Source organism: Chelon labrosus (assembly GCF_963514085.1).
Source record: "Chelon labrosus genome assembly, chromosome: 23".
Taxonomy (NCBI): Eukaryota; Metazoa; Chordata; class Actinopteri; order Mugiliformes; family Mugilidae; genus Chelon; species Chelon labrosus.
Window position 1 is genome coordinate 12,210,544 of NC_140356.1, and position 515,900 is coordinate 12,726,443.

Here is a 515,900-nt window from a genome sequence, read left to right on the forward strand (position 1 = left end):
ATTGGAAGCTGAACAACACCTGCAGCAGCAGCAACAACAGCTGCAGCAGCAACAACAGCAGCAGCAACATCAACAGCAGCAGCAACATCAACAGCAGCAACATCAACAACAGCAGCAACAGCAGCAACAGCAGCAACAGCAACAGCAGCAGGAGAGTCTTAAAGCACACACACAGGTTTGTAGGACTGTTAGACAGATAGCTGCCGGTGATCATAGCCAAAGTCATATTATGGAAGTCCCATTCGTCCCTTCCCAGCTGTGGAAGCTTGGATTTTGGATGTGAACCATGGATGTGATTTTTTTTTTTCCTTATTTTACTTCGGTTTGACCAAAATGTCTGTTTACTTGCCTGCAGACGGAGACAGAGGACACTGAAGTGGATCAGCAGCAGCTTCACTACCAGCAGACCGGCATCTCACACACATGTAAGACCACAAATGGTCAATCTAGTCGAAATAGCGGGTCATCACAATCTCAAGTTTCTGCCTTCTGAGGCCCTTGAATACCTTAATACTAGGGATGGGACTCAATTAAAAAAATTAATTAATTAATTGGAGGCTTTGTAATTAATCTTGATTAATCGCATTTTAATCGCATAACAATATTTGCCCCAAAAAGCACAATTTTTTAATTTAAATGGATTTTAGTGAATCATATAATAGACACAGACATGAATATTGTAAACTCTTTTAATGTCTGGAAAAATGCATTGTATTTCAATTTAAAACAGAAAAAATAAATATTTTCCTTCCATTAGTCCTAGCGACATACATTCATCTGATTCCTCTACTTGGTAAACGTTCCGCGTTGTTTGGAATGCAAACTGCGATTAAATGTGTCATTTTTTTAACGCGATAATATTGTTTTGTAATTAATCGCAATTAACGCATTAAAATCCCACCCCTACTTAATACACGATCTTGTGAGGATCAAGCCTGTGATCTACTCTGCACTGGACAGGGTTACAACAATGTCAGGCATCGGAACATGCAACAGGACTTGTTGCTGTAGACAGTAGAATTGCTAGTTTTTGTTGCCCTAGAGCCATGTAATTACCCCATGTGGCCACAGAGGCCGCTATTGCTTCTTTTTAGCAACAGTTACATAGCTGTGCTTTAACACATGCTTCTGTCTTTCTATCCCAGCTGAAGGAGGTGTGGACAGCGGCCAGGGTTCCTTGGTTTTCTCCTCAGACTCCCCCCACCTCGGTCAGCTGACCATGTCGTACAGCTGCCCCCCTTCTTCCCAGCTCCCTTCCCAGCCCCAGCCCCAGCCCCTCTACCCCTCCACCCCCTCCGCTAACCCGCAGCAACACCCAGGTTATGCCCAGCCGCCGCAGCCGATGGTAAGTGATTTTTAATTAGACGTTACGCGCGACAGTCCGGTCGCACCTGCGAGTATCGGTGCGAGTTGTCTGTGATCGCAGATTTGGTTTGAAGTGAGCGCCGTGTCTTACGTTGGAGTGAGCTGGAATGAAGTTTGCAGTGTTTGTAAATGGCATGGGAATTGTTGAACTAAATACACAAGAGAGTGCTTTTTTTTTTTCTTCAACCACAAGAAAATAAGTAGAAGAAGGTATTGAATAGTCTCACAGACCAACAACTTATTGGCATTCCAACTTATTTAACTGAATTTAACAGATAGAAAAAAAGTTTGTCGGTCAGAGAAAAGCTATTTAAACGATCGTCATGGTAAAACACACAAAAATGTCTCTTCCTTTAGTCAGCAACTTTAGTTAGCCAGGACACCAGCATCGTACGCCATTCACTGTCTGTTTTATTTCATCTGAGATGTCCGCCAGTCACTGTTTCTTCTAAAAAGGTCATGCATCAGTTTTTCCCACATTCTTGCTATCCTATCAGACATCTTTCTCTGTCTTTCAATCCTCCTTTATCTGTATGCTACCCTAAGATCCATATATTTTTGTAATGCTCCCCTAATGTACGGATCTATCAGTTGTTTATTCAGTCACCATTACTTATGTACTTTCACTGTAATCATTTCTTTGTTTTGATCATTTAAGACGTTTCATTAATTCACGCTTCGGGCACACATCAGGCCTGATGTGTTTTATATGCGGGTCTTGCAGAATGAGTGAAAACTATTTATTTTTAATAGATGTGATCATTAGATAGATGGCATTACTTTTACTTGAGCCCTATATTGAATTGGAAACAACACAAAAATGTTGAGACATAGTACATAGGACATAGGACTCTCCTTTTGACGACACTCACTCAGCGGTTTTCTCCATGCTTGTTTCAACCATAGTCTTGTTGCCCATGAGTGGATCCAGTGAAGTGGTTGCTAATAGAGTTCATTTGCAACCAAAAGGTCATCTGATGGCAGAAAATGTTTTAAATCAGCTGTCTCTCGGACTGAGCTGATCATTCAGTTTGTTCACTGATTGATTGAATAACTCAATAATGATTTGGGCATTTTAGGACTCTCTTTGAAGTAACGTCAGGCCTATTTCCTCATCCTCAAAGGCAATGTATTGGAGCCAGAGGAGTAGATAATCTGACTTTACTCATCACAAATCATTCCTTTCTTTTTATGTAATGTGTTTTTTATTTTTTTTATTTTATTGACCTGAACTGTTGTTTTTGTCTTTTATTTGTCTTTTTTTTCCCATTTAAGTTGTGTGAAATTTGTTATGCTGTATATTTTTGACAGGATGTTATAAAACATGTAAAGGTTTCACTCCATTAAGAAATCTCATTGTAAATATGAGTGTGACATTTAACTATTTTATTTATCATACATTTGATTTAGTTTTCTGTCTTGTCACTGTTCTGTTCTCTGTTTAAGTCCGTTTTTTTTAAATTTCTGTTTGTTTTCCATGTTGGTCCCACCCTCCTCCATCACCCCTCCCTGACCGCCAGCCTGCGTCGCGCTGCCGTCGAAGTCGTAGCATGTCTGTTTGCGTCCCTCCTTCCTCCTTCTCCTTTTCTCACTCTCCCTCGCCCCTGGCCGTCCCTCCAAAACAGCCCACCACACCTCCTCCAGACCTGTCCTTCTCGTCTTCCCGCAATGCCACCTCCCCCTGCAAACCTCTCACAGCTGAGAAGGACACGTTCGCTGGGCGCCTCTCCAAGGCCCTGGAGACGGTCCTGCCCATTCACCCTGCCCCCTCTCTGCCCAGGGGCATGCAGCGGAGGGCCAGCCTACCTGCTCTGTTCTCCACCCCTGTAGGTTCACAAATGTAGCCCCTAAGACCCGCAGTGGTGGTGAGAACCATAGAGGAAGGAAGAGAGAGAAAAAGATGAGGAATATTGGCCACACTGGAGTCTAATATTCTATAAGTAAAGCTGGATGACACAGACACAGATGATTAGTAGTAGTATAATAGTATATATAATAGTGCTTTGTATTATAGTCCCAGACAAGCAGTGTAAGTGACTGTGAGCAGTCTTCTCAGCCTCCTTTACTCTATATAGTTATCAGTAATCTTTATTAGTTTACATATTGATAAAGTATTTTAGTAAACATGGTTAAAATTTGCGTGAACCGAACTAATACATTAGCCCTTAAAATTAATTTTACAGTATTAAACCAACAGAGAAAACAGTGTACCCATGTCTGTAATGGATTCCTGGGTTTATCCCAGATTTCACGTCTTATCTCAATACATCATTCTCTGTTTTGCAGACTCTTCTCTGAGTCTGCCGTTCTCCACATCCAATCTCTCTTTAAATCTCTCTCCCTCCCTCCAGCAGGCCACCATGTGCTCGTCTTAAACGCAGACTGTCTGGCCTGCGCCTTAACCATCCTCTGTAGTACAAATGTCTAATATATTATGCATCTGCTGTCTGAAAAACTGCTCATGTGGCATCCAAATTGAACCAAATTTTGAGGAAAGGGTAGAGGGTAGATCACATATCTCTCAAGGCGAGTTGCAGATGTAATAAGAGACAGTTTTCCTGATTGCGGATGCATCGGGTTATTGTCCAACGTAGGGCCAGCCATTTCACCTGTCTTCTCTTTGCATTTAATATTTCACCTTCTGTCCACTTGTGAGCTCGTTTGTCTCTTTCTCTGTCTTGTCTTTTTTGTGGTGTATCGGTGTGTCCATTGTAACCATCTTTGTATCTCTTCATTACATGTTTCATCACTCCATTTTGCAGCTTTTAAGTTCAACTCTTCCCTAACTACATAATTTTGTTTTTATTGTGGAGGGCGAATATATATAAATATATATTTTTATATATATACATCGCCTTTTCTGTTGGTGTCGTTTTGAGATATTATGGTCTTTTCGAAACACGTTTTTTTCTTCATTTCATGTGGGCCTTTGGTTCTCTCTGTCATTCTCTCATTCTTAAATCCATTGTATCTCATTGTCACAGCAGCATTCAATGCAACACCCCTTCAGTGGAGGAGCAGGCACAGGAGGAGGAGGAGGAGGAGGGAGCATCAATCTCCCCACTCTCCCTGAGCCCCCAACTATTTTCTTCCCCTCCATCCCCGAGCGCCCTATTTCCTTCTCACCTCCTCCCACTGCGCCTCCGAAAGCCTACAACACCCAGAGACGCAAGAGCACTTCCATTCTCGAGGCTCACACCCGCCACTTCCAGCCTGCTTATCCCCGCTATGGGAGCAGCCTCCACCCCTTTTCTGGGATGGAAGGCGTTGAGACTCCATCTCTGTATATGGTCAGTCCTAGTTTTGCAGCAGCTGCTCAAAGATTTGGTGTTGGGGAACCCCTGCATCTCCCAGGACAGTCTGACCCAAGTTTGTATGGCTATAAAGACTTGAGAGCAGAGCATGAGGAAGCAGTGAGGAGATTAAGTCTAAATCAAGCTGCCTTATTGGACCATTATGAAGCAATGGCCTATGGAGGATACCCAATGACAGCACACCAGCTTAGCCACTTGACTTTCCATCAGCAGAGGCAGGCAGCAGCTGCGGCTGCTAGTTTGGGCTTTGATCCTGGTCCTCCATCTCAACCAGGGTTCTTGCACCCACACATCATACAAAGAATGAGTGCACATAGCCCAATACCTCCGCCCTTACCCCCCATGAGTGTGTCCGCTGGTTGCCCTGTTTCTTCTTCATCCTCTGAAGGATGCTATCCTCCACAGCACGCTTCTTCAACGTCCTACCCAATTTCGGCACCTCCAGTCATGGCTGATGCCCCACCACCTACTGGAAGCGTCTTTGAGTTTCATTTAGCAGCAGCCGCCGCAGCTGCAGCTGCTGCCGGAGACCCAAGCCTCCTGGCATCCAGACTGTACCGAGCCCGAAGGAGCTCCATGGACCTCCCTCTAGAGGATAACACTGGAACGGGATCAGGTGGCTCAGGCACGTACAGTCGTCTCCAGCCGGTGACAGAAGAGCTGTACAGTTATATCAGCCCTGAGCTCCCCTTACCTCCTGGAAGTCTTCTCCTTCATCACACAGGTTTAACTGTAAAGGACCGAAGCCCAGAGCCCTCTAGTGACTCTCTGACCTCCTCTGATGCAGGAGAGTTCCAGTCACCGCCTCCTCCACCTCTTCTTGCTCCTTTTGACTCCTCAGCAGCTCAGTCCATCCCTCGCTCGTCCCCTGCCGCGCTCTACGAGTCATCAGGCGGACTGCTTCACATAGACCCCCAGGGACATCCGCCCTCTGTGCAGAACTTCCTCCCCCCAACCCTGTCCTCTGAGCAGCCGATTGGGGGAGCATCGTCAACTCAGCTGGAGTCTCTGATGCAGAGTGCCTGGGCCCGGCACGGAGGGGTGGTACCAGCCCAGCCAGATATGACATACCATGAGTCATTACTGGCTATGCAGGCCGCTAACCCCACGCTGGTACAGAGCTTAGACCTTAAAAGTACCCCTACACCTCTGGGTCAGTTACTAGTTTAAATGCCAGAGTTACTTTTGTGTCAAAATTTGCAGAGTTTTTGATTGAAGGATATATGCTCTTTATATTTTGATTGACTGCAAATTCAAGTTATACAGCAACAGATTTGTATATTGTTCTTGATCCTTTAGGAAATTTAGTTGGAAGTTGAGGATAGATGAAAATAAAAAATACAAAAATAATCGTCAAATAAAATGCATCATTCTACCAAAAGTAGCTACATTAATTATATTAGTAATCTGACCCAGAGGCTGTTATATAAATCCCTGTTATTTATTTATTTTTGTTATTTTTTTACCCTACCGACCCATTTGTCATCACGTAGCCTTTGGTTGTGATTTTAACCCCCTCCAGTCATATCAACACCACAGAGAGAGTCTCACCGTCTACCTTCATAATGTCTCACATTCATTCTTTAATGTTAGCATTGCCTAACAGAAGAGCCATTTGTAAAAAAAATAAATAAATAAATAAGATTGTGACTTAAAGGGGAACTGCTGTTTTTTACAACCTGGACCTTATTTCTGTCATAAAATACGATCGTTTACTCACCTATATAACTTCTGTGTAATTTGTAGTCGTTCGAGAGATGTCTAGATCTGCGTATATCCATATAGTGGGAGTAACTGGGGCACTGAAACGCAGACATCATCCGAGGTCTGTAGGTCAATCTACAGTCCCCAGATGATGATAACAGGTAACTCCGGACTCAACAGGGAATAGCACTAGCATACGATAATAAAATCTTGGTGAAATGAACGAGTTTCGTGGCAGATAATGCGTTATTTAGAGGCTGCGTTCGGTGCCCCAGTCACTCCCACTATATGGATATACGCAGATCTAAATATCTCCTGAATGACTACAATTTACACAAAAATTATATGGGTGAGTAAACGATCATATTTTATGCTAGAAATAAGGTCCAGGTTGTAAAAAAACAGTAGTTCCCCTTTAGGTCAACACTGTTTTAGTAAAGAAACGACCTAGAGAGCACATCTGGGAGAGATGAAGAACAAAATTACTTTAAAAAAGTAAATAAATAAAAAAGGTCGTCTTTGAGACACTCTCTGGTGTGCAAGCTTTATGAGCAAAAAAGTCTAAGCCCCTCTCTTTCTGTGTTTATGTTGTGTATTTGATTTATTTGTTTTTTGTCAGTATCAGTAAGTAATAATTTGTCTGTATGTTCATATATGAATGTATATGAGAAATGTGTGTTTGTACAGGTATTCCGTATCTACGGTATACTTGAAGTTCTACTCGTACAAATCCAAAGTCGAGTTTGGTCCTGATCATCTTCAAATCTCCAAACATATTCCAGACGTCCACCCAATGCGTTAAATAGCATGTTATGAATATTCCACTCTATCGGGCCACAAGATTTTGCGGATTTGTACGGACAAACACACAGAAACATACAACAAAACTGCGGGGGCTTAGACAAAATGAGCTATGTAACCATGCAGACAGAAATTCATTTGTATATTTTAGATTCTTTCCGTTGTTCCGTGTTGTAAATGCTAAAGTTCTTCATTTTAGCATGTAATGTTGTCATTTCCAACTCGGACTGAAAAATCAACATCCTACGCAGGGTTCAAAGGTCACATCTGAAATTCTTTAAACCCTTAGAACGCTGATATCATCTGTGTCGTCTATACTTTCTTCGACCTTTCCTTTGAGACACTTGTGATTACCGGTCTTTCTCTTTTAATTCCTTCAGCCTTTGTTTTCTTTTTGGTTTCACGTCAATTTATCTTATATCATTTTATCTATTCAGTTTCTATTTTGTGAACATCATCAAAGTTAGTTTAGTAATGCGCCCCGGTGCAACATACTGTACTCGTGTAAGCTTTCTCCACACTTTGTGTATGTGAGCTTCACGAGTATGAAGCAGCATCCAGCCTTCTAAGGGTTGAGTCATCAACAGATTGGAGTCCGTAGGCTGCCGTCCTGTGGTGCCGTAGATTACTTTAAGAATTCAGGAAGGAAATTAGGGGGAAAGGTACGTCATTTAGTGCTAGACTGAAGTTTTAAAACCCAAAAACCACTTAATTCAAATCTTCAAGTTCAGTTGAACACTTTAAAGTTTAGGGTCAGTCTTCTAGCTTCTACTGTGCTTCAATGACTATATATATATATATATAACATCTGCTTATTATCACTGCCAATCACTTAAAGTCTGACCTGCATGTTTAAAACGCTACTTACACCCCGTCTAACCCCAGTACTGTGCCTGTACTATTGTAAAACCGGTGTGTATATGCATACAGTAGGCGTCGGTGTGCATATATCTGTTGTCGGTTGGACTAGTGTGTTGCGTGTACGTGACGTGTGTGCATGTGTGCATACACAAGAAAGAGAATTAAACATTGAAAACTGAAATGCCGAATTACCTTGTGCTTGCACTCATGTGTAGTTTTGCCCTTGAAGCTACGAACGTGTTCTGATTTTTTCTTTTTTCTCTCCTTGTCCCCAATCTCTCTTCCATCCCCCACTGTTTTATATCCTCTGTCCATTTTTCTGCCTTTCTCTTAATCTTTTTCTAAGCAGCAGGTCCAGGTCCCCACCCCTCAGTCAACACCCCCTGCCACCACCCAACCACCTCCTCCTGGAACCTCACAACAGGTAAGAAATCAACAACAATCCAGTGTTTTGTGCGCTTTTATCTTCTATTCTTGGTTTTTCATTGCTTGTGTTGTTAAATGCTGCTCTTCCCTTAATGTCCACAACCCATAAAGATAAAATACATAAATAGTTCCTTATATTGCTCAGCAATAACTCAGACATCGCCTTGCTCTTTGAAGTTCTTTTGCTTCAAGGTAACCGCTTCCTGAGAGCTGGCACTTCGCCTGCAGTAACGCTGCAGTATTTCTGGAGAATTAAGTTCGCCTCCAGCAAAAACCACAGCTATGAACTTTATGGTTGAAGAAGAAATTGGATGTTAAATTGTTGTTTCACAACAAGAATATGTAGGAATGTTGTATTCCACCTCTAGTATCTTTTTACGAAAGATGTTTTGCTAACAGTCATTATAATATAACTATATATATATATATATATATATATATATATATATATATATATATATATATAAAAGTACATCATATGGTTAATATCTTACTTTGAAACATTTTGGAAGTCACTTGACTTGGCCTCTTCTCCCTGTCTCAACAGAGAAGAGCAAGAGCAGTGGTGGTTAAATGACTTAGAGAGTAAATGAAGAGAGGGAGCGGCGTTAGCAGGAACAATGCAGTAAATCAGAGAAACATAAGTTTATAAAGCTTATACATAAGGCTATTTTGTTCTAAAGCACAAACAAACACAAAAATATCTCTGCATAGTCTTAGCGTAAGGTTCAGAATTGGTGAAAGCCTCCAAAGGACACACTTCGTTCTGTCCACTGTGGCCTCTCTGCTCTGCGTGACTTCTCTTTTTAGAAATATTGCTGCATAGTATACCTTTAAAACTGTGCATGTAAATGTTGCTGCTTCTTACTATCTTGCCTCTCACACACTCTCTGTCGCTATATGTGTCCCTCTCCAGGTTGTGTCATCTAGTCAAAGTAGCACATCACTTCAGAGCCCCACACACACAGCTCTGCCACAGGCGTCTGCACAGGTACAGGACTTTTAATTTAAATATATGTATATATGCAGCACAGTACTTATTAAACACTCTATATGCACCCAAGCCTGCACATATTCTCTTATTTGAATATATACTCACCAAACACTTTACATACATAATTGAATTCTCTACTTTTTATCATAAATCACAGAGTCGCCCAGATGACCCCAGTACCTTCACGTATTATTAGTCAACTAATAACCCCTACATATGGAGTCCACTCATAACACATATTTGGGAGTCAAATGCTGAAAGACAATACTCGTACACAGATTAATGCATAAATAGCCAGATGAATTACAGCAATAAAATATTATTGTTGTGTTATTATTGCATGCTGCGTTGTCTTTTCTCTTAAAACTATTTGTCAGCTCAGTTTGTGTCTTCTCTTTTTCGTTCTCTGGCTTGCTCATGGGCATGCTGCCTGTGTTCACTACCGGGTTTGTTTCTGTGTTTCGTACATTGGTCTGTAACGTGTGTGTGTGTATGTTTGTGTGGTTTGGTCATCTGTTTATTTATGTGTAGTTGTGTGACCTCAGTCCATCCCCTAGTATAGAACACCTTTATCTTCTGTACCAAGCCGCTCACCTAGCTCTGGTTCAGGTACCATTGTGTTTGGTTGTGTATGTGTAAGTGGGTGACCTTATGAACTGTATAAGTGTGTGTTTGCATGTGTGTATTTTAGGGGGTTAACTGTGATGTAAGTCTGGACTGTGTTCGAAATCATAGACAGAATAACACCGCTTTGTATCTTTTGAAAATAGCTGTTAGGTCTTCCTTTGCTCATCCTACATGCTGCCACTAACACCCTGATTAGAAGCGTAGCTCACAAATATATGAGCAAATTCTATTGAAATGAAGATGGGTAATATTTCTCAGATCAGAATTGATCAGTATAAAAAGGTTAAAATTGGGAACGGCAAAGAAAAATCATGAAATCCATGCAGTGTCAATTGTCCAGTATCTAGTTTGGTTCTTGTTACCGGAACATTTGTAGAGTTTTTGTAATTTGTCTTCACTTAGGACAAAAACGGTGCAAGAAAATGTTTCAGTCTTTGTCTACATTTTTTCCAAATTTTGACGTTTTTCAAAGTCAACACTTGACTATCTGGTTCTTGGTTTATATTGCTGTTGCCCATCTACATTGTGAAAATGAATTTGCTCGGTTGTCCCCCGCCTTTAAAACCCCACACTGCACATTGTTTGCATAGATTTGTTTTGTGGTTGCATGGTCTTGCAGTGATTTACACAGTTGATCTGGCACAAAGTTTGTTGATTGACTTCAGAGCTTGAGATGTTGTCTCCAATGGAATTGATGTATGTACAGTTTTTTGTTGCGGGTCTCGTAGCCAGACGTGTCGGTAACGTGTTGTGAGCGATGGATGGCCTTTTTCTTGTTGTCTTTATTTTAGCATGATTTTGTCATGGAGATCAGAAAAGATCCAGACTCACAAGCTAACCGACCAGCCATAGCTCACTGTCCCATTGCTAGGCCAGTTGACTGTCCATACTTGTTGCACCTGATCACCTGCTAGGTTTATTGACTTCCTCATCCTCCCCTTTGACGTTGCTCGCATCCCTTCTTCTCCCACTCACCCTCTTGCCTTATCGACATTCTCCCTTCTTTTCTCCTTCTTCTTTCTGTTCCTTTTCTTGGACCCTCTCAGCCCAGTTTAACTCCGTCTACCTCTACCGTCCCCTTGGCGAAACTACCTTCTCCATCTATTCCCGTTACCGTGCCGACAGCAGTCGTGGCTTCCCCTCCCTGTCCTCTGCCTATCCCTGTTGGGGTGGTGCCTACTATTGTTTCCCCTCCTCCTCCTCCTCCTCCTGCTCCTGCTTCTTCTCTTCCCGTGCCCATGCCTGTGCCTCAGCCTTTGGCCACCGTGGTGCCAATCATCAGTGTAGTCACCGCCCCGCCTGACCCTCCCATGGAAGCCCCTCCCCAGGTACTGGTTCTGGGCGGTCAAACCCACTGAGTGGATGTCAGAAAAGACAGATCTATGTTGGACATTTTCACATAGATTGTAGTTATTGTAGTCACTGTTTTGATGTTTTACGTGGTGATACCCACTTTGGTAACTGAACTGAATAGCCTTGGATTAATCCGTTGAGACACAATCAACTGAATTGATGACGGGATGATAAGCAGCTTTTTTAAGCGACTAACGCATAATTTCTAGCTGCTTTATTATTAGTGTTTCTTGTTTAATAGCTTCTGTGGCTTGGTTTGAGTCCAGCAATAACAACAAGTAATAACAGTTGAAAAAATGTCTTGGCTTGTTGGTGGAGTCCATGTTTAAAACATCTGATAAAAGAGCTTTGATTGGTCTACTGATTAATGGTGTCTAACAGAATTGATAAGTTTGTTCTTACAAGACATGGCCTCCGTTGAACTTTGTAATTCAGGCCTTTCTTTTTATTTCGTAGCCCTATTTGAATGGGACTAGTTTTACCTGGGGACCTCTTGTAATTTGTAATAATTGCAGAAGTGGTCTGTGATCCTAATCCTGTGCGAATCGGCCATGTTTCTCAAAGCCCAGAGGTCCAGTGATATTTCATTCGCGTTTTTTTTTTAACTCAAGAACATTGGAGAACTCCAATAACTTCCTGTTATGAATCAAAGTTTGGACAGCTGTCACCTTTCACAGAAAAAAGGTCGAGCTCAAAACGGGTGTTCATCACATTGATAAAGGTGCAGCCGATTTAAATACTGCCAGGTAGTTCGTAATTCTCCCTGGAATCAATACAGTCTCGTCACGTAATATAATTTTTATTATTTATCCAGATCTGCAAAGTGTAGAGGTAGAGGTATAAAGGGTTTGCTATTACCTCTGGCATGTAGTGGAGTTGAAGCAGAAAGTAGCAGAGACATCATAACCAGGGATCGTGTCAGTAAATTTGAGTTTACTTGCGAAACACAGGCGTAGGGGCGTCATTTCTAAATCACATGATGTCCCCAGGTAATACTTATCCCATGTGAGTAGTGCTTAAGTCGGCATTTGTGTTAGATAGGGTTGTTTGAACAGTTGGAGAGATCGCATTCTGCCTTGTTGCTTTGTATGTTTCGTGTTCTCTTTACTTTGATTCAATTGAGTTCTTGTCTTGTAATCTAGTTAGCTTTCTCCTTTACTTTTGCTGCACATTGCTTATGTATCATGCTTCCCTGCAGTATTTTCCTTTCTCAAATTCCTCCTATTGTTGGTGGTGATATCAACCACACTGGTCACGTTTGACCTACGTACGTGTTACGAGCATTTTCGTGTGTTTGTGTTTCAGTCGGCCTCGCTGTCTTCGGAGCTGTCACAGTCCCAGTCCCAGCTGCAGCCCCCTCATGTTCTTTCATCCATAGAGAGGTGATAACACATACGTGCACATACCGGTGCCACATTCCTCAAATTAAATTCAGATTTTCTTAATCAAATTTCATCTCTGTGACACTCTGGCCTCTGTTTCTCCCATAGTGGCCACTCCGAGACCTCAGGTCTGAGTGACGGCAATGAAGGAGGAGGAGGAGGTCGTCACGAAGGACGCTCCACCAAGCGACATCAGAGGCGTTCTGTACGGAGTCGATCGCGGCATGAGAAGACTTCTAAAGCCAAGCTCAATGTTCTCAACGTAATAGCACATCCCATAAATCCTAGAATTGATGTCATTAAGCAATTAAGCAAGCTCACTGTCTGCTTGGTAGTCACAACATTACAATAAAAGCAATTCTCTTTCTTTCTGATTGGATTTTCGTGTGTGTTTGTTGTGTTTGCATGTAGATATCCAACCGAGGAGACAGGGTGGCAGAGTGTCAGCTGGAGACCCACAACCGGAAGATGGTGACCTTTAGGTTTGACCTAGATGGAGACAACCCCGAGGAGATTGCCCAAATCATGGTACTCGCACTGTCACCATGCCCTTCACATCCACGTTTCATTTTTGTCTTTCCCCAAACCTTAGGGGCCGATTTACGGGCTCTCCGAACTAGATCCTAAAACGTACTGTCATGACATTTGGCTGCACCGGAAGGCGGTGTGAAAAAGCTGCCCCGTCCAATAGAGCATTTTCGGACAGTCCCTTCAGGGAAACATTGTACACATGACAAGCACCACAAATAGTTGATAATAAAGTTAAAATAATTTAACCTGATTAAATCCTCAACCTATGAGTACAAGACAAAAATACTGTCATACCATCCGGGCCTACTAGACGAAAGATACGGTACATAGCTCACTTCTACGCAGTTGGATAATCAAGTGTGACTGGTGGTTTATGAAGTTAGACATTAGAAATGTGTCTGAACATCCAACAGACAGACTATGAATCCTGCTTAGTACCTGTGTATTGGATCCTGACTACGTTGTGCACGCCATCTTTCTGAAAACCACTCAACTGCGCATAATTGCGGTGTTCAAGTCCTTGAACTTTAATAGAGAGAGAGTTACTCCTGCACACAGATAAACTCAAATAAATGTGTCCAATTCTGACAATTTTTCTTTTACAATGTGTGTCCAGGTCCAGAGTGAGTTTATCCTGGAGAGCGAGAGGGAGTCATTCATCGAGCAGGTCAGAGAGGTGATAGAGAACGCCGACGAGAAGGGTCTGGAAAGAGACACCAACAGTCAGGTAAATAGAGATGAACACGGGTTCTTTATTTCATTCCCTCTTTCTGGCCTTTGTTCCTTTTGAGAGCAGAATCTAAAATCGTCTCCTTTCCTGCGATGATAACCATCCACTATAATGTCTTTCACAGTTGATCTTTCAGTGTTTACAGCATGTTGTCTTGTTGATCTACAGATGGCAGGCAACACGGAGCAGGAGAGTCCTGCGATATCTGCCCCCATGCCGGGTAAGAAAAGCAAAATCTTTTAAACATAACACGGTGGCGCGGGAACTTGTTTATAAATTAAATCAAAGTAAATAAAATATGCACTTTAAGCTTCAAAACAGCGTGCGCAGAGCTACCTCTCACCTGTACAGCAGACAAGTTGCAACAGGGCATGGTAATTTGCATAAGAGTATTCTGTCAGAGATTAATAAATAACAAGGCACTCCTTATTTCTTAGGAATCCCTCCCAGTGCAGCAGCACAAGTGGTCCATTCAGCAGGCCGGAGGTTCATCGTTAGCCCCGTACCTGAAGCCAGGCTGAAGGAACAAATGTTTCCCACTTCTCCTTCTGGCCCCACACTTGCGGTTGAAACAGGTAAGGACTGTGTTTGTGTGTGTGATTCACTTTCCAAATAAATGATACGCCCGGGTGTGTACAGGTAAAGATGGCCAGATTCATGTACAGTAACTGTGGTAATAGGTCGGCTTATTTTCAGTATATGAAACATTCAGGAAGAGGCTTCACGTTGGACCCTCCTCCTTCTCTTCCATTGGCCCTGTTCCATTGGCGCATCAGTTAAATGTAATGCCACTTTTGGCTTGATGACAGACCAGAAAACACTGTCTCTAGTCCCAGCAGGGTAAATGAAGTATTTCCGCATGTTTGTTGACCTGTTTAACTCCCATATCTGAAGAAGAAATATATATAATTCATGTTTTGATGGTTTTTGCTTTTGGGGAAATTGTTGAAATGTTAAGCAAAATGTGTTTTGACTTAATTTTAAAGTGAAGATCAATAGAAAATAGAAACAGACTGCATTCCAATAAAAGTCTCTGCACACCCACAGAAGGGTTTTTAGTGCTCTCGCTGGTTAGACGTCTTAACAGGTGTATTCTTGGAAGAGCTATGCTGGAAACTATGTACTTCGATCTAAGTGTAAACTGTGTCTTAAAATAGTGTTTCTATTTTCCTCCTCCAGCTCCATCTCCAGGCCAAGCTATTGGGTTGTCCCAGTCTGCAGGAGCGATCAGCTTACAGCAGGCCTTCACCGAACTCAGACAGAACCAAAATCAGTTCGATCCGGGCCCCAGCACCGCTCCACCCTCAATCCACTCCACCCATCCTCCTCTGCAGCCTGCAGCTGCTTCTATCCCTCCGCCGAGCAGCACAGTGGCTCCTCCTGTGGATGCTACTGCCGGGCTTGTCCCTTCTAATTTAAACCAGACGAAGGAGCAGGTCTTTGATGGCTCTCTGCCACCTCTCTCCTCGTCCTCCGCCCCTTCCTCTGTTCCCTCCGTCTGTCTGAGTCCTCCTTGTTCTTCTTCTTCTCCTCCTGCTATGATGAATCAGTCCATCCTTCAGTCACAGGTACTTTCCCAGCCAGCAATGCAGGCTGCGTCCCAACCCCAGACACAAGTGCAAGGCCAGGGTCAAGCTCAAATTCAGCCCCAGGCTTTCACTCAGTCTCCTTCCCAAACACTTCCGGCTGTCATTGCTACTTCAGTACCTTCCACTTTACCAACAGCCAGCATCTCTGGCTTCCCCCCAACCATGCTCACCTCCCCTCCTCCTGCCTTTGTATCTTCTCCTCCCTCCTCCACTCTTAAAGCTAGTGAAGTCTCCTCAGATCATTCGTCCATCGCTCCCACTTCCTCGTCCACTCCTTCCCTCTCCTCCACCGTCATCCCCACCACTGCCATCCCGGGTCCACAGCTTGTTCCGTCGACCACCCCCCACCCCGCATCTGCTCCCTCCTCCTCCTCCTCCTCCTCCTTGGCGGGGCTCCAGCCTGTGACCACAAACGTTCCTTCAGTCCAACCAACTTTGGTCCACTCCCAGCCTCAGACAGCAGCTCTACCTGGGCAGACGCACACGCACAGTAGTGATTGTGATGCAAGGTGAGTGGTGGTCAACTTTTCTGAAAGTCATCAAACCTCTGGACTTTCATGAGATTGAAGTCATTTGCCTGTCCTTCTCAGATGTGAGGCCTCCTCTGAGTCCCTAACCAAACCGGACGACATCCAAGCTCTGGACAAGAAGCTGCGGTCCCTCTTCATGGACCTCGGTGGAGTGATTCCATCCAGCCAGGGAGACACCTCAGCTGCTGACCCGGCCTCTGGAGCTTCTGTGGCAGGTACCTCATCTCCATTAGGCCCCAGCCCTACCTCCACCACGTCTGTCACAACACCTGGCTCTAGCCAGCCATCCAATCCTCCTCAGCCCCCCTCCAGCCTGGCGCTGGGGTCGCTGGGCTCACCTGTGCCAATCCAGGGCCCGGGGACTCCAATCTCTACCCCCGTACAGACTGGTACGTAGATGAAAATCAGTTAATTTGTGTTTTTTATAACATTGTTTTCTGACTTTGTGATTTCCATTTGTGTAGTCATCCCGGCATCGTCTTTAGGCCAGACCACTCCATCCAAAACCCCCTTATCCAGGGTATCGGTGAGTTTTTGTAAGACACAGATACAGTATGTTAGAGATAAACCACTGCTCATAGCATTACTTATCTAATTATGTGATTACAGAGCATGTGCATGTTTTTAGGTAAAGCTGTCAAGCTAATTTAGACTAAAGGTGAATGTAATTTAGCAGCTGTATATTGGTTACACCATGTTTCTGTCAACCTTCCTTACAACACATCTGGCATGAAAATTCCTTTTAACACTCTCCACAACAAACACTGTTCTTGTAATCTCCTCTCTCTATCTTTTCTGCTGTCTTTTCATCACATCTTTTTCTCTGGGATTAGGCCTCTTCTCCTTCAGAGCTCCTGACATCCTTCCCTGGACCTTGTCTAATGCAGGTGTTTGTTTTTGGTTTTTTTTCAAGACAAAGATAATCTGTTTCGTTATATCTGTATCTGAACTAAACCGGGTATGTGCTGTGTATAAACGGTGCTTTTTCCTGATTTCTTCCTATCTTACTCACTGTGTGACAGAAAAATTAGAGAATTTGCATTTGATCAAAGCCAGGCTCTGCCCACAAAAGGTTTTGTTGGGGATAGTTGGTCTGGAGCATAGACTGTATAAAGATGGATGCGGAACTGCTCCTTAAAAGTGAAGCCAAAGGAAGTAGAGCTCCCCCTGGTGGCTGACTGCAGTATAGGTCATAAGCTCCACCCCCTCCATGTTAGTGGATGGGATTTAGGCCTTAGAACTAAAACACTACAATACACGTCAAATATTTATTTTTTTCAAGGATCGTTTCAGTCATTTTAGATAGTTAATATAGTGCTGATGCATTTTCAAGTGTCAATTTTGTGGCTAAGTTTAGTTTTAGTTATTTGACGCTATAGAAACAGGACGTAATGTAATGGCGACTACCAGTTGCCATGAAAACCGCTCTGTAAAGCGGTACTGTGGGGCCGTGAGAGTTGTAAAAAAAAATAAAATAAATGTGGGCGGGTCATCGATATCGTGCCGACACAATAGCGTCAGTTTGGCCAATGCAAGGAAGTGGGGACTATTGTCCATATTTATATACAGTCTATGCTACAGCCTAAATAAGCATGTACACATTCAAATAACTGACAACAAACCTAATTAAAAAGCAGCTTGCATTTAGAATAATAGATCAAAAACAAAGAGGAATTCATAAAATCATTGTTCAGTTGATAAAGAGAAAGACAGAGTCAGACATGCTGAAGCCCTAGTGCTTCAGGGCAGAGAGAGAGACACTGAACTGACTTTAATTTGCAGACTGTTTTGTTGTGTCTCTGAATGCCGCCGTCTAAAAATAGACATCCATTTTAACCAGACGAGCCCACTGAACAGAGGGATATGACTCTTTTATGAAAAACCCCGACCTGCCAAGTTAACAACGTTCGCTTCTCGTCTCTTATGTAACCCTCCTGGGCGAGACCTGTCCCGTTTGATTAAGATAATCCCGCTGCAGTTGAAGCTCACAAGGGGTTTGGTTTTAATGATTGTTTTTTTTTTTTGGTTTTAATTGAGGTTAAACTGCTCAAGAGAATGAAAAGCCTCAACATCACCCTGCCTTCATCTGTGTGTATTGGTGCAGAGTTTGATGAATGGATGCGTTTTTTTTCTTTGACCAATAAACTTGCCTTCAATTGTACCTTTCAAAAATGTTAATGTTAAAAGATTGTTAATAAAGGAAAATAATACCACCATTAAATAACATTTTCTACGCGACAAATTAAGAAAACAACTACTAATATTCTGTAAAACAACAGAAAAGAAACACAGATATCTTTGTGAAGCTGGTAAAACGGTAAAGCCTTTAAAAAAACATTAATACAAAGCTTAAGATGAGATGAGATGATATGACGTGAGATAATATGAAACTAAATAAAATAACATGAGAGGTGAGGCAAACGTTTATTGAGCTCCTGTACCGGAAATTCAAAATCACACAGCAGGAACTTAACATTAAGCTATAAATATCCATAAACATACATTTCCATATAAAAATAACTAAGTTTTAAGGGAAATAAATTATCCCAGAAGCACCATTTTTTAGGGCACGGAGCTGCAAGGCTGAGGGGTCCCCATAAAAGTTGTCTTCAACCGTAAAGGCCCTACCTGAAGCTCCAAGCCTTATTACAAATTAACTATAAAACTGACAGGTTACCAGTGAAGAGACTAGAAATCTTGCATCTTTGAACTAACATGTGCTTTTGGCTGATCGGTCCTCATGTTACTAATCAATAACTATTTGTAAAAGTTAAGTGGCTGAGCTCATGCGTCTTATTTTTTTGCATGTCTGACACCGTATCTGTCAATATCCTCAGTCCCAGCAGCCTCTGGAGGACCTGGACGCCCAGCTGAGGAGAGCACTGAGCCCGGAGACCGTTCCCGTGAGCTCACACACACCGGTAAAAGCGTTCACTTTTCAGTAGCTCACACTGACATTGTGTGTGTTATTCCAAGCAGACTGCAATGTTAACCCATTTTTCTCCTCTCTGTCTGTGCTAACCTCAGGCTTCTCACAGTACCGTGCCTTCAGTGGGACAACCCAGTATGTACATCATATTTATTAAACGCAACCGTTTATGTGTGTGATTCTTTTACCAGCCTAAACTCAAAAATCTGCCATGTGTCTTTCAGTTCCCTTCCCCTCGGAGGAAGACGCCCTGTCCTCTCCTGCTGCTCCTGCACGTCAGTTGGGAAGATTTCAGGTAAAAGTGTGCAGTTTGATAGGAACCTATCTGGTTTTGATTTCAGAAGGAAAAGACCTGGCATTAACTAGTAGAGTGTCTCTATTTTGCTCAGGTGTCGTTGGCTAAGGAAGAGCCCGCCGTCAAGCGCCCGGCCTGCACCGAATCCTCCTCCACCACCTCCTCATCTTCCTCCTCATCATCCTCCAGCCTCTCCAGCCCGGAAAACACGTTGCACAAAGACTCCTCGTCTCCTTTGAGGGGGACAGGAGAACAAAGAGGAGACGTCGTGGATGGACCCCCTCAGAGGACTCCCACAGGATCTCACCACCCCTCTCCTTTCACCTCTCCTTGCCCCTCACCCAAGCCCACCACAACCATCGGACGCTTCCAGGTATTTCCTTTTCCTGACTAGTCATTTTGTAACTCCTTTCCTCCACCTTTCAGTCTTTTTTTTTTTTGTATATTTGACAATTATTTCATCCAGTATTTTGTTCTTTGACCTCAGGTTACCACCAACCCTGAGGCCCGCGTCGGTAGGTTCTCAGTCAGTCGGGCCCAGGAGCAGAGCATCGAGTCCATCCAGAGCCCTCCGCCTGCCGCCCAGGCCGCTAACGGACCCAGTGACCCTGGCCAAATGCTGACCCCTGACTCCACTCACAAAGCCTCCCTGCCGAGTCTGAACAACAACTCCTTCAATAACTCCTACATTAGCAGTGACAACGACTCCGAATTTGAGGACGAAGACTTCAAACGAGAAGTCAACCGACTCAGAGAGAAGTAAGCTAAACACGTCGGAGAAAATTCAGTTGTCACTTCAACGGCCTCCGTCTTTGTTCATCTCCTCTACCCTAATAACAGTAACATTAAATATATTTTCCTGCCTCCTTTATTCTGTTTTTCTCTCTTCCTGCTCTTTCTTTGTCCTCTTTTGCCCCCGGAGAATGAGGTTAACCACCGGCTTTGCTTCATTACTTTGCTTTCTCCTGCGCTTTCATCTTTTCCTGCGAAGGGATGTTCAGCACTTCCAGAAAAATTGCCTTCCGTCCCATCTTGTAGTTTATTTATTTCCGTGTTATAATTCCTCCTGTCTTTTATTCACCAGGCACATGCGTGAGATTCAGGCCCTCCATTCTCGCCAGAAGGATGAAATAGACAGTCTGTTTACCAGGCTCGGAAAGGTAAGTTACATCAGCAAAAGAAAAACTGTTGTATTAAATGCCACTTTACATACATACAACCTAAAACCACGCTTTTTTTTTTTTTGTCATGGTTGCAGGTCCCTCCAGCTGCAGTCATTCCTCCAGTTCTAGCCTTGACTGGCAGAAGGAGACGACCAACCAAAAGCAAGTCATCCAAATCGTCCAGAACCAGCTCTACACACGGCAGCAAGAGTCCGTTACAGCAAGGTAGGCTTTGTTACGATGCTTGTGTTAAAGGCTCAGTTCATCAAAATAAAAATAAAAAAAAGCATATTTTCTTTGTCTCTAGAGTCAGAGTTTTGACTTTTGCATGTTTCTAAGAGCAGCAGATGTGACTGCAATTCAGACAACAGTATCCCACCAACAGACCTTCAGGCATCCCATAGGATGAATTTGAAGACGTGCATATCCCTAAAACCCAAACCAAAAATTGCAATGTGGAAATAACCACCAGAGACAATTTTATTTTTATTTAATTTTGCTGAACTGACCCTTTAATCCTGCAACTCTGAAGAGAAACTCAAACATGTTCAAGAATCTTTAAGTCCTCTACAGTCAGGATGAACAAAAACATTTACTCTAACATTACATCCTCTCTGTGTTTATGCATCCATGTGCACATATATGTATGTGTGTGTGTGTGTGTGCGTGTGTGTGTTTATCTGCTTGGGTACACTCGCATGTGGGCGTACGCTGGATCAGGCTCGGAGCTGGAAAATTTCTGACCGCTTTCCCTGTCTGTTTTTTCCCCTGTGTGGTCGTGTGTTGGGTGTCTTTGTAAACGTGTGGTGCGGCGGGGTCTCTTTATCTGTCCCGTCATCTTTATACGTGTGTGTGTGTGTGTTTGTGCGTGTTTGTGCGTATCTCTGCTTCCTGTGTTCGTTCCTGCACCTGTCCTCTCCTGCCAATGCCTTGTGCTATCTCCAGGCAGCACTTTATCCGCGCAGAGCGTCCCGACTATGTACCCCGGCCAGCTGGCTCTGTTAGCCCCAGGAGGATTAGCCGATTCGGGCAGCAACACTTTGCTCCAGCCCCTCAAACCCTCTCCCTCCAGCGACAACCTGTGCTCAGCCTACACCAGCGACGCGGCACTCTCTGTGCCCAGCCTGTGTGCTCCCACTCCAGGTAGGCATGTCCCTGAGAGCTCCGGGCTGCAGAAGGCCTTACAACACGAAAAAGTTGAACCTACACAAAGAGCTCATTGTATGCGTCGCATGCGGGCAAAGACAAATGCATGCGGTTGATTTGTCTTCACTCCCTTCACAACAAAAAGGATTTCTTCTATCTGTCTTGGTCTCAATGTGTAAAACAGTGTGACGGCTAACTCACTGTTAACATCCTTTTGGTGGATTCTTCAATTGTCTCTCTTCTCTTCCCTCTCATCTGTTCTGCCTTCCTCTTGTCATGTCTATCACTTCATTTATCTTTCTTCAATCTCCTTGTTGCTCCTCTCTCTCTCTTCTCATTTCCTCTTTATGTTCCTTACCTCTCGCTCTACATCTCTGTTCATCTCTCTGCACTCTCCCCCTTTTCTGTTTCCTCGTCTCTCCTCCTCCTCTCCCCCCCTCCCTCCTCCCTCTCTTCAGGCTGTGTAAAGTTCAGCTGGGGTTCGGAGCGTTTGGCCTTCAAGCCTGGCGGCAGGAGGACGCGCTTTCTGAGTACGCCCTGCTTGGCTCTTTGTGTGTAACGCTTTATTTCTTTGCTCTTCTCTTTTATCCTTACTTACTTTAGTTCTGTTTTTCATTTACTCCTATATATCAAGTCATGGTCACGCTGTCTTCCTGTGGGTTTTCTTCTTTGATGGAGGAACACCCTCTGCCTCTTGATAGCACAAGTGTCTTGCAGGAATCAAATGAATCAAAACAACAGGATAAAATACTGGAAAGCTTTTAGACACCTCAGAGCTTTGTCACCGCTGCAGCTGGGGTCGAAGTACTTCATTTTAATTTGGCGCTTACTGCAGGACACAAAATGTTAATACAATAACAGATCTCATATCACAGAGCTTCCCATAATCTCCTTTTTCTTTCTTTCAACATAGTCTTCCTTGACAAACAAGTCATCTTTTCCCTCACATTTACAGCTGACCTTGTGTGTTTTTGGCTGTGGATAATAGTGCGATCGTTGTTCCAAATTAAATAGAGAAGTCGCATAAAAGCGTTCAGAGATACGCCGTAAAAAGAGCCGTCAAAGGTGAAATACTTTGTCATAATTTAGCAATAGACTCCGTCAGGACCTGGTTGATGCCGCGGCAGACACGGTTACCGGTGGCAACCGCGAGTGCAGTTTAACACGGCAGAAAGCAGCGGCCGAGCAGCTGCTTTGTCGGGAATAAAACGGAAGAGCAGCTGGTGGGTCTGTTGACTGTGCGACCAAACAAACTCACACTGCTGTAATAAAGTCGGCCGGGGTTTTTTTCCATGGCGCCACGAGCAGCTGCATTCTGATTTAATGCTGCGCTCGTGTCGTGTGCAGCGTGTGCTTTGCACATGAAAGCGCGACGCGACGGAGCTGGTTACCTTGCTGTGGGCCGTCCCCTGCATCTATTCATCTAACACCTCACTGCTGCTGCTGTTGCTGCTGCTCCTTCCAGTCACTCCGTCCTCTAATTCCATTAGTCACTGTTATATTTAAAACAGATCAGCCTGACACAGTCTTAGACAAAGTTTAGATTCCATTGCCATTAATGGAGTACACTAGGACTGATTTTCATTTGAATTAATATCTGTTAAGTCACTGTCTATCCTCAAATGAGGTAACACAGTGGTGTGTGAGCCTGTAACCCACTGAAGGAAGCATTGCAGTATTTATGTATTTACATTATTTTGAACCAAAAAAAGATATCTGTATAGATCTCTGGAATGGATGGGTTCACAGATCGCTGCGAGTGTAGCTCGAACATTTCCTACTGCTGCAGCTTCACATTAAAAAGCGTTTAACTGGCTTTTATTGTGAAGTAGGAAGCGTGCTCCGCTATCATTCATCAAAAAATGCATCTGCATCTAAATGCAAATGCATCTAAGCTTGAAGCATTTCAGTGAGTAATGGAACAGGAAGGAGCAGCCACAGTGAGCTGTTAGATGAAGAGCTGCACAACTCCGACGTCTGTTCACGGGCTCGCGCTGTATGCAGCTTAAAATCAGATCACAGTTGTCGCTAAACGGAAGAAGCCAGTTATTACCTGACTTCGAAATACCTCCAAAGTAGCATCGTTTTAAACCAAATTTACCAGAACTGAGATCTTTAAAATTTTTAAGGGGAAGCTTGGGAATGGTTGAGAACGCTTCATCACAGCAGCTAAAGTTCACATGGTGTTTTTGTTCCATGCTCTACGTTTTAATTTCAGCCATTTAACTAATGCTCCCTGGCAAACTCTTAACACTCCAATTAGCTTCATCTCAGCCTGCAGCATTACAGGCTCGCTCCGTACAGTCCCTTCCATTTTGTTCCTAATTGTGTAGAGAAAGATAATTTGTGTTGGTCGTGGCCGCGTCCATTTCTAACTCTTGTCTCTGTGAAAACAAGCAGACTAACAAGGAAGGACAAGTTGAGACCTAATGACTTGAACTTTCTGTCATACGGTTTAGTTTTTAGTAGGAAATTTGTTTTTTACAAAATTTCATTAGGCACAGTTCAGTTCAGATACTGTGCATCAGTCTTTGTTTATAATTTATTTTTTTCCTTCGTAAAACCCCGTTCTTAATCTTTAGTGTTGAAATGTTTTGTGTTTATGAACCCTCTGCAGCTCAAAGCCGTTCTCTCCCTTCCTTCTCTCCTTACCTCAATCTCTATGTCCTCACCTCCACTCTGCCTCACCTGCTCCCCTGTCACTGCACCTCCACGAGGGGAGAGAGGCAGACCTGGGTCCTGACTTAAAGATAGCACAAAGAACCCAAAGTACACAAAAGCCACGTTGGCATGACATTTAACTCCAGATGATAATCAGACTGAATTGTTTCTGTTCAATACTCCCATGGACCCAGGTCTGACACGGCCCTATGAGCTGTAGAGAGGACTCTGAATCAAACAGAAAAAGGTGCTGGTTGCCCAAAGACATCTTAAAGCTACAGTGGCAGTGTGTAAGGGCTATTTTCACTGTAGTTGAAATGAACGTACTCCATGCTACTGCAGTAACTGTGACAGTCCTTTGCTTTCAGGATTCACTTTTCACTGCGTCACATGTTTTAAGATGTTTTCGGGCCGCCTATCACCAATGTCTTGTTTATCAACTGTTTCAAGTTTAAATACTGGGATGCATTGTGTTGTGGCTGTCGGGTGTTGTGGGCGGGGTTTAACTCTGACTCTCTCCCCAATCCTCCTCGATTGTTGTCTTCCGGGACGCACAGGGAAGATGGTGAAAAAAGTCTGCCCCTGCAACCAGCTCTGTAGTAATTATCTCTCTTTTTGGTCTTCCTTCCTTCCCTCCCTCCCTCCCTCCCTCCTTCCTTCCATCCACCCCTCTCCCTCCATCCTTGCACTTCCTCTTCCTCCTCCTCTAGAATTAAAACCTCAAACTTCAGATCAGTTCAGTTATTTCAGCTACAGTGTCTTAAAAACGTGTATTTTTTAAACTGAAATAACTGAAATGACTCAGACTGACCGAGTGCATGCACCTGCAAGCTCTCGCACACACATTCACGTGTACACTAACTCACCTGAACAGCTGTTTGGCACTCTGCTCCCCCTCCCCCTCCCTTTCCTCTCCTCCCTCATCACGAGCTTGTGGCCTACATTGACCAGAATCCCATGCTGCTGCAGTCAGTCATGACTCAGCTTCTCCTCATTCTTATTTTCCTCCATTTTGTTTAGCTTGATGTGACTTTTTTTTTTTTCTTCTTTTTCGGTCAGACCAACCATACGATAGATTTTCCTGCATATTTTGAACTTTGTCGTGTAATGTTCGATGTGAGCAGATCGTGTAAATGGTTCAAGCTCAGTTTGAGGTTCGTGTTGTCTGCAAAGGAAGTTAATCATCTGTTTTGAGGCTTTGGGTAGTAAATGAATGGGAAGACAGAAAGAAAATAAGAACTATTTCTAATATTTCTCATAAAAAAACATATAAAGATATATTTTTGTGCCTAAATCATGTGATAAGATACAATATTTTGCACATATTCTCTGGTTTTGGCTGCAAAAATATGTGACACAAGCAAAACTATTAATTCTGTGGTCAAATCTAAACCAGCAAGCGTGTGTGTTCCTTCTTTGAAATGTTAAATTCTTCTTAGTTATAGCCACGAACATTGAGAAGTAGTCAACGCTGTGATAAAGGTACTGATATTATGGAATATATTTTTGTTCACACATGGAGGCAGCCTTTTCCAGTTTGCAGTGATTGCTTATTTTTTATTTTTTTTTATTTTTTGCAATTCATTTGCTGTGTTAAGTTTGATGCTGAGATGATATTACCTGCTGATAAAGAGCTCGAGTGCCATCTCATGGTCGAGACATGAATTTAAGCTCAAAGATAAATGGCGCACAGGGCAGCTGCAGGGCTTCTGTCATGGCGGAGAATGTTTCTGGACGGAGAATGGCTTTACAGGTTGCCCCGTGTATCGTTAATGTGATGCTCTTTATATAAAGAAATAAGTACGGTCTTATTATTTATTGTCGTTTCTGCATTCAAATGTTGCTCCGGTTCAATAAGTCCTCTCTTGTTCCTATTTATCATCATTATCTCCATCATTAAGACTAAACAACATCAACATGTGACCTGACCAACCTCTGTCTACCCCTTTCATGGTCAAGACAGGGCCTGCATACACATCCATTCAGATAGCATCAGTTTAACTCTTGTTGTTTCAGCAGTGTCTCACGTTATCGGATCCTCTCCTCCTCTCTGTCTGTCTCGTCTCGCAGGGACTAATAGCACCAATGCCGTGAGCGGTTCAGGCGGTCTGAGTCAAAGCCAGGGGGGTTCTCAGAGTCTGCCGCCCAACTTGTCCGCCCCCCACCAGAGGAAAGGAACCTTCACCGACGACCTCCATAAACTGGTGGACAACTGGGCCAGAGACGCCATGAACCTCTCACAGGTTTACTTCCGCTTTATGATTCCTCTCACTGTATATAATAGTGGCTCAACATCAGACAGATAGAGGAACTCTAAGTGGTTGGTGGGGTAAACAAAGCTTAGCCGGGTCCGGTATTCATTTGGCACTACAGCAGGGGTTGTCAAACATATGGCCTGCGGGCCAAAAGTAGCCTGCCAGAGGGTCCAATCAATTTTCAAAGTGTGAAATGACATAGAAGACAGAAACTGCAATTTTTCAATAAAAGTACCTGCTATTCCTATTTTTTCCAATAGGGGTCGCACTTTTTTAGTCAGAGTTGTGCATATAACACGACACTGAGACCCAGAACTAAACAGCAGATGGCAGCAATGCGCAGAAATTGCACTTTTTTCTCTGAAGAGTTTGATAAAATGATTTTGTAAATGGATAGTTCATTCAAACTTGTGCTTATTTGCACTAAAACAAAGGTAAACATCTGGAGTTGTCATTATTTAGAGGTTATTGTGCTACTGTGTCACTGGTTTGGCCTGTTTGAGATCAGAGTGGGCCGTATGTGGCCCCTGAACCAAATTGAGTTTAACACCCCTGGTAAACTTCACAATTTAGAAATGTGTGTTTTTCCGTAATACCGAAACAAAACAAGACACCTGAATGCCTCATTCATTAGAATACATATTTTTTGCACTAAAAACTTTTTTGTTAGAACGAATTATTCTGTTCAGTAAGTTTTTATATTAAACTAAACATTGTTTTAGGGTAAGAGGAGTGCCAAACAGCTGCAGCAGGCTCCAGCACAGGGACACAGCTACGAGGTCAGTATGAAAACACAAGCACTCATGTCAAGGCTAACCAGTTAATTTAAAAAGAAAATAAAAAAAATAAAAAATAAAAAAATCAGTTGAACCAAATATCCCTTGTGAACCATCCTTTGCTCCTGAACCTCTAACAATATCAACTTTAACACACTTTAGTTATTCGATTAAACAAATTTATGTGGGATCATTTTACATGTGACTGCAGTGAATTAAGACTTTAGACACTTGGCTCCTCTTCAAGGTCGGGCTACGAGTTAAGCTAATTTGATTGATGAGCCTAATTTGATATTGCTTTTTACAAGTTCAAACTCCGGAGCAAATCTTATTTAATCACTGAGTTGAACTGACATGCAGGAAACCTGAGACAGACAGAGAAAGTTTACGGTTTATGTAAAACTGTCACCTGCTGTGTACGAGGCAAACTCATAAACAGAATTTGTGCATTGTCCAGTAGTCAGCAGTAACTTTTTGAAGGACAAAATGGAATTAGAAGCAAGTATCCCTTAACAAAAACTAATAATGCTCATATTGATGGCTCTAATTAAAGTTTACTCACTCTCAATGCTCCTCTGCAGGTTATCCAGTCAGCCAGTCTGGGCAGGAAGTACTCAGCTCCCAGCCAGCTGTGTCCCAGCAGCATAGGTGGTTCAGCCCACCTCCCTACAAACCCCACCACCGCTACCTCTCTGGCCGCCCGCAAGGGCTCCTTATGCCACCCTTCTGCCTCCTCCTCCACTCCACCCCAACCCCCCCAGTTCATCCACTACGCCCCCACTGCTGCCTACAGCGCACAATGGTCTGGTCCGGCTCACGGCCTCTCCGCCCAACACCAGGCACCAGCGCCGCCTCTTCTGGTCAGCACCTCTCAGCCCCTGGGGCCCTACCCCACCACACAGGGCCAGATTCCCGGGCAGGGGCCTCTGCAGGCTTTCCATCTGACCAACACTCTGCAGAAATCAGTCAGCAACCCAGGAGGACCCAACTTGAGGACCACGTAGGGCTGGGAGTGAGGGCTGGTTTGAATCACGGCCCGACCGGACTGGTTAAGAGTGGAGTGTTTTGGGCTGGATTGATTGATTGGAGGGAAAAGGAAGGAGTGTGGAGTTTAAAAGGTTGGAAGATGACCTGCGTGAGAGGAGAAAATTAAAACAACTAAAGGAAACGTGATCCGGCCATCTCCGCTCACCTCTGCTTCCATCCATGTGCGTGGGACACCAATGCAGCCCCCCAATCTTGCTGTCTGCTGTGGGCTTGTGACAGTCAGCCAAATGATCAAGGAGAAAAGAAAAGACTCACGGGTGCAATGTTAATAGGCCAAAGAGGTTCTGACAGGGTGTGGGATCGTGTAACTGTTTGTGTGCTGGGTGGGCTCTTCTGGCTGGGTCACACTTGTTCTATTTCATGTTCTAAATTGAATGAACAAGTCGGTACATGGCGGGGCAGCAGTCGTCCTCGGTGGGAAGAGGTTTCATCAGGCTGGGGAGGACTTTAGCACCTCGTATTGGCACAGGTTTTAGCGAGAAGAGCTGCTTGTTGCCTCTGCTGTCTAGTCTTTGTCACAGTCTTGTCGCTCTTAGGCTGAGATCTCAAACTAAATAGACACGTGCAACAGTGCACTTCTTCCGCTGAATTTAAAGCTACTGGGGATGAGCATGCCCGGCCTTTACGTTACAATCGTCTTGCTTAGTCAGCATCCCCAAACAGGTGATAGTTGCAAGGAAAGATGTTAATGGCAGCACATAGAGGCAGAAAAGATTTTAAATAAGGCACTCTCTGAGTTTATTATGTTTAATGGAACGGTTCAGGAAGTGGGAAACCTTTCTTAAACATTAAAAGCACAAAGAATATCAAGAACAAATGCATTTTTGAGTATAGATGTAGCCCAGCACTTGAGACAAGTAACTCCCACGGTTTGACAAACTATTCAAACACGCAGAGAGAGACGGAGGAAGGAAAGTCGATAAAGAGGAGCAAAATTAAAAACTCAACATCTGTTTACGGTTACTGCTTACATTAGGAACACACGAGTACTGAATGGGCACCCATACGCCTCCTTTCAGTCGCCTCTTCCTCTGTCCCTCTCTGTTGCCACGTGAAGCAATAACAGCAGAAACCTTTTAGAGGGGAAGAAGAAGAAGAAGAAGGAAAAAAAAAAAGCCCAAACACGAGAGAACTCAGCGTGAAAAAAAAAAAGTGGCCTTGTTATCAGAATAACATCCTTGTACAGTTTGCGTCTGTTCATTTTTTTAGAATGTCAGCTATGATGATTCCATTTCGTTGTTTATTTTGTTTTTGCTCGCTGCCCCCAGCTAGCGGTCTGACACACTCATCCACACACAGCGCATGAAACATATTTGCATACAGAGTTGTGTAAATACACTCATCCTTGGAGGTGCAGTGACCGACTTCGACTCACCGACTACGCCTCAGTTTTCCGAGTGTCATAATTCATCATTTGGGGTTTGAAATGATCGCAGTGTACATTATTATCATAATTATTGTTGTTGATGATTATTATTCTATTTAAAAATGAAAAAAAAACAAAACAAAAAAACAAAAAACGTGTTCTGTCAATGGACCTGTTATACGTGCACATCGGTGTACGATGTGGAGACACTGTGATTACTGTTGTTTGTTATTAGCAAATGTTGTTGGACAACATTAGTTTTAGGGTGAAATGTCGCAAATTCAAAAAGAGCCAAAAAAAAAAAAAAGAAGCATACAGAGAATACATTGGGGTCCTTTCACTTTCAATTCACTGCTTCCCCGCAAATGGATTTCAACGATCAAAATGTGAAAAACTGATGACCCCTCTTTTCAATAATAAGCGTCCTTCCATCCATTTAAGGACATGTAAACCAATGCCTTACCAACAACTAATCAACTGCAGTCTCAGTTCACCTTTACAACTGATTGAATTGAAAGTCGAAACTGACCTGAGTATGTAAAAAGACAAACCGGGAGTGAACGGCAGGATAGTTCAATATTTAGATAATAAAGTAAAGCTAGCTATTTTTTTCTTAATACAGTACTTATATATCAGACACTTTAAATATTCCCTTTCTTCCCTGGTTTTTGTTAGATGAATGTGAATGTATAAACCAATGGTGTCCATTTTGGTGTACTTGAAAAAAGAAAAAGAAAAAAGGAAACTTTTTGATTTCGCTGTCTTTGCTTCTCCCGACCCCGTCTATAGAGCCTCCAGGTGAACACTGGAGGCACTTTACTAGTGCCTTGCATCCTTCCTGTTGCTTCTTCGTCGGGTTACATTTGACAGTGAAGAATATTAAGTTAGTGGTGATGGTTGGTTAGCGGACGAGGCCTGCAGTAATAATGGCATGTGTGTGTTAGATTGGGGTTAATTCTCTTGAGAGAGTTTTCTGCACGTTTTTTTTTTTTTATATATAAAGAAAAAAATGAACCATAGAACAACTGAAGATGAATTAACCGAGGAGATTGGAAAAGGCCACCATTTGACGTCAGTGTTGTTTCTATTGCTGTATTTTTTTTTTTTTTCAGTTTTAAGGAGGAAGTTATAGAAGATTGTATTTGAAGCTTGGACCACTCTGTACTTACCTGACCCAGGTGCAGCATACAGTCGGAGGACGACAAAAACATTATTTGTAGTGCAGATTTTATACCAAAATGTATATTCCCATAAAATCAGCTAAAATTCTCTGCCTCTACCATAAGTAGTCAAAAATGAGACGTGGGCCGTGATGTTCTGCTGCCAGCTGAAGTGAGTTTATGAAAGTCAATTTAGAGAGGCCAAATGTTGTAGCCTCCGAACTAGAGGGCGCCTAAAGTGGGATCTTTAAAGGCTGTTAAAAGCCTGTAATCTTATAAGAATGGCTGCCCGAGTGTTGTTTGGCAACTTAAAGCAGATTTTGATTTAAAACTTAGTTTCACACCGGCGACAATTGAATAGAAAGAAGTCCCGCCCCTTACTGTGGACACCATGGGACTTCATTATAGAAAAGATATGTGTACGGAAGTCAATATTTTTATCCCATTCAAGTTGTGCCATGGATTACACATGTGATGTTTGTCAATTTAAGAGATTATTTTGGCCAGAAAGACAATAAAGTACTAGTGAGTTTCTGTGGAGCTGCTTAGTGCGATGTATGTACCAACATGGCCGTGATGTTTGGTACATTTCACCACCTTCTACCAAAAATTCAGAAAAAGCGTTTAAAAAGGTTAAAATGAGCACGATCTATTTATATCTATCTGCTATGATCTTCAGCGGCTCTGTGTAGTTTGTGGAGACAGATGAAAATTATCCGACTTTTGTGTGTTTCATTTGCATATTTTCGCATTCGTTTTCTAAAAAATAATAAAAAAAAACAGTTTTACAACAAACTGCAACTTTATTTGCAAACTTATCTTTTAAGTTGACAAACATGAAATGTGTAATTCATGGCACAATTAATTAATTAATACAGGATAAAAAATATATATATAGTGTATATATAATGTGACCTGCTTTGGCTTCCGTACCTTTTTTATTTTTTTTAAATTAAGGAGCCATGGATGTCCATCATTAGAGAGTCATGTAAAATGGCCAAAACTGTTCAAATTCTGGCATAAAATTATATTTTCATGAAAGAACTAAGCAGTCATAATCAAAAATAATCTGATAGGCCTTTTAGAGAGTAGCCTGAAGTCATGTAGACTGCGTTTTTGGCAGCCAGCTATCATAACCCACGTTGTCTTTTATTTTATATCCCGCTGGTAAAGAGGTTTTTGAATCTGCACAATTAGAGGCTTTATTCACAAAAATCAGTTTGTAGATCAACATACTTAACAAATATTTGAATGTTACAGGCATAGCAGCAGCAGTGGTGGTGGTGACAATAATAGTAGTAGTAGTAGAAGCAGCGCTTGAAATGACTGTAAGCACAAATGGTGGTGATGGAGATTTTGTTGGTAGTGAAAGTTAAAGATGATGGAAGTGTAATGGAGTTAGTTTAGATCCGATGCTTTTTGACACCCTCTCCTGTTTGCTCTTTTTCATTTCTCAGTACTAATGCAACATATCTGGTACAAACTTCACTTTAAAAGCATCTTTTTGTTTTCTCTCTCTCTCTCTCTCTCTCTCTCTCTGGGAATGGATTTTCTGGATTTACATAAATATATTATGAAAAGGTTACTTTGTAAGGTTTGTAGAAAACAAAACATTGCATTTCTTAGATTTTTTATTTTTTTTCACTTCTCACAATTAGTAATGCAAAACATTTTTACTACTAGGCAAGTTTGGTTGAAGCTGTGAATAATCATTGAGCCACTTTGCTTTAGTTCTGAGCGTTACGTCGAACCTTTCCTAATGCCACAACTCGTTGCCATTTGATTTGTTTTCAGTGAAGTAGGAGATATCTACAAGAGTACATTCACCTGCTTTTACTCACTTTGGATTTTCACTTTGCAGCCGCTCAGTCCTCAAACCGTTTCCACATTTGAAGTTTGCCGTGTTAATACATTAAAAGGAAAGCCTACTGTTCAATGGCTGCAAAGTGACAGTCTACGATCAAGCACTGAGCTCACAGTTGCTGGAGTTTTTCTTTCTTTTTTTTTTTTTTAAACACATCAGTGAAGTTTGAGCGCTGTAGTGGAGGAATCTTACTGTGAAAGGCCGGAGGCGCTCTTATTGTGAAGTTGGATTCTGTTTCTGGTGAACACGCGTGCAGTGCAGCAGTCGCATTAGAGCTGAGCTTCTGTTGGCGTTTTTTTCTCGTTCAGGATTCGCTTTACCCTTTATGCTTTTTACTGTAGAAGTGCCCACGTGTTAAACAAATGCCTTTTCAGTGAAGCACCGACAGGTTAACACACACACACACGCACTCACAGTCGAATCCAGATACAGATTCAGTGCATCTCCTCGCTGTTTCACGTACGTAGCTTGCTCCTGTGCAATGACGTCCCCCGAGCACAGCAACAGTTCCTCTGGTTGTTGCTGTTTTTTCACATTTTATTTTACTTTTTTTTTTTTTTAACTCTCACTCGTTTTACGTGACGTTTTAAATGTCTCTAACAGCACCTAATTTAATTCAATCTTTTCTCTGTATCGTGGTTGACATTGTACAAAAGTGGTTGGATTAAAAAAAATATATATATATGGATGAATGAATGAACGAACAGAAAAAAATACACGTAAGGAGTCATCGGCAGCCTTTAACGGTATGTTTTGCACTAAGTATAGAGTGTTCAAGCTTCATATTAAAAACAAAACTTTGCGCTTTGCGCTACAATACAATGAAATTTGTTACTTTATTTGTAAAAACTTAATAAATAAAAGTTGTTTAAATGAACGGGAGTGACTGGACTTGTATGCACTGTTTTTGTTGCAGATAGAAAGCTGCTTTTTATGTTTCCATGTGCAGATTAACAGGTACACACATCACATGGACTAACACTTCAAGTGTCTGAAGTATACAAACAATATTTCATGGCTTTGTGTTTGTGTCATAATTTCTGCGTTCAACTTTTAAATCCCAGCCATTGCAAAACAATACAACACCGTCCCTGAGATTTTTATGAGCTGACCTCTCTTCATTTAATTTTAAAGCTGCATTTGTTATTATATTTAAAGGAAAGACAAATGTCATACAAACATAACAAGCTAATTCAAATTGCATTATATAAAACATAATGGACCAAATTTAGAAAAGACGAGACGATACAGACGGGCATAATAAAACTTTAAAATTGCCAAATAGATTAGAGACATTACGACTGTGTAATGCTCTTTCAACTTCGTGGTTTAACTTATTCACCTGTTACAAGCAGGTGCACTGACTTTTTATTGCTCATTTTCTTTTCTGCAATATAATTCTTTATTCACCAATATGAAATGTGTAATTCATGGCACAATTAATACAGGATAAAAAAAAATAATAATAATAATAATAAAATTGTGACCTGCTTTGGCTTCCGTACATATGATGCCATGGATGTCCACCATTAGAGAGTGGGACGTTGTCTTTCTATAGAAACTCTATCGTGTAAAATGGCTCAAACTATTCAAATTCTGGCATAAAATTATAGTTACATGAAGGAACTAAGCAGCCATAATAAAAAATAATTTAAAAAAATCTGATAGGCCTTTTAGAGAGTAGCCTGAAATCATACAGACTGCATTTTTAGCAGCCAGCTGTTATAAACAAGGTTGTCTTTTATATCGCCCTGGTAAAGATGTTTTTAAATCTGCACAATTAGAGATTTAACAGGCTTTACTCACAAATATCAGTATGTAGACCAAAATATTTAACAAATATGTAAATGTGACCCCGAGTAATACTCAACTGATCTGTGTATAGTTCTGTGTCTGCGTAGTTTTATTTTGGTGGTCAGATTTAATGGGTTTACTGATGAAAAGAGACTTTCCGAGGTCTTTCAGTCGGGCACATCTGAGGGCACCTCTCATTACGGGACAGGTACCCACTTGGCACACCTGTTGGTGATAAGCTGGAAGACAGAATGATAAAGACAAAACTGATCCTCTTAATTTCAGGGTCATGTTTTAAAACGGCAAAGATTTTTGGATGTTTTTTTTTAAGCAATTAAATGCAAAAGTGACTACCAAACGTTTTTAACAGGATATCAACAGATTACAAGTCATTATTTTAGATATGCAGCATCAGAGTGTCTCATTCTTGCCCAAAAAGTGCCAAAGTCAGACCACCAGGTTTGTCTTCTCTGTCTTTTATTGCAGTTCTTGTCTCCTCCACACGGCTCCAGCACTGAACTTTATTTACTGCAACAACCTGCAGTTATATACTGGCCCGCTTCCTGTTATCCAGACACGGCTTCTTGCTTCCGAGCCAATGAGGAAACGGCTCGTTGTTAGGTGTGAATCTGTGCTTATTATCTGTCACCATGGATACAGTGCAAATAACGGCCAGCCAGAAGAAACAGAGGCCCGAGGAAGGAAGCGAGGAAGGAAAATGAGACTTACCGGTACTCTATAACAATAAATTTCCATCATGCTGTTTTCCTGATATGATATGAATACTACACTGCAAAAAATGGAACACAGAACATGCCTGGGATTTTATTCTGCATTCAGACGATAGCAGTCATGATGGAAGATTTTAATTTAATCCTTCCTGTTTTTCCACTTGAGACTTTTACTAGTTCTGGCTAATCCAGTTTAAGATGTTTAGACTATACATGCTTCATGGACCTGACTATAAAGCACAATATATATTTTCCAAAGTGTCATTTTTTACAGAGTATGGCTTTCAGGCTTTTCAGCCCAGTGTAAGGTTTACACAGGAGCCTACACAAGATGTCAATTTACTTTTCTTTATTTATTTTACAGTTGATGCAGCTTTGGTTATATTTGAGAGGTAAACAAAGTTTGAGCTCATCCATGAATCTATAACCAAAATTATATTTCTTTAAGGGCTTTCATGTGTGAAAGCACATGAATTGGACTCTGAATGCCTAAAACGAATACTGTGAATAATACTGTGATACAGTTCCTTCTTACTCATGTGAGGAAATTCCTTTTTTATTTCTTTTTTCTTTTTTCTTGGCAGGAAACCACCGACATTAAAAGATTTAAGCTTGCATTGACCTCAGCAAGAATGACTTTGCTTGCACCTGCAGCAGAGGTAAATAATTAAGTTCATCTGCTCAAGCGTTCAGTGGCTGCTTAATGGAGCGTTAAAAATCCATGCAATCAGCCTTACAGTAGAGTCTGTAATGTTAAATATTTGCTTGATATGTAAAATGTCTTGATTTGCTCATGCAAAACTAAATATATGAGTTATATTACCATAGATATACTGTATCTGATTAACTGTTTGTACAGAAATCACAAATACATTATCAAACTGTGCACCTATTACATAGTTTGTCTAAGAGAGAGCATAAAAAGTAGATTTTTCAACAGTAAAGTACAAAAAACTTACTCAAAACCCCAAAAGAAAAGTATCAAGTGTTGATCTGAGTAAAAATTTGCTGCATCTGCTCACAATACAACAACATGTGTGGCTTTAGGATTCAGCTGCATTGATGTGTTAAATCTTTTGCCATCATGAAGAGACTGAACATCCATTTAATACTCTCCAGAATCTTCTGCAGCGCTGCAGTTCTCACAAATATTTAATCTACGGTACAATATTTTCAGTGTACGGTAAATAAGACACGTACTTGTAATTAGCTGTATGTCAAATCCGGCCAGCTCTGATGTAACACAAGACACGAGATGCAACGCCCACACAAACATAGACGAGTTACATGTAAACAGTCTCCTTGTATGACATAATTACGTATAAATACTGGAAGTGAGCCTTTTTCAGTTGTGCACACATTTCAACTGGTCCAGGGAAGCAGTGATCTGCGTAAATGTGGAAAGTTAAAGAGGAGAGCGGAGATGAATTAAGACAATACACGTAAATAGGAGCTTGGTGTGTGCTATATGCGTCGAAGCGACCTATTCATCCTGTTGTCGTGACCAATTAGTAGTAGACTTACATCACAGTGGCCTTTTTTTTCTACTGAGAGAGGGAGAGGGAGGAGGAGAAAGAAATGCGAGGGGGGTCTTCAGATGTCATGTGTGTGGGTGAATGTACAAATGCACAGATTGCAGACTGAAGGAACAGCCAGTTCTACCATTTCAGATTATGTAAATGTATGAGCATGGGCTGTAGATTTCACTTGTGCTTGTGTCTACAGTATATGTGAATGAAAACTTTAAAACGTTCTTGATCTTTTGATAATCAGGATATTTTAAAGTAAAGTAAAACTGGACCCTCTTGGCTCATGTTCATTCATTTATATCTGTCAATATGCAGTGTTGTTAAGGCAACACTGGCGATAAACTGAAACTACATGTAATCATCAGTTAACCACTTGCAAACCAGTCAGTTGGACACTGCGTAAATACATATCGAATGCACTTAACATTTTCAGGCTAATGTAACAGAATCACATTTATCTGACAGCTAGACATGCTAGCAGCTGCAGCGATTTCAGCTAAATGCTAACAGGCTGATGTTATAGTAGCTACGTTAAATCTACAGTCTTGAAACTATGTCTTCCAGTTTTAGCGGTAAGAGTAAAACACTGCTGCTTTTCCTAAATTCAGTTTCTTTCTTCCTGATCACCAGATATGGAAAATTCATAGAACCTCAGTTACATTAGTAACTACTCTTCCTCTGCTACAAGCTCCTCCATATTCCTGGTAGTTGTAGGCTGCTCCGTCTCCATTGCTGCCTCCTGGTTGACATAAAATACATTGCTTCTGGTCACTTGATTGGTTAAAACACAGCTGCTAGACTACTGCTGGCATCTAGGAAGCCACCAAGGCTAACAGCCCGTAAAGCTAACGATGCGGGAACTTTACGGTAGAAAATGAGAATGCATAAAGAAAGGATGAGGCCGTTGGGAATATCAGCATTTAAGGAGAAAACTCTGTATGACTAAACTGCAATATATTATCTTACAACCCACCAAAGGCTTGAGAGCAATGGAGAAAAGTTCAACTTTGTAGCTTTAAGGTCTATAATGTCATACCAATTCATCCTATAGCTGTAGAGACAGCTGTCAGTCTGCACCACCAAGCGCTTTTCAAAATAACCTTGTATAATGTGACCTATTTGAACCACAGGTGAACAGATATTTAGTGTGAGAGTCGATTTTGTTCAGATTATGGAATCAGGTCAAACTCTACGTGTAGCTCAAAACAGGAAGTGGTCCCCGGTTCGCCGGCTTTAAACCGGTTTTTATCAAAGGTTAAACGTTTCTCAAAGAAATTGGTGGCTTCGGTCTTAATCAGGGGAAAATATATGACAGATACACACAGCTCCTTAATTCGCCAAAAACATAAATAGCACGCCACAAAATGATAGTGAGATTATAAACACATGGGGAAAACGGTCATTATGTTGGTGTCATTTAAAGAAGGAACAACCACTAATTAAGATAAACACCTGTTACATAACGTCTGTAGCTGACTGAGAGTTTCCATATGGGATGAGATATTTGTACGTTTATGAGGTGATATCCTGGAAATCCACAATTTATATAATAATCTATGTGTTAATTTAGTTTTACCTATTACGGCACGAGTTTGTGACACCCAGCAAATACTTACTGACATCAAAATAAATCATTTTTAATTAAATTACACGTATCTAAACTGTCGTATCTTCTTGTTCATTAGCTGCTTCCCAGTTCAGCTGCCCTTGGATGAAGAAGCGTTTGACCTCGTAACTACTGCTTGGACGTGGCGGCGAGGTCTGGAAGAGGACACTAATGCTGACTTATGATCAGGGTAAATGCAGGTTAGGGCTGATTCTTACCCTGAGGTGGTGATTGCTGAGGAAAGTCATTATTTTATCTTTACAAATAAAGAGGAAGACGAGGAACTTCAGGTGAATTAAGGAAACATACTTGAGTCACCTCAGGAAAGTGTCCTTAAGTTAGGTTAAAGTCAAAAGGTGGTTTTAAGACGGTTTAATTGTGTTTCCTGTTTGACCCTTATGCGGTAGCGATGATGTTGCAACCTTGCCGTGTTTAGTGTAACCGTGTAGCTGTGTAAGCAAGCGCTGCAGGTCTGCGCCGGGCGATGCAGGCTCATGAGTGGAGTCATTACAAGTTCCTGCTGCTGTTTCCTTTGGCCTGAGTGCAGATTTTCTCCCCTCATCTGTTTACACAGCCCAGATTACACGAGTTATTCTGCAGACAGTGGCGCGTTTCAGTGCATTTCTGGGCAGAAAAAGTGCGCGTCCACCTGCGCTTTTAAGTGCTCGTTCCAGTCTTCCCTGAATATGAGTTTGTTTGTGTCAGGCTAAGTTTGTGTGTGTGTGTGTGTGTGTTTAAATAGACCAGAGGAGACGGGGTGGATCTGGGCCCAAACAAACCTGTTTGTCTCCACACAGACCAGCTGCAGAATCACAGTCTTAAGCGTTTAAAGACATGTAGTTTTCCAAAATCCAAAAAATGTTAAATCAGTAGAAAATCTGTAAGAAATCACCTGTTTTAAATTGCGAGAGGTGTGCATGTGTGTGTGTGCAGGAGAGGAAGTGAAATGCAAACCAGGGAAGTGTGATAGCACCTCTTCACCAAGCTTACAGGTTTCACACCTACGTAAAGGGTAGCATGCGGGAAAAACAAAACAGGTAAATAAGGTGGACTGAAATTGATATTATCTTGTACAAGCTCGCATTGTTAGTTTTACCACCTGCCACTGCGACAAAAATCATCTTCACAGTGTGTTGCTGAAGTGTGAAATGGCATCCCGAAACCATATCAGGCCGCGAAAGAGAACCCGAAAAGCCATAACGCAACTCTGTGGCTAGCCTTTAACCGTGTTGTGTGAAAGTAGCCGTCAGAACGATTCAGTCAAAATAAAGACATCGGCAAGGGATGATGGATTGACAGCTGCTGTAGCTGATAGGTGACATGGATGCTAAACACAGTGGAAGTTTTCAGTTTCTGCATGCCGGCACTGTGTTTCCTGGTATCAAAATACACAATGGTTTCTTTTTCAGGTCATGAGATTGCCCTTAAACCAACACTCGTTAACTACAAGAAAAACTCACGCCACTCATTTACTGCGTTACCGTGGAAAAGTTGGAATGAGGTGTGCAAACCTGATTATTAAACTCCACGCTGTATTTTTCCAGGTTGTTTTCCGCTCCCAGGAACCTTTCTGTCCTTGACCTGTCGACTTTGCTATTATAAACCTGTTCCTTATTACAGGGTGGGAGGGACGGGTGAGACCGAGAGCTAAGGTTTATAATCTGCGCGTGTGTGTGGTGCCCTATCAGACTGATCAGTGAGAGAAGAGTGAAGCTGTGTGCAGAGTCTGCAGAGAGATTGCAGTTTGTGGGGTGTGATGTTGTGGTTAACACAGGAGATCTCTGCATTAGATAACGTGTGCTGCTAATGGGACCAGACATGATCACTTGTGCAATGCAAGGTGGCTCTGCAAGGTGGCTCACAACACACACTTAACACACACACACACACACACACAGGAGCTGCTAGTGTAGCTGCTGAGTGGCCGTGTGCATTGGCAGTAAAAGCACTCAGCGTAATGTCCATTGAATTATTTTGTTATGAATTAAACATGATCAAGTCTTTTAAATCTGCTGACGACGCTGCAGCTAATCTGCATTGCAATCTTAGGCTCATGTAAAACTGGCTAAAACTCCAGACTCTCAACTTTAATTTGAGGGTGTTCACGTCCAAATTAGAGGAAAGGGTGCAGGAATGAATGATGTAAACATGTTTTGACAAAGTGTCCGGGGACCTAACCGTATGTGTGCACTAAAGGTTACAAATGCAGGTTGTTTTCCAAGTCTAATCCGAATCCAGCTGAAAGGATTGTTCAAATAAAGTCCATCTCAAATGAATTAGCATTGCACTCACTAAAATTAGTAATTATACAGTCATTTGCAAATTCATTAGTGCACTAAATCTTAGCTTTATGACTGTTATAATGTTCAGTTTGTGCTGAAACAGGTTATAATTCAGCCATACGATCATTCTGGAGGATGCAGTTTGTGGTGCTTTCTGTTATTTAGCCTAGCCCACTCACTAAAACGGGGGTTGCCATAATAATAGAACACAGTTCAATGGTACAACAAACCACAGTTGAATAAATATGATATTTTAAACAAAGATTTGGTGCAGGATTGTTAGATTAGATTGCATTTGAAAAGCCCAACCCGTCCAACCCCCCCATTTCCACCCTTGCCAAAAGATCTCCTGCAACCTCATGCAAAAACAACAAAAAACAAAATCAAGTTTCACTGCCTCAAAATGTGTTTCATGAATAGCTAGTTTCCATCGCATGTGTCACATGCCGGCAGTGGCAATCACTCACTTTGGTATTTTATCTATTTGTTTCCACTGTTGTTGTGTGTAGTAGTAGTAGCAGGGCCTATTTTTACCCTCAGTGTAAACACAATGTAAACCATAAGTATTTTCCATAGGTTTCATCTCGCACCCACCTACCCCTGCGCGCACAAACTTCACACACACACCGCAACACACACTATCTCTCTCTCTCTCTCTCTCTCTCTCTACTTTCTCACTTCCTCCCTCCCTCGCTCTCTCACTCTCTCGCTCGCGGACAGTCTCAGAGAGTCGCGCTGACAGCTCGCAGCAGCAGCGCACGCGGGGTTCCAATCCAGATATCGGATATTTTCCTGGAGAACGCGCGCAGCCTCGAGACGCTGCCGAGACAAGCCGGGACAGCTCAGAGCATTTGATGCGGACCTTCACAGAAACCGTCCACTTATTATTTTAACTCAGGGAACACTTGATTTGAAACGGGGCGAGGAAAACAAGAAAAAAGTGAGTACTCATTTCAGATATTAGAAGAGGTATTCTCTTTTATTTAGTTTGCTTATAAGAGAAGATACACCTCAAAACGAAGCTGGAAGAAACATATTTATTTTTGGGCTTAAATCACTTTCAAAACCCCAACTTCCTACATTTTATTTCCATAACTTTATATATGTTGCTTTATGTCTTCTCGCAGGGGTTGCTATTGTAGTTTTTGGCTGCTAACTTCATGCTCAATACTTTTCCGTGCATTGCAAAACGCATTAGCGGCGCACAGGTGGACAAGAGCAGCTGCCAACTTTGAAGAGTATCTGTCAGGGCAGGATAGATCTTAAAAATACATACAGCAATGGTTTGTTGACTGCTCCACCGCAAGTTGTGGTTTGGTTTTCTGCTTTAGCAGACGAACCTGCTGCAAGACATTTATTTTAGCTCTTGTCTGGTGCGGGGTCGTAATTTTCCTGCTGTGCTGCCTGTCTGCACAATAGTGCGTGCTGTGTTTTCCAGTTGAAGCAGATTACTGGTGTTAATTTTCAGCAGCGGAGTCCCTGATATCTACTTACAATGTAAACTGTCTGCTGCTAGGGGAGAGTAGAGAGAAGATGAGGAGGGGGTGGTGGTGAAGGAGGAGGAGGAGGCTTTGCACAGAGAGAAGATTTTAAATCATCATGCTTTCATTCTCTGTACTGTTCAGGAAAATTTGGCCAGATGCTCTCCAAGCTTTAAAAACCACAATCCATGCAACCGCAGTCTTGGTGCCCTTAAGCAAGCCATTAAACCGCTCTAAAGTGTGGCAGAAGAAAGAGCAGAACTTGCAGCAACAGGATAAAGCCACAGTGCATGTACGTTATTCAGCTTGGATACCTTAAACTTCTGCTGGGCCAAGCACAAAGTTATAGCTATAACATTTACTTTTTAACTCTACACATATCTGTCTCTCCCTCTGCGTAGAGATAGGCTTCAAATACAAGGTTAAAGTTGTCAAGTTTATGTCAAGAATACTTTGCGTTGACCAAAGTACAGCACGGCACAGATAACTGAAAATGAAAATAAATGAGATATGCTTTTTAATGCTGCAGCCTCAGCAGATCATGGTCTATATTACACAGCGTCAAATTTAATTTCCAGGAAGTAAAGCTTGAACCACATGAGAGCGACTGCTGCCCAAGCAGAGTAACACTTTTCAGTTTAACCGAGTGCAGTCGACCCGAGTGGCACCTCAACTTTACCCACAGTGCACCGGAAAAATAAAAGTGACTGACCCACAGAGTGACTTTGCTTGCATGCGTGTGCTTTGTGCCCAGTTATTTAAAGTTGAAACCCATAAACTTAAACGTAACATTTTGCAAGAGTTAGACGATTGTGGCACCTTGAAAAAATGTTATGGTTTAGTGATATAGGTCAAGACAAAGCCACATCTTCAGCTTGTTTGACTTGCTTGTCGTACCATCTATGTTTGTGTGCGCGTGTGTCTGTGGGTAGGGGCATTTGAGTTTGGCAGGATCAAATGTCTGTCTCAACCACTGTAATTTAATTAGAATACTGTGTCTTGTTCGCTAGACGGTGAGCAGACACCTGTTCGTCTGTCGGCCTGTGAGTCAGCAAGTTTAACTGCCCGAGAGCTGCTATTAACAGTTGCACTCTTCTGCAGCTTTTCACACGTTTGTTAAGTTTTTAAATCAGTAGACAAGATTTCATTGACTTTTTCAAAATGTGACAAAAAAAATAAAACTGTGATAAAGGTCTCTCTTCACTTGAAAATCAGCTGAGGCCTATTAAAGGGGAACTACCGTTTTTTACAACCTGGACCTTATTTCTGGCATAAAATACGGTCGTTTACTCACCCATATAACTTTTGTGTCATTAGTAGTCGTTTGGGAGATATTTAGATCCGTGTATATCCATATAGTGGGAGTGAGTGGGGCACCGAAACGCAGCCTCTAAATAACACATTATCTGCCACGAAGCTCGTTCATTTCACCAATATTTTGTTATGATACGCTAGTGCTATTCCCCGTTGAGTTCAGAGTTACCTGTTATCTATTCACAGACGTGCAGCGGTTTGTTGTTCTTTGGCCAGCTGTTCCTCTCTCTGCCTCTGCTTCCTCCTTTCAACAAGCCCCTCATCCGTATATTCTTGCTCAAAATGGTAAGGACGTCCATCATAAACAAAGCCGTCGTCCACAACCTCAGAATCGGAAAAATATTCAGCCATGTTGCAAAAAACTAGCAGTAGCAAATTACAGGTAAACAAGCCGCGCGGCATGCACACAACACTTAGACAGATGACATCATCCAGGTCAGAGATTAGTAGGTCAATCTACAAACCCCGGATGATGATAGGTAACTCCGGACTCAACAGGGAATAGCACTAGTGTATCATAATAAAATATTGGTCAAATGAACGAGTTTCATGGCAGATAATGAGTTTTTTAGAGGCTGCGTTTCGGTGCCCCACTCACTCCCACTATATGGATATACGCGGATCTAAATATCTCCCAAATGACTACAAATGATACAAAAGTTATATGGGTGAGTAAACGATCGTATTTTATGCCAGAAATAAGGTCCAGGTTGTAAAAATCAGGTTTTAAATCAATAGACAAGATTTCATTGACTTTTTCCAAATGTGACAAAAAGATAAAACTGTGATAAAGGTCTCTCTTCACTTGAAAATCAGCAGAGGCCCATTAAGTTTAAGTCCACTACTTGTCGGTCATGTTCACAACATATGATTGCGTTTATCTGATGGTATCTCACCAAATATTCGTACTTTTTCAGATGCTGATTCTCCGGTTGTGGTTGGAGGGTGGTTGCTAGCCATCTGACGGTTCTAACATGGAGCGAGAGGGCTCGTTTAGGAAGTAAGAACGCACACACATGCATGCACTCACTTCAGCCAGCAGGTCCCATTGAGTTTGCTGCAGCCCAGTACTTTTCCTTTCCCCCTTTTCTCTCATTGTCTCTGTTGTTTGGGACACACAACGGTGGATCAAAGTAGAAGACTCTCGCATGCATTCCTGAATGATCTCATTCGTGCTTTCACTCCCCCACCCCCCCACCCATCCTCTTTTGTTTATTAATTAGGCTGCAGCCTTTTTAATTTCAACTCCTGTTGATTCGGAGCCAACAACAGAAAGTATTTTACCTCCGTAATACATCAGCACCCTAAAATCAACAAAGAAATCATCCCGAGACACTGTGCCTGTATCTCCTGATTCTGTTTTAGGGTTCGCATCATATATTCTTCAGGAGAAAACCTTTGGCTGCAGTGTGCGTGCAGATTCAGTGGCACAAGCTACAGCTCTGAACCTTTTTTTTTTTGAGAGAATTTGGAAACTCATCCTCACTTTGACGTGAGCTGTGTCTGTGTGTGTCTGTGCCCAGGGCTCCTGTTTCTCATGCTGACCTATTTATGTGGAGTTGAACTAAGATCCAGGTTGACAGACGGACCAACAACAAACACACACACCTCCTCTTCTCCATATTTTCCATCCATTCTTTTTTTCCCTCTTCTGCTACTTTCTATTTTTACTCTCTTTCTTCTGCTTCTTCTGTGCAATTCATATCACGAGTATGCACTGGGAGTGGATTATTATATATTTATTGCTAAAGACGAAAAGTAAAATAACTACAATATAGAAGAGATAAAATCGATTCAGTAAATTAGGAATTATTGAGCAGTGATCAGTAAATTGGGTCGACGGCTTGAATGCTGCTTCTGTCTGCTCTGGGCCCCACACAGAGAGACAGCGAGGAAGATGAAGTGAAGTGTGTGTCACCTTTAAATCCTTCCCCTTCCCTCTTGGCAGCTCTTGAACCTCAAAGGTTTCCTTTGTTCGCCTGGCACAAAAGCTCACAGGGTCACATGGTTACCAACTGGCACAGACTGGCAAACTGAGGAGGAGACAGAGAGGTAAAGTGGCAGAGAGAAGAGGGCAGAGAATAGTAGAGAGTGAGAGAGAGAGAGAGAGAGAGAGAGTCAAGGCAGGTGGCTTTGAAAAGGTGGAAGGAAAAACAAGACAAAAAGAAGGGAAACTGATTTGTGAGTGAAAGAGTGAAACAGAGACGCATGGAGTGGGGATATGTCGTACCTTTTCAGTTACTAGAGTAAGTACATGATGTGTAAGCGTGACCGGTGGATGTGTTGTGTGTTTTTCAGCTGTTACAGAATTTGTGGAGACATTGAAACAGAGTGTATATCTATCTATACTTGCGTCCATGTACTGTATATATAAATATATAATGCATTTTTTGGTTCTGTGTGGAGTTTGCATGTTCTCCCTGTGTCTGCGTGGGTTCTCTCTGGGTACTCCGGCTTCCTCCCACCGTCCAAAGACATGCTCGTTAGGTTAACTGGTGATGCTAAATTGTCCGTGGGTGTGCATGTGAGTCTCTCTGTGTTAGTCCTGCGATAGACTGCAGACCTGTCCAGGGTGTACCCCTCCTTTCGCCCGATGACAGCTGGGATAGGCTCCAGCCCCCCACATGACCCTCCACAGGACAAGCATTTTTTTGGTTCATCTCCCATCTATGATTAGTTGTTTATCGTCAAAAAATGGAAAAATGTTTAATGCAGTTTCCCAGAATGCACCACTCTCATTTAATTTAAAATTTCTGTATGATTAGAATCGGAAGACTCCTCCTTTCATTTTTGTTTATTGTTGAACAGGCGCGTATTCTTGAAACAGTCTCAATATTTAGAGTATCTTCTCCTCTTCCTGTACCTCTTTGTACACTCCTCCCCTCCTTTTTCATCTTTGATGTGCTCTGCTCTGTTTTTCTTTTTCTGTGCATTTCACTGGTTTTTGGCGCTTTTATGCCATCCTTCCGCTTTCTCTTTCTCTATTCTTGATCTTCCGTTGCCCCACTCTCTCCCTTTCCAATTTTAGTTTCTCCCCTTTACTCTAGTTCCCTCCTTTATCATCCCGATTTAGCTGCATCAAATGGCTAATAAAAACTGCTGACCTATAAATAAATGTAAATGTTGTGAGACATCTTGAAGAATACAGTGGTGTTTTTGCGCAGCAGTTAATGCACTGATGTCCTATACTTTGGAATTTCTGCTGATTAAGTTTCAGTATGAGCCCCATCTTTCCACATCTGTATTTGCTGGTACAAAAAAAAAAAATGTGTGAAAATTTATACTTATTATAAATCATTATCATTTTCTCTTTCTCACTTTTGGATTTCAAGGAGCCTCCACAACAAACTGCGGCTGGGCACGGGCTCGTCCTCCAGTCTGACCGACCTCTCGCAGGCCAAAACCCCAGCGGGAGGTGGGGAGAAGGGCGGAACAGCTGGAGGGTTGGCGGAGGACTGCAGCCGGGACAAAGGGACCCAGCAGAGGAGGGCCGGAGCCAATGCCACCTGGAACAGGTCAGTGCATGAAGGATTCTTAATCACTCAGACTTTTGACTGTATGTTAATTTTATTTAATTTTTTCATGCATGCAAGTACTTTTGGGGTTTATTTCTTTTACTTCAAACATCCTCAGCAGCTCTACTGGTACTTATTATTCATGCCATGAATAGAAACCTCTTCTTACATACATTACACACACTCTCTTCCCTCAGGGTCCATCACTCACATGTCTTTATCGCCATCCAGTCCTCTCTCCTCTTTTCATCCCATTCTGCCTGATAGATTCCTTTCTCCTTTGGTCTTCTCTCTCTTTTCTCTGGTTGGTTTTCACGGTGTTTCAGCTTTATTCAGCTCTGGATGACAGAGAGCGGCGTCAGTTTGTTGTCACATAAGCTTGACCTCCCGTTTTTTTTTTTTTTTTCTATTTTACAAGGAGACCACTCAGAGTTTATTGTTAAGCTTTAAGCTAGGAGTAAATCTGCTGTAGGATATTTAGATGTTGGTGGTTCCGAGAAACATTTGTGAACCTCGACTGAAGTTGATCAACCTACGCGTGATACTTTGAATATTACATCTTACAGATACCAAAAGTATTTGGGTGGTGACACAACAGCTCACCTTTAGTTGAGTTGTACCTCCTACATTTTTAAAAGTGTTTGAACAGTTCACTGATAAATTGTTTCATGGTCTGACGTGACTCATTTCCTTTTTGTTTTATGACAAATTAAGGAGAAAAAAAAAAAGGTTGTAAGTTTATTTCCATGGGTTGGCTATTCGTGTTTCTTTATTTCCTTTTAAATGCATTCCTTTGTGTTTATCCACAGCATCCACAACGCAGTGATCTCAGTTTTCCAGAGGAAGGATCTGGGAGAAAATGAACTCTACACTCTGAACGAAGGTGTCAGGTGAGCTCGCTCTCTCCGTCTGTCTCTCTGACTCCCTGACCTTCAGCTTGAGCCAGATATTTAAGGAAATAGGAAATAAATCAACGTGCTTACGTCTGAAATGAAATGATTCTGAAAGAGCTCCCTCGTACGTAGTTTTTCCCCCTCCTGCATTGTCCACTGAATGAAAAAAAAAAACCGCTTAAAACTGTTTAAAATGGGAGATGACAGGTCGAGGTTAGTGAGGGGTCAGTGCTGTTTGTTTTGTGTTTAATTGCACTGTAGCTGAGGGCACTTGAGTCAGGGCTGTCAAAAACAGACTTGCTGTGTGGTGTATAAATATTACCCCACGCATACATAATGTATACAACATAAACATACGTGTGCACAGATTACCCGGTACAAACAGTGATGGCCGTTCTTGTAACAGTCTAACGTGGCCTGAGGTTGTGAATGGACTCAAGTGGTTGTATCTAAAGCAACAAAAGCTTCACATACAAATGCAGCACTCTTTATCAAGAAAGAGATGTTCATGTCTCCAAACACACAGTGTTTGTCCTGGGACATCTTGTGATTCATTAAAGATTAAATGCGTCTCTTTCCACAATAACTGTGCAGTCATACTTGTCTTCCAGTTTGTGTTTATCAGCTCATCAGTGGAAAATCTGGTTTGTTGAAATGTTCAGATGTAGCTTTCAGTGTGAACAGCGTCTTTTCTCATTTCCTGAGTACGCTGCTGTTTAAACACTGCAGTTTGCATAATGCAATCTCATCACGTCAGCCTAATGGTATCATGGCTGATGTGTGGCTGTGTGTTACATGTGAAGTGTGTCAGTCTTTTCACGCTCTAACAGTGTGTTGTTGGGTTTTTTGTAGGCAGCTGCTGAAGACTGAGCTGGGCTCTTTCTTTACTGAGTACCTTCAGAACCAGCTGCTCACTAAAGGCATGGTCATATTGAGAGACAAGATCCGATACTATGAAGGTAAATAAAACGTATATTGATCTATTGTGTGGCACACAAACTATATAACTGATATATTTTTGGCTTGTGACCATCTGATGTTTCATTTATTACAAGCTTTATGAAGCTTTTTTATTGTCTTGTAATCTTTGAAGCGACTCTTAGACATTCAACCACATTTACAGATATAAAATCCGCAAATATTTAGTTTATCATCCACCATCTGCAAGCAGATCGTCACAGAGCTAACACTGGGAGACAAGCAACCATTCACACTCACATGTACATCTGCAGCCAAGCTAGAATCATCAGTTAACCTAGCAATCATGTTTTTGGGACAGTGGGAGTAAGCCTGAGCACCTGGAGAACGTGCAAACTCTGGCAATATTTAAGAGCAAATAAATAGATGTTAAATGGACAGAAGATTGCAGATTTTTAAGATGTTACGCAGAGAAGGAAATAGTATAATCTCTATTTCTCCCTCTGAACTTAATGGCGAACTACTGTGTCTTACAATCTGGACCTTATTTCTGGCATAACATACGATCGTTTACTCACCCATATAACTTTTGTGTAATTTGTAGTTGTTCGGGAGATATTTAGAACTGTGTATACCCATATAGTGGGAGTGACTGGGGCACCTAAACGCAGCCTCTAAATAACGCATTATCTGCTGCGAAACTCATTCATTTCACCAATATTTTGTTATCGTAGGCTAGTGCTATTCCCCATTGAATCTGGAGTAACCTGTCATCATCATCCGGGGTCAGTAGATTGACCTACAGACCCCGGATGATGTCTTCTGACCTGGATGATGTCATTTCTGAGCGCCGCTGCGTTTCGGTGCCCCAGTCACTCCCACTATATGGATATACGCAGAATGGCACTAGCGTATCATAACAAAATATTGGTCAAATGAACGAGTTTTGCGGCAGATAATGCGTTATTTAGAGGCTGTGTTTCGGTGCCCCAGTCACTCCCACTATATGGATATACGCAGATCTAAATAAATGACGAATGACTACAAATAACACCAAAGTTATATGGGTGAGTAAACAATCGTATTTTATGCCAGAAATAACATCCAGGTTGTAAAAAACAGTAGTTCCCCTTTAAAGTTACTGCATTTACTTTTGAATTTCCTTCCGTTATAAGCCTCCCGGCTTTGAAGAAGAGTGTCCGCAGTGCCGATGATTTATTTCAGGGGAACTCCGACTTCATTGTTTTTGTCTGACACTAGTCTAATCTCAGACACAGTGGATAAAATAATAATTGACTAGAGTTCCAGATGCAGAGTTAACCCTGTTAGTTAACTATTAGTTTGAGCTGTGAGGACAGACTTTATCTCCCCAACGTCACGTCACTTCTAGTAAAAGGTCCTGCTTCTGCCCCACACACCTGTACGCACACAGACACACACACAGTGACACAGAGACACTGCATAGGTGATAGTGATATTATGCTGTTCTCTCTGTTGTGGTAAATGTGTGACCTTTATGTGAAGAAGTACCTTTGACATGATAACACACACACACACACACACACACAGTGACAGATTTTCACCACTGTCGTCACAGCCAGCAGACAGGAAGCGATCCTTTACGTCAAGTGCACTTCTTGTCAGTGAGAAATTTAAGATAAGACAAACCACAGCCACTCATACAGTCATTGTTCTGGTTGAAGAGGAGTTTGGTGTTAACTGCAGGGGAAGCGCTTTGGGACTTAATTCCAAACATAATTGAACTACTTAGTTTCTCTAATATGTTTTTATATTTTATATTAAATGTTCTTGTAAGGGTTTAGTTATGGTATTTAATAAGTATTTCTTTATTTTGCCTATTGTGTTAGGTTGTGGGCCTGTTCGTTCCTCTCGTACCCCTTTGCAGAAGAGTGAATCATGTTTTTCCTGGAACTTTATAAGACGTTAATATTTCAGGTGTTCACAGCTTGTTGTGAAGTTTGTATCGTTGCTCCGTTGAGCAATTTAATTCCCCTTATCAGATCAGATGTTACTGCTTATCATCTGATTTCCTGATGGACTTTGGTCTTTATAGACATACTGTGTATAGATAAGCCCTTTTTCATTGAAGGAACTCTATGGTCTAATTTGCATCAGTGTGTTTACTGTCTTGCTCCTTTAGTCTCATTGACTCTACTGATTCGTTAATTGTCTTCCTGGTTGTGTCATAGGTCAGAAGCTGTTGGACTCCCTGGCTGACACGTGGGACTTCTTCTTCTGTGATGTTCTGTCCATGCTGCAGGCCATCTTTTACCCCGTACAGGTACGCTCACCCAAGTTCACTCATCGAGCTTACGTTTCAGTTAAACGGCTCAGTTTCACTGACGTGGGTGTTTGCGTGTCTACAGGGAAAAGAGCCGTCCGTGCGTCAGCTGGCTCTTCTCCACTTCAGGAATATCATCACCCTCAACCTGAAACTGGACGAGGCGCTGTCTCGACCCCGAGCCAGAGTTCCTCCCTCCATCATACAGATGCTGCTGATACTACAGGTACTCTTTAACTTTTCCTCCTCTGCGACCAAGAATCTCTCACACGGTCTCTTCTCTCTCATCCTTAAACATATGGCATGCACAAGTACGCTTGACTGATGTGGGGTGAGGGTAAATGTCAACAGATGGGGAAAGAGGAGCAGAGGGTAGAGAGAGGGGTTGTTGTGTTTTGTTTTGTTTTTTCTTGCAAAGGGACCTCACAGGAAGTGAATGTCAGTGTGTTCACAGAGCACAGTTTTCTTCCCATGACCACTCAGTAGCCTCTGCACCTCCCTGCCACTGTGTTTGTCTGGGTGAATTATCCATGTTTACATCCTCGTAAGAGTTTATGCAAAGGAATATTTGAATTGTTTTTGTCTTGTCTGCAGAGTAATGAGAGTCAAAGCAAGTCGTATGCTTTAATATGTAGGTGAACCAAGTTTAGTTGTTGTTCCATAAATTGTCACTTACCTTAACTTACTAGTAGAACTGGAAGAGCTGTTTACTTATCATTTAACTGTGGCCTTTCTGTGCTTTTCTTGCCAACAGCATTCACTGGTTTTTAATCCAAGATGCTGCTTGTTTCATAAAAATCCCCAGAGTGTATTTAATTTTAATTAGCACTCATTCTCCTTATATAGCTCTTTTAACAGCGGACTTAGGGTTAGGGTTAGGGTTAGGGTTAGAGCTAGGGCTACATCTACGTGGAATACAGCCACCCAGACTTATATGCAACACCGTGTGCACCACTTCATTGGAGAAGAGCTGAAGTTTTTTCAGTAAAGTGCATCACATGCAGGATTTTTCTAACCCCGGAAAACAACTTGAGTGTGTTTACAACAGCAAGGATGAGGCAGATGAAGGAACTACGGGAGCTTTATTCTCCTGTCATTAGTTCTTTGAAGCCACTGCTTGTATGTGTTATCTTTTGTCTATACTTCACAGATTCTAGTCAGCTTTCAGTTTAATAAGTGGAAAATCCCTTTTTGATTGAGCTAGTTTTTAACATAAAGAATACGACTACAGTCTAAGGGGAAGTGATAAGTGCTGTATTTCTTAGAAGTCTTGCTTCTGAGTACTGAATATATTGGTCTCTTACTTCTGGAATTAAGAGAAACTGTTTGCAATTTGTCTGTCCTCTGACTTTCCTTAGATACCTCCGCTGATAAAATAGCTTGAATCTTAGAGACACCTTTGGCTCCTGGAGGATTATAAATTAAGAATCAGTCTTTGTAGTTTGGATCGCTCCTCCTGCATAAAGACTATATAGTTATCTGTCCTGTGTAAGGTCCAGTAATGAATGCAAGTGGGCCAAAATGTGCTCTCAAGGGAGTCCAAGTGTGTCTACTTCTTGTTGTGTTTGGGTTAGTTAGGACATAGTTGTGGTGACTCATTGACCCAAATCTGCTCCTTCCAGATTCAGACAGAAAAGGGCCAGAGGTGTTCTGAAAGCATTGTATTTTTGTTTTTCTCTTTGATTCATTGTGTGTAGATAAATTGCAGAGTAATTTCAACTGGTCTATTTAGTTTGACCACATGAATACCAACATAAAGGAATGAGGTCAAACAAAAGGAGGCAGACTCAAAGGTATGAAAGACGACAGGAACGTAGTTCAAAAAAGGGTTTTGTAAGATAAAATTTCTTGCAACGAGTGCCTGCAGCTTTTGCTTCTTCTTGTTTCATCTGTTAGTGATTTCCCTTTCATCCTGTTAAAGTGCTGTGACGCCAGTTCACTGAAGCCTGCTCTATTTATGTGGTTTGTTTCTGTGCTGCGGTTTTCATGCAATGATTCAGGGTATTGAAACCTGATTGATCTGAGTACGAGGTCTGGGCCCAGATGTGCGTCATCCCATAGTGTGAAAATTTATTTATCAAATTTTTGAAGGTGATTCTGAATCTAATTAAAATGCTGCCAGTATTTTATTGGTTTTAAATGGTCCATCAGAGCAGGTGCTGGCTTTAACTAAACAGAAACGAAGAGCCTGAACCTTTCAAACAGAAGAATATTTGCTTTTCAGCACTCCGCAATGCGTTTTTAAGCTACTTGTTTTGGCTCAGCGTCATCGCTCTTATTGTTTTGAGCAGAAGGAGGCAGACATTTTGAAAAGAGCTTAACCAAAGAAAATCTTGGTCGACAGAAATCTTACTCTTGGACCAGCTGATTGGTCATGGTGGAAAGTTATCTCAAGATGGCCAGAGGACAATCTAGCTAGTAGCTTAATTATCTTAAAATAATTATAAATGAGCATAAAAAGCTTGTATTTGCAGCCTATAACCAAATTATGTTATACTGAAACAGACTCAACTGAGAGAAGATCCTAAGGCAGACAAGTTAGCCTACGTCTTTTAGATGTTGGTGTGATGACGTATGTTGGTTGTGGAGCTGTAATACACAAACTGCAGACTTTTTGGTCAAAACTCAGCCACACAGACAACTTCTCTACATGGTATCAATTCGTTTGGAGCCGACTCAGAGTAAACATTCAGTTAACGTTAAAAAAAACTTGACCAAAGCATTCTTCATTAGGTGTGGTGCACTGTCCCTCCTTATGCCCCAAAATAAGAGCTTAATCCAGGAAGCCTAAAAAACAAACCAAAGGCTTTTCTCTGTTATAAAGTGACGTTGGAGATGGTCCGACCAATGAGACTTTTGGTGCATATTGACCAATCAACTGGGGAACACGTCCTTAAAATCCACTGTACACTACTTTCCAAGAACCAAATGCCACATCCAGAATCGGTCAATTATTAGCTAGTAACGCTGCTGAAATGCCAGACTCTCAGACTTTGGTGGTGACCAAGTCAGAATTAAACGTGAAATGCAGTGATGTGGCTAAGATAGATGTCATTTTGCCCTGCGCTTTATTTATTTTTATTTATTTATAGTCTTTGCTATGTGGTTCAGCATTACATTTACATCCTTTGTCCTCACAGAAGTTGAGTCTCTCTATACTGTATATATATATATATATATATACTGTATGTATTAAATCAGACATGGGTTTGTTTTGTTTGTTTCTCTTTATCTAAATTAAGCCACACTGTTGATGGTTATATATGTTTATACAAGTGTAAGATTCATACCAGCTCCACTCAGCACTTCCAGTCAGAGCTCTAAAACCACAGTGTCTCCTGTTGTGTTTTGTGTACGCACCATTTAGTTTTAAAGTAAAGTCAACGAGCCTATCAGAGATCTTTCATTCTGCTCACAGTTAGCTATTGATAAAATCACAGAAAGCCAAATTGAGCTCTTTCTTCTTTTGTTCTTTCCCGGAAATGTTTTCATGGCTTTTAAAGTTTCCATTGCTACCAGCCAAAAAGCCAGCTAACACAACGGCTTGTGTGTGTGTGTGTGCCTTTGACCCAGGGTGTGCACGAATCGAAAGGTGTAACAGATGACTACCTTCGTCTTGAGTCTCTCATCCAGAAGGTGGTGTCGCCCTACCTCGGGACTCATGGTTTATATTCCAGAGACGGATCATCCAATCTGCACTGCTCTTCCTGCCTCCTAGGTATGTGTGTGTTTATTTGAATGTGCAGAAAAGATCCAATGCAAGTGTTTCTAAAAGTTCCATGCTCTAATGTTTACGTAGTCTCTTGTACTTTTGGGTTTTCCGCAGTGTTTGAGACGTGTTTTCAATTATAAAGCAATCAAAATTAAAAGCTAATCTTTTTTTTTCCATCGCTCTGTTTAGAAAAGCGGCTGCAGCGCTGGCCCGCCAAGCCAGGCAACTCTCCCGGTGCCAAGAATCCAGTGGTCCGTTCTAAGAGCTACAACGTTCCCATGCTAACGCCTGTAGTAGAGTATGACATGGACTCCTCCACAGGAGGTGGCACCGGGATCAGACGGCACTCTGTCTGTGAGATGACCTCCTTCATGGAGGAGAGCAGCCCTGTAGCCAAATCTGCAGCAAGTAAGACCAGCAGCACATCCAGCCTCGCCAGCCCCTCCCCAACTTCCACTGCTTTTGTTGTTATTTCAGGTAAGACTACACAGATGAAATCGCATACAGCAAAAAAAAAGAAAAGAAAAGAAAAGGCTCTAAACTTTTACTGTTCTTCGTTCAGACACTCTAACCTCAAGCAAGGAATCCTGTACCCAAGATGCTGAGAGTCCCTCAACTCCCCACGCTCTCCAGCCACAGCACCACTCCCCCTGCATCCTCCCCGAGCCTTCCCCAGAGGAGGACACACATTACACCTGCTCCCTCGTGTCCGACTCCCCCTCGTCCTCCAAAGCTCTGGCTCAAGATGCCAGCTCCGGTCCCAGCCCGTCGTCCAATCCGGAGATCATGATGGACCACATCGTGGAGTCTTTGGACTCGGAGCTGGAGTTCGACGGCATCTATCTGGACTTTTCGCGCCGTTGCTCTGGAGCGTCAACGCACAGCAAAGACAGCGGCAGCAGGCAGAGCGTGGCGTGACGAATGCTGAGCCATGACTGACATTCCTCACACCCTGTGACACACCATCAGGGATTATTTCAAACTGAATTAGTTTTCTATACAATGTCTATCACTAAAAACGCCCAAGCCCCCAACTATAATGGAAGCTATAATGACATCAGTCGCTTTCAAACTAAACTATCACTAATGACGCAAGTAGATAAAAGCTGATGACAGTGGTTAGGCTTTTCATGTGGGGTGGGGGAAACACATAGAACCAGTTGTGAAAACACACTGACTACACTTTAATCCAGTGTCAAATATATCTTCAAGATCACACTGAACAACTTCAGCAATCAAATTCAAACTTTCAAAATATAGTAAAGCTTTATCAACATGTTTTAATTATTGGATTATTAAAATATTATTTTGAATATTTAAATGCAAGTCTAAACCTGGTGGTTTCTGTGTCGTCAATGCCTTTATTTGTATGTGTATGTCTAGCACATTTGAGATAAGCACTGAGCTCTATTCGCAGTAGTTATTCAGTGGAAGAAGGAACTGGAACTGGTTCTAGCGTATCCACTTTTTTTTTTTTTCGCTTTTAAGCCTCATCTACATAAGATCAGTGTCAGACTTCATGGGTGATTGTGTTTCGGCTGCTTTGATGTTTGGGGAAAATCCATTGTGTCTAGTATGAAAGCTGGTCTCAGTGCTAATTCATTACTCAGTGAAAACAAAGTGACTGGAAGATTTGAGTTAAAAGCATATTTCTGTACTTGTCTGCAGCAGAGGCTAGTTTAGTTTCCTTTTTGCCAGACTTCCCTCCTTTAAGTCAGACTCTTTTCAAACCGTCTGTCTTTCTCTGTCAAATCAAAATCGTCACTGAAACTATTCTGTTTTACCGCAGAGGATGTGTGGAATTGGGGAACAAGTCCGTGTGAAAAACATGTTTTTAGTCAAAACTGAACTGAACTGGTTACGTGTCATTTGATGAGTTAATGGCAATATCGTTTAAAAAGACCCTGGCTTCACACGGCCCACTTAAAATAGCATAATGTCCAATGACTTGCTACTAGAGTCTGTCTGAATCTGAACAGGAACAAATAACCACATTTAAAGTGACTTTCCTCTGTTCACACGTCTGAGATACAATGGCACTTCCTGTTTCTGATGAATGGAGCTTTAAAGAAATCAGATGTGAGTTTTGTCGATGACACAGTCTGACGCATTTAATACCTCTAAGCAACGACATCAACATGAACCATTTAGAAACACACAGAGATGTAAGATCTACTCTTGAATTGTTCAAAATTCAATGCGTGCTTTAAAAAAAATCCACAAATTTTATCTGAATTAATAATATAAGGCCAGTTTTGATATGTAGACACTGCCGCCTTGTGGCATTCTTATCGCAGTGCAGCTGATATTCTCCTTACTTTCAAACATACAATAGGACAATGAATGTGTAAGGAGGGTAAGGAGAGGGAAACATGCTGAATAGCCATTTAAAAATATTAAAAGGAGGTGAGAGGATGTAGATTTGAGCAAATGGCTCATACCTGACCGAGGGGGGCAGCAATGAGCCAGAGCGGCGTGTAGTCTACAAGACTAAAGAAGAAGAAGAGTCGCTTAATTAGATACACCTGTTGAGGAGGACAGAGACAACAAAATACAACAGAGGCAGAATAATTCAAATACTTTGACCAGTTTCTAGACGTTTCTAACTTCAAAATGTAAATCGTGAAGCTAATGACAAAGTGAGGGCGTTTTTATTTTCTGAAGAACCGCCTGGATTTGCTGGAGTTACCCGAACATACCACCGCTTGCTGCCAGGTGAGCTCAGGTTTGAATTAATGTTTTATTTTATCTTCCTGCTTGAATATGGCCTGTCTTTGTTGGACATACTGATTGTTAAGTCTCTAGTATTCCTAAATTTTACCGATTTGTGGTCGGTGAAGATGTAGGCTATTTATTATCAGATTAAGACATAACTTTTATGTCTTGCTCATGTAGTCGAAGCGAATATGTTGTTAGCATTAGTCCTTTCTGTTGTTAGCCTATAGACCCGTTAGCCAGTCTGACGAGTTGATAATCGAAATGTCGATCCAGCCTGTTTTTCTTGCTTGTTGAACGTAAGCTTTTAGTATAACTTGAGCACACTGTATTGTAGGCAGGTACACACAGTTTTATTTATTTTTATTCACCACACATATTTTGAATATATATATATTGGAGTAGTCTTAAAAAGGTTTGAGCCCCTAGAACCACAGAGGCAGCGTCCTATACCTGCCAGGAGATGGCGGTATACACACAACACCTTAACCCCGCTCTGGTTGACAGCCAGCCCACCTGTCCAACATTGTTTTTCCACAGACTTTGTTGGAAATTGTGTTTTTTTTATATAGCTTACATTTAAGTTGCATACTCTTCCCTAGTTAAGATACTACTGCTACACTCCAAGATTTTTAAAACATAAAAAAAAACTGAAACCAAAGTGGTACGTAATGCATGATTCCTTTAGATTTTGTAAATTTGAACTTTGTAAAGAAGTAAAAATAACAATAATAATAAAAACATAACACGTCCTAACCATTGACTGTATATACTAGGTCCTAACAGGGTGGCTAGATCGACATTTCGATTATTCGATTATCGATTCTCAGATTGGCGACCGTGGCTAGGCTGAAGGGCTGACAGCTTTAACTTTGACTACATCAGCAGGACATTCAAGTATGCTTGAGCACATAATCAGTATGCTTCTGCATGTAGATGATATGTATGTGTATGCCCCACCATAGTCAATATGGCCTTTGGCGCCCCCATGTGGTCTACACAGGCTCTGTGTGGCGCATATACCCGGCACATACTCAGTGCCACCGACTCTTTATACTAGGTATATTACTGATACAGCCTCAGTGTGGTTTGCCACATTTTCAGTATTTCCAGCACATGTGGCGTGGCATACAAAATGCAGGAAGATTTTATTTATTTATTTATTTTGAAGACCACACAATTATGCTTATTCAGGTTGTAGTTGTGTCCTTTTGTAGATGTACAAGAGGCTGTTCAGATTATTGTTTCAAGTTGACAGTTGGATGATTGTCCTGCCCCCAGACCAATAATAATGCAAAGGGTCATGCTACTCTTTTTTTCTTTTTATTTAAATCAATTACTTCTTGTTGATTAAATCAGGCTGCCGTTTATAGATCCTACCACATGGTGGCGCCAGAGTGACATACTAAACTGACAGGTGGTTCTTTAACATTGATTTAAAAGCACAATGGTGCTGGGAGTCTTCACTGAGACGAATAATTGTTTAGAGTCTTCAACTATTGCTGATAAAAGAAGCAAACACATGTTTGTTTATGAATGTATTTAATGGGGACTTAAACAATTAAACCACAGTTATAGACATGTTACCGTAGTGAGTGAGCTCAACATTGTGCCGTTATCCGTTTTTACATTCTGGCTTTACAAGTGAAAATTGTCCGTCGTGAAACAAACACCTGACTAAGAGGTGAAAATGTGCTGTGGGTTTGGAGCATTACAATCAAATGTTTGCAGCTTGTGAAGTTGAACCCAGCTCAATTTCAGCAGTTTGTCTATCAGCACACAAAAATAGTTTGTAGGTTTTGGTTGGCTATAATACATTCAAAAAATGACATCCTTATAATGTGGCATTAATTAGCACCCATCTTTGAATATCACTACTTTCTACAAGTGTTAGTCTTTTACGCCACATCTGCGTCAATGCCCAGCTTCTAGGTTTATCATTCAACCTCACACCGTTTCCTGCACGCAAACCTGTACACAATAACCAGATTCACGCAGTCATTCCTATATTCATTCTGATTGGCAGAAAGTCTTAAATCAATTCTGGTCAAACTGATAAATTTATTTTCACCGTGTTTTGGGGTTTTTTTGCTGATAATTTTTGTTTTACCCCAGCACTGGAAGGTTTCCAATCATTTCATGAACACACACAGCTACAGAAGCTGTTCTAATTATGATCATTGCAAAAAAATTATTCTTCATTTCCAAGTCGCTAACCACTAAATTGAATTCTGCTAATCTAAATCTCTTGACTTCAGTTGCATGTCACACTGCCCAGTCAACTAAGACTAACTTACAGTAGTAACATCACATATTTCACCAAATCCAATTGTCTAGCGGAGTCACAGCTCCTGTAGGTAGTACTGCTCACCAATGAGAGTGTGATGGCAAACATTTAGTATGTAAACAGTGTTGTAGAACATTTAATTTTCAGTTGACAGAAAGCTGCAGACAACATTTAATCCATCCAACTAAACAGACTTGTTCTTCACTTTGTTACAGATGTGAAGGCAGCTCGGCCCGCAGTCCGCTGCTGCTGCAGAGACGTCACTCAAAGACGTCTCCTTGTCGCGCAGCTATGAGGCGAGACTCTCCGTGATGTAAGGTGAAGAAAGATTCTGGTTTCAGTCCTTTCTTCTCCAGGGCCTCCCTGAGAAGAACCGGCGGCTCCAGGTAGTACTGGAAGGAGGAGAGAAAAGTGAGTGTTTAAAAAGTGTTTGAATTTAGCACAAGGATGAGCTTGATTCCAACTTTCCACATGTAGTTGAGAGTCAGAGGCTGCATCACACTGTTAGCTGCTAGAACAGCCATGCAGCTTAACGCACAATGACACCTTTGTTTAACCACAGCATAATGGAGTGTCAGAGCTCGTTTTACTTCTATAACACCCTCTGGCTTTACTGTTGCTCTGTGAAAGCAGTAACACACAGTCGCTCTTTGCTCCACTGTAATGAGACCTAACTACAACTAATGCAGTCTTCTTGAGTGTTAAGCATTATACCCCGGTGTTCCTGTATTTAGACTGTGCTATCAGTGAGGTGGACACTGGAGTTTAAACATAGCCATCATGAATGTTTAGGACTTGTTAATGTATGTTAAACAAATGCTTGGACATCTTGGGAAATATTATTCAAGCTTCTAGATTCCTCGTGGGAGGTGTAATTTTTTTTCTGTGCTCACAAAGTAATTTACTTCTGTTAAAACATTACAGAAACAGATGCTAAATGAAACTGTGATAGAGCTATGATGCTGGTGGAACAGAGACTAGCCCAGAAAGTAATTACCTTAGCTTTCTTCCTGAGTTACATGTGTACCAGTACCACTGCTATGTCTGATAATCCAGTATGTAGCAGGAACAAAAGGACAGCTAGCTTAGCTTAAAGACTGTTTTATTTAGATTTTACGTTTGTTTCTAATCTTTAATCTATCTTAATGATTATCAAACATGAGACTGATCTTCTCCTCCGACTCAGGGCAATAAACCAAATGTGTGCATTTACCAAAATGTTAACCTATTCATTTAAAGCACATGCATGGTGCAACTAACTATATATATATATATATATATTTCTGTCTTCTATTACCTCATGGGCGAGAGCGAATGTCCCCCAGTGAATGGCCACAGACTGTTTGGCCTGAACGTCCTGGTGAATCTGAACAGCCTCTTCTGGATCCACGTGCTGCCCCTGCATCACGTCCCTGGAGAAGAAAGAAGAAGAAGAATCCAGTCATCTTGTAAAAGGTTTAAGGTACACAGTACTATAACTTTGTTGTACTTTGCATTTGAGACTGTTTTTTTTTAGGTTGTATGAGGTGCTTGTTCATGGTCAGTATGCCCTCAGTTTAGAGAAGCCACAACATTATGACTACTGACAGGAGAAGTAAATAACATTGATCATCTTGTGACAATTCAATGTTCTGCTGGGAAACTTTTGGACCTGGCATTCCTGTGGATGTTACTTAGACATGTACCACCCACCTAGAGCAGACCAGACACCCCCACCCCATAGCAATGACACTCCATGGTGGCAGCAGTCATCCCCAGTAGGATGCAACTAAAAAAAACATGAACAGCACAAGGTGTTGACCTGGCCTCCAAATTCTCTAGATCCCAAACTATGTGTGGGATGACCCAGAGAGGCCCCTCCCCTCAACCCATAGGACCCAACGGCCCCCACTAACAACATTCTGTTGCCAGACACCACAGGACACCCTCAGAAGGCCCATGTCCATTCTCTGCTGAGTCACAACTGTTTTGGAGGCACAAGGGAGAAATAAATAATATTAGGCAGGTGGTAATAATGTTATGCCTGATTGGTGTAGATCGATACAACGGCTTTGGTTCTCCATCAAAAAAAAAGACTGACTGCACTCAAAAATATATGGGAATAAACAGATTGGATTTTTTTAGGCATAACATTATGACCACTTTCCTAATATTGTGTAGGTCTCCCTTGTGCCTCCAAAACAGTTGTGATTCATCAGAGAATGGACATGGACCTTCTGAGGGTGTCCTGTGGTGCCTGGCAACAGAATGTTGTTAGTGGGGGTCTTTGGGTCCTATGGGTTGAGGGGAGGGGCCTGTGTGGATCATCACAGATACTTGATCAGTTCGGGATCTAGTGAATTTGGAGGCCAGGTCAACACCTTGTGCTGTTCTTCATGTTTTTTTAAGTTGTACCTAAACTGTTTTTCTTGGCGTGTCAGGCTGCTGCCATCAAGGAGTGTCATTGCTATGGGGTGTCTCGTCTGGTCTAGATGGGTGGTACATGTCTAAGTAACATCCACACAAATGCCAGGTCCAAAAGTTTCCCAGCAAAAAACATTGAATTGTCACAAGATGGTCAATGTTATTTATTTTTCCTGTCAGTGGTCTTAATGTTGTGTATGCTCTCTTCAAAGCCACTTGACTCCTCAGATTGATTTTACCTCAGAGTTTCTGATCTACCATTGCCTTGATGACTGTTTTTAGTATGGATCTGAATTAATACATTAAAACCAAAATCAGGACCAATAGCTTCTGTCTCCTATCAGGTAAAAATCCCATCCTCATCAGATGATTACTTGGCTTCTGCGTCGGTCACCATCTACTGCAGATAATACACACCTCATACAACCCTAGCTCAAAAATGCAGAACTAGCTCTGATCGTCAGTATTTTAGACTGAGTGTCCTCTTTATTAGAGACACCTGTAAAACCAGTTGCAGTCCACTACAACCATTCAGCCAGAGTCTACTTTTAAAGGTCAACAGGGAAAATGTGTAAATTCTCTCTTTTGATGAGTTCAGATATGTTGTGAGGGACAGTATAAGAAAAAACAGATTTGCTCACTGTGGTATAAATAAAGAATTATTAGACCATTCTGATAATGTAGCCTACTACTAAAATATAACATACAGGCATCCTATTAAGTAGACTTAAAGGCTGAACAGTTGTATAGGATCGCTTTAGATCGTACAGGTGTACCTAATAAAGTGTGTGTGTGTGGAGAATACCTGGGCAGGTAAGCTCCTATAGGGATGGCTGCAAGGTCAAACGGTCCAAAACGTTGTCCTATTTCCTGGAAAGAGGAGCAGTAGCCGGTGTCACCAGCAAAGAAGAATCGATGTTCCGGACCCAAAACAGACCAGCTGCCCCACAAAGACTGGAGGATGGATGAAGAGGAAACATGGTTCAAAATAAAATACTTCTTAACTGAATAAAGACGGCACGATTACGATATGTGGCTCTATCAATAAAACAGATTAAATAAATGAATGCCTCTGTCAATTTGTTTGTTGTAACACTTCAGATAGTTTACCCTGTTGTCGTCCAGCGCCGTACGTTTGCTCCAGTGCTGAGCGGGCGTGCAGACGAATGTAACGTCGTCGTGACCTGGTACACAGTTCTCTTCCCACCAGTCCAGCTCCATCACGTTCTCACAGCCCATCTTCACCAGCCAGTCCATCAAACCCAGGGGCACGAACCTGACAAACACATCCATGAACACTAAACACTAACTCCTAGTCTGAATGAAAGGTATAAAGACTGAAAACACAAGCAACAAATGATACAGCAAGTCAGCTCCACCACACGTACCAGCGTAGCTCCCCTCCAAAGCGTTCGTTAAGGCTGGCCACAGACCCAGCGTCCAGATGATCAAAATGAGAATGGCTGATGGTGACCGCGTCAATCCTCGGCAGCTGAAAACAAAACAGAAAAAACAACAGATGTTAAAGAAGCAGCTAAAAGAACAAATCCTGGGTCAGACACAGTGATGGTGCTCAATAAGTTACTAAACCTGTTCCACGGTGCAGGGGGGCCCTCTGTACCTTTTGGGCCCCATGAATTGGAACGGCGAAGCCCTCTGGCTGAAGACTGGGTCCGTCAGAATATTCAGTCCGTCCATTTCAACCAGAACTGTGGCGTGACCCAACCAGGTGACCCTCAGACCTGGACCAGAGTCTGACTGGTCTGGGTTCTGGACGAAGTACGGTTCCATGACTGGGAGCTCGCTGTCCAGGACCTAAAGAGGCAGAGGGAAGGAGGATATATAAAAGGGAGAAATGAACCGTATTCACTCCTCTCTGCACATGAGAGATAAAACGGTTCTGTTCCTGTCTGCAGGGTTTAATCTCCTTTTTTCACAGTGACTCAGTGCAACTTGAAGTTTCATCTCATTTCCTAGTTTTTACTTTACTTTTTACATACTTTACCACTTATTGAATGTTTCATGCTGCATTTTCACTTTTGCACTTTCCAATTATTACTAAGGGACTGAACATTTTTTTCTACTTCTGTGTGAAAGCAGCCTTTGGAACCTGTTAAGCCCTCACAAGGTCCTCAGTAGGAGCTATAAATACTGTGAGAGAGTTGACAAAGGTCAATGTTTCTACTGACAATAATAATCATCATCATGACAGTATTTAACAGGGACGTCCAGACTGGTACAGAGACAGAGGTATCTGGACGGATCAAGACATTTTTAAAAATGATCTAAGACATTAAGCATCTAACCAAGCCAGATCTAATGGATTTCTTTTACGACTCATCATGTAAACTAAACGTTAAAGAACGTGGCTGAACTATAATCCTGGTCTAAACAGATGATGCTGCTCAGTCAGTAGAACATGAGACCCTTAATCTCAGGGTCGTGGGTTCGAGCCCCATGTTGGGTGCAGGTATTTTAAGCAGCTTAACCTCACAAGCCCCAGCTATCCTTTCACGGCTACCCAACTGCTTCCAAGTGTGCGTATTGTTTAAATGCATCAATGTGACTACACAGTGTATAAACATGGATAATAAAGATGATCTGATTTGTGATGAGAGCCAATATACTTATCAATTATTAATAAACTGTAAATCTTTGATGTATAACTTGGAGACAGTTATTTTTATTATTGCTTTGCAGAGCTATAGAGCTAAATGGATTGTACTTAATACAACTGCACTGAGCACGTGTGGTCTAGGATTACACAAGAACAATAAGAAAAGGCTTTCTTAATCTGCAGCATATTAGTATATTCACAAAAAATGAGACTGGAACTTCCCTAGTTGTTAAATGACGGCCCAGACGTGTAGCTGATTTCAAACTATCCATCAGTGACTACCCACCTCTTTACTGGTTGGTATGTTGCTATTATTTTTATCCAGCAACAGGAACCTCAGCAGCATCGAGTATGAAGGGAACCGCCATGTTGGCCACGGGTTCATCCAGCGGCCGTGTTTGTCCCGACAGGACTTTGTCACGTCCTCCTGCAGGTAAAGTAAACTGTTACATTTGAGCAACTTGTTGAGCGTAGGGATAAAAAAACAAACAAACAAGGGAACTGAAAAGGTTGCATGTTGAGGAATGAGTTAACAGAAGTGAAGTTGGAAGTGAAGGTAGGGGGACGTGAGGAAGATAAGAAGTGAGATTTTTACCTCCAGACGGTAGTCTAGACGGAAGCTCTTGCGAGAGGAGCGGGAGGAGCTCTTCCTCGTCATCTGGGGATCTGGATCTCCACCTTCAGCACCTCTAAGCACTTCACCCTCCTGGAATACGTTTACAAGCTCAAACACCGGCTACGTTCCTTCTATCCAATTCAAATCATCCTCATAATAGATTAGATCTTGATTTCGCTAAATAAAATGATGCGATAAGAAGTGTTTATATATCCTCAAAACATCAATAGAACATTGTGGACATTTGCAAAGTGGTTCTCCTCGCTGTGGAGCATCAAATCTGATGGAAATGTAACAGAACCCTGCTGACAATACTGAATGAAGCTAATAGAAGAACACTGGTTCCAGCTTTGTTCATCTTATCACACTCACATCCAGCTTTTATTTGATTACTAAGCACTAATACTGAACGAATGATCAAATATTTACACCGCCCCTCCTGATCTGGCCGCACCCAATTTCATTTTAAAAGGGCACAACTATAATGTGTAAAATCCATGCAGAAGAAGCAGAGATATAAAATTGTACTGCACACATTTTTCCTTGACAAATTCTGGAGCCTACATTACACATAATAATACGCCAGGTATGTTAGGCTGGTGGTGTCTCAAGCTGAAATGAAAGGCAGGCTACAGGCATATAATAAACTCGCAGACGTCCCCTTATGATTTTTATTTTTTTAACATATGCAGTAGAACTTCCCTAAAACCTCTGACATGTAAACTTGGCTGAGGGCTATCAGGAGTCAATAAACTCCACAACAGTCAGAGTAAATAAGCCTTTTTCACAGGCGTCCAAATCCAAACTTACAGCAGATCTGCACATGCATCTGCTTTTCCTTCAGCTTATAATTAAACCTACTACATCTTGGTGCCACCTGATTTAAGAAGATGAGTAGGATGCATTACCTCCACGAGGCCTCTCCTCTCCTCAAGCGCCGCTTTGTCTGATGATAATGGCTTCTCCATGTCTTCGCCCCCACCACACCTAGCATGAACACACACACACACTCGCAGTTAGGTTTGACTGTTGAAGTCTGCAGCAGCCTGGAATAATAACATGCCCTGCTCAAGGTGCGCCAGCAGCTGTTGCAGACAAGGACAGCGTTGCTAACCTGGCTCCTTTCACAGGCCCTCCTACCGTAATGATAACACGTTAAACCGTAACAGTTTGCATGCAAGACAGAGAGATTGTAATCACACACATTCAAATGAAACGACTATCACAACTGACATTTCAGTGTCTCCACGGTGCACTAAACGCAGCGGTGAAAGCTTTGATCGTACCCTGCTAGTCGTGCCAACGTGCGCTTCACTTCTAACTTCACTTTTATCTAATGCTGGCAGGAAAGATTAAGCTATGAGTTGCGTGGCGAGCGTGACGCCTTTTTAATCTTGTGCAAGACAAACTGAGAAGTAGCTGCTGAAACAAAAAGAAAGAAGCAAAGACAACAGATCTGATAAAGCCACGCTGTAGTAACACTTCTGTTTGCCAGTTTCAGACTCAACTCAGTAACTCGTACGTTATTCCAGCGCTTATGCAAAAGCCAAAACTGCTCCAGCTACTTCCTATTGAATCCTTACAGACTGCACTGGATGTGAGACTGAAGCGAATGCTTTCAGTAGGGAAAAGATGCAAGAAATTAAAGTACATCTGACATTTTAGTTTAAGGTTAGGAGAAAAAAAAGACATGATGCACTTATCTATAATGTCAGCCCAAACTGATCTAGCAGCCAATGAAGATTTCGTTAAGTTGAACATGTAACTTTTTGTTGCCTAAAAATCTTTGTTTTGCATTATTGCCTTTAAAAATACACCGATCAGCCACCTCATTATGACCACTGGCAGGAGAAGTAAATAATATTGACCACCTTGTGACAATTCAGTGTTCTGCTGGGAAACTTTTGGACCTGACATTCATTCACGTGGATGTTGCTTAGACATGTAGCACCCACCTAGACCAGACCAGGCACCCCCACCCCATAGCAATGACACTCCTTGATGGCAGCAGCCATCCCCAGCAGGACGCACACACAAAAACAGTTTAGGAACAACTCAGAAAACAGGAAAAACAGCCTGGCCTCCAAAATCACTAGATCCCAAACTGATAAAGTATCTGTGAGATGATCCACAGAGGCCCCTCCCTCCGAAGGCACTCACTAACAACTTTCTGTTCCCAGACACCACAGGACAACTTCAGAAGGTCCATGTCCATTCTGGGATGAGTCACAACTGAGACCTACACTATATTAGGAGGGTAGCAATAACAGTGCAGTATAAACCCTTATCAACCACTGCCTGCCCATAAAAGCCTTAGATATGCACTTAAGTGTGGCCTTCACAGCTGTACATTATTGATCTAAGATGATCTCTACACGCCATGATATTGACAGCATGCTCTGCTATGCTATGCTATGCTATGCTATGCTATGCTACACACAATAATGCACTGACAATATACAGCAACAAAGGCTTAACGGTGCATGTGTCCTCTCTGGGGAACTCCGTGCATTAAAGCCATGTCGTGCTGATGATGCACTCAGCTTCATGAATGGACTTTAAACACAGACACTGGGGTAACAATGGAGCTCTGTGGGCAACAACCAAAACAAAGATCTGTGTAGCCAGCCAGCCAGCCTGCAAGCCAGCAAGCCAGCGTGCCTGATGTGGTCATATAAACAACACAAGTTTTAGACGCTTTCATTTGATGCCTGGTTAAATATTATCCAATACTAAGTTTGCAGACAGGGAGGGAGAACTGATAATCACATTTGCACTTAAAGACTATATATGTAATCAGTGTCACACACACACACACACACACAAGTCTGAACATGAGCTAGTCTGGTCCCTGCAACACTTGACTGCCAAACCAGATGATAAACAAGAGTCTTAACTAGGAGGGAGGCGTTCAGCTATTTCCTGTTTGAAGTATGTGAACACACTCTGACACGCACAGGGAAGAAAGCAACAACAACAACAAACACGAGAGTGCATTTATAAAAATCTATATATACACAATGAAATGTGAGGAAAATAATGGCGACAGCAGATTAAATAGAAATTCCACCACAGGCCCGAGAAAAACATTACCTGAGAACTTGAACGCAACAGACCACCACCGGTTGGTTTTCTCAGCGAGGAGACATGTTTGCTGCACTGACGCTGGCTTTAACCCTGATTTAATGCGAGCCTGGACTCATTGTGAGGAGCTGGGAGAGCGTTTCCACTGCTACGGCGAGAATTACTGCAGCATATCTTGTAGCGACCGGCGGCAGGAAACTTGAGGGCGGCGGTGGAAGCTGTTGGTAGGATGACTTTCTCTGGGGTAATATGCGGAGTTTTTTTTTTTTTATTACCATGCAACAGCAGCAGCAGGAGGAGCTGCAGGAGGAGGAGGACGGCCGAGGATCATTGTAGTCGGTACCAGCTCGGTTTCTCTGACGTCGGTTCAAATACACTCTGATCACGTGACCGCGCGACTCTCTAGGACTGGGGGCGGTTTTATAAATAACTACAAAAAGGACCGAGGGGAAACTACACTACTTTACCTTGGATTTATTCTTAAAACTAAAAACTAAAATTAAAAAAACAAAACAAAAAAAATTATAAAAAAAAATATTTAAAAAAAATCTACTGTTTCCCTTCAATATATCAAAAAATATATTTAAATAAATACAATTACCAATAAAAAAAAAAAATTAAAAAAAACACACACTAAAGCAACAAGGACAATAATAATAATAATAACAGTAGTATATTTTTTTATTTATTAATTTATATATCTAGTCTTATGTCATTGTGCCAAACAGGAAACACGTTGCATATTAAATAATTAAAAATATACTGAAATTTGATGCCTTCAAATAAAATCCGCCACTTTTCCAACAGGGCTAATCACCACAGTTCTGCCTTAATTACTTTTATGCCTCAAGAATTACCAATAAGAAATAACGACAACAGTAGCCATAAAATAACAACAACAACAATAATAAAAGTATTTATTAATTTTTTTAGAATATATTTAATTGCTTATTTTTGATATGTGTGGTCCTATCGTGCTCGAAAAGCATTAAATATTAAAGATTTTAAAATTTAAATCGGATGCCTTCATATAAAGTCCGCTACTACTAATAGTTTCGTTATTAATTGTTATCCTATATCTAATATTATCGAGCAGCTAAGAGGAAACCTGCTCTAATTTAAATATTTTAAAAGGTATTGCAATAAAAAAATAAATGAATAAAATCCGCTACTTGTCATCTTGTTGACAGATCTAGCTGAAACTGGTAGATGCTAATGTTTCTTATAACCTGAGTAAGATACCGGAGATAAATTTAAATATTTCAGACCAAAGAAACACTTATCTGTCTTTATGTGAAGACTTTTTTTGTGTGAATTTGCACAAAACTTAACTCACCTCGAGTTCCTCCACCTGATGAAGGACACCTGGAGGGAGTTAAACCCGAGGAGACCCGCCAGATTCAGACGAGTGGTAGTTTGGTTAAACTTACACTTACAAAGCAACAACAGCTGTACGGGTTTGCACAATGCTGTTTCCATTGCAGCTCTTCGTATTTTACCATATTTACTTGACGTGTTTTCTTATAAAAACGACCTGAGGACCTCAAAGTTACAAAGTCACCCATACACGGCTCTGGTTCTGCTAACGGACCGTAAAAGTTGGTTTAACTTCCTGCCAGATGCTTTCACGGACTATCGGAACTCTGAAAACTCATAGTGTATGACTCTTGAAACTCACGTTTTCCTATGCCAATATAAACCCAGGGCATAAATTATTTCAAAGTGGCTTTGTAAATATATTTTGGAGCTGCTCTATTCATAGATGGTGATTTAGTGTTTTTTTTTTTTTTAATTATCTCAGATAGTATTAAATTTATCAAGTATTGTATACTGCATAGAGTCCATGTTATCTGTTAACTCCCAGGCTCAGCTAACATATCATATTATAAAGTGCATTTTTACCCATGTGCCCCAATCTATGCAGCAACCATTTATCAGCTAATATAAATATTGATAATATTACATTAGTTGCATTCGCTAACAAAACTAAAGTCTGAAAGGTTGTGAAACTATGAGCAGTTTAATTACATGCCTTGTTACCCTGAAAAAGGCACAAGTTGACTGAGAAGTGGGTGACCCCCCCCCAAATATGTTTTATGAATCAGCCTTTATTACTGTTAACACCATAAAAAAAACACGTACACAAGTAATGCTGTAAACACAGTAACTTTATATAAAAATGGAACATCACTTAAAAAAAGAAAGAAAGAACAGTGGGGTAAGGGAGGTGTGAATACTAGAGTTTCTTGTTTCCGAACAGAAATGTACTTTGCAGTACAAACAGAGCAGATAACCTTATATTAAAGGTTAAAGGTGGAGTCAGGTTGCACAGACAAATCTGAATAAAATACATTTGCTGTACCCTACAGCCATCTGGTTCAGCAATTTTTGGGCAGAATGACCAAAATAACACATGTAAAGAACCAATAGTAAAATCCTTGATTTGGCTGCTCAGTCTTGGAGACTATAATGAAAAATGTATTTTCATTGACTTAATCTTACACATTTAAGCCAACTCTGAGTATGCAACACCGATAAACAAAAATTTAACGCAAATGACAAAGATTGTTTTTGAATCAGAGATTCGGGCAGGAGATGTTTCAGTGTTCTTTATGGTCTCCATCCTCCTCCAGTTTCCTGATCTCTGCTTTCAGATGGTTGATGTTTTCTCTGCTGGCTTTTAATTTGTCTTTCAGCTCTGTGATCTCCTGGCTGGTTCTCTTCTTTGCGGATTCCATTTTCTCCTTGGTCCTTTGCTCCAGCTCGCCGACTGCAGACACAAACAACAGTTAAGTGAGACAACAGTGACTCAAATGGTGCGAATGGTTTTATGTAAATTAGCACACACTGCATATGTGGTGCGATAGCACAGGGGTCAAAAACTTTGTGTTGTTGTTTCATAGTCAACATGTGAGTACTTACACTCTGTCTCATGCTTGTATGCTCCTAGAGTGAGCTGTCTTGATGTGGTCAGTAGCTGCTGCATCATTGCTGTAGGATCCTGAAAGATCTGAAAGTCAGACGGAAAACAAAGCAGTCAGGGTTGTTGCTTTTGCCATTACACACAGCTTCTATCACAAAAATAATGTGGCAGTGTGGCCATGGCGAATCCATGTGTAAAAACTAAGTACTAAGATACCAATGTGAACATGGTTATTTATCGTATGTTTTACCATCCACACAAACAGATGCAACTGTGGCTTTACGCTGCTACAGCATTAAAACAACTGTACCATTTCATCATAGAATTCAGAGACAACGGTCTTCTTGGGCATGGCACTGGAATCAGACTGGAACAGCTTCAACAGATGGTACAGAGTCACCTAAGAAACACGGAAAAGTACAAATCAATACCAGCAAACAAAACAGAGAAGTTCAAATACTCTGATTCCCATTTGCTACTTAGGTTTTAGCCTGTGCTGAATATTACATAAAGCAAATAAAAGTCAGTTGAATAATTTTCTTAAAACATCCCACATTGCATACTATAAGATTAGGACATAACGTGTGTTTGTAGAACTAAATGTGAGAGCTGGGACATATTTATTTTGTCTACAGGTGCAGCTCTTACAGGTCTCTCATTGGGATCAATGAAGAAGATCTTGATGATGATCTCAAACTCTCCCCAGCCAGTCTCTGTGATCTCATATGGAGGCTTAGTAACCACTGCAAGGAAGGGAAACAGTGAGTTAGACAGGCTGAATGTTTTGTAATGTTTTATTTGCAGATACACAGTTCCTTATCCCATACTTTAACTGTAAACTCACCTCTCAGCGGGTTACCATAGCTCTCGTGTAGCTTGAACTGGATCTTCTTCACATAAGCTGACATATCCTGGGATAGCAATGATAATGTAATTACACATTCAGTTTGTGGCAAAGTACATACACACACACATTCCTGGTAAATGACAGCATCTGGCAGATCTGGCTATGGTGTCTTACCTCGTTCCTGTAAGGCTTCACATAGACGGACCACTGATGTGTGTGTCCATCCTCTTCTCTCTTCTTCCCAAAGTAGCGGGCAACATTTCCAAACACAATAGGCTTCACAATAGTAACTCCCTAGAGTTAACAAAGGAAATACACAGAGGGTGAAAGATTAAATATATGCTATCAAAACGATATCAATACACAAGAAAAATAACTGAGGTAAATTAGTTTTTTTTGGCCTGGTAAAGTAAATCTACGTTACCAAATTTTTTTAATTAGCCATTTAACCGTTTTGAAATTCACTGTTTAGATTATAAACACAAAAACTACTTCAACGTTACGTTACCTTAACGCGACCCCCGGAATCTGGACCAAATTCTGTCATCTTTTTAAACATAGTACAGCAACAACAGAGAAATAAATCCTTTAGTACGCTCTGTAAGACGGTCCCTCTACCTCCATGTGTATCTTCATTTTATTAAACCTGCCATTTAAGCGTTAAAAAGACGCGTTACACAGCAAGAAAGCTCATTTTGAACCGACAGCCAAACAACCGCCGGAAGTAGCGTGCGTAACGTGTTCAGGTGTCCGGGAGGAAAGGAGGAGGAGGAGGACACAAAGGTTCCGGCCGAACGGAGGCAGCCACGGTTTGTTTTCGACTTCGATATTTCGAATCGAAATGCATCGTCTTATTTGATTTAAAAAAAAAAAAAAAAAAAAGAGAGATTATACTGAGAAAACTACAGCTCAACTATAATAGACGTATCTCCTGTTACAACAGTGTGATGCGTTAATATCGCTCCTTTAAAATTCCTGAAAACAATACATACAGTGACCCACACTCAGATGATAGTCACCTTTAGGTAAGCCATTGTACCCAAGTTCTCAATTCTTGACAAATTGAGTTTAAGCCTTTTTTAATATATGTTCCGTCACTTGTGGACTAACATAAACGTACAATTAAAGTATAATTTCTAAAGAAATGGCATCTGTCTTCCCTGACGACTAACTGAGCAGTCATACACAAAAGAAAACAAAACCACAAAATAAAACTTACTTTAAAAATGTTTTATTCTTTTAATCCAATGACAGTTTTCAGCTTTTTCATCTAACAAGAAAATATTACTTGCAATCCCATGGGAGGGGAAAAAGACAGAATACGCCTCAATCTGCAAGTTACAATGCAAGAATTTAATAAAATAATGTCCCTAAAATGCTACTTTTTTTTAAAAAAAATGTATCCCTGAGAAGACAGTGTTCACCTGGATCGCTGTGCTAACAGTTCACAATAAAGTTTTCTTTGTGATATGCTCATTTTGGGGTACGTCAAGTTTCAAAACATTTTTAGGAAGCCTTCCAGAGGATTAAAAAGTAGCTGAGCATCTGGTAATGACTAACAAACAGACCCATTATATTACAGAACGCAATTCAAATACTGAAAACACATTAAATGAGATACCTTCATATTACTTGGTAAGGTCAAGTTTCTCACTTGGTGCAGCAGTCAATCCGACTTCCTGTGTCTTCGCCTGCTGTGAATGAAGACCTGAAAACACTTACCTTTAGTGCTGTGGAGAGAAGCTAGCACAAAGCAAGTGAGGTCTGACTAATTTTAACCAGAGGATGGTATTCTGACTCTTTATAAACTGTAAAGCACCGTGGCCTGACAGGAGTAACAGCACAGAGGAGTAAATCTACTGAAGCATGATTTTTACACGGTCCATTTAGCCAAAAAATAATTAAAATTCACAGTTTAAACTTCACATTTTAAGGATTTGTTCGAGAGACCTGGCATAACCCCCTTCTGTTTAAAAGGTCACATTTTCTACAGCTTTGAAATATCAAAAACCAAATTTACAAATTTACTGTTTTACAGAGTTTACATGTTTTTTTTTGTTTTGTTTTTTTACGGAGGCAAAGGGATTAACATTCATGGATATAAAACACTATTTTTTATATTTGACAAATATACATTTCAAAAGCATCATGAGGCCTTTAAAGACGTTTGATGCGGTTACAAATCGAAGTCCCGTAGACTTTATATCCACCAAATACTTTCAGAAATTCAATATTTCAAGTGACGGCCACCGATTTGAATTGACATGATTAACAAAAAAGAAATCATCTTGACAAGGAAACCAGGGACCTCCAGTAAAACAGAAAAGGACTTTGATTTAAATGAAATGTTACTGTGGTTGAAGTAAACAAGCAGCGGTCTGCAGTTAATCTGCTTTTTGTTAAAAGTGCTTAATTTCCAAACAGACATTCAGCAAAATGACACCCAATCAAACGCTGCTGTGGCGCTAAACCTCAACATACTTTGATAGAAATGTTCCATTTTTATTTATTCAAATTTAAAAAAAACTGATCCGGTCTAATGTCTCAAAGACATATTTCAGCTAAGCCTGATATTTGAAACATTTGGCCTGAAAAAATAAAAAACAAACAAACAAAAAAAACAATAAAACTTGGTCAGTGCTGCTGAGAAACCCATCGTCTTATATATGACAAACTTAGAATTGTGGAACAAGTTGACAATCACAGTCTGTCTGACAAACATGCAAGACATGAACATGATGGGTGGTGGAATTAAAGCTTTTTTTTCTTCCATTACTTGGTATATGATAATAAATGCTTAGAGTACATGTTCCCAATTCCACAAAGTTACAGATCAATTTGTCGTTTTGTTTTTTCGTGACAGAGGACAAAGCCTTCAAATTCGTAACAAATTGTGACACTTCATAAGGAACTACAACTTCCATTTGATTAAATGTCTGCTTGGATGAACACGAGTTATTCCATCTTAAATGATTTTCACAGTAACAAGACATGGCACAAAGACAATTTGGTCATGAACTGTTTCGGTGGCGATTATTCAGTGCGATTACACATGTACAAAACATTAGAAACCACTTGTGAACATCCCTTTTTTTAGATTTACGCCCTGTGGTCCAAAGATGCACAAGACTGCTGACATTTCAAGGTCAATATATATGATGTCCTCCTGTCCCATCAGTGCACAATGCAAAAGTTAACATCCATCCAATTTTTCTTACCTTGTAAAAGTTTATCCACTAAAGAGAAACAAACAAAACAAAGAAAAAAAGGACAACCGCCACTTGCTATAAAAGTGTCATCTAAAAGTAGGCAAATCCATTGTGAAAAACATTTTGAGTTCAAAATATACATTTAATATAAATGAACCAAACATGTAGAGGAATTCACCAAATGCAGCATTTACCTCAGTAAACATTTTTTATTACAACACCATCTAGATTTTAATCAAAAAGCCAAAGAGACATTTACAAATACCAACCATGAAAAGCATAAATGAGAGTAAGAGGGAAGGTAGGGGAGAACACATCAAACATGTTCCCTATAAAAACTGGTCTCTAAACTGAATGTACACAGTACAGCGTAAATAAAAAAAAAAACAAAAAAACAATAAGGATGTGATGTTTGCGTCTTCTATTTTGAGGATCGTGCAGGTCATTTTATTGTTTCTTTTGCAAAAAAAGCAACACACATACTTTTCTTTATGTCAAATAAAACGTCATAAAAATAAAAGAGCTGTTTGGAAAGTTTCTTTCATCTTTACATTACGATGAGTATAGATGTTTGGATAACATAGCCTCACACAGGTCAGGGGTCTTCCGTCCACTGCTCTTAGTCAGGCAGACAACAGACAGAGAAGGATGGGTGGAGAGGAGAGGAGAAATGGAGGGGGCGGAGGAAGAGACGGGTGGTCGCAATCCTGTCCGGTCATGCAGGGTGGGCAGGGAGTGGTGCACTGAAAGCGTTCCTCCTTTTCCTTCCATCCATCCTTGATCCTCGTTAGCTGAAAGGTGTCAAAACGAAGGGTGGAGTTTGGTTTCGAGCCAGCCCAAAAGTGAACACTCCCCCCGCTCACAATTAAACCTCTAAACTACACACAAAATGTGCACTAGGGCTGGGGGTCAATTCACCGTCACTTTGGGTTTTAAAGTTTTGATATATTTTGAACATTTCCTTCTGGCAAAGGGTGTATCGTTGGAGAAAATTCCCAAAAGAAGGCATACAAGAGGCAGCAATTGTTGGAAATGAACTTCTTAAGCACCCATTTAACCGTGAATCGTCCCCAACCCTAGCTCAGACACAGAAATGTCATGCAACTTTCAACAGGAAATGTCCGAGAAGCTAACCAGAAATCTATAAGTATGTACACACACACTACAACAGTATATAGAGGTTCAGTCGCGTATGCATGAACGCAATTTACTCGTCATGTGCATGTGATGTAAATGTACAGATGTTTGCAGGTTACACGTAGCTGTATCTGACATACATTAAAAATTGATATGCGTACTTGAAATGTAAATTTGTTTTTGGGGGGGGGGGGGGTTTCTGTTACAGAACTGTATACAATGGTTTGCAAATTCAGAGACATGTTGGAAAATAGCTATACTAGCAAACTAGTCCTGCACTTTGCAGTATTTGATTTGATTTGTGGGATTTCCATTAATTATGAAATCTACCCATGAAATCTAACGACATTACATGATGTACCTACAATAACATTATCCAACAGAGCCCATAACAAATCACATCTTAAATCAAGAAGATAACTTTTTTTCCTTCTCATATTTATTGGCTCTCTGAGGTCTATAATATATTTAATATCAATCCACAAGCTTTAATCCTGTTTTATCCTAATATCCATGCTAAAATGTTTGTTGTCAGCCTCTTCAAAAATGTGTTTTCTTATTAAAACCAATGGGTTATCATAGATTTTAGGTTTTATAACTAAACTGCCGTGATAAACGCTATAGGAACAACGCTTCATTTTCATACAAGTAAAATACACAGTGAGGACGAAAACAGCTGAAACAGATCTAAACACAAAGCTAACGAAGAGGAAGGCTCGGACACAAGTGATAACTTTTGACACCTGCCCAGTGGAGTGGTTTTGAAAACCACACCAAGATTTTTTTTACATGAAACAGAAAAACATTACGTGTAACTTAGTGCATCACTTTAGGGCCTAGCAAACATTATGTGAGAAAAAGACGCATGCACAGTGCAGGAAACTACTCATTTTAAAAAGGTAGCAGCAACGGGCAGTAACACTATCAACAATGGTCCACAGACCTGATTACATTCCTACTAGATTTAACAGAAATTATGTATTTTTCTGAGGAAATGATACAAATTCTGATACAGAAAGTCATTTCAAACTACCGAGCCTTGATAAAAAGTGGTTTTGGTTTGCATGGTGCCAAAAAGTCAAATGAGCACAATGATTTTACATGATGCAAAGACTCAAATTTATTCTGTACCTCATTGGGTTTCTACTATAGAAAGGGTGTGCTTTACAAAGTGTATGGCTGCAGACAAAAACAAGTTTAGAAAACCCTATTTTACACAGCAAATAAATTAAAACTCAGTGGTACTCCTTCTCACACTATTAATATAAATTACTGGCATAGCTGTAATTTTATCAGTGGTCAAATAACACTTCAAATATGAGACTAATCATTTGACATCTTGATGGAATATGTTCACTGCAGCGTAGAATATGTCACAGTAAACGTAATTCATCATGGAAATGACACAGATCCAAACCAGGGTCAAGCAGAAACTTCCTGTCCTCTGTCTTATCTACGCGCTACGCCCTACACTCTACAAGTCAGATATAACCACCATGACATCGTCATTTGGTTTGTGGACTTCCCGTTTTGATGCCTTTGACATTTTAGCTGTCACCAACTTGTTTATAGGAGACAGAAATGACCATATGTTGCAAAGATGGAGGAGCTGAGAGGCAGAACGGTGGAGTTTCTTTTAGATTTGCTAACTGACAGTGGATTCACCCTCTGGTCGCCATGTATACCCATGCAGGTTCAAGATACATTGGCTTTACCTTTCAGACCTGAAGGTTATCACGTACACATCTTCAGAATCAGAATCAGAATCAGAATAGACTTTATTGCCAAGCATGATCGTACATACAAGGAATTTGCTTTGGTGTTGTTACGCCTAAAATAAAATAAAATAAAATATAGAAACTATATTATAGAATAAATATAAATATAGAAACTTGCTCTTCATACAGTCTCTTCTTTCTTTTCTTTAAAAAGTACAGTTACTGAAATAGAAATCTAAATTATGGTGTTAAAGCTACGCTCTCTTACATATTTTACTTGCACCCTGTTGCCTAAATGCACATGACTGTTTATTATTAACCCGTAAATGAGTTACAGATTGACCCTGGTTTGGCAAGAACCAATAGCTTCTTTTTAAAAGGGGACCTTGGGGCTTTGATACCAAACACAAACACCTACAGACTGAAGAGATGGCATGAAAGTAGTTTCAGCCTGGTACAAAGACTACCCTCTCGCATGGCAATATGAACAAGTAAGACAGAGTTTAGCATATCTGGACACAACAAATAGCCACACAACCACTCATTTCTCCAGATTAACAATCTCTGATAGATTAGTTGCAAAGGCATGGAGTGATAGAAAATGGACATATTTGGACATGTACATTTTGCCCACTTCCTTTTGATCTTTATAGTGTAAGAAACACTTTTGTGAAAATGTACTCAAATGCATTTTACATCTATACATTACCAACGATCATTAGGCCTTGTGCCCACGGGGGACCTCCAAACTTATGTTTGAAAGATATGGTAGAGTAGGCTGCAGTCTCCACTGTTGCCACTTTTATTTGTTGGCATTATGAAATCCCACAAACGTTATATAAAAGAGTATAATAAAAATGTCTAGTTTTATTTAATACTATATATTCTTTTGTTAAGAGGTTCCCGGTGGACACAAAGTTTTACTTTGCAGGGAAAACTTGGAACAGATTGAATCAACTCGGCTAGCACCCACCGCTAAAAACAACTTTCACCAAAATACCTACTAAATTAACATGCTTTTGATTTCTGTTTTATCTGATTTCAAAGTTCAGCAACTCAGAACGTTTAACCACCCCAATTAATATTTTCCAGACACTTGACATGAAAAAAAAAAAGTTTATGTCCAGTGTAACACTGCTGCCGTTTGAGTTCAAACACATTAACATGTCTAGATTGAGCAACGGTCATTTAAAATGACAAGAAATATGAACTGGGGTACGGTGCAACTGTATAGAGATGCTGAAGTGTCCATGTAACCTATTAGACTCACATCTCATTCTTCTTTTGCAGTAAAAGTCATCAGAAGGACACAAAATCGTTCAAACACTATTTCAGCTGCAGCTAGAAGTAAGCATGCTGTTCAACACGCCAGTGACGCAATGGAAAAAGGCCATCTTCCTACACAGATTACAAAATAATTTGTGAAACCTCAACACTGGGAATAACAGACTAGCACCATCAAGTCTCATTAAATTAGCCAAGAAATCTTTAGCTCATATAATTTGAAAGCAACGCACCTTTTACAAACTGTACAGATATTAGTTATGTACAAGCCTGGCGACAAACAATTTCAAATGAATTCATCTACAACCCGTCCATAACATTGCAATAGTCGGCAAAACACATAATGCAACAGGGCAAAAGTTCAGATATTTACATGATCTCTTGCCCACTTGGGATTTTTAATCATTTTGAACTCAGCCTAAGCAATACAAAGTGTCGACCATGCATATCAAAAAATGTGAAAGTGGTGGGCTGATATCAAGAAGTGCAAACATTACATTTACTACACATCTTCAATAGTTTACAAGTGCTCACACATACAACTATGACTTTCTGAAAATGCAAAGCCCTGTAGGAGTAATGATGGGAGGTCTTTTTAGCAATATTTTTGTATTCTCTCGCAGTAACATTAGAATATTTCCCATGATCCACATAGAAAGCTAGGATCAAGAAAATACTTCTTTTTTTTTTCTATTATGTAGTAAAATGGATCTTGTTCGTGACCATGTCTGCAATCAATAGGACTCTACGAATAATGCAACGTACAGGAATCATAATTTGTGACATACTGCTTTTCCAAAGTGAGGTCACAGAGTTGATGCTGCAAAAGAAACGAGTAGTCGTCCCAAAGCGGATTCAAAACGTATGAAATGATGAGATTTGAACTGCAGGGAAGCAGGAATCTTTGTTGGCAGTACACTCTAAAAAGGTACCTCTATGATTCATAGGTCTAGGAACCATAGGGTGACCTTAAGGCAAGGAACTTTAGGGATATGCATAGGAAGTTCTTGCAATCACAAAATGAGGTTATGGAAACACTGTGGGTTAAAACAGTTACTTAAATACATAAATGCTGCTGATGTCCAAGCAGTAACCAAATTCACCCGTCACAGTGAGTGGCTATACTCTAGTAGAGATTGGCCTTTTTCAAAATGACTGCGAGTGAACACAAAAGTGACCTACAATAAAACTCCCCACAATGACATTTGGGTAACTGGGCAGAATAAGGTCATAAAAATTTTTATTTTTATTATTTTTTTCTTGATCCTAGCCTTCAATTTAGCCAACTGATTCTAACACGTTGACGTCACTCTTGCTAATAAAAAACTTGCACTGAACTTTGACGCCAACAAGTTCTGATTGTGAATACATTACAAATCATTTATATCAAAAGTCACTGATCAATCCCTTAACCTTTGCCTCAAATAATGACGTATGTGACATTAAGTGCATCACAACATTATATTGAAAGGACACAGGCATGAATATTATTCAGTTTTTTTCACTTCACCTCAAACATCTTAAGCCGAGGTGCAAAAGTGGGGCAATACTACACAATAAAAAAAACATTCAATTTGACACAAGTAAAATGTCAGGTGATGTTACTCACAATTAAATATGGCACAGTCACATTATAGAATTTGTTGTGTCCAAAAAAGATATTGACACTAAACGTTGACCATCTCTTAGCTGACATGACAATGATATACAATATATTCAACTAATAAACTAAAACGATAATATGTTTACAACATTACTATGAATGGAACATTTACAAAGTGAAGATTGGTGTACTACTGACAAGCTGAACAGTATTATTTTTTTCTGACCATATGACCATAAAATGAAGACTTTGTACTAAATACTGTAAAAAACTACCAATAAACGAAGGAGTGCTAAAAGCACTGGCACAGTCACAATAAGATGCAAACTGCATTTTTGATACCGAATCTCAAATTTCAAGACAGAAAATATGTTTAACCATTTGGTCCATGGGCCATAGCTGCTGGTAAAATCCAAAATTATGAGAAAAGCCACTTTTACAAGCTTTAGACAGATAATCTAGATTATCTGAATGTCCAGACAGGCTTTGTGTTACTTTCATTTAGTACTCGGGTGCAAAATACAGGCAATTCATGCATTCATTCATGTATATATACACATTTTAAATGAACTTTGTAATTTATCAGCATCAGTAGCCTGCAGACCAAAAAGTCAATTTCCAGTGACTGTCATTATTTTCTGATTTTGACAAAACTACAGCGCAGATACAACTCATACAAACCCCATCGTACTGAGCAACATAGTGAATACATTGTGAGTTACATACATTTTCTTAGACAATATACACAATACCAACTGTGATGACCAGTTACAAAATATGAGGGAAAGCTGACTTACCTTACACTTACCTGAAACCAAAGGACTGAGATTTAAAAGCTTTCTCTTTGCTTACCACCTCCAATAATTAGTTATTTGTTGATCTGACATCGACTTATCAGAAGAGGAAACTTTAAATCTTGGGTTTGAGAGCTAACATTAGCCATTTACAATTAAAAAGAGAGGTGGGGAGCAATCAGAGAAGACTTTTTAAATCTCAGCACCGCCGTTTTCTTCTTCTTCCAGGTTATGGAGTCTTGCTCAATCCAGTAAGACAAATATACGTATATATTGACAAAACACAAAAGTTGTACCCACCTCACATCTAGCGGTGTCGGTATTCCCTCTCCCTCTCTCTTTCCCGGTCTCGGTCCCGATCCCTCTCACGATGGCGGTCCCGTTCCCGACTGCGTTCTCGGTAATAGTCCTCATGCCTGTCACGACTACGGGACTTGTGTCGCCGGCTCTTTTCCCTAGAGCGGCTGTGGTCACGTTCCCTTGAACGTTCTCGCCTGAAGGAAACCAAGAAGCACGATTAATCTACTGTTTCTGTTTCGAATACAAAATCTTAAAGGTCTTTTTATTTCAGCTTATAAACAGATGTATTCAGTGCCGTATTTAAAGGCCTTACCTGGAGGCTGAGCCGTAGCTTTTTGACTCTATACCGTGCAGACAGTCTTGCAGAGAGCTGATGAGGACCTTACAGCGGTCATCTGCCGACACTTTGGACTGCTTGATCAGACTGATGGCTGTCACCAAAGTCTCTATAGCGCTGCCATAATCGGCTAAAGAAAGAGAACACCAAGTTGCATGAACTCAGATTTACCTTAAGGATCTTAATTTTTGTCCTGCATTTTAAATTTACCATTGTTTGCGTTACCTGCACTGGCGTCTGATACGGCCCTAGATATGGCGCTGGAGGAGATAGCTCTGTTCCTGTTCATGATCTCCTCAAACTCTGCCTCGCTCAGAGGAGTCCGTGATGCCTCCATCTCCCTTAAAAGTCACACCGCAGCATCGTAGGAACATATTATATTTCAGATGTATCAACACAACCAATGCAACTAAATAAAGATGCAGCCATGTACAAATCAGTGGCAACCAACTATTCTTACCGGCCTCCAGGGCCGTAGTCTCCTCTCTCATATGGTGGCGGCCGTCCGTATGGGTCGTTTGGTCCTGGGGGGCCTCGGCTGTCGTTGGGGGCCATGCTGTTGTTGCCAGGTGGGGGGAAGAAGGCGGGGTTCACATGAGGAGCAGGTGGTGGGCCACCTGGTGGGGGACCTGGCATGTGTGGAGGTGGAGCCAAAGCCATTGGGGGGCCAATGGGGCCTGGGGGACGAGGAGGGAAGGGTCCTGGGGGTGGTGGGCCCTGCTGAGGGGGTGGAGGACCAGGGGGAGGGCCGTAACCTGGAGGAGGGGGACCTGGGGGCAGGGGACCCATGGGTGGCTGGCCAAACTGACCAAAGAGAACAGGAGGAGGAGGTCTGTCGCCACGATTTGGGGGACCAGCCAGTGGAGGGGGGAGGCCCTGGCCTGGAGGTGGAGGCCCTGGAGGGCCAGGGGGACCAGGTGGACCAGGAGGGGGACGAGGAGGACCCTGCATTCCACCTAAATAAAAGAGCACAAGGGAGAAAAGAAGTACATACAAGGGTGCTGGTAAAATCCAAGTTCTTTTACATGAAAATGTAATTTGCAGATTTAAAAGATAAAACACATATTTGTTTGGCCGATTTATAAATCAAGCTCTAATTTAAATCTCTTGAGGCAGCCTGTATTTTCCATGTATTCCCCCACACATCGGCACCTTTAGGTACTGACTGTGACAGACACAGACAACGAGACACACAGATAAGAGGAAGCCTTTGCTGCAGGGGAGACCAAATGAAAAAGGACAACACAATGCTGAAAATTAAATCAGAAGGCAACAGAAACAGATGAGGAGACACACTTAGAGCAACTTGGTTCAAGCAGGCATTTTTTTTTTTAAACTAAGGACGTTGTGTTTTATCCAGTACTCCTTGTGGCCATAAGAGTATATGAAATACCATTTATACTGTAGTTGACAAATGGACTATTCCAAGACTGGTCAATTCACAAGAGACCAGTTAAGGAACAACAATATTTGTTGGAATCTGTCTGGAGTTTACAGATGAATTTGTCCGTCTTTGGGGAAGTAAACCTGACAGTTCCTGGATGGAACAGCTAATCCTCAAGATAAAAGGCATCCGATCAAATCAGTCGAGGTTTTTCACCTCTGCCACGCCAGCTCCCGTTCCTGCCCCCCGGCGGGAAGGGACTGAAATTCATATCCATCAGAGGGCCATCTTGGTGCCTAACCAGTTCTGGTCCCATCCCCGAGCCTGATGGGGAAGAAAGCAAACCAATCACAACTCTTCCCTTCATATACTTCTTCTGCCTGCTAACTGAAGGCCTGTCGCAGCCCAGCAACGTGGGGCATTAGCCACTAAGCGAAAGAACAGACGTGAAAAAAGGTGAGATGGAGGGCAACACATGGAAAAAGGAGAAAAGCTAGAGAGAGCTCCATCCTCTCCTACTGCTCGTTTAAGGCAGCCAATCCAGGATTTGTAAGGGGGTTGAAGCTTGCCAAGTAAAGCTTTGAGCAAACTGCTTGTCAAGGAAAGTTTTAGCGAGCAGAAAAACAGCAGCCTGGGAATATTCAGTTGTTCAAATGGAGATGAAGCGGGGCAAAGAAAAAACAGATGGAGAGGGAAACATGCAAAGACACAGCCCTGCAAGGAGAGATTTAAATGCTCTATACAAACGCACACAACTACAGACTAGCTTTGGTTTCATGCTTGTGTGAGTAGTAGCAACAACAAGTGGACTGTGCTAACAACACTGCCAGACAGAAGGCAGAATTAGTTATACTTCTTGAAAGCACTTGTCTGACTATGATGATAACTTCTATGTGTTGCACTGTTGTGTTGTTAATATGGATGAAATGTCTGGAAAAGACAACTACCACTGGCGGATAAAGTTCAAGTTCAGAGTATGACTGCTGCCAGCAATAAAATATGCATACGCATTAAAGACTACACATTATAACAAGCTAGCATTGCGATTAACAAGGTGTATGTTTTCCCAATCAATCCATCTATGAATATACCCTAAAAATGCAGCTACTATTTGTTAAATATCTGGCATGCTAGAGAACAAATTCTCCTTTCTCACTAGTTTCTGCACTGAACTGACAGGGACTTTCCCCCCATTCTCTTAGTGGCAACCACAACCAATACTTGTTACCAAACTAACCAGGGAAGTGCGGTGGCGGGCCTCCAGGTCCTACAGGACCGGGGAAGCGGTCTCCTCCGGGTCCAGGTGGTCCAGGGAACCTTCCTCTGCCTCGACCCATAGGGAAACCACCACGTGGGCCGGCACCAGGTGGGCCAGCTTTGCCTTCCCCGGACATTTGGCCCGACTGCGTGCCTGTGAAACCAATGACACAACAAAACCCACGTTCCCCCTTAATATGACATAAATGATTACAGTGGTGTACATACAGAAGCGAAGTTTATGTATGAATATAATCTATTGTGTCTAAGTCTTTAACATGATTTTACTGTAACCAGCACTGAACTCAGTGTTCTGGTTAAATTAACCCTCCATGCCAAACGTTCCATGTAATGCTTACTTTTGCGTGACTGCATCTCAAACTGGCTGAGAGACTGTTTATTGCATGGTGTGACGATGGGATTTTGACCATGGAGCTCTCTCTTTGACAATAGCTCCATTAACTTTCTGGATGATGCCTCTGAGCCAACACACACCAGAGCAAACCTGCGAGAACCGACAGAGGACACACACATTTAGATCTGTGTGGACAAATTTCACATTAGTGTTTTCATGTCGTGCACACATGATAAAGAACTCACCCTTTTGACTGGCCATTGGCTCTGTTTTCAAAGAACTTGATCTCCAGCACATCTGTGATGCCTATTGACCGAATGGCTTCTGTCAAGTCCTCATCTGTTGTCCACTGCAGATATGATAACAGCGTATGAGTACTGATGTGCATAAACATTTGTGCGTCTCAGTTTGAAACAGCAAAACACAATTTCAAGGACTCCGACACCCACCCATGTAAGGTTTCCTATGTACAAGGCAATCCTTTTCCCCGTGTAGGTGTACACCACGTTGGGTGGGGCACTCTTCCCTCCCTCTGTGCCACCAGGTGCAGGCAGTGCGTCCAGGTATTCGCGGTCTTCTGGAGCATCGCCATTGTTGGCTGATGGGGATATTACGTCATCGTACAGGTCGATCTGCTCATGAACCGGGTAATCAGCTTCCTATTTTAAGAAGACAAAAACAGTTCAGTCAAACACATAATGTGCAGTGAGCGGTTCAAAGACATCGATATTCTCTGCACGCGCTTGCAGACGTGAGATCTGAATCGTGTTTATTTGTGCAAGCGGCATGTGACAGCTTAATATTGACACAGCTGAACAGACAGAACTTTAATAATAAACTTAGCAGTACCTGACCAAAGAGTTAAAAGACTCACAAAACTGAGTACCCTGATTCAATGCAAGTGCAATCTAAATACACCTAGATTAAGTTACTTATTTTTTGTGCACTATCCTAAAATAAAGGCAAATATGCCTATGCAAGATAATTAAATACTTGCATAACTGGTTAGTGGAGACATAAGAGACACGGTGTAGAAGTATTTATAGTATTACATGGGTGGACTTAGGAACAAATAAAATATTCAGATAACCATTAACTAACTAAACTAGAATAGTCACAGCTTTGGCTCTAGTGATTTACAAAAATGTGGTAGTATTATTAAGTATTATTTAAAAATTGTTCACGAAAAACTTGCTGTTTCGATTTCCCTATCTCTTAAGCATAAGCAGCGGGATAAAACGTGACAAAAAACAACATAACACACGCTTTGTAAGTCGTGTCGTAAAAAGCTTGCAGGACGCCACGCATATATTTATATTTATATAACCCACAAAACCAGAAATAATTATTTGCGCGCACAACTTGTCCAAGACTGTCTTTTGAACACAAAGGGGGCGTGTGTAAAGTTAGAAAACATCGGTAAGGGAAGACGATGCTACAAGAAGCTAATAGTGGAGAATTAACTGTTAAAACATGAAGTAAACATTATTTCTAATACACACATTTGACGTTTCTAGACATTTCTAGACTTAACATATTTCAGTTGAATTCGGTTCAACTTAAAGTCTTCTTATATCAACAGAATAAACATCGTAGTTGAAAAGCTTCCGCTGCTGCTAAGCTAGCTAGCTAGCACACAGCTAGCTAATGAAAGTGTATTTGTTTGGTGTGTTAGCCCGCCACAGAAGGCCGTGCCGAGGCCTGGGGCTGCGCTACTCTATGAACTTGCTTTTGTCCTTTACTCACAGAAACAAACACAAATAGATATGTGCACAGCGCACATGCATTACCACGTTAAGAATGAGTTAAATTTCACCAGCAACACAAATGCAACACTGCGAAAAAATAAAATGATAGCCGAGGCTGCAGGCTTTGCAGCATGGTGAAAGGGGGCCTGTGTGCAAGAGGACCTCGTTTATCCGCCACAGAATGTAATTCACCAATAAAAAAAAACAACAGAAACTATTACACGGGTACACGCAAGAATGGTGGCATTGGTCGAAGTGTGCTGAATGCGCATTTAGTACCTGGTTGAATTCCTCCTCTACGTCGGCGTAGATGTCGATGTGATCCACACCGTCCGCCATTTTCCTCTGACCCGTAGCTCTCCAGTCCCCGCCTGGCGGTGCAGAGCTGCTGTAAAGCACAAACAATGAAGAGAGCGGGGGGGAACTGGCGCCCCTTTTGGCCGCCTTTAGTCACTGCAACCCCGGCTTCACTAAACCATAAAAACACACTGATGAACACAGGACATTGTAATTAGAGGACGGTCTGCAGTTTATCAACTGCAGGAAATATTATTATTATTAGTATTCTAATTATAAATCTTCTCCTAGTAGATTAATTTGTAGGGAGAGGATTTAATGCAATAATATAATCTACACACTCCGATACAGTAGGGGGCAATATACACCCTCAAAACTGCCCCCCCCCCCCCCCCCCATAAACACAAAGAAGAAAGAACATTGTTTTGCCAAGAAACGTGTTTTTGGAGTTGTGTATAAGTTACTTTAGGCTTAATCATATTTTCTTAGCTTGTAAGTTAAAAAAATTAATAATAAAACAAAACTTATATTTATTTAGCAGTTTCTTATCATTTTGAGTTTACATATTTCTCTCTTTTTTTCTTTTTCTTTTCTTCTGCACTATAATTACTTGGAAGGCCTTGAGAAAGCTGTGCTCGACATTTCTCAAGTTTTCAGTTGAGTCATTTGTTATTTATATTCTCCTGCAGTCTTATAACTAAATAAAACATTGCTGGTACAGTGCTGACGTTCCTAATTTTAAATGAAGGAGTCACACTGTATCTGGTAACAAGTGTTCACTTAAAATCTTTACAGAATAATATTAAATTCAATTCAATTCAATTCAAAGCACTTTATTTGTCCCCAAGGGGCAATTTAAAAAGGCGCATTGTAGTAGCTTATTCAAACAAGGGACAAGAGACACAGTCAACAACAAAAGCAGCACGCATACTGTACAATCAACCAGCACATATTCCACAGGCACACTGCACAATCATACACTGCATACCACATATCGTCATTCATCGCATAGTAGTGGTTCTAAAAAGTTCTAAGAGTTCTTAAAGTGCTTCCTTAGTGCTTCAATTAAAACAAGGTGCATAAGAGGCAGTTAAAATCATATGTTCATGAGTCTGTTGTCATTCAAAAGCTGGACAGCCCTCGGGATGAAGGTTGCCTTCCTCCTCTGTGTCCGGCAAGGCGGACAGCGGAGTCTGCGTCCTGAGGGGAGCCTCTCGAACTCAGAAAACAGGATGTGAGAGGGGTCCTGCATAATCCTGCGTGCTGCCTTTACGATCTGTTGGTCACATAGGGCAGTGAGAGTTCGGACGGGCTGCTCAATGATTTTTGAGCAGACCTTAACCACACTCAACAGGCGGTTTCTGTTTTGCAGGGTAATGGAGTGGAACCAGCTAGTGAAAGAGAAGGTTATTACATTTTCAATAAAAGCATAGTAGAATGTGGTGAGAATGTCTTTGTTAATCCCAAATGACTTCAGCTTCCTGAGTAGATATTGTCTCTGATGGCACTTTTTAAGGATTTCCTCTGTGTTAGAGGAGAACCTTAGCAGGTTGTCAAAGGCTGTTCCCATGACGTTCTTTTGTCCAGTGTTACTATTAGTCATCAAAATATCCCCCAAATTAAATCAGGAAGATTGCAACTACCAATTATTTTATGCATATCATTTATAATATTATTTTATGGAAAAATTGAGGGTGTTAGCAGTCAAAATTCCCTTACATATTTTCCTGTATTAAACCGTTATTGTTAGTATCTTTATTTATGCACAAATAGACTAGAACAAAAGACAACTGACAGCTAATGGAGTACAAAAACCGTGTGGACAGTTTATTTTAATTGGTACAAACCATGGCTTCAGTCAATGCGGTCAGAGGAATGTACAAACAAAAATGGGACGGAATAATTAAATTACTTTCATATCCAAACCAAGACAGGACACACAGCTATGATTCACACCCACACACGACATGTATCTGAGCCAGTTGCATAAACAGGCAAAATCCCAGGCAAGTTTGTCATCACAGTTACCTGAACTTAAAGACATGCTTTGAAAGGTAATTAAAAAATACACACAGAGGCGAAAATGCAATGAAATGATGAGCAAAAATATAAAACACGCAAGCAAGTGCATACAAAAATAGGCCAGATTTACACCATTAATCTACACTGAGATCAGGACATTTTTGCAAAAATGAATATATTACCAAATTTCTTCACTGTTTCTATTAGCGACTGCTTGAATTGTCTTTTGTTTCAGTCACAAAATTAAAAAAAAATATATACTGTTTCCAGCAAGATTCAAGAAGCAGATTCAATAACGAAAACATAATTGAACATTTACGATTTCGTGAAAATGTAAAAAAAAAATGACCTACACCGTTTGTAGCCCCTGTGGAAATCTATAGCGCAGTTCTTGTCATGCCCAGCATAATAAACAGACAAATGTAAAGATACACAGAAATTTGCAGTTGATGACGACAAAAAGGCAGACAGACATTTTTTTTGGGATGAAAAAAAAAAAAGATCCGGTTTAAAAGATATGTTTAATTTGATTACATATTCATAATATATACAGTACTGTATACAGTAGATGTTAAATTCATCTATATAGCCCATTGTGACTTATTCCGAGGCACTGAGCCATCATCTTATCCACTGTCGATTATCCATCATATTGCAGACAGCCATGGAAAACTTTTCACCAGCACCACGTACAGCTGTTGTCGACCTGACAGCGGCCACTAGTCAGCAATTAAAAAAAAGCACTGCGGATGATAAAGCCTCGGATGTGTTTGTGTGTACTGGAAGTGTGCATGCTTGCAGCGGCATATATAATATGCATGTGTGTCTGCAATACTCAGCTTAGGGGGATATGGCAAATGAGAAACATGTTTTCTTTCCACTGCTCTGACCGTGTGATGCCTTCATAACTCATAATGCCCTTTTATCTATGCACGTCAGAGCTACCACCTCGTCTCTTTTCATTCTGAGATGCAAAGTCGTGCATGAGAAAATACCTAATGGAAAAGTATCCATGGCAACAACAGGCCACTGACTTGGTTTTTCCTTTTTTTGCTGTTTTCAGTTCAGATGTGACAAATGCTCATAAAACACATCAAAAGGTCCTTTGGGAGAAGTCTGGAGCCATCGTGAGCAAAATGTCTTTAAAAAGTCCACTCAAGTGTTCAAACAGAGCTCTCGATTTCTTTTTAAATCTCCAACCTCCGGGTTTACATTAGAAAGGGCGAAACAGCAAAGTTGTCCATCATCAGGAAACAAGTGCAGCCACGGTGAGACAGATGAACAAGAGAGGGGCTGAGAGAGATATAAAAGAAGCCCCTCCACAGTCGTTGGCATTCTCCTGCAGGGACAAAAAATAAATTATTTCTCCATTATGATTTAAATAATTGAATGAAGGTATTCTTTTTTTTTTTAATGGGTGTCATGGAGTAGAGCATTGAGAAGCTGACCTGTGGGTGGTAAGCGTGGCAAGACTCGGGGCGTCTGCGAATCTTCTGGGACCTCATCCGGTCACACTTCACTGATGCGTTATGTGCAGCAGGGTCAAGGAGCAACAACACCCTCATTCAAATATTAATAGAAAAGTATTACGTATAAGTAAGTATAACTTCCTCACAGTTCCTGTAATTGTTGGAGAAAGAACCTTCTTTTTTGTGTGTCTGAATTACAGGAACTGAGAACAGTCTTAGTTTTTAGCACTGAGTGGTCAACCAGTAAAAATAAAAACATATATGACAATAATAAAACACAACATCTAAATATGTGAAAAGGCTTCACTGGACCTCTGTACAATATTAAATGTTGCACAGAACTACGTGACATTACCATACCATCCACAAACTGTCACATCATTTCAGTGTTTCTACTGGAGGTGCAAATGCAAATGGAAAATTAGCCCTCGAAGGCATGTTGTTCTCCAGGGAGCATTCCAGTGGGAAGTTACCTTCAGAAAAGTCCCCTGTGCTGCTTGGTCCTTGAAGCGCCTCTTGCTGCAAATTTAGCAACAGGGACTGCAGCGCTGGAGGAATCCATTTGGGACAAAAAGGTCAGCAAACAGTTGATGTCTCGAGGCAATGATTACACTGAATCTTTAAAGCTGCATATGGTAAGGTACAGGTTGTGTTCTGTATCCTTTTTTCTTTTAAAGTGTGCTACTAACATGCCAGTGAGTCATGCACTGAAATCTAAAATGTGTGCTCATGCTCAAGAGCTCCAAGTGCATAATGTCTAATTTAATGTCGGGCGCCGCTGCAATTACATTAAAATTAGAACACTCCAAGAAGATCTAATTAAGTGTTACAGCGGGATAATTTCTCACGATGAACCCACTTGCTCCGTGAACATAAACATAAAAGGATATATTTGACTTCCTTCGCCTCCATGGTGATGGGTGAGGAGTGTCTGGAGCAGTCGCAGTCTGCCTGCACCACCAGCATCAACAGGTTGCTCTCTGGTATCTGCTGCACTACAAACATCCTGGCATGAACAAGAATAAAATAAAAAGATTCACAAAAACAGAATGTGAACCGCTCATGTAATGTACGACATTTTCCAGTAGGGGGCAGCCATCCGATGCAGACACAACGTAATTTGCATAATTAATGTTATTTTAATGAACAGAATAAAAAATAATAATTACAGACATTTATTTAATTGTTGCATGAAAAACTAATAGTGTATAATGTATTTACTTAACTGCATTAAATAAACAGTGTTACATCCTCATGTCTGTGTTGTTATATCTCTTCTGTCCTCATGAGGGTGATCACGCCCTTCTGTGATGCTTTCCTCTCCTCACCCCCCTCCCCTTCATTTGCCTCCTGCTGCCTGTCCATCATTGTTTCTGTCACTCACTCTTCCCACTCTATCTTTTTTCATTTACCTGTCTTAATACTTTCTCTCAGTTTTCAAGTCCCTCACTCTCAATATGCATCTCAGTCTTGCCAGAACCCTGCACATCCTGCTCTAATTCAGTTTCTTCCCACTTATTTCCCCCCTCTTCATGCTACTCTTGTATAAATACACACTGCTCTCAATATGCAGAGCGGAGCAAAGCCGTAGAAAATGGATTTTGGGAGGACAATTTAATATGACCGGTCTAGGGCTTAGAGAGGACTGCACTGCTGTTTGTGTGCGCATAAGCGTGCATGAGTGTGTGCGCTTACTTCTGGCATCGTCCACACTTAATAATGCTGTTGGTCTCTTTGACTGACGGCTCATAAACGAAGCTGGGGTACTCGGTGTCACACGGCTGCAGGATGTCCCCTTTTTTCTTGTGAACCGAGGCTATTAGGGAGATAGACAAGGGTCATGTCTTGACGCTGGGAATATAAATGAGTTTGTGTGAAAGTGTGCGGCACTCTGCTGGTGACTGACAGGCTGAGAGTCTGTGACAGAGAATGAGGGCTAATGTCTAAATGCTTCACACTTCACTTATTGCTGTTTCTACCACAGCCAGAGGCACTTAGATTTGCTGTGTTGGTGACGATACAATATTATTGCAATTATTGCAATATGCTGAGTAATCCGGTAAAAGATTGAGTAATATAAAGTGATTTATTGTTTTTATTTGTTACTATGCAAATATTAAGTTCAAGTTTCACACTTTTATCATATTTATCGCTGATTGTCAGGAAGACATGTCAGCGCCCTCTAGATTAAGAAAGCAACTGAGTTAATTATTCATTCTCCGGAGTACCCGGAGAGAACCCACGCAGACACAGGGAGAACATGCAAACTCCCACCACACCACTGTGCCACTCAATTCATATTTGTAGTTTGTGAAATAAAATAAAATAATACTTCGCTGCCCCTTCTGTGTGCAGCAAACATTTTCAATAATGGTAAGGAGAGAAATAATGGCTTGTCAAAAACACACATACATGTCAGGTTGTGACAATAGATTGTGTAAAAGAAGTGTAGCCAATGTGGTGGTCATTGAACCAGCATTCTTCCTAATGACCAGCTGGAGGTGACTCCTCTGTCTGCAAAAATAACTTCAAGAGAACTTTGTAAGAAAATTAACCCAATCCCTTTGGGATTTATTACCTCGGTAAACCTAATATATGTGTGAGCAGAACCAAGTTCAAGCTCATTTTGAGAGGAAAACAGATGGTCCTCAACCCTCACTCCACCCCAGCTCCTCCTTTTCGTCTAATAAACCAAGAATAGTGATGGCCAAAATCCCAAAGTCAAGGCTTCACATTGGCTGCTCACGAACCAGAAGGCGACGTCACGGCGGCTGCATGCACTTCTTTTACACAGTCTACAGTTCTGCACCATGTTTTTGATTAGATAAGTCCGGATTTAAATATGCATGGGTCTGGCTTTGAAGGCTATCCCAGTTGTGTCTGTTTCCACTGAAAGATACTTATTTAATCAGACGCACTTATAGATATTTAGTGTGCTTTACACTATAAACACTAGACCACACACAAAATTAAATGAAAGAGATGAAGTCTATCAGAACTCTGGTCTCCTTCAAAAACAACGCAAGACAGATACTCACAACTGGTGTATGACGGCTTGGCTGAATGAAGGGATGGCAGCGATGATACGGAGGGGGTGATTGACAGGTGTAGTAATGAGGAGGGCGAACGTGTGAATGATGGACAGGCAGACGTAGATGAGAGGTGAGAAGATCAGACGACACCATGCTGTTATTACCCCATGACCTCCAGACTAATGATTAATTAACAATTTAAACATACATGTATGACATATGGCCGCACAGAGGGACACGATGAAGATGAAATGGTCATTTTGTGCAAAAAAGTACTACTGCCAACACTAAAAGAATGGAGATGCACAATAAACGGTAAGTGCATTGCAAATGATGAGGGGCTGGGACGATCATCAGCATTTTCTTTCGACGAGATCTCACCGTCAGCGAAATGCTCTCCGTGCCAGAAGCCACAGAAATTAAACTCCAGGAGAAACCTTAGGTGGCCGAGAGAAGAGGAAAGTGGACAGAGAGTGGGAGTCAATTAGGCGGCCATCATTACAGACCAAAGCAGATTGCAAGCAGATTGCATGCGGCTCTGAAAAACTGGGCCAGGACCCAAAGTTGTGTCATGGGAATAATAAAATGGGTCCTCAAGTTATTCAGCAGTAATTGGTAGCTCTGGTAGCAGCTTTTTTTCCGACTTAACTAGATAACCTGTCTGTTATTTTTTTTAACAAAGCTACTGGATGTGTCAAGTGATTTCATATTTAACGAGTCACTACTGTAAAGCAGATTTTCTAAATACAAAAGCACCCCACTCAGAGTTGATAAATCTGAACGATGCTTGAGCCTTAAATGAGAAGAGAAGAAGACTATGATGGTCTTAAACATGATTGCATTGTCAGCAGCCTGTTATCCATCTGGCTCCTATTATTGCACACATTTGGTTAACACCTTGCCTTTTGTATGTTTAATCCATTAAAGAATCATTAAAAAATATTATTAGATTCATTTATGTATTTTACCCTATACAGTGTGGTCAGAACTGAAACTTTCTATCGCTTTTGCAGAACTAAACAGAAAAATCGCTACCGCAAGCCTGAAGAAAAATACAATTTTATATCAGACACACACACACAAAAAACTGCCAATGGTTGCCCCTAGCAACACTTACAGTAGGAAGTTGGAGAGGAACCACTTGAGGGTCGAAGCCAAACCATAGAACGGCTGGGGAGATAAGACGGATAGATTATATTCATTGCAGAATAAATTGATGGGATGATTGTGGGAATGCTGGCGGGCTCACACAGAGCTCACTGTACATACACTGAGAAGTGGCCGGGCGCTGTTGACCGAGTGCGAGCTCATCTTACACATGGCCTGGTAGTCGAACAAGGATACCCTGGAGGAACACAAACAAACGCACAAAAAGCACATGGTGTTGCTCTTCTGACGGTATTGATTCCTTGACCACCTCCGGATGACCACAAACAGTGTAACCTTCAAAGAAACCCTGGTTCCTATTTTAACTTAGATTAGAAACTTGAGAGAAGAGGCATCACAGCGTCGACACACGGCGGCTGGATGCATCTTTGAATATTTGGTCTTTGTGCTAATCGCAGATGCATACACATACATACAAAGTGCACGCATACACTGAAGTTCATGCATGCTCAAAGCCCGTTACGTAACGTCCTGTGTCAAATGAAGCATGACGAAATCTTTTAGCCGTTTATAAATAGCACATCACTCATGAGATTTCAAACATTAAAGACGGGCAAAAACTAAGAGGGGGGAAAAAAATCCGGAGCAGTTATAAAAGACTCAAAGGGAAGATGAAAAGAACGAATATCACAAACGCCATGATGGGCGAATGAATGAGCATGTGGAGAGCACAGTGAAGGACAGATAATATCATTTTTGGCTTAAATTTGAATTTCATATTCAACTAATTGAGTGTAAGAACCTAAAACAAAGCAGGCAACATTTACAAGCAGACCCCCTGATTAAGATAATACACTGGTGTCTGTGGCACAGCATGGGGGAGGTGACACGATTCAGATGCCAGATGCAAATGGTGCTCTGAGTCTGAAACATAAAATGTCACTTCAGAGATGCAGAGCGAGAACACCGCAGGCCCTTGTCAAGGCTCCGTAACCTCCGGTCCGTTCAGACACACAGGAAAACAGAAACTATCCTGTCACCTAGTCAATAAGGCAATGACATCCAGACATTACCTTTTGAACATGCCCATTCTGATCAGCGTGGTCATGACTGATCCATCGATCTCGCCAAAGAACCTCCCCGCCTATCCGGAGGGAGAGAGGAAACACTGCGTCAGGCGATCATCGAGGCTGAAGATATCAAACTCATGTCAAGATAATGTCAAAGAGGAAATATCAGCGCTCTTCTGTGATGTTCATCATCACCACTTTCACCACAGTGTGAACTGCACGATCAATTATTCATCCATGTCATGTTGTGGGTTGGTTTTATGTGTGTTGTCACGTATGGTTTTGTTAAAGTGCCTCCTTTAAACGCATGGGAGGTGGGCCACTATAAATGGGAATTATTGTTCTTCAGCTTCGAGCTGAGAAGATGGATGCTGCCTTCGTAGACCCTAGCGCTGTAGCTGACAAGTACCTCCCCAGAAATGTAACTACCTTAACTTAGCCTAACTTTAAATGAGCCTTAACTCTCATCTAAAAGACAAAGTCAATAGGCTAGTTTTATCAGTATATGAGAATATGGAGCGTGTTTCAATGGATACAGAGAAAAAACAAAGCTACACGCTCTGCTCGCAATTGGATAGTCCTAAATTCAACCAGAGCAACGACTTATGAGATGGATAAATTCCTTAAAAGCAGTTAACTATTTCACTGTCAGCATCTTTTACCGATGGGATAACTGAATCTTGCTTCTCCTGTGACAGGAGTTCCTCATCTGTCCATCACCACATAGAGGCCGACGAAACTATTTGATTTGCCGGGAAGATCTTTGTTTGGCAAAATGAAATCCGACATGTAGTCATAACAGGCAGGAATAATAGACAAAAAGGGCAATGACCAATAGAAATGACTGACACAGGTGATCGATATATGCTGCAAACGCATTGTTCCCCAGTCGTGTTTTGCGTTGTTGTCATTGAGTTTGGTTCCTACCATCAAATCAATACGCTGGATTCATGTGATGTCGGCAGTATTTTCTTTTTCAAATAAATAGGGAGTGGTGACGATAAGAAGAACGACTGTACTAGACTGAGAGCCAAAAGAGAAGTGGGTGTATTTGAATTGTTGTAACGTAGCTGGCTCTGTCCATACACTACCAATATGTTAATGTTTTGCTTGTTTTTGACTCAGAGACATAGTATATTTCACAATATCTTGAACTATTCCTTTCATATAATGAAATCTTAAGCACACATCATCAAAGATCTTAACTAAAACGTTTAATCAGTCGTCCAACAGTTACATCTGTTGAGAATATACACTTGTTTATGAATAAAATGACAGCTTTGATCACACAGTAAATATCTTTTAGGGTGGTTTAGTGCTGCTTCCAGCTCCAGAACTTAATGAGGACGATTAAAAAACAAAATAAGACAAGAGTGCCAGCAAACGAGTGCAAATTGCTCATCTGTTTTGTTGTGTTGCACCATCGTCAGCTGGGAACTGTTGTCCCGCTTTACTCTATGTGTTCTTGTTTCACGTACACAGTAGTGATTCACAACCACTGACTCATTTTACTGCTTACATTTACTGACAGGGTATTTTAAAATCTTCTTCTTTTTTTATTGTTTTATGACGGCCAACAAGGGATGGGACTCCATCTAAACAACAAACAGCTAATAACCTAATGTGTAAGGAAGTGGAAAATGCCAGAATAGGATTTATTGGGTTTTGAGTCTTCGTGATTATCCGCTCTACCGGTTAAGAGTTGTTCACACAATGAGCGCGAGGAACAGCTGAAGGATCACAATGAAATTCTCACCGACTGCGAGATGAATAGTATCAGTGGATTTCTAAATAACAGGCACATAATGGTTTAGACCTCTTGTTCTGAGTGCGTTTCTTTGCTTGTAATGAATACTGACAGGTGGAAGAGCTCTCAAATAATCAAGTCAAAGATTAAAAAGCACTCCAGGGCTCTATTCTGTCTATGTGTGTGTGTGTGTGTGTATTTGTGCGTGAACTCACATTTTTGCGCTGTTTAGAAATTAGGACAAAGCCATTATTGTCAATCACGTAGCACTCGAGATCCTGATACGAGAGAAACAGACAGAGAGCTTACGTAAGGATGAGATTTGTGTCAGACACCAGCGTCAAAGGCAACACAGATAGTAACCCATGAATTTAAACCCATAAAAATTGTGAAGTGACTCGAAATTACAGCGACACAAGTCTGTTTATTAGTTTTATTGTTGCACGTAGGAGCAAAGACAGCTTTCTTTTTACTTTTTTAACTTGTAAAATCATATATTTGTGCTAATTAATAGTCGGACAGCAGGATATACTCACAAAGCTGCTGCAGCGAAGAGGACAAATCCCCTCTATGCCTGAGCACTGGAGGAAAGAAAAGAAGAAAAGATTTGTAATGCATTGCACAATAATGCATTATGAAGATTTTAACTGACAAACTAGAGGTGAAAGTGCTGATTGTGGTAGGTGTTCTTGTCCATTGTGAGTTTAGAAGAGGGAATGTTTGTGTATGTGAGAAGGTGTCACTTGTCACAGCGGTATGTGGAAAAAAAAAAAGAAATCGCGTCTGTTTTGGTGCGAGATTGTTAATTTGCGCGAGATATGCGGCGTGTCTACCTGCGACGGGCTCCTGTGCGTCCTTGTTTGCAAGTTTGTGCACGTTTAAAGGCTGCGCGTCTCCGACTGCGCGGATGTGTGCGGGGTCTGTTTTAAGTGGGGTGTGAAGCTGACTTCACGGAGCTCAGCAGGTGCCGAGGATGTTAAATTTGGTTCTGCGGGGAGGGAGCTGATGATGGTGTGGAAAGTGAGAAGAGCAGAGGCATTATGCATACTTACATCTGTGTTGTTTGGCTGCGAAGACACAAAGAGAGACAAAAAAGAGTTAGCCAAGGTACTGAATAGAGCATGGTTGTCAGTCGAGTGAATAAAAACTAGATATTTTTTTCCCCCAATTTCCAATACAATTTAAACAGTTTATGAAGCAGACCTGTACAACTTAAAGAAAATAGGAAAACGTCCAATCTTTAAAGGTACTTTCTAGGCTTTCATTTTGATAGGTGATAGCGGAGAGAGACTGGAAGTGATGAGGTGCAAGAGCCCATTTTTAACCCGATAAAAATATATCATATCTATCTTCAGCTTCTGTTCTTTCCCCCGCGTACCAGTCACGAGTCAAAACGTCGATAGTTTTCCCGATGACTCTAGGGTCACATTTAATGGCGGCCGAATGTGTGGACCGGTGTCTATGGACGATGCGTCTTCGGAATCACGGTCAGGCTAAACAGAGCATGTCGAAGTGTGAATGAGATGATCTATCATACTTTTCTATCCTATCACAGCACACGGCGTCCATCTTTTTCTCCGCTTCCCATCGCTGCCTCGTGATATAAACTACAATTCAGTGGACGGGGCAGAAAACGATGATGCTTCTCCGCACAATGTGGACAAAGTGCACGGCTGGATGGAAACTGAACTGTGTATTCTAGCTAATTAAAGCAAAATCATAAAAGGCTTATTATTATATAATTTATGGACATGCTAGATATTCTGGTTGAATGACATGTCCAATATACAGTATTTCCTGTCCATACTTGGAGATTTTACCTGATGGTTGCTCCTGGTAATTATAAAAAAAATATGCGTTTGATGGCTTGATTTCTGGGTATGGAAACATAACAAATTGCGTTGGTTTTCTAGTTTCATTTCTCGAGTCTAATGTGCATCCCATCTACGCCCTTTCCCTTAAGCTTCACGTGTATCTGCCTTTCCAAATCTGTTGGTAAAAGTGTCATGGAGAGCATAAATTATCGCTCCTATTCCCCAAACTTCAATCAAGCAGCTTCTCTGTGCAACTGAAAATCCCACTTGAAAATTCAGGATATGAATACACATACATTATGTTTGCCAGTATAAAGTTAAAAAATATTGGATAATAGAGATAGCGGACTACAGCTGAGTCTTTCCTCTGTGAGATAAAGAGCATGTCAAGGTGTGCATGGCAAACGAATCTGTCATCCTTTGATTCCCATTACTATCACCTCAGAGCTCTTCACTGCTTCAGCACCCGTTGTCAGACTGTTAGAAAAAAAAAAAAAAAAAAGCAGCAGCAACGGACTGTGAGAGACATATGGGGCTTCTTATTGTAGCATTCACACTGTATATTTTAATGTGAACTATTTAATTCTGTTTTCCAGATTTAACCAAGGTGGGAATATAATGCGTCAGTGGAGCAAAGCGATGGAAACACATACAGTATATTCTGTGTGTCTTTTTTAAAAAGTCATTCATATTTATACTACGGCTGTCAGTCGATTAAAATATGTAATTGCCATTAACTGCATGATTTCAATATTTTTTTAAGATCTGTTCTGTATGTACCCTAAAGGGATATTTTCCAACTTACTCCTATTAACATTGCCATCGACAAATTTGTTAATGTTATTGCAACAAACCACCAAAAAAATGATAAATACTATCAGGAATATTCTCTGGGACAACTTCAAAGGTGCTGCATGCTCAGAAGATAAGCCCGTCCCTACGTTACAGACGATGCAGCGTGGTCTACTTTTGGCGAGTGGACGGAGGGCTTTCTGTGAGTGACGTGGCAAGTGGTAACTCAGTTCATGTCGGCAGTAAATGTGGGTAAAGGCTGTAAAAGCTTGGAAGCTGTACTTGCCTGTCCAAAGACCAAGGTCTTTATTCATTTGTGCTCAAGAAGCTTTGTTTCTGCTTTCCATCCTCAACATGACTGCTGTGTTATTTCAAGATTTTCCAAAGTACGAGTCAGGCAAAAGGTCAAAAAAAAAAGAAATTGTGATGTTTACAGAAATTTGCACGTTATTATCAAGTTATTTTTGACATTATTTATTTTTCTTTCATTGTCTCATAGGGCTGGGAAACACCAAGCTGATCGGTGCGCCTCCCCAGAAAGAGCTGTGATTGGTCTGCTCGGTAGTAGCGTGTTTCCACTTTAGTATTTCCAGCTGTTTCTCCATCTCCGCAATTTTTGAATTGATTGTTTTGGCTCAATAAAGATGGAAAACATCAAGGAAAGAATGACTGAGGAGGTTCAAAGATACAAACATTTGTATGACGAAAGTTTCAGCCGCCATTGTTGCTACATACGTAGGTTACGGCGTCTATGTCCCGCAGTACCCTAAATGAGCCTTTACAAATTGGCTCAGAGCATACAGTATGTGCTAGTTGGCCTTTGACGATAGTCTTTGCTGTGTGCAACTTTTTCGACAAGAGTCAGGCAACGTATGGCAACGTCACAGATCAACTTAATTTCCGGTAGATAGTTTGTTTTCTTGGCCTTAACTTTGTCCCATACACCAGTGTCAAAAGACTTTAATTCTGATGGATTGCCATTGTAGTTCATATTCTTACCCTGACTAATTCATAGCTCATCTGCTAATATCTTATTTTAAGGAGACAATCTTAAACTGAAACTGTAAAGTCAGACAGGGTTTTCCTCACTCATGCAACTCTTCCACTGAGTTCTGCCGACTGTGTGCAGAGACTTTAATCATCTCTCACAAACACATAAAGATTAAGCTAATGTGATGTGATTAGTAATTAAAGTAAGCCAATTATTAGACCCACTGGTGATCAACTAGCATGCAAATGAGGCGAATATGTAAATCCAAAGTAACACTTTCAGATCTGCCTGCGCCTTAAGCCACCGGGGCCAATATGACGCCCCCTTTGCCAGATGTCTTTTTATGGTTGCGGCTGCCATGTGACCGCTTATTGTACATCCTTTTCATGACAGCTCCTCCATTCAGGATCTTTACTCCCGAGGGTTGGTGAACACTTAAAATAGACCGCAGAGAAGATGTCACGCATAAAAAACACATATGGACGGACACACGTGGCCATACGCAGTCAAAACAAGCAATGTGTGTGAGTGCCGGCGCACACAAGCCCTATGAAATAAATATCAGGTACATGGCAGGTAGATGAGATGATTATGTAAGTTGTCTTAGGGAAAGGGGAGAAAGTGGGTGAGGAAAGGAGAGGAAGAGGAGGCAATGAAGGGATGAAACACGAGGAAAACATTAGGAACTTCAAAAGTGCACACAGTCAATAAAAATGGAGACTTTCTATCAGCATAAATCAGGAGGGTAACAAGTCTACTGCTAATGATGCTAATGAGCTCCTAGCTGATGGATATAGACATAACAACACACTTGTGCACAGATGGTCATGAATATGGTTCATGCTAAGCTGACACACAACAACATTAAGAGACACATATACAATACTTCTTGAAACATCCACAAATAACAAATACATGCGTGCAGACACACACCTTACTTGCACACTAACACACACACCTGGGAGCTGCCGACGCTAGCTGCAGTGGCTATCCATCAGTTAATGGCTAGCCGGCAGCCTTAATGCTCTTTTAACTGCTGTCATTTACAGCCACGGGAGCAGAGGACGAGACAGGCTCAGTTATCAAACACCTGCTACAGCAGAGGTGTTACGCCAAATTAAGCGTGTTTTCCCTGGCTTAAACGTTTTCTTGAAGGTGCAGAAGAATATCAAGACGCGACCATAAGAGATCTCTGCACAGCACACGAAATGTGCAGAGTACATCAAGTCGAATGATAATCTTTCAGTGTAATGTTTTTTTTATTTTTACGCCGGGTAAGCAAGCAAGCCTTTAATGGTGGGGGGCAATGATATGGAAAACACTGCATTCGACTTTCAATTAAACAAAATGCAGCTGCTATAATTACCAACTAATGGAGCAGAAAAAGGACCAATAATCATCTTTGACTACTTGTCATACAGTAATGTATGTTGTAAGGGTGGCAGTAGCTTAAAGGGGTCTACTGGTTGAATGTCTTTTCATCTAAAGCTATGGAAAGATACAGCTTCATACTCTATCACAGGACTTTTGTGTTGGTTAATTATTGTTATTACAGTATATAGAACTTCTTTAAAACTATTCAAAATCACACTGTGATAAGATTTAATATGACAAAACCTAAATTATTTGGACAGTGTGGATGCATAGATACTGAGAAAGTTTGACACATAAGAAATTATTGTGTTGTTTATATTCTACATGCATTCCTCAGTATAATGGCTATAATTATAAATACATCAAACATTTCTCATTAGTGCCTGTATAGTACAACAATAAACCTGAATTTCATTTTTTTTTTTTTTTTTTGATAGGGGGCAACTGTAACTACAGCGAAACACTTTGAATCTAATGTGGTAAAAAACTGAACTGCATACTGATAATCTACTAGCATCCACTACATGACACTGTCCTGAAAGTAGCTGCAGATTTTGCACTATAGATCGAACTCTTTACTTCCGAATGTCCACGAAGACGCAAAGACTCTATCACACTAAGACTGCATGGACTTACCTGTGCTGCGATGGCCCAAAATCTGGACTCCATCACGTCCAGTGTCATCTGCACTCCAATAGCTGTAGAGAGAAGAAGGGGACAGAGAGAGAGAGACTTAGTTAAGTCCAAGAAAATGTAACATAACATAACATAACCAGGCGGCAACTTCAGAAGCTTGAAAATCTAACAGAGAAGTGTCAAACATGATCAAACGTCTGCTTGAAGCTAGCTCCAAAAGCAAGCAGAAATAAACATGTTTACAGCCTGGTACAGTCTCCACAGTTAAGTTCCCTATTCATGCCAACTGTGCATAGGGGAAATGTTTATATAACTCACCCGTTTAAATTATAACAAGGCGTATAGTTAAGCATAATTTAGGGTTTGGCCACTTTGAGTGACAGCAGAATACCGTTAAAGCTCTTTGCTGATGTTTTAATTAACACTACAAAGATGGCGACGGCCCTTGGTCACCCACATTGAGTTTCAAAGCTGCTCCTCTTTTTGTAAAAGTTAAGATTCCTAATGCTATAATAACTCCTCTCTTATATGAATACTGTGAAGCAGTATTTTAAGCAGTTAGAGGTCACGAAATACCAGCAGGGCCAGTGAATACTTGAGCAGCAATAGCAGCCCAGCTAATAGCAGGAGGAAAGAGAAACTTTAATTCCAGCACTTTAGAAGAAATATCATTAACGAGACGATTAATGCCCCTGAGGGAGAGGCTCTCAGGCTGGAGGAGTAGAAGAGGACCTGCTGTACAGATCAGCTCTGCCTTCAGAAGTCAACTTATGAAAATCCTTTCACAGTAACTGGCCTTCTGAGCCTCGGCAGCGCCGCGTGAACCGCCTATTCTTAGACAGTGTGTGCGCGTTTGTGTGTATCCGACCTCTCCCTACAACATAGCACTCTCGGTCCCAAAACATTAAGCCTAGAATTAGCGTGTGTTTGTACGTGAATCGCACACGCACGCACGTACACACACACACACACACAAAAGGCGGCGGAGTGATCGCTAGTGTCAGCTTAGGGCTGTATGTCTGTCAGCATTTCATTCGACGTGGTAATGCGAAAAGGAACTGTAATTGCATAAGTTCTCAGTGCGCACATACTGTATACACCCACACACACACACAAATACACACACTCTGTGAGGGAAGATATGACACTTCATATTAGCATCAAAGACTCAGCGTTTTTCTCTCCCGGCGTGCTTTGTACAGCCACTCAGGGAAAGCCTCCGCTGTGTTGAAATACACAAAACACATATTCCTGCACGCGCGCACACACACACACCTCCTCCTCACACACATATTGTCAGCATCACAGCATGCACTAATGCCTTTCATTTATTTATTTATTTATTTATTTTTAGCCCAGAGACAAATTTAATTTGAAATAGTTCAAGTAATATGCGTGTAATTATTTAATGTAACACACCTCCCTGTCCCCACACATTCCCAGAAATATTACAGAGTACATAATCTCATATAGCCAGACCTTGTTCCTGAGCATGGTGCTTTAGCTGTAGTCATCGTCATTCTTGCATATGAGGGGGAAAAAAGCGCTCTTGCTGGTATGTGTTCATTTTTAACCAATCACAACCGTCTCAGAACGCAGCAGCAATGGTGCCCTTGGAAAGTAGTTTTGCGGGAGGGTAGAACATGCGCCTACAGGGAGGCAAGTCGTGTCATTAAAATGACTAACGTCTGCGAATAAAACGCCACAAAATCAGTGAGAGACTCTCTGTGGACTGTATGAAATGACTTTAACTGATTGAAAATCGAATAATTGCTGTCCTAGAAGTAAAGCCTGGGTGCATTTTAGTTTTGGCGGAGCTCACTGGACTCATTCAATTCAATTAACTTTTATTTATATAGCTTCAGTAGCAGTCCAAATTAACTTGAGACGCATTACAAAATCCAGAGCCTGAATCCCCAAGAGCCGGCACTTAGAGGATGGCGGCATGAACAACTCAATTTTAGCAGGAAAAACCTTGAGTGGCTCATATGGGAGGGGGGGACCCATCTGCTTGAGCCTGACCAGGTAGAGGGAGGTGGACATAAAAGAAGAGAAGATGTATGTGGCTCCTGCAGAACTTTATTAAACCAGACAAAAGTTTTTGTGACGTGGCGCTCTGTCCATGTGGGATGCTAAAGCGGAGGCTCTTCCGGTGGTGTCCTTTAACAAATTAGATTTTGAAAACAGAAACACGGCCGCGGACAGAGGAGGAGAATGCTGCGTGACATATACAAAGTAAGGCTTTATCCCCTCTGTCTACATCTGGTGAGTCAGACCACAGAAGACATCGGTATCAGTGTTAACCACGGATTTGGAGCACCATGCCAGAAATGCGAATACATTTCTGTTTTTGCCCTCCAGGCAGCTGTTGCTTCCATTCATTTCATTTTTAAATTTAATTAGCATAAAATGTGCCTTAGTTGTGTAATCAGTCACAGTGAACACGGGTGAACGCGCTCGTTTTTGTAACGCTGTCGTGAGGCAACAGGAGTGAATGCAATCTGAAGGCTGTCTGAAGTCGTGGGGGCAGTTGTGGTCAGAGAACTGAGCGCACCTCTCTCAATTATGCTTGCAAAATGCTATTAGGTGCTGAATTATGGATCGCTAAGGATAAGAATAAACCATGAGCTGAATGTCCGTGTGGAGATCCGGATATTGTAAGGACGAGACTACAACATGTTCTGTCTTAAGATGTGTGTTTTCATGTGTCTGTAAATGTGTTTCTTGTGCGTTGTAGATTCCGTCCAGTCTCTTGAAAATCAGTCGTGACACTGAGTCGTGGCTGTAATCAGCCTGTAATCAGACATATATACGCAGAAAACGGTGTTCAGCTGATTGAGGAGCTGTTTATCTGCTCATAGAGTTTGAGCGGGTTCAAAAAGGTCGTTCAAAGCTATTATAATTAAGAGATGGCCACAACATTTTCCTGTTCACGTTGACATTTTCTATATGTGAGTTTTGTCTCAAAGAAGAAGTGATCACATATCACTGTCCATGTCACGTGCTGAATCCAATTTGGGATTTTTTTTTTTTTTTTTCATGCCTTCTTAATACTGCTAGTGACCTTGAAGTCATCTACCTCCGCCATAATCTCAGATAAAGTGTTGGAAGGCCATTACAGAGGGCAGCAGTAATCTGCCTTCTTTGAGTTGGAGGCTGATAGGCTAAATCTAATTAAAACCGCCACACTGATCCCCGTGTGTCCTGTAATAGATGTTTTTCTTCATGTTGCGTGTGCTTAGCCTGCCGGCATTTAACTCTTAAAGTGTGTTCATTTGTATACAACTGTGTACACAAGGACGGGTATGACCTTGCAAGCAGGCAAGGGAAAATATGTGTGTTTGTCAGCTTATGAGTGTGTGTGTGTGTGTGTGTGTTTGAGCTTGTGTGAGCGCGTATATCTTGTACACTCAAAAGTCTGAGGTGCAATTAGCGCAAGCTGCCAATCACGGTGGAGTAGGCTTTCAACAGGAAATTAATAATGTAGAAATAAATAAAAAAATTAAGCAATCCAGAGCTGGAGTTAATTGGTTATTACACTGCTGAGATAGAGGCACGAGAGACAAAGAGATGTGAACTGTGAATGACTGGTGAAAGAGAGTGCGGCGAGAAAGGGTGCCTGAAAACAAGGGTGAACACATCACAGGCTCTGAGTCTCACTGTATTGTTGAGTAATATGATTTTGCCCTAGAAAATACACCGATATGACCACTGACAGGAGAAGTAAATAACATCGAGCATCTTGTGATAATGCAGTGTTCTGCTGGGAAACTTTTGGACCTGGCATTCGTGTGGGTGTTACTTAGTCATGTACCACCCACCTAGACCAGACCAGATACCCCGCACCCCATAGCAATGACACTCCTTGATGGCAGCAGCCATCCCCAGCAGAATGCAACTAAAAAAAACATGAAAAACAGCGCAAGGTGTTGACCTGGCCTCCAAATTCACTAGATCCCAAACTGATCAAGTATCTGTGGGATGTACTGGAACAAGCCTGATCCACAGAGGCCCCTCCCCTCAACCCCTAGGACCCAAAGGCACCCACTAGGACAATCCTGTTGCCAGACACCACAGGACACCCTTAGAAGGCTAATGTCCAGTCTCTGATGAGTCTCAAGTGTATTGGAGGCACAAGGGAGACCTACACAATATTAGGAAGGTGGTCATAATGTTATGCCTGTTGTAGTGTAGGGCAAGTAGTCAGGATGGAAGACTGGCCAACAGATAGAGCATAATCTCTAGCATTATGACGTGATCGTAGCAAATATGGCAGGAGCAACAGAGGAAAACAAGTGACGTTGTTAGAGAGCAGGGAGGTGTGGGCAGATGGATGGGTCCACTTTAAGACGATGGACCTCTGTTCATCTCCTGTTTCAAATAAACAATGTTATATATTTTACTTATGAGGCTATGTATAAATCACCTTTTTAAGGACTGATTGTTGTCGCGATAAAAGTGAAAGAGTCAATGCTGACAGATGGCAGGAAGTGCTAATACTGGATGCAAGACACAAACCCAAGTCTCTGGGGCCAAAGTCTGATGCTTTCTACACCCACCATCCATCGTCTGTGGTATCTAGTGCAGAAAGCGGTAACCGTGGAGCTCTGTAAATGGGAGCCTGTTCATGTCCACACATATTTGACATCTTTTAAGGTGTTTGTGTATACATATGTGTGTGTGCGTTGTATCGAGGTGGCACAGGAGGTCAGCTTGTATTAAATGACCAGTGAGCACTAGTGTTGATGGTTCCCTTAGCAAGACCCCGGAGAAAAGGCTAAATATATATGAAGACACACACGAAGAGAGCCAATAAATTAAACTGGGACAATGGCTAAGTCTCGGGGCACAGAGGGTACGGTGAAAATAAGGCCACTGGTGAGGAGGTCATTCTATTCGTTTCATTTTCTCACACACACATTTGGTAACAGCATGCTTTCTAAGAGATGTATGACACAGGCATAATATACCCAACGGTCTACTTTGCAAAGGCGAGTACAAAAGACGAAGCTAGCAAAGAAAGTGCCATGCTGGAAGGACACACGTCCAGAGAGATTGTCAACACAGCACAGACATTGTAATTAAGGGAACAGATTAATTGCTGTAATGGAGTCAGATGGCACAGGTGGCGAGAGAATGATGGAGGGATGAAGAGAGACAAGAGGGAGGATAGGGACAGGATAAGACGAGAGGCAAAGGGGATGAAAGAGGATGAATTGATTTTTAATAATGTTAGGAGCTGGAAACCCTTTTTATTTCAACCAAGCGAGGCTATTAATAATAGAGCTAGGGAGATCAAATGGTTGTGGTTGAGTGTGTATGAGAGTATGTGTGTGTTTCTCATCCTTTCACAAATGCGTGTTTGTGTGTGTGCAAACAGGAAAATATGTGGAGGTGGGAAGTGAGAGGAAAACAAGGACTGAGGGATATTTGAGAACTACCACTACATTTTAAATTCACACCTAGTTGAAAATGATTATTGTGTTTGTTTGTTGAAATTTAATTTACATCTGACCACACCCGTCAACTAAAACTGTGTTGATCAACAAAAGCTGTGTTGTGGTGATTAAGCGGCAACCTCCGCGATTGAAAAATGAAACCACGTGCCGAAAACTGCAGTTCCACAAATGGCCACTTGAGGGTGGCCCCAAATACACGTGAGGTGAATACTTATGTGACGCCTCTTTTAAATAATACCAAGACTAATGCAAGTAATGCATAATTTACGGTGAGGCTGCTCTGAGTGACAGGTGGGGGTCCCTCACAGGTTCCTGTTTCTCAAACTCCACCTCTTTGCCCACAGGTACTGCCAAGATGGCGTCAACCATAGTCCCCCCACACTGAGCTTCAAAATTGTTCTTTGGGAAACATACGGGTGACGTCACGGATAGTTCTTTCTTCCTGACCTTCAGAGACAATGAATTCACAGAACCGTAGTTACATTTGTAACTCTTCTTTCTATATATAGCCATACTCCCAGTTGCAGTAGACTACTTCATCTGAATCACTGTTCCCTTCTTCAACATTGCTAGGTGACACTTCCTTACATAAGCGTACAGTGCAGAAATTTGCCACATACACTATATTTTAAAGCTGTGGTATGCTGTGAAATACGGAAAAAAATTACCGGACTCTGATTAGCTTAATTGACAAGGATTTTTATGTAACTTTGCTGCGTTTTAGGTTTAAAAGCGATCGCGTTTTATCTGAGCTGATTGTGGACAGCAACGAGATTACTTTTTATCTGAACAAATGTCACAGACTCATCACGTTTTTTCTCTTTTCTTTTCTGGTTTCTCATACACGGACACTCTCAGGGTTGTACACGCCACAAGCATACACTTCAACACTGACAACGACACACATTTGTAGGCACACCAACATGCACACAGATTATAGCTTTCTCACTCTGAAACGGCTTTTATGTTCTCTTTCCCTCTGTACCTTTCACAAACACACAAACACATAATTACAGTTTTCATCGACAAATGTCAAACATTCATCAGAAAAATAAAACAGAGAGAGAGGCAGCTCAGGACATTTCTTCCACCCCCTTTTCATCTAGATTTTTATTCTCGCTTTCTTTGTGTCCTCTTCAATATGAGGCCACTAATGCTTGTACTTAATCATGTTCTATCCTTTGTTAATAGGTTTGGATTGAGTGTTTTATGACCTATTATTGCTGTAATAAGCTTCCTCTAATGCAAGGGAACAAACACCATTAAAACACAGCAAATGTCAAAAAACAATGTCTTCCCAGTGTAAATTATAAATTAAGCTTTTTTGTCTCTCAGAAGACCCTCTCACTAGCAATGAATTCTGTTTCCTCTTGAGGTATCCCAAGGCGTTTCAGGGCCTGTCGCCAAATTCTAGGTCTAAACCTCCAAAGGGCTTTAGTGTCTAAGACTGAGTCCGGTCACAACCAAGTTCAGGACAATAGCTGAGGGTCAGGACACATAATCGAAAGCCTTATCTTGTGGCTCTTCACCATGACGGTTAGATATAATCTCATAACTGCAGCCGCCGCACCCAGCAGCCTGTCCATCTCTGGCTCCATTCTCTTGAACGTCGCCCCTTGAACTTCTTTGCTTGGGGCCGAAACTCACGCTCAAAGAGTAGAAATAGAAGGCAATTACTACAGGCAATTATTAAGTTAAATGTTAACTGAGTCACTTTGTAAGAATAATTTTTCTGACTAATATGTCCCGGCTCACAGTGTTATTCAAGGTTTCACAACCCTGACAAAAATGAAATTCGCTCCTCGTACGTAGAACTGAAAGACCTTTTCAACTATGAATACCAAAATTACTGTTTGTGTCTCCCAAAAGCAGCAACGGAAGCCTGAGCAGATAACATGACTTTCTGATGGAGGGAGTTCAATAAAACTGATGTTGCCAAGCAACAAACTTCGTTCAAGCTGGTATATAGAGTTATTGCAAATTCTCGTCGGCTGGCTCAGAGACAAGAAAAAGAAAAGATAGAAGTTCACTAGCGGCTGATTACGGCAATCGGTTTGAATAAAAATCCTTGAGGTCTGAATGCGCACAGAAAACACACATACCTACCTGAACACAAATGTCTGCACACACAAAGGAAAGAATGTGACCTCGCAGAACCATTTAAACTTCAGAAACACAAATACATGTGCACATAAAGCAGACTTAATGTTTGCACATCCTGAAATAAAATTACTAAACAGTTAAACGTGACCTTTGACTTCAAACTTTAAAAAAAATTAAGTTTCAGTTGTTTTCTTTTTTTTGTAAACAGAGGCACAAGAACACACACACACACACCTCTGAGCCAATGCTTGCCAACCTCACAGGAGTTACCAGAGGCAGCGCTGACATCACGTTACCAAAGCAACAGGCAGAGTGTGGGGATTGGACGAAAAGGATGATGACTCAACCTCTCTCCCTCGCCGTCGTCCTCCTCTCCTCTTTCTCTCTCTCTCTCTCTGTCTCTCTCCTGCTCTCTCTCAGCGTGATCTCTCTTTACCTCTCTCTAGAAGTGTCTCTCACTTTGACAACTTTTTGAGCGTCAAGGACGCAGAGCGAGGCACATGCACGGACACATGATATTTTTCAATTAAAGTAAAAGGGACGCATGTCGACCGACTAGCTCAGAATCATACACACAAGACACGTGCACCATTATCTGGACCAGACCGGTGATTCAAGCTAAATAATCTGGACAAGAAGGTGCAAACAGCCACTGTATTCTTTGTGGAGAGAAAAATAAATAAATGATTACACATCTGGGTGACGCACTGGTGATTTTGTCACCGCCCCCGTTAGCCACCTTAAACAAGGCAAGAGAGAAGTGACGGGGTGTTAAATGCGGCGCATGTTTCTTTAAAATGGACATAAACGCTGTTGACACCGGTTATGTACTGGTACATGTGTGGACCTTCTAAGTCAGCAGAGCCTACCTTAAGTTAACCTAGTTTCACAGCCTTCCTTGAGCGGGTCTGTTGGAGGCACGCTCACTAAATCATTCATAGTGGAGAGACAGGGAAAAGCATGTTCCTGTGTATGTGTGTGTGTGTGTGAGGGAGAAAGAGTGAAGGCGAACTGCTGTGCTCTTTCTCCTGTTCTGAATGTTTACACGGTGCTTTGTGCTTGAAACTGGGGCTTACTTTGCCACACGTTCAAAAGGAACTCAAGTGGTGACTTTTTCAGGGACTACCTCAGTGGGAGACTCTGTTACCTGCTCAGTTGTTCATAACGTGAAAGGAGATCAACTTGGGTGTGTGTTTTCATTTGTGATGACCCCTATCTCATTACCTGGCTAACCAAATGTATTTATGGCATCAGTTATATTTAAAGTTTGTTAGCATAGTTGTTCTTGGTTCAGTTCTTCTGTGCAACACCTCCAGCCTCAACATACAGGCAACACTTGTATTAGTATCTGAAGCTCTTCTTGTGTGAGGATGTGTACGGTCACTTGAAACGGGCTGTTTCAAAATTGCTTGGGCCAAAGAAATTATATAATATTATATAAATGTGATTATGCATTATTTTCCTGAATATATTGTGAGAAGAAATCATTAAAATACAATGTCCTTTTTGGTTTTATATTGCATTTGGCGTCAAATATCTTCAGGCGTGTCAACAAGAACCAAACTTCGGACAATTTCGGACAGTGCGCTGATAAAAGTGCAGGATTAAAACTACGTCCTGACTACAGATCTGTATTAAACGCTCATACATTAAATTCCTTTTGGTCTTCTCAGCTCACTGCATAGACAGGATAAAGATGGACGGTGGAATTGCTACCGAAGCCAAAGCAAGTAGAGCTCCCCCTGGTGTCTGGCTGCAGTATAGGTCATAAGCTCCACCTCCTCCATGTTAGTGAATGGGACTTGGGCCAAACTAAAACACTAAAATACATGTCAAATTATTTTTTTTCTAAGGTGGTTCAGTCATTTTAAGTAGTTAATATAATACTGATTAATGTTCAAGTGTCAATTTTTTGGATAAGTTTTGCTTTAGTTATTTGACGCTATAGAAACAGGATGTGACATAACGGCGGCCACCAGTTGCCATGCCAGCTGCTCAGTAGAGCGGTCCTGTGGGGCTGTGGGAGTTGTAAAATAAAAATTAAAAAATGAGTAATGAGAAATCCAACATTTCCTTGTAACTGGCGGAGGTAAAGCAGTGTGTAGTATTAATTAAATGGAAACGCAAGTATGTCGGAAGTGTGGTCGGGTCATTGATAATGCGGCTCTGCATGGCTCCGCTCTCGGACCGAACTGCGCAGACTCTGGATCCAAACTCGCAAGATGGCGCTGTCCATATTTATATACAGTCTATGGCTCACTGTTAATATCTAAGTAAGAAAGTAAATCATTTCTGAAAATCTTAAAATGCTTCCTCTAAACTAGCAGATAGAAAAACATGAAACGATATTTACCTTTCTTACTTTTACTTCCATGATTCCCCTCTTGACTTCCTCCTCCTCCTCCGTCTACTTTCCTGTCTCTCTCTACGACGACAGATGGTCCACACTCACCTCTCCCCTCTTTACCTCTCAACTATCCCTCTCTCTTTTCCACACAATTCTTCTTCTTTTTTCTCTTTTTCCATTTACTCCATGTCGTTTTCTTGTTCTCTCTACTTCATTAATCCACCACTACCTCTTTGTTGTTTCCCTGTCTTATTTCCCTCTCTTGCTTCTGCCCCACGCCACTCGCTCTCTTTCTTGCCCTCTTCCTCTCCTCGAGGAAATCCCTCTCCACCATCTGTCTGGCTCTGATGAATTCAGCGCCTTTCACAACAAATCAACTTGGCCAAATTAATGAGACTCTCCAAGGGGATAAACTTTATGTGACCGCGTGTGTTTGTGTGAGTTATTGAGCGTGTGTGCGTAACTAAAATGCTTCATAATCCGTCGACCGTACCACTTGATTCATCCTGCACTGACAGGACAGCGTGTTAAAGGGAAATACAACAGACATGGCTGGCTGCACACACTGAGTTTCTTGAACTGCTATAGGTCACAATCCCAGATGGGCCCATTATTTGGTCATGCCCACTTGTTAGCTGCTCTCGGTTAACAGGGGTGAGACGATATGTTTGTTTCCTGACAGCTTTCTCTGTCAGGTTTTATGCAAACGGTTTTCATAATCACAGATTATACTCAGCACTGCAAATAAAGGTTTTATAAAATAAGATAAACGTTAAAGGAGTACTTCCTGAGCCTGTGAAGATTAAAGAGCACAATAGCCAAGAAACTCCAGACAGACATCAAATTAGCGTTTGCTCAGCAGGTTCCTGCAGTTAACAGATAGTATTTCTGTCTGGCAGGAAATCTAAGAGATGGATCATTTAAAGAAGATAATGAGAAATGATGCACTGTAAGTAACGCTAGCCTTCAAGCATTAGATAATCTTGATATGTTAAGTTTATCTCAGTGTTTGTAGGGACTCTGGAAGCTAACAGGCTGTTTAGACGTCAATTTCACGCAGAAGCTACAGATACAGAGCATACGCAGACCCTAGCATCTCTTGGTTGTAGCATGTTTCCGCTTTTGTATTTCCATCTGCTTCTCCATCGCCACAATTTTCAAATTGATCGTTTTGGATCAATAAAGATGGAACACACCGAGGAAAGGTTAACTGAGGATTTGTATGACTCGTCTTCGGCAAAATTTCGGCAAAAGTTTCAGTCGCCATAAAGTCAAAGTGAAGCAGAAAGTGGAAGTAGACACAAAAATGAACTCGACTGGCAAAAAAGCAAGGACCGACTAGCGTTTGGGGTGGTGTTTTTACAGGGCGAGCCAGAGCGCAAATATAAATGGCTCGTACCGACATAGGCTTACGTACGTAATTCTCTGAAAGAGCCTTGACTACATGTTAAGGTAATGTATGAAAATGTATGAAATTATGGCAATCACTAATATATTATTTAAAAAAAAAAAAAGTGATTGTAGCTTGAGGTCGCCATTGGAAAAAGCACTCTATCCAGGAATCATCACATTTCCAGAAGCTTCAAGAGCCTATTCTTTAAATCACCCAGTTGAAAATACAAGATGGATGTTACTTAATTTACCGTATCGTAATAGGCCAGTAAATGCTCCTTTATTCAAGTCTATTTTATCGACCCTTTTAGTGCAATATTATGCAAATCCTTTAAAGCTCAAGAGGGAAAAAAAAAGAATCAATAATGTAACAAAGGATATAGATATATATTGTATAACCAATACAATAAAGGCGTATTTTTGTTTTTGTAAAATGACAAAAGTGGCTGTCTGGAAAACCATGAATTAAAACATGACTGATGTTTAATGTAGCAAACCTCATTGACCATATCGACCTGAGGGCCATAAAACTGTCTGATCAATATGAGGCTGATTCACAGATGATAGGAAAAGCTGATGAATGAGACCCCTGGGAGGCGACCGTAAACATATACTATCCTCCTGGTCCATTGTGTCTGTGTGGGTGTGTGTGTGTGTAAAAGGATGGATAGTGCCTCGAAGTCACTTGCTCAATGCAGGAACTTGTGGTAGTCGCGCTAAACGTGCCTGGCCAGACCTGGTGTTAGTCCAAAGGCTAGAGCCAATTCATCTTCACTGACACTCACCCAATAGCACAGTAAATTACAGAGCAAGCGAGGTGGTGGGGGTGAGCGTGAAGAGACGGAGAAAGAGAGAGGGATAGAGCTGAGGGAAAAGGCAGACCTGAGTGTTGGCAGTGGTTGGGTGTTTCTCGATACACGACAACTTATAATGAGGGCACAAGACTGGGTTTTAAATTCATATACCATAAATATTAGAGGCAAAGGACTGCAGGGATTTAATCATGTCTCTAAGTTAATAAATAAACCAATATCCCTGTAGCTGGGAAATTAATATATCTGATAGATAAATGCTGGGCAACAGCGACAAAGGTTAAAAAAAAAAAGCACTTCCTAGCTCCAAACCATCGCCAGAAATCATTTTTCATGACACGTATTTCCTGCATCATCGATGGAACAGAACTGGCCGCAAAAGTCGCCTTGGCAGGAGGCGCTGGCATTTAAAATGGATCTGCACGCCAGAAGGCCTCTATGCCAGGCGCACACACACACACAGACCAAAAAAAAAAAGAAGTGGACATATCCTTTGGAAGGCAAAAATAAATCCGGCTCGCCTTCTTATCTGGTGTTAAAAATCTCTTCCTTCTCAATCGGTGAGCAAAGCCTCAAAATAGCTGCAGGACGTGATGAGACCAATCACATTGGTGTTTATAGGATTCAATATTTTTTTTAATGCTTTTTGTCTAGTAAGCCTTTTTTAAACATATATACGTACTTGGACATTTTTAGTTATAGCGAAAGCAGGACACTACTCTAGTTTTAGACCAGTTTTTCTTTCCAAAATGCTACGGCTCTCAACTGAACGCCAACTACCGGGGCTAAAAAATGAAGCAAATGCAGTTCCTCAAATCACCACTCGAGGCTAAAAGCGAGTCAAACACTTAACACTTGGCATTAATTAACAATGTCAATTCTAAATGGTTGATTTTTTATATAACTCACACATTTAAAGGCTTAAAGGTAGGCATAATTTATGGTGTGGCAGATTTGAGTGACGGGTGAGTGCAATTACAGGTTACTTAGCTGTCTGCTCAGGTGTGATCCGCCTGCCTATGCTCAAACTTTTCGCAAGGGCAAAGGGCGAAATGGAGCGGGCTAGCAAAGATGTCAGCGATGTGCAAAGTTCAGTTTTAAACATAACGCGGCGTCACATACGCATCTCTGGGGAAGAAGTAAGAACCTGGGGATCAAGACGGGCTCGGTGCATGAAAGACTTTTTTTTTTTTTTTTTAGTCCTTTTCATCCATTGTGGATTGCTTTCAGGTTACATCACAGACAGCTGTCATTTCACCTGCTGCAAACTGCTGAAAGGTCACCTCAAAGCAAAGTCAAAGCCCAAGCACTGAATTTTGAGTGCAGCAACAGGATGGGAAACCCAAGTGCTGCCGTGAAGTCTGCAGTCTCTGCTCTCTCTGCAGAAGAAAAAAACAAAACAATGACTCATTCGGATGCAAAGCAATTTTCCCGATGATCATGTGCAGAGAGCTTATGGATGGAGCGCGTTCTGCATCAGAGATGAGATACCAATTAATGGTTTGCGAGCTGTGAGATGCGGAGTTCCTGACAAAACTGAATTACTCGCACTTAGACACTTGCCCTTGAACTGATTTAAAACCGCAGGTGCTGAAACACCAGTAAATAACAATAATTAACTGTGTCTAATTTTGTCTAAACAGTCCAGGCCTTTCAGCCGTGATTCTATATTTGATAAGATGCGTCCACCGTGGCAAAGTGTCCTCAAGCCTGGCACAAAACTTCAAGCAACTCCCAAGCAGCTAACCCTGGTCACTGACCCCTGCACTCTAGAGGGGACAGACAGGGCTAATTACAGAGCTAATTACTCCTTTGGATAACATACAGATACACACAGAGCCATTACTTACTATTGCCGATTTAAAAGCAGGCGTCCTCTACCAATAAAAGCCAACAAGGCGAAACTTTTACATGAACGGCGTATCGTACTTTCACCTGCTATTTCAGTCATCTTCAAATCATCTTCCATCCAGAAAAGTGTGTCCTATTGCCAGCGATAGCAGCTAAAATAGATCTCTGCCGGCAACGACATTCATGACATAAAGCCAGCACAGTGCCCACATTTGGACAGGAAACCAGAGAACGCAAGGCTTCAGGTTGTTTTTGTGTGTGTGTGTGTGTCTGTGTGTGTGTTGTGTGGCAGCTGACTAGGCTAGTGTTTTCACTGGCCTCTGCAAATACTCGGATCTGGCGACAGACACATGGTGACGCACGGTGGTGCAAAATCAGGAACGGGTACAGGTAGGTGTTGCTGACTAGTAAATAGAAGAACTGGATGGCACATTATTGCACGATATTCCATTCTTTAGTATACGGCTACAGTTTATTACCTTAGTTTGAAGCAGATTTCTTCACAAACAGATGCTTTTTACACTTCAAGTGAAAATGGAGCAGAATTTACAGTCATCTGGAGTCATGTTCCATCCTCCTAATAAATGTGAGCTAAAAATATCCTCCTCTGTTTTGGTCTCTACCAGAACCAGACAGAAATATTTGACACTTCGGCTGCTAAATGCTCCAGTATGTTGACCCAGTAGTTGTTAACTGTGTGCCATTTGGTCAGAAGTGCCAGCTGCATCTTGATGCCCCAAATTTCGAAGACCAAATAGAGCTGTAAGATTAAACCAATTTTTTGGTGTGTTTGCTGCTATAAACGATAACTTCCACTGACCTGATCGGCTCGGGATATATTGACCTTAACATTTCCTCTGAATACAAAAAAGTACTGACAGGTGTCAATTCAAGGTGACATGCTATCAATTTTCCTCTCATACTACTGGCTCCAGGCAGGTCAGAGGTTACGATCAGCTGCATAGCGAAGGCCTCCGTGGATTGACGTGTAGCTCAAGTTCACTTCAGCAGCGCGGCTACAGACCCTTAAATCTCAGCTGTCCGGTCGATGGACGGCATCTGTTCCGACCGTATTAGCCAACCACCGCTATTAGCCAGGAAAAAGTAACCGAGAGAGTCTGAAAAAGAAAAACGGTAGCTGGCGATCGATCGGAAAGAAAGGCAGACTGAGAACGCTTCTCCTAACAATGCCAGCATTCTGCTTTTCTGGTTCGATCCATTGTGGAAACTACTCTCTCATTTAGACGCCGTCCTCCGCGCCAAGTGGTTCACATGCTCATTAGCGGCACAATGTATGTGCGCTATGTGTCGGCTGTGATTCATCCGACGTAAAGGAGCAGCCAAATAATTATATGCTGTGTGCAAACAAACACACCGTCCCCCCTCAGCAGTTCATACTCCACTCCTCATACACACACACACCCTTTTACACCACATTGTCAGCTAATGTCTGTCTTGCAAATCGTCAGTGGTGTCCTCCAAAGAAACATTTGTGCTTTCACAGAATGATTTCCATGCTAACTCGAGGGACGATGCAATTAGCTAACATACGTTTCTCGAGGATTCACCCTTATCTTGTATTTACCCTAAAATTCATTGGTTTATCTCGATCAGATTGTTGTCCCCCCGTAGTGTGGGCACACACACTCTGACAACAACAGGCACATGCACAAACATACTCTTCACTCACACACACACACACACAGACACACAAAGCCAGCCGTTTACGAGAGCTGCCACGGGGAATCGAATGAAAATGAAAGCCGAGTGAGCGAGACGTGAGGAGAGAGAGAAAAAAAAAAAACAAGGGAGGAGAAAAGCCCATGTGGCAGAGGGAGATTCTCATCTTCACTGAAATCAGCTGATCCCTCCCCTCCCTCCCTCCCTCCCTCCCTCCCTCCGCTTCTCACATCTCTCTTTCTGTCCCCCTTCCATCAACCTCTTCCCTCCTCTGCCTCCCTCTACTCCTTCTCCTTCCTACCTTCTTTCTTTTCTTTCGCCCGAGCTCCTCACTATCGCCCTCCCCGCTTCTCACACTCTCCCTCTCTACTTTCTCCTTGCCCTCCCCTCGCTCTTTACCTCTCCCTCTCTCTCTCTCAGCTTTCGTATTATCACTCCCTCTGTACTCCACCTCCCTCATCCTCTTTCTGTCACTGTGGGAGAGCTGCAGGCAGACAGAGGCAGCATACACTAATGTTACTATATTTGACAAACCACACACACACATATTCTCCTGCCACATGCACCACTGCACACACATACGGAAAAGAAGAAGCTGAGGTGGGGGCACCAGCGCACAAAGACAGACTGGAAAGACGCCCCCTCCCCTTCCCCTTAAGTGTCCAAACGCACACACAGAGACGCACACACATACGCTCCGACGCGTGCCGAGTGCAGGAATCACAAACATAGCGACACACACAGAAAGGGGTAGCGCGTGACGCCAGCAACCCAACGCCGTTGTCTCTCTCTCAGACACACACACACACACACACTCCCGTCTCTCTCTTCTTCACTCACGCCTCTCAGACACACGGCAGCGCACAAGCCAGCGAGCAGGACAGCGCTGGACGTATCATTCACATAGGAAACAGATCCCGAAGAAAAGGATTAACTATCTCCATCCCTCTCCCTCTAAGGACCTTATCCTCTCTTCCCTCCTCTTCTGCCTCTAAGCCTCTCTTCACCTCGTTTTTATTTTTTTTTTCTGCAATCCCTCATTTTTTTTCCTCCCCCCCCACCACCACCACACACAATCCCTCCTTTTTTCACAATTCATTGGTGGGTTGAAGGGAAGCTGGGGGGGATTGTCTCTCAACAGAAAGAAGGATTATTCTTACATTATTCGTTTGTTGACCGGAATCACGAATGTATGGATTTCTTCAACTGACAGTTTTTCTTCGATGTTTTGCCCTGTGAAAGATTTTTGAGCTTTTTGAAATATATTTTTGGAGGGATGGCTGACGGCGGAAAGCTATAAGGCTGGTTCTGTCTGAGATATTTGGGCACATACAGGTAAGTGTCTGTTAGGTGGTGTTAGTTTTATGCGCCTCACTGACACACTTGATTTGAGCGTATCTGCTCCTCTTCTGCTTTTATGACTATGAAGTGAAGATGGATCACACAAAGTAGAAATGTAAACGTCTTGCTTTCTAGAAACAAATGCACATTTTTTTTTGTGCTGGTGGATGATGCTGACTTTTAGGCAAAGGTCATATAAACAAGATACACATTCATTTGAGTGTTTGAGTCTGGGGGAAAAAGCTTGCAGAACATATCTTGAAGGACATAAATGATGATAAACGTCTAAACATCCAAAACATTATATCAGGGAAGGCTACAGAAAATACAGCTTTACAGAAAATGTTTGCGTGCTCGTAGCCAAACTCCCCATGCATAATCCTTTTGACTTACAGCCGAGCTACGGTTGATGCACTGCACATCTTAAGCATATTTTTGGCACAGCTAGTGTAAATATGCCTAAAGGTACCAACCTCAGATGTAGTAAATATTACACAAGGTATTCAAAGGTTCCCATTCAGCCCCAATCATTCACAGTGATAGCAGCCAAAATGATGCAAAAAAATAAAGTTTCTGTCACTTCCTGCTTCCATGCCAACATCAGGTCTGCCTGGGTGGATTACTCAGCATGGTTTACTGTATATGCTTCTAATTTAAACGTATAAGTCCTAATTGTTATAATATTTGGAATTCAAATGTATATTCAGTGATTCGGAAACGTTATACAGCAGTGTCAGTCACGTGATGTATGGGTCCGTCTTTGGCCAGCAGAGCAAAACTCCTGCACGATCATATCAACATGAGGAAAAGCAAGATTAGGAGCAATCTATGCTTAATGACGGTATCTGTAAGTGTTCTGCTAAAACCTCCTGGTTCAATAGAGTAAAATAAGACGTCCCGTGAGCAGATTTCATACAGACTTGGTTGACAACCTGGTTGCTCACCTACAAATACACTGATTTAGGGAAAACATACCAAAAACATAACAACTTGATGATAGTTCCCTTCTTTCTCTGACCTTCACAGTACCCTATCTACTGCAATTTGAATAAATTTGAACCCGCTGCTTTTAGACAGTGTGACATAAGAGTGATTAACTTGTAATAAAGTGCACCGTGATTACATGACGACACGGTGCCTGTGATGCCTCGTTGCCGTAACGTCTACATCAGCTAACAATGAAGGGCAGTCGTCTGATTGTCTGATCCCTAACGCAGATGCGTTCTGACGCGGTTCTAGAGACAGTCACGATCACTAATTAATTATACGGTTAGTGCAGTAGTCGGGGTACGTCTGCTTGAAAACATGGAGCACCTCAGAAGAGTCAGATAGCTTTTGGGAAGCCATTCATTAAATAATGACTGATGCACTAAATTTTTTAAAGCAGGCATTCTGCATGACCCTTCAACTCCTAACTACTACATTATTGTCCAAAAAGGTAAAGAAGAGTGTTGCACAAGGAGAGGGGGTTTCTATTTGACCAAACATTTACTTCAGATTTCTTAAAGTTCACAACATTTAACTAAATGAAAATATATTGTTAATGTCTGTGTATAATGGACAGATGCATTGTATATGTGTATTGTACACTGTACGTACAATGCGTATATCTACATCTATCTAAAACAGTATATCCGTACATTTTTTTGTGCCTTTTACAGCTCTGTTTGTCAAGCTACCGGCATGTGTTCTGGTGTGTGTTATGCTGCCCCAATCTCTTCCCTCTCCTGTGTAAGAAAGCCATTAAAAATTGATTTAGGGAGCTTGGCTGCCTCTCTCCGCTTTTGTTAGCAGCCTGCACACAAACACAAGACGCACCACAACGGACACGGAAGACGGACGAACATTTATGAACACGTATGCACTAAGCCCTTTTAGACTTTTTGATCTTCTTGTGTGTTAAAAAAAAAAAAAACAGAGTCAAGGGTAAAGGGGAATGATTTGTTGATCATTTGGGGTTGCACACATTAAACACACATTGGACGCACACACACACGGCTGCCTTCACACACGGATAGTCGTCCGCTTGAGCAAAGGTGGTGGCAAATTGGGCAGAATTCCAGCCACAATGAATAAAGACTATTAGTCAAATAGGCCTGTCACACAAACCATGAAATACTTAAGTGGGCAAATCGGGCAAAGGCGTGCACACATGTGCAACACACAGACACAGACACACACACACACACTCTTATGTGGAATATATAAGGACTCAAGCCTCTTTGTCATGGTGTTTTGGTTTTCCACATGGCTCCTACATGGGGAGGAATTGATTTATGGGTGATAACCTGTTTTTGCACCAGATCAATACTAAATAAACGGTTGTGTTGCACATTATCCAGCTGTTGTGCACGTTTTGTATACCTAGCATGCTGTTGAGAGGAGATGAGTCATGATGGGAAAGTTTTACTGAGACATCGAGTCGACGTATATCTAATGCAGCTCTGTTTGCATTCCTCCAGCCACTTTGTGACAGAGAGCGATGATAGCGGCGGGGATGCATACACTAGAAATGGATTTGCTGGATCACAAAAATATGAATTTCTCAAGCACGGATGAATAAAAGGTCACCGAGCCGCTCTTCGTCTCTCTTCTACGGCGTCACCGACCTCCTCTCGTATATGAAGTGTGTAGGAGAAAACTCGAGGTGACGCAACGGAAGCTGGCACTTATCTCAGCACCCAGGTGTGTGGTTAAACTTTTAAGCAAATGCCGTTTGACTCTGCGAGAAGTCTCGGCGGCACCTTGTAGAACATAAGTGCGGCTTTAGAGCGGAAAAAAAAAAGAATAAAAACTAGGACGTATAGAGGAGAGGAGAGAGAGTAGGAGGGGAGGGGAGAGGAAGGGAGGCAGTGTCACTTGATACCCCCAACATGCACGGCACCTCTAACGCCCAAGTATTGACACGTATGCGTACATGAATGTGCATGGGTGCGCGTGGTAGATCTCGGCTGCCCCTGTGTCCAGGTCAAATTGGTAAAAAAAGCTTTCTGAGAATAGCCTGACAGGCAGACTTGCCACCACATCACTCATTTAACATGATGGGAACTGATGGGGGGAACAGTAACGTGTCTGCCGAGGTGACCTTCTGCTGCACCTCCACTACATCATTCAAGAGATCCATTTCCCTTTGCATCAGATTGGGGTAGAAATAGCTAATGCTAAGCTAACGAGATATGAAAGGGAGGCCAGTAATTGCTGTCTGAATGGACACATACAGATGACTCATTTCACGTAGCTTTTAATAACGTAACACGTTCTTTCACGCCAAACTGTTTCTCCCCCCCAAAATAAATCAAAGCAAACATACACAAAGTCATGAATCATTTGATAAGTGGCCAACACGAAAACTGAGGCAACGCTTACAGTCCCAGAGCTGGAGAAGGAATTAAAAATTGATTTCAGCGAGCCTGAAAATTGCCACGGAAGTATTTAATTTGGACGAAGAATTACGACCAAGGAAAAACAACGTTGCACCCAAAGTGTGAAGAATGCTTCGTTAATTATTGTACAGTATGCACACAAACACAAAAAGAAAGGCTGGGGCACCAACTGGGATACGAGCTGCGGCAAGGGCCCCGACAGCCAAAGATTCACTAGATGTCTATTGTAATGCCACTAAATTTAGGAACGACGCGATTCTTGTCCGAGGCTCGTTGGTAAAAACAAAGGGAATGTATCCGTAAGAGAGTTTGTTTGCTACGGTCTGACCATTATTTGCCATGGTAAAGGCAGAGACTCATGTAGTTTAGAACGTGTAAGGCTGTTTTCTGTGGCTACATATTACAGATGTTCCTGAGGCTCCTAAGGCTCTCGGTGGATAGCTAAGCTAGCTAGCTAGCTTTAGCATTTGGATGCACTGTAGCAAATTTCATGAATGAATAATATTCAAAGCAAGCTCAACAAACTTAACTCAAAAAGAAAAAAGGCACAGAGAGCTATCTCCCGTCAAAGAGCTGCAATCCCCATGACTAAACTATTGTATTATTTTTTTTTAATTAATTGGAAAACAATGGACCGTCTCCGTCTCTAGGAGTGAACTTTTTAGTCCAGGAGCGTCCTAACAGGTTAATCTGATCCTACCCATGACCACAATTTCAGTCTTGATATAAATTTAAATGAAACTAAATAAATAAATACTAGCGCAGGTTAAAATTTGAGGCAGAGAAAGGAATATTCCCCCAATTCATTTCTTTTATTTCTCATCTACGCTTCTGAATTTTTCAAATGACGCTCGTGTGCTCGTTTGAAAAGAACAACTGAAATTTCCCAGCAGAGCCTGGCTAATGTGACTTTAATCACATGCAGGAAATCCATCTGCCGAATATCCTCGCTACATGCCTCGGCTCCTTTGTCAAGGAGAGAAAGGGACCGAGCAGGGGAGAGAGACCGAACGGAGGAGAGAGATGAGAAGGAGGGAAAAAAAGGGGGGAGCTGAATATTGATGAATGAAGGCCACGAAGAAAGGGAAGACGGAAAAGCACACGACTGAACGTTGCAGGGGAGAGGAGGGAGAAAGAAAGTGTGACATGAGGAGAGATTATAGAGATGAGAGAGCAGGGAGATTAGAAGTGTTTGCAGAGTTTGCCCAGTGTGTGGCAGGTACTAATAACAATAATGATAACACAAACAGCACCACCGGGGCTCAAACACACTTCAGCACACACGCACATACACCAAAAACGGTCGAGAGGTTGTGGAGGAGAATTGTAATGTCCTCCGTGTTTACCCATTGCACTCATTTTTACATCCCCTCCCCTTCTGGCATTTCCTGCCTCGCCTATATTTTCCTTTTTATCCCTTCATCACCTCCTTTCCTCATCGTCACCCGCTCTCTTACTCCACTTACTTCCCACTGCTCTCTTCTCCTGTCTTGTCCTTTCCCCCAATTTCCATTTATAACCAGCTGTAAATAACTTACTGTCACTCTGAACAGATTGATGAGTGTTCCTTTTGGAGGTGACGGCACTCGCTGTCCCCGCTTCACTATTTGCATAGAAAGTGAGCAGATATCAATCCACACATCCTCCTGCCCTGCTGTTTCTTTTCTTAACATGCCTCTCTAAGGTGGTACAGGTGCAGATTTACATAATCGCTGCACATGAGCACAAGCACGTGCACAAACGCGCCTTCGTCTCCACTCAACCGAACGGCGGCAAAATGAATAAAAATAATAATAAAAAAAAAAGCCTGGAGTTTTCCCCCCACAAACGCAACTAACCATGGAGCAACAGCCTAATCTGATTAGTGCGATATTTCACACACTGCTGATTGGGTTTTGATGGTACTTTGGGAGAAAGGCACGTCTCGCGGCGGCACTCCTGCATGTTCAAAATTACTCTGATTGGCCCGAGGGGGGGAGCGAGTCGACAGTCAGCCACGCCGAGGCTCCTGCGAGATTTCTCCGAGACGATGATTCCCCCACTTGTAAAAAATTTATTTTCCCTGTAATGACTCGACAGTGACAAGAAGACTTCTTTTCTCAAAGCACGCGGGACATGTTTCATTACACCGCCGTGATTGGAAATGGTCATCATTTCTCAACTTGAGTTTTTAATCAAGAGAAGTGGCGTGAAGTCCATGTGTCATGTCCAGCTAATACAACACGCCAAATGCGACTAATCGCCGCCACTATTGGCTGAACACCGTGTTTTTAAGGCGGGAAACAGAGTTACTACTGCGAGCATACAACCAACTATGCCACAACATTAAAACCACTGACAGGTGAAGTGAATAGCATTGAATATCTTGTTACAATGCAATGCTCTGCTGGGAAATACTCAGCCCTGGCATGTGGATGTTAATTTAGACGTGTTGTTGTCAAGGCACTCCCGTCCCAAAGCAGCGACACTCACCACAGCAGGACAATGCGGCCTTACACACCTCAAAAACTGCTCAGGAACAGCTAAAACAAAAATCCCCAGACCCTAAACTGATCGAGTATCTGAGTAGGAAGTAATTTTAAAGGGGTGAACCTTAAATTCTCAGGGTACTCCCAAGGTTTGCCGTTAGCTTTATTTATTCAGCAGAGTTTGAGCAGCACTGTACTGTATTGCTCAAGGGTAGTTTTGCACCATCACATAAACAGATCCCTTTTCTCTGTACTCCTTCCCTCCATCTTTCCATCCGTCTCTATCCCCGTGTCTCTCTAACTTTGTCTCCCTCTCCTCCGTCAGTCTCTGTGCCAGACAGTGGCAGTGGGGGGTCTGTCTGTGTTAAAGGCAAACTGATTGTGTGAACTACCAAAGACACACACATCTATTATTCATGCCTACGAGATGCCGGGGAGGCTGTTTTGTCGTGCACGTAGTACACGCATATGGATAGAGGAAAGGTGCAAACACACGCGCAGACATGGAAATACGGTTTTAATGCATGCACGGAGGCTTTCTCGCCAAGCGCTCAAAAGACACAGCGTCCTGCTGCGCCACCTTTCACTGCTGAGTGTGCATGCATACGTGCACTCGAGTTTCCAAAACCTTGCTCTGTGACAAATTGATGTGATGCGGTCTCGGAATACGGTTTTCGGATTTAGATGTGTTTGACTCACTTGTTTTGTCTCTCTCCGTTTAGGTGATTTGGTGTAGTTTCTCACCGTCGCCGCCCTAGTGGAGGCGGCAGGCATGGCGGCTTGACCGCCCCCATAGCCCCGCCCCTCCAACAGAGGAAGGCCGCAGAGCTCTGTGTCATGCCCCCCCACGCCCAACCCCCTGGGGGCTTCGGCCATCCCTCAGCTACCATCTACTTGGCCAGACCCGGTGAGTTGAGAAAACCAAAAGGTGAAAGGAGAGAGGAATCGATATTCCTGCTCAAGTCCTGCTCTGTTTTATTCACATCTGAGCTATGCATGAAAGGAGGAACATGGTCTGTTTTGACAGCTGTTAATGTTAGCATGCCCAGAATGACTGAACACACACACACCCAGAAACACAAAGGATGAGGGCACCGAGCGAACACGTGCCAAGTCTTCCAGTGAATATATCGATACAGCGGCCAGCGGTCTACAGGATCGAAACAGATTCTGTCCTTTTGTTCTTTTTCTGCTTAATTTACCTTTCTTTCTTGTCCCATCCCATTTTCATTTCTCTTCACCTTTGTGTTTTTGTCAAAGATCTTCCTCTTTCTGTCCCTGTTCACTCCTTCCCTCTTCCTATCGCTCCTCCCTGCCTCCCAGCCACGTGCGGACCCTAATCTTTCTCTCTTTCCCCATCTCTTACCGCGGGTACGCTCAGTCAAAACAGAAATCCATCAGAAGTCGGGTGGCATAGCAACAGATAGGACAGCTGCATGCATGTGTGTATATATGTGTGTGTTGTGGATCAGACGGTGGAGTGGAGGGATCCTCCTCACTGACAGATTCCAGACACTTCTTCGGCTAATAGGCAAACATGAGAGCGTTCCTTCTATCTTTTGTTTTGCATCTGATATGATGCACACAAACACATGTTGCGCTCTCTGCAGGAAATTAATGGTTTAACAAAAAAAAAAAAAAAAGGAGATCTTCCTGTTGGAGAGGTATTATTGTTTCTAGAGGTGTCTGGCAAAAACGCCCCCACAAATGCTGTGTAACACTGGGGACACTAAATAACAGGGCAACACTATCTGTCAGAACCTCCACACACCCACACAGAACCTCTAAGTCGATAGATATACCTCCCTCTGGGTTGCTCAGCTTCTCTGTGTCTCCGTCTCTTCATTTACCTCTCCGCTACCTTTTCTCCAGCCTTCCTCTCCATCTCTGAATTGAATTCAAGTCAATTTATCTGTCTCAACTTTATTACCGCGCTTGTTATGGAGAGTAATGCTTAAGCTTTTCAGGAACAGGAATTCATCAGTCATTAAAAACGCTCTCCTTCACCTTCACACTGCCTCATCCTTGCAGTTGCATCGTTATCGGATGTGGCGCAATGTGCCAACGCTTAAACAGTCTCCCTCTCGGTTTAAATCAACGCATTTTATTGGCGCAAAATGGATATTGTCAAACGTTTTTGCAACAGCTGTTTTCTTAGGTTGCTTTTTCAGCTTCTTTCTGTGTTTCTGTGACAAAGCCAAGACGCTCTCTGATCTCTGGCTGCTACTCCACGCAAGCTGTCACAGACAAACATACCGGCAGATGCATAGTAAAAGAGTAGAAAGGAGTAAGCATCTGTCAGATTACTACAGCACTGACAATCCAATCATCAAGGATGTGCTTAAGCAAAAGTTTATATGGAATAACATAACCCTGACCGATGAAATGTTACAAAACTGTGCAAGATGCATGTGAGGGGAAAAGATAAGTGGAGCTAGCGTCGGCCATATTTCCAACTAACGTCAGAACAAATGTGACGGATGACAGAGCAATATGACGTTTTATGAAAGGTAGCAGATGTTTTATGGGTGTTTTTGAGCAATGTTGTAAATGTTGTTGTGCTGAATGATCAATAAATGCATTTGTATTCAGTATTTCTTTTTCGCATAAATTATTTATTATCTAAAACACAAATTTTAGTTTTTATCAGTGCTTCATAGATCAGTTCATTATTAAAACATGCACCAATCAGCCATAACATTATGACCAATTACAGGCACCTGCCAGTCATTGGGTCAAGGAAACATTTTGTCCTCAAAGTTGATGTGTTTGAAGTAGGAGAAATGAACAAGCGGAAGCAACATATTTGTGATCGCTAGATGACTGGGTCATAGCATCTGCAAAACTGCAGCTCTTTTGGGGCGTTCCCAGTCTGCAGTGGTCAGTATCTGTTAAAAGTTACCCAAGGAAGGAAAAGAGGTGAACCAGAGACATGTGATGGACGCACGAGGGGCAGAAAAAGTTGGTTAATTCTAGTGGTTTTGACAGGAATATGTCTATGGGGGTGTACTTGGTCTGCAACGATGTTCAAGTGGTGGTACATGTCAAAGTTATATCCAGATAAATGCTAGTGTTTCCCAGAGGAACATGTCGTGGTAATGAGATCATCAACACTTCATCGGTTGGTGGTTTTAAAGTTGTGGCGGGCTGGTGTTTACACTTATCCCTGCTCCGCACACATTTATATTCATCCATCAATTCTGCAGCTACATGTGTAGATGTGGGTCCACATTCTCTGCAGGTCTTTTTCAAACATTTCTATTCAAAGGTCTCTCCTTTTAAAGGGAGAATTTCCGGATATCATGGCATCAAAAAAAAAAAAGAAAAAAGAAAATAGAGGTGGAGAGTATAAAATGTGAGTGACACCAAGAGTAAAAGGGAGGAAGCAAGAAGAACAAAAAGATGGGAACAGTGGGGAGTAGAGGGGAGGAGGAAGAGAGATGTGAGATCAAAGAGGCGCACTGAAAGAGAGGAGACGGTGAAGAAAGGATAGGAGGAAAGAGGAGAGGTGAGAGAGGAGGAGAACAGAGGGGTAATATGAGCAGCACAGAGAAAATATGACGCCTCCGGTTCATATACACAAACATACTATGCAGTCGTCTGCGTATGTGTTAATGCGCCTTGCCGCAGCCCCAAACATAGCCCTTTAAATGATCACATAGCTGCTAACTGATAGAGAGAGAGTGAAAGAGGTGATGATTTGGCTTTGAATAGTATAACATCGACCGAGACAGTAATATTTGGTTTGAAATGAGGCCATAACATAAGCCTAATGGACAGAAAACTAATTTTTGGTCCTGGAACAGCAGCAGCAGCTATCAGGTTGTTAAAGTGACTGATTAACAAGTGATTAGTTTGCATACAAAAGATGAGTTCACCGTTCGACACGTGGCCAGGAAGTAGTCGGATTTTAACTCTTTAAGGTCTGTGGTCAGCTGAGAGAGGGTAGTAACAAGTAGCTTGGGACACTTTTCAACTCTTCTGGGATGTTGGGTTTGGCATAAATCCACAGCACTGCGACACTGTCTGCAGCATTAGGTTTGGAGTGGAGCCTGATCCCTTCACATAGTGTTATATGAGACGCGGAATTAAACAGAAACTGGAATGACAGCTTGTTAGCGAACCATCCAGAGCATCTGGCAGATTCAAGTGTGTAATCAATAGCTATTTGTGCAATGAGATTGACAGTTATTTTGAGACACGGGGGATGAAACGTACAGATAGTAATAGAAACGAAGGAGCGCAAATGGTTTGACAGCATTGTTCCCTTTTTTGTAAAAAACTGTGCTGACTTCGAGCTATATTTTTTTGTAAGCAGATTTATTCTACTGTACCTTTCTAGGATTGCAGAAATGTTATCATATGCCAGCAGGGCACTGTGGATTTGACCCCTGAACTGCTTACAGGCTGTGGCTTGTATGTCAGTGATCTAGGAATTAAAATACAACCTCCCATGGTGGTGATTTGATGTCAGCTTGGTTGTCACGTCATGAGGGAATAAGAAGATTTGTTCTGCGGCAGTGACCTTGAACTACCTCCATCGGCAAATACCTGCCAGGGGCAGGACGCCAGGGGTTACTTCCCCTTCTGTTTTGACCACTGTACAGTTTGGTGCAAGTACAACAGGAATGCACCAGATGAAACACACAAATACATGGTCCTGGCCCACTTTCAAAGGACGTTGGCAGGGATAAATCTGGATAATCCCCTGCACCACAAACACCACGACTCCAGTACAACCCTCCACGAAATGAAACTGACACAGTATTACGCTCACAGCATAGTCCAGCATGGACTGAGATCGAGGCTGATAAGCTATAATGATCACGGAAAAGCCTACCCCTGACAGAAAATAGTACTTTACCCACTAAGTAATCATAGATAATGGTTGATAATGGTCCTGGATAATATATCCTTTTGAGATATGCTCATTTTTGTCTTAGTGAACACTCGACGCACCTCTAAAGAGGGCACGCAATTAGCGAGATATGAGATCTCTAACACTTTACAACTAAGTCTATTTTCAGGATAAGGGCTTGTACTTCACACCTATCTATCTATATATATATATATATATATATATATATATATATACACACACCAAGATCTTACGGACACTGCCAGCAGTTTGGAACACATATACTCAGTTTGGTTAGGTACACTACTGGTTGCCAAAATAATAGAATTCATGAAGACTATTATATTAGAATGCATTTGTTTTGTAAAACAACAAAATAAGCTGTAAACTCCAGAAAGCACATGTGTGCAATGTGCACAGCGTCCTTCAGTTTCTTTCCAAATGCTAAATGTATTCAGCCTTGGACTGAGGCCCTGTTGTGTGGCCAATACAACGCGCTGCAAAGACATTGTGTTACAGCGAAATGTGTAGCAGCTCCGGAGGTGCTCAAAACCGCCCTGAAATTGCGCTTTACTGATCATTTGTTTCTCATCGCCTCCTCTGCCTTTATCTCCGTCTTTGTCTCACCTGTCACTCCGGCTAATTAATAGCCGCTATCACGGAAAGAAATGTCACTGCATGTCACACACTCCCATGGGCCGCACAAGTGTGTGTGTGCGTGCGTGTGCGTCGCGACAAATTGATACAAATAGCATGAATTAGAGAGGAAGATCAGCCTACACATTATCCACTCACCGCTCCGAGTCAAAATAATGATTCTGTCTTAACCGATGCAGAATTCATCACAGGAGAAATGGACAGGGGTGAGACGGAGGAAGACAGAAGGGAAGAAGAGAGAGGGTAAACAAAGAGGAGGAAGAAAGAAATGCGCAGAGATAATTGGAGGTAATCCCAGAGGGAGAAGAGGCAGAAATAAATAAATAAATAAAATAAGATTCTAGAGAACGCTCTCTTCCTCATCACACTGTCAGCTGGTGTACAGCCATAAACCCTTACACCCTGTTCCTGCTTATCCTTAGCTGCTGCATATTTGTCAGCGTGTGTTATGCATGTGTGTGTCTCTGTGTGTGTGTGTGCGACCATGACTTCCCGTGTGTGTTTAAGAGATTATGCATGGCCGTCAGGTGGAAAGGTTGCGGGCGTGACAGAAAACAGATAGCGCAGGTTAAGCGATGATAAGGGTTTAACGCGAGCCACAAACTTCTCGCACATCTTGCCTCCCTCCCGCTCTCCTTAACGTCGCCTGTGGTTGCTACGGTAACGTTATGACATTACGACGAGACCTTGATATCGTCCGGCACGCTCGTATGCACGACGTATTATATCCTTTGAATTGAGAAGAGAGAAACAGAGAAGTGCAAAGGGACACTTGTGTGTGGAGAGAAATTCAAGCACATGAGCATTTGAAGCGAACACACACACACACACACTTCTCTGTCTATTTTCTATCTGCTAAGTAAATAAGGTCTTGGGTTACAGTGGAGTTTAGACGTGTAACAACCCTCTGACAAATTGCTCAGACACTGCTGCTGCAAGGAAAACAGGCTATATGTGCTGAAATGCATTGAACACATACTGTGTATATAGCTATAATAGCTATATATATATATATATATATATAATATTTGCAGTCCACATTGCTTGTTTTGTCTGCTGACATGCTTTCAAATTGTCTTGATGAGGACACTTGGAGGTTGCCGGATCCACGTCAGCTATAATGTTGCACGGGGTGCCGTGTCAGGGAGCGGGAGTCAAAATCCAAACCTCGTGCTGTAAAAGCAGCAGGGTGTAAAACATTAAAGAGTTAAGAGACGCAGGCCCCGGCGCGAGCCTGCCGCGTGGAGGACAGCTGGCCGTCCTCGTAACAAGATAGCGTCCGAGTCTGTCGCCCGCATGGAAAACAGCATGGCCCCCCGGTAACATGCGACTAGGCTCGGTAACAGAAGTGCCCTTGGTGGTGACATCATAGCTGGGTCCAGTGTCACCCAGGGCCCCTCCCTCCTCCCCCGGATATAAACTTACAGACAGATGAGGTCCCGGAGGTGACGAGAGGCGTCGCCTTGGAGACACTGTCAAACATCGAAAGGTTCTTGGGATAACAAGGCTCATTAGATACCAGGGTTACTTTAATGTAGTTTAGTCTTTTAGCTACATAAAAGTGAAATAATATTAAATTTATTCACTTTGAACAGATCTAAATAGTCAGGAAGTATTGGCTAGTGCAAACATACACTAACAGCATTTACAAAATAGGTTCATTCATTCATCTTCTGTAACTGCTTGTCCTGTGAAGGGTCACAGGGGGGCTGGAGCCTAACCCAGCTGTCATCGGGCGAGAGGCGGGGTACACCATGGACAGGTCGCCAGTCTATCGTAGTGCTAACCACGACGCCACTGTGACGCCCACAAAATATAGGCTGTTTTATCAAATCCCTTAGCGTCAACATACTATTACACAAAAAGCTTCTTATATGAGACAGTCTGCAGGAGCTTTAATAATTCAGCTTGGACTTTTTTTTTTTAATCTAACTCTGTATATTGTTCATTCTGGTTGGACTGTAAAATTTTCATGACTGTCACTACTGACAACTTAGACGGGGATGCTGGAGTCTGATGAGTAATACTCCTCTAAAAGTCTCGCTTCGATCGAACAGAGACGTCTTGCTGCATTTTAATGCCGTGTCTTGGTTTGTTTCCCCTCTGCTGAGAGCATCGCCAGCCTACATTTGCCCAAAACGTCCGCAATTTTTATGGCATGTGTTTGGGAATTCTTATAAAAGATTCAGCCTGGAGTCTGTTTGGACTGAATTACACTGCACAGAACCACTTAAAGCCTATCTGGACTGAACCCCGCGTATCTTCCTCTCAGCGTGGCAGAACATTTTCCTTCTGGTTTGGCTGCGCAGAGCGCTACATCAGAGAGGATTTGGAGCAGCTAAAATAATCCGAAAACAACAACCACCACCTCCACGAGAGCGGCTAAAACCACTCATAAATGTTGGAAGATCTGCTTCGGCTCTGGGGGAGGAACGTAGCGGAAGCGGGTGTTATAATGTACAGTAGTAGAGAGGTAGAAAAGAAAAGAGGGGTAGTTTTCAGCCGGAAGGAAAGACAGATTGCAACAGAGACAGAGGAATTGCACAAAGGCATCAACAACTTTAAATTTGACATTATATGAGAGGAAAGCGGGAAAATAAACACTATTTCTCTCTCGTTATTTCCCTCTTCCACTCTCTCTCTGTTGTGTAACAGTGCTTCTACCTGGGAGCTACATTGTCGTCACAAATCTCCTGCGCTACAGTACCTTTTCAAACAGCTCCAACCGCTTATGAGACAATTCACAGCCGCCGTGCACCGAAACCCCTCTAGACACCCCTGAAGAATTTCCATTACAAACTGGGACATCTCAGGACGTTCCTGTGACACTTACAAATCTCTCCAGCGAGGTTAGTTTTTTCCTAGAGATTAGGATTATACGCAACGATGGAGAGGAGAGGATAACAGCGGGAGTTCACACACACACACACACACACACAGTGGTGTTTCGTGCGAGGTCACAGCCTCTGCTTTCTTAATCTTTTTCGGATCAGAATGTAAAATGGGGCAGCGTCCTGGTTGAGGAAGGTCATGTTCCGTCTGGCAGGGGAAACGTCTGAGAAACGATGCTATTTCTAGGCCCTTGAAATCTGTGTCTTCTCAGAATTACACAATGTCCAGCAGTTTCAAGGGTGTTATGTGATAGAAATGGGAAAGTGGAGTAGATTTCAGCATAAGTTTTCATTTTTTTCAATTGCTAATTAAACAAAAAATACTTGAAACAGAAGCCTAAGGCTAAGATACAGTGTTTTCAATCAAAGTCTTCCTTTGAAAGAAGAGCCCACTTCTGAAATGACATTGTGTCTGTGCGTTAATATTGTAGCTTAACACAAAGACTGAAAACATGAGGAAACTGCAAGCCTACTACTGCCTTAAAAGATGTCAAACCGGCAGCAACGAACAACCGGAAGCAAAGGTGTTCAGATGTTCTGTACCTGCAAGACAGGAAATACCTCTTCCTAGCAGCAGGTGGCAGTGGTCTCTATATGTCATTCACAAGGGGAAACTGGAACAGCCACTATTAGCTTGGAGGCTAGGAAGCTAGGAAGAGCTACAAATTGTTGTACAGGGCTGGCCTGATCCCAATCTTACTGATATGTCCGTCTCTAGTTCGTTCATTCTAGATGATCATGTCGTCGTGGAAATATTTTGTGGATTTGAATGTCCAGATGAGACAAAGATCTGAACTTCTGAGACTTGCATTTCTCTTCTAGTGCACTGGTTTGCCAACGTGATTCTGCCACAAATTCAACGTGCTGAACGGGCTGCAAAGTTGCCGACAGGGGTCCGACTAGTGCCAACGCTGCGGGACAGTCCAAAGAAAACTAGAGCCGACTAGACACCGACACCGACAAATGAGCAACCACTGGCTGGATGCACCACCGCCTTTAATTAAGTCGGCTAATTTGTCTGCATAAACTGGTCAGGCTGAATAAGGAAAAACATCAGTGAACATCAGCAAGAATCTACGCCATCAATTTATCTGACTGTCCGGTTTAAAATATTTTGATATATTACAATAGGACCATGTAAATGTGTCAATTAATGATGCATGGATTCTATTTAGCTGCTTCAGATTCAGGCTCATGGCTCTGCTGACACCGTCATGATTTATTACTAGTTTCACAAGTTTGCACTGTGGAAAAAGAAACTTATTTTCCACTTAGAATCGATATAAATTTGTGATTGTGCTGGATAAGCGCCTATCATTGAGCCATCCGTAAATAACTCTAAATAACTTCATATTTAATTGGGTTTACAGTCAATTTATAACCAGCTTAAAGGGGATGAAACAATATTTCGCGGGGATACATAAAACATCTTCTCGCTGCATCACAACAAACTTTGCATTCAATCAGTAATGAGATACAGAACCCCCCTGAACAATGATGTGACTTTCACTGCGCTCGTGTTTTTTTGGCCAGTAAAGGGTCGTTTCATTGAGTTTCATCACATTCAGAGCCAATACGCGTGGCGAAAGGGAATGAAGTCTTGATTGTGTGTGTGTGTGTGAGAGAGAGGAAATTAAAAAGAAAGCAAATGAAGAGAAAAGCAGATGGACAAACAGAGAGAGAAATTACAACAACCAGGGAGCGGGCGAGACACAGTGTGACAAAAGGCGGCCACACGCTGAGAAATAGATGCTAATAATATGCAGATGATGCAAGCGGGGAAATGTGCTGGAGGAGCTGCTGAAGAGTGTTGTCAGGATGTGGGAAAAAGTGCTGCGTCCGTGTCTGGAGTTTAGACTAGAGTAGTTTTCTTAATATTACGCTTTGTTGCTGCTTAACGCACACACACACCCACACAAAAAGCGTATTTCCGAGTCGTGCTGATAAGTTATTGGATGGAAACAAAGTCAGCCACTGTAACGAGACACTGAGGGAATACAGAGCAGCGCTGAGAGACTTGAAGTGAAAGGGAATGAGAAAGATAAAGAGACTCGAGTGGGAGAGCGACAGAGACGGAGAGAGAAGGGGCAGACAGATGTAGGTTGATGCAGACGGAGAAACGAGAATGAATGAAAGGATGCGAAACAAAGCGAAGGAGCAAAAAGTAAAGGATGAAACAGCGCAGGGAAACAAACGGGAGGGATGAAACCAGGGATAATGAGGAAACAAATGCAAAATAAAACAGATGGGAGCTCCCGTACGACGTGTCTCTAAGGAAAGAAACTATTTCGAGATGCACAAAAGACAGAGAGAAAACAGTGAACACACTCGTTCATAAATACACAAGTATAGATTTTCGTCTTTGGGACGATCCAGAAACCAGGGCTGCTATGAAAACAGCAACCACACGCAGGTTAACAGTTAATGTAGTGAGTAGTCTGAGCCATTTGCACCATTTCTCAGTTTTCACAGCAGACGTCTTCTAATCAGACAAACGGTGAAGAATCAGATTCTCTGTGCACCTTCTTGAGGTTTGAACATGCATGAAAACAGGTCACAAAACTGTGTAAATGAAAAGTTCCTGCGCAGTTCCAGCATTTAAATACCAAAGCTAAACCACCTCGGGGATAGGAAGGATGTATATTTGAGCTGTGCTGCTGTTTCCTCTCAGTGGGTTTGCACGAATCTGGGTATCTTTGCATCTTTTACTCCACTTCTGATTTCCTAATTCCATCTTTTCTAACCTTGACCTCTGAAATAAATTGACAGAATGAGAGACTATTTCACGGGCATGCTAATTCTTTGACTTAGTTTCTATTAATGTTCTGTTTTACACATCATTGAAGTGATAATGCTCTGGAAAAATTAAATAACCACGTTCCTTCTCCTCTCGTCCTCTCTCCTCCAGTTTTCCTCTGCGTCCTCTGCCTCCTGGCTGCGGTGCTGCCGCCGGCCTCCTCCTGCCCTCCTCCCTGCCTCTGCTCCTCAGACAGCCTAGTGGTGGACTGCGGGGGCCGGGGTCTCTCCTCCCTGCCTCCCTTACACCTCCTGCCTCCGGGGAGCCGCTCCCTCCTGCTAACCAACAACAAGCTGGCCTCGCTGGGAGCCTCCGCCTTCGCTAACCTCTCCTCACTGGAGGTCTGTGGCCTGTTGTTTTATTGTCGCCAGTGAAATTTTTGCAGTCGCTCATCATGGGAGAGTTTTGTTACCCACATGCTGAAGTCCCGCCCCAGGACAATAAATAATACTGTTTGGGTGAATCTTATATTGAGCAAACTGCAGACAACCTCTTCTCGCAGTCTGAAAAGTTAAGAAAAGTTGACATTTTCAGGGTCTTGAAGGCCACTCAGCACTTTTATATTGTGTGCCAAGCCGAGGCTACTTGGTATTAAAAATCCTGCAGCAAGAAATGATGGATAGTTCCTGCGCGGTATACGCAACCTCATTAATTATAGTATCTGGCTGGTCTTTACTTCCAATATTAAATACCACTACTGTCAGATTAAATGTATTGAGTGTATTCTCTGCCAATCTGGGATCCCATCAACTCTTATTCGATTACTTAGCCTCGGGGACAAAGGCCAGTGTTTGAAGGCGTCCAGTGGATGTTCGGATGACATACCCAAAACTGTCTGGTCAATGTCAATCAGGTTATATACGAAAACCAGAAAGCTTCTGACAGAAAAGTCTTGTCCCTTGCCTACAGGCTACGCATAATCACTTATATAGATGAATCCATTGGCAACACTTACAATAAGATTTAAATGGGTAATCTATGAGGATTTCCACATCTACCATCTACTTACCAAAGGGCTCTCTGCGTCTCAAATGAGGTGCCAATTTAAGGTATTAATGTAGTTTTTTTTTGCAAGGTGTTATGCCGTCTCTGCAAGTCTTTTTCCATGGGGACATCTGCCAAATGTCTAAAATGAAAATCTGTGTGTAATTGAAAATGGAATCTGTGTACTCCAGGAGCTGGACCTCTCTAATAACTACCTGGACAATCTACCAGCTGGGTTATTCAGGGACATGTCCAACTTGACGAGGCTGACTCTGCACAACAACTCTCTAACAGTAATGGACAGAGAACTCTTCCAGGTACGTTAACAGGCTCTCAGGGACCTAAAAAACTTCACGGTGGACCCTTATTTATCGGATGAACCACTCCATCTAAATACTCCGTGAATAAACAATGACGCTGTGTCAGCTCCTGGATTAGGATCTGTTTATAGAGCCAAAATCAGGAGATACACTGACATGACTGGGCTTCCGTCCAGGTCGTAAATTAGTAATAAGCCATTTGCACAACACTTTCATCCGCTTCTATCTGAACCAAAACAGTCAGTAGGACAAACTTGCGTCATGTCGTCACTGAAGATTCGTCCATCAAGTCGTTTTAACTGTGCCACATGGCAACATTGAGAAAAGATGCTGGATTTTCACTGAAAGCTAACGGTACAGTATCATACCAACAACGACCTGGTTTCGATTTGTCTACAGGGTTTGGGTGGTCTTCAGAGACTGGACTTGTCATTGAACGGTCTGTCCTCAGTTCCTCTGGGTGTACTGGACGAGCTGCAGAGCCTCAGGTAGAAACACTCGGACATGATTTATTAATGCTCCCTATGCCCCTATCATCCCGATACAATTATACTTACTGTTATCTCTTTTGATTATCATTATCATTATTATTCCCAGGTGGCTGTCTCTAGCGGGTAATAGGCTTCACGGTTTGGAAAGGGCAGCGTTTGAGCCGCTGGCCAACCTGCAACATCTGGAACTGGGACACAATCCCTGGGAATGTGACTGCAACCTCCGTGATTTCAAACACTGGATGGAGTGGCTGCTGTACAGAGGTGAATGCTTGATTTATGCTACAAGAACTTCAAACGGGTGTGCTTGAATAAAGTCGGGGGAAAGAGGGCAAAGGAGTCATGAAAGGTTGGGCAGAAACTACAGAATACTACCTCAGACATTGTGTAGGTCTCCCTTGTGCCTCCAAATCATATGTGATTCATCAGAGAATGGGCATGGGTCTTCTGAGTGTGTCCTGTGGTGGGCCTTTAGGTGGGTTGAGTGAAGGGGCCTCTGTGGATCAGGCTTGTTGATCAGTTTGTGATATAGTCATGTTGAGTTCTTCCTAAACCGTTTTTCTGGATGTGGCTGGCTGCATCCTGCTGGGGATGGCTGCTGCCATCAAGGAGTGTCATTGCTATGGGGTAGGGGTGCCTCGTCTGGTCTAGGTGGGTGCTACATGTCTAAGTAACATCCACACGAATGAATGCCAGGTCCAAAAGTTTCTCAGCAGAACATTGAATCGTCACAACATGATCAGTGTTATTTACTTTACCCGTAATGTTGTGGCTGATCGGTGTAGATGTGACGAGGTGTCTGCTTCCATCTGAGCATGCCTGAGCTTCTAGCTACATAATGCAAGCGCATCGGCGTATGAAAGCACACTACTGCGCTCTTTGTGTGTTTTTATGTACTGTATCCACGTGTCTCTGCGGGCTGTTAGAACATCAGATAACCACAGCTGCTCTCCGCTGCTCTCATCATGTGTAAAAAATCTACATTCACCTCAGCGCCTTAGGCCTCAGCTGCCCCGCTAATGAAGCATCCCTCTTCTCTTTTCTGCTCCATTCTCTTCTCCGCTTCATTCTGCTCTCTGCTGCCTTCGCCGGGCTCCCCTCCAGCTCAGTTCAACGCGCTTCAGACGGAAGACCGACACGCGGCGGACGTGATAATTTAATAGTCATCAGAGCAGCAGCGAAAATTACATTTCATGACGTGAAATCGCGGCAGAAACTGTTAAAAGCGCGGATGATGCACAATGTGTGCTGCAGAAAGCAAGACAAAGCACAGAACAAGTGTGCAAAGCTCACAGTCTGTGTTGACTCCTATCTGCTCCAAGCCTTTCCAAGCGCACACAGTTGTAATATTTGGAAAGAGATCCGTGTTTGTGGAGGGAATTCTTGTGTCTCGCGCGGACATAAAAGCATCTGGGGGCTAAATACGGCTTCCCGTTCTGTCTTTTATTATTATACCTTCTCATTGCATGTGAGGGCGCAGATCAATGGCGACCTTGAGAGGAGTACTATGTTGGGAGACACATGCAGCATGTGATGAAAACAAAGCAGATCCCCCACCCTCCTGCCGCCTGTGGGAATTAGTGACTCAGATATTTCTCTCTTCCACACACACTAGAGCTGTGCTGAAGCTAGGCATGTCATCACATGAATTATAGAAGGGCTTAGTTGAGGCTATCTCCAACTTAGAGTACAGGGTACAGCAAACTGTGTGCGTGTTAAGTGATGTATGACTCATCCTAGTGTTGGCACAACCAGCCCCCTTTCTGTCTTTTCCTCTCTTTCAGTTAATTGGTAGTGCTTTACAGGCATAAGGCATTTCACAAATGACCTCTCCCTGTCCTCCTGTCTCCGCGCCCCTTTCTTTCTCCCTTCAGGGGGGAAGGTGGACGCTGTGGAGTGCACGCTGCCGAAGGATCTGCGTGGGCGAGACATCCGCGGCGTTCCGGTGGAAATGTTCAACTACTGCCTTCAACTCGAAGACGAGAACGGAGGAGCAGAGGGTTCTCGCTCTGGACAAGGAGGCGGCCCTCCCTGCAGCAGGAATGCTCTTAATCCCACACCGGTTTCCGAGAGCGGCGGCAACACCGGCGACGACTCCTCTTCAAACAACGGAGGAGGCGGGGAGGCGGCATCGGAGTGCGTGCGCGCCCGCTACCGGCCCGTGAGCGTGCGCCGCGCCATCGGCACGGTGGTAATTGCCGGCGTGGTGTGCGGCATCGTCTGCATCATGATGGTTGCCGCGGCGGCCTACGGCTGCATCTACGCCTCCCTGATGGCCAAGTACCAGAGAGAGCTGAAGAAGAGGCAGCCGCTGATGGGTGACGGAGAGGCTGATGGGGAGGACAGGGAGGAGAAACAGATCTCCTCTGTGGCCTAAAAGAGTGACGGCACGGGGGAGGGTTGGCACGTCAAAGGGTGAAGGCTGGTGGGGGTGAAAATTAAAAGGGCTCAAAGAGGAGAGAGATGGAAGAGCTTGTTTTATACACACAGTTATAGTATCTCTCCCTCTGACTCTCAAACTGACACCTCTCTCCCACTTTTTGTCTTCCTTTCCTCGTCCTTTTTCTATTTTTAACCTTCTCCCTCTCTGTCCCTCTCTCCTCACACACACCTTATCTGCTCCCTGATTTTCTCTTCCATTTGGACCCATTCTCACTGCAGCATTTGTAACCAATCATCCTTCCACCTACTGCTGCTGAATTTACCGCTATATTGGCTGAGACAATTTGGTACTCTCTCTAGTCTGGTATGAAACATATCATTTAAACTGTTACAGGACACTCAAGGTGGATGGCCAGTCAGTATTTGTAAACCTAGATGGAAATTTCAGGGATTCATAGCATGTATGGTGTTGACTGGACCAACAATCACCACAATGAGATGGATTTGTGGTATCGAATAGTGCCTGTTTTATTTGCATTATTCTCCTTCTCCAAAGCCAATAGTTCCTCCAAGAAACCAGAACCAGAACCCCAGCCCACCCTCTCCCGGCCTAATCCTCCTCTGATGTTCCCTTGAATCTTTCCTGACCCCAGGAAATTACAGATGATGAGAAATTTGGAGGAAACAAAGGGAAACTTGATGTAAAATCGCTCATTTTTTAACTCTCAAAGCCTCTCTACTTCTTTGTCGCAGGGAAAATACGAAAGAAAGATCAAGTGTTGTTGGAATAAATCCAACACAAAACCAGTTTGGATTGAGAAACTGATCAAACCACTGATCGCCAGACGTTTCTACTTCCTGACTTGGAACGAGGAAGTCTCCCCAATCTTGGACCAGATGCCACTTTTTCTCTGGACCTTCCATCTGCGTCCAACATGGGAGCTCTGCATGAGAATCTGCAACGGATCTTGTCACTCAGCTCCCTGGGGAACAAATCCACTTAACTGGAATCCAAATTTGCTGTATTTGTCTTCTGCAGAATACAGACCTTGCTCATTTGATGCTTGTAAACGATCAGCGCCTCTTACCGTGGTTAAAAAAAAAAAAACAAAAAAACAATCACAGACATATTTTCTGGTGTTACTCGGACTATGCTTCCAGATCAGAAAAGGTTTAAAACCAATTACTAGGATCTGAAGGACCACAGACTTTGCTTTACAGCTGATATTGTTTGCTCCGAACGCATTTTCAGAGTCATTTCACCCCTCAAGAGGTGAATGTTTGCTACTATGGCACGAAAAAACTATCTCAGAGAACCCTGTCTCCTGGTAAGGACTACAAAAAAAATCATCTAAGGACTACAAACTTCAGACTCCTGCACTTTATTTACCCAATCAGATCCCCTGTGGCCTCTCTCTCTCTCTCTCTCTCCCTCCTCCCCTACCTTCTCTTCATTTCTAAGCTGGACGATTTGCCCAGAGGGATTATAAAGAAAGAAGGATTAAACTAAAAAGCTGCTATCCCCCCCCCCTTCCTTCTCATCTCTGTATCTCTCTATCCATCTCTCCATCCAGTGCTATTTGTGGAAAGTTCTTATCAGACACCTTCACCTTCATCCTTTCTTTTAATCCATCCTTTCAGTTTTTCTTGAACGGTCAGCAATATGCAATGGAAGGTGTGTCGCCACAACATGAATATATTTTTTCCACCGCCAAAGAGTCCTTCTGTTAAAAAGCATTCACCCAAAAAAAAAGTTAGCTTGCTTTGCCTTGTGTAGTCTTTTCATTGACACCCTTATTTAAGCCCACCTAAACATTTTATAGTCAAACTAAACGGCGTCCATTGCATATTGTCCACCCCGTACACTAAAACAATTGCTCCCTTTCGATTTCTGATTGGCTTGAAATACCTATATTAATAGTGTGTTATCTTATACCTGGGTATGATGCAGATAAGTATAATTATAGTAGTCTTCTATGGTGTGTTGGCCCAGCAATCCCAAAAATGTTTTCTCGATGTATCCGTTTTATGGTTTTCACGTGTCAACTCATGATGTATGTCTTTTGTTGTGGCTCCTGTGTTCTGTTTTAGGTTTTAAGATCTCAGTAATGATTATCTGTTGTGTCCATTTATTTGTGTTCAATAGCTAATAGTAAAGTTTCCATACGATGCATAGAAAGAGTTTGGACAGAGTGTTTTGAAAGCTGCCTAATCTCTGAAACTCAAGAGGGTCGCTTTGTAGATTTAGCCAACCTGTAGTGTACATTAGCATTTACGGAGGCCTATGCTGCCTCTCGTGTCGCTGTCCAGATGTGAGATAGAACATCTGTGTCTTTAAGATGTTGGGTTAAGGTGTGGCTTAGAGATAGCAGCTAACCAAGCACAATGAAAGACCAGATAAATATAATGGTTTAATGACAAATATGTCAAAGTTAATGTTCTCAGAGAACCAAGTATTGACGTTTCAGTTTTATGAATACCCTTACCTCTACATACTTACTGTACATGTAGCTGTACATTTCATTCTACTTCTTGATACTACTGCACTTGTAATTTATCCCATGAACGATCAGGATTCACAAAGGCTGAATAATGGACCATGAGGGTAACTCATCTTCCTGTCAGGAATTGGTCAAGCCTGCAATGTGACTTAGGTCACTAATGTAAAGATGGTCTCTGGTTGGGCAATATGCTCTCACTGGACCGAATTCTCATTGATTGGACAATCGTCGTGTGTTACTTTCATAAGGAGAAAAGTGTTACATCAGTAGCCGGCCATGATTGGTCCATTATCCCTGGAGCAATGCTCTACACGTGAAAATGGACGTATCAGTGGAAACTGGTAGGTCTGATTCACTGCTGTTAACATTTACTGAACGTTTATTGAGAGTTGCTACCAAATAATTGACACGGTATCGAAGAAGTTATTGGCGTGGCCAAAAAAAGTGTGAACTTTTCAGACAGCTGTGCGTCGGGATGAAGATGCCAGCTGGACAGGTGCAGATGTGCAGGCTGGTCAGCTCCGACTGAGTTATCATTCACGATAAAAATAATTAGGTTAAAATTATGCTTCAAATACCGTCTTTTTATGTTTATTTCATCATTAATTTAAGATAATAAGGCTTCCAGGTACAGTCACTGCACTGCTGCCAAGAGATGCAGTGCAGATTTTAGCCACAAAAAAAAAAAATTGGCTGAAGAGGAGGTATAATAGGCTATAGCCATAGTCATTTTCATATCACCTTCATAAAATTGATTTAAACAAGTACAACACAGCGTTGAACTTCAGAGACTCCGAGGCAGCAACTGATAGAAAAACAACAGCTAAACTCTGTCTATGGATCTAGAAACACTGTCCTCTCACCCCCTTGGTCTGCAGGTCTTGTGTTATTGATAGCTAAGTATCTTAGCTAGCTGAATCCTGTTCCTATAGCCTGTGTGTGTGTGTGTGTGCGTGTGTGTGCAAACGAATAATAAATTATAGTTTGTTACGTAAAAACCGGAGCAGCCATTATGACTGAGGGCCTCTACGGCTACACTGGCCAGAAATCTATGGTGTGTTGTGTTATTATGATGACGATGATGATATGACGACGGTGATGAAGCATTTCCTGGTCAATATGCATTGATTTAAATAAAATAAAATTAAAAAACGTATCACACTTATGTCAATTTTACATCCAGACCAGTGGCATGGCTTGAAAGACTACTACTTACTGCACTGGTTCAAAATAACTGATGACTACGTAACAAAAGGTTCGACAGTTGTAGGTAAAAAATAACGTTTTGGGTCATTATCATCTAAAATGGAAGAAAGGAAATGACTTGAGGTGAAGAAAAATATTATTTTGGGTGAGAGAGGAAGTCAAGAGGAGAAATAAATACAGTGTTAAATGAGAGCAGAAATCAGAAATGATAACTGCTCCTCTTTATACTTTGCCTTATCTCATTTTTTTCCCGTCCTTTACCCGCTATCTCCTCTCACCTTTCTCCCATCTTCTTTCTCCTTCCCTTCCCCCTCGCTTATCTTGTCTCAATTTATCTTTCTGTCGCCTCTTCTCCCATCATCTTTTCAGTCTTTTTCGGCCTCTCTTTTCTCTCATCGCTGCTCTCTTTATCCTCTACGCTCTGTCTGGTCTATTGTGTCTTATTTCACCTTTTCAACTGCCCCCACTCCCCCCTTTTCTCCCTCATTTTTATCCTTACTCCTGCCTTTCGCCTCCTCCTCCCACTCCATGTCAAATATCTCCCCTCTGCCCTTTTTTTTTTTTTTTTTTTTAATTTAACTACTTATTGCTATTTCTTCCTCCTGCTCTCAGTCTGCCTCTCTGTCAGCGCATTAGGTTTATTTACATACAGCCTTGTCACTTCTGTCGCAGAGATATACTAATCCATCCCTGAGCCCTGGGACAGCGTAAACACTGTGACTCTTTTGTAGTCATCATCTAGAGGCTAATTTTGGTTCAGCCTCTGAAATACCAAACCTTTCGACTTCATCAAAAGGGGGGAGAAATTAAATCCCTACCAAATCAGCATGAAAGCTCAGACACTGGTGGAAAACTGACCACACATTCTTTTCAGACAAACACTGCCATCCAGTGGCCATTAGTAGAATAACAACCATCATAGCCATGTAATATTAAATATTAGCTGAATTCAGGAGGATTAGAAAGATAAAATTCATAAATTAATCCACAAACAAGATAATATGTGCGCAGACCTGCACCTGAATCTGAGGGAACTCCACTATTTCTATTGTGGCACATCTTACAGAGCAGTTTGACAGTGTTCTCATTGTGTTTTCATGTGCCACACAAGCTACAAGAGTCATCCCAACATCCTAACTTGTATGTGTGGCATTCTTTTACCAGGCAGCTTTTAAATATTTCAAGTCACTTGACAAGAGGGCAACGTACAGCAGCGAGTAACACAGGAAATGAGAGGAAGCACGAGAAAGAATGACATGACAGGGAGAGAGGAGAGTAACAAGGGGAAGAGATAGGTACAGAGAGAGAAAGAAAAATATGAGGGGAAGAGAAGGGAGAAAAGTCTGACGTCTTAGGAAGTGTGACGACAAGAAAATGTATGTGCGGGTTTAAATAATTTCAATGAAACACCTTCTTCTTCTGTTATACAGCAGCGAGGAGAACAAACTAGTACAATTAGTCCAAAAACTGTGCTGTACTGTTCTCAGGATAAATCTTCTTTTACATAATAATAGATTAGATAATAGATTTAGTGAGATGAACCACAGAAAAAAGGAGTAACAGTGAAAATTAGGAGACCGAAATGCCTATTTTCAAATCTCTCTCCCACTCTCTGGTTTCCCACTTCCGAATATAACACGATTTTCACACCTGAGATCATTTCTACGAAAGCTGTGAAAAACAGATAAGCGCGTGTGCTCTGTGCGACTCCGTTGAAGTGTGCGCGGAGTGTTTTGTTCGCAGCATAATAAGACGCTCACTCACACGTGATCAGATCATGCAACTCCAGAGAGTGTTGTCTAGCTCAGATAATTATGAGTGATGAGTGTGTCAGTCGCAGATGGGCTTACCGGGACAAACACACACAAACACACACACACATCAGGAAGCAGCAAAACAAAACTAGATACTCCGAGTTACAAGACAAAATGTTTTTGAGGAAAATGCACCATGAAGGATGAGCACATGGAGTTCTAGCTCCCTAAACGCTTTCCTTATGTAATCATCTGAGACATCTTTAAGACGAAGGAATCACGTGGATCATTATAAAAGGTGCAAACGCTCCAAACGGACTTGTCTAAGAACATTTGAACACACCGCAAAAACGACAGCAAACAGACAGCTGCCGCATTTTCAGATCAGCCACAACATTAAAACCACTGACAGGGGATCACCTTGTGACAATACAATGTTCTGCTGGGAAACTTTTGGACCTGGCATTCATGTAGTACCCACCTAAACCAGACCAGGTACCCCCACCCCATAGCAATGACACTCCTTGTCCACATCCCCAGCAGGATGCAGCCTGACACAGGCACACACACAAAAACGGGTTAGGAACAACTCAAAAAACAAGTCGCACAAGGTGTGCGACTTTGGTGTCCAAATTCACTAGATCCCAAACTAATCAAGTATCTGTGGGATGATCCACAGAGGCCCCTCCACTCAAACCATAGGACCCAAAGGCCCTACACTAATGACACTGCTTTGCCAGACACCACAGGACACCCTCAGAAGGCCCATGTCCATGTTCTCTGATGAGGCACAACTGTTTTGGAGGCACAAGGGAGACCTGATCGGTGTATGTTCTGTGCCGAGGTGAAAGGAGGTAAATCCTCATACCAGCAGGTGGCAGTAGCTAGAAAGACCTACAAACCGTTGTACAGAGCTGGCCTCTCCTGAATCATGTTGATCAGCTGGTCTACAGTTTATTCATTGTAGATGATCGTGCTGTTGTGAAAACATTTGTGTATCTGAATGTTCAGATCAGATAATGATTAAAAGCAAGAAGAGACCTCTGTGTGTCCTTTGAACTTCATCCTTTTCATCACGTCTTGTGCACCAGTTTGCACACTCTACAGCCAATTCAACATGCTGAGTCGACAGAAAAGCCGTCTAGTGACAACATGGCGCAAAAACTCTGTTCACAGACACCCACTGGCCTGGTGCGTCATGGCCTGGAGGGGCTAGAGTCTAATCTAGAGCACATCCAACAAGCATGGCAATGACAAATAAGCACATTTATCACCAAAATGATAGAATCAGCAAGTTTAAATATCACAAACAAATCGGGACAGTAGATTTTACAGCAGGGGGTGGGAGCAGAATGTGCTTTATATGTGCAGGGAATTGCTCTTTGCAAAAGAGTTGCAAACTTTGGAGGGAGTGAAAAAGGTGGAAGAAAGACAGAGTGTGTGTAAACAAAAGCTGGCGTCCTACCTCCAGCGATGGCAGTTTTCTTTCCCACGGTCACGGTGACGGCAGTGGTAGAAATCACAATCCTCCCCGCTGTCAGAACAACACGTGCACAGTTAGCAAGAAACCTACAGCAGTTTATAAACACATGCATAACGAAAAGGAAAATGTGTGCATGCATTCCGCCGTGCACGAGTGCTGTACACGCATGCAGAGTAAATAAAAAGGAAAACGCTCTCACATGCTTAATATATCTTTTGCAAGTGTGTGAACGCTCGCAGCGATAGTGACAGCAGCTGAAGCGTCAGTTCATATGTGCCAGGACGTGTTTGAAAATATGTGGATGGCAGATTGACTTGGACTGGGGAGGTAGCATGTAAAACAAATTCTAGCGCGCCTCTTCTTCGTGTCTGTTCGCAGCCTTTCGTGCCAGCAGATGCCAACTGTCATCGAGCCGCTGATCCCAGCCAGATTAACATTTTCAGCGTTACGTAACAGAGATTACGAGACCTAATCGAATAATACATTCATAAAAGCAGGAGGAGAGTGTGTCTATTATATGTTTCCATGCCTTCTATTATCTACTCCACTCGGAAAACATCAAAGACAATCATGCATTTAGAAAAATCTGATGTTTTAACACGATGAGATGGGGAAAAAAATGACAAAATATGATGTTGGCTCAGACCAGAAAGCTTTCTGACTTGCTAAGAGAGGAGAGGAGGTTCCCATATTTTAAGTGCATGCTCATGCAGTGGAGAAAAGAGAGAAGAAGAAAGACAGAGTAGATAGAAGAAAAAAACTAAACTTAATAAGGATGAATTAAAAATAGGAGGCATGCCAAGTATCAGTAACTGTGTTCCTCTACCCTCCTCCTCATCCTCCTCCTCATCATCATCATCATCCGCCTCCCTCCGTTTTCTCCCTCCCTCCTCCGCTTGGTGTTCCACCTCTTCTGCCCTCAAGGTGGCACTATAGTCCGCCTCATAGTCCCTGAATATATCTGAAAATAACACACTAGATTCACCGTAACCCTAATACACACAGGGGACTATTTAGTGTTTAAAAGTGAAAGTTGAAGATGGCGGTGATAAACCATCACCTTAGTGTTGAAGATTCAAACCTTTCACTTTGTCAATGAATATATGAGATACTTAATTTAAAAATTTGTGTCAAAAAATGTCTATTTTATATAACATATAAATTGTAGTATGTGAGGAAATAGATGTATACACAAAACTTGCATTCTCTCATAAGGAAAGGCAGCGTTATCAGCCTCACATACATCTAAATCTACTAGCATAGCGAAGATTAAACTCAGTCCGAAGCACTTAAGCTTAAAGCCCTTTAAAAATCCACTTTATTACAATAGAACTAAATAAAAAAAATACTAAATCCAGAGGAAGAGAATAAAAATACATTGCTTTTCTTCCATTTCTCGACTGGAATCAAAGATGAGAGTTAGTATGATGTGATGACAAACACGATGGCAGTTAAAATTAACGTAACCGATGACTACTGTTCAAACACCACAACGAAATTAGTTGAGTAACTGCACAGAATAAAGTCTGAACCGAAACTTTCAGGCCATTTTGACTCGTCACGCCCGTGTCAGAATCATGTTGATGCTGCCACGGCACATACTGTAAATATAAAACTGAAATAAGCAGTCGTAGCCTGCTGACTGTAGAGAAGTAAGCCTGCCACTGAGAGATTCTTGACCGCTACACACTGCTGAGAAAATTGGTAATAAAAAAAGCACACAGGGTGTTTACTGTGTGTCTGCGTGGGCTAAGTAATGGTATGTCCTCTACCTCTAGTCTCCTGTCTGGGCATGTAGTACAGAAACTGTCCAGCTGGGTACTCGGATGCTCTGCGGTACCACAGTGGGAAATGGTCCAGTGTGAACATATTCTCCTTGTCTGAGGAGGTCAGGAAAGACCTGGGGAGAGACAAAAATAAGCTTAGAGAGCATCCTATTACTTGAATGATAAGAAGGAAAAAACCCTTAGAGTTGTGAGATAAAAATTAAAAAGGAAGATTAACATTTTGTTCATTAACAATAGCTAATTTATTGAAAGCTGTGATTTACTAAGAGAAACTCTAGTCAGTTTAGGTTTATATATATTATCCTCCTAGTGTTCAAATATTACTTACAGGCAGAGGGGGAGATTAAATTAAAATGGCACAGCAGAGAAAACCATTTCTTATATCAAATGGGATCTGATTTTGGAGATACTGTATTGGGATGACATTTAGACGACCACCGGAGGGCGTAATGTCACTTTAAACTCAGTTCTTTAATCTCCATCCCTCTGAATTCAACTATTTCCCCATCTCCGTGTTATTTTTTAGCACTACTAGTTTGGTGGGACAATATTTAATATATAAAATTATTACTCACTTGGCAACTCTTTTCTCAATACCAGTATACCTCTGGAACCTCAACAAGCCTGAGCGGGTCCCCAAGAAAGCCGTTTCTACCCCCTCGTCCACACTGAGAGCACAAAAGAGAGAGAGGAAAAAGGTGAGCATTAGTAAAAAATAAAGTCGTGCAACTTGTCTCAAAGGATGGACAAAAAGGGTAAACGTGAGGTATAGAAGCTTAACCGTCTGGTTATGACCTTCCTGTTTTACTTCTGCAAAAAGTTCACCCACACACACACAGTTTCAGGTCTAGCTCAATATTCACCCAGATGAGTTGAGCATGAGGGCGGTCCAGTAAGCTTCCATAGGAGCCGTGACCACAGCATCAAATAGAGTTTGTTGCAGCAACTGCCCATCGCCTGAAAAAGCAGAGAGGGGAAAAATTAAATACAAATCTAATGGAAAAAGCACAAAAGGCCCTTTCTAGAGCCACGGTTTAGTTTGTCCATTCTGGGCTCCGTAGATAAGGACCTGCTCCCTCTGTAGATATGCAGGGCTCGATTTGTAGTTACGGGGCTAAACTTGAGAAGAAGCAAAATTACATTTAAGTTTAGAATTTACTAACTCCACCAAAAACATGCTTAGAGTCTCAGAAGTCTCAACTTACACTCCAGATGTGGTTCTTTGCCTGTGAGGTATAGTATCACAGCCTCCAGCTGGCTCAGCTTGCGATGTGCTGGGTCAATGTCTGTCTCACAGTAGGTCCTACGAGCACACGCAGACAGATCAACAAATTAATGAACAAAAATGCCCTCATCATGGATATTTGTGCAGATCTAACACCATCATCTGTACCCTGCAAGCTAAACTCACCAGTCGCTGGGTATGGTCAGATCTGGAGCCAGCAAGTCGTGGAGACCTGAGGAAAACCAAGGCATGAGCGAGTACGAGTGAGAAAGGCAGACATAAATACAGATAAACTGAGGCAGATGGAAAAACACTTACCCTCCTCTACAGAAACATTTCCTGTGAAGATGTACTGTCCATATCCTCTGCTTAAAACTATACCAAGACTGACAAGAGAAGAGAGGACATTATTTTACATCCTATTACGTTATTTATTAAAGACGTCACACTGAATGCAATCAGAACAAACCTGAATGGTGTCTCGCTGATGACAGTGTAGAAGTAGTCATTCTTCAAGAACATCACTCTCGTCTGAGAAACACAGACAGAGACTTAGCCGACATAAGTGACAGTGAACAAACAGAGAAAGACAGGAGTCTCGTACTGAAGTGAAATATAAAGCTGCGAATGAAACGTGTCACCTCAAAAAGACAGTAAAAACTAAAGAAAAGAGAAAAGGAAATCACTGCTTCCGTACCGCACACAGACAAAAGTACTCACTCCTTTATCCACTGAGGTTCTCACATCTAAAGACAGCGTTCCAGTTTCTCCTTTAACCATGGCTGTCCTCAGCTAAAACACAGACATCATCCACACGTGTTTAGTTTCATTAGATCTCACTGTAGATCACTGACAAACAGCAAAAACAGTTGACAAGAAGAAGCGTTTCTCACCATTTCCTCAGTGTCCTCCCACTCCACCTCTGCCAGATCAACGCTGTTGTAGTTGGGTTTAGGCTTCAGTTTCTTGCCCTCTTTATACTGTTGCATACAAAGTCACAAACAAAGGATCACATTTTTTTTATATACAACCATAAAGCAGAGGCTAAAAACTAAGAACAATTTAATTATTTAATAAGAAGTACAGCAGATCTTAGTCTGTACCAGAGGCCGTAGGTCAGGATGAGACAGGATGTACCCATTGTTGGTAATGAGGTAGGCGTAACCATGGATACCCAGCTGAAAAGACAAAGGCACATCAGGATGCATTCACATATATTACAGTACATTGCAGAGTTCTGAAATAATGCTGATAGTTAACATTAAATCACGTAATAATGAAGAATTTAAGGCATGGTGTGTTTCAATGGTGCTTTATTTGACATGTTTTGTTTTTACCTTGTATCTCGGAGCTAATCTCATCAGCTCTCTTAAGGCCACATCAGTTCCTACCACTCCCAGCAGAATCCCATGAGACAACTACGGGAAAGTCATGGCAGGTTTTTACAATTAAAACACATGCATACTGTAAAAAATACAAAAACATCCCCAAGTAAAAGACAAGTTTAATGGCTGAAGTATTAAAAATGTGCAAAAGCATCTGACTGTCTATTGTCAGTTTAAGTGAAGTCCACAACAAAATCTCTAAAGACTGCATGGCTGAGATGCACAGCAGTTCTCTCGTCTATGATTGCAGAACATGTGCTGGTAGGTAAGTAGTTGAGAAGCAGCCATTTAGTGTTTTATAGTCGAGTAATAAAGCCTTAAAACCCCATGTAGCAATGACAACACAACTGTCAAAATTATGCCAAAGTCTTTAGTTAAAGGATAAGCTAAGAGATGTGGGGCATTCAGAATACTTACAGTCTCCTGCTTCTTGCTGAACACTGGCATGGCTACTGAGGTCATCAGGAGGAGGCTCTGTGCCTGAGTGTTGAACAGCTAAAACATAACCAAAATACACTTTAATTTCACTCGTCTGCTAAAAAGCTAAATTAGCTAGCTAACTTTAAATTAAACATGACTTCAGCAGTGTTTACCCATGGGGGAAAAAATAAGGAAGTGATTTGGAGATGATATTTCAGAAGAAAAAAACTAAATACCGTCTATGCTACAATAGCTAGCTACTGAGAAGTTGAGCTAACTTTAGCATTAGCAGATATTAGCAGGACTAGCATTATGCTAACAAGAAACAACCAAACGCCACTAAAACCTGTCGGCTGGTGGTGTCTATAAAACAAAGCTAAGCAAGACTACACACACTATATTCTAGGTTATATGTGGCTAATGTACAGTTTAGCTAAGTAAAGTTAAAGCCCCAAGTATGGACCATTACCTCTGCTGTATTTGGGAGCTGAAGATGGTGATGAAGAGGAGGGAAAACAACAAACATGAAATGATATGTACAGATGAAAATATACTGAAATGAAAGGTGGAGAAATGGTAGGCAGAGGCAAGGCAGTAAAACTGAAAAATAAATATTCGGTGCAGAAAATGTGTTTGTCAGATCCTCCAGTATCATTAAGCCAAGTACCAAATAGCTGTCTAGAAAGTTCTCTAACTAAGTACTTTAGGTTAGTAAGTAAGTAAATGCACTTAAGTAATAGAATACTATCTTTTAATAAAATATTAAATAATAAAGTTGTATTTTCTAAGTAACTTGTCCCACATATTTTGCTAAATTTGCTTATTTTTATGTGGCTGTGTAATTGTTGAACAGCACCAAAAAAATATAAAAAAAAAATAAATGTACGGACTGATTAATTTAAAAAAAAAGAAACATAAACTCAGTAAATTCAGAAGTTGACATTTCTCTTTTTACTTTGTGATTTGTTTTAATTCGACAATTTATTAAGTTTCTGTTTTGTCTATTTTCTTTGTATTTATCTTGTATTTATCTTACAATCTTATTTATGCCTGTCTTTTCCTTTTACATTTATTCATACATTTCTGGTTCATTAATCATTTTTTAATAGATGTTTTTAACAGAAGTGTTTCAAAGGGTAAATAATACTGTACATAAAAAAGGAGATTATAATAAATAAATACGGAAGCAAATTAAAAATGAAATATCAGTTTATGTCACAAATAAAATGGTTTATATTAAATACTGCTATTTTTTTTGCTCATTTATTTGCATTTATTCATACAGTAAATTATTTAAATTTTTTTGATAATGACAGTTGTAGTGGTGATGAAGTGGTTTCTGCAGTGTGTAGGCTGCTGCGCTGTCTTGAATTTCTTTGCTAGTGCATTACTGTTTGATAACTGTGTGGTTGCTATTTTGATTTGGGCGCTTGCAAAGACAATTTAGGGTCTTTCAGATGCTTTGGATAGAGGTTTTTGCACGTTTCTGCATCACACAGAGAAGCCCTCAGACGACACACTGTCATGTAGATGCCATTTGGACATTTATCACCGCTGCCCTTCACAAATGCAATGTAAAGTGCATCAATATAAGTAATAGCAAGAAAGCACTAAATAAGTCTGACATTTTGATGATACTGACGCAAGACAGTGATGTATGTTGCTCAGCAGGCACACAAATAATCAGAGGACTTACCACGCTGTCCATGTAGGCCTCCGTCCAGATAATGTCGTGGTCGTGATTTATGACCATCGGCCGGCTCAGAACATGGAGATACTCCATAACGTTTTCCTGGACGTCAGCCAGTGTGGAGATGTGTGTGTAGTAACCTGTAGGAAAAAAATCCATGCACACAGACAGTACAGATCCCAAATTACTCTAAAAACATAGTGCCCTCTTTATTATTTTTAACTTTCTGCTTTCTGCCTTCGGGTATTACATTAATAGGAATCAGAACTCTACGCTGATTTTAATGAAAAAAACAGCTTGAATGTGTTTTTCCTTAAAGCTTGGCTTAAGGTTTATGGCATTTCTACAAGTGGGAGATGATGACGTCAATGGGATACCTGTGGTGTAGCTGCTCGGTGACAACAGGCTACTGAAGCACTGCCAGGTATAAATATGTAAAACGTGTCAAACCTTTCTCCCGTTGTACCATCTCTCTGGAGTGCCGGTGCAAATATTATTAAATAGACTGCCTACTCAACTAAAACTGAACCTGTAAATAGTGTAGAAGACTTTTTTTATGCAAAATCAGGCACCAAAATCGCTGTTCATGACAGATATTTTGTTTCTGGCAGTGTACGCAACAGAAGGGAGTGCACCTGTTATCCATTATGGACATAGACACACATGCATAGAAATGTCATTTTTTGGCCAGGGATATGTGAACGGCGTATCTGTGCTGATAATCGGTTATTCATTCGAGGGTTTTTATGCGCTTAGAGCAGGATAAAGTGATTATTCTCAATTCTGAGCTGCTGCGTGACCCCGTGTAATTCACAAGAGGGCAGCACATGATACCCAGCTCCAAAGAGTGCCACCTGAGATTAGCTCAAGAGACCTCTTATCCTGCTAAGAACAAGGAGAAGGGAATATCATTTCATTTAAGACTTTAATAGTGATTGTTGCAGCAGTTTTTTCATTAATTACTCTATTTCTTGTTGATGAAATTACCCACTTTCCTGTGTGGATTATAGAGGTTTCATCATTCGCTGAAGTATTTGCTTCCTCAAACAAAGAAACCAAATGTAAAACCATCTGTTTTTTTTACCCTTATTGTTGCAGGCGATCCATTTGACATTGTCCGCAAATGTCATCTCGCGTCCGATTAGATAGGTGAACACTCGAACCTGGAGAGACAATGAAGCGCTGCATTCAGTAGGGCAGCGTAATAAAAACAAATTTTCACCAATGATCATTTTTGTGCATGCCCATATTTCTGCGTTCATGTCATACCCGTCGCTCCGGCCAGTTAAACTCCCGAAAAACGTCTTGGAAATCCTCCATGGCTCCGTCTGTAATCAGCATGATGGCCTGGTTACACAGGCTGCCCTGGCCCAGTGCGGCGGCCTAAAAACAGACACGCAATTTTACTTGAAGACTCGGATTTAACAAAGACCTACTGTACTGTACACGTAGCAGTTGCTGTGGGGTTTTTTTGCGAAGGAGGACAAACCTCATTGAGGATCTTGAAAGATTCCTTCATTGCCTTTTTCACTTTGCCCTCTCCTTTGACGTGAAGCCCGTCCACCAAAAGCTTGAAATGCTGCAGAGGGACACATAACAAGTAGACACTGTCGCTAAGGCATGGCTTTTACTCTGCTGGTAAATGCAATCATAACATAAATGATGGCTGAATTCCATTTAGTGTCAAATGACAAATAACCAACATTTACAATAGCAGGAGCTGCAGGTATTAATTAACGCGCTTGTAAAGATCCTGGTCTGACATGTCATAATGTCTGCCATGTTAAAGGTCACCACGGAAAAAGACAGCGTGAGACACACGCAGAGAGTCTAGAGAAGGGATTATCCCCGGCTTCGTGGCACACTGACCAATTATAGCAAAGTTACTACAACAACAGAAGGTAATCGGGATTAATCAACACATGCTCACACACACAGGAAGGTGTACTTTTACACGCACTTGTGCAAATGCCGAGTAAGTTAAGTGTCTTCCTGGAAAGAGTTTAACGTTGCAAAGAAATTAAATAGTTTTCCTTATCGTTTGCTCTATATATATCAATCATCATGAAAAGTCAATGGAGAGTGAAAACCTATGACATGTTTAACTCACAACTTGACAAAACTGAACTAAAAGGATCTAAAAAACACAAGGTGAGTAGTTATTCGGGAATGAGTGAAAGATCCTGCTATAACAGCCTAGCCGCAGTCGAAACAGTCAAAACCGACGAGCGCCTCCCTGTAAATGTGTGTGCTCCTACTTGCATATAAGTGTGCCAGCCAACATCTGTAAGCCCATTCTGTTACAGCCTGCCTAGCCGGCCGTTCAACCAGTCAAATCCCTTGCCGACAGGTCACGTGACCTGCTTAAAAATTGTCAGCGGCCCGCAACCTCACCTGATCCACAGTGATGTGGAGGTGGGGGGAGGGGAGGTGGGGGGAGTGAAAGTAGGGCATACATCCAACTCATCAACACACAAAGACCGAGCAGGTGTTGGGATGTAAAAATAAAACAGCGGGAAAAAAGAGGAGGAGGAAACAATGAGACAGAGAATAGACGAAGAAGAGAAAAGAAGAAGAAGAAGAAGAAGGGCAGGTTAAAGCCCTGATAGCAAGCATTACTGTGATGTTTTAACTGTGATGTGGGGACAGCCTGATCTTTGTCTTCAGGGGATTAGCAAGATGATTAATAGGTTAGCAGAGGTTAATTCGTTTAATTAGCTGTGCCTTTTACACGTATGTGTGTGGGTGGGTGAGTGTGTGTTACCTCTCTGTTATCCAGATCAGCTTGTACCAGCGTTCCCTTAAAGCAGGGTTCCACGTAACGAACGTAGTCACTGTACTAGAGAGAGAAACCAAACCGTATGACCCCACAGAGTCACTAATACGACAAATTTAGTACATGTGATTTAAACAATTAAACAAAGTTGAGATGTTTAATCTAAAGTTCAAGAAGTGAAATCTGTGTCAAAGCCAAAACCCTTGACATTATTTCTTACAAAATAAATTTGAATTTCTCATTTTAAGATAAAACTTTTTTTTTTCTGTGTGGCCACTGTGCCAATAGCCGAGTAGCTTTAAATTCTGTGCAAAAAAGAAAAAAAGAAAAAACAGCTTAAGGGTAGAGGATTTGCAAGAGGCGTATGATTACACGCACAGTAATACCAGGATAAACCATGCTTATTACACAGATTTGTAGTTGCAGGGTTTACACATAACCAAAATCCTGAAAAACATTCAAAAAGATGAACGCTTGGCGGGGACTAAAAGGTTTAAGGTGTTAATCTCTATGTCAAACTAATCGGGAGTTTGGACACTCTAAGTTTTAAAGTACTCATGTGCATTTGTGATCTGTATAATTGTTTATACTCACAGCTATGATGTTAACAAAGTCATTTTCTCCCAGTGTGTCCAGGATGGTATTAATGGTGTGTTTGGCTATTGTCAGCCTGAGTCCCTTCATACTGCCACTGACGTCCACCACAATTACTACGTCTTTAGGAGACGTGGCTGCTTGGATATACCTGGAAAGACAGAGAGTGACAGATGAACTAGAAAGTTTTTTTAACAGTGTTAGTTTCCAGTAGTCTAGCAAACAGGCAGAGTTCAAACTTTATCCTTTTATTTGTTCCTCTGCCCTTCCGTTCATTCTTCCCTTCATCTCTTTATCACCATCCCCTGATTTTCCAAGCTAATTAACATAAATGAGATTTTCCCCCGCGGCAGCTGCGATCGGCAGCCTTCCAGATCCGCTGTACGCTGGCTTGCACCTTTGATTTACGCCTCTCCGGGACGTCGGAAAGCATTTCCTGCCTGAGAACCAGACGGAATTCCTGGAACTGTTACCGAACACGGATCAATTTGTCAGAAGACATTTTCACATGTCAAAGAAGGACAGGAATAAGTGCCAGTATAAACAATGAAGTTAGCGGTGGCTTAATTCCATTTAGCTCGCTGCCAGTGTGTCGTGACTTGCTGGTCTAATTTCAAAGAATTCAGCCGTTGTTGATATTATGAGCACACCTGCCCGAAGCTGCTATAGCAATGAAAAGATAATACTGCAGATAACTTTGTAAAAGACGACACAGTACAGCTGCTGACATTCAAACTATGTGGTGGTACAACAAAACCACCTCATATTTCTTCTTGTCCTCTGTGAACTCTGGGAGAAGGCGAAGCAGTGGTGCCAAAAATACAGCTCCACTTTAAAATAATTGATTCAAGACAGGAAAGCTGACCTCTAATCTTTTTTTGGAGACGAAAAAAAATGGCGTTTGTGTGACATTTTTCTTAAGTAGCGACTAGCATGTTGAGTTAAAGCCAAAAAGTCTTAAGAGGTCACAGTGATCTTGGACTCTGGACTTTAACCTCTTGAGTTTTGAGTCCAAGTGAACTAGAACGGGATGTATGTGGGTGTTCTGTGAACTTAGCCGTGTACCGCCAAGGTGTTTCTTGGAATGGAACGGAGGAGCATACGGATGGATGGACAATGTGAAAAGATAATGCCTCCAGAGGTAGTATTGATCGTAAGATAACACCGTAAAGCAAGTCGTAAGGTTTGGACACACCATACAACAAAGGCCAACTGTAATGTCTCCTCACACCGCCTTTGCCTGGACTCAAAGGCAGAAACCGGAAGAGCTACTATTAGCTGGGAGGCTAGGAAGCCATCATGCAGAGATGCCCTCTCGTGAAAGATGTTCATTGGTTGGTCTACAGTTTATTCAATCCTTTAGCTTTTTGACACCCAGCCAGAAGGGATCTCTACAATAGATTAACAACAGAATGAGTCTCACTGATCTAACAGAAGCTGTCTGATCTTTGCATAGAATCATGTCAGCTCATAATTTGTCCTAAAAGTTGCACGTGAAGGTGAAAAACCGGGGGAGGCTGCATTAAAGGCGCTGATTCCCAGGAATGAACGGCAAGTCAGGAACACCTGAACACCTCTTCTGCTGATTCAAGCTGATAAATGCAGAGTGGTACCCACTTGAGACAGTGAGTCATTTACAAGACACTCAGTGATCTCCTAACGAAGCCAAATAACTGCTGACTTAGAAGGTTATGGCCTGTAACTAGTGGGTTGAGTTATCACATCCGTCAAACGATATTGTGGTGCAAAGGGATTATTCTTACCAGTTTCTGTTTCTGCAGTCAAAGGTGACCACGCCATTTTCATCTGGAATCCATTGGATCCCTGGAGGAAAAAAAAAAACAGCAGGAAAGAGATTTAAGAGATGGCCAGGCAACAAAGTGCCGCTGGGCTGACTGTGTCGATGGACCTACGAGCGCATGGATGGATGGTGACAGGCTGTCAAAGGAAGGGGCTGATGGATGAGGCAGCAGGTGCGTAAAAACAAGCTGTGTCACAAATCCCTTGCTAATTACACCTCTCTCTCTAACACACACACACACACAAACACAAGTTAGAGAAACCACCAGCAGCCGTATTCTCACAGAGACTGAGTCATCACATCTGACGGACAGTTTCCTGTGTCGTCAGTTGCTGTGTAAGTGAACCGCTCGGCTTATGTTGCTGAATGTTTACCGACCGCTTTGCTCGCTTCGTCTTAACGCCATCAGTTAAAAGAGTGGGTTGATATTGTGGGAAGTGCGCGTGCCGTCCAAAGCGACGTACCTGGATATAGCCTGAAGAAGCCTGCGGCGCTGCCAAAGTACTGCCAGGTGAGAGTTGGATCTTTCTGGAAGTTATCGATGAAAACCTCGTTCAGAGCCTCGGACATGTAGGCTCCATTCAGAATATCTGGATCTGAAAGCAAGGAGAGAATAAAATTGGTATTCTGCAGGTTATTATAGGAATAAATCCAGGCTTTACTGTGTGTTTGTGTTACCTTTATTGTAGACATTTGTAGGAACTTGTATGTTACTCAGTTGCGTGTTGACTGGCAGTTTATTGAAATGCTCATTTTCCTCCAAGGGGAAATTTCCACCGAGCGGCACTTGGTTCCCATCCTCACCCACAGTGTTGACCAAAATGGAGTTGTAATAGTCAAACTAGAGGGGGGGAAATAAAAATAAAAATACAGATTTTATGGTGTGCACCAATGTTCTTAAAGCATAATTGTACTGTAAAGCATATTGCCACATACCTCCATTGTTTCATTGTACTCGTGGTAAAGATCAGCATCCTCTGCTGCCTCTGCTAACCGCTGTGGTCAAACATGTGTTTCATAATGTTAGAGACACTATATATATATATATATAAAACATTACAAACTAACGCTGATGCCGTGATTAAACATGCAACTGCTTTTGTGGTGTGCTTTGACAGAAAGTCCCACTCTCACCTTCACAGATTTCATCTTCCTCCCGAGCATCTGCTCCATCTCCTCGGCGAACGTTTTCACCAGCTCCTCTCCGTTCACCTCCTCCATCTTCACCACGCCCTCGATGTCTTTGTATTTCTTCAAAACAGACACGCTGTATTTTAGTGGTGACGCAGACACGACTGCGAGATTTCATTTCCATTTCCACTACCCCAACATATTTCTTAAAAGTCATGTTTTGATCCACATCAGAATTTGCTTTTCTGAATGAACATAATGACCACCTTCCTAATATTGTGTAGGTCTCCCTTGTGCCTCCAATGGGTTGAGGGGAGGGGCCTCTGTGGATCATCCCACAGATACTTGATCAGTTTGGGATCTAGTGTATTTGGAGGCCAGGTCAACACCTTGTCCTGTTTTTCGTCTTTTTTGAGTTGCTCCTAAACTGTTTTTGTGTTTGCATCCTGCTGTGGATGGCTGCTGCCATCAAGGAGTGGGGGTGTCTGGTCTGGTCTAGGTGGGTGGTATAAGTAACATCCACACTAATGCCAGTTCCAGAAGTTTCCCAGTAGAACATTGTATTGCCACAAGATGGTCAATGTTATTTACTTCTCCTGTCTCCTGGCTGATCGGTGTATATATAATAATTCAACACACATCGACTGTTTGCAGTACTGTATATTTGGTTGTCAAGTACTTCCTTAACACGGTATGTGCAGTTTGACTGTTTCATTTTTAGATGGTTTGATATACCATGGACTGTATATTCATAATCTAATTATAATCCAGTTGATTTACATTATGATTAATAAAAAAACACTGTCATAAAATAATAAAGGATCAGTCTTTAAATAACCACTTTGCCAAATATTGAGGCAAGTGGCTGCTGCATTTGTTTTTCTACCTGCAGCAACATTAATTACATTAAAGTTCGCCCACGCTGTTGTTTTAATTTCCTGAATTGATAAGAAAAGAACAGGTTGTGATGCCAGACGGCAGTTTTCCTTTACAGCTTGTTTGGGTGACGGACTCACTTTTGGTGCCCGTCAGTTAGATAAATATTAGAACAAGTTATCAGAATATGTTGAGGAGATAAAACCCTCTTTGCGAGCCAGTTTTCAGTGCATTTTGCTCGGCGGTGGGAAGAAATGAAAAATGAGACACAAACTGAGCAACTATTCGATTTTTAAAATGGATTACACAAACACACAGAGAAGAGATAAACACATATAAAAGGGGAATGATGTAGAGCGCTCGTGTAACCCTCTGTAAATAAGCCTCCTTTGCAACAAAACTGTAGCTCCAAAATTTTTATCATCTTCAAACATAAACACTCAATATCCTGCTCAGTTTGCTCAGGCAAGATGCCAGGGATACTTAATGTTCCACAGATAACAAGAAAGCCATTGATTAGACAGAGGTGGGTGATTTATGGCTTCTTGCCGCAGAGATTAAACTGATGCGCCGCTTTTCTGAACACAACTGGCTGAATAAACTCTTCAATGCAAACTCTTACTCTTAATGTTGTTTTCTGCAGACTAAAACTGTGCAGCTAGCTTGGCTAACGCTGTTTACTGTACAACGTCTCTGCGAACACACAGTTTGTGGCAGATGGCGAACGGGCCTGCTGGGGATTCTACAGGGTGGTGGCATGCAGAGGAAGACCACACGTGTATCCCACATGCTAATTACTAAAAGACTTATCTGAATTGTGTTTTAAATTAAGTGTGTCATCAGATTGGTCCCTGGGCCACGTGCAGATGTTGTACAGCAAATGTGTGCCAGTCGGACGCGTTGTTATTGGTGGTAAACGGGAGGACTCGGCCCATTTTCAGTTTGAAATGATAGCACCATACAGTATTTAACGTTGTATTTACAGTAAATGCCTGTTTCCTGGATTTCACAACTTGTCCTTGTCTGTTGCCAGCAGCCAGATATTAAAATAAATTCACAAACTGCCCCCCAATGCTTGTTGCATACTCCGTGAGAAGCCAGAAATTTGTTCTCGCTCCTAGGGCTGCAAGAACAAGAAAAAAGTTCGTTTTGGCCAGGTAATTTGTACTTCAGGAGAAACTCAAGTGCCGAACTCCGGGGAAATCCTAGGGCCTTGCCACTGCAGAATACATCACATACACTAAGCACTATGGGAGATGCAGGAGATGGACGACGAGAGGGACTTTTCTTATTATTTTCAGATGCCAGCCAGCCGTTCATTCAGCGCTCACCCACACACAGTATGCCGATCTCTACCCAGAAGACACTAGCGGTCACACTGTGAATATTAGCATATGGGAGCTCACAGAGTGGCCACTAGCATTCCAATGTCTGACCAGTCACAGAATAGTAACCGGACACCACACAAGAACAAACTTCTCGCTTCTCGCTAACTGAGAAGTTTCCCTTGTTTTTGGCACAGGTGTCACCGAGTCTGTGTTGTGTTTGTTAACATGTGAACCTGCGTGGTCTCTCACCTTCTGTAGAAGTTTAGCTCCAGAGTATCTGGAAGACAGAGCGGCTATCTCTTTTCCAAAGGACACGGCCCACTGTTGCACCCTGGACACAGAGAAGACACAGCACTAGTACGTTTTAGTGATGAAAAATATCCTGACTAAAATCATATTTTTGCATTTTTTTACCTTCATTTAAAAACATACAATCTGGTCAGTGACACTGAAAACCATTGTGACACATTTCAGAGAAGAAAGAAAAACATGGAATACATTTATTGCGCAAGTGTGCATGCATCTGAATTCATACTAAAGCTGGGGACATGCTACACAGCTTTCACAGTCTTTACAGATGTTGACATGACTAGGAGTGCACAAACTGGCTTCGGCAGATTTTTGTATTACAACTGAAAGACTGGGGATCACACACTTAACAACTGAGCCTGATGAGGGATCACAGATTACATGATTTGTCAAACCAACTAAGGTCGACCGAACGTATGAAACTCTCGTGCAAACTCTTGCGACAGTTGTGGTATGAACTGCAACCAACATTACGTAGGCACTCGTGCTCCTGCTACAACTGAACATTAATCTCTCCTCCATTTCTGTGGTCCAGGAGGTTTGTCTCCACCCTCCCGCTCTTGCCGTTTCACCATTGTTGTTTTGATATTGCCGCTACTTCCCTTCGTCTTCTGTCGCTATTTCCTGTGTCAGTAATCAGTTCACACTACCCAGTTGCATCCAGATCAACTCTCCAGACTCAACGGGGAATAGCGCTAGCGTATCATAACGAAATATTGGTGAAATGAACGAGTTTCGCGGCAGATAATGTGTTATTTAGAGGCTGCGTTTCAGTGCCCCGTTCACTCCCACTATATGGATGTATTGATATAAATCCAAACGACTCCAAATAACACCAAAGTTATATGGGTGAGCAAACGATCGTATTTTATGCCAGAAATAAGGTCCAGGTTGTAAAAAAACTGTAATTCCCCTTTAAGTGAAACCCCAATAGCTCCAAATTGGGATGACCATCCAAACTTTACTGTTACAGCTTTGGGCAAATGATAGAAAGGCTATGTCAGTTTTTGTTATAAAATGTACAGCATATTGCAATAACCTGAATAAATTAAAGCAGTGAACATGCGTCTCCTTTAAGAACCATTCATCTTTAGGCTGGGTGCCAGAAGTAGCAAATTAAATGACCGAATCCTCGGCCCAAACCAGCCCACCTGCACCTTTCTTGAAAACTAAGGGCGAGCACGCTCTGAAGGTGACCATCAACGTCCTCAGCCAATCATGCTAAGAGGTTACCCTGCATTCACCAATAAAAGATTAGAACAGATTACTGCGAAGGTGACAGTAAAAGCTGACAGTGTGCCAGGTCAAGGGGCTACTCTGCGTACAATAACATGCAGTAATTCTACAAATCCTCCACGCGAATGCAGCCGAGATAAGATAAGGTAATAGAGTAGACAGGATGCGACAGATGGCTCAACCTATGGGGAGCCGGCCAGCCAGCTTGTTCCTACATGTACTTTGCAGGCAGGGTTTTTGTAGCGGCAGCCACAGCCTGCCAGCCTCGGTACTGAAAACTGGCTGGTCATTTTTTTGACTTGTTGATGTGTTCATTAGAAAATACGAGCGTGTGTTCAGTCAAGGCAGAACTCACGAATCTTGATATAATTCATATAAGACCTTCTCCTCTGACAGCAAACCAAGAAATCTTTTTTTATTATGTAATGATTAAATTGCAACTAGAGTCTATATTTGCACTCTCTGTGCGCTAAAGCAACATTGCAAGGTCAGATTAAGAGATTTAGGCACGCTAGCCATTATAAATCAGCTCAAATACAACACAGGATATAACTCCAACAACAAGTCACCAGAAAAGGTTTGCTTTCTTTCTTAGATATATTCAAAGGGGAGATGACATGCTGCATGTTCGCATACATACTGTATCTCCACCTTTGTCACTGCTGTAGATCATCAGTTATGAGTTCTCCTTCTCAGCAGAGCGATGTTGAATCAGAGGATAAAGACTTGACCTCCTTGGCCTGAAACATTACGGTCACGGCACCGTTAACTTCCGGGGCCAGAGGGGCCACTCTTCCCCAGGCAGAGTGAAGCATTTCAGACTCAGTGACCTGTGCTGGCCCTTCTGAACTCTGCCGTCCCTTGAGCTTTAATCTTCCTCAGTCACACCAGCCTGCCCGGTGACGGCTCATGTATATACACCCTGAGCTGTTCAAAACCTTCACACCACACACGCACAAAAAAAAATAAATAAATACGTAAACATATATTTGACTCAAACTGGATTTCTCTGTCCACCACACACGCTTTCCTTCAGTCACACACACGATGTTAATAGGCTGTTGTGGAGTGAGGGCACCGCATCGATCTGTTGGTGTTTTAGTCAGCAGGACGTCTGAAAACCGTTCAGGCAAAAGAGCTTCGTTTGAGAGTTTTTGGAGACTGAACAAACACAGCGTTTCACTCCCAAATGAAATATCCACCTGGAGAAAAACTGAATCAAACACAGGAGCCGGAATAGAACGCAATAGGCATTATGAGGTGCTGTCCCTCTAATAAAAGACGGGGGGTACCAGCCCCATCGGAGACAGCTTCAAAGTCCTGTGTTCATGTACGGTACAGTGGTACCCAGGCCTTAAAACAATCAGTCATCCTCAACATATTGCACACAGCCTCCTGACAGCCATCTATCAGACCCTTCAACACGATGGACACCAGTCTGCCACCAATATATTTCAATATTTGGGAAATTTTGGTCCATTTACAGTGATAAAAACACATATAATGAAATCAGGCATGTATCTTTGTATTTTATCGTTTTTTGGACAAAAATTTAAACTGAAACGGTGTCAATAGATTTAAAAACAGACAATTATTAACCATGTAGTGGCACTAGAGGAAAAATCTGGGAATCACTAAAGTTAGTACACTTCTGTATGTACAAACTTATGTGGCAAAGGATTTAACGGTTATAGATAATAGGCTCACCAGCACTATCGTCACTAAAAACTGACCCATGTAAAATGCATTTACCGGTACAATTAGTTGTCCTGTAATTACCTAAATTTATCCATCAACATACTTGGCTGAATGTGTGGAGAGGCTGTAGGATAGTTTGGCAGATAGCTATACCCCACAGGTTCCCATATGGCTCCATATGTATGTGAGTAGAGCAATCAGCCAAATGAGAAAAAAAATATTTGACTCATCCATCTGACGTTTGTCTTTAAGAAGATAATACTGCACGTTGTCGGGATGTGCACATAGAAACGACCAGATGTAGTGGTAATGTAATTGGAATAAATTTTTCCAGCATTTCTAGGTAAATGAGAAGAAAGAATGTGAAGTGTGTAAACCGAAATAAAATGATTTTCAGTGCAACCGCGCTCACGTTTCTGGTGGGATCTTCATCTGTCCGTCGACCATCAGGCACAGCGAGCTGGAGAGGATAATCCACATCAGCATCATCGGCCTCCCTCCGCGTGGCCCACTTCTGCCCAGTTCAACGGCATTCCTGGCGTTTCCCAGACACCGGCGCTTCATCCCTGCAGCTGCTGCGATCGGCATCAGTCCAGCCATGGCTGCACGCTGGTTCCCAAGAAAAAAGAAAAAGATATTTAAAATTAGAGCAGGGACAAAGTTAGAAGTGCTCAGGTCACAGATGACACCCAGAGAGACAGAGGAGATGTACTGTGAGGTGTGGAGACACCTCTGCACAAGACAAGAAGAAGAACTGCATCAAACTGCATTAAAATATTATACGAGCACATCAAGTTATTTGATTTAAATACATGTACACAGTTTTTTATACATATATATAACTATGTGCTGTTAGGTTTAATGGGTGCTAACCAAACAAAAATCTAACCAGACATGTTGAAATGGCTGAAATAGAAACCTTGAAACTTGCATCTGCGATATTACTAATTGTTCAAAGGTAAAGGATATATGTAATTTAACCAGAGATATGCATGGCACTGACATATTATCACCTTTCAAACTTGTTTAGTAACGTTTTATTTACTTGATCCAGCAGATAAAGAAGGTGAGATATTAGCATTTCTTTGGCGTTTCTGGCCAATGTAATTTTCTCCTTTTAGCTCCGTTTTTGGTCTCCACCAACTCCAGAAGGAAATATCTCGCTCTTTAGCTGTCAAATGATCCAGCATGTCCACCAGCAACTTGCAGGTTGGCTAATATGACCTCATTGAGAGCTGTGGGAGTCGACGTATAAAAAAGAAATGCTCGAAATAAGAACGATACAAAAAAACGTAAGCTAAGCTATGCTAGGTAGCAACGTAAAACCAAAGGGAACTGCAATGTAGGTTAATCACCACTTCACATAAAGTATGTGATCATTTGTTATAATAAAAAAAATATAGATTTTGGTATCATTTTAGCTCAGAGGTTAAAACTTCTTGACACTTGAATCTGCGATGCTACTAACGGTTCAAAGGTAAAGACTTAATCGTATATGTAATTTAACCAGCTATATACACGGCACTGACATATTATCACCTTGCAAACATGTTTAGTAACGTTTTATTTACTTAATCCAGCAGATAAAGAAGCTGAGACATTAGCCTTCCTTTGGTGTCATGTTTCTGGCCGATATAATTTTCTCCTTTTAGCTCCGTTTTTGGTCTCCACCGCCCCAAGAAGGAAATATCTTGCGCTTTAGCTGTCAAATAATTTAGTATGTCCACCAGCAACCTGCAGGTTGGCTAATACGACCTTGACGAATAAATAAAGCAATGCTCAAGTTAAGAACGATACAAAAAAAGCCCGGAAGAGCTAAGCTATGCTAGGGAACTCCAGGGTATGTTCATCACCACTTCACATTAAGTATGTGATCATTTGTTATAACAAAAAATATAGATTTAAAGCATATTATCAGCAGAGCAAAGAGCTAAAACATAAGGACCCTCTTTAGAAAAAGTGGAACAGTACATCTAATAACAGATTAACCATGTCCCAGAATCACGGCTGAATTCGTCTGGTAAATTGCAGTCTTTAACATTTAAGAGCTCTGTATGAGACCAAAGATTAAAACAATGCCAACTGAAAACCCCGATAACAGAACCGCACAGATTACTCACTATGTCATCTCGTCAAAGGTTTAAAGTGGCATGTGGGTCGGTGAAGAAAGTTCAGATATGACCCGATACCGAATAAAAAAATGCCCGACTGATGATCTGATGTCAGCTGAGCAGGTAATCCCGGCGTTCAAAAGAGTCTTGCAAGCTTTTGTCTCCGGTGTCAAAGGTCACTTCTGGGCACAAGGGGTCACCGTGGATTCCCGCCATTTTCCTACCCCTCCCTCTCCGAGCCCCTGGACGTGATTTCTACTCCTCCCATCACCCGCTCCTCTCGTCCATGCTTCCTCTCATGGATCAGTGGAAATCCCAGGAAACAAAAGGAGGGTGATGAAAGACTCGGGACGTCCTGGGAAACTTCAGTCTTCACACGAGTTCAGTTGCGAGGCGGTCCCAGGGAAAACACGCGCACGTATCCCCAAAAGAAACGCCGTCCCTCCTGCTGACCTCACGGATCCAAAGCCAAAATCCCATAGCACCGGGAGATGAACATGCTACCGGCTGAAGGGTAAAATGGATGGATTGATGTAAGAATGGTTAGTGGGACTTCCTCTCTCTCTCCAGAGTATCTCTTCCTCCTCTCTAGTACCAGTTTATACCATAATCCAGGCAGGATTAAACCCCTCCTCCCTCCATCCCTCCTTTTTTCTCTCTCCATCCCTCCCTTCCTCTCTCTCTCACACACACACACACACTAACCCAATCTCTATCTAGCTCTCCCTCGCCTTTATCTTCCCTCTTACGCTCTTTGACCCACTGTCTTTCTAGTCCTGCTTTTCTTTCTCGTTGTTTTTTCTCTTAATCTTCTTCATCGCTTCCTTCTCTCACCTGCTTTTTCCCAATTATTCTCCCAAAATTCCCCCCCCCCCTTCTGCTCTGCATCTTAATCTTCTTTGGTGTGCTTTGTTTTGACTGAGGGCAACGTTAGACGGAGGGAACCACGGTGGTAAGAATCAAGCAAAGTAGCGAGGAAAGGGAGCCCTTGGAGGACCGGCGCGATTGTCGGAGGACGATGCACTTGACTGACACAGTCTTATACTATAAACAGATTGAGACACCTAGTGGACTCTCATTGCCTCACACACATGCACATTCACACATACACGCACACTCACACAGGTCAACCATCTAGTTAAATCTGCACTATACTGCAAGGGAATAACATTGACCATCTTGTGAAAAGACAATGTTCTACTGGGAAATGTTTGGACCTGACATTCATGTGGATGTGACTTACACATGTAGCACCCACCTAGACCAGACCAGGCACCCCCACCCCATAGCAATGACACTCCTTGATGGCAGCAGCCAGGAGCTGCAGGATGCACACTCAAAAAAGAGGCACAAGGTGTTGACCTGGCCTCCAAATTCACTAGATCCCAAACTGATCAAGTATCTGTGGGATGATCCACAGAGGCCCCTCCCCTCAACCCATAGGACCCAAGGCCCCCCACTAAGAACATTCTGTTGCCAGGCACCACAGGACACCCTCAGAAGGCCCATGTCCATTCTCTGATGAGTCACAACTGTTTTGGAGGCACAAGGGAGACCTACACAATATCAGTACCTGAAGATTTATGCTAAAAATCAAGCATATCTTTAAATTATAACTGGCGCAGGTTTAGTTAGTGTCTGTCTTGCACACTGGTGCAAACTTCTACTCATTGTCTGTTGCTTTGGACAAGGAAAATGCTGTCAAATGTTATACTTCACATAAGAAGCCAAATATCACTTTGTGTTGCTGCTGCACAGTTAAGACAGTTTTACCATGCTTTTCCTCTACGTATGCAATGTTCAATAACATTATCTTTATTGCCTGGTCTAAAACTGCACAATAGGTTACCCAAGCCGGATGACATTTTTAAATTATATGAGAGACATGATGCTGAAATGACGTCTGGAGCTTAAATGGGCTGTCTGCTACTGGGAGCATTAAGCTTAATTTAACTAAATACCACACACACACAGTCATGCAGTTCAAACACATACACCGACTGCACCTATTGCAGTGAGGTAAATGTGTATAGACACAGTATAAATACACACGTACATACAGCACACGCTGTAAAACATCTGCTCACGCTGTTATTAAAATACAATAAAACGGTCGGTCAGCACAAGAAGCAATAATGCCGCGGTGAAAGCAGAGAGGGATCAGATTAGTACCAAACAGTTCAGATATCCACCGTGACAACTCAAGCAGACAGACGCGTACATGTGTACATCCATGCACACGCACCAGCAGTGTGTAACAGCTGTGGGACTCCTCCTCCCCCACTGACCCAGATCACTGACGATGGAAGATGAACTCTCAGCCTCCACAAAATCATATACTGTGTCAGCGCGAGAATTTTTTTTTTATGTAGATTTCACCTGAATGCACAGCTTCAACAATAGGTGTCTTGCTACTGTTTAAAAATAGCTGAAGTTGATCCAATCATTTGCTTATTTCTTATATTAAATCTATGACAACGGATCACAAAAGGAGACATCTGCTCTTACCAAATGTCAGCTCACAGCTTCTTGCACATGTGCTCACACAGTTTAAAGAAATGCCAGGATTTCACAGGCCTGAAAGTGTGACTGGCAAGAGCCTGTGTGTGTTTATATCCCGCAAGCCGTACTTCCTTCCTTACTTCCGTTTTAAATAAACTCAAAAGCACAAAATCACAGTTAAAGCACAGCAGCATTGAAGTACTTACTCGAATCTGCTCGCCTGCAAAACTCAGCACAGACTGTGTTAATTTATCCACTTTTACTGCTCCAGATGTCCTGTAGACTAACTCATCCCGGTCAGTCAGGCTTTTGGTTTTCTAGATTAAACAAGAAAGATCAACTGCAGTGTTTCTATTCTATTCATATATTTTCACTCTGCATACATATAATTAAAAACTAATAACTAAAAATGCACAAAAACGACATAAATGACAGTGATGCACAAGAATTGTTGGGAGCAGAAGCCGTGAGGGTGCAGCATTCAGTACTCACCTGTGCGTCCGTCTGCAGAGCGTGGCTATGTTTCTAACTTGTGTTTTGAAGTGGGCACCTCCACAATCTAAAGAAACTACGAGTCTGAGTGCAGGACAACTGTTGTACGTGAACACAGTTAAAATGCTGTGATAAAAATATAAAATATAAAACATTAGTACTTTAAATTAAAAAAAAAACTGTCTTGAGTCAATAAATAATGTAGACGACTGTACGACGTCTTGTGTCTGAGGATACAATGGCAACCAAACTGGTTCAGAGTCACTGTGCAAATTGAAGACCACGCCTCTCAGGGCACGGACACACACACTCTCTCTCTCTCTCTCACACACACACGAAGAAGTCATTGATTAATCTAAGGCCAGGCTAATCGTCAGCTTTTACTTTTAGCTCCATCAGCTAAACCAATGGTCTGGAACATCCTAGTCTCCAAGGAAAGAATATGCTATGGCATTAAAGCAGCAATGTAGATTATATGTTTTTTTATACATATTTATTTGTATATATGAATCAAAGTAGGTCTGTTTTGAAGTCACTTTAAGCTACTTTGGATAAAAGAACCATTTGTTAATGTTAAGGGTAATCAGAGAGGGTGTTGACGAGGGGGAAAGCAGGAAGGAAGGACGAGAAGGAGAGGCCAGCGAAATTCCCTCAGCATTAAAAAATAAATAAATAAATAAAATAAAGGAGCAGACAGCAGACCGTGTGTCAGCCTGTGATTCCTAACAGTGTTTGGGTTCCCAGCTGCTGCGGAGCCATTAACAGCCTCGATGACACAAGTTGGAACTAATGGACTGATAAGAAATTAGAGACAACATGAACAATGGAAAAGAGTGAGAGGAAACACGTGAAACAAAATACAGCTTTTATTAGAACAAAATAAAAAAAAAAAGAATCTTTAGGTCTTTTACACATAATTGAACATCCATGACCTTCAAGTCCTTCGCCAAACGAGTTAAGACGATGTTGAATGAGCTATCACCGTTTCCTGGAGTGGCAACGCTGACGTCAGCAAGCAAAGAAGAGGGGAGCAACTGTAGCGAGACGGAGTAGCCTGCAGCAATTTGAAAAATGGGGGGTTATGAATGTAACCCTGGTTCTGTGAATTCAAAAGTGACTTGCAGTCAGGAAAAATGAAATAAATCCTAACATAGGAAGCACGCAAGAAAAGTTTTTGATATTCCTGATTTAAAAAAAAAAAAAGAATCTAGGAGGAAGGAATACAGTCAAGAAAAATTTATATTGAAGACAAAACACTGATAACCATTGGTGTTGCTTTTTGAAGAACTGAACCTGCAAAGAAACGACTCCTAAATTTATAAACCATGGCAATTAAAAACACAGAGACCATAATATAGATGTTCTGGTGCTTGTTGTCATGTCACATCTTTGTCAAAAGATGGGAGTTTTAGATTTGTCACTCAAGTTACAGAGCTACACTTTGAGCATTTTAGCAACTTGTCCATTTCGTAGGTGTTTCCTTCGCTGAAGCTCACAAGATCAAGAACTAAACGGACCTTTTCGTAAGATTGTTTGGTAAAACACATTTCTTAGTCGCTCCAAAGCCTCCTGTTGAGTCAAATAAACAGCATGGCGTCAGCAGCCTTGTTATACTGGCCTGCATTGTGTGCTTAGTTAACCGTGACAAACCCAGGGAGCATTTTAATATCGGAGAAACTTACACCACATAAAGACTATCGCAGTTAATTGGCCGAGTTCTGCTGGGTGTGTAAAAACAGCTGATTAATCACCGTAGACATTATGTTACACTATTGATTGCGGCAAAACAAGGCAATAAAGTGACATTAAAGCGATAGTTAGTGTTGGCATTCATCTCGAATAATAATAATAATAATAATAATAATAATAATAATAATAATACCATGGCTCAAATTTGTAAGACAAGAACACAGAAAGAAGAAAGAGGCAGTTTTACAACATTTAATAACCAATTAAAATAGACTCCAGCTTATGTAACAGCAAACAAAACATTTTTATTAGCATTTTTAATGTCTCTGCAGAAAAAATATGGATGACATCTTTTGAATTCAAACAGAAAATAAAATGTTGAAATTGACTTAATATTTTGGCCATACCTTTAACGGTCACATGCTGGTTATTTGTTTAAAAAAAAAAAAAAAAAAAAGGAAATAATATTTTTTTTCTGGTAGCTACTGTATAGACCAGAGGGAATACGTGTTCTGTGCTTAAAATAAAGCAGGAATAAATCCTGAACCGTGGTAAAAACAAATCAATGTTTTTACTAAAAGCGACTTCTGAACAATACGGAGTGAGATTTTACATCTGACACATAGTTGAACAGTATTCTGTAAATGCTTTTTCTTTTTCTACTTCAATGAAGCTTTGAACAGGCCTGAGAACTTCAAACTAAGTTCATTTTTACTAATTTTGTTTTTTAAATCACGTCTTCAATCATTGGATTTTTTTGCTCATTAACAAAGCATTCGATTATTTTTTGTGTTTTGTGCGCTCTTATGTTTAGAAGCTCTGTTGTGAAGGCAAAATCATTGAGTTTTAAGTCATAAGAGCCAGTTCAGCGTATTGCAACAATCAAATCCCTTCTGATAAACTGAAACAAATACCCTTATTAGATTATCTAACCCTTAAAACCGTCCAATCACATGTAGACCTTCAAAGTAGCTTTGTGTGAGGTAGAGCACGTTAGCAGTTTCCCTGCATCTTCAAGCTGTCATTATGTCATTTTCTTTGTAATAAAATTCTAGCACTAATTACAAAGTCATCCAGCTTCACTCAGACATGCCGACATACAGTGGGAATATTATATATCAAGTGTCAGCTCAGGAGACTTCAAAGAATAAAACACAAATCCACATGACATGTTTTGATAGGAAGTTTAAAAGCCGTTGGATAGTAAAATATACTCACCTGTTATTCTTTTTAGTAAACAAAATAATAAAAATTTCGACTATGTCTAAACATATTTCCTTTTCCCAAATGTACAGCAAATATGTAAAACACGCTTTACATTTTTTATTTTATAAGCTCAGCCAGTTTCAAGTTTGAACAGTTGTGTAAGGACTAGGAAGACTTGTCTGTTAAAGGCCAGTAATGTTTGTAATAAAATAAAATAAAATATTGCTACTTAATGGACAAAATAGTGCAGATTACCATTAGAAATGTTAACATCTTGGGGATAACTGTGTCTTTTCTGACTGAGAATGATTTAAGTATAGGCTACATATCCGTCTTAACTACAGGTGAGGTCAAGAATGTACACATCTGTGCCAAAAATATAGTGGCATTCAAATTGAGAGTAGTTTTTTTTTATGAGGAGTCACAGAATGTGAAGCTTTTTTTCTGATATGTAAAAATACATTTTTCATTTTTGACATAATTTTTTTTTGTCCTTTTTTTGCATCTTGAAGTGAAAAGAGTCAGTTGATTCAGAAGAGCAAGAGAAGCGTCCATACTAGGTGTAAGAATTGGCCTCTGGACAGGGTGTGCGTATAGACAGAGGGTGTGAGGAGTCATCAATACTTGCTGCTGGAGTCGTTAGCAAAGCGGCTGACGTAGGCGTCGTAGATGGAGTCCAGGAATGAGCCATCAGTCTGAAAGACAGAAGCAAGCAACTTCATACCGTGTGCTCTCGTGTGCATGCATGAATGTACACACACGCAAAACTAAACTGATGGACAACGTGGAGCTGTGGATTTATTATTTTTACCTGGATCAGATGCAGCAGCGTGGCTTGAAGCTGGCTTCTGGAAAGAACTCTGATCTCGTCCTGCTGTAGGGGTCTGGACAGGGTTGATGGTGAAGGGTTGCTCTCCTGAGCAACCGCTGACAGTCCACCACTGGACTTTGTCTGAGCGAAGACGCTGGGAGAAAGGAGTAGAGTGGGGGCCACAGTGGCTGGTATCCGCTGGGGGGAAATTACCTGAACAGAGTGTTGAGAAATCAGCGACTACTGTGCGTCCTGCATGATCTCAGTTGCTGATCTGACTTCACTTCCCCCCCATTCGAGGAGACCGGTATTTGTCATTTGCTCAACTGCTAACTTTACCTGAAATTGCAGCGCTGCTTTTTGACCTGCGGTGGCTGCGGTTGGGCTCGGGACTGAGCCTAAAGCCGAGCCCGCGCCTTGATTTTGGGTGGGGCCCAGGAATCTAGGGGCCAGTCCTGGGCCGTGCCGATGCTGCTCGTGAGAGGCAAGGCTCTGCTCCTGCTGGACCAACTGGAGCCTTTGGAGGAGCTCGTGAGGTGACACCACACCTGGCATCTGGGAAGACAGACCTGACAGACGAGCACAATGGACCTGGAATTACTTTTACAACTAACAAAGATGAAGCAGGAATATGTCAGAGAGGAGATGAAGAGATGAGATAATATGCAGAACTTATCACTTTTCTAGTTCTCTCAAATTTAACAGGTGGATATTTGCACATTATTGCAAAAGTTAAGTGCTATGTAACGCCAAAGTAAAGTTTGAGAGACACAAACTAATGTACAAACTGTATTTATATACATTAAATAATATATTATTATTAGAAATTAAGCGCTACTTATCTAATACTTCACAAAGTGTATATAATATGGATTGCATAAGAGATTTACCGCTGGCTCCCACTACATTTGGAGCAGTCTGGCTGCTGTGCTGTACATCTGGTTGAGACTTCGTAAGGCTGAAGAACAGCTGCTGGCTTGGTTGTGTTTGAAGGTGGGAATACGTCACAGAATCCACCATCACAGGCTGAGAGGAGAGATGGGGGTTCTGCTGCAGAGGAGAAGGGTTGGAGCAACAAGCGGAGGAGAAGGAGGTAGCCGGTGGAAGAGGTGGCTGGGTATGGAAAAGTCTCTTGATTGGGTCGGGTTGAAACTGTTGCTGCTGGTGATGATGGTGGAGATGCTGCTGCTGCTGCTGCTGCTGCTGCTGCTGAAGGTGGTGGTGGTAAAGATGGTGATGGAGGTGGTGATGTTCAAGTGGCACGCCGTTGTCACACAGACGGTTCTCTGGTGACTCGGACAGGGTCTGAAGAACACCGCCGACAGCTCTCTGTCCCTGCATGAGCTTCTGGATGGCCGGGCAGTGCTGCTGCTGCTGCTGCTGCTGATGATGATGATGATGACCAGCTGTAGTGGGACTCGGCAGCAAGCCCGCTACAACATTTCCACCGTCTTCCCCACCTACCCTGACACCTCCATCTGAGCTCCCGGTAAGGGCGACGTTACCTCCGTTGGAGGTCCCACTCCTGCCAGAGTTCAGTGTATCATCGTAGGTCAGTGTTCGCGCTACAGGTGGGCGAGACACTTTTCCTGCTGGTAGCACCATTGGAAGCGCAGTCACAGGAGCAACGGGGTGAGATTTAGGCGAGTGATGATGCTGAGAGCCGAACAGAGTGGCCAAGGAGAGAGGCTTGGGTTCAGCACCTTCACTGTCCTGGATGTGACAAACAAATTGGGGTAAGAGAGATGACAAGACAAAGAGAAGAACCAAAATGATGAATGAACAATTAGAACGATAACTCTTTTACATAACAAGAACCATATCCATCCTTGTATTAAAATAAGATTGGTAAATTTTACCTGAGCGTTGGGTTTGACGGGTATTGGTTTGATCAGGTTGGGGTTTCCAGACAGGACACTGCTGCCGCCTATCTCCTTTGGCTCCGAGGTAGACTTTTTGTAAGAGAGACATAACAGAGTGTTAAACAAACAAAAACAAAGAAATTAAAATGAGAAAAAAAGACGTAAGGTCTCAACGTTTAAATCAGTGATGTCCTATCTGTTTCATTTTCTCCTAAATCCTACAGTGTTTGCTGTGCTTATACCTTGTCGTACTCTGTGCGCGCTTTGGTCAACATCTGGATGATGTCCACTCCCTTTGCTCCACTTCCTCCTCCTCCTCCTCCTCCTCCTCTTCCACCAGCAAATACTATTCCTCCTCCTCCCCCTCCTCCTCCCCCTCCTCCTCCTCCTCCTGGGGACAGCCAACCACCCTGGGACTGAGCCAGGACCTGCTCCTGCTGGGTCAGTCTGCAAACAAGTATCCATAAGCGTCCGTGTTTTTTGACTTGTTTGGGATCTTTACACTTAAAAGCTTAAAATCTTGGCTCTAAATCCCCGGAGCAGAGTCATTAATACTCCTAAATAGTCTCCTGTTAAGCTCTGGCTGTTGGACAGTAAGTCATTATTTTGCAAATCAAATCTTTTAATGTTGCTCTGCAGTTACTTACATCTTCATGCGCTGGGCAATGCGTTGACAGTCCTCCTTGTCATAGAACCAAATCCCATGGATAACCACTGCAGGAAGAAGGAAAAGAGAAAAAAAAGCTGAACATAAACAAAAGCACTAACGATACAGTCAATGCTCCAAAGCAAAATGTAGTTACCCTGGTGAAATAATACAACCGCCTGTTCAGCCCTGACATGTACGAGCTTTTAAGGTCAGCAGACAGCAAAACGAGCCCGCTGGCCCGCCGTACCCTCGCAATCAAATGAATGCGCAGACACCGCTGTAGCGCAATTTAGCTGCTATGACATCAGCGCAACAGACCCAACAGATATGTAAACCGTTTATTATTAGGCCTGCTGGGTATAAACCTGGGGTTTAAAATGAGTCATTTCCCAGCCAAGTTAATGGGAACAGAAGCCAGCGGTGCCATTATACTAAGACACATGGGCCCCAGGAGTCTCGTCAAGTACGTAAACACAGTCGGAGGAAGAAAAGAACACTTGGGCAGTTTTGCCAAAGGTTTACATGCGGTAGCAGTAGGTATGAGTGCAATTTTGTTTTTTGCATCTGCACCGTTACATGATTATTGTGTTAAAGTCAGTGGGAATAGATGATTGATTTTTACCAGAAAACAATAAAAGGAAGGGGATTAAAACACTGATGTCTTAAAAAAACATCCAAATACTTAATTATTTCTTTTATGTATAGATATACGACTTTATATCATTAAGACAGGAAAATTAAGCATTTAAATCAATATTTGGTTAAAAAATAGATTAAAAAAAGATGCAATGTTCATACTTTGCATGTTGAAAGTGCAATTTACAGAGTAGATACCAAGCCACAATCAAGACAGCAGGACACTATCAGACACCTTGACACTCTTACTTTCTATGGTGGACCTCGACAAAAGATAAGGATGATGCCAAAAAGAAAAAGAGGCAGGGTCTTAAAGCAAAAGAGAGAAAAAAAAAAATATTATGAAAGCAAGTTCAAAGAGGAAAAGTGACGTCTGAACTACAACAACACATTCCCACACAGACAGACATGAACAAAAATACACACTAACATGCACTTGGCTGCAAACGAGGTTGGGCAAGCCACAGAGGTCAACGTGTATGAGAGGGGCAGACGGAGAGAGGATAGAGACATGTACGTACACACAGAGCTCAGCCGAGCCTGGGAAAGTCAGCCCAGTACCAAATAAGCAACGGACTGGTGGAGCCAGAGCCTCTTAGAACTCACTGGGGATGTGTGACAGAGACTGAGAGAGATGTACAGTTAGAGTCAGACAGCTGGAAAATTGGGAAAGGCGGTAAGAAGTGAGGTGTTTTGAAGGGGAGATTATCAAGTCCATCGAGAAAAATAAAAGTTCTCCTCAGCGGTCGGGAAACACGGGAACGAAAAACACATTCCTCAATGAATGAAAAAATGTTCACGTGCCGGAGAGACAAGCAACGTTTGATATTTTGTCTTTTATGAGTGACCTTTGACCAAAAAGAGAGAAGAAGAGAGTGAAGAGAACAAGAGGAGATTGCAAGAGAGCTTCAAAAGCAAACAATCAAGTGCTTTGCTGTCTTGACTCCTGACTCTAGAAACTCTATTTCAACGAGATAGAAGAGAGAAAGAGAGAGAGAGAGAGTGTAAGACAGAGAGAGAGAGAGAGAGAAAGGGGGGCGGGATGAGGACTGCAACCAGTAGCACTGACAAGAAAACTGGCTGTGGCCACAAGGTTAAAGTTTCACAGAAGATGTTGGAGAGAAAAGAGAGGGAACTTCAATCTGGACACTGAAAGAGGGTGGGAGAGGGACATTTTAAACGCACGCTTCGAGCAAAAGGACCAAATCGACTCGACTGGGGACTCAGCTGAACGTCCACATGGGAGGATAATTCCACAAGGACGGCACGTTAAGTTGAGCCGATATATTCTCTGTGAACTTCAGCGACCGTCGGCACCGGTGAAGTCAAGTGCAAGGGATCTGCCAACGTCTTTTCTGACTCCTCTGCGACGACGCTCGGCCAAACAGTGAACGACCGTGGCAGAGTTGTGGTAACTCTTGAGCAGGACACTACTTTGTTTGGACTTTGCTAGAGTTATGGTTTAAATACGGTGCGAAAATGCAGCAACCGTGAGCCAAAGTGCCCCAACTAGGACAACTCAAAGAATACTACTCGTCCTTTGTTTAGCTTCAAAATTGTTATAAATGCCGACATTATATATCTAAAAGCAGCAGCGTGTGTTGTCTGAGATGGATTAGATGTGTTTTACTGCAGTATTTATCACTTTTGTGGAGAGATATCTCTGAATCAGTCATGAGGAACAACGCTCATATTTTTTTAGTCTGGATTTAGTTTCCGGAAGTTCAGTCAAACGCTCTTACTGTAAAGCCAATCCGTGCTTGGATTTATTGTTGGATGAGAAGGATCATTGCCGCCTCTGTTTGTAGGAAGGGACTCTCATCAAAGAGGACATTTTGTCATAGTAGGTATGTTCACACTGCCACGTTGCTACTGAGCCCTGGTTCTTAACAGGCATTGCCACAAATGCTGTGCTAGCTGTATGTCCACAACCGGACTTGACTGAAGCAAATTTACACAGCGCCATCAGTGCATCGCTTAATACTGAAGGAGCATCGTATGAGAGGAGGTGTTGCATCACTTGAAACTTTTTCAATTGAAACTTTTGCCACATAAGGAACTCGATCAGTTGCAAAGATTTCTGGAAAAACCATGCTGAGAGGCCTATTTCAGAGGAAACCTAAACACAAGAGGTTGGAGGAGGAACCTGACATCAGATTTAAAGGCTTGCTGGTGTCAGAGAGAGAGCTGGGATATACATATGTCCGACCTGGAGGTAAGACCATCCTTACATTTCATTTACAGAGGTCTGTAACCATTAACCTTTCAAGTTAAATGGAGTGCAATGGTTGCATTTCCACCAAAGCACCCAGGACTTTTAGTCCCAGGAACAATTTTTAACAACAACAACCGTGGAGCAGTGTGAATGTATTTCTTAGGTTTAGGTTTCATTCAAATCGGAGCGTGTAAGGCGAGTGCCAGTGAGGAGATTCAAGCCATGCTGCAAGTGTCTGTGGTTTACTGCTATGCAAAGAGGCTCTTAAAAAGAGACGAGGAGTAACAAAGTGTTTTCTAAAAAATAAAAAAAGGGAAATTATAGACGTAAAGTAAGTACTACCCCTGAGAACGACTGTAAAATAATTTCCTCAGAACTTCATTTATAGTTTGGCCCCTCCATAGGTTCCCAGTCCACGGGTACAGTGCCTGTGGTGGAATTGCAGTTATAGGATATGTAGCTAGTGGACTACACGCCAAGATGACATCCACATCAATATTAAATGTAAGGGCTGATAATGTAGAAAAATTTGGTCTGCAACTGAGACACCTTCATTAGATGACAGACATAAATTTCACAAAAACATAACTACACTGCAATGAAACTATAAATCAAACTGAAAGTATTTTTTATTATGACCTAAAGTTTTAACAAGTTTGTCTGGTCAAACACATTCATCAGCAGCGGCACAAAAATGAAGGCACAAGCACGATCTAGGTCAAGGGACCAGCTCTCTAAAAAGTGGCGACGGAGACATGAATGTAGGTGCTTCTAAGGAGGAATGTAAAAAGCGTCGTATCGGAATCTGGGATATTTGCCAACGACATAATGCCTCGCTAAGTTTCTCTTCCCTTCAATGTGTGTTCTGTGGTATATCTCCTCGGCTTATTTTTAGCCTGGGGTGCCACTTTGTGCCAACTGCGATTCCAGGAAGTTACGGCAGCACTCAGAGCTCCATGTTTTTCTAATGATAAGATTCCACGACCCCTGCACACAGAGGTCACAGCGCAGCGGGACTGGCAGCATTACCAACGGCTTACGAATCAGACATTAGTCAATTAAAAAATAAACAAACAAAAAAAAACATGTTGATGAGCTAAAGATGCTTCTCTGTTGCGTGTCGTTTTCAGGAAAAGATAACTACTGCTATTGTTTTCTTCTGTTCTTTTGTGTGTCTCTGATAAATGGTTAAATTTAGGGTGTGAGAATTCCAGAGAATCACATCAGCTATTATTATGATAATAATCCATTTAGCTGCAGCCTCCTGCATATCTCCTTTTTTGGGTGTTTTGTTATCCGTCTCCAAATAGTGTAATCAGCTGGAGCGACCATTATGTTAAACCATTAGGTTTGCTATGTATCCGCCCACTCTTTAACTCACTTATTTCCTTTTTATCAGAGGAAACAGTCATCAGCTGTGTTGTTATTACTGGTTTCATGTAGTTTTAAATTTCTTCCCTTCCCAGGACAGCAATTAAGATCACAAGCTAGTACTATCATCTTTATCATCGGATCATCTTTAGTGTGCGTTAGAGTGCATTTGCAGGTGTGGAAGCAGTTAAGAGGAAAGTTTCAGACACGTTATTTCTCGGTTATTTAGGATGGCCAACAAATGGCTGTGTGTCCGTGACGCAAACGAAGTGGCACAGTAAGAGCTGTGTCTGATGGAGAGTGTGCGACCAAGGGAGACGGGGAGGGAAGTCTGTGTGTGTCAGCGACTTCTGAGTGAGTGTGTGTTTAGATTATCAGTGTCTGTTGGTGTGTATCTAATCTCTGTTGGCTGATTTTGTAGTGCTGTCAGGCTCTTGTCCCAGAGACACACTCAGCAATGTGTTTGTATACGTGTGTGTGAGTGTCTCAAAGAGAATGAGGCTGATAAAATTTACCAGAATACCTCTTCTTAGTTCCTTATATGGAACTACTGGTTACCACTCAAACGAGCTGCATCCACTTGGGTCACTCTCACTATCACACTGCTCTCATAACCTTTTACCTCCCTGTGGATGTATGTCGATGCAACCTCAAATTTTTAAGTGTGTGATCATGTGATCACGTTGCACGTATGATTCTCATGTAATCTAAGGAGAGTTCCTGGCAATCAGGCCAGCGCAGCTTAAACCCACATAAAAATTTAAAAAGCCATAAGTTTAAAAAGTGATAACGACATAAATATTTTGACCCAAAAAAATAAGAATTCGATGCACAACTCTACGAATATTCCAGTACAGAACACCCCCGTATTTTAATTCATGTCTCGACTTGTTGCTCCTTCACTGTTTACGGGTTTGCTTACAGGCATAACGGAGAGTTACTACTGATGTAAACTGAACTTCTTGCCAATGCTGCTTTATACTACAAGGCAATCTGGCGTGATGTTTTTATTGTGAACAAATATATTCAAGAAACAGTGACGCTTCATTAGCCGTCTATGTAAACTACTTTTCTCGTTATGCCTTTATAGGATAGTGCTAGTGGAGACAGACAGAAAGTAAAGGAGTGAGAGAGCGGTGAGTGAGGACTATAGCCTACGAAGAGCCCACTCAATCAGGTGAGCTATTAGGATGCCCTGAATATGTAGTATGAAAACAGTGGCAGTGAATCAGCACACCTTGTTTGTTCTTCACCGAAAACACTGGAATGTATTCAGCAACTTATTTAACAGCGTTTACTTATTTAAAGTGCTATATTGTTTCAAGATTTTAGAGATCAGCTAAGACCCCATTAAAAGAAATATACTGTAACTTTGCTGTAAAGATTTCTGTGCAAATGCTGCAGAGTAGAATGAAAAAAAGTTCAAGATATCAATGATTAACAGGCAGGTGTCAGAAGAGTGTCTGTGTGTGCCTTTCTTTCTTCTTACATCGTGCATTGCGGTAAAGCAGGAAGGGGTCCTGCAGCTGGAAGTCCAAGTCTTTGGTGATTGGCTCTGTCAGATTCTCCATGCTGAGTCGGTTCATGATGGTGAAACCATGCCTGGGAGATGCCAGCCTGAAATTCAGTGAAGACATAAATATACATTAAGACTTCATACGAAAGTGATGCAAACAAAACTCAATTCAGATATATATGTCCTGCTATAAAGGCTATTATACTGCTACACTGGACGGGTATCAATATAAATCTACTGCCTATGCAAACCACTAACACTGCAGGTGTGTCCTAAATTCAACTTGAGCGTGGTGGGAAGAGATCAGGGCACTGGCTGTCTTCTCACTGAGCACCTGCGATAATTCACACAGCCTGGCTTTGAAAAACTTGTGGCTGCGATTTTTCAAGGTCTTGCAATAGATGTACTCACCTTGTGTAGATAAAAAGAGTGCCCTCCACTTCTGTCTTCTCCTGAAACACACACCAATAACACCAGACACATTAAGAAAGACAGTATAACGTTATTCCAGAGTCACACCTCTTTTAGTGTTCATTTGTCTTACTGTACTTTTATTGAAGAGTCTCCGACTGCCAGAAGGGCTAAGTCAGGCCACATGGATTGTTTTTAAGAGGGAGAAATAACAAGCTCCCCAAAGATTCAGTATAAATAGGAAAATCTATTAATCTGACAAATAAGAGGGCAGCAATCATTTCTATTTGTTGTTCTATGCTTATAGACATTAAAATACCTGAATTTAAGAATTAAAATTTTTATATAAACATAGCAGCTCAACCCCTTATATCGCCCACATCTATCCGGGTTATCTTGCTACCACAACTCCAGTCTGGATTGCTCTGTAGTTACAAAGCGCGCCTACCAGGGAGCACAGCGAAGCTAAGCTAAGTTAGCACACGACATCTTCCACCAAACTTCAGACTTACCCACTCATTTGCCCTGTTGTTGTACGTGTACAGGGCGACTTGACTGGCCACGTCCACGATGTTATTAATGTATGGGTCTTGTCGCTGCAAAGCAGCCAGACTTATATCCAGTCCTTTAGCGGCAAGGCAGCTAGCGCTACCCGACGAAGTCGCTGTCATTGTTCCCTACGGAGAAGTTAGCTCGCTAACTAGCTTCAGCGGCTAACGACTCAGAGGAAGACGAGATAAAAAACCAAAGCAACGGAAATAGGGGGAAAGAAACGTTAAACCGTTACGTGTATCGTAGCCTGTTATGACAATTAACACTTGTATAATCTAAAAAGAAATGTTAAAGAGCCCTAACTGCCGTCAGAGAGTTTGAGGGCGGCCATGTTTAGGAAGAGAGATTGTAAACAACTTAGACATGAGTAGCTGCACGGAAAATTTTTGATGTCAGTCTTATCAATCAACTCTGATAAATCGATGAAGACGTCCTGCTGTTAAAATCTGGGATTTTCACTTTATTGTGTTAGTTACTGATACATAGAAATATGCATGTGAACAACCGGGTTATCATTAAACTGAGTACTGACATCAGGTGAGTTATTGCTTATTGCTTTTAGATTACAATGTGTTTTATTTCAGTTTTTATTCATCCCACTGCCTAGTAAAAACAAATTAGCTGGTTTGTGTGTGTAAAACTATATATATTTTTTGTGCATTTTATTTTTTTTTGTGCATCATATGCTTCATTTACAATCAAGCATATGATGTTACTCTTTTTTGTCTTTTGTCATCTCTATGTACAGTATATGACAACAAGATAACATAAGCAATGGTGCTTATTGATGGCTCCAAGTCCACAGTTACATTTCCCAACAAATGCACCAGGGGGCATCAAAGGGATGGACAAAGACCAGTCACTACTCCTTTACTCCTTTTACTGCTTGAGCTGGAGTTGTTCTCAAGATGAAGAAAGAATACATGGACATGTATTACATAAATAGTGACTTTATATATTATATAGTGCAAAACTGGCAGGTTGAAAGTCTTAAACTTAAGAGATTTTGTTGTTGTTCGTATCTTCGGTCAGGTCAGACAGTTTTTTTTTGCCTACATTGCAAAATACAACACACCACCTCCAGGCTTCTGAAATGAGATGTGTCCTTCCTGAAACTATACTCAAGGACAGGAAAGTAACTGATACAGGAACAGGACTTTCAGGACTGTGAATTCTTGAAATCTGCATCAGCAAAACCCCACATCAGACAGTGTGGGTTTCACCTGACAAAGAATCTGCACGTTTAGTTCAGCATATCCTGCTCTCTTTCAAGGGTACTTGAGATGGCACTGGATTCTCTTCAAGTCAACATATGTATATAGAGTACGCTCCTTTACTCTTGATTGTAGATTACTGTAGCTATACACCCAATGAGATTACTGTTTAGTATTCCAGGTTTGTGCAGATTTAAACCCGATACGTAAGTTTGAAATGAACAAAAGCAGATTTGTATCCTCCGGCAATGTCCTTGAGGAAAAACAACATATATCTACTATCTAGCTTTTCATTCAGTTAAAGCAGCACTGGATTATAAGAAATGTCTTCCTTAATAAAGTGAAAATGCCACCGCTGCCTTACATTGTTAGAGTCCTAGTGTGTTTCAGTCTATACCCATACGTCAGCTTACATCTGTTTGTCAGGGTGCTATTTATCCGTTTGTTGGGGGGTGCAAATAAGTTATCCATCAGCAGGTCAATACTGTCAATAACTTATTGATTAGGATGCTGATGGTTGTCTCAGAGGCAGGAATTCAGCCAGTGGAGAGGGTAGCCATTGTTCCAGGTGATGTTCTCTGTATACATGTGTATTTGCAAGCACGATATGGGAAACTATACAGGGTGCAAAGGCTATAGAGAGAAACAGAAAATCCATAACTTAGATAGGGGAAATGGACACATTTCAGTGGTCTGTAGATAGTGATGGCCAATGGCCCTGAAGCTAAAGAGCCACGGTAAAGGGGTTGATGCATAGCCTGCATGGATCGAGGTCTTTACCACGAGTCATGGCTCTGGGAAATGGAAGTGTTATATTCTTCTTCTGGGTCCCTGTCTGAATTCTAATTTAAGAAGTTTAAATGTACCATATACCCTACTTTATACTTCCACATTAAGCAATATTCACACACACTAGTGTGACCCAAATTATCGGCTGAGGGTCAGTGAGCTGTTCTGTTGGCTCTTCATTTTTTTTCTCCTTAGGAAATAGAAACACTTCAGGGTAGATCTTCTTAGAGACAATACCAGGGTGCATCTCAAGCCAATTTCTGATTCTCATATTAAGTTTTCATTGTTTCAAGATAAGAAGAGCTCTTAATAATGTAATTTAGTCTCAATCATTTGACAATTTACTTTTTATTTGCCTGTTAATAGTTGAATTTTATCCATGATTTCTCTTACTGTAAAAACACACCAATTTCAAGACATAAAATGACTCTTGATAGTTGAATTTAGTCCTCATTTTATATAATTACGTCCCAATTTTCCCTTTTCAGAATAAAAATACTCTTAGTAATAGAACAAAGTCTGTGCTTACTGTTTTATTTTAGGGTAAAACGTTCATTTTAATCGTAGTATTCAGTCCTGATTTCCATTTTTAAGGTGAAAATTACTTTAAAAGTGGAGTTTATTCCTATTTTTTATTTTTTAAGACCCAAAATGGCTTTTAATCATTCTCATGTTCCCTTTTTAGGATAAAAATACATTCCTGATTTCCTGATTCTCTGACCATTCATGGGTGCAACAGTAATAATGTGCAGCTGGTATTTTTCTTTTTAACCATGTACAATCACAATATTTGTGCAATGGCCACATCTATCTATCTAAAAACAAAGACCTAGCTACATATCTAAGATAAACATGACTCAATAATACGATTTAGACTCTATTTTCTTATAAAATAAAAATACGTCATATTACCAGACATATTAAAAGGAAGATATTATAAGTGTGAATCTATCAGATGTTAAATTCAAACGGAAAAAGCAATAAATTTATAGACAAAAATGTGCAGCTGAATAAAGCAGCTCTCTCAGTCCACCAGGGGATTACCCCCTGACTGACCAGCACGTTGTTGGCTTCCCACATGGGATACCAGCATTTGGATGTTTGTCTGTGCAGAGATTCCCAGAGTCTAAGTGGGCTTCAGAGTCCAACACATGCGCACACAAACACAACTGCAAATATAGAAGGGTCTTAAATAGAACTGATACTCCACGGGCAGGCTGCGTTACGGAGAACATTTGTGTATGTGTGTGTGTTTGTGTGTGTGTGTGTGTCCCCTGGGCAGAAGTGTCTGTTCCCACGACCTGCCCTCCATCCGTTCTTCCTTCTCTGGGTCTTTCCCTTCCGTCTATCTTCCATTCACTGGCCAGCGTAATCATACAGAGGGTAGTTTGGCAAGAAAATCGTGGGGAGATTCAGGCCACTTATTGTCCATCTGTCTCACAGCTACCACAGCGATGATCACACAGTCTTCTCTAGCACGGGGAAGTAACTGTAGTACTGTAGCTAAGTATGGCACTGAAGCATGTCTTCTTTGCTTCGAGTTTTTTTTATTTTTTTTTCAAGGAAACATTTTGTACTTCATTAATATTATCTGAAATATATATGACGATACGGCAAGCTTGTGTAAATACGGTGAATTATTAAAGATTAAAGCCGTCGTTCTTCAACCTTTTTGGCTCGTGTATGAAAAAACTGCCAAACTGAAAGCCCGAGTCATATTTATTTCATGTATGAGTTGTTAGCATATCCAAGAAAGTTTTTTTTTTTTTTTTTTTTTTTTTTGACATGGTTTTAACTATTTAAACCTCAAATGAAGCCACTTTTCCACTGCAGGAAGGAACTTTCCCGGGAACTAGGAACTTTTGGAGGTACGCAACGTGTGTTTACACAGTGGGGCCCCAAGGTCTAAATTAAGTTGAGGGGAATTTATTTTAAACCCAAGAAAGTCCCTGTTCCACGGGGAGCGCTTTTTCAAAAGTGCAGGAACTTTGTGGGCGGGGCTTGTAGTGTAGATTGTTTGTGATTGGTCGAGTGCTTGGAGCGTTTAATCTCGCTGTTAGTCTCCACACTGACTCAGAAGTAAATTTTCTTGCTTTAAAAATGCCTAAAATGTTGGAATAAATGTACTAAATGCTTTGAATCGCCACGTTTGCAAAGAAGTAAATTACAATCAATGGTACCATCAATTAAAACTCATAGTTGTTGCAGTGACGTTTGTCCATCACAGTATATAGTCTTATTGTTGCTGTGTAATCTACTGATCTACCACCACCTGCAGGGCTGGAGTGGAGCCTATATGGTGCTGCAAAAAATGTTTTTCTCGAACTTAAGTAGACAAATTTGCATTATCTTTGCAGTGGAAATGCAGATCCTTAAAAACAACTAAATAAAACTAATTCCACTTTGATCAACTTTACTATTATTATTAATTGTACTATTAATTGTACTTATGCGCTGATGCATTAACAATCTAACAATGTGGTGATAAAGGAGTCGTTCTTTCCGTACAACATGTTCTTACACACGTTTTTTTTTTCTTCCCCCAACAATTACACAGTCAATATAAAATTCTGAGATTGTTTCCATCCATTCATCATCAACAATCCTTCCTTTCCCTATAAATTCGGCGCATTCACATAAGATCTGCATCACAAAACTTCAGAAAAAGACCATTCAGTTGTGTCATCAATAGAGTCATTTGTCAGTCGTCTCCTCGTCTTTACTATGTCTACGGTGACACATGCAGACAAAGCGCTTTATTCCATTACAGAATGGTGGGTGGTGATTTTGAGCTGTGGCACTGAACAAATGAATGCTTGGCTGGGTTGAGTCATCAGATTCACCTCCTGATTATAGCCTGCAGTCAGATTGACATGAGGCCTGCACATTGTGAAGTTCGTATTCAGTGTCAAAGACAATTATATGGGGTGGCCGGTAACCACGATTAGAATCTGCTCGGTACCTTCAGCATATTCTGATGTGTGACTGAGCCAAGGTTTTGTGTTTTGTGACGCACTCCCTGATCTTTATTTTTAATTTTTTTTGACACGTTTGACATCCAGTGATCACCATTTAATGTACATGTGACAAGACAGGAACCTCCTCTCAAAGAATGCTCCTTTTTGAGTAACTAATGGAGATTTTTGTTCTTTTTTTATCTGTTATATCAAGCCGCCTGTGCAGAGCTTTTAAGAACTGACATGTGCTATCTGAAAGCCAATACAGAGCCTCAGAGCTGATTCAATGTCATCAAAGCCCGGTCCAGAGCTATTTAGTTAAGAGCTTACGTTGTTGACTTTGTTTGACATTTTACTCCCAAATGAGCTTCAATTCATTGTTGTGTTACCTTAGAAAATGGACCCATGTCTCCAGAAAATGACTTTGCCTGCCTCGGGGGCCAAGACCAATTTGTTTCTGGCCATGGAGAACAATGTCGAAACACACTTCACTGTCCTGAGGGTCAAAAAAAATAAAATAAAGAGAGGGAGTGGAAAAAAAGACATAATTGAATTTGAAAAATCATTTTTTTTTATTGTCCTCTAGATAAAGACTTTTTCTTCACTGACCTTCCTGAGCGCAGTTGCGCAGCACTCCAAGATCTAAAAGAAAAACAAAACGGCTTGCTTGTGGTTTCTTCCTGTTTAAGAGAGCCATGAAAAGATCAGAGCTTGAGTCATAAAAGAGCCTGAAAAACCAGATATTTAGTGTGTGTGTGTGTGTAAACACGGCCCGGGCCAAAGAAAAGAACGGCGCTTAAAGGGTCCAGATGTGTATAGGGACAAATCAGACGTACGCGTAACATCACAGATCTGTTTGTTCCTGCAGAAATTAGAGTCTGCGTGGCGTTTGAGCTCGCTATGGATCATTATCCCTCCTTCATTTCCCCTTCTCTTCCTCTCTCTTATACACACACTTAGTGACCTGCACACTTTCCCCTCCTGCCTCTGTCCTGTAGGGCACACACTCACAGGTTTCACCAATATTTTTGATTTTGTGGGCCCCTCTTTCCCTCTCATCGCTCCCACACACCCACACACACACACACTTCATCAACATCATCACCGTCTTCATCATCATCATCATCATCTGGATACCAGCCGCTGGCTCTCCTCTGTTGCCTATACAGTCTCCCTCCCTCCTTCTTGGCAAACACACACACACACACACACACATCTGGAAACAGTCAAAGCGTCTACATGCGCTGGGAGGGGGGCTACCTCTCTCTCTCTCTCCCTCTCCCTCTCTCTCTCTCTCTCTCTCGCTCTGTATCACTGCAGAGCTGAGCTGCAGGGGCAGCAGAGGCAGAGAGAAGAGAGAGCTCTAACTCCCGATCAGTAAGACACAGACAGACAGGCAGACAGACAGACTGACTGACAGACACACCGCCGGACCATCATGGACTGGATCAGGACAGAGAACCCCGTCTCCGGATGAGACTGGACGGCCTGGCTTGTGTTATTTTGGGGGGGTCTCTGCTATAGATACGTGGAATAACCGACAACCTTTTGGGAGATTTAACCCCGTGCTACCCGTGATGGAATATTTACACTCTTCTCGTTTTCTAATTTTCCTCCTCTTCTCCTCCTCCTCCTCTTTTTCTCCCTCCATCACCTCCACCTCCTCCACCACCACCACCACCACCACCACCTCCTCCTCCTCTTCTTCATCCTCCTCTCACATTTTGACACGCTGCTGAAGATGCGCACGAATGCGTCTTTCGCGCACTTCCATTGCGACCGACACTGACAGCGCCCGTGCATTTGTAACATTTTGAAACCTTTTACCTTTTTTATTACAAGGAGGAAGAAAGGAAGAAAGAGAGCGAGAGAGAGAGAGAGAGGGAGAGAGAGAGAGCGAGAGAGCGAGAGAGGGAGGTGTGAATTGAATTGAACGCGGCGCTGGTCTCATGTTTCTCGCCTAGGGCCCGGATGTACCGAGGGATGCACCGGTGCGTTTTCCCAACCGGTTCCGCCGAAAGCTCCCTCTTTTTTCTCGCCTTCACCTCCATCATGGGGATTAGGTAATATTCACTCCATCCGAAGAAACCCTCCCCATAAACAAAAACAACGGAATACCCAAAACTGTCCGTGTCAGACAGTTCTTTCTTCTTTTCCCCCCTCTTCTTTAATTTCTTTATTTTTGGGGGGAGCTTTTTCCCCCTCTTGTTATTTTCCCTGCTCCTCCACCACCAGCTTTTTTTCCCTCTCCCCCTCTCTTCCATTCACCTATAGGGATAACGCCGGACTACATTTATGGTAAATGAAAGCAAAAACATGTATATCCCGGAGGACACCCTTGAGAACCATCAAGGTATGTGGTGTCTCTTTTTCATTTATAACTAACAAACATCCAACTGTGCATGAGGGAGAGAGGGGAGGGAGGGAGTTAAGAGAGGTATGATGGTCTCGAAATGGGGATGGGATGGGGAAGGAAAGGAAAGGAGGAGGTGGGTGGAAGAGGGAGGGGGTACAAAAAAAAAAGGAAAGGGGTGTTAGCTCTTTTGCTCATTTCCAACAGATGGACGGATGCAGTTCTCTTTCCTCCACTTTGTTTATTTGATCTTTCCACGCAGCAGTTCGTGCAGCAAGTGAACTTGTGCCGCGATCGCGCAACAAGGCTGCAGGTAGCCGCGTACGGAAACGAACGAGGCCCCCCCCCCCTTTTTTTTCCCCCCTCCTCGCTCGGTTTAGTCCAACACTTGTGGGTTTGACAGGCCTGTCCGTGAGAGAACTGTGGCATAACGGGTGGGCAGTGGTCACATTTAGCCAACAGGCAGCAGTAGGCGGAGGGAGCATTATTGTTTAAGACTCATTTCCAGGAGAAAATGACAGGACAAGCGTGCGTGCGCAAATTATTTGGTCTCCCTCGGGGCTTTTTTTTTTTTTTGGGAATAAACTAAAACTGCAGCTGTTTGATGTCGCTTGTGTGTCCAGAATTACACTGAAAGAGCCCGATCACTATCGATCCACCCTCCCCTACACGATCGGCAGTCGCATTTGTCACGTTTTAATCCCAAGTTTTCATGCCTTGCGCAGGGCTCCTTAATAACAGCGAGAGAGAAATTGCACGGAGATGACAGGTGGCAGTAGGAGGGCCTGCAGGACTTATTTGTCCGCCGAGAATTGGGTTGATGATGTGCTATTTTGGGGAATGGCAGCGAGGACAGTTTGTTACGCACCAGACACGACCGAAGTTTGCCATTAGGACTTTTTTTTAAAAAAAAAGTGTTTAAAAAGCTACACAAGCGGAGAGAGAGGGGGGAGAGAGAGGCTAGAAATCCAGATCTGTGGTGTGTTTTACGGTGTGGAAAGGGTCTGTTTGCATTGCGCAGTATTACGCGTCGCTCCTTCCACCCACGTTGCAGAGAGCAAAGCCCCAGCAACGCATTCATTTTATGGCCGGCCGAGAGATGCCATTCGGCCAGCGGCTATTTACCCGATCACTGTTATCACCCTCATCACTATCATCATCATCATCGCTGTCGTCGTCGTCTTCGTCCACCGCCGCCACCTCCATCACAACCACATACCTCTGCCTTGGCGACAGGTTCCATAGCAACAGGGGATGAGGCGAGGGGTGGCGGTGTATATATGTGTGTGTGTGTGTGTGTGAGAGAGAGAGTGCATCTATGTCGCAGCGAAGCACCTCCACCAACACTTTCTTCCGAGGGGCAACTCATCATGTTGCATGCACCGTGTGTGATGATAGGCAGGCTTAAAGAAGCAGAGTGGCATCACGACGGAGGGCAGGTGTTGCAGCCCGCAAAGACTGTCCACAGTTGCCTCGACTGCCATGATGTCATCTTAATCTATTACTGTCATTAGAGAGGACTTCTTTTTTTTTTTTTGCCCTGCAGACACATAATTGATTTTCCCAGCCACTGCTGCATCACCTGTAACCAGTGGCTCTCAACATGATCGTGATGGTTAACAGGTCGATCTTTAAATAGCTCAGCATGAGGTGATGAGTGCCACTCTGAACTTAATACCCCCATGCAGGTGACAGTGCTATCTTGAAGTCCAGAGAATGGATTTCAAAAATCCGGGGACGCGGTGCAGGAGGGTGATCAACACCTTAAGTTGTAAAACCTAAGTAGAAACCAAGTAAACATTTGTGAGTCTGAACGAGCCTCTTTCTGTAACTGAGTCAGGTTACTACCGCAGGCTGCTTATTTGGGTGGTGGTTTCAGCACCACGGACAGTTCATTTTTCATTGGTCCATTGACAGCTACATGACAGCTGTTGAAGAATCACAGATGCCGACACTGAGATCCTGCTTCAGTAGCCGCTATTTACCTTCCATTTCAAGCATTTGAATGACACAAAGCGTGCACGGTAAAGTCAGGGCAAAATCAGTCACATAAAATGATATGCCGTGTTAAATTTATCTGTGTGATTTATGTTTTTCCTTGGTTAATGCCAGCCGTGAAGTGTGTGAGTGGAAGTGTGTGATGATATTGCAGTCGTTTAACAAGTTTCCTGCACATGAAAGATGGCAGTGTGGCCTGTTGATCACAGAAAACATCCTTTCACTAAAAGTTTCAGCAGTTCCATTTTGACACCGGGAAGAGTCGGGGCCTTTCCAGGCCTTTAGATGCTGCTCTGAATCTGACCCTGACCTTTGTTCTCTCCATCAACGGAGCCAAAATAAACAAATAATGTCTCCTTGAGGGATTCAAAAAGCTTACACAGGAAAACAGATCATCTTATATTCTGAAGTTTTATGTTGCACTTCCTGATACCTAACCCCAGCTTTGCCTTTGTTATTTGACATTCTCATCAGGTTGATTTCTTTCTTGCATCTGCTCTGCAATTCAGAGAATATGATGCACACAGCTGCACTGAATGATTCTTGTGAGTCTTTCAAGCGTGCACAAGCAGAAACACACTCCAAGTTCATAGAAACATGCAGACTTGTAATGCCAAACTGTAGCTGTGGAGCTAACTGGGGCTCTGAAACAAATACACACCTGTCGAATCTCATGTCACTGCATGTGGAGCAGGAAAATGTTTTTGAAGCGCTTGCACACGAGTATGTGTGTCCACACACACACACTTGACAGCAGCAGCGTTCAGCAGTGTAATCAGCGAGCTGATTTTCCCTGTGGGCATTGTGCCAGAGGGGTGATACCTCCGTTAGGGATATTAATCGGTTTCCGATGGCTACCCTGGGGTGCTGGCCACCTGCCGATTCACCTCACTCTAATGACTTGACTTGATATGCTCACTGATTCCATTGATGTCACCTCAAAAGACAAAAGTTGCAACAGTAATTGACGTGTTCACTTCATATGTCATCGGCTTCTCGGCACTAAAGAACAGCGACCACGCTCACTCAAAAAAAATCCAACCAGTTTGAGTTATTTGACATGTTCAAAGACAATGAATATAATTAAGAGAATCCAACTGAGTCGTCGTATCTTTAGTGAAAACAGGTCACCTGCAGGTGACGTGTGTTGCTTTATTCAAAAGGCAACAGCTAATCAGGTATTTCTCTCAGATGTGTTTTAATTAGAATCCACGGGTGGCAGAGAAGACATCCATCAGCATGCAGATGGAAATCCAGGCAATTAAGCGCCGATCTACCGTCACTCAATCCGGTTGTTGCACGTTATCAGGTTGGATTTAGATCCTGGAAAGGTGAAATGGATAGAAACGGATTGTTGGGTAACTTCTGAAAGAGAGTTTTCAGCTTGAAAGGTTGTCTTTCAAAGTAATTTAGGCTGCAAATGATTTCCTGACTGGTCCCTTAATGCTGCTTTGTGTGATCTGTTTTTTAAAAACCTTCTCGCAACCGCCACCTTTGCTCAGGAACAACAATGGCGAGGTAACACAACTTAAAGATAGACTATCAGTGGAAGAACCAATCCTCGGTAACACAATCAGACACATGAACTTTTTTCCCCCAAGAAGGAAAGCTATTTCTGTTAGTCATAGAAACACATAGAGACACAGAGCCTATCTATTGATTCGAGCCATGGTTTATAGAGGACATCATCACTATAAGTGATCCAGCACTGAGGAGGAGAAGTTTAAGAAGCAAAGCAGAATTGTTGCCTTTATTTGGCCAACAAGTGTTCGCAAAGTCCACTTGCTCCTCAGTTTTGCCGTCTCTCCCATAATTTAAAGCAAAATCATTTGCTGCTGCCAACTGTGCTTTCTAGTTGTTCGGCCAAAAAAAGAGGAAAAGCAAACTTTATCCAAGCCCAAGCCAAGATAAATCCAACAACATAACTTTTCAATCTTTAATTTGGAGCTGCAGAAGACATTGTGCAACGAGAAAATAACTAGTCGCGCACCTTGAGACGAGGTGTGAGACAAAAAGATATTGCTTTGCACCGAGGGGTCGCGCACGTGCAAGTCTTCGCTTCGGGCTTAGATTCAGCGTACAGTAGCTACAGTATGCATGTTTAAGGATGTGTTAGTCACAGCGAGGCCATAACAGCCATAGCGGGTGATTTAATGAGCGATTAAAGGCTAATCAGCGCTAAAGAAGTTTACATCGGCGCCTCTGAGGGTGTCGTGGCTTTGACTTAAGGATGTGACTCAACAACAGCTGCTCTCAACGTAAAACACCATACGAGAGAGGTCGGGCGAAAAAATGGAGAGGAAAGGAAGCGAGGGGAGGAGAGGGGAGGGGAGGGTGGAAGGAGAAATAAAGAGATCCTTAACGACAGATTGCGTCGAAGGAGGTGAACGAGAGGCAAGCTGGAGAAAGGAGAGGAAAAAAAGATGGAATGGAGCAGAAAAAAAAAAAAAAAAAAAACACGGCCTGGCAGGGAAACAGAGGGATAGAAAAGAGCAAATGGAGACAGGCCGTGGAGAGAGAAGAGGGAGAGGAGAGAGGGATCAAGGGATGAAATGACAGAGGTGGTGGGGGTTAAGAGGGCGAGAGAGAGAAAGAGAAGAGGGAAGCGACAGAGCATCTGGAGGAGGAGGAGGAGGAGGAGAAGGAGGGAGGATTATCCGTGACTCTGTCTTGCTTAAGCCTCTGGCTGTGTATTGGAAATCTATCCAGAGGCTGTCTTCTGCTCTTAGTGCTATTGGGCCTCAGTCTTCATTTCTGGTGGGGCGATACACCAGTGCCAGTGTGTGTGTGTGTGTGTGAAAAGGAGAGGGAGCATGCAGTTGCAATTGGCCTCCTGCCCACATGCATTGCGCCTGCTTGGCTGCCTCCGTCTGTGTTTGTGCCTGTGTGTGTGTCTGTTTGTGTGTTTGGACATGTGTCCTACCTCTCTAAAACACCCTCTCTCTCTCTCTCTCTTACACACACACACACACACACACACACACCCTCCGATTCTATTGATCTGGCTGTAGCTACCAGTGGAAATAATGACTCCATACCTGTAGCATCTTACTCTACCGCACTCCCCTCTCTCTCTATTTCTTCCTTTACCTCATACTCTCCGCCTCCTTTTTTTTTTTTTTTTTTTTTTGGCTGCATATTCTCTGCCTCAGTGTACTCACCTTGACTAACCCCCAAATGACACCCCGCTGTTTTTAATAAGAAATCCACGTTTTATGGGAGTAAAGTGCTTTAAATCTCCTCGATAGATCATTCCTGGATCAAAACACTGCGGACAAATTCATGAAATTCATTTGACGGGATTATTTCGCAGGTCAGCTGTGTAGCTTCGGTTCGATTTTACAATAAAATGTCCGATTACAGTGTCCTCTCACGGTCCAGCATGAGCAGATAAAAATATTGATACTTCTAGATCTCCAGTGGACTGCCTCCAATTACTGCCATCAGCGAGCAGCAATAAGCTTAAGCAGCACAGAATGTGCTAAATGGGCTTTCTTTCCACTCTGGATTTCAATTTATAGGCTCCAAATAGGCCATCCTGATTAAATTTTTTATTCAGTTAAATTTCATTTATTTAATGTCAATGGCAATCAAAATCATCTCAAGATGCTCCAGCTCATGTGACGGCGCTCATCTGCTTGAGACTAGACAGTGGAGGGATAGAAAACGAGGGAGGACAGGAGGAGAAGAGAGCAACAGAAGCGAACGACTGCATTCATACTGTGTAAACACACATGACGCAAACAAGACTACAGGTGATGCATGGACACATGGAAGACTGATAGTGGATATAAATAATGGATAAAACCACGGAGGCATAAAATATGTCAGTGACTGTAAGAGTTATAACACAGGTGAGCTGGCTGGCATAATGTTTACATGTATCACAAGCAGACTGATGATGAATTATAGATGGAGTTAAGTGGTAATGGATGACAGTAAGCAATGGACACAGGTCAGAAACGTGCATCTCGTGTGTGCACAATAGGAAGGAAGTGCAATCGTACAACCCTCGTACAAAGTTTATAATAGAGCATCTGGCTCAGTTATGGCCTTGTGTCCTTGTACGTATGAAAACTGGTTACATAAATCAGTTTCCGTCGTCATAGATTTGTGTCATGTACAGTAACCCATGCAACCTCTCCAACGAGTGCCCCCATGTGTGATTAGAGGCTGTACCGCCATCAAAATGACGCTACCGTTTCCATGTAGAGAAAATAAAAACTAAAACAGCTGTGTGTTTCCCCCAAGTTACATGAGAGGCTGAGGGATGAAGGAAGACAGGAGTAGAAAGTAGTTTATTATTCATGCCCGGCCGTGCATCTCTCTCTCTGTCTTCTCTGTCCTCTCCTCCTTTTCTCGCAAATATCTTTCCCTTTTAGATAATTTGCTTTTTTTCCTCTCTTTCACCCCCCCTTCCCTTTCCATCACTCAGATAGCCTTTCAGCGTTCGTTCATACAAAGGTTGTGTTGTTCAGAGATCCCACAATTCCTTTTTCTCCATGAATTAATCAGTCCATCTCCCTGCATTTACAGTAATAGTCTCTAGCATTTTCAGTAGATCCGACCACAGAAAAGGAAGATATGGGACACCATTTACTGTTCCAGTGGGGAATTCACACTATGCTCAACAAACAAAACACAAAGTGGGCAAACCACAGGCCCATGCACTTAGGAGTGGAAACTGCCTGTTGTTCTACTGCATATGAAGTAATAACTGAAGTCAAAGTGCCCTTTCTAGTTAACAACTGGTACTTTTACAAACTTCGAGGCAGATTCAAGTTTAAAATTGTGGCATCAGGGAAGTTATACATGTTAAAATGACTACATGTGGGAAAGTATGTCTTTTTTCAGTTGTGTCTTAGCACTTGCGTTTGACTGTGGACTGAAAATCTAAAACAAATGGAAATGGTTCTTTGGTAAGAAAAAGTTATAGATAAATCAAGCAAAACTCTTGAAGCACCAAAAAGGTTATGCAGTGTCACTACTGGCACACAATGAAAATGTACTCTACCAAACTGGTCCAGTACATTATGAATATTATCCACATTATATCACTTTGTTATCATATTTGTTATGCTACGTTATAATATATCTAAGGTGGTGACAGTGGCTTGTCTCAGATTGTATCCCAGCTTGTCCAGTACAGTACATTACCCAGCTGTTGTGTATATGTGTGCGTGAGTGTGTGTTCTGTTGTACAGCTATCTTTGTGAGGATCAGTTTAAGTTATACACCATCGGAGTGAGGACATTTGTGCAAAGCGAGGACATTTTGGCCAGTCCTCACTTCTTTACAAGGCTGTTTGAAGGTTAAGACTTTTAGGGTAAAGGTTACAATTAGGTTATGGTTAGGATTAGGGTATGGGTTACGGTTAGGCACTTAGTTGAGATGGTTAGAATTAGGGTAAGCAGCTAGGGAATACATTACGACGATGAATGTCCTCACAAAGATAGCCTTACAGACGTGTGTGTGTGTGTGTGTGTGTGTGGTCCTGTACAGCTATCTTTCTGAGTACCAGAAGTTCTACACAGTCAAGTGAGGACATGTGCAAAGTGAGAATATTTTGCCCAGTCCTCACTTCTTTACAAGGCTGTTTGAAGGTTAAGACTCAGTTTTAGGGTAAAGGTTACAATTAGGTTATGGTTAGGATTAGGGTAAAGGTTAGAGTTAGGGTAAGGGGCTAGGAAATGCATTATGTCAATGAAGCTCACACAGTTTGACACTTTCACATCAGTTTCTGGGAGGGATAGAAAAACAGTGGTAACAAAACAATGAGTTAAGCTCACAATTATGACACTAGTGGTCATGTAAATGCAGAAATTTCAGTTTTCCCTTTTATGTAGCATGTTTGACACATAAAAATGCCAGCACTTTAAAATAAGGGTAATCTTTTCGTTGCCAGCCAATGAATCGTAACTGGAAGTCATGATACTTTACATCACTGCCAATAATGTACAGTTCTGAACAACGTAGCTGGCAATGCATTCCCCTCGTAATAAGTTAGACACAAACAGGCGTTCATAATGTTCACTGTGATCAATTACACAACTCTTCCAAGACTTTACAGATCGCACTAAAATAAATGATGGCAGTAAAAGAATACAATATTACAATCTGAAACACAACGGCATGGTTCGCTAATCAGTTATCCTAAAAGCCCCCGGAAAAATTGGTTTCAAGCTATTGCCTATAACATCAAATATTCATGACTAAATATGGAACTAAACACTCAAGCTAATCTGCTTCATCAGTGTGTGTGGTTTTATCAGATGGCCAAAATAAGCAAACAGTCCCTCAACTGTCGTTAGGCTTCAATTTAGATATTGCTAAATCTTGATTGGGGCGTCAAAGTACATGACATCACTGTTGCCCAACAGTTTGCCCACTTTAAACATTTGAAGAGTTTTCATTTGAAAACAAATCTGTCCAAAAGTCTGAATCAGACACGCAGAATTGCTTAGAATTTGTGAGAAAAGCTGTACAGAAATCATGTACAGCTGAGCCCAATGCAGAAGATAATTGAGGAAATAAGTTTTTAAGCACACACTCACACCGTTGTAAATGAGTCTTCAAACTGTATTCATTGGATTTTGTTAACTCAGCCTCAGCATTGTCTGGTTGAGACATGTGGGATATGATGTTAGTCAGATTTAAGTACAGAATGTGTATCTCAATTGGGGTTTTTCCTGCAGTTTGTGACACCTCACCTCTGTTTGTTGTACGCAAACCATCTGGCCAACAGCTGCTATGTCTGCAAGACAAGTTTTTGTGTTTTGTGCAAATGCTGTGTTGACTTTTCCCGTGAAGTGGTCTAAGGACCTACAACCAGTTTGCGATGCCTCAGAGATGGGTTCAGGATCCCAGACATACGGAGGGGGCTCAGACTGAAACCGTTGCTCACTCCAATTGAAAGGGGCCAGCTGAGTTGTTTCAGGCATCTGGTGGAGGATGCCTCCTGGAATCCTCCCATCCGAGGTTTACCGGGTACGTCCAGCTGGAAGGAAACCCCTGGGTGGACCCAGAATTTGCTGGAGGGATTATATATCTCGATTGGCCTGGGAACGCCTTGGGACACCTTAAGAGGAACTAGAATACATTACCAGGCAGAGGAACATCTGGAATTCCTTGCTTAGCCTGTTGCCACTATGATCTGACCTCAGATAAGCGGATAAAGATGAATGGATGTTTGAAAGAAAGAAAGTGTGAGATTGTGTCTTTTTTGAGCAAAACCTGACAATCTTGTGCATGTAAACGTCAGTGAAAGGGGGTCTTATATCCTAAGTTTATCTATCCTTACTCTTTTGTTTTTAGCGTGACTGTTCAAGCTTTTGGGGCTGAAGTGTGTGATCTGCAGGGATGATAAAACCACCGTCCTCATTAGTCTTTCTAATTCCAGACGCTTAGTACATAAGTACTAAGCGTCAAGTACTTTAACTACATCAGCAACGAATGCCTACTGTACATCTTCTGCTGCAGACATACGATCACGACTCACCACGACTTGATGAGACATACCATCTCATCATAATTTATTTTTCATGAGGCTAATTTAAGAATGTGAAGAATTAGAGAGAGGAAAAGGAACCAGAGGGAAGAGTGAAATTGATTCAGAGGAGTAAAGAGAAAAGAGTGGGGTGATTGTTAGTCACCCTGCGGGAACATTTCCACGACATGGGCGGTATGAGCATGCCTCTGTATCCGACACCGACCTGTCTCTTTAAGAGACCAACAGCTGGCTATTACCTGTTGAGGAGCTAATTGAAATTGGAAGATTAGAGTTGAAATGCTGTCGCTCCAAGTGTTTTTTCTTTCTAATTGAAACCACATACCACCATAAGTGAATACATTTTTAGCCTGGGTGCCCCAGTAGAGAACGAAGGCATTTTATCAAATATGGAGTAAGATCTCTAATTCCCAACAAGCTACCACTGATTGAACGTAACATTCAAACCTTTTTCTTGCTTTAACCAACCCTTTTAGGCACATGTGTCTCTCAGGAAGTGAGGTTTAAAGCACACAGGATGTAAAGCCATGTGTCTTGTTAGTCAGTCCTCTGGTGGGCTTGTCATGGATGGATAGCTGCGCTACGGAGAAGGTGGTCTGCCACTAAAGGCCTCCACGCACACACAAACACACTGCTGCGAGCGTCACCCTGCTGCGTGACAGCACCCAGGCAAGATAGATTAAACTGAGAGTAGAGTGATGCGACTCTCTGTGTTTGTTTGTCTGTGTGTGTGTTTTTTCTGCCTCCGGGTGTGTGTAGATGTGCATTTCTTTGGAGGGACTTTATTCTGTGAGCGTGTCTTGGGCAGAAAAGCTGTCAGATTACTTCTTGCTAGCTAAGAATCAGGGGTTTCAGAAGCCTGTCGTGAAGCCCGGGAGCGCAAGACACTTTCTGTTACTTTGCCTATTATGCAGGCAGACTGGAAAAGGTTAAGTGACACTTCGGCATTAGAGAGAGCAAAGGGCAGCTGGTTTAAAGATTCCATCTTGTTTCGAAGAACGCCATTTCCAGACAAAAAGCCAGTAAAATCCAGGATTAAACGTATGTCTCAAGGTCTTGCTAATATGGAAAAAGATAGGGAAGATTATGGGTTTGGCAAACTATTTCAAGGATATGTATAGGGTCATATATCTTCATGTGCCCCTTTAAAGCCGCTGTTGCTCATAGCTCCCGACTGCAGACAACATAAAGAAATGGACCAGATGGATGTGACCTGTCATTAACTTGATTAAGATGGTAACCGTGATGAATAGTATCCATGGCAACAAGCACCAGCCACGAAACTGATAGCTTTGAAAGCAAAGGCAGCGGTTTCATGATCCATCCAGGATTTTTACATCTGTGTTTCTGATCACAGTTCCGTTCTTTATGTCTGCATGTCTGCGTCTCTGTGGTTTTCATCAGTCTATTTTCCATAGATCAAGGTTGGACTGGAGCTACACTGCTTTCTCCTTCTCCCTTCTTTCATGCTCTGATGGCACCTCTTCTTTATCTTGCGGTTTCATCCCTCCATCTCTCTCTTTCTTGAAAAGTGCCACTGGTGTTCTGGTATGAAATGACCCAACTATATAGGCTATGAGAGTGTCCTTGACTGCGTATGTGTGTGAAAAGGGAAGAAGATGGCGTGTGTGTGTGTGTCCCCTGCCACCCCATATCCCATCTATCTAGGACAGTCTAGATGTGTGTGCTCCACGGACCACTTCCCCACAGATCACACCGTATATGTGTGTGTGAGAGAGAGTGAGGGAGTGTGTGTCTGTGTCTGTATAGAGCAGTCCACTTCCCAAAAGACCAGACTCACTTTCACACTCTAGAGTTATAATGGCTAAAACAGGCTTGTTACAGGACTCCTTTTACAGTATGTGCCTGCTAGTGTGTGTGGTCTTGTTTTCATTAAGTTGTGGAGCCAAATATGTCACTGGAGACTAACACTGTGAGGACATTTTGTCGTTGTGGGGCTTTTTTTAGCCGGGAACCCTGACTTTTTGAGGGTTAAAACTTGCTAAGGCTTGGTTTTAAGGTAAAGGTTATGGTTAAGCACTTAGCTGAGATGGTTGGGGTCAAGGTTTGGGTGCTGGGGAATGCGTTATGTCCTCACAAAGTGTGTGTCTCCATCTCCAGAGCTGCATCTATAACCAGGTCCAGATAGTGGAGAAAGATTTTATATGACTGTTTGTGGTCTGTTTTTGAGAATACCACTTTTATCCGAAATGAAAACTAAAAAACCTCTGACTCATCCTTTCGTGCCACCACAAATCCTTGTCCTTGTGTGTGTGTTTGTGTGTGTGTGTGTGTGCATGTACACTGATCAGCCACAACATTAAAACCACTGACAGGAGAACTTGTGGACCTGGCATTCGTGTGGATGTTACTTAGACATGTACCACCCACCTAGACCAGACCACCCATAGCAATGACACTCCTTGGTGGCAGCAGCCATCCCCAGCCTGTCACAGACACACACACAGTTTAGGAACAACTAAAAAAAACATGAAAAACAGCACACAGTGTTGACCTGGCCTCCAAATTCTCTAGATCCCAAACTGATCAAGTATCTGTGGGATGCACTGAAACAAGCCTGAACAAGTCTGACCCCTCCCCTCAACCCATAGGAACCAAAGACCCCCACTAACAACATTCTGTTGCCAGACACCACAGGACACCCTCAGAAGGCCCATGTCCATTCTCTGATTGCTGATCGGTGTACGCACATACCTTTCATGTTGAGTTTTCTTTCTGTGTACAAGGTTGCATTTATTATTAATGTATTTCGAGTCCCTCAATCACACGCATGCACCCAGAATGCGAAATATCTTAATGTCAGTCTTTTCCCCTTTGCACAAAATTGATTCTACACGTGTGTGTCTGTGGTTTGTACCAAAGTCACCGAGTATGGAAATGAGAGTGAACGCACACAGGCCAAGTGAGTGGGGACGGTGGGCGTGGCGGTAGTTCAGAAGTAACTGTGGCTATTTGTCTTTCTCCTCCTCTCTTCCCCTGCTGCATTCCTCTTCTTCTTCTTCTTCTTCCCTTTCATCTACCTCTCTCCACCTATTTATCTCCTCTTTGCATTGCATGATTTGTACCCCGGATCAATATGTCTGAAAGAGAGAGCGAGAGGAGATGATGAGGAGGTTTTTACGGAGATTGGCTCGGCGCCCGTGGTGATGTCATCAGAACAGGAGGCGCGACATCGCCTGTCTGTTGTCATGTCAACCAAAAGAGAATCGGCAAGCTCATGAAGAGAGAGATACTGTAGACGGATAAAAGGAGGATTAGGGAGATCACGTAGAAGACGTTGGATGTACTTGCTTTGCGTATGAATCATGTCAAATCCACGTCTCAGGCGGTTTGAACGTCCCTAAAATGTGCCTCCCTTCAACGTTTTCGCCGGCGGACGGTGTAAAATGTCATATTTGGTCCTCTGCGTGCATGTGTCTAGGTTGCGGTGTGATAAAGTTGATGATTAACGACATTACCTCAATGTGGCAGACGGGTAACCATGGCGACGCTGCTTTAAACAAACACTGTGTTCCAGCAGGGTTACAGAGAAATAGAGAGAGGGAGAGGGAAAGAGAGAGAGATATGAGATGAGAAAGGAGGATAGGGAGATGTATTTTTCTAGGTGGTTCATTGTGATCGCTCCCGATAGCTTGTTCATCTAAAACCTTTTAAAGACCTCTTTGTTACTGGAACTAATTCGTGAGTGATTCAATAATCTTTGGTTTCTGAGAGCTGTTATGAACCACAGAGTCCTCCAACATCAATCCCTCATCCTTCCGATCACCTTTCCTCTTCTGACCGCTCATCTTCGGTTAGCAGCGCTCCTCTCCCGCTCCTTTTTATTTCTTCACATTTCGTTTATACCCCTTTCACCCTTACATCTCCTCCTACAGCTCTCCCGTTTCCATCTCCCTTGTCTTCCCTAACGAAGCAGAGATCTGCTTGGGGCCATTTTCCTCTCTATCAATATTCTATGCCATTCACCAGGGCTGGGTTATTAGCACTGACACGGGGAACCATGTCGCACTTCTCAGCCCTCACACATGTGCGATAACAAGGTAATGTGTACAACAACAGCAACGTTGACAGACATTCCCGCGTCTTGAAGGAGTAATGTCGAAGGCCATGCACATAATTTCTGCTCAGTTGTAGCTCCTTGATTAGACGAGGCATCTGGGAGTTTATATGTGAAAATGTGCCTAATATCCTCCATTAGGGAGGTCTCGGGAGGCAGCAGGCAGTCATGTGACCGGGCAGAGGTAGCATTAGCACTACTTAGCATGAACTGGATGTGGCTTAGACGCATCATTGTGGTCCAATTCTGGTATGAAAGCAACAATACCATTAGGGTCTTTAGGGTTTTTTGGATTTGGATTGTTATTTTATGTGATTGCACAACTCTAATTTAAAAGGAACAGAATAAAACACAAGTTGTTGTGAAGTGTTGACATGCATGTACATTAAAGCAAAGTAACATAAAGCAGCTATGTTAAAACATGCACCAGATATCCACACATCTGAATTACACACTGCAAGAAACAGACTGACTTCAGAAGCTAGGGATTGTTGTTTTTCTTTGTGCAGGGGACTCTAACATTTGCCGCAGGGCGGTAGCTGAAAAGGGTGATTTAAGGGCTGGAAGTCATGTCTGAAATTGGTTAAAATACAAAGTATCTTCCATATGGAAGTGATTCATGTGGCTATTTTCTTTTCTTTTGTTTGTGAATTTGTTGTTTTTTAGTCACCTAGGAGCGTTTAAAAATGTATAAATGTTGGGTATGTCTCCTGCGGGAGTCATACATTTTTAATATGTATAAATATCTTTTTTGGTCAATAAGATAATAAGTAAATGGTATTTGGAGCAGCTGGCTACGGCCTTGCTTTGTTGTTTCATTTGCAATTGATTTTAAACTTCCTAAGACCACAAGGATTAAATAACTGTACTTTTCATAAATGTTCCCCCAAGCATCTGGTGTCTGTGTACAACTCAGCTCAGCGTCTTCCCGGCTTTCATAGAATTTTCTCATAATCAACTTTTTCCTTGTGCTGACAAAAGCCCAGTGTAGCAGCGGTGGTGTAATAAATGCAAATTTCCCCACATTTAACTTATGCTAATGCTAATTATTGCCAGTGCTAACAGCTCGATGAGACAGCAGGCTGCAGAGTGTTAATGATGCCCCAAGTTATGTCGCAGCACAGTGGGGCTGATTGGAGCACAGATGTTGGGGAGTTTGCTAAACCGCTTCGTAAGGTGGGCCTGAACGTGGATGAGAGAGAGAGGGGGAAAAGAATCAATTATACGTTTTTAGATATCATTAGATATCATAGGATTAATGGTCTTTGGAGCGTCCTCACTGTGGGATGAGAAATCGAGTTTGCCTAAATGTGTCTGACTCTCGGTGTAGGAGACATTAAAACCAAGCGCGTAATCTGAGATGATCACCTGAAACAAGTGTGGAGCTTTGACGAGGAGACACCTACAATGACATCTCCCAAAAGTAGGCTGCACCAGTTTGAATCGGTTTGAAAGGCTGTGTGTTTAGGGGAAATCCAGAATTAGGCGGCGTTGCAAACTTTTTTGCAGCAGTTGATGGAGTAGCATGTGGGGCTGTATAAATATATATACAGTATATATTTGGATGAATTGCCAGGAGCAAGAGAGGAAACTTGGATGCCTTCACCCGTGTTTTAAACACTGCCTTAAATTATTTAAATGGATCCAGATTTAGATTATAGCTAGCTAATTCTGATGGATGTGCATTCCAGCATTCAGCCAGTGATATACTGTAACTACAAGCCATTTCTCCACATATCTGCTCCTTAAACTGGAGATTATAACACTATTACTTAAAGATAATCTGCATTTTTCCGATATATGAACATATAACCTGAATATACAGCTGTTGTTGTTTTTTTTGTGATTTTGCAGCAGTTAGCAGATAAGCAAGTGGAGGGCTTTTGGTATTTGGCAGTTCAGACTGGCAACACCAGCCAGTCCCACAGTCTGAGCCACAGCTGCCCAGCCTGATAGGCTTGACTGCGAGTGAGTTTCCAGTGAAAACACACACAGTACTGTATATAACACAGTCAAATAATTGGGGCACTCTGTCCAGGAAAATCAGCAATACGATCCGCTGCCACCGCCACCCCCGTGTTTCTCTCTCACACATTCATACAGGCGCAAATACCAGAGAGCAAACAACATCTGCGGCATCTGGCCAATCAAAGCTTTGATCTGTGGTCACATCCCAGCCACTCTGAACTAACGTGACAGTCATCTGCCTTCACTCATGTGTTGTTTGTTCTCCAAAATACCAAGCTCAGGAGGAAAGGCATTTCCAAAGTCTCCTCGGACGCCCCCCTTTCTCTCTGCACTCACTCTTACATGTCACTCCCTTTTCTTCGTCTCTATTGCTTTCATTCGGTCCCTGTCACTCACAGAGTCCTTGTGATTCGCCGCTGTCTGTTTCTGTCCGTCTTAAACTTTGTGTGCACGCAGAGTGTATGTGTGTGTGTGTGACTCTACCTCGAAGTCAGGCATCTGGTGGCTATCAGAGTTAATCGCCCAAGCTTCCTATGAGTGCCCGCGTCGCACAAGCGCACGCAAACGCGCACTTATTGGAACATGACAGCGCATTAGACGGCGGTGCTGGAAAGAAACACGGACGGCGAAGCGGTGGCCAAGATGGAGACGTGGAGGGCAGCGCGAGGCCGGAGAAGAAAGGGAAGGATGAAGGGTGGACAAAGGGAGATAATGAAGGTGGCGACGCCGGTAGAAAAGGTGGCAGGGCGTGTGAAACGGGCTTTCACACATTTGGGCATTCAAAAAATAGAAGGACTTGATAACAAGACAGCCATACTGCTCAAATAGATGTGAAAGAGAGGTGTGAAACGCCCTGACAGCAAACACAGTGTTCGTTTAGCGTGCTGGAGGCAGGTGAGTGAGTCACACACAAACAAACACGCCAGGCTGCCCACGACAGTCGGTCGGAGTCAGTGTTCTCCTTCTGATCAATGGGCGCCAGATTAAGAGGCCAGAAATAATCCAGACAATCCCAAACGTTGTGTGGTTTCAAAACCAGGGATGAATATATCTATAAACCGAGGTCAGAGTCAAAGTCAAGTTCAGCTATACTGTAATATCACAGGCTCTGTAAATTGGATGAAGACTTTTCACGGCCAGGGTTAGCAGTAATTTGCAGGGCTGAGTCATGGCAGTGCCGTCCTGTCGGGGAGGACAGGTCAGGGCCTGGAGACGATAAATCCACTTATGAGTGGAAGACAGGGAGAGCTAGACAGGCCATTCTTCTCTGTTCCTTTCCACTGACACTGCCGCCTTTTGTAGCTTCTGAATCCAGCTATACCATGACTGTCTTTATCAGTGGTGCAGTGTAAGGCCGAACTGATGGTGCCAAGCATGTCTGCTTGTGGTCACTTGTTCGCAGTGTCAAAAAATATCTGGAACAACTGGAAACTTAGGCTACCCTTGTCCGTGCTTGTGCTGCTGTTGGCCCTTCTGCCTTATGCAATGCTGCAGCAAAGAGTGGACTAAGTTGTGCCTCTGTGTGGTGAATAAGCAAACTTTCAACCAATCGGCATGTTAAATACACAATACATAGTATCTCACCCAGGGGCGACATGCTGTTGCTTCGTTGAAGGGCTGCACGCAAGCGTTTCAATAGCGTTTAGCGGTTGAATTTCAATTATTCCCAAAACCTTTTTACTCCATGTAGACACCAACACAGTACCAGACACCCACCATGTTGAATAGGGTGCATTAAAGTACTAATTTTCCTTTTATAATTGGATTTATAAATTGGCTTGTAGGGAATTTGTCCAATATCGATTAGCAAAACTCTTAACTTTGTCCACAATGTGAGTGCATTCAGGCGTATTTGTGCACTGGAGGAGTTATCAGCCTCAAAGTTGTGACTCATCAGAGAAGACATGGGTCTTCTGAGGGTGTCCTGTGGTGTCTGGCAACTGAATGTTGTTCGTGGGGGATTTTGGGTCCTATGGGTTGAGGGGAGCGTCCTCTGTGGATCATCCCAAAGACACTTGATCAGTTTGGGATCTAGGTAATCTGGAGGCCACCTTGTGCTTTTGTTCCTAAAATCTACATCTACATCTACATCTACATGAATGCCAGGTCCACAAGTTTCCCAGCAGAACACTGTAATGTCACAAGATGGTCAATGTTAATCACTTCTCCTCAGTGGTTTTAATGTTGTGGCTGTCATCACTTTCCCACTGAAACATGGGAGAAAGTTTGACTGTTGAACTTGGATTTGGTTTTAAAAGCTTCTGCTGTTTCAGACATAAACAGACAAAAAGACACAGTGGGACACGCTGAGATCGACAGAGGGACGCAATACGGAAGAAACGCTCATCCCACTCCCGCGCTTACTGTCCACTGCGTTCCCATCCCTGTGCACATACGCTAACATATACACACACACACATGTATATATATATATATATGCAGCTTCCCCCAGCCCTCGTGGGATCGGTTCGAGCAGCTGTGCTAGCAGTGCAGTGGTAGTAAATCAGAATTTTCTCCTGGCCTGCTTGGATGAATGTGAAGGAAAAGCAGCCTCAGAGACGGAAGAGTGTTTATTTGAGTCAAAGAAGCACAAACAACTGCAGCAAAGCGTTTTGTGCAATTAGTAAATGTTGTTTTAAATGAAATATCAGGATGATTAATATGTAGTATTTCAATTCTGCTAAGTGGAGTTAATTTGATTAATTTTCAGTTCATATTCTGGGTAAAGTACTCAATCATGATAATACACACATTTACATGTTTGAAAATGTTCTGTATGTGGAGCGTAGTTGCATTTGGAGGCCTGTGTTGTACAAACTGAGCGCATGTTCTTGGTTTCCTCCTCTGTTTGTATTTACTCTTTGCATTCTTACTTCTGATTAGCCGTCAGTTATTTTTAATCGCCGCTTCAGTCATCCTTTTGTGCGTCGTATCAAAGACTATTGTCGCAGTTGCGACTGTCCTCTCTGAACGCGGTCGCTTGCTCGCTTGCTCGCGTGGCTTTGGTTGGGTGGAGGGAGAAACACCATAGCAACAGCCAGCTGATGGATTAAAGCTGTAATTGGGAAGAGAAAGTCACTGTGATTACACGCACACATACACATGCACGGTATCACTTGATTAAAAGAAAGCCAGAACTTCTCGTTCTGTGCAGCGGCGCTGCCATTTATGTTGCCCCACACGCAGACGCGCATCTACTCCATCACGCTGTCAATCACCTGCGCCGTAGGAACCAAACATGGAGGCTTCTCCCATGGCGTCCAGCGTAGTACTAACGAAGCATAGATGCAGAGTTTTCCCCATGCCCCTCCATCATCTGTGTTAATCAGCACCGTGTGGAGCCACTCCACATTCATTACTCCTTGATTAATCCATTAATTACAAGAAAACTCAGTTCGATTGTCACTGCATGAATGTGTGTGTACGTGTGTTTGGACGAACATTGGCTTTTTCACATATATGTGGCCGTGTTCCCGTACATAAAGGCGCACAGAATTCATTATTAAGAGAATATGGATGTCATTTGCGGTGGGCTAATAGAAAGTGGTAATGCGGGCAGGCTTAGCCGTGCATTACAGATCTCTACAGCCGGCCCACGCATGCGTTCCTCAAGGTGACATTCAGCCCCGCGTAGTTCACCTGAAAAAGGTGCGTGCGATGTTGCTGCCCTTTCCGCTTTCGCTTCGTATTCTCCTTACAAATGAGGAAACCAGCAGGGCCTTGAATCGTGATGTTGGTTTGTTGCAGAAAATGACCTGGAAGGAACTGCTGGAAACAGCAGGTTAAAAGCTTTATTTAGAAGAGGACACAATTACAAAGCCTCTTTTGGATATGTGGTCCCATTTTTTTTTTTTTTAATGTGATATTTGTTGAGTAAATGTCCACGCCTCGCTGTGAATTTTCAGGGCTCCGCATTCAGCCTTTTGACTCACCGTTCAGGCCCCACATTCGTTCTTTGTGCGATAATTGAACCAGAAAAAATAATCAGTGTTCACATTTTCTGCTGCTTATCTGAGTCTGGGTGGTAGCAGCAGCAGCAGCAACAGCAGCAGCAAAGTCCTTACATCCTTCTTCACAGGCAGCTATGTCGGGTGGAGGTCCCGAGGCCTTCCCTGGCAACATACTGTAAAGATATGCAATGCCTACCGTTTGTTCTGGTCTTGCAACATAAATCTGTCAAATAAAGTTCTGCCTTTTTGAAAAACATTACTATTTACAAGGTTTCAAACCTGGAAAGCATGGGAGTATGGTGGCAAACTTTAAACTTTGAAAATGTATTGGAGATACGCTGTAAAAAGATTGCTGAAACTGAAGGATTAAAAGTCGAATACAAAATATTTGAGAGGATTTGAATTACTTTTTGCAAGCCTTCGAAATTTCAATTTGGTTTTAATTAGATTTCAAGCTTCCAAACATTGCAGCTTCAAATCATGGCGTCACGTTAATCCCCAGGCACTGCCATAGAGCGCAGCGGCATCCAGAAGGCATCAAATATCCAAACCGCATCAGCTGGCTTTTAGCAAACACTGAGGAGCAGATATCTATCTCCAAAATACTTAAATGTCAGAGGTCCCTGCCATGTCCCAAGGGTGAGCCGTGTGACGGAAAGCAGTTTCAGCTGCTTGTGTACGCAACCCAAAGCTCATGACCAAACATGAGCGCTTCCTCTTCTCTGCAGCCTCGAGATCAAGATGCTCGACCACCACCGCTTGTAGCAGCAGCAGCAAGTAAAAGACTGTACTAGGGTCTCAGGCTAAAGAGTATCTCTAAAAGCAGGAACGCCTAATTTGGAATAAATATTTGACTGTGTCTTGTCTGCACGAGCACAGAAGAACCAGCCAACAGATTATAATAAAATGTGAAGCAACTGGAAACAGGAATAAATTCACACGTTGGACAGACAGTCTGTCACTGCCGCACATCCTCTACTCCTTCCTATCAATCTATCTCTACTCTTACTCTTTCCAACTATCCATCTTTCTTTTTCACCACCCTGTTTTCTCTCACCTCTCCCTCTCTGCTCTCAACCATCATTTTCTCTCTCTCTCTGTCTCTGTTTCTCTCTCAAGCGGTGGATTATTTTTGGGCTGCCTGGTTAATTTCAGCAGGAAGTCAAACTCGGTGCCAGGGAAAGTGGAACGCACATAAAGAAGCCAAAAGACAAACAGAGACATCAAAAAGCTTCTCGTCATATATATATATATATATATATATATATATATATATATATATATATATATTTTCCAAAGCTTTTTTCTCCAGCGTCAGTATGGAAGTTTTCTGTTTGTTGTTAAATATTGCAATTAAATTCCCTCTCCTACCTTTTTGCACACCTTAAAAAACGGACTCTAGCATAATCACGACAACATCAGGATTTCAATAACTCTCTGAGCCTGTCTTCTGAAGCCCCGTCAAAATAAAAGCCTGTATCAAGCGTCTCAGCCATAATAACGCTGCGTGGCGTGTTTATATTCTACTAAGTGAGAGCTTCAACGCCAGAATCGCCTAATATGTTCACCAACTGCTGTGTGACATGCTAAAGTGCCCCCGAGCAAAGGCTTCAAATGAACTCCAGCAGTCTTTATAGCTTCTCCAGACTTCTTTTATTTTTTTTTGGCCCATTTGCTTCCCAAGCTTTGGGACGTAAGAAATGTGTGTTTAATAATTCAGCCAGCCTGATGCTGATGAATGTCGGTGATCCAGTCAACAGTTGGAGAGGTCTGAGAGTGGAGACTGCAGATTATAGCGTATTACGGGCAAAGAGGATGATGACAGTTATTAATTTAATAACAGCTAATGGAAAGACGGCGTCGGAGGACATGAGCGCAATTTGTTGAGTGTATGTGTGTGCGTGTGTGTTTATCATGTGTACATGCGTCCTTTGCATGCGCCACGTTATGTAGCGAGGGAGGGAGGAACAAAGAGGCGCTGCAGGGAAGGCAGGGTAACTTCACAGTGGTTTTGACAGGAGTAACAGAACAGAAGACTTGACCAAGAGCAAAGGGAAAGGCAAGACTATGTACACAGATCAGCCACAACAATAAAACCACTGACAGGAGAAGTGAATAACATTGATCATCTTGTGACAATACAATGTTCTTCTGGGAAACTTTTAGAAATGACATTCATGTTGATGAGACAGAGGTGAATCTAATGAGGGTGGAGCACGCAAGGAGAAATCAATCAAGCAATCAAGAGAGGGGAAAACACAGGAAGTAAGTCAGGTACAAGAAGAATCCTACCAAATAAAAACAGGAAACACAAAGAAAACCAGGAGAAAAGCAGGATTACAACAGAAGGACCAAAAATACAAGATCATGTCAGTATGTTTGCGCGTTCATTTCCCCCGCTGGTTAATGCGAGCTCTGCTTAAGGCTGCGGCTCAGTGTGAGTAAGATTTACGCTGCGTGCCGCGCTGACCCAGCTTATTACCGACTCTGTGCATGTGTGTGTGAGTGACAGCCACAGGTTACACTTTAGATGGTCTCCATATGTAGGCGGCGCATGATCGGCTTAGGGGACAATACGCTGCAGGACACACACACACACACACAGACACAAAGACACACACACACACACAGGTGTTAATATCCTCTTGGGCAGGTCTGACTCACACGGTCTACTCTCTCTCTCTCTTTAACTTGGTGACTCACAGAGAGGCAGATTGCCCTCAGGTGTCATGGTGTAAGATGAATAATTCACCCCGAGGACCCCTTTCCCCACTCTCCTTCTCTCTCTCTCTTTTCTCTTTCAGTCTCTTTCCTCTTGCCCTTTCTCTCACCTCCCCTCTCTCTCGCCCAGACTGGCACTCTCTTATTTTTCGTCCTCCGTTCTCCTCCTCCTCCCGTAATTAGTCTCTGTGTGTGAGGGAAGTGGCTGCATATGTTGCAGTGAATCAGACACAGAGAAGCAGACAGAACAGAGCGAGCTTCGGGCTGCATCGACGCTAATACATATCTGGTTTACAATGCATAAATGATGCCCCCTTTTCACTCTGCGGTTATAATCTAGTCTAGAATGGAGACTTTTAGAAAGTGAAATCATTAAAGGTGGGCCTACGTACATTGTGTAGCTATACTCCTTACCCATGGCTCCCTCCGACGATAATCCCAAATCCAAATATGTTTTTCCCAACATTGCCTCCTTAAGCTAGATCTATGCTAGGGTACACCGTAGCTCTGTAGTCTGCACTGTAGCCTACGCCCTCCCTCAAAATGCATCTGTACGTTGCAATGACGCTGATATCAACAGCTGTAATTGGTCCAAAAGGAATTCCTCCATGCATGGAGCTTACACCATTAACTCTGGTGTGTTTTCTTTTTCCTGTGTTGCAGTGATTCTAGCATTTTAGCGGCATCACAGAACAAAAAACAACAAAAAAACAAAAGAGCCAAAGTTAGTGACGAGAATTCAGAGTGACCCTGTCGTGTTAGCCAAACAGCTGAAAGAATGCACAGAGAGTTTTCTGGTCACCAAGAGAAACGCAAAAAAAAAAAACTGTCCAAACATTTCAATCTCCCCGTTTCCTCCGTGTCAAGACACAGGAAGGGCAAGAGTGCAGAATTTTTAACAGGAGAGGCCGTAAGTTGTGTTTGGATGGTTGTCAAAGAACACATTTACAGTCATACCTGGGCAGCGGAGCAGCTGGATGCCCTTGGAATTCTTAAGTCATACTTTGTGCTTGTCAGAGGAAACTTTCCTGTCTCCCATGTAAGTTTTTAGCTCTATTTCCACAATATTTAACAGCATAGCACTGGAAGTCTTCTACTTTTGACCACACAGTCATCGCAATGGAGTTACAAACACGGTGGTACGGTGTCTGATACACCTTGAAAGTTGTGCATCTGTTGCTGAAATACTGGTTTCTGGACAGCTTTAGAGGACAGTTTATAGAGGATGACACAGGAAGTTGAATTGTAGTGAGGCAGGTTCTTTGTTCTGTTTTGTAGCTGACAGTTGGTCACTAGTGGACGTTCCACTGTGCAACCTCAAAGTTGAGATTAATTCACTTTTGTTGGTGCTACAATCTGATTTTCATCAACATTACATGGTATCTAGTCACCACGTCCCTGCTTGTCGCCACCCGTGTGCGTGCCTCTTAAAGCTAGGTTGGTAACTTATTTGCTAGGCTAATTTTAGCGCTGTTATTTACTTTTATTCACCCAAAAATAGGTTTGCTGAGCACACCGGCCTATTTTCCTGCCTCACATTCACACAGCTACACCTGGGAGCGTCTGTTGTTCTTGTTTTGTGGTGTGATTTGCAGAGTCAATATGCATATCTGGTACTGGCAAGTCATCTGCACTGGAAAGTCTTTTAGCTACCCTCCTCACACGCTGCGGGCAAGTGGATGTGGGCACCAGCTAAATACTCCAGAGGAAAGATTGCTACTTAACAGTGATCTCATCTTTTACTCCATTTTCATACCAGAGTTTTATAACTTCACATATCACAAGAATCATTTTCCTACTTTTTTTTTTTTTATTATTGGTCCGCTTGTGTAGTCTGGATGATCTGTTCCCATTTTCGCATCCTTAATGCATCAATAAAATGTCAAACATGAAAGGCAAAGGGAGATAAAAATATCAGTTTGGACAACTTAAGATGCTATTTCAGTCATCTCACCTTAGCTTTGAAGCCAACTTGAAAAGCCTGCTCTGTCATTCTGTCTCCCTTGTTCACTCAAGGATCATACTCGTAGCCTTTTTCATTCTCTCTATCAGGCCTCGCATGCTCGAAGATATGCACCTCATTGCAAATCCACAGCAGCACAATTCACTGTAGTATGAAGTGAAATCTCTGAGAAGTCAAAGGACTGAAAAACAACTCAAAATAAAAAACATGTAGAGGAAAGACAAATTTTTACTTGAATAGTGTTCCTTCCATACGACTTCTCTATATCTCCTTATTCTGTCAAAGACTGAATCAATTCACTTCCTGCCTGTCGAGGTCACATCCTCCCCGCTATGACATGATTGGATGAACCTCTTTCTCGCGCTCCTCGCCCTTTTTCCTTTCCAAAAATACCTTTAAAACTAATTAGTGGAATTAATTTCACTTATAGCAAGTTAATTATTTTGTGATGGATCGCGAGCGGGAGGGAGGGAGGTGAGGAAGAAAGAGAGGAGAGGAGGGGAGAGGAAAGGAGAGGAGAGGAGGACGACGAAAAGAGCAGAGGAACCCGAGAGGAGTCCTCAGGGGAGAGCTAAACTTAGTCTCTCTTTTTAGTCTTTCTGTCTTTCTTCCGCTTGTTCTCCATCCAGTCCGTCTGTTTGTCTCTTTCTCCACCTGTCTGTCATCCACTTTTTGCCCAGCTTTATCTATTTAACATTATTTGGTGAGCCACATCTAAAGGCCCAAGAAACGATTGATTGTCTGTGTATGTGAAATTATGCATTTTTTTTCCCATACTTAAAATGTATATTGGTGATTTAGTCCGTATCTTTTTATAGCTGCAAACGCCTTGCCTTGCGTATTTGCAGACAAGTTAAAGAGTGTAGTACAAAAGGTGCAATCTTGGGAGCTCCAAAACACATCTGCTCATGACTTCTGGGTGATTCCATATGATATCTGAATCAATTTAGATTAAAAAACAGTTAATCTAAAGCTGACAGCTAAATTAAACCTAATAAAATATGGCACATGTGTCCTACAGCTCCCAGGGTCACAGTCAATACATCATTATTGATCAGAGGAGAGGAGGCTGAGGTTTAGAGGTCAGAGGCTACGGTGGGTGTTGTGGCTTAGCGTTGTATGTTGTTACATAATTATGCTGACCACACACACACACACACATGCTGTTATGAGGATGATGGATGAGAGGAGCTTTTCAGAAGCCTTAAAAGCCTCTGAGTAATTCCCAAAGTTTTCTCCACGGCGAGCTCACTATTGTGCGGCGATAAGACCGGCTGAAGGCTGACCTCTGTCTGTCCTGCATCCCCTCCTTTACAATGCTGTCAAGATGATGCTGAGCAAGCTCGTGTCTTCCCCCTGAAAAAGACTCAGCGTACTAAAGCCTTTGCGCAAGACAAGACAACACAACACAACACAACACAGGGCGGATAAATGTTGCACACGCACAGAGGTCAAACCTCTATGTCTATGTCTTTGTGTATTCCTTGAACGGAGGAAAAAATGGACCCTGGAATAAAGGGCCTTTATGCCATAAAAAAAAAAAAGCCTTCTTCAGTTTTATTTCAGTTTCAGTCTGGGCAAGAAAAAAGGTTTATACTTTCCCCCTTTACAGCGTTTATGTTCCAGTAAATCATTGCTCCCAATTTTGTTTTATTCAGTCCTACTGAGCAGATTTTATCTTCTTGTTATTTAACTTCTTCTCTTCTCTACTCTTCTCTTCTTTAGTATCCACAGCAGTCTGTGGTTTCCCCTGATTTCATTTCCCTTACTTTCCCCACTCCCTTCCTCTCAGTCTGGGAAAATTTCCAGTTCAAAATGCCACATGGTTTCCCGGTATTCCAGATTATTTCGCCTGGAAGTCTAGTGCAAACGCAGTTTTGGTCGAGGAATGCCTCTGGGAAACGCTTCAGCATGTGTGTGTGTATGTGTGTGTGTGTGTCTTATCTGTTATCCAGTTTCTTAAACCGGACAAACTCATGTCAAGAAGAAGGGAAGAAAGACTGAAGTGAAAGCAGAGAGTAGTCTAAACTCAAGACACACGCATGGATCTCCATACAAAGTGAAGAATGCATGTGTGAGATGGCGGAGCTGATGGTACTTCAGTGTAAATGTTTACAATGGATCTCATTGGTTATGAAAGGAGGAATGTAGGAGAGAAAGAAGTCAGTCTGTGGCCAGCTATCTAACAGCTTTATGACTCAGAAGTACTGGCAGCCATGAAGTACAATTGTTCTGTATGCGTGTGTGTTTCTGTGTGTCCAGTCAAGCCGTGCACATGAGCGGTAAATGAGAAGTCACTTGTTGTTTATTGAAACATCAAACCTTCCAACCACTTAACCACATACACACACACAACTCATACTGACACACTGTGGTTTTATTTTCGTGTCTCGGAATACCGTAAAAATCCGAACACACACACACACACACATCTTCAGGCGGGGGGTATTTTGCTTCGGCCCATGACTCCGTGTGTGTTGAAAGAGTCTCCTTTCATACCAAGATGATCTGCTCACCCTGAGCTGTGCTATGTGATTGCACAAGGCCGCACATACCCGATATTTAAACAGGCAGAAACCCTCTGAACTCTGGGTGTATGTATGAAACAGCGTGTCCTTGCTTACATATTCTCCTTCTGGGGGGCTGCCCTACTTTTGGGGACAAAAAAAGCCCCCCATAATGTCAATCAATATATTGTCATGTGCAATAAACAGTATTTAGGCTCTATAAAATGATTTGAATGAAGAATAAATCTTCTAACCATGTTCTTAAAACGAAAAACACACACTAATTTCTGCACTGTAAGATCTAGGCTGCTGCCAGTTGTATATCTTTTCAATAAATATTTAACAGTTCAGCTAGGAGGCAGTTAGCTTAGCCTAAAGGCACAGATATATCGAGCTAGGTGTCTTCACACTAGGACGAGCAACCTCACGAATAACCAAAGATAAAACCACCACTTATCAAGTTTAAACTCTTTGTATGGAAGCACCAATCAATATGTAGTGTGTAAACAAGTAAGCTAACAGACAGATAAGTACTTTAACTTCGGACAAAGCTACATAACGCTATCTGTTTCACATTGTGCTACGCTAATCTACTACTGGCTGTCATATAATGTACAAAAAAATAAAAAAACAAAGCTGATGGAAAAGCAACAGGTTCTTTTGGGTTTCTAAAAGACTGTTGGGAGAGTTATTAGGAACATCTGTGTGTGGTCCAACCTGAAACCCAGATGACTAGAGTTTGTTAGCGTCCTGATACAGACATGTATAATTGAAGGAATTAGTTTTGACCCTGTTTACTTGTACCCTAATAATTAATTCATTGCCAGAGACTCCATACTCAAAGTGTGAGCAAAGTTTTCCAATCGTACATAAATGGCTTTAAGGTCATTCAGAACTCAAGAAGCTACTTGGATGAGAGGTGAAATATGTTCAAGGAAACTCAACAAGTCAATATGCCATTGTTTCAGCTTTGTTTTTTTGGCTATACCATGACTTAGATGACTGAGAGTGTTCTTAATCATACTGGCTGTCATATTCTTCTCAGGCTAATAGGCGGTTTAGGCCCCTGTAGCTATGGCAACAGCCCAGACCCTACACAGATCCTAATACCATAGCCTGATGTCCAACTACCCAGCGCCACGCAATGTAGACTGCAAGAGCTGTGATTGGTCCGCTTGGTAGTAGTGTGTTTCCGCTTTAGTATTTCCGGCTGCTTCTCCATCTCCACAATTTTCGAATTGATTGTCAATAAAGATGGAACACATTGAGGAAAGGTTAACTGAGGAGGTTCGGAGATAAAAACATTTGATTGACTCGTCTTTGGTGAAATTTGGCCATTGTTGGAAGTGAAGCAGGAAGTAGAAACAAAAATCAAGCCGACTGGCAAAAAAAGACACAGCGCTGACTAGCGATTGGGTGGTGCACAAGTATAAATGGCTCGTCCCTTACCTTAAATGAGCCTGAACAGTTTGGCAAGCTAACGACCGGGTAACACGATGTAGAAAAATTCAAAGGTGTATCGTTGCATCTTGTGAACTCTGACCTGTCCAAACATTTACAGTTACAAACTCGTTAAAACCACAAACCAGGTCCATTCATTTGAAGGCAGCATTTGCCATACAGATATGAGATATGTCTTAATTGTCAACTATAATTCTCCCATTTCCCAAACTGTGTCTCGTGCATCCTATGTCTTTCTAAGCATGTGTGTGTTTGTGTGGTTTTTAGAAATGTGTGCTAAAAGCAAAGTTACTATCACGAAGAATGTGACTAACAGACACCAGCACGCACACAATCTCACCCAAACACTTTGATTACACGGTGGGAGGAGCCAGTTTGGTTTTACTGCTGTAAATGTGTTAAAAATGAAGACAGAGTGTGACACGAAAAAGAAAAAAAATGCAGGCAGAGAGAGAGAGAGAGAGAGGGAGGGTGAAAAACGGAAAGCTGGAAGTACGATGAAAGAAAGATGATGCTACTGGAGCACTTGAGGATGACTCATCCATAAGCTAGTGATGCCTCACGGACGCGCACATACACACGAGCACACACGAATACACACAGAATCCTGAATCCTCAGACACACACACACACACGATACACACAAATATTTAGTCCTACGCTTGAACACATACGCAAACACACATTCATACACACACCAGTACACCAGTCATCCATTAGTCTGATACTGATTCAGTGAGACATGCGTGTTGGTTCTGCAGCTTGTTCCTAATGAGCCAAAATGGCCGCTGCCGCGCCGCAGTTTCCAGGCCAGAGCGGGGAACGGCCCCTGGGGCAGAGAAACTGGGCGAGAGGAAGGATCAGAGGGGCTGGATTTAAATGGAGCTCATTAGCTCATGGTAGCCGTGAGAGGTCCCTGCGCACTAAGGAGACGCACACACACACACACACAGACACACACACGCTCATGCATGAATGCAAACACAGATGGATTGTCTTGTACGTACAGTATCGACACACACAGGAACACAATTGCTTTTCTGGTATATTCTTGCAGAAGAGACAAGAAGCAGTTTAGAGGTCAGGATGGGAAAGGGAAAAAGACAAAAAGACAGAAAGAGCGAGAGAGAAACAGAGATTTTTGGTTGGATAGGACAACTGGCAAGGTAGTGAGTTCTGCAGATGGCAGAGAGACTCGTATGTGTGTGATTTTTGCCAGTCGTACCCCCTTCCCTGCCTTCCCTGCTTGGCCACCCACTCAACATATGTCCTCCTCTCCTCTCTTTCCTCCCGTCCGCTCCTCATTCCTAATCCCGTTAATCGTCATATATTTTGTCGTGTCACTTCCACCGGTTTGTGTGAGCAGAAATGTGGGTGGCACGCATGTTTTTTCTGTCACAGAAAGTGCCCTTTGTGCTCAGCTTTCTGATGTATTTATATCCATAAACACACTCATACACACACACACTGTGCCTTTTTCACTCTGCAGCCAAACTCTCATCAAAGGGGTGTTTGATTTCTTCTTCTGCTGCCCAGGCCCCGCATGTCCCCGTAGACTCCCGGTATAAAGAGCAGGGAGGGGCTGAGCCATAAGCCCTGCGCCCACTAAGCCTCAGAACTATAAATCTGCACACACACACAAGCACACGCACACAAAAAAACCCTATTAAACGCTTTGTATTTGTCAATCAAACATTTTGTTAATCTTTGTCGAGGAATTTCACATGAGATTTGTCATGCATCTGCTCTACTTTCTCAGGATTTGTAGAATTACACAATGATCACTGGTGAAATGGAGTTAATATTGAATACAGCAGCACTTCTTTCACTACATTGTGACTTTTTATCAATTTGACTGATGACTGGCAATAATAATATAGATTGTATGCTTGTAATTTAACACAAATCCAAGCGTGCATAAGATCAGTTAACAATCAACAAATCTTTTGGGGAGAAAGTGGCAACAAGAGAAGACATTTTACATCTTTTTAGGAGTTGAAAGTAACTTTTACCACCTTATCAGTTTTATAAATACAGTGTGCTTTTATTGGCGTCTGCCTAAAAGAGTCTTTTTAGTGTCTACTAGTCATTTACATTATCCACTTAGCTGCCACTCACCTAAAAGTGATTGAGTGGGTATCTAAAAATCTGCATCAAGCTTTTTATTTGGGAAAAACTGGCATCACACTGCTGTCCTTTGGCACAGACTGGCATTGACTGGAGAGTGAATCCGTACACTATGCTAATTTGACAAAGGAGTTTTGGACAGATCCCATTATTTAAGATGTGCAAATGTCATTTTAACTAAGTGACTAAAAACCAAACAAACCTACTCGTAGGCCTCAATAATGTTTGGGTGCTAAATGTGAACAAGCCTAATAATGCAGAAATATTAGTGTCATTTGTTTATTGCCCTCCAAAAATCCCTGCCTGCTCTGATTGGTCAGTTCCAGTGGCTGCTGGTGACAAAGAGATGAAGGGGGAGGGGCATGAAAATCAAGAATAGGTTTAATTGGATGAGAACTTCGTACTCGCCCACCCGTGCAGGATGAGTCATCAGCATTTTTTAAATCCTTTTCCAGAAAATGACAACCTTTAGACATATTGTATAATAACACAGCAATAATAATTTAGATTTTAGGCATCAAAACAATAACATTTTGTAAGAATTTAATTATTTTTCTTGTGTTTTATATGGTAGTAACATACAGACAGGAGAGTTTAAGGGGTCTAACGTGCAAGAGCAGCAATGTAGTGGGTGTACGATAGAGACCTTGCAAAAATAAAAACAGGGCTTCATTCTTTTATTGTTGAAAAGTCTGTTATGTTGAAGTATTTTATAGATGTATCGTACGTGCAGTTGAGAATATTGCAGTGCCAGTGTGGCATGTATCTCAAGCATCAAGCCATCAAGTGTGTCCAATTAAAGGGGTCTTTAGAAGAAATGTAAAATAAGACAATGATTAGGAAAGAATGAACTCTTTAGACGGTTAAGGCTTCAGCCTGAAAACACCATCTTGAACCCAGTCATGTGAACAACTAGAGCCTCAGGCAGCCGATTGTACGATATGGGGAGAGTAACCTCTAGATAAACTAGACTGAGCTCATTCTAGGAGTACGGAAATCTATTGGCTATGGATCTGGTCCAGCAGCAGGGCGTCCTGTTGGCCCAGTGGTTGTGAAGCACAGGGACCGTGACATTCATTGTTCAGTACTAGTGTTGCACCCTTATCTATTGCACTGTGTCCTTTCTTTGTCTCTAATTGGGCCTATTAAACATTAACCTGAGTCATAGATGTAACCAAACTGGAACCTTTTCATTTCCATATATTAAAAACAATAATTGCATTTTTTAATCTTTTTTTTCTTATATATTTTAATACAAATAACCAGCTGTTGCATTACCTAAATTAAAAAAGCGCTTCGCTCCTATTACCTCTGTTCTTATGGCCCCACATCTCCTGATGGGGGCTGTGCAGGATGGCAGAGCCTGAGTCATAAACTTAACACTCCCTCTGAGACTGTGGCGTTGCCAGACTGTCGAGCTAACCTATGAGAGCACATTCATTAGCGTTTTATTGCTTCGTAGGCACGTCAATTAATCACAGGCCCGCATGGATACAAGCACACTGACTTTATGTTTTGTTCTAAACATGACAACACCCAGTGCGGAGACAAGCGCAGTGCGTCGTCTCCTTTGAAACACACAAAGACATTACTGCACATGTGCTTCGTTTGATGGCTCCCTGGTGTGTTGTACTTCAGACCACAATTTCTCTTCGGGTCCTTAAATCCGGGTCCTCAGAGACACACATGCACGTACTCACATAATGTATCTGTACCTCCTTGTGAGGACACTTATTGACCCAGCAGTAAAATGGCGTCACCTCGTCTCCCATCTTCTCCGCTGATGAAGGTTTTATTGAAGGAATCTTAATAGTGGTTAATTGTAGTTTCATTTATAGTTTCAGGGCCATTTGTATTTGTGGCGGATCTGCAGATAATGACGAGTGTTCTTCTTAACGACCTCAGCAGCAGCGGCGGCAGCGCAAAGTTATTAACCGTTTTACAACACTTTTGATTGCAGTGCAGTGCTGTGCCTCAGATATTCGTTTCTCTTCTTTTCTCAAATCAACCAAAGGCTTTTAAACCATATTTATACCGTTTAATGTTTCTGACCGTTCCTTCAGATCCAGTTCTGTTTTAAAATTCCAATCTGACTGTATACAAGTAAATAAATTAGCCTGTTTAGCCGCTGTTCCTTCATCTTCTGGCGTTTAATCTCTCAGGTGCTGGTATCAGATAAGGTCTATTATAATAAGTGTTAAAAAAATAAGAAATTGGAGCAAAAGAAATCGGTCGACACAAAGAATATAAAAAAAGGGAAAAGGAGACTTTTATAGGAGGTGTTTTGTTTGTATCTCAGAGTAGGGCAGATTTGCAGAATTGGCTTTTAAACAGGTACCAGTGTAGCTATAAAAACCATGTGGTCAAACATATGGTGCAAATACAAGGGATTGGTGAAACAGATACCCAGTGAGATAGTATAGTGGAAAGTGGAGACGATTTAGCACATTCAGACGGAGCACACATCATGAGGTAGTCACACTGAGCATTATGGATCATGGGTATGACTCTCGAGGCTACAAACCTATAACTGTATAATTACGAGTGTGGCTTTTTATAAAACTTCATACATAACTGAGTGTATAATTTGCATGATGCTGCGAGAGGACAGCCCAGGAGCTGAAAATCTAATCATGTGGCTGAACAACCCAAAGATTTAGACATGATCAAAGGTATGTGGCTATTTGAACTGAACCGTGAAAGATGCATGAAGGATGCAACACAAGGAATTTTGTTATTTCATGGGCATTTATTTGAAAGCGAGGGCTTCGTTAAGAGTCACTACGAGTGTGTACGGATCAGCATACAGTCATCAATTATGCTTTACTGTATCTGGTATGTTCTGTACTAGTTGTAAGGCTTTGGCGATGTCTTGTCTGCAGAACAGCTGTGCGGCACCGGTGTGTTTTCTGTTGCTGAGTCGTTTAAAGGACAAAATAAACCAACACCAAATCATTCTGCTACAGGGCTTTTTTCCTGAAATAAAAAAAGGTCTAAATTTGCATTCCATTTATGAGACGCTTACGTTATAATGATATGGTTGGTATTATACCGGCTTTGTTTAGAATTACTTATTAATGATGTTGTGTTTAACAAGTGGCAGCCTCCTTTTTTTTAAAGTGCAGATTCCTCCTCGGGGGCCCGTTAAAGTTCAGGAACCAGCAGTCGGGTAGGGAACCTGTGTCGAGCATCCCAAACAAGCTCAGTCGAATCTACACGTGCATATTTGTGTAATACTGCGAAAGGCAATCTGACTCAGCTTTTAATAGAAGATTAAAAATAGCAGATTGATTGTGAGGCTGTGAAACTTTAATTTGTTGCTTCTTAGATAAACAAAAACACTGTTTTTTGACTTTTTTTTGCCTCATTATGAAGAAACAGGTTCCCATAGAGGGTTGTTGTTAAAAATCTATATAAAAAAATCTATATAGCCAGTTACATTATCAAATACAGAAACCAGAAATCAATACTTCTATTGTCTACCTTTGTCATTAGGGTGCAATGCAGAGCTGATCTATATTTGGAAAGACAGACACCTTTTTGTTTTATTTTCCACATTAAATCTGTTTCCCTCTGCAGTTAAAGTGGATTTAATAATCTTTCTACTTTCCACACACTCCCCTCCCTGGCAGCTGCCCAGTGCAACCACAGCCTCCTACTGCTGGCTGCTGGAGCAAGATGATGGTTGCATTCCTTGCTAAAGGGCATAAGGGAAGCTTTACTTATCATTTATCACTTCCTCTATGCAGCTTTTTTCCAGCATTTTAGAACTGCTACGAGCTATGCTTCATTTTAACCTCTTGTTGACCTTGTAGCAGCTGTAACAGTTAGTGGCACCAAGCGCTGTCAACGGATGCAGTTTTTTTTTGTTTTTTTTTAGAAGAGTGAGACTGGTGAGCCCTTCTGGTACAGTTGGCAAAGACTTTAACCTCGACAACGGAGCAAGGAAACAACCTTGAAAGGGAGATTTTGTGTAATGTAAGGATGCTACTTCTGACAGGATACAGCTTGCAAGTTGGCTGTTGACAGGTTTGCAAATGGGGTCTAACAGACGGGAAGAACGGCCACTATATTGTGCCATAAGGTGTTGTATTTTAGATAGCTTCCCTTTGAAAATATGCTTGTATCAGGTCTTTGCAAGTTTGGTCGTATCCAGGCCATGGTGTTTCAAGATGTTTTTTATAACACAGTGTGTTAATTTTGCTAAGAATACTAAGTTTCCCAGAGAAATTGGAAGATTTTACATATTGTACCAGAAACAGGTGTGTGTGTTTGCACTTGAAGAAGCCAACGATCGACTAAACAAGAGCTGGTTTGGTTTACTGCCAAAGTGACAGTGTCGGCATCCAAAGCGAGACATCCATCAGTGTTTGGATTCTTGCTGATGATATTTTCAAAACCTGGCTGTGGAATCGATACGACTGCAACCGTGCAACAATCAAACCAGAAATAAACCATTAAAATATTTTCGGGCTAAAGCGTACGGTAAGATTTCTTACAGAGAGGAAAATGGAGAGAGAAACCAAAACTATGAAGTAGGAAATACAGATGGATATTAAGAATGGTACTGGCATTTGTACTGCACCAGTTCAAGTGCTGTGTATGTATTTCCATTTTGAATTAAGTGTATTCTAAATGGGACTGGTGTTGCAAACAAAAGTAGACTTTAAGAGTTGTTATATGTGCCATTAGTTTACACTATATTGCAGGGTTTCCCATACATTGTTAATGCTATGGCGGCCCGCTAGGTTTTAATTTGCGCCGCCATAGTCTCATAACAAATTGGAAATAATTTTGCACATTTCAAACAACCCCCCCAAAGCCACCTCTGCAGACCCAGACCCTCCGCACACGTTGGTTGCTCACCTGCACCTGTTGAATTTAATCTTACGGAGAAAACGGCACGTACAACTCACGTAGCATGTGAAGCTATTGGTGTTGTTCACTAATAGAAATTGATGTTACCGCCACCGTTTATAACTCAGTGTTTGTGCTCTTGGTTTTTTAGACCATGGAGATTTACAGTTGTATTAAGAGAGTTGGTCAAAACCCGGTATCGGGGATACTTTACTTAATCTTACATGCATTTGTCCATAGAATACAACGTCTCAACAGCATTTTGTCTCGTATTCCTACACACGAATGGTACAGGCTGCTGCTATTTGTCGCTAAATCCAATATCTGCGTTATTACGGTAATTTAAACACAGACCTTTCGTATAATACAGGTGGTGCCTAACAGTGCCGATCCACTGCACATTATTAAGTGAAGTTCCAGACATAAGACTGCAGTAAATATGCAGTATATATCGGTTTTTGCATATTTTATGATATGCAGATCCTGTAATGGAACAGTGTTGCTCAGTCGGTGTCTAGAAAGTCATCAATAATAAGTGGGACGTCTACGTTCATGCAGTAAAACGATAGAAAATAAGCGTTTTCCGGGCACAGCTTGAACCTGCGCTGTACAGGTGGTCGTGCATGCCTCAGTTGGTTTTGCATCATATGACCTTGTCAAGGTGAGGATTTCCATTCAGCGGGGCTACAGAACACATGCAATTACTTTACCGGAAGGCACTTGAGATGAGAGCATGTCTGAATGGCATATGCAATACAATGTAGGCGCCCGGCCATCGTGCCCTTTACATTACTAAAGGGCACAATGGCCGGGCACCGATGTGAAGGGCGGCTAGTGAGCATGACAAAGAAGACAGAGTAGAAAAAGAAGGAAATTAATTCTACTGGAGGTTATGGAGGAGAGTTTACAGTGAAAAGGGAAAGAAGATAGAACAATGCCACATGTACCAATAGACACATCAAACTAATTATGTCAGTTTCTCTACATTAAAGAAAATACATGGCCATCAGATGTATTATTCTGAGGAATTCAAGGGCCGATATTTTGGCTCTTGACCTACCTATCTAATAGACCCTACAGTAGGACTGTGGGTGTCCTCATTGTGCAGCAAAAGAAGCTGTTTGTACTGCTTTAGTCACTGCAAATTGGATCAAAGTGTCAGCTAATGTTTAATATGTACATTGCTAAGGCTGCCAGAGATCACGCACATTACATATAAGTAGGAACGCACAGAGAGAGAGAGAGACAGAGAGACAGGTAGAGAGACAGTTTGTATCTGGGTTACTCTGGCCTCACATCTCTCCACTGCAGATGAATATTAATAAGGAGTTATTAATATCTGCTGCCTGCACTGTGTGCGCTTGAATATGTGTGTATGTGAGGTCGGCATGGAGGCGCAGTGTGAACGAGCCTTCCTCTCCTTGCTTCTCCTCCGTCTCCTCCTCCTCTTCTGTGCGTATCTCTATCACTCTTTCACTCTTTCTGTCCTCCTCCTCCATTCTCAGTCTGACTTTTCCCTTCTCTGTAAGTCCTTTGTTTTCTCTTCCTTTTCTCCATCGGTCTCTCTCGCGTCCTTCACCCCCGCATTCATCCTTCGTGTCTATCACAGCTCCTTATGTTTCAAGGAGGGAGGCTGATGTTGACGCTGACATGAGATTTGTCATGACTCAAAGAAGAGTGACTTTTCTACTATTTCTACTCGTACATGTATCTTGACTTTGTCTACCATCGCCCATAGTTTGCAGTTACATCACTTAGATGACATTTGTTGCACTTGACTGTATTTGACACCTACAGCTACAGTTGTAATGCTGACCTCTAAGATTTAAAAGTGCTTTAATATCTCATCTTGGTCAAAAACAAACGAGTGACCCCCTCTTTTATTCCCATGCCAATTAGCAGTCAAAATCCAGATAGTCACAACTAGGAACAATCTTACTCATACGTTCAACAAGTCCAGTCATAATATTCTTATTCGTCAGCTCTGAAGAAGCATTTCTGTCCTGTTTGGATATTGTGGTATCGTTTTCTTTTTAATTTAGTATCTGTACAAATTAAAATGCTCATTTGTTATGTGTTAAGTAGTGAACTTTAGAAGTGTTCAGTGCATTCAGAATTCGTTGCCTTTAGACAAAGCGGGGCCAGCTGTTTCTTTTTATTTCCTTGTCCTATTTCCTGATTGATCATTGTCTTGGTTAAATATGTATTGTTTTTAAAAGGAGACGCAACATGGTTACTAATTAGCACCTGATGTCCTACACTTCATATCCTCTATATTATTCAAACTGAGCAGTATCGGTTTATTCCTTGGACGAATCTGTCCCTCTGGATAGTGAGTAAAAATTAAAAATTAAAAACGAATTTCTCATGTTGAGGAGACGTGACTAAGCAGACAGTTATTTGCTGCTTTAATGTTAGATGTTCATGCTGAGTGGTTTGTGAATTTCTCTTTATTGGAAAGCAAAGCGGCAAAACATGGTGGGTGTATGTCATGCAAAACTGGTCTATGCCTCTGGGATACACACATGTTGCTGCTACTGTGTTTGTCTGTTGATTTAGTTAAGTAGCAAGCAGTCAAGTCATCAAACGTATTGATCTTATTAATATTTCAGTTCTTTATTCTGACGTGAAATTCACTCTTCACTGTGTCATGTAAAAAAAAAAAATAAGACCTTGCAGGATTTGGCTCAGACTTTTCAAGCAGCCAGCCACGGGGCTGATTTGACTTGACTTTCCAAAGTATTAAACAGCTTAAAACCACGCAGTCTTATCTTTAGCTTAAAGTTAGCCCTCTGAGGATTTACTATAATACGTCATTGTTATAAGAATTGTCACTTGAAAAGGGATAAATGACAATTAGCTGCATTTTACAGTCCCTGCGAGCTGCTTTGATTAATTTCCTGAAGCTACAGCATTTATGAGAGGGCGCAGAGAGGATTCTATGTAATGGTGAATCACACTGTTTTAAATCATAATAGCTTAAAAGCCGGGCCTGAAACTAGACTGCACATGATATGCACACCTTGATTTAGCACCATTACAATAATTTTCTTGAGCAAAAGCCTGCAAATCCAGACCGCTTTTTATACCCCTCAAGGACATCCAATCTAATCCTCCCTCACCTCCTGGGAATAGGAAGACAACAAGCAATCAGTGCCTCAGAAGCATGATTGACAGTTTCAGGGTGGGGCCACACAGTAATAAACTAGAAAGTCCAGGTGACAGTGAACAATGTGCCGCTGAATACGGAGCTTGAGCACATAATTCATTCGCATGTATTCCCTTGGCATTTTACGGCCATATGTACCTCATGTGTGCGCATACGCCCCCCACCAACACACACATATCCCTCCACTTCACTTTCGCCAACGTATCACAGTTTAATGAATAAATCCATATACAACAGGGTTTTTATAACCAGCGCTCACTGCGATGAAAGGTGCAAGGAGGCCCTTTAAAGAAAATGAGGTCTGAGCAACACAAGTAAACGTACCTTTTGTTTGAATGACCTCATTTATAACCACACAAAAAGGAAAATCATATGTTGATATGCGTGTTTACGGTTTGTCTAGTAATAGTGAATATTTGCTGCAAAATTAAACGTTAAGTCATGTGATTTGCTGTGAATTTTCCTTGATGTGTTCCTGTGTGTGGACAATTCAGCATAATTGCCTCATGAGGTGGGCTGCATGGTCACAGATTAAGGGTCACAGCAGGTGTGTTTGTGCGCGATTTATCCGTTAACGGGAGCATGCGTTTGTGCATCTTGCATGCATGTAGAAATGTAGCAGGTGTGTCTGTGTGCCGTGCTCACTCGGCCAGATAATGGGCACATATGGACGGTTCGGGAGAGAACCGCACATGAGCACACACACGGGTTACGTGGCCTGCGAAATTCACATGTGTAGTATTTGCGAATAAACTCTCTGCATGTGTGTGTGTGTCAGTGTGACACATGAACTGGATAAAAATAGTATTAGGCCTACAACTGGTATTTATGATGACAATGATAATGAGGGTTAAGCATGATGGGATGTCACACAAGCCATGGAAAGCATAGAAGCGGTCTTCATGACTAAAATAACGCGAGGGGTTCACCTCCTTCGTAGCATTTTTTTTTTTTTTTTAGCCTGAATCTAAGTGGTTGTTGGAGGCAGCGAGGAAGCAGAGGTCTTGAGGGTCAAATCTGTGACAGACTAGCTGCTCTTTTCAGCTACAACCATGGGTGACAGCGAGAGAGAGGGAGAATAATTGTCGGCTATTTGAAAATGACAGAGAGGGAAGTGATGGGAGGAAGAGTGAGAAGCAGCAAAGCGGGAGGAACAGAGAGAACTGCAGAGATGAGAGGGGGTAGATTAATGGTTGGAAGGAGGAAGGGTGCACGGCTGAAAATGAACTTGTCTGCCGCTGGAGAGTCAATGGAGGGAGTGACAGCTGTATAGATTAGGGAGAAAAGAGGGAGAGGAAGAGGAGAAGCGGTGTTAGGAAGGAGGGTGGGTGACTGTTAATAGGTATGGAGGAATGAAACGGAGAAGGAAGGAGCAAGAAGAGGGATTTGGCAAAGATGGCGAGGAAGAGGAGGAAAAAGAAGTACAGTAGCAGAAGGAGGTCAAATTACAATGTAGATGAGATGTCTTTTGGGTATTATTGTTAGAGCTGCTGTAAGTTATGATTGCCTGCGTGTGTTTCTCCCATTAATTAGTGTCTGATCAGGTGTCATCATCAGTTAATCGACTGATAATTACATCCTCAGTGTCCACCCAAATAGATCCCCTTGGGGACGGGCAAAGGAGGGGAAGGGAAAGCAGATGGAGTGTGGAAAAAAAAAGAAAAAGATGAATGAAGACGAGAAAGAAGGACACGAGGAGATGACGCCAGAAACCGATTTTAGGTTGCGGACGATCTGACTGGCCCTCTCCTTTGTGCGTTATCTGGCTGAGCCAATTAAAGGGGCATGATCAGCGTGAGAATTTGGCATGCAAATCTTGGGGTAGCTGTATTTTTGCCGGTGATCGATATTATATCGAAAGATCTGTGGAGTATTATTTGTGTAGCAGTGTCATTTTGCAGCGTTTGGAAGTTGCAGCGATAGCATCTGTCTCCGCAGTCTTTATCATTAAGCAGATAACGGCTCCACTGACTTGAGTTCGTATCACAGCTCATTACAGTCTGCAGTTCAGTTCACACTGGAGTTCGCTCAGTTAGGTTCACTTCGAGTTCAGCTAGACTGAATGCTGACTGTCTAATAAAACTGTTTTGCTCCGTCCCAGTGCTTCAGGAACTTTCGTCTGTTTAATTCTTAATTATGAGCTAGGTTTTTATTTAAATTTGGCATGGCATCGCTGGCTTGTACACATTTACTTCATCCATCCATCATTTATAACTGCTGGTCCTGTAGAGAGTCGCAGGGGGCAGGAGCCTCTACCAGCTTGTATTGTGCACGATGTGAGGTACAATCTAGAAAGTCAGACAGTGTCACAAAGCACACAGACACAATCAGCCCGTTACTACTGTGCAGCAATGTTGGAATACGTTTAACTGAGCTGTACTTTATTGTTTTTTGAAACACATATATATAATAATGTGTAATACTGCACGTAGTGTCACATACTTTTAGAGTTGTTTTGCTTAAGACCTCAGCTTTTCTTACTAAAACAAGTTAAAACGTCTGCTGAAAAAAATGCCTATTGTATTATTTAGGAACGAACACAAACAAAAACTGCAAATACAAACACAAACACAACAAATAAAGGAAGTGTATAGATGTGGAAAACCACAGAATAGCATTTACTAAAGTACTAAAGTGCCAGAGAGCCCTTTGTCTTCTGTGGCTACACTAACATCATAACACCATTAGTGAATCAGTATAATACATGGCTAAATTACCAGAGAAAGTGGTTAAGGACCCAAGTCCTCCACCCATTTCCTAGATCTCTGTCCCATTTTCACGTTTGCGGCCTTTATTCTATAACTCTCCCTATCCATCCCACTCTACTTCTCTCCCTGCTCCTCTAAACATCCTTCATCCTCTTCCCTGTTCCTCCTCCATCCCCTCATCCTTTACATCTCCTCCCTCTCTCCTCCACTCAGAATCTTATTTCCACAGAAAAATGCCGCACTTCTTCCTGCAGCATAAAGAGCTGCTAATGGAATTATGGCCGTTCACGTGAGCACGCCGCCTGTCGTGCGGCACAAACACACCGTGCACATGCATGCGAGGGGGACAGGCGCGCAAGAGAGACACGCAAGAGAGGCCGACAGATTAGTGAGCTCTGTATTATTAAAGTTTTACTCTAATCCGCGCACACTCGCTCATGCAGCGCACACACTCTCTCGGCGGGGTGCGCCCTGTGAGAGGGGCAGGCAGTGCGAGATAAACTGATCACGCAGCAGTACAATATGCTGAAAGTGATTAAGAGTGTGTGTGAGTGTACGCGCTTGTGAGAGAATGTGAGGGGAAGAGAATATGCAACAGGAAGCAGATATTAACTCACAAGGGAGCTGATGGCGGAGAGAAAAAGGAAGATATTTTCCAGCATAAAGAATCATGTGGGACTAATGCACACCCAAAAAATGTATAGGTGTTTGTTTTCATTGACAAAAATGTATAAAGTCAAAATTCAGGCTCTAAATTTATAGAAAATAAACAAAGTGTACTATAACCCAGATAATGACATTAAAGGTTAGCTTTAAAATTGAAACCACACTTGTATTTACCATAAGGAACAGCTGCATCTGATACCAAGTGACTTCACTGGCGGTGAACCTAAAAAAAAAAAAGGAACATTATGGCTCCATTCAAAGCACACTGCTCCTAAATATTTGCAGACATTTCTGGTGAGGTTGTTTAGTCTGTGCATTTGTTTTAAGGTTACACCTTCCTTTAGGGCACTGGAGTTTTGTTTTCTTGGCAATAAAAGCAATGAAGTTTATTTATGCAGCAGAAATCCAAACAAATGGTACAGAGGGCTAGACGTAAAAAATAAACTAATTTCAGGATTAAAGCAAGCAAGCTGCAACGCCAACAATACAACAACATCCAACATGACATTCTAGTAAGTTATCCAATATCAAGAATTAGACACAGTATAACTAAAAACAGACCATTTCTTGTCGTCTATGACTATGTCTTTTTATTTATTTATTTATTTTCAAATAAACCATAAGAGTGAGCAATTACAATATAATAGTCTTCAACTGAAGCTGTCAGCTAGCTAAACTGTTAGCCACTAGCTGCTGGCAGTCTGTTAGCTAATGTTGACGGGGTCTGTAAGCTAACAGTCTGCGCAAAAGGAGGAACGATTCCCCCTTCCGGTAACCCTTAATTTGCCGTATTTCCCCGATATATAGTACAATGACTAATATATAAATGTTTTAACTTACCGGTAAGTTGTTGTTATGTCGTTGTGTCATCACGTTTTTGCTGCTTGACTGCTGTAGCGCTGCGTGTTGTCCCGGTGGCTAAGCTAACTAGCCGCTAATGGCTAAATAGGTTAGCTAGCGGACTTATTGGAAACTTTATTGTAAAAAGATATCCTTTGCTATTAATATACTATACTTAAGTGCAATTTGAACATTATTGTTCTTAAATATTTTCATTATGTGCTTCTTACTGTTTTTCTTTTCTTTTCAGGAGCATAAAATAATGCAAACTACTAATATTTCTAGCCATTTTGGTGTTATTTGGTTAGCATATCTATCAAGATAGCATCCTTGAACTTAGTAATAGTATTTAAACTAATGTTTGTCCACCACCATATTTTCTTTAATGAAATGAAGTGTCAGTATCAATAATTCCATTATTAAATATAACAATACTCTGACTGGAGTACATAGCTTTGGCTAGTATGGAAACCACAGGTGTAAATTATAACATTAATGATGGCTAACTAAGATGCCTTTAGCAGCTTTAGTTTCAAGGATGTCCTCTGATAACAAAGCTTGGTTGATGTTTTAGTAAAGTAAAGCTTGTAGTTAAGTGCCTTTTAATGTAGCTTTGAGCATATCTGGGGCAGATGTTTAAGTGGCTGTTTGAACGCTCCAGTGTTACTGAGTCATTAAGTATTTTTTTCATTCATCTAATTGCAGGATCTGAATACAGTACTTCTTTCGCCAGTGTTAAGATGCTAGAGAAGATGCAATGTGTGTGCGCGTGTTGGCTTTACATGGATAAATAAGAGGAAGCAAAGAAGGGAATATTTGAACGAGGATTGATTAGCGAGGAGTAATTGATTACATTTTCCAGGTAACTTGCTAAATGCTGTATGAGCAATAACAGGACCTTTGTAAGGTGTCTTTGAGTAATCAGACTCTGCGCCTGTAGCAGCAGCAGCAAGTATTTTATTCGCCTGAAAGCCAGCTCGAATGTGCTCCTGGCTTAAATGACACTCTACTTTTGTACTTATGGAGTGATAAATGCAACTATTAGCTTGCAACGTGTGCATATAATAGTTATCTGTGATGTACAGTACTGTGCATGTGATTCTCAAACCATCACCCAGTGTGAGTGCATACGTACAACCTTTAAGCACTGAAGCGGCGGGATTTCAGCAGATATTGTAAATGCCCTGTAATTGTACAGAGCCGACTGGATAAGTCTGTCTCTCTCGTCCTCTTCTCTCTAACCGCTGTGCATCACTTTCTCTCTCCGTGTCTCCTTATCTCTGCCGACAGCACAGGTTGGATTAACTTTACAGCGGCTCTTATAATTTTCGGATCCGTTGAAAGATATGTACTTCAAGAGATTTGCGTATTTGACATTGGGAACTTCATCTGGTCAAATGCAATTTTGTTTGGAACCAGCATATGTTTATCAGAGCTAAACGTGTATCAGAAATATGCATTAATTACCATAAAACATAGTTGTTCTTCATCTTTAGGAATATTTCCTGTGTTCTTACGCAATTAGCTTTTGTGTTAATAAGAATTTTTCACCCATAAACCTGAAAATGGCACACAATTTGAGTGTGTAATCTAGTGCAGGGTGAGAACATTTGCGCAATCCTTGTTCGGATGTCAGAGGGAAGTGGGGCTGAGAGGATATTATAGCTGTCTGTAATCTGGCTAAGCATACGGTATGGATAATCCGCTCTCCCTTACAAGTCTCAGTCTTATGCCGACAAATTGAATGAGTGAAACTATCTAATCTTACTGAGATTATTGCAATTCTGCGTCTCGACTCTCTCTAACATTATTCTTGTCTTTTATTCTATTACATGTATTTATTGTGCGTAGTCTTGTAATGCTTTCTTGTAGTAGATGTGTAGTCCTTAAAGTGTCATTAAGAGATTTATACGAGTTCAAATTCAACAGTGTTTAATGTTGGGCACAGATGAAGCTCAGAAACTAGTCAGATCATCAACACTACCCAGTTTGCTTTATTATTTCCTTCACACATGGGAATGCGTTAGGGCTCTAATGAGATGACTAGTATCTAACAGAAATATAAAGGCCACAACATCGTCAACTACTCAAACATGATCAGCCTCTGCAAACCAGAAAATTGGAACAAAGTGTGAACTTCAAAGAAGCATATGTGATGCATTAAATCAACAGCTTACGCACTCAAGGATCTATGAGCTTACTGATGCTAACAATCTGTCTTCTCTCTCTTTCCCTTCCTGTTTCTCTCTCCTCCAGGCTCCGACTACTCTCCTCCTCCCCCTCTTCCCCGCCCTCCTCCCCCTGGCTTGACCAACGAGCACAGTGGCGGCAGCCACGGCGACCATGGTGGAGGAGGAGGAGGGGGCGGGGTCAACCACGGGGTGGGCGTGGTTGGCCTGGCTCCGGAGCACATCCCCACGCCGGGGGCGGCCCTGAGCTGGCAGGCGGCCATCGACGCTGCGCGGCAGGCAAAGCTGATGGGCAACGCCGCATCGGGCGGAGGGGCGGGGCTTGGGGCGGGAGGGGGCGGGCCCATCTCTACGGCCAGCTCTACGCAAAGGAAGAGGCAACACTACAGCTCGAAACCCAAGAAACAGACCACGACGACTGCCACAAGGCCGCCACGGGCCCTGCTCTGTCTCACGCTCAAGAACCCCATCCGCCGGGCCTGCATCAGCATCGTAGAGTGGAAGTATCCTTTAACTAACCACGACTCTGACACCTAAGTGTGATGTTGTAGCATCTTATTATGGGCCCTGTTTTCTACTTAAGGTCCATGACTATTACAGACCATATCCGCAAATTTCCCAAAGTTTAAAAACCCATTCACTATGATGGGTTAAATTGCACCAGTGGACCACAGGGAATATTTCATCCCCCACCTCTCCCAGTAATTTTAATTCCATCCATGTGGGGCTTTAATCAATCTCTCCTCTGTCCTCTAACTCTCAATAAGCGTGATTTCCCCCTCTCCACTTGGTCGTCTTAATCCCATCTCCCTTTTCCCTGACTGCCCTTTCCCCCCTCTTTCTTTTTCTACTCCCCTCTTTCATCTTATCCTCTTTGTTTCCGTTTTCTCACAGGAGGATAAAACAAATTGTGTCATTTTCATCCCTCTTTGACGCCTCTCCTCAGCATAGCTGTCTCCCCGGGCTCTTTCCAACGCATTCATCCTCTCTCCCTCAGGTCTAACCACGCCTCTATTCCTCCTTTGCTTCCTCCGTCCTCCGCACAGGGGTCTCACTCAACTTTTATTATCCACCTCTCCTTCTGTACATCCAAATCCATTACTCCTTACTGTCCTTTCATCCGTTCTTCCTTTCTGTCCCTCCTCTCCTCTGTTTTCGTTTTATTTTTAAGCTCCCAAATGTAATGACTTGGTCGACCCTAAAGGAAGCGAGACAGAAATGGTCCGTGTCACAGTCAGAGCAATCAATAATAGGTGCAGGTCCACATGAGCATCGACTCAGCACACAGCGTCCCGAGGGGGGGAAGTGGAGGAGGAGTCAGGGAAATGAGAAGGGCAGGGATGTGGGCAGGACGTGGACGTCGACAGGAGCGGTAATGGGGCTGAGGAGAAAAAGACAGATTGAGAGGAGGATGGGAAAGGTAAACTAGAAAAATTACATGGTAGAGGGAGGGCAAATAATGAGTGAGGGGCGGGGTGGTGGTGGAGGGCTAATTGCAGAGAACAGAGGGATTATCGGGGTGAAGACAAGTGAAAGGCAGAGTGAAATGGTGAAGATGAATCAGACGTGTTTGCGCTTGTGTTGGAAAGAGGCTGCATTAGTGAATTATGGAATTACAATGAATCAGTACCAAACTGTTAAAATGCAAACTGGTACACGTGTCACAATAATATGTATAAGTGTAACTGTAAAAGAAGTTTTCACAGTTAGTAGAACAAATCAAAAAGATTTTTTCAGTATCAGAAGGAGAAGTAATTATCTATGACAGGAAGACTGTGTTAAATATCCTGTGACCAATGGTGCCATAATTATTTTTAACATTCTTGTCAGCCTGTGTATTTATCAAAGAACTTCAAAATTACCGTTTGGTCTAATTTAGTCCTGCAGTTGTTTTGATGGTTTAGCTCACTTTGATGTGGAAGTCCAGGCTCTTCAGTTCACCGTTCACGTTTTATCAGACATATCACTCACACAGCAGATGTATTTTTCTGAAATTAACCAAAGAAAAAAGAAAGGAAAAAGAAAGATCTGAAAGTGTATAATAACGTTGTTGGTAGTCGTAACGTCACAACTGTTAAATAAAGGACAAATTAATAGAAAGGAATTATGAATAAACCCTCAGGGTCACTGGAACAGTCTCATCCGGTGACTGATGAGGGTTCAGATCATTACCCACAATTCACAGAATCATTCATTTAAGCAGCTCTGAAGGCTGGGAAGGGAGATAGAGAACGAAAGAGGGATGGAGATGGGATTGAGATAAGTGAAAGGAAGAAGAGGGACGTTAAAGTGGGCTCTTGTGGAAAGTGGCAGCTGAAAAAAAATGAGAAAAGGCTCAAAACAATTAAGTCTGAGCCCCCCAAATAAAACAGAAAAGCGCAGTAGAAGCAAAAAAAGAATAAAATTAACTAAATGCTTAGCCCTGTGATAGACTGGCGACCTGTCCAGGGTGTACCCCGCCTCTCGCCCGTTACCCTTCACAGGACAAGCGGCTACATCTGACAGTTCTATTATGGGATATCCTTCCTCTCTGTAGGTTGGGCGTGTGTCCGAATATTAGCCCGTGGGTGACTCCATATGCCGTATGTTTGTTTTATGTTTACAGATATTGATTGTTTTTGTTTATATTCTATATATATATGCTTTCTACATGCATGCGTGTCTGCGAGTGCATCTGTCTCTAGAGATAGCAGATCCGAAATCTTCCTCTTTCCCTCCTCTGTTACCATGACAACAGCTACTGCTCTCAACAGGTCGACCGGGCCTGTCTGAGCTCACGCGCAGGCACACACACGTACAAACACGCATACAAATACCCTCAGACCTGGCTGAGAGCACGCATTAACACTCTTTGAGAGAACACGCACACACACTTACACCCGTAGATGACAAAGGGCGGACGCACACAGACACGCGGCACTCTCACGCGCTGTGTAATTATAGCATTTAAGCATTACCTGCACACTGCAAGGTCAGTGCAAGAGACAAGGAGGCAGCTATGCCTAACTACCATGTTCTCTATATGAAATCACGCTAAGTGGCAGTTTTGAAGAGGTGTCATTGGGTGCGTTTACAAACACGCCCACAGCACGCATACACACACACATTTCCTAGGAAACAGCTCGTCGCATTAGGTCACATCAGCGGTTGTTCTGTTTGCATGCGTTTTTAACTCGATCGGGAAAACAGATGGACATTCTCCGCATAACACAACAGAGGGTTTAGCTAACTTTCTCAGATTGTGTCACTATACCACGTACTTTTGTCAAGAGACGAGATTGTCTGTGTTATTCTGCGCTGCATGTGGCGTTTGTGTGGGCCAAATCAGAAAATAGCAGCTTCCTGGAGTGGACGCAGTCCCTGTGTGGCATATATACAGTTGCTATAGAGTTAAAAATATGAATTTATATGTTAACAGTTCTACATAGATGCTGCTTTCAATTTTAGTTTATTTATTGTTCTCTTTTTGTTAATTAATACGATAATAATACACTTAACGCTTGATTTTTTTCTTCGCTCTGACCTCCAGAATTTCCTCCAAATGTTGTTTTCCTCTCAACAGCAACAGCAGACAGTAGATTTATTATCATGTTGATGGAAGCAGACCTCAAGGGTTTTTTAAAATTATGGGTCAGGAACCCAGAGTGAGTCACAAGCCTGTTTTTCAGTGGGTCTCCGCATGTCTGAAGTGAGTTTAATGAGCCCTCGGTACAAGGGTGAGTGATTAACTTTGATACATTCTGGTCCCAGACTGAATGAGCTGAACAATCCTGCGGCCCACGATGTCTAAGGGTCACTCCTTAATCCAAACATAAACACAATATTTGCTCCTCCATGAAAATGGAGAGATTATTTTTTTTGTCTCCCTCTTGCTCCCTCTTGACTGACTACGGAGCTGGCCCTAAAACATCCGAATGTCTGAAAAACTCCCTCTGAGATTACAAGATCGTGTAAATCAAAACGTGGTTACGGCCTTGTGGTGAAAACAGAACATGTCGTTGATTTATTTCTCACATCTGTAAATCAGATTCTCGGAGTTTGTGTTTACTTATAAATGTGGATATTCCATGTGTGCCCGAAAGATGATTCTTGCTTTTGTACAGAAAAACATAACTTAGTCAGTGTTGGTAATGTACACCTGCAGACGGTTGTTGATGAAGGCATTTACCTCTCTGTGGTTAATGTTTTTATTCTTGCCAACACTCCATTATTAATGAAGGGTAATGCAGTTGAAAGAACAGATTGATTAAAGGACGTGATACATCATGTCTGTGACCCTTCTGTGATGTGCTGGCTCTAGTCCCCCATCCCCCGTCCCCCACTAGGACCCCTGTTGGTGTCTTTTCAGCCTATTCACCATATTGAATCAGTAGCTGAACGAGTTGGTCAGAGAGATAACCAGGATTGGTTAGTCACCTATGATCCAGGGTGTGAGAAGAGACACGGAAGTGATAAAACTAAACAAACTAAAAGACATTATCAACATGATTGAGGAATGTCAGCTCTCTACGTAGCCCTTCCTAGCGTCATAGCCTCCTAGCTAAAAGTATTTTATGCGGCCACCTCCTTTGAATGAATGACGGCTGATATAAACAGCTACTGCCTTTCACCCAGTTGCATAACGTAGGTGCAAGCTGGCCTTTGGCTGTTTGTCTTTGTGACTTGTTCTTGTTCTGCTTTTTCCAGACACAGGCGACCTGAGCTGATGTCACAGTCTGCCTTTTTTTATTGCCAGTAATCCTTTGATTTTGCGTTCTGGCGTTGGTCATTTCCTCAGTTACTTGTCACCATTAACTTGTCTGAATAGGGCGCAGATTACCATCTGTCTCCTACTAAATGCATGATCAATGTTTCTTTTTTTCTTCCTGTCAGTAGCACTTTTCCAAACTTTCCATACACTGAGGTCCATTACCAGTTGTTACAGCATAGCAACACAGCTGCAAAGTTGCTACTTCCAAGTCAGAATCAAAGCAGCAAATATAACCAGGAAAGGAAACCCCCTTCATTTACAGTGTGATGCAATACATTGAAAGTTAATGTCAGCTAAAACTCACAGAAGTTTGCTTGGGGTTTGCCTTCTGGATTTTAAGGTTCAACTTATCAGTACTTGGATGTTTATTTAATACCGTGAGGTGCTGAGTCTTGACTTATTTCACGTGCATCCGAGAGAAAGATAGGAGAGGATAAAAGTACAGGACAAAGGAAAGAGCAGGAGAGAGCAGAGGGAGGACAAAAAGAAGTGGAGGGGAGGTGACAGCAGTGGCAGTTTGCAATTGTGTTGATGAAAACCAGACCTCCTCTAGCTCTCCTTCACATTCTCTCCCTTTTTCTCTTCCTCTCGCTCTCTCTATCTCTTCCTCTCTCTCTCGCTCTCTCTCTGAGGCCCAAAATAATGAGGTCAGTCCCCTCTCAAGGACCGCTCCAAATAAAAACCCTCTGTGTCTCTCCTCTCTCTCATTCCATCTTGCTCTCACTCTTTCTCCGTCCACATCCCGTCTTCCACGCGACAGGCCTGCTCCTTACCGCACCCATATTAGGGCATGCACTGTCTCTCTCAACTCCCCCCCGTACGCACAAAGAGCTCCCTAAGTTACCCGATGTGTCTCATTGTTAACGAAAAGGCAAACTCAACGGCTTTGATCTCTCTACTAGTGTACACTGCTTGTGCACTTTGCTGTGTGTATATATACTTCTGCTTATGCAAGGATGTATTAGCTTCTTTGTTGAAATAACAAGCCTGATATGAAGACTTATTCTATCTGGGAATGTCAAAAGCCACAGTCTGTAGTATTCTGACTTTTCTAGTTGAGCTTTTTATGGAACTTTTAAGACCTACTTGAGCCTGAGGTTTATAGTTTGATATTTTAAACACACCAAAACCAGTGGCAGGGAAATGAAACCCAGTTAGGCCTGATATTATCCACACTTGAATGTCAGCCACAAGGACCCAAGTAGGTGATCTGTAAATGTGCCGTGCACTACTCAACTCTTCCTTAACCTTCCACTCAGACCATTTGAGATCATCATCTTGATGACCATTTTCGCCAACTGTGTGGCCTTAGCCGTCTACATCCCCTTCCCCGAGGATGACTCGAATGCCACCAACTCCAACCTGGTGAGTAGTCCGCAATATTTAAACTGCTTCACAGCTGAATGTGCTCTCTTGGTTTTAACGACTACTTGGCTATTTGGTTTTTACAGTTTTTGTTGTGACATCTTAATTTCCTTTGCAGATGAACAGAATTATCTTGATCACACGTTAATGGAGGAAAGTGATTTATGACACATCTCCGAAAGCATTTCTCTGTTTGTCGCAGCATTTGCGAGCGTCTCCTTGCAGATTTCCAGCTGGTTTCGTTCTGTGTTATTTGCTGTGGTATACAGTAGATGTATGAGGCTTTGACAGATGCAAAGACTGTGATGGAAATGAACATGGGAGCAGAAGGGAGCAAGAACAAAAGAAGGAAACTGATTAGAGTGAAAGTAAGGGGAGGCCTTTCATTGAATGGTACCTGGTTGGAGCATCATTTGCTCTTGTCATTGATTTCTCATACACCGGAGTTGTTATTACGTTATTACGTTCTACTTGGAAGTTTCAATTATTCTAAAAGAGGGCCCTTGAGTTGTAGCCTTGTGAGTTAATTTGATCAGAGGCAGACTATTATTCCTTTCATCATTCATTAGTTTTGGTCTAGGGACGAAATGAAGGTTTGGAAACGTGTGCACCGTTTGGTGGACTGACCAGCCTTGTTTTAATTGGCTGATTGTGTGGTTGACATAGTGGCATTGATCTAAAGTTTATTTAATGTTATTATATTTCTAGGTAAAACTAAGTTGTCTTTATGATCTTCCATAAATACGATAGTAAGCGCTCCTTGGTCTTCGCGGTTAGTTCTTGCAAAGCTTTGAGGTGTGTTCAGGATCTTCTTTCTGTATCTCGCTTCAAATACCGTTGGGTCAAGCTCGTGTCTGCTGATTGGATCAGTTCTTCTTTTTGGTCAGAGTTTAATGGATCAATCTCAGGGTAGACAAAACACCCATAGTCGTGAATATTCCCACCATGTTTCACTCCGGGTTTTATGCGCTGCAGTATCATTCTCTCTTCTATTTGATTCTGTACTTGGCTTCTATGTGTTGTTGAAAAGTTTGATGAATTGGTATTCTGGTATTCACTTTTGCTCTTTTTGCACCAGTTTCCACAAAATATTTTAAGTACCATTGACTGCCCCTTAGGAGACTTTCCATCTAGCCGTGACCTGACAATGAGAAAGCCCCTGTTTGCTCTGTCACAATCCTTCACAGTCAGCAGCGTTCTGCAGGAAACCTGAAGCGCAGCCACAGCCATAACAACTGCTCCACATTGACTGAACAAGACTCCGATGGGTAGATTAAATCCATCTGAGTGTCATCTGAATGCTGCTTCAATGCAACGATACATCTCAAGGAAACCTGAGCCTTTGTTTGAAGAAGTTAAGATCATCAAAGCTACAATGGCATTTTTTTTCTGCAAATTTCCAGGTTTATATGAATTTTTGGCAATGTGGTCTTTTTGACCCCGCTGTATCTGGATATATGTGCGTTACATACAGTTCGTGTGTGTCGGCCTACAGATGTATGGCAGTGCATTAGTGGTATTATTGAGAGGAAGACACTAATCCATAAAGCATCTGTCACTCAGACTCTTTCGAAGAAGGGTTTTGCCACATGTACTAATTCTTGAGAGCTCGTCTTGTGCTTTGTGGGACAGTTCACACTGTAACACACACTTGTATGAACTATCGCTCATTTAGAGAACTTATTGGTATTAGAGTTCCTGCACAAGAAAACATTCAAAAGCTGCAGTGATGGCAGAACAGGCAGGGGAATTGCCAACCTTGTCTATTTATGAAGTTGTGTTGGGCTTACAGGACACCTTTGAGTGGAGAAACAACATTTGTTTTGATCTGTTTTGCTGTGTATCTACCCTCTGATTTCACACTTAATGATATAGTGTCAGAGCAGGTATATGAGTCAGTAAAGGAGTAAATATGAGTGAGGGAGGACAGCTGTTTTCAGCTTCTCAATCTGTGTCCATCACCCACTCTCTCTCTCTCTCTCTCTCTGCCTTTTCCTTATCTCCCTCTGAATCCTGTAGGAGGCATAAACACATTTCTTACATGACTTTCCTCGTAACATTACCTCAGCTTTACATTACCATTACGTTTCAGTTCAGTCATTCGGTGTCTGGCAACACGGGTCTGGAAACTGTATACAGCGCACACACACACACAGAGACACACACACACACACAAACTCTTACGTCAAATGTTAGGCCTCTTAAAGATACCTATTTCCGTGTCGTATATTCTTGCTGGGTTATTTTGGACCCTGCGAGTGACCCCCCCCCGACACACACACACATGCATCCCAAGCTAATGAACAGATGCAACACACACACATGCGCACCAACGCACAGAACCTACTCACCACCACCACAGCTGTGGTCAATTAGTTTTATAACCTTCTGACAGACAGGAAGCAGTGTGCAGATGGATCGTAGTCTTAAGTATACGTCTGAACCATGTATCTCTGTGTTTGTGCATCCTGTACGTTTTTCTGTCTATGTGTGTGGGATCAACAAGTTAGGGGCACGACCGCACAACAGGGTGACTGAGTCTGAGCTGGTTTCAGTCAGACGGTATAGCTTTCAGTGAGATTATTATACCTTCGCTGGAGTAGTCCTGAAGTGGATTAGGTCCAAACCCAAAATTCATTTCAGCTGGAAACACATTTCCCTCCTGTTTCCCATCTCATTGTTCATATTTAAAACGGCTTTCTGTTTACAATCTGCTTTCTATAAGCATGAATACGTCAGAACTAATGCAGCATTAAGTGTCTTGTTATGCACCATACATGAGTTAAAATGAAACACCACATTTAAAAAAAAAAAAACATTACATTGTTTGCAGTATGCATCCATTTTTACCAATTATGGAGTTCCCTCATTGTGTTTGCATGACAGTAATTAAACCCAGGACTGCCAGAATTCATATTACTTCTCATTTGTTAATTTGCCAGAGTGTCTATTATGCTTCTCATTATATTCACATCTTAGTCATTTAGAGGGTGGGTGTATGCGGGGCTCCCTACACTAACTGTTTTGCTTAAGTATTCTCTAACAGACCAAATTGCTCTTCGTGCGCATGTGTTAGAAATGAACCACCGACCTTATTGTCGTATCCGTAACTTCCCTTTCTCTAAGATAAATCATTTCTTACGGCGTCACCTTTGTCTTCCAGTGCTTCAAACTGTGAGGCAACCCTCTAATTAGACATAATGTGAGTTAAAGACACAGGAGGCTTTTAAATATGCCCCGCATCAGAGTTCACCCTCAACCTGTTGTTTTAATTTCCCATCGTTGTGTTTTCCTACCTCCTGTGTTGAGTATCAATGCCATTTGTTTTCTTTTTCAAACCCATGCAGTTTTTTATGTCTTCCCACTTATTTTCTTATGCAACTATATACCTATAACAGAGTTTCATTTGTCATGAAGCTCAAAACTGTTGCATCACGACTGCCGTTCAGTGCCCCGGTGATGCTCTTTACATTTCCCCCCCATCCATACATGTGATCGACTTTTCGAATCAACACCCCTTCGCTGGATTCGCTTTCTTATGTAATCCCAGAGATCTGTTGTATTGCTTCCAGTACAAGATTTCTATTTCTGTCAGCATCCCATAATGCGCTGCTCTGTCTCCTTGACGACATGCCCAATAATAGCACCGGGAGAGGTTGTCATGGATATGGTAACCGTAGTGATGCTCCTCATCTGTCCTTGGTTACAGAGGAAAGAAGGCTGGGAACCAAAGTGCGAAAAAGTAGTCTCTTCTCTCGGGGAGGAAATGTGTGCTGCACTTTTCCCGGTGCTTCCTGTTTTTCCCCGACCCCTTCCTCCGCGTGGTTCTCCCTCCATTACTCCGTTTAATCGCATCAATATGGATCCTTTCTGATTGACAGAATAATGTTGCCATAACCGAGCAATTAGCTAATCAATACGGCCGATTAGACGCTGGCTGATGGAGAAGAGAGGCACGAGCACTTACACCTTTCACCACCGAACCAATTAAAAGGCTCCATCCACAGAGATAATGTCAGCGGGATATTGTGTGTGCATTCGGGGCCATCTATTTGTGTAGCATCAGGCAAGTCGGAGCATCATTCATAAATGTGCGTTTCCCAGAGTTCATAGTTGTTCGGAGTCACTCATTTGATGTGTGTGTGTATCAGCGGTAAGTGACAGGGTGTTCAGTGTTAGATGAATTAGCTGCTGGCTCTGCAGAAGGCGTGTGAAACGAGCACCTTTATATAAATGAATCACCTCTTTGAGGGTAATGGACCCCATCTCCACACACTCACACACACACACACACACACACCCACGCACTGTGTGTTATCTCTCTCCTTTTATACACACAGCAGCATTGGTCATTTGTTCAGATGCTCAAAATAACCAGTGTCTGTGTTTTCCCAAGAGGCAGCCGCTTTTGGCCGTGTGAATTTGAGTATATACTGCCACAAACCGTATTAATGAGAAGGTCAAGGTGGATAATAACTGGGGATACAATGCATGAGACTTTGACGTGTAGGTTGCTGACATCTGCAATGTTTATTGTAATACTGACACGCCAAAAGTTGGACATTAAATCATAATAATAGCCCAAATCAGAACAAAACTGCTTCATCCTTAAATGGAAAAGACTGCCCCCGATCCAGGCCACATATTAAGGAATGGTTAATCGAATTGAGAGGGTTGGTTGTTGGCAATATTTATTCCTAATAACCATGTAAGCGCACGAGCAAAACAGCGGCTGCAAAACAGAGAGATGTTCAAAAGAGTGCTTGAAAGGACAAATGTAGCCCGGAACTTATGTGGGCAGCGGCGTTGAAAATGTGGGTCCGGCTCGGTCATCTTTTTCTATTGAACGAATTAATTGTTGTCAATACACTCCCGGAAAATAAATTCTTCTGCTTTTTCCTGGCAGATTTGATGTTCAAAAGTGGGCAGAATTACTTTGTGCATATTTCAATGGAGTGGAATAAATGTCATCCATGTTAATGTAGCTTTTAGATTTTCAAACAGACGAAGTTGTTTGGTTGACGTGCATTTCTGGTGGTTATTTCTGGCGCAGATCTGGCCCGTTTCATTAAACAGAGTTTGCCTCCTTATTAAGATTCCTTTCCATTTCTCCGAATATTGTCTGATGTGTTTCTGGAGCCTCCACATGTCCTCCTGCTTCACCCTCCCCCCCCCCACAACACCCTCCATCGTTTCTTCTGCAGAGGATCAAGTTAACATTCTGTTCCTTTGGGTGCTACTCTGCCGGTTGCTAGGTTGCTATTTATAGACGGGAGAAGAACGATCAGCATGTATCTGTACGTTCACTTATCTAAACAAGTTTGGTCTATGTTTCCTGGTCGTGAAGGTGCTGTGTGACTGTGTGCACCTCTAAATAGTTTCGGTGGAATGCAGTCACTCACCATGCATCCGGATAAGCATGTGTGTGTGTGTGTGTCTGGTGGTGTTTGTGGAACATCGACAGTGGAACTTGATGCATTTGTTTGTATATTTATATAAACAGACTCCAAGTAATATGATTCACTTCTGAATTTTTCTCAGGTTGTGCACAACCTCTGCACAAAATAAAATCTCTTTCAAGTTTTCTGCGAGTACATCCAGTTCAAACCGTGCCATAGCCTGGGGAGTCGTTATTTGGAAATGATAAACGCTGTTCCTCATCTTGGCTCCCACGAGAAACAAAGAATACTCCAGTTACCATTTGTGTGTGAGACATGGGTGCTTTCCAGTTCCAGAGTCACTGCTTCAAAGGACTGAGTTGGTTTCCGCTCTGATGACCATATTTTGCAGCCATTTTGCCATTTTTTTTTTATTCCCAATCGTCGCCGGGTTTTAGTGTAACACGGACATCTTCTGACAATCTAACGTACATGGCATGTTGTCTTCTTACCAGAACATTTTCACCGCTGCAACAGAAACATCTCTCTCTATCCTTTATTCTTTTATTTCTATCTGTTGGCGTACATTTTGTTCAAAAGGCTGCAAACAAAAGTCACAAAAATAAAATGTGAATCATCTCCATCCGCAGGGTTTAATTGAATTTATGCTTTTATCTACTGCTGCAAACAAATAAAACACACTTCTCAGTATTCTGATGGATGATCTAATTCCCATACTGCCAAATGGAAGGGATAATGGATTGTGGTTGTTGCGTTACAGGAAACATAAAGCCACTGTCCATTAAATCTCAACAACAGATTTGCAGATTTCCCTTCGTCCCTTTAAAACATGATGCAATGTAGTCAAAGGCAACGGCAAATCAACAACCTGTTTGTGCAGTTTTGGATGATGTTCGGTGCCTGGGAGTTTCAGACAAAGACTCCCTGGAGCAGATGCTAATGGCTAGTATGGCAACGCTGCTTTCTGGTGAATTTGCAAATTGCAAGCTGTTTGTTTATGTGCATCCAGATCTATAAAACCAAACGACGTAGATTTCCATTAACCTTACTCCCTAAGGGGATGTAAGCGGATAAATAATGTAGCTGCTCTTCCCAATTACAATCAGCGCAAGTTAAATCGATTTGTGCTAATAGCAGAATTTTGTCCAACGCCGTTGTCTTGTCAGGTGAAAGCTCAAGTTGGCAAGTTGGAAATGGTTTCTTCATTGGTAGGTAGTTTGATACTAAAATGTGTCATTACGAGAAAATGTCTGAATGAAATTTTAGCGTTGATTCGACTAATCAGTAAATAACTGATTGTGTGACCCCATTGAAATACACTTATAACTGAAAGTGTAGCTTAAGCTTAGAACTTATTTGGCTTGACTGTTAAACAAAAACTATTTGACTAAAGCATTGGTTCCAGTTTGGTTTTGGACTGAAAACACGTAATAAAGCAACAATTTTCCAACGCTCGAACACAACTTGCCGCCTCGGTGTGTCCCTCCCATTCTTCTTTTCCAGTCTTTCCCTTCACTGTTCTCCTCCACCTCTAGTAAAAGTGAAAGATAAAGACTCTAAATGATGGCAGCTATGGCACCACATTCATTACAACACTATTTCCTCTAGCCTCTCTCCCCCTCCCTTGCTTTTTTAATAGTCCCATTTCGATGATAAAGATGGGGAGACTGCTGCACAAACCTCCCGACCTTTTCTTTCTTTACACACGCTGCCTTTTCCTGATTGTCCTTGAATGTTACATTTTCTCGTGTCTCAAGTCTTTACATGCATGTGTGTTTTCTTATTTTAAACTGAAAAACTGTATTTTTAGTTGGGTTTTATGTTTTTTTTTGTGAGCACAAACTCTCAGGCATGTGTCCCATGATTCCTGTGCAGATCCCTGGAAAATGTCCCATCATACGCCCCCTGTTTATGGCAGGCCTGCATATCAGACTTCTGTAAAGAAGCTAGTTTTGTATATTTTTGTATGTGTGTGTATTTTCTCGTGTGGGAGGAAATATATAGGCTCAGTGGATGTACTATATACGCATGTGGATTTGTGTTGCCTCATTCGTATTCAGGGCAATTTGGCAAATCAGGTCAAATGAGCCTTATGAAACTAAAATAAAGTTTTCCTAACGCTCACGCCAAGGCAAGAATTATGGACATTACATAACTGTCTGAAAAAGAGGCGAGTAATGCAGAGGTGCATTTCTGATCGTTTTGCATGGAGCTCCAGATGTGCGGGTGGCGAAGGCAAAAGAGAGAGAGAGAGACAGAGAGGCAGCGTGAGAGAGAGGAAAGAGGAAGAGATAGAGCAGGATATTTTTACTGAGCTAAAAGTGTCCACCTCTGCCTCACATCGACCCACATTACAGCTCACACGGAGCACACAGGGAGATGAGAGAGTAATGTCTCTGTCCATCACGGAAACTCACAGAAACCTCTTTACCACAGGGAGCGTTGTCGGTCTTTAAGTTCTCTTTTCTGTCAAAAGCGCTCTTGTTGTAGTTTTCTCTTTTGACAAATACAATCCACTTTAATGGCTTTGTTCCAGACTGCGCTCTCTACCCAGTAGGTATAAGCAGGGCTAAGTTTAAAACCTCAGGAGGGTCAACATATTGGCACATGCGGACTACATGATAAAAAAAAGTGCTAAACTTCTCCATTCATAATAAAATAAAGTCAAACAGGCAACCACGAGAGGTTAGTGTTAAGTAATTAATGCAATTTTCGACGCATCTCAACTATTTGAGCAGTGGTCATCCAGAGAGAGTGCTCTCTCACGGTGAAGGACAGTATCACGAGCGACGTTGCCGACAAGACTGGCAGCCAGCGAAAGCCTTTGCTCTTCATTTCACATTTTGTAAACCTGAGATCTGACAGATGCATCTGTACTTTTTTTCAAAGCCCCTTGCAGCAATGGGGCACACAACAAGTGTACAGGGAACATGTCGGGTGTTTTTGAAATAAAAACATGATTTATTACATGGATATATATATATTTTTTTTAGTCTGGAGTCTCTAAGCAGCTTGTGGGCAAGTGATTCTATCTCTCCACTATTTGTTTCCTGTTCAGGTCTGTTTCTTTCATGTGCGACCGTCACCTAGGCCACATTATACTCCCCTAATACTGTATCTCTCCATAAATGACACGGACTGCAATAAAAATAATAATTTCTAGTGTGCCGACAGCTCTCGGTCACAACATTATTATTGCTCTGCCTAGTAACTTTATCTTAGAAAATCTAGCGCTTCATATGTTGGAATCGTCCCATCGTTGGCATCCCAGTACTACGCAAACACGTTCGCGGCAGATTGCGTGTATGGCAAACAGTAGAGCCATGGCAACAAAGGTAATGGAAGCAAACAGAAGAACTTCTGGGCAATTTAAGGTAGCAAACAACGCCTAATGTGTAGCCTGCATTGTGCATGCGTGCGTACGTGTGTTTTTCATTCCAGACTAATATTTGACCAGCCGTAAAAGCCAGGTGTGACCTCACCGGAGGAGTAATGCAAACGCCACACCAGCTACTTCCAGCTATAACCCCTCGCCAATCAGTGAATTAAAACACAAGCAGAAGGATGCAGATTTAAATTATGAGCATTTTAAAAAAAAATAAAACAAATCATTGATGTACAGTGATAAAGTTTTGGATGCCTGGAGATATTAGGCGAAACCTCAAAAGCCCCGTTCAGTGCAGAAGCCTCAGCTCATTGCTCACTGAATTAATGGGTGATTCTGTCTTGCTACTGATTCTGTTAGGGAGCAGTCATGTTGGTGTGGTATTCACTGACATTTAGCCATCTGGTCCTGGATCTGGCAGACGTGCCTCTCTTTTTTTTCCCCCTCTCTCTCTCTTTCTCTCTGTTCCTCTCATAGACACACACACGGGGGATGGTTTTACATAGATGCACACACCTGGGTTGAAACTGTTGATAAGGTGTGTCGGTGTGATGCAGAAAAAACTGGCATGTGTGCGTATCTTGACACTTGTTAGTGCGGTTTGTGTGTTTTCGCCTGCATCATCAAAGGGTTCCCATAGAAACAGATGTTTCCATTTTCCTCCTTGGTGGCACCATGTGACAGACTGTTTCAGTGTGTGTGAGTGATGTGCACTGGAAGTATTAACGCAGGGACACATGCTTTTTTGATTATATACAGTGATGAGGTAAATCTAGGTAAAGGCTGTTTATCTCTTGTTGATCTCCCTTGTTAAGCCCATTCTGACCACAAAGGCATGCAGATAAAATCAACCACTTAAAGGACTTTCAGATGGCCAAGATGTGGATTGGGCAAAATGGGCTGCAGCTCAACATCAAAAAGAAACTCCTTATATTTTTTTACTTTAATGATTTAGACCCAGCCTGTATGCAGTCAGGAGCTCTAGTGTTTGTTTTATTCTTATGACAACTCTTCATCTGCTCTGGATCTTTGTTCTTGGTGGGAAATAAGTTGAGTCTATACCTTAAATTCCCCCTTCCAGTATATACTTATCAGCCATAACATTATGACCACTGACAGGAGAAGTAAAACACATTGACCATGTTGTTATGCAATGTTCTGCTGGGAAACTTTTGGATCTGGCATTCGTGTCGATGTTATTAAGACATGTAGCACCCACCTAGACCAGACCAGACACCCCCACCCCATAGGTATGACACTCCTTGATGGCAGCAGCCATCCCCAGCAGGATGCAGGCACACACACACAAAAACGCTTTAGGAACAACTCAAAAAAACATGAAGAACAGCACAAGGTGTTGACCTGGCCTCCAAATTCACTAGCTCCCAAACTAATCAAATGTCTGTGGGATGGTCCACAGAGGCCCCTCCCCTCCACCCATAGGACCCAAAGGCCCCCCACAAACAACATCCTGTTACCAGACACCACAGGACACCCTCAGAAGGCCCATGTCCATTCTCTGATGAGTCTCAACTGTTTCGATGGCACAAGGGAGACCTACACAATATTAGGAAAGAGGTCATATTGTTATGCTTGATATGTTTAGTGTCGATACTCGTGCAAAAGTTGGGCCATCATGCCTGATTAACACGTTAAAAACTTTAACATTCAGCTTTGCTGCATCACAGATGTGGATGTTGTCCTTCTTCTCTGTTTTTTTCTTTATTTACATTACCACTGACTAAAATAAGACTACCCTAGAAAACTAAATCAAGCTGACACTGACTGTCATAACAACGTCATACAGCATCTAGAGCTTGAGCTATATTTTGCGGGAGCATGCCCGAGAACATGTAACTAAATATAGGTCCAAATTGATGAAGTACAAGTGATGAAAAAAAGCTTTTATAGCAGCGGGAAATGCCTTCGTTGTCTAGTTTACTCAAGTTTAATGTTGTTTAGCGGAACTAAGTTAATACTGCATGACTAACATCTAAGCAGACAGAGCTGTATGATCCGGGTGTTTGGCTCATTGATCACACATGTGATCTCCGCTATTCTCTCGTCTCCTCTTTCTCCCTCATCACACTTTCCTTTCCTGTCCTCCTGCTTTATAGGACAAATATCAGGTGTGTCTATGCATGTGTGTGTGTGTGTGTGTGTGTGTGTGCGTGTGACAGCGACCTCCCTCCCTCTGCTGCACCCCTCAGCCACCCCCCCCCCCTCCTCCCCGTACCCCCTCCCGCTCCTGGGAGGTGACCCAGTTTCCCATGATCCAATGCGGCTGCTTCTGCTGCGTTGTTGCCGTAGCGATATCGCAAGGTCCTTTAATGCCGACTGTGACTGTGCCATGAATAATGGATAGAAAGAGTGACAGAGAGTATTAAACGGAGGGGGAGCGAGAGAGAGAGAGAGAGAGGAAAGATGGAGAGAAGTGGGATGCTAAAGGACGTACGTAGAGTTGTGGTAAGGAGTCGGAGAAATTTGGAGTAGGGGAATAAGAAGGAGGACGAGGTGGAGGACAGAACAAGCAGTCCGTTCGATAAAAAGGATGTGTTGAACATTAACCTACCTTTAACCGTCATATAACATTATATAGTGCCCATAAACTTGTGTCTGTTCTCTTAACCTGTTTTTATTTTATGCATTTTAACATTTACAAACAGTCTTCAGCAATAAGGTTATGGAAAAGTTTCTCTCTGTAGCTAGTAGCCGCTCAGTTTAGCTCTAGCAGATTGTCCCATCCCACCGTTACTGGCTAAAGCTGGGCTCAGACTGCAGGATTTAAGGCCCCATTTTTAGGCCTGATGCATCCCAGAATTCACCACTCCCATCTGCTCTTAAACATCTTGGGCCAGCGCAATTTATATCACACTTGTTCAGTATTTAGGGCTTGTACTTTCACATCGGCCTGTGAGAGAAATAAGAATGCAAGGACGGAGAGAGCAGCTGATGGTTTTGTCAAGCAACAGTAAACATTTTTGTCCTCAAGGGTAACGTTAGCTAGCGTACTGCTGCAGACAGTTATTTAAACTGACAGTTAGTCGGTCTGCTTCTTCTCCATCTTCTTTTGGCTTAATTGGCAGTGGGCAGACCAGCTTGCAGGTGCATTACCACCACCTACCAGACCAGAGTGTGGATCATCTGTTTGCATCTGCTTCCCCTTGAGAGCCCGTGACGTGGTGCATTCAGTGCTTTCTGAGCTGGAACAATAATAATCTAAATGTGTGTGCAGACTTTCGATGAAAGAATATCTGTGAAGTTTCTCCTTGAATGTGGGATGCCACCTGAATTCAAAATCAGACAGGATTTTAAAGCTCCTGTGGTCTGAGCCTCGCTTAAGGGGGTAATTAACATTTTATGGGACAAAGCTTTGGTTTTACATTTAGAAATTAAACTTGCCGGTGCTCTGTGCTGAACAAATTATGTAATGGTGGTGGTGTCATTTTCATACAGCACATAAAAAGGTTGCAGTTTTGTCGCTTTTGCATGAAAATTTGTGAAAAGATGAGTTCTTCTCCTCCTGCTCCTTCTCCAAACAGGTAGAAACGGTTGTTCGGCTATTTTTAAGTTAAAAACCCCAGGTGTACACAAGCTAAAGAGCGTGACTCTGCAGTTAGTAAGTCAAATGTGCGTGTTTGTTTGCTTTTGTGACCATTTTGTAGCTCTATTTAATCTCTGGTACTGCTGACTGCAGCGCACACCTGTTGAATAGCTTTTCCACACACACATACACACACACACACTATTTCTCTGGAGCAGACACAAACATACAGGGGCATGTAGAGGTGGCCGCCTATTACCTTTCTGCCAGAGCTGTCAATCCTTGTGCCGGCACTGAGTTTGCACAGCGGCGGGTCCAAACACACATAAACACACACACACAAAGAAAGAAAAAGAAAAAGCGCTCTGTCATTGGCTGCTGTGAATAATATATTTCACTTCATCTAAAAAAGGCTTTAAAGTGCCCACCCAGACTTTTACCTCAAAGCAGGACGTTAACACAGGCATAGATTTGCTCAATAAAAAACAAAAATGAAAGAAAATACTGCAGCGTGCAAGCAACCGGCGATGCTTACCGAACGGATGTTGTGGGGGGCTGCAGCCATGTCTAGTCTCTGAGTTTTCCTGTAGTAAATGTTTACAGTGTGAATTGCGTGTGCGCAATTATGAAGGAGCAGCTGTAAATCTGTAATGAACTTGGATTTGGGTTTTATTATAAACGTTTTTACCTTGATTAAACAGTTTCTGTTTGGTGCATTTATCTTTACACTTTTCGCTCTGAGCTGAAGTAGGTCTTTTTTTATTTTTTTTTGTTATTTCAGAAATGAATGACCCATTTATCCAGAGCCAAAGGTGACATCTTCAGAAATATAATAACCACTTCTTATAGATGTCTGTCTGGTTTAAAAAAGAGTGGCCTGTAATGCATTTGCGGCGCACAGTCTTCACACCGTTTCTATTCAGACACACACACACACACACACACACATCGTTCAGAAGGTTTACCAGCACACGGCTCCACATGTTAGCTATTAGCCTTTACTATTAGTTTCACCAAGTCTGCCTGTCGAGGACTTTGATGTGTGTGGGGGAGCTGGAGAATGAGACGCAGACAGACAGACAGACAGACAGACGGAGAAGTACAGTATGTACAGCTGAATATTGGGAGTTGTAGGGTAGCAGAGGAAAAGTGGAGGGGGAAATTAGACTACAGTGATAAAGCAGATCACATTAGGGTGATTCAAATATTGTTAAGCAAGCTTTTAAATGCATCACATAAATACTGCAATATTAAATTACTTGATAATCTCATGAGAATGATCCTGGAGGGATCACAGCATGTCTTGCGAATGAGGATAATTGAAAATATATGTGATCATTACAAGGCCTGACCATGACTGTACAGTTTGAACTCTGTTCACCTAAATAATTTGAATTATTCTGCAGATATTTTTAGCTGCGAGGCTTCTCAGATACACTGAGGCTCTTCCTCGGTCATAAATGATCTCTGAAAGCATCGTCCAACACGTCCACACTCTGTCTGAGGGCTTTTTTTTTTTAACGAGCTGCAGCTTCTTGTCCTTGAAGGCGGCCCCCGTGCCTCTCAGTGTGCGGAGTCACTTTTGCGGTAAATCTGTCGCTTCTCTCTCTGACTTCGCTTGTAGTTATAAAAGGATACAGATTGTTTCGCAGCAATAACGACTTGGCAGAGAGCTTCAAGACAAACTTTTATGTTGCCAGGCAACTCGAGTGACACCGGCGACTGTATATGGACATTTCTGTTTTTTGCGGTCGACTTCCTGACGCCGTGACTCTCTCTCTCTCTCTCTTTCTCACTTCTCACACCTGCAATGTTTTTTTTTCTCTTCCGCCATCTCTGTCTTAACTCTACTCAGGTGTGTTTTGTTCACCCGTTTCGTTGTTTTCGTTGTTTTTCTGTCTTTCTCCTCGTCTTTCTACTTCTTCTCTCATGTGTGAAGTGAGGAATGTAAGGGTGGAGGTATAGATGGCAGGATATAAGTGGATAAAAGTGTCTTGTGAGACAAATAGATGATCAGGATTCTATATGCAACTGCATTTCATCCATTTCTCCCTCCCACTTATCCTTTAACTTAATTTATTTAGCTTGTTCGGTCTTAGATTATCTTACATTTTCCAGATCATTAAATAATGGCATTTTGAAATGACACTTTTTTCGGTAAAGAAAGATGAAGGTGTTGTGCAACAAATGAGTGTCCAGTGTACGTAGCTACAGCCAAAAAAACAACAACATTAGAATAGCATTTCTTCTGTATGATAATGATGTTGCCGGATACTGTAGCTGCTGTCACCAGTTTGTTTACGCTTTACTTATAATTCTATAATTTTCTAATGCAATATTGCGTTATTCGTTTAGAGAGACGTTAATGAGAGATGGACACACAGTTCGTACGTAACCTATGAGACTGATCAGCTGTTTCAACCCCCTAGAGACGAAGAAGGGGACTCTTTTTATGTATGCGTGGCCCCACAAGTTAAAAGAAAGATAAAATATGATGAACATAAAATATAAGTAAAATCATGTAGAATCTAGTAAAATAAAATAAAAATAGTATAAGCAAACAATTTACAGAATTAGCATATGAACAAATGTACAAGAAATAGAGACGGAAGATTATATATTATATACATATGAATGATAATAAGGTGCAATAGTGTGCATTAACATTAATAACATGTTGTTGTACAGCTGGATAGAGTAGGGTATGTGCATTACAGTTTTCACATGAACCCAGAACGGCATAAAATACGATCAGTACTAGTTGACGTGAAAGACTAAATACAACTTGCCCAGCCAAAAAAAATAAAAAAACTCAACCCATTTTCTATTATAATGGCCAAGACAACTGCTTTTTTTTAATATTATTATTATAGCATTCGCAACCTCTAACCGTTTAACGCTACTACGCGGTCCAATTTATTCGCTCCAAATCAGCTGAAACGGAAACACGACTAATTCGACTTTTTTCCCATTTTTCCCAGAAGTTTGTTTCAGATTTTTGTCTCTCCTGTGAAAATGTGAATTTTCACTGTCAAATAACCTGTCTCGCATTCCCTCGGTTGCTAATAGGGTTGACGTGTGCTCAGTTTACCACAAATTTCAGCGTAAGGAAAGGTTTGCGTGTCCTGTCTAAAGTATGAGCTTGGCAGACAACCTGTTGGGTTCAATGCAGTGTTACAACTGATAATTGCATATCTATGAAAGGAGATGCTTTCCCCGCTAATTATATAGCCAAAGGACAACGGCATAAGATGCACATGAAAGAGTGTTCACTCTCCTTTCCCTCCTCCTGCTCCCTCCTTCTCCTCTCTTTCCTCCTTATCGCTGTACTTCTCCATCTCTTCCAGCCTTGCTCTTTCCGCGTCTGCTCCCTGATCTAATTAAAATGCCATCTTCAATTCACTGGTGAGCCCCCCCCCTCCCCTCCTTTCTTCTCTCTCTGTGCTCTGCTGCAGTGTAAACACGCTGTGTCATATTAAAAGTCTGAATCTCGCTGTGTCATGATTTGGAGGCTTAGCGGCTGATCCGCCATGTTTGACAATTTTGGCTGTGCCTTGTTGGATGGGACTAGGGCAGGGATTTTTTTTTTTGGAGATGCCTTTATGTTTAGGATTGCTTGGGGCCATTATTGCCACCTTGGAAATGATCTGGAGGTGTTAGCAGGTTTGTGTCACAGTGGAGGCTGCAGGTACACAGTCGATTCCTATGTATTAATGTTTCAGAAATGGAGGTGGTTGACAGTGATGCTGTAACACAGACCGACGACCCCAGCTGTCTTCTTCATTCTCAAGCCCCTTCTGTCATTTTTTCTTCCTCTTCCTCATTTAAAAACAGTCGTTAAATGTGCACAGAATTGCATTAAAAAAAAAAAGATTCAGCAAGGTACTATCAGATTACCGGACACACACCAGAGTCCTCACCATACTGTGTTCACTAACCACTAATGAAAGCCGACAGATTGACAGTCTGAATCTCCGTTCTTATTGGTCCCGACTTGTGATGTAACCTCGTCTGTGCGGCGCGTACATTGTTGAACGAGTGTTAAACTCTAATCTAATTCTAATCTTCGGCGACCTTGAAGTCAGATTTAATTATGAACTCAAACACTTACACATAGATAGATTGAAATGTGCACCCAGTCGCCCACGAGCGCATGCAGCTGTGAGGGCGGCAGAGACGGCCTGGGACTTGTTATGTCACATCTTCGACCACCTCTTTTCTGACAGCAGCATGCTCGCTACCTAGCATAATGCCAGCTTGACTGTATCCAGAAACATTTTTCCAAAACAATGCCAAAGGTTAAGTAGTAAAAGAGAACAGACCAGTACTCACAGACTATTCTAATTTTGAAGGTGTCTTTAAAAAGAGGAAGTATTCCTCATGTTTTCACACATGCGGTCTCACACTTCTGTCTAATTTAGTCCTTTCTGTCCCACTAATTTTTCTTGTTTCCTCTCCTCTCTCTCTCTCTTTCTCTCTTCCTCTCTCTCTCTCTCTCTCTCTCTGTTGCTACCTGGCAACAAGCTGGTTTCCTTGGTGATAGAGCTTAGTAGGCTCACATTCGCAGGGATGGGAGTGTGTATATGTGACAACTGGTATACACACAGACAGCATGCAGCAAACACATGCTCATACTCACGCATGCATACACAAGAGACTGTGTAAGAGCCGTCACTGTTTTTAGTGAATATGCTCAAAAACAGGCTAAATGGACTCATGAAAATCAACAAGTAAAAAGTACACAGTGTGGTAAAACGAGGAAATCCTTCTTGTGTTTCATGGTTTGGCATATAGAGTTAAGTCAAAGGTTAATGCTTCCCTATAAGGTGATATTCTCAGTGTGCGTCTGAGAGACGTGACACACCAAGCTGACGGTCGGCTGTTTGCCAGTGTCGGGCTCTTGGTTAATGTAACCCTAGTTTTGGTGTTATGTTCAGCGCTGTTGGCACTAGTCAAACCCCTGCTGGTGGGCTTTTGTCTCAACTGTCCAAAACGAGGCCACTCAACAACAGTTTGTACGTCTTCCTACCTGCGAGCGAATCCTACTGCCACCTGCTGGTATGAAGAGTGAGGAAGTACACCGATCAGGCATTGCGTTAAGAGCCCTTACTTATATTGTGTAGGTCTCCCTTGTGCCTCCAAAACAGTTGTGACTCATCAGAGAATGGACATGGGCCTTCTGAGGGTGTCCTGTGGTGTCCTTTGGGTCCTATGGGCTGAGGGGAGGGGGTTCAGTGGATCATCCCACAGATACTTGATCAGTTTGGGATCTAGTGAATTTGGAGGTCAGGTCAACACCTTGTGCCTTTCTTCACGTTTTCTTTAAGTTGTTTCTAAAGCGTTTTAGTGTGTGTGCCTGTGTCAGGCTGCATCCTGCTGGGGATGGCTGCTGCCATCAAGGAGTGTCATTGCTATGGGGTGGGGGTGCCTGGTCTGGTCTAGGTGGTGCTACATGTCTAAGTAACATCCACATGAATGCCAGGTCCAAAAGTTTCCCAGCAGAACATTAAATTGTCACAAGATGGTCAATGTTATTTACTTCTCCAGTCAGTGGTTTTAATGTTGTGGCTGATCGGTGTATGTGCCAGCTGACCGTTGCAGTGTGTTAAAGTGCAACTTTTTTGTCAAGACACATGCTATGTGAGTTGTCGGATGTCCAGCCCTTTACTTCCTGGCAGCGTGTTGGAGTTTCTGTTCCTTCTTCATGTTTAAAGGACAGCATCTTATACATAAAGCTATTGCTATTCCCAGCTGATCTGTCAGGAGTTGACTGGCCTACACAGGACCTCAACCTTCTCCAACACATTTGTGATGAGTCTGTATGTCATCAGTGGCCAGGTTTCATCACTTCATATCAGTTCACCCAACCACAGTGTTGCTTTTTAGGCTGAATAAGAGCAAACGAAACCTAAAGGGTATAATAGCATCTTATTAATGTCCATGTCTTTAGAGTTAGATGTTCAACCATCACATTAAGTGCATAAGAGAGCTGTCATTGGTAGTATACTTTTCTAATTCTCTTGGCTGAATTCTACAAACACTGATTACAATGATTAGTTTCTTTGCAAACTAATCTGCAGCCAAATTCGCACAATTTGCTGCTAGCTAGTAGCATGCTATTAGCTGTTGTGCAAGTTCTGCTCCCTCCTTTCAGATTTAGTCCTAGCGCCGCCTTATTCTTAGAAGCAAGGTTTATTTGTCAAATAAAAAAGCCCGAGAAGCGTGCTGCAAATTTTCGAACTTGTTAGTCAGTGTATAAAAGCACGGTGAGAAATGATTTCCCACTGTGACGTTCGCACTCGAGTTTTAGGTTGTAGTCACAAAGAAGACAGATGGGCTGTGAGGAAGATGGGTTTGGTTACAGTGCGTTCAAAAGAGAAGAGATGTTTATCTACTGCTCGGCGGCTCCGCTCACACACGCATTCTCGAGCTGCGGTGGCGTGGCTCTGTTCTGTTTACCATGTTTGGAGAAAGACGGTGAGCAAGTGACACGAAGACGGAGGGAGAGAAGGAGGGAGAGAGAGTCTCTTTGGTGTTAAGATGACATTTTAATGAGTCAAAAAGCAAGGCAGAGAGATGGAGGGAGGGAGTGGAGACACAGTCACAGTTCCCTTGTCTTATAATATAGATTTGAATTGCTATATATTCAATTAATCAAGAAATTAATTGGAAATGAACATCAAATTACTACTAAACCCCTTAACAATTACATGCAATTAAAACACAAGCAGCCTCTATAGCTTCCCATAAATGCCGTTATGTTGCACATGCCTTCTGCTGTAATTGTCATCCGCAGGCTACTTGACTGTTTCCTGTGCGCGAGTTAATTGGAGAAGCCGAATTTCTGCGAGATCATAGTTCTTGTAGTAGCACGCGAAAGTGAGTTGAACTGCGGCAGACGAGGGTGGCTTCGAAATCCAAGAGTCTTCGCCTTCCACTGCTCGCTCCTTAACTGGTCCTCATATCATAGAGGGGCTAATTGGAGAGGAATTACCTCAACGAGTCTTAATGACATGCTAGCGACAGACACAAAGGGCTCTCTCCCGCAACAGTAATGAGTCAAACTCTTGACACGTCTTAGTGGTTTGTTCTGATTTACCTGCTTCTTGGCAAGACGAGGGGGCTTGTTAATCGTTGGGGTTTAGACCACACAGTGCTGCAGTTTATAGAAAACGTTCGTGCAGCCGGGGAAACTATTAAAACATGCGATCAAATAGTACAGAAGCAGAATATATATATATTTTTTTTATTCACTCAGAGCTGCAAAGTGCAGGCATGTCAAAGAAACACAACAAAAACACGACACAGACATACGCACACACACAAAGCCCCGTCTCTTTCTTTCTCAGCGGGTCACTGACCTTGGCAGAGAGGCCGACGTGATCGGCCATCTTCCTGTGGTTATTATGTTGTGTGTGTGTGTGTGTGTGTGTGTGTTATATGCGTGCCCGTCGCCTGTACGGTCCTGTAGGCCGTGTTGTTGTCCTAGCCCGGTGTTATAGTCCATCTGTCTAGGCTGCTAGCCAAACAGACCTCTCTGCCGGCTCTCCAGTGATTTCAACACGATGGCTGTTGAACGTGTCTGATGGAAATGATACGACCCTCTGGTGGAAGTGCGCTCCGTAATTGAAATATGCTCGCTCTATCACGCAAGAGGGATCCTTATCAAGTGAGAAATCGGATAAAAATGTGACGAAACTAAAAGAGTGGTTGTTTGTTTTTGTTTTGTTCATTGAAGAAAATGTTTGCCAGTCGAAACACACCAATTCTCTGTTTCTCTGAGCTGCTGCACGGTAACAGCTGGTGGTTTTGAGCCTCGCTTATGACCTCTCAACGACACCTTTGCAGCAAATGGAGCCTGCATACATGGATTTTGCTCTACATCAATTGTGATCCATGCAAAGGACAAGAAGCAAAATGAACTGTAATGTAGTCTGCTGTAAAATAAAATCTGCTGATATATTCTTTCATGTATGTTTCTGTATGTATAGCATAAAATGATTGCTGTTGCTGTAATGAATTTTATCACGTGTTAGCATGTGTGTACAAAGCCAATTTGCCTGGAATTAGAATGAGGCTTTACATATGACTTACTAAAAGGTCAGAGCTAATTTGCTTTCATCTTCCGCCTTTTCTCTCTCTTTCATTTTCCCTGCCGCTGGCCTCATTGCGGCAGACACCGCGATGGTGTGTGTGTGTGTGTGTGTGTGTGTGTCTGCGAGCGCTGTGCGGTTTACTCAGTGATTTATCTCAGTGGTTAACTTCAGACCGTCACCTGTGGACTCCTCTCTCAGTCACAGAGCCGAGTACACTATCATACTCGCACAGACTATATTTGCCCACCCTGAACGCTTTTGCCCTCTACTTACACTACGACACTTTTGAATCTGTTTTGAATTGATTATGTTCAAATTCAGCTCTGCAGAGGCGGCAAAATGTTTGAGTTTAGTGAAAAAATGTCCTGCAGGGATGTTGTTGTGCAACTACGCAGAAATGAGTTTTTATGTCAGACAGTGGCTTGTGAGTACAGTAAATGTCTCGTGAATTTACAGCCTTAAAAAAAGCAACCAGGGACACATGAGCAGATATACAGTAGAACACATTATAAAGAGATGCACATGATACACACAATATACATTTATATTACAAAGGCAGTCAGGGGAGTTCTTTAGAGGTACGAACAGACCAAACCAGCATCAAAGAACTGTTGGCATTGAAGCGTGACTGTGACATCACCTCAATTCACAATCTGTATCTGGACCAAAAAGTTGCACTAGACAACGGCCAACAGCCAGCTGGCACATACCCCGATCAGCCACAACATTAAAACCACTGACAGGGGAAGTAAATAACACTGACCGTCTTGTGACAATTCAATGTTTCTGCTGGGAAACCTTTGGATCTGGCATTCATGTTACTTAGACATGTACGACCCACCTAGACCAAATTAGGCAACCCCCACCCCATAGCAATGACGCTCAATGGCAGCAGCCATCCCCAACAGGATGCAGCCTTACACAAAATGGTTTAGGAACAACTAAAAAAACATGAAGAACAGCACAAGGTGTTGACCTGGCCTCCAAATTCACTAGATCCCAAACAGATCAAGTTGCCTGTACATCTTTAAGTGTGTGTTTAGTTTGTGTTTATGTGTGTTTGAGTCTTTCTGTGTGCACTGACCTGTATGAAGAGCGACTACTGTGTGTGAACAGCTGTTCCATCTGCTTCTGTCACTTCCCTTGACTTCTCTCCGTTTTTGGCCACAGGTCATAAAAAAAAAAAATATTTCAGGACAGAACACTTTGTTTCATGTCTTGTTATATAAGTGCTGACCTGCTGTACCTTGTCTGACTTATTGTCACACAAATTGTGCTGAAGCTCCTTGCTTCTTTCTGCCGTCTCACAGTAAGGATATGTGCTCAAACCAGAGATGATCTCATAAACATAACTTTTTAAGTAAAACTTTTTTTTATTTTTTTAAGCACATATGACTCAGAAGTCAAATAGAAACCCACAAAGAAGTCCATTTCCATGCCAGCTATTTTAGCGTAGGTGTAAATTTTTCAAATGGCGGATATTTTGTGTTGGAAATGAAACACCACTTAGTGCAGAGCTGTGTAGATCATCCTTTCATCAACAGGACTTTCTACTGAAACTCTCCAGTTGGTTTTCAGTTAAACCCTTTTAACGTGATTTACAGCTGTGCAGAATATGGATATCGGGACAATTTTGCCGCCATATTTTTACTCAAAGTTACTTTTTCCTTCACTTAAATATGTAACCCTATCCCCTGGCAACGGGATGAATGGGACTCTGTTCAAGGTCTCGGTCGCCTTTTGCTCAGACATCACAGGCATGCGGAGACAGAGAGGACAGGCTGAAAGGGAAAAAGGAGCAGGGAGAAATACAAGAGGAGAAAACGAAGCCAGATGTTGGGACAGAAGAGCGAGAAGAAAAGGATAAGAGAGGGAGAGAGGGAGGTATGCAGGGTTTTCTAGGAGGCTGACCTAGATAGACGGAGAGGATTGGACACACTTTGTCTCCGGAGGGACACCACCGTCACAGCTGCAGTGGACTCTGTGTTTATGTGTGTTTACGGCCGAGGACGCGAGGTGTATTTTATGATATTAAAACGTCTCTCAAACCTTTGAAAATTAGTGGGTTGGTGTTGAGAACACACGCTCACATGCGTAGGAAGGAATTCATCACATCCATCAGATAAATATGATGAATGAGGATGAATTATGTCACTGAATGGCTCTGACTTTTATTTTACCCAACAACTATATGATAGACAATTGCAAATTGTATCATGTTTGTGTCTGTATTTATGATATCTTCCCTACTGGCCCTTTGTCAAGCTGTTGCATGTGAGTGTGTGCATGCTGTATTTGATGCCTACCCGCTAAAAATCAATAGTGCTCCATAGTAATATACTACCTTTCTGAGATTGATGGGTGGAGGGCTGCAGTGACCAATCAGAATCTCTGAAAACTTGACGTGTGTGTGTGTGTGTGCATGTGATGGGAATAATAATGCATTACAACAGCAGTTCTTATTATTGGGTTGTCCTAAGTCGATGCAGCAACCTCAACAGCTGTGATTGGTCAGAAAATGCATTTCCTTGTCCATGAAAGTTGTCCCTCCTCACGTCTCCTACCAACTGTCGGCTCAGACTTCTTATCGCTTTTAATTATTATCTTCAACTCCAACATGAGCCAAATGCTTCTTCCGGCGTAGCCCACTACGACTTAGGGGGCTGCGTAGATCCTTTATTCCAAACCAAGTTTTTGTCCGTTTTGCTAAACTTAATGGAACGATCAATCTAAAACTGCCACGAGATGCAATAAATTGTTAGCAGACTTAGCGGCCACGGAGATAAATTGGACATTTTCTGTTGGTCGTCAATAGTCTGCCTTTTTCCTTTTTAAAGTCACTGTCAATAAAGGAAAGGCATGTCGAGCCACAGCATTAGCATATTCAGCCGTGGGGAGCGCTCAGGCTGACCACATCTGAGTGTTGCTCTCAACAAGTTACACATGTCTCTGTCTGGGCTCCATTCGTCAAATTGTTGACTGAATGAATTTGTTCTCCTCTCCCTTCCACTCCGTTCGTTCTCCCTGCTCGGTCTGGGTTGCTGAGGCTTTAAATGTTTTATATGCTGAGTCCGAGGTTTGATGGGAGGAGGGAAGAAAGGAAGGAAGTTGATATTTGGGCAGTGTGTGGCACGCAAACTTGTGCTGTTTATTCCTTCATCTGTTTGTCTTGTGTCATAACATGTCAATTTTCAAGACATTTATATTCAGATTGTATCGTTTCTGATCCAAATCTCTTAAAATGTTTGGTTTCTTCAAACAATATGTGAATCTCTGTTATCTCAAGTACATGTGGTCAAAACTCAGCAAAGAGTGCGTGCTCCCGGGTCTTCGCGAAGAAGTTCTGGCGCAGACTTGAACCACGCTTCTCCAAAAAACAAGCAGCCATGTGTGCTCACTGTGCTGCTCACTCGCCGAATTTCCCTTCCTCCCCTAAATTATTAACCAATCATTAGTCAGAAAAGCGAGCGAACAGGAAGTTCAGCATGGTCAAGTATGGCCGCCGGCTCCCGCACGCTCCTCCGTGGCTGACTCCGGGTAGAGGGGCTCGGAGCGACTCTTGGTTTTGTGTGTACATGTGAGAGAGAGAGAGAGTGTGTAAGTGTATGTGTGGGACAGGGTGACGCATCATGCGGCAGTAGTCTGAATATTTTAGCAGGAAACATTAGTGACGCTTTCTCCGCTCTCTTTCATCATTCTCTCTCTCACTCTTACCTTTTTCAACATTTTCATCTGTCTCCTTTTTTTATTTTATTTCCTGCTCTGTGATAAAAATAAAAAAACAAAGCACAGATACTTCGCTTTAAGTACAAACACATGGTTTTCTAGTAGCTTGTATATGCTAATGAAATCAGAAGGTAGACAGCTGGGCAGGGCAGGACACAAACACATGCACACACGAACAGACAGACAGACAGACAGAAAAGGTTTCTGAGTGGATTTGTGGGAGGCTGATTGAGTGCAACCCCGGCTCCGGCTCCTACCCCGAGATTTATTCGGGGGGGGGGGAGACATTCTGCCGAGTTTATGCAATTGACTGACATCACATGCATCTCCGCTTTCAGCTCTTCGAGCATGTGTGCCAGCGTAATCCCCGCATACACTGTACACATTGTGAAGTGTTTGCCTTTTACCGAGCATTCAGCATAAATAGCCCGTAGCATCCCCACATGTCAGAGCCTCTCATAGGCCGGATAAATCAAGTTTTATTCCAGCTGTGCGAGAGATAAACGAACGAGAGATGAATATTGGGGGAGTAAAATTAGGTTTGATTCCTGCTTTTTTGAGTATGTGTGTGCGTGTAATACTCAACAGAGACTCTTTAATTCCATTACTGACGACTTGAAGAAACGAAGGCAGCTCGAGGTTTAAGCCGTGCTCGCTTAAACACACACACACACAGAAACTTCTTCAGTCTGCCTGGGTTCTCCTTCCTCATCTTGGCTGACCATACTGTGAACTTGGCTCATCGATACTCTCATAAACAGAATCCCACGGACATATACTGTACGCACACGCAACCCCCCCCCAATATGTGTTCAGTATTGTTTCCAGAAAATATCACACACACGCAATGCACAACAATATCGCTAAATTTACAAACTTGTTGCCTTGGAAACACTGAAGTAGGCTCTCCGCCAGCTAGTTAACACAATGGAATTATAGACACGTGTGTGTGTGTCAGTGTATGTATGTGTGTGTGTGTTGGACGCAGCAGTGGAATTGTGGGTATGTTCTCTCCACGTGCTGTGGTGCCTCTCTCGCTGTTGTCTCGCTGCCAAGCCACTGATAGCTTCAAGATGTAAAAGAGAGAAAGAAAGACTGAAAAAGAGACTCGCAGCAAAGAGGGGGAAAAAAAAAAATGACACAAAACGGACAAAATGCGAAATAAAACGAGGCAGAGACATCTTGCTACTGCTTGCTTCACTGAAACCAAGCCCTAACAATTCACGGGAGACGCACAAATCACCAGCGCTGGTTTTTAAAAGGCAAAGTCAACCTTCTCCAAGGAGACTATTTAAAAAATGAGCTAGAATGAGCTCAGAGCCATTACATGAGTTTATTACACAAGCAACATGTTCTTGCGGTGTGTGTGTGTGTTTGTGTGTGTGTGTGACGGGCTGTCCAAAAAACACAGCCTTAGATGTGTTGAAGATGAAGACGGCGGTATATTCATTCTAAAGATTGGATTAGATAAAATAGGATTAGATTTGATTAGATTAGGCTGTATTATAAACTACAGTCAGAATACTTTGCTGCCTTGGTGGATCAAATTGTATTTTTCTTTTATTAGTTCACATCACGATTAATGTGCTAAAACACTAAAATCAAACAGCAGTCTGAACGTCTGCCCTGTTTTGTGAGGTGACTTTGTGCTTTTGCCAATAGATTGAGGTGGTTTCAGTTGCCCGTTGGACAGAGGCTGTCTGACGGCAAGGAAAAGCAGTGATAATACTCCAAATATAGCGCACAGTTAAGCTGATATTGATCTTTTAGGTGCTAAATTACGTTTTCCTCCTGACCCCGTAGATGGCAGTTCATTGTTCCGTATCCTTGCCAATATTTCTGCCCGCTTTTGTTAAACTGGCCCCACTTCAAAGAGACCAAAATATAACTTTAATAGTGGGCGATCAGGCAATTTGGCAATTTTTGGAGTTTTGATTGCAGTGTGCAGTCCGAGTCAGGTTACTCCCACCACTAAAACATTTTAAGGACCTTTTGCTTTGCGCATTGGTGACACTGTCACGCTGAAATCGGTCCCCGCAGACTTTTACCACGGAGTCATAACCAAGCAGTTTACCTGATTCGGAATAGGTCAGCGCATGCCTCTGGAGCACTTCCTCCTCCTTCTGAGGTGTCTGAGAGCAGCAGTGCGGCTTCTCGGCGTATAGATGCTCGATCAGACCGAACCTGTTGTTCATATACAGAACACTGAGCAGCGGTAAATGTCAGCTCCCACACCCGCTGCTGAGGCTCCATTATTCTTCTCCCAAGAAAATAGGTTTCGTCAGAGCTTTGTCTCGATTGCTTTGACTTGATGATAAATTCAACAAATATTTCCCGAATCAGGAGGGCATATATGTGTGAAAATCCCCTGAAGTATCACTGTATGTTGCTGCGTAGGCCAAACTGAGGCCCCGACCTAAACTAGGACGTACAACCCTAGGCTTAAAGTACACATTATATGCACAGCCTTGCCATATGTTGCACTTGGCATATCATAGTTGGTGTTCCTGGGATACATCTAAGCAGAGATGAAATCTGACTATCCTCAAGTACTTCTCTCTAAAGCTGATCTCCTGCTTCACTGAGCCAAAAACCTGCTAAAAATATGAAAGTATATATTTTAAAAAAGGGGCAAGATCATGCCGCTAATCCTGCTAAGCCTTGAACAACAGCCCAGAATGTACTGTGTGTCCCTACCCACGGGGCGGGGGGAGAGAAAGCAAGAGAGGGGAGTGTATTTGGTGTTTTTGTGCATCCCACAGGTCTTGCTACCCCATTGTCAGCCGCCAGACTGAAGCAGACCCTCGGTTCAGTTTCTCGCTTGCGCGTTTGTTTCGTCAGCGCTTGTGATCGTGCGTATTTTCCGCGCGTGCCGGCGTGTGCGCTAGTATTTTTGATGTGGAGCTCTAATGTGTTTTTTGGCAGATGACACTGTATCGGTGTTCAAATACGCCGATCCCAGAGATCACTCATGCATTTACAACAGGGAGCCGAAGACTTAACGTTCTTTAGTGTGTGTGTGTGTGTCATCAATGACTCATCAATGCAGTACCACACAGCTCAGTCTTACTAAATTGTAAGACACAGAGAGAACGATTGTGTGTGTGAAAGTAATTACATGAACAGTGCAGGAAGCACTGTATGTTGTTCATGCTCTCTGCATTCATCAATACAAACTGAATACTTGGGATTTTATATTGCATGTAAGTTTTTGGGAACTGTGATTGTCATTTTTCATTTTTTTGTACATTTCACAGATTAAATTATTAATAAATTAAGGCTAATTTCCTCAGGGAAGGCACCGTGAAAGGACTGTCAGCCTAAAAGGTTTTTAAATTTTATAGTGGCTGATCAAGGAGGTAGCAGCCTGAATTCCCAAGAGACCGGCTGGTTTGGGTGCTCAGACAAGCAGAAAAAGGGGGGAACTGAATGAGCCGCCGCTCACTGCCGGGCCTGTGAATGTGGCTCGAGTGGCCCTTAAGCAAGGCACTTAACCTCAGCTGCTCGGAGGCCAAACCATAAAGGACTGCGATTACGCGAGCCGTTCCTGGAGGTCATCGCGACTGTACGGCAAAGAGGTCGACTCAAAAGGATGTTTCCGCTGATTTTAGCTGCAAACGTTTTAAAGCGTATCTGCGTTCAAGGAGTTCGCTTCAGGCGAGGGAATCTACGAAGGTGGCTGGAACAGACGTTTAATATTATTGTACAGTCGTTCGCACTAATGCCTCATCTCATAATCTCCTCATCCTCTCTTGAGTTTTCTCATGTTGTTTCAGAGCTTGAGAGGTGTTTAAACAGGAGAATATGTGCATGCGTTGCATACCTTGATGTGAACGAGTACCTGGCGTGTTTGTAGATATGTTTGAGGGGGGATTACACAAAGCCCTACAAATCCATTTGTTGAATGCTTATTAACCCTATTGCCATTTACTGTGCTTTTAGTGTATCAGCTTAGCACCATGAAATCTCCTGCGCTCTCTGATACGCACACACATAGAAGAGATGACCGCATGATAACAGAGCACCGCTGAGGGGTTTTTGTGAGGAGCAAGGAAGAGAAAAACAGGTGCTCTTCGTTATTGAATGTTAAGGCTAAGTACCGCACACCGGCGAACCTTCCCTACAAGCACCCACTCATCCATTTTACACCTCTTCCCTCTTTTTATCTGCGAGGGCTCGTATCTGCCGCCTGCCTCTGTCCTCTCCTTCCCTCTCTTGGCCTGTCAGCCATCTTGAATCCTGGTGGCCAGCAGGGACCGTGCCCCTTGGGTCAGTTTCCTGCCAGCCGCAGGAAGATTGATGAATCAGAGGTTCCATGGCGGCTCCAGCGGGGTCTCTGAGGGGGCCGGCGTGGCGGACAGGCTCCATCGAACACCAAGCAAGCAGAACTAATGGGCATGCTCTGGAGGAAAAGAGGGAAGGAGGGAAGGAGGGAGAGGTGTGCTTTCGTGTAGGTGAATATGTTTCGCGGACGGTTGACAGGCGTTGCAGAAATAGGTTTTGAGTAGCAAATGAAAATTTAAACAGACAACGTGTGAGTGAAATGTAGGAAGGCCGACCTCGTGGTATGTGAACGTGTAGCGTGTAATACAGTACAAGGACATGGATGGTAAAATACGGCAGGGAAGAAGGTTAAAACAAGATTTATGAGGAAGGTGTTGAATTAAAGGACAGATAGAGGGACAGTGTAAGACAGAGGCGATGATTAAAAACCCCACTTTGAATGCTAATGACTCTGAGAGCCAGCTAAGCATATAGCCACATTATATTTAAATATATTTAGGCAGATTTATATATGCTAAATTCAGATGGATGCTAATATTTAAGCTAAGGTTAATGTATTTTGCAAATGTCATTCCAAGGGAAACAATTTAATGCTCGGAGGCATACGTAGACCCCCATCATCCTTTTGACATCTATTTCGTTGTTGCTTCCTTCCCTCTCTTTCAGACGCCCTGTCTTCATTTTATACCATCTGTTGTTATTGGTTTGTCCTCAGACAGGGACAGAGACTGAAGGACAGGTGTGTCTGCTCACATGTTTACATGTCGGGGCGTGTTGATGTGCGTCCACGGCCGCGCGTCTCTACGACCTGGCTGCTGTATATCTGCATGTCATTGTGTCCGGACGGGTACAGTTTGTCCTCTCTGTGGAGACGCATGTCTATGTTTGGTCAGCCTTGTGCCATCACCCTCTAGCAAACCATGAGGACGCTTCGCCCTACACGTGTTCTTTCTATGGAGAGGAGAAGTTCGTGTTGCCATAGTGACTAGCAGACCACCAAAGTGTTGGTTAGCCGGGCGAACTAGCTCATTGTCTAGATGTACATACACTCCAGCAGCCTAATTAAAATGTGATTAAAGCACTAATGCAGCTAACTAATGCTGTCTACCTAACTGATTAGGGTAATGTGATTATGTTCATTATAGGTGCAATCTCTGCTGCAATAAGATATTGGAAATAGTCCCATTTTTAATTATGGTGCAGAAGGGTATTTCTGACTTCTTCTACACTACACCAGACATCAGACATGATAACATTATGACCACCTTCCTAATATTGTGTAGGTCTCCCTTGTGCCTCCAAAACAGTTGTGACTCATCAGAGAATGGACATGGGCCTTCTGAGGGTGTCCTGTGGTGTCTGGCAACAGAATATTGTTAGTGGTGGACTTTGTGTCCTATGGGTTGAGGGGATAGGCCTCTTGATCATTCTGAGATCTAGTGATTTTGGAGGCCAGGTCAACACCTTGTGCTGTTTTTCACGTTTTTTTTAGTTGTTCCTAAACTGTTTTTGTGTGTGTGTCAGCCTGCATCCTGCTGGGGATGGCTGCTGCCATCAAGGAGTGTCATTGCTATGGGGTGGGGGTGCCTGGTCTGGTCTAGGTGGGTGCTACCTGTCAAAGTAACATCCACATGAATGCCAGGTCCAAACGTTTCCCAGCAGAACATTGATTTGTCACAAGATGGTCAATGTTATTTACTTCTCCTGCCAAAGGTTTTAATGTTATGGCTGATCGGTGTCTTATTTCACTGTACCCACTTACCCTAATGTTTCAATGACACTGTAAATTGCCTATTTGAGGATCTAAATCCTTTTGTGCTCACTGATGCTAAATAAAATGCTAGCTAAAACTTTTACACATGGCCTACTTTATGCACAAGTTTTCAATTCATCTTGTCAGTGTTCTAGATCAGAAGTTACCGCCCGTCTATTTAACAATGGCATCAGACACTACTGGAAGCAGCACGCAAGAGCCGGCCAATGAGAGTCTAATGCCAGCAGTGACTCATCCTCTCTGTGATAAACCCAGGATCACTGGCTGTTCGAGTGCAGACAGCATGAAACCTTCTGGCATCAAACTTTGTCAGAATCCAAGTGTTGCACACTACTAAAACAAACATAAAACTGTAACAAGCTGCATCTGTTTAATTTCCACTGTCATGATGATTTCTTGTTGACTGCACGCAGTCTCCATTCAAGATGATGTCAGTGTCTAGCTCGCGCCACGTTGTTATAAAGGTGTTTACACGACGGCGATACTTCAAACTCTTTCAGCGTTTTTGTGGCAGCCTTTTTCAAGGCTAACTAGCATTACAACAAACCACAACTTGCGAGTATTCGACATCTAAACAGATTACACGAACGTGAAGGTTGTTTGCTCAAGAAAAAGCAGAGGATCCATCTTATATTTTTATTGGGAAGCGTCCGTCTGAGGGAAATCGCATGTAAAAGTCACACAGAGGAAACAGAGCCTTATAATGATGGAGGGATGGAGTGGAAGAGCTGGTCGACGTGCCAGACTCAGCAGGGGTTTACACCACGACGCTATGGGGATGGTTAATGAGAGGCCAGCTCGCTCACACATTCACCCGTAGACATCCTCACACAGGGTCCAAAACTGGGCTAATCTGAGTGAACAAAGAGACACGTAAACAATACTGCACAAGGCAAATCTGCACGGGAAAAGTTTGCAAAGGAAGTTATAATGGACTAAACCAAACATGCACTGTATAAAGTTTGTGGTTTACCAGAGGCAGAATTTATATGGCTGTGTGACGGGAGATGAACAGAGAGGAGGGAAACATACAGACTGTGAGAGGGAGAGCATGTCCTTGGATCCAGCCTATCTGTATGATTTACTGCTGTGTGGCCAATCTGTGTGTCTGTGTGTTTGTATGTGTCTGACAGGCTAATATCCAATATCATTCATGGCTCATCACACACTCCCACTGACTCATACACGTTTGCATAAGCGCGCACGCACACACACACACACATAAAGCGGTGTGTGCAGTGAAGTGACAGCAAGGGTAAAATGACAGCGAGTAGACTGAGGATCATGGGAAACTAGATTTATTTTATTACTCCCATCTTTCTTTCTGTTTTACTTCTGTAGATGAATGTCGAAGTACTGCGTGTTCCTGATTACCACACACAAGGCATTTCTTAATAACTCTGACTACTCTCCCCTATTGTACAAAATGTATCAGATATTAAGCAAATTGCTCCAGCAACTGAGCACTGCACGATTTTATCACTCCGCACGAGTGTAATTGAATTAAGGCAGTTGGAGATAAAATAAACTCGGGGAGCATTGGCTTAAATTCCACGAAGAGTAACAGGGTTAAAAAGCAGCCAAATTATAATTTTTTTCCTTTATGTGTCAAGCTATTGTCTGACTCTCTTTGCTTTCTGTCTTTCCTCTTATGTCTCACAAGCAATTGGTTTAGATGTGAAGCGCGCCAGTTGAGTGAATGTACATTCAAGTGGTGATCAAGACTGTAGGAATGCAACCAGACGTCTATAAAGCCTCAGAATCTCTCTTTACATTGTGCAGTAAACAGCTCCTTGCTTTGGCGTTAATCACCACATCTTTAAAGTAAAGTCCGCAGTAGTCACAATTAAGCAAAAAGATTTGTGTCGTGTCTCAAATGATGCCCTTCAATCCTTACTTTTAAGTATGGTAACGGGCAGCACAGTGGCGTTTTGGTTAGCACTGATGTTTCACGGCAAGAAAGTTCCAGGTTCTAAAGCATTGGGCGACTGGGGTCTGTCCAGGGTGTACGCTGCCTTTTGACTAAGTAAAGGAAAGGAAGGGAAGGGACCACCAACCAACTCCACTTTGTAAAATGATGGCTGTGGAGGCTGCAGATGTTGTGGTTGGGACAGTGAACACTGGAGCATACAGATGCTCAAGTTATACAACAAGGTTATACATACTGTAATGGTGCCAGGTATAAGTTATCTGTATGTTTACAGGCTTAATTTGTGGCAACTAGCATTTAGCATTAGCTCGGAACATCTGGGAATCAGTTAATTTCCCGTGAGTCCACAACTTGCAGCTTCTGTAGATTCTGTCCCTCGCCGTCCACGTGGAACCACTGTAGAACCCCCATGTGGACAGCGAGTTGTCAATGGGCAAGAGACTCTGGACAGTTTGCCACTCTATCGCAGGGCAGGCAGAGCATGTCTTTGGACGGTGGGAGGAAGAGGAAGAGAACCCATGCAGACACAGAGAGAACATGCCACACACAAAGGCTCTAGTCGGCCAATGGATTTTAACCCAGAACCTTCCTGCTGTGAGGTATCAGTACTGTGTTGCCCCAATTTGAAGCAACCTGTTGAAATTAACACTCAAAGCAAGCAGGTATAGAATCTACACCATGAACTACATGGACGTATTCAAAATGAGACACGGTCACAGTCTGCACAGACTACATTAGGAAAAAAAACCAAACATTTTTATTCTCTCAGGCCTCAACCCCTGCTCGTTCACCCCCATTAACACAGCCGAGGGTGGAGGAAAAGTAGCAGTCCAAGTTCATTATGGGACACGTCCATTCAGAGTTTCCTTACAAAGGTCTTTTAAGTTAGAGTGAGGGTAAAGTGATGAATATGGTAAAAAGACCAGCGTTGCATTATCATGCTTTTATACACAATGCAGAAGTTGGAGTGCTTCCGAATTCCATTGACATGCACATACATTACAAAATCAGTGCACAGGCCAGTAGAAATGCGCACACACACACACACACACACACACACACATACGGACACACACTATTTTCCTGCTGTGGCTCCAGCTGAATCAGTAAAAGCCCAGACCCGCTGAATGTTTTATCACAAAGACCCAAGTCAGCACCAAACTCTGCACTCGACCGCTGGGCAGTCAGAAAAAATCATGTCTGAGCTGCATCACTCTGATCAGCACAGGGCGACGTAGTGCCAAAGCTTTTTGCTGGTTTTACTGTTTCAACATAGTTTTATCAGGAGGTCAATACCCGCATTCTGACGGCCTAAGCTCTTTTCCCTTCTTCTCACTTTCTGGTTTTATTCCTTCGCTCCTTTAACATGTCTCCCTTTTCCACTACTTTTTTCCTCCACTTCTACTTCTTTATCTTGCTCGCACATTGGAGGTATCCCTTAATCCCTTAATTGTGATGCTGGCAAACGCATGCACTCACTTTCAAACACGCACATAAATCGAGGTATCCCCTAATTATGCTGCGCTGACTGCTGAATGTGGGAGTTGGATTTCTGTGCGGTCTGGAGATAGTGTGTTATGTACGAGATGTGCATGTGTGTCTTTCATGTGGTGAATTATGGCCGTGTCTGTGCAGGGCCACAAGCCACATACATTGTGTTCCCCACGGAGCTGAAAGGGACAGTGTAGGTGGTGTGTGCGCGCTTTGTTCTGTCTTTGATCTGAGGAAGGCTCAAAGAAACACCTCAGAACAGAACATATTGTCGCTCTCTATGTCGCCGTGACCAGTGGCTACTTTTCCATAATTTTATTGGTTACAGGAGGACAGGGGGAAGGATGGATACTGGTTATACACTATAGGATGTTGGCTCCTTTCTTGTTCTGGAGGGAACGTCATAAATGCCTCTGGTGTGCACAGAACAGAGCCAACGCACTCTTACAGTCATGACAGAAATGCGACGTGTACATACCACACAGGGCAAGAGACTCTATCACAAGCTAAGTTTAGTATGGAATCATAACAGGAGGATGCTGGAGGAATAAATCAGCATAACCAGTAACACCGTAAGCAGCATGAATGATCAGAGGCGAGAGAGAGAAGAGCAAGCCTGTCAGATTATATAAACCTAGTCAGCTGATACTGATCACATACCTGAGGGCGCGTGCAACTTGGCTGCTCCGCAGGTTCACTCATCTCTGCCTCCTCTCGCTTTTTGCTCCAACATCACTTCACATCTTGTGATCATATCGTGAAACTCTTTCGAACTCTTTTCCCCCGTCTGTCTGTGACATCGTTGCCAAGTCCTTGCCTTTATGACAAAAAGGCCCTTATCTTAAGGGAAACAGAAAATTAGCAGTTCTAATCTTTAAAGGTAAATATAAAAGAAAGGTTATGTAAAGCGCTTAATATAATTGTAAAATTAATGAGTAGAGTGGTCTTGGCTGGATAACACAAGCATATTATTGAAGATATTGCCTAATTTGGCTGTGGAACATGTGATGGGTAATAGGCAGTTTAGGCTGTGGCGATAACGCAGACCCTAACGCCGTAGCTGACGTGCACCTCCCCAGAAATGTAACTACGCGCTGTGGCGAAGAGTTTCTGCTTTAGTATTTTCGTTTGCTTCTTCATCTCCGCAATTTGCAAATTAATTGTTTTGGATCAATAAAGAATCTATAAGGTTAATAACTGAGGAGATTTGGAGATACAGACATTTGTATGACTTGTCTTTGGCGAAAGTTTCAGTCGGCATTGTTGAAAGTGAAGCAGGAAGTAGGAACAAAACTTCACTGTAAGCAGCCCAAATACAGACGCTGCTGTCTGGCTGTTTTGAGGTCAGAAAGCCGACAGATCTCTGTAGAGATGGTTTCATAATTGTCATAAATGTATTCAGTGCAAATCGGCGATTAACTTGACGTGTTGTTGCAGCCCTTAAAAAAGCTTTACTACCTGTGTTATACCTTAATTTTAACTGGGCTTTCATATCCATGCTAACATCACAGGTGCTTTAATCTAAATCCACCTGGTTCTCTCTAAGAAGCTCGTCTTTTTTCGAGACACAAGTAACAGAAGTTCTCTTTTTTTTTTTAAACCTTACAGTTGCTGCGTGTCCTCAACACCCACTGACACATTCACTTATATCACCTACATAATAGGTGTGTGGATATGCTGTCCTTGCGAGGAATCAGTCAGTGAAAAAAAAAGGTGAATGAATCAATATGAAAAAAAAAACAGCCTAAAAGTCACATAATATATAAAAGTGAGAAAACAAGGGAGAGACGGAAGTGGGAGCTGAAGCATAAGCAGCAACTAAACCCAAGTGTTTCTTTAAGGTTGATTAAAAAAAAATGGTGGAGGTTGAATTTCACAGTCAGAAGAGGGGAAAGGAGGTTTAGTGGAGACAAAGTGAGGACAGATCCGCTGAGGTGAAGCAAGAAAGAATTTAGTTTGCGTCCGTCCTTATTAATAATAGCCTTTTTAATCGTCCTCCTCTGCCTTTTTTTCCTCTATCGCTCCTGTCCTGCACTTTCTCTTTTTGACCCGTCAGCCAAAATGTGCTTTAGTCAAATATGTTATAACAAAAGAGGAGCTGGTAACCCCCCCACCCATCTTAATTACTTTCCCTTTTCTATTTCACTTTTCGCTTCCTTGAAGTTCGCTTCGTCTTTTTATAGCTCGTGGGTCGCAGTTTCAACAGTGCTACTATGGTAACAGCAGGGGAGTGGGTGTTAGCAGCTAATCCTGTTTGGGTGTCATGGTGACATTGCTATGGCACCCAGTAGGAGAGCTACACAGGCTTTCTTCTCTTTAATCATATTTCATCTCTACGGATGTTTTTTTAGAGGTCAGGGGCTAAGATGCTGGGGTTTTTCACCGGAATCGGAGTTCGCTTAAAGCTGTGGCAGTTCAGCGTTACGCACGATTTTTCAGTTTCAGCTCAGAAAGTTACCCCTAATTGTCTTAAATGAATCGGAGGACTCTAGCTGCTACTTTCCTTCCTGTTTTAGCTATTGTTAGTGTAAATAAATGCCAAAAATCATCCTAAAAATGAATGCAATTCTGCTTCTGAAGTCAAAAAGACATAATATCCATGCATTAATCCTTATTATATTGCTTTTTTGTTGTTTTTTGTAGAGTAAATAAAGCTGATCGGAAAGGAATTGAAATTGAAACTGAATAAATAATAAACACAATACTAAAATAGTTAAATAAACCGGCCTCAATTTGCACATTTAAGTTCACATAATGAGCCTGTGATGAAACCGTTGCATTGTTTACTGAGGGGGATTGTCATTGATTCCAGCTGCCATTAGGAGTAATTGACATATCAGTTACAGTGCTCTTAAAAGTACATATTCACAAAGTCAGTCAGTGTTACTGTGTCTCTTTCACTCACACACTCACCAAGACACACATCCCCCCCCCCCCCCCCCCCCCCCCCCCCCCTTTGTATCTCTGTTACTCCATTTTCACAGTGCTGTGCCCTGGTCCCCGCTCCACCGGACATTAACCAGGGGAGGAATGATGGAGCAATTCTTAACAAACACACACACATTCGCAAACAGAGCTTTTCCAGCACTCTGTGGGGAGATAGAGTGGTGTGTTTGGCTCTGATAGGAGCAATCCAACATGGGCAGAGTGCAAGAGAGACAAGCGTGCGGGGAGGGCGGGAGGGAGGGAGAGAGAGAAAGGACTTATTTTGTCAGCTTGGAGAAACCTGCTCTCTACAAGGAGGACATAGATGTAATTCTTTTTCACAAGTGGTGAATCAATATTTCCTGACGATTCTAGTGCAAATCGGTGCACGCTGTAATTTGTTTGTAGAGACTGACTTTGCCAATACCTTCGACATGTCCTCCTGCGCAAAGGTCAGATCCTCGACCGGCAAGGGGCAGGTTCTCTCTCAAGGGTGCGACGACTGCACAAGCTTGGTATGGAATGAATTTACTATCATAATGCAAGAGCATTTTAAATTGATTCGAGGGCAGGATTTATCGATTTCATTCTCAGATTTTGTGATATTATCTCTCAAAACTCTGCTCTCGCTCTCAAATTTGCTCTGCGCTCTCAAATTTGCTCTGCGCGTGCTCAAACTGTGTCCACACACTCGGTTACGATGCTGCTCGCGCAGATTTCCTGCGCTCACTCTCCAGCTCTCTCTCTTGCTCTCACGGAACATGTGCGCTCACGAAACTCTGCTCTGCTCGCGGATCTTTGGTGTATCAACGCTGTCAACCAATAGAAGGCCGGCTGGTAGTGACCAATCAGATGATCCCTGTTTGTATACGGTGCGTTGGCTGTTTTTCAAAGAGCGTCGCATACGGGCGGGCACTCTTTCAACAGGTTTTATCCACTCCCTACCCCCGGGGCAGTAATAAATGTGATTTCTTTTATTTGTTGGACCACTGTTCGAATAAAATATCATTCAACACATACAAGAGCGTCCGAGCTTCTCATTAAAATGGCTATATTGTATAATAATAGCCGCATCGAACACTGTTCTTTGTGGTGTGCTGGTGCAGAAAACAATGTCACCATCCTGAAGCTAGCGGGACGGGCGAAATGGATCGGCGGCAAAGCCAAAATGCTCAGGCAAGTTATTTTTAAATTCATTTTGATGAAAACTGTAAACAGTTTATTTGATCATATATCCTCATCACTTCCTGATGAGGATATAGCATCCACTTAACATAGTTTGTAAGTATAAGTCACTGGCTAAGTCATTAATAAGCATGATGTTTGGGTTATCTAAATATATTTCGTATGGTGTCCATGCATGTTTAATACCAGGTGTATGATCAAATAAACTGTTTACAGTTTTCATCAAAATGAATTTAAAAATAACTTGCCTGAGCACTTTGGCTTTGCCGCCGATCCATTTTGTCCGTCCCGCTAGCTTCAGGATGGTGACATTGTTTTCTGCACCAGCACACCGCAAAGAACAGTGTTCGATGCGGCTATTATTATACAATATAGCCATTTTAATGAGAAGCTCGGACGCTCTTGTATGTGTTGAATGATATTTTATTCGAACAGTGGTCCAACAAATAAAAGAAATCACATTTATTACTGCCCCGGGGGTAGGGAGTGGATAAAACCTGTTGAAAGAGTGCCCGCCCGTATGCGACGCTCTTTGAAAAACAGCCAACGCACCGTATACAAACAGGGATCATCTGATTGGTCACTACCAGCCGGCCTTCTATTGGTTGACAGCGTTGATACACCAAAGATCCGCGAGCAGAGCAGAGTTTCGTGAGCGCACATGTTCCGTGAGAGCAAGAGAGAGAGCTGGAGAGTGAGCGCAGGAAATCTGCGCGAGCAGCATCGTAACCGTGTGTGTGGACACAATTTGAGCACGCGCAGAGCAAATTTGAGAGCGCAGAGCAAATTTGAGAGCGAGAGCAGAGTTTTGAGAGATAATATCACAAAATCTGAGAATGAAATCGATAAATCCTGCCCTCGAATCAATTTAAAATGCTCTTGCATTATGATAGTAAATTCATTCCATACTTGGCCGCAACACCGCTAACTACTTGTTGAGATAGACATAGTGACCACCTTCCTGATATTGTGCGGGTCTTCCTTGTGCCTCCAAAACAGTTGTGACAAAACAGTCTGAACCCATAGGACCCAAACGGTCTTTGGGTCCTATGGGTTGAGGGGAGGGGCCTCTGTGGATCATCCCACAGATACTTGATCAGTTTGGGATCTAGTGAAGTTGGAGGCCAGGTCAACACCTTCATGTTGCTGTTCTTCATGTTTTTTGATGTGTTCCTAAACCTAAGATTTTGTACAGGACTGTTATGATCGAATGTTTTCACTAGTGTACCTAATGAACAGACAGTTGGGTGCATTCAAGATACTCACAAGCCACAAACAGAATTACCATTGCAATCATGCAACAGGAGTGTCTGCATTCAAAATTGAATCCTTTGTTTTGATGAAACTATTTTTTTACTATATGAAACTATTCATTCGTCACTGAAACGGTCTTGCAGTTATAGTACTTATAGTATGACTATTGGCACGCTTCTGTTTTAAACATTCTGTCCGTCATTCATTATTTAAGACATCACCTCAGCTTGATTGAACTACTTTTCCCATGGTCGTCGGCCATCCTGCATCATATATGAGGAGACCATATGTCAGCACAGCGGGGGCTCAGACTCATGCACAGGTGCAGGCACATACACACCCGTGAGATGTTTGATCTCAGTAGGTAATGACCTATAGAAATCAAATTCAGCCTTCGTACACATAACCCACATCTTAAATCTAGTTTTAAGTGAAGATCTTCTGTTATATATTCTCTCTTTGATAAAAAAAAAAACAAACTCCCGGGAATGCTTTAATTGGATGTGATGACTGTAGCTCAGTGACACCAGCACTGCTTTTATTTCAGTCATCTCTCAGTTGTTTCAACCCTTTCGTCCATCCCATTCTTTCTGCATCTTCCTGTTACGCAGACAGGATAATTGATCGGGGGCACAGACTGAGACATGGCCAGACTGGATGAGAAAAACAAGTGGACGAATAGGAGAAGAAAAGAAAAGAAGGAACAGAGAGCAAGTCGAGGTGGATATGGACGGATAAGGAAGCATCAGAAGAGACGAGGGCAGCTTTCTTCCTGTCTAGCGGCGTACAGGAAATTCATGAGAGCGATGAAGAGGAGACAAATCTGTGTGTAAATAAATAATCAGAATTACGTTCGTAATGGGAATAATTACTCGTTTACACATGCGACCATGTGCAAACCTTTCTCGTGTTGGCTCATACACGCGGCATGAGGATTCAGACAGGGCTTACCGTACATTTCATTAATCATGTACTGTAAACAGAAGTAGATTCCTGCAGAGAGTGTTAAGGCTCATTTAAAGTACTGCGGGAGCTACATGCTGTAACTTACGCACGCAGCCTATGCTGGTACGTGTCATTTATACTTGTGTGCTCGTGAGTTTGGCTACTTTCGCTCTGTAAAAAACACCACCCAAAGGCTAGTCGGCGCTGTGTCTTTTTTGCCGGTTGGGTTCGTTTTTGTATACACTTCCTGCTTCACTTTCAACAATGGTGACTGAAACTTCTGCCGTAATTTTGCCAAACATCTCTGTACCTCCATAGTTAACCTCTCCTCGATGTGTTCCATCTTTATTGATCCAAAATAATCAATTTTGAGATGGAAAGGCAGCCGGAAATACTAAAGCGGAATCATGCAACAACCAAGCGGACCAGTCACAGCTCTTGTGGTCTGCGTTGCCGCAGCGCATGGTTGCATTTCTAGGGAGGTGCACGTCAGTTACGGCGCTAGGGTCTGCGCTGTCGCCGTAGCTTCTGCGTCAACTTAACGTAGAACTCTAAACCGCCTATTAGAGTTAGCTAGGGTTAAACTCGGTGCGGTGGCTCCGGCTGTCGCCATGTTTGCCGTGCCGGACTCCACCGAACTCCCATCTAAACTGAAAATGGGAAAAATGAGAACCTTTTTGGCTGTAAACATGTTTATTCCTGCTGTAAACACAGAGGTCCATAAGGATTAACTCACTGTTCTGCAGTTTTTGACACTTCTCATTGGCTTAATTTATTATTCCTGGAGGTTGCAGTGCCAGAAATGATATTTCCCACTATATAATACTGAAGTTTCAGTTTACCTGCCGCTGCAAGGATTTCACTCTTATTCCTTCTGCCGACTGAACAAAAGTGACATTATCACATTTCATGTTCAACCATATTGCAAAGATCTGTAATGAACTGATGAATAATGATGTTATCTCTTAATATGCTAACGCTATATGCTCCTGTCACTCTATACCACCTTTCCGTCTCTCTGTCTTCCTTATAAGTCATAACAGCACGATCAACCCGAGAGGCATATTAGATGACTCACACACATAAAACACGCACTCACGCGCCGTACCGTGAGTCATGCACCGACTTACAGAGTATAGTAATCTATCTTGTCCTGTCAGTTTAGCGAGCAGCTACTCCGATCTTGATGCACTGCGGTGATCTGTGTGTTTGCGTGTCACTCCGCTTTGTCTTCATTTGTACATTTGCATGAGCGGGGCGTGAGAAACGGTGTGTGAGTGTGTGTGTGTGTGTGTGCAGAGGCGGATTCTGAATTCAGGACCGGCTCGGTTTGTGTGTGTGTGTGTGCGCGCATCCGTCTCCCTGCGAGGTGAGGCAAGACCGAGTCGTGATAAGTCAGGCACAACACACACGGCTGAATGCAGATTTAGCTGGAAAAGAGGGATGAGTGAAAACAAAGGAAGGAAGATGTGTTTCTTCATCCCTTTATCTCGGCTACTTAATTTTTCCTCCTCTCTCTTTCCTTCTCTGCTTCTCCTCTCTCAAGGGTACCAGTTACCTCCCCTCAGACATCAACTGGCATACACACACACAAACACACACACTGCTGTCTATATTAGATGATTTATGCTCCTGTGTTTTTTAGTTTTTTTTATTATTTTTAGACCAATTACACTGTTCCCCCTCTGTCTATAGCTTTCTTACTTTCTATTTCAATTTCTTTTTCTTTCTTTTTTGCTAATATTGTCTCTTGTTTTTCCACACTTGAGTCTGTATTTGCAGACAATCTCAGATGTTTGTTTTACCATCTACCTTTCAGTCCCACATGCAGGTCAGCTTGACTTTAACTTGGCTTTGTTTCCTCTGTGGAGGCAATTTACTTGTTTGTTAGGGCCCAGGATAGAGTGGCGGTGACGTGCCCTGGGAATTTCCCCCATTCTTTCTCCAAGCGCATGCTGGGATGAGATCTAGACCTTGGAGCAGAAGAAGCAGCTGAAGAAAGGGAATGATTGAATTATTCATTTTGAAAAAAGAGCAGCTTGATGGTAGACCTGTTGCCATCAAGAGACGTTCCAGCTGGTACGGTGTTTATTGATGGATCAGGTTTCTCTTCCTGAGTGAAAGTAGAAAAGATTGATGGGAACTAACGGGATAATTAAAGCCAAAACAAAGCCAATTGACATAACATTATGACCACCTTCCTAATATTGTGTAGGTCTCCCTTGTGCCTCCAAAACAGTTGTGACTCATCAGAGAATGGACATGGGCCTTCTGAGGGTGTCCTGTGGTCTTTGGGTCCTATGGGTTGAGGGGAGGGGCCTCTCTGGATCAGGCTTGTTCCAGTGCATCCCACAGATACTTGATCAGTTTGGGATCTAGTGAATTTGGAGGCCAGGTCAACACTTTGATCAGTTTTTCCATGTTTTTTTGAGTTGTTCCTAAACCGTTTTTGTGTGTGTGCCTTTGTCAGGTTGCATCCTGCTGGGGATGGCTGCTGCCATCAAGGAGCGTCATTGCTATGGGGTGGGGGTGCCTGGTCTGGTCTAGGTGGGTGCTACATGTCTAAGTAACATCCACATAAATGCCAGGTCCAAAAGTTTCCCAGCAGAACATTGAATTGTCACAAGATGGTCAAAGTTATTAACTTCGCCTGTCATTGGTTTTAATGTTATGGCTGATTGGTGTATTTAGTATGCAACGGAAATTTGTTCATCTGCATTATCAGCCACCACCATCCCTATATATCCCGATTCACATGTCTCTCTGAGCTGACAGCTGGTCACTAATGGACGTTCCAGTCTCTGGTTGCTCTCTTGCATTTCCCACCCAAAATCTTTTGGAGTGAAACAAGCTAGTGTATGGATAGAGTTAACCCCCTATTTAAAGAAGACGCCCTCAGTGCTGCTGCTCCATCTGCTGCTCCAACTCGTTAAATTTCATATCAATTCCACGGTCTCTTGTCACCACATCACTGCATAGTCTCTTTACGATGCGTCACGCCGCTCTCAAAGAATTCCTACTTCAAAGGTCAATCAAAGTAAAACTAGCTTAATTCCAAAAGTTGCCCTTGAAAAGAACACAAGGCAAAAGCAGACAGCCAACATGTGTCTTCTTCTTTCTGTACCAGCATGAGAGGAAATAACATGTTGTCCATATTTGTGAATCATTCTTCATCACATTAGACACACAAGACTCACAATAGCCGATAATCAACAAGTACAGACAGATTGTGTGTCAAGTCTTGTCGCATGCACACAAATAGATCTTTCTTTCTTTCTTTTTTCTTTCTTTCATTGCCGTGTTCCTCTAGTAGTGACAGTGCCAGTTGCCTGGAAACTGGAGTTATTGTCTTTCTGTAAATTTTGATATTCAGAACGCTTGAGGAAAGAAAAGATGAACGGAATAAGGAAAAGGAATTGGTTTAATAAGCCCGGTGTCCACAGTAATGCAGAAACATTTGAGAACAAACTCGTAGTTTCCCATCATTTGCAGTCACTGTACAACTGCAGGGCATGGGCGTGTGTGTGTGTATGCATCCCAGTCCTCTTTAAGGTGATCTAGGTTCTTTTCAGGGCTCAGAGGTGCCTGATGCACAGTGCAATCTTTCTATGTCTTTCTCTGGCTCTCACACACGTATGCACAGACACAAGTGCAGTCTTTAATTAAACATAATCCTTATCCAGAGGCCTACAGATTGGAGCTTAAGTATCTTAGTGTAACTTGTGTTTTTTTTTTTTACATGCGCTGCTATTGTGTTGATAGCATGTGTTCAGATCTGAAGCCTGCAGATCATTCATAGAGACTCTCAAGTTGTGTGAAAAGAGACTGACAAGAAAAAAAAGGTAGTATCTTTAGTGCATTGTGTTTTCGCTGAGATCATCTGCGTCAGAGCTGCCACTGTTGATGGCTCCTAAGAGGATGTATGGGTATCTGAAGGATTCATTCATTGATTCATCTTCTGTAACCACTTGTATTGTGAAGGGTCATGGGGGGACTGGAGCCTATCCCATCTGTCATTGGGCGAGAGGCGAGGTACTTCCTGGACAGGTCGCCAGTCTATCACAGGGCTAACACAGAGAGGCAGACAATCATTCACCCTCACATGCACACCTACGGCCAATTTAGAATCACCAATGAACCTAACGAGCATGTCTTTGGACGGTTGGAGGAAGAACCCGGAGAGAACCCGCGCAGACACAGGGAGAACATGCTAACTCCACACAGAAAGGCCCCAGTCGGCCAGTGGATTTCGAACCCGGAACCTTCTTGCTGTGAGGCATCAGTGCTAACCACCACACCACTGTGCCGCTCTCAATTCGATTCAATTATATAAATAAAAAAAATTCACAAAACTAATGCTGTCATGGGCTTTGTGAGATGAGATTTGTGGCGTTTCCACAGTATTTCACCTCTAGGTGACACATCTGGCACACGCCTTTGATTTGGCCAGCACTTCTCTGTTGTCAGACTTTTTAAAATCCAAAATGCTGCCACACATCAGCTTTAAGGTTTCGTTCAGTAACGGGTGGATTTCAACTTATACCTTTCGTTATCTGAAACCTTAAGGTTTTAACTTATTCGCATAATTTAAAGGGAGATACAGTTTCACCCAATGTGTCATAATCTCCTTTGTCCTTCATTTTTCCTGTTTATTCCTGCTTTATTTAAGCTCAGAGTTTCTCACTTTCACCGGTCACCGACAGAGGAAACGACTTTTCCCTTCCCTACTCACAGAACAGAGCAGCTGACAAATGTGATTGACAATATATCGGGCTTTACAACTCAAGGTGCTATCAGAGTTCAGCATTGCTCTAAGAGCCTTTCTCAATACAGCCTCAATGGCCGGCTTTGTTGAGAGAAGAGTGTTCCTCGTCTCTTGAGTGACTGTGAAAAGCTGATAGCTAGAGGTCCTTATAGTGCGAGGAAAAGTGCAGGGATGGATTTTTTTTTTTTCCCATTAGGCCAGTTAGCTGTGGTGAAATGTCTACTTTACCAGAAAATCGTTGAGAATCATTTTTTAGTGTTGTCAGATGTGGTTACACTTGGTCCTTTTTAATATATATAAAAAAACAAAATGTAACCTCCATCAAGGTCTTTATATAAAATTGAACTGCTGATGAATCCACTGACAAAAAGTATAGATTTATTACCTGTTGCACCTGCAAAGTCCAGACCAGCCTTCACGGTGAAAATTGAAATGGGTCTTCTAATGTACTGACGTCCAGCTGGTGCACCCGGCCCTACAGTAGATCGGCCCTAGATACTATAAACAGCCTGTGCAGAGTAACAGTAGGACCAAGTTAAATGCATTCAACTGGTGGTAAGTGCCACGGATCGCTGTAGGACGCGCAAATGCACAAATCCACACGTATACAAGAGCACATACTGTTGCACATATGCACTAAATGACACACAATAGGAAGTCTGAATGCTGACAGAAGAGTAGCAATTAGGACTGTGCGCTTTGGATATTCTCGGTACAGTACTGAGCAATGTCATCTGTGTGTGTGTTGGTGTGTGTTTTGTGTGTTTGTGAGAGGGAGAGAGTGAAGAAAAGTAACAGAGAGAGAGAAAGAGAGAGGGAGAGAGAGAAAGTCAGCTGCTGCCGCTGCTGCTGCAGCCCCCAGTTTCCATGGTAACGTCGAAACCCATCTTGGTCTCTATGGTAACTTCTGGTTGGCTCCCACAGAGAGAGAGAGAGAGAGAGAGAGAGAGAGAGAGAAGGAGAGATGAGGGGACGGAAGAGAGAGGAGGTGAAGACGCAAGAAGTGAGGGATGAGAGAAAGAAATAGAAAGACGCATTTAACAGACGTAACTTTACTAATGTCTAAAGAGTCGTCAGTGAATTTCACACGTCTGCGCCTGTCACCTTTGCCTTCGAGTATTGTTAAGTGACAGCCTCAGCCTGAAGAGGTGGTTGTTGGTTCAAATCCCAGGAACACCTTATATATTTAAACCTTATTTTAAAACAATTTGTTTCCCGAATACATCATCAGAAAGTGCACCAACTCTGTTTTTCTCGACCGCACACGTCTGGCTGTGGAACGTGGCGAGGCAGCAAGTTTCGAAATCAAAGCGTTCTCCGTCGGCGTGCTCCTGCTGCTCTGTGTTTTCACGGTTGAGTAGTTTTAGTCGGCTCAAGGTGTTTGAGCCCCCTTGTTCTTCTTGATCTATTGAAAACTGCATGAAAGCTACTCACACACACACACACACGGACTATGATGTGTCTGCGGGATCTTTCAAAAGCAGCTTAATGGCTAATCCCGTCTCGCAGCGCACACACACACACACACACACACACACATACACAGAAGGTCATCTGCAAATGGAAACATTGTCCGGCGTATGGTAGAATGTCGATACCATAATCTGATTGGCCTAGTTGATGGATAGGTGGTTTGGTTGACCTATCACAGTTAACTGAATTATTGCTCCCACATACTCACCTTTCGGTCATCCTGTCTGCCTTCTTTTCTCTCTCTCCCCGTCCCCTCAGTCCGTCGCTCTTCCTCCTCTCTCTCTCTCATCTTCCCTCTCTCATTTCTTTCCGCCCGCTAACCGAATTAGCCGTGCCCCTTATGGATATTGCCCTTTATGAGTCTGCGTGAATAGGAGGAAAAGGAGGAAGAGATAGCGGGTCGTTTGTGTGTGTCAGCCCGAGCTGTTCCTACCAGCTGTTTTTCTTTGTTTTACTTTTCTTTGCGCCGCACCGTCTGCCTGTCACCGGCAGACACACAGCTCAAGTGTGTGTTTCTGTGATGGAGAGGTTTTTGTGCGTTTGACAGGGAGGAGGATATGTGTGTGCGTTTGTGAGATTAATTACTTCTTCATAGACTACTGACTCTCGCTGTGTGTTGGTGGAGGATCCGCCGTACAAATGGTGAATATTAAACACTTGATATTCATTCACACAGATAGAGGGAGAAGAGCAGACAGGTGTTTGAGGTGAAAATCTATATCTTTATCTTTACGTTCAGTGCTTAAAAGAGCGCTGGACGGACTTGAAATGAGAGGAAGTTGGAAAGACGCAAAGCGGAAACAAAACAAGTTTAAAAGTCGGCTTTCTGAGCAGGTCTGCCAAAAAAAAAACAGCTTTCCTTTCAAGTCGCCCGTCTTTCAAACTGTGCAAATCCTCCGAAATTATAATTCATGTCATTCCCTCCGCTATAAAGTTACTTGAACACTTCTAAGTGTGGGAAAACACTTCGAAAATCACATCATTAAGAACAAAAAAAGTATTTCTGATGCAGTTCTTTTTAGCGACCTGAAAATCAAACTTGAACACATCTAACCCAACTTATAAATGGAGTTTACATTGCAAATAAACCCACTGAATCACACTGGTTATGCTAGAACTCTTCTTACATGAATGGCTGATTCCCATTGTGGGACCTAGTCGTGGTTTTTCTCCATGCAGAGATTATTTGTTTAGCTGGACTTGCTTTAGACTCACATTAGGCTCAACAGCAAATCTCTGAGTAGCTTGTCCAATGCTAACACAAGCTTGTTCAAAAACAATCACATGAGTCAAACATACGGCCCGTGGGCCAAAAGCAGCCAGCCAGAGGGTCTAATCTGGCCCGCAGCATGAATTTGCAAATTGTGAAAATTACATAGAAGACTGCAATTTTTCAATTAAAATAACTGCTATCCCTAATTTGTCCACCAACAAGATTTGGAGACTGATATTCTGTTTCACAATACTTGTCATTATAGTGCATTAAATAAGGCCACAATGACACATTTTCACAAGCTGGCCCATTTAGATCTATTTCAGTAAACTTGGACCCATTCAGAGGCTGTTTCCCTCCAGCTTCAGGTTCAGCTAATTCTTAATTCCCAGGGCTGAGGCTAGAGCCGGGAGAGACCTGGCTGGCCTTCTGTCCCGAACCTCTGGCCCTCTGTGTGTCTGTGTCCATGGGAAAACAGTGGGAACAAGAGGAGGAGCAGCGCCCGGGATGGATGGACGGATTGATAGATGTAGATAAATATGCTTTTATTAAAAATAATACATACCTCAGAGGGAGAGAGAGAGAGAGAGAGAGAGAGAGGGGGCACAGAATATTATTGAGGATAGTGAATACTGCGCCTAAAATAAACTGTTAGCCCCGTCTTGATCTAAATTTAGTTGTAAACAGAAACTTAGATTTGACAGATGATTAGGTGGATGATGAACTGTGTGCTGCTTCACAATGGTCAGAAAGTTATACAATCCCGCTTTCTATTAAGGCCACTTCAGGACGTTTCCCAGGACCTCCTTATGGAAGGGGGTCGTATCTATGACAACAATCTCTGAGGAACTCTGTAGTAGAAATGCTGCTTGTGCGTCAGTGTGTGTGTGTGTGTGTGCATGCGGGCCTGCATATGTCGCCTCATGCACACACTCCTAAATTCCTCTCCTCAGACAGTAGCCTCTTAGGACAGGAAGCGAGTCGCCCTGATTAAATAATCAAAATGCTTTGATTGTGTACACGATTACAAGTTAGACAAATACATGTTCACACATAAATAATCAAATACACACACACCCACCCACACCAGAAGGCACATAAACAGTAACAGATCATCTTGTTCCGGCTGATAAAATGAATAACTGTGTGTGTATACACCAATCAGCCACAAAATTAGGACCACTGACGGGAGAAGTTAATAACACTGACCATCTTGTGACAATACAATGTTCTGCTGGGAAACTGTTGGACCTGGCATTCATTCATGTGGATGTTACTTAGACATGTAGCACCCACCTAGACCAGACCAGGCACCCCCACCCCATAGCAATGACACTCCTTGAGCCATCCCCAGCAGGATGCAGCCTGACACAGACACACACACAAAAACGGTTTAAGAACAACTCAAAAAAACATGAAAAACAGCACAAGGTGTTGACCTGGACTCCAAATTCACTAGATCCCAAACTGATCAAGTATCTGTGGGATCCCCCCCCCACACACACACACACACACTGTTGTCAGACACCACAGGACATCCTCAGAAGGTCCATGTCCATGACTCACAACTGTTTTTGAGGCACAAGGAAGACCAACGTAATATTAGGAAGATGGTCATAATGTTATGACTAATCGGGGTATAATGTTGTTTTGCCATCCTTCCTTTTAGGATAATAAAGTAGTTCACATGGTTGATTTAACAATATTGGATGGATATTTGGAGTGGTGTTTAAATATGTGGCATCCTATATCCATATAACATAAATTAGTGTATTGCAAACTTTAGCGTGCCTTTTTATAATCATCATATTCCTCTATCTGCTTTGTTTGTATCTCTCTCTAATGCCCGTCGTCTTTCATGCTGCCCTGCACTTCTGCTGCTCACAACAAATAAATGGACCTGTCATGTTTGTGTCTCCGCAGGAGCGCGTGGAGTATCTGTTCCTCATCATTTTCACGGTGGAGGCGTTCCTGAAGGTAATAGCCTACGGCCTGCTCTTCCACCCCAACGCCTACCTGAGGAACGGCTGGAATCTGCTCGACTTCATCATTGTGGTCGTGGGGTGAGTGAACAGAAACACGTGCACCATGTTGCTTTAACTGGGTCCGTTAAGTTTAACAGAGGAAACGGCGGAGATATAAAGCGCCACCTGACACAGTTCTAAACGTCAGCGGGTCATCTGCAAATTAATAATGATACCTTTGTGTAATTACTGTCAACAAATGAAAAGTACAGCCAAGACACACAGCTGCTTCTGTCTAATACCAGGGTTACTCATAGTACTCTTTACTTTCTGTAGTAAAGGCAGGACAGCTATTACAGTTTCTCCTGTATCAGTTCTTTCTCTGCATTTGCACCATCCATCCACACAGTGGGTTGCCAGAGCTTCTTTTTTAACCGCTACTCCCTCATAAATTTGACCCTGACGTGATTTGAGCACGCAACCTTCTGATCTGGAGTCAGACGCGCCACAGAGTCAGATGTGTGTGTCCTTGGCGAGTATAAGAAACCCCCTGAATCTAGATACTGCTTGAGGTGGTGATGAGAGAGACAAGTGCTGCAGATCTGGGTGGATGAGCTTGAGAGTGGACCCCAGATGTGGAGGCTCGAGGGTTGCAGAAATATTGATCTGAAATGGCCAGAGAATATATTCAAAGTTTGACACCAATTTCATGATTGGGTGATTGACATCATGTGAATGGTTAAGCTGGAAATAGCGAGCTGATTAGAGAGATGTGAATGGGTGTGGATAAAGATAGACACATTTACTAAACTCTCTTTTGTGCTAGCTTAGTTGTGCACGATGTCAACTGTAGTGTAGGAGCTGACAGAGGATGAGACGTGGTTTTGTTTCTCTGCAAGAATAAAGCTAGTATCTTAGTGTGCATAGGGTTAGCAAAGTGTTTTCATGAACCTAGCTGTCTTTGGTTCAGAGTGAGTCTGTGTTCAATCCGCAATAAACTTTGGCCTACAGTGTATTGGTGAAGCTTAAACTGATTAGCTTGTGAGATGCTGATAGCAAAGCTCTCCTCTGTTTTCCTTTATCTGCAACTCAGCAACATAGCCCATCTGCTAAACCCTCTTTGCCTGTATTATGTGTGTGCATGTGTGTGAGTCTGAATGCATGCCCTGCCTGCCAGCTGTGCTTTGTGCACTGTGTTGTGTAGGGGTAATGGCGCTATAGCCATCGGACCTGACAGTTACATTAATGCTATAAAAATGGTCTAATTGACCGTGTGTGTGTACGTGTGTGTGTTTGCAATAGAAAGAGACAGCAAGAAAGCGACCCTCAGCCCCAAGCAAGGTTCTGTGAATGCACCAACACACAGACACACACACACACTCAGTGAGTCTTGTTCATTGGCAGTCAAGTGTTCACTCACATTAGCTATCACTAACTGAACACGGTTGGCTTCTGCCCATAAACACACACACACACGCACACACCATCAGCTGACAACATGGTGCCAGTGCCCCTGGCATAAACACAACCTTTACCACTCTTATGCTGTTATCTACCCTCTCTGTCTGTCTCTCACTGTTTTTGTCTCCATTTGAATTGCGGCTTTTAGCGGGATGCGGCATAATTTAATGTGCAATAATACCGTATTGATCCCGGAAAATAAATTGTCTTTTCCACGCAACCCTTGCCAAAGCTAGTTCAGAAGGTCAGATACAAGCTGCAGAGCTGGAGCTGGCAGTGTCTTGGTTGGAGACACTTCAGGGGAGTTTGCGCTGAGTGTTTTGTGAGAATGAACCTAGAGGCCTCCTTAGACTTCCCAAAGGTTTTTTTATTTTTTAAATTCCTCAAGGTATAAACTGTTTTTCAGTTTCACATGGCCAGAAAAAGCAAAGAATGAGCAAACTTATTCTTCTGAAGGGACACAAATGTAATTTTCTCTTTGTCACAGTAACGGTTCTCATCAGAAAAATAGTAGCAATGGTCATTTATTGTTTCCTACAGGTGATGTATTGCTGTTGTCCCTTGTTCCTTTCACTACCAACACTCATGATAATATTTACTAAACAGTCTTTTCCATAACCTTGCTTAAGTAGTTTTAATTGAAAGGATGCAGATTAGAAAAACTGTAACTGATATAAGCTGCAAACTGATAAAATAAAAATAAAAAATCCATTGGCAAATTTGGGAAACACAAATACGCAAGCACTCCTTCCATCCCACACACCTGTGGAGAATACACAGATGTGGAAAATCTTGTCATAGCACTGTGTGTGTGTGCATGAACGAACCCTTGTCTTTGCGCCTGTGTGTGCCAGGCCAGCCTGTCTGTGCTTCTGTGTGTGTCGTATGTGTGTAGATGAGAAGTGACAAGAGTTCGCTCCCTCTGGAATATTCACCATATGGGTTGAAAGAGCTCGTACCTGGTGCCGAGCAGCCTCAGAGACACATGCACCCTCACACACATGCACGCAGATGTTGCAGCCAGCCTGTACCTAAGAGGTTATTAGTGAAGGCTCAGTGAGTTAACAGGCTGTGTGCACATAATTTTGTGTGTGTGTGTGTGTGTGCGCGCAATATGGATATAGACTCTTTAGATTTCGGTTTACACAGCTCTCCATCTTCATTAACTGTTATTTTATTTTCCTGTCCCTCCTCGCACTTTATTTTCATTCCTGCCCAAATCTCTTTCTCTACACAGAATCTCAATTTGACCTTTTTTTAATATGCACACATTTTAATTGATATTAATAAAAATATAATCAAGAAAGTGAGGTGTTCAGGGAAAATTTGAAATTTAAAGATGTCACCTTAAGGTTAAGGGAGCTACCAAATAACATTTTTACTAACAAAGAATACACCTTGATGAAAATCCATGAAACGGGGTCGAGGGGATATGGGATAAAAAGTGATGTGAAGGGGTCGAGTGGATGGGATGAAGAGGAGTAAAATGGGTCGAGTGGATGGGATGAAGAGGAGTAAAATGGGTCGAGGAGATGGGATGAAAAGGGATGAAAACGGGTTGGAGGGGATGGGATGAAAAGGGGTTGGAGGAGACGGGATGAAAATTGGTTGAGTAGATGGGATGAAATGGGGTGAAAGGGGTCGAGGGGATGGGATGAAAAGGGGTTGGAGGGGACGGGATGAAAATTGGTTGAGTAGATGGGATGAAATGGGGTGAAAGGGGTCGAGGGGATGGGATGAAAAGGGGTTGGAGGGGACGGGATGAAAATGGGTTGAGTAGATGGGATGAAATGGGGTGAAAGGGGTCGAGGAGATGGGATGAAAAGGGGAAGGACTGTGTAGACCAGGGGTGTCAAACTGATCCGTGAAAGGGCCGCTGTGGCTGCAGGTTTTCATTCCAACCATGCAGCACCCATGCAGTGGGTATGGCTGGCAAATTTTTGTTCCAATCAAGCAAGAGGACACCTGAAATGACTGTGTGAAGGCATTTCAGTTGATTGATTGAGCCAAGTCAGGTGTGCTGCTGCATGGTTGGAATGAAAACCTGCAGCCACAGCGGCCCTTTCACGGATCAGTTTGACACCTGTGGTGTAGACTGATGATGGTGGAGGAACCCAGGGAGTGAGACTCAGGGTGGGGGCACATCTCAGGAAGCTTCGGATCATTGTCCCCTGGTTCTTGTAATGAAAGGTGGACGAGGAAAAAAGAAAAGAGAGGGATGGAGGTGAACTTAAGTTATAATAACATTGAAATAAGCTGAATAAGCATTCAATAAATATAATCAAGTTCATAAACTGTTTCACAAGTGTTTGGCTACTATGACACCTTGCGACTTCTCTTCATAAATGTGCACACATCATGGTACTATCTTTAGCACTGTGGATGTGCACAAGCCCCTATGTGGCGCTACATACAAAGGCTGTAATTATCGTTTAACACCCCACCAGGAAAAAAACATGCCCGGGTGAAAGGCTAGTGGTGCAAAATTGTGGATCCTTGACGGATGCTCTTCGTACTCTGTTTTCAAAGGCTTTCCACCGAGAGAGAGAGAGAGAGAGAGAGAGAGAGAGAGAGAGAGAGTTAATCAAATTGAGAGGGAGGTAGTGCTAAAAAGAGAGTGCGAGAGAGAGAGGGAGAGGGAAAGAGAGAGAGAGGGCGATATGTTTTGAGAGGCCTTTTCAAGTGGCCATTTCATCTGTGCTAATTGATAATTCTCCATGACTAACGTGCCGCTGACTGCCCTTTGAGCCACGCTAGCTGGAAAATGGTATTGTATGGTGATTTCTAAAGGATCGCAGAGAAAGCGCGAGGAACGGGGAGGGCGATAAGCTCAGCTGGACGTACATAAATTCAAGCTCGCGAGCCACTTGCACCAAAGAGATGTCTGTAAATAATTTTCATAGACGATAATAGCAAACAAAAGGCAGCGGCATAAAACATTTAGCCGTTTATTGAAGTATTTCTCCCTAATTTGTAAGGCTTTCCACTACTATTATTACATTATGGGCTTGTGACACCTTAAAACAAACAAGCAAACAATAAATTACCATGTATTTGTTAGACATAAAGCTTCTTCATTCTTACCATTTTACCTAGTTTGAGCCTATCAAGTGAAGCTTTGTCCGTTTGGAGACTTCCAGCCCTGAGGATGTATGAAAATGAGTCACAAAGGCACTTTAGATTTTTATTCACTGAAAATAATGTATGGCCTAGAGCCCAAGCCATCAAAAACAGTCCATGACCTCAATTGCACCGAACGTTTTGGTCATTTTGGTCCATTAAATAGAAGTTTGTGTGTAATTTCATAGACGGTAAAACCCAACAAAGGTTTATATATTTAACCTCTTAAAAGAGGATGTCGTTTGGATTATTTTTTATTTTTCTACTCACTTACAGGAAATGCTGTGTGACGTCAAATGGCAGTACATATATTTATTCTGACTGCGTTGAGAGCGTGCACTTACAAACACATTTTGGAGAAAGCTCCCTTCGCTACAACCATGCACGGTCTTCTGTTGAGCAGACTGTCAAATCATTATAGCCGTTGTCTCACATTTCCTTATCTGTGAACGACAGAGGGAACAGATGAAACACTTTCTATTGTCGTGTTGGAGAGCTGGCTAATTAAGCTGTTTATTTTCAACTGTTGAGTTTTTCCCTCATGAAGATGTCTCACCATTCCCTCAGCTAAACCAGAATCGTCTCAAACTAGGTTGGCGGCCAAATTTGCTGTTTTATAGACGCTTCAGTTTAGTATTGACAGGAGGAAATGGAAAATAACAAGTCCAGCTGTGGATATTCGCCCCTTTTATCTCTGTATGTCTGGATTTGTTTTTTAGAGATGGGATGTGAACGTGACGATCATGGTTATTGAAGTCATTATTTTCTCTCTTACAGATTATTCAGTGCGATCTTGGAGCAGGCCACGAAGGTGGAAGGGGGCACTCCTATTGGAGGAAAGGCAGCGGGCTTCGACGTGAAGGCTCTGAGAGCATTCAGAGTACTCAGACCCCTCAGACTGGTCTCTGGAGTACCGAGTAAGTACTGAGAGCCGTGGAAGCAAGCAAGCAGGAAAGAATGAAAGAAAGAAAGGAAGAAAGAAAGAGAAAAAGAAAGAATGGCTGTTCTGGGGATCAGGTGCGAATGAGTATTTGGTGTAGTGGGGGGAAAATGAATCACAGATTGGAGCTGATATTGGTGCTTGACGCCACACGTACATGCTCAGCGTGCGCGTGTCTGGCCAACTCTGTCGTTTGGTGCAAAAGTACGAGTGCTGCAGCGCACAGTGTTTGGACTGAATCCTTTCCAGCGACATGATTGGACTGTGTATTCAATTGGTTCATGGCAGCTGATCAGTAGCATGCTCGCTAGCTCATTAGCACATGGACTGCTTCCAGCGGCATTGTTGCTCGTGTGCTGCACAATGTATTATTTATGAAAATAATAATGTGTAAATGAACTGATTAATGAACCCGTTTGGTCGAGTTCAGATGGTTTAGACGTCATAACCATATGAATTTTTCAAAAGGAGGAACTAGTACTGTGTTAAGTATAGTACAAGAATCAAAGCTGGAAGATGTGTTTACCTTCGTCGACCAAATGTGGCATTAATGGGAGTATTATTATGAGGTGTAATATTGTACAAAATTCACAGTTCATAGACTCTGCAGCAGTTTCTGCATAAATCAAAGTCACTGGTTACAAACATTTCATTTTGAAAAAGATGATAAATCCTTCCCAAGAAACAACAAGAATATGCTGTTGCCCATAAAGTTGGAGTAAAATATATTTTCCCTCGTCTCATGTAACAATGTGACACAATGTGATAAATAGGAACAAAAAGAGGAATGTGTCTGAAAACAGAATTATTCCAACTTTATGGGCAGCGGTGCACTGTATACACATAAATGGATGTCAAATTTGGTGTGTTGTTATGTTAATCTCATCTAAATGCACATCTTAATATATTATTTCCACAAATTAGCCAACGTTTAATCCTTTACAGACACAAAAATCTTACTACTCTTTGCCAGTATTTGTTCATGAAAGCATTCAGATTGCCTTTTATTCTATCGTGTTTTATATGTTTTATTGAGAAATGAATTGGTCACTTTCTCCAAGCAGATGATCAGAGAGCTTCTGAACGAATATAAAAGTTTTAAAATTATTACAAAGAATTGCTTCAGTAGTCTTTATATTATTTTTAAATGTTGTGTCCCTGATATGTTTGTATGTATCCTTACCTGGTGTGTTTGTGCCGCAGGTTTACAGGTAGTGTTGAACTCCATAATCAAAGCCATGGTTCCTCTGCTCCACATTGCCCTGCTGGTCCTCTTCGTCATCATCATCTACGCAATCATCGGCCTGGAGCTCTTCATGGGCAAGATGCACAAGACCTGCGTTCACAACACTACAGGTACACGGGGAGACAGGCGGTATCTGTATATAGCTCAGTTCGAGATGAATTTGCATTCTCCAACATATATACTCTGACATAACGCAATTCACTGCTCGGATTAATTTTGCATTCAGCTTTGTTTGACAGCATGCTTCAGTGAGCTTTTATTCGTATACAGACACACACTTCCCATGCAGAGGTAAATGCAGATGAATACTCCACCACAAAATGAACCGCTATATATTTAAGTTCAACTAAATCAGTCATCTGCAGCTTCCACTTCATCCATCAGCAAACAAGGCAAAAGGAGAACATAGCACATACACATTAGCGATCACCTGCATTAATTATTCAAACCGTCATTTATGTTTCTGAGTATGAACAATTCGAGCAATAATTGAAACAACAGCCGCCGTGAATGATTGAAACACTTTTCCGTTAAGGGGCCCCGTGTATAAATGGACTTGAATGTTATTATGGTGATGTTATAGGTCTCACGGGAGGAATTAGCTTTGCACAGGGTAAGTGCTGGTGGAATACTCACTGTTATCCTATACATCACCCTGGAGAGCTTGTTTTCTATAATTAGTACACCACTTTTTCACATTGATTTTTTTTATGGCTGCTCTGTTTGGGGTTAGTTCAGTTTCTCCTTTTAACCTTTCCGTCATAGCTAGTCTCCTTCTTTCAGATGTATTTTTAGATGTCAACGTACGAACCGAGATGGGAGAGTTTATATTATATTTCTCCTCGTAGTAAATGTCAAAATGTTCACAGACTTACAGTTTGAGCACTTTCGATGCATGAATGGGCACAAATCTCTCTTGATGGGATCCTCAGTGAAAAGATGTATTTAAAAAAAAGAAACGTGTTAAATATCCTCCATAAAAACATCCAAAGTACAAACCGGTGTCCTTGAAAGCTTAAAGAGAGATGTCTCACATAGCTCCCAGGGAAGGTAAGAAGGATCCAGCCTCCAAGTTAAAAAGCATGTTGGGTAAAAGATTGTGTTTTCAGGAAAGTTTAAGTCAGTTCGTTGGTGGGTCGGCTGAAATTAGCAGTCAGTAGAGCGTTGTGAAATTTGATAGGGGTTTAATTTGCACCTCTGACTCATGAACTCCATAGCTTGTGTTATGATTCTGTATAAATTCCTTAAGTTCTATATATATTAAAGGAACCTAGATGTATCGGCAACTGTATGTTGTCAACAACTCATAGTATTTAAATAACATACCTGTTTGGGCGGCACAGTGGAAAGGTGGTTAGCACTGAAGGGTTCGAATCCATCGGCCGACTGGGCCTTTCTGTGTGGACTTTGTATGTTCTCCCTGTGTCTGCGTGGGTTCTCTCAGGGTACTCCGGCTTCCTCCCACCGTCCAAAGACATGCTCATTAGGTTAATTGGTGATTCTAAATTGGCCGTAGGTGTGACTGGTTGTCTGTCTGTCTGTGTTAGCTCTGCGATAGACTGGCGACCTGTCTGGTTATAGAAGATGAATGAATATTACCTGTTTGCACAATGAACTAATCTAGTCATTAATATTCTTTTCTTATTTTCAAAAAAAGTACCCAGTACATCCCATAATACATCCAAATTTCCCATGTTTAGTGATTGCGTTTGACTTCTGACTCGAGTCAGATTACCTACCAGAAAGCAGAGATTTGAATGGCTAATTCACGTCACATGACAATATTTGCAAAACATGCAAGTGGTTTGAAATGCTAGAATCCTGATCCAGGTCTGGATAGCGTCGTAGTATGCTCATTAGTGACCACGGATATGAAGCTATAAAAGTGTTTTGCTTCCACTGTGTTAATAAAAGACTGTGTCCTTGCCTCTCCTTTGTCACAGGCACCAAAGCAGAGGAAAAGCCGGCACCCTGCGCGCCACCCACAGCTTACGGTCGCCACTGTACACAGAACGGAACTGAATGCAAACAGGGATGGGAGGGCCCCAACGAAGGCATCACCAACTTTGACAACTTTGCCTTTGCCATGTTGACAGTGTTCCAGTGTATAACCATGGAGGGCTGGACGGACGTGCTGTACTGGGTGAGCCGGACGCCACAACTGCTTTTTTTTTTTTTTTTTTTGGGGCGTGTGCATGTGCGTGAGTGATCGTGTGAAGCCACAGTAACATCAGTGCCACGTGAGTGCCTTTGAGAAAAGAATGTAAAGTAATAACACACAAAAAAAAACAGAAAGGCAGGTAGGTGCACAAATACTATTTAGTTCATTCATATCAATGCAGACTCATTTGGAAGGCATTAAACACCATGATATGGACCAGTGTGTTTAATCAAACTGTACCTAGAACCTCTCTTCTATACAGTTAAGTGTTGGCGATGTGTAACTCTGTTTAGAAAAGCACTCATGTGGTACAGATGTGTGCTATTTTCTTATGATTTTCAAAAGATCACCTTGCCTGAATTTACCCACTTATCATCATTATATTCTAGTCACAGAGCCAAGCATTTATTTCATTCATTACGTATTCATTGAATATTTATAACATATGTACTATATAATATATTAAGTACTCGAGTTTTCAGTCCATCTCGCTAAAAAAAAAAAATAATCAGTCCACATTACAATAAGAAATATTTGGTGGAGTATTTCAGTTTCGATCATATCGATAACCAGATAAACCAGATAAGTGCACCTGCTAATAAGACTTTCAGTCACAGATCAGAGAGGGTAAAAACTAAAAATCTTGTCTTTATGGTCTTAAGGACGTTTTTACCCAGATGAACAATGTTTTTTTAAGAAAATAAAGCTTAAAGTGTCTTTGAAAGATCAGAAGTGTTTCATCTTAAACAGATGCTCAGCTTTGTGGCCTGACCGTGGTGATGATGCTTAAGAGACAGACACAGTTTTGAGTGGAAGCGACTTGAATGGAATAAATTTCAATTAAACTGGTGCAGACAAGGTTGTTTTTTGACACAGGCTGCTCAAATAAACTGTGAGTGAATGTGGGATCTAACATATTAATATACGTGTGTGTGTGAGAGAGTGTGTACACATGGAGCAGATAGCTTACTAGCTCTACACCCCTTCTTCTCCTTCTCTGACAATTACAACCTCCTGTCCTGGACCTACTGTGTTTCTTAGTATTTATGCTGTATGTATAGCACCGAGCATTTAACAACATCTGGGCTGCATGATTCATTACGTTTGGAAATGCATTTTTTATAGTCTTCATTGTGACTCATTTTCAGGACTATAGATAAACATCAAACATCTTTGACATTTATGTCAGAATGCACCGTCATTACTTCCCTTTCTGTCTCTCAAACAGTCTCAGTGTTAATTGCCACCACTCTTATATTTGTCATATTTTTTTTTTTGTAACATAGACACTTACATTTTTTGTTATAATCAGATCCAGGATACTAAACTGGATCACATTGTCTGCGTCATCTCCCATGTTCATCAGCCCCACTAATGTTCAATCGATCCTTAATACATTATCCACATGAGTGTGTGACATATTTCCCTGCAAATGAATATCCTGAAACCAATCATCTTTATCGATTTCACCATAACAGCAGAGTGTCTAAAAGTGTTCCTGTGAAAGTCCATTTGCCTTTCCAGAGAAAAGATTCCCCATTTTGCATGAAAGCCCATGTTTTCTGTAGAAACCAGTTAAGTGTTGTTTAGTGTTTTAGTCCAGTGTTTATGGATCGTCGAGGACCTGCTGCTCTCCAACGGGCTGAGCCTTTTCTATGTGCTGCTCTTTTTAACATGCACTGCTCTTTTCTTGTTTCCTGCCTGTCATCTTCTCTCTCTAACCCACTTTCTGTCCTTGACCTCTGCTGCCCCCTCTCATTCACTCCCTCATCCTCTCCTTTTCAATCTCCTCAAACCTTTCTCTTTCACGTTTCCCCTTTTTCCTCCCCTATTGTCCGTATTCCACCTCCTCTAACTGTCCTCCCTACACTTTATCCCCCCTCTTAATTCCCTTCTTTTCTCCCTCCGACCTGCCTTCCTTCCTCCGCCTCTTCTCTCTCTCAGATGCAGGATGCTATGGGCTATGAGCTGCCGTGGGTCTATTTTGTCTCTCTCGTCATCTTCGGCTCTTTTTTCGTTCTCAACCTCGTTCTGGGTGTGTTGAGCGGGTAAGCGGTTATTCTGTTGTCATGTGTGTACATGTGTGTGCGCCTTGGCTGTACTAACCATTTTAAATGTGATATATGACCATGTAACAAGACTCTCTTAACCAAGTGGAAAGTGCATGAACTTCCATGCACAATAAAAAAACAATAATGCACAAGATTTCATTTTACTGTTCTCCTGAATATAAATTATTATTTACTGAACGCCAAGTACACAATGAAGTATACATTATTAGGCATCTGTGCGGAGATTGGAGATTCAGTCAAGTGGCACACAGAACAAATTAGACTTAAACAAGCACCATGTGATGACAGCCGTCTCGCTTCACCAGTCCAGCAGTAAAATTAGAGCCAGACGAGCGTCTACAGTCGAAAGAAAGATGAACTGAGCTAAATCTCTTGCTCTCTCTCATTCCTCTTCCATTAATTTAATCCGTTGTTGCAAGCCAGAGAGAAACACACGCATGCACTCTCAGCTATATATACTGAGAAAAAGCAGCGATGGACCCGGTGCCTTTCTGTTATGTTTATGTCAGTTAGCCACAAGCGGCCACGTCCTGTCACAACCTATCTGTGACAGGCTGCCAGGTGGGCGCTCACTCAAATCACCCAGGCCTGCCTGATTCTCCTGTTTTTTTTTTTCATTGCAAACATTAAAGATCAGAATTATACATGTGTGTTTTTAATTTTGAACCTCTTGTTTAGGTGCCTACGGGGTGCTTATATTTGCACGAAGGCGTGCGCTGCGTGGCGCGTTATGTATCAGTAAATGCCACTTCGTCTAGCGAGCCAGGCGCCCGCTTTACCCCGCTCTCTGCCAAGTCACACTGTTTTAGTACAAGCGCCTCCCGCTCTGCAGGGACACGCTGGGGTATAAATAATTCACCCCTCAGGTCAGCCGTAGAGGTGGGACGCTTAAAAAAAACTCGCACAACAGGGAAAACACAATAAGCACAAAGAAAGAAAAAAAAAGTTCTTCTGAGGACAGAGTGGAGTCTGGAGGAAACGTGGCATTAAAGATGGAAATTATGGGATGAAAGGCTGCAGTCAAAGGGGAGCAGAATCTTTTAAAAGCGCCCACGAAGACATTTGAGTTTCTAGGTCTTGCAGTTATAAATCGTTTAGTTATAATAGTGAGATGTTAGATTAGAATTAAAACTTAAATCAGCTATGAAATGCACATTATTTTGATTTAAATATAGATTAAGCCTCTAATGTTTTTAAAACTCTTAAATTAAATAATTTTTAAATGCCAGTTTTGGGCCGTAATCATGGGAGTCTTGTTGCACAGTCTCTTCAAGTGTCTAACTAAAAATGTCGTCTCTCCACAGTGATTATGCCTCAAATGAGCTGAAATTCGTAGAAGTAAATCACAGTGTTTTTAAACTTCTCTTTATTCCAGCTTCAGCGCCCAAACAATAAACTCACAGAGGAGTTGTTTTTTTTCATCTTGCGGGCCTTTTATAGCCCTCCTCTCTAATTATCACTGTTTTAAAAGTTCATTATATGTCACCTAAATCGACCAATACATCTCTTTCTCATTTTTTTCCAAATCCACATTAAATACAGCTGCACAGATCACTTTGCCATGCGGCTCACTAAGTGACTCTGACAAATGCACCATAATCCCAGCAGGGAAACTTCACAAGTAAATGGTTCCATCTGTAGGGAACTTTCACCAAGGATCTAACTCCTTCCCTTGCTCCCTTCTTCCCTCCCCTTTCTCCTACCATCCTTCCTCACTTTCGTCCTCTCAATCAATCCTTCATCTACTCCTCTAACTCTTCCTCTATCCATCTTTACCCCCAACTCCCCAATCGTTCATGCTTCCACCCATCCTTCCTATCTCTTCTCCCTGGTCTCCTCCATTCCTCCATCTCCTAGGTCAATGATGCAGTAGGTTACAAGTGGCCGTGGTTGTATTTTGTCACCTTAATCATCATCGGATCCTTCTTTGTGCTAAACTTGGTTCTGGGGGTGTTAAGCGGGTAAGGGCAGGGTCAAAGGTCATTGGCAACTCACTTCTCTTTCTTGCCTTTTTGCTGTTTTTCTTGGAGAACTTTGCTCATGAGGAATGTCTATTTCTTCTTCTTATTCCTGGCTGGTGCATTGTTTTACGAGCAAAAAGCATGCGCAAGAAGTGTTTCTCTACTGTCAAATATACTTGTGTTTTACAGTAGCTTCGGTTTTGGAACTCTTCCAACTGAGCGTTGTTACCTGCACATAGATTTTTAGGTTTTATCTTTGTTGCTCACTGTAGTCTGGATGCTGGAGCATCCCACTCCAAGACATTTTGTATTTTGTGTCTTTAACTACAAGGCCACACTGCTGCTTTGCACTGGTAGCACTGGTACAAAACGGTGTCATCTTCATCTAAAACAAACGCTTTACCATACTATAATTTCAGAAACCCAGCAGACTAATAATAAAAGCTGTGTTTGTAGACAGACTACTCATCAAGCCAACAGCCGGCCGTTTTCTCAGTACCAGGCCGTTGGTGAGTGTCTGTGGTCCTGCTTTTCAGATGTGTCCCAGATGCTGATGCTGGCTTTTCAGCAGTCGATGAAAGAAATACCTCCGTCTGGCTGTTCAGCTTAGAGAATCAGTGCACGGGAAGAAAAACGGAACTGGCGAAACTAAACAAACCAAGAAATTCCAAAGGGCACACAGAAGGCTCTTCTCATTTTACGTCTTTATTTAATCTGATCATCCAAACACACAAATATTTTCTCAAAGACGTGATCTAATCAACATGATTCAGGAGAGGGCAGCTCTGCACTGCGGTTTGTAGTTTCTCCTAGGCTCCCAGCTAAAAGCCGGTTTCTCTGAAGCGTTGTATTTTTTCTCATAGGCTCTGAACTTATCTGTAGGTTTTGCAGCGTGTTCAAGTGCAACTTTTTGGCCCAGATACAGCTGACGTGAGGTGATGTTGCTTTTAGACTTCATTGCCATAATACTTTAACTTCAGTTTGGTGTGTCCATATAATAGACAGTATAAAGATGCTCCTCAAAAGTGAAGCCAAAGCAAGTAGAGCTCCCCCTCACGTTTTTGTTCGTTTAGTTTTAGTTATTTGACGCTATAGAAACGGGATGTGACATAATGGCGACCACCAGTTGCCATGCCAACCACTCCGTAAGTCGTTATAAAAACAAGTACAGTGTGTAATCCAACATTTCCTTGTAACTGGTGGAGGTAGAGCAGAGCGCAGTATTAATTAAATGAAAATGCAAATGAGCCTGGCGGGAGTGCGGTCGGGTCATCGATATCGCTCCACGCGGCTCCACTCTCGGACCATACTCGGAGCACAGACTCTGGCTCCAAAGTTGCAAGATGCCGCTGCCCGTATCCCTGAGAAAATAGCGTCAGTTCAGCCAATGCAAGGAAGTGGAGACACCTTGTCCATATTTAAACAGTCGATGGTCCATACCTTAAGGGCTTCAACAAATCCTTAGCTAATGTTTAAACAATGCAACTTGTTCTGATGTTAAGGCTTGGTGGAGTCAAACGTCTCACCCATGACTGAACTGAATCTGACTAGACACCCCTTGCGCTCTGACAGCAGCATTGTGGGAAAAATAATAGAAGCCTATCTGGTCCAAACAGCTTGGGGGGGTTTGGCTGTCTGAGTCTTTGTCTGACTTCTGACTAATGATGCTGTCAGCAAACTACACAGCCTGACCTTTTACCAACTGGTTCCTCCGTGGCGTGTGTGGGTCTTAGATTGGCATAATAACTAATGGCTGAACAGGAAGAAGGAGGATGTAGAAACATAAACATAGGGTGTGACTCTGTTTGTCTGGATTTGATGTAATATGTAAGTAGAAAGAATAGAGACAGAGGGGCGTTCGCGGAGATTGAACATAGCAAGAAAATGAGAAATTAAATGATTTAGGGCGACGTGAAGCCTCGGAGCTTCGCACTCCAACACACCTACAGTATATAAACACACTGGAACACAGATCAATGGGCTTGGGTCTCCTGATAATGTTCTGATAAGCCAGACAATAGCAGTTTGTCCTAATGCTCATTGATCTGTGTTGCGCATTTGAGTGGGCAGTCTGCAGGTTCCATCATTCCTCTAAATTTCACACCGACACTCTCACACACTTAAATTATTTTCCAGCCGATGGACTTAGAAAAGGATCAATAAAAAAATGTCACGTGACAGTCAATAGTTTCAGTATGTTCCCCGTTCTCCAGGGAACAGGGAATACAACATCCATCGTGTGTAGTTGTGAATATTCAAATAACACTTAAACCCAAGTCTTAAAACTTTATTCCACAGCTTCAGAAAGTTCCACTTGAACTTAAATGTTCAAAATCTAAAAGATTTGACAAGGTGCCAAACAGCTTACCGGCCTCGTTTATTTTAAAGTGGACCTTCAAACGTGAATTTGCACACTTTCCAAGCCTCCCGACTTCTGTCAGCTCTCACCCCAATGAATTGTCTTTGTTCAAACTGTGTTTTGCGTCTAACCTGCCTTTGACCTTCCCCAAGAGCAGCGTTTAATCAAATGTTCCTTAATTCTTCCTTCCACCCTGACACCTGGAAGTAATTTCCCCAGGTTTCATCATCACATTTCCACATCTTACACTCACTGGTAACATGGGTTTTAGTTGTCTTAAATCATCTTTATTTATGTCCCCTTTGTCCGCCATCCCGAACCCTTTAAATAGTGAAAATTATACTCATTAAAATAAAGGAACATAAATCAGATCGCCCCATAATAATTGGTTATACGGGAATTAGAATTTAAATGGAGTTTTTATGTTAATGACCATAACGAAAGTTTTATATTTTTTTCCACTTGATGAATTGTTAACATCTGAAAAAATAGCTTTTAGTGTATTTCCAGTCTTCTTATAGTAGAGGTCTTTGGGTAGTGAGTGAAGGAATGAAGGAGCGAGGCGTCCGACGAAAGGTGAGGCGCCCAGCGATGCGGGACGACCTTAGTGCAGAGCTACTTCTCCTTCAATCTGACAAGAGATGAGATCGAGCAGCTGGTGAGGGTGCCTTCTTTGTGCCTCCCTCTGGGCTTGTACCGAGCGCCTTGCAAGTGGGAGGAAACCCGGGTTAGTCTGGGAACACACTGCAGGATCTCCATCTCCCTGCAGGCCTGGGAACACCTGGGGCCCTGCTGCTCTAGGGCAGCAGCAGTACTCATAAATTAAATTACTAGAAGTTGGAGGAGCAAGGCTGACTTTGAGTTGTATCTGCATGGTATCTGCGTTACTTGAGCTAAACGAGGCATCTAACACATAAGGTATTAAGTCTAGGATCTCAGGAAACTGCATTTGCACACTAACACCTGTTTCTCCTTGGCAAACTTATTTTTCCTCCTTACCAGGTTCTCTCTCCTTCTTTTGCTGAAGTGTCAAGTTCTGTGCAATTACAATATTGTCATGTCATGTATTGTCATGATATATCTGGCAAGACTCTCAGTCTAGATTTTCAGATTCCTTTTCCCCTTTCTCTTTTGTTTTCTGCCCCTCTCTGCCGCTCTCCTCTTTTCTTCTGTCTCGACTCCCGCTGCCCACCGTCTTTCTATCCTCCTCTCAGAGAGTTTTCCAAGGAGAGAGAGAAGGCCAAGGCGCGTGGTGACTTCCAGAAACTCAGAGAAAAACAGCAACTGGAGGAAGACCTCAAGGTAAAATGCTGCTGTTGTTGTTGTTATGTGTGTAAAAGAGGATGAGTCGTAGCGTAAGTGCAACATCTTTTACCCAAATCCCATTTAAGATGACGAACGTAATGTAGAACATAGAGCAATCTTCATATTTAAGTCGTTTTAAGTCAGTTCTGTCTTGACGTGTTGATAAGGAGCCTGACTGCCTTCAGCATTGCTAGCCAGTCAGTATTTTTTCCTTTTTGTGTAATTTTGAATACAGGGCTATTTAGACTGGATCACTCAGGCTGAAGACATTGACCCAGAGAACGAAGAGGAGGGCATGGACGATGACAAACCCAGAAACCGTGAGTACAAGAAAGTCGGTGTGTTTTTAACAATAAGAGAAGGCAAAAGGCATTTGGCTTGAGTGTAACTATATGTGTGTGTGTGTGTGCGATTTATAACTTGTTGATTAAAGGTATTGGCTGTTCATTATTCCAAAGATAGTAAGAAAGGCTGGTTAGAAATATTTAAAATGGTTTCGTTCTCCGTTCAATACAAAGTTGTGAGTTTTTGCTGTGCATGTGTGTGTGTGTGTGGGTGTGCAGTGTGTGGTGAGCTCACTGCCATCTCCTTCACGCGGTAGTGGCACACTCAGCGAGTGAACACCTGATTCGCTGGCAGAGCGACTGACAGACCGAGGAGATATTAATATTGTCTGCTTGCTTTGGCTGAGAATCCTCCTGAGGTTTAAATCCTGTTTAGATATTAGCTGAATGTGTCAGACTACAGCTAATAGCCTCTGGGCACACACTCTCATTCACACACACACGCTCGCTTATGCGCACCTGTGCAAACTTACACAACTGCAGGTATACACCCTCAGGAATATGTGTACTTATGTTTGACAGAAATGTACACGCAGAAATTAGCACCTTGTCTCTCTCCGGAGAGGCAGCCACACATGGCACCTGTCTCCCCAGGACTGAGCTACCTTTTCAGGGAGGAGAGAGTAGAGCACAGGCCTCTTTTAGCCTGGATCTATGCAGCTTGAGAGAGAGGGGCAGTGAGAGGAACAGAGAGGCAGTGGTTTGTCTTCTTTGTGCACGTAACGCTTAGTATAAAAGTAGAATAAAATAATGAGGACTAAATATGCAGAGCATGCACGTACTCTGCACCTCATCTCCTACTAAACACTGTGGTTAATTCTGAGAACCACTGATGAATGCCGAGGGAAGAAGAAAGACGGAAAATAACAGTCTAATGATGATCTAATCTTTCAGCGAATCTCCAGAAATTAACATGGTCAAATGAGCAATGACCCAGTTCACATGGAAATAAGGCGCAACACCCCTGTGGCTGATCCGTAACAAATCGACTTGTTTTTTTTTCCACCTGCTACGAGTCCAGAGAAAACACATCTGCAGCGCTGCAGCGATATTGGCGCGTTAACAAACAAACAAATACAGTATGAGGCCAATTTTGGAAAATACTGAGAGGCTTTTTTCAGTCAAATTGTACATATTCAGATTCTGTGATCGACTATAGATATAAGACCATAAAACTCAGGCCGTAACTCCCAATTTAAAGGTATAACCTAGGTCATTAGGTGTAGATGATCTGACAAAATGATGAATACACATCATCCAAGGTCCTCTGTCACAGAGATCAATCAAGCCTCTGTTTGTGAAGGTGAAAAATCAAGTCACTTGGTCTCTCTCTATTGCTCTGCCTCCCTCTCCTCGATGGATGGATCCTCCTGTGGGAAGATGAATGAGGCCGGTTTGTTCCTGCTGCAAGGAACATTTTGCATAGGCTCGCACACGCACTGCAGACACATACGCGTGTCCTAAGAAGCGGTAGGAGAGTTGGAGAAGATAGGAGACAGAAGGAAAACGGCATAAAACAGAGTCAAGGGGGGAGAAATAGTGAGTGGCTGTAAGAGGATATGTCTGTTAGAGATAGAGATAGAGGTAAAGCTATTGTTTACACCTGGCATTAACACACCTCTTGGGCGATCCAGTCTTAAACTGAGACCGTAAATGTGTTCTGAGCCACTTTAAAGGACTGCCTACTAGAGTGCTTTTTCCTCATTCCCTTTCCTCCACAATTTATCTAATACTATATATTTGTATCTAGTATCTAATAATCTGTTACAGGTGAGATATACATCTTTACTGCGTTGAAGAAAGAGTCTATAACAAGTCAGTAATCCGTGGAGCTTTGCACGCTATCAGCTCCATACTGCACCAGGATTTATACTGGCCTTAAAGTTGGAGAGTTGCACTGAACAATAGTGATAACTTCATTAATCCGTCTAATCATAACTTATCAGGGATGTAAAGGCAAATGACGTCAAACAGGATTTTATGTTTCACAGCAGGATATCTGCAGCTTTAACATTATATGTATGGATACTTACCAAATGATGTCTTGGTCACTCAAAATACTGTCATTCTAGGGTCTGACATACTCATACCTGTCCACTTGATGGTAAAATCACCAAGATACTTGTTAATGCCAGGAGTGAATAAGACCACGGAGAAGGAGATAGAACATGTACACACACAATGAACCATAGATCAATCATCCTATCATTACTCATAGAGCTAAAAAAAGGAATAACATTGGCGTATGATGTGGATAGGGAGTTCATATTAAGATAAATGTTAGAGTGTGGTGTTGCTTTTGTTGACAGAAAACATACATCATTCTTCAACATCCTCTATTATTTATGTGGCTGCATTCTCAGAATATGCACACACACACTCAAATGTATTTACATACTGTATGATGTGATGTACAGTATATGTAACATTTGATGGATGTCCTCTGCACATTTGCATGTGTTTCCTTTCATCTCAGGTGCACACTGTACACTGTATGTGAGCCAAGCATACATACATACATGTGCGTTTTGCATGCTCTCACCCTCTGCCATCTTGTTCTTGCATGCTGTCATCTTGTTCTGGCGTCCTACCATTGCTGTCTGTGGTAGGAGTGTCTCCAGCCCGCCTGGGTAAGAAGACCAGTAAGCTTGCCTGGTTCAGTCACTCTACTGACTCTCAGGACGGTATGTCTGCGACTCTGTGTGGTTATACCATGTATTTCCGTATGTATTCTGCTGCTTTGGTTTGACCTTGTAAATTTAAAATATTTAAAAAAATAAGGCCTGGTCTGGGACACCTTCTTAACAGTACACTGAAGGTTATATAATTATATATATATATATATATCCTGGGAACACATCGGGACCACCAAGGAGGATGTGACTAGAGAAAAAGATGTTAGTGCTGCTGCTCTTTGGCTCCCCACTGTGAGGATCAATAAGACAGAAATCTGCTGTCAGCGCTTGCCTCGAGGAGACACATTTGCAGTAAACAACTACAGAAAATGACTTTAACAGAAAGATGTTTAAAATATGTATATTTTTAACAGCGGAGCGAGGAGTCGGAGGAACCGTCTCCTCTGATCGGTGCCTGTAAATGTGATAACATAATGTTGTATGTAACATAACATTATAACTTAATGTTATGGAAATGTATGTATGGTCTGGTCATCATCCCATTTTTCATTTGCATGTGTCGCCAAAATATATTTATTCCGCTTTTCTTTAAATGTCCCGTTGTTTTCAACCAAGAATAAGAATCATATATGTGTGTGTGTGTCTGTGTATGTGTGTGTGCACATATTTCTGAGACGATGCTGTTTCATCATTTTATTACTTTTGTCCAGAATTTAAGCCAATCCTTGCATAAAAGCTGACACGTTGTTAGACTTGGTGTTTCATATCTGTTTAGGTATTTTTTTTCCCCCCCTCTACCCCTGCACAAAGGGACTCATGGAAGAATATTATTCATTCTTCTGCAGCATGACAAAAATGCGCAGAATTCAACAATAAAACGACCCCAGTCTGGTTGTAAGTGTGTTAAGAGAACTTGGTGAAGTGGACAGTCACACAAAACAATGGCCAGTGTGTTTGACAAGAGGACAGGGAAGACAAATGCTCTGTGTAGCCTCCAGTGTAAACAACACATCAACCGGTTTCTTAAAGTCTGACTCCCTAAAAATTTCAACAATGTGAATTAACCCGTTGACAACCTTTCTGTCTCTCCCTCTTTGTATTTTTCACTTTCTTTCTTCTTCTTCTTCTTCTTCTGTAATTTCTTTCTACCGTGTGGAACGAGGCGGCTCTGGTTCAGATATGAAATCAGGGAATGAAATAGAGAGACTAAATGGTACAAGGCAGAAACAGACAGTAATGCCAGTAATACAAATTGCAGTTATAGTTGGAGTAATGAAATGAGGCGTGACTGCAAAGTGGGAATGTCGTTTTAGGAGAAGAAGTCATCTTTGCAGCCAGACTCCAAAGCCAGTATGAGTGCATGTGATTATTTACTGGTTTGTGTGTGAATTGTTTGCAGGATGAGAGCGAGTCTACATGTGCGTGTGTGTACTCCTGCATTTGTGTGTGTGTGTTTGTGTGTGTATTTGTCTGTCTTGCTGAGCCGTGCTCTCTATCCCCCAGGTAAGAACCATCGTTTTCTGTCTCTGCGTGGAGCCGTGAAGAAAAATGCGGCTTTCCTTCGTAAGGCGTGTGCGTCCGTCTGCATGGTCCGGCTCTAGTTAGAGATTTTTTTACTGGAAGCGTGATTCTAGACATGCAGCCTCTCTGCTCTGTTATACCCCTACACTATTTCTTTTTTTTTTTTTACTCTCTTTCTTCTCTCCCCTTTGTCCACTCCCCCTCTATTGGAGTCAGCATCTTTTTCTGCCCGCCCCCGCCCCTTTAGAGCTTCAAACCTTAAGTGGGTAGCAGCTGCCTCTCAATAGTTTATTCTCATTGTCTTCTTCACCCCTATATTCTCTCATGGGGACACAGAATCAATCCTGCTGCCATCAAAATCGCATGTTCTGCATTCAAATCTTTCACAGCCCTCAACTTTGAATTCTAATTGACAAGGCGCGCACTGTCAGCACGGGTAATAAGGAGACAAGGAGAGGAAACGTTACTGTATTGAGATGAAACCAATGTTTGTAGGAAAGGAAACAATTTGCATCTGCCTGACACGTCTGAAAAAACAACAGGAGGAAAATGGCATCGCGGAGGAACAGGCTATTCATTGGTTCATTAGTATTTGTGATGCCACTGTCCTCTCCTTGTTGTTTCAGATTCCTTTCCCTAAAATCCCCCTCCCCCCTCTGCACCGTTACTAGACATGCAAGCTGTAGCTGAAATATAATGGAAGAAGCAGCTTCAAAATAGGGTTTTTTTTCCAGGTGCTTGCCATGTTGTTTGCGTAGAAATGTAAGCTACTGGTGCTTCTCAGCTTGGGTAGCATGTCAAGGGTATACAATGATGGATTTTTAGATGCTAACATGCTATTCTAGGGTGATTTCTGTTTTAATTTTTGTAAATCCCACAGATAAACAACTACAGACAGCAATGCAAAATACTAATTATGTCAAATTACTGCAAGACTGCACGGAAAACCAGACGAGGATGCAAAGTAGAGTTGTGTTTGCTGCTGATACCTGAAAAAGACTCTTGGATATTAGGATTAAAATCAACTTTAATATGTATTATATTTCGGATTTATAACAAATATCAGATCGGCACACTTTCAATATACAAACTGCTGAATTAATAATGTTCACATCAGTTTTTAGAGAGATTATTTCATGTTTTAGCACACTGACCCTCCTTCATTTCTCTCCCTTCCATGCTCCTTTTCCTTCTCCATCTCCTTCCCGTGTCTCCGGTCTTCTGGGTTTACTCTAACAATAGGTATTAAACTAGTTCAGCGCTCCACTGAGGCGAAAGGCACCGGGCTTCTTTTATATTTGAAAAAGGGCCTTAGCCTCGGGAGAGACCCGGAGAGCCCCGAGTGCTTTTAACTAAGTAGCATAGCTGCAGGTGACACGTGTCGGGGTGAGGAAAACGCACAGGCGTGGTCACGGAGATGTTCATCCTTCGTCTCTGCAACGCTGAACTCATTCATCAACCAACCAGCGGGTCAATGTACCAATACACTGTTCACTCACTGTCGCTTACTTTGATATATTATGTTAGCTGAGTGCTTACAAGCCGTTTCATGATAAAAAAAAACAAAAACACAACGTATCACATTAGCTTTGATTACTTTTGCAGAATAAATTTGCCTCTCAAAGATCATTCCAGTCAAGATAATGATAATTTAGTTTTATTTAAATGTCCTCCTGTTCTTTGGTTTTTCTGCTAGGAGAAACAATTTGCATGACTAGGTTGTTTTTTTTTTTTCTTTTTATAACAGAAGATATCTTATTTTAACACCAGACACATTGATATTCGTGTGCAGCATCTGACTCCGGTTCCCAGAGGGTGATACAATAAGTGTTTGAGGTGACAGTGAGGGGAACGCAGCTCATTCCCACCAGCAGGCAAAGACTGACAGAAGCAATAAAAAGCAATGTATCATTTCATATCGTGCCTCTCAGCCTGCCATCCCCACACTCTTCCTGTCCTCTCTCTCTCCCCCTCTCTCTCTTTTCATTCATACCTCCCTCAATGCTTCCATTCCTTTCCACTCCAATCCCACTTCACCATATTCCATCCATCCCGACACCCTTATACCCGTCCAGCATTATTCTCGTGGAGCGCAATATCCCAAGAACGCCTGTGGGGGAATTTCTTCCGATGAGGCGCAAACGGTCGCTTGGACTCAAAAGTGAACTGATTAGATTTTGGGAGTCAAAGGTCAAAGGGCAATCCCACTGTGACCTCACAAAATACTCAGCTCATGCATGCAGTATCTCTGCAGCACCTGGACTGAATTTCTTTAGATTTCCCACAGTCGTTCCTTCACTCAAGGGCGGTCAATGTGTCCATGAAAACATGTTTTTAGCCAACTCAAGCCATCATGCTGTAATTACGGCATGAAGAGATGGTGTTAAAGCAGACGTACATGTAAAGTGAACCTTGGCTAGTTGCTGGAGGCCGCCAACCGTTGGGTTTCCACTTTTCAAACCTTACCTAACCTCGACTTCCCAGTGTTCATCCTTCCTTCCCTCCATCGACATTAACATTTGTCAGTATTTGACAGTATTCCCAAGTCCTTGTGGTTTTAAAGAGACATCTGCAAAAAGATCTATAGTGCAAGGGCTTCATTTCTTCTTTTTCAAAACCTTGCTCGCTGTGAAGCTCCAACGCCCCTACTACAACATCCCTACAATCTACTGAGGATTGTGTTTTGTTTTGTTTTTTCTTTCGGTCTCCACGGAGTATAAAATCACAAATGGGTATCGTTAATTCACCCAAAATTCAACAATCCCTCCGCTTAGAAGTTGAAATCCTTCCAAATAGCTGTAGCAGAGGCTGCATCCCAGGATCCCTAACTAAATATTGCCAGTATGGCAACTTAGCGTGTAATTAGTTTAGGCAATCACTGCAAAAATTTGGGAATGGTTTTATTGACTCAGGGGTATGTGTGTAACAGTATGTCTTAATTAGTGGGGTTAGCCAGCGCTGACTTGTAAATCCCTATATGTCAACAACATTTTAATTAGCTAGTATACTGGGGCAAGATAACTTTATAAAAGATTGCTTCTTCTCTAAAACACAGCAATCTTGTTTTGACCCAGTGTTCAGTGCAGCTCTGCAGGATTTATCTATAAAACAATGGATGCTGTTTGTAGCTTTCCAGCTTGTAGTGCATTTGGAATTTACTTGCAGTGATTTGAGCTCAAGGTTTCTAGTTAAAACTTGCATAAGGATGTTGTGCGAGTCACTTCCCTTTCTTGCTAATTCATCTTTCTTTTTTCTTTCCTTCTTTCTGTTTTTCCCCTCCCTTCACCTGTCATCTGTTTTTTTTTCTCTGCTGCTGTTCCTCTCTGTCTCTCAGTGAGCATGCCAGCCAGTGAGAACGAATCAGTCAACACAGACAACGCTCCCGGGGGAGACGTGGAGGGGGAGACTTGCTGCACCCGGCTAGCGTAAGTACCTCACCCTCTCTCTCTCTCTCTCTCTCTCTCTCTCTCTCTCTCTCTCGCTCTCTCTCTCTCTCTCTCTCTCTCTAACTCACACACCTCTTCTCCTCCCCTCTGTGCCTCAGCTCTCTCAGTCACCTTCTGTCAATACCAAGGATGAACTTTGTGTTCTCTATGTTAGAGCTTCAGCGATACCGAATAGTACAAGTGGCTCAGCTCGCCTTTATCCTTCACTGATCTCTGTCATTCTCACGGAGGTTTATAGGAATTCAGAGTTACGACAGGTTGTCTGTTAACTCCACACTGATAACACTTTAATAAGCCGAAGCTAGATGGATTTGATGCGACAGCTAGGGAGAGGAGCTTCCCGGGGGGTGCTCTCTGCATTTTTACAGCTTAAACCTCATTCTGACTTAGAGGAATCGTCACTTCACTATTGCATTAATGCAGCAGCCTTACACTTGTTTGGGCCATATTAAAATAACGCTGCCTTCAAATTGAACTCGTGTGTGCTCGTCGCTACAGCATGAGAAGTCGTGTGCACAAAAAAATAACATTGCATTAAACAAGCTTATTTAATAGTGGATTTAGATATGAGACTTTTAAAGGGAAACACATTCTGATCTTGTTTCTGTGCACAGTTGTTTTTAATATTTAAACAGAATTACTTTCAAAATAGTTGATTCTTGACAAACTAAGAAATAGGAGTTGGGCGCTGAGTTTCATCCATGAGTTGGGACTGCTCGGTCCGCCGCAATGTCCTTTCCCGAAGCGAGCAGCAAAGTGCCTGCCAAGGGAAACCCAATCATTGTTTGGGTCTGAGACAATATAGAAAAGCAAGACATCTAATAGTAACCCGCCTCTACTTTCTCTCTCTATCTCTCTCTTCTTCGTGTGTTTTCTGGTGAAGTGCTTTCTTCCTCCCCTGTGGGAGCTCACAAACAGCTGACTCACTCACTCCTGCTCGCCCCTCTGCTTTCATTTTTTACATTATTCAAACAAGTGCGTTGCCTCCTTAATTAGACGGGCGGCCGCGCAGGACGCCGCGACCCCAGCGGGCCTGCTTTTCGCTAGCCATGAGCAAACACACCGACGTGCGATGGCTGAACGTTGCAGGACAGAATAGGGTGCAGATCGTTTCTGATAAAAACGGTTTCAGAAACACTTGGAGGCACAGTTGGATGGCACACTGTTGTTTATCTGTGCTCTCATTGTCCATGTGTTATTTTGTCTTTGTTATGTTGTTTGTGTTTATTTGCACCATGTCAGACCAGCACAGCTCAAAAGAGCGTTGTATTTCTGGAGCGACTTCATCCGCTACCAGGGAAAAGAAATTGTAGAAAGGTCAAGACTCCGGCAGCACTTGTAGTAAATGGAACAACTTTATTAGACCGACGCGCTTCGGCTCTTAGCTTTTATCACGGTCTTATCATATCTGAGGCTTCAGAGAGCGCCGGTAACTCAACACACAATGCAAAAGTGCTCCTCAACTCTATTAAAATGTTAATATTAGTCCTTAAGTTTGAGATGCAGGCCTCAGAAGATATTTACCCTTTTCCTGCAGCTTTTTTCTGTTCTTTTCTCACTCGAGAAGTACAGTGCTACGCAGCATGGCGACCCATTCACAGAAAAACCGAGCTCAAAACCATCAGAAGAGCGACATTGCAAAGATAATGTATTGGGTATTATTTATTGATGCGTCCGTGTCAGATACTGTCAGGACGCGTGGGAGTTCCTCTGACATGAAGTGGAGTGGAAGCAAAGAGTAGCAGAGCCTTGTCATCATATCCAGGGAATAATGTCAGTGGATTTGGGTAAAACACAGAGTTTAATGCTTAATGTGCACAAATGCATGCAACACGCATCACCTGACGTCCCCAGGTAACGCTAATCTTGTGCAGTAGGGCTTAAGTTAGTTAAGCATTTGGCTGCAGATACATTTTTCTCAGCAGCTCTATTTAGCAAAGGTGTTTTTAACTTTTAAAACTGCTCATTAAATATACATTAAACTTAATCTGGTTGGAAAATACACATAAATTTCAGACTGTCCAAACCGTAATGAATAGCAAACCTTTCTGGGACTGGAAAATCTCTCACGTTTTTTTTTTCTCTCTCTGAGACTGCAATAAGTTTGCCCAGGGCCATTTTTTTTCCTCACTATTGTCAGAGATAAGACCGGAGACTTAGACTCAGTCTTTGTCATTTCTTCTTCGCATCGCCGCGGAGACAGAACCTCGGGGTACGAGCTACTTCGGCGCCCGCTGATCTCATAATCGAGGCGGACACATGGAGAGGGGAGAGGTGTGCGCTGTCAGCTCCCATATCCAGCCAGTCAGTCATTTTATTCTTTCGCTCAGTCAGTCAGCCGGCGAGACATTTCATTGCTTCAGTCAGCGAGACGGTCAGTTCATTCATCTGCTTTTACCAACAAAGTCAGTCACGGCGACTCTCTTAAAGTTTCAAGGGGACTCTGCGCTATGTGATGAATCAGTATTTTGCAGATTTTTCTTCTCTTCTCTCAAAATGTCTTCCATAACCTATTGTCTTCAGTTCTCTATGTCTTGCTGTTACAGTGGTGAACAATCAACAGACTTCTTTTTCTATTAATACATCCTTTTATTTATTTATTTTTTTATTATTACACCAAGATTAATTGGAGGAAAGTCAAACTCCCAGTAATGTTTTCTTTTGACTGGATGCCACTGTGTACGTGCTATCACGGGGTGAAAGTGGGTGGTGATGATAATGATGTTCATTTTGCTATGTTGTACCCAAAATCTGTTTCAATCCAGTGGGTGCATAAAAATGGACAAACTTATTCTTAAGCAAAAAAAACATGTTCTTTGATCATCTTGCATCTTGCATAGAGAGAGAGAGGATCAACACCTTTTCTCAATTAGGAAATGTTTACATCGTGAGACAGGCTTTTTGTGCCTGAAGAGTTCAGGATGCGGGCTGGTCAACAAACATATTTGCCAAGGAATTTTGCGATAAAGAGGGAACCTCCCCCTCCCTCCCCCCCTTTATCCCTCTCAGATCACCCCTTTCATGTGTACCTGTCTATATGTGTGTTATGTGTGTATGTATAATCCATTCTGTTTTCTGTGTTCCAGAATTAGGATCTCCAAATCCAAGTTCAGGTTAGTACATGTCGTTTACCATAGTCTTTATATTCACCTAATGCTGTGATATCTGTGTGGTCGATATGTGTGTGTGTGTGTGTGTGTGTTCAGGTTGCCAAGACAGGCAAATTGATTCTCTTTAAAGAAACTGTGTGAAAGTTTGGAAAATGCATTTATTCTTGCAGAGTTTGATGAGAAGATAAAAACCACCAACCTGTCTGCCCATTATAGAACATAATATGAGGCAAACGCTATTAGCTTAGCTTAGCATAAGGACTGAAAACAGCTTAGTTTAGCTCTAATTAAAACATTTGATCTAATTGGTAAAAATGACATGTTGTGGTTGAGGTTATGCAAAATTAGCAAAGTATTTTAGGCTGTTACATGTTGGCGATGTTGGAGCAGCAGATGGAGTTAGCAGCTAGCTGGTGGAGACCTCTGATGAGGAAGACCACAAAGAGGCGGAGATGGGGTTGCGTGATAGGTACCATCAAAGCAGGGCAACAGATTTGTAATCAGTTAAAAAAAAACAAGGACTGGGGTTTGATTGGCTCCCAGAAGGCAGACAAATAGATCATAGGGCAAGAGTGATGATGGCGAATGATGGGATTTTGACAGCAGGGTACCAACATTCATCCAGAGAGGAGGAAACTGACACGAGGGACGAATTTCTCTTAACCTAATGTCTCGGCCAGGGACTCCTTGAGCTGTAGTTGGGATTTTGTTGCCTTTCCGTCTCTCTTTCCAGTTGCTGGATGTATCTTTACAGATTTGAAGTGGTATCAGTCTACTTCATGGCCTTAAAAGGGTGTTATACCAGGTTTAGAAATAAAACTATTCCACAATCACAGACATGATATAGATGACCTTAGAGTGCGAGGATGCGTGTCAGCAGTTGTCGTGTGAGTCGTGTCTCGTGTAACATTTAGTGCGTCATTGGCAGAAGCCGCCGTGTGCCATAACTGACTCTAAAGGTCTCACACACTGGAAACAGAGGGTGAGCGAAATATGGATTTTGTGTAGGCAGGTGATCTGTATGGTTCTGACATAATCTGCAGTCAGAGTAGACGACAAATCCCCTTGGCTGTCTTGAGTGCTGGGCGTAGGGGTCAAGTCCAAATACTGGCTAGACACCAGGATAAATATAGAGGCATAGTTATCCACCTTGTCATCTGCTTTTAAAGCGATTTATCATTAACAGATTATATCCTTCTCATTAGCTTTTCCTTTTTTATATGATGGGATGTGTTACACCTACGTTTTACCTATAGAAAAAATCAAAGTGTTGAGGGTTTAAAACATATAAAATAGTGAAGTGAGATTCATGTTTCACTGCTTCTCCACCATTTGAGCAACAAAGGCGCAGGTTACTGTCTCCAGTTGTTTTCATGTCGTCTACTCAGAGCAGGACAATTATGAAATTACACTTGTCAAATTGTCGCTACATGGGCGTAGGTAAGAAAAAAAAATGGTACGACCCTTTGAGTGGAGCGTTTCACACAGATGTGACTGCGAGGTGTGAAACTGGCAATTACCAGGAACAATAACTTTAGTTTTCAGTACAGTAGAGAGCAAGGAAAGTGCAAAAGAGCTCGCGAACAGAACACAACAAAGAAAAACGGCAAAATGAACCACTTCTCCTTCTGGAGCATGAATTTCCCTTGACGTGTGGGTCGCATCATGTAACACAAATTTCAGAAATGGCACGTATCTCATTCTACAACACACAGAGCTTCTTGTATTGGCTTCTTGGTGGTGTGAGGCGTCTTTGAGGATGACTAACTCTGTTCCACAGCTCTGCTCTCAAACTACAGGCTACAACTGGCCGCCGAGGATTGATGTCATCAATTCTCTGTTGAAGCACTAATTGACTCTTTCTTCTTTTTCCTTTTTGCTCCTCCCGCTTTTTTTTTTTCCACCGTTTTCTTTCGTTTCTCCTGATCACTCTTTGATTTCTTGTCTCATCCCTCTTCCTCTTATCTTTGTTTTCTCCCACCACGTTTCACCCCCTACTCTTGTATTCTTTCCATCTCTCCATCCATCCCTCCCTTCCCTCACCCTTCACCCTCCCGCCGTCTCTCACCTTCCTACCGTCTTTTGTTCCCCTCTCCCATAATTCCTCACCTGTCCTTCTCCCCCTCTCAGTCGCTACTCTCGGAGGTGGAACAGGCTGTGCAGGAGGAAGTGCCGGGCGGCGGTCAAATCGCAGGTTTTCTATTGGCTGGTCATCTTCCTCGTTTTCCTCAACACTCTGACCATCGCCTCTGAACATCACCAGCAGCCTCAGTGGCTAACTGACGTACAAGGTACATCACGCAACCCTCTAGCAACTTCACTTATTGGCCATTTATAATTATCCCACCATTAACTTTCTCTTGTAACTTTCCTTCTCCCCAGACATAGCCAATAAAGTTTTGCTGGCACTCTTCACCGGTGAGATGCTGCTGAAGATGTACAGCCTGGGCCTACAGGTAGGAGGCTAATGAGCCTAAACGCCGTTTGTCATATTATTGAATTAAACGGTTATCGTGAGATATTTACAACTCTCCTCCCTTTGCTCTCCACAGGCGTACTTCGTTTCTCTCTTCAATCGCTTCGACAGCTTCGTCGTATGCGGAGGGATTCTTGAGACCATTCTGGTGGAAACAAAGATCATGTCTCCGCTCGGCATCTCCGTGTTACGTTGCGTACGCTTGCTCAGAATCTTCAAGATAACCAGGTTATTAATTCAGATTTCTTTTTGCATTTAATAAAACAAAAGCTCCTTCATCCCACGTGCAAAGAAGTTACGATAAGTCAGTGACACATTAGTTTCTCTTCCTCAGGTACTGGAACTCGCTGTCCAACCTGGTGGCGTCCCTGCTAAACTCCGTTCGCTCCATCGCTTCCCTCTTGCTCCTGCTCTTCCTCTTCATCATCATCTTCTCCCTGCTGGGCATGCAGCTCTTTGGGGGAAAATTCAACTTTGAGGAGACCCGCCGCAGCACTTTTGACAACTTTCCGCAGTCTCTGCTCACTGTGTTTCAGGTAACGGCCTTGGTCTTTCAGTGTCATCTTTTGTCCCATAATATAGGATCCTGTCGTCTTCCCACAATCCCAAACGACTTTATATAATTTAATTAAGGATATTTTTACTCCATTTATTCCCTTCTCCGCAGATCCTAACAGGAGAGGACTGGAATTCTGTGATGTATGATGGCATCATGGCATACGGTGGTCCATCTTTTCCTGGGATGCTGGTCTGCATCTACTTCATCATCCTCTTCATCTGCGGCAACTGTATCCTTTCACCACAGAGGTCTGCGTGAGATAGCTACGGACGCCTAGTCATTAAATGAATAGAAGTTTTGCAGGTTGTGAATTGAATTAAATCAAGTAGGTATTCAAGACGCTGCTGCAGGACAGAAGAACGTGTTTTGCATGGCGATACATTCCTAGAGCCATAAAGATTTTAACGCGGGTCACTGAGCATCTCAGGTCCTTTACATAAAATGATGTGAGATTAAAATTTGCTATTTATTCACTTCGCCTCTTGAGACGGTAACCTAAATCATTCATGAATGCAGTGGGTCAGAAACATCCTTAGCATAACCCCTCTGAACAGATATCCTGCTGAATGTCTTCTTGGCCATCGCTGTCGACAATCTGGCCGACGCGGAGAGCCTGACATCTGCTCAGAAAGAAGAGGAGGAAGAGAAGGAGAGGAAAAAACTGGCCAGGTAAGGAAAATAGTTGTAGGCGGAGAAACAGAAAGAGGAAATAGTTTTAGCCTATAACGTCCTAGTTAGTCAGGACGCCCAGGATGTTGATACCAGAGCCGTGAAATCAAACCACATCAACCGTCTCATTGCCTATAAAGGTAATTTGTCAGCAATGATAATGTGAGGTTTTAGTGCAGCTTAGGAAGATCCCGTCAGTGGCACAAATCATTAAATGTCTCCTTCTTGGTAGCAACACGTATCGATCTGAGGAGAACTTGTAACGGAAAACAATCATTTCCCTGCCCACTATCCTTTTAGTTTGATTAGAGCAGCAACGCCACCGCCTGTGACTGAAATACACTCCCATCATTGCAAGTCTTTTATTTTGTCATTCTGGTGGGGACGTGTGCGTGAGTTAAAGCAAAATGCAGCGTTAGCGGAAACGCGTTAAAGCCGAAGGTCTTCCTCTACACTCCCTCTCCCTCCAGGCTCGCCAGTCCAGAGAAGCGGCATGAAAACGAGAAGCCGCCTCTGGAGGAAGAGAAAAAGGAGAAGATAGAGCTGAAGTCCATTACTTCTGATGGCGAGACCAACACTGCTACTAAGGTACGCACAAGAAAAAAGACTTGGTGTCTATTGTAAGCAGGCAAGTATGATGAAGGGTGTTACTAAATGTGATACTTTACAGATCAACATGGATGACTGCTGTGGAGATGAGACTGAAGAGAAGAACCCGTATCCTGCAAATGATTACATAGGTAACACACAACCACTTACATGTTTGTGCGATGAGTGTGAAGTAACAAGTAAATTAAACTTTTCCTTCCCATTCCTTCTTCCTCCTCCCCTTTCAGGAGACGATGATGAAGAAGAGCCAGAGATGCCAGTTGGTCCGAGGCCGCGTCCGCTCTCTGACATCCAGCTGAAGGAGAAGGCCGTGCCCATGCCTGAGGCCCGTGCTTTCTTCGTCTTCAGCCACACCAACAAGTAAGCACACGCTGAAGTTCAGTCTCTTGTCTTCTTCTGTTTCCCTTCTTGCTGACGTTCTGTCCATTTTAGATTTCCTGTTACGTTTATAACAAGACACTTAAATATAACTCGTCTTACTTTGCTTTATAGATTCAGGGTCCTGTGCCATAAGATCGTCAACCACAACATCTTCACCAACCTCATCCTCTTCTTCATCCTGCTCAGCAGCATCAGTCTGGCGGCAGAAGACCCGGTCAAGAACGACTCCTTCAGAAACAAGGTTGATACGCTAAAGTACAAATACAGTACACGCGCAGCTAAAGACACAGATAAAGCGCACACATTAAGGCACAGACTGAAGACTTTGTAGCCGTCATTAGTTGCCCACACAGACTCATTCTGACCTAAATGGATTAAAGCTGACAGCGACATATAGAGGAACTGAAGCCCATTATGTCTGGCCTGTTACACTTAATGAGATTTCTTCCAGTGGACTGTAACTGTTATTCACTTCATGTTAAGAAGATGTGAAATGCCTGTTAAGCTTTGTTGTGTCTTTTTAGCTCTTGTCTTTTATAACTAGGCAGGACACTTAACACTATGGTATTTGCATAATTCTCAGATAAAAAAACATACTTCATAACCAAGACATCGATGAAACACTTGTATACGTGGATAAGGATATATCTGCTCTATAGGACATAATGTTCATATACAGCATTTATATAAGTCTAAGACTGAGCCCTGTGTGTGTTCTGCTTTTTTTTGTAATGTTTCTCCTCTAAGTGAGCTACACAAATCCCATTGGGACAGTTTTATTGTGTTTGCGCTGTATTTGCTATAGGCTGCAGTGTGTTATTCTAACCCAATTAACCTTAGCCTGAAACCTTAGGAAATAAAACATCCTGTTTTCAGATTTTGCTCTAAAGTTTATTTTGGAATTCATTATCCTTAGACCCGAACCCGTGCATTGTTTTTCTCAGTACGACGTGGTCCAGAAGTTCAGCTTTACCCCCCCCCCCCCCAGAAGAATTGCATTTGTGTGTGTAAATAGTTCAATTTAAGCGTAGACTCGAGAGAGTTGTGCTGCTACAGGTGGGCCCTAAGTAGGAAGTAAGAATGCCAATTCAGAATGTTACACAACTTTATTTCTGTCCCATTTTTTTACTGTTAGGATAAATAAAACTGTTCCTGATCTCTGTTCATTCAGAAAACCATTGCATACTTTGCAGGTCCACTGGATATTTTAAGTCCAAGGAATGCTATTGTGTAGCGCTCATTACGACTCATGGTCTTTTAACTAAAAACACTGACGCTCTTGCAGATGCTGGGCTATGCAGATCATGTCTTCACTGGACTCTTTACCATAGAGATCATCCTTAAGGTAGTATTTAATGTTTATATGTGTTTTACAGTTTTAATAGGCTGTATGCTGCTAGTCTTTTAGAACATGTTCTGTGAAAGTGAGAACGACATTTGTATTTGTTTTTGGTGTTTGTTGCAAGCTAGTTGACGTGCATGAAAAATGAATCAGAACAACTAAAACTAGATATATAGAATATATAATTTAATCCTGCTTCTCACCCAAGGTGAACTAGCATAACTCCTCTATGACTCTACAAAAGATCAGACAATGTTCAACTTGTTCTTTATTTTAAATACAGTATTCAACCTTTGCATTCCCATTCAAGGTTAAAGATAAGGCAGTGCTTGTGACTGGCTCCCACAGCATTCACCATATATATATATTTTCTCTACATGGACAGTGTAAACCTGTGAGTTCTTTTGACTCTGAAATATAACTTCGTCCTCTGCAGATGACAGCCTATGGAGCGTTCCTCCATAAAGGTTCATTCTGCAGAAACTATTTCAACATCCTGGACTTAGTGGTGGTCAGCGTGTCTCTCATCTCCTCTGGAATACAGTGAGTGATTATAAATGTTTTCTGCTGCATGTTTTATGCTTTTATTATTGAACTCGTGTGCACAAGTTCTACCGACTTATTATTATCATACATTAAAGCTACAGACCAGTTAGCCAAATAGTGACTGCTGCATGAGACACAGTCCAAGTACGCACAAATCTTCTCAGATAAATGTTTAGTTTGTAAATTGCCCCATGCTTCACACTTCTCTCCGCTCTACTAACAACTTCACACTTCATTACTCCCAATCCTTTCTGGCTTTTGCGATGTTTATTAAAAATGTTCACTGCTTCTTGTAGCAAATAACTCCTTGAAATGCTGTGATATTTTTCCGATGTTTAATATTCTATACTACACTCTCTGTCTCTGATGCTTGATAGCCTAGACTTCTCGACGTAAGTCCACGTTGGTCGGTGTTGTTAACGACCCCGCTAGCAGACCTTCACCTTAACCGTGTAGAGCTGTCACTCTTTTGATTTGACGTTTCTATAGTCTTGGAGAGTTTAGACCAAGCCAGATTCAAAACTTAACAAATTAATTTATAATCTGCGACATGTTATTGATTGGTGTAGTTTAATGAGATAATGCTGTATTGATATATATTACTGATAGTTTGCTTTTTGCATTAGATCCCCACCAGATTGCCTCTTTATAGCCAGCAGCATAATTGGGTAAATTACCCTGAGTCCTCGATTACTCTAGTGCCCTCTCACATCCAATTAATGTTAATGACTTTGCGCATCTGTTGTTTGTCATAGATTTGGGAGCAGGGTTAAATGTATGCTAGATAAACTCTCCTGGGCTGTAGAAATGACACCTGAATGCTAAAACCCAGTGGTTTTTGCCTGTTAAAGGTAGTAAGCTGACAGGATATTTTCTCGACCGTATCACACTTAAATCATTCCTGATGGAGCAGACTTCTTGTTACTGTAGATCACGACACAGTTCAAGTCTCGATCTGCACATCTCGATTGTTGTAGCGGAAGAAACTGCAGAATAAATCATATAGAAAACTGTGTATTCACTAATATGAGAGTTTGAATCTTCTCATGCGGTGACAGCATGAAATATGGCTAACATCAACAGAGAAGAAAGAACTATACAATACTGAAATACCTTATAGCTACTTGTGCTCTGTCGTAGGTAGCGTTCTTCTTCTCATCCTCTTCATCCCTGTCAACCAAAAGATACCCTCACAATTGATTTAATGGTGATACATGATCGATAACATCCTGCTCCACATCTGCTACCTTTAACTTCCTCCAAACTTTACCTTCCTCTGTTGGAAAAAAAAAAAAAAAAAGCTGCACAACGGGTGTTTTCTTTATTTTCTGTCTCAAAGTCAACACAGAGTCTTTCCTTTAAATCAGTCCTTCTAAAATGTCACTCCCTCCCCCAAAAAAAATGTATGTTGGCATTTTGAATAAGACTTTTTTTCTATGGTGAAAACATTTTTGCATTTGTCCTTAGGTTGTCTGAACGACTGGCTTGTTACCTTCCCGTGCTAAATTTAAAGGATACTGACTGAAGCTAGTAATAATTACACCGGGGCGCCTAGTTCAGACCACAGAAGGACCAATGTTCAAGCTCTTTCCAAAAACATTTACTAGAAAATTCAAAATGTCAAGGTATTCCTTTGGTTCATTTGGTTAGTAAGTATAAACCTTTCCTTTGAACAACTTCCTTTGAAAGGTCACACGGTTTGACCTTTGGCTTGTACTGACACTCTCTTACAGCACAATGCTCTGTTTGCCTGTAAATGTCAGTTTGTGCCTTTATGTGGGTCTGTCCGCGTTGTACTTGTGTTTGTCTCTGTATGCGTTTTGTGTCTTGTCCTATATTACATTGTCACTAAAATCTGACACTGACACTGTACGATAGGGTTAGGGTTAGGGTTAGGTGACACTGAACATCAAATAATTTCAATATGAAAATTAAATCATTTTCTAAAAAGGAGTTATGTATGGAGATACATATTTCTGTGCCTGGGGTAGCCAGAGTCTTAGTTCTTATAAGAATAGAAGTGAAGAAAAATGTGTATTTACTGAAATATGGGAGAGTAGTTTAATGTGTTTTCATTACTTGTCTGCATACATTTGGATAAGATAATATTTTAAGTGACATGTAATGTTGATTTTGTGCAATCTAAGCCATATTTCTTTTTCTTTCTTTTTTTGTATTTAGGCCAATTCAACATTTTTCTTAATGCAGTTTTCTCTTCAGTCGTCCACTTTATTTGTATCTTGATCATTTTAATGTCCTTGGCTTGTGTGTTGAGTTGTGTCAGTGTCCACGGTTTGTGTTAAAAATACAGAAGCAGATGTCTGCGCTTAGTTTAATTCCGTGCGTGTTTCAGGTCCAGCGCAATTAATGTTGTGAAGATCCTGAGAGTGCTGAGGGTGCTTAGACCACTGAGGGCCATCAACAGAGCCAAAGGACTGAAGGTTAGCACACTCACACACGTCGTAATAATAACACACTTAATCTCTTCTGTGCCAAAAAAAAAAAGAAAAGAAGAAAAAGACGCATCCATATGCTCACTGTCATTTCTGGTGTGTTTTTCAGCATGTAGTGCAGTGCGTGTTTGTGGCCATCAGGACCATCGGCAACATTGTCATCGTCACCACGTTGCTCCAGTTCATGTTCGCCTGTATCGGAGTGCAACTCTTTAAGGTAAAAAAAAGGAAAAAGGTGGAACAAAAGAAGGTATTTTCTTGAGCTCTCCGCAGCCCTTGAACATGTTACGGCAACTAAACCTTTATGTCTCTCCATCAGGGGAAGTTCTTCTTCTGCTCCGACAGCTCTAAACAAACTCAGCTGGAGTGCAGGTAAAGAGATCCCTCCTGTACGCAGCCTGTTCATCTTTCTATTACGGTCTAATTACTGGTGTGAAGATGAATGCGTCTCTTCGTATTTACAGGGGTTACTTCATCATGTATAAGGACGGTGAAGTGACGAAACCAGAAAGAGCCCAGAGAGAGTGGAACAACAGTGACTTTAACTTTGACAATGTCCTGCAAGGCATGATGGCTCTGTTTGCGGTGTCTACCTTTGAGGGCTGGCCAGCGTACGTGTGCACATGCACACACAATGCACATGTATATTTATATGTACAATAGGTGTGTTGAATGATAATCAAACCTTTTTCCTCCTCTTCTTCATTCTCCACCTCTTCCCTCTGTCAGGCTACTATACCGGGCCATAGACTCTCACGCTGAGGATGTCGGGCCCATCTACAACTACCGTGTTGTCATCTCCATTTTCTTCATTATCTACATCATCATAATCGCCTTTTTCATGATGAACATCTTCGTCGGTTTCGTCATCGTCACATTTCAGGAGCAAGGGGAGCAAGAGTATAAGAACTGTGAGCTGGACAAGAACCAGGTAGATATTACTGAACCTGAGCCTTTGTGCATGTATAGCTGCAGTTTTGTGTTTTTGTTCAGAAGAAGGATATAGATTGAGTTTTTAGGTTACAGTAGAGTTCTGACTGAAGTGGGAAAGTCATTCTGTCATTCAGGAGGCACAAGGGAAGAGGAATGGAGGCCAAGGCAGTGGGGGTGAGACATGGATGAATCTGGGGAGGCTGAACATGTGTTTTAGAGGCAGAAGTACTTCAGGAGTCCAGCCAGGAGGGAGCTGCTTCTGTTCAGACAGAAGATGAGACTCAAGCTTAAGGAAGGAGCTAGGCCAAGTCCCTGCAGCTGTGTTCTCTGCGATGATCCGTGTCTCAGAAAGAGCATGGAAATGCAGACAGGCAAGAATAGTTAGAGATGGAAAAAAAAGAGGCTTTGTTAGACCGCCAGTTCTGCAGCTTATCCTCCGTGATTATCTGAGAGAGACAGCGCGATGTGGAGTTTGGGAAATACATCAGCGGAGAAACGTAAAAGGCGAATGGAAGCGCTTGCACGAGCTCACCTGTGTGTGTGTGTGTGTGTGTGTGTCACAGCGTCAGTGTGTGGAGTATGCCCTGAAGGCTCGTCCGCTGCGTCGCTACATCCCCAAGAACCCTTACCAGTACAAGGTGTGGTACGTGGTCAACTCCACCTACTTTGAGTACCTGATGTTCACACTCATCCTTCTCAACACCATCTGTCTGGCCATGCAGGTGAGGGGACACACGTGTGTACAAGCACATAAGATGAGAAAATGTTGCGCTCATGTTCACATTTATGAGTTGTTCGTGTGTTTTTGCAGCATCATGGGCAGACCAAAAGTTTCAATGATGCCATGAACATCCTCAACATGCTCTTCACTGGACTGTTCACTGTAGAGATGATCCTTAAACTGATTGCCTTCAAGCCCAGGGTAGGTCCAGATCTCTACTCACTGCTACTAGTCACAGCCAGTTAAAAGAACTTAAAAGCCCTTTTTGACTTCCTCCAGACGATAATGGTGGATTTGAAATGTGAGTGGACAGCGTCGTGTGCTTTTAAATCTCGCTGCCTCCTCATTACCCTGTTGTTGTTGCCATGGAGCTGCGTGGCATGGTGCGTCAGCTCTTTAAACAGTTGCAGATGGGAACACTTCCCCCTGTTACAGCAGAGTTAGTGAAGCTCAAACAAGAGCAAAAGCGTAGTGTTTTATATTATGTTTTGTGCTCTCTATTTTTGCGTAGCACAGATGCAGTGACAAAAACACATAAAAATCCTGTCTGATCTCTTTAATATGCTCAAGGGAGCAAGAGAAATAAAGGCGAGCTAAAGAGGAGAGCAACTGTAGTGAGTGCACAACAACTTTGGCAGAGCGGAGCTTGGTCTATGGCAGAGAAACAAAAGTTACTAATGTAACTAAGGTTCTATGAAGTCACTGTCTCTAGTGATCATGAACTCTTCCTGTTACTCAAGATACAACTGAAACTCTGCATTCAGAGGAAAGATTACAATCTAAAAAATATCAATTGACACTGAAGACAAAAACAAATCACAATTGGTGTAGAGAATGGTGAAAGAAGGAACTGTAAGCTGTACGCACATGTCATACACATGCATCAACAATGTGTGTGTAATTACTCCTCACTGCCAGGAGGGAGAAACAAAAGTTACTGCTTTAAAAATGCCATTATTTTTATCGTGTGAGGGAGTTCATTTTTTTTTTATATTTACATTAAGTCAGTGGGTTCTACATAACTGTTTTATGTTAAATAGATGAAGGATGGTTATTTTGTTATAATGTTTAGGCCTGGAGGTCCCAGTTAGAAGGAACAAATATTATGGCGTGGGAATCTACATCTTGCTGCACTACGCTGTGTGTAACGTTAAGAGATGCTGATTGAACCTTCCAGATTTCTGAAGGTAGTTTTTTTTAACTATTTAGCATTGACTGTATAAATATGGGCAACGTGTCCCCACTTCCTTGCATTGGCCAAATTGACTATAGCTGTTTTCCCGGGGATACGAGCAGCACCAAATTGTGACTTTGGAGCCAGAGTCTGCACAGTAGCCACCCATCCGTCCACACTTCCTTCAGGCTCACTTGCCTTTTTGTGCTCTGCTCTACCTCCACCAGTTACAAGGAAATGTTGGATTATACAATGTATAGTCCACTTTACGGAGCAGTTAGCATGGCAACTGGTAGTCGCTATTATAACTAAAAAGAAACTTAACACTTGAACATGCACCAACATTATATTAACTACCTAAAATTAGGTAAGTTCGGCACAAGTCCCATCTACTAACATGGAGGGGGTGGAGCTTATGACCTGTACTGCAGCCAGTCACCAGGGGGAGCTCTACTTGCTTTGGCTTCACTTTTGAGGAGCAGTTGCGCCGCCCATCTTTATATAGTCTGTGCTATTTAGCCTGTCAACGTTTCTGACCTAAACAAAACATATACAAACTGCTTCTCTTCTTTTTATAGTCTCTAGCGCAGCACGGTCACACATTCCCAAGCCATACTGAACAATGCATTGTTGTGTTGTGTTGTGTTGTGTATGCTTTGACCTGCCTTGATGACCTTTTGCCTTTAAAACAGCCGTCGCACAGAGAGGACCAGCTCACTAATCATTTTTCTTTTCAGGTGTTGTAAACGTCAAACACACCTGGAATTAGCATGGACCAGATTCAGTCTATGTAATGAATGCTTTTTACTAATAGGTTTTGTCTTCTCAGCTTTGGAACAGCAGCGATTACAATGTCTACAACGTCTTAATGTTTTTTACAGTTTTGTTGTATTTTGTAAATTTTTATGTCCCAACTCACTGTTTTACATACATACGTCAGAATTTTGATACTTATGTCGAGCGCTGTTTTACTAATGTTTAACTTACATTAATATTAAATTAACTTACCTAAGACTGAAAATAACTTTAAACATTAAAGCATCTAAGAAGACCTTGTAGTATTTACATAATGCCATTTCTGAAGGAGCTATGGAAAGAGGAACTTTTTATGATGACGACAGTAGCACTGATCTATTGACCACAAAAATTCAGAGACACATTTGTCTCGACGTAATGTGGCTTATTTTACACTATACGAAAACGGTTCTCAAGTACACTGCTTCTGTTTACTCGTAAGCAACTTTCCAAGGGTCGTGTCGCACCAACTTCCGAGTTTTGGCCTAAACAGTTTTGCATAAACATTTTTTCTCACACCGATGCTGACTGTGAATCGGCCGCGATGACTTTAGTAAACAAACTGGGCTTTCAGTATAATCACTGAATGGCCCCGAGATGCAGGTGGAAGACATAAATAATTGCAATCTAACGCACCATCTTTAAAAGAGCAGGAAATTCAGCTGCACTTGATGGTGAGATAGCTCAGTGGAAACTTCTTATCCTTTCATGTGTTGGTTCATCAAGTGTAGCTGATTTTTTTTTTTTCCTGTTTCTTCAGTGTACTGTACAACCTCATACCACCTTAATAGGGGGGGCTGCGAAGTGGCAGCAGATGTTGTTTTCCTTCTAACCTACCTTTCTTACCCTCCTCCTCCTCCTCTTGCTCACCTCATCCTGTGTAGGGGTACTTTAGTGATCCCTGGAATGTGTTTGATTTCCTCATCGTAATTGGCAGCATAATAGACGTCATTCTCAGTGAGATCAACGTAAGTACGATGCCCCCTCTCACTCTTCTTGCCTCTCCCTCTCTGTCTCTGTTTTGTGTCCTCTCACTTCTGAATCTCCCGTCTCCTTCCGCTCTCCTTTCCTTTGTGGCTACTCTGTGTCGTGCCCGTTGTTTCTCTCCATCTCCTCTTTGTCTGCCTCCTCTTCTTCCTCTTCCTCTTCCTCTTCCTCTTCCTCTTCCTCCTCTTCCCTTTCGATCCTTAAATCCAAGATGGCTGCTGCCACTCAATGGACCCCTCCAACCGCAAAGGTTCCTGAACAAGACCAAGCTTCGTCATGAGTTTGAGAGAAAAGTAGAGGCAGGGATTAGCTTCGAGTATCTCAAATGTTGTTGGGCTCTATAATTTTTTTTAATTATATTTTTGTCACACTGTGACGTGTACGCAGGTTTGCTCACCTAACTAACCGAACTAACTCACTGACCAGTCAAACACAGCTTGTCATTTTTTAACCACAGCAACGGGCATATTTATTTTATTTATTTTTTTTAGTTGTGGTTTTGTTGCAATCTGTTCTTTACTGTTGTTCTTGTTGACATTTCCTCTCATGGACAAGCATGGCAGATCGCTGCTGCTCCTCCTCTGCTGTCCATCTCTTTCAGACTGCCCCTCCTTTTCTTTTTGCCGTTTAATTTTGTTCTTTCTCCTCCAACTAAAAACTCCAGTGCTCATGTATGTAATGTTTTTTATCTTATTTTTCTCCTCTCTCCTTTATTTTCTGTCCTTTCCATTTTTTAAATGTCTTATGTTCTGTCCTTTTTCTTCTGTTGTTGTTTTTCTTTTCCTTTCTTTCCACCCCTATGCAGCATTATTTTGTTGATGCATGGAACACATTTGATGCCTTGATAGTTGTGGGTAGCATTGTTGACATAGCGATCACTGAGGTTAACGTAAGTAGCCCAACTCCCTCCCTCCCTTCCTGCCTGCCTGCTCTGCCATTCCCACACACACAAACAGGCCGAGCGCTGATACCCATCTCGCATGCTTTCAAATGATTAGGAAACTTCAGCTGCACAATATTTGAACTTAGGAGATGGCTGAACAAGTCTGGCAGATAAAACAGCCAGATGTAGCGCAATCAAACCTGAGAACAGTGGAGTTTGTGTAACTTAAAGTGTATTAATGACAGATTTTAGAGACATCACACCATCATGCCTCGATTATTTTTTTTCTAAGAATGCAATGATTGTGTCAACAGATGTTGCGAAACGACTTGTTTCCCAACCATTCCCAGTGATCTCTCCCTTTCTCACGCCTGCCAGTCAGTTTTTATGCAGCAGTGCGATAAAGCCACAAAAGCAACTTTCTGTAATGGCGTTTTATCCTTTTTAAATATTTGAAACTGCTTCAGATAGGTATTTATGCCTCGGTCTGCTCAGCATCAATAGCATCAGAGACTATTGCATTTGCCAATAGAACCTATTGCATTTTCCTCAGCACTCGGTTTGGTTACACATTGGTTTTATTTGATCTTTCATCATTGCCACAGGGGATTCTGTGCGTTCCCTTGGCATGATGGGCACTGTATAGCATGACAGATACAAAGGTGGTATATCCAGGCCTGTTACTGTATCTAATGTTTTCAGTAAAGATCCTTACATATTCAGAAGTAGGATTTTCCGTATGCAGATTCTCATCTCCCCGTGGGTTAAAAATACTCCCTCAGTTCATAAATCAGCAGGGAAACTTTAAGTTCAAATGAGGGGAAAAAAAAAAAATACAACTTTTGTTCGACGATAGCAATGCGCAGACGTGGGGGACAATTTGATCCATAAATGGATTTACTCAGGGCCCATGAAATTTATGTAAATGTATGTATGAATTCATTTATTATCGACGTGGAGGCCCTATGGTCAGCGGTGGGGCTGAATAAGAATGAATATCTCAAACACAAGTCAAATGTTGAGTGTCTATTGTATTTACACTTCAGGGATAATTGGTGTTTTATTCATGTGAAAGTGTTCTTTGGCGGGGGAATAGTTTTGGGAGCCGTGCAGAACAGCAAAAAAAAAAATGTCGCTGAGCAGAATTTCTCTTCTTCTCTTTGTGCTGTGATCAGACCGCACATCACTAAAAGGTTCTCTCCAGCGTTTGTGAATTAGTTTTTTTGTTCTTCTGGTAATGTTTATCAAGTGGCAGCCTAGTTGTCGCAGACAGCTGTCTATATGTCAGCTTAAAGACACATACTGTACATTAACTTGCTCGGTTCCGGTGCTTCCACTAAAGGACTAGTTTGCTATTTTTTGTAAATACACATATTTGCTTTCTCTCCGAGCGTGAGATGAGGAGACTGAATAAGACTGATGCTATCTCATATCTGTTAAACATGAAGCTGCATCCAAGAGATTGCTTGCTGAGCTCAGCATAAAGGCTGGAATCAGGCGGGACCATTTGTCTACTTCTGCTGAAAGGATAAAAAAAAGAAAAGGGCCCCTCTAGCCCCTTTAAAGTTCATTAATTAACACATCATATCTCATTTCTTTAATCCCAACAAAACCCACAGTCTTAGAATGAAATGTCAAAGGGATTTTTTTTCAGCTGTTTCCTTTTGGCTTCCATCTTTAAGCTAAGCTACATTAACCCCCGGTTAGCTATATTTGAGAGATGTATCAGTCTCCGGATGCAGCTCCCATCAACAAAGCAAATTCCTGCATTTTCTGCGTGACATCAAGTTTTCTTAGACTGCACATACATTGTTCGCGTGGAATCCTCTCGGCCCAGTTTGAGGACGCGACGCGAGAAGAGAAAATGCACACGAGTACACCGGTATATTCCCTCTAGGTGAAATGCGGTGTGTTCCACATGAGGAAACACTGGCCAGGCATACAAATAAGGTTATTGTATCCCCCGGGTGTATGAGCTTGGCACTTGTTTCCATCCCTCCAGAAATGGAATCCATTTGTCCCCATTGAGAGGCTGACAAAGCTGCTTACGAGCGACACCGGGCAATTTCTAAACTGTGCTTAGATATTATATGTTGTATTCAGGTTTTTTATGTAGTTATCGCAGTAATTTGCCGTCGAAGGAGCATCATAAAGTATCATAATGTGTAATCATGTTGCCTCGCAAGCACAGAATTGATCTTACCTGGAAGAAAACACTGTATATCTGTCTATAGAGTCAGGAATATAAACTTATTATACATTAGTTATTAGCCACCTTTACATTAAGGTTCGCTTGGCCAGAGATATACACCTTTGTCATCTATACAACTCACTGATGTTTGGAGTTTGCCTTTGATTTGATTAATCGTGAAAATAATTTGTTTAATTGGTTTGCAGTTCTTTCTGAATGGTTCATTATTTTCCGTTCTCACCTCTAACCTAAAGGCATGCCCCAGCTCTTTTATTTATTTTATTTATTTTTATTCTTGTTCTTCTTCTCCTCTGGTAGTTTTTAATCATTTGGGTGACGAGACGCCCAAGCTACCTTTACGTTTTTCTTTGTTTTTCCTTTTTTTAAGAAACCCTCCGCAATCCAACCATGTGAGAACTTTTGACTGCTTTTGAACGGGGACCCTGTCTCTTAGACGTTTTAAATTTTAGCCTGCCACTGCGCTTCATCTGGAACGAAAGCACAAGTGAATGTTTTTAACGCGCCGAGAAATTGAATTAGAGGCTAATAGTCGCAGCTTGTCAACAGCTGCCTCTCTTTAACCGCATTCCTAAGTGTACAGTGGAGTTCAGTAACAGGCTAGAATTTAAAACGCCATCACTTTGACTTTTGTAAATATTAAATGGTCAAACTGTCCCATTAGAGTGCACCCACTTTCTTGCTCCGTTGGGTGCCAGTTGACTTTAGATTAGCTGCATTTTATTGTGGTCACCGAAAACAGAATATCTCTTTGATTCTGGGTCTCTAATTCTCCCCAGCGGGTGCTTCTTAAACCTTGTATGGTTTCTTTTCCGTTTTGGTTTGAGTAGAAGTAGTGTGATTAGATCGGTAGTGGTTTGCTCTGAGCGGTGTCTTGCAGGCGATGCCGGTATGGACTGCATCTATTTCTCGTTTACTTTATCTCTCTTCGGAATGCCTACGCTCCTCCTCTTCCTCCTTCTCCTTCTCTTTCAGTTTACTTCTTTTATGGATGTTTATCTCTCTCTCTTCCTTCTTCTTTTTTTTGTTTCTTGTTGGTTTGCGGTGCTGCTTGCTCACCTGAAAGGCAAGCTGGGAAACATGGGTCTCTCGTGCAGTAATGCTCTAAAAAAAATGCACTAAAAACAGTTTCTCTTTGTGGTTTGTTGTGTGTTTTAATCCAATCACAACAGAAATTAAAGATTAAATTTTTTTCAGTATACAGTGTATACTTAAAAATGAGCAACTAAAAGGTCTGTGAACCTGACATACATGTTCTCATGAAACCCATGTTAACCCATGAACTGATTGATGAAAATTTTGCTTGAAAAAAAAAAAAAAAAAAAGACGTGCAATGTGAGAAAACATCTCAAGTTCAATTTAAATAAGCTCATCAATCTGGTGAGCTGCAACTAGAGTAACTCACATCTGCACTGTAGTTTATTCAGCCTGAACGGGCTACTGTATATTTATTCACAAAATGACTGCTTTGTTCTTCTACTGATAACGTTTCAGCTAAAATACCGCTCCATGTACAAATCCTCCTGGGCCTCAAGCACACTGTCGTATCTGTAATTTTCTGGGAAGACGATAATGAATTAAGTTCGGATTTAATTTAGGATTAGATCGACACAGTCTCAGACGAATGCTGCCTTCAAATGTGATTTTGAGCGCATGATGTGAAAAGTTGCGTACGTTAGTTCGAGAGGCGACATCAGCTGTAAGTCGCGAAAACGCTGCTGCTAGGCAACAGTTTAGCAAGCAAACGAAGAGGGTATCGTAATGTTGGAAATGTGTAATGAAGGACGGACATATTTTGAAGTTACAGAAAAAACAATACAGCTAAATTGCAGTGCATTAGCTTTCACCATTCACTTCCGCCAATTCTGTAAACATCAGCTAACACGTGACAACTCGTGGAGACCCCACTTACGAGCTTGTGAATGCCACAAGAGGAGAGGACTCATCTACACATCCCCATTTGAAGGCAGCATTACATACAGTATATTGCCCCCATACTTCCTTCTCTGCATCCTTCCCTCCTTCCTTCCAACAGTTATCCCTCCTTCCTTTTCTTCCCTTCGCACCTTAGTACACCTCAGTTTTTCTCATCAGTACATACCCACAAATACACATTTGACCTCTCAAGAGTTGTAGTCACTTACACAACCTTTAATTAGTCTGCTGGTTACTTCCTATATAGTGGGAGGCTTGTAATACGCTAGTGTATTGGTATAAACTATACAAACCTTTTATTCTATGTACATCATTACTGTGTGTGATCATAAAGGTATGGCCCTGTTAGAATCACTATAATGCCTCATTTCCTCCTTCCTCCGTCTTTCCATACTTTTCTTCCCTCTCTTTCTTTTACTTTTCTTTCCTCTACACTCATTTAATTCCTTTCTCATTGTTTCTCTCCCCTTGCTCCCTCTTTTCCTACTTTCCTTTTTTTTCTGTTACATCCTTTTATAAATTCTCAGCGAAGACAGGAAGTAATGATGCATTTGTTTTTGCGGGCAAGGTATTTTAACAGGGCCAGTACCAATGCGGAGTGAGTCATAGATTGAACGAGGAGTAAATCTATCACTCGCGGCGATATAAATTGCTGCAATGCCCGTGATGACCAGTGGGTGTCTCCTTACAGCTGTGTGCTACCTCAGTGTTATGCAGAGAAATGTGGCCTCCAATTTCCAAAAGCATCTTCCATAATCTTCGCCAACAGCAGCTGACTCAGTCTTATATCTTGTCTTTTATATTGTTGTATTCAGATGCTTCTTTGACCTGAAAGTTGACTCTATTCTTGGATCAAAGAATGACCTGAATATAGCGTAAGATGCATTTGGTAAACGTTGGCCTGGGTTAGCTTCAGCTGGCAGAAAAGAAAACCAGATAGCTACAGAAGCGCCACTCTCATTCCCCTCGACACTCCGTGGCCTCACGTGCCGCATGCATATAGGTTTTGCACATAGACACACGCTCACTCTTTTCATCATTCAGTTTTACGGCCCTCAAGGCAACGGACAAAACCAATATCCTACAGCTCCTACATGTTTCAGGATGGGGGCAATCTCTATATGCAGTAATATCACACTGAAATCTACCTCTCGGCTCAGATGAAATAGTGTTTTTTTCACCGCCGTATAAGAGTTGATGGGAAACTCTCACTGGCCTGGTGATTTGTGAGGTATTTTCTTGGTCTGGGCTGGTGCCGAACCTTCACTACTTAAAACAAAAAATACATAAAAACACACACACACACGTACTGCACACACACAAACATACACACACACCAAGGCGCTGCTCTGGTGCTGATCTTTGTTGCCTTTCCTTAAAGCCAGCTGAGTCCTCCTCGTCCTCGTCCTCCTCCTCTTCGTCCTCCTCTTCCTCCTCTTCCTCCTCTCACCCCCCTGTGGTAAGGCCAATGGTACGCTCCGACGGTAACGTCGCCCGCCTAACTACCTCCTCCACCACCATCCCTCCATCCCTCCATCCCTCCATCTCTCCTTCTGCTGTGTCATCCACGGTACGATCCAAAACTTTTGTCTTTTCATTTGACCTTGTCCCCCTGTCGCTCGTGCTGTGATCTCCTGCGGCATGCCCGGAGTTATATTTTTATGTTGCTCTCGTTTGTACTTATACATGTTTATATATCTGTGCGTCTGATGAAGGACACTGTACCGTGCAGGCCTGGCCTGGTGTTTATATATATCTGGAGTCTTGTGACTTTTCTTAAGTGGCTATTGTTGTTGCCATGGCGTCCGCTGCTCCCACCTCCTCCATGGCTTGCAAGTTGCGCCCCCCTTTCCCTTATTTCTTCCTCATGGGTGTGGTATCTTCCATGCTTCGTCATCGGTACAAGCAGTCATGGTCACGCTGTCATTCTGTTTCTCTTTCGTTCACTTTTCTACACTGGCCTCCTATCTATCTATCTATCTATCTATCTATCTATCTACCTGTGTTTATAAATCTATTTGTTTGTCTCTGAATAATCTGTCTTCAGTCTCTCTCTCTCTCTCTCTCTGTCTCTCTCTCTCTCTCTCTCTTACACTTACTGTCACTGTACCTTTCTCAGTCACTCAGCCCCACTTTCTCAATGGTGCCCTCTGTGGTCCAATTGCAGTATTACATGCACTACAGAATTGTGATTTACACTCCTCAGAAGGATGTGTCATTTTTTGCACACCTCGTCCGTGGAGTTTGGGACAACTCATGTCTTGTCTCTCGAGCTACCTGCCAACACCGCATTGAGGCGACACTCAACACGAATTTCCATCCGAATTGTAGACTTTCAGTCCAGTGAAATCAGTCCAAATCAGTAACACGACATCTGTTATCCCAAACTGCGGGACGACGTGCGGAGAAAGGCAAGTTCTTTGGAGGAGCACACTGTGTGTTCTCTGTGGGATTAACATACAAGACTTGATGGCTTCTTGGAAAAACACAAATGGCAAAACAGATTCAGAGGTCAGGGAGGATTACGTTAGGATTTCTGTGGTTACAGTTGATTTGTTGTAGTTGTAGTGCTGGCTCTGAAATTCCAGATTGTATGTCGTCTAGTTTATTCTGTGAACACTGGCCCGTTTGTCTTGAAATATTTATTTAGACGTTGGTCTTTTAGCATTTTTGCAAATGTCTTACAGCTGTTAAGGTTGCCTGATTGTGGTGCAAATTGATAAACTGGTAGATAATATATTCAGCTGCATCATGCATCCACACAAAACCCTAATGTTGTCTTTGTTTTTAAGCTTTTTTTTTTTTTTTGTCCAAAAGAATGAGCAAAAACAGCATAAATAAATAAATATGTATTAGAGTGGCACTCAGCGAGATGACTGAATATTTCATCTTGGAGTTATTTCCTGTGGACGACTACAGGGGCAATAGGGAGTCAGAAAGCAGCTCCTACCAACCTTGGCATATTTTGAATAAAAACTTATGGCGCATACCAAATTATGGATCGAAAGGCAAACTATTAGGACGCTCTACAGATAAAAAGATTGCTGGATTGAAAACAGTTCCTAGAAGGTCGGTAGGAATAACGATATTTACCACACATAAAAATATGTCGTTGTTTTTTTACGTGGCAGTAAATATCATCTTTGGATTTATTCCTCCAGGTGGTCGGTTTCTGTGTGACAGACAAACAATTAGCCTGCCTTGCATGATTTATTGAAGCAGGAATCAGCCTGCAGGCTAGGATTTTTGTCCTGTATCTGCTGTGAGTTGTTATCAGTGATTTATGGCAGTGCTTACCTCCGTCAATGCAGGACTCTCAGGCCTAGTCTCAGCTATTAGATTTTTGGGGTGTTCCAAAAGTGTTTTAACGCATGTTTGTCAAATGTCAGCGTCAACGCTAGATTTACCAGTAATAAGATAGATGCGAGGCCTGCTGTTTTCATGCCGAGCGCTGTGATCTTAAGAGCCAATAAAATCAGCTCGCTGTAGTTAAAGGTCAGTGAATGTCACATCTGTAAAATAACTCTCAGATGTCTGATTGTGTTGTTGGTTTTATCCGGTTTATAAAGAGGAACAGAGGTTGGAGCAGGTGTATTCAGGAAGCTGGTGGAGGATTTTGTTGATCTCTTTGTTGCCAAGTGATTTTTCCATGAAGTCAGCCACAAAAATAAGCATGACTGCCCGATTCTCTCCCAGATCTCTTATGCCAGTTGATTTTGATGGGATTTTGTAGGACGCAGATTTCCATTTATTAACTCAGTGTGTGTGTGTGTGTCTGTGTGTGTGTGTGTGTGCGTGCGTGTTATGCATATTTACATCCACATCTTCGTGTGGGTGGGAATATGCATACAAATATTACTTGTACGTCTGCCGTCTATGTGTGCATGTGTTTGTGTACGTTCATGATCATCTGTGTGTGTGCTACGTGTGCGCGCGCGCGTGTGTGTGTGTGTGTTTCCCTACCCATACTTATCGGCACGTGTTCCCATGCGTCCTGTGTTTTTTCTTAAAAAAAAAAAACACCAAACCCCACCAAAAGGGACTGCAGAACTCTGAAGAGAACGCCAGGATCTCCATCACCTTCTTCCGGCTGTTCCGCGTGATGAGGCTGGTGAAGCTGCTGTCTCGCGGGGAAGGGATTCGGACCCTGCTGTGGACCTTCATCAAATCCTTCCAAGTGAGGGGAGAACCGGACACAACATGCTAGAGCAGGGGGTTGGGTTTACACAAGACAGAAAGCGGCAAAGTGGGGGAAAGTGGAGCTTTAACCCTATTGTGACCCAGATTGTAAGATTTCATTTATTTGCCAGTTGTCAGTGTTAAATACTTTCAACAAGGTGATTATATGCGTAACTGGTCCAGAATGGATTTAGTTTCAGATCTGAGGCACATAGGGCTAAAAAAAAAAAAAAAAAAGAAATGTCCTTGTTCTTGTGTAAATCCAGCCAGTTAAGAGTCTCACAAGCCACCTTTCCTTTCCTTACCTCATTCCTCCTTCTCTTAAAAGTGCAGAAAGACAGGGAGATGGGAAAATAGGGGAGGGGGGGCTGGCGTGAGGTAACGGAGAGGAGGTTTATGAGTCTCGCCGCAGAAGCAGGGAGGGACGTAGGGACATGAAAACAGGGAGAAACCCTCAAATACCTTAACCATTCCTCCTCTGCTCTTCTCTTCTCTCTCATTTCCTCGTCTCTCCTTTTTTACTCTTGAACACCCTACGCCCTACTACTAACCCCTGAGAGCTCACCATTCCCTAGGCGAGTTAAGCAGTAGATAAGCTCAACGAAGCACTCCACCAAAAAAAAAAAATAAAATAAAATCATTTGATAGAGAGTTGTGAGGAAATTAAAATAATCTGCTCTCTCTCTTGTGTTAGCGGCGGAGACGGGCCCACTTCATGCCACAGTAGTAAAAGTTAATATGCTTCACTGATTAATCAGTGTTTAACTTAGGCTTGATTTGGCCCTTCTCGCTCAGGCACAGGGGTAGCATTAGCCAGAATCTCAGTTACCACAGCTGACCATGGTTTGTAAATACAGAATAAACCCCCCCCGCCACGTTTGGTTCATGTACAGTTTGTCGGGGACTGGTCTTCTGGCTAAATCCAGAGAGCAGTTTGCATTTTACTGAGGTTTTTCACTCTGAAGTCAGATGATTTGTCCTTGATTGTTTTTGGTGTTGTGCTGCACAGGACTGCAGTTTCGTTCACTTTCATTTCATAAAAGAATTCATCTGTTAAGTCAAACAAAAAAAATAAAATAAAATTGCAAAGTGTGAGGTTATGCAAGCTTTTTTAACGACAATCTCCTGAATCATTTTAAGAGGAAGTGAATGGGTGAGCTTTGAATGAAAGTGAATGGACTCCGGCCTTGGTGCAGGATAATACTGCAGACGAGCTGTCACTGATGTGTGTCTCCTCTCTTCAGGCTCTGCCCTACGTAGCTCTGCTTATAGTGATGCTGTTCTTCATATATGCTGTCATCGGCATGCAGGTAAGCCCTCCATCTGTTCTGTTGTCTTCTCTCCCCTTCTCTCCTATAGCAAGCCTTCGTCCCGTGTCTGTCCTTCTGGAGCTTTGTCCTGCAGAGTTCCCGTTCGGTGGCTCTCCTCCACTTCTCCCTGTTTCTATCTACTTCGTGTTCATCTTTCTGCTTCCTGTCCTTGCCTGTCTCTCCTGTTTACTCTGCAAAGCTGTTGTATGGTTTGTTTCACGGATGATGAGTGGGGCACGCTTTGATTTGATTTGCTGGGGACGGCTGGCCTCTGATTCTGATTGACTTCCGCTTGACAATGCTGACCTCATATGTTGAGTGCTGTGACTACTTCCTCCCACCCTGTGCAGATGTTTGGTAAGATAGCACTGCGGGACAACTCGCAGATCAACCGGAACAACAATTTCCAGACATTCCCCCAGGCAGTGCTGCTGCTCTTCAGGTGAGGAAGATTATTACAGTCTTTATCATTACTTTGTGATTTTCATCTTCTTTTTCGCCCTCATCTTCCTCCCATTTCTCCTAATATCTATATTTTGTTCATGGATTTTTGTTCTTTTTCCATTATTAGCTCATGTACTACAATGACCTTTCTTCTCTGATATTTTATATCTTATCTGAAATGAAAATAAGTGTGCATTTTGCATTATCGCTGACAGATTATGACAGCGGTGGGTTAATTACAAGGCCAGCATATCTGTGAATGTCAAGCTGTAATTCTATCCGTGGCTTGATGCTGATTTTCTGCAAAATATACTGATCCACTGAGGCCAGCGTCTTCTGCACAGTTGTCAGAGGAGTCTACTGATTATACATTTAACTGCTTGGAGCCAGTCCCAGAAAGATGCTCTTGTCTTATGGGGTTGGGATGATGGTAAGATTCCATGCAGGGGAGAAAAAACACAGAAACTGAAAGGATAGGATGACATATTTTAAAATCCTACAGCACTCAGCCTTTTTTTTTTTGTTTTGTTTTTCTAAGCATTTTCTCATAAAGCCATAAAAAGCACTATAATCTATCCATTCACATTCTGACTGAACCCCTACATGGAATATATCTTAGCACTGGGCTTCCATTCAGAGAGACTGTGGTACATGTGGATACTTCATATTTGCTATCATGGGCTTAGATTTAGTAAGTAGTTTGTGCTATAATCCAAATCAGCTGTTAAATGAAGTATTCAGAATGGAAGACAGACGTTTGGAGACTCAGTTCAATTATATCAAATGTAAAAATATTTTTAAAGAATGATTTCAGCGTATCAGGGTATAAACGATCTTAAAATTGTGTGCCTACTCCTCACACCCTAACACTTGTGTGTTTCTCCCTCTTTTTTTTTTGTCTTTGTAATTGTGCGTCACTACACGCTTGTATGCCTCCGTGCATACACGCACACACACCCATGCGTCTGTGTATGTTATGTTACACGTTATGTGTGTGTCTTTGCATGCATGTGCGTTGATGCGCGTGCGCATTTGTGCGAATGCATGCGTTGTCTATCAGATGTGCGACAGGTGAGGCGTGGCAGGAGATCATGCTGGCGTGTTCGCCCCAACGGCCGTGTGAGAACGGGTCGACCAACGAAAACAGCACTCCCAGCGAGGACTGCGGCAGCCAGTTTGCCATCATCTACTTCGTTAGCTTCTACATGCTCTGTGCCTTTCTGGTGAGTACAGAGATTGAGCAAGAACATGTTATTTTCCAGTATGTTACAGGGTTTAATTTAATTTCTGACTGATTTCTGATTTCCCCCAGATCATCAACCTGTTTGTGGCTGTAATCATGGACAACTTTGACTACCTGACGCGTGACTGGTCGATTCTGGGGCCGCATCATCTTGATGAATTCAAGAGGATCTGGGCTGAATACGACCCAGAAGCAAAGTAAGTTTGGGGTGAATGGACACCAAGGAGTAATGGCACCGTCCTGGGAAGAGGTTGTGTAGTGAGGTGTGTCTGTCGTCTGTGCTGCTTTCAGGGGGAGGATAAAGCACCTTGACGTGGTGACTCTACTCCGGAGGATCCAGCCTCCCCTCGGCTTCGGGAAGCTCTGTCCGCACAGGGTGGCTTGCAAGGTGAGCGCACACGGTTCCACAATTTCCTATTTTCTGCAGCGCTGTAGAAAATACTATTTAAAAGGGTTTTAATCTCAAGTGTTCAGAATATAGTATACTATATTTGCTGTGCATAATAAAAACTATCTGATATATATATAATATATCATGTTGTGTTGATTTAACATAATGACATATGGACAGCTTATAACACCTTATAACACCCACTGCAATGACTCAAATGGCACCCTGACAGCAAATCATACTCGCAGAGAAAATATCTCAAAAATATCTATAGCTGCTAGTATCTATTGGCACCTTTGAAGGAAATTTGCCCTGTCAAAATTTATAATTTTGTTGATCTAATCACGTGTGCACATTTGCGGGGTCTGTCTCGTGTAGCGTCTGGTGTCGATGAACATGCCTCTGAACAGCGACGGGACCGTGATGTTCAACGCCACGCTGTTCGCCCTGGTCAGAACCGCACTCAGGATCAAGACGGAAGGTAACGCTTGTTGTGTGCTGGTACTGTGTGTGCTGTTTTTGTGTCTACTCATTGTGATTGTGTCTGTTTTTAGCTACTTAAATTGCTCTTTGGGGAAAAATAAAGTGATATGAATTTAATTGAATTGGACAATGATGGCATATTTATAACGTGAATTACATTCATTACCATAATTAAGGAGCATTATGGTAGTGGTAATGAGGTAATGAACTCTAGTCTCTTGATGCCGATTAATCAACTGTTTATTAATGTCAGGGTCTTTCATTGGCCTGCAATGTGTGAAAACTGTCCTGTGTATGACAAATTTTCTAAAAAATGACCAAGAACACAGTATTGTAACACACCTAACACAATTAGAAAACTGTTAAATGTATGAATGTATGTATGATGTGTGTGCAGGCAACCTGGAGCAGGCCAATGAGGAACTGAGAGCAATAGTGAAGAAGATCTGGAAGCGAACCAGCATGAAGCTCTTGGATCAAGTAGTGCCCCCAGCTGGTGGTAAGTCACCTCTATAATAAAAACATTGGCAGCATCATTAGCAATCGCTTTTCTAAATAGTACTATGAGGCAGCATTTTAACCATGATATATATATTATATATTATTTTTTGCAGATGATGAGGTTACAGTCGGGAAGTTCTACGCTACCTTCCTCATCCAGGAATATTTCCGCAAGTTTAAGAAAAGGAAAGAACAAGGGCTGGTGGCCAAGGTGCCGCCCAAAACTGCCCTATCTCTGCAGGTACATATTCTGATAAGCTATCAAAACTAATGTGGATTTCTGAAAATGTAAGACATGCAGTTATGGTGTATATAGCAGGCTTTTTTTTTTGTTATGAATGAGAAAGAAACTGATAAGTAAGCAACACTTCATGGCGTTTGGTCTGTGTGTAGGCGGGCCTGCGGACGTTGCATGACATTGGTCCAGAGATAAGGAGGGCCATCTCTGGAGATCTGACCGTGGAGGAGGAGCTGGATAAAGGCCTGAAGGAGCCCGTGTCGGCGGCATCCGAGGACGATATCTTCAGGGTAAAGGTTGGATACACACACCTTCACTCACTCTCCAGAGAGAGAGAACGAAAGAAAGAAAGAGAGAGAGAGAGAGATGATCAACGCCAGCTTGAAGCCGTATTACTGCTCCATGCACTTACACATACATGCCTGCATGTGCTCAGAGTCGGTAACGTTTTAACAAGCCTCATTTTCCACCACATCGCTTGGCTACGAATTACAGCAAATCAAAACCATGTTTGGATCCGGATTTTAAATGAACTCCTGGGGACATAGAGTCCTAAAACATAACATTATTTTACATGATAAAACACAAAAAGGAAACAGATTGATATTGCTTCAAAAAACTGAGCACTGTAGCTGTACACACACAAACACACACATAAAGCGTCTTCTACTCCTTTGCTGAGAGGGTGAGTTATGCAAGTTATAAGCCTTCCATTTTCACCACCATGGCAGCATTCATGTGCTATTTCTTGTTTGTTTTTTAGATATACATATTGTGCATAAAACAGATTAACTGAAATACGTAGTTCTATGTGTTTTCTAGCAACAATGGCTAAATGGGAATAAATAAGATCAGCAAACATAGACAAATATTTAGTTCCTGGTTCAGTTTTTGGGATACAAAGCAAAAATATGCCTTTTCTTTTCTTAAACAAAATGCCTTCGCTTTGCATTTCCATGATGGCTGAGTATCTTTTATTGCTGCTAGTTGTGAATGTGACAGTAGTAAATATTACGTGAGTGTTATGTGCAGCAAGATAGAACTTCAGCACTACTTTAACATATTTTTCCCTCCTCTTGACGCCACAGCGCTCTGGTGGCTTGTTTGGCAACCACGTCAACTACTACAACCAGAGTGACGGCCGTGGGTCTTTCCCGCAGTCCTTCACCACGCAGCGTCCTTTGCACATCAGCCAGAAAGGCTCGCCGTGCGAAGGCGAGAGCCCGTCCCATGAGAAGCTTATGGACTCGACCACTTTCACCCCTTCCTCTTACTCCTCATCCGGCTCCAACGCCAATATCAACAATGCCAACAACACTGGCATGGCCGGGGTGACGACCCAGGGCATCAGTCGATTCCCCAGCCCGTCTATAAGCACTGTGGACGGGCACACGGGGCAGCCGCTCACCCCCATCCTCCTGCCAAGGTCTGCGTGGTGCTTTCCTCCAAAAAGGTGAGTGTAGAGTAGAAAGCACTGTGTTGAGTCTCTTCTTTCTTTCCTACTTTATGTGCTTTTGAACTGAGACAGTTACTAGTTTTTCTGGCATACTTAACTAAATCTATTCCAGTTTTGGCATAAATAATTCCACTATTTTCTTCACTTTCTTTTTACTACCTGCTTTCTTTCCCTGTCTTTTGTTTCTGGTGGCGAGCAGGACGTGTTTTTATGACACCCTCATGCGGTATGTTGAAAGGGGACGGAGAGAGAAAGTGTGTGTGTGTGTGTGTGTGTGTGTGTATGGGTGTGTGTATGTGTGTGTTAGTCCCCTCAGTGCGCGCAAAAAGATTTCATGATGCTATATATATACATATAAACAAAAGCAAAGCTGTTAAGGTGCTATAGTGACACTTGTTGCTATGCACATAGTGCTTCAGTCGCAAAGCTAAGCTACACGCTGCTACTATAAAAATCAGCTACCAAAGCCACAGATGGACCGTTTGGTGCAACATGGCCAAACCTCTCCTATCAGGGGCTGCTGTTTGCTGCTGTTTTATTGTCTGTAAAGGCAGGTCTGGGTTAGACACAGTGTCTTCTACTTATAAATATATGGAAACATCTGAAAGCTCATACTTATCTGCTAGTTTGAACGTACAGTTCATTTGTGTAATAGTGGAAAATGTACAGTACGTACCATGAAATCGGCCCTGCATAATTTAAAATTTGGACTTGGGTCCATAAAAAGTTATTCTAGAAATTTAAATAGCAAACTTTAGATCAGGGGTGTCAAACTCATTTTAGTTCACGTGGCAACAAGCTCAAGAGGGCCGGACCAGTAAGATAATAATCTATAAGTAACGACAACTCCAGATTTCTTCCATTTGTTGTAGTGCAAAGAAGAACAACTGAATTAGGAAAATGCTTACCTTTAATAAATTATCCTAAAGAAAAATAAGTGCAACTTGGGCACATTGCTGTCTGCTGTTGAGTCTTGGCGTTCAGTGTTGTGTTCTGTCCACTTCTCTTTCTAAAACAGTGGACAAATTAGGGATATCAGTTATTTCCATTGAAAAATTGCAGTCTTCAGTGTAATTTTCGCACTTTCTTAGCAAATTCATGCTACGGGCCAGATTAGACCCTCTGGCAGGCTGGCCATATGTTTAGATGGAAAACCTCCGTCAGAGACATTTTTACTCACTACATCTTCAATAGCATGTATATTTATTAGTCATTTTCACATAATATTAATGCACGGTTTATACCTCTGCATCAATTTAGCCCGGACCCTACGCAGACCCTAACACCGTATAGCCTGACGTGCACCTCCCCAGAAATGTAAGAGCTGTGATTGGTCCGCTTGGTAGCAGCGCGCTTCCGTTTTATTATTTCGAGGAAAGGTTAACTGAGGAGGTTACAAAAGGAGATACGGAGGTTCAGTCCCCATTACTGAAAGTGAAGCAGGAAGTAGAAACAAAAATTAACCAGACTAGCAAAAAAAAGAGACACCGCCAGCTAGCGTTTGGGTGGCGTTGTTACTGAGCGAGCCAGACTGACGTGCGCACAAGTATAAATGGCTCACACCAACGTAGGCTACGTGCGTAGGTTATAGTGCCTTAGTCCCACAGAGGCATAAACCGTGCTTTGTTGAAGTATAACAGGTTTACTCATTCACTTTCCCAGCTGCAGACAGTAAATGATATACAATTAAGTGCTCCATTGCAGGTAAAGCCAAGTATGAGCTTTCAGATGTGCCGTCTCTTTGGATTTGATCTATTTAGCAACACCTTAACCTCCACCTGTGCTTGAGCAAAGTCAGGTTTCTTTTCTATCGAGTGCCGCTCTAACCCAGAGTCTGCTATGGAGCCCTTAAATAGCTGATTAAAGGGACATTGTGGCATTTTGAAATTGTATTTTACTTTTTCCTCATCACATTGTTCTCGAGAGAAGTTTCCGTTGCCACTGGACAATCTGATGAAGAAGAATAAATGAGAATTCAAACATCCGAATGTCTCCTTAAAGCTTACGACTGGGGTATGAAATAGATGTGACTGATGAGAAGACATCTTTGAGATGCAAGGACGATGCAGCTTGTTATAGACTATACGCAGAGTTTACATATTTCTGTTCTTAGGGGCCGAGTTTAAGATGTTTTTTTTTCTGTTATTAACATTTAATCCAGTGTAGTGCAGACATATCTGACTGCCTCTTATTCTCTGAGTTAATTGGCCTTCACTTGGAATGATGACAACAGCATAAGTTAGAGTTCCTGTTTAATTTCCCTGCAGGCCTACATTAAAATACTGCTCTCCAAGGGTTAGCCAGCAACATTAGCTCGTACAGTCTTTCATTACTGTACCTTTCTCTTTACTCTTTAAAGATGTCTGAACTTCAGTCCTGCTATCATTTCTCATATTCCAGGTGCTGCCTTTAATGCTCTTCGCCATTTCGCTTCAGCAAAAATAGCTGAAATTCCCGCCCGCTTCTCCTTAAACTTCTTCTTCTTCTCGTCCTTCCTTTTCCTACACACAGTAGTTAAGCCTCCGTGGGTTTTTCCCGTCGCCTCCTAAGCTCGTTGTTGCTAATCATCTGCTTTTTGTTTTCTGTGTGTTCACATCCGTTTGCCTATTTGTCTACCTGTTTCTCCTCCATCTGTGTTGCGTGTTTATGTTCATTTCGTGTGTTTTGTTTGCTTGTCCGGTCGTTTGCTTGTCTGTTTGTAGCTCGGACTCGAGTGACAGTCGTCTGCCCATCATCCGGCGAGGGGAAGGTTCGACGGAGGAGACGTACGATGAGAGCTATGGCGACGACAGGGAGTTCCCCGAGGATGACCACTCGCTCTCCTCTGACATGTACGACCGAAACAAACACACACTCAAAAGCAAAAGTCAAATTTTATCAACTCACAAGGTTTGTCTAACTTCTTATGTGTGCAACTTGTTAGGCTGGTGTATCATGATGAAACATGTAAGCAGCTCACTCCCATGGAGGAAGCAGAGGAGGTGGAGGACAGAAGAGGAGGAGGAGGAGGAGGAGGAGGGTGGCAGTCTCCCAGGAGAGTCTTCCTCTGCCCCACTTCTCTGGGTGAGCAGACACACACTCACAAATAACAAACTCTTTTCCTGTAAGTGTTGGTGCAACTTGTCTGCTCGTGTGACTGCAGTGTTTACTTTCACTGTCATTTACATGCGTCTACGTGCTGTGTGTTTGCATATTTGCGGCGTGGGTGCCAGGGAGGAGGTCGTCCTTCCATCTGGAGTGTCTCCGGAGACAGTCGAGGCCGGATGTCTCCCAGAAGACGGCTGTACCCTTACATCTCGTACATCATCAGGTAGTTGACACCCATATAATGAAGACTCAGAGTTACACATAAACTAAGCTGTAAATATATATTTACTACTACAGCATATGAGTTTGGCAAACCTAACCTTCCCCTGCTCTCTCCTCCTCCTCATCCAGGCGCTGGCTGTGGCAGGACTGAGTCCTCTGCTCAGAAGAAGTCACTCACCTACCCTCTTCAGTCGGCTGTGCTCCACGCCTCCAGCAAGTCCCACAGGTGCGCACATCCTTTCTCATCGAAGGCCAAATAAACCATTTGTCAAGTGCAGTTTTGTAACTGCATGCTTTTTTTTTTTCTCTTTTGCCTGTCTCTAGCCCATTGCAGTGACGCCTCCTACCAGCGAGTTCCCTCTCTGAGGCTAGAGGGCTCCAACTCCCATGAAAAGCTCAATACCAGCTTGCCCTCTGTCAACTGTGGGCCCTGGTAAGACTTGAAAAGACTTGAAAAGAGCTGCTACACGTTTCAGTTTAGGTTCAAATAACTAGTCTACATGATGCTGTTGCCTTGCCCTCTAGGTACAGTGACAGTAATGGGAACAGCCGGGGCACCAGCCCCACGCCTAGCATGTCAGCGTCCAGTCAGAGAGCACCGCGGCCGGTGTCGCTGACAGTGCCCTCGCTACTGGGAAAAGACTCCAGCTCGCTATGTCATGGCAGCGCAGGCAGTTTGGTGGAGGCGGTACGTGTGCATCGCATGTGCATTTGTTTGTGGACAGGTTGGAGGAAGTAACTCTCTTTAATGTAACCCACTCTTCATCGTCCTTTCCCCTTTTCCCCATTTCCCTCTGAAGGTGCTAATATCAGAGGGCTTGGGCCATTTCGCCCAGGACCCGTCCTTCATCGAGGCGACCAAAGCCGAGTTGGCTGATGCTTGCGACATGACCATTGAGGAGATGGAGCACGCCGCCAACAACATACTCAACGGCAACTCCCCAACGAACGCCACGCCCAGCGCCTCCGCCGCCTCTCAGCACAACCCTAACGGCAACCTCCTCCCCTTCCACACAGCAGCAGCAGCAGCAGCAGTAGTAACGCACAGGGACCGAGTGGTCAGCTTGAGTCCCAGCGAAGGTGGGGGAGAGGCGGGAGGGAGCAGAGTCTCCGTCCACGGGCCGTCCTCTATAGAGGAGCGGCAGGAGCTGCTAGCCAGGGGGAGAGAACGAGAAGAGGAGGAGGAAGAGGCGGGAGGGAGGGAAGAGGGGCACCACAGAAGCTCGGTTGTGATTGGAGGAGCGCGACAGAGGAACAGCGGGCTGTTGGAGGATGAGGATATGGAGTGTGTGACAAGCTTGTAGGAGTCAGCTCGGCGGGTTCATCGGCCCAACTGGCCCCTCTGACATCAGATTGACGCTGGTCAGTGCTGGCTAACGGTGCCGCGGCTGGCTCTGTCTGTCCCCGACCTTCACAAACACACACACACTCAAACACACACACACTCACTGTCGCTCTGGACAGTGGCGGCCAGTGATGCAACCTGAAACACCTGGTTTATATGAGTTAGTATGTGTGTGAATGTTTGTAGTAAAGTATAAGACACTATATGCTTGTGTGTGTGTGTGTCTGCGTGAGCTATGATTTTCTCTATTTGTACGTACGTGTGTGTGTGTGTTCTCCACACGTGTCTGAGTGTGTCTCTAAAGTGCCTCACAGTTTTATCATGTCCTCAACGTGTGAAGAGCAGAAAAGTAGAGACAAGCAAAAAAAGGAACGAAGGAAAGGTAGACCACAGAGGCAGGAAGCCTTGCTATGGGACGTCCTGCAGACAACATAGTGTGTCTAATGTTTTCATTTTCTATGCCTACTTTGCTGTTGTGTTATTGTTGTTTGTCTGGCCGCCATGACGCCAGGTAGGGGACAGCAGACCAGCTCGTGGAGGGGTCAGTTATGGATTACAATCTGACCGCACCCACTTGAGGTTAAAGGTCAACCTCCTCCTTCTTGGTTAACTGATGACGAAGCGCTGTATTGAGTAAAACAGGGGCCAGAAAAGCCCTGTTTAAAATCTCGTTTCTCCTCCTCTTCCAAAGCTAAGGAACCTTGGAGCACAGCCCTGCCAGCCTGGGGGTGGGAGTAAGGTGACACACCGCCTCCAGAAAACAGGGGGGAAGGATTTGAGGGACTGCTATAGGGGGCCACAGACAGAGAGAGACACTCTGGCCAGGAGGAAGCTAGCCAGCTCTTTTTTTTCTCCGCTGGTCAGTAAGACTTCAGCGGGAGACAAACTCACCATGTCTGCCACCTTGATCTGGCTTTTCCTCCTTTTCCTCATTTGGCCACACCCACTTGCTGCCCCAAACAGGAAATGGGAGGAGCATTTGGTGGCTAACCAGAGACAGCAAGCCCCCTTTTCTGCCTCATACCTCGCCGCTCCTCACTCCTTCCTCTATCCTTCCTCCCTCCTCTTTGGTTATTTTACCATCTGGCTCCCTCCATCGCTGTTTTCTTTTTTTGTTTGTTTTTTTGGCTTTTCCAGCCCTCGGGGAGGTGTGTTTTTGTCGAACGGGGCCACAGAGATGGCGGGGCGCGGAGGCCAGAACGGGAGAGTGACCGATTGAACAGAAAACAGACTCTGGGCATGGATCCAACACAGGGTCTGCCGTCAATCAACCTCACTTCCTTCTCCGAGGCCCTCCTCTTCCTCTCAGCGTGGAATCCTATTGGATTTGCTGCCACACACTCTTTCTACAGACCACGCCCACTATGTATTTAACAGTTCAATATTGTGCAAAACTGGCTAGCCATGACTATTTTGTTTTCTATTCATGATGTTATTGGTTTAATTTATCCTTGATTTGTTTGCACAATCGGGGTGCTGGTCTTATAAATGTATTTTTTGCTCAGTTTATTTTAGGAGAACTTTAAGAGGTTTTAAGTATTGAAGCAGGGCGTAGTGTTTGCGTACGAGTGCGTAACTAAATTTGTGCGTGCGGACGAGTGTTTGCGTTTTAGTACAGGACGTATGCGTGGGTGCGAGCGCGTGTGTTGAGGTAGTGTGTGTATCTAAAAGGGGGGTCTTTCTCTCTATCAGTATGCACCTTTTACAGATTGTATCTATTTATTTATTTATTTTTCCCAGAAGAGAAAAAAATGTGCGAGCGAATGTGCGTGTGTGTTACTTACGTATTCTAAAAAGCTGATTTTAAGCCTAGACAGTAAATTAAGGTAGCATTACAAGTATGGTGTTTGTGTGTGTGTGTGTGTGTGTGTGTGTGTGTGAGTGTGATAATGGGCCTCCTTAACACAGGGTTACCATGGACAGGCATGCTTCCAAAGCTTTGCGATTTCTTTAGCACGGTTTTTACTTTTTAGCCAAGCTGCAGAGTCGGAAGCCGGCTCTGTATTTGAAGACTAGTCATCGCATTACTTTTCTTTATTTCCCTGTTTAGAGGTAGTCAGGCGTAAGGTGTGCAGCGAGGTCAGAGAGAGGGTCAGAGACAGGGTCAGAGTTTCGGCGTTGCAGCAGCTCGGCCGGAAGGTAAGGAGCCTCGCTGCTTTTCTTATTTTCGAGGTGGAGGGTTGCTCTGAGTGGCTGAAGCTACCGATATCCTACTGCCACAGTGACGCCTTTGTGAATGAACCCTGATCGCTCGGCTGTAACACACGTCACACCATGTCATCGTTTAATACTCCAAATTAACTCTTATTAGGGCTGGTGTACAGATGCTGCAAGACTTCTGAATCACATCTCTTTGTCTGAGGCTCATATCACCAACTTATTGAACTAATTTCCTGCCTGTGGTATAATTTCCTAATTGGGTCTAAAAACTCGGAGGGAAGTTGCATCCTGGACGATCTCTTGTAGGCTTTTCTTTTCGTCTCAAATGGCTTATAGGATTGACTTTTCCTCTATTTTAGTTTAGCTCCTCAATTATAGTTTCACTTGAGATAAGGTTCGGCCATAACCAGGTATGGTATTCAAGCCTCAGTACGATACACAGAGCACAGGTCTCACTTTGATACTGTAACTTCTCCAAAAAAACAAAAACAAACATTCCCGACGACATTATCACTGTTACCAGTTGCTACTTTTATTATTATCACGTCGCCAGCTTTATAATATTTAAAGCAGAAGCAGTTAAACTCTCCAAAATGTTACGACTTCCACTATAAATGTCATCATAAATTTGGAAAAAACACAATATATTTTAAGAGCATACTCTTAAACATCCCTAAAATCTATTTGAACGCCCCACGCATAGACACTGTCGCATTTCTTTGGCTCACCGTTAAAGACTTACTGTTTATTCCTTCATGTTTTTAGCAGAGCAGGTTTGTGGCAGGGAAAGGGTACGCATGAACACACTGCCATACACTGCATCCTGTGCCAGTAACAGACTCCTGTCATTATTATGCAATCTAAATGTGAATGTTGAGTTATGTTCCAGTGGCGTCGTTGTCTCGTGGTTAGGTTCATACTGCAAACTCCGAAGACGCATCTGTCTGGGAATCCATGACGATATCTACAGCTTTTATTTTCAGTTATATCCTAACACTGAACTAGAGGGTAGTTTGCGGCTAGTGGCGGGCATCAATTACACTATAAGAAGTTTTTTTTAGTCAAAGGTCTAAACGTTAAGGTCTAAAGATTTGGATGTGTTCAAGGGTGCTAACATCTGGATTCAGTTTAAAGTTAAAATGAGCAAAAACACATTTTGTTGGATCTGTATTTAAAAGCCACCACAGAGTTTCTCTTGGTTATGTAGGCTGATTTCCGTGATTTCGACCTGACGCCTGTTAAATCCTGAATGACAAATGCAACCAGCAGGCACCCGAATTGTAGTTTTTATCCATATCTAAGCTGCTACAGTGGAGCCAGTCAGCATGTCTGCTGGCTACCAACCATTTTTATCTGCCAGTATAGCAACCGCCATGAATGTTAGTCTCTCAAAGCAGATTAGAAACCATGTAATGAAAAACAGCAGTTACCTGGAGCTCTGGGCCAACATGAAATTAGGGTATTAAAATTTCCAATTTACGCGTAACAGATGTTTTCCATTTTTATCTGTGATGGAATATACTTAAACTCCAAGTCAAATCCTTTACTTTTATAAAGAAAAGGGATGCTCACCAATCCAGGCTTTTTTGCCGTGTGTGTATTTAAGGTTTATCAGGTGAGAGAGATTCAGAGACATGTGGCGCCCCCGTGTGGATTGGAGCAGCATTGCAGTCCTTTTTTTTGTCTGTTTTTATTTTTTGTTCTCTCTCTCTCTATATATATAGGTAAGCATGGACTATGAGGTGTTGTGTTGCAGTATAAAAGTGTGAGTGGGTGTACTCCTGCAACCCACAAGATATGCAAAAACAATGCAATAACTATGACTGTATACAAGGTTCCCGAAGTAAATATAAAAACTTGTGAAAGTGGAAAAAAAAAACAACAAAAATATATTATACAGTATCATGAAGATGTATTACTTTCTGTTTGTTGGATTTTTAAGTAAACTCAGCGGTTTCCATGCCAGAAAAACCTAACATACTTGAAAATCAGGTACATTGCAGTGCAGTATAGTACAGATGTATTTATTTATCTTTCTCGTGCCGGGGTGTTGGTCAAACGTATTGCGGCGGTGACTTTGAGTCAGTGTCTTGCTTGTGGTTTGGAGCGCAGCTAAAACCTCCAACAACCCGACTCCGTCTCCCCGACCCAATGCCTTTTTGACCATATCCCTTCTGCTTGTTTATTTCCAGTTATGGTTCTATAAATGGATTGAGGTCCGTGGGTGTGCCATCAGTATTGCATGAGGTTCACACGTTTGACATTCGAGCGTTCCCGTTTTTTTGCCGTCGTTTTGTTCCAATCAGGTTGAGTATCATTATGACAAGAGTAGCTTTTTTCTATTTCGTGTAAATACAGTGATTAAAGTCGGTATTTTTTCTTTAGATTTTGAAAAGGACGGCAGCAGAGGGGCATTTTGCATATCTTATGATGTCTTTATTGGGTTCTTTAGTTTATTTTCAGGTTCTTAACCCAGAGAAGGAAAGAGATACAAATATGAAACACGACACAAATAGTAAATCGTGAACAACCCTGTCTGATGATGCGTTGATGGCCCAGTGAGAATAACTCCTATGAAAAGGACCAACTTACCCTAAGGTACTAGACACGGACAGGAGGTACGCAACACACACACACTATTGTTCTAATGAAAACATTATCTAAAGCTCTACCCTGATTCCATATTAATTCTGAGAAGGTGGTTTCATCATGCTAGAGATCCTCCAAGTAACCTTTATCTTGAGTAAACTGAGAGTTAGCTGTAAAATCTGCGCATACAGTCTTCAAAACCATATAGCATAATGATTTAGTTGTACTGTATTCAGTCAGGGTGGTTGTCAGGGAGCATAGCATCCATTCCTGCAAGTAAATGTACTTGATTTGATTCATTAGCAGAAGAAGAAGTGTACTCATGCTGCTGTTATATACCTGTGTTTTACTAGTAGTCACATTATCCAAATTGTAGTGTATTCTCTGTGTGTGTGTGTGCGTGTGTGTGTGTGTCTGCCTCAGTGTATTGTTATCTGGCTCATGAGCTGCAGATGTGTACGCTACCTCCCCGGATTTCTCCGCAACAGCCCTCTGCCACAAAGCCTGCAGTTCAAATTCAAGTCAATCCCTCCCAAGTGAAAGCAGAGACTGAGAGAGTAAAGACAATCCATTGTTTGGGATGTAAGGATGTAGATCTTCTTTTATTTTCATTTTTAGGGGGATTTCAGGGTGCTCTAAGTTCTGACACGGTGAGTTATATATCCAAGTGATGTTTTATGTGCATGGGTTTCTCTCTGAGGAGATATAAAGTACTGGTCCTACGTGAACGATGATATCTTTTGTCTCACCACTAGCCAACGATTGTATATTTTTATATACCATATATAGCTAAGATATATATGAATATATAATATTTAATCACCAGAATGTTAGAGTACGGAGCAGGCGGGACACTTGTTTGGGAATGTACTTACTGAAATATTGGAAATGTGTTATATAGGCCTACTGACTGGAGGGGTCAGTATGAATTTATTGAAGTAAAAGTCCCACTTTATTCACTGTATTATTAACCAAAAGGAACCAGCAGGGAAGTAGTGGAATATACACAGTGGGTCTCATAGGGAGCTTGAGGGATTTCCACATTATTGAGCTTTTCAGTCGACACAGACATAAAGATCCTTAGCTTTTTGATTACACATTTACAGATTTAATTTCTCACCGCAGCCAAAATCTATTAATCAGCTGGTGCCGTGACCCCACAAATAAGGTCTTTGTTCAGTTTTTAAAAGACACGAGGACGCGGAGAACTTTCCACACAGACAGATCATGAATCGAACCTAAATCTTTGCTTGTGTTTGTGCTATTGTTTTGTGAAGAGGTCTGAAACGTGTCAATCTACCAGCAACCTGCCAGAGTGCAGGCCGGCGTCTGGTCATACTCCTACTGTAGCACTGAGAGACATGTCTCTCTAAAACTAGTCCTGCATCAGCAAAACACACATATTTAAATATATATATATATACACATACATATACACTGTAAGCTTTTAAAAAACACACACTATCCTAGCAACTAAAGACGGAACCAAAAAAATCCACCTACCGAGGATTTCTGTAAGTTTTGAGCCATTTAAAACGTGTAGCTTCTACCTTTTTTTATTTGGAGGACTTCAACTACATGTGTCCGGAGAAATGAATTCATCTGCATTGTTTGCAGAGTTAAGAAGTAGTTTAGCGTCCGGCCCAAATAGCATGTTGAATAGAATTCAATTGTGTTTTTCCTCTTTATGCAGAAACATGTTGGATTTAGCCTGGAAATAAGTTGTTATCACAGTTTCTTTGTGGCAAGTCTGACCCAACCGTGTCATATAAAAACATACTCTTAACGAAAAATAGTATTTTACACATAAAAGTGAGAGAAAGACCAGAGAGCAGATGTTCCTTTTTTCCCGTCGTGGTCGCTCAGATCTCCTCGTCGTGCAACAGAAGCGCGTTATATTTTCTCGCAAAGTGTTTCCCGCTCATCGCTCGATCATGACAAAGACTATTTTAAGATGACTATTTTGAATATAGATTGTTTTATTTTCTAGGTAAAATTAGCAGAGCCTGTTGTCGTAGATTAAATCTGATTAAAAACACCGGTTCTCTGTCTCTCTCTCTTCTGGAGGAACGAGAGAATCGTCTCTCTCCGTTTCTCTGTTGTTGTACAGATGTTGTTTTGAGGCTGCTGAAAGTAGACAGAAGGTTAAAGAGGGATTATATTATTAAATACAAGTTTATATTACATGCATCTTCTATTTTATATATTAAATGATAGAAAAATTATATCTAACTTATAAGATACTGAATGGCAGTTTGGAGCAGGATGCTGCAGTCTGTAGGAGGATTAAAAGAACCCTTTGTTTTTATCCAACTCTACACGTGCTGGGTTTTTGCGAATAGAGGCTCCCACTAGGTTTGGAAATAACCACTGATAAGTTTCCTTTGTGTATAGATTTGCCTTTGTCTGTTTGTTGCATGTGCGAAGGTGTGACTTTAAGGAGAGATATTAGGATTGCAATTGATTACGATCACGGCAAAATGACATTCTTGATGGATTAACTGTGACCTACGGTTCAGGAAGTAGACTAAGATGACGTTTCTTGTCGGTGATCATAGAATATTTACAGCAAAATTGAATTAAATGACGGTTATAGAGTTTATTTAATCCAGAATAGTCACAGAAATCAAGATATCTGTTGTGAGATAGGCTCAAAAAGCAGATTAACTGTGGGGGAAATTGATTCCAGTGTCTTGAAATAATTTGGAAAAACCCTTGTGCACATTGCAGGAGCGCATAGTAACACTCAAACAGAAGAACTTTTTTTCTAACAGGATTCTCAACCTGACGCATGATCGCCATTTTGATTTGTCCCGGAAGTTAAAAGAAAACAACCCTTGTCCTTGTTTTCTCTTGGCGGGGGGCTGATGAGCCCCTAATCTGAACCCGATAGATGAGATTTGCTTGCCCTGTAGTCTTAGAAATAACATGTAGAGTAGGTACTCATCGTGTAGCAGCACCTTTTATGTGAATACTTAGGACGACTGTTTTGACCTCGAAGGCCTCGCGTAGTTTATCCCTCATTCTTTCTTGTGCATATATTTGAATTTCCATAGAAAACCCTGTCTGAACATAAGAAACGCTGCGCCCACAGGCTGGTGGGGCTTGAGGAGAGTCTCCAATGTCGACTTTCTTTGGCTCTAGAGGTGTGGCAGCAGCGAATCGTTTAAGTTATCCCTTGATTGTAGGACGTGGCGATGCTCTTCCTAGATTTGGTTCACACAGATGTCTAATTTGAGGAAATGTGTATGTTTGAACCACCGTCGACATTAAAACTTGTGGTTTTTACTCTTTGTTGACACATTTTTATCTCTGACAGCGTTGATTCAGCTTTGTTTTTTTTGGTTAGGTCTTCTCCCTGCCTTTCGCCAACCTCATTATTCAGGCCTGGGCCTACGTGGCTCCGTTGTCCACTGGTCAGTAGTAGTGTCTTGTTCGTAGTCTTGGGTCACTACTCATGCAAAGTGTTAAAGGGCCTTTGACAGGACTGAGCTGTTTGTACATTCTTGTTCTTTTCCGTCATCAGAACGAAGTCTGTTTAAGTCGATTATTTTTCCAGAGGGAGGCGTTTCGCACCGAGACCAATTTGTTGTTAATATTAGTAGTGACGCTACTGTTAAATGTAGTATTTAATAACAGCACTATTTATGGTCAGAAATAAAAAAAAAATAATGAACTAGAGTATGTTCTTGTGCTTGCGGTAGCTTTGGAGGCAGGTGGCCGTTTTGTAACTGAGTTCTTTAACATAAGCCACTCCCCCCGCCCCTCCCCCGCCAACCAGCGAGGGATTTCATTGGTTCTGAGGTCGCTAGGTGACACTGGCCCAACATCATTTGGTTTCCTCGGTGACGACTGCATGGTCTCACAGTTGACACACCCTTTTTCTTCTTCTTCTTCTCTTTTTTTTTTTTTTCTAAAGGAGAGTTCTTGATTTGTTTTATTTTTATTATTTTTTTCGTTCATTCATTTCATTTTAGATTTTAGGAAGGGAAAGAATACAAATGAAATAAATCAGAATATTAATTCAATCACTTTTTCTACTCCTATTTTCAATAAAAAGTGAAATGAAAAACCAAACAAAAAGTTGATTTGTAAATAAGTAATGTACAGTTTGTATCTGTAACTTGTCAGTCTGTCATTGGTGACAGAGTCTGTCTTGCTTATAACGCACGCTACCAGTAAATAAAAAAGGAAAAAGTATATTTAGACTGTATGGTCCCTTGAAAGCAAGTTTTAAATTAATATCTGATGTATATTCCTGTAACATTGCATTTTTATCTGAGGAATGATGTTATTAAAAAATTGCAAATAAATTGCATTTCCTACAGCCGGGGGGGTTTTCAAGTTACTACGACCTGCACCTAAATTCACCTTATTTCACACATCAACTCTTATAAAAGATTATTATTCTGTAGTTATAGTTGTTGTTGGATTTCAAAACTCTCTGTGCATCAGAAGCACTTTAAAGTTTCTAGATTTAAAACAAAAAGTCCGACCAAACTCCACGAAAAAAGAAAATCCTGACGATGCAGCGTTTTAAATTTTCCATGAAAGCAACTAATGACCCTCTGGACTTTAACTTCTGCTTATTTAGTCCTGCATATTTCATTTTGCTCCTCAGACCTGATGATGGCAACACTTACTGGAGCATTCTGTGATTCTTTGCTGTAGGGGTTTTACATTTAAATTCACCAACTTTTATAAATTTAAGTCTTGATGCACTGATGGACACGTTTGGTACATAGCATTTTATGTTTACAGATGCTTAACACTCCTAATTACTGTGGGTCCTTGGCTTAAGGACCATAGTTTAAGATCTGCGTGTCGTACATCTGGAAATACTGTATAGGAAACTTGATTAAGACTGATCGGAAGGCATCTTCACAGTGTCAAAACAGGTGTAATCAATGCCTGACATTATGATCTGGTTCTGTTTGGTGTGTCACAACTATTCCAGTGAGCCCACATGCACAATACCAGGGCCCTGGTCAAAATAGCCGCTGTGAAAAAGGTCTATAATGAGAGCAATGACACACAAACTCTGTCAAGATGCAAAAAACAACCACCTTCAGATTGTTTCAACACTATCCGGCCGCCTCGATTCATTTCCAAACAAACAGCAGATTTCTGAATGCACTTCTCACCTCGTATTATTCTGTAAGCTTCTTCTTTTCAGCTTTAAAGATCGTCAACATCTACGCACATTGACAGTGGAAGATTCTTCACGTGCTTCAAGTACTGTAAGCAGGTTTCTATTACAGGGAATACAGAACAATTGAGAAAATGAAAGCTATCAATATTCAACTGTAATAAAGTCTTTTTTTTTTTATGTGCAAAATATGAGGAAACTGCCTGAGAACAAATGAATGACATTAATATTAGGGATTGTCAACTTCTTCTGTCCACAATGAAAGCTATATGTTACGTGTTGGGTTTATGCACAGCCATGTGTCTTTTCAGATTCCCCTGCTGGGAGAATTCTCTCTCACAGTTCGGACACTTAAACGGTTTCACCCCGTTGTGACTCAGCGCGTGTCTCTTCAGACAGTTCAGTGTCAGGAAGCGCTTGGGGCACTGTAAGCACACGTAGGGACGCTCCCCCGTGTGAGAGCGGGTGTGGACGCTGAGGTGGCTCTTGCAGGAGAAGCCCTTCCCGCAGTGGGTGCAGGTGTACGGCGTCTCGCCCGTGTGAGAACGGTTGTGCAGCAGCAGCTCTCCCGAAGATAAAAACGACTTCCCGCAGGTGGTGCACAGGTAGTTCTTCTCCCCTTTGTGCATCTGCATGTGTCTTACGATGCCTGCTTTGCTGAAGTTTTTCCCGCAGACGCCGCAAAAGTTGCTGGGGCCGTCGTGCAGCCGCTCGTGTTGCTTGAGCGAATACCTGCAGAGGAATCCCTTGTTGCATCGCGTACAGGTGAATATTCGTCCTCTCTTGTGAAGCCTCTGGTGCTGATAATACCCCGACGGGCTGGTGAATCCCTTCTCACACTGGCTGCAGTGGTACCTGAAGCTGTGGAGCCTCGCGTGCGTCTTCAGTTGATTTGGATGCTCGAAGATCTTATCGCACGTCGGACATTTGGTTTCCTCTTCCGTGAAGTTTTTGTTCAAAGCTCGTGTGCTCAGAAACCTCTTATCTTCTCCTGTGGGCTCTGTCCGTCTGTGTTCTTCTTCGTTTTCCGAGTTCTCCTTCTTTTGCTTAGACTCACACTTTTTGTCAACGCTGTCCTTTTGTTTACGTGTCCTCTTTGTCTCTGGGTTGTGTTCCACTTTCTTCCTTTCAACGCTCAAGGCCCGACTTTTCTGAGGAGTCTTTCTTCTTGCTTTCTTTTTGTTTATGGGAGCCGTTGTGCGATGCTCAGTCTGGATGTGCTCTTGGACTTTCCTCTTTACGCGGTGTGTGAATGAACACTGAGGGCAGATGAATAACCGAGACAGAGAACCTGAAAACAGCAGAAAGTCAGCGAAACAAAGTCGACTTGATTTAAGATTAATTCTGCTCTGCTGCATCTGACCTGATTGCTTTTTCGGTAGCTCCTCATTTTCACAGACACCCGAGTTTTGACTCTGATCTTCTTCTAAATCCTCCAAGGCCAGTGCACCTTCCTCGCCGTCATAATCATCATCATCATCCTCGCTGTACGGCTCAATGAATCTCTCCACTCCAGTCTGAGAAGGGAGGGCCAATGTGGATAAAATGATATCCTCCTCACTGCTTGACCAAGCTGTGAAAGAGAAAGACCTTTAACATTCTTACACATTAGAATCACCTATTGATTTAAAAAATATATATACAGTATGTTAAGGTGATTTCTGTCCTCACCCGAGCTGAGAGTTCCAAGTTGTCTGTGATGAAGCAGAAGAGTCTTCAAGGGCAACGGTTCAGACACATGTCGACCAAAGTCTTCTGACACAGACGTTTCATTGAGCCATGCTGTTGTCTGAGACGGAGAAATGTAGATTAGTTGAGCAAAAACCCTCACAGTATCTCAAAGAAAGAAGAACGTCCATAAAGCACCTGTCCATAACTATTTATTCTTGGCTAACAGCTTAGTCAGCAGATGTGCGACGTGCTGTAGTACCTGCTGCAGGTCCGGTATGGGCAGCAGCTGTTCCAGTCTGGACAGGAACACAGACACAAGCTGCTGAATGCTTTGGTTGTAGGCAGAGCCGTAGTGTACAGGAAAAACCTCCTGCAGACAGATGATGTTTCAATTATCAGCACAGGCGGTCGTGATACAGAGAACTCAACTGTTTCTTTACAACAGCTCTTGGACTCTATTTGCCTGACATTTTCAAAATCAGACTCACTTGGAAAAAGAACTCCTTTTCAACAGGAACATTCAAAATGTTCTGAACCAGCCGGGCAAAGTTTCTATAAGAGGTCTTCAGTATATCAGCACTGGCCTGTCAAAACACAATAAAGGCTTCAGCTACTTTGCAATTGAGTTTTAGATGTGTGTGTTCACTTCTGTCTCTGCACAAGGCTTTGGTTCGAATAAACGTTTCCTTAAAAACCCACCATCTGATCACTGGAGCTCAGCTCAGAGCTGCAGGAGTGGATCTTATCCAGGTGGCTCTGGATGGCCTGCAGGTTGGCGACGGCGTCACCACGACACAGCTCCAGAACCAGCTGCAGGTAAGACCAGAGAACGAGACACGGCACGGAGAAGATTGATCTCCATTGTGAGCAAATACGTTGACTTACAAACTTATATCAGGACACAAACACTACAAATAATTGAACTGCAAAAACAATGAAAGGGATGCAAAATAAAACTGAAAAGGAAAGACGTGTGACACGTTGGGAAACTGCAGTTAACACAAAAATAAAACACAACGTTTACTCAGCTGGTTCTTGACAGATATTCATCGTATCGTAAAAGCTTCTAATCTCTAATTAGGGACTCTTATACTGGCTTGAAAGTTGCTAGTGAATCTTTATACTTATACAAACTAGTAGATCTTGCTGTGAGATTACTTCCAACAACTGCAGAAATGTTTTTGAAGTATAAAATACCTTATCAAATGCTACTTTAGTTAACCACACAATGAAACAAAGGAAATTCTATGAATATTGTCTTTATGCACATGCAAGTAGACAGAATCAGAGGAGTATAAGAAGATGGAAAGATATTTAACTATAACTCCCATCAAAACATTCATATATAATGATCCCGGTGATTCCAGTGATTCCTCACCCTCGCTCTCAGACCCAGGAGGAGCTGAGCCTTCTGACTGGGACTCAGCAGCTCCGGGACCATCTCTGTAACCAGACTGATGAAGTCCACCAGCTTGTCATACTGCATCACACTGTGCCGCTGCACCACTTGCCACACGAAGGCCGACAACAGCCTCACTGGAGGGACGAGGAGGTGCAAGGAGGCTGGAGGAAGAGGGGAGTCTGAAAACGACGCAAGAAACAAAGTGCTCTGCTGAGAATTCAAGATGCACATTCTGTCAACAAACAACTTAGCAGCTAGCTAACGTTAGCTTAATGGACCAATTGTTTTAATAACAGTACGATATGCTAAAATAACTGACACTAGCTGACAAAAAAATAAATAAATAATAACCACACAAACCTTCTGTTTTCCACTCCATTTTTTGTCTAAATTATGAACTTAATATCCCTTCTTGCGTTCATCTTACAGAGCCGGAAAACAACTTCCGGGTTAAGCGGATGTTGACAAAAACATAGTTCCGTGTGAGTGTACCTTCAAAATAAAAGCTGGAACGTTCGCTCCAAAAATAAATCAAAGCTTAAACAAAGGAAATGGAAATGTTTGAGTTTTCTTGAATACTCGTCCTAGTTCTTCCGGTCTACGTGCCTGATGGGGAGTTTCGGGTTTTTTTTTTTTTTTTGTTAATACTCACCTGCGACCAGCACAGTTGCATTTGTTTTGGCTTAGTTTGAGATGAACCCTCACAGATATTTCACTTAAAATTCAAAGCACATGTGGCGATGTGTCAGACGTAAGCAAAAATAAATATTTGAGAAGACTTGTAACTTGATTTGGACACCAGTAACCAGTGAATTCACTTGGACCTGAGACTTTGTGACTTGAAAATACCTCGAAACCTTATAGTCAGTGGAGAAAGTTTTATTTACTGAAGTAAAACTACTAACTGTAATACTCTGCTATTAGTAAAAGTCCTGCATTTAAAGTAAAAAATTATATATAAAAAAATAAATAAGGTATTCAAGAATGATTGCACAATGACCTTAAAGAAATATCACATTTGTCATGTCTTACTACAAGAGAGCATTTGTCATCATTAATATAAAAATAACATTACTGTGTAATTAGTAATGTTTTAGGCTATGAGAGACGTTTTAATAAGCATACACATGAAGCTTTGTTAGATTTCCACTTGACTGGCAAAACACATTTTTATTTCTATTCTCTAATTCTCTAATCTAACAATCTAACCGACTTTAAATAAGTCAATTTCTCAGACACAGTCAGTAAAAGTAAGCTACAAATAAAAGAACTGACACTCAAATCGTTCGCCTCATCATTAAAGACAAACCAGTCAGCGGGTCAGTCATGTCATGGGGACTGTTTAGACTCAGGAGCCCCTGCTGCAGGTTGGCTCACGTGATCACCTGTGTGGAAAAACGCGAACCAAAATGGAAACACCCAGTTTTACCACGCCCAGTCAGCTCTTAGTCAGCCTCCGTATCAGTATGTGTCACAGAAAGTCATCAGCTCCTCATCATGCTGCTGGGCTGTGTTCGGTTTGACTTCTCCAGAAGCGGTTTCTCAGCTCGTTGCTCATTTGCGCGCAAACTTGGATAAGACGCACTCGCACTTGTTTGTCGCCATGGGAGGAGGAAGACGCAGAGGCGCTCCTGGATCTAACAGCGCAGACTTCACGTTCGTCAGCCCGGTTGTCAAATACCTGCTGTTCCTCTTTAACTTCTTATTTTGGGTGAGTGGAAGTTTTAACAATCACAGTATCCTCTTGTCCTCTGTGTGCAGGTACATGATTTGTGTATTTTGGCAAAGCAGATATAATCTCTGACCCTTAAAGTTTATTTTAAAAACAAACTAACAGTCTGAAGGCATGTCCTTTACATTTCCAGGTAGTCCAACAGTTTTGAGGGATAATGAATCCTCCTCATGTTTATTCAGTCCGCAGCCTGCAGCACCCACTGCTTTGTTTGGTTTAGTTGTCCTTTAACTTTTGTGTGGAGTGAAACTGGAGAGGCTCTCGCCCACAAACCAGGTGCTGGCAGCTCAGTTACTGGAGACTTTTACTTTGCAAATCAGGTTTGTACCAGGAGAACCAAAGCTAAGACGCGTAGTTATCATCACATCATAATAATCACACATAAAACCTCCACCCTCACTAAACAGAAACTGTGTGTGTGAAATCCCCCCCCCCCACATATTTCTGTTGACTGAGAGAAATGGGATCTCACAGTAAATATGTTGTTTTCCTTTCCAAACCAATCATTACCGTTGTGCAAATCTGTGCAAAAAGCGCTGGCTTGTGGAGAAACCAAAGTTCATGTCAGTGTCAGGTGACCGTAAGGAGATTTCTTAGAGCATTTTCAGAGCTGATTTGTTGCAGATTAAGCTCGCGGAGGTTTAGGAAAGTGTCTCGATTCTGGTTGAACAGAAGTGCGGTGGAAAAAATGTGAAGTTCGTGCACAGACAAGTTTTTGTGTCGTTTTATTTTTCAGGTGTGCCTCTCCACATCTCAGAAGTTCTCACGTTTGCAGATGCATTTACTTTTTTAATTATTTCCAGCAGCAGTGTCTTCTAACAAACCTAGATGAGTGTGCGGGTAGACATGACTCGTGGCCATGTACTAACAGGAAAAAGCTGTGTGAAAACTTGAAGCTCTTCGGTGTGGAATGTGTTGTTGTCATTTCTGTCGCCTCCGGCTATGATAGTCTCGAAGAAGTTTCTTCTCTAGTCTAGAACACCTACAGCCTTGTCTTTGAACTCCATGATTATTGGCCGTTTAGTTTTAAAACGTGGGACTCGCAGGTTGATGTGTATTCGCTGTGAAGCTGAACCTTTTCGGGAATAACATAGCGCCCGTGCAGGTGCAGTGGTAACTGGATCCACTTCATTCAGAGTGCGACGAGTCTCTCGGAGGCCTCAATGTTATTGTGTTGAGGCTGGGAGAGCAGTGCTGAGTGAAAGGCTCTTTATTTTTAAGGGAAGGCTGCAGATTCCTGTCAGGTCGATTTAGTCAAATGGAAGCGGGGTACATGGGAGAATCTCCCCCTGTACTTTAAGGCTGAACACAGAGTGCTTTTTCGGAAAACAAACTCCTCTTCTATCTACTTTATCTGTGACTCATGAATCCCTCCTGGACATCCTTCTCATGACTGTGTGTTCTGGTGAACTGTGCCACTCCCTGAACAAGTGGGAACATAGAAGAAATGCTTTTCCACTTCATGTGGCAGGATTCCTAGATATTATTCTCCCATTTGTCATATTACTAAACGCACAAAGTATGAAGAAACTTGGGAAATCCTCCTTTTTTTTTTCCTGTCTTCTCCTTAGATAATCTCCTTGGTGATGGTGGCGATTGGCGTGTACGCCCGCATGATGAAGCATGCAGGTAGGTGGTCCTCCATGTATGCAGCCCTTCTTCTGATCATGCTAAGACGCGGTTTGACAGGCTTTCTCATTTAGATCTCCTCTTTCTCCTCTGCTCCAGAGGCGGCTCTGGCGTGTCTGGCAGTGGACCCCGCCATCATGCTGATGGTCGTGGGGGTCCTCATGTTCATCATCACCTTCTGCGGCTGTGTGGGCTCCCTCCGAGAAAACATCTGCCTGCTGCAGACGGTAAGACAGGGTTTTCTTTTTTTACAGCAAGACTTAGATGCACTATTGGGATTTTATTTTATTTTATTAGACATTTAATTTATTTTACATTGTCGTAAGCGTCACTCCCTTTTCTCCCTCCAGTTCTGTATCTGTCTGACGGTGATCTTCATACTGCAGCTGGCTGCTGGGATCCTTGGCTTCGTCTTTTCAGATAAGGTCATTTGTTAGGGCTGAATTAAAAGACGTATGTCACATTTCAAGCCTTGAAAGGGTGTAGATGCAAACAGTAAATTACTAATATATACTTGTATATAAAGACACATATGAGAAGGTAAAAGTTTAGATTATTTGTGTATATTTTGTGGAATTTGAAAAATAAAGAAACAGCGCCCTCTGCTGTTCTTTACATATAACTGCTGCAAAATGTTTTCACAGACATAGTAATCTGTTTAATCTGTTTAAGCCAAATGAAATGTATAAATTTAGGGTGTGTTTTTATATATATCTTTTCACATACTCTTTCCAGGCACGGAACAAAGTGACAGAGGTCATCAACCGCGCCGTCGTCCACTACAGAGATGACCTCGATCTGCAGAACCTCATTGACTATGGTCAGAGAGAGGTGAGGGTTCAGCCCAGGCTTCTTGTTGTCGTTATAAATTCCAGTGATAATATCACCGATTCAGAAACCACTTGTTTTTTATTCTGTCTCCCGTCTCCTTAGTTTGGCTGCTGTGGGGGCATCACGTACACCGACTGGTCCCAGAACATGTACTTCAACTGCAGCAAGGACAACCCCAGCAGAGAGCGCTGCTCCGTCCCTTTCTCTTGTTGTATCATATCAAAAGAGAAGGTCGCCCTCTTTTGCAGCTAATCACAACAACACAATATTTTTTTCTATGTTTTTGTGGGTTTTGCATGTACACACACACATATATATATATATATATATATGTATGTATGTGTCTTTATGTGCAGGAGGTCATCAACACCATGTGTGGTGACAACATGCAGAAGTCAAATGCTACTGCAGAACACATCCACACCGATGGCTGCATAGACAAGCTGGTCAACTGGATCCACAGCAACCTGTTCTTACTGGGAGGCATCGCTCTGGGGCTGGCTATACCACAGGTAGAACACGGTGCAAATACACCGCAGTTAGTGGTGGAAAGTTAAAAAAAAAACTTATACTGAAGTACAGTTTCATGTCTATGCTCTGTACTATTTATTTATTGATCCTGCAGAAATTTACAGTGTAACAGGCTGCAGTGGGGATAGAACAGTGACACATAAGATTAATACAGAAAATTAAGTATGTGCAGTACAGAAGTATCAGTAAATACCAGTAAGTAAACTCACAGTGTAATAATATATCAGTCAGTACCTTCATTTTAATGCTTTAAACATATTGCTGCTAATACATATGTACTTTTTGTGCAGTAAGATGTTTTATTCAGGACTCTGAATAATGTATTGGTACTTTGACTTAAGTAAAGGACCTGAATGCAACACACGTACATGTCCTGCTTAAGCTGGTTTTTTCTTTCCATTTTGCAGCTGGTTGGCATTCTTCTGTCTCAGATTCTAATCAACCAGATCAAAGATCAGATCGAGCTGCAGAACTACAGCGCCAAGCACCGCTCCGACCCCTGGAGCTGATGGAGCGGGCTCCGGTGAACAGAGCGGGGACGGTCTTTATAGGAAGCACTTGCTGCTCGGCTCGGCGGCGCTCCCTTGACCGTTTGGTTTCTTGACTCTTGGACACGATTATTGCGTGGAGAACAGACAGATTGTTCTCAAATAGGGAACTGTGCAGAGGAAACGGACGAAGAGATAAAGCTCTGCTGCCTCCTGCTGGACACACACCATACTGGCCTTTACCAAACTTTGCTCTCAAAGCCGGAATAAATAAAGAGCTGCAGTCAGTATCTTCCAAATCAAGTCACTTCTTATCATTTGTTTGCAGTCAGAGACGCCAGGAATGAGAGAAGGTGCAGCTGTATCACACAGCTACGGTGGTAACTGACTGAAAAGGGAATCGCTTTTTAGTTTTGTAGACTTTTAAAAGATGAAATGAGGTTTGTTTGTGCTCAGTAGTGACTTTATTGTTACTGTGATATTTGCTGGAGTTTCTGTTTACCCCATATTCTTTATTATCGTGCTTTAAAAAAACGCATACCCTACAATGTGTGTCTTTAAACTGTGATTGAAGATGCAACACAACCTTTGCCTCGTCCCGTTGTCACAAAGGTAAAGGTACATTCAATTTAAATGTTTAATTTGTCAAAAGCTGCAAAAAAAAAAAAAAAAAAAACTCTCGCGCTGTTGCTGTGATCTTTCATCATAACGTTGCCGTGCTGCGCCGTGTTGGTTTTCCTGCCAAGACCTCACACTGCACACCACGTCACCCTGCCTCCTCTCACTTCATCCAGCTGAGGGCTTGCATGGCTGCAAGGCCTGCAGAGTTTGTAAGGTGCGTTCGCTGCCATTATAAATAAGGGTCTGCAGAACCTCATGGGCTGTGAATTCAGCTCCCATTCTGTGCATATGTCGGGGCTCTCTCATTTGTATGGTAACAATTTGAAAATACAGAAGAGGGTAATAAATATGGATGGATTAAAACGTGTATCAAAACAATTTCTGTCAGGTTATCGCCTACATTTACTTTTAATATTATCCGTTTTTGTCTATCTAATGGCATTCATTTACCTCTATTTTCAGAATGATGGCACATATAGTAACCTTACTGTCTCTATGTGTCTCTGCACACTCATTACCAATTAAACACTTTTGTTGTGACGCCTAGCAACGCCTAATTTTTGTGAAACGCATCCAGACCTGTACCAATTTGACACAAACGTTTCTTTTGGCTAGAAGGGCTGACGGGCGACCGGAAAAGCTGGGAAGCTCCGGCCGAAACTCTTAACACAACTGTGAAGGAGCATAAAACCCAACGCAAGCTCTTGCCTCCTCCTCCTCCTCCTCCTCCTCCCCATCTTTTCTGTTTGGCGAATGAAAACCTGAGTTGTGAGACAGCCTGAAACCTGATGCCTGTAATCTTCAGGAGCAGAAACAGTCCTGTGTGTGTGTGTGTGTGTGTGTGTGTGTGTAACAGGCTTTGACGCACATCCCCAATCTAAACATGACATTTCAGTGTTAGTTTACAGCTGCAGTAACTCTGATTTTATGTCTGACACACACGCCAGGAGCCACGGGATCCTCCGTCTGATGGCTCCAAGTGGTGAAAGCGCTTTTTAGAGACGTGATATGTTGTAATTTAGCAGAAGAAACTGAAGTGTGGAGGGTTTAAACAGCGTATGGAGTGTGTCTCTTGTTGTAGTGGTTGGGTGTGTAGGTATGTGTGAGTTACAGTGAGTGTGTGTCGGCCCGGGCCCTAGTGCTCTGTGTGTGGTCCCGTTTTTTTTTTTTTCCCCCCTCTGACTCACTCAGGCAGCCATGTTACTGTGGGTTTTAAGGAGGCCCAGGCACACACACCAACACACACACGCATGCAGAACAGCATAGCAGTAGTTTTACTTTCAGAACACCAGGGGAGAAACAAAGCACCAAATACCACAAGTGCACTTTCCAATTAATAACAACGACATGCCGGAGATCTGACCTGGATAGGAAGTCGTTGATTTTTTTTTTTCTCTTACGCATTTCGTAAAATCGTAAAAACCAACACGAGCGAGTGAGCATGAAATAAATGTGTGACTGTGCTTTTGGGGTTTGCGGTAACACTTTTGTTTTTAGCTGTAGATTTCTGCAGCCACCTTAACCAGGAGAGAGGAAGCTCAGGCCATCGTGAAGGTCCCAAAGGAAGCTCATTTAAAGCATTTTTGAGTTATGAACCAAACCCCTCGCTCCCACACGCACTAGAGCGCTCAAGGAACATTGTTAATAAAGCCTAAAATGTTCCAAAGGTTTAAGAGGTGGATTTGCTTTTCTCTGTTTGAACTCATCGTGCATTAGTCTGATTGTATCTGTGATGTATAGGACTGTCCCTGTCTTATGTAATGGCTTACAGATGAGTACTTTCCGGTCTAGGCAGGGCTAGCTGCATCCCTGTTCCCAGAAGATCATCAGTGCAGATTCAACTACGGAAGCAGAAAAATGAGTTTCAAAACGGGATAACATGCCATTACATTATAACCGATAGTTATGGTGGATAAGTCTCTGGAGGAGGGGGACTCTGAGTTCTGTGGCATCGCAATGGCCCAATACACAGACACCATACTGTTTAGATTCCTTGGAAAATGTTAAGAACAGGGATGAAAACCCTGTTGTTAAAGAAGTAAAATGATTAGGTACTGGTAAAGGAAAACTACACACATTTGCACATTTTGAAAAACCGTACCATGGCAAACAACTTGTCTTTATTTATAAAGTCATACATTTAAGTTTTCTGTTGCTTGGTTCAGACAAGCTCCTCTCACAGCAGGCTAACCCCTCAGTGGTTTCAGGCTCTCAGTCTGGAGCCATTGCATCCCTACGACTTCGCAAAACTTAAGTGTTAAGTTAGAACGTGAAACTTATCACTGACCCGTTTTCTTATTTTTCTGGCGTGGCAGCAGTTCGCTTCCATAGAAGTGCGAGGCTTAAGTCAAATAATTCGGACTTCTTGGTCCAGATTTCCCAGATTAAATTTGGAATTCTGACGCTTTAGTATTTTCAGATTAATGTCTGAATTCCGAATTCTGACACTTCCTCCCAAGTCAGAATTCCAACTTTAATCTTGGAATAAAATAAAGACTGAAACTCCAGATCCGTTCCCCCGACTCTGAGTCAAAAGTCAAAACCCTGTGTTTACAGATGGAATTCTGACTTCCTTCTCAGATTCCAGTTTTAAAGTCAAAATCCCAAGATTACAGATGAAATTCAGATTTCTTTTCCCTAAGCGTAAATTCCAAGCGTAAATTCCAAGCGTAAAGCCAGGATATTGCAGCTAAAATCTGAATTCTGATCAAGAAGTCCAAGATTTTTTTCTTCAGAGCTGCGAGTCTAAAATCTAAATTCTTCAGAGTTCAAAGTCAGAATTTTTATTTTTACTCAGAATTCCTTGTCTAAAGTCAAACTTGATCACTCTTTTTGCGTTTTTTGGTAATTCCCCTGTCGAAGTTGTTATTGTTTTTGTATATACTTTTTGCCAAATTCTGTGCTACTGTGACAAGGTAATTTCCCATACGTGGGATTAATAAACATGTCTTATGTCTTTGTTTTACACTGGCCCTAATCCCTATCTCATTATAAAAGATGATGCGGTGCTCATAACAGGTTAAATTAATTTGCTGTCTTGATGAAACATAAACCAGATAGACCTATCTAACACACTTTTAATATATAAAATGTCCTATTACAGCTGCTGTGTGGTGTATCGGTAGTTCTCGGGAATGCGTTAGGACAACCTGGGTCCTTAAGGTGGTTCGTAAACATGCAGGCATTTCATCCTCACTCCCTTCAAGCTGTGTCTTAACAAAATCATATGAGGTGTGTGATTCAGCACAGGCTACAGGAACCTGTCAGATGGGGCTCTGTGTTGTTTTGGGGGGTCCTTGAGATGAGGAACCTTTTCTTTTTTTTTTTTTTTTGAGAAGCCCTGCCATAAGGCACATTCTTCCACTTGCAGAGGGGGGATGGGAAGGGAGGTTTTGTTGCTCTGGCTCTCCCCCACCATGTGCATACCAGAGACAAAAACCAAGCAGACAGTGAGCTGCAACTCAGAGGACACAACAACAAAAAAGAAACTCTCATCAGACATATCATCAGCAGGAAAATCACTCCAAGGGACAGAGACAATTTCACATCTTATTTTTCTGGTAGTGTAAAAACCAGGGGGCTCTGGAGAAGGGGTGGTGCATGCGAGCCAGAGATCCTATTACAGAGATCCAGACTTTTTCATGGCAAGTTTTTTTTGGAAGTGGGGGGAGGGCGAATCTGCAACTTTGTCGCGTAATGCTCTTTTTCCAGCCCGAACGACTCAAATGAATACTTTATATGGTTTAAAGTCGGTAATCGGCCTCTTCTCCGTTTGAGGACAGGTTTCGGGACTCCTGGAAGTTTTTGGATAATGAAGGAATTCTGGCTTTTCCAGCGGGGATCGGACGAGACGTGCACAATCCAAAAGTTTGGGAGGAGGAAACTTTGAAGCGCTTTTCTCCACCATGTCGCGTTTGGAAACGAAATCTGATGTCTTCTCGGCGTCTCACGGGGAGCTGGGTCACTGAATCGCGGGGACACAGAGGGATTTTTTCACACTTTTGCACGTTCGAGCGTCCAAATCCACCAAGATGTCTTCCCGGAGCCGGAGCCCCATTGTTGGATTTTACGGGATGCTTTGCGTCGTCTGGGCTGCCTGGCTCTCGGGCTGCGGGGCAGTGTTGTCTCCGAACGGGACGATATTTGAGGACAATTGCAAGAAAACCACAACTTGCGAGGCCCTTAAGTACAACACATGTCTGGGATCGCCTCTACCTTACACACACACTTCTCTGATCCTGGCAGAGGACTCCAGCACCCAAGAAGAGGCGTTTGAGAAGTTGACCATGTGGTCTGGTAAGAGTTAGAAAAAGACTTGAAAATGATGGATCACATTTTATAAGTTGGTGATCATCCTGTAGTCTAATAGGAACACAGCAGGAGGTCTGATGAATCCCAGTTGTATCACAGGAGATCACAAAATCATCAAATCTGTGAAGCTTCTCTTCAGAATTATATATTATTATAAATAATATAATATAGGACGTGATAATAAGTACTTAAGGAATAATTATTAGCAATATTACCAACATTAAAAGTAGTCTGGGAGTCTCTTAATATCAGAGAAGTCTAATTTCAACATTAAGAACTTGAGGCTTTTATTTTGTAGTAGCAACCTAATCATATTTAATAACTCAATGAATCTTCTTAATCTACTTTTTCAACCGTTACACTGATAAATAAAGATTTAACAGTGCGATATGAGTCGACTTGTGTGGTGATAATGACCTGGGATGACAATTACTTTGGAGGAGAGCCTCGGCAGGAAATGAAGCCATTAAAGGCAACAAAAGGTTTCATTGAAAGGTGCTAGAGAGGAAACAATTGGCTGATAACAGGTTTTTAGATACTCCACAAGAAGACTCTCACATCCATAGCATCTTACTAATGACCTGTCAGTCAGATGGCTGCCTCACAGGTCTCCAAGGCTGAATTCAAGAGCCTAGATTATTATTATATTACATCTTGTGTGGTGACTTACAGCAGAGGAGATAAATTATTGTTTCTTTTGATGGGAAAATATTCTTCCACTGATCCAAAATGTCCAAGTTAATCAAAACTAGAATCCCTTACTCAGGAATTCATTTCGTATCCAAACTATTTCATCAGGACTAATACTGAATCTATTTCCTTCTCCTCACTCCTCCATCTTCCTGGTTATGTATATTGTTATCATATATTTTTATGATGCCCACCATCTTCATCATCGGTGCGAATCTAGCGGCTACGATGATTTCTCACGTCCAATTTCTTACACGTCGTATTTATACGTTTTAATTTTCCTCTCCTAGGTTTGCGCAATGCCCCTCGCTGTTGGTCGGTCATCCAGCCTTTGCTCTGCGCCGTCTACATGCCCAAATGCGAGAACGGCCGAGTGGAGCTGCCCAGCCAGAGCCTGTGTCTGGCCACTCGTCGGCCGTGCAGCATCGTGGATCAGGAGAGAGGCTGGCCCGGCTTCCTCACATGTGACAAATTCCCTGTGGGCTGTGCGGTATGTTTTTAGTGCTTTGTGATACTTTGAAGGGGGAAAGTCTCCAGTGAGGCCAGAGAGCCACGACACTGGACTTTTACTTGGCAATGCAGTTTGGGAAAACTGTCCATTGACAGATTCTAAATTCCTTTCTCTGATAATCTGCAGGGAGATTTATAGAAGACTTTCAAAGTTAATGTTTCTCACGTGACGCATTTACAGTCTATAAGCAGTTACACGGACTTGCTGATCAATCATTTGTCATCCTGTATGTGCAGAACGAGGTGCAGAAGCTGAAGTTCAACACGTCGGGCCAGTGTGAAGCTCCCCTGGTCAAGACGGACATTCAGTCGAGTTGGTACAGGGATGTGGAGGGCTGTGGGATCCAGTGTGACAACCCCCTGTTCACTGAAGAGGAGCACAATGACATGCACACCTACATCGCTTACTTTGGCACCATCACCCTCCTCTGCACCTTCTTCACCCTGGTGAGTCCCAAGAAAGTCCTTTTCTTGTGTCTTCTTGGGTATACGTGATCATATAATCTATTCTTATTATGGATTTCAACTATCGTCTCACTTTTTTTCAGGCCACGTTTCTTGCCGACTGGAAGAACTCCAACCGCTACCCGGCCGTCATCCTCTTCTACATCAACGCCTGCTTCTTTGTGGGCAGCATCGGCTGGCTGGCACAGTTCCTGGATGGAGCTCGGACAGAAATTGTGTGCAAGAGCGACAACACTATGCGACTCGGGGAGCCCTCGTAAGTCTAAAGCATCAGCCTATCAGTCCATACACTCAGATTAGATTTATTTCTCCAATCATTGCCACGTCATGTTCATGATCGAAAGAAAAACTTAAAAATCTCTCTTAAAGAATGACCTCTTCTATTTCCCGCAGGTCTTCAGAAACGCTTTCATGCGTCACTATCTTCATCATCGTCTACTACTCCCTGATGTCAGGCGTAATTTGGTTTGTGATGCTGACCTACGCCTGGCACACGTCCTTTAAAGCCCTGGGCACCACTCACCAGCCGCTCTCCGGTCGAACCTCCTACTTCCACATGGTCACCTGGTCCGTCCCCTTCGTCCTCACTGTGGCCATCCTAGCTATCGCCGAGGTGAGTGTTTAAAGTTTTAAAATGTTTCCGCTCAATCGGGTTGATCGCTTTTCTGACAGCTTTTTGTCTGGTGCTCCAAAGGTGGACGGAGACTCAGTGAGTGGAATCTGTTTTGTGGGCTACAAGAACTACAGATATCGTGCTGGGTTTGTGCTGGCGCCCATTGGAGTGGTGCTCGTTGTCGGTGGCTACTTCCTCATCCGGGGTGGGTACACACAGTTATATCAGCAGCATGGTTTTATCTTTAAAGGACAAGTGTGAGGAATTTAGAAGAATCTGTTGGTAGACGTGTAATCCATAATTATAATTTTCTCAGTATAAGTGATCTTGGCGGGATTACATTGGTTGCAATTTTCAACCTCACCACTAGCGGTCACTAGACTTAAAAAACAGGGGTCCTTTAAGTAGAACAGAGGGTAACTCATTATGTTACTTGAGATGTTTTCTTACTTAACTATAAATATTTGCTAACTTTTATGCAACTTTTTTAGGTGTCATGACATTATTTTCCATCAAGAGTAACCACCCAGGACTGCTGAGTGAAAAAGCAGCCAGCAAAATCAACGAGACAATGCTGAGACTTGGTAAGTGCTGATCTTCTGTTATTTTGCCACCATCCTTCTCAGAGTTTAAACCATAGACTGTATATAAGGAGATAGAACTGGCCACCAGGTCTGAAAACACCGATGGTGGTTAAGTGCTGGCTCCAAAAACTCTCTGCCTCCTTAACTTCCGTCACGAAATGCTGAGTCGTTAAAATTTTTCGCAAGTCATTATAATGTCATTAGCTAAATTCACATGTTTTGATCAGTGGGTGGTCATCAAATCCATAATTAAGCAAAGATTAGGCCTCAAAGAGATGTGTGTTAGGAGGGGTGACTGGCTTGATTGACATGTTAGATTGACCCATCGCTCCTCCCCAGCTCCTCCCTCTTGTTTCAATGTGGTCACTTCTGGCTGCGAAAAGAAACAAGATGGCGGTGACCAAAGTTGACAAGCTAGTGGGTGATCAGTTTGGTTGTCTTGATATATAATCTATGGTGAAAACCTGTGTTAAAAAAATACAGTAAACACTTTTGAATTTAATGAATTTCATCTTTCTGAATTTATTGTCATGTCTTTGAAATGAAGGAAAGTGTCTCTTATGCAATGTCTTTCTGAACATTAGGAATATTTGGTTTCCTCGCTTTTGGCTTTGTCTTCATCACCTTCGGCTGCCACTTTTATGACTTCTTCAACCAGGCTGAATGGGAGAGGAGCTTCAGAGAATATGTGTTGTAAGTTTCTCTGCTGGTCTCACACACACACACACACACACACTCACACACTTCTGTTAACAGTAAGGTTTACACCTGCTTGTGTCAAAACCACCTTCCGTTGCATCCAGTCACACACAGAAATCCACAAACTGATGCTGCTGAGACTCCAAACCGCTCGGCGTACAGCGGTGAACGCAGCCCTGTTTACACACAGTGTTGACACTGGCTGGATTGGAAATAATTTAGCCTCAGAAATGTAAACCGCTCGCTCTCCCACCCTGACATGTGAAAGACCCTCTTATTTACCGCCGTCCGAGCGTACCTCTGTCGTATGGCACGTATAGAGGCTGATGGTCTGTATGTTTTCAACAGGTGTGAAGCCAACGTGACAATCGCCTCTCAGACCAACAAGCCGATCCCCGAATGCACCATTAAGAACCGCCCCAGCCTGATGGTGGAGAAGATTAACCTGTTCTCCATGTTCGGGACGGGAATCGCCATGAGCACCTGGGTCTGGACCAAAGCCACCATCCTCATTTGGAAACGCACCTGGTGCAAGTTAGTAAACATTAAAAAATAAAATGGATAGTTTCTGTGGCTATTGTTGGATAGATTTTGAAGACGGTATTCTTATCCAGTTTCCGTATTTGTCTCTTCCTGTGCTCAGAAGATGGCCTGTCCATATATGGCTTTAATGAAAGGAGGACAGTGTGGGAAAGGTCTCTTTTCTGTGCACCCAGACATGTTCAAACCGAGCAGAGTTTCTTACCCTGATCACTTAAAAGTATGGAGGCATACATTCATGTGTGCGTTTTTTTCCCCCCAGTGTTAATCCTTGGTTTTGCAAGTCGCCATAAGGGCTCACTATGACTTGGATTGTATTCGCTGTCGTAAATTCAGTGTCCTGGCAATTATTGTTTTCATTTTGGGCTCAATGCTTCTTATTTAGTATTTTCCATAGTGATGCTAACTGTGATTTCTCAGCCATCTGATATTCCTAACCATTGGGTTCCACTCTTCAATCATCCGTGGACCAAGATACAATAGATACAATCACTCAGGAAAGAGCATCTCTTCTGCAGCCGTGACCAGCGGCCTCTCGTCCTTTTAACCGTCCCTTTTGCTCCTTTCGCCAGGATTGTCGGCCGCAGTGACAACGAACCCAAGAGGATAAAGAAAAGCAAGATGATTGCCAAGGCGTTCGCGATGAGGAAGGAGCTCCACAAGGACCCAGAGAAGGAGCTGTCCTTCAGCATGCACACGGTCTCCCATGAAGGACCAGTGGGTGAGTATTTTTGGGAACGTCAGTGGAAATAATTCAGATCGTGTAAGCAGGTTGTTTATGATGAAATGCAGTGTGAATGGTTATATTAACCACTGAATGGGATGTAGAGTGAAATAGTGGGAGCCATTACAGCCATCTTGTGGTAAATAATTGAAACTGCAAGGTGTCTTATTTAGATTGTTAATGTGTTGCCTCACCCAGGTAAGAGATAAAATATATATTTTGTAATTTGGGTGAAGCAACTCTCCAAACTTTACTGTTGAACTGTTACTTTTTTCTGCATGTTGTTTATTAAATGTGCCTTTTTTTCCATAGAGCCTACATATTGAAGGAATGCTGCGCCTTATGTCTGTAGTTAATGACTGAGTGACTCATGTAAACTCTGAGGCTGTCATGCTTTTTATTTATTTATGTTTTTTAAGGTGGAGCATCTCAGGTCCGCTGAACCATGTCGGATTGAAAGTTGTCCTTAGTCGACTTCAGGGTTTGTGCTTTGTCTTTCCTCTCTTTTGTAGCTGGAATCAATTTCGACCTCAACGAGCCGTCCAATGACATGTCGTCAGCTTGGGCCCAGCATGTGACGAAGATGGTGGCCAGGCGGGGTGCCATCCTGCCTCAGGACATTTCTGTCACCCCCACCGGAACACCAGGTGAGACCTGGAGGCTGTAACTCCAGAATACAAGCATTTCTACCACAGAAACTCACAGCAGTCTAGTCTTATAAAGTCACAGGGATAGGACTAGACTGCAGGTAAAGGCCTGGTTGAGTAATAATTAGAATCACTAGAGGTTTGAATAACCATAATCGTGTATATATATGTGGTTATTTTAGTAAATAGGTTTAGAAATGTCATGTGATGTCAATACAATATTTCAGTTACTTGGTTTTCATATGTAATGTCACCTCTATAATGAAAAGAAGAAAAGAAAATAGGTAAACTGATAAAAATGACATCAGATTCTATATTTTATTTTTTATTTTTTCGTAGTACCACCTCCAGAAGAGAGGAACAGGCTCTGGATGGTGGAGGCCGAGATTTCACCAGAGATGATGAAGAGGAAAAAGAAGAAGAAGAAGAGGAAGAAGGAGGTGCGCCCGGTTGAGGAGGCGGCGGACCACCAGGTTTATCGCCAGCGCGAGTTTGGGCGCAGCTCCGTGCCACGTCTGCCCAAACTGCCCTGCCACCCGAGCCTGGTGGCCAATCTGCGGGAACAGCAGAGGCAGCAGCAGCAGCACAAGATGGAGGAGGAAGTCCTGCCGGGGTCTTACCCAGACTTCCAACCCTCGCACCGTCTGTCCTGCGAGGAGAGGTGTCAGTACCTGCAGTACCAGAGCAGCCATAACGGCTACGGACGCGGCCTCATGTCCCACCCCCTGACCCTCAGCGATCGTCCGGAGGATCTGGGCCTTGGGCCACGCTGCCCCCCTTCAGCCTCCACCTGGCAGCCCACTGGATCTTCACACTACCCCGGAGAGATGGGTCTCACTGAAGGGATGTCAGAGAGGATGGCTCAGGTGGCTCGAGTACCGGCAGGCCGGAGGGCTGGCTATGGACCCATCCACTCCAGGACCAATTTAATGGAGGCGGAGCTTATGGATGCTGACTCTGACTTCTAAAGTCAAAGCTCCAGGTTACCGCTTCGTGGTACACACACAGTAAGCTAGAAGAAGTGCTGGATACTTTCACAGATTCTTACTAAAGTGCACCGAAGTCCCAGTGCCCAGTGGTCAAGATGGAACAAAGCTGGTCAGTTTTTCGTCTATTTTTATTTTTAATGTTTTTTTTTAGGAAAAAAAAAAAAGAGAAGGGACAAATGGAAAAAAAAGAATTGTGAATAAGTTAATGAAAAGAATATTTTTTATACTTTTATTTTTGTCCAGTAAAATTTCAAAGGCAACTCCTGATGACTATACAAATAAGGCAGCTAAACTGTACTGTACGTGGCTTGAAACAACACCGATGTCTTATCCTACCACCCCAGTGCAGTGATCAGCTGGGGGGAAACCCGCTGGTTATGATATTAAACTCTCTAACTCAGCAACTCGGGCTTATTGCCGTGAGTCGAGGATGAAATGCTAATTGACCCAGACAAGTCTTGGGATTATTCTAAACAGCATTTTAAAAAATTTATTATCTAGCCAGACATACTTTTTGATTTATTTCTTTGATTGACAAGTTATATCACGATTTCAGAAAAATCTGTACAGGTAAATAAAAGCTACACACTCACTTTGAAATAGTGTTGAACACACTCTTGTATTATATTTTAACGTTTTTAAAACTCTCTCTCTTCCTGCTCTTGTATAGCCGCCGATTACTTGGCTTTATGTACAGTTAACTTTAGGTACTAAAGTGATCTCACCCTATTAATAGTAATATCACAGAAGTGATCACTAAAGCTGTCGGACTTTGCTTTAAGAAGTTGTAAGTAACACACACTGGTCTATTAAACAGAAGCTACGAGTTCAGCAGTTTGAAGTGGACCCTGTCTGTTTCACTGCTTCATTCACACTGTCATCATTCAGTGCAGTTTAAATGATTATATTGCCCTTAACTCGTTTTTTTGTTACTCAGCGTGCTCAACTAAACCTTCTCTTGCCCGGTGCAAAAAAAGAACTTGTTGTATTTATGCTGCATTGGACTGAATGGCCATTTGACTTCGTTGTTGTGTGTTTGAATTTTCTCCTTGTACAGTTTTAAACGGTTATTTTGTTCTCACAGCTGTATTTTCTGACTTTGTTAATCTGTTTTATATATATATATATATATATATATATATATATATATATATATATCTTCACGCTGAACTGGGCTTCACACAGCGTGCGTGTCTTCTTTAGTCCAGTAAGAAACACATCTTTTAGATGATGTATTCTGCACCACAGTGGATTTAGAAGTCAGTTATAATAACAGTCCCTATGTAGTTCAGCCTCTTTAAAGGGTAATTACCATTTTTTACAACCTCCACCTTATTTCTGGCGTAAAATACGATCGTTTACTCACCCATATAACTTTGGTGTCATTTGGAGTCATTCAGACGATATTTAGATCCACGTATATCCATGTAGTGGGAGTGACTGGGCCACCGCAACGCAGCCTCTAACCCCATACAGATATTATTTGTACAAATTTCTTTCTTCTGCTGACATGATGTGTAAAAAAAGGGAAGAGTCAACTTCAAATCTACCGCTGTGCTTGTGCTGTAACCAAAATGTCCCCTAATATTATCAGTTTACACTCACTGAGGATAAATGATGCTGAGGTAAACTGCATGAAATGTCTTCGTAGCCAACACAAATGTCCAGTAAATCGGGAACGAGAGAGAATTATTTATGTTATTGGTAGTTGCCACGCTGTGTGGTGAGTTTGGCAACAGAAATATAAAGCATAGCTGATGTCCACTTAAAAAAGATTTCATGCCGTGTAAATGTCCGTTTTTGTACGCCGTCAAAAGATATTCTGTGTTGCTTTTGTGTTTAGTCTCCCAACTTTCTATTTTTTCTGTGCAGCCGTATTTCCTTGTTTTTTTTATATGTAAATAAACATATTCCTAAAGTTTTTTTTTTTTTTTTGGGGCCATATTGTCACCATACATACATGCAGTATGCGTACTAGCTTTCTGACGCAGTGTCTCTGTCGATCCTCTCGGGGCGCTTGAGTTTGCAAAACTTTTTTTAAATCTTTAGCATGATGGTTGTAAAGCAGTAAAAAATATCAGAATATACTGTGTATACATATTTACTGTCGGTTTTCTTCTGTGCAGCTGTATTTCTTTGTTTTTTTTTATATGTAAATAAACATATTCCTAAAATGGATTCTTCTGCTGTGTTGTCACCATGAACACATCTGGCATACTGTACCTTTATTTCTCCAGTAGGAGTGCTAATGTTCCAAAATTAAAATTTTAAAGGTTTTAATGAGCAACAAAATCCAAATACACACACAAAGAGTGTATAAGTACAAAATACTGTCACTTTTCTTCTGTGTGGCTTTCCACATGAGGAAACATATTCCTACAGGTGATTTTTTTCTGACGAAGTGAACCCACAAACGCATATTATTAGCTCCTGGCCGCTGTGTCTCAATTTATTGGGGTGCTAAAGTTACACATTTTTTAAGTCCTCTGCATAATGGTTGCGAATGGTGGTTCTTTATCAACATGCTTCTTGTATTGTTCCAGTTCATCGACGAGATATTTGGGTGTAACATGCACAGAACATCATTAAAAACTCTGCTTTTCATATTAAAGGATGCTAGTTATGCTAGTTTTCTACCGCAGTGTCTTAATTGATCCTCTAGGGGGCGCTAAAGTCACAAAACTTCTAATCACGCTTAATATAGAGGATAACAACTAAATTTACGTGTATTATTTTTATTTACTATCACTTTTCATCCATGCACCTGTGCGTCCTCTTACAGGTGATTTTGCTGCTATGTTGTCACCCTGAGCACATGCATTATATATACTAGCTTTCTGCTCCAGTGTCCGAATTTCTCCACTAGGGGCGGTAAACCTTCTCTACGTAATTTTTTTTTTTGCTTTTTATATTAAAGAATGACCACAGTTTATTATAGTTTTCTATCGCAGTGTCTTAATTGATCCTCTAGGGGCGCTAAAGTTACAAAACTTCTAATTACGCTTGACGTAGTAGAAGATAACAAAAAATTATAATAATACGTGTGTAATATTTATTTACTGTCAATTTTCATCCATGCACCTGTGCGTCCTCCTGCAGGTGATTTTGCTGCTATGTTGTCACCTTGAGCACATGCATCAGGTACGAGCTTTCTGCTGCAGTGTCTGAATGTGTCCACTGGGGGCGCTAAACTTACACATGCCCACAAATAAGTAAATCATAAGTGAAAATTTTTTTGAAGGTTTAAAAAAGGTATTCAGACATATATGGAAAAATAAAAATAAAAATAAAACTACGCAAAAACAAATACGAGGTTTATAAAGAGGCTAAGCCAATTTAACCTCTTGCCCCTCCTACTCCACCCCCCGGAACTCCACCCTTCTCTGCAAAGCGCAGACAGACATTATAAGGAGGATGGGAAACGTCGACGAGCAGATGACAGTAGCGATAGTCGGGGAATAAACAGACGGAATGTCTTTCAAAAAGTCTTCGCTGATGCCGGCTGATGTGGAGAAGCTGCGTAAAAGATCCGCGGCTGACTCTTCAGGTGAGACCAAACCTCTCTGCTCCGTTCATTAAAATCCAGACTCATTCAGCTCATTAAAGTCACCTGTGCTGCCAAAGCTCCCTCCAGTTTGAACTAAAATGTGAACTTTTTGGAGTTAAAATACTTTCTGAGAGGTTTTTTTTTTTTTTTTTTTTTTTTGTTAAGACTCCATGTTTAGACAGGTAGTGATGAGATTACCATAACCTTTTATCCTTGTTACTCACATACTGTTACTTTAGTGCGTGAAGACGGTTTTCAGGTAACAGGCTGCCTCTCACTATAAATGACCACTTTTTTTTCCCATAGTAATATTAAAAAATTCTTAAATTGCAGTCCACTTCCTAGCACTTCCAACATCTACAGGGTTATGCTTCTATATTTTTTTATTTTCAAAGCCTAGCAGAGTGAGCTAATCTTTACATTGCATTGATAATGTGATTAGTCTTGGTTGACTGTAGTTGGACAGCATGAAGAAGAGAAGGATCGCTGCATGACTCTCAGGAGGCTTTTGTTAGTCACGCACATTCCCATGGGAAGCCTTAGGTCGTGGATGTTCACACCTCAAATGCATATGTGTCTTTTTTTATTTAATCCGCTACTCTGCTCTTGCTGATAATTTCCATATTCAGAGAACTATGTGGATCCTGAACAGCATCACCGGTTTCCACAGCAACAGTCCCACACTGAAAGGCTCTGTGTTGGGCCCCAGCATCCAGAGCTAGGCGCAGATGAAACTCCTTCCCCGGACGCTTCTCACCACCACTTCTGCCACTACACGCCAAAATGTTACCTCGCCGTTAACAAAGGTGAATGACGCACCAGCTGCAACTGGAATAGATTATTTAAACTACTGCCCTCGTGATAAAACTTGATTTTTCCGTGGGAAATGTTGAAACATAGACGAAGGTAAACTGAAGGTGGTGAGAGAAGTCTTGCCTGGAAGGATTTTCTCACAGTGTTGATCTGCACAGGAGGACATGGCACCTCAGCCCGGTCTGCTCTGTCACCGCATGGAGAGGAATGGCACGAAGGCACCACGAAGACCACAATCAGAGTTGATAACGAGGTGGAGGCACACAGGGAGGCCAACAACTATAGGGTGAGTCGTGACTGGGTTACTCCAGGAGTGACTGCTTGTAAATTCAGTGTCAAAATGTGTGGCGTGCCAGTGTTTGCATGTTTGACTAAAACAAAAAGAAAAGGAGACCCCCATCAAGGGAAGATGTCAGTAAAGAAAATGCGTCATTTAGTTGTTTTCATTTGCACGTGAGTGGCTTCTGTAATGGTGGAGTCAGAAATGCAAACATGCATGAACATTTATCTGCTTTTTCCCCTGCTATATTCTTTAAATTCAGGTCCAGACATTTACAACCGAGCACATTTATCCGTTATTGTCTTGATAAAAATTATTCTTAGTCTTGGGACATAACCTTTAATCCAAACCTATGCTTTCTTTTCCAGTTTGGCTTCAGGAAATGGAAGGGAAATGTAACCGAGAGGCCCATTGAAGACAGATCGGAGAGCATCAGAGAACTGTACTCAGATCTCAGTGTTGTTAAGCCTCAAGAAGGTCTTTTTTCGTTTTTCTACTGCTGTTTAAGACCTACATACCCGTAGAGGCAAATACGACAAAATGATTCACAAAATAAGTATATTTATGACTTCTCACTGTCTCTCTCTCTCTCTGTTCAGGCTCAGTGGTCACTGTTGGAAACATATGTTATGTGTTTTTATTTGGATGGTGGACATCATTATTCTACGTCCTCCTTTGCCCTGTAATGTTCCTAACAGTGTTCGGCGCACCTTATGGTTGGTATTCAAAAGAATTACTGCATTATTGAGAAAACTGTAGCTGTCTCTGGATGCGAAACATCACAACAACTTTGATTCTTTCAGGAAAACTTTGTCTGAAGATGGCATGGTACTTTATTTGGCCATTTGGGAAGTCAATAGTGAAGGTAATATACATCATCACACATCATTTTATCCTCTTCTGACTTGTCGTCTATTAACTGACGTGCTGTTATTCCATTTTTTCAGGCTGGCAATATGTATAATAGAGCCATCCTGAAGCCTCCAAAGATTGAAGTCACTGTTCATGAACGGGACAGTGAGGACCAAATCCGGGACAAGGACTCCGCCCCTCTTCTGATGTCTTCCCCAATCCCTGTTGAGATCCCCGTCCCGGCACCGGCAGCTAGAAAAACGTCAAAGCTCTGGGTAGGAGAGTTGGAATCGCGTCAGCCTCTTGGTGTGTTGTAAACTTTTTTTTGTATGTGTTTTCTGTAATTCCTGGTCCTTCTCTGCAGTGTCGCTTCAGTACGTATATTTGGTTGTTGCTGGGTTACCCTGTCCTGGTGATCGTCCACTCCCTCGTCTGCCTGCTCTCCTGGCTGCTGGTCTTCACCATCCCAGTGGCAAAAATTAACGCTCGCATAATGACCACCATCCTCCTCATGCCGCCGGAGGACGTCGAGATCCACACACTGGAAAAGGTACAGAAACGGATGTGATTGTTAGATTTGTGTTTTCTGATATATTTTTTTGGATACCTTTTTAACTTCCATGTTCTTTTTTTTTTTTTTTTTTTTTGGCAGACACACGAGATCAGAGTCATCTTATGCTGTTACCAAGCTTTGAATGTGTTTTACTACAAATACACCGTGCAAGGAATCAACATCTTTGCTCTCAGTATCCTTTAGTTTTATTTTAGATTCTAGTCGAGATGCCGTACTTTGCATTTACCTCGTCTTGATCAGTTCGTTACCCTTAACTCCAAGTTTCTCTCAGACCTGCTTCCCCTCGTATTAATCACTCTGATCTTTGGCTACACTGATCATGAACACAAGTACTTCAGTCCAGAGACCATGTTTGCAATGGCCATCACTTCCATCATCCCCCTCTCTTACTACATCGGCATGGGAATAGCCAGGTAAAGCTTTATAAACCCGCAACTCTGCATGATATTTGATATCTTCGGGTTGTTTTATTCGTGTCTTTGCATACTCCCTACAGCATTTCTGCACAGAGTAATTTTGCGGTGGGAGCGGTGGTCAATGCGACTTTTGGCTCCATCACTGAGATGACGTTCTACATCACGGCGCTGCTGCAGGGTTACCGTGCAGGCACCAAATGTTATGAAGAGATCGTCAAGGCGGCGCTCACCGGGACCTTGCTTGGATGTATATTATTCATACCTGTGAGTGTCTGAAAAGGACAAATGAAGCTTTTCGTTAGATCCTAACCTGATAGATGCCCATACTTGTGTTCTAACCTCTTTGTTTTCTATGTGTGCCAACTAACTGCACAGGGTATCTGCATGATCATTGGTGGCATCAAACACAGCGAGCAACGGTTTAACAGTCGTTCAGCTGGTGTGAGTTCTGCTCTGCTCTTCATATCTATTGGCGGTAAGGAATTATTCCTGCACTCCTGTCTGATTCGTAAACCTCTAAACCTGATTCTCACGGTGCACGGCTTGTCCCCAGGCGTGTTTGCTCCCACGCTCTTCTCAAAGATCTTTGGTAGCCTGGTGTGTGAAAACTGCAGCAATGTTCCAGGCAACACCAGTCTGCCATTCATCTGCAAGGACTGTCACTACGACACGGTGGGCCGTGTCTACTTGATCTTTTCAGAGCAAATCACATTTTTATGGATTCTTAACGTTGAGGTTTTTGCATTTGTTCTATCTGTTGTCTTAGCTGATGTTTAAACCTATCATTCTTTGTTCTCAACAGAGTAAAATGGACCCACATTTGATTCTGTCCCATACTGAGTAAGTCCAGATTCTACACACAGACTTTATTCTAACTCTGCACCTCTTTTCCGGTGCAATCAACTTGGTGTGAAATGTCTTCCAGGCCTCTAGTGTACACCATTTCCGTCCTGCTGCCCGCTGCATACCTGATCGGCCTCATCTTCACGCTGAAGACCCACTCCCACATCTACGACATCCACATCAGCGATGGCCACGGGGGCCACGCACAGGGTCAGTACGCACAAGAGGGCACCAGCAACTACAACCCCACTGGTGAGGTCACCTCAGGCCACCTACTTGCCGCCAACTCATGTATCATTGCCGACATTAGTGCCACCGGCTACGGTGCGGCAGGTGTGGTGTGCATGCACCTCTTTAATCTTTTGGGAAAAGCTGGTGATTTTTCAGCACTCGTTCACTGTTGCCTGCCTTATTAACCCCAATGTGCATGTGACTCATACAACTGTTTCCCTTTCAGTGAAGTTGTGCATGTGGAAAAACTCTAAGGCGAGTAAGAATGACGAACCAAGATGGATGCAAGTTGTATGCTAATGTTTGGGCAACACGTATAAATAAAATTTTGCCTTGTATTCTGTGAACTAAAAAGGAAAAATAAATAAACTGTAATCTTCTTGGGGCACCAAAATGCTTTTAAAGTCTTAGGACTTCATTGACTTTTTGGGCCTTAATTGATTTGTTGGGACTTACAAGGTAGCCCAAGAGTCTTTATACAGCTACCCCCCGAGATAATGCACATAGTCTACAAGGAAGAGTCTTCAGAAGGACACCTTACTTAAGTCCTCATCCAAAAAAAATCAAAGTTTGCAAAGCAACATCTAATATAGGAAAGAACGGATACGATTGGACGTCAGCAAACATCGGACATAAAACTGTACAGTTGGTCAAGGAGCTGGAACTAAAAAGAGGATGGCTTTTACAAGGAGAACAAGGATCCATATGACACCTCAAAATCCACTATGAAATGCTTCAAGAAATGCAGACTAAAGCTTTTTGTTTTCCCCTGACAGTACACTGACTGACAATCTGTGGCTGGATCTCATACAATTCAAAATGGCATAAAAATAAACTAAGTGGTCTGTAAGAAAGAGTGAATGAAGTCCTTAATATACTCTCAAGTGGCTTAAGTATTTGCAAGCTGCCAAAAGGGGCAATTATAGACTTTGTAGTGTTTTAAGTTCATAGAATAAAACAAACGCAATCAACAGAATGTGTGTAATTTGCCCAGACTGTTGCATACATCTGTATGATGAGGAGAAAAAGGTTCCCTGAATTGTGAGGTAGGTATTGAATATTAAACTGACACATCTCTGTGAGCTAATGGAGCGTATGTTTGTCACCAGCAGGTCATCACGTTGTCCACTGGTCCCGGTGGAGGGCTCTAGCAGTATTGATTGTCGCCACGGTGCTGATGGCTTGCTGCGCTGACCTCAGCACTGAGAACATAGCGCCCATGCTGACCAAGTCCTCAGTCTCCCAGGTACCCAACTGCATTATTCTTGGATCCTTGGTTCACAAAATCATCTTAGCATCTTTTGATAGACACCTTCCATTTAAGCTGAAATAGAAATATTGTCTATTTGCACATAAGTGCAGTGAACTTAAAGATGCCTCATTGTGCGTCCCTCACACTAAGCTCTACACTATTCTCTTGCCTTGCAGTACTTCATTGGCGTCACAGTCTTGGCAATGGTGCCAGAGCTTCCTGAAATCGTCAATGGGATCCAGTTTGCGCTACAAAACAATATCAGCCTAAGGTTCGAGTATTATCACACCACCTGAACTGTAAATGAAGGAGAATATGACAAAGTACATTTTCATGTAACATGCTTCATTAAGTTCATACCAACTCTTAAGCAAGAATGTCATTACTAACATTTTCATCTTTGCAGCCTTGAAGTGGGCAGCTGCATTGCTGTGCAGGTCTGCATGATTCAGATTCCACTGCTCATCCTCTTCAATGCGTTCTACGTAAGAGCAGTTGTTTTTTTTGTTGGATATTTAGTTTGAATCAATCTGAATTGCTTTCATAGTGGCTGTGCATCCCCTTTTTTCCCCCCCACTGCTAGGATGTTGGATTTGTGCTCGTGTTCAGTGATATTCACCTTTGGGCGAGTATCTTTAGTGTCATTCTGGTCAACTACATCTTCATGGATGGAAAGTGTGACTACTTTCAGGGTAAGTCATGTTAAAGGGTTAATCTGTCTTTTTTTAGGATAGTAGGATTGTATTATTGTCCTATCCATAGTCAGTTTATTACTTATAGCAGATGGTGCTCGACACACACCTAGTTTGGAGATGCAGAGAAGACTACGGGCATGGAAGTAAAGCAACGAACTGCTGTGGATGGGGTTGCAGTATTTTACTCGCTGGGTACTGAAACCGTTGTATAGCACTCGACTCCATTGACAGAAATGGCAATTTTACCTTACAGAGCATGGGAGTATTGGTCTACCACTGGAGCTAAATTGCCTCTGAAGTAATGGTAAAGTCATACAGTAACACAAACTAGCCAAGTAATTGTGGCAGAAAACCCACGCCTGTGTTTCTTTGGGTAAAATTACTGTTTTTGTCAATGAAGTCTGGTGATTATTACATATTTAACTGCTGACCCTCTGCAGCAGTTCAGTGCTTGACTTCTCACGTCTGCTTCTCTGAACTGGGTGCATACTGGCCTCTGTTTATTGTAGGCAATACAATAAATCTGACTATAGATAAGTATCGCATACAATCCCACTTAGAAGCTGCCTAACTCTCCCTTCAACTGAGACTGCTTTGCAAGAGGAATCGGGTTTGTTTGCAGACGTGCAATAAAACTCATGTGTGCTACGGTTGATTACATCCTATGTAGATTACAACCTGCTTGTTTTCTCTGCAGGTACAGCTCTAGTGGTGGTGTACCTCATCCTTTTGGCTCTGTACTTCTTTGCTCCGTCTCCACGCTCCTGTTAATCTGCAAGAAAAATGCTGAAGCACCAAGATCTCATGGCCCTGATGAAATAATCCTTCAAGTGGTTCTGGTCAAGAAGCAGAAAACCAAAAAGAAAAACTTTTGAATTCTTCTGACAGACATAAAAGTGTTTGCTGTTGCATAAAAATTTAAATTTGTAATATTTATTTTTTGTGAATCATTGATATGTGGTTGATATCAGATGTAATAAATGAATAAATAAATGTAACAATTCATACAACTTGTCATTTGGCATTTTAGCACATTTATGTTCAACAAACGGAACAAAATCATGCGTGTTACTACCTCCATCCTGTGTGCATTCTCAAAATAGAAGCGGCAACAACAATTCATGCAAAAGAGTCCAAAAATAGCACACAAACCTGCTAATGCAACATGCTGGTCATTAGTCAAGCAAAGGAAATTCGGGAGAGAAAGCTATTTACAGAACATTTTTATTGACAGATCTCCAACACGACACTCGTACAACATTTCAGAGGTCACCGGTAAAACTGAAAGTAAAGTTCGGATATATAAAAAGCAGGTAATGACATCATGCAACAGGTAGTTTGCAGAGATGCAGAGCGGAAATTAAAGGACAAGGTGAAGAAGTGCAGGCAGATTCATGCATTGGTGAAATCTATTTCTTCATAATGTTTAAAAGGGCAACATTATTCAGCATAGGTTCAATTAACCAGCAACACCGACTAAGAGCTTTTAGAGCTGCTAACCTGTGTGCTCGAAATGCTGCATCCTGTTCTCAAAGTCTACATTAAGTTGATATTAAAAAAAAAAAAAAACATTTGGCCAGAAACACTTAGTAATTATTTGCAATAACTGGTTTAAATTGATAATGTCCACTTAAAAGAATTATGTCTATGCATGCAAAGATCTTACACTGCCGAAATCTGTGAAATTTAAACCTCATTACAGTTTTTAAAAAGGCACTGCAGTATAAACGAATGCCTGCAAAAGACTGCTACTAAAGCAACTCCTTGTGCAAAAATCACCGTCACATTGTCAAAAGAGAAAGTCTAAACAGAATCGAGTCTTTATTTAAATAAAAGCATTTAAATTAAAACATTTTTTGTTTGTTTAAAGAGCACCAAATTCACAGTGATGTGTAGCATCATGGTTTGGAACAAATGAAAGCTGCGAGCGAACACAAATGATCTTGAAGCTACCCACCTTCCCTCCACCTTTCGTACCGGTGATTTCTCCAGACTAGCCTGAAATGTAATGTATATAATGGAAAATACAGGAAACACAGGGGACAAGGATTTTACGCACGTGTTTCTGCATGTTTTAGACAATTTACTGCAAATACTGTACTATTCTTGACTGTTTTTAAAGTGTGCAACAATTTAGCTTTTAATGTTTTTTCCTTCCAGGGAGACAGCATGTGTGTTCAAATCTAAAAATTTTAATTTAAAGCGATTGAAACGTCAGATTGCGAAAACCGTGTCTGCTTTTATTCACGTCAAAGTTACGCACAGATACCCCACTTTGACAATAAAAGCAGACATTAAAATCAACTCTAAGGACTTTTAATTTTCCCCTTCACGCTCCCGGGGCTGATTTCCACACCCTAGGGAAGAGACTGAGATAAAATGGCTGTCTAGAAAGTCACAAAAACATTTAAAAGGTCTAAAAACACTACAACCTGTCAGGAATGAAAACAATACGGGATAACTGCATTAAATTGGCTAAAATGTGCAAAAGAACCCCGCCGTGGTTCTTCGGCGAAACCGCTGCCTTCCACAGATTTTGCTTGCAGAATTAAAAGAGTACACGGCTACACGTATACAAGACCAAATGTGCAAACAGCAAATGTCGGTTCGGGAGAGCGCCTCCAGAAACAAAAACGATTTAGTCCTTCAAATAAATATACATGCATTCTTCCTTCACACAGAATCCTTAAAAATTACCAGAGAATGAAGACTTCAAAAGAAACGAGTGTAGACAGTGTTCGACTTGGTGACGTGGCAAGATGAACTATGTCAGTTTGGAGGATGAAAGCCAAGCATCCACACCTAGCTGGACACAAAGGCATCATGTAGGGAACAATGGTGGCACGGGGGTGGGGGGTTGAGTAAAATCCATAAAACATTCCACATATAATTTCATCATCATCACTGTATCTACAAAAAAAAAGAAGAAGAAAAAAACAAAAAACGAAAAAAGGCATCCCATAGTTTTTGGTTTTAAGGCGGGGCTACGTTAGGCAGGGGAGGGAGAGTGCATTTAATACTGTGCTCTGTCAGACCTCATCTCCTCGCTGTCCAGCCCAGCCCTTCCATTCCATTCCATTCGTCCGTCCGCGCTCCTCTGTGGCTATTTCAAGCGTTCAATGAGTTCCTGCGTGAGGCCCAGGTTGAGAAGCTGCATTGTGGGGAGTGAAGTCAGATGGGGAAAGGCCTTGAGGAGCTTCTCCCAGCATAGCTCCAGAAGGCTGGGCACGGCCAGCCAGATCTTGAACAGAGAGCCAGTTCTCTTGTTCTCGTGGATGTTCACCACACCGCCGTGGATGTACATGCAGCCGGCCTGGAGACAAATTGAAAGAAAGAATAGAAAAACATTTTATTCACGGTATTAAGAGCGTTTCCTGCAGACACCACCAGAGCTTGAGCTTCTAAGATCCACCCCTATAGGCTAAAACTGGTGGAAACAAATGCTTTTCAATATGTACTTGGCATGATAGTTTCTAGCAGCTTTGCAGAGGTTGGTGTAGTATAAATTATTTTAAACATACCAACCCCAACATGAAACATCTGTGTCAATAAATAGCCAGTGTGCGAAGGCTGTGCACAAAATGGATGCAAAAAAAAAAAGGAAATCCATTTAAAATTTGTTCATCTGGAAGCGATTTCAACATAAAGCTGTATTTCATTCTTCTTCAAGACCAGAGATGGTGATTCCTAGAAACTTAAGTCAGTTTTGTGACTCTCATTTTTCCTCTATAGGCCCCCATATTCCTAGTTTCTGTAGGTAACTCAAACCTTTGCTCTTTGGTGCCGATTAGCATTGTTTGAACACGTCATGTTCTCCACTACAGCTTTATTCATCTCAATTTGCAATTGCTTGGTGACTAACAATCTAACAATTTCACCTGTGTGCATATTCTATTTTTAATACTAACTAACTCACAATTAAGCTGCAATTAAACTGTGCCAGAGTGGTTAGACTGGCTGGGCATTGTACGAACCGGGGTAACAGCAGCACAGTGAAAGTAGGCTGGCTCAGGCATCGCTGCTGGTAGTTTACTCCACTGGAAAGTGTGCAGGTTGATCTTCCACAGATCTGCTAGTATCAGTTCCCCATTGTAGCCTCCACAGATAAATACATCTGCAACAGAAAAAAAAGCATGCATTAATTGTTGGTGTTAGCTTATAAATGGGAGGATACGATATCAAACTACAGTACTTCATAATATTGCTCACCATTGCGTATTTGCACACAGCTATGGCACCTCCTAGGAGCGGGATATCCTGTCAAAAGCACAGACATTTCAGGATAATGAGGGTGAGAGCAAAGCAGCATCAGTTACTCATGAGGTGCAGGATACAGACCTATTTTTTCATGAGGTTTAGTTGTAATCTCCTCCCAGGAATTGGTCTCCAGATTGTAAGCATGTATCTATTAAAAAACACGATTTACCATGAGTCTAAATGACAAATTTTAATAGTGACTAAGATGGGGTTTGGCTTGTGTGTGAGAAAAACTGCATATAGAAGCTCTAAATATAGACCAGTCCTCACGCCAATAGATGATGATGTGTGTGATTGTAGCTGAAATACAATTTTGTGGACAAGCTGCATGCTTTTTATTTTTTACCCTTTCACTGGCTGTGACTCCCGTGTCTGTGTAATAATACTAATGGATACTGAATTTCCCATGGGATAAATAAAGTATTTATCTCTCGTTGGAGAGGCTACCCTTATTGGTGTAGTACCTTATCCAAAGGATAAGATGTCCAGGAAGTTCCTCCTCCCAGAATATAAATCCTCTGTCCATCATGTGCTATTTCATGTCTGTACCTGTGACATGCACATACACACACACACACAACAGTAAGCCACGTAAAGGGGTTTAATACATTAAAAATATATCCAGCACGGTTAGCTCTAGCAACACCATACCGTTCCTCAGGCAGGTCGTCCGGAGGGTTGTTGGGCTTGAGGTGAATCCACTCCCTGGTGGTCAGGTCCAGCCTGTGTAGGTCTGTGCTGTAGATGTAACCTGTTGTGCCTCCAAACACGTACAGGAAGCCATTTATAATGACCATCGCCTGGAGAAGGAAAAATAAGAAACTACAGTGAAAAGTTTGTAAATCTAGGAGCTAGTTTTTTTAGAACCTAAATACTACATCCCTCTGTTAAAGCACATAATCATTTCCCATTAGAAACAACAACAAAGTACAAACTACAGTTTTTAATACGAATGTGGTTCTGAAAAAGCTGGTTTCTAAGGCTACCTGTCCATAGATCCTGTTGGGCTTCTTCCCTCGACAGTTGAGCAGTGACCATCGCTTGTACTTCACGTTACAAACGTGAACATCGTTGCCATTGTTTTCACCGAATGGGATCCCAGTACCACCAAACACCAGGAGGTTGTTGCCGTGCAAAACAGCTGTAGGAACACAGCAACGGCAAACTCAAATAACCTCAATTTTAAAAACAATACTGTGAAGTATTAAATTGTTTGTAATGTTTATTCACCTGACATAGAAGCCAGTTCCGTGGGCATGTAGCCCTCTGTTCGGATCTGCTGCCAGCAGCCTGTGGCAAAGTGGTACCTCCAGAGCTCCCTGAACAGTGGATAGTCTTCATTATCTGAGCCTCCTGACTCATCATAGTCAGGGTTGTATCCGCCAAACACGTACAAGTTAGTGTTGTCAGCGACACAGCGATGCCCACTGCGAGCAGGGGGAGTACGTGGACCTGGAAAGGAAGGGACAAAGCTTGAGGATAAGAAACTAAACAGACATTAATACTGGACCAGTGAGATAAATCTACTTGATATCAAAAAGCTACAAATAAATACAGAATAAAATCCCCTGGTTTTGCTTACTATAAACTATTAGCCTCCTTATTTATCCTTATGTATCAGGGTGCTCATGACCTGCAGCGTGACCAGACAGTAAACACCGTACACAGTCATCTGGTTAACACAGGACCTTGAGTCAACAGTCAAATTTACACAAGAACACCTTCACTGTCATAACAATGTAAAAGTGTCAACAGAGTCCACACATGTCAAGTGTTCACATATTACTTTGAATGCACTGTGAGAAGAAATATATAAGGGATAGGCCGTTCAAGAAAGAAACAGCAGTCAATGAGTCAATCATTGAATAACCTTGAATAAAAGTTAGCTAATTAAACCAATAACTGGTCACACCAGGTAGGCGAGACGTGTTGTGAAACACCTCTCGAGTGACAGATCTAATTCTCTGTGAAGTCATTGTGCATTGTGTTCACACCAAGATGAATCTCAACTTAATGCAGCAGCTTGGAGACAGTGAGCTAAAACAAATACCTAACAGGAATGCATAAGCTTCAAAAACAACACTGCAACATGGTTGAAGTCATGTCACAGCAAGAATGTGGCTTTTTATAGATGAATTGCATCAGTGCGTTTAATAAAAATTAGAGCAGTTAGGGAAAAATTAGAGTCTACGGCGACTCGTACGGCAGGGCAGCTTATGCAGTTGTCTGTGAAGACTACCAGTCATCCGAGGTCACATTTCTTGCCATATGTCAACATCAGTGAGACTGACCAGAGCTGGACTGTGTGCTACAGACTGCAAGGGTCCCAGAGGATGACTGACCTTGCCCTCGACCTAATCTAACAGGAAATACTTAGAAATTAAAGAGGAGTGTCCTTTTAATTTTTCCCACACACAACAGTCCACTGTACAGATGCAACATCCAGCACGAGGAACATACTTGAAGCGCCATGAACCATTTGAAGGAAGTTATCTTGGACTCACATGCAAATGCAGGTTATCAAGTATAAGAGAAACAGCTGTCGTCAACCAAGTAGCCCTTCTTTTGACAATTAGTGCAATTTACACCTTGAATCAGTTGAAAATAAAGCTTAAAAGTGGCATTGCCATGTTTGTAGCTGTAGTAAAAAAATAGCATTCAGTGTCATGCTACAAAGCTTTTACATATCTTAATGATATGTTAGCTTAGGTATAATTGGTAACAAGATAGTAAAAGAGCAGAATTGCGGGAGGCTGCTAGCTTAGATGTAATGTTTAGCATTGTCACCAACAAGGAAGACAAACAAATTCCTGACGAGCGAAGGTGACATAACGTGTGCAGCAGCCAATTTGAGCCACATCGGCGTTATTTAACTGGATACGTGTCACAGCGTTGCGTTAAAAACACAACGTTGTTAGCATGTCTCGCTAATGTTGTTAACAGACCTGCTATCGTCACACCGTGCGGCGGCCTGCCTGTCAGTCTCTCGAATTTATTCAGCTGGTCCGGACTGCGAGCAGCTTCAGCGTCCGACATCGTTTCGCCTTTACAGTCCGCTCCTGAAAAACGTCACATCGAGTAAAAAAATGTGCTAAAGTGCCGAGAAACCATTTCACATTTCAGTCAGTTCTGAAGCCATTCACAAATATCACTCCCCCCTGGTCCCCCCGGCCTGTGACAGTTGACCAATCCCTGAGCTTGTTATTAGGACGTCGGCTGCACTGGTTTCGTCATCGAAAAGGGGCGGGGCTGCGCGTGTTGGTTGGTCCCCTCTCCCACAACAACATTTGTTTCTATTTAAATATAGCCTGGAAAGGGAACTTCTAGGACAGATTGATGGTTCAGAAAACATTATTCAAAGCATCAAGAAATCTTTCCCTGAACATTCACTTGCGATTTACGTACCTCAACTGAAAAAAAAACCCAAAAGGAAATAATGAAAACAGTCTTTTCTAAGGGTTCAAAGAGTTTATTGTCATGTGCACAGTGTAGAAAAATGTCTCCCTGTACAATGAAATTCTTCTTTTGCCGTCCACCCGAATGCCTAACAATATAAGAAATCTTAGAAATAGAAAATAAAAGATACATTTAATACAAAATATAAAAGATGTGCAAATGGGACTGTAAACAATGAACTGAAAAATGTAAACAAAAGCTGAAAACGTGAACAGTGCATTATATGGTATCAGCTGATGGTAGTGGGGAAAAGGACTTCTTCAAGTCTTGAGGTCTTACATTTCACACTCCTGTACCTTCCGGCCTGAGGGTAGGAGTGTGAAGAGTCTGAGTTGGGGGTGGGTGGATTCCTTAGTGAGGGAGGCAGCTCTCTTTTGGACAGCAGTGTGTGGTTAAAATGTAATGTGGTAATTGATTTATATATTTATAAGAACTGAAACTGTGATACTTGCATAGATGGCAAATGTTAGTTAACTTTAGCTGTCCAAATGATGTTCCCAAAACAAAGACAAGTAGTAGTCTCTTCAATTTGTTTGAGCTAAAGGCAAGTACATTCATTTGAGACATCTCACCACTCCAAGTGGTAAAAACTTCAGAGTGAGTGGTAAAAGAAAACGCAAACAAGTCTAGATGCCTTGGTTTTATCTTTATTTTAGATGACCTGGACCATGACCTGGACCATGAATGAGTTTTTATTGTTTAAGTAAGTTACCACAAATAGAATATTTACTAACTAGTGCACACACAGTCCAAAAAGTGTAGTAAAAAAGAGAAATACTTTGCTTTAAATGTATAGTCCTTAGACCTTTCAGGGGGAAATCGTTTACTTTTGTCTCTCCATTATATTTATCTAAAAGCTGCTTGCTAATTTAAAATATTACTTCTTAATTTGGTCACATCATATAAGGGTGTTTGTGTTGTTTTAGGTTAAACTACCCATACATAAATACATATATATTTATATCAACACTACCATTCTAATAATGTGATATAGCCCATAATAAGAAGATAAGACAAGATAAGAACATATTTTAGTATTTTATGTTGTGGTGTTTTTATTTATATCACTTGTTTCTGTTAGATGTTCTGATAAATCATTATGAACATAACTGTGGTGTGGTGGGGGGGACCTTACAAAGCGGAACGATGGTTTCAGGGTGTATTTTCCGGGGGGACCTTTCAGAGCCGATCATGGCGACTCTCGGCGGCAGTCGTGGGGATCGTCTCGGCAATTCTAACCAACACAAGTCTTCTCTTGCTTCTCCGGAGAAAGTCCGCGAACTTCTTAATCAGGGGGTATCAGCAGCAGACAACGCTTCCAACAGGTGCGGATTTTGAGCAATTTCGCGCCCTTTGTTTGATTTAAAGGGGTGAAAGCGCAAGTTGACGCTAGCTAGTTTGGCTAGCCGCTTAGCTTGGCAGCACTACTTTAGCCGCCTCCTTCTCTCGGTATAATTTGAAGAGAGTCTAGACTCCGCAGGTTTGGGAGCTTGTAATCCTCGAACGGGAATGTGCATATGTACACATATATGTTTGTATATCTCTATATATTTGTGCTCCTAACACACTGCAAACAGATTTGTTGTGGTAACAGCTGCACTGCTACTGTGTACAGTTACAGACAAGGAGGTGGAGGAACCTAGAGTTTTATGGTAACACACTGCACACATTTTTGTAGTATTGTTAAAGGCCAGGTTAGACGAGCAATACAAGAGCTTGAGTTCTGCTTATTTATTTATTGTATAATATATATTTCTGATAAATGTAATTCGATTAAAGTGTGTTACTAGTTTAATTAAATGTGTTTGCCCAAACCTGTCTGTCTGGCAGTGTACGGATCTCTCAATGTGCCGTATGCAGAGATTTATATCAAGCTAATAACAAGTATGTGATAACCAAGGTAAATATGTTTTTCCCCTTTATGTGGATTTCAGTGGACAAGGAGATTTGAAAGTTCTTGAAGTAAAAAACAGCGCTCAAGCACCTTGTGAGGCCACAAACAAAGAGGCCTTTTTCTCAAGAGTGGAATCATATTCAATATCCTTTTTGGTTATGACATCCAGAGTTTTAAAAACAGCATTTGTTGACCTGTAATTTTGATCTGTCTTTTTTTATTTGATTCATGATGAGACCATATAATAAAGTGGATTTCAAGTGAAATTTTCCTTAGCATAGCACTGTTTGAAATGGGCCGGCAAACCCCGCATCCTGTCCCCTCTGATGTGCGCCCGATATGGCTGGATCAACGTCGGCTGCGATATGCTCAAGTGCTCCAGCTGCCAGGCTTTCCTTTGTGCAACACTACAACCGGCTCTAGACTTCGAAAAATGTAAGCAAAACTGCAAGCAACAGAAAAAGATAATGTTGGGTGCCAAGGCACAATTTATCTTGGCATGGTTGGGCTGATGTCGCCAGCCTGCCAAAAGTGAAAGGTCAAGCAAGTCTTTTATTTTAAACAGATGAAACCCGCATTGCAGAGATATCGAAGCAGCTTCGCACACAACATGAAAAGTTTTGTCCTTGGCCTGACTTTCCGTGTCCAGGTAGGAGCAGTATATATACTATATTACTTGCAAAAACACCACACTGTCATTTGAGGTAGGTTAACCCTGAAAATGTTTTATTTCAGAGCGGTTCTGGCTGGTTCCAGCATGTGAACCTTCAACACTCCTTAATGCCTTTTTGGAGCGCTTCCAGAGCGCCTGTCACCTTACACAGCAGCTGCCAGCCATGAAGCCGGAGCAGCTGAAGTCCATGGTGAAGAGATTATACTGAATCCATTATATTATGAAAATAAATTCTTGTGCATATGCTGGTTTTGAGTAACCTCAGTTGTTTGCATGTGATTAATGTCCAATGTCTCCTTGCAGTCTTTGACAGAGGATGTTATCGGTGCTATACTACAGCTGATTGAGGAAGAACAAAAAAGAAAGGGAGCGACCCCTTGTTCTGAATCACTGGCTGTCCAGGTGGCTGCATGTATTGTTTCTCTCTGTGGCTGGGCGGCAAGGTGAGAGAAAATTCCTAACTCCCTCTTGTTCACAGAAATGGATGTTGCTATGTGATGTTGATGAGACTGGAGAGACGAGGGTCAAAGATGTGTTTTCCTCCATCTTAGCCCGGCTCTGCACGCCATGAGTCTGCCCATCCTCACCTGCTCCTACTGTATGCGCAAGGTGGGTTTGTGGAACTTCCACCAAATGGAGGGAATGGCAGGCGATGCAGATAACACTGCGGGGCTCTCTATCCAAGCAACAAGTCCCGCTACAGCACCAACCCTTGAGGGACAGGGAGACCATTCTACACCTGCCTCTCCCAACCCTGCTACAACTCCATGTCGCATGAAGCTGAGGAGCCAGGACTCCACCCGCTCTGACCAGGCAAGCTTTAAGGATGTTGACCAGCAAAATAAGCTAGGCTTATATGCATATATTTATTACAACAACCTCATGTATAGTTCTTGTCAATAAAACATAATGGGCTGCTTCGTCACTTTGTTTTTCTGTGTCCCACAGAGTGAGGGCACCTCCTCTCTCGTGGGGTTGCGTGCCCGAAGCAGAGACTCACCCAGCCCCAGTGAAGAGCTCCTGAGCCCTTTGACCAGGGGGAAGAGGCCTGCAACCCGCAGCAGAGGACAGGGAGATGGCATACACTCTCCCAAACGCCTGTGCTTCACATCAGCTGGTGGTCCTGTAAGAACTAACATTATCCTTGATTTCTTACCTGGTTGTTTTCAGTTTTATTATGGCATGGTTTTCCATCTGCTGCACCTGAAGTCCACAATAATAGCTAGTGGTAAAGTGCTGCCTGGCTATAAAAGGGTTTGAGAGTAATTTTGATGTTTTAACACTTGCATTCAAGATGGGCCTTCGTGGTCCATTATATGAGAATCCTGCTTCAAGTACACACTCCTACATTACATTATTTTTCATGCACAACAGATCTTGCCATTTTTAAATGATTAAAAGGAAGAAAGGAGATCTTTAACTGAAGATTACATTATGAGATATTGTATATAGAAAATTATAATCCCAATTTTGAGTGAAATATTTACATTCCTATGGTTAACATGTTGTCTCCTTGTCCAAGTTGAAAGAGGATTTTGCACAATTTACAAACAGCTTGATTTGACCTACTGCTATTTCAGGATGGGCCCCTGCACAAAAATTCATTTGACCCCCTCGGTCAGCACAGGGACTGGTGTCCCTGGATCTCTGTGGGAAAGGAGAATGAAGACCCGGGGGTTGTCCCTCTTTCGGATGGAGGCTCAACACTTCATCAGCAGGGCTGGAAGACTGCTCTTGACCTCATCATGCCCCAAAAGAAGATCAATAATATAGAAGGAGGCAGCCCAGCACAGGTTAAAACCTTTATATTTTATCACAAAGACTCACCAAACATGAACAATTTCTTATCTTTATCTTTTGAAAAAAAATGATATTAAACACACATTTCATCTATAGTTCTTTCTTTTGTTTAATGTCTTTCCTCGCAGGGCCCTCGTGACAAGTCAAAAAGGGTGTTCGCTATATTCCGCCAGTGGCAGGTATCCTCCTCTCCATCTCAGTAGACTGTTCGCCTACAAACACCACTGCAACACGGAATTGATGAACCCCTCACTTTCCTTTTGTGGTACAGAATCCACCTTACCAGTGACAGGAGTGTCATATATTTTTAATGTATGCCATCCCTTAAAGTTGTGTTTACAGTCAACGTGTTTCTGGGGTGGGGAATGAAGTTCATTGTCTTCAGGCATATGAATGAGTGTCTTCTCTGTAAACAGTGAAAAATGTGAAGGATACCTGTGGGTTTTTAAAACATTTGAATTCTGCTACATGTCAACTGGGATGTGCAACTACTGGCGTCTGGACAGGCATCGTGTTTGTACTTAAGTGGTCATCAAAAGCAAAAGAACACATCTCAGTATTTAAGTAGGCCACAGGTAAGGCATGAGTACTATTATACATGAAGTCTGGTAGCCCCCTCAATGGCGTCCTGATGGTCTGGATTTCTGTGGAATACAAGACGCAGTCAATCCTTTTTAGAAAGGGACGAATGGCTCTACACTGGAAAGACAATGTTTACCTTCTCGATATGTTGTTGGGTCATTTGCAGTAGTGGTACACATTAACCTCAGATAAACAAAAACTGTGAGGAAGTTTTTTTTGTGGTTACTGTTTTACTGTTTTTTTCTTTAAGGGAACAGAATCCTCTTGGCGTAGTGAAATGTTTTTTTAATAAGTCAGTAACTAAAATCCTGATTGTTGCAGGCAAGTACAGCTATGTGCCACAAATTTCAAACATGTTCTCAATTAGAGTCAGGATGTCTGAACTTCCTTTTTGCCTTCCTGTGATATCTCCTTGCTAGTGCAGTCCACACTATCCTGCATGTGCTTTTATTTTAATTGATCTTCCTGAAGGGATTTAATAAAATGCTCTTCTGATTTGTTTTGTTTCACTGTGGGTATGTTGTTCCTCTTACATTTTAACTAACAATAAATGGAATGAAAAGAGTGGAATTATGACATTGTAAATACAAAGACAATACAGTCAAAACAATCAGATATGAGTCTTGCAAATATCTGATTACTGTTATAGCTTATACAGCTTCTCAAAGGTTTTTTGTGGTATACTGTCTTTCATCAATAACTTCAGTGGCAGCTATTTATCTTGAACATATAAAGCTGATAGTTACACAAATGCAACAATATGTTCATTGGAATTTTCTGTGTTGTATAAATTACTTGTACTTTATTGAAAAGTAATTTTAAAAAAAGACTTAAAAAGCCCCAAAAAAGACTTTAAAAAAAACATGGATGCTGACTGTTCATGGCTGAGAGAATCTGTTCTTCAAAAGGACTTCAAAATGTCAGCTGGTACCAGACATTTTGGGGCGTATAAGCTGACAGACAACATGTGGGTGTGACACTTATCTGTTTGAGAACATGGAAGACAAGAACAACAGAGCCAGTGTCACAGAAATGAGTGTAAGCTTGTGAAATCATGAAGAATGTGCCCATAAGTTCTTTTAATATGGTATTTCTATTTCTTTGTAGTTAATCACCCTAAATTGTAAAAAAAACATCGTGGGTAGTGTGTAATGTTACCTTGGAATTACATTTACTGAAAACAAAGGTGTTTAAGATGAAACTACAAAGATGGCCATTTATGGTGACGTTTTGTCGCGCATATATGACGTAGCCCGCGGAGGGATCCTTGCTTGTCAGAACCATGGTCAGAACGCTGAGAGGCAGTGAACGGCAGAGGTCTAACGTTAGCTCAGTTTCTCATTAGGATAGAGACACATTCACCTGTGAAGACGCTTTGCCGTGGACATTTCCGAAAACCAATGTTAACTTTCGGATAGTACCGTTTGCTAGACTGTCTAGCGTTTCGGGGGCTAGCTTTCAGCGTACTTATTGGCGTTCTGCGGTGGAAATAGCAAAAATGTCGTCTCCAAGTCCGGGTAAAAGGCGAATGGATACCGATGTGGTGAAACTGTATCCTTTCTGAACATAAACAACTGTCTCTCAATCGCCTGTTTGGTCAGCTATGCCTTGGCCTATAAGGAAATGTTATACGTGTAAACTGTATTCAGCGTTACTGTTTGTTTGTCTTGGCAACCCAAAGCAGAACGAGCTTTCAGTGTGAATGACTGGTGTTTTGTGTAAACAACATTTTGCTAGCAAAGCCAAGTGTTAGCTATTTCTGTCCTGCGAACCTCCAGTCGCTTATCGGGACAGCTGTATTAGCTTAATACACCGCTCACATATTCTTTTTTAGCATTTTTTTTCTCCAACGTTGTGTTTCTCGTAACAAACGTTAGCTGTCTAGCTTGTTGTCTGCGTTTGAAAATTGGTGCAACATCCGAACCAGACGCTAACGTTATTCTCCTTTTTCTTTTTTTCTTTTTTTAAAAAAAACATGAACGTCTTTCATCTTGTTGAGCCACCAACAGATCTGGCAGCGGTTAGACCGTGTAAAACACCTTTGATTTCTTTGTCCAGCTTGTTGTTTTTTTTATGGGGCAGTTAAGTCAAACTGCTCCTTCACACGTTGACACTGGAGCTTGTTTACATAACGTAAGGCCAACTGAAAATGCTGCTGTCTTTTGTTCCACTCTTAGAAACAAAAAACGTTGGCGTTATGGCAGCGTGTGTATCTTTCTGTATGTACTTAGGTTTGCTCTGTAACCCCGCTAAGGTTTTATTATTTTTTTTTTAATGCATTCGTGTTTTTCCCCCATGTGGCACTTGAAATATTGCCTTGTAACGTTGCCCAGCTGGCTAGGCTAGTCTGTTGGTTAATTTCAACATCAAAATGGCCACCTGATCAGTGTGTCTCACTGTACTTCATCAGTGTCTACAAGCAGACATGTGCAAGGCTATCATTTTAAGAGTGGTGTTAATTTGTTGTCTTTGGAAATGCAGGAACTGGAAGTGATTGTGGCAGCTGTATTTTTTTTTTTGTTTTTAAAAAAAAAAGAAAGTACAGCAGTACAGCAGGTGTCATGTGCTTGCAGTCGTTTTCACTGTGGAATGCTTTAACTTCTAGATCCAGTGAGTTTTGTCACCACGTTTGGTTCTGTTGTGTTTGTTTAGCTTCACTTCGAGCTGACAAAGGAAACTGTAGAAGTGAACCCTAACAACACCTCTCCGGTCCCGTACCCTGTTCTAGAACAGTATGAACTAGTAGTTTTTGTTTTTGTCCCTGCACAGTGGAAACCAGCTTAATGATTGGGTAGGCTGTTACTAGCCGGAAACCACAAGAGGGAGGGACTTAAAACAGCTGATGGGATGGCAGTAAAGCTTACTCAAATATGGGGTTAGTAGTGGGCTGGTCAGACTTAAACCAGAAACAAGGGGGAAGTGCCTCAACAGGTTCAGCCTAATAATTAAAAAGGAAAAGTCTTGGTAGTTTGATTTTGTGTGAATCAAGAATCTGTGTAGTCCTCCTTCGCCATATTGATATATCTTATACATCCTGCCTCATAGCATCAGATTGAATATTACTAGCCTTATTCATGTCAAAATACCAGTTGCCAGTTCATTAGGTACACTTGTGGAAACCAGCCCTTTTTTAATACAGTGATCTTGGCTTAGCTTTGTGAAAGTTGTGGTTTAAAAATAACCAAGATATCTCTTGATTCTGCTGTATTTTTATTTTGGAGCTGTGGTTTGTAGTACTATTGAACTGTATTGTGTTAAACTTACACATGTTTTTAGTATTTCGACAGCCCAGTTTAGTCAGTGGGCTAGGCTAACTAGCAGAGAGACTTTACTGTTTAGTTCAACACAGTTTTAACTGCACCACAAGCTACATCCTCCAGAATGACCATACAGCTGAATTAACCTCTTTCTTTCAATGTTTCAGCATAAACTGAACGTTATAACAGTCCTGAAGGGTGATTTGATCCGGGACTGTTCCATTAAAAAGCATTTGTTTTTGTTTTCCTAATTCCTAATTTATTGTGACTGTCTTGTTGTTTTGGCCAGAGGCATTTTTGTTATGTTTGCAAGCCAGAAAACAGTGCTTGTTTGAGCAAGTGTCTGCTTCCCACTATTACTTATGTGTAGGTTATGGCAGCTGTGAAAGGCTAGTGAAACAGACTGCACAAACATTTTTAAGGTTTGCTGCACACGCTACAGTTGCAGTACACCCCCCTCTCCATGTTGAGCGACTTGACTGACAAGCAAGAGCAGGTTTGTCCTGTGTATGCCACCTGCTCATTTCTGTACAATGACCTGTGTGTTTTACCATACCGTCCAAGACCAGGCAGCAAGAGTTGATGAGGACAGCTATGTGTGTTTAAATGTAGGCCTACAGAGTTGGGTTACACAGTTCATGGGTTCACTGCTGACTTGGCTGTTTTTTTTGTTTTTTTTTGGTGGCTGAATTAAGAAGGTCCCCAGGCTTCAGGTGGTCTCCTTCCTTCTGTTCGTGTCCCCAGAGCAAATCTAGCTGTGAAAACCTCTTTTTCTTTGCTCCCTACCCATGCGTCTCGCCCTGGTGTAACCAAAACCTGAAACTCACACCGCGTCGTAGACAGGAGCAGCTTCTGAGAGGCCTCACGCGTTAATTTGCTGTGGCCACCGGAGAGCAAAAAAAATCTAGAGCGGAGGCCGGGAGGGAATTCGTGAAAATGAATGTCAGAATGACCTCAACGAGTAGTATCACTGGGTTTAAGCTTTGTCCTAAGCAAGCTGATGGATTGCAGCCAAGTTTTAGCACTGATAGTCAGTCTTTGTGTTTAAATGCTGGTAGCTGTTCTACAGTTTAATAAAATAGTCATATAGAAGTCATTAAGTTTTGATTCACGCTGGCCTATATTTTTCTGTGTGTGCTGTTCTTTCATCGCCGTCCTTTACAGACTTATAGCCTTGAGTGGCACAAGACATCATTTATTGTCCAGTTCTTGACAGATCGGATTTCTAAACCTTAAATTAGAATTCTTGCCAATGACCTGTCCATCTTGCTCTTGGACGCGTCCCTTTCATTTTGGAACATGATGTTCTCGAGCAAGAGTCTTAGCAAAGTGTGTCATTACAATGAGCTTTATATTCAGCCTATTGTGCGGGCCTGACTGCATGCACTAAGTAGAAATCTGTGCTATTATTTGCATGTGTTCAGCATGGGTCTACTCGCTTTACAAAAGCTTTGAAGCAACAAGCTGCTGGAATTTGAGCACAGGTAAAGTACAAAGCACGGAGCCTGTTGTGGACTGGCTCTTGTGGTGTCTGACCTATTGATTTCAATGTGGAAAATAGGGCAGAGAAGAGAGCTCGTAGATTAATCCGTACAATGGTATATATGCAGTCAAGATAATCTCAACACCATAGGATATCTTGTTACTGTACTTTTGTTTTATCATAATATATTTCAACAAGAAATATTTATAATTTATCTCTTGCTTGGCACATGATAGATGAGCAGTAAGATTTTATAAATCTTATGTGGGATAATAATCACTGGACTTGTAGCTGGGGGAAATCTCATTGTTTGCATGGCTTTTCATAAACAAGCTACAGAGTTTGTTATGTAAGCCATTAACTATCCTTAGTAAAAATGTATTCACATCCTGCCAAAAGACAAACTAATGGGATCTTAACATCAAGGAGCAAAGTTTTAGGCTTGGTCTCTCAAATGAGTTAACCTAATTTTTTTTTTGAATTTGCCATTGCAGTCACTGGTCTCATGAAGTGTTTATCTTTATCAGAGCACAAGCCTGAATACTTGAGGTGTATATTTGTACATGCGGTGTATGAACCTCATTGCAGCATAGGGGCTTTTAGGTCATAACATCCCTTATCAACCTTTCAGTTTCTGCTTGAAGGTCCGGCAGTTATTGGATCGGCGTTCTCTGAAGCATGACCACCGGTAATTTTTACTGAAGACTGTAGGGAGTTGTTGGGAGGGGTGTTGCATGCTTAATCCTCCCCAGTATCCATCATGTCACCTGGCCTCAGTGCTGGTGTATATTGATCATTGGCCCCAAATCAGCTGAATCACATTATATCGTGTCCTGTGTCGTGATTGCATTTCTGTTGTCACTTTACAAGGTTAGTTGACAGATTAGCATCGCATTTTTTGATTTGTTCGAGGCAACACTTGGCCTTTAGCTGCCCAGATTTATTCCGTTTTCCACAATCACAGGGCAAATACAGGCAGGCAGGGTTCACCTCCCTTTTTGTGGAATACCAATCCTGAGCTTTATCTGTTCTACGCTTAGTGGTTCAGCCCCATTGTGCCCTTGCAACATGACATCCGGACAGCATCAGCACTGGAGTCTTTTGTGTTTCCCATTTACATGAGCCCCTGTGACCTGCACCTCCTGCTGCTGTGTCAGACCATGTCACACTGTCATGGGCAGCTAATCTGCCCTCTATTATTGCGGGACTGAACAAACTAGGTGCAGTTTGTTGTAGGGAAGGAACCAGCAGTTTTCTGCCCTTTCCTGCCTGAGAGATTGATCAAGTGAGTAGAAGCATGATGTACCCGTGAGAGAACGAGGAATTCTCTGGAGTGATGAACCTGCATAATCTAACCGTGGAATAATTCTACAGCAGTAGAAACAAATAAGCTAAGAAGGTTATAGAAAGCTTGCTGTACCATTTTTCTCTGTACTGACAGTTAAAATGGGGGTATACTGTAGATATAAAAACACACAATTAACAAAAGACATGTTGCGGTTTATCTATTCAAAAGTCCAGTTATAAGTTGCTTGGATGGAAATCATTATTTCTGACGATGGGAGTTTTTTTTTTATCTGTTGCCTACCGTTAGCCCTAAAGCCTAGTTATCATTTTGTAGTCAATGTTCACTGTGTCTCAAGGTTAATATTTAATCTGCACGTATAAGCGCAAACTCAACCCGTGATGGTACGGTGTTAAGACGGCCTAGATCATGGGTCACGGGAGTCGCAGGAAAGCTAAAAAAAGACATAATATAAAAAGTCAGTTTTGATTTGTATACAGTCAGTTATTGTGCACAGGATTTCAGGTTTTTGGTCCATTTGCTAATACTTATGAAAAGATAAAATATAAATGGTAAAAACTGTTTTCTTCCTCAGCCAACTTGTGTAAACTTTGGCGATGTGACTTTTCGAAGTACATTATACATCTCGCTATACCTTACAGAAGTGGACTCGGTGCCCCTTTAGTACAATCACAATCTCAAAGATCCCTTGCAGTCAGTCTCAAAGCTTAAATACAATAAAGTTTCTTCTTCCCCTTTATCTACATTTGGATGTGTCTTTAAATACGTGATAAATGACCCAGACAGTCTCCCAGCTCTTTATCCCTTTTATAGTTCTTCATGAGTGAACATAAGTTAACCTAGTGAATTGTAAATGAGGCCCCTTCTAGTCGGGAAGGGGGGCATCTTGATTGACAGTCCTGTTTTGGGGGTCCAGCAGCAAGGCATCTCTGACAGTAGGAGATTTGAGGCCCTCAACTGTTAATCCCATAGTGCGAACAGTGAAGCTTCCTGCACGCATGGCTGAGTTCCCTTTAGAAAAACAGATGGACTGAAGTTCCTCTCTTTGTTTAGCGTGAATTTTTTTTCTTTTTTTTTTTTTTTTTGGGAGATGCAGAGCTCTGCCTGCCTCTTGGACTCATGTGCACTTGTACTCTAATGTGGAAAATCAAAGGAGTGACCAGGGAGTAACTGCATGTTTTGCCATATAGGCCAAGGACTGTGAGTCCACTTGTCTAAATGTTGACACAAAAATGACATAATGTTTTCTCTCTGCTTAAAGAGCCTACATATAATGTTAATGGACCGTATCAAAAAAGTGCAAGCCACAGTGCCCACACCCTATACTTGACTTTATCTGCTGATTTGCTGCCGTGCATTTCTTGTCTGTGTCAAGTTGATAAAATTAGCATCTAAATTTGAAGTTAGTTTCTTAGTAGTTTCCTCAACGCGCCTGTTGAATTTTTGTCTTTACAACGGACAGCAGATCTTGTCTCTTAGATTTGCTCATTGCACTGTTACATCAGATTCAGGCCTTTGTTTCTCGTGCACCGGCTCAGTTTTGTGTTCATTAACGACCAAATCATTTGTGCGTACATGCACGCGGCTCAAACGCACGTGTGTATACACACAGAGACAGAGCTACTGCTGTAAATAGACTGTTGATTTAGCGAAGGGCTGAGAGGAGGAGCAGCTGAAGGATTCACATTTGATTGCAGTGGGTGGGCTCTCATCTCTCACCAGCAAAGACAAAGAACGTAGCCTGTGCAATTCTGTGCTGCTTCGGCTCTCACAGTGGGAGGTAGCCATCGATAGAAGTCTTGCATCAAACGAAAACCAAATCTGCGTGGCAAAGTCTTTAATAGTTTGGGTTAACTGTTGAGCATTGAGCTGACTACTTTAGTTTCATAGTTCTTTTGAGCTAGCATATTAAATTATATCATTTTATCATTTGCATGTGCAGATTGTGGCTAGCAAAGACAACTTTTTACATTTTATTGATTTTGTTTGTTGTTGAGAATGTTTACCAGAGAAGCTGTCATTATTACTGTGGCTCATATCATATGTGAAATAACATTAAATAAATAAATAAAAATAGACGTAGACCTTGTGTTTTCAAAGCAGAACTGAGACTTGGGTTAATTTACTTCCCATCCTCCCTCCAGTGAGTGCAGTGTTTAACAGCTACCAGACATTTACACTTGGATTTCAGTGAGTCAGGCCTTTGGGGCCATATGTCCATTGATATGTAAAACCTGCTGCAAGGTTTTCTTTTGCGCAGACCGCACACGCTGGTCCTCCATCAGTATTCAGACTCTCAGTGTGTCAGAAGGAGCTGGATGCTTCGAGAACAGACAGTTTAAGCCCGGCATTGCTCAATAACGGCACTCTTGAGATTTTGAAAAGATAGTAATTTGAATTCAGCATGTTGAGCGTGTCCAAGGTTTCAGTGGCGTAAAGGAGAAGCATTAATTGTTTTTTTCAAACACGCGATGTAATAGAAGTGGAAGGCAGTTTGATTCATCAAATCATGCTAGTAGCGTTATTCTATTGTCCCTCTCTGCTATAGCGTGTTCCAGCACGTTTTAGTGGAGTCTTTTTATAGGTTTGTTGTGCAGCATCTGAATGTTTTGCAGGCGGGAGTAAGCTAATGCAGCCTTAACCATCCTACCTTTGCTTCCTGTATTTTTCTTGGTGGTTGGCAAACCAGCTTAGAGGTGCATTCCTGTTATCTACTGCCGCCCCCTACCTCCGCAGCTAACCTTGGCTACAAATTATAACTGCAGTGTATGTGAGTGTAGACACAGTACATTGCCATAAAGCGGTATCAGGTGGGGTTGTATCCGAGTAATTGTACAAGTTTGTCAGTATAGCCTCAGAATTAGTATCTGGGCATCCCTGGTTCAAATTTTCATAATAGTAACGACAACAACCATGCATGCAGCAACATGTGAGTGGCTGGCTGGTAAGGAGGAGGAATTTTGAGTAACATGGTGGTTTGGTGGTAATTTACATCAGAATGAGCTCTAGTGCTTAACACGTTCGTAGTATTGGGCCAGCCCTTATGACTATGACCCTAGGAATTCCTGAGTGTCACCATCTGTCATTGTTTTTTCAGTATCTTTAACTGCTGTCCAGTTCATTCCCTGCGATAACTCAAGTTCATGAGTCATAACTGGCTGAAAGCATAGCATTACGTTATGTCCAGTGCGATTTCTAAATTGGTCAAGCAAGTACGCAAACTCTTTATTACGGTGTGCCCCTATTCTACCGTGGACCAAACCCCACATGGAAAGAATACTTCAGTGGTGTTAATGACATTTGAGTTCTGACACATTGGCTTGACAATTTGCTTTTAGCAGCAAGTTAATCTAGACTTTCCCTTTTATAAAGTTTGTGGTCTGAGCTACTGTAGTTGTAACCTTTTACAAGGAGTACTGTCTCTTCCAGGGTACTGTTTCTTTAGTCAATATTGCTAGCTAAATAAATCTGATTAGTTTTTATAATATCCCTACCGTAAATGAAAAAAAAAGTTGGTTTGAGCCAGTTGTTGTCTGGATAAATGGCAGTTGCTGGCATCTCTTGTGATTCATTCTCATTTTCATTCCCTTTTGGCTCATCATGCATTCACAGGATTATCTGCCCATGGCGTCAATGAGCTGGGGTTTTTGGTTGTATTTTTTTCTCATATTATAGAGGCAGTTCAGTCAGGCTTCAAATCTGCATTGAGCAAGGGTTTGTCTTAATGAGCAATAAAGGCAAGAAACCAGCTTGGGGGGGGAAATGTAAACCTCCTTATGAGAGGGAGACATTGGAGGAGTGGGTCACTGAGGTTGGCTGGTGACGACCACCGGGGAGAACAGTGTTTGTTTGGTGTTGAGCTGATTAAATCTCGCTCTTACTCACAGCAACACCCTGCCTATCACTGGCTCTGCCTGCTGTGGCAGGATGGTTGCTGTGCTACACTAGCTGCCTCTGTTTTCAGGCAGCAGAGTGAAGTGGAGGTCACACTGTAATCCTGCTTGGCTCAGTGCACTGCACTAATACATACAAAGTTGAATGCTCAAACACAGGCACATTGAAACACGGGACTGGACTGGAGATATTCATTTACCTCAGGCCTTATATCTCAGCTCATCTTGGGAGAAAGCTTTTGTTGTTGGTGAAGTGTTGGTATTGACTCAGTTGTCTGTTTTTTTTGTTGTTGTTTTTTTTTTCAGCTGCACATGCCTTGTTTTTGTTCTTTCTTTCAAAATGTAGCTGGAAGCCTTTGAAAGAAGCCTTCTTCTCTGTCTAGGTAAAGAACATTACTATGTGCATTTCTCTTGGTAGTGAAGGAAGCCTCCCTATTGCTTAAACCCTGAGGACAGCTGTTATATTTCCTGCCTTTCATCTGCAAGGTCTTTGATTGTACATTGTTGCTACAGTTGGTGTGTGTGAGGGAGAGAAAACGAAAGAGAGGTGGCTGCCTCAGAGTTCCTCATCTCTAAACAGAGATGTGCCCTTAAATTTTGACAATTTTACTTGCATCCAAGCTTGCACAGCTTCTCTATTTTTTTTTTAAGGCTATACAAGCTGCGTCTTGTTCTTTTTCTTGCAATTTAATACAATCCATACCATGTTCAGAACAAACTTGCTTTATAATGCCTAACGTTTGCACTTTTCAAATCTCTCGCTAATATTGACATGGTTGTCACCTTGTAAACTGGCTTGCCTTTATCACCTATTATAGCATAAATCTTCTTACTAAAGTCAAACCCAGTGTGTACACATCATCATTGGCCTTCAGTCCACACCAACAATAGGTGCTTTCAGTGCTTTCAGACCCAACTGTTTTGGAGACTCCCAGAGAGAAACTACCTACTGGGGAGCTGCTGGTGGAGGGGATATTGCTGTCGGTACATTTCTCTGACTTTTTTTCTATTTTTAGCTAACGTTTTCCAGTGTTATTTATTATAGCATAGTATAGTATTTGTTTTAATTCACAGTTGCACAGTCACCATGCGCAAAAAGTCCCTACCCTGAAGTAGGATCTAAAGGGACCATTAAAAGGAGCGTTCTCAGCTCTTGCAGTATAACGGGGTACTTTCCTCAACAGTTTTAGGAATTATAAAAAGGTTCCTGCGTCTCGAAAGTGCCTAATGTCATTCTCATCCACAGCCTTCAAGGCCAGATCAGCATTCACCAGGTCGAACACTCATTTCCTTTGTACTGCATTTTCGCCGCCTTTTCTTTCACCTTTCTTTGACTTTTCAAAAACTCCCTTCATCATCTTCTCTTGCTCTTTTGTCCCCTTTTTTCAGCCCTTGGCTCCGTTGGCTGGCCTTATTCTCTCCTTTTAAGTTCAACCCCCTCCCTGCTGTCTTTTTTGGGGGGATTTTTAGTGCCTTTCATCATGCAGTGACTTCTCAGCTTTGCTTTCTCCCAGTGAAACGGTGTCTTTTGCTGGTCAGTGACATTAATAACTGAAAATTCTTCATGGTGTCCCTTCTGTTATTCAGTAACCCCGTTCTCTCCCCATTTCTAAAAAAAGTATTGCTTGAACCCAGAGCGGTCAGCAGGTGGTCATAGTATTGTATGCAGAGATGTAAATGGCGTAAACTAGCCTGCGTAGTAAGTTTCAAATGTACAAAGATACATAAAACATATACAATATTTTCTTATATGACTGAAAAGTGAGTTTAAAATGAGAAAGAGAATGAGTAGATAATGTTGGATTGGTTACCTTTCCATAGAGTGGGCTTTTCCTGAGTGCACTGAAACAAGCCAGTGCCAACAACTGCCGTCTCCAAGAGGGAAATGTTTGAGCGTATTTGACACCACATTGTGAAACGGAGTGCTGTTTATGATTCTCCATCATGTTTGTTTTCCATTCTTGGAAAGAGGTTGGTCAGGATGGGATATTTTGATCCCGGCTCAGGCAGGGATAGTTGCCTGAATGGACCAGAAGAAAAACAAGACATGTCTAGGCCACAGCCGTAAATGCTATTTACTGCATATTTTTGCAATTAGGTATTTAAATGTGCTTTATGAAGTTAAATAAAAATCAGGATAACGTTGACCTGAAGTAAACTTTAAGAGGATAATTGGTACCCTGAAAGTAGCTCTTTTAGACCCATTCTTTCAATGCAGTTTTTTCGCTTGCGAGCTAGTGTTTTCAAATGTCTACGTCCTTATATGACGAAAGTCTTGCAATGAAATGTGTTAACACACGACACTGGGTTGCTGTTGCAATAAGGGCCGCTTGAGGATGTGTGTGTATGTTCGTCAGGATTGATTGGGCCATTGTTTATCAGATTATGTGTGTCTCTGTAAAAGGATATTGACGTGATGCCGTCCACAGATTATGACTTATCTATACTAATCCAAGGTGGGGGGATGGACAGATCGTCATTGTACTAGGAACGACGAACAAGTCAATACATAACCTTGATCAAAAACACATTTGTTTTTTTGAGTTAATTGCCTGTCACCCGGTTAGGATTGAATGAAAAACAATGACTTTGCTTAAATGAAAACCATCAACTCACATTCATCATTCAATTAATTAGTTGTGGGGGGGCAAAAAAAATAAAAATAACCTGCACATTATGTCTAGATTAGCCATATCTGCCATGTTGCACTCTACCTGGCAGGCATATCAGCCTAAATGAATTAGAAATAAACACAACAAGTTGGCATTTGCGCCACATGAAAGTCACCTTCCCTCGTTTCTGATAAGTTCATTAAAGCCAATCTCGTTAAACACAAACCTTGATAGAGTTTCCTAATGCGGACAGTTTAGCCTACCATTTTCAAACAAAGCTGTGCGCCTGGTTGGTCGTTGAGCTGTGAGAATACATTACGTCAACTCCATATTTACTTGTACTGTACATCCTGCCTATCCAGTTTTGTGGCCGTCCACTCAGCTACCTAGCTTTTGGCTGGCTGAGTGGCAGTTTGCCAAACACGCTCATGATCCATCTTCCACTCCCTCAAACAGTTGGGAATTTACAAGCTCTACCATTAACTTCCTTCTGTTCTAACAGCCATGCCAAACTCCTTTTGTAGTGTGAGGGAGGCATTGTTGATTGTGCCTTATAGTTATTTTGTGGGTGGAAGAAACTATTATTTGGAGCTTTGGGCCTTGCTGTATGAAACTATAGGCCAGGGAGTAACGCCACTGTGAGTAATATGTTTTCTGGGAACACGTGTCTGAATATGAGTAATATGATGATGCTTTTGAGGAGGGTGGGGTTGGTGAGGGATTGTGTTTGTAAGAGCATTGATTGATAGACGGTTTCTCAGTCCAGCTTCACATACTGTACATGCTTACAAGTGATGTGTGTGTGTGCGCGTGTTCACATCATTATCGCGGGAGTGCAACACCGTGTCACACGTAAGTCAGTGCAATATGAGCTGCTTTCTCTCCACCGTTCTCCTCTTCTCACGTGGTCCCGCTGTGGTTATGTGATTGTCATGTACGTCATTAAGACCCCCGGCTTTGCGTTTGTTCTTTCCCGTAAATTTGACTCACACTGCTGTGACAGTATCTCGTAAAACCTCGCCTCCTAAACGTCAACAAGCGTCCGCAAGTCGACGTGAAAATCTGGCACGCCGACATCTCGGCCCCGTCTCGGCCATCTCGGTCCGTATGGCCAATGTCAATTAGCCTGCAGTATAATCGGTGTTGATTCAACCTCATTAATAGCTTATCCCCCACCACGCCACACTGCTGTCGTCCATAACATAACACACACACACAGTCCATACCATCCCCCTCCTCGGTGTAGCAGTGCACACATTCACTCACACACCAGTGGTTTCAGTATTGGTTAGGTGCATAGCTGTCCTTACAATGAAGGGCAGAACGGGGTGAGCTGCAGAATGTAAACATAATGCACGTTATAGTGACGTACTGGAGAAATTGGGTTTCTTTAAGCCCAGGGCTAGTTGTTGTTCTGCTGGTGAGCTTTAGATGAGTGTTCTTCTCCTGGTGTCAGGGCTTATCCTCTGCCTCGGACTTCGCATCACAGTCTCAAAATGACTCCTTGACTCAAACTGTCCGAACAGAGAGGTTCCTCTTCTGTCTGACAATGACACATTTCCTTGCTGAAGCCAGGGATTCAGTCTGCTCCTAGCAGACTCAACCAGAGCTTAAAATAACCTCCAGTTTGATTTAACCCTTTAGGGTCAGTGCTACTGCTAATGGGATACACTCTCAATCAGGATTGACAAGCCAGCTGCTACTGTGTGGCATGGAAAACTGATTTTTTATTTTTTTTTTATCCCATCTCTGGTACCTTCTCTCTGTAATGCACGCTTGTAATTTTCCTCTTTCTCTTACACATGCTTATTTGCTTGATCAACCTCTCGGCTTCAGTTTCATTTCCTGTTAATCCTTCCCCTGATCGCATGAAAGGGAAATCGTTTCTCTGTGATGGTTTTCTGTTACAGTGGAGAGTGAGAAGAAATTGTGTCCATGTACTGTAGGTGTAATGTTGGATTTGACCTAAGACGCACTGAATGAAAATAAAATACCATCCTTCAGGGTGTGTTGCAATCGCTTCTGCAACTGCGGTAGCAGAAGAAAACACTGAGTGATTTCTTTCACCAACAGTCATCAGCTGTGAGTGAAAAAGGATATGGGGTAGATGATATGGGTAAATAACAGGTTTTCTAAATCTCAGCCGTTATGTTTGCAACTGAATCGAGCATCTAAACACTTAAGGCTTGAGTTTTGGATAGTGGGAGTTCCTACACTTGCATTTCCTCTTGTGCAAACGCTACATGAAACAAGTTAAATCATAAATTAGGTACTCCAAGCAAAGTTATTTGTGAAGCTTCTTCATTACTCGAACCTGGTCAATGTAGCGAGCACAGTGGGTTTTCCCAGTAGAATGCCTGATAACACAAATTTATAGAACTTGAAGGGGCGATTACAGAGCGGCAGATGGAAAGAGAAGTGCAGTTATGGGTGAGCCTGTCGTATTCAGTATCAAGCATTTAATTCAGTTTGCCGAAGGACAACGTGCCCTGAAGCTATTGGTTGTCATTGAATGCGAGTCTCCAGGACAAGGCCTCAGAGCAGAATCCACAAGTAATTTTCTTGCATTGATTTGTTTTCATTATCTGTCCAAAGCTATCATTTCTCTCCTTCGTCTTCATAACTTTGTATTATATAAAATTATCGCGCGTAGGAGAGAGGAAAAAGGTCAGACTCTTTGCCTGCTTCCTTGCAGCAGTGCATGTGATGATGTGCAACGCTGAAAACAACCGCGGCTGATTACCATTTTCTAGAGAAGCCAAAGCATTAGTGACCCTGAATCATATTCGTGACTTGGGTTAATGTTTGTTTGTGTGTCTTTGCAATCGTGAAGCTGTTCTCCTTAACAGTCGCGCAGCATCGAGAGCAAGCATGAAGTCACCATCCTCAGTGGACTCAATGAATTTGTAGTGAAGTTTTTCGGACCACAAGGAAGTAAGTGTTTCTCTCTTCTGATTTAACAAAGATGTTTCTTTTTGGCCTGACACATTAAACCATTAAATGTTCCCAATTTGCTGCAGAAACCTCATCCGTGCTAATAAATGTGTTTTGGGAGATTTAGAGCTTGTTTTCATCCAGGTTCCAAGTTTTCTGCGCTTCTCACGCTAGTAATAGTAAATATTGTCCTGCTTGAACCCCAAACAGAGCATGTAAGGACGCTGAATGTTGTTCTGAGTGCAGCTAATGCAGGAAAATCTGTCTTTCGCTCGTTTGGAAAATATATAGAAAGGTGCTTTGCAGCAAGCCAGGAACGTAAAACCGATTGAAACCAGGCCTGAGGTCATGAAGTGTAAAACATAGTGTAGTCAGGCTTGAGGAGAGTGGCCTCATCAGCAGGAAATACTTATTTCAGATTCTCTTTGCAGCATCTGTCACACCACAACCACTACCACTTATGCTTCAATAAGAAGAAGAAGAAGTGGGTGCGTGACCCTGTTTATGATGCCTCGAAACTATGTAAAGCAACGCTAGCTGCCATTCATCCTCAACAAGAGCGTTTGCAGTCAGTTCAGTTTCAGCACACCGCATGAGGCTCCTGTTACACACAGCTATTCTGGGAGACACACTCACAGGATCCTTTCCTCTTTGATGTCGATGCATTATTATTATTTGAATTAATTTGGAAGTAAAGAATCCTCCAGGGCCGAAAACGCATTGCTGCATAAAATGGCAGTGACGTGTGTAGCTCATGTGTAGTGCAGAAAATTGACACAACTCTGCAGTCTAATCCATTTAGGAGCGCGGAGGCTTGGATGTGTTGTGCGGTAGAATAAAAAGTCTATTCTCTGTGCTTAGCACTGTTTTTTGATTATTTCCTGTGTCCCGTCCTTATGTGCAGCGCCGTACGAGGGAGGCGTGTGGAAAGTGCGAGTAGATCTTCCTGATAAATACCCATTCAAATCGCCATCTATAGGTAGGAGATCTACCTACACATAACAGGATGATTATATCACAGTTTGGAGTGTCTTCTTAACACACTGAGCACATTTCTGCTTTACCTTTTCAGGATTCATGAACAAGATTTTTCATCCCAACATTGATGAAGCGTGAGTTGATTTCAGCCATGTACTTGTTGAAATGATTTTTTTCGTGGTTTCTGTTCATTTGAAAGCTGGAGTGCTGATTTTTCTTTCCCTTTTGTTGATGAGAGTGAACACTTTCTAGGTTCTACTTCATTGTTCCTGACCTCCAGAGACGGTGAATTCATACATAGCCTAATTCGTCTCTTTCCCTACTATTGATTCCCCTCTTAGGCTCTGGCAAGCTACCATTGTTGGTTGAAGTAAAACACATTCTTACCAGTGTGCCAGAGCAGGAATTACACCACAAGAAAATAGATTTAAAGCTACAGTTTGCCCGCAAATTCCAGAGAGATTCAACTCATCAGCATTGTGTGAACCCGTTTGGCAAGAGCTTGAATGTAATAGGCGACACTCAATAGCTGTGGAATTGCAGTCCCTGAGCCTTGTGTATTTCCAGCCTGTTGTTGTGTAAACTAAAAAAACATTGGTGGAAGTCATCCGTTTTTTCTTTATTTTTTCAGTGTGTTTTTGTTTGTCTGGGCTCAATAGCACACTGTTTAGACGGCAGATCCTCTGACAAACAGGCTGAACCCGTGCCTCCTTAATTGTTCACCCGGGCTGTTCTCATCAAAACGTTTCACATTCATCACCAGAAGACAGCTGACAAAATGCGAACACTGATGTTTGACAGGGTCAAGTTCTATGATGTCTTTGTCTACAGTTAGTCTTGATGGAGAATGGCCAAATAGCATGTAAGGTCCGTGGTAAATATATCCAAGACATGTGGTTCAAAACATGTCAACAATAATAAAGTCAGGAGATTAGTTCAATAACTGAAGCATCCATGAGGTTATTCATTGGCCTATATTTACCCTGACAGACGAACATAGTCACATGATATCTCACAAGTAAACAAGATTAAACAGTTGGAAGGAGTATATGTGTTGTGTCCTTTTTAAGTTTTCATTTCTCCGTCACATTTAAGCCTTTGTTGAATAACTGAAACCCTCTTTCAACGCCACAAGGAGTCACACAGATTCCCTTAATCTTTGACCCTCTGACTCTGTTTTCCTCTCGGTTTCCCAGGTCAGGGACGGTGTGCTTAGATGTCATCAACCAGACATGGACAGCCCTTTATGGTGAGTGGCCACGCTGTGCATGTGCCCATATTAAGTTCCCCCCGCTGAGAGCGTGTGTGATTATGTGTGAAGAACGTGACACGGAGCCATCGGCACAAAAAAAAAAAGACTGGTGACCACCTGCTTGTTAAGTGTGGGCCCATGAAACAGTGGAGACCCTAATCTACTTACCAAGGAGAAAGGTGAACACTAATGAGGTAATACCTTCGCCCAGCAAGGTCAGGCAATGGTCACCTTAGACGGGAATGATTTAGTGTCTTGTCTCCTGTAACAGACATTCTCACATACTCTGGGTGGCAGTGATTATACTTCCTGTTATGCTGCGTTTCTCGCCCAGTTGCTCTTCTCGCTGTGTCTTTTCTGCTGCACTCCATGTCCTCGTGCCCTTCTCTCTGCATATTTTCCCATTAATTTCCCATTACATCCCCTCCACAGTACTAAAATAGCATTTGGGCAGTATTAATGACTTTACAGTCGCATACCTAGCAGATGTTTCAGCATCCCTTCGATTTTTATCGTAACTAGATTCAGGAGAATATCAGAGCCCTAAATGGTGTTTGTGTAACTGGGTTAAAAATGAATTGAAATGATCTGAAAACCATTCATTCCTGTGTTTTTCTTCTGTTGGTAAATCAGGTCAGCTTTTCTAGAGAATCACATGTGTGTGACTTACCTTTGTTTGTGCTTGTTTAACACACATACAGATTTATTCGAGTGTTTAAAGGAAGAACATCAGATTGGACAAACGTGCAAAGAATCGGCTAATCAAGCGAGCATTGTGTGAAATGAGTCACAGCAAAAGCAACTGATTTAATCATTTTTGTTCCTGCACAATAGACCGGGGGAAGTGTTTGTGACTTAAACGGACTCAACAGTGACACCTAGGAGGCAAGAGGAGAATTGCAGGCTGTCTGCTAGGCCTCAGCCTGCTGCTAGACATCTAGTGAAAGGGATTAGTGTGGCTCTAGTTTCCATGAAGCTATCGGGCTGAGGATTTTAAATTTGTGGTCTGCTAAGTAGTATATGCACAGTGCATACAGTAGATTAGACGGATAATTTTCAAAATAACGGGTGAACACTTCTCCACCGTGTTCTTTTAGATTGATTGTGAGATTCTGGAGAAACCGACTGCCATTAAATGATGAGCAGTTCATATAATTATCTTTAGCTTAATTCTTTCAGCTTTCAGCGACATGATCACGTGTTGTCTTCTTCCCCCAGATCTGACCAACATCTTTGAGTCGTTCCTGCCTCAACTGCTGGCTTACCCAAACCCCATCGATCCCCTGAATGGTGATGCAGCTGCCATGTACCTTCATCGGCCAGAGGAGTATAAGCAGAAAATCAAAGGTTCGACCTGATTTAAAAATATATATGTTGCATTTAGATGAGGCTGTTGGAGTACTGCACGTGCAAATTCATAAAAATTATATTAATTACATTTTTTTGTTTACTTCCACAGAGTACATCCAGAAATATGCAACAGAGGAGGCTCTGAAGGAGCAGGAAGAGGGGGCAGGCGACTCTTCATCTGAAAGCTCCATGTCTGATTTCTCAGAAGACGAAGCCCAGGACATGGAGTTGTAGTAATAGGAGGGCTCCCCCATCCCTCCCCCTCCTTTAACCCCCACAGAGACTATATTTGATTTCCTAACCATGAGAAAGCAGACTTATAATATTCATATTTAAACAAGTTGATTTTTTTTATTATTATTATTATTATTATTACTACTAAACAAGGATTTTTATGGATATCTAGCCTTTTGGTGTGTTTGACAGACACCCGTCCCGTTCTGTAGCCGTTTCTCCCTTCACAGACGTCGCGATTCACATCCTCTGCCTGCTATCTCTGCGTTTCGTTAGGTGCGTCATGTAGGCTGTTCCCCTGTGAACATTTGATTTCTCTGCTCAGATTTCACCTTAGAAGAAAAGTTTCAGTTTGACCTGAATCGTCTTTTCTTTTCCCACAATGCTAACCGATCCCGACCGACGTTTTGTTAGCTGCTCCGCCGCGAAGCTGCTTGTATGTTGCTTGGCCCCGCTGTACGTCTCCGCTTTCTGTAGTCAAGACAGTATTTGAGACGAGGACACTCACTCATAAATCAACCCTGAATTCTCCCCAAGCTTTTTCAACGTCCTAACTGAGGCGCGCCGGGAAAACACACGTCTTTCTTCCTCGTTTAGTTTGAATGCTGCGTTGGCTGTTACGTTACTTTTTTTGTTACCTCTTTGTTGACCCCCTGCAGCCGCCTGTTTACACGTGCCACCGCGACAAGGTCGGGGTCTTGGAAAACAAATTGATTTAATGCATGTCTCGTTACAGGGGGACTGACTGAGTGCGATGGCAAAGATGCGCTCTAGGTGCCGGGCTTTGTGGAGCCTACGCGCTAACTGCACAAGCTGTAAGGTTGCTGCTCACAAGCGAGGAACAGCTCTACTGTAAGGTTTTTGTGGACATTCAGGTCAGACTCGCTTGGTATTGTGGGAACTGAAACTAGACCAGAGCTACCCTTTAACCATCTGACCATGCAAGCTTCCTGTCTGGAGGCGTCTCGAACGTTTTCATTGGGTAGGGTGCCTCTGTATTATGGTCACCAAACCTGGTCAAGAATGACTTTTTCTGGCGTCGTTAGTATTATTTTTTTTTTCTGTCTATTTGCTAAAGTCTGTTTTGATCTGAATAAAAAGCAACAAAAATGGTCATATGGTTACTGAGGCGATCTGATTTGTGACTCTACGTGCAAGTTAGCGTTGTATCGGCCCTCCTCACATTCCACCGCAGCTCGGATATCTGCTCCAGTGCATGCCCTTCATATTGGTCTGATCTGTGGTGTGTACCCAGACTGCATCCACCGGACTCTTTGTCTGCTTACCAGGATCTCTGTTTGGAGATTATAAAATAAGAGCCCAATATATATATATAAATATATATTTTTCCTTTGTTGAGGAGAATTAACGTGTACAGGTTTGACTTCTTAACTGAAAAAAAAATAATAATAATTCTAGCGTTATTCATTGTTGATTCAGTGAAGATGTAAATCCACGACGGGTGGAGAGAAATTGCAGCCTTGAGTTTTGTTTTTCCCCTACTTTTATTTCCTCACGTTTGTTCCCGATGGGGGGGTCAGCACGTTCGGATTCTTTTTTTTTTGTGTGTGTTTGTGTGTGTGTGTGTGTGTGTGTGTGTGTGTGTGTGTGTGTGTACAGCATATATACCATGTACAGTGATAGGACATGAAAACTCAGTGTTGAACCCAAAACACTGACCCAGTGTTTGCTCGTCGAGGCTCGCGCGGCGGCGGTCCGACCACCTTGTAAACCTTGAAACGTATTCACTTCGTAGATCGCAGTAAGAATCACCGGTCGCTCTGTGGCAGAGTTTTGGGGCCCCGAGTGGAAGATTGGAGGCTGAATCACACTTGGGAGGTCACCTCATCACCCCGATCTCACCTCCCTCTTCTGTGCCTCGTCATTGAAGAAGTCCAAAAAAAAAAAAAAAAGAAACAGCCACGGATAACTTCTAGAAAAACCAGAAAAGCACATTCTTTTAACTCGCTTTTATTCTCCTCCTCCTCCTGCAGCTCGATCCTGTACAATTTGTGATATGACATCTAAAGTTCGTGGCAGATTACGTAGGGGAACTACCCGGGGCTGAGTGGCGTGGCGTTCATTTGAGCTAATGTAGGATTGTTAGACTTTTAAGGCTCAGGTTTGAAATACAGTTTGGTTGTATCTTGCATAGCGATTAACATATTTTCACCCAGAAGGTTCTGAAAGGATGGAAATCATGCTAATATTTGTTTGAGCTGTGTTTTTGACATGTCCAGGGTAGTTAGTTTTGCTGGGTGGTGACTTCAACTAAACATAATGCTATGTGGCTGTCTTACAGATAGAGTTAGGTAGTTTTGGTATACTTACCGGATAAAGCGTTCATCAGATTATTAGTCTGTCTTGTGGTTGTATGTGAGATACCCCATAGACATGCCTGCTTTGTCCTTTCAGATTCAGAGTTGTACAGATGAGTGATTTCAAACTAGGGTGACCTGTAGCGAGTAACTGTACAGAAATCAAAAGTGTGGTTCAGCCCTTTCATTATTTTTTTTTTTTTTTTTTGGACTTTCTCCACAAGCATGATTTATCGTAACAGCTCCGTGCTAATGAATATCACCACATTTGAACGCGGGCGCACCTCCTTTGTTCGCTTTTAATTTTCAATATTTATCAGAAGACTGTTTTAAGATGTGGGATAATAATTTCTCTCGTCCGGCCTGAGGAGGTTTTGGAGCCGTTTTAACTGCGATGGTCGAGGCAGTATACAGCTACATGAATGTTTTACATGTGTTTGTGGTGAACTTCCCCATTCTCACAACTGGCTTGTCTTTTTTCTTTCCCCCCTTCTAAGCTGCCTATAAAAGACCCCCTTTTTGGTTTTGTTTGTTTTTTTTTAATCTCGCCATGAAGCACCATCGATGGAAGTTATGATTCAGCTAAATTATCGCTCTGGTGAGAAGTTGATCTTAAGATTTTTTTTTTTTTGTTATGAGACAAAGTTTTACTTTTTGTGCAGTATTGTACCTGAAAGTAATAGTAATAAAAAAAAAAAAAGCACATTACGATGCAGTGGTGAAACAGGGAACTACTTTTTGTCATTTTTACAGAAACAAAAAAAGAAAAAAGAAAAAGACATGGGTTTGGTTTTCAGCACTGTTTGCATCTGCTGAGCAATAAATTGATGATCTACTCAGCTGTGGCCTGGTGTTGCTCTGGTAAACCATCGGATCATTTCAGTGGCCTCCTTTTTTTTTTTTTTTCCTCTCTCTTAACTCCCCATACATGCTTACACAGTGTTAAGACAGATTACTGCCTTTTTATTATAAATTGGGTTACCTTTAACTCAAGGACTAAAGAGAATCCCCGCAAGCCAGTGAATGATTGTGTTTCCCACTGCAACTTGAATTCTAAATTAGTTTTGAATAGAAAAAAAAAAAAAATGTTTATTGTGCTTTTATTTAAGTTCCTTTTTGGCTTTCTCCCCTGAAATGTCAAAATCCTGAGTGGAAACCTCCACAGGAAACCTAGTACACGACTATAATCACACAAATGAATGCACACACCTTGCTTTATGTAATAAGAATGAAGGGCCTAGGGTTTAGCAAACGAACTGGTGGACCGTGAATCCATAGACAAGACGTCTGAGGCCCGTTCTCTGTTTTATCAGCACAGCTGCAGAGAACCAACACCCTGATCCTGTAAAATCACTATCACACCACCACCACCACCACCACCACCACCCCCATGTGTTGACTGTGTTCCCCCCCGGGCAGTTGCATGCTTCTGGTGTGGAGTCGAGGTCTCGCTCGGTGCAAACCTCCCCTTCTGTCTCGTGCTCGTGTGTGGATTTGTGCTGGGCCGGCCGCTGCCGTCAGGGGACTTAGCAGGCGCACACACACACGCACACAGCATGGAAAACGGCAGTTTTTAAGAAAAAAATAAATAAATAAAATATAAACTATGTATTTGGTACCTCGTGTGTGATACTGGAGGGTTTGAAAAGTCAAAAGGTTTATTTTTTGGGGGGTGGGGGTTTTGAAAAGTCCATTCTTGGTCTTCTTATTTTTATCACCTTCTTTGCCCTCCTTGTTTTTTGTTTTTTTTTGTTCTGTTTTTTTTTCTTTGCATTGTGAAGTGGGCATGCTTGTCAAAAAGACAAATGCTCTCTATTAATAGGCTTATAACCTCATAAATAGTTGTGTATAAAATAAACTGTTATAACTTCTTTTTTAATAAAACATTCAATGTGTATAGACGGTCTCTGTCTGAGATTGATTGCCGTTTTGTGTTTCCGTATTTTGCAGGCGCTGACAAGAAAGTGACTAAACCTCATATGTATTTCTTAATATCTTTATGTAAAGGTCCCGGGTTCGAATCCATGGGCCGACTGGGGCCTTTCTGTGTGGAGTTTGCTTGTTCTCCCTATGTCTGCGTGGGTTCTCTCCGGGTACTCCGGCTTCCTCCCACCGTCCAAAGACATGCTGGTTAGGTTAATTGGTGATTCTAAAATTGGCCGTAGGTGTGAGTGTGAATGGTTGTCTGTCTCTCTGTGTTAGCCCTGCGATAGACTGGCGACCTGTCCAGGGTGTACCCTGCCTCTCGCCCGATGACAGCTGGGATAGGCTTCAGCAGACCCCGCGACCCTTCACAGGAACAAGCGGTTACAGAAGAAGGAAGATATTTAAAGTGTTTTAAAGTGTAAAGTTGAATATAAACATGTAAAATTGGATGAATGGATTTAGTTCATACCATAACACCATCACCTGTTAAACCAAAAACTTCCTTATTCATTTTTGTGCTCAGGATTGGACATAATTGTTCTAGTGTTTGCATTCACAGTGCTTATAAATCAAAATCAAACCTTTTACGAGCAGCTTTTCCACCAGGTGTCAGTGTAGCACCGTGATCCTGCCTACCAAACCCCCCCTCCACGCCTCAGCACCTTGTACAATATAGGCCACTGTCTGCTATGGTCCCTGTGAGTGCTGTGAAATTTGAGAATCCCATTACTACCCCAGTCTCCCAGTCTAAAATGATCCCAGCGTTTGCTTTGGTTTGCCTCCAGCAGCCGACATTTGAATAAAAACGCACCATGTGTCTTTATCAGTGCGCGCTGCGGCTCCTCTTTGTATAAGTCTTGTACTATGCAGCAGTGATCTGCGCCAAATCTGCTAAGCGTCTGCCTGGGGTTTTATTTTGAAGGGGATATTAAAGCGTGTGAGATTAACCTTGCTATGAGGGCAGCAGAGACATGCGAGGATGTGGGTGCTGTTTCGCCGCGGACCAGATGGGGGCGCAAGCCTGCCCCAGTCCTCCTCTATCCTCTGCTAAAAAAAAAAAAAAAAAATCCTCCTCTGTATAATCACAGCGGGGGGAAAATAAATGCTGTGACATAAGGCTGTTTAATCCCCTCTCCTCTGGAAAAAAAAAAAAATGTATTCTGTCACGCAGCAATCTGCTCTCTCTTCCTGTTTGTCTTCTTTTTTCCCCTCTCCTCAAACGTGCTTCTGTGTTTGTTATTATTGCATTGTGGCCTTTCACTGAATGCTTACAGGCCATATTATAGGATACTCCTCCTGTGCACACATGTCTTCCTCTGCATATGTTGTGCCAGGCCGCAAGCTCCAGCGTGTCCACATCACAGCCCCAGAGGGTCTTCATCCCGGGCCAGGAATGTCAGTCAGGTGATCGACACGTGTCTGTGTGCCAACAAAGGCCCAAGCAAACAAGACGAGAGCCTGCTGAGCAGAGGTGGCTTTATTTTTCTTCTTTTTTATATATATATATGTTTGAGGTATTTCAAGAGACGGATAAAAAAAGGTGCAGCACAGGTGGAGATACTCTGACTTTTACTCTTTTGTGTGAGTCAGAACATTTGATCCTGCAATTTCTTAAGTGCAAGTGTCTTATGTCTTTCATACTGAATGCATTACCTTTGAAACTGCACGCCCCCCTGTTAGTAATGCAGGCTTTCCATCCATTAAGTCTAAACATAAGATAACATAGTCAAGGTTGCTTCCTCCCCATGAGCCACTGCCTTCACCTATACGTGTAAAATTGGATGCAAATTCTTCCTGTCACACCCATTTTGCTAAATAACATTTTAGGAGACGCAAACTACAGCTGCATTCTGTGAAACATGTGAAAGCACAAGCTGATGACTTGTCTACTTCACACCGTGCACCGTATCTGAAGACTATTGTTCCTATGCGGCCTCTTTAAAAAGCCCAACCCTCTGCTTTCACCCTGCTTCCCCTTCTCCTGCATCAGAAGAGGAGGATGGATGGATGGATGAAGGGAGGGAAGGAGGGAGGGAGGGAAGAGAGGACGAGGCTATCTGTCTCTTCACAAGTCCTGACCTCCAGAAGTCCAGCAACCTGAGCTCCTCAATGAAATATTTAAAGCTTCTGTTTTATCCGCAGTGCGTTGGTCAAGGCAAACTGCGGGCCTCCATGACGTAATGCCACACGCCAGCTGCCTGATTGGTCCGCCCCGAGCAGGGTCGGTCAGGTGTCCTGCGCCTCTGCGGCCTTTTAAGGCATTACGATGCCCCGAGGCTCCACATTAGGCTCATGGGCTGTCTGCTCCAAGTTATGATCAATCACCGTCGGCTGCCGAGTTTTCCAGAGCGAAGCTTTTAGCAGCAAATCTGCCTCGTGTGTGCATTCTTTAATGAAGGCTATCAGGTTATACTCGTCTGTGTTCATAAAGAGGCTGCGCAACTTCCTGTTGACGTCTTCTGCCTGCCTTCTGCGACCTGAGGCCTCCACGCATCCCTTTGTTTTTTAAGCCAAAGTGAAGGAGTGGCAGACACATGCCTTTTTTTTTTTAATGAGGTGACAGCCCATCAACCGGTCACCGACATCCAGCCTGGGTGTTAGGTTCTTCAGGATGGGATTGGGTGGCAGGCAAGGGGCCCTCTCGGGTTACAAGCTCTGTTTCAGTGGCACAGTGTGGGGGTGCAACAGCAGCAAGCAGTACCACGATCCCTGCAGTCTTTACTAATAGATGAACCACTGATTAACATGCCCCCACCACCACCACCCTCTTTGCTGCAACAAGGGCCCGGAGCAGACAGTATGAGACAGTGCTGGCTGTGGCAGCGGTGTGTGAGACCCTGCAGAAGGTGATTTTGTGAGGACAGTCACACGAAACAGAATACGTAGCAGACTTTCACATTATTATTATTATTTTTATTTTTAAGTACAAGGCAGAAATTTGGTATTATTTTTTTTCAATATCAGTTCCAAATATCAGTTTAGGCTATTATTTTTACAGTCCATTTTATTTTTACTGCCATCTTTACAGAGTTTTATTCAATATATTTAATAATTTCCACGTGCTGAGGGTTATTATCTTCTATTTTTCTTTATTTGACGTGATTAAAATGTCATTTTAAAACATATTTGTGTCATTTAAGTTCTTTTATTCTCAGTTTCCCCAATCATTTAATGTGGATATATCTGGAGAGCTTAGATTCAGCTATATTATTATTCAGGATGTTCTCCTTTGTGTGAGGATTTGCCTAACTGATCTTTTTCATCATCATGTGTTATATGGGGGGTTTATGATGAGATGTTATTTTTTTTTTTTTTTGAAGGCATTACATCATAAATAAAACGTCATTTTCTTCTTCTCTTCAATCAACAGTCCAAATCTTTCCGCATTATTATTTCATTCAGCGTCCCGTGGTCTGGATCCCTTTACGCACAAAAACAAAAAAACGCACAGGGTCCACCTGATCCCTTCGCTGGCACCTGTTTCATCTGGCACCCGGCACGGCAGCACAGAACCAAATAAGTGTTTTAAATATTCATCGAGGCCTACTCATCTCCTGCACGCGGCTGCCCCTCAAACAGATGATCCGCGGCTCCAGTTTCAGCGTTTCCAGGTGGAAACCACGTCAGGGCTTGGAGGGGCTCCGGGCCCCGGCTCTCCAGCGCCGAGCAGCAGCGACGAGTCACCGCGGATTAATTTCACTGTCGCTATTCACTCTGAAAGGGGGTGTAACCGAACCCAGCTCCATCACTTCTAAATATTAGAAGAGTTTTGTCCGCGTATAGTTATCTGCCTAATTATCAACAGCAGGTAAATGGACTCTGACTGGCCATCTGAGAGGAGCACGGCCAGCGCTCGCCCCCCATATATTAGGCGTCCTGGAGTGAGGAAGGGACACGGTTCGGGCTCACTTCAGCGCGGCCTCCTCTGGCGGTGTGCAGCTCTGCGTAAAAGCTGGGAGGAGGATGAGGAGCGGAGGCACCGAGGCCCGCTGACGGCGCAGGAGGACACCAGGCCTCCATCAGGTCTACAGCAGGTCGTATGGTTTCATCTAGAAAGGTTTTTGCGATTTATTAATGAACCATAATATAGGAACCAGAAAGGATGCCATAGTGGAGGCATTTTCCTTGCTGTCCTCGGACAGGGAGTAGCTGCTACAGCTTGGCTTTAAATGTAGTGTTTGATAATCATTAGCCATCTGGACGTGGTCACTTGATCTTGCAGCATTTCAGCCCAAGAAGTGCAGCCTCAACAGCATCCGCCCACTAAAACTAATCCCGGGATATAAAGGAGAGGGGGCTGGGAAGATGCGATGTGATGCCACATGTGATGCTCTGTTTAATATCTGAAAATGCATCACAAGCCGCGATGCACCGGTCACTAATGAGCTATCTAATATTCTGTTTACTTCAGCAGTTACACGGGAGTCTGTCTAATGGTTCAGTTTGAGCATAGTGATGATTTAAAACAGAATATAACATCCGTGGAAATGATGGGTTGCATTTCCATCCATTCGTTTTCTCTCTCTTTTATTTTTTTTTTTTGCTGATGGAGAAAGCTTTGTGGTGTGCAGGTGCTGCTGAGGTACATCTATACATAAACCTCAGGCCTGCAGGCCTCAAACCGGGCAGCAGGCCTGTGAGGGGCGTTTAAATTTATTTTCTATTAAAAGCATGAACAGCAGATTTTTATTTATTTTTTTACACATTTAATAAAAGTCTAGTGAAAGCGTGAAATAGTCAAGCTCCAAAAACGTTTATTATTTTAGTCAGAAGGCCTAATTTAAAGGTGCAATGCTTCTTTTCTTCCCAATTTGTATTTAATTGGCCAAATATGATGTGTTAATATAAAAATGCAACACAGAAAAATAAGAGTAATATTGATGTCCAAACTGGAGAAGAGTCTCTGTCATTTCTCGGGTTGGGTCAGTCGACAGAGGGGGTTGGTCCAATTTTTTTTTTTTTTTTTTTTTTTGTGTCAGGAAATCGTTTAATCCTGAGAGACAAAACCAGTCCTCATCCGCTCACACCGCAACAGTCTCCGTGCTGAGACGGCAGCACTTTTAAGGTCTCCTCGCCTCCGCAGGGTTCCACCTTAAAGAGACCGGAGAGCCCGTGGTACCCGAGGCCGAAAAACGCAGCAGAACAGGAGAGACGCGGGGCGGCTCGGATTATTTTGCAGTTTCATGTGGGGCAGAGACACTTGAAAATATGTCGGTGTTCTCTTCTTCTGTCGGGTAAAATCCGTGGAAGAGTAAGCCATGTGGAGGCTGGATGGAAGCTGCCTAGAAGAGGGACCACTGTTATGAGTCCAGGTGCGTTTTGTGCCCCTTTTTGGTCTTAAAGTGTAGCCCGTATCAACAAAAACAGAGGATTATATTCACGCACAGCTGTAAAACATTACTTTTCACGTGATATTTAATAGATTTAATGCAGTCTATACATGCTTTGGTTAGTTTTAGCTGTATAGTTTTCATGTCGTAGCCTCCTGTTGCTCCTTTTATGTGCCTGCGCCTTTAAAAAGGTGCGCAGGGCACCTTTCTTTCTGTCAGTGTGCAGCTTGGACGCGCAGGTAAAAGGGAGGAGGTTGGGTCTAGAGAGAGAGAGAGAGAGAGAAAGAGAGAAAGAGAGAAAGAGAGAGAGGGAACCTGTAGGAGAGAGGGGAGAAGAGGGGAGCACTGGGCTGGAATTGACATTTGATACTCAGGAAGTTCAGGACTCCGCTTGGATTTCTTTTGTTTCATTGTAATTCTGCAGTCCTGCTGCGGGCTACGCGGACAGGAGGCTTGTGTCACTTCCACGCAACGTTAATAGCGGAAAACCCTCACACTGTAATGATAGGTTGAGGACTTAAAAATGTGTGCTGGGTCCGAGTTCAGAGCTGTGTCTGTGTCTGCCTCCGATGTGACGCACAGCGATGGAGTCCGAGAAGGAAGGTATGAGGTGTTTAATGTTTTACAGTTTAGCACCAGTTATACTGCTTTTTATAAGGTTTTGCATGTTTTAAGCCAGAGAATGATCTGAGTAAGAAAAGCTGCAGGGAAATTTATTTTAAAGAAGGCAGATTTAGCTGTGATTAAGGCTCGATTCTGCTTTTATTCTGTAAAAAACATCCAACAGAGCGATAGTTTTGTGGATTTGGCGCAGTCTTAAAATTTAACTGCAGTTAATTTAGTCGATTAAATCTAAATTGAAGGTGGGACTTTTTTATTTTATTTTATTTTATTTTTTTTTAAACCATCTCTTAAATAGTCCGTTAAATGCGGAGGAAATAAAAATAGAATTAAAATCACAAAATTCAGTTGTCCATCGTTGTCGTTTAAATAAAACGAAATGCAATTTTGAAAATTCGTGACTGTTTTATTCTCGTTAATTCTCAGTTGATAGATATGCACTCGTAATCCTGCTGCACCTGCTTTTATTCCCCTTAAAACACCAATGGGACACAGTCAAAGCATCAGGGTTTAGCCTGATCCTGCGGACTAATACGGAATTTGGTATGTTCTAAATTTGTACCCAGGGTATCCAGGATTGTTTGCAGAAAATACTGTAAAATATCAGGTTGTTTCCTTGCATTTTATTATTATTATTTTAAATTTAAACTTGCGAATAAACTGTGAATCTCTGCAGGATTTTTCACCGCGTCCGGAGGCCCCTCTTCCCCCTTTTTCAAACCGGACCCACAGTTAGAGATTTGAGGTTGCACGACTGACAGTGAATTTAGGATCTCGCTCGCAGGACTTAGAGGAGTGATAAATCCTCCTGAAATAACCGTGAAGTTGAGGACTTGTAGGCTCCCTGCGCAGACAAATGCGATTAACTGAAGGGGCTTTGGAGCAGCTCTGAGGTTAAATTGGCGATGGCGGAGACAAAAGGAAGTCCGGGCCGTGCAACGGTCACATCTTAACATTATAAAGAATGTAATTAAATGCACATGCTGCTTATTTGTGAGTAGGGGGGAATTATTTGTACTTCCCTAACATCCCTTAAATCGTGAGATCTACGTGAATAAATCGTGTTAATTTTAATTTTTCACTTTGCAAACGTGCATTTGCAATGGCTGGAATGCATTTGCACCGAATTTATTGTAAGATTATTATTGTTTATGCAGCATGAAAGAAGGATTTTGCCAGAAAATGTGCACACCTTCAAAATCCATTTGACTCATTATCAGTTTCTAAATTATCATCATGAAGAACGAGTTTTTCCAGTTTGTATTTTGACAGCTGGCCCTGATATCACATCAGAGAAACAGAGCTTTTGTACATGACAAAACCGTACAAGCAAAATTAATATTTACTTTGAAATAACATTCATATAATCTCTTATATAATAAACAGTAACCTGAGATAGGGGCAAGGGTTTTCATTCAGCAAATTAGGATCTCCAGTTATAGAGAGTCTAAAAAGACATTACACATATTGTATGAACCTTCACTCTTAACTAATTATGGTATGGAAAAAAAAAAAAACAAGACAAACCTATAAAGGACACAGGTTTTCTTTTTCTTTTTTTTTTTTTTTGACTTGGCTTTTTAGTGGTATTGATTTCTCCAGGAAATGGCAATGGGAGTCTTGCTCAGGGAGCCATTTGGGCGTCTGAGGAATCACTTAGTACATGGTTTTGATCGCTGGAATCAATGGGAGCTCCGTGCACTGCAGGGCCCAGGGTGATGGAGCTAATGGCTGAAGCAAGGGTGGGGCGTCTGGGCCCTGGAAAAGGACAGAGCCGAGGACAGTCAGCCTCCCTCTCTCTCGCCATCTCTCTCTCCGAATTCGGATTATCTGTGCTTTTGAGAAAAAAGATGCTTTTGAAAACACACCCAAGGTCAGGAGATGACTCCGATCACTCGGCTGCAGGATCATATTTTATATTACTTGTGATGTTGAGGTGAAGTGGAAGACTGCAGCCGTTTTTCTGGGACCTTTACATCAGACCAGAGACGTCTTGCTTCATTTATGCTTTGCTTTGACTAAACTTTCAATCTCCCTTTTAATTTTACCTTTGCAGTCATATTTAAGAGCATGCTATGGACCACAAGAGACAAATATCATTTACCTTATAGATTTAAAATCAGGCCGATCTGTCTTCTGCTCCTTCCTGTCCTTTAGTTCTGCTGAAATCTGCAAAGAAGGAAACAGATCTAATACCGATTCACAGAAGAACACTGATGTAATAACGCTATATGAAGCAAATTAAGAGATCATGTTAACGGTGTCGCCACCATTTGGGCGAGTTGGGGGTGTAGCCAGAGGAGATTACGGTGCCAGCCTTCTATTTAAGGCATCGGCTGGTTCGATAACCTGAACGTTTCTTTGCTAAGAAAGTTGCGTTCAGCCATTGCCAAGAAGAGAAATTGCACTCTTTCCAATTTCACCGTGACAGTACGAAGAGGTCATGCTTGTTTTAATTTCCAAAAACCTTAAAATCTTCTGTTTTGATTGAAGGTGCAGTTTGAGACTTTTTGGTTTCACGCTTTTTACCGTACAGCAATTTTAATGTGCTGTAAGCATGCTAATCAAAATCCCCATCCCATGCCCGTCAGCTCTCGAGTTAACACTCCTTTCCTGGAAATCTAAAGATGGCAGCACAGGTGATTAGCCCTGAGCAGTCAGATGAGGATGTTTGCTTGCTCCTCGGACTTATATTTAGTTGCCCACGTTGAGACACAGTAGCCTTTGACCTGTTACTCAACGCGTGGATCAATCCGCTGCAGTGCGGTGCATCTTGAGTTAAGCTGCGTCACTGCAAGGGCACTGTGGATCTAATGGAGGCCGTGGATGTGCCACTTCCTGTCTGACATCATTTCTTCACTCATATCTCTCTCTCCTCCCACTTTCTATGTCTCTCTCTCTCTCTCTCTCTCTTTCTCTCTCCAGGCTGTTGTTTCTGCTCTGCTTCACGTGGGTCGGTGGTCTAGTTTGCATAGTTTTGCTTTCGCTGGGCTCTGTCCTCCCCGGGCTGACCGGCTGGCCTAGGTGTTGGGGTGATAATGACTCCTGTTCTGTGTATGGCACTGGTAGAATTCACTGTGAGAGCTCACTATCAGTGAATTACCATAGGGCCATAAACAGAGCAGAGAAAGAACCACTTGATGATGCCCGTCCACAGCGGCTTACTGTCTGTGGCTCTCTCCTCTCCTGTGCCTGTGGGTGGGGTGAATGTGATGTAATGACTCTCTGGTGAGGTTGCATGAGCCGCGTTGCGCTCATCTCGCTGGGTGCTTCGGCGTCTTTCTGTCCCTGTGTCCTTGTGTGTGTGCGTAACAACAGCTGCTTGCCTTTGGATGCCCCCGGCGGCCCGCTCCTCTTCTTTGCCCATTTTGGCACTAGCACATTTTTGCTTCTGTATATATACTTTGAGCAATTATGTGTAGTGCCAATATAGGACAAGACAGACTTCCATCGCTCTTGCACGATCGCGGATTGTAATCCTTTGGTGCATTTTGCTGGCGCTCATTTAAAATGGATCACGATTGAACCCTGACTGCCCCTTACTCTCTTCTCATCTCTCATGTTAATGCCAGGAGGATGCGACTGGCACGGCGGCAGCCATGTTGCTGTGCGTCTCACGTTCAGATAAATGCCGTCTCGTCCTTGCGTGATGGCGCCAAGAGGCCCAGCAGCTCTCAGGTGGTGTTTGGCAATGGTAGAACTCACACTGGTGAGGTAGATGGATCCGGTGGTTCTAGACTTGCCAACTACTGCTTGAGAGCGTCCACCCGCCGGAGAGACACAAACCGACGTGGGGCAGCGTCTGAAGAGCGTTTAAGTCAGTGAGTGAGTGAGTGGCTGATGGTGGTGCAGGGTGGGGTGAGACTCTGTTCCTCCCCTGCACACCCCGGCCTCAAAGCTCCAGTGACTCTTTGAAGAAATTTTGCTGGAAAACATTTCAGATTCAGACTCGTTTGCCTTCTTTAGTTCGAAACGAGGACATGCAGGAGCCAGTGTATTAGATAATATAAGACAACAGAAATGTGGATTATGGAAATGGAAAACAACAAAAACAAGACATCTACCTTCTACCTTTCCATAAATATCTGATGTACATGGTACGTATTGGTAATGTTTTGCTAAATCAGTTGTACAGATGGCTCTAAAAACGAGAAAGACCTGAAACATTAGCTTCTTCGCCACCTCTGCCCCCAACCAAGACCTCTTAGTGATTCATTCAAAAGAGCATGACTTCCAAGATCTAAGTTATTTACCTCGTAAAAATGCAAAATGACTGCTGTTTCAGGTTTGCAGAGGGGAGGATTTGCTACTTTTGCAAAATGTTTTGGACGGGGAAGCAACCAAAAAGATGTGCCGGCTAAAATCAGTATTGAAGATGATCATCAGTTGCATCCCTGCGTGCGTTTAATGGAAGTACGTAATGGGTCGTAGTTCGTTCTGTGCTGATAATGTTATGACAATAATGGATTCCTCTGTTCATTAGTCTTCAGGTCTGACCAGGAGAGTCAGATCAAGTGAGTGCGAAGGACGCCGCGGCTGACTTCATGTATAGTGGTTCAGCTATTCCGCCTTCAGCCAACCATTAGGGGGTTCCTCTCTTAGCTCCGTGGCATAATTGGCAAACCGTGTGGTATCGTCTTACCCTCCTCTTTCAATGCAGCCTTTTTCCCCCCCTCCTCCCTTTCCAAAAAGGGTGGAGAGCCACCGAGCTAGCGAGCGAGTCTTTTCTCAGATGTTAGCTTGCTGTTCATTGACAGTTTGGCTGAAAATAAAAAAGGGCCGCCACATACTGAGCTTCATATATCTGGGTCAGGGTCTGCTAATGTAGGTGACAGGGGGATCTGGGGATTAAAACCTCTTTATCTGCCTTTGCATAAATCCTGCTTTATAGCCTACACTTCAGCTTTAGCTAATATGATTTGTATTGTAACCAGTTTGCCTGCAGGCTAGCAATATTTGATCTACGTGGACGTCAGCACCGGACCTTTCGCTTTTGTGCTGATCGGCCATTACGACAGAGAGCGCTGAGATTGAGGCGGTGCGCATTCCAGTCGGCATAAAAGATCTCGACTCAGGCTGGAGAACTGATTCAGGTTAAATGTCGTCGTGTCTCTTGTTACAGAACATTGCGTGTGCATGTATCCGCACAAGTGTTTGCTGTGTGTGCACCTGCTGACCCATCTCTGAAATGCCATATTGCCTTTTTACCTGACAAATTCCCTTATCTGTGATGCAAATAAATACTTTCAAAAGACTGATCCATTGTGTCGGACTCCCTCTAACGATCTTCTCTGCAGCAAAGTGCATTGTGGGATAGCCCTTGTCAATGCGAGGCCTTCTCCAGATGGACCGAGCGGCTCAGGTTACACCGCATTTTTCAGTGCCCCCTCTATCCCACAGCCCCCCTGGCCCCTTTCTCCATCTCTCTCACAAACACACAGACACAGTTTCCTGGGTGGGTAGAGTTGAGCCGAGACAGTGCTTCGCCTGTGTTCTAATGCAGGCTACAGAGCATTAGCGAAATGAGATTATCATTGTTCTTACGCAGTGTCTGGACTGGAGGTGGACAGAGGTGTGAGTTGGGAAGGTGAAGAGGCCATTATTAGACTATTAGACTACATTATGGGAGAAGATGCTTCATCAGCATCACATCTGCCCGAGGCCTATATGTACATTAAACTGATTTATTATTTTTAAAGAATGATCTTTTTCTTTTCTTTTTTTGAATTCCCACAGAAGAGTAAATGGTTTTTATTTCAAACTTGGCTCAATGAGCACCTCACATTTGCAGGTTACGGAGTTCATGTCTTGTATGAGAGGGCTGCTTTCTCAAGTCGTGGCCCAACCTTATGCTCGGGACGAAGGGTAGGAGATTATGTCTTGTCAGAGCGTGGGTGGGGGCTCGGACTGCAAGCTGTGTGTGTGAGTGCATGCGTGCAGGAGTGTAGGGCCCGGGATGCACGTATTAAGAAACGATTAGTGGAGATTAAAGCTCTGCCCTAGAGTCTGCCTGCACGACTCCGGGCAACAAGAATGACCAACCCCTCCCTTCTCATCGCGCAGTTGCCCCCCACCGAAGCCCCAGGCTGCAGCCCCGTCCACCGGCTGAGGGAGGATCAATACCCTCACCTCTTCCCAGTGATCTTCCACCACTACACATATTGCCCCCAGGACGGAAAGCCAGCACTCACGCTGCAGTCTGTCCGCCTTAGATTGGATGGTTTTAATGTCATCGAATCAAAGTCAGCTGATGTCTGCACTGCCGTACCGTTCTCGATGATGTAACTTGTAACAGTGCCTCACGCCCAATGCAGCACCTGCTCTTTTCATTTAGTAAATTTTGCAGTGATGTGATGATAAAATTGCCTTGATAAAGAATATTTGTGCACAAGGAAGAAGAGAAGTTGAATAAATAATGCTGAATAAAGCAAATTAAAAAGACATGTCGCATTAAACATTTCAAAGTCCTTTAGTTTTCATTTAAAATCATAACATTGTATTATTCCTAATGTTACTAAATTAGTTAATTGTCTGGTTGTTATTGACAATGCCCGTTAGAGACATATTCTATCCTGTTTTGATTGGACAGTTCCAATGTTTGAATGCGTTTTGTGTAGCTGGTGAAGCAGAGAGACGGAGGTGCACAGACCTAGGTAGCATGAAGTGCAGGCCTTTTCCCCAGAAAGCATGCTAATAAGGCCTGTAATCTCCAGTGACAGTTTGCATGCACGCCGCACACCTACACTAACTCCAGTTTTCTATTGCACACTTAGCACTTGCGCTCACTAAAGGGTCCAATTTGAAAACGCCATGCGGCGGAGGAGGGGGAGCTAAAAACCAACAAGAAGGAAAATGGGATCTTTTCATCTGTGTGAATGCAACCTGGCTTTAATCTGGAGGAAGAGCGGACTATATACTGACGCCTGATAGATTAAGGCCCGTACGTCTCTCTCTCTCTCTCTCTCTCTCTCTCTCTCTCTCTCTCTGTTCTACTCCGCAACAGAAGGGCCCCGCTAGCAAATCCCAGGCTTTAAAGCAGAGGAGGTACAGGCAGCTTATGATGTAATCAAGGCCCTGTCTGTCACGGAGGGAAATGTGTGTGTGGCGGGACGGGGGGTGCAGAGGAGAGTGTAGAGGTTATTGGGTTTTGTGGCTAGTGTAATGATATGGGCAAAATTGTTCCAGAAAAATAGGAATGAGGCGGAAAATTCATCGTCTGTGAAGGTCTAACATGAAGCTTTTGCGTAGTCTCGTCGAAGTGGAATGAGGTCACTGAGCTGCAAGTCATACATCTTCTAGTGTGTCCTAAAAACATCATTATGTTCTCAGTAGTTCATACTGCAAAGACGTTATAAAAAAAAAACTCTTTAATTCATTATTAAAATCATCATCAATACTTTTTGTGTATTACGGAGCACTGAAACAGCATGGCCTTTAGGAAGAATCTGAATCAGTTTTATTTGGCCATGTATGCACACACACATACTCTAGTTGTAAGTTGCCTCCTGTGCACTTAAATTAGGTATCATTCGGGAGAAAAGATAATAAAGAACAAAAAGGGAGGGTATATGCAGGTGATGTGGAAGGGCAAATGTGAGCACGATAAATAAGTGTATATCTACTTTGTATGTGGGTATTTACAGAGTATTTGGGCAAATGTTTGCAGGGTTAGGGTGCATTGCAAGACGTTCTTGTGCATTTGCATCTGAGCTGATTGGATTCTTTTCAGGTAGTTCCCAGTGAAGTGGGTTATAATACTATGAGACGATCATTCAAAGCAAACAGTCAAGTCTTTGGGACTCATGAGCCATGAGAGTCCAAATCGCTACTATTTGATTTTAAGACACACTATCGTTTCAAAACAAACACCAAGCTACATGAATCAGTTCTTAGAGACTTGCAGAAATAACACTGTATCTCTAGTCTAAAATTTAGGAGGCAATGCTTACATGATGCTAGATTGCCTTTTTGTCCGCCTGATAGACTTAATATAGTCAATGGTGGACGGTCAGGGCCAGCAAAACCGTCTCTGCTGGCCTAAACTTTATCCAAATCACTGACTTACATTTTAATATTTTCCCATTAAACTTATCAAATTATTCCCAATAGCCTATTCTTTTCATTTTATGGCTTGTCCGTCTCTCGTCTGCGGTGCTTCTGGCAGTGTAACTTTGCATTAGAGCTTTTATCCAATCATATTGCTGCTGTTGCCAGAGTCAAAGAAATCTGCCTGGGCCTTCACAGTTAAAACTGCAGTTCGTATTCTTAGGTCTTCTCTGTGGCCTATGGCAGTGTCAGAGTTTTTGCGAGTTTTCAGAATAAATTTTAAGTTAGTCTAAGTTAGACTTAAGGTTGATATATACTCCGCGGGAAGCGAGCAGTTTGTTCTCGCTCCTCGGGCTGTGAGAACAAAATTTATTCTTGCAGCTTGTTCTCGACACATCAACCGGGCAGAACGTTTTTCTCGTGTGGTGTCCGGTTACTATTCTGTGATTGGTCAGAAATAGTAAATGGGCGTGGCTAACGAGGAAAAGCGGAAATGCTAGCGGCCACTCTGTGAGCTCAAATATTCTAATATTCGCAGTATGACTGCTAATCTCTCCAGGGTAGAGATCAGCATAAAATAAAATCACAAAAATAATAAAAAAAAGTGTCTCTCGTCGTCCGTCTCCCGCATCTCCCACAATGCTTAGCGTGTGTGACGTAGCCTATGCTGCACCGACGAGGGCCCAACGAGGACTTCCCCGGAGTTCGGCAGGTGAGTTTCTCGTTAAGTATAAATTACTCGGCCAAAACGAACTTTATTTCTTTTGTTCTTGCACCTAGGGTTTCGAGAACAACTTTGTAACAAGCTTTAGTCTTAAATTGCCATTTCTCGAAACTCTTGTTTGGTCTCCTCCAACTATTTTCCTCCAACACATATTTTTCTAAGGAGCTCCTGTAGCACTACTTTGCTGCATACTCGTTTTCTTTTTTTGCACGTTTATTAGTGTCTTTGCCCTGTGTGTCTACCTACAGTAGTGAGGCTGAACTACAAAGTATATATACAGCAACATCTAACGACTTGCTCAAAGATGTTAGGTGGTTTTATAGAGCTGCTTTATTCTCCATTGATGCTTTGGGATGCTAATAATTGACAGAAGAACTGTATGAGTGGTGAACAGCAGCCATTTTTATTGGACTTTTTAATACACACATTTGTAGTTGAACTGACTGTCAGAGCTGCATCAAACAAAGACTTGGCAAGCGATTATTTAGTTGCATCACAAACAGTGCAGCTCCTGCCCAAGGTACGACCGACTTCCTGGGACATACAAAGTGATGCAGCCGACCACAAAAGTCCGTAGTGACACAATACAAAGGGGTTCATGTTAAAAAATAACATACCAAGGAAGGGGCGCTGCTCCTGTCCATGCACTGGAAATACACAGATTTGGTAGACAAAAAGACAGCTTCAAGAAGTCAGCTCGGCAATCCAGCAGTAAAAAAAAAACAGGAAAAAAAAAAACACCTTGATGAATATATCCTGAGTCTTCGCAAATTTTGGCATGTGCGTGGACTGCAGTAGAACCGAACAGCACAAGACAAGACAATATTCCAACATAATATTTCAACATTTAATGTGACGGAAATGTCTGGGAGTGTCTACAGCTCATGCTGTTCAGGAAGAGATCGATAAGAGGTGGAAAGAAAATTTAGGATATGGGGGAAAAACAACAAACGGAGGAGTTATTTCTGACCATGGCACTGAATTTTAAATCCTAAAAAAAAAACAGACATTGTCAAGCACAAAATCCGGAAAACAATGATCGTTAACACAGAGTGAGTGAAGCAGTGGTGGCTTTTTCCTCCTGGGCTTTTTGGTTCATCTTTGTATTAAGGTTAATTGTCAAGAAATAAATACTAAACATCACAGACCTAAAAAAAAAAACAAAAAAAAAAACAAAAAACATGAAGCTAATTGGGAAACACCAACAAAAGCAATATCTTTACATAGTAAACACAATGCATTGATAACCCACTTTTTCCTCCCCTGCGTATGTACATTTAAAAATATATCTGACATTGTACACAGCGTGACGCCTTGGAAAAGAGAGCCGCATCTCCAAGGTGGCGATTCAGTGCTTTCTACTCCTTCCAAGGCCTTAATTGTCACTGTTCCAGGGTCACGACCTCCACTGCCTGGCCGTCCAGCGTGACAGTGTTGTCTATGCGTGTGGCGACAGGTGCCATGGCAACCTGGACGGGCCGGTTGCCCTGGGCGAGGCTGGTCACTACGGTCTGGTACATGCTGACTGGGATTTGAACCAAACCTGTGGAGGTAAAAAAGGAGGACTTCAACACAGAGCTGGTCATTTCATCTATTAGTTTTAACTCAGTTAATTGCAACACTAATAAAATATGGTCGTGCACTCTTCATGTCTTGCTGAGGGGGTTCTACACGGTACGTGAGAGGCCGTCAAGCCTCTGACGGGAGGCCGCCATGTTACACAGAAGGCATTTCTGAACAATGGTCCGATTGAACGTCCTCGGCTTGCTTGCTTGCTTGCTTCCCCCCCATTCCCAGCTGTGTGTGTCTCTGCCTGTAGGGATTATTGCTGCAGTCACGTGGGCCTCTGCCCCACCCTGCAAGCTGTCACAGTGTCACAAGCAGGCAAGAAGGTCAGTGTAGGGGATGGCAGTGGCTCATGCCCGCTCCCATTACTTTGAGCTGGACGTTGAATGCGACAACAGGGATCTTTTTATAACTGAGCTGAAACAGGGATGCAGATCTATGTAGGTCATTTAGACGTTGAAGAAGAAGGAAAAGGCAAAAAATACATAACTATTCATCTTCTAATTTAAACCTAAAATAAAACTACACCCCTATTGTCAGCTTGTAATTGTCGGACGTCTTTTTATTTTCTTGCTAAGCCTCTTCGCCAGTGATTTGTGACAGTGTTAAGTTGCTGATGCAGGTAATTGTGCTGGAAGTGATTACGGAGGAGGGCTTAGGGAGCAGCGCTTTGGCCTGGCACAGTGACGTACAGACGCAGCCCGGGCTGAAGTGCCTCACTTGACCATCGTTACTTAGACGTTAAGGGTTGCGCCTGGTGTAGATGTGTCTATGTACATGCGAGCGTCTGGGTGCCTTTGTCAGTGAAGGGTCACTACACAAGCCAATCAGCGGCGTGTCTGGGCCAGTGCACTTCAAACGGCGCTCTCCACTCGTGTGCAGCACTACAGTGATTAGCTAAGGTCAATAGTCGGGAGAAGGACTGGCTTTGGCAGCTCCATTAGTCGTCTGAGTGAGCTGGCGCGGCGGCCGAGCGACTTCTTCTGGTTTAGGAGGCAAAATTGTCAAACGACAAAAGGTGGCAGATGTTCGATTTGAATAATATGGATTTACATTGGTGTACAAATGTGCAAATGCGGGCTGGCATGTTGGACACATTTTTTGCATTTGACCTTTGCACTTGGGGCTAATGTTGGGGTTAGCATCTTAATAACAGCTGGAAGCGCCTATTTTGTAATAAATTGAATAATTTTGTAATAATTTTGAGATTGAAGAGACAGTTTAGCCCCAATGTTCCACTAGCCTGTAGCTCTGTTTATCAATCTAGACTGTTTTGATGTTGTTAGCAGTATCTTTGCCTTCTCTCTAATATAAGGAACTAAATGCCACTTGGCTTGTGGTTCTCAAATTCATTCTTATTGTGAGCAGTTGCATGTAGGAACTATTTAATGTCTACCCGACTACACCCGCCAACTGCATCTCAAGGAAGCGTGCATCTAGTAACGATGAGCAGCAGTCATCAATGGCAGCCTGGGTTAGCTTATAGGTCGCTTAAATGCAGTTGAGGTAGGTCCAAAGTGTACATTGCCACCTTGTTGGAACCAGCAAAGGCAATGGTGTCACGAGCATGAGCCTATAATCACGGGTGCCGTAAAGCTCTACAGGTCAGAGGAAAAAACAAGTATTAACCTGTCCCTTTAACACCTAAGTTTTCTGTTTTTAAAACTCTAATTGCTCACTATATAAACTAGGTCCTTACACTGGAAAGTCCATTTTTTTTGAATATTTGAAACAAACGACTGATTTGCAGACAAGTAAACCAGTAAGTTAGCCTTTAATGTAATGTTAAGGTATTTAGCTATAGTGAATAAATTCATGCCTTAGTTCTGGTAAAGGACGCATATTTAGAAGGACCAGTATTCATGTTGGAAAGTGACTGCACGGACAAAACTGCATACAGACAAGGAAGAGAACTTGGGGGCATGTGCTGACAGCTGGTCCAGTGATTAGACCATGGACTGATAATGGAGTGGATCAAAGCTCTTTAGGAGGGCCCCTGAGGGACCTGTTCATGCCCCTGGACTGGTGTATATGTGTGTTGTATAAGTAGACATGGCAAATAAAGACGGACAGATTACAAGATGTGATGGAAAAAGGTTGGAAAATAAATGAATTTGGCCTTAACATTACCAAATTTACTGCACTGTTTACAAATTACAATGGTTCAATTCACTAATCCCCAAAGGAAACTACTAAATCCAAGTATTTAACATGCTTGTTCTTATATTTACTGCATTAAATTTTGATTTCAGAATCCAAAATTACGACAAAAACAATCCCTCGTGAGCCACAAAGTTATTTTTAAGTCAGCCTTATAAGTCTGATAATATAGTGTGCCGACATACAAAGAACTAAGAGTCAATAAAAATGGCAAGAGCGTCTGGAAAAATGTCCACTTTTAGTAATCAGCTTCAGTTTGATGTCCCGAGCAGCAGATTCGCGTTCAGCCCTGAGGACACTGGCTGAACATATGCTAGAAATGGTTGTTATTGCCACCCAGCAAGTTCGTCAGAACAAACGGCTGCAGTCCCGGCAGACAGCGCAGCAGCAGTGGGCCCGCAGTATGCATTTAAGGAGGGTCACCCTTTAGTAACGTATCATTAAAAGAAGGGGAAGGCATTGCGACGAGATACACACATACACACACGCGCAAAAACACACCATCTGTCACATCAGCACAGAGCAGATTAGATTCTGGGTGCCGTGCTGCTGGTGGGAAGCTTACGCCTCATAAGGCTAATTAGAAATGCCATTGGCTGGTTGCCGCACGTATAAACTAATTAGTTAGATGTGGCAAAAGTTTCAAGAATTCAAGTTTCTTATTTTATATTTCACAATTACAAAATCTGACAAACCATTCAATACTCGTTTTATAATGTTACACTTGCTGTAATCTATATAAACACGTTAAATTGACAGCTGATGATGCAGACCGAACATTAACAGCGCTCAGCTGCCAAAACACGGGCTAACTTTTAATTTGAAGCGATGCGTTTTGCGTCTCACGATCATTTTTGAGTAGTTTTAGTTGTAATTTTCACATGAAGGGGCAGCCACATTGAGCTATTAGATGAAGAGCTGCGACACGCTCCTTTCACTGCTTTTTGCAAACTCGGCTCAGGTGAAATTAGATCACAGCTGCTCAGAGAATGATGGAAAGAAAGTGTCTGACTTATTTAATAAAACGAGAGTAGACTGTTTTGCTTCCCTCCAGAATCCTGTGACCTACAGTATTAGGCCACATTTTCTGTTTCCGCACTTGTCGTCAAAGTTTGCCACTTTAATCTACTGCGTCACAAACAAGTAACAACATTGACCTTCCAATATGATTACGTAAATGCCGGAGTCGTATTCTGCCTCAGTGTTTTTTTTTTTTTTTTGTGTTGATGATTGTATGTGTCTTGTCTGAATAGGTACCTGTGGCATCTTGAACCCCCGCCAGCGCCCCAACGGCAGCTGCCGTCTCTGCCAGGACAATCTGCCCTCCTCCTTGTAGAGTGGCCTCTGCCAACGTCGCTACAGCGTGGGCCGCTGCCTCGCTGTAACGCACAAACACAATATATATGTATATGTCAAACCACATTCTCCGTGTACACATTTCTTAGTTAAAAGAAACACACAACACAAGATGGTTGGAGATGTTAAGGTCTCTTTCACTCATACATACACACTCACACAAAGGCGGGGGGGTTATTAGAGAGATGTGGGGTGAAGTGGCAGGAGTGTACGAGCTGTAAGAGGCTTTTCTAGTCTGGACTTAAAGAGAATCTGTCACATCTCCCCCGAAGGCCAGGTGCTATGGGCCTAACAAAGCAGTTTTATTAACCAGATCTGCCCGGTGGAATTACCGCGAGCTTATTACCACACCAGCTTCGTTATGAACTAATGGAACTGTTTCGCAGCTCGGTTGATAATCACATCTGAGATAGAAATGCAGATGGACAGAAAGGGGGAGGAGCTCGGGGAGCGGAGGCTGTAGATGGCAAACGATGTGGTCACACCGTTTGCGGATGACGCTCAACTGTACGTTGAACAATGAATCAAATCAGCCTTGAAGACCGATCGTTTGTGAAGTTCTGTGGTAAACACTCAGCGGCGTAAACAAATTGTTTACTACATCAATGCGGCCGCACAGTCGTTAGCTTATCTTGCGTCATGCGGTGTCATTTTTGGACCTCGCAGCAAGAAAAGCTCGACTCCCCCTGTTGTGCTTGAACACAGAGACAAAATGTTCCAGAGCCTGTGGTGCAAAGAGCCCAGAGAAGCTCTGCACAGGTAAACAGCAGGAGGGGAGGGGAGGGGAGGGGAGGGGAGGGGAGGGGAAGCAGGACTCAGGTGGGTGCAGGTAACAAGCCCCAATGGGACATACCCATACACATCTGAAATGATTGCCTTGACAGTAGTGCAGTGAGAAAAAAAAATGCAAACAGTATCTTTTAGAGTCTGGCTGAAGAAGCTTTTTGATAATGGCTGAAAGATTATGAAAATAAGTCAAAAAGTGGACCAGGAAGTAGCTACCTAGAAGTTTTTAATTGCGGTAAAAGAAGTGATTTTCAATCTGTTGTTTTCTTGAGCTGAATTGCAAAAATTGGAGTATATGCTCCTGTTATCTGTGACTGCATTTCGATCCTTCCCTGTAAACATACAGCATACTAAAATACTAACAATACATTTAATGACTGCACCTCACACGCTGCTGTTATAAATACTCCAGGCTAATTAATTAGATGCTGAACCTGGGTGAAAAGTAGTCGACTCTCATCTCCAGGGGACCCGAGTGACCTGCCCTGACAGTCTGCCCATTTTCATTCAGTTGTTAGAGCTGCCTGTGCAATTACGGGTTGTTCTTGTGCCCTGTTGTGTTTGCTGGCTTCGCCGCTAGTCAGTGAGCATCCCAGGAGGATTTTGTCGGTAAAGGTTGAACACAAAGATCCTAGAGGGAAGATTTCCTAGATACTAACTTAGATTTCCTGCTAAAAATGGGATGATTTTGCAGATAAATGCAAGTCTGACATATTTGAGTGGTGCTGTTTTTGCTAAAATCATGATCCGCTTTAGATTGCAAAATTGCAACTATGCCTACCTAGTTTTATTCTACAAACCTCAAGCTCTCATGTTACCCTCCTTATGCCCGGTTTGCACAAAAAAAATGCACAAAAACAGATGAAATTCCCTGAGAATCACCTGTTGAGAGCCATCGTGACGGTGGCGCCGGGCTGCATCTCTTGACTGGCAGCGACGGCGGCTTCGGCCAACGATGCGACTGCCTGCGTGGCTTCCGACGCTTGAGTGGTCTGGATTGTCATCTCCCCGCCCTGTAGGGTCGCCCAATTCTGCTCCACCTGTAAAAACTGATTTCGGTTATATGCAGGAAAGTAATCGCGCAAGTGGCAGTGTTTGTATACAGTATATGATGAGAATGTGTGGGGACGTTTTAAATGCGTATGGGCATTACCTCTCCATCAGTTACAGTTGAGTAGTTGACCTGCGCCACTGTCACACCAGGAAGCTCTGAGGCGTCTGCCAGAGTGGCAACGGTGTGTCCCGTGCCGACCTGAGAGAAATGTGAACGTTGAGTTTGTCGAATTTCAAAAAAAAAAGAACAAATCATGACGAGCGCAGAGCTACTGAAAGCTCACCTGGATGAGCGAGACCGTTCCATCGGGGTTGTTGATGGTCTGTACCACAGTCTGCGAGGGCACGAGGTGAGCGATGCTCTGTGCAGCGGTCAAGTGGTGCTGGGTGGGGGCCGCCACGGTTACCTGCTGGTCTTCAAACGCGTATAAAAGATCCTCGCGGCCGTGCTGCTTGTAGCAGTTCTTCACGATGGTACGCAGCGCCTGCGTCCAAGACACCTGGGGGGGAACGGATAAGTTAATATGTGCAACAATTCTTAAGATGGCGCGCATGAGTGTATCTAAGACGCTGCATGCCACGTCAAAAGTATGAATGACGTAGGATGGGAGACATTTATTTCTTTTCTTTTCAGTAGACCCTACGCAGACCATGCCCTGACCCTAAAGGCTCTGCGGGAGATAAGACGCCGTAACCTACGTACGTAGCCTACGCCGGTGTAAGCCATTTATACTTGTGCCTCGTCAATCTGGCTCACTGTGTAAAAACACCAACCAAACGCTAGTCAGTTTAAGCATTTATATGAAATTTCGGCAAATGTTTCAGTCGGTTACAACGTCTATGTACCGCAGTACCCTAAAAGTGCCTTCACTAACCAGGGGTATTTCCCAAAATGCCCCAAACTATGCCTTTAAGGACCGCTGACATATGTTAAATTTCTCACTGCGGTCAATGTATAGCACATGAATCTATGCATCTTTACCAAATACGACTTATGACTGTGGCAGAATGGGACAAAACAGCTTTAAAGTTTAATTGTCAAAATGTAATATGCAGCGTTTCTCTGCAAAATTATCACATGTGCTTCTCTTACTCTCTGTTTCTGCTCTTCTGTACGGACGTCACTGCGGACGTTGGCCCATGGGATGTCCTCGGGCCACCACACCGGCTTGCAGCTCTCCTTCCCCCAGCCAGGCTTCCCTCTGCCTGTTGAGTACTTCAGCATCTCTGGTATGAACGCTCGCAGCTGGGCCTAAAGCAAAAAAAAAAAAGATTTAAAAATTTAAAAGCACGGAAAAGAGATATAGATACCAAAATTCTTAACAGAGGAAAGCTGCAGTGTCTCATGTGGACCCACACGCCCTTGAGCAGGCAGCAGGAGACGTATATCGATCGGATACCTGCTGCCGGCTGCTGAGGTGGTCGCGGGCCGCAAATAGAAACGGGCTTTCTAAAAGGAGAACGGCGCGTTCATGTTTATTAACGGACCGATCTATGGCTGTGGCTCCAGCCCCCGACGTGTCAGACAGACACCGTTGAGTTCGGCAGTCAACCTGCCCCGGCACAGGCTCCAGCATTAATAGATGTTAATAAGGACAGAGGAAATCAATGTTAAAGAAAAACATAAGATTAACTTTGATCACTTGAGGACTCAAGTCGTTATGTCATTATTGCGGAACGGCTGTATTAGCGAGTGCTTGTCCACCGCGTCCGAGTGTAATACGCTGCAGGTCATTAGAACTAAAGGCTAACTAATTGCAGGCTGGTTGCGTTGTAATTTTGCACATAATTTTAAGCTATTGCATTAATGACAGGAAATGAATCAGCACTAAAATACAAATGGGTAAAAACTGAATTTCAAAATAAAGTTTAATCTCACTAAATTCTGTTTTCTGATTTTTAAATGCATGTGCTGATAGCCAGTAAATCAAGAGCTCTTATCAAATACTGGTTACGCCACGTTGCCAGTTTATGTCGGTTTCCCTACATGTAACCAAAGCTTTCCTTAAACGAAGGTCACGCTATTGAGTTGTCGAAACAGTTTTAGAGATGAGACGACTTAATTGGCTTTTTGGAGGATATTTACCCGCGTTGCGCTATTCTTAGAGGTCTAAGTAAAATAAATGGGGCGAGCTACTTTTAGCTGGCGAATGAATGCAGGTTTAATGATGTATACCTGTGATTACTTTTTGCCTGCCGAGCAGTTATAGATGGTCATCTGTGTTCATGCTTCATGCGCAACCAGTCCCCTGACCATCGCACAAGCGCGCCCGGAGCATGCGTGCACTCACACTCACTGACATGCTGTTGTGGGGTTTAGTGCCAATGTCCTCAGTGTCCTGGTAATATGCAAGCATCACCGGGGGATTATATTGCACAATGAGGCACTGCAGCGTCTGCCTGCCTTGACATCACGGGCTAAATTTGGTTCCGGAGAGAAATAAATCCCTCCCTCCTCTCCATTAGACCCCTTTTCTAACTCACGATCGCACAAACACCTATGCGCCGCTCCTCAGTGCGTCGCACAAAGAGATGTGATGAAATGAACCTTGACGGAAAAACAGTGGGGTCGACGGTTTTGGGAAACGGCGTCCGGCAATGGGGCTCCACCTCAGCCAATGCTGGGATGGCAACCTGGATTAGTCCAGGAAAAGGACTTAGCAGGAAAAGGATTCTTGCATTTCCACCTGTGGATGATGTGGATGCATGTGTGGGAGGCCAGATGGCCTAATTACAGTGGCTAGTGAGTTAAGTGGCATTTTGCCCTCACACCCACCGCCCCACCCCCAGTCCTAATCCTCCGAGCAGTGGTCCAATCAGAATTTACGAAGGCCGCTATGTTGCCGGGTCCCTGAACTTAACAAGGCTAGGGGGTAATTATGGGCTCGGGCTAGACCCGGGATCACCTGCTACAGATGCTCCAAATATATGATGAGCAGGGGGCCTCCTGCCTGCGTCACTGAACCTCAAACTCTTGGCTCAAAAGGTTAAGAGAACTTTAAAGTTTAAATGTCATTTTTCATGTGTGCCATTTACCAAGGTTCATCAATCCTCCCCAGAGCAACTAAGAGACATCCCGTTTCCAGCACACACATGTCTCTAAAAAAAAAACAAAAGCCTCCCCCACACCTTTCCACCTGGCTTTGCCAAAGCTGAGTGAGGCAACAGGTTACTCACGATAATCTCATCCTACAACCTCCAGAAAAACAAGCGCCGACTAACACCTTCCCTCCGAGGATTCATTCCGTCCCCGCGATTGGCTGCGCTGCTCCCAGCGTTGGGGACCTGCCTCGGGGGGCCACTGCCATGCCGGCTACTCTGACGGTGATCGGGCGAATGCGTCAGCAGCACTGGGACGGCAGAGTAAACAAGCCGGGCTCCCTCGGGTGAGCAGAGGGCCCAGGCTGCCAGTGGTGCTAATGCAGCAGTGAAGGGCCCGCCGAGAGACGTCTCCTCTCCTCCTGCGCCTCCTCTCTCTCTGCTTTAGCAAAGGCAGGAGGTTCAGCTCGTTCTCAAATGCAGACACCAGCTACGCATCTGCACGAGTTACAGTTTCTTTTAATGTCGATGCTGCTCTTCGGGATGAGAAAGCGTCCGAAGAATAACAGCTGACTGCACGAATACATTAAAAAGATGCAAAACGGCTACAACTAAGCATTTGACCTTGATACGTACAGTTAGCTAAGCTCATCTTAAAAACAATGTTCATTATCCCAGTTTGTTGGCAGGTGGTGCCATCTGCTGGACTTTTGATTTTGTCCATCTTTACAAAGAAGCAGGCTTCATTTTTGGATATAAATTATTTTTAATTACTATTAACAGAGAAGCAGAGAAAGAGACAAGCCTCACCTGGGTCATCTTGTCCACAGAGACAGGGATGCCATCGATGGTGAGAGGGGGCAGCTCTGAGGCCAGGTCTCCACCTGCGGGGGCGTGCTCAGCCAGGGCGTTCTCCAGGTCCTCCAGCATCATGCCCTTGTACTTTCGCACCTAGACACATCACAGCGTAAAGGTGCATGGTAAACGCTGGGGAAATTCTTTATCTTTTAATGGCAGGAATATGTGTAGAATGAATAAGACGTTGGTAGGATGAGACGGTTCTCCTGAAACTATAAAACTCACCACATTCTCCAGAGGAGCAGCACCGAACACCTTGAACACGGGGTTGGGTTTGGAGGGGGAGATACACAGCACTATGGCCTGCTGGCCCACTCTGGTGGTATACTCATCCAACGTGGCTCGCAGTTTCCTGTAAAAACAAGGTACGCTTTATCTCGCCGTTCGGGTTACAAGCCAAAAAAAAAAAAAAAAAAAAAGCGCGACACCCAAGTCAGGATTAGAGTAAACCACAACCTCGGGGGAAATTATCTGTCTGTGCATGGGGAATAACTGGCTTACTGGGGGTTTTAGGCTCACCTGAGCAGACGGGTTTGCTGCCTCTTGCGGATGGAGGGGTTGGATTCGAAGATGTGAGGCCTTTTTCGTTTCTTGCCGGTTGCCACAGCAGCAGCCGCCGCCATGCCTACTGGTCCTAAGAGAGAGATAGAGAGGAAGAGGGACTGTTAGTAATAGCAGTAATCAGAACAGACAACACTCAAGTAGATTGTGTCTGTAAGCAGCAATTTCCTCTCTGATTTGAGCTCTCAGTAAGTGTCTCATATACTGTCGTTCTTAATGTTCAGTCCTCTTTTCTTTTTACGTGATTTGATGGGTTAATAACAAGAGTTACAATTAGGGCTGAAAGATTTGGGGAAAATATGTAATTTGAGTCAATGTTCATTTTGTAATAGATTTGAAACATATGATGGAGCATTAAGACAAAAGACATTATCAAATCAGTGAATAAACTGCAGGTCAGACATCGGACATGATTGCATACAGCATATTCTGTTCTATTTATTGCTTCAAATCACAATTTTGATTTAAAATTAATTAACTCTTTATCCCTGCTTGCAACTGAATTATCTCACTGCCCCCCTGTGAAACTAATTAAACGGAAAAATACAAATTAAATGTCACTAGTTTCACAGGAGTCACCGCAGTAGAGTGGCACTGCCTCCATAAACAATCCACTGGCGCCACCTGCTGGCCTACTGAAATCATTACACTTAAATCAGGAGGCTATGGATTCTGCTGGACAAGTATAGACATCCAAGATGAGGACACTTGCTGAGAGGAACACACTAAACAGAAGGTCTGGTTTGTTTTGATCAGACGCTAAGCCGAGCTTCCCTTCGACTGAGTTTCAGCTCACCTGCGGCGGCCAGGTGAGCGGTGACCTCATCGGTGCCAGCCGAGTTGAGGATGTCCGTGTCGTCGTACGGGTCGTCGTCCGGCGAAGACGTGGAGTCTTCCTCGGCGCTCATCATGGACGCTTCCGTGAAGGTGGTCACGTGTACCTGCACCCAGCGGATGAATTGAGTGAAGTGTGTTTAAATGGGCGGCTGTGGCTTCTGTTCTGGTGCAGAAATCTAACTGAAATGGCTCATTTCAACATTTGAACTATCATGCCCCTAAGTGCACCTGCTGGACCTGTTGGCTGACGGCGCTGGCCTCGATGGTGGTCATGTGCTCTGTCTGGTGAACGCCGTGCTCCTCCATTATCAGCAACCTGGGGTACGCAGCTAGATCCACGGTGCAGTTACTGAGAAAGAGAGCAGACAAGACGTAAGGTAATCTATTCATCAGAGTACATAATTCATATGGAAGCACACACATTTATATTGCAAGAGATGTTTATAATCATAGGAACAATATGTTATAATGAAATACAGAATGTAGTTAGATATATTGTATATTTATATGAATATATGACAAAACTGTGACCATGCACAGTTGCCACTCTCTGGAGTTATTGCACCACCGCTGCTCTGCCTCTAGGGGGCTATAATCAACAGTGAGGTTCATTTACAATAAATGTACTGTGTCAAACATTTAATTTCACCATATATCATGTGCTTCTTGTGTTACTGCACTGATCGCCGTGCTGCTGTTCTGCCTGTAGAGGCTGTTTATTATGAAACTGTTAAATCACATGTCTTGGCACTATTTAGACACAACAGCTTCACATCTGTCTGATAGAAAAGGGATTTTTTTTTAGGCAGTAAAAATGTAAATAACTGAGTCTTAATGCTTTCACGGTGAAGGAGATTCTGGGTCTGCATGTTCACTGGTGATCATGGCAGTGTGTGCGCGCAAAGACACAATGATTTGCATAATAACGTACAACAAAACATCTGCAATTAACAGTTAAAGTGTGACTTTGTTTATTTCAGAACCCAAGAATGAATGAATGAATATGTAGTGACTGGCATGGAGGCAGTTTAATAGGGATAACATGTATACTTGACACAGTGAAGATTAATTATATATTATTTTAGAAGGTTTATCTAATTTATATGTGGTTTAATCTTTGAAACAAGACAGAAACCAATTAAAATAAAAAATATCATAGATAATCAGTGGAAATTCAGCCATTAACAGCAGCCAGACAGATGTAATGTGCATCCCAGTACAGTACATGAAGTCTAGACGCTGATAGTATCAATGGGAAGATGCAGCAATAATAAATATGTGTGATCACGACATGACCTGCAGTAAATGTGATTTCTCACAGCACCGGGTAAGTAGGAATAGCAGCCAGTATTATACGTGTCTATGTTATTATTATTATTATTATGTCTCTAGCGCTACAGTGGTGTTGTGTTAGCCGACGTGCCGGCTGTTTGTCAACCACTGATCTACAGAGCTAAGCTAGCACTGTCCTACATTCGGCTAATTAGCCACCGAGCTAACCATTTCTCTGTGCAGGATCGGTCATCTAAATGAACATTAGCTCCGATCGAGGAGGGCGGCCCTGTCTGGACGTTAGGGCGATAAACGAACACGATTTCGGGTCGCAGCGAGACGTAAACCGCGCTAAGGCAGCAGCTAGCATGAAACCCGCGCAATATGAAACAAAACAGAGCGCTAAGAAAGGCCCAGCGGCCTGCGTCTCATCCCCTGCTATTCTACTTCTACGAGCTTCTTGTCGATACGCGCCTAGATTGTGATTCCCCCCCAAAAATGTCAGATGTGTAGAATAATCCCGCTGCAGTCGACATCTAAACAATCTCCATCGTTCACCCCAACGCTGCCGGGTTCGATGATGCGGCTGCGCCGGGGCTGAAATAGATGGAGATTGCGCGGTAGGGCACTAACCTCAGAGCGGCTGCGCTACTTCGGGCCTGCGCCGTACAGTGGGGATGGAGCCGAGCTTTAATGGAGGACAGAGGGGAGCCAGCAGCAAACACAACGAACACTAGAGCGCACACAACACTGATCTGCACTAGTGGTGCCTTCAGGTGCCCCTCCTCCCTTTCTAAATCCTAGTTTTCACAGTCATCCGCGTTGAGATGCTATTATTTAGAAAGAAAAAACTACAAAAATAAACTGGTGATTAAAAAAACGAACAAAACAAAACAAAAAAACCATCGTCACATTACTTGGTCTTATTAAATTTTAATAAGTGATTGTATGATACTGACATCGCCGACGTGCACGTCATAAATATAGATAATGTGTTAATTTCCTGTTATTTATTTATTTTTGGATCAAAATAAACAATTTTCACATTATATGTAGGATGGTCAAACTTACAAATAGCTACAAAATATGCATAAAATGTATTAAAGTGAGCAACAGACTGAAAAAAAAACAACAACAAAAACAATAAGTTTAGCTAAAGCGAGACAGGTTTATTTGTATAACTTATTTTATATACAAAAGAAATTAAACGAGTTGTACTTTTTTAAAAAAAAACAAACAAAAAAAAACATGGGTGCCGTATATTTCTTCGTTCAATCACAGAGACTGTACATTTATTGAATTCAGACAATTGTCTGATTCAAATCGGTCAGTTAATGCCCTCCTCAACTGTACTTATTATTTCCTATAGTCTGTGAACGCCACATCAAACTGGGAGAGCCACGCCCCCTTGTTCTTACACACTGAAGTCAACTGCTGCAGACGCCTCAGGTCGGTCTCCAAATTTGTTTGGGAGCTGGGAAAACAAACACAGAGTTAAAAAGAAAGAGTTAGTTCATCATGAAATATTATGCAAATTAAATAAACTGTCTATAAACCGTCAAAGCGTCACTGCCAGGTAAAGACAACGGACTTTACATAACCAAAACAAGCTTCCGCCAATTAGCAACACCTGTGTCATTCAGACTGAGCCGCTTCCCTCATTTTAATTCCTCAAGAGGTTAGTATAGTATTTTTTATTTATTTTTATTTGTAAAGTTTGAATTGATTAATGTCTTGCACAATCATTTTGCCCAACTTTGGTTATGAGGCAGACTTGTAAAGGTAAATTAGTTGTTTTAAGTGGCAACAGTATGTAGCATGAAGTGAAGTTTTAGCTAGCTGAGATACTGGATAATTAGCAACATGTCCTAACTCTTTTTACAATTGCAGCTAATTTTAAGATGAAAATATAAGGAAGAATCCCAAGAAAACAATGAAAGGGTAAAAGTCAGCAGTCACCTCTTCTTACTTAGGTTTCTCCATGTCTATAATACAATTTAAAGGTATTTAAACTTATCTTTTCCTGCCATAACTTGTTAGTTTTCCTCAGGCATATGACTTTATGTTGGTTATGTTGACAGCTCTTTAAATTTAATAATAGTCTGACTCCTCAGATGCTGTCAACGTGATCCACTCCTTACTCCAGAGAGGTTTGAAGGACCCAAGATGTGATGTGCAACTTTTTCCATGGTGAAATGGACTGAAAGTATAATAAGGTAAGAGTTTAATGGCTGTATAGATTCTTAATAGAGAAATACACTGATCAGCCACAACATTAAAACCACCAACAGGAGAAGTAAATAACATTGACCATCTTGTGGCAATACAGTGTTCTGCTGGGAAACTTTTGGGCCTGGCATTCGTGTGGATGTTTCTTAGGCATGTACCACCCACCTAGACTGGATCAGGCACCCCCACCCCATAGCAATGACACTCCTTGATGGCACAACTGATGGAACAACTAAAAAAAAACATGAAAAACAGCACAAGGCGTTGACCTGGCCTCCATATTCCCTAGATCCCAAGCTGATCAAATCCACAGAGGCCCCTCCCCTCAACCCATAGGACCCAAAGGCCCCCCCACTAACAACAACCTGTTGCCAGACACCACAGGACACCCCTAGAAGGCCCATGTCCATTCTCCGATGAGTCGCAACTGTTTTTGGAGGCACAAGGGAGACCTACACCATATTAGGAAGGTGGTCATAATGTTATGCCTGATCGGTGTATGTTGTGTATATTTTCTTCCACAGTGTGAGCTTGATACTAAGTCCTCCAGGGGGCAGCGTTGCATTGCATATCACACACAGAGCTGTGGCCCTCAAGTTTGCTGTAACAGGAGATGGCAGTAGGGCATCAGTGATGTGGCTCTCTGCAGGTGCCCTGGCGTGCGTTCAAGATGATGGATGTTTTACATTAGCGTGTGATGACAGCCGCTTATGTTTGTGTCTCACTAAATGTCAGCAAGTATCATATTCAAAAATCTGGCAGCAGAGAGGCAGAATGTTACTACACACTTTGCAGCTCCCATACTGTGTAACTGACCTTCATACCACTCCGTCTCACCGTCATCCGTCTGTCCGTCTTTGCTTTCAGCGCGTGCGGACAGGATGCTGTGTTGTCATTTTCTCCTAGCGCCTCGTATAATGGACAAACTATAGTCATAAACGCATGGGTGTACTTTACATGGTTGCTTACATGACTCTTTTGAGAGTCGGAGATGAGGGTTGTTGCTCTTGTTTTATTAGTTTATTTTATTTATTAGACCAATTAGGGATTTAAATGTGTTTTTAACTAACCTCCACTCTGGCTTATAGATTATCCAGAGCAGAGTCATAACTTTGCGGAGTTCTTCTGTTTATTCATTTGTTTCTCAAGGGCGCCGCGGTGTAAAGCGGCTTCTGTTGGGTCGGTGATGACAAAGAAGGAGCGAGAATCCGTGCAGTGCTAACAAACCAAGGTCCTACTATTTGATCCTGTTGTGCCTTCTCTTCTTCGTGGACCATGGTTGGGTATAGATAAGGCTTGCAGCCCGGGGGCCTGGAATCAATAATGGATGTAATTGGTGAGCAGGGAGTGAGGATAATTGAAGGTAATTGTGTGGACCGTCGCGAACGTGGGAGAGAGGTCAAGACGACAAAGAGAAGCAGAAGGAGGTGGGGGGGTTTGAAAATGGCTCTCATTGTCCCCTAGTCTATCTATACCAACTGTACACAGAATTACATCATAACAACCCCTGAAATCTAGGACAAAGATTTCACAGAACACAGCTCCGACAATGAATCCTCCTACAAGTGCATTGACATGATTATATCTGATCAATTAAAGTGATAGTCTTGTGTTAAACTAGGCTGTTTACCTTGCCTATGTGCAGTTTAAATTACATTAGATGATTTCTGAACTTTAAAAGTGCAAGCTTTACAAAGTATTTGCTCACGTGTGGAGATGCACGTGCTGTGTTGTGATGGATTTGTAGTTGCGCTGTTAAGTCGCTCTTGTTCCCAGTTAACCTTCAATCCAATACTAGCTCCTTAATACTTTTCCGATTGCCGTCCAGCTGTTTTAGCCCGGTACAAAAAAGTGTGCGACTCCTCCTATATATATCTTTTGTGGATGCTGTTTTTCCTTGCAGTCTGAGTACGCACATCCTGCTAAAGAGTTGCATTGGAGCATGTGTTGAATGCTTGCCTTGATTACGGATGCCTCAACAGTATGTGTGCATGTGGGGGAGTGAGTTATTACATTAAGCCAGGGAACAGTTTAAATTCATAGCCACTAGGGTGCAGGGTGCAACATCTTAAAGTCAGGCTGTTTTGTAGATGTTAATAACAACTGTGATTTATCGTAAATCAGTGTTAGACTACTAATGGAGTAAACTCTCCACACTATTAAGAGCTAATAAATAATTTCTCCTGGTGGTGTAACTTTCCAGGAGCAGGTGGGGCGTTAAAGGTGAAGTGTTTTCCAGCGGTCAGCAGGGGGCACTGGAGTACTACGCTTTGTCCCCCCCCCAAAAAAACCTCAACCACTGCAGAAACTTCATTGGTGTCCCCTGCACAGTCATGTCCACTGAACGATGTGACACGTACATTCATATTTCACCCTGAGAACGCTTAAAGATTACTTCCACTTCGTAGCTTGGAGTAAAATGAATCCGAGATCTACGACTGCGTTATGTTTCTGAAAGAGGTCTCTAATGCGGGGGTGGATTTCTCAGTTTAATTAGCTTTCTGTTGCAGAAAATGAATTTATTTCATGTTGGCCTTAGCGATACACAGCTGATGAAAGGATGTGTCTAGCATAACCTTGAGAGCGCAAAATACTGAATTGTGTTTCGCTCCTTTACCTGAAGTTGTGTTTACGGGATTTTGCTCTGACAAAAGGACAAAAGAGTGAAGCACTGTCTTTGGGTTTTTGTGTACCAGTTTAGAGTTTAGAGATCTGGTCCCTTCAATAATTTGCTGATTTAGTTGGATTAAAAATGTTGTATTTGTTTGCACCATTTGCATAAATGTGAGAGGTTACCCAATGATCTTACTTGCTGCAGAACTGCATAAAGGTCTCCTGCACAAACTTTTCTAGTGATTGGTCAGTTGCTCACCTAACGTCCTTTAGCATGAGGACCTACTTGTTGTATTATTCTTTATTTTTTGCATATGCATCAGTAGATAGTGGCTGATAGTCAATATTTTTAGAACGGCTCTACAGTTAAATGGGAGCATGAGGTTGGATTGACGCACGAAAACATGAGGAAATCTTCCTGCATTCACACAGAATCAATCGGCCGCTTTGATGTCGCAGCCAAAGGTTTCCAGGTGATCACACAACTTCTCTGCACCCCCGTCATTGGCTGGCTCGGAGGTAGCTGCTGCAGCGCTCCTCCTTGTAGATCCCGCTCCCTGGAGGATCCGCTGAGGGGTGTTGTCAGCGATGAATCCGTACTCTTTGTAATCTAATGGGACGTTAGTTTGGAAGCGTGCCTGCCTCTCTCTGCAGCTCGACATTGAGCCGGAGGGGGAGGCGTGAATAAAGGGAGAACATTTAGAGTATCTCGCAGTACGACTCCATATTTTGTCAGTAGTTTTCTGTGTTTACCTGCTTGGTGTTTCAGTCCTACTCCAGCCATCTGTTCCCTCTCTTTGCGCCGCTCCTCCCTCGCCCCTCGCTTGCGTTATCCGTCCTTTCACTATTAGACGTATTTGTGAGTAAATAAAAGCTGATCCCAGACAAAAACGAGTTACTGCGAGAATTTGAAAGAGAGCTCCTGGAAATAACTTTTAGAGAGAGGACGGAAAATAGTGTTTTCATTACAAATAATCAAGTCAAGACTTTGCCTTTATTCTCCAAGCGCGGCCCGTTGTCAATAGAAACAGGACTCTAGACAGGGTCATAATCAAGGGCAAGAAAAACAGGATAAGAGAAAAACAAGCAGGCAATGCGAAAGCAAGACAGTAAAGCAACGACCGGTGAGCTGCCTCTCAACTGTCTGCCTCTTCCTACCTTTAAGATGTGTTTCCATGCCTAATTGGAAATGTGCTGTTGATAATGAACCTGTTTATAGACTCATTATAAAATTCAGCGTTAGCAAAAGGTATCGTGCTGATATCCAGGTCAACAACTGTGGAGACGAGAGATCAGACTGGAAATAAATGAAAACAAGAAAGACAGAGTGGAAAATATTGCATATAATATACAGTAGCTGCATATTTTGACATAAAAATATATGTCACAGATGATATTTGATGTCTCTGCACACCGTTTATTGCGACCAAGATAATTTGGAAACCTTGTTTTAATAGTTTAGTTTCCTGCAGTTTAACCGGGGCATCTTGAAATCTCTGGGATTTATTACAAGACTGAACACAGGGTCAGTTTATGGATGGTGTTGCTAGACTGAGGCTTGCAGGACGCCTTCACAAAAGGTAACTCCTGGTGCTCGAGAAAGGTGAAATTTACCGAAAACGAGAGAGGAGAACAAGAGGTGAGTGTTTATCGCCACTCCCCACTCTCTGCTGTTCTGAGATTAGCGTGTGCTTGTGAGGAGTTACAAGGTCAGATTATCATCACGGTGATATTTTTCATCGGCGCCGTTGCACCCGTGGCGCTTGGATGCTGACCGGCCAGAGACCCATGTCTGTAGACGAGAATGACCTAGAATATGAATAAAGGAGAATTGACTGTTGTTTCTATCCTTCTGCCTTGTTGATATTTAACAGCAGGGGTGCCGCCGTCGGCATCACTTCCATATCTCGCGAGAAATATTGTCTTAAATCTTAAATCTTCACATGAACACTATGAGCTGGAATAGCAACCGTGACGATGTTGGTGCTCAATTTGCTGAGCTGTTGTCACGTACGCTGGCATATGTCTGTGCAGGTTCTCAGTCATCCAGGTCATGTTATATCCAAAAAGCGTTTATAAAAACAGGCAACTGGACTTGTAGAGGTCAAGCAAGTTTCTGAAAGGTTGCCTCAAACTTCCCACGGGTCTCTTAGGACTGAAGAAGCAACTCGGATGAGTGGCGAAACGTCTTCTCAAAAAACTCTACAGTAAAGTGTGTCAACTCAGAACAAAAATACAGCACATGTTGTTTGCGTCCACATTAATTCCACATTTTAACTTGAAATTAGATGAACACACCAAAGTCGGACAAAGAACATCAAAATCACACGAAGAGTGATTGAATGCGCTGTTGATATTTAACTCACTTTGCCACAGTCTAGTAAGCCTATAGTTAAAATCCATTCACACATATTTGAAGAAACTTTGCTAATAGTTAACGGTTGTTGTAGATGAAGTACAAAATATGTTTATAGATTTACCTGACAATTCCTGTTTTAACTCAAATAACTCATTGTTAAATGCTTGGGAGAAGCATCCTAGTGACTCACTGTATCATACTTAATGGCACAATGCTTTCTCCATAGCTTCATAAGCTTCATTAAGTTCAGACTCTTCCAGGACTATGTTGTTTCCTGACTTGTAGAATAAAATGTCTCAAGAAGCATTGTTCTACTCTACATAAATATGTGTGACCCATAGCGCAACGCTCATTATCCTATTGCGTCTTTGGGCAATTCAGCACTTCACTGCCTATGTACTTGAGAGCGTAACTTTTTTTTCTTTTTATCAAAATAGTCTTTCTCGTAAACACACTATCTCCCAGGGTCAAGTTCGCCTCACGCCACAAGCAGTGGCGCTATCTCAGAGCCAAGATTCCCTGACGCTGATTCATTTGAAGCTGGAGAAAAGAGCTGACGAGGGATGAAAAGTAACTCTGTTCTTAAAGGCCAGCCACTTTGACTGTTTGTGTATATGTATGTGTGTGTGTGTGTGTGTGTGTGTGTGTGTGTGTGTGTACTTGTGCTGTCCTTGCTTTAATTGACCAGCTGTGGCTACGTGTTCTGCCTCCTTAAAACCCCCATTGATCCCGCGGCCGTTTCACAACAGGCCTTATTGCCGCTCTTGTACCCTCCGTTCCAGTGGTCCGTAACACCTCCGAAGGGGAGAACAGGAAATGGTGCGGGCTGTGATTGCACAGCAAGCCCGAATAAAAGAATTGCAGTAATAGATTGAAGCAGAGGAGAGGGGTAGATGGAGGAGAAATCAGAAAGTATTGAAGGAAGAAGAAAGTGCACCAAAGAAGATGGGCACGTTTCGTCACTTTGTGAATCCCAAATCCCATTCCCTGAGTCAACGAAAGCACTTTGTGTTATACATCAAATGTGGCATTATGTAGACCAAACTCTGCTAGAGACCCTGTCCAGGAATCCATAAATTGAAACCAGAGCTAATATATTACTAAAGATTTCCAATGATGAAGACAGCATGGAGAAAAATGTCCCACAATTTGCAGTTATTAAAATGTAAATCTGACCCGATTTCTTCCGTTTCAGATTCACTGACAGTGATCTCATGTAGAGAGTACATTACATGGAGTACATTAATGTGTCCTCATTTATAATATATCATTGCAGGGCTAAGTGGGTGTTAAGTATTCTGAAATGCGTGCCGCATAACCTCAAGGTCTAGGTTTTGGTCCAGCCAAGAGCCATTTGTCACCCCTCTCACTCTCTTCTTCCGTGTGCCCATAAAAGCAAAAAAAAAAAAAAAAAAACTTTAAAAACAAATAGAATTGTAATTGCCTTTAGCTGTGGGCTGAGGGCACAGAGTGTGGTGCTTTCAAACTTGGCTGACTCTGGATGCAGGCTCAAGCACATTTTTCAAGGAGAGGAACTCGGGGAAAGTCTTGGTTAACAGAATTCCATCAGTTTTATAGTCGATGCAAAGATGGAGCTCTGCCAAAACGAAGCCTGCACCGCCGAGTTCCTCTCTCACTCTGTAATATTATACAAACTTTGACCTTTCTTCCTCCAGGACTGTTCTTCGGGGTTGCGGGCCAGGGTCAAGGCCATTAAACCTGGCTTAATAAGCTGCTGAGCCTTCCATCTGAGGCCTGGAGGTTCGGAGTCAGCAAAGTCAAAATCTGGTCCTGTCAGCAGCCTTCAGAGATGGTTACCTGCTACCTTTACCTTAATCAGGAGTACTGCTTGCTGATACATGCTGATCACCCTTAATGCATAGTCACACTCATGAAGAAATATTTTTCACGGCCTACTTGTGTTCAGATTTTAAGTATTTATTTAGCAGATTTGGCACATGCATCACACTGATGCTAAAAGAGTGCACTGTTACTGCTGGAAAAACGGCTAATAGAAATGTGTTGGACACTGCTCACTGGCATATTGGCACATGCATGGAACTATAATTTCATAATGGGTTGCTCATAGGGAGTTTATCTTCTCTGATTACACTGAGGATTTTGCACTGAAGAGGGCATGCTTTGCAGATCTCTCTCTTTGTGCTTCTCCTCACATCTATTGGTACAAACCTGTACAGTTGATTTTTGAGCATTTTGTGCGGGATTGCATGGGAGTTCTGTTTTGCCGAATGGTTTTCGGTTGTTAGATGTTTCTTTTCCCTCTCCATTCCACTCACAGCACTTTGTGTTTTCCCAAACTGACGGCTTTTCAGCTGAATTATGTAAACCTGGCACCAGGAACAAATACAAACCTTCTGACAATGGCACCATTATTATACTGAGAGCTTTTTTTAATCTTGGTGTAGTTAAGAGATTTTGTTTCCTAGTCCTACCTGTAAACCACATGGAAGCATGGAGGATTGAAAATAATTGGCTGGTGAAATTGTTTTGATGCAGACTTAGTTTTTTTGTTTGTTTGTGTTTGACAATGTGTTAAACTAGTAGACATATTTAAGTGTCTATACACTTCTAAGTCTTCTGGGATCTATATAGACTCTAGAGTATGTGAGTACACGCCTAAAGATACATTGCTTTGCACAGCTGCAGATCGACCTAAATCAATGATTCATTCATCCGTACCCACACAGGCTTGTCAAATGATCTCTAGTGCCCCAGTTGAGGGGAGGGGCCTCTGTGGATCATCCCACAGATACTTGATCAGTTTGGGATCTAGTGAATTTGGAGGCCAGGTCAACACATTGTGCTATTTTTTTATATTTTGTTGAGTTGTTCTCAAACCGTTTTTGTGTGTGTGCCTGTATCAGGCTGCATCCTGCTGGGGATGGCTGCTGCCATCAAGGAGTGTCATTGCTATGGGGTGGGGGTGCCTGGTCTGGTCTAGGTGGGTGGTACATGTCTAAGTTACATCCACACAAATGAATGCCAGGTCCAAAAGTTTCCTAGCAGACCACTTTAGTGTCACAAGTTGGTCAATGTTATTCACTTCTCCTGTCATAATGTTGTGGCTGATCACAGTATGTTATAGTTCATTTTCATACATTTGAACAATCAGTGTTGAAGGCAGAACTTGGATGCTTCAGTTGTGTCTCTGTTATATTTACTAATTTACTACTTGTTGTTGTTTCATTATTTTTAAAGCATTACGAGCATTAGTATCTTTAATAAATCAAGGCATCTGCAGTGATTATTTATCCAATATTTAGCTACTTATATTCATAGTTTGTCTGCTACTCTCAGCTAGCTATGATTAGTTTTAGCTAACCATTCACAACAAATACAATACACCTTTTTATCTGTTTAAACCATTTATTCACTGCTTCCAGCGTTAGGGTCCTTCCCTTTTCCTACTTAGATTTCATGACTCACTCCAGGCCTTTCAGTTTTGTTTGTAATTTTAGATTTGTTTTTGTTTTTTCCAATTTGTTGAGCTATTGGTTCCACTTGCCCCTTGGATACTGCAGAAGTACCTCTTAATGTACAAGTAAGTGCATCTGGTTGGAAATCACTGACCTAAAAACCCCTGCCCTTTGCACAACTACCAGCATCTTGCAGAGCCGTAACTTCAACCCAAAGAAATATTATGTGCCTTAGTCAGTCATCGTCATTTAGATTCATGCTGTATCTCAGACTAAACTAAATTATACACCGTAAAATGTTAATGGCACCTGTGTTCTGAAAGCACTTGAACCAAATTAGCAATGCAAATGACAAAAAACTCTATGCATTGATTCCCTTCCTACATGTTTAGCACTGCAGTTTGTTCTACAGTGTCTTACTCTTGTGAGTCAATGCATTTTTAATGTGGACTTATTTTCAACTGAATAATTTAGTGCATGGTCAGCAGCAGGGGTGATCCAGAATCCATCTGATGGGAAGAAAAGAGCACAGGGGGGTATATCCTTCGCAGGAAGTTCGAATAGGTATGAAAATGCATATAGTAGCACTATGTGAACTGTGGGTCACGCCTTCTCGAAGTCATGTTTGTAAATCTTTGGGTCTTACTACAGTATGTACCAGATCTGTGGCAATACAGTCATTAGAAACAGGATGTATTTTTAGGTTGTACTTTCTTAATTACCGGAAGCGAGACCAAGTCGTCGTTTTGCAAATCACAAAGGTCTTTCCACTCACTTTCCACTTTCCACTCCACTCTTGAGTCAAGACCCAGGTCCTTAACTTTGGGTCCCGACTTTTAAAAAACTCAGAATGTGCTTGACACCAAATGTAACTGTATTTGTTTATCGTTTTGTAAAAATATTTAATAGTTCCAGCTTAGCATATGTGAAAATTTGCTGCTTTTCTTTATTCATTTCTTTAAAGGGCAATTACGTTTTTTTTTACAACCTGGACCTTATTTCTGGCATAAAATACGATTGTTTACTCACCCATATATCTTTGGTGTCATTTGGAGTCATTCAGAAGATATTTAGCTCCAGTGGAGTGCCGCGTATATCCATATTGTGGGAGTGACTGGGGCACCGAAACGCAGCCTCTAAATAACGCATTATCTGCCACGAAACTCATTAATTTCACCAATATTTTGTTATGATACGCTAGTGCTATTCCCTGTTGATTCCGGAGTTACCTGTTATCATCATCCAGGGTCTGTATATTGACCTACTAACCTCTGACCTGGATGATGTCATCTCTTTGCGCCGCGCGCACCTGCGACGGACGGCTTGTTCACCTGTAATTTGCTACAGCTAGTTTTTTTGCTACATGACTGAATATTTCCGATTCTGAGGTTGTGGACGATGACTTTGTTTGTGATGGACGTCCTTACCGTTTTGAGCCAGAGTATACGGATGAGGAGCTTGTTGAAAGGAGGATATGGAGGGAGAGAGAGGAACAGCTGGCCAAAGAACAACAAACCACTGCACGTCCGCGAATAGATAACAGGTAGCGCCGGACTCAACAGGGAATAGCACTAGTGTATCATAGCAAAATTATTGGTGAAATGAACGAGTTTCGCGGCAGGTAATGCGTTATTTAGAGGCTGCGTTTCGGTGTCCCTGTCACTCACACTATAAATAAGGTCCAGGTTGTAAAAAATGGTAATTCCCCTTTAATAATGTATTTTTCAATCATTTTGAGGTTTGTACTATTATTTGGACAGTGCAAGCATCGTTGGAGTCCCTTTGGACCATGGTAGCAGTGATGGCCTTTCCCACTACTTTCAGATTTTTCTTTCTGCAAGCTATGCAATCATTTGGGTAATGGAGTCTGGCAGACGTAGTATTTCCTGCTCATTTTCTTTTGGCTTGGAGGAAAGTATCAAATCAAGTCTGTTCAAGTCAAAAGACCCAAGTCCAGCCTTTAAAATTGGTTAATGGTAAAAAAAAATTGTAATTCAGTTATTTGTCTTCTAATGGATGCTGTGTTATAGTGGTGCTGTTAGTAGGTTTTGGTCCAACCTTGCTCGTTCAAGTCATGGTAAATCCAAAAAACAAATCAAAAACGGACCTTAAACCCTTGAGAAACCCTGCAAGTCCGGTTGTCCTTGTTTCAGCTTTGCTTTTTTTTATATGTTCTGTTGTTATTTGTCTGTGAAGTTCCTAAATGAATACAGCTCAGTGATGTGCACAGAGGGATAAATTATATCAGGCTTTGGATACACATAAAATACTAGTATTATCTACTAGTATTTCACCAATATTCTTAAATATAGCCCAGTCAGAACAAAATTCCCTCATGTAACCACTTCAGTATGAACAGAATTTTTTTTCAGACAGAGAGGGGTGGTGTAAACCTCGAATAATGCATTCAATACGAAAACGTTAGCACCCAATAAACATGTGAACGCTTGATCTGTTCTCTCTGTTTAGAGTAAATGTATTCCTTTAGCACTTGTTTTCCTCCACATGGGGGTAAACATCAAGTGACACGACGAGTCTCCAGGCGAGACTTAAAGATGGTGGTGGCATATATCTGATCTGATCATTTTAGTGAGCATCCAAGTAAACAGTTCAGTTGTAATCAGAGTAATTTCAATCTGGTTGAAGGAAGGTTGTCCATGTTAACGTAACCAGTGTTGGTTTTGATTTCGTCACGGGATTTGTTGACATAGGAGATTACCAACACAGTTATTTGTGTCATTGCCTGGTTGGTGCAGGCTGGGTGTGATGCTTCACTCAGTTCAAAACTAATAATGTTTTCATTATGTTGTTCCTTGGGAAGTATTGAATGTGCAGCTGCAGCGTTCAAATAGTGTGTGCTGGTTCATTTTCTCTGACCTAACCACCCTCCCAGCACACAGCCAGGACTGTGTTCATTTGTTTTATTGCATTAGAGCATTATGTAAATATGTATATTGCCAGTCTCTGGAGGGAGACTGCGCCAATGGGGCTGAATAGAGTATCCGAAGAGGGCAATTTAACAGCCAGCGATGAATGCGCTGTAACATATGTCAGCTTGTCACACACACAAGTGGACATCGGCATCATCATGCAGGAGAGCGGGTAGACCCATCTGCGGCAGGGTTAGGCACGGGCATCCGGGGGGCTCCGTCTCTTTCATTTACCGCGGCTGGGCGCCGAGTACGAACGCAAGGTTTGTGAATGGCCTGTTGTTAATGAGGCCTCATTTGGTGCAAGCAGACACCCAGGGCCGCTGCTTAGTGGCGTGCCCTCAGCCGACGTGAATAACAAAAGGCAGAGTGGGATCATTAGGCCCCTGGACGCCCAAGGGGTCCGCCGCTTTAATCACGTTTGCGTAATGAATGCAGCTGCTACGAGTCACTGCTTATTCATAATGTCACCAAATGCAGTTGTAATGTGGTATTAATGTCGCCGCTGCCCTGCCAGAGGTGGTGTGTGTACATGTAGCAGAAGGAACTGAGAGGGTGTCAGTTTTTATTACTCGTAGACAGTGGTTTGTTTGGATACTGTGACAATGTTATGACAAAGCCTAAGGTCATGTTAGATGGATGATCACCCTGGGATTTCCTCATTATGGCCTCATGAGTATGGAAGATAAAAAATGAACTGGCCCCTATGTATTAGAGATAGTAAAATGTTGGGATAGGCTGTTATATGTTTGCATATGACTGTAGGGCATAGACTATATAAAATATGGTCTCCACTTCCTTGCACTGGCCAAACTGACTTTGGAGCCAGAGTCTGCGCAGTATGGTCCGAGAGTGGAGCTATTAATACTACACTCTGCTCTATGCTCTACCTCCACCAGTTACAAGGAAACATTGGATTATACACTGTACCTGTTTTTTTTTTTTACAACTCTCACGGTCACACGGAACCTCTTTACGGAGTGGTTGGCATGGCAACTGGTAGTCACCATTATCTCGCATCCTGTTTCTTTAGTGTCAAATAAGTAACTTAAACGAAACTTAAACAAAAAGATTGACACTTGAACATGTATCAACATTATATTAACTACCTAAAATGACAGAAACCATCCTTGGAAAAAACATTATTTGACATGTATTTTAGTGTTTTAGTTTGACCCAAGTCCCACCCACTAACATGAAGGGGGTGGAGCTTATGACCTATAGTGCAGCCAGTCACCAGGAGGAGCTCTACTTGCTTTGGCTTTTGAGGAGCAGTTCTGCCGTCCATCTTTATACAGTCTATGCTGTAGGGTCACAGAATAGGAGCTAATAGTTACTTGGTGACTTAATAGGTGACTTCAGTGGTAAAATAACATGGTGTTACTTCTAGTTTGGGATTAGAGTCTTACACAATAATCTGTGTTATTTCCAACTTGCATATTTTGAGAGTAATTTCTTTTCCAAACATAGTGTTAAAGTCCACTAGCTTTCTGCTGAGGGGGCAAAGTTTATTTGAATGAATCCTGCTACTATAAAGTTAGATGAATTGCACTAGACTCCAAGGTGAATGGTTTTTGCTTAGATTAACTAAAAATGGTCTTCCTTTAAAATACACTGTGCCACTTTTCTGGTGCTGTGATTTGTATCCCAGCGCACCGAACTGATAACAAGGTTTATTTGCTTTCATGTGACCTCCATAAGGCGTGTGTGATCAGGTGCTAAGTGTGACCTTTTCCCATTTGTCATTCTCGGAGGGGAGGCTGTGCCAGCCCCAAGCTTTTTCTCCAGCTGCTGGGCATCATAAAGTGCTACAAGCAAACAGCATGGCGCTCTTTTTGATGATCTCCCTACGCCTTTGTAGTAGTCAAAGCGACAGCAAGTGTGTCTACATGCCAGCTAGTCTCCAATGTACATGCAACTGAATAATCATGTTGGTCGTCCAGTCCAGGGCCGTGTGTACTTCAGTGCTGTAACTTAGCTGCTTCTTTTGTCTCTGGTTATCAGTGGACGTAAATGGTGCCAAAGGGATTTGAAACGCTGAGTCCGTCTACAATGTACATTAGTTTTGAGTATGTTGACCATGGTCTTCTTTGTAAGTCTGCTTTCCATCCATGCCACGACATCTGTCTCTCCACTATTGCAAGCTAGAACCCTGCTATTAATCCACAGAAGGAGGCTTAATCCTAAATACATTTGAGTTCTGTTTAGTCTGAGTCTTAAAGTACATCTGGACTGTCTGAAGGCAAGAGAGCAAAGGTTGCTCTCTCAAATCCCGCCTTTTGAAAACCCCAGGTCTGTTCCGTGCAAGCATAAAGACACTCGCTGCATTTTTTAAATCTAGAATCCTGTCTGTTTGCATATGCATAGGCTGAGTCATTGTTGTCATTTTAATGAAGAGGGAAAACTCCCTTACAGGCAAATGCCACAAAAAGAGACCATTTTGAAGGCAGATGATCAGCTTTAATGCGCTATTTTACTGGGGAGCCGCATCGAAGTGGAGCGCATTAAGAAACAGCTTAAAGTGGCTCATAAACTGCTTGAATCCTCCCAACGTTCACTGTCATCATCATCCCAGACAGACAAAAAGCATTCCATTTTGAGTTTTTTATTTTTTCTGGCCTCATCGTCTCCCCTCTATCCTCCTACCCTGCCATTTGAGATTTCTGAACTGAGCATCTGAGTGATGCTGATGTGCTTGATGTGTTAACAAATCTAAGCGCTTGATGTGTTATTTTTCTTTGGCGTGGGATGCCTTTGGAGATAGTAACCCACTAGCCGACATGAGAGTTGTGCACCTGTCAGTGCTGTGCAACATCAGCGATGCAAAATGGCATTGATCGTGTCATGGTATGGGATATGAATGAAGGGACAAATTGTTGCAGGAACAGAGCATCTCTGAATTCTTGTAACATTGCATATGATCGCCAGCAAATGTCTTGGTGTCAGATACTACAAGGCATCTTGAGAGGTCTTGTGGAGTACATGTCATAGCACTTAATCTCTAATGAAGTGCTTTTCTAGATCTAGATCCAGGAAATTCAGATTCATCCTTCGTTCTGTCTCCGGACCAATCCTCAACAATCTTATCTTTGGCTTATTGAAGCTCAATATACAATAAACATTGCAGTATTTGCATTTGAGAGATCAGAGTAAAAAGAAGCTTAGACATGGCAGCTCTACTGGAAAATATTTAGCCTTAAGTAAGCACAGGAAAGGAGGAAAAAGGGGGTTCCTCTGAGATCATTAGCTTGGTCCTACTGGCACTGCTAATAGGTCAAATCTCCAATTAAGAGAATTTTTTCAGAGCGTGAATGTAGCCTGATGATTTTTTCTTTTTTTTCTTTTAAATGCAGTGTTTAATTTACCAAAACACGAATGCTGATGATGGGTAAAAAACACAAGCGTGCTCATCTTTTTCTTTCGGCAATTACGTCTTATTATGAGCTGGTTCCACCTGTGAATCGCTGCCCACGTCTCACGTTTCTACAGCAATAAATAATCAAGCGAAACAAAATAGCAATTCAGTCTTATTATTAGAATAGCGCGCGCACTAAGTAGTGAACATAAAACCTGAAATGGCGAGCAGACAAGAGGCTATTACATATTATTCGATCTTTATTGCTAAAAATAGGACCATGCCATCTGTCGTCCCTTTGGAATGAATCCCCCCGTCCACAGTATTTTGATAAATATCACCAGCCAGGAGAAGGCGCTTTGTTCCCTTTCTAATTCCAACTGTTGTTAACTGGTAACCAAACCAAATGAAAGACTTGACCTTTATTTAAACCCGTGTATTATTACAGTACCTGTGTGCATGGTTAGTGTGTAGGGAAGGGACAAGAGAAAAGAAATTATGCCAATTCACAGAAGCGAATGAGATGAGGGAAAAAAAATGTAAGAAAGGGGCAACTTTCCACTTGGCCCTCATCCAGCCCCCATATCAGCTGTCTGTTGAGCTTTTTCAAAGGCAATTTATTTTTAGATATTTCAAAAACTCATTTGAAGGCGATTTTCACTCTATGGCTGCAGCCCTCGCCTCCAGCCCCCCTCCCTCTGTGCCAGTCTTACCCCCCTCTCATGTGGCACCCGATGTGTCGCAGAGCCCATTCCTTGGCAGTCAGCACAGTTTTGATTTAATTCGGAGGGCCATCTGTAATCCCCTGCAGGACACGGAGGCCCGTAGCCCCACACCGCACCTCTATATCTCACTTTCTATCTGCCTTTCTTTTCCGTTGCTCTCTCAGGACCCTACACTATCAGCAGTCCCCCGTCCACCCACCTACCCCCCAGTTCCTCCTCCCCCCCCTCTGTGGGACTGTCAACACATCTCATACATGCTGGGATAATGGGATTGCAGAGCACCAAAGACTTGCTGCAGGTATTCAAAGAAACAGATAGGAGGTGGAGAGCGACAACTACACTGCAGAGATTCAGCATTGTTGTTTGTGTTTAAATAATAGTAATAGGTCATGTTTCTTTGAGCATTTCAAGGGACACATTATTCTCTAATATGCACATCGTCGCTTATCACTGTGGAGTACATTAAAGGCACTGTTTCCCTGTATATTACATTTGTTTGAGTGGTCCGCTCAGTTTATTTTTTCAATTCTAAACCTTCTGAATTTGAAACGTTATTGAACATATGGGAGTTAAGGCTGACTCTACGGCTGAGTATTGCTACTAATTTCCAATTTCTTAAGGTTTTCACAAAAGTAATGTTGTCGTTGGTTCCAGACATTTTTGGTATTTGTCCAGCCCTTCTCCGTCGTCATACTTTTTGAATGGAATCGGCTTTCTGGTCTGACGATGTGCTCACAGTAGTAGCTTCTGTCATTCTTTGGATCTCCCTCACGTGTGGATTTGTCGTACGAAATAAGTTTTGCGAGGCTGCATTGAGATTTTTAACAAGAGGATGAGGGAAATGGCCTATAATTAAACAATCACAATTGAAACTACTGTATCTTTGAATCTGAAAATCTATACTTGACACAGGAAGTCCAAAAAAATCCAAAAATAAAAGGTTTACATGTTCCCAACAGCAAGAACTTGGTCTTTAATGATTTATTTTCATCTGACTGGATCAAACACAGCAGTACAGAAAATATGAGCCTTGCAATTTACTTGCCTCAGAAAAGGTCTCTGCCCTGTGAAGATGGATTTCACAAAGTGCTGTCCCATTTCGTCCACAGCATTTGCACCCTTTGCACCTGCACCGATCACACAGTTAAGCCTGTGCAGTTCAGCATTCATATTGCACAACTGGCCACGCTTCCTGCTTGGTGTACCTTTGCAACTGCAGCGGATTGCGGTCTTGTTGATGAAGCATGCTGTTGCCCTCCGAACGCTATTCCTTGAGCTAAATCAATCTGATCCATCTACCTACGGTGCTTGACAACCCGTGTGTCAACTCCCTGCCCTCTAGTCCCAGTGATACCTTGAAAAATTGTAATAGAAGTTCACATTCACGCTTGAAACAGAAATGTCAGAGCTCTTAACTCAAATTGAACGCTCGTAGAAGTTTAGAAAATACATATTTGCTACTGAAAACTTGCACTAGCTTGGTAGAAATGTCTTTTGCGAATGTTGCTCTTCACATACTGATTGGAACTTACTCAGAGTGTCCCTGGCTGCCAGGGTAAAGCAGTTTGGCGGTCGGTCGACTCTGTAAGCTCTGGTCAGAGATAAGCACCTGGCTGGAGAGCTTTTCCATTTCCTCCCAAAGCACCCAATCAAGTAGTGGCTGCAACTCAGCACTAAAGAGACCTAAATACTCCTTGCTCTTCCTGTCTCCCGCTCCCATGTGGAAGTCTTGCCAAAGTTGCCTTCCGTCTGTCTTTCCAGTTCTTTCACTCACTCTTGAAGCTCTTACTCCGAACACTTTTCGCTCTCGCTCACTCTCACCCCAAAGAGTTCACGTTGAGGGTGTCAAATATTTTATCATTTCACCAATACTTAAGGTACTTCCCAGTGCCTTTTAGTGGTCAGGAAATATTGAGTTTATGACAAGGCATGCCAATTTAATCCCACTTGTGGAGACTCGATATGCTCCGGCTGATTGTTGAAGCGGTAGCTAGGGGTTGTGACACCACTGTGAGTGTTAATTAGAACGATCAAGGGGCCACGGTGCCAGTAATCCTTCATGCCCTGATTCAGGGAAAAATATCAGGCTTATTCTTTTAAGTTTCAGCGCTCATTTTTGTTCGCTTCTGTGCGGATTTTTAAATAAAATTTGCTTTAAAGAGACTTTAAAGGGGAACTACTGTTTTTTACAACCTGGACCTTATTTCTGGCATAAAATACGATCGTTTACTCACCCATATAACGTAAGTGTGACTGGGGCACCGAAACGCAGCCTCTATATAACGCATTATCTGCTGCGAAACACGTTCATTTCACTAATATTTTGTTATCGTACACTAGTGTTATTCCCTGTTGAGTCCGGAGTTACCTGTTATCATCATCCGGAGTCTGTAGATTGACCTACAGACCTCGGATGATGATAATGCGTTATTTAGAGGCTGTGTTCGGTGCCCCAGTCACTCCCACTATATGGATATACGCAAATCTAAATATCTCCCGAACGACTACAAATTACACAAAAGTTATATGGGTGAGTAAATGATAGTATTTTATGCCAGAAATAAGGTCCAGGTTGTAAAAAACAGTAGTTCCCCTTTAAATGGGAAGAAACAATAGACTGAAAATTACCAAATGAAAAAATAAAATAAAATGTTCAGTTAGAGGAGGATTTTGAGGCTTTCCGTTATTTGAGATATGGATTATACAGCTGCTCCGGCTTAATACCAGTTTGATGGCTTGTGTTTCTAGACTGATTTTGAAATGACATAGAATTGCTTTTAAGATATGTTTGGCCTTTACAGGTAATTGCAGTCGTTGGAGGGAAAACTTTGCTTGTAGTTTTTGCGGGAGAAATCCGGTTTAGGTTCAAGATGTCAACATGCGATGTGAAAAATTAAGAAATACAGTGTGTGTTAAACTATTGCCTATTTCTTTGTCCTGTGGCTGCACATCCCTCTGCCTTGTCATCTTCTTTTTCAGTCATTTTCCTTTTTCACCATCAGCAGGTGATGCTTTTGAAAGTGCTGAATCAGTTGTGGCTATGATTGGTTGGCTGGCTGATTCTTTGTCTTGCTTGTGACCTTTTTTGCTCCTCTGATGTCCATAACAAATTGCCCCAGGGTATCAGCATGATCATGCAGTGGCAACACAGTGCAGGAATAACAACAAGCTCGACTGTACTGGCTCTGCCTGACTGTGTGTGTGCTGTTACTGTAGCTACACACTTTTTAATTACAGTCCTGAGTGTCTTTGTTTTCTGGAAAATCGACATTGCATATTTCAATTTATGCCTGTGAGACCCAATAAACAGATTCAAAACACCCTCCGAATGTGTAAACATTGTTGTGTCAAGTAATTATTAATTATTGGAAAGCTTCAAAAGCTTTCCTCATTTTGTTGCCACGGGCATAATTTTAAATTACAGGTGTGTGCGCATTTATGATTCCCTGTCTGCTCACCTAGTCCCCCTTGCACAGGAGCCAGCGCCTTTAGTTATTAATGTGTTTAAATAGTGAATGTGATTCATAAAGAGTGAACAGGCTATTGGTCAAGCTATAAGTGGCTGTGTCATCCACGAGTGCTGCAGGGGTTGTAAAGTCCTCTCTGTTCAATACACACTCTCAGTCCTTGATGAACAAGCTATGTGCTGCAGAATGTGTGAGTGCACACTCATTTTAGAGGTTAACATAAATTGTGGATGTTGGAATCATTAACCCACAATTTAAAATAGCTTACACATGTGAAGAACTCAGATGCTGCTAGTCCTACTATCCAGACTTGATAGGTTTTTTCATAGTCAGGGTCACTCCCGTGGGACCTATGAGGCCCCATCACAATCTGTGCTCAGCAATGATAGATGAGGGCTCTTACTGTTGAGCCATGCTAGCTAACTCCCTCCACCACCACCTCCCAAAAATCTGAACCACACACACACACACTACGCTGCTGTCGCAGCATTGCATTGGCACACACTCTCATAAAGTTCCAAGGGCATCGATTCAACTCTGCTTCATTAATATGTATTGGAAATTATTTTCCACTTTGTTAAGGCAAGTCTTGCTCCCCCCCCGAAGGTTAGGTCCAGTGGGAGTGTGTGCATGCATGTGTGTATAGTTTGAACTGTGCCACGTACAGTAGATCGTGGTAATCAGTGTACCACGGGTAATTTGTTGCTCTGTTCCTTCTTGTTCACGTTGCGTTCTCTATTGTAAGGAACCCAAGGAGTTTGGTAATTACATTAGAAGTCATCTAGGGTTGATATTTCAGGAGAAGGTGGCACCTCAACTCAAAGCTCTCAAAAAGATATTCAAAATGGTAGTATCAACATTATATTGTTATCACTGATCACATTTTTTTGTAACCCTAGTTCGGACCCACATCCTTTAACCTCTTTCAGTCTTTTCTGATGCACCTTGTGTCACATACTAATTAACTGAAACTCAGGGCTGCTTTTTGCTTCGCAGTGCTCTTCATCCAGTGTTTTAACAGGGCATTTTTGACAGCTGGTGTAGCCGGAACAAATAAAAGATTGGAAAATGTTTGGGCTTTATGTAGCCAATATTGAGACATCAAATAATGCTTGGATTGGCTCCAGTCTCAATCCTGTGGACTGGCTTGGAACATCCCTAGTGGTTATGGACTACAAATGTTTTTGTTTTGTTTTTTATGTGTGTGGGGGAAAAAAAAAAAAGTACTTGTTGTTGAGGTTTTAAATGCTGTACCACCAGTGTGGCATTAATCCTGCAATATGTTATGTTAAATTTCCATACTGCAGTGTTTGAATTATTTTCCACCTACCCACCGTGGGTGATTTTTGTAAAACGCGTTTAATGTGACATATTGTACGTTTAGTAACATCAATCATTTTGCCTCTTTTGTAATAACACTCCTATGAAGCAGACCCAGAGCTCCCCAGTACTCTTAATTCTTTCTCTGATTAGTGCCAATCAGTGTGTGTGTGTGTGTTTCTGTGTGTGTGTGTGGTGGCCATTGTTTCTTAATGGGGCATAATATTGGCAGCCTGGCACAAAGCTGGCCTCATTGGGGAGCTTGTGACACCCGGGGCTGATTTGATTAAAGTCAGCAGATCCCTTTCTAAGGCTGCTCATTACACCAGCCAACCGGAGACCCTGTGACACAACCACTTGGCATATATAATAGCCAGGTAGAGGGAGATTTAGGTAAAGATTAATGAGAGGGGGAGGGGACAGGGGAGCACGGAGAAGATGGAGAGACAGAAACTTTCTTTAAAAACATTAAATAAGAAGACTGACCTCATGTTTGAAACTTAGCCGCTATTAATGTAATTTTTCATCTTTACATATAGTTTTCCCCGAAGGTATTATAGACCTCTTGTTGATGAAATGTCAAGTGTAATTTTAATGTGGCCCATGTTTAAAATATGGGTCTTGGGTAGATTAATAGAGACCCACCCCCAAATCACAGTTTCCCCTCCCCGGAGCAAGTGAATACACAGCAACTCGCATTAGCATTATAAATATATTCCCAGATGTCTGAAATTAATCCACGGAAAATACCACTTAATTTTTCAAAAGAGCAGGAAATGTTGGCCTCCTTTTAAATTGAAAATATCATGATGAAAGATTTTCACTGCAGAAGGCATCACACACATTTACGCACGCCATACGCGCGGGCTCATTCGCAGCGAAGACGATTTTCCCTCCATATCCTTTAGAAATAAGAGATTTAAATGGAGGTGTCAGCACTCGGAAGATGGATAGGTCTCAGTTAATGTGTTTTTTCTCACTTGGTAGGAATTAACTCCTCTTCTCAACTCTGGCTCACCCGGGATTGGCAAAGTAATGAACCCTAAAAGGAAAGCACTGAGCATGTTTATCTTTTTTTTTTCTTCCTCCCCAACGTCTCTGCTGCCACAAACCCAAATTCCCTGACTTGACCCATGACTTATTGAAGGGCTCAAAGCTCAAAGCCAATTTCACAAACATGTCCTCCATCTCCTATTTACTCATAGGTGTGTGCAATGAAGAGAGAAAAGGAGCTTTAGTGTATATGGTTTAAGATTTGTGTATAGCATGTGCATGATTGTTCACAAGTGCTGTGTTGGGGGGTATAGACTGTATGTGCACCTGGGGAGCTTTACAATCCTCACAGTCCAGAGGAGAAAACTGTGTTATGTTAGGACTGAATTGTGTGCTCATACCTTTGTAGAGCTGCAAAGATAAAACCAAAGTATCTTTCTATTGCCTTTCTACTTCCTTTCCCATCATGGAAGATTTTCCAGATTTATTTTAATTAATTTTCTGCACAGATGCTCTTATTTGAAACCCGGTAATTGTGCAAAACAGTTAGGAAGCATCCTGGCTACAGATGCTTCACCAAAGTGTGTACACATCCACCTTCATAGTCACATTTGGCACAGAGCCACCTTGCATAGACGAACTGAATAAAGTAAATCTGTGCACTATTTTGCATACCTGCCTACACAGAGGTTTCAAAATGAGTCATTTTTCTTTTTTAAGGCAGAGGGTTCGGTGGATAATAAGTAAATAAATAAATGCGCCTAAATAGTGCACTTGCAAGCTGATGCATTGGCTCATTTTCCCCACCATGCCCATATTAAGATCACGGCCGGCCTCCTGGTGACTGGCATACATAAATGCTAACTGTTTGGACCAACTCTGCTTGAATTTGCAAATATTATTATTATTTTTTTTTCTTGTGGAATTCTGTCCAGCCAAGACATTTTGACAACATCTCATTTGGCAAAATAATTCACTCCGCATAGAGACAGAGCACAATGGAGTCCCAACCACATTACAAAGGAAAACAATTCATCACTTTCTCTTAAATTACTGACTCTCATTTCATTGCCACAACCCAGAACTAAGATTTTCTTAGCTGCATATCTGAAAATCTGCCAAAACCGAGTTGTGGTTCAGCGGGAAGAAGCGGGAGAACTGTACGTGCAGCAAGCATTTTGTCAAAGTTGAAATACTTAGATGCTAGTTTTAAAACTATATTTCTTCTAAATATAGTCGTGGAAGATGGATAAATCTGAAAGCTATGCAGTGATGTTATGTCCACAAGTAGGCTAGCTACTCTAGCTTGCTAACACGTAGCTAACATTATCTTGTAGCGATAAGGTGCATGTGAAATCTTATGTTGTTAAGTTGGCTATAGGCATTTTGTTAGTGTTTTTGCCCTCTAGTGCAGAGGTCTTCAACAGGGGGTCCGCGACCCTAGGGTGTCCGTAGAGGTAGTGCAGGTGGGGTCGCGAAAGTTTTGGTAGACATTTTTTTTTATACAACAAAACGGGAGGTCACTGGGAGACGGTCTTGAAATCTAGGAGAAACCCAGGAAAAACATATTTATATTTACAACAAACCTTGCTACAGATTACCTGACTGCAGTGTAGCCATAAAACTTTGGTTTGTGCTATTTTACATATTTTGTGATTCATTTACACAATATTGATCCTAAAATAAAGACTCAGAATGAATCGTGTTTGAAATGCAGGGATCGTCCGTGCTACAGTGTCTGGTGCCACACTCATACCGTCTCTGAATGGTACCCACAGGCCCGTGAGACATGCCCACGCAAAACTGTTGGAAGACGGGTCCCGTTATGGTTGACAGAATCCCACAAGCCAGCATCTGACTGGGCTTTTGTCCTCTGTGCCCTGCCTGGACGTGGTCCTCTGCTTCCCTGCCTCTTAATGTGACATCCATGACAATTACTTCAGCTTTTAGGGAAGGACATGCAAGTGACAGAATAGCGAGGACACAAATGAAGTTTAGAATATACACATGAAGGCACAAATTCTGCTTGCGTAACATAACGTAATGGCACCCATAAAGTCCAAGAGAAAGTCTTAATAATTTATCAGTTTATTAGAGTCATAAAGTTAGCTTTAGATATTTTCAGTATTTTGTAAAGTAAGTACATGTTTTAATGTAATGTCCTCTATCTGGAATTGCCATAATAAAGTTTTTTATATTAAGCTTTCCATCTTTTTACATATTCTAAATAAAATAAATGAACTAGAAAGATAGGCATGCCTCTACAAGCTACTTTCCCCATCCCTCCGTCCTCCCTCACACAGTCCCACACCTTTCCCCTGTCTGCGGACACATCAGATGGGTATTGATGTTAATTAGGGGAGCTTCTAGCTAACAAGTCAAGTGGTCAGCATTATCTAACCATCCATTAAAATTGTGTAATGTGACCATTGAATAAATTTTTCCTCTAACAAGATAACTATCCATCAATCTGTGTCTGCCTGCTATTGAAAGGTGGGTAATTAATGGCTTCTACAGATAACCATAAATAATGCAACACACCTTATCAAGGGGGTTGAGCTCAAACTGCATGCTGTGCAACCGTATCGATTGAACCACTGCTGAGATTCTCTGTATGTCTGCCCAATGTTTGGTGAAAGCGTTTTGCTTAATTCTCAACTCTAACACGATTGGTAGGCAATTCAGTGCTTTGTGTGTATGCGTTAGAGAGTGATAGGCGGTTTAGGCTTCTGCGTCAATTTGATGCCGTAGCTACGGTGACAGTGCAGCGCATACGTAGACCCTAATGCCATAGCTGACATGCAGACCGTAAGAGCTCTGATTGGTCCATTGATAGTAGCATGTTTCCGCTTTAGTATTTCCGGTTGCTTCTGTATCTCCGCAATTTTCAAATTAATTGTTATGGATCAATAAAGATGGAACACATCGAGGAAAGGTTAACTGAGGAAGTTCAGAGAACATTTGTGTGACTCGTCTCCTGCGAAATTCCGGCAAATTTTCGGTGAAAGTTTTGGCGAAAGTTTTAGTCACAATTGTTGAAAGTGAAGCAGGAAGCAGAAACAAAAATGAACCCGACTGACAAAAAAAGACACAGCGCCAACTAGTGTTTGGGTGGCGTTTTTACAGAGTGAGCCAGACTAACGAGCGCACAAGTATAAATGGCTTGCACCGGCGTTGGCTATGTGCGTAGGTTACGGCGTCTATGTCCCGCAGAACCCTAAAAGAGCCTTTGGGAAGAATGTGTAGAAATATAGAGAGTATAGATTGACATAGTAAGCTATTGATAATTTCTATTAATTTCTATTTGTTCTCCAGCAAAGTCTTGCTTTCATACAGTTTTTATAAAGTACCTTCCCAACCATATCTTACCACTCCAATCAACTGGCATTACTGGAAGTTGAAATCCTCAGAAACCCATATATGCCGTTGTTACTGATAAAATATTTCTGCTTACATGAAAGCAGTCATGTTAAAGTAAAACATCCATCCAGAAAAAAACAAAAACAAAACATTTCACATTAGTGATATTGTTCGTTGATTACACTCCTGCGGTTGTGGATGTGCCATACTTAATTCCACAGGATGATAGCCAGACTCTGAGCTTCTATTTGATTATAATCCATCTCCCTCATCGAAGATCGGCCCTTCTGATTGCTTTGTGCTGTGTTTGACAAGATTAAGCGCCCCCTCCCCTTTGTTAGACATGAAGATTGTGTTAGATATCGTGCTTCCTAGTGGAGGTTTATTTGAACTGCTGCTCCATTAGACACCATGATGTGAGAAATAATAACGTTAGGCTTAATATATTTCCGTTTTATATATGCTGCCTGGCCTGTTCTTGGCTATGGGGCTCTGTTTGTTGAGAAATTGTATAAAAAAGAGATCATGGGAGTTCACGAAACAGCAGCAAGTTTACAATAGCCTGCTGCAAAACAATTGTGTTGGCCACGTCTGACTCTGTGTGTTTACAGCTGAATGAAGCTGTACTACTTGACTTACTAAAGTCCTGTAACAGCTGTCACCCGAGACACTGCCAAGTCATTAAGGCATTCCACTGTTAAACTCAATTAAACCGAAACTGGTGAATCAGCTTATTCGCTTTGGACATTCACTGCGAGTCATTTGAGCCCGACCAGATAAAGTACTGTACCGATCAGCAAAACTTTGGGCAGCGACTGGTGATAAAATGGCTCCTTCACCCTGTAAACACGTTTAAATAAATGTTGAAGTAAAGCTCAACTCTGCCACCGATTTCTCCCCTTAAAAGTGTTTATGACACGATGACTGACATTTTGGGAGAAATCAAATATTTGATGCTGTGTTAACCTGTTGTAAAACTGGATTCATTAATCACTGACTGCCCTACAGAGATATGCTCATCCATTCAGGTGTATGATGATGCTGAGTGAAGGAGAACGAAATGTCTGACGCAAGCTGATTCATTTGTGGCATTTTGTTGCACTTGGGGCTGTACTTTGTTCAATACTGAAAGAACTCTTTCTTAAAGTGGAACTGTAACATCTCTAATGGGATAATTCATGCACAAAAGTAGTAATAACAGTGAGCTTGAGTGCAGTCAGTTGTGAGTAAAGGAGAACACTTTGCTTTGTTTTACCTGGTGTCAAAGATGTTTAGTCTGAAGCTGGAACAGGAACAGAAGCGAGTATCGTGAGTTGTTGGCTATTAATGCTGTTTCTGTTGCTTGTGGACAAATCCCATGTGTTGAGTTCTCGCAGCTTGTTCTTGACACATCATCCGGGCAGCATTTGTTTCTCGTGTCGTGTCTGGGGGGCTCTTCTGTGATTAGTCAGAAACTGGAGTGGGTGTGGTTAATGCGGAAAAGCGGAAATGCTAATGCTAATATTCGCAGTGTGACCGCTAATCTCTCTTGGGTAGAGATCAGCAAACCGTGTGTGGGTGCACGCTGAATGAACGGCGTGATCCGATGGACACGGTCGTCAAAATGCCTGGCTGACATCCGACAATAATGATGAACAAGGCTTAGCGCGTGTGACGTATTCTGCAGTATGCGGGCCCTATGAGGACTTCCCTGGAGTTTGTCCCTTGGGTTTTTTGTGAAGTATAAATTACGGTAATTTATTTAACTAACTTTTTTTTTTTTTGTTGTTCTCGCAGCCCTAGGAGCGAGAACAAATTTCTCTCTTCTTGCGGAGTATGTTACAAGCTTTAGAGCTGGATATGATGACAAAACTCAACCTTCCTTCTCATTTCTAATTTTTCCAGTGGTCACTTGCAGTACTGCACTCAAAAAAAAAAGAGATTTACTCTATTTTGATGCTACTCAAACTGAAATAGTTGAGAACTGCGAGAAATGTTTCCTTTCTTAGGCAAACTAATTAACACACTGTTAAATTAAATGTTAAATGAAAGTCATCCTCAGTTATTAATATTGATCTGTGGAGTTTCAAATGTGCCCTTACTTCCAGTACACCTTCCTCCGTGCTCTACTACCATTCTTTATTTCTTATCGGGTGAAACATCATATTGGATTTTTTTTTTTTTTTAACCACGAAGGAACTTCACACATCTGCTAGATTTCCTGTGTGTTTGTCAAATAGCCTGGACCACACTGAGGGACTGAAAGCACATAAAAGCACCCTATATCTATATCACCCTATATCTGTGCACACTCCAGATAGCTGTTTAGTTAATTCTTTAACATTATTCTTTGCAGTTTCCTTTACTGTTCATTCATTCCCAAATGTTGGATGCTATCCAACGAGAGAAAGTAAATACATCTAAAAGCATTTCAGTAAGTTTTAAAAAGATTTGGTAAGATATAATCAGGTAAACTTCGCAATGATGAACTTCAACAGAAACTGTAGTCCTCTAGGATTTACTGCATATTCGTAGCCACAGGCTATAACTGCAATTGCCTGGTGACTTTCTCTCTATACCACTCTCCTCGTCTCTGACCCAGAAGCCCAGCAGTCACAGAAAAGGATTGGCTGAGATTACTGCGCTCTACTGCATCAAAAACTATCTGCCCAGGGGCAAATTTGATTGGTTAAAACACAGCATCCATTGCTGTTTTCCATGTGGAAGAATGGAAGCCCACAGCAGTGCACCAGCGGAGCAGGTTCATAATACATATTTATACCTGCAGTCTGTGGACCATTTATACCTTTACACTTTTCATTTATGTGTTGCTTCTTATCTACTCACCCCTGGCTGTGTTCCTCATTTATGTGGGCAGATTTGCCTTTTGTGTATTTTCACCATTATCATATTCATTTTATTGCTGCTTACCTGGTGGAGAAAAACCTCCAGGGAACTGATGGCACAAGCAGAGGTGACAAAGAAAAAGAAAGAAAGCGGTGGCCCTAATAGCAAACTTTTGAAAGATTTCCTTTTTGCTAGATGTTTGTGGTGCATTTTGTTGTTGTTGTGCTGTTTAGAAAGATAGTATTTTTTTTCTTGAGCATGTTTATGGTGTGGACAAAACTTGCAAAGATCTTTAATATCGCATAGTCAAGGGTATATAGACGGCTCTTTAGTTTCCATTTCAGTTTCATATTATTCATTATCTTTGGCCATTTGGCTTTTTGAGCACGCATGCAAGCCACTTAAATCCTTTACTGGTGTCCTATATGTACTAATTTACAGCTGATAATAAGATAAAGAGGAAATGGAGCCTCCCTTAGATGAACTACTCAATGCCAATAAAAAGCTTAGATCAACACTTTCCCCCTATCTTGAATAAGGCTACTATAAAAGACAAGTGTCATTGTGAGCCCTTTGTTTGAATGAAGTGTAATTACACGCGATAAGATAACCGCAATTTCCTGTTGGTTCACAACCTTTAAAGCGACCCATCTCTACGTATAATTTCATTTGTAATTGGCACGAGTTGAGGCAGGAACAATTATGAACTGTGCAATTATTGATCAAACTGGATCTGCTGTCGAGCCGTAACGCATCCTCTGTGCTGGGAAGAGATCCTGAGAGGCAGAGACGCAGTGATTTGGAGTGCTATAGCTTTTTGACAGACGTCCGATCCGACAATGGTGAACAATGCTGTAATGGCAATGGAAATCTTTGCAGATGCAATTGCTCGGTGCCATTATGCACCGGGGCCTCTTTTGCTTTTGAGGAGACGACACAAAATTGCTATGCTATTATCTAACCGTTCCCCTCCTCCTCTCATCATCTCTTCTTGAATAAAGTTGCCCTGAGAGTGAGATAAGCAGGGTGTGGAGAAATACTGGTGTTTTCTTTTTAAGATGCTTAGAAAAAGCTGTGTTGGTTGTCAGGAGGATGAGTGATGACGGACAGATGTATGTGTGAGTTATGCGTGTATTTGTCTGTCGGCACTACAGAGGTGGATAGAGCAACGCATTTGGTCCGGCTCTTGAGCCAGTGACTCAGTGGGGATTGAAGAGATTTTCTGTTCTATGTGTCAACTAAACTGCCGACCTCTCCTACCATCTCTACTATGTCATTTAGATTCGTACTTGACCCTCAGCCTACCCAAATCCTCTCCCGCTCCTCTTCTCGCCATTCGCAATTGCATTCCCTCCTACACCATCGCTATTTTCTTCATCCATTACTCCTTCCCATCATCATTTGTCTGTCTGCCGTTCTGACACGTCAACTCTCCCGCTGTTTTTCTGCTCCTTTCCCCTTTGATTTCATTGTCGGTTTCCTCCTCCCAATCACCCCCTCCTCCTTCTCCTCATCCTGCCTTCTTCTTTTTTTTTCCAGTCCCTCTTTTCACTACCCAAGGGAGAAGTATGGGTCTGATGAACATGGAGAGCCCGGAACAAATCAGTCTATCGATCCCTCGATGTATCCCTCGCGCTGCCTCTCTGATCGTCAGCAGAAAACAAAGTGTTTATTAAGCGAAACCTTCCCAATCTCCCTCTGCTCCACCCAACACCTCTCCGCTCCACTATCCCCCTCACTTGGTAATGGAGAGACTGTTTCTGGGACCTGTCCACCCAACTGAGACTTGTTGTGTCTTCCAATTACATTTCTTTAAATGTGCTACCTGTCAGGGTTCCTGACTTTGTATTTTTGCACCCCCTTCCTTAACCTGTCTGCCTTTACAGCCAATTTAAAGTTAGCCTGTGCTAAACCCCCCAAAAAAGAGAGCACAGAGCTAGCTCCTATTTATGATGATGCAGTGCAGCAAAGTAGAGCCACAAGGAGGAGAGTGACGTGGAGTGGAGTGTTTATCAGTCATCTGCAGTCTATAGGGCTTAAATTGGGCCTGAATTTTGTATGGAACGATTGCATTATGAGTTCTTTTGAAAGGCCTGAATTTGATTGAAATGGAAAGCAGTGCCTTCTTGCGCTGAAAATACATCAGTGCTGATTAGATTATGAAGAACTGCAGGGGTGGAAGGGAGGGTGTTCGGGGTGGTGGCAGATATGAGGGCAAAATGCAAGCAAAACAGTGAAGTTGGAAGAGAAAGGAAGAGAATATAAGTAACACCCATGGCTTGAGAGAAACAAAGAGACTAAAAAAAAGGAAGAATTTGCTGGATCGCATGATGTTTCCCTCACTGGTTGAAGTAACCTCATATCGATACGGTATTAGTAGGAGTCAGAGGTTCTGCAGCGGTGTAGCCCGCCTTCATTTTGACAGACAGACAGACAGACAGAATGGATCCATGCCATTCCCAGCCACAGGGCTCCCAGGCCTCGCATAATCAATCAGCCATTAATGGAGTAAGTGGCTGTGGAAGGATATTAAATGTTAATTGCTGTAAGGTATTGATAACACCCATTGATCTCCTAGATAATTGCAATCAGTGAAAACAAAGATACATTATATGAGACTAAGCCCACTTTACCAGAAGCCTGAGCTAAACAATGATGAATGGACATATGGATGAGATGTACTTTTGTTGCACTCATCTCCACTAGGGAGTGTTTTATAGCAACACCCAACTTTCCAGCATTCACCTGCAAAGATGAGCAGATGAGATTAATCCTGCAAATTTAGACTGGCAAGCTCTTTATTAATCTTTCCAGGTTTCTTAATTAATGTTCAAGTATTGATGAGGGAACATCATTGTCTTTGCCTTTTTATAAAAGACATGATGGAAGCTGCGTTTTTTAATTGTATTCCGAGTAAAATCTGCCAGTCACAAGGAACAAAAGATTAGAGTAAACACGTCCCAGGTTCCAGTTAGATACCGGACTGAATGCAAGCTTAAAGAAGAACAAGGTAGGATCTTACTCTGCAAATTGATTTTCGTTGCTTCAAGTCTGAATGTATTAACATTTGTGAAGATTTTGCCTGAAGTGCAGCAGAGGTAGTGAACTCTTTTGCATTTTTCTGTTGGCATATCAAGCTCTTTGAGTACCAATCGGTAGAAAAGCGCTGTATGAATACAAACCATTTAAAATATGCTAACGGAAAAATGACTGTCATGACCATAGATGGTATAAAGATTGATACTGGAGCTGCTCTTCAAAAGGGAAGCCAAAGCAAGTAGAGCTCCCCCTGGTGTCTGGCTGCAGTATAGGTCATAAGCTCCACCTCCTCCATGTTAGTGGGCCGGACTTGGGCCAAACTAAAACACTAAAATACACATCAAGTAATATCTTTTTTGTCATTTTAGGTAGTTAATATAATGTTGATGTATGTTCAATCGTCAGTTTTTTGGATACGTTTCGTTTTAGTTAGTTATTTGACGCTATGGAAACGCTATGCCATGCCAAACGCTCTGTAAAGCGGTCACATGGGACAGTTAATAATCCAACATTTCTTTGTAACTGGTGGATGCAGAGCAGAGTGCAATATTAGTTACTTCAAGTTAAATCTTTAAGCTGAGGAGAAGTGTTCTTTGTTATCTTCTCTGCATCTTCTTTTATTTAATTTAATCTCCTCTTGCCTGCTTAATGGCTCATTCTCACATGGTGTCTGCAGTGTCTTTGCTGGGAAAAAGCTGATGTCCATAAATGATGTGTTGGGAATGGAAGAAGACAGCAACATCAGTCAGTTCATTATAGATTAACCCCTCAGTGGAGTGCGAGGTCGATTAGAGAGCAAAACAAAAATCAACAGCCTGCAGTCAGAGGGGAAAAGTCTGCGTTTGTGTGCACACACCCTTCTGCTCATGTATTGTGTATATGTTAATGCTTTCACATGAGTATGTATAGTGTATATTCGGTGTGTTTAGTGTGTAGAGAGTTGCAGCTACTCCCAGGCCACCTGAGAAGAATTGGCAGGTCCTGGCTAGGCGTCTTTTCAGGATGCCTGTTGAATAATGCATGGCCTCGGAGCAGTTGGGCCCTCTAATACCGCATCACTCCGAGACACTCCTCCTAAGATCAATAACACTTAGCTGCTTTATAATGAAGGAGACACTAAAATTCCATCATCAGGTAATTAGTTGAACTCTGCCTTCCATTTCTTTCCCCTCCTCCCCATTTTTTTCCTCTGGCCATGGTGCAATCATAGGCACATCATTTGTTAAGAGTGAGTAACGTGGAGAGAGGTTCTTCTTTGATGGAGAGTATCTTGAGGTTTGATGAGGAAATCTGTCAGGGCGGTTTGCCATGTTTGAACACTGAAATTTAAGAGTAAGAGAGTTGGATTCCTCTCTGAAGGTTTTTTTTTTTTGAGCTTCTCGGAGTGAGATAAGTGCAAACAGTGTGGGAAAAGAGGAGAGAGTGCCCACACCCTGACTTTTTTCCTTCTTATTTGACATTTCCCTTTTCTCTCGTCCCTGCTACTCCTAGGCCTGGGGCTCTATTACCACTTTCCTCAAAGCTCTTGCTACATAGCTGAAACATTACATGAATGGAGCCCATACAGCGGTATAGAGACCAGTGAGTCAATTATAAGGGTGAGTCCAGCAGTTAGTGGCATGGTTTGGAGTAAGTATTGGCCATGCACACACACTCTATTATGTATATAAAATCCTCTTCTGCTGCCACGCTGTGCAGTCTGTCTGAATGCATACATAATGACTGAAGGAGCTCTTACAGACCGGAGCACTCTCCGCTCCACTCCACTGGGAGGTCAAGGGTCAGGAAGCGATAATGCAGTGTAAATGTACTGGCATGGGATTTGGAGTTCATTAGAGGTCCATTATAGCCTTTGAGTGACATCACTCTCTCTGGGAGTGAGGAGATTTATCATAAATGCCCCGTGGTTTCTTTCTGTAGTGATTCTTGATGTATGGTCTAGAGTGATCTGGTGTCAAGGGTATGTGTATTCCAAAAAAATAAAATAAAAAAAAAGATAATTGTCTAATATTTGCAGAAAGCAGCTTGTGATGCATTGTGTTGGAGTACTTCGGCTTGTGAAGGGTGTATGTCTTTGTATAGTCTTAAAAAATAAGTAAATCTTTAGCTTCACCTTTTCTCCTTCTGTATCAGCACTTGCCTGAGATGCACGTTCTCTGCCCCGTCCACGACTTCCCCAACTCCACCTTCATTCTTATTCACAATCAGAATCTGCTAAATCTACTGCTGTCATCTGCAAGTAACCAAATGTACGAGGCAAGAGTGAGTCAGTAAAATCACCAGTAGACGCTGCTTAATTCGGACCAAGGCCGACATCTCATTAATCATCTTCTTCTCTGTTTACTGGTGAGAGGTAGTGAGGGGGTGTCATGGAGTCACCCAGGGCTGTGTGGTTCTATGGGGCATCTCTTCTTTTTTTTTTTTTTTTGCTCGCGGAGTTCCCGAGGTCAAGCTTTGCTCCAGCCTCCCCTCCCTCTGTCTGTCTAGAATAATAGAATAATGGCATAATTAACTGGCAAGAAGATTTTGCCCCGGGGACCTGCTCTGCTGCTCCATTAGAAGAAGCTGAAGTCTTGGTCCTGGCTGTAATTAGGTCTCCATGGGTTCTAATTTTCCTGTAGTTTTAAAGTCTAAATGGTAGCAGCGTGGGATCTGCATTAAGGGAAGCTGAGGGAGACACACCGATGCAACACTGGGCACAATTCTGTAATGAATAAGAAGTTTATTGAACCAGATGTTTCTGTAGCAGAGATGACGTATGTGGGCTTGACAGTGAAATGATGTCTGTATGAGGAACATCGTTATCTGGTCTTTCTCTGTCTTTTACTCTCAAATTGATTAGTTTACATGATTAGGTGGATGACTGACAGAGACGTTTAATATTTTGCATTGTTCATCAGAAGTCTTTTTTCAATTTAGATCCTATAAATTGTAATATTTTAGGGGAAATGTATGGTTTAAGTGCAGTTTTCCAACTAATTTCTACATTGTTTACAGTAAGGCTTAATATAAGCAAGTTCTGCATGGAAAAGCCCCCCCTCTGTTCACCCATTCATCAATTACTGTGCTAGCATAGACACAAAGAGTTCTGGGAAACTGACTCAACTTTAGTCAGTGTTGCGTTGCATCAGACAGTCAATACATGCAAGGACACATCTCTGGTTCTTTAGTTTGAACACTGTAGTTCTAAGGTTTCTTTTTAGTGGCCATGTCAAAAGGTGAAATTGTTGCCACAGTGATAAGTTAACAGAGCCTTATTAGTATTATAAATGAAAGCTTTCACACTGCATGCTATCCTAAATGTGTGTATTTTTGCATTTTAAATGATTTGCACCTTTCAGGTAGTCAGCATCTCCTGTTACCTCTTCATCTCTCTGCACCTTATCTGGTTCTTGCAGCATCACGTTGTTAACACAAGACTGGTGTGTCTGTAATAGTCTATTGACTCTCTGATGTTTAACAATGCCTTAGCCAGCTATTTCTAGATCCTCCACCCAGCGCACACCTCTAACTGATTTGCCATTGAAAGAGATAGCTGCACGTATTGGTTTTCCGCGCAGCCCCTTTGCACTGTTCTATGCTGGATGCAGAAGGGAGCGCCGCTTCATTCCTGTGTCCTGATTTATTTGAATTTTCATCACCTCAATTGATCGAGAACCTTTACTCAAGGGACAAAGATACAGACCAAATGACTATTGACTGCCAAGTGTTTGAAAAATGCATTTGTCAGACCACCAGTGCTATTGATGAGGGTGTATTAAAAAATGTATCTGAAGAATCAATGGAGAGGAAAGAGAAAGTCCATAGCAGTAGACTACCAGGGAGTGTTTTGCTCCCTTATTCCTGGTCTCTCTCTGCAGCCCGGATGGTATTCATCTCTTTCTTTCTGTCTTTCCTTTGTCTCTTATGTGCTTATGTGCTAACCACTGCTGACGCAATGCAGTAAACTAGGGGAGGTAGGGTAGTAGGGTGTGTGTACGTGTGTGTGTGTGTGTGTGTGTGTGTGTGTGCATGTGAAGGGAGTTTTAGCTAGAGGTATTGACAAGCATCCATGGGTTTACTGTCTCCATAATGCCAACTTAACTGACTGCACACATGCACAGATGCAAATGCACCACATCCAGAGTTGCATATCTTTTCTTACAAGTTCTATTTAGTGTAAATTTCACATTCACATTTCACAGTTTGGGGTACGAGAGCATTAATATAATTCTTTCAGTAAAACATTTTCTTTCATTTGACAGTTTTTTTGTTTTATTCACTTCCATCAGACACTAATGAATACTAAAAATATGAAATGACAAAGGACATGGATTAATTCGTGCTCAGATCATTCTTTTAAAGAGCAGGGTCTGCTGCAGCCTGAATGCTAGTTTGAGTTACGATACGGTCTTGACAGGACTGGATGACCAGTCTTCTTCACACACATTTTTCACTATGACAGCTTTGCATGTCTTCATTTTTTTATTTATTTATTTAAAATATTTGAATTTGCAAATCTTTCCTGGATTGTACACCAATCAAAATTGCAGTCATCCATAGAGAAATGTTAGCTGTCTGGGAGCTAGCCGTACAGTTTGATGGTTGTGTTTGCTGTAGGATTTTAACATCCTCATTTCATGACTGGCTGGACTTTATGGAGCAGATGATGAAAGGTGCAACAGTCCCCCCCCATCTCGTATATCATGTCCACTTTACACACACTCGCTTGGTCTCTGACTATCTCTCCCTCTCTGTCTCTATTTTATCTCTCCCCATAAGCTGACATACCTTCCAACTAATGCTCCGTCAAGATTATTAGTTAGTGACGGACAGCTTTTGATGTATGTCGTCATTCGCTGGTTGAGTGTGTGTATGCTCACGGACTGAAGCATACCATCCCAGTCAAATTTGAGGACCTCTGCAGAGGTGCGGGCTGACCTTTGGCGTTTGAAAGCAGAAAACACAGGAGGCTGGAATGATGATGGGCCTAGATGAGAGGAAACAACTGTGGGGATGGGCTTGATTTTGTTTGGCCTTTATTGCCACAGAAGAAAATAAGGGGGGAAAAATGGCGTTGGGAATACGTTTGAAGTGCTTTGAAGTAATATTGATAGCGTTGTTTATAAGTTAAAAGCCCTGTAGATGAAACAGCCGACCGTGATGCCAGAACTGGAAAAAAAAGACCTAATTATTTCTCATTTTGGCATTACTAATATGTTCCTATTTAATTATTTTTTCAAGAGGTCTTACATCTAAAGCTCTCTGATTTAAAATCAGTGCTTCCTGAGTGCACATTATAAAGGAATGCGAGATTGGTTGTATAGGCAGCTGTCTTAATTTCTTGTCTGAGCCGAGTATATCGTTGAGGGGTTTCAAGTGCAGAATCAGGGTCAAGGGGACTTCAGAGAGTTAATTAGGGGACAAAGGCATGATCTGAACCCAAGCACGCTTATCTCAAGTGCGGGCAGGTGAGTGATTGGGGGTTCAAAGGTCAAGATGCATCGCTTCCTTGCAGTGCAATGCGTGATTGTGTGAGCACGAGTGTCTTTGTGCATGTTGTATGTGCATGGGCACCTGCTTATAGTGTGTGTAACTGGTTTTGACACCCAGCCACCGTATAAAGCTTGTCTCAGTGATGAATGGCATTGTAAACATTGAGCCAGGCCCAAACAGCCCCCTGAAGACCTTCCTTGTTTGTGTGAGATCAGCAGAAAAAGCCCTTATCAGGCCTATTATGGGCCCTCCCTTAGCATGGTGATGGTATGTGCTTTGCATTATAATGTCATAATCTATTCTTCATTAAGGCTTAACGCAGCGGTTAACACGCCCGCTGATAGCATCACACTATACCCTCGCAGCAGCGCAAACGAGGCCTGCGTGCCTCCGATAAAGCTTTTAAAAATGCAATAGAGACAGCAAAAACGCGCCCGAGACAATTCCACCTCGGGATGCCTGCAGAGGCGACCGCCGCAGCCTCCGCGGATACCAGATCTCATTAAGAGCGGTGAAGTGTCAGTTTTAAGGGAGATCTCTCCATATTTCACATGCCTCAATAATTCAGAGAGAACGCTGACGTTTGGAGGGCTCTGCCATGAGGTGCCATGTGGTCCCCGGTGGTTGGTGCCATCTGGCCTGGTTTACGGCGGGCTGCTAAGGCCGCGGAGAGGGCTCACGCAGCTGATGTTTAACTGGCACCGACTTGAACCCTAAAGCAGGCCGAGTGAGTGTGTGGGCAGCAGCACTCCCACACCTACAGTCTGTTAAGTTGTACTGCCTCTCTATGACAGATGTGGGGAGTGTGAGTGCCAGGAAAAAAAACAAGACTACAGTGTGCCAACATGAAATCTCAAGCCTACTGTAAAAATAAATATATAAAAAAGATAACATTTAATTGGAAATGTTCATCAAGCTGTCACCGTCTCGAGCAAAAGAGGCTTTTTAAAAAAAAAAAAGTTTGGGCCTGAAAGAAGAGAAGGGATGAACAATGCATTATGGAGACGGAAGAAAAAGATAATGGGGGTAAAATGAAGAGAACTGATGATTGATAATGACAAGTGAGATAATAGAAGGGGTGATGACGTCTGTATACAGGCACCAAACCCATTATGCACACACCCATTAAAGGGGGACTACTGTTTTTTACAACCTGGACCTTATTTCTGGCATAAAATACGTTCGTTTACTCACCCATATAACTTTTGTGTAATTTGTATTCCTTCGGGAGATAATTAGATCAGCGTATATCCATGTAGTGGGGGTGACTGGGGCACCGAAATGCAGCCTCTAAATAACGCATTATCTGCCGTGAAAGTCGTTCATTTCACCAATATTTTGTTATGATACGCTAGTGCTATTCCCCGTTGAGTCCGGAGTTAGCTGTTATCATCATCATTATCCTGTTATGGTTTGTCCACAACCTCAGAATCGGAAAAATATTCAGCCATGTTGTAAAAAACTAACAGTAGCAAATTACAGGTAAACAAGAGATGACATCATCCAGGTCAGAAGACATCATATGGGGTATGTAGGTCAATCTACAGACCCTGGATGATGATAACAGCTAACTCCGGACTCAACAGGGAATAGCACTAGCGTATCATGACAAAATATTGGTGAAATGAACGAGTTTTGCGGCAGATAATGCGTTATTTAGAGGCTGCGTTTCGGTGCCCCAGTCACTCCCACTTCATGAATGTATGCAGATCTAATTATCTCCCGAAGGAATACAAATTACACAAAAGTTATATGGGTGAGTAAATTATCGTATTTTAAGCAAGAAATAAGGTCCATATTGTAAAAAAACAGTAGTTCCCCTTTAGGACTGGGCTGTTGATGCTGTCAAGTGTTCCTGTCTGTGCAATGACACCAAAGTGTGTGGTAGTGTACTGTATATTTATTTTTTTCAATTTGTAAGCCCCTTCCTATTTACTTTTCTCTAAATTTATCCAGCTTGCTAAAAAATTACTGTCGTCGGGGACAAATAAGCTTGTTTCTTGTCTCACACCGACTCTGTAATTGAAAACATTTAGAGCAGTAACTCATTGTGCGATTGATGCCATCTTCAAGCTAATAAGGAACCGCTAGAGCATTAAACTCAACTCTATCTTCAAATCCCTGTTTTTGTTTTCTCAAATCTGATTGCTGTCTCAGCCTTGTTAAATAACACGAGCAAATCAAGTAAATAAAACCCTTACAAGTGAAACCAGTATTCAAGAACTGAGGAGTCCATGTATGGAAAAACTGTTTGGAATTCTCCTCGTGTGTGGCGTGCTTCCCATCGAGGCCTGATGTTGAGAACAGCAGCACTGAAGTTACTTTGGACTCACCAGCTCCTTCGTCTTCTCATGCAGTGAGAATCTGAATTAAAATTCATATGACTCAGTCATAATTAAGGTTATGGCTACTCTGAGTGACAAGTGGGTGCTCTCAAAAAGTTTCTAGCTGTCTGCAAAGGTATCACCTCCCATCTTTGCCCATGTTTGAAGTAGCAAGGAGTTAGACGGGGTCGGGCACTGTCAAGAATGTTGAAGGGCAGTACCACCACTCTGATGTCACTGAGGGTTTTGTTCAACTTTATATCATACACCAGTCAGGCATAACATTATGACCACCTTCGTACTATTGTGTAGGTCTCCCTTGTGCCTCCAAAACAGTTGTGACTCATCAGAGAATGGACATGGACCTTCTGAGGGTGTCCTGTGGTGTCTGGCAACAGAATGTTGTTAGTGGGGGCCTTTGTGTCCTATGGGTTCAGGGGAGGGCTCCTCTGTGGACCAGGCTTGTTCCAGTGCATCCCACAGATACTTGATCAGTTTGGGATCTAGTGAATTTGGAGGCCAGGTCAACACTTTGAGCTGTTCTTCATGTTTTTTTTTGTTTTTTGTTTTTTTTTATTAGTTGTTCCTAAAGCGTTTTTGTGTGTGTGCCTGTGTCAGGCTGCATCCTGTTGGGTGTCATTGCTATGGGGTGGGGGTGCCTGGTCTGGTCTAGGTGGGTGGTACATGTCTAAGTAACATCCACGTGAATGCTAGATCCAAAAGTTTCCCAGCAGAACATTGGATTGTCACAAGATGGTCAATGTTATTTACTTCTCCTGGCAGTGGTCATAATGTTATGCCTGACTGGTGTACATGCATCATATATGACAAAGCAAACTGTTAGCCTTTACTGTAGCCTCTGTTTATGTTTCTCTCTTGTGTAACATCCAGATGAATGCCCATCCAACCATTTCGCAGCAGAACATGGCAGTGGTTTTGATGTTGTGGCTAATCGGTATACATTATTAACTCAATACTACTAAACTGCAATAGAAAACATATTTGGAAGGAATGTAATGCTATCTAGATTTCTAATTTGGTTAATATTATGAACATGTGCAAACAAAATGTTTTAAAATGAAGTATAGCAATTACTTTGGATGGGAAATTGCTTTCACAACACATTTAAAAACCAAAAAGTGAATAATGTCCATGTTTTACTGTTCATTACTGCATCGATAGGTTCATATTTAAACATCTTACCTGTGTGCACCTTGATATAGACTGAGCAGGGCGCTAATCCTTCTCACTGTGAGCACATTTACTCCATATGAAACACTTCTAACCTTATCAAGGGGGAGAACCCAGCCCGGCGTCATGTTTCCATTCAACCTCAGTATCATTGATTAATGTAATCAGAGATGCAACATCTCGCCTGTAAATGAGTTTGAGATTGACACTCCAGTTTATTAGGCTCCGTGCCGCAAATTGTGTGGACTGCTTGAGTGTAATTAAAGCTCTCGTCCTGGTGAGCAATGACATGCAAGCAACCACCCTGTTGTTGTGCTGAGCAAAACATTACTTTTCACCTTTTTTGCGATTTTTAATAGCAGCCTTATTTATTTATAGATCTGAAATTACATATTGCCATTGGGGACAAATGCGTTGTTTGTAATGCCATGCTTTTTTCTGAACTTTGTAACTGACCTTGATGTAAAAATAATCAAAATGTAATCATTTTAATTAGACAAAATGCATGCATCTACAGAATGATCCAAAATTTAAAACCCAATCGTAACCAATACCAGCTCAGTTGGAAGGCGTTTTCTGTTGCATTGAGAAGGCTGGTGTCATAGTTTTAATAGGAAACATATTTGCATCTAATAACCATGTGAACAACTGATCAGATCATTTCTCTCTGAATAAATACAGTATTTCTATGCATGCTTGCACCACATGGGGCGAACATCAGGCGGCGTGACCAGTTTACTGAGGGACAGAATCACTGTGGTAGCAAAATGTTAAAACGGTGATGCTTTGGGCCATGTAAACCATCTCCTGATCAATACAGCTAAAACCAAGGAGATGGTAGTGGATTTCCAGAGGTCCAGACCCCACCTGCAGCCTGTAACCATCAACGGGGAGTGTGTAGAAGTGGTTCAGACCTACTGGACCGGTCGGCTAACATAGACTCAGTATACAAAAAAGCGTCAGCGCCGTCCCTGTTTCCTCAGGAGGAAAAGGTCATTTAATATCTGCTGGAAGCTGTTGGACATGTTCTATCAGATTTTCGTTGTCAGTGTCCTCTTGTACTCTGTGGTGTGCTAGGGAGGCAGCACTAAGAAGAAGGACACCTCAGGGCTAGACAAACCGATAGAGAAGGCGGGCTCTGTGGTAGGGGCAGAGCTGGAGTCCCTGACATTGGTGGCAAGGACCTTGAACAAACTCTGGTCCATTATGAACAATGTCCACCAGAAGCTTGTTCAGTGACAGGCTGCTGTCTCTGTCCTGCTCCACGGAGGAGGTCGTTTGTAACCCTAACCCTAACCCTAACCCTGTGACGAACCAACTGGACTGTGGTCATTGCTGCCACTACTATATATTGTTTACACAGCATTATATATTTATATTATTATATAACTTAAATATCTTTCACATCTGCTCCTATGTAATGATACTACTGGACACCGAATTTCCCACGGGATAAATAAAGTATCTAGCTGTCTACCTTACTACATTTACATTGTCTATGTAAATTTACATTGTCTGTGTAAATGTAGTCTCTGAATAATAACTAGAGCTCACAAAGAAAGGGAATAGTTGCATTTTCTTTTTGTGAATCCCAGCAAGGTTGTTTTTTTGCGGCGTTAACAGTAATGAAATTGTAGTATTCGTCTTGATGAATATTTGCTCATTGTGTTTAGACTGAGCCGCAGGTAGCACCCGTTGGGGCTTGGCCGATCGTCATCATTTGTGCACAGTGTCTTTGGCCCTGTTCCAAAACCTAATATAACGTTCAGTGTTTTCATAAGGTGTAATGACTGAACACTGAGCTTGATTGAAGCAAATAGTCTCGCCAATTTACCATACCACTTCTCACAAAACTGCTTATCTCTGAATGAATGAGCTCTGAACTGCCATTTTATGTCCAATTACCTCTTCCCTAAGTGGCTGTTATGACATGCTGTTGAGCACCTGTGGATTTCCTTCTTTTGAGCTTTCAGGTGTAGAGCCTTGACTCTAAATCAGACCCACGTAGATGCTCACAATCAGATCAGTTATCCAAAGGAATATCCTGGTTGCGAAGTTTGAACTTTGTCCAAAGTTTCTGTCCTTGACCTCCAAAAACCTGAAGCATTTCACATAAGAGATTACAAGAACTGTTCTGATATATGTGTACGGTTGGAGTGAAAAAGATTCACAACAATACAGTGCTTAGGTGTATCTTTACTAGGGGGACGTCAGGTAATGGCTTGAGGCTCGGCGTGCTTGAAAGTTGATTTCACAGCTAGTTGTTAAATTGCGTCACAGCACTCTAAGCTGAGGATATCTAGAAGCAACCGAGCCAATGCACTTATCCCCCCTGCTTGAGAAAACTATCTTCCTATGCTTAACTGCTTCAATCTTTCCAACTTTCTGAAGGACTCGGTGGTCTAACTCTTGTTTTGTCTCTGAGATGTGATAAATTACCGGTGGTCTGTCTCAAGATTTATGACCTGCTGTCTTGCTGCGTGGCATTATGAAGTTGGGACGACTGACACATTCTAATATTCTGCACTTAATGGTGAATAATGTCACACACCACCCACACACAGCCCATAGGTATCAAAGCAGTGGAATATTAAGCATGCCCAAACTCAATTTGAAACCCACCGGTGGGAAATGGCATCTCTAATGGAGGAGGGAGGCCATCAGATCTGAGGCTGAGAGTGGCCAGATCTGAGCTATTTTTATTTTTTTTCTGTGGCACTGCTGGCGCTATCAATTTGAGATGGTGATTCGGATGGCAGCGGGCTGGCTTCGACAGGTAATCTGGTACAGCCATTAGGGCCTGTTAAGTGGCTGGGTCTCGGTGTCACACCTTGTCCATCAGTCTCTATTTGGTCAAACATGGACCTTCCTTTCCCCCTTAGATCCTTTCTTTGGTGCAGGTAACCACACAGTGATAGTCTGGCAGAGGTGCTGACACCCCAAATCGACAGCAGAGACTAATGCAGTGCAAATGAATGAACTGACCTGCCACATCAACCGCCACCAACCCCCAACCCGCTGTTAATCCACCCCCTTCAATCCCTTCATCTATCCACTCAACCTCCACATTAAGTGGCTGCAACCCTGAAAGGGCACCTAATTGCAAAGGGTAATTAATGCTAACAGGCACGTATTCATAAAAAGGGTAGGGATAACGAAGGGACTTTTAATATCCGGGCAGATTAATGTCTGCTTGGTTAAGATGATACTTCCTGTGCAGAAACACTCAAATCCTAAGAAATGTATGACACATTTAGTATAGTTATTTAACCTAGAATCATTTGTGATGGAATTATAATAACGTTTAAGTCGTACCTCAAACATTTTCAAATATCACAGCACATAAAAAAATCAAAGCACCTGGAAAGACTTCATCATGATATTGGGGCAATGACACACATGAGAATAATCTTCCGTCATGCAAGAAGTGACCTTTTAAGGTCAAAGTGTGGATGGTTAGCCCACTGACTTTGAGCTGCTTTTTGTTTAAATTGCCCTCGGAAAGATCCACAAGCTGCACGCAACATAATCGACCAGCGGCCAGAAATAGGCTTTTCCTGTTAAATCTGTACAACCAGGAAAACTAAACCAGTGTGCGGTTGGCCCAGAAAACTTGGACAGCTCTGAACATTTTGCTGCCACTAGCTGTCAACAGAGGCTCCAGATTTGTGGAGTTGTGTTCCACCGCGTGATCTTATTTTATTTAGAACAGTTTTTTTTTATGTTGATTACTAATTGACGCCTCTTGGTTTCTGAAAATGATTGTAATCAAGAGCATTTGTTAAGGGGATCAAATATTTTCGAAATCAAATATTCTTTCGGTTTCACATCTTCAGTTGTAATCAGCCTCTAAGCCGTTGCTTCTTCTCATGATGTTTATTGCAGTCGGCAAACAGTTTTATAGTGGTGCGTTATCGCCATCGTCTGAATGGGAGTGTAGATTGGAATTGGTCTTAAGACAGGCGATATTCTTCTTAGGCTATTTTATTTTAGACTTGTGAAATATTCATCTGTGTTACGCGTCTCTTCTAACATTACGTCTTTCTATTCAATTATGCTTGTGGTGATGAATGTGATGAGTTCCTTACTTCCAGAACTATTAAGGAAAGTTTATTTGACGGTTTTAGTGTCTTGACAGTCATGTTCCTCACAATACACTAATTTAATCTATGCGATACCTTAAAATGTCCCATCTGGCAAAAGCTGAATTCTGCATCTATATAAGGACAGTGCATTTAGAGTATTCACACCTCTTTACTTCTGGATGTACACCGATCAGGTATAACATTATGACCATTTTCCTAATATTGCGTAGGTCTCCCTTGTACCTCCAAAACAGTTTTGACTCATCAGAGAATGGACATGGACCTTCTTAAGGTGTCCTGGCAACAGGATGTTGTTAGTGGGGGCCTTTGGGTCCTATAGGTTGAGGGGACCGGCCTCTGTGGATCATCCCACAGATACCTGATCAGTTTGGGATCTGGTGAATTTGGAGGCCAGGTCAACACCTTGTGCTGTTCTTCATGTTTTTTTTTTTGAGTTGTTCCTAAACCGTTTTTTTTGTGTGCCCGTGTCAGGCTGTATCCTGCTGGGGATCAAGGTTTGTCATTGATATGGGGTGGGGGTGTCTGGTCTGGTCTAGGTGGGTGGTACATGTCTAAGTAACATCCACACGAATGCCAGGTCCAAAAGTTTCCCAGCAGAACATTGAATTGTCACCAGATGGTCAATGTTATTTACTTCTCTTGGTGTACATGCATCATATATGACAAAGCAAACTGTTCTTTACTTTCTGTAGCCTCTGTTTATGTTTCTCTCACCTAAAAACATCTGTGTATTGATGAGCAGGATGAAAGCCTGGGAGGAGTCACTGTAAACCGAGGGAGACAAATGTTAAAAGGTGCTCATGCGCCGTTCATGGAGAATAAGGGAAGCGATGGCAATCACACCCTTGACGAAACAATTATCTCCCCTCTCAGTCGGCAGACACGGCTGACACTGAGGCCTGCACCCCCCCGATCAACTCTCACCTTCTCCATTACTCCCCCTCCTCATTTTTTTGTCCTTTTCTCCACCTAACCATCACTGTAATTAGAGCTTCTGTCATTTGCTCTGACATGGATGTGCACATGTTATTTTGTGTGTTACAAAGTGAGAGGCTCAGATAAAGTGTAAGGTGTGTGTTGGCCTCTAAGAGTGGGTGCCCGTGTGATGGGGGATAAAGCGGAGTAGCAATAGGTCGACTCCCAGAGCGATCGATTCTCAATCGCCGTAGAAGCGCTTTCCTCCTTTTTTTTCTCCTTTTTTTTCCTTTTTTGCCAATTCAACACATGATTAAAGCCGGCGGGGCAATTACCATTCATCTGGAAGGAGACAGGAAGAACAGGCCCTCAAAGAAATGTGAGAATCAATCCATTATGAGCAGCTCTCCTCTGCCCCCTCTCCCTTTCTTTCTTTCTTTCTTTCTTTCTTTCTTTCTTTCTTGGTGGCTAATCTTCTCTCACATTCTGCTCCTTCCTCTACTTCTCACTCTCTCTTTCTGTCTCTACCCATATTCCTCACCTACTCACTGCTCAGTTTCCTCCCACATTGCAGCCTAATTTATACCTCTCCGTGACCCCTTCCGTCACTCTCCTTCCCCATTGCTTTATCTGTGTTCTCTTTATCCTTGGTCACCGTTATTACTTCCTTTGGTCACATTCACGCATTTTTCCTCCTCCTGCTATTATATTCACAACAATAACGGCAATCCTTCCTCTAGCTTTCTTTCATCAGTCTTTTATCCGCAGAGACACTATTGATCCCATGATTTGATCTCTATAAAGGAGGGTTTTCATCTGAAATAACACCCTTAAAACTTTCCACAAAGGACAACGCTGTCTGTGTGAATGCGAATGAATTTATTACACATAATCTCGCACTATAAAATATGGTATTTTTGTTATTCTGGTGTCTAGAAAAAATATCCTGTGAAATGAAGATTTATGGTATTGAATGTGAGGCTTGCCCACAGAGGGCTTAAAGGTCTAGGTCTTCAGGTTGTAAATAAATTATATTCTCTATGGTATATACAGAAACGTAATGTGCATGGTGGTGGAGTTTGTGCTAGGCGGAAAAAGTCTGAAGTACATAACCTAGGTAAAGTTTTTGAGATCAGTCTATAAGTGAAAATACCATTTTATGCTGTGCTCATATATTTTGAATTAAAATCTATTCATTCTGGTAATAATACCTAATTTTAAAGGGGAATTACAGTTTTTTTTTACAACCTGGACCTTATTTCTGGCATAAAATATGATCGTTTACTCACCCATGTAACTTTGGAGTCATTCGGAAGATATTTAGATCCAGCGGAGCGCCGCATATATCCATATAGTGGGAGTGACTGGGGCACCGAAATGCAGCCTCTAAATAACACATTATCTGCCGCGAAACTCGCTCATTTCACCAATATTTTGTTATGATACATTAGTGCTATTCCCCGTTGAGTCCGGAGTTACCTGTTATCATCATCCGGGGTCTGTAGATTGACCTACTAACTTTTGACCTGGATGATGACGGTCGGCTTGTTTACCTGTAATATGCTACTGCTAGTTTTTTGCAACATGGCTGCATATTTTTCGGTGCCCCAGTCACTCACACTATATGGATATACGCAGCGCTCCGTTGGATCTAAATATCTTCTGAACGACTCCAAATGACACCAAATTATAATATATTATAATGACCGTATTTTATGCCAGAAATAAGGTCCAGGTTGTAAAAAATTATAATTCCCCTTTACGGCTCAGAAGAAAAGGTTGAAATCCAAGCAGCACATTAAATGTTTATACCTTAATGAAACAAAACCTATTGTTAACTTTGAAAGAAATCTAATGGAATTCAGCCATTTTTTATTTTTTTTTTACCACTGAAGTATTAACTCTTTGTAACATCAATCATTGGATTTTTGAAGAGCGGTTTTGAAGCTCAATGTATGCAGCTCTGGCCGTTCCCATCTTGCCAACACCTGACTCTGCCTAACTCTTGGCTCATTGTTATTTATGCCTTGTTTCATTTTACATCTTTGGAAGTTGACACTTGTTTCTCACTGTTAGGAATGGTTCAACGTGTTTTTATTCTCCCTATTTTGTTTTGTATCTCACAGGTACGGCAGTAGTGTGATATACACTCATGTCGATGGTTTTACCCAATTCCGCCTATTAATAGCCATGAAATGTGGTGAAAACAATGCAGGATTTGAAGAATTTCATGTTTTGAGCAGTGAAATTGTCTGTTAGTCAAGGAAGCTCATGATGTATTTTGGTGGCTGGTAATAGACCTATTTTTACTTTGTCGAAACCCCAGAGGATGCCTCTAAATTCTAACATTGCATTGGTTTAGTGCAATTGAAATTATGATGAGCACAAATAATTTGTACAACATCATATTCTAAACATTTTAAAAGCCATTCACAGAACTTTACTATTTACTATATGCTATTGTCTTTTACAGCTTCACTTTGAACAGTTGAATCATCCGTCCGTTGTGTCTGCCTTTTCCAGTGGCACAACCTTGTTGTTGTCTTGCTCTCTGTAATTTATTTTCTGTGCTGCCCTCCAGCACTGTATATCCAAACGTTATCTATTGTAGATGTTTAGTTTTATTTATTGCGCAGATAGAGAAAAGAGCAGGATATGGGAAATGGGGCTGTTCACATTCTTTGTAATTGCTTTTGTAAGTGGGAACGTCCTAGGTCTGGCTCATTTATAGGGTGAGCTTCGGTCTCAGGTCATTAAACCCAGAAAATAATGTGGGTGAATTCATTAAGGTCTGATGATTGTTGACAGCACTCGTGGGTTGAGAATAGACGGAGATAAGGAAAGGTCTTGTTATGGAGTTCTTTAGACATCGAGGCCTCTACTATAGTTGCAGGAAATAGGATATAAAATAACCTCCTGCTCACACACATCCAGTCGTTCACATACACCTAGAGTACAGAGACGTACTAAATCATAAAGGCATGCTGTATGAATAATAAGTTATAAATTGAACTTGAGCAAATGGTTACGAGTGCAACAGCTTGCGAAATCAGCTCATTTATGATGATAAAAAAAAATCCAATTGCTCATCTCATTCCTCATGAGAAGTGATAAGTAAATTGTGTGTGCGAAACGTTTCCACCTTTGATGGAAAGGTGACAGCTTGGCACAGTCCAAAGCTCAAGAACTTGCTTTTTATTCCGAAATCACACAGCCGAGTCCTTGTTCATCAAAACTGAGAGGTGTAGACTCTCTTCCCCGACGCAGCAGGAAAGCGTGACTGATTGAAGTTGATTTCCCCTCGCCGAGCTTTGCATCGCAGCAGAATAGAGAAACACGCAAAGACGGTCGAGTAGGCAGACGTGGACAGGCTGATAAGTAGCGACTCAGCCCCCACCGCTCCACCACTGGATGAGGTCAGGTCCACAAAGGCTGTAGGAATTGTGATAATACTGTATACTCATAGAGACAAGTGAGTGGTCAGCTGTGGTGTGTGTTTTTGAGCTGAACTAGTGAAAACAGAGACATCAGATTTTGGCATCTGGCAACTTTCACCACCACCGTCACGTATTCCATTGTTAATCAAGTCTTAATACCTTAACCATGCGGTGGTGGGCTGTCAGGGCCAACAAAGACTTCTCTGCTGGTCTAAACTTTATTAAAATCACTGTCTTATGTTTTAATATTTTCCAATTAATCTTATTAAACTATTCCCAATAGCCTATTCTTGTCATTTTATGGCTTGTCTGTCTCTCAGCTGTGGTGCTTCTGGCAGTGTAACTTTGCATTAGAGCTTTTATCCAATCATATTTCAGCCGTTACGTGTTGCTGGAGTCAAAGAAATCTGCCTGGGCCTTCAGAATTAAAACTGCAGGCGGCTGAAGCTTGAAATAATTGGAGGGTCAGAGAGCCGCTCTGTTTAAGCCAAGCTAGCGGTTCATGTTCATCTGTTGCTAGCTGCACAAGCAAATCGTCCCCGTTAATGTTTTAATAGCTATTTGATAAATATTTTTTGAACCCAGGATGGCGGAAGGAGGAGAGGCTATCGATTTGGTTGCAGATGTTCTTAGAAAGCCATTGTCACTTTGAAGGAAAAACTGGATATTGTGAGGAAAGGCCGCCTAACCCTGGAGCTAGCTAGCCTGACCCAGCCGGGGAAAGCGTGTGTCCACCACTTCAGGTCAGCAACTATGAGTGCTATGAGCAGAACTCTAAATTGTTTCTTAAGTTCTGGTGAGTAAAATGAATTATATTGACATCTTTTATGTATATTTTTGCCATTTTATTGGCTCGACATTGATAGCAGCTGCAGCTCAGCAGTGGCTGTAGTGAGTGAGAGGAGACTTTTTAAATGGCTCTAAGTGAGTTTCCTGCTTGGCATTCTTACAGTAATGGCATTCATTTCGCTATATGAGATGCCTGTCTACGATGCAACGTCCTGTTTTATTGCGTATCTGTATGATGTTGACGGTTTCTATAGCAGTGGCATCATAACGATCATATTAAGAAGTGTTTTGAATAAGGTTGGAGGTCACTGAAGGCCTAGGTGGAAAATGCACGGCCCGCCACTGTAACTGTGTATGCAGTAAACATGTTTATTGCTGCTGTAAAGTTGGATGCTTACACATGGAGGTCTATGGGAATTGACTCTTTTAAAGCCACCCTCAAGTGGCCAGTTTAGGAACAGCAGGGTCTGGCATTTTTCGTTGGTTTAATTTTTCAGTCCAGGAGATTCCTCCCTGGATAAAAACTAATATACCTCTTAGTATATCCATATATTGAGATGTTACTGTTATTTAGCCAGAACATTAACATTAACTGTCTTGCTCCTTCATTTGGTACAATTCTAAATTCTTATTAATTTACATTTTTGCTGGAATAATTAGTTCATGTTTCACATTTCAAGGTTATCTAGGAAGCTTATTCAGTACATTTATTCTGGTACATTTACTCTTGTTCTCGCAGGACACAATGAGACATGGACTAAAACAATGTTTAGACATTTTGCCCCTCTTATCTGTGACAGCCATTAAAAAATTTCAATTTTATCCCGTCTCTTTAATTTCCCTTAAAATGGTATTCTACTTTGCTGTGTTAGCCTAATGGCAGCCCCAAATGATTCCCTTTGTCCATCAACAGAATTGCAAATAAACACATATCACCATAAAACAGTACATTGCCTCCATGCCCCGAAGGCGAGAGAGCAATGAAATTGATTGATAATCAGCGAATGGAATCAGAGCAGAGATGGTGTCTGGAAATTAATGAGGCTATTGTATCAACACATTTTCTTTTCATTAGAGTCCAGAGGTAACCTCTGTTTTAATAAAGTGGCAAGAGTAAAGAGGGCTTTTTAGGTGGCAGACCTTGGTTGGTTGTTAATCATATAAATGGCGCAGTAGCAATTAAGCCCCACAGTGCTGTGCGTTAAGGCTTTTAACTGGCCCCAGATTACCCTAAACCACTCCACTAAGAACCTTTAATTAGCATCCTTACCATGAGAAGACCCGAGTCAATGAATTTATCAATGTCTGGATAAATTCATACTTTGGCCGGCTTGTGTCTAATTGCTGTGATTGACTTTTAGAGGAGTTTTATTTCTTGACAAAATGTAGTGAGGCTGTGTTTATGGGAGAACTCTAGATACAGATGTGCAGTATTTTCACTGAGGAGAAAGTGGAAGAGGAATAAAAATGTAGTCAAGGTCAAGAGAACAGTTCTCCCCGTCTGGCATTACTCACTGCCGTCTAAAGTTTCAGTTTAACTAAATGTGAGCGATTAGAAAAAGGCGCCGTGTATTCATAAAGAGCTCAGCGGGGTTGTACAGCAAGCGATGCTAATCACTTTTTGTGTATATCTCATTAGACCAGACGGAACTAAAGCAAACCACCATCCAGAAACAATTAAATTATATGCATGCAAAGTGAAATCAATTGTCAATTATGTTATCGTGTCCTTTCATCCAATGAGGTTCGGATTCTTTGTCATCGTGCTCCTCTAGTTACGGCGCCTGCCAATGTCTTGTCATAATTCTGATGATGACCTGACACGATACACGGCTTCCCTCCGCACAGAGCCCAAGATATATCATTAATTAAAGAGAAGAAATAGATCCCGACGAGAAAAAATTGAATTAATTATATGTTTATGATCTTGGAGAGAAGCAAAATGTGGTAAATTTCTCTTGAGACTGAAGATATGGCTAGCTATCACAGTAAGAGAGGAATTTAAATCAGCACTAGGAGCTGCTGTAAAACCACAAGATGTATTTTCGTGAAATAGCAAGAGAGGCCATTTGGGAAATTATAACAGTTCGGAGAATATGTTACTGAAATAATAAAATATATAAATATTTTTTAAGTAGTATGCTTTTGTCGTATGAGATCATTGTGAGGAAAAGTTGCCGTATTTTTCCCTGGACGCACACGCTTGATATGAAACTGATAAAACATATTAGGCATATGAAAAGACAAGCTGGGGTATTTTGGCATAGCCGTAATATTCTCTGTGAGGGGCAACAATTCGCTTGACGGCCGACAATGGTTTGGTGAGTGCAGTGATCCGAAATTGTAAGCTGCAAAATCGTTACAGGTTTAAGAGAATGGATGTTTTAGATCTTTAAGAGAAATTACAGGAGCAGAGAAGGTTTCCCAAAATCTTCATGCACGCTACAAGGTTAGTGAATCACCTTCACCGTGTCACACAAAGAAAATTGAGTTCTTTGGCAGCAGTTGCGACGACAACGAAACCAAAAGGGCTTAAGCCATCTTTTGCACCATGTATGTAAACTAAATTCCACACCCGCACCAAGACTGTAGTGCTGCATACTGTGTCGGCAAACAAAGCTTGTTTACAAGACTGCATCTCATGAGGTGTGTTTGTTTTTTTTTCCACAGACTGTCAAAGTTTTGCCTGTTCCAGTGAAACCATGTAATGCTATTAGTCGGCTTTTGCATTTCAACGCCGTGAGAGTCCTTCAGAATTCTTCGCGTGATGCTTTTTCTTTCTCCCTGAGCTCATCTTCAAGCAGCTCTGGCAGCAGCTTAATTTTCGCTATCAGCAAAGCCACGGCCCCCGTCATGTTTGTTATTAACTGATACACTGCTCCGTCCCAAATACGTTTATTTTATTTTGAAGAATTTGAGTGAAGTATCTGAAGGGTGATGGCAATACTGAGCTATTTATTTCTTAATTACCATCTTCAGCTCAATCAGCTAGTTGTTGCTGCTCTGGTCATTAACAACAAATGCTCTGCTCACTGAACCTTTCTTTGAGTTTTTCCTCCCCCCATGTAATATACACACACACACACACACACACACACACACACACACACACACACACACAGACGTAAACACCAGACCTCACATTGCCATGAACACATGCATGCATGGACACACCTTACGTAAATACACAGAGACCAGCTGCCTATCAGATTGGAACAGCTGGAATAAACACGTAAAAACCAGCGTGCTAAGAGGGTGCAATCAAATTCCGAGCACCACCAACACAATTGAGAGAAAGGATCTGATGAACAGATGGAAAGTCGGGCAGCTGACGGAGTGCTGCTCAGTATGAGCCGGTCTTCGGGCTTCCCGGTTTTATAATATAGGATTAGTCACGATGGAAATTGCCATGAATGTTAAGTAGCTGGCAGTGTTGGAAGAATAATTCATAGCCCAATGGAGAAAATACTATTATACTAGTATTACAAGTAACAGTCTGGGATTCAGGCTTTTATTTAAGCATAGGTATCCAAGTAGATTCAACAAAAGTAAGTACAGTATATTCAACAAAATATAAGCAGCAGGCAGAGTGATGCATGTCATTATTAAAGCATTTTAAAGTTGTGGCTGGGTCAGAATTCAGTTCAATTCAATTTCATTCATATAGCGTCAATAACAATACAAATTGTCTCAAGACACAAAATGCGGGGAGAGTGGGACACACAGCAGTAGCACAGAATTGGATGACTAGTAATGGGTAAGAAATTAGAGGACAGGCGCTTGAGAAAAGAAAGCAGAGGATAGGAGCTTGGTGCGAGAGAGAAGAGAGTAGAGGACATGTGCTCAGTGCATCGTCCCCCAGCAGCCTAGGCCTATAGCAGCATAACTAAGGGATAGTTCAGTCCACCCCAACTATAAACTTGATCATAAAGGAAAGTCTAAACCTTAAAAGTAGAGAGCGTGTCTGCCTCCCGAGCCCAAACTGGGAGCTGATTCCACAGGAGAGGAGCCTGATAGCTGAAGACTCTACCTCCCATTCTACTTTCTGAAATTCTAGGAACCACAAGTAGGCCTGCACTTTGAGATCAAAGTGATCTGATGGGGTGATATGGTAAAATGAGGTAACTCCGGTCTCCATGGGGAATAGCACTAGCGTATCATAAGAAAATATTGGTGAAATGAACGAGTTTCGTGGCAGATAATGCATTATTTAGAGGCTGCGTTTCGGTGCCCCATTCACTCCCACTATATGGATATATGCAGATCTACAAACGACTCCAAATGACACCAAAGTTATATGGGTGAGTAAACAATCGTATTTTATGCCAGAAATAAGGTCCAGGTTGTAAAAAACAACGGTAATTCCCTTTTAATGGCCTTGTATGTAAAGGAGGAGGATTTTAAATTCTATTCTGGATTTTACAGGGAGCCAATGAAGAGAAGCTAGAACTGGAGTAATATGATCTCTCATGCTAATTCCCATCAGTGCTCTTGCTGCAGCATTTTGAATCAACTGAAGGCTTGAATTAGATCATTTAATTTATATACTGCTAATATATTGTGTAAAATCACATTTATAGGCTTTACTAAATATATCTCAGTATTTATTTATTTCACTGATATTGACCCACTGTATATAGTTGCCACTGACCTGCTATATGGCAGGCAGTAGTGGGGCTCAAAGGTAACGACATAGTCAGAATCACACACAGCAACAAACAAACACAGCTACATGTGCAGTCCCGCACATTCACAAAGTGACAAATTGCATGATTGAATGGACACTGCCCTGTAATTACAGACTTGAACAATACGCCCGCTGCCCTCTGCGCCTCAGACTCGCACTCTCCCTCCATTTGTCCCCAAAGCCACTGACCCGTTGGCTTCCATGTAATGACCACTGAAACGGGTCATTCTGTCTTATTGACATAGCCTGGACATTATGGCACGTCAGTATTAGGGATCACAGCTCCAGCAGTAATGACTGCCGTTGTGGATCACAGTCCCTGTTAATGACCTCTGCTACGGGCGGAGGAAAGTGTCCGCCCTGCTGCCTGTGTCACTCCGTCCATCTGTCTGTCACCAAAACTCCAGAGGTCACAGGCTATTTTGGGAGACGTACTGTCGAAAACAGTGTCGCCATTTGTGAATGCATTCATTCATCTGCCCGTACGTGAAGAAAAGACACACCGCCCAAGTCGTGGGCCCCCATGTCCATTAGGGTGACATGGATGTTGACCCACCCCACTTCATCCAGCAAGCCCACATATTGGGAGCCTGGATCACGGCCCCTGTACTCTGTGATTGGTGACAGATGGAGGGAACACATGCAGAATGCTGGTCCCCCTTCCTTTACCACATGCACCGCCTCAGAAAAAAGAGACGTCTCAAATGTGGTAATTTTATCGACGGTAAACATTTATAAATTTGGTGCGCGACAGTTTTGCTCGGAAGCTGAACAGACAATGATTATGCAGTAAGTTTAAAACGGCAAATGCAGTAAATAGTACATTTCCTGAAAGCTAAACTAATTGCTACCCTGCCATCTGTTTAGTGTCTGAGTAATGCCAAAGGCTTAATGCTTAAATAGCACAGTGATAGTACATGGTGGACTGGGCATGATCATGTGCAATGACAAAAAGGACACCTTTCTGTACCTTGTTTTACTTCTCTGTGGTCTCTCAATTCAGACAATGATGGCCAAAGTCCGTTTACCCCACCACCAGGAAATGAATATCAACTATAGCTGCGTCATCCTTGCACGCAGTTAAAATCAGCTACATGCAAATTTGGCAGAGAGATGTCTTTCATTATGACGCTGTGAAAAAGAACTGAGGAATGATTAATAACAAACCATAGTTGATTCTTTATTTGATTATAGAGGTGCTTGTAGTATCCTTGCTGTGAGACGTTTGCACTGGTAAGATTTTGTCCCCATTTCTGGAGATGGAATATTTGGAAGTGTGTGTGCAGCATATTCAGTGTTATGAATATAAAACACAGTGGTATTTCACTCTATTCCATTTTACTGAAATGAGTGGTCTCCACCCCCGAGGGGTTTGAATTAGGAATGTTCTTTTTTTGCACCCAGAAACAAGGTTACCACTTAAAGGTAGCATCTCTGAAAATGCTTGCATAGGTCCAGTGGGAGCAGAATTTAGATGAGGCTGGAGAGGGGGAGAGAGAAAGAGAGAGAGAGAGAGAGAGGGAGCAAGAGAGCATAATCTCCTCAATTCTATTGTTTTCCCATTTCTGCATTATTTCCATGAAACGCATGCATCTCGAGGCCCTGCTCAGAGATTGAATGCGGCGAACGTAATTCTGTCTTTGCTCCCCTGGGCGCTGCATAGGTGTTAGCAGCTCGACTGACTCTAGCTCGGATGCCCAAGGCCCTGATGGGATCTGTGCCACCCATGTAACTCATAATCTCTCAGGAAAAACACAGCCCCCCACCCTCCTCCGTGGAAAGTCTGTACCTGGCCACAGGATATGTTACACGTATTTGTTTCTTCTTGTATTTGCCTGCGTTCGTCTGGTTGTCTGTCTGAGTTTATTTCTAATTCTCTCCGCTCGGTTGTATGATTGACTCCTGTCTATCTGTCGCTACTCAATTCCCAACTCTCTGGCTGTCACTTCCGTAAGAAGATTGGATCGGTCAGTGTTTACGTGAAGTCTATCGCCATGGCAACAAAGGCAGCTTGTAAGCATCTCCACACCTAATTATCTCCCTTCCTCGGGCATCTTGGACTTTTTTTTTTGTGCTTCCTCCTGTCCCCAAACATTCGTATTCAGTTTTATGGTTGCAAACACTGGCAACCAAACACCCATTTCACATAGTGGCCATGGAGTAGGATTGTGGGAAGTCAGATGAAAAATTAATGTTAGGTGAATAAGGCTTGTGTTGTTTTGACTTTTTATTTTTATTTTTTTTAAGAAATGTATTACAATATTGTGCTGTAGTCACTTGGCGTGTAAAAAAAAGTTTGAAGTTGGTTCCTTATACTGTTTTTGTCTGCCGTGTCTATATATATGTACACACAAATGGAATTAAATAAGGGACTAGATCACCAAACTATTAATTAATCATTCTTAACGACAGGGAGTGTCATGTTATTGAAATGAGTCAGCTGGATGTGAAAAATGAATAAAGGTTAATGATGTAAGGTGAAAAAACAACTCTTCTGAGATAGCTTTTCGTTAAATTAAAATCTGGCTTAAAACTCAGAGTAGATCTGTCCACGTTAGGACCCTGACATTTTAACACTGGAACAGGTGATCTTCGGGGTCACTGCTCTGTGGCGGGACATGCCAGGTTGTTGGTCCTTATTAAGATGGAGTGTTTCTCTCCTGGCTCTGAGGTTGGTCCCTACGGGTCACTGGATGTGAAACTTGGCTTCGTCTTCAAGACTGCAGTCATGCTG

General features: G+C 42.3%; 17 protein-coding genes across 26 annotated transcripts in view; 9 read left to right on the forward strand and 8 right to left on the reverse strand.

Moving 5' to 3' along the window:
* Positions 1–29,667, forward strand: part of wnk1b (WNK lysine deficient protein kinase 1b) — an 89,109-nt gene extending 59,442 nt beyond the window's left edge. The window contains exons 9-39 of one of the 2 annotated variants that reach the window (XM_084573357.1): positions 1–175; positions 356–425; positions 1,146–1,345; positions 2,886–3,191; positions 4,350–5,792; positions 8,392–8,469; positions 9,388–9,462; positions 11,139–11,420; positions 12,751–12,827; positions 12,936–13,089; positions 13,239–13,355; positions 13,975–14,085; positions 14,257–14,308; positions 14,526–14,663; positions 15,268–16,186; positions 16,268–16,596; positions 16,672–16,733; positions 17,041–17,094; positions 19,045–19,128; positions 19,235–19,271; positions 19,361–19,431; positions 19,526–19,804; positions 19,919–20,190; positions 20,516–20,591; positions 20,690–20,819; positions 21,540–21,737; positions 22,199–22,291; positions 24,959–25,000; positions 26,472–26,644; positions 27,379–27,435; positions 28,014–29,667. The exon at positions 1–175 is cut by the window's left edge and continues 128 nt beyond it. In XM_084573357.1, coding sequence (XP_084429483.1) covers positions 1–175; positions 356–425; positions 1,146–1,345; positions 2,886–3,191; positions 4,350–5,792; positions 8,392–8,469; positions 9,388–9,462; positions 11,139–11,420; positions 12,751–12,827; positions 12,936–13,089; positions 13,239–13,355; positions 13,975–14,085; positions 14,257–14,308; positions 14,526–14,663; positions 15,268–16,186; positions 16,268–16,596; positions 16,672–16,733; positions 17,041–17,094; positions 19,045–19,128; positions 19,235–19,271; positions 19,361–19,431; positions 19,526–19,804; positions 19,919–20,190; positions 20,516–20,591; positions 20,690–20,819; positions 21,540–21,737; positions 22,199–22,291; positions 24,959–25,000; positions 26,472–26,644; positions 27,379–27,435; positions 28,014–28,436 — 6,577 coding nt within the window. In that variant the 3' untranslated portion in view covers positions 28,437–29,667. The remainder of the gene's footprint in view (positions 176–355; positions 426–1,145; positions 1,346–2,885; positions 3,192–4,349; positions 5,793–8,391; positions 8,470–9,387; positions 9,463–11,138; positions 11,421–12,750; positions 12,828–12,935; positions 13,090–13,238; positions 13,356–13,974; positions 14,086–14,256; positions 14,309–14,525; positions 14,664–15,267; positions 16,187–16,267; positions 16,597–16,671; positions 16,734–17,040; positions 17,095–19,044; positions 19,129–19,234; positions 19,272–19,360; positions 19,432–19,525; positions 19,805–19,918; positions 20,191–20,515; positions 20,592–20,689; positions 20,820–21,539; positions 21,738–22,198; positions 22,292–24,958; positions 25,001–26,471; positions 26,645–27,378; positions 27,436–28,013) is intronic. The other variant, XM_084573358.1, reaches the window with a different exon arrangement.
* Positions 29,668–41,546: 11,879 nt separating this feature from the next.
* On the forward strand, positions 41,547–56,323 carry LOC311508628 (proline-rich protein 5-like). Of its 2 annotated transcripts, XM_084573481.1 has the most exons (10): positions 41,547–41,751; positions 44,524–44,606; positions 46,939–47,121; positions 47,931–48,011; positions 48,867–48,973; positions 51,143–51,234; positions 51,320–51,460; positions 54,808–54,952; positions 55,136–55,423; positions 55,509–56,323. In XM_084573481.1, exons 2-10 carry the CDS (start codon positions 44,581–44,583, stop codon positions 55,862–55,864), a joined length of 1,419 nt encoding a protein of 472 aa, XP_084429607.1. In that variant the 5' UTR covers positions 41,547–41,751; positions 44,524–44,580; the 3' UTR covers positions 55,865–56,323. The 2 variants fall into 2 exon arrangements, with proteins under 2 accessions (XP_084429607.1, XP_084429608.1); XM_084573482.1 differs by lacking the exon at positions 41,547–41,751 and having other exon boundaries at positions 44,026–44,606.
* Positions 56,324–59,155: 2,832 nt separating this feature from the next.
* napepld (N-acyl phosphatidylethanolamine phospholipase D) lies at positions 59,156–70,162 on the reverse strand. Of its 2 annotated transcripts, none has more exons than XM_084573935.1 (10): positions 70,005–70,162; positions 66,493–66,571; positions 65,564–65,674; positions 65,255–65,395; positions 63,942–64,166; positions 63,740–63,843; positions 63,462–63,627; positions 63,157–63,305; positions 61,246–61,360; positions 59,156–60,340 (listed from the first exon to the last, which is right to left on the reverse strand). In XM_084573935.1, exons 1-10 carry the CDS (start codon positions 70,145–70,147, stop codon positions 60,209–60,211), a joined length of 1,365 nt encoding a protein of 454 aa, XP_084430061.1. In that variant the 5' UTR covers positions 70,148–70,162; the 3' UTR covers positions 59,156–60,208. The 2 variants fall into 2 exon arrangements, with proteins under 2 accessions (XP_084430061.1, XP_084430062.1); XM_084573936.1 differs by lacking the exon at positions 70,005–70,162 and adding an exon at positions 68,678–69,092.
* A 662-nt stretch (positions 70,163–70,824) lies between these two features.
* yeats4 (YEATS domain containing 4) lies at positions 70,825–73,152 on the reverse strand. Its single transcript, XM_084573079.1, has 7 exons — positions 72,947–73,152; positions 72,613–72,732; positions 72,436–72,502; positions 72,240–72,334; positions 71,902–71,991; positions 71,591–71,678; positions 70,825–71,438 (listed from the first exon to the last, which is right to left on the reverse strand). Exons 1-7 carry the CDS (start codon positions 72,995–72,997, stop codon positions 71,269–71,271), a joined length of 681 nt encoding a protein of 226 aa, XP_084429205.1. The 5' UTR covers positions 72,998–73,152; the 3' UTR covers positions 70,825–71,268.
* Positions 73,153–73,744: 592 nt separating this feature from the next.
* On the reverse strand, positions 73,745–87,946 carry cpsf6 (cleavage and polyadenylation specific factor 6). Of its 2 annotated transcripts, XM_084573077.1 has the most exons (11): positions 87,844–87,946; positions 86,266–86,475; positions 86,062–86,165; positions 85,821–85,966; positions 85,442–85,615; positions 84,421–84,528; positions 83,281–83,776; positions 83,046–83,161; positions 82,797–82,950; positions 82,484–82,677; positions 73,745–76,438 (listed from the first exon to the last, which is right to left on the reverse strand). In XM_084573077.1, the coding sequence occupies exons 1-10, from the start codon at positions 87,901–87,903 to the stop codon at positions 82,491–82,493; spliced, it is 1,755 nt and encodes a 584-aa protein (XP_084429203.1). In that variant the 5' UTR covers positions 87,904–87,946; the 3' UTR covers positions 73,745–76,438; positions 82,484–82,490. The 2 variants fall into 2 exon arrangements, with proteins under 2 accessions (XP_084429203.1, XP_084429204.1); XM_084573078.1 differs by lacking the exon at positions 84,421–84,528.
* A 2,902-nt stretch (positions 87,947–90,848) lies between these two features.
* cacna2d4a (calcium channel, voltage-dependent, alpha 2/delta subunit 4a) lies at positions 90,849–168,168 on the reverse strand. Its single transcript, XM_084573241.1, has 40 exons — positions 167,744–168,168; positions 164,338–164,419; positions 161,888–162,004; positions 161,690–161,749; positions 161,432–161,594; positions 161,218–161,349; positions 160,716–160,776; positions 158,953–159,103; positions 158,347–158,421; positions 157,072–157,161; positions 156,852–156,965; positions 156,667–156,745; positions 155,589–155,722; positions 154,362–154,379; positions 153,890–153,967; positions 153,425–153,505; positions 153,191–153,265; positions 152,981–153,067; positions 152,808–152,879; positions 152,557–152,618; positions 152,406–152,473; positions 152,274–152,319; positions 152,068–152,165; positions 151,726–151,819; positions 151,438–151,530; positions 150,848–150,975; positions 149,058–149,126; positions 103,916–103,977; positions 99,361–99,375; positions 98,845–98,889; positions 98,524–98,586; positions 96,565–96,635; positions 95,654–95,729; positions 95,502–95,554; positions 94,766–94,821; positions 94,391–94,411; positions 93,048–93,168; positions 92,231–92,358; positions 91,332–91,402; positions 90,849–91,222 (listed from the first exon to the last, which is right to left on the reverse strand). Exons 1-40 carry the CDS (start codon positions 167,929–167,931, stop codon positions 91,130–91,132), a joined length of 3,390 nt encoding a protein of 1,129 aa, XP_084429367.1. The 5' UTR covers positions 167,932–168,168; the 3' UTR covers positions 90,849–91,129.
* Positions 127,589–142,126, forward strand: lrtm2a (leucine-rich repeats and transmembrane domains 2a; the record flags this gene model as incomplete). The annotated part of the gene is made up of 6 exons (XM_084573242.1): positions 127,589–127,658; positions 138,066–138,295; positions 139,130–139,255; positions 139,658–139,746; positions 139,856–140,013; positions 141,624–142,126. The coding sequence occupies 6 exons, from the start codon at positions 127,589–127,591 to the stop codon at positions 142,124–142,126; spliced, it is 1,176 nt and encodes a 391-aa protein (XP_084429368.1).
* A 6,147-nt stretch (positions 168,169–174,315) lies between the features above and the next one.
* dcp1b (decapping mRNA 1B) lies at positions 174,316–185,819 on the reverse strand. The gene is made up of 10 exons (XM_084573938.1): positions 185,315–185,819; positions 184,803–184,843; positions 184,365–184,492; positions 178,652–178,718; positions 178,247–178,451; positions 178,002–178,094; positions 177,033–177,855; positions 176,482–176,711; positions 176,143–176,355; positions 174,316–176,026 (listed from the first exon to the last, which is right to left on the reverse strand). The coding sequence occupies exons 1-10, from the start codon at positions 185,471–185,473 to the stop codon at positions 175,949–175,951; spliced, it is 2,037 nt and encodes a 678-aa protein (XP_084430064.1). The 5' UTR covers positions 185,474–185,819; the 3' UTR covers positions 174,316–175,948.
* cacna1c (calcium channel, voltage-dependent, L type, alpha 1C subunit) lies at positions 181,381–354,056 on the forward strand (the record flags this gene model as incomplete). The annotated part of the gene is made up of 53 exons (XM_084573937.1): positions 181,381–181,504; positions 237,444–237,879; positions 243,386–243,491; positions 292,804–292,943; positions 298,203–298,342; positions 299,569–299,721; positions 301,555–301,754; positions 303,717–303,820; positions 309,379–309,466; positions 309,705–309,789; positions 317,305–317,395; positions 320,503–320,529; positions 322,657–322,817; positions 322,909–322,982; positions 323,079–323,230; positions 323,337–323,538; positions 323,670–323,790; positions 324,116–324,230; positions 324,701–324,818; positions 324,901–324,970; positions 325,067–325,199; positions 325,332–325,461; positions 326,506–326,565; positions 326,999–327,105; positions 329,462–329,549; positions 329,671–329,778; positions 329,881–329,933; positions 330,026–330,172; positions 330,291–330,492; positions 331,058–331,216; positions 331,306–331,416; positions 334,069–334,152; positions 334,977–335,060; positions 340,580–340,669; positions 343,238–343,375; positions 344,622–344,687; positions 345,038–345,129; positions 346,192–346,354; positions 346,444–346,571; positions 346,666–346,762; positions 347,144–347,246; positions 347,646–347,747; positions 347,863–347,990; positions 348,143–348,283; positions 349,076–349,440; positions 349,643–349,669; positions 352,146–352,274; positions 352,367–352,506; positions 352,656–352,753; positions 352,882–352,978; positions 353,077–353,185; positions 353,278–353,440; positions 353,553–354,056. 53 exons carry the CDS (start codon positions 181,381–181,383, stop codon positions 354,054–354,056), a joined length of 7,053 nt encoding a protein of 2,350 aa, XP_084430063.1.
* Positions 354,057–362,829: 8,773 nt separating this feature from the next.
* Positions 362,830–368,144, reverse strand: LOC311508752 (uncharacterized protein). 2 transcript variants are annotated; one of them, XM_084573696.1, is made up of 8 exons: positions 367,429–368,144; positions 367,045–367,247; positions 366,366–366,476; positions 366,155–366,250; positions 365,926–366,036; positions 365,667–365,784; positions 365,359–365,568; positions 362,830–365,286 (listed from the first exon to the last, which is right to left on the reverse strand). In XM_084573696.1, the coding sequence occupies exons 1-8, from the start codon at positions 367,445–367,447 to the stop codon at positions 364,268–364,270; spliced, it is 1,887 nt and encodes a 628-aa protein (XP_084429822.1). In that variant the 5' UTR covers positions 367,448–368,144; the 3' UTR covers positions 362,830–364,267. The 2 variants fall into 2 exon arrangements, with proteins under 2 accessions (XP_084429822.1, XP_084429821.1); XM_084573695.1 differs by having other exon boundaries at positions 367,045–368,144.
* Positions 368,145–368,290: 146 nt separating this feature from the next.
* Positions 368,291–373,446, forward strand: tspan33a (tetraspanin 33a). The gene is made up of 8 exons (XM_084573969.1): positions 368,291–368,779; positions 370,372–370,429; positions 370,529–370,656; positions 370,780–370,854; positions 371,165–371,260; positions 371,363–371,491; positions 371,617–371,772; positions 372,199–373,446. The coding sequence occupies exons 1-8, from the start codon at positions 368,672–368,674 to the stop codon at positions 372,298–372,300; spliced, it is 852 nt and encodes a 283-aa protein (XP_084430095.1). The 5' UTR covers positions 368,291–368,671; the 3' UTR covers positions 372,301–373,446.
* Positions 373,447–376,031: 2,585 nt separating this feature from the next.
* smo (smoothened, frizzled class receptor) lies at positions 376,032–385,850 on the forward strand. Its single transcript, XM_084572998.1, has 12 exons — positions 376,032–377,196; positions 378,192–378,391; positions 378,649–378,858; positions 378,960–379,132; positions 379,270–379,489; positions 379,571–379,694; positions 379,981–380,073; positions 380,658–380,766; positions 381,121–381,306; positions 381,885–382,033; positions 382,549–382,683; positions 383,023–385,850. The coding sequence occupies exons 1-12, from the start codon at positions 376,932–376,934 to the stop codon at positions 383,649–383,651; spliced, it is 2,493 nt and encodes an 830-aa protein (XP_084429124.1). The 5' UTR covers positions 376,032–376,931; the 3' UTR covers positions 383,652–385,850.
* A 1,200-nt stretch (positions 385,851–387,050) lies between these two features.
* cax1 (cation/H+ exchanger protein 1) lies at positions 387,051–394,271 on the forward strand. Of its 3 annotated transcripts, none has more exons than XM_084573306.1 (20): positions 387,051–387,219; positions 387,849–388,025; positions 388,191–388,318; positions 388,681–388,789; positions 388,912–389,028; positions 389,116–389,177; positions 389,260–389,439; positions 389,529–389,714; positions 389,817–389,910; positions 390,010–390,151; positions 390,235–390,418; positions 390,530–390,629; positions 390,708–390,826; positions 390,957–390,994; positions 391,080–391,249; positions 392,338–392,474; positions 392,657–392,751; positions 392,887–392,965; positions 393,064–393,172; positions 393,873–394,271. In XM_084573306.1, the coding sequence occupies exons 1-20, from the start codon at positions 387,144–387,146 to the stop codon at positions 393,944–393,946; spliced, it is 2,376 nt and encodes a 791-aa protein (XP_084429432.1). In that variant the 5' UTR covers positions 387,051–387,143; the 3' UTR covers positions 393,947–394,271. The 3 variants fall into 3 exon arrangements, with proteins under 3 accessions (XP_084429432.1, XP_084429433.1, XP_084429434.1); XM_084573307.1 differs by having other exon boundaries at positions 391,080–391,207; XM_084573308.1 differs by having other exon boundaries at positions 387,052–387,219; positions 391,080–391,207; positions 392,341–392,474.
* A 111-nt stretch (positions 394,272–394,382) lies between these two features.
* klhdc10 (kelch domain containing 10) lies at positions 394,383–400,647 on the reverse strand. Its single transcript, XM_084573309.1, has 9 exons — positions 400,378–400,647; positions 398,663–398,884; positions 398,419–398,573; positions 398,084–398,232; positions 397,897–397,981; positions 397,514–397,580; positions 397,385–397,432; positions 397,150–397,289; positions 394,383–396,488 (listed from the first exon to the last, which is right to left on the reverse strand). The coding sequence occupies exons 1-9, from the start codon at positions 400,466–400,468 to the stop codon at positions 396,279–396,281; spliced, it is 1,167 nt and encodes a 388-aa protein (XP_084429435.1). The 5' UTR covers positions 400,469–400,647; the 3' UTR covers positions 394,383–396,278.
* A 1,383-nt stretch (positions 400,648–402,030) lies between these two features.
* zc3hc1 (zinc finger, C3HC-type containing 1) lies at positions 402,031–406,332 on the forward strand. Its single transcript, XM_084573391.1, has 10 exons — positions 402,031–402,213; positions 402,823–402,925; positions 403,067–403,217; positions 403,348–403,431; positions 403,518–403,645; positions 403,759–403,898; positions 404,007–404,268; positions 404,404–404,580; positions 405,036–405,248; positions 405,384–406,332. Exons 1-10 carry the CDS (start codon positions 402,035–402,037, stop codon positions 405,456–405,458), a joined length of 1,512 nt encoding a protein of 503 aa, XP_084429517.1. The 5' UTR covers positions 402,031–402,034; the 3' UTR covers positions 405,459–406,332.
* A 659-nt stretch (positions 406,333–406,991) lies between these two features.
* Positions 406,992–429,351, forward strand: ube2h (ubiquitin-conjugating enzyme E2H). The gene is made up of 7 exons (XM_084573243.1): positions 406,992–407,388; positions 421,246–421,322; positions 422,227–422,301; positions 422,395–422,434; positions 423,497–423,549; positions 424,771–424,899; positions 425,012–429,351. Exons 1-7 carry the CDS (start codon positions 407,336–407,338, stop codon positions 425,134–425,136), a joined length of 552 nt encoding a protein of 183 aa, XP_084429369.1. The 5' UTR covers positions 406,992–407,335; the 3' UTR covers positions 425,137–429,351.
* Positions 429,352–444,337: 14,986 nt separating this feature from the next.
* On the reverse strand, positions 444,338–458,306 carry nrf1 (nuclear respiratory factor 1). 3 transcript variants are annotated; one of them, XM_084573972.1, is made up of 12 exons: positions 458,223–458,306; positions 456,555–456,666; positions 456,277–456,421; positions 455,439–455,553; positions 455,145–455,271; positions 454,872–455,012; positions 452,116–452,274; positions 451,307–451,522; positions 451,123–451,221; positions 450,852–451,009; positions 449,085–449,206; positions 444,338–445,644 (listed from the first exon to the last, which is right to left on the reverse strand). In XM_084573972.1, exons 2-12 carry the CDS (start codon positions 456,621–456,623, stop codon positions 445,484–445,486), a joined length of 1,512 nt encoding a protein of 503 aa, XP_084430098.1. In that variant the 5' UTR covers positions 456,624–456,666; positions 458,223–458,306; the 3' UTR covers positions 444,338–445,483. The 3 variants fall into 3 exon arrangements, with proteins under 3 accessions (XP_084430098.1, XP_084430097.1, XP_084430096.1); XM_084573971.1 differs by having other exon boundaries at positions 456,546–456,666; XM_084573970.1 differs by having other exon boundaries at positions 450,852–451,018; positions 456,546–456,666.
* Between the last annotated feature and the right edge of the window lie 57,594 nt (positions 458,307–515,900).

Bases quoted from the DNA above. Each gene is read 5' to 3' on its own strand.
- ube2h (XM_084573243.1), top strand. From the start codon at position 407,336: ATGTCGTCTCCAAGTCCGGGTAAAAGGCGAATGGATACCGATGTGGTG. The intron at 422,302-422,394 runs GTAGGAGATCTA...TTACCTTTTCAG, and splicing joins ATTCAAATCGCCATCTATAG to GATTCATGAACAAGATTTTT. The intron at 422,435-423,496 runs GTGAGTTGATTT...TCGGTTTCCCAG, and splicing joins CATCCCAACATTGATGAAGC to GTCAGGGACGGTGTGCTTAG.
- nrf1 (XM_084573970.1), bottom strand. From the start codon at position 456,623: ATGGAGGAGCACGGCGTTCACCAGACAGAGCACATGACCACCATCGAG. The intron at 451,523-452,115 runs GTAAGAGAAGCA...GTTCCCCCCCAG, and splicing joins CAGAAGAGCAGAAACAGAGA to GTGTCTTGGACGCAGGCGCT. The intron at 449,207-450,851 runs GTGATTCTCAGG...TGTGCGTTACAG, and splicing joins GTCACGATGGCTCTCAACAG to CGAGGCAGCGGCCCACGCTG.
- tspan33a (XM_084573969.1), top strand. From the start codon at position 368,672: ATGGGAGGAGGAAGACGCAGAGGCGCTCCTGGATCTAACAGCGCAGAC. The intron at 370,430-370,528 runs GTAGGTGGTCCT...CCTCTGCTCCAG, and splicing joins CCGCATGATGAAGCATGCAG to AGGCGGCTCTGGCGTGTCTG. The intron at 371,261-371,362 runs GTGAGGGTTCAG...CCGTCTCCTTAG, and splicing joins TTGACTATGGTCAGAGAGAG to TTTGGCTGCTGTGGGGGCAT.
- napepld (XM_084573935.1), bottom strand. From the start codon at position 70,147: ATGGAAACAGCATTGTGCAAACCCGTACAGCTGTTGTTGCTTTGTAAG. The intron at 65,396-65,563 runs GTAAAAATCTCA...CTTTACCTGCAG, and splicing joins GTCTAGACTACCGTCTGGAG to GAGGACGTGACAAAGTCCTG. The intron at 61,361-63,156 runs GTATTCTCCACA...TTTCTTCTCCAG, and splicing joins ATAGGAGCTTACCTGCCCAG to GGACGTGATGCAGGGGCAGC.
- cacna2d4a (XM_084573241.1), bottom strand. From the start codon at position 167,931: ATGGCTGGACTGATGCCGATCGCAGCAGCTGCAGGGATGAAGCGCCGG. The intron at 158,422-158,952 runs GTGAGTATAAAC...TTCTCTCTCTAG, and splicing joins ACTTTGTTAACATCATAGCT to TACAGTGACTACGTTCGTTA. The intron at 153,068-153,190 runs GTACAGACTAAG...TGTATGCAACAG, and splicing joins ATCCTGACCTACGGCCTCTG to TATAAAGAGGGCAAGAAACT.
- LOC311508628 (XM_084573481.1), top strand. From the start codon at position 44,581: ATGGAGCGAGAGGGCTCGTTTAGGAA. The intron at 47,122-47,930 runs GTCAGTGCATGA...GTTTATCCACAG, and splicing joins GCCAATGCCACCTGGAACAG to CATCCACAACGCAGTGATCT. The intron at 48,012-48,866 runs GTGAGCTCGCTC...GGTTTTTTGTAG, and splicing joins ACTCTGAACGAAGGTGTCAG to GCAGCTGCTGAAGACTGAGC.
- yeats4 (XM_084573079.1), bottom strand. From the start codon at position 72,997: ATGTTTAAAAAGATGACAGAATTTGGTCCAGATTCCGGGGGTCGCGTT. The intron at 72,503-72,612 runs GTAAGACACCAT...TTGCTATCCCAG, and splicing joins TGAAGCCTTACAGGAACGAG to GATATGTCAGCTTATGTGAA. The intron at 71,439-71,590 runs GTAAGTACTCAC...TTGTGTCTGCAG, and splicing joins ATACAAGCATGAGACAGAGT to TCGGCGAGCTGGAGCAAAGG.
- klhdc10 (XM_084573309.1), bottom strand. From the start codon at position 400,468: ATGTCGGACGCTGAAGCTGCTCGCAGTCCGGACCAGCTGAATAAATTC. The intron at 397,581-397,896 runs GTACTACACCAA...GTTTTTTAATAG, and splicing joins CATCTTATCCTTTGGATAAG to ATACATGCTTACAATCTGGA. The intron at 396,489-397,149 runs GTTCGTACAATG...ATTTGTCTCCAG, and splicing joins ACTGTGCTGCTGTTACCCCG to GCCGGCTGCATGTACATCCA.
- cpsf6 (XM_084573077.1), bottom strand. From the start codon at position 87,903: ATGGCGGACGGTGTGGATCACATCGACATCTACGCCGACGTAGAGGAG. The intron at 86,166-86,265 runs GTGGGTGTCGGA...TCATATCTGCAG, and splicing joins ACATAGGAAACCTTACATGG to TGGACAACAGATGAGGACTT. The intron at 85,616-85,820 runs GTAAGCATTACA...TTGGTTTCACAG, and splicing joins TGAGATGCAGTCACGCAAAA to GCACGCAGTCGGGCCAAATG.
- cax1 (XM_084573306.1), top strand. From the start codon at position 387,144: ATGTCTTTCAAAAAGTCTTCGCTGATGCCGGCTGATGTGGAGAAGCTG. The intron at 389,440-389,528 runs GTAGGAGAGTTG...CCTTCTCTGCAG, and splicing joins GAAAAACGTCAAAGCTCTGG to TGTCGCTTCAGTACGTATAT. The intron at 390,152-390,234 runs GTAAAGCTTTAT...TACTCCCTACAG, and splicing joins ATCGGCATGGGAATAGCCAG to CATTTCTGCACAGAGTAATT.
- zc3hc1 (XM_084573391.1), top strand. From the start codon at position 402,035: ATGGTTTCAGGGTGTATTTTCCGGGGGGACCTTTCAGAGCCGATCATG. The intron at 403,899-404,006 runs GTGAGAGAAAAT...CCTCCATCTTAG, and splicing joins CTCTGTGGCTGGGCGGCAAG to CCCGGCTCTGCACGCCATGA. The intron at 405,249-405,383 runs GTTAAAACCTTT...CTTTCCTCGCAG, and splicing joins AAGGAGGCAGCCCAGCACAG to GGCCCTCGTGACAAGTCAAA.
- dcp1b (XM_084573938.1), bottom strand. From the start codon at position 185,473: ATGACAGCGACTTCGTCGGGTAGCGCTAGCTGCCTTGCCGCTAAAGGA. The intron at 184,493-184,802 runs GTGAGTACATCT...ACTGAATTTCAG, and splicing joins ACTCTTTTTATCTACACAAG to GCTGGCATCTCCCAGGCATG. The intron at 178,452-178,651 runs GTAAGTAACTGC...ACTTGTTTGCAG, and splicing joins ATTGCCCAGCGCATGAAGAT to ACTGACCCAGCAGGAGCAGG.
- smo (XM_084572998.1), top strand. From the start codon at position 376,932: ATGTCTTCCCGGAGCCGGAGCCCCATTGTTGGATTTTACGGGATGCTT. The intron at 379,133-379,269 runs GTAAGTCTAAAG...TATTTCCCGCAG, and splicing joins ATGCGACTCGGGGAGCCCTC to GTCTTCAGAAACGCTTTCAT. The intron at 381,307-381,884 runs GTTAGTAAACAT...TCCTTTCGCCAG, and splicing joins TGGAAACGCACCTGGTGCAA to GATTGTCGGCCGCAGTGACA.
- LOC311508752 (XM_084573695.1), bottom strand. From the start codon at position 367,299: ATGTGCATCTTGAATTCTCAGCAGAGCACTTTGTTTCTTGCGTCGTTT. The intron at 366,477-367,044 runs GTGAGGAATCAC...TCTTACCTGCAG, and splicing joins TCCTGGGTCTGAGAGCGAGG to CTGGTTCTGGAGCTGTGTCG. The intron at 366,037-366,154 runs GTGAGTCTGATT...ATCTGTCTGCAG, and splicing joins AAAAGGAGTTCTTTTTCCAA to GAGGTTTTTCCTGTACACTA.